Source organism: Lissotriton vulgaris, chromosome 7, assembly GCF_964263255.1.
Source record: "Lissotriton vulgaris chromosome 7, aLisVul1.2, whole genome shotgun sequence".
Taxonomy (NCBI): Eukaryota; Metazoa; Chordata; class Amphibia; order Caudata; family Salamandridae; genus Lissotriton; species Lissotriton vulgaris.
In genome coordinates this window covers 1,331,322,611-1,331,899,326 of record NC_141695.1, presented here as the reverse complement: position 1 = coordinate 1,331,899,326, position 576,716 = coordinate 1,331,322,611, and the positions used below count along the sequence as shown (strand labels likewise).

The 576,716-nt window shown below is 45.2% G+C and overlaps 1 protein-coding gene across 2 annotated transcripts; it reads left to right on the top strand.

Annotated features, from left to right (window-relative positions):
• The first annotated feature begins 300,726 nt into the window (after positions 1-300,726).
• LOC147703626 (zinc-binding protein A33-like) lies at positions 300,727-531,912 on the top strand. Of its 2 annotated transcripts, none has more exons than XM_086931967.1 (8): positions 300,727-301,555; positions 341,982-342,087; positions 375,424-375,905; positions 395,232-395,327; positions 416,621-416,854; positions 500,281-500,303; positions 500,393-500,511; positions 529,850-531,912. In XM_086931967.1, exons 1-8 carry the CDS (start codon positions 300,881-300,883, stop codon positions 530,389-530,391), a joined length of 2,277 nt encoding a protein of 758 aa, XP_086788093.1. In that variant the 5' UTR covers positions 300,727-300,880; the 3' UTR covers positions 530,392-531,912. The 2 variants fall into 2 exon arrangements, with proteins under 2 accessions (XP_086788093.1, XP_086788092.1); XM_086931966.1 differs by having other exon boundaries at positions 375,421-375,905.
• Positions 531,913-576,716: the final 44,804 nt, after the last annotated feature.

Below are 576,716 nucleotides of genomic sequence, written 5' to 3'. Positions count from 1 at the left end.
TTACAATATTGCAACTTACTTGGAGACACCTTGTGTCCGTTCTCGGCCAAGTGATTTAACAAGGTGATGGTATCTTCTCTGCAAGCTTCCTCAGTTTCTGACGCAACTAGGAGGTCGTCTATGTACTGGACCAGAACTGAATTCTTGGGCAGTACTAGACTCTCAAGATTTCGTTTCAATAACTGGTTAAAGATCGATGGGCTCTCTGTATACCCCTGAGGGATACGACACCATGTTAAAACGCGATCTTCCAGCTTGAAAGCGAAAAGATACTGGCTCTCTTCGTCTAACGGTATCGAAAAGAAAGCCTGACACAAATCTATCACGGTAAACCATTCAGCTTGGAACGGTATCTGAAATAATATCACTGATGGATTCGGTACCACTGGACAACATGAGACAACAATGTTATTAATCTTTCGAAGATCCTGCACTATCCTGTATTTTCCACTAGGTTTCTGCAAACCCATGATCGGGGAGTTACATGGACTACCCACGATCTCCTTCAGTATTCCCTGCTTGATCATGGATTCGATCACAGGCTTTATTCCTGCAATCGTCTCTGGCGTTAGCTTATACTGTGGTGTTCTTGGATACTCAGCATGGGGTCTTACCAAGATTTTTACCGGTTCTACTCCTTTAATCAATCCTATTTCTTCCCCAGTAAAATCCCATACCTCAGCTGAGACTTTCTCTCTCAAGTCTTGTGGAAGCTCCTCCACTGTTAAGGTAGGATAAAGTTCCACACACTCTTTTGAATTTACGACTTTAAAATCAGCGTCCTCATCATTGGTCTGTACTTCTACTCCTTCAGGTGTGCAATGTATCGTGCAATTCAGTTTGCACAGCAAATCTCTCCCTAGTAAGCACACAGGACTAGAATCGCAGATCACAAACTGATGTTCGTCACTGTAATTCCCTATCCTTACTGACACTGGTTCGGTCAAGGGATTTGTCATCCTTTTGTTCGCGACTCCTACCACCTGAACCGTTTCTCCTGATATTGGCAGACCCGGGACTACCGCAGATCTTAACGTGGATCGAGTGGCCCCTGTATCCACCAAAAAGGTTGTAGGACATCCCGCTATTTCCGCCTCTACGTATGGTCCTCTCTGATCTACTTCCAAGGCGGCTCCTAGAGTACAATCTTCTTCCCTACTCGCCCGCTGCCCTGTAAGAGGATCAACGTAGTAGCATTCCTCTCCTCCTACAAACAATGGCATCTGTCTGTAGGTTTTCCCTCCGTTTGAGATGCGAGGTGGTTGAGGAAACGGGGCTCGAGGAGTCTGAGTCCCCCCTTTGACAAACTTGCCCTTCGGGACTGTGGCTCCCTTAACCACGTTGTTCTGAACCTCTTCCTCCTCCTGCTCTAATTCTCCTGACTCAACATTGTAAGGACACTCGCGTCGCCAGTGTCCCACCTCATTACACTGATGGCATCTTGTTGTCTTTTTCAGTGTCGCGATATCCATTCTCGGTCTCGGTCTTTCTTCCTCGTCTCTGCTCTGATTATTCTGTTTCTTTGCTTGCGTCCCTGTTCCCTGTTGCCGCTGTTTATCCTTTCCAGCAGCTTGCATTTGCACTACCATTAACTTTTCTTTAAGCTTCTTTGCCTTAGAGTCTATCTCGTCACTACAATACCTTGCGTATCTCAGAATCTCGTCTAAAGGTTTGTTCTGCCAACAGATCAGATGCTGCTGGATCATTAGGCATATTTCTGGTCTCAATCCGAGGACAAACTTTGAAACAAACTGTCCTATATCCTTGGGATCCATCACATCTAACCCGCTGTACTGCTTGAATGCTTTCAGCAATCGCTCGTAAAACTCATGAACTGTCTCTTTCGGCTCCTGAGTAGTTCGATCTATCCTTACCCAGTCTATGTCTTGCACCGGCACTTTCTCTTTTAGCCACGTTATTACTCTCTCGTATTTTTCCATGACTCTATGAGATGGACCATTCGTCCTGGCGTCTCTCGGTGGCTCACAAGTGGGCCATTCAACACTAAGCTTGCACGCCGTCCACAAGTCTCCGGGTACTACGATATCGAACAGTGTGTTCAAATCGATCCACAGTACCTTCGAGATCTTCACGAATCTTTCTACCTGCTTATACCACTCGACGGGATTATCTCTAAGCTTTGGGAAGGAATTGGTAAATGCCGCCAAATCCCCCCTACTCCAGGGCACATGAACGTAGCTTCCATTCGCGATTTCTCGCAAAGGGAAGGCTTCCATTCGCATCAAGCCTGCGTCCTGGGACTCCCCAAGCACACTCCGTCTAACGGAGCCCTTTCGGGACCATCTTTCCTCCCATCTATCCAGATCTCTCCAAATTCTGATACTTACGATCAATTCCCTTATGTGTACTTTCAGCGCGATCGTTCTGCGATCATCCAAATCCTGATCCGTGCAAGTTAGCCTATGGTTACTCTGTAAAGCCTTAGTTCGTGACAGGTCTACCATGTACCTGTTGGCCAAATTAGATAAGTTCTCATGAGCTGACCTCGCTCTTCGAGTAATATCTTTGGATAGGAACAGTATCTCATCTGGTGTATACGAGGCTAATCTCTCTAATGACACTGTACCATCAATCAATTCATCCAGATCTGCCTTCAAACTCATTACGTCAAGTCGTTTTGCTTTTATTTCCGCTTTCAGCATCTCAGCTCTGTGTTCTTCTCTCATATCTCTCTCACCTCCACTATGTGCCCTACGCCTGAGCACAGGTGAGTTATGAGGAGTCTTCCCCTCTTCTCTTCGTTCCCACCCCTCTAGATCCCAAGCCTTTCCATCTTTGCGCGGGGTATGGTGGAATAATGCTCCGTCCCCCAACCCTATGTTCCGATTTTTAGGCTCGGTTTCTCCAGATGTGAGATAGGATCCACCGTTCTGTTCTAACCCATTATAACTTGCTTGTTGTCTGGTGTCGCTTAATAAACGATAGGGTCCGTCACGACCCTCCATGTTCCCGTGATCTCTTTCGCGATCACCGGAAGGATGGCGAGACGTTTCGCGACTCCCTATGTTTTCGTGACTCCGACCACTATCCCCGGATGCATGTCGAGACGCTTCGCGACTCTCCATGTTTCCGTGACTCCAATGTCTCACATTCTCACCTGGGGCATGGTGTGTGCACCTGAAAGTATTCCGGTACTCCTGTGTCCTATGTTCCCCTTCACTGAAGGTGACGCGAGGCACTTCGCCACACCCTGCACTTCTGTCTTCGCACATTAGCCTATTGCTGTTATCAGTAGGATAAGTGTCTCTTCTGCTCTCTTGACTTCCTCTCTCCCACTCGGGGCTGCTTTCGCCAGCTCCACAATGAGAGAGAATCCTGTTATCCTGCTCTCTCCACTCGGATCCCGTTTCTAAACTTTTATTCCTAGCTTCTTCGGCAGCGTCCCATTCTCTCAGGTATTCCCTTAATTCCTTATGGGTTTTCGGTTTAGGACCCCTCAAATCCATTGGTCCTCTTCGACCTCCCTGTTCTACCCTGGGACCCGTTGCGGAATCTAATGGGGTACTCCGACTTATTGGTGCTCGTATTTGCCTGTGGGAATTCATTGTGGCATTCCTATTCTCCCCTTCTGCTCTTTCATTGTCCCATCGTGCCTGTTCCTCCTGCTGGACCCCTTCCGGGTTGTAGATTGACACAATAGGGCCTATGGTGACCGGGACCTGCAAAGCGTCCGGCATTTGGTATGACCTAGCGCATTGCGTCTCCGGCACCTTCTGGACCACAAATCTTCCCACTACTCTCTGTTCAGAACTAGTTTGGGGTATTTCCTCAGTCTTATTAGCGTCCCACTCTGTTACCGGGATCGACTTATATTCCCCCCACCTAGCTCCGTCTGTTTGCGGTAATATGGGACTCGCAAGTTCACCGCTGTATGGAGGTGGTCTGTCTGTCAATAGCCTCTCTATCAGATCCTCCTCCGACTCGCTTTCCTCATCTTCCTGTTCTATAGGTTTCCTTTCTCCCGTAGCCTCTATCATGGTGAACAGTTTGTCCGCTTCTATCTTCTGCACCCTCCATTTCTTAGCTTCCTCGTCCCATTTAGCATCCTGCACCGCCTTTACCGATCTTCTCACTCTTTCTTGGCGCCTCTTTACGCCCCTTTCGTGTGCTGTTCTAAACCACACACCAAGAGCTTCAAATTGTGTTGGCCTCGGTAGAGGTCTCATTGAAAGCATCGTCGCCTTCAGTTGGTTCAACACTTCTAATTTAAACGTTCCAAATCTTGGAAACGCCAGTTCTTTTTGCCCTTCAGTTAGCCTGTGCCACTCGGAAATCCATAATATCGAGTGTAAGCCTACATTTACTGCCATATGATATGCTGGTGTGCCTTCTGGTGGAGCTTCTTCTCCGGCATATAAATTTCTCCTTTTTCTTTTAAAGATTTTTCCTAAACCCTTAAAACACTTCATTTTGATAACGTACGATATTTCTTACTTATTTGCGTCTTGATAACAACCACCAATCCCTGTGCGACTCTCGCTAATCAGCCTATCCCAGCACGGTTCTACGCCAACCGACCAATCTCAGCGCGGCTCTACGCTGACGTCACTTGTCCCTTCAGCAGCTTCCCTCGTTTCTCAACTCGTTTCACGATCTCACATGCGTTTTCATTCATACATCGAAAAATGATTACTTCCGTCCAAGCGATCACTTTTCTCTGACTGTACGGCCACAGTCTAACTGTAATTGCTACCTCAACTGGCACAGCGTCTTTCCTCTTACGGTCGGACACTTGCCTCAACTGATAGGTTACTTACACACAGTAAACGTACGACCAGCGTCCGCTACTCATTCACTCACACATACGCTCCCCCTATCATCGGTCTGTCGGGAAATCAATGGTACCTCATGACCCCCTTTCAATGGTAGACAAATTACTCTGGGTGTTCGATACACCCGAACCACTTAAGTCCTCTGGACATAAGATTTCATCCGGTTGCGCGCGCTCACAACCTTCCCCCAATCACACTACAGGCATTCAACTCCGCTTGACATTACAACACAGGAACAACATAAAACACCGCAATCTTACAACGCATGACCCTTATACTCACTCTCGACCGATTCTGCTGCTTTTCTCTCGACGCACCATCAGCACCGTCTTCGGCTGCGATTCTTCTTCTGGTCGACGATGACTAGGGACCTTGGGGTAAACTAACCTGGCCTAGGTCGTCTTCCTCAAGAAGATAACCATCATACTCTGCTACCAACTGCGGGGAATGAGATTTTGATATCAATTTATGATTATGATAAATTTAATAAAGAATCCCATTCATCTGTTTTGGACCGCTCGTATCTGTCATTGAGGAAAGGACCACCCCCGCATTGGTTAGACAAACCCCATTAACTGACGCCACTCTGAAGAACCACTTACAACTGATAAAGTTTTAAGAGTTTTATATAAAGTTAATTTGAATGCAATACAATCCACTCAGGATAAAATCTCAAAGTATACAAAATACAAAATCAGCTACAATATCAGCCGCTTAAGCTTCGGTGTGAAGTGGTTCCTTCTGCGTCATCTGCAGTAAGATAAAAAAAATATCATCAAGTTAATCTGTCCCTACTCTATGCTACGTGACAACCCTACTTCGCAAGTTTCTTCCCTAAAAAGGTGTCAGCAGTTTGACTTTCCAAAGAAGTTCAAACTCTCTTTAGCCTCTAAAGGAAATCTTAAGTTTCAGAAGCAGTACCCTATCTGCCTACCCATCCGCTCTCTAAGGGTCCTCGGCCTACTGCTCCCTTGCGCTCTGATGTCTCAGCGCATCTGCTCAAGGCATCTACCCTTGCCTTCGCTCTCGCCTTAGCCTAATGCTAATTGCTACCTCCTCCCCGGGGTGCTGTCCCTAAAATACACAATCACCGTGTGGGTGGAACGCCCCTTGACGCCCACCACGGACTTTCCCCGATGATGTCAACTTCCTGCTTCTTCCATTGGTCCATTCCTTGCATCGTCCGTTAAGTTGACCTTTTTCTTAGATGTCATCTTCATCATCTCATCGTCGACTTTTATTGATCCTTTCAGATCGCATATCATAGAAACTTAGACAAGGCTTTAACTCTATGTCTCTTAACTTGACCCTGCTAGGTCATGTGAATGGTCTTGTCAAAACATAGTCCACTTCAAAAGTGTCTCTCCTCACGTTCGAGCAATAAGCTCCGTCCGGCATTGTCACCTTAAATCTAACAAGTGCTAGACTTCTCGGCTCTCACGTCCACATCAAGCTATTTACGACTTTTACAAGCCCTCTAAATTACATACATTTGACTATGCTCCTGCGAACTCTTGACCAGTTAGGTTACAACCACAAATGACCTAAACTCTTCCAGCATTCCTACAGAAACTCTCTACCCAGTATAACCTTTGGCATACATTTATATATTCGTACTTTTAGCAAAAGCCCTAGTTATACTTAAATACATTCTACATCAAATATATGTAATACATAGAATACGACTGCATAGAATATAACTTATGCATTTTCCTTGGTTACATTGTCATGTAAGTTCCTTATACATTCATCCACGTTTCTCCGTTTAAAGTTACACACGTACACGAATTCTACTGTGCACGTTCTACATTTCCTAAGCATCTCTACATTACCCATCATGTATACGGGCCTTCTAAATCTAATGCATTTTAACATGTAAATACATTTACATTTCCTATACCATGTTATCACTTTAGTTGGCCTTTATGCTATAATCGCCAACTTAATATTACGATATGCGTTTCATTCCTACGTTTATGACATATACGTCTAGATATAGCTACGATATACTTTGCATTCAAATTGCGCTCTCTCACACTGGATAACGCTGAGTGAGAAATAACAGTGACGGCGGAGCCGGCGACTCACTTCTTTTCAAATAATGGCAGCGTTGTTGTTTTCAGTTTCACTTGCTTGCCCAGCCAGCCAGCAGTTTGGGTCCCAGGGCCGTCAATCTTAGCCCTACTACGGTCCGGACCAACTCTTCCGGGGCCCCCACCTACGCTCCCTGCACAGGGCCACCATGAGCCTAGAGCCGGCCCTGCGCTGCTTGTTTACTTACACAGCCAGTTGGCACCGCGGAGGTGGGAGGGCCGGCCCAACATAGCACCGGACGGCCAATAACTGTAATGGCTTAGTGTTAAGCCATGCAGTGACTGGTCGTTCTGCAATTTCTGCCGTTAATGCTGGGCAAATCAGAAGTCACCCTTGACCCTAGTCAAGTCTGCACGGGCACGCACGAGTAGTCTAGTCTACACGAGACGAGAGAGAGGAGAGACTGGGACAGGCTGTGAGACAGGGGTCCGCAACACGACACCACAAGAGTCATCATCATCACCGGCAACTACTCACTCAGTCAGAGCTCCAGTCCCCATTTTATTGCCTAAGTAAGTTAGCACTCAGGTTTGTGGCAGTTCATAATCTTATTTTAATGCTGTGGCTGCCGGTATTGTTCGCATGGAGGGCCTCCGATTGCTTATTAGTATGCTGCTTTTAAATACATGCTCTCCCATAGTGTGAAAAGCTGAGCAAATTGGACACGCCAATAATGCGGGCTAATTACGTCGGTCTTTATATCACGGTTATTTCCATTAAACCCATTCCCCCCACGGCTCGACGACCCAATTTCAAAAACACCCCCAGGCCGCGACTGACTAAAAGTAATTTCCGATTTTGGAATGTGAAGTACTACTATGTGTTCATACTTGGTCAGAGGTCATATTCAGGATAGTTGGAGCACGTTTAAAAGTGTTTTCTTCGTTTTGCTGTTTGAAGTATTCACTTCCCAAAGTTTCTATTGGTCTGGACTTTACAGTGATCATGCTGGTAGAAAATTAGCCTGGTGGCAAACCCGCAGATAGGTGACGCCCCTTGTACAGCCCCCATTATCTTCAAAAAGGCCAGTCTCCGAGTCCTGCAGTGTCGGAGGGCGGTGGCAGAGGACAGACAATGTATGCTCTGCCCCAAAATGGCACTTCAATGGGCCTCCCTGTCTCCTGCAGCCTTGTTGTTCCTCTGCTCGCCTTCCACAACAAACTCCATCCCCAACACACTGCAGGGGCACTCTGCTGGCCTAGGCGGGTGCAAGGAGGGCTTAGTGCTTTGGCAGCCTGGAGTCTGTGTGTGTCCAGGGCGGATGGCGATGGGGAGTGTTGCAGAGTGAACGTTGTGCCTGTGGAGTCAGGTGCCTGCATGTATGAGTGCAGGCCTGGATGGTGTCTGCCCGTGACTGTAGGGAGAAAGGTGTGCTTGTGTGAGCGAAGCAGTGTATGTCTGTGAGTGCAGGGGTAAGTGGGTCAATGTCTGTTGGAGTGATGTAACTGCATGATTGTAGGGAGAGTGGTGAGCTTTGCAAGTCTACATGCCCCTTTTATTTCAATAATTTGTAACAAGTATTCTTAAAAGATATGCTTAAAATGTATCATTTGCTCCCATTTGTTCTCTAATGTTCTTGCGAGGGAAGAACCCCTGCACACATTCCTCCCAGTCTTTGATTCACGCTTGCTCGCAATTTATATTCCACTCATAGCTTTCTGCCGTACCACTTTTAAAATTCACCAGTCGCCACTGCTTCTTTCTTTCTATTCTTTATTTTGATTCTCATGCAGTGGTGACGAGGCAGTGGAAGCAGGTATGCTGGTGTGGAGATACGGTTATACGCAGAGCAGGGTAATGGTTCAACACGTCCAAGGAGGAGAGAGCGCAAAGGGATTCAATCACCATTGGATAGGGATTCCAGGGCAACGGTTGGAGGAGCTCATAACGCATCTGCAGGGAGCGTTGGATAAGGGTATGCCCGTTCCAAGCATGTTGGTGATTCATTCAGGGGGTGAAAGCATGATTCCGGCTGGCAGGAGGGGGGTGAAGGAGTTTCTGTTCTCCGCACTCTCATGGGTAAGGAAGGCATTGCCAGACACCATATTATGTTGGTCGGAAGTGCTACCTCGAAAGGTGTGGGGTGACAATGCGCCGCCGGGCGTGGTGAATACTTCGGTGAGAAAACTCAATCGGGAGGTGGCGAAGCTGTTGGTTGGGGCGAAGGCGTGCTCCATTAGGCATAGCTTGTTACAGGTATCAAACTTGGAATATTTCCTGGCAGATGGGGTGCATCTGTCCAAGGCAGGGCTGGAATTGTTTGTCCAAACCATATTGGGGGCCATAACTTTACATCTGGAAGGTGGAGCTGCTTTTGGGGGAGGTCGAGAGCGCCAGTTGACTCCTCGTCCTGTGGCGGGGTCCCGGGAAGCAGAAATGGGTAGGGACTCCTTTTGGCGGGGACTGTCTGACCCTGGAACAGGGAGCCAGTCATTGGGGCTCCGGGCTGGCAGGAGAGGGGGCCGTCCTGCTGTGGTCCTGAACTCTCCGGCTCTACCCGAGTAGCCGGTGCTTGGAGGAAGTAAGATGGTGAGAGAGTGGATGCGCCAGGAAGGCGCTGATAGACACCTCAAATGGAAGTAGTGGAGAAGGGCTGGTTGTGTCCTGCTGGTACAACACGCCTCAAGTGCGGTTCTGGCAATGAAAATTGTAAATACATAATAACCGGTGGTACAAAATATATGTGCAACCTTATATGCATCAATGTGTGTTTGTTTGGTTTAATAAAATTGGTCAAAGGTTGACAGTTTATCAACAAAGAAAACATGGCGTTGTCCGAGAAATAATAAAGGCTACGCAGTGAAGACCAACACTTGTAAGGTGTTTTTTGTGGGGAAAACGGGGGGAAGGGGTGTCTGTGGGTCAATAGCGTGGAGGACGAATTGCACTTGATATGCCCACTATGACAAATGATGAGAAGATACATAAAAATGTTGGTTTGTCAACCTTATCATTATTTATCATCCACGCATATGTTATTCAACAGGAAAAAGACAATAAATAATGTTGCAAATTAAAACAAATGTAGCAGCAACAATTAAATGAGATTGTAGTAGGAAAACATAACCATGGATTACACTTAATAAGTTAGCTGTTTTCAGATACTTTCTCACTAAGAAGCCACTTTTGTTAACTCTTAGAAGTCACTATCATAACACCACACAACAAAAAAGCCATGAGGTATATTTCTGTTACTATCTATTCACTTTTAGCAAGAATATTACAGAAGTGATATCAAGAATATAGACCAAAAAGTAAAACTACAATGATACACAATTTAGAATGTTTACGCGAGCTGCTTCTAGGCAGACCCATTTTCATTTAAAGCCCCTTAATGCTACACACTGTCGCAAACAGAATAAACAGCAAAGCTGGTAGAAGAAGGATTGCCAGGGCACATAAGACCTAAGCTATAGATCTCTTAAGTGGAACACTCTTCACCATCTCCAAGGTCTAAGGACTCTCCAGAGCCCCTGCTTCAGTTTGGTGTTCCCCAGGATCAGGATGACGGATTCTGCAGAGGTGGATGAGGAAGCGATTGTCCAAAGCACTGTGTTCAACAGAGAAGGGGATGGATTTACTGTTACAAACAATGTTAGAAGTAGCACAATGTTCACCAGCAGGAGCGCACCCACGATTCTGGCTGCACCAATGTGAGCCCCCAGTCGGGGTTCAGTAAAACCTGATGCATTCGCTTTCATCCGCTGGGCATGCCTGTGCAGAGATGCGAGGATGAGTGTGATGGAGAAAATGCCAAGCAGGACAGGTAGGCCAAAGCAAAGAGTGCTAACTATAACAATGGAGGATCCGTTCTGCTGCCATGTCGAAATGTGCTCGGCTGCAGCCAGCTCTGTAGAATTAGACATCATTACAGATGTTGAATTAGGACTGAAAATGCTTTCTGTAACCCAGTACATAGAGAAACTTAGGGCCAGGGGCCCACCACAGCTCCGAGGAGCAGCCAGTTCACCAGCTTGGAGATCCTCGGCTTCAACCAGATGAGGAGGCGATGGTTGAAGTCCACGATCTTCACACAGTAGAAGATGCAGAGAGAGCCGGTGAGCCAGACATTGCAGCTACCAGTCCATAAAAGAAATTGACGTACAATTTGATAGCTATAAACGAAATCATAAACCTGGATCCAAGAAAGTGAAATGCACCTCTCTACTACTTGTGTACACTGACTACAAACGCCTGAGATTCCTAGGGCGAAGAGGATGAGATCACCGGTGTTCAGGCTTTTGCCGCGAGCCCAGTCCAGAAGATTGACAGCAGCAATGAAAGCAAAGGCAAAAATCCCCAACACATTCAATATTGATTGAATGATATTAAAGGGCATCATAGTAATTTCAACCTCCATTGTCACTTCTTCTCCTTGGTGGATCTTTGAAGAAGCCTCTAATAGCCGTGCTAGTGACAGCAGGTGTGCTATGGGTGTGTTGCAGGGAGAGGTACTCTAGACTCTCAGAAACTTGCAGCAGGTGTGAAAGGTTTAATTACTTTGGCATCATTTTCATAATTCCATCTTTTGAATGAATGCAAATCGGGCAGGTTTCACCTCCTAGGAGCACAAGACTCAACCATATCTTGTTACTTCCAGTGACTCAAATCTCCATAGTGATGTCAATGTTGCTGTTCATCTTTTCCGCCCGTGATCAGGAGCATTTGGGATAATTAGGAAACACAAAGCCGGAATCCGCAGTACATTTATTCTATCCTGTGAAAGCTCAATAATGTATATCACAAAACGGAAAAGTGAGTGATGGTCTTGTCTCTCCTCCTCATCAGAGTCCTTTCAGACTGAGGCGTGAGTTCACCCCAAGACAAGCGCACAAATAGTTCAAACTTAGTCCTAGGTTTTGGGGAAAAACAAGCTTCAGGCCTCTTAAATAGGACCAACAACACCCCAAAGTCGGCTTTGCGTCTCCCCCTGGGAGAGGTGCCCATGCTGCCTACTTATGGAAAGGTGGTTTAGGTCTGGTTCTTCGTAAATACCTCATGATAATACCATGATCCAAGCGCTAAAACAATGTAAACAAAAATAACATCAGTTTAAAATATTTGGCTAGTGAAAATATATATTTTCCAAAAGCAAGCACCAAATGCTGGTATTCAATTTTGCCACCACCGCGAATACAATCTAGAGCAAAACCAGGTTGGATCATAGCAAAGTTATAGAGACCTAAAAGCATTTTAAAACCATTACTATCCTAACCTAAAAATCGGATACAACCATTAAGTTACATAATCCGAATTAAAGAGTGGTGTTAAACAAGCCGTTGCTGAGCAGAAGTATTTTATGGGCGCTCTCAGCCCTGTGATGCAGGTAGCTCAGTCCACAGAAGGTAGAGTTATGTGTGCATGATTCTCCACACTTGGCTATCCATGCTTGTTCCATTCTTCCCTTTTTGCATAAAATGTACAAACAGGGGTCTCTCTGGTTTAGGGTGCACTCATCGCCAGGCTGCTGTCGAAATCCTACTTTTAATTTTCACTGTGTGGTTGCACCAGTCACAGTCAAGCAAAGTCAGGCATTAATCTCCTGACGGTGTTAAGAGGTTGAATACACTGCTCAGAAGGAATATGACTCATTACAACGTGAGTCATCACAATGCGTACCATAATAAGACGGTCATTACAACGACTGCGTTGATTCCACGCAAAGCCATTACTACGCAAGTCACTACATCGACTTGCAATAGATGGCGTGCATTAGAAATGTATAATTTACTATTCCAATTCCAGCCTACTCAACAGTAGGGAAGGTGATTGAATAGTTAAACTATACTATTTTTAATGTTAGCACGCCATCAACTGGAAGTCAATGTAATGACTTGCGTAGAAATGGCAGTGCGTGGTAACAATGTGGTCTTGAAACAACCGCATTGTAAGGGCATTGCGATGTGATGCCCGCGTTGTAGAAGCTGTTTCCCCTCAGAAGTCAAGCGACAGATGTGGATATGGGTGCCAAGAATGGCGATGCCTTTGCTCTTTATATTCTACATTACAGGAGCTCAAGTAAGCTTTTTCATTTTTTGGTCCATGCTTGTTGTTCCCTTAATATGATGTTCTCTCAGTGGAAGCAGAAGAGGATGATCTGTGGCTTAAAGGCCATTGGAGAATGAAGTGCCTCATCCTCAAGCACCTACCCTGATCCCAGAACCTCTAGAAAGAAGTTCAAGGGTTAGGTGTCATAGGAATAATATATATATATATATATATATATATATATATATATATATATATATATATATATATATATATGACCTACTGGCGATTGCCAGTAGGTAGTTATAGTTAGGACCTAGTTTCCATAGGATGAGCTTTTTTTGTTTTGCTAATAATTTTGGCACTCTTTGACAAATCCCCATAAAATGTTCAAAACTACTATGCACCTGAGTTCAGCTGCTTTGGGGAAAGTCTTCTGGGTGATTCCTCAAGAGTGTTTGAGAGAAGCTCACAGGAGGCATTAACATATACCATGATCACTGGTTGACGATCCGGAATAGGATCAAGTTTAAGTCACTTTGTATAGTGTATAAGGCCCTTAACGATCAAGGACCGCACTTCCTCAAAGACCAGCTGATACCCTACAAACCTTCTAGACAGCTTCGCTCCACCACTCTTAACCAGTTAGTGATCCCTCGTACTAAAACAGTGTCCTGGGGTGACCGCCACTTTTTAGTTGCGGCACCCAAGTTATGGAACACCTTGCCTCAACACATTAGGCTAAGCCCTTCACTTAACCAGTAACATCTAGTACATGAGCTTCTGGAGTAATTAACATCGAGCTGAAGTTATGCGAATTGTTTAAGCGCTGAGACGCCTGCGGGTATTTGTTCGCGCTCTATAAATAGCAATAAATAAATAAATAAATAAAGACTAAAAGACTATGCCTGGTGCCTCATCAAGATCTGAGGATCACCCTAGGTGGGACTATGTGTCCGTAAGATTGGAGGGATGTAATGATGGAGCCACCCGGCCCATCCACACATGCACGCACGCACACACACCCCGAGGGCGGGCCCGCCCAAGGATATAAATAAAGGGGCGCAAGACTGCATGGGGTCTTCGGCCCAGATTAGTAAACCGAGTCTGTGTGCGTTCTTTAAGTGTCTGTAGGCCCGAATCAGTGGCGTAGGTTATCCCTATCACCTGGTGACACACGTCACCACAGTTAACATTTAGCATGGAGACAACTGTTTTTCATGCCACACAAACCAGTAGTCATAATAACGAGATTACATACAGCACTTGATACCACACTTGCATTTCTAAGCGCTATGTGCACAGTTTAGCGCGCTGTATTGGCTCTATCCAATAGGTCGCATGGAGTTAGCTACACACGGCTTGTGTCGCCTTCCTTGTCACTCTGTTACTGCCAGCTTCTAATGGCCATAAACAGCTCCCTTCATAGTTAAGTGTGCATGAATGTTTACACAGTGCAATAGATTAATAGATTTATGTCCCATCGCAAACATGAAAAGTAACTGGGTGGCGTGGGGGAATAAACTCCAGTTCGCACCATACTGACCGTATATTATCATCTGGTCCTTAGAGCTCTCTCTGTGACTCCATGGTCTGTTTTAACTGCAGTGCAGCTGCTTTGCTGGACGAGGGAAATTTATGTGACTTGTTGAATGTGTTTTCTTGTTACTTTCTTTTCTCCAGCCTATTCGAAGAGTCCTGCTGGGTCAAATCAGAGAGCAGCTTAGGAGGCAAGGCTTCATTATTAGACCCAGCATGGGCCGGACAGATAAGGCGAATGCGATAGAGCTGGTGCACTCGCATTAAATATGTAAAGTTTTTGTTATGTAGGCTGCATACTCTTCAAGACTGGGTTCCCGAGCCTGACATCTCACAAAGGACGTGTTGACCAATGTGTGCATTATTGGAGAAGTTCATAGATTTCACACGGTACATTATTATGATTTCTAAATAATAGGGGGCAGATTTACAAGCCCCTTGCGCCACTTTTGTGTCATTTTTAACATGGGAAAAGAGACGCAAAAGTGGCGCAAGGGGCTTGTAAATAAGCCCTTAGGTATATACCTGGAACATATTCATTAGGTTTTTGCAACATTGTAATATGGATGTGGTTTGTCCCTTGCTTAATAGCCTCCAACCAATCCCCTTTTTTTCAATTAGCAACATATAATATTAAAAAATACATAGAGCAGACACTAAAATAAATTTAAACAAGCTGCGAGATGCGCTCTGTGGTGGGGGAGGGGGGGGGCATTGAAGCAAGGCACGCGTGACAGCAAGGAGACAAACGAGACTGGAGTCGAAGAAGGGAGGGGGTAGGGGAGGGCATTCACGAGCGCGCGATCAAAGAAGCCAAATGCCAGCTGTGCACGTCCTGCGCGCTCTTGAGCGTGTGATAGCAAGCTGGTGACCGCTTTGGTAGCACTTTTAAAAACAGCTACTAAATGTCTCGGCCTGGCCAGAGCATGCGCTGAATCAGGCCGAGACCTAAAAATAGTAGACGAATAGTGCGGACACCATGTTGGAGGTTGGCTCAAATAATGCCATGCTGATATAGAGTGTGTAATACCCCCTCTTGGCTTTTGAGGACTTTAGTTATTAAGGAAGTAACCTTTAACTTGATCTCCACATATGCCCCATCCAGAATGGTGACCAGTTGTCTGATTGTGCTAGGGCCTGAAAAGAAGAAATGGGGTTTCAAGGCTCCCTTTCAATGTTGCACTCCTAGTTAAAATAATCATTCTCCAAGACACTTTTAAAGCTGATAGATTGAGCTGTTCGTTTTAGAGGAAATTCTGATATAAGCCTTTTTATATTAATTTTAAAATCGGTGGTTTAATACCCAATGATGATGCATCCGGTCATAAGAGGCAACATTTGAAGGATGTTGGTTTTACTGATGTCTGGTTCAAGATTTAAACAAACTATTCTTTGTATGTCTTGCCTGGCTTGTCCTAAGGGCAAAGCATTAATGCCCGTATCATAATATTGTTACTCTAGCTGATGTATTGGATTTACTGTTTTAGTTTGATCTTGTGAATGTTTTCTTTAAATTTTATATTTTTTTATGTCATTTTAAATTTGTATTTTTTTCGTTTCACCATTGTTGCCTATTTTATGGTATTGACCTATGGCATGCTATCAACCATAATATCGATTCCAGAATATCATGCGCGTATAATATTGGGGTCACATTTTTTAGGACCAACTATGAATTGCATATAGGTAGGTGTAAATATACTTTTCTTGACTCCGTATAAATATGTACCTTGAAAATATTTAACTCTTCTAGATACGTAGAAATGGAGCTAAGAATAGTAAATCTGCACTTTCCCATTTGCACTTCCCTTCTCCATATCTGGTCATCAATAGTTTGGTAGGGTGATATTTCTGTGGTCGTATTTCTGCATACAAACCAGCTTGAGCTAAATAGTCCTTAACTTCAACTTTTGCCACTTTTGTCCTTCTGCACCTTACCCCCTGCAAGCTCTTTCTGCCTGTTCCCGGAAGGCTGGATTGCCTCACGATTTTTTCTTAGTGTGGTGAATGATATTTAGTAAAAATAAGTTTGCTGTGCAGTGGGTCGCTTACAGTGACTGATTTGTAGAGGTCGATAAGATATCCGGAGCTCATGCTACGTGTGTTGAACATGCTCTATGTTTATTTGTTTTATGGTTTAATTGTCAATCCAAAGATTTAAATAATAAAATATTATTTATTTTATTTATTTGAATTTCCTTGCCCACAGGAATATTACCTCTGCTGATAGGGGTAACTATGAGGAAACCAGCCTACTAAAACATCCAGTGTGTTTGTGGGTTAATTCTGAAGTGATTATGAGAGCCCCCCCCCCCCCCCCCCCCCCTCCCGCGCCTAGGGACGGGTTGCCTTTAGTGGAATTTCGGGCAGGAGGACATAAATTTCGTTTCTACGGAATGAGGGAGGGGGAAGGTCGCTGAGAAATGTGAGAAGGCAGGGAGGTGCGCTGGCGATCCCCAAGGCTACAAAATAAGTTTTGGTCTCGAGGGTGTAGCCCTCTATGTCCACTCGCCTCGGGGATTTTTAGAGGGTTGCAGCTGGAAGCGATTTGGCCTGCAGCTGGAAGCGATCTGGCCTGTTGGGAAAGGCCACGGTGATCTCCTGGGCGAGCGGCCTCACAGCGTAGCGTCTCAGCATTTCATCTAGGTAGGTTAATGGAGAAGGTGTCTGTAACATGCTAATTCTAGAGCTTAAAAAACAAGCATTGGAAATGCAATAGGTCTCGGATTTATTTGAGTTAGAGCTAATGGCATTGTAAATGGCAATGTCTTTTAGCCATGTGTTATGGAGTGTATGCATGTGATGTGTAGTGGAATTATGTGGGTTGGATTGAAATTGTAGCAATGGTGGCATGCTGTGCTTTAGATGAATATGTGTAAAAGTAAAGTGCACCATATTGCGATTGCTAAAATAGGTAATTGTGGATGCGTTAACAATTGACGTGTGCACTGATGGCTGGTGGTGTGGGTGCCTGTATAAATTGTGCACTGATGGCTGGTGGTGTGTGTGTGTTTGGTGAAAGCGTGCACTGCCTGCTGGTGGTGTGTGTGCCTGGTGAAAGCATGCACTGACGGCTAGTGTTGTGTGTGCATGGTGAAAGTGTGCACTGATGGCTGGTGGTGTGTGTGTGTTTGGTGAAAGCGTGCACTGACGTCTGGTGGTGTGTGCCTGGTGGAAGCCTGCACTGACTGCTGGTGGTGTTTGTTCCCGGTGAAAGCATGCACTGACGGCTGGTGGTGTTTGTGCCCGGTGAAAGCGTACACTGATGGCTGGTGGTGGTGTGTGTGTGGTTGTGAGTATGTGGTGGTGAGTGTGTGGTGGTGAGAGTGTGGTGTGAGAGTGTGTGGTGGTGTATGTGTGTGTGTGTGTGGTCTTATGTGTGTGGTCTTATGTGTGTGTGTGGTGGACTTAGTTCGAGTTTTCGTACCCTGCACACTCACACACTGTCCCTACACACTCACACACTGCTCACCCTACACACTCACACAATTTTCACCCTGCACACTCACACACTGTTCACTCTGCACACTCACACACTGTTCACCCTGCACACTCACACAATGTTCACCCTGCACACTCACACACTGCTCACCCTACACACTCTCACACTGCTCACCCTACAGACTCACACACTGCTCACCCTACACACTCACACACTGCTCACCCTACAAACACACAATGTTCACCCTGCACACTCACACACTGCTCACCCTACACACTCACACAATGTTCACCTTGCACGCTCACACACTGTTAACCCTGCTTACTCACACACTGCTCACCCTGCATACTCACACACTGCTCACCCTAAACACTGACACACTGCTCACCCTACGTAATAAAAAAAGACCTAGCTCTGCCCTTTGGCCTGCGTTGTAATCGTACAGTAGGTTGTGAGTAGTTGGGCTTGATTGGTTGGGGCATCCCCTCCTTGCTGCTCCCCTCACAGAAGGCCGGCTGCCTCCATGAAGCTCCCAAGACACGTGTTCCCTGTTCTTTGTGTTAGCTCCTGTGGGTCAGTGCACCGTGTAAGCGCACACGCATACCCTGCTCTCTCTGGAACACTCACTCTCCAGAGTCACTCTCACTCTGCAGACACTCTCACTCTGCAATCACTCTCACTCTGCTGTCACTCATGCTGTCACTCTGACTCTGCAGTCACTCTCACTCACAGACGGCTGGTGGTGTGTGTGCCTGGTGAAAACGTGCAATGACGGCTGGTGTTGTATGTGCTTGGTGAAAGCGTGCACTGATGGCTGATGGTGTGTGTGTTCCTGGTGAAAGCGTGCAGTGACGGCTGGTGTTGTGTGTGCCTGTTGAAAGTGTGCACGGATGGCTGGTGGTGTGTGTGTGTGCCTGGTGAGTGTGTGGTGGTGAGTGTGTGGTGGTGAGTTTGTGGTGGTGAGTGTGTGTGTGGTGTGTGTGTGTGGTGTTTTGTGTATGTGTGTGTGGTGTTGTGTGTGTGTGGTGTTGTGTGCGTGTGGTGTGTGTGGTCTTATGTATGTAGTGTTATGTGTGTGGTGTGTGTGGTGTGTGTGTGTGGGGTGTGTGTGGTTTGTGTCTGTGGTGGGTGTCTGTGTGGTGTTGTGTGATCCTCTGTGAGACACTGGGGTCTGTTGTCTGGAATGGAAGCTTTGGTCAGATGGGGGAGCATGGAAATGTTGCGCTCCTGTGAAAGAGCTGGCAGGTGATTGGGGTCCCTCTTAGGAGCCAAAGACTCTGAAAGCAGTGCCCCTGTCTTTAACACCACCACCCCAGTGTGCCTCAAGTAACATGTGCCCGGTCTTCTACAACGCAGGGGCAGAGAAGAGAGGAGAGGCAGGACAACACAGGGGCAGAGAGAAGAGGCAGGACAACGCAGGGGCAGAGAGGAGAGGCAGGACACAACGCAGGGGCAGGGAGGAGAGGAAGGTGACAACGCAGGGGCAGAGAGGAGAGGCAGGACACAATACAGCGGCGGAGAGGAGAGGCAGGACACAACACAGGGGCACAGAGGAGTGACAGGTGACAACGCAGGGGCAGGGAAGAGAGACAGGACACAACACAGGGGCGGAGAGGCAGGACACAACGCAGGGGCGGAGAGGCAGGATACAACGCAGGGGCAGAGAGGCAGGATACAACGCAGGGCGGAGAGGCAGGATACAACGCAGGGGCAGAGAGTTGAGGCAGGTGACAACGCTGGGGCAGAGAGGAGAGGCAGGACACAACGCAGGGGCAGAGAGGAGAGCCTGGACAACGCAGGGCTGGAGAGGAGAGGCAGTACAACGCAGGGCCAGAGAGAAGAGGCAGGACACAAGGCAGGGGCAGAGAGGAGAGGCAGGACAACGCAGGGGCAGAGAGGAGAAGCAGGACAACGCAGGGGCAGAGAGGAGAGGCAGGACAATGCAGGGGCAGAGAGGAGAGGCAAGACACAACGCAGGGGCAGAGAGGAGAGGCAAGACACAACGCAGGGGCCGAGAGGAGAGGCAGGACACAACGCAAGGGGGGACAGGTGAGGCAGGACACAACTCAGGGGCAGAGAGGAGAGGCAGGATAACGCAGGAGCAGAGAAAAGAGGCAGGACAACGCAGGAGGCGCTAGAGGGCGCACTAGCTAATGGCCGCACTCTAGTGAGGCTCTGGCTGCCTGGCCAGAAGGATCCTTAATTTATCCTTTTGATCTGCGGGTGGACGCCCAGAAATTGCAGCACAGGTGCACCTACCCGAGCTACAGCTCCGGTCCGACTTTGGAAGAAATCCGACATCGGATGCCGGAGTTACGCGGCTGGGAGTCCTGACCGGTGAACGCTGCTGGATCGCACTGCTGAGGCGTCCGGACACCGGACCACGCGAGGCCGCGGCTCTCCACGAGGCGGCTGGGCCTCGGAGCTGAGGGGCCTGTATCACTGATGGAGAATTCTGCTGGAGGCCTTAGTGCGGCGCCTGAGGTGAGTCACTCCTCCTGCGAAGCCACTGCGGTACGCTGAGGTGCTGCTCCTTGCCCCGGCGGACCGCTGCAGGACCGGGTGACCTTCGCGGCGCCTGCCTGGATCTGCCGAAGGGGGTGGACATCTTCCCGACATCGCGCCTCATGGCCCCGCAGCTGCCCCTGTCTCCTGCTGCGTCCTGGGAGTGGGAACCTACGAGGCAACAGCATACCCCCGGAGGGCATAGGTATTGTCCAGCCTGCAGACCCTGCTTCCTGCACTTGGCTCTCTGGCCTCCCACCTCGCCCTGCGGCCTACCGCCACCCCCCGCTACCTCACCCTGGACTCCGGACCACGGGGATTAACGCAGCGCCTCACCGCATCGCCCGCAGCTACATCACCGGTGCGGGGAATCTGGGGGTGAGAGAGTGGCTGCCTGGGATACTCCTGCCCTCGAGGAGCAGATACCGCCATTTACGCGATTGCCGCACGGGGGGCCATCAGGACACGCTGACTGGGTTCGGAGCAGTGGGCACAGACATTGGCATCAGCCGCGGGGCCCGGTGGGTGCTCACAGTTAAGGCACGATGGGCAAAAATGACAATAAGCAACCCAAGCTCTCTTTCGAGCCTGCGACTGCCAAAAAACTGTTACGCAGCATGGCGGGGACCAGTGGAGCCTCGGGTCCGTCGGGCACTGAGCCCCCCTCTGCCCCCTTGGCCCCGGAGCTGAGACTGATGATGGAGGAGATGCGGCAGGGCTTCGCCACGATAGTCGACAAGGTTGACCGCTTATCATCCAGAATGGATGGGGTTGCACAGAAACTGGAGGTCCATGAGGAGCGCTTGGGGGAGGCGGAGAGGCGCATCTCTACCTCGGAGGACACGGCCGCTGCCCACGATACGCGCCTAACTAGAATGGACAATATCCTGAGAGTTATAGCGGCGAAGAACGAGGAGTTGGAGGCGAGGAGCAGACGCAACAACATTCGCGTCACAGGGGTTCCGGAGTCCACCAACACTGGGCGCATGGAGGACTATGTGGAGCGAATCCTGATCACGGCAGTGGGTAAGGAGGCCTTCTCCAGCCAATTTATTGTAGAGCGGGCGCATCGCTCCTTGGGTCCGGTCCCCAAGCCGGGGGCGCAGCCGCGACCCATCATCGCCCGGTTGCTTAACTACCGGGACCGCGATACGGCACTTCGCGCAGCCCGCATGAATCGAAATCTAACTTGTGACGGCGTACAGTTCTCCCTATATCCGGACTTTACGCCCATGGTGCAGGACCAGCGAAGGAAATTCTTGGACGTGAAGAAGAAGCTGAGAGACATGCAAGTGGACTACGCGCTTCTGTACCCGGCGCGGCTCAGGGTGACCCACCAGGGCAAACAACACTTCTTCGTGAACCCGCAGCAGGCCGAGGACTATGTTCGGAAACTACGCACTGCCAGGAGGGGCAGACAAAATGAAGGGGAGGATGAGGCAGACGTGAACCCTGCCGAGCACGAGGAGTCCTAACTGTGTCCTTGTGAACATTCGACCACTGACTCCGACGGATGGTACAGCGGCTGGACCTAGAGCTGTGATGCCTGCTGCCGTCGGGGTGGCCCGGCCCTGCCGGTAGTAACATCGGTGGTGGGTTTGCTGTATTGTTGATTACTGGTGAGCGACAACTACTTTTGTACATTTTTCTTGCCCCTCTGCTGGTGGTGGTCCGGGACCGGGCAATCCGACAGCGGAGTAGAGACAGGGATGAACAGCGGTTGCTCCTGGGATGGACCTCATGACCCCTTTTTGGTGATTTTTCCGGTATGGGGGGAGGTGTTGGAAGGAGCTGACTTGAAATATGGGCTCTAGCCTGCAGGGATAACACATGCCAGGCACCACCCCACCTTCTCTGTCTTCCCCGTATGGCGCACGTGGGTCGAGAGGGGAGTGTTGGGGTGATTGGGTGCATCCCTCTAGTGTCCTTAGGAGGGGATTCCCCAAAAGGTTTTTCTATTGTTCTTGAGTGTTGGGGTCGGGGTGGAGGGGGGGGATGTGGTACTGGCAAGATTGGGTTGCTTCAGTGGGTGGGGGGGGAGCTGGAGATCAGGGGGGGATTGTTGTGCATGGAGGGAGGGGTGGGACTTGGTTGTTGGGATGCGAGTTGTTGAAAGCAGAACTGGTGTTGCGGAAGACTTTAATGACAAGTGTGCAGGTACTGGTGTTCGTGTGTATGAAAGTGTGGCTGTTTGTAGGCAGAGAATGTTCTGGACGGCGGAAAGATTTGCATCAGGTGCGTCTAGATTGAGGGCTGCAGCATTGACCAAACGCTTCTTTCAGGGATACGGTGACCAACACAGGTGATGATGCGTCGAATACTGTCTCAATAATGTCCTGGAATGTCCGTGGCCTAAATAACCCCCGCAAATGCAGGAATGTGATTGCTTATTGGGATCGGCACCATGTGCAGATAGCTATGCTCCAGGAAACCCACCTTAATCCGAATGGTATTCCTAAGTTTGCGAGTAGATGGGCGAGTGTGAGAGAGTTTTCCTCCTATTCCACGTACTCTAGGGGGACTGTTATTTTAATCAACAAACAGCTACCGTTTCAAAAGCTGGGAGTGCGAGCGGATAGGGAGGGGAGATACGTCATCCTTTGGGGGAGATTGGGCACTGATGTAATAATACTTGTGAATAGTTATGCGCCTAATGTTGACACTCATGGTTTCTTTTTGTCGCTGTGGGGCCATATACTGGAAATTGAAGCCACTCACATTCTTTGGGGGGGGGGGGGACTTCAACCTATCGTTATGTCCCATAGCGGATAGATCGGACGGTAGTGTACAATACAACACTAACGCCAGAGATACACTTCAGGGCATACTAACAGAGGCTGGACTAGTGGATAGCTGGAGGCACACACACCCGTCGGTTAGGGAAGGCACACATTTTACGGCACATGCACGCTCATGGGCAAGGATCGATTACTGCTTTGTCTCGCGAGGCCTCGCTGGGGGAGTTGTTCGGGTGAAACATCTGCCTCGTACCTACTCGGACCATTGTCCTGTCTTGACAGTCTTGGGAATGCCGGGGTATGCTAGGGTGCGACCGCCGTGGCGGCTTTTTCCCTCAGCCTTGCTGGACCCTGTCTTTAGACAAGAACTGGGAGAGGAGATTGAAGCCTTCTTTCCGAGGAACAAGGGATCGGTCGACAAGGTCGAAACGATCTGGGAAGCCTTTAAGGTGACAGTGAGGGGGATCACGATCTCTAAAAGTTGCGGTATACTGAGGGACATTGTGCGCACATTAACTAAAATTGAAGCAGAGCTTAAGGAGCTGGAGGCAGAGATGATCAGTAACCCCTGCCCTGACCTAGCGGGGAAATTCAGGGCTCTTCTGTCGACCTATGAGGAGGAAGCGGCCAGGGAAACGAAATTCCGGGGCAAATACTGGACGGCTAGGCGCTACTGTGAGGGAGACCGTCCGGGAAAGGTGCTGGCTGCTCTCACGAGGCACCAGCGCTTCGCCACTCATATCCTGGAAATCTCTGATGGGGAGGGTAGGACTTACCAGGATTCCCGAGGAATTCAAAACACCTTTCTACTGCACTACCAGCGTTTATACTCCACGCAGCAGGTGGGTGAGGTGGAGTTCGGTAATTTCCTGGATGACATCGCACTCTGCTGGCTTAGTGATAGCGATAGGGCGTTCTTGGGATTCCCGTTCGAACTGGACGAGATCAGAGAGGCGATCATGTCCCTTAGCAATGGCAAAGCGGCGGGGCTGGACGGCCTACCGGCCGAATTTTATAAATGCTACATCGACATTATGGCGCCGGTACTGAAGGAGGTCTTCGAGGACTCGCTCGAGGTAGGGATACTGCCGGGCTCCATGAGAGAGGTAGCGATCACGTCACTTTTGAAGCCGGGGAAGGATCCGAAGGACACAGATGCCTATCGCCCTCTGTCGCTGCTAAACTGCGACGCGAAGATCCTTGCGAAAGTGCTGGCGACTAGGCTGTCCCTACTTATGAATACCCTGGTGCTGCCGGACCAATCTGGCTTTGTCCCGGGGAGGGCTACATCCCATAACTTACGTACACTGTTCTCCCTGATACCCACCATCTCGCCCGACTTGCCGATCGCTGCCGTGTTTCTGGACGCCACCAAGGCGTTCGATTCGGTGGAGTGGGGTTACCTGATAGCTATTCTGAGCAGGATGGGGTTCCCCCGGATCTTCATAGCCTGGGTGCAACTGCTCTACACCTCACCGGTCGCCAGGGTCGTCGTCAATGGGGTACTTTCGACACAGATGCCGATCACGAGAGGGACTAGGCAGGGTTGCCCCCTGTCACCCCTGCTTTTTGCCTTGGCGATAGAGCCATTGGCTTGCAGAGTCCGACAGTTGCACAAGGCCAGTGCCTTTAACTGTCTTCAGCGGCAGATAAGTATTTCCCTCTACGCAGATGACGTTACTTTGTACGTGCGTCACCCACAAGATCACCTTAATTCGCTACTGAGGGAATTCGTGGCGTTCGGTGGCATATCCGGGGTACATATAAACTGGAAGAAGTCGCAATTCTTCCCCCTCACGGCATCGGTAACCCGGTTCCCGCTGGATTACCCCCTGGAATGGTGCAGCTCAGACTTAAGGTACCTGGGCATAGAGGTGTCGCTCGATAAAGACGACACTATCCGGTCAAATTACGGGGTGGCTATCTTGCAGTTGACTGATAATGTGTCCCGCTGGCGGGCCCTGCCGATCTCGATGGCAGGAAGAGCTTCCCTGATCAAGATGGTCGTCCTCCCGCGGTTCTTATATCTATTCCAAAACATTCCCTACTACCCGGGGGCCTATTTTTTCAAACGGCTCCGCTCTGAGCTACTGCGCCTTTTCTGGGGTGGTAAGCAACCACGCCTCAGCTGGAGGGTCTTAACGCAGCCATACGATAGGGGAGGATTCGATGTGCCCGACATGGAATTATACTATCTCAGTGCGCAGGCTCAACACTCCTACCACTGGGTTAACCCCGCTCCCTTTATGCCACAGGTCGCTGCTGAGGACTTGATCGTTCATCCGCTCCCGCTTAAGGGCATGCTGATGGGACGGATTGGGGATGTTGAGACGCCTGCTACCACTGTCACCTGTACTATTGATGCCTGGTGGAGAGTAACTAAACTGCTGGACGCCCCCATGCTCTATTCCCCGGCACTGCCCCTTGCATATCACCCGAAACTTTCTCTTTTAACGGAAAACGGATTTCGGTCCATGAGTAAACGCATACACCTTAATACATGGGGCGACCTATTTCAGGACGGAACGTTCCGTACCAAAGAACAGATGTTCCAGACTGCTCCTCCGACACCCATGGAGGTGTTTTACTATATCAGACTCCGGCAGGGTATGCGTGACATACTCCCCAACTTCCCGGAAGAACCTGGGACGGTACTGCCATTGCATGTCATGCTCGTCTCAGATGGCAAGCACTTAGTGTCTAAACTGTACGCTGCTATACGTGGGCAACGCCCAATGATACTGCCGAAAGCCCGGACTAACTGGGACTCCGAACTGCCATCTGCACTCACGGATGAGCAATGGAGCTATTGCTGCGCGGTCACGGCTAGGGTTTCCTCCAGCTGTCGGTTGAAAATTATTCACTATAAGTTTGTGCAACGCTACTATTATACCCCAGTCAGGAAACTTCGGTTTCATCTCTCGGAGGATGATAGGTGTGCTAGGTGCCGGGCGGCTGGCGCGGATTTCCTTCATCTGGCCTGGGAATGTGGAGCCATACAAACTTATTGGGAACAGGTACACGCCGCACTCCAGATAATGATTGCTGGCCCACTACCAATGGAGCCAATAGTGATGCTACTGGGTTATACCAAGCATGTGCCCAAGCCGGACCGCAAATTTGTTGACATTGCGCTGCTCCTCGCTAAGCGGCGAATAGCTTGCAGATGGGGGAGAGGGAGAGCACCAAAATTTAAGGAATGGCTCGACGACCTCACATACTGCCAGGACCAGCATGGCGTTTATGCGGAACTGTTACCCGCCCGGTGCACGCCTAGCGATTTTTGGTCCCCCTTACAGGTGTACTGGCTGTCTCAGGCGACACACAGCGACTCCTCTGGAGATGACGAACCGACCCCGAGCCAGTGAGTGTCTAGGTTGCTATGTATTGCATTCACCATACTACTTCACACATGGTTGGAGGTAATTTGCACCACCTACATTAGGATGGGTAGACTTGACAGTTGTTTAAGACTGATATTGAGGGGACTGGGAATACCCGAAGGCCTTGTGACACTGTTTTAGGGTGGGACCTCTCTTACTCATCCATACCTTGGGATTGTGATGGTGGGCGCACACACTGATGGCCACACATACTCGTCGAGGCAGGTGACACTTGCGAAGGGGAGCAATGTGCACGACTTCGCTCTATGGTATGACCTGAATACCCCTACACTAGACGTTGGCTGCGCTGCTTGGCAAGGATGCACACGCTTGCCGTACGTATGGAACACTGCTGCACATAATGGCGTAGCCGGCTGACTGGACAGATCACGGATGATTACGGGTTGGTCGGTTGTGGCGGCTCCGCCCCTGCTGGCCTGTCCTCATGCCTGAAAGCGGAGGGGCGGTGAGGATCATCCTCCTTACGCCCTTGACTGTGGAGGGTGGGAGGCTCCTGGTACACTGATATCACATTGATGTACATATAAAGCTGTGCCTATGTTGTACTGGACCGTGTGAAGCTGCTACCTCTCTATGGAATGTACCATGATTATTGCTTTTATGAATTGCAGATGCTGTCACTGTCATGTTTTTGTGCTGAACGCAACTAATAAAGGTTTAAAAAAAAAAAAAAAAAGAGGCAGGACAACGCAGGGGCAGAGAGGAAAGGCAAGACAACGCAGAGGCAGAGAGGAGAGGCAAGACAATGCAGGGGCAAAGAGGAGAGGCAAGACACAACGCAGGGGTGGCGAGGAGAGGCAGGACACAACGCAAGGGGAGAGAGGTGAGGCAGGACACAACGCAGGGACTGAGAGGAGAGGCAGGTGACAACGCAGGGGCAGAGAGGAGAGGCATCTGGAGGGGAGAGTTAACAAGGGGAAAGGGCAGGGACACAAGTGGTTTTGAAATGGGGCGGGGCTAATGGGGACATTAGCAACATAAAAGGGAATTAAGAAGGTAGAATAAAAAATTAAGTGAAATTAGAGAAAAGGTGGAAGAGAAAACATACGAGAAAGATAGAGGTGTGCTATCGGAATGAGAGGGGGTGCTTGAGGCGTGGAAAGGGAAGGAAGAACACGGAAACTGGAAAAGTAGCACAAAAAAAAATTGGCAGGTGGAGAGGCAGTGACTCAGAAAGGTGGGTGCCTTTTGCAGAGCGGTAGAGGGCAAGGAAACTAGAAGGGACAGCGGCACACGGGGAAAGAACCCAATAGAGCTGAAATTGTGCATTCAGGAGAGCAGAGAAGGCCAAATAGGGAAGTGAGGGGAGGGGGCAGTGAGTAACAGGACGGGAATGGGCAGAGCAGGCCTATAATAGGGAGAAAAACATGCGCAGAAATATAAACGGGCGGGGGAGGGGCAGACAGGCAGAATACGAAAGAAAAGGTGGTGCGAGGCGGAAAATGTGCAATGGGGTAGATGGTCTCTTGTATCCTGGAGAAGATAGGGGTAGAAAAAGAGGAATAAGATACAGCTTGTGGTGAAGAGCAGGGCAGGCGGGAGACAGGGACGTGGAACTGGTGCGAGGAAAGGGGCAGTGTAGATAGCACAGAAAGCGGGGGAGGGAGGATAAGCGAAATCAGTGGCAAGGGAACGGGTTGCAGAGAAGGTGCTGAAGAGAGATAGAGGGAGAAGGGTGGTGGTGACCGGTGCGGGGGCTGGGGTGGGACAGGCGGTTAGGGAGGGGTAGGATTGAGGCAAGAGAAGCAGAGGGGTAGAAGGGGGCGAGAGGGAAGTAGGGCTGCAGCCCTGGAAGATACAGCGCGGATGAGATAGGAGCGAACTGGGGTGGCAGAGTGGGCTAAAGAACGGTGATGGATTAAACCCAGATCTGTTGACTGGGTGTGAGTGTTTGATTGGTTCAGATGCTCCATCCATCGCCACCCCATTTTGTACTGCTTTGTTCACCATAAGTTGGCAGGGTATGCTCAGACGTGAGTCCCTTGCTCACTTTGCCACTGGATTCAAGCAAGCCTTGCTGAAGACGGCTGAAATGCCAGAAACCGGTCCTATGAAGCTTGAATCCGGTCCAGGGAAGGCATGGCTTGGCAGTTCGGGCTGGACTGTTCCCATGAGGCAGAGGGTCAGACTGATTTGCATATGGCCATGTCTGAACTGGGGTGGCAGAGTGGGCTGAAGAACAGTGATGGATTAAACCCAGATCTGCTAACTGGGTGTGAGTGTTTGATTGGTTCAGATGCTCCGTCCATCACCACCCCCTTTTGTACAGCTCTGTTCATTGTGCGGCAGAGAGAGGAAGGAAGGTCGCTGTCGCTGGTTAGGAGGCAATTGTCGGCTATTGCGTTCTTTGCTGGATTGAAAGGTGTGTCTGACTCCACTAAGGAGACACGTGTCAAGCAGGCAATAAAGGGATGGGAACGTCTGGCACCAAGGGTAAAGGATAACAGGAGACCCATAGATGCTGGTAGGCTGGTAAATATCTTGGGAGTTTTGCTGCGGGTGTGCCGGTCCCCATACGAGACGCATCTGCTGAGTTTGGCGTATTCATTGGCCTTTTTTCGGGGCCTTTCGGATATCGGAGCTTTTACCAAGCTCAAAAGCGGACAAGGAAAGGGGTATCCACATGGGGGATGTGGTGCTGGCTTGCTCCAGATTAGAGTGAGGAGATCAACAACGGACCCTTTAGGTAAGGGTGTTTGGGTCCAGCTCAGGGCAGTTCAGGGAGCATGCTATTGTCCGGTGGCGTTGGCAGCGAAGTTCATCCAGGTGAGGTCTGGCGGCGGGGATCGTAGATTTTTTGCACATACTGATGAACACCATTGACACAGTTTCAGTTTACGTGTCTATGTAGGCGTGTTCTGTTATTGTTAGGGAAAAATACTGCTCATTTCACATCACATTCATTCTGAACCCAGCATCTACGTTCGGCCTCTCATCGGATGCCATCATGAGGGTGGGTAGATGGAGGTCATCTTGCTTTGAACGTTATGTTAGACTGTTGCTAGTTTAAACAGGGGGCGGGAGAAGGTGGCCTGTTACCAACGCCCCTATCTTCTTTCTTTCTATTCTTTATTTTGATTCTCATGCAGTGGTGACGAGGCAGTGGAAGCAGATATGCTGGTGTGGAGATACGGTTACACACAGAGCAGGGTAATGGTTCAACACGTCCAAGGACGAGAGCGCGCAAAGGGCAAAGGGATTCAATCACCATTGGATAGGGATTCCAGGGCAACGGTTGGAGGAGCTTATAACGCATCTGCAGGGAACGTTGGATAAGGGTATGCCCGTTCCAAGCGTGTTGGTGATTCATTCAGGGGGTGAAAGCATGATTCCGGCTGGCAGGAGGGGGGTGAAGGAGTTTCTGTTCTCCGCACTCTCATGGGTAAGGAAGGCATTGCCAGACACCATATTATGTTGGTCGGAAGTGCTACCTCGAAAGGTGTGGGGTGACAATGTGCCGTCGGGCGTGGTGAATACTTCAGTGAGAAAACTCAATCGGGAGGTGGCGAAGCTGTTGGTTGGGGCGAAGGCGTGCTCCATTAGGCATAGCTTGTTACAGGTATCAAACTTGGAATATTTTCTGGCAGATGGGGTGCATCTGTCCAAGGCAGGGCTGGAATTGTTTGTCCAAATGATATTGGGGCCATACCTTTACATCTGGAATATGGAGCGGCTTTTGGGGGAGGTCGAGAGCGCCAGTTGGCTCCTCGTCCCTTGGCGGGGTCCCGGGAAGCAGAAAAGGGTAGAGACTCCTTTTGGCGGGGACTGTCTGACCCTGGAACAGGGAGCCAGTCATTGGGGCTCCAGGCTGGCAGGAGAGGGGGCCGTCCTGCTGGTGGTCCTGGACTCTCCGGCTCTACCCGAGTAGCCGGTGCTTAGAGGAAGCAAGATGGTGAGAGAGTGGATGCGCCAGGAAGGCGCTGATAGACACCTCACATGGAAGTAGTGGAGAAGGGCTGGTTGTGTCCTGCTAGTACAACACGCCTCAAGTGCGGTTCTGGCGATGAAAATTGTAAATACATAATAACCTGTGGTACAAAATATATGTGCAACTTTATATGCATCAATGTGTGTTGGTTTGGTTTAATAAAATTAGTCAAAGGTTGACAGTTTATCAACAAAGAAAACATGGTGTTGTCTGAGAAATAATAAAGGCTACGCAGTGAAGACCAACACTTGTAAGGTGTTTTTTGTGGGGGAAACGGGGTGAAGGGTGTCTGTGGGTCAATTGCGTGGAGGACGAATTGCACGTGATATGCCCACTATGACAAATGATGAGAAGATACATAAAAATGTTGGTTTGTCAACCTTATCATTATTTATCATCCACGCATATGTTATTCAACAGGAAAAAGACAATAAGTAATGTTGCAAATTAAAACAAATGTAGCAGTAACAATTAAATGAGATTGTAGTAGGAAAACATAACCATGGATTACACATAATAAGTTAGCTGTTTTCAGATACTTTCTCACTAAGAAGCCACTTTTGTTAACTCTTAGAAGTCACTATCATAACACCACACAACAAAAAAGCCATGAGGTATATTTCTGTTACTATCTATTCACTTTTAGCAGGAATATTACAGAAGTGATATCAAGAACATAGACCAAAAAGTAAAACTACAATGATACACAATTTAGAATGTTTACGCGAGCTGCTTCTAGGCAGATCCATTTTCATTTAAAGCCCCTTAATGCTACACGCTGTCAAAAAACAGAATAAACAGCAAAGGTGGTAGAAGAAGGATTGCCAGGGCACATAATAGCCAAGCTATAGATCTCTTAAGTGGAACACTCTTCACCATCTCCAAGGTCTAAGGACTCTCCAGAGCCCCACCTTCAGTTTGGTGTTCCCCAGGATCAGGATGACGGATTCTGCAGGGGTGGATGAGGTAGCGATTGTCCAAATCACTGTGTCCAACAGAGAAGGGGATGGATTTACTGTTACAAACAATGTTGGAAGTAGCACAATGTTCCCCAGCAGGAGCGCACCCATGATTCTGGCTGCACCAATGTGAGCCCCCAGTCGGGGTTCAGTAAAACCCGATGCATTCGCTTTCATCCGCTGGGCATGCCTGTGCAGAGATGCGAGGATGAGTGTGATGGAGAAAATGCCAAGCAGGACAGGTAGGCCATAGCAAAGAGTGCTAACTATAACAGTGGAGGATCCGTTCTGCTGCCATGTCGAAATGTGCACGGCTGCAGCCAGCTCTGTAGAATTAGACATCATAACAGTTGTTGAATTAGGACTGAAAATGATGTCTGTATCCCAGTACGTAGACAAACTTAGGACCAGGGGGCCCACCACAGATCCGAGGAGCATCCAGTTCACCAGCTTGGAGATCCTCAGCTTCAACCAGATGAGGAGGCGATGGTTGAAGTCCACGATCTTCACACATTAGAAGATGCAGAGAGAACCCGTGAGCCAGAAATTGCAGCTACCAGTCCATAAAAGAAATTGACGTACAATTTGATAGCTATAAACGAAATCATAAACCTCCATCCAAGAAAGTGAAATGTACCTATCTACTACTTGTGTACATTGACTACAAAGGCCTGAGATTCCCAGAGCTGTGAGAATGAGATCACAGGTGTTCAGGCTTCCACCGCGAGCCCAGTCCAAAAGATTGAAAGCAGCAATGAAAGCACAGGCAAAAATCCCCATCACATTCAATATTGATTGAATGATATTAAAGGGCATCATAGTAATTTCAACCTCCATTGTCACTTCTTCTCCTTGGTGGATCTTTGAAGAAGCCTCTAATAGCCGTGCTGGTGACAGCAGGTGTGCTATGGGTGTGTTGCAGGGAGAGGTACTCTAGACTCTCAGAAACTTGCAGCAGGTGTGAAAGGTTTAATTACTTTGGCATCATTTTCATCATAATCCCATCTTTTGAATGAATGCAAATCGGGCAGGTTTCACCTTCGTGTGTCTCCTAGGAGCACAGGAGTCAACCATATCTTGTTACTTCCAGTGACTCAAATCTCCATTGTGATGTCAATGTTGCTGTTCATCTTTTCCGCCCGTGATCAGGAGCATTTGGGATATTTAGGGAACACAAAGCCGGAATCCGCAGTACATTTATTCTATCCTGTGAAAGCTCAATAATGTATATCACAAAACGGAAAAGTGAGTATGGTCTTGTCTCTCCTCCTCATCAGAGTCCTTTCAGAATGAGGCGTGAGTTCACCCCAAGACAAGCGCACAAATAGTTCAAACTTAGTCCTAGGTTTTGGGGAAATACAAGCTTCAGGCCTCTTAAATAGGACCACCACACCCCAAAGTCGGCTTTGTGTCTCCCCCTGGGAGAGGTGCCCATGCTGCCTACTTATGAAAAGGTGGTTTAGGTCTGGTTCTGGGTAAATACCTCATGATAATACCACGATCCAAGCGCTAAAACAATGTAAACAAAAATAACATCATTTTCAAATATTTGGCTAGTGAAAATATATATTTTCCAAAAGCAAGCACCAAATGCTGGTATTCAATTTTGCCACCACCGCCAATACAATCTAGAGCAAAACCAGGTTGGATCATAGCAAAGTTATAGAGACCTAAAAGCATTTTAAAACCATTACTAACCAAACCTAAAAATCGGCTACAACCATTAAGTTACAGAATTCGAATTAAAGAGTGGTGTTAAACAAGCCGTTGCTGAGAAGAGGTTTTTTTAGGTGATCTCTCAGCCCTGTGATGTAGGTAGCTCAGTCCACAGAAGGCAGAGTTATGTGTGCATGATTCTCCACACTTGGCTATCCATGCTTGTTCCATTCTTCCCTTTGTGCATAAAATGTACAAACAGGGGTCTCTCTGGTTTAGGGTGCACTCATCGCCAGGTTGCTGTCGAAATCCTACTTTTCATTTTCACTGTGTAGTTGCACCAGTCACAGTCAAGCAAAGTCAGGCATTAATCTCCTGACGGTGTTAAGAGGTTGAATACACTGCTCAGAAGGAATATGACTCATTACAACGTGAGTCATCACAACGCGTACCATAATAACACGGTCATTACAACGACTGCATTGATTCCACGCAAAGCCATTACTACGCAAGTCACTTCATCGACTTGCAATAGATGGCGTGCATTAGAAATGTATAATTTACTATTCCAATTCCAGCCTACTCAACAGTAGGGAAGGTGATTGAATAGTTAAACTATACTATTTTTAATGTTAGCACGCCATCAACTGGAAGTCAATGTGCGTAGCAATGGCAGTGCGTGGTAACAATGTGGTCTTGTAACAACCGCATTGTAAGGGCATTGCGATGTGATGCCCGCGTTGTAGTAGCTTTTTCCCCTCAGAAGTCAAGCGACAGATGTGGATATGGGTGCCAAGAATGGCGATGCCTTTGCTCTTTATATTCTACATTACAGGAGCTCAAGTAAGCTTTTTCATTTTTTGGTCCATGCTTGTTGTTCCCTTAATATGATGTTCTCTCAGTGGAAGCAGAAGAGGATGATCTGTGGCTTAAAGGCCATTGGAGAATGAAGTGCCTCATCCTCAAGCACCTACCCTGATCCCAGAACCTCTAGAAATAAGTTCAAGGGTTATTTTGGTTGTACTCATATCTGTAGGGCTACAGGACATGGTCATGATTCAGGTGTCATAGGAATAATATATATATATATATATATATATGACCTACTGGTGATTGCCAGTAGGTAGTTATAGTTAGGACCTAGTTTCCATAGGAAGAGCTTTTTTTGTTTTGCTAATAATTTTGGCACTCTTTGACAAATCCCCATAAAATGTTCAAAACTACTATGCACCTGAGTTCAGCTGTTTTGGGGAAAGTCTTCTGGGTGATTCCTCAAGAGTGTTTGAGAGAAGCTCACAGGAGGCATTAACATATACCATGATCACTGGTTGACGATCCGGAATAGGATCAAGTTTAAGTCACTTTGTATAGTGTATAAGGCCCTTAACGATCAAGGACCGCACTTCCTCAAAGACCAGCTGATACCCTACAAACCTTCTAGACAGCTTCGCTCCACCACTCTTAACCAGTTAGTGATCCCTCGTACTAAAACAGTGTCCTGGGGTGACCGCCACTTTTTAGTCGCGGCACCCAAGTTATGGAACACCTTGCCTCAACACATTAGGCTAAGCCCTTCACTTCTCCAGTTCCGCAAGAGACTGAAGACATGGCTCTTTAACCAGTAACATCTAGTACATGAGCTTCTGGAGTAATTAACATCGAGCTGAAGTTATGCGAATTGTTTAAGCGCTGAGACGCCTGCAGGTATTTGTTCGCGCTCTATAAATAGCAAAAAATAAATAAATAAATAAATAAAGACTAAAAGACTATGCCTGGTGCCTCATCAAGATCTGAGGATCACCCTAGGTGGGACTATGTGTCCGTAAGATTGGAGGGATGTAATGATGGAGCCACCCGGCCCATCCACACAGGCACGCACGCACACACACCCCGAGGGCGGGCCCGCCCGAGGATATAAATAAAGGGGCGCAAGACTGCATGGGGTCTTCGGCCCAGATTAGTAAACCGAGTCTGTGTGCGTTCTTTAAGTGTCTGTAGGCCCGAATCAGTGCTGTAGGTTATCCCTATCCCCTGGTGACACACGTCACCACAGTTAACATTTAGCATGGAGACAACTGTTTTTCATGCCACACAAACCAGTAGTCATAATAACGAGATTATATACAGCACTTGATACCACACTTGCATTTCTAAGCGCTATGTGCACAGTTTAGCGCGCTGTATTGGCTCTGTCCAATAGGTCGCATGGAGTTAGCTACACACGAGGCTTGTGTCGGCTTCCATGTCACTCTGTCACAGCCAGCTTCTAATCGCCATAAACAGCTCGCTTCATAGTTAAGTGTGCATGCATGTTTACACAGTGCAATAGATTAATAGATTTATGTCCCATCGCAAACATGAAAAGTAACTGGGTGGCGTGGGGGAATAAACTCCAGTTCGCACCATACTGACCGTATATTATCATCTGGTCCTTAGAGCTCTCTCTGTGACTCCATGGTCTGTTTTAACTGCAGTGCAGCTGCTTTGCTGGACGAGGGAAATTTATGTGACTTGTTGAATGTGTTTTCTTGTTACTTTCTTTTCTCCAGCCTATTCGAAGAGTCCTGCTGGGTCAAATCAGAGAGCAGCTTAGGAGGCAAGGCTTCATTATTAGACCCAGCATGGGCCGGAGAGATAAGGTGAATGCGATAGAGGTGGTGCACTCGCATTAAATATGTAAAGTTTTTGTTATGTAGGCTGCATACTCTTCAAGACTGGGTTCCCGAGCCTGACATCTCACAAAGGACGTGTTGACCAATGTGTGCATTATTGGAGAAGTTCATAGATTTCACACGGTACATTATTATGATTTCTAAATAATAGGGGCAGATTTACAAGCCCCTTGCGCCACTTTTGTGTCATTTTTAACACGGGAAAAGTGACGCAAAAGTGGCGCAAGGGGCTTGTAAATAAGCCCTTAGGTATATACCTGGAACATATTCATTATGTTTTTGCAACATTGTAATATGGATGTGGTTTGTCCCTTGCTTAATAGCCTCCAACCAATCCCCTTTTTTTCAATTAATCAACATATAATATTAAAAAATACATAGAGCAGACACTAAAATAAATTTAAACAAGCTGCGAGATGCGCTCTATGGTAGGGGAGGGGGAGGGCATTGAAGCGAGGCACGCGTGACAGCAAGGAGACAAACAAGACGGGAGTCGAAGAAGGGAGGGGGTAGGGGAGGGCATTCACGAGCGTGCGATCAAAGAAGCCAAATGCCAGCTGTGCACGTCCTGCGTGCTCTTGTGCGCATGATAGCAAGCTGGTGACCGCTTTGGTAGCACTTTTAAAAACAGCTACTAAATGTCTCGGCCTGGCCAGCGCATGCGCTGAATCAGGCCGAGACCTAAAAATAGTAGACGAATAGTGCGGACACCATGTTGGAGGTTGGCTCAAATAATGCCATGCTGATATAGAGTATGTAATACCCCCTCTTGGCTTTTGAGGACTTTAGTTATTAAGGAAGTAACCTTTAACTTGATCTCCACATATGCCCCATCCAGAATGGTGACCAGTTGTCTGATTGTGCTAGGGCCTGAAAAGAAGAAATGGGTTTTCAAGGCTCCGTTTCAATGTTGCACTCCTAGTTAAAATAATCATTCCCCAAGACACTTTTAAAGCTGATAGATTGAGCTGTTCGTTTTAGAGGAAATTCTGATATAAGCCTTTTTATATTCATTTTAAAATCGGTGGTTTAATACCCTATGATGATGCATCCGGTCATAAGAGGCAACATTTGAAGGATGTTGGTTTTACTGATGTCTGGTTCAAGATTTAAACAAACTATTCTTTGTATGTCTTGCCTGGCTTGTCCTAAGGGCAAAGTATTAATGCCCGTATCATAATATTGTTACTCTAGCTGATGTATTGGATTTACTGTTTTAGTTTGATCTTGTGAATGTGTTCTTTAAATTTTATATTTTTTTATGTCATTTTAAATTTGTATTTTTTTCGTTTCACCATTGTTGCCTATTTTATGGTATTGACCTATGGCATGCTATCAACCATAATATCGATTCCAGAATATCATGCGCGTATAATATTGGGGTCACATTTTTTAGGACCAACTATGAATTGCATATAGGTAGGTGTAAATATACTTTTCTTGACTCCGTATAAATATGTACCTTGAAAATATTTAACTCTTCTAGATACGTAGAAATGGAGCTAAGAATAGTAAATCTACACTTTCCCATTTGCACTTCCCTTCTCCATATCTGGTCATCAATAGTTTGGTAGGGTGATATTTCTGTGGTCGTATTTCTGCATACAAACCAGCTTGAGCTCAATAGTTCTTAACTTCAACTTTTGCCACTTTTGTCCTTCTGCACCTTACCCCTTGCAAGCTCTTTTTGCCTGTTCCCGGAAGGCTGGATTGCCTCACGATTTTTTCTTAGTGCGGTGATTGATATTTAGTAAAAATAAGTTTGCTGTGCAGTGGGTCGCTTACAGTGACTGATTTGTAGAGGTCGATAAGATACCCGGAGCTCATGCCACGTGTGTTGAACATGCTCTATGTTTGATTGTTTTATGGTTTAATTGTCAATTCAAAGATTTAAATCATAAAATATTATTTATTTTATTATTTGAATTTCCTTGCCCACAGGAATATTACCTCTGCTGATAGGGGTAACTATGAGGAAACCAGCCTACTAAAACATCCAGTGTGTTTGTGGGTTAATTCTGAAGTGATTATTGTAATGTGGTAGGTGAGGCCTACCACGTGGTACTATAACGCCGGCAATAATGATACATGGACACAAGGTGAGGGTTAGCCGGAAAGACCCCGAGCGGTCTTCCGCATGTTTATTTATACCCCGGCGCGAGCCCGCCCCGGGGTTGTGCGTGCGTGGGGGAAAGGATACATTGTAGTGGAGAGCCCGAGTGGCTCTCTACATCCCTCCTTTGTTTTAGTTCTTTCTGCTCGTGGACATTCAAACAAGCAGTTCACGGAGATGTCCATGCAAAGTCTCTCAGCCGTTGGCTGGGCACCGGATTGGGCCTCAGGCTGTAGCGACGACTCCGGATCCCTGATGGTTCGGCAGCCCCGGCCGGGGTTGCCCTCGGATCTTCGCTCGGTTCTGAGGCCCGTGGCTGACTCCGCTCGGTGCCGGGGCCGGGTGGCACTGGCCTCGGTTGACTCTCTCCGCGTGTCGGTCCTGGCAGAGAGCACGGGGACCTAGGGCAGCGTGCATCTTCTAGCACCAGCTCTTCCTCTTCCCTTTCCTCCGCTCGCTGGTGCCCAACGGCTGCTTCAGTTGCCCTCCTGAAGCATGATATGTTTCGTGTGACGGTTTGCCCGTTTCTCCTGGCTGGGACCATTGTCCCTTGAACCTTTTCTACCCTCCACACTTCGGGCTCAAACGGTGTTCGAAACTTCCATCCTGGATAGCGATCCTTGACGACCACTGCATCCCCTTCCTTGATGCCCGATTCTTTGGCGTGACGATGTAGGCTTGCCTTGGCGTTGGTGGCCAGTCTCCTTGCCTGGGTGGCCTCTGCATCTCTCTCTGCCGGCACCCACGCGCTCACCGTGGGTATGCCGTCTCTGGGGGCCCGCTTGAACAGTACGTGAGCCAGGGCGCACTTTGTCGTCGAGTGCGGCGTTTGCCGATAGGCTCCTAGAAACTGATCCAGGGCTATCTCCAGATCTTCCCCATTGTCGACCGCTATCCGAAGGGCTCTGTTTATTGTTCGCATCAGCCTCTCCACTTCTCCGTTGGCTTGAGGCCACAGCGGGGTGATCTTCCTATGATTGATACGGAGGGACTCCAGGTATGATTGGAATTCTCGCCCTTGAAAGGGAGGTCCGTTATCGGACTTAATTTCTTTGGGAAGTCCCATGGTGGCGAACACTCGGTTTAGCACCTTTCTGACGTGTGGGAAAGCGGTGGACGCAACGATTTCCACGATGGGGAACTTCGAGAAGGAATCCACCAGCACCAGCATATGCCTTCCGTCCGGGAAGCTGCCGAAGTCAATACTGAGTTGGGTCCAGGGAGCCCGAGGCGCATCTTCCGTGATCACCGGTGCCGGAAGGGGTTCACCCCCGGTGATCGTGCAGGCATGGCATGACCGAATCATTGCTTCCACTTGGCTGTCCATCGCTGGAAACCACACCTTGCTCCGTAGACGCGCCTTCGTCTTAGCCATGCCTAGGTGTCCCACGTGGGCCAGGCTCAACGCTCGTTGTTGGAGGCTTTCTGGCATGACGAGGAGGTGGCCTCTCAGGATCACTCCTTCTTCTCCCACGCTGAGCTCACTGCGAATGTGCCAGAGCTGCTGTCTCGCATGACTGACTTCTGGACGGAGACTAGCGGCTCCATCGAGGAAGCGGGCCCATTGATTTTCCTCGAGGGCTCGGCGGACTTTCGTGAGGGTCTCATCTTCAGCCGTGGCGTCCCCAATCTCTTTGAGGGTCATGTTGTCGGGACACGCGGCCTGCGTGACCATGTGCACGATCTCCTCCACGTCTTCTCCGTCCTCGGTGGGTGGCAGTTGCGGGGTGACGTCCGGGTGCCGTGACAGGTAGTCGGCGGGATTGTGAGCCCCAGGCCGGAACACAACTTTGAAGCGATAGCCTTGTAGCTGGACGGCCCACCGTTCGATCCGTGGGGGCGCCAATCTGGAGGTCCCAGCGAAAAGGGGTAGGAGAGGCTTGTGGTCCGTGACCACGGTGAATTCCTGTCCACAGAGGTAGAGATGAAAATGCTGGCAGGCCCATTTGATTGCTAGGGCCTCCCTTTCTATCTGTGCGTATCTGGTTTCGGTGTCTGTCAGTGCCTTGCTGGCATAGGCGACTGGTCTCCATTCTTCCGGACCATACTCTTGCAAGAGAACTGCTCCTAGTCCCACGGGACTGGCGTCCACAATCAGTTCGGTTCTCCTCCTTGGCTGAAAGTATGCCATAGTGGTGTTGTCCAGAAGACCGGCCTTGACGTTCTGGAACGCTTTGTTTGCGGCCGCGGTCCAGTCCCATTTCTGATCAGTTCGGGTAAGAGCACGGAGGGGTTCCGCGATGGCAGCCAGGTTCGGGATGAACCGGCCGCAGTACGTGGCCATGCCCAGGAAACTGCGCACTTCAGTTGGATTTCGAGGTGTGCTGGCAGCTTTGATCGCCTCCGCTTTCTTTGGGTCCACTTTGAGGCCTTCCCTGGTGAATGTGTATCCGAAGAAGTCCACTGCTTCCTGGTAGAAGGCACATTTGGCTCGATGCAAGGTCAGCCCGCTGTCGGCAAGCCTCTGCAGGGTCGCCCTCAGGTTGGTGTGATGCTCCTCGAGGGTTGAAGAATATACTAGGATGTCATCGCTCAGATTGATGACACCCGTCAGTCCTGACAGCACCTCGCGAATGGCGTTTTGAAAAACCTCGGCTGCCGAAGACACGCCGAAGCTGAGCCGGGTGTAGCGACGCAGCCCAACGTGCGTCGAAAAGGTGGTAATGTATCTGCTGGCTGGCTCCAACTCTAGCTGGTGGTAACCTGAGTTGAGGTCCAGCTTCGAAAACCACTTCGCCCCGTTGAGGTCAGCTATGATATCCTCCATGGTGGGGGTGATGTGCCTCTCGCGCTTGACGGCGGTGTTCGGGAGTCTCATATCCACACATAGGCGAATGGCTCCTGGCTGCTTCGGTTTGGGGGCGACGACCAACGGGGAGACCCAGGGTGTCGGACCCGACACTTTCTCGATCACCCCCAGCTCTTCAAGCTTCCGCAGCTCCTCTTCTACTTGTGGCCGGAGATTGAAGGGCACCCGCCTATGCCTGAGTGCGACGGGCCTCACGGTGGTGTCTATGTGAAGTTTGAACTTCCGCCCTTTGAGTTTGCCGAGGCCTTTGAACAGCTCGGGGAAGTCTTTTAGCATGAAATCCGCATGTGCTTGGTGCACCTGGTTGGCGAAGAATACCAGGCCGAGATCTTCCGCGGTGTGACAACTCAGGAGGGTGCCTTTCTTGCCTTCTGTGATATGGAATTTGGTCTCTGTGGAGTATTCCCCATTGACGACTGTGGTTTGGATTACCCCTCGGAGAGGGAGCGGTTCCGTACCTCCATAAGTGTATATTCTTGCCGTAGACGGTGCCAGCGTCGGCTTCGGGGACATGCTGTCATATTGCTCTGAGTCCATGACGTTGACGGACGCTCCGGTATCTATCAAAGCGTTGACGTTCGTCCCGTCCACGGTGATGGAGCACATGGGCGGCGGCCTTCGTTTCGTAGATGCTCGGCTGACATAGGAGACGATGTATACCTCGTCATCTTCATCGTCCTCGTACCTGGGCCGTCGGTCTTGTGCTTCGGTGTCCGGCGGGGGTCGCTCTTGATCGAGTGATAGCTGGTGGATCCGCTGCGCCACCGCACGGGCACGTGGGCCTGCTGATTTGAATTTGCCTCCCCGGCAGACGGCGGCAAAATGGTTGAGGCGCCCACACTTGAGGCATGTCTTGCCTCTGGCGCTGCACGTGGCGGCGGCCGGGTGATCTTCTCCGCAGTACCCACAGCGGTTGGTCCGTGGAGGGCCTTGTCGCTGCCTTACCGGTGGGAATCGCCTGTGAATGGCGTCCACTCGCTCTTCCTTGATGGTCGGGGTTCGCGCCGTCGTTGGAGTAATGACTGGAGTGCGCAACGCCACCTCCATCTCTTCAGCCCTGGCATCCGACAGTTCATGTGATCTGGCCAGGACGAGTATCTCGTCGAGCGATATCCCTGGCTGCCTGAGGATTAACTTTCTTAGCAGCTTCGACTTGCATCCGACAATTATTTGATCCCTGATTTCTTCCCTGGGGTCTGTGAACGGGCACGTGCTCGCAAGTCGACGGAGTCGAGCATAATACATGTCGACGGATTCAGATTCAGTTTGCCAGGCGCGCTTGAACTTGAATTTCTCGAAGTCGTTGTTTAGCTGTGGGTCAAAGTGGGCGTTTAGGGCCGCGACCGCGGCGTCGTAGTCGTCTTCGGATCCGGTGTTTGGGAGCGATTCGAACAGGTCGTAGATTTCTTGTCCCCCATAGAGGATGAGCAGCGATCTCTTCACCGTTCCATCAGTTTCTCTGGTTCCCTTGAAGTACAGATTGAGGCGTCCGACCCATGCTCTCCATCGGAGCGCGGCCGTTGCTGGATCCGACGTTTCGCTGAACGGCGGGATGGGCGCTGCGCCGGCATGCAGGTGGGCAGGCTGTGCAGGAGTAGTGGGCCCAGCAGGGGCCTGGTTTCCTGCCTGGGCGTTGGCCTGTGGGAGGATTGCAGGTGGCGGTGGCTGGACAACGCCGTCTTGAGCCGCACCGGCGTCTAGACTCATGGTGAGGCTCTTTGTGAGGAGGTATGGTGCTTTCCGGGGTCGTGGCTGTGCTCAAAGTAGGGCGCCAGGGGTCTGTCGCCTGCTGGTACCCCTTGTTGCTGTGACTGTCTCTTGTGTTTCCCCCTTGCCTTGAGTTTCGCCTTGTCCACAGGGCTGCAGGCCTTCCAAATGTCAATCTTTATAGGCAGGAGCAGGGCCCGAATTGTATTAGCCAATGCTTGTTGGCCTCCGAAATACCATATATCACAGGCAGGGGCGGGCCCGAATTACATCTGCCAATGCTTGTTTGAGCGAGTGGCGTGGGCCAGAGGGACGAGAGTAGAGTGCAGCGCGGAGCCCCGCGCGCACACGCAGCAGAGGCGTCTCTCAAAGGCTGCCTGGGGAGAAGGAGAGGCGGGCCTGCTCCGGGCCGCAGTCACGTGGTCCTGCCGGTGCCTTTTCTTCTCGCCGGCCGGCGAGATGAGGGGGGCGCGGTGAGCGCGCGCAGGCGGGGCAGAGTGAACACTCACCCGCAGGAAGCGAAGGTCGAGCACCAGCACTGCGAGTCCCGCCAGCTGAAGGCGCACCCTCACGGGTGACGCGTGGGCGGGTCTCGGTCTCGGGGCACAGCGTGCAGGAGCGGCTGGGCACCGCAGCCGGAGCACACACAGCAGGACGTGCAGGAGGCGGTGGGCACGCGTGGCAAACGACCGCCTCGTCACCAGTGTAATGTGGTAGGTGAGGCCTACCACGTGGTACTATAACGCCGGCAATAATGATACATGGACACAAGGTGAGGGTTAGCCGGAAAGACCCCGAGCGGTCTTCCGCATGTTTATTTATACCCCGGCGCGAGCCCGCCCCGGGGTTGTGCGTGCGTGCGTGGGGGAAAGGATACATTGTAGTGGAGAGCCCGAGTGGCTCTCTACAATTATGAGAGGCACCCACCCCCCCCCCTGCGCCTAGTGGCGGGTTGCCTTTAGTGGAATTTCGGGCAGGAGGATATAAGTTTTGTTTCTACGGAATGAGGGAGGGGGAGGGTCGCTGAGAAATGTGAGAAGGCAGGGAGGTGCGCTGGCGATCCCCAAGGCTACAAAGTAAGTTTTGGTCTCGAGGGTGTAGCCCTGTATGTCCACTCGCCTCGGGGATTTTTAGAGGGTCGCAGCTGGAAGCGATTTGGCCTGCAGCTGGAAGCGATCTGGCCTGTTGGGAAAGGCCACGGTGATCTCCTGGGCGAGCGGCCTCACAGCGTAGCGTCTCAGCATTTCATCTAGGTAGGTTAATGGAGAAGGTGTCTGTAACATGCTAATTCTAGAGCTTAAAAACAAGCATTGGAAATGCAATAGGTCTCGGATTTATTTGAGTTAGAGCTAATGGCATTGTAAATGGCAATGTCTTTTAGCCATGTGTTATGGAGTGTATGCATGTGGTGTGTAGTGGAATTATGTGGGTTGGATTGAAATTGTAGCAATGGTGGCATGCTGCGCTTTAGATGAATATGTGTAAAAGTAAAGTGCACCATATTGCGATTGCTAAAATAGGTAATTGTGGATGCGTTAACAATTGATGTGTGCACTGATGACTGGTGGTGTGGGTGCCTGTATAAATTGTGCACTGATGGCTGGTGGTGTGTGTGCCTGGTGGAAGCGTGCACTGCCGGCTGGTGGTGTGTGTGCCTGGTGAAAGCATGCACTGACGGCTGGTGTTGTGTGTGCATGGTGAAAGTGTGCACTGATGGCTGGTGGTGTGTGTGTGTTTGGTGAAAGCGTGCACTGACGTCTGGTGGTGTGTGCCTGGTGGAAGCCTGCACTGACTGCTGGTGGTGTTTGTGCCCGGGGAAAGCGTGCACTGACGGCTGGTGGTGGTGTGTGTGTGTGGTTGCGTGTGTGGTAGTGAGTGTGTGGTGGTGAGTGTGTGGTGGTGAGTATGTGGTGGTGAGTGTGTGGTGGTGAGAGTGTGGTGTGAGAGTGTGTGGTGGTGTGTGTGTGTGTGTGTGGTCTTATGTGTGTGGTCTTATGTGTGTGTGTGGTGGAATTAGTTCGAGTTTTCGTACCCTGCACACTCACACACTGCCCCTACACACTCACACACTGCTCACCCTACACACTCACACAATTTTCACCCTGCACACTCACACACTGTTCACTCTGCACACTCACACACTGTTCACCCTGCACACTCACACAATGTTCAGCCTGCACACTCACACACTGCTCACCCTACACACTCTCACACTGCTCACCCTACAGACTCACACACTGCTCACCCTACACACTCACACACTGCTCACCCTACAAACACACAATGTTCACCCTGCACACTCACACACTGCTCACCCTACACACTCACACAATGTTCACCTTGCACGCTCACACACTGTTAACCCTGCTTACTCACACACTGCTCACCCTGCATACTCACACACTGCTCACCCTAAACACTGACACACTGCTCACCCTACGTAATAAAAAAAAACCTAGCTCTGCCCTTTGGCCTGCGTTGTAATCGTACAGTAGGTTGTGAGTAGTTGGGCTTGATTGGTTGGGGCGTCCCCTCCTTGCTGCTCCCCTCACAGAAGGCCGGCTGCCTCCATGAAGCTCCCAAGACACGTGTTCCCTGTTCTTTGTGTTAGCTCCTGTGGGTCAGTGCACCGTGTAAGCGCACACGCATACCCTGCTCTCTCTGGAACACTCACTCTCCAGAGTCACTCTCACTCTGCAGTCACTCTCACTCTGCAATCACTCTCACTCTGCTGTCACTCATGCTGTCATTCTGACTCTGCAGTCACTCTCACTCACAGACGGCTGGTGGTGTGTGTGCCTGGTGAAAACGTGCAATGACGGCTGGTGTTGTATGTGCTTGGTGAAAGCGTGCACTGACGGCTGGTGGTGTGTGTGTTCCTGGTGAAAGCGTGCAGTGACGGCTGGTGTTGTGTGTGCCTGTTGAAAGTGTGCACGGATGGCTGGTGGTGTGTGTGTGTGTGCCTGGTGAGTGTGTGGTGGTGAGTGTGTGGTGGTGAGTGTGTGGTGGTGAGTTTGAGGTGGTGAGTGTGTGTGTGGTGTGTGTGTGTGGTGTTTTGTGTATGTGTGTGTGGTGTGTGTGTGTGGTGTTGTGTGCGTGTGGTGTGTGTGGTCTTATGTATGTAGTGTTCTGTGTGTGGTGTGTGTGTGTGTGGTGTGTGTGTGGGGTGTGTGTGGTTTGTGTCTGTGGTGGGTGTCTGTGTGGTGTTGTGTGATCCGCTGTGATACACTGGGGTCTGTTGTCTGGAATGGAAGCTTTGGTCAGATGGGGGAGCATGGAAATGTTGCGCTCCTGTGAAAGAGCTGGCAGGTGATTGGGGTCCCCCTTAGGAGCCAAAGACTCTGAAAGCAGTGCCCCTGTCTTTAACACCACCACACCAGTGTGCCTCAAGTAACATGTGCCCCGTCTTCTACAACGCAGGGGCAGAGAAGAGAGGAGAGGCAGGACAACGCAGGGGCAGAGAGAAGAGGCAGGACAACGCAGGGGCAGAGAGGAGAGGCAGGACAAAACGCAGGGGCAGAGAGGAGAGGAAGGTGACAACGCAGTGGCAGAGAGGAGAGGCAGGACACAATACGGCGGCGGAGAGGAGAGGCAGGACACAACGCAGGGGCACAGAGGAGAGACAGGTGACAACGCAGGGGCAGGGAAGAGAGGCAGGACACAACGCAGGGGCGGAGAGGCAGGACACAACGCAGGGGCGGAGAGGCAGGATACAACGCAGGGGCAGAGAGGCAGGATACAACGCAGGGCGGAGAGGCAGGATACAACGCAGGGGCAGAGAGTTGGGGCAGGTGACAATGCAGGGGCAGAGAGGAGAGGCAGGACACAACGCAGGGGCAGAGAGGAGAGCTTGGACAACGCAGGGCCAGAGAGGAGAGGCAGTACAATGCAGGGCCAGAGAGGAGAGGCAGGACCGAAGGCAGGGGCAGAGAGGAGAGGCAGGACAACGCAGGGGCAGAGAGGAGAAGCAGGACAATGCAGGGACAGAGAGGAGAGGCAGGACAATGCAGGGGCAGAGAGGAGAGGCAAGACACAACGCAGGGGCAGAGAGGAGAGGCAAGACACAACGCAGGGGCCGAGAGGAGAGGCAGGACACAAAGCAAGGGGGGAAGAGGTGAGGCAGGACACAACTCAGGGACAGAGAGGAGAGGCAGGATAACGCAGGGGCAGAGAAGAGAGGCAGGACAACGCAGGGGCAGAGAGGAGAGGCAAGACAACGCAGAAGCAGAGAGGAGAGGCAAGACAATGCAGGGGCAAAGAGGAGAGGCAAGACACAACGCAGGGGTGGAGAGGAGAGGTAGGACACAATGCAAGGGCGGAGAGGAGAGGCAGGACACATCGCAGGGGCACAGAGGAGAGACAGGTGACAACGCAGGGGCAGGGAAGAGAGGCAGGACACAACGCAGGGGCGGAGAGGCAGGACACAACGCAGGGGCGGAGAGGCAGGATACAACGCAGGGGCAGAGAGGCAGGATACAGTGCAGGGCGGAGAGGCAGGATACAACGCAGGGGCAGAGAGTTGAGGCAGGTGACAACGCAGGGGCAGAGAGGAGAGGCAGGACACAACGCAGGGGCAGAGAGGAGAGCCTGGACAACGCAGGGCCAGAGAGGAGAGGCAGTACAACGCAGGGCCAGAGAGGAGAGGCAGGACACAAGGCAGGGGCAGAGAGGAGAGGCAGGACAACGCAGGGGCAGAGAGGAGAAGCAGGACAACGCAGGGGCAGAGAGGAGAGGTAGGACAATGCAGGGGCAGAGAGGAGAGGCAAGACACAACGCAGGGGCAGAGAGGAGAGGCAAGACACAACGCAGGGGCCGAGAGGAGAGGCAGGACACAACGCAAGGGCGGACAGGTGAGGCAGGACACAACGCAAGGGGGGAAGACGTGAGGCAGGACACAACTCAGGGGCAGAGAGGAGAGGCAGGATAACGCAGGGGCAGAGAAGAGAGGCAGGACAACGCAGGGGCAGAGAGGAGAGGCAAGACAACGCAGAGGCAGAGAGGAGAGGCAAGACAATGCAGGGGCAAAGAGGAGAGGCAAGACACAACGCAGGGGTGGAGAGGAGAGGCAGGACACAACGCAAGGGGGGAGAGGTGAGGCAGGACATAACGCAGGGACTGAGAGGAGAGGCAGGTGACAGCGCAGGGGCAGAGAGGAGAGGCATCTGGAGGGGAGAGTCAAAAAGGGGAAAGGGCAGGGACACGAGTGGTTTTGAAATGGGGCGGGGCTAATGGGGACATTAGCAACATAAAAGGGAATTAAGAAGGTAGAATAACAAAATGAAGTGATATTAGAGAAAAGGTGGAGAGAGGAAACAGACGAGAAAGATAGAGGTGTGCTATCGGAATGAGAGGGGGTGCTTGAGGCGTGGAAAGGGAAGGAAGAACACGGAAACTGGAAAAGTAGCACAAAAAAAAATTGGCAGGTGGAGAGGCAGTGACTCAGAAAGGTGGGTGCCTTTTGCAGAGTGGTAGAGGGCAAGGAAACTAGAAGGGAGAGCGGCACATGGGGAATGAACCCAATAGAGCTGAAATTGTGCATTCAGGAGAGCAGAGAAGGCCAAATAGGGACGTGAGGGGAGGGGGCAGCGAGGAACAGGGCGGGAATGGGCAGAGCAGGCCTATAATAGGGAGAAAAACATGCGCAGAAATATAAACGGGCGGGGGAGGGGCAGACAGGCAGAATACGAAAGAAAAGGTGGTGCGAGGCGGAAAATGTGCAATGGGGTAGATGGTCTCTTCTATCCTAGAGAAGATAGGGGTAGAAAAAGAGGAATAAGATACAGTTTGTGGTGAAGAGCAGGGCAGGCGGGAGACAGGGACGTAGAACTGGTGCGAGGAAAGGGGCAGTGTAGATAGCACAGAAAGCGGGGGAGGGAGGATAAGCGAAATCAGTGGCGAGGGAACGGGTTGCAGAGAAGGTGCTGAAGAGAGATAGAGGGAGAAGGGTGGTGGTGACCGGTGCGGGGGCTGGGGTGGGACAGGCGGTTAGGGAGGGGTAGGATTGAGGCAAGAGAAGCAGAGGGGTAGAAGGGGGCGAGAGGGAAGGAGGGCTGCAGCCCTGGAAGATACAGCGCGGATGAGATAAGAGCGAACTGGGGTGGCAGAGTGGGCTAAAGAACGGTGATGGATTAAACCCAGATCTGTTGACTGGGTGTGAGTGTTTGATTGGTTCAGATGCTCCATCCATCGCCACCCCATTTTGTACTGCTTTGTTCGCCATAAGTTGGCAGGGTATGCTCAGACGTGAGTCCCTTGCTCACTTTGCCACTGGATTCAAGCAAGCCTTGCTGAAGACGGCTGAAATGCCAGAAACCGGTCCTATGAAGCTTGAATCCGGTCCAGGGAAGGCATGGCTTGGCAGTTCGGGCTGGACTGTTCCCATGAGGCAGAGGGTCAGACTGATTTGCATATGGCCATGTCTGAACTGGGGTGGCAGAGTGGGCTGAAGAACGGTGATGGATTAAACCCAGATCTGCTGACTGGGTGTGAGTGTTTGATTGGTTCAGATGCTCCGTCCATCACCACCCCCTTTTGTACAGCTCTGTTCATTGTGCGGCAGAGAGAGGAAGGAAGGTCGCTGTCACTGGTTAGGAGGCAATTGTCGGCTATTGCGTTCTTTGCTGGATTGAAAGGTGTGTCTGACCCCACTAAGGAGACACGTGTCAAGCAGGCAATAAAGGGGTGGGAACGTCTGGCACCAAGGGTAAAGGATAACAGGAGACCCATAGATGCTGGTAGGCTGGTAAATATCTTGGGAGTTTTGCTGCGGGTGTGCCGGTCCCCATACGAGACACATCTGCTGCGTTTGGAGTATTCATTGGCCTTTTTCGGGGCATTTCGGATATCGGAGCTTTTACCAAGCTCAAAAGGAAAGGGGTATCCACATGGGGGATGTGGTGCTGGCTTGCTCCAGATTAGAGTGAGGAGATCAACAACTGACCCTTTAGGTAAGGGTGTTTGGGTCCAGCTCAGGGCAGTTCAGGGAGCATGCTATTGTCCGGTGGCGTTGGCAACGAAGTTCATGCAGGTGAGGTCTGGCGGCGGGGATCATAGATTTTTGGCACATGCTGATGGAACACCATTGACACAGTTTCAGTTTACGCGTCTATGTAGGCGTGTTCTGTTGTTGTTAGGGAAAGATACCGCTCATTTCACATCACATTCATTCTGAACCCAGCATCTGCGTTCGGCCTCTCATCGGATGCCATCATGAGGGTTGGTAGATGGAGGTCATCTTGCTTTGAACGATATGTTAGACTGATGCTAGTTTCAACAGGGGGCGGGAGAAGGTGGCCTGTTACCAACGCCCCTATCTTCTTTCTTTCTATTCTTTATTTTGATTCTCATGCAGTGGTGACGAGGCAGTGGAAGCAGGTATGCTGGTGTGGAGATACGGTTATACACAGAGCAGGGTAATGGTTCAACACGTCCAAGGAGGAGAGAGCACAAAGGGCAAAGGGATCCAATCACCATTGGATAGGGATTCCAGGGCAACGGTTGGAGGAGCTCATAACGCATCTGCAGGGAACGTTGGATAAGGGTATGCCCGTTCCAAGCTTGTTGGTGATTCATTCAGGGGGTGAAAGCATGATTCCGGCGGGCAGGAGGGGGGTGAAGGAGTTTCTGTTCTCCGCACTCTCATGAGTAAGGAAGGCATTGCCAGACACCATATTATGTTGGTCGGAAGTGCTACCTCGAAAGGTGTGGGGTGACAATGCGCCGCCGGGCGTGGTGAATACTTCGGTGAGAAAACTTAATCGGGAGGTGGCGAAGCTGTTGGTTGGGGCGAAGGCGTGCTCCATTAGGCATAGCTTGTTACAGGTATCAAACTTGGAATATTTTCTGGCAGATGGGGTGCATCTGTCCAAGGCAGGGCTGGAATTGTTTGTCCAAATGATATTGGGGGCCATACCTTTACATCTGGAATGTGGAGCGGCTTTTGGGGGAGGTCGAGAGCGCCAGTTGGCTCCTCGTCCCTTGGCGGGGTCCCGGGAAGCAGAAAAGGGTAGGGACTCCTTTTGGCGGGGACTGTCTGACCCTGGAACAGGGAGCCAGTCATTGGGGCTCCAGGCTGGCAGGAGAGGGGGCCGTCCTGCTGGTGGTCCTGGACTCTCCGGCTCTACCCGAGTAGCCGGTGCTTGGAGGAAGCAAGATGGTGAGAGAGTGCATGCGCCAGGAAGGCGCTGATAGACCCCTCACATGGAAGGGCTGGTTGTGTCCTGCTGGTACAACACGCCTCAAGTGCGGTTCTGGCGATGAAAATTGTAAATACATAATAACCTGTTGTACAAAATATATGTGCAACCTTATATGCATCAATGTGTGTTGGTTTGGTTTAATAAAATTGGTCAAAGGTTGACAGTTTATCAACAAAGAAAACATGGCGTTGTCCGAGAAATAATAAAGGCTACGCAGTGAAGACCAACACTTGTAAGGTGTTTTTTGTGGGGGAAACGGGGTGAAGGGGTGTCTGTGGGTCAATTGCGTGGAGGACGAATTGCACGTGATATGCCCAACTATGACAAATGATGAGAAGATACATAAAAATGTTGGTTTGTCAACCTTATCATTATTTATCATCCACGCATATGTTATTTAACAGGAAAAAGACAATAAGTAATGTTGCAAATTAAAACAAATGTAGCAGTAACAATTAAATGAGATTGTAGTAGGAAAACATAACCATGGATTACACATAATAAGTTAGCTGTTTTCAGATACTTTCTCACTAAGAAGCCACTTTTGTTAACTCTTAGAAGTCACTATCATAACACCACACAACAAAAAAGCCATGAGGTATATTTCTGTTACTATCTATTCACTTTTAGCAGGAATATTACAGAAGTGATATCAAGAACATAGACCAAAAAGTAAAACTACAATGATACACAATTTAGAATGTTTACGCGAGCTGCTTCTAGGCAGACCCATTTTCATTTAAAGCCCCTTAATGCTACACACTGTCGAAAACAGAATAAACAGCAAAGCTGGTAGAAGAAGGATAGCCAGGGCACATAATAGCCAAGCTATAGATCTCTTAAGTGGAACACTCTTCACCTTCTCCAAGGTCTAAGGACTCTCCAGAGCCCCTGCTTCAGTTTGGTGTTCCCCAGGATCAGGATGACGGATTCTGCAGGGGTGGATGAGGAAACGATTGTCCAAAGCACTGTGTTCAACAGAGAAGGGGATGGAGTTACTGTTACAAACAATGTTGGAAGTAGCACAATATTCACCAGCAGGAGCGCGCCCACGATTCTGGCTGCACCAATGTGAGCCCCCAATCGGGGTTCAGTAAAACCTGATGCGTTCTCTTTCATCCGCTGGGCATGCCTGTGCAGAGATGCGAGAATGAGTGTGATGGAGAAAATGCCAAGCAGAAGAGGTAGGCCATAGCAAAGAGTGCTAACTAAAACAATGGCGGATCCGTTCTGCTGCCATGTCGACTTGTGCTCGGCTGCAGCCAGCTCTGTAGAATTAGACATCATAACAGTTGTTGAATTAGGACTGAAAATGATGTCTGTAACCCAGTACATAGAGAAACTTAGGGCCAGGGGCCCCACCACAGATCCGAGGAGCAGCCAGTTCACCAGCTTGGAGATCCTCAGCTTCAGCCAGATGAGGAGGCGATGGTTGAAGTCCACGATCTTCACACAGTAAAAGATGCAGAGAGAGCCGGTGAGCCAGAGATTGCAGCTAGTAGTCCATAAAAGAAATTGACGTAAAATTTGATAGCTATAAACGATATCATAAACCTCCATCCACGAAAGTGAAATGTACCTATCTACTACTTGTGTACACTGACTACAAACGCCTGAGATTCCCAGAGCTGTGAGGATGAGATCACAGGTGTTCAGGCTTCCGCCGCGAGCCCAGTCCAAAAGATTGAAAGCAGCAATGAAAGCACAGGCAAAAATCCCCATCACATTCAAAATTGATTTCATGATATTAAAGGACATCATAGTAATTTCAACCTCCATTGTCACTTCTTCTCCTTGGTGGATCTTTGAAGAAGCCTCTAATAGCCGTGCTAGTGACAGCAGGTGTGCTATGGGTGTGTTGCAGGGAGAGGTACTCCAGACTCTCAGAAACTTGCAGCAGGTGTGAAAGGTTGAATTACTTTTGCATCATTTTCATAATTCCATCTTTTGAATGAATGCAAATCGGGCAGGTTTCACCTTCATGTGTCTCCTAGGAGCACAAGAGTCAACCATATCTTGTTATTTCCAGTGACTCAAATCTCCATTGTGATGTCAATGTTGTGTGTTCACCTTTTCCGCCCGTGATCAGGAGCATTTGGGATGATTAGGGAACACAAAGCCGGAATCCGCCGTACATTTATTCTATCCTGTGTAAGCTCAATAATGTATATCACAAAACGGAAAAGTGAGTTAAGGTCTTGTCTCTCCTCCTCATCTGAGTCCTTTCAGAATGAGGCGTGAGTTCACCCCAAGACAAGCGCACCAATGGTTCAAACTTAGTCCTAGGTTTTGGGGAAAAACAAGCTTCAGGCCTCTTAAATAGGACCACCACACCCCAAAGTCGGCTTTGTGTCTCCCCCTGGGAGAGGTGCCCATGCTGCCTACTTATGAAAAGGTGGTTTAGGTCTGGTTCTGCGTAAATACCTCATGATAATACCATGATCCAAGCGCTAAAACAATGTAAACAAAAATAACATCAGTTTAAAATATTTGGCTAGTGAAAATATATATTTTCCAAAAGCAAGCACCAAATGCTGGTGTTCATTTTTGCCACCACCGCCAATACAATCTAGAGCAAAACCAGGTTGGATCATAGCAAAGTTATAGAGACCTAAAAGCATTTTAAAACCATTACAATCCAAACCTAAAAATCGGCTACAACCATTAAGTTACAGAATCCGAATTAAAGAGTGGTGTTAAACAAGTCGTTGCTGAGCAGAGGTATTTTTAGGTGATCTCTCAGCCCTGTGATGCAGGTAGCTCAGTCCACAGAAGGCAGAGTTATGTGTGCATGATTCTCCACACTTGGCTATCCATGCTTGTTCCATTCTTCCCTTTGTGCATAAAATGTACAAACAAGGGTATCTCTGGTTTAGGGTGCACTCATCGCCAGGTTGCTGTCGAAATCCTACTTTTCATTTTCACTGTGTAGTTGCACCAGTCACAGTCAAGCAAAGTCAGGCATTAATCTCCTGACGGTGTTAAGAGGTTGAATACACTGCTCAGAAGGAATATGACTCTTTACAACGTGAGTCATGACAACGTGTACCATAACAACACGGTCATTACAACGACCACGTTGTTTCCACGCAAAGCCATTACTACGCAAGTCACTACATCGACTTGCAATAGATGGCGTGCTGACCTTAGAAATGTATAATTTACTATTCCAACTCCAGCCTACTCAACAGTAGGGAAGGTGATTGAATAGTTAAACTATACTATTTCTAATGTTAGCACGCCATCAACTGGAAGTCGATGTAATGACTTGCGTAGTAATGGCAGTGCGTGGTAACAATGTGGCCTTGTAACAACCGCATTGTAAGGGCATTGCGATGTGATGCCCGCGTTGTAGAAGCTGTTTCCCCTCAGAAGTCAAGCGACAGATGTGGATATGGGTGCCAAGAATGGCGATGCCTTTGCTCTTTATATTCTACATTACAGGAGCTCAAGTAAGCTTTTTCATGTTTTGGTCCATGCTTGTTGTTCCCTTAATATGATGTTCTCTCAGTGGAAGCAGAAGAGGATGATCTGTGGCTTAAAGGCCATTGGAGAATGAAGTGCCTCATCCTCAAGCACCAACCCTGATCCCAGAACCTCCAGAAAGAAGTTCAAGGGTTATTTGGTTGTACTCATATCTGTAGGGCTACAAGACATGGTCATGACTCAGGTGTCATAGGAACAAAATATATATATATGACCTACTGGCGATTGCCAGTAGGTAATTATAGTTAAGACCTAGTTTCCATAGGAAGAGCTTTTTTTGTTTTGCTAATAATTTTGGCACTCTTTGACAAATCCTCATAAAATGTTCAAAACTACTATGCACCTGAGTTCAGCTGCTTTGGGGAAAGTCTTCTGGGTGATTCCTCAAGAGTGTTTGAGAGAAGCTCACAGGAGGCATTAACATATACCATGAAAAGCATATTTTCATGTGCTTTCTTTGAGTTCTTTAGACAATATGTTCACACAATAATGTTTTTTCTTTCAATGAGGCACATTTTCATTTTTCCCACTGTCATGCAAGTGTGTAATTTGATTTTTTTTCAATTTGGTTCTGTGAGATGTTGGTCTGGCATATGCTGTCCACTATTCTAGTGGGCACCCTGCACCAGTCCAAATGACCCTTATTGATGGTAGGTTTAAAGACAACCTATATAGAAAGCTATCCTAGTGGTAGCTGTGGAGAGCAGCCTTCAGGCTAAGTCTTGAAGGAATGTGATGCAGCTTGTTTTACCAGTCTATAATCTTGTGAATGACCAAATGAAAGGAGAACCACACCAGGTATATATATATAAAATATATGTAATTAATCTAAACACATCCCTCTAGTCTCTTTATGAGGCTAGAGGTAAAAGTACACACAGTAAACTTATTTAGCACACAGTAAATTAGCACAGTATACGTTTAGCCCTAGGGGCATCACAAACCATATACTAAGAAAGTGGTATTAGTACGACTACAGTCATGGAGACAAGGCCTAGGGCCTGTAGAACCGCTGGGGCAACCAGGAACCACCCAAGGTAGGGACGCAGGAGACCCAAGGGGACGCTTGCAGTGTCTAAACACAGCAGCGAATCACCATTGACTGCTATAGAGAAAGTTGCGATTAGAATTTTAATGATTAGGGACATTTAGGAGTGGACTAGGAGCGAACCTCTTGAGAACTAGACAGTTCGAGAGTCAAGACCCACGGGAGCACCAAAGTATTCGTGTTACCTCACCCAGGGAAGCCGGGTGCATAGGTGTCTTTTCGTGTTGGGGTTCATCGTCGTTTCCTATGGCGAGCTGCGAAGAAGTGCTGCAGATGACCAAGTGGAAAGTGTCCGGATGGATCCAAGGGTGGATCAAAGATCTGAAGAACCTAAAAGCAGAGGGTACTGAGCCTGGGTCACTTGCCAGTGACCAGGGAGGCAATAAGGAGATGCCCACCGATGTCGGGTGATTTCAGGTGCAGAAGGTGAGGCTTGACTCTTCAGCCACGAGGACCAGGAGGTGCCGACGACAACCAGGAGCTGGATTTGAACTGTCCAATGTCGGATGTCGAGTGCTGCAATGTCAGTATCCGGATTGGACCCAACAAGCCTTGGCAACAGCAACCCATTCAGAATGCAAAGATTGGCTTCGGAGCAGACCAGCGAGGTCTGAGGGACTCACCCTTTGGAGGGGAGTCAGAGCACGTCTGGAGCAACCAGGAAAGCCCAAGAAACAAAAGAGTTACTTTGGTGGGGATCCACCAGTTGATCGACCAGGGATCGCAAAGGGGCCTCGAGCAGAAATGCTAGAAGCGGGCCCACGGAACCCTCGGGGAGTGTAGGCGCACAATCTTCAATGCAGATAGTGCTCAGGGCTTGGACTACAAGTAGCCCAATGCAAAACTTCAGGAAAGCTCGGAAAGTAGGTCCACTAGCAAATGTGCATGGTGTCCAGGAGTTCCAGTCCCATGTCTATCGTGATGGCTACAGGTCTCAGCTTTGTTGTGATCTTGTGTCGGCCTCGGAGATGTCTGGCAGTCCATGTCCTGTGTCGCAAATCCTTCGGTATCCGGCAGGGGCCTTGGAAATGCAGACCAGCAAGATGCTTCTTTGGTGCCTGTTTGAACAGGGGAGTCACTCCTTGACCCCAAGAGAGATACTTCCATCTTCTAGGCAAAATAGAATGTCGAAGTTCCAGGATATATGTTGCAGAGTTTCGTCCAGGGTAATCTAAAGTCCTAAGGACTGGGTTCTCTATACTTTTTTTTAATTTATTTTAAAAAAAAATTATAACATTTTCAGTTAGAACTAAAAAAAGATACAAGATAGCAGCAGGCAGATTTCATTCTTAAGAGTGTAGTACAGAAACCACAGCAGCAGTGTATGATAACAATAGAACAATCAGACCGATCCCAAGTTCATACGGTGAGATGATATATAAATGAACCACATCTGAGTAAGCAGCATACAAGAATATCAGTCACTGGTAGAATGAGCCATTACATACTCATTAAACGGTCCCCAGAAGTATCGAGGCCTAGAGGCTTGTGGCAGTTCTTCCCCATAACATATCAATTGGTCATGACTATAGGCAACATCTTTCAACCATTGCGTCAGCTGGGGCGATGATCTACCATCCCAATGAATGGACACTCTACGCCTCGCCAATAGCAAGCCCGTCGTAACCAGCTTTCGATTAGTGGCCTTAAGCTTCAACACAGTACCCAGGAGGCAGACCATCTTATCACATGGTACAGGCTCACCAATCATCTCCCCCAGAGCTCCTGTAACTTTGACCCAAAAGTCCGATGTCCGCCGACAATTCGATGCCAGATGACAAAAAACAGCTCCCTCCACTCCGCAGCGTCTGCAGCATGACGAGGTCCTAAGCTCATACTTATGTAGCTGCAAAGGCGTATAATACATTTGATGAAGGTATTTATAATGTATTAATCGCAAATTGCCATTAGACGCATATAGACCTGTTAACTTACAGCAAGATTCCCATTGAACCTCTGTGAGCGGTTGAGGTAACACAGCATTCCATCTACTCATTGGCTCTGATGCGACCTGTTTCTCATTAGCCTGTGAAGCATTGTAGAGTTGAGTAACTAATTTTGTTCGAAGGGGTGAGGAATACAGCATCTGTAATGCTGACAAAGTGGGAGGCTCATCAGGAAATCCAGGATAGAACGCCCTAATCGCAGCTCTCAAGCGACTGTAAACAAACGTCGCCATCGGCGGCTTGGTATTCCCTCCCATAAATGACTGTAGACTAATAAACTTACCAGTGTCATAAACATCCCCCATATTGCGTATCCCTGCCTCATGTAATACCGCGAGAGAGACAGGTTCTCTAGTCACTGAGATCTCATCCTGGTGCAGCAGCGGCATGGACGGTGCATATAATGGCAATCTCTCAGCACGTCTTCTGAGCTCCCTCCAAGCCCGAGCCGTACATTGTACCGTGTCTATTTCTCCTTTCTCAAATACAGATGTACTGTTAACAATCATCGCTTGCAATGGCATCGGCCGCACTGCTCTAGCCTCAATCGCCACATGCGAAGTATAGGGATGGGCATTTTGCCAATAAAAAGCATACTGTGCCTGTGCACATAAATAATACAGATGCATGTCCGGTACCTTAAAACCACCTCTCTCATAAGGGCGCGTAAGGACATCCCATTGAATACGTGGTTTCTTCCCCCCCCCCAGACCAGAGAAATCAATAAGCCATACAGAAATGAGACTTCAGCACTATGGGTATAGTATTAAAGTAGTACAAAAATTTGGGCAGCACCACCATTTTAAGCAAGGTTACGCGGTCCGAAAATGTCAGTGGCAGGCGTATCCAACACGCGACTTGGTCCTCCAGCCGAGTAATCGCAGTGCCATAGTTTTCGTTGAGACACGTTGTGGCTCTCTGTGTAGCCACACACCCAAATACTTAACAGGCTCTTCACTCCACAATAAAGGGAATTCAAACGCAAAGTGCTGTGTGTCCGCCGTCAAAGAGAACACCACTGACTTATCCCAGTTGATCCCTAAACCGGAATGGCATTCGAATCTGAGGTATTCCCTGATAAGCTGTTCTAAGTAAACCGCTGGCTGCCGCACATATAAAACCATATTGTCAGTGTACATAGACACCACTAATGGTCGTTGGTGAAAGCGCAACGCCGCCTTGGCATGTCGCTGCCGCAATATACAAGCCAAGGGCTCCAGAACGAGAGCATAAAGTATAGGCGACAGCGGGCATCCCTGCCGCGTCCCACGTCGAATGGGGAAGGGTTCAGACGCCCTACCATTCACCCTCACCCTAGCCACAGGTTGTTCTTACAATAACTTAATCCAATCGGTGTAAATATAGGGAACACCCATGCAATGTAGGACCACTATCATATACCGCCAAGAGATAAAATCAAAAGCTTTTGCGGTGTCCAAGAGGACCGCCGCAGCCGGCAGGGTGGGTTCTAGAAGATGCAGGACAGCAAAGAGCATACGCAGGTTGTGGGCCGTGGATAGCGATGGAACAAAACCCGACTGGTCCGGCAAGACCATGACGGGCAACAACAACTGCAACCTCGTGGCCAGGAACTTAGCAAGGATTTTGACATCCATATTTATTAAAGATAAAGGATGATATGACTCACGTTTGTCAGAGTCCTTGCCTGGCTTCAAGAAAGCTACTATCAAAGCCTCCAGAGGGTGTTCGGCAACATCCGCTGCTCATAAGCATCTTCAAACATGGCATGCAATTGTGGCACCAACAACTCCGCATACTCTTTATAAACTCCGCAGGGAGTTCATCCGTGCCCGTAGCTTTTCCGTTTGGCAAAGTATTAATCGCATCTTGGATTTCTCCAATCGTAATAGGATGCATTAAAAATTCCTGCTGCCCCTTGGAAAGCCACACCAAGGCTATGTCGTCAAGATATTGAGCTATCTCCTCTTCTTCTGCAGTCTGTCTAGCTTGATACATGGCTGTATAGTATCGCACAAAAGTAGTAAGGATACCCGCAGTATCACAAAGCCTATCATCCCCATCCACAATGGAGTGTATCATTTTGTGTTTTGCCCCAGGCCTCTTGATCTTCTCCGCTAAAGCCCTGCCAGGTCATCCACCTTCACCATAATATCTAGCTGCCCATCAACGGGATAAGTGCTTTATTTCTGAGTCTGCTAGGTCATTATATTCAAAAACTTTTGGTCTGATGGACGCCAAAATCTGAGAATCTGGTGTTTCGTCATATTCACGTTCAAGAATTAGCAAGTCTTGCTCTAAGCGCTTCAAAGATCCCCTCATCGATTTCAGGACTCTCGCCTGCAATCCTATACATACCCCTCGAATAGTAACTTTGAACGCTTCCCATATCGTGCCTAAGCTATCAACTGAGCCAATATTGTCTTCAAAAAAATGAGAAATGGCTTTGCGCACCCCCTCCTGAAATACCTGATCTTGCAGCGCCGTGGCCTGCAGCCTCCACTGAAACAGAGGCAGCGTGTAAGTAGGGATAAGCATTTGAATTAGAACTGGGGAGTGATCTGACAGTGTTCTAGGCAAGTGGTGGGCTTTAGTGATCAGTGAGTTCACCTCATCTGTAATTAACCAATAGTCCAGCCGGGACCATGAATGCTGTGCATAGGAATGACACGTACCCTCCCTCTGCCCTGGATGCCTCAGCCTCCAAACATCTATAAGAGACAGCACTTGCATACCATCTTTAACCGCCTGCAAAGCTTTTTTGATTACTGGGTCCACCCTGGATTGCCGATCCATTTGTATATCTAGGATCACATTTAGATCCCCTCCACAGAGAATCGGAGCGAGGGGCAAATGGTAAACCTTAATCCAGACCTCTTCATAAAATCCTGGGTCATCAATATTAGGACCGTACAGGTTAATCGTAGTCAGTGCCATGCCACACAATTTCCCCTGCACAATGAGAAACCTGCCAGCATCGTCTATATCCACATATGTCGCCTGGAAGGGGCAGCCTTTCTTTATTAGAATCAGGACACCCCTTGCATATGAGGAATAACTGGAGGCCCACTTATACTCTGCCCACTTCGTGGCTACCTTCTCAGCCGCCTGCCTAGTCAGATGGGTCTCTTGCAGAAACGCCACTTGCACATTATGCCTATCCAGGTAGGCTAGCACCTGCCTCGTTTTCTTCGGGCTAGTAAGGCCCCTGACGTTCCACGTTATCCATGTAAGGTTACCCACCTCAGCCACCATAGACATTAGTTTCAACCATCATATCCCATTGTAATGTTGCATGCTGTCTACATGAATCGTTCTGTCTGGCATGTTGCAATCTGTACACATAACAATACATATAAACAAACCCTCTTTCAAGCTCCCCTCCCACACAGGCATCCCAATCATGCCCCGCAGCCCCATCAGAAAAAACACAATGCAGAAAACCCTCCCTCCCCACCCACCAAAAACAGAGAGCCTGCCCATACCCCAGGAACAAAAGCAAAACTGCACTGGGAGTTCCCTTTTGGAGACCGCTAGTAGCCCAAGTGCCCCTACTATGATACGCAGGGGAGCCAGAGCCATCCTAAGAGCCCCCTACAAGCTAACAAGCTGTAGTACACCGCAGCAAAACTGTAATATATTGTAAAGACTCTACAGCAGTCAATGGCAGTCCAGAGGCCACCACTTTGCAGTTATACACCTTCAATTCCCACCCACCTATGACGGGTGGGGAATGGGTTGGGCACGGGACTTTGGTGGAAGTGGGTGAAAAAGACAGCAGCAGACAGGAATGACTTAAAGCAGATAAGCGCAGTAAGAATGAAAATACGAGAAAGTGGTCGCAAGGTATTCGAATTCAAGGAAATTGATTACCTTATTTCTAATTTGGTTTCTTTTTATAATGCTTATGGATAGGAAAATAAAGATTTGTACATTAAATATATGCGGTCTTAATGGCCCAAAGAAACGACAAGCTCTAGCTAAAATTGTGCAAATATTGCACATTGATATATTCTGTTTGCAGGAGACACATGTTGCTTGGGCCAATAGAGGGTATTTTAGGAATATGGGTATGGAGCTGTTAGTTCGCTCTAAACAGACTGGTGTTAAAAGAGGGGTTGCAATACTTAAAAAAAGGGGAGTCGGGGAGTGTGTTAAAACTGCAGCTGACAAATGGGGACGTTGGGTCATTTCCAAGTTTAGGGTTGGCCATTATAAGTTTACTCTTTGTAATATTTATGGGCCAAATTTGGATGATGCAGAACTTTTTAACTTCTTGAATTTGGAATTAGCACAGTGGACGCCGCCAGTGTTAATGTGCGGTGACTTTAATATTAACCTTGACACAGGAGTGAATGTTGGATCTAATCATGTCTATACAGGAAGAAAGAAGTTAGTTTTTATTGCTTTGCGGGGCCTGATTTTGGATCATGGCCTGTATGATGTGTGGAATTCAAAACATTCCAACGATCCTGGTTTTACCTTTTTTTCTGCCCCTCACTCAAAATTTGTCCGTCTAGACTATTTTTTTTACCTCATCTGAACTGTTGGCCAAAGCTAAAATTGAGATTCACCCTAAATTAGTTTTGGACCACAATCCGATTATACTTGATCTGGTCATAGATTCGGCTGAAAAAGTGGAGTTGCAACAGTGGTCCTTTGAAAGAAAATTGCTTTTGGATGAGGAGTACCGTCAGTTCATACCTAAAAGAATTCAGGAATTCTTTGTTAATAATAAAGGCACAGCCGCGCAGGAGATAGTCTGGGACGCGTTTAAATCAGTGGTATGTGGAGAAACCCTTAGTTTTTCTAAATTTAAGCGCAAAAGGATGTGGATTAAACACCGACAGGATTTTGACCAGGTCTATATTGCCGAGAAGAAGCTGGCAGAGATAATAAGGCTACGTGCAGAAGCAGACACAGTACAAGCGGTCCAAAGGGATCTTACTATAAAAAGGGCTAGTGCTTATGCTTCCATAGCCGATCAAATTGCTGAAAAGTATGTACAATATAAAGAAACAGTATGTGAGTTTGGAGAAAAAACGGGTAGAGTGCTGGCAAAAAGGGCAAGGGAGAAAACTGTTTACAGTGATATTCCTAGAATTACAGATTTAAAGGGGGTTTTGCAAGAGACTAAGGAAGGCATCTTGACTTCTTTCCAAGAATTCTATCAATCCTTGTATAGTGATGATATTGGTCGGGTGGAAGCCGGCGAATATTTAAAGGATGTGATCTCAGCAACATTGTCGGAAGCACAAAAATCGATATTGTTGGCACCACCAGATTGGTGTGAAATTTAATTAGCAATATTAGGCTTGACTACGGGTAAGGCCATGGGTCCCGATAATATTCCCCTGGAATTTTATAGGACTTTTAGGAACCTGCTGAAAAGGGAATTGGTAGAAGTATGTCAACAAGCCTTTTTGGGGATGGCCCCTCAGTCATGGTCTAATGCTACGATCGTTGTGTTCAAAAAGAAAGGTAAAAAGGATCCTGAAATGGGGTCTTATAGACCCATTTCATTATTAAACTCAGATAGTAAAATGTATTCTAAACTTATTGCTAATAGGTTAAATGGCATGATGCCAGGTTTAGTTTCTTTAAGACAACACGGATTCATACAGCATAGAGGCACTACAGATCATATAAGGCGCATAATATCTTTATTGGATTGGGCGCAGTGTACTCACTCCCCTGTCGGGGCGGCCCTGTTGGACGCTGAAAAAGCGTTCAACAGGGTCTCATGGAGTTTTATGTGGTCTGTTCTTGCAAGGAAGGGGTTTCCGATGGAATTTGTCAGAGCTATTCAGACATTGTATTCACATCCATCTGCTGTTATCAGGGTTTCTGGGAAAACATCAGGGAAGGTATCGATAGCAAGGGGGACAAGACAGGGTTGTCCCTGTACCCCCTTGCTGTTTGCATTATATAGCGACCCTTTTATAAATACCTTGGAGAGGAATAGTTTAATTAAACCTGTGCAGATACTCAACCGGGATTTTAAAGTTTGTGCGTATGCAGACTACATCGCGGTATTGACATCAGATATCAGCACTGCATTACCCAATATTATAGCGGAAGCTGAAGAGTTAGGCCGGCTATCCGGCTTTAAACTAAACGTTGGAAAGACACAACTTATTCATTCAGAGGCCGGCCGCCCAGAGAACATTAAGTTTGAAAAGGAGGCTATCTATTTAGTTATAAAGATTACAACTAATATGGAGGATATCATTCCTGAAAACTTGGATCCAGTCATAACTTCCTCTAATAAAATATTAGATAGAATAAACAATTTAAAGCTCTCACTTTTTGGCTGCAGCAATGTTTTAAAAATGCTAATTTTCCCCACGTTTTTGTATTTATTTCGGGCTATCCCCTTTCTTATATCTAATTCTTACTTTTCCCGAATGGAGAGAATGTGCTCGCGATTTCTTTGGGGGCACCATCGGGGTCGGAGAGCTTTTAAGAGATGTACGTTGTCTAGAGAGAGAGGAGACTGGGGGTATTCCAAATTTTCAGTTGTATAATTGGATTGCGATATTACAGCATATGGGTGTTCTTATATTACCAGAAGATACAACTGAGGATTTTGCAGCTCCATCTATTTATGAGATGTTATTAGGTGCTGAGGCAAAACAATGTTTAAATCGTATTATTGAACCAAGTTACTATAAAAAAAAACAAATTTAAGATTCTTTATTCTGCGTACGTTATATGGAGGACAATTAAAAGGAGATTAGGAATAGGCCCAAATATAAATTTATATACTCCTCTTCAAAATTGTTCCCTTTTACCAGATATATTTATTGATCAGGTGATGTCAAGGTGGTATAACTTGGGGATTCGCAAATTAGGGGATCTGTTTCAGGGGAATCATTTAGTTTCTTTTGATCATTTAAGGGAGGCGTATAGGTTGCAACGTACAGATGTTTTTAAATACCTTCAAGTACGTAGCTTTTGTGAGCAGAAAATATCCAAGAATTTGATTGTATTAGGTAAAATCGTGATTTTTGAAGCGATTAAGGACAGACAAAAAATTGGGTTTTTGTATCAATTACTGCGGGAGAAGATAGTGGACGATTTAGAGGCTAGGGAAGCAAAATGGCAAACTAAATTGTGCATCGAGCGCGTTGATTTGGAGAGAAGTATAGAAATGGCCACTAATTTATTAATGAACGGATCATTGATAAGCCAACATTTTATGTCAGTTTTTGAGTTGTATTACACGCCAAGCAAACTGGCTAAATGGAACTCCGGGCGGGGGACAAACTGTAACCGTTGTGGTCTATATGCAGCTGATGCTGCTCATATTTTTTTTTTGTCCTAAATTGCTTCAGTTTACCTCTGATGTAGAGTTTTATTTAAAGAATAACCTGGGCATCCCAACAAAGCTAACGGCACCATTGGTTATTTTTGGATGTGAAGAGAGTTATATCCATAAGACCTCAGCTGCCGAGGAAGGCTTCATTTTTATATGTATGGCTGTATATCGTTCATGTATCACATCTCAATGGCTAGATGAGGACTCATCAAATTTTATTAAGTGGCAAACCAAATTATTGTCTATTTACCATCTTGAGATTGCACTGTATAAAATTAAGGGTATAAGGAAGAACATTTTGGGGTATCAATTATGGTCTCCTATTACCAACTGGATAGGATCTTAAGGGAATTTACTAACTATCTATGTTATTGTATTTGGTATTCCTTTTTCCCTTTTTCTGTCTGTTATTAGCTTCGTCAAAATGGTTTCGGAGATCTGTTTAGTTTAAAGTGGCCTTATGATGTAAGTTTATGAATGTTTCCAGAGCATAGCTGGGATGTTTACTGATATGTAATGTTCTCTTCTCTCTTTTTTGATCTCTTTTTTTTCTGTCTGTCTGCTGTCATAAAATTCAATAAAAAAATCCCACCCACCATATCATGGATAATATCTGCTATTCCTTTGGCAATGTAATCATTATAGGAGCAGTAACCAAGAGAGATATTACGGAGCAAAGGACAATAGTCACGGTGTGTTGGCTCCAAGACAGGCCGGCTTCCGCCCGGCCCACTCAACTGAGTCCGTTATAACATCGGTTCTGGACAACCTCCAACAAGGAATGGATACCAATCAACATCAGGCCTTGATCCTTTTAGATCTCTCCGCCGATTCGACACAGTGGATCATACCATCTTACTTTCACGTGTCGAAGCGGCGGGAATCAGAGGAACAGCCCTATTATGGTTATCCTCCTTTCTGAGCGGCCGGACTCAAGCGGTTCGTCTGGGAGAGTTCTCTGCAGAATTTCAACCTATACAGTGTGGTGTCCCCCAGGGCTCCTCTTTATCCCCCCTTTTATTTAACCTTTACATTGCCCCCCTCATTTTTGCTTTACAGCAACTGGAGGTCTCTGTGTATAATTATGCAGACGACCTCCAGCTCATTTTTTCCCTTTCCCCTACTCCGGAGTCCATGTCCAAAGTTCAGTCTATTATGACCTTCATCCAGGACTGGATGAACTTCAACCACCTGAAGCTCAACCTCGATAAAACGGAGTTGGTGCTGACTGGTGGTTGCTCCAGTCCCTGGACCTCCTCCTTTTGGCCCCCCTCACTAGGTTCCCCTCCCACTCCTGTATCCTCTGTCAAAACCCTTGGATTTAAAATCAATAACCAACTCTCCCTACATTCTCAAGTCTCTGCTGTGGTTTCCTCAGCCTTCCTTTCACTCAGGACTATCCGCAGAGTCTCTCGATTTTTCGCCCCAGACGCGCTCAAACTAATTCTGCTAGCCATGGTAACATCCCGCCTAGATTATGGTAATATCCTTTACCACGGTATGCCCAACTACCTCATGAGACGTCTTCAGCTGGTTCAAAACCAGGCCGCTCGGCTGGTTTTTAACCTCTCTAAATCATATCATGTAACCCCTCTCCTCTCTTCCCTGCACTGGCTCCCTGTCCGGCAACGCGTCTTATTCAAGCTCGGCTGCACCATTTTTAAAGCCCGGACAGGCTCTGCCCCTTCCTTCATTAACTCGGCCATTCAATCCTACACTCCCTCACGAGACCTCCGATCCTCCTCTCACCACCTTCTACTGGTTCCCCGCTTCAAACGGAAGAAATGGGGTGGTTCAAAATTTGCTACCACGGGTCCAGCCTTCTGGAACTGTCTACCATTGCCCCTCAGAACCTGCACCCAGTACCCCCTCTTCCGTAAAGACCTCAAGACTTTCCTCTTCACCCAAGCCTTCCCATCCTGAATGCTCACCGTTTTCCCCTTTCTGACCCACTGAGTAGCACTTGCCAGTGAGCGCCAAGAAACCGCCAGGTGTACGAACGCTATATAAAACCCTTCAAATTCAAATTCAAATAGTCAAAACAGTACTTGTGTACAACTAGCAGAAAAAAGGAAAAGACAGAGATGAAAGTGGGATCAAGCCCAATTTTGCCAAACAATCTCAAAACCATAGGTGCAGGTACCTACCAGCCCAATGCAGCAAGCCGTAGGCAGTTGACAAATCTTCTGTAGTACCCAGTCAGGCCCAAGAAAGCTCTGGCCTGAGTCTGGGTAGAGGGAGCAACCCATTCCATGATGGTTTGGATGAACGTGGCCTCCACCTACAAGGTGGCCCAAGTACACAACCTGACTCTGCCTTATCTGGCACTTAGTAGCCTTGACAGTTAGCCCTGCCTTTTGCAGGGCCTCCAAAACATTTCTCAGGTGGACCAGGTGATCCACCCAGGTTGGCCTAAAGACAGCAATATACCATATACTAGGGACTCACAAGGGGAACCCAGTAACCAATCTGGAGCGTACCTAAAGTACATGCAATCAATTTAGAGAGGAAGTAGCTAGGCTGGGGTCCTGGTTAGCAGGGCCCCAGCTAGACTAAAGTCGACAAATCAGTGAAACACCAGCAATAAGTGGGGGTAACCATAGTAAGCAGATCCTACTCTTCTACACCCCCCCCCCAATGCAGGAACATTAAACTAACCTTGACCAGTTGAGTCTTCATGTTCTAAGTGGAAATATCTGGAGAGTCCATCTGCATTGGCATGGATACTCCCAGGTCTATGTTCCACTGTATAGTCCATCTCCTGTAGGGAAATGGACCACCTCAAAAGTTTGCGGTTTTCACCCTTCATCTGTTTTAGCCATATGAGGGGCTTATGGTCAGTCGGAACAGTGAAGTGAGGGCCAAACAAGTATGGCCTCAGCTTCTTCAGAGCCCAAACCAAAGCAAAGGCCTCCCTCTCAATAGCTGACCAACATTTCTCTCTAGGGGTCAGCCTTCTGCTAATAAAAGCCACTGGCTGGTCCTGACCTTCATAATTCATTTGTGACAGCACAGCCCCTACCCCCAACTCAGATGAAATCTGTTCTAAGATGGCGCCCATGAGAGTGGACGTGTAGGCTGACCGCTCCTCTTATGTCTGTAAGCCCTGGGAAAAAATAGCGGAGAGACCTGACGGCGAAAAAGCACAGCATTACTGTTGACTGGGGCTGGATTCTGCGAGCCCCCGTATTGTGAACGCCGGATTAAATTCATTTTTTGGTAAATATATTTTTATTGCAGCAAGAACAGGCATTCATGACATCTTATATTCTCCCTTCCAGGACATTAATCCATGTGCATGTAGTTCCCTTTTCAATCTTCACACAGCCATTTAGCTCACACCCCGGAGGTTGAGCGGCACAATTGTAGCGAAAGGTCCATCCTGGGGGGTGACGCATGGATCAGTGAAATTTGTTGTCTGGAAGATGGCAAGGCCACTTTTCAGTCCCCTCAGTCCCCCCCACTTTTGTAACTTACAACAGTCCCAACCAAACTTCGTCCCTCTCGCTAAACACCCCCCCTGCCCAGCCCTCCCAAACCCCTTCTCCGTCCTGCCTTCTCCCCCCCCTCTCCCCCCCTCTCTCCCCTCCCCTCCATCTACCTCTCCCCCCCTCCTCCCCAACCCCCCCACCCCCCCAGGCGTGTCAGAGTACCACTAATGCGAATCTGCATACCTTTCTGTGACCCCAAACCCGAGGCAGATCGTCAGGAGCAACCAACTAAGTTTGACAGTCATCACGTAGGAATCAGGGGAACAAGGGGTGGAGGTCAGGCCAACATCGCCTCAGACAGCTACTCCGCCGGAGCAGGGCTATGCGCTGGGGTATCATCATATAGTCAACTTCTACGCTCCCAAACGCCACCTCCGATCAGCCAACCACGCCCTCGCCGCCGTCCCCCGCATCCGAAGAGCGACTACAGGAGGAAGGTCCTTCTCCTACCTGGCCGCCAAGACCTGGAACTCCCTCCCGTCCGACCTGCGCCTGACCCAAGACCACCTCTCCTTCAGGAAGAAGCTGAAGACCTGGCTGTTCGAGCAGTAGCGGCACCCCCCCCCCCCCAGCGCCTTGAGACCCTACGGGTATGTAGCGCGCTTTATAAGTGTCACTGATTGATTGATTGATTGATCATCATCTAGGTCTAGGAGTTGGAGGTCGAGGACCAACCGCTCCCACGCCCTGGCCCTCTCCAGAGCCATGTCATTGTTCGCCCTAAGCGCGGCCTGCATACGGAGCTCCCCCTCACATCGAGCCCATTTGTGTAGTTCAGCCTTCCATCTCTCTATAGTGGGACCCCTACTTGATTTCCATTGGGATGTGATGGTACGCTTCGCTAATAGTAGGCCTAGATCCAGAAATTTACTAGTGATTTTGTTCTTTGATGTGTGGGAACCAGTGTAGGATGCAGTGTGCCATGTTGAATTGCAAGTCCCTCTCCGTGATCTCCCCCAGAATATCCACTACCTCCCGCCAAAAGGAAGTTAACTGCGGGCAGGACCAGAGCATGTGTTGGAAGTCAGCCACGTCCGTCGGACAACGCCGGCAGTTCGCCGGGTGGGACGGGAAATATGTATGCAGTTTGTCAGGGGTCAGGTAGGCCCTGTGCAGGACGTATAAGTGCACCAGCTGGAACCTAGCGTTGCGCGTCCCGTTCCGGGCCCGTTCCACTATGCTAGACCATGCCTCCTCAGGAATGTCCGTCATTAAGTCGGCCTCCCATTTCGCTTTCAGAGATAGGAGTGGGGCGATAGTCTCCGAGACCATGCGCCTATATAGGCACGTGACTGCCTTGATTGTCCCTGCCATCATCACTACGTATTGGCAGCCCAGCGAGAGCAGCGGTTCTGACATGCCCGTCCTCCAGTGCTTGCGGATCACCGTCGTCAGCGCCGGGTGGAGGAGGAAGTCCGCCCCCGCCAGCTCAAAGCGGTCTCGCAAGAGGTCAAAAGGCAGCAGCGCTCCGTTCTCATATAGGTCCCCTATGGACTTCAGTCCCTGCTGCCCCCAGCTCTCAAGTCGGCGCCATGAGCCCCCGTGCGGGAGTGCCCCACACAGTTTCAGCGGGATCTCAGGTGCATATGGGACTGTGATGCGACCCCTCCGTTGGTATCTGTTCCAGCATTTCCATGCCGTCGCAAATTCCTGGGTGAGGTGAAATTCTCCCATCGGGAGTCCCAGGACAATCCGGGCTAGTACCTGTACCGGTCCCGCCGGCTCTCCTGATTCGTCTCCCTCTCTCCTGGCTCTCGCGACCCACTGTGTCAGCCATTGCAGCTGGGCCGCTAGGTAGTATAGTTCATAATCCGGCACCGCCAACCCACCCTCTGCTCTGGGACGGAGAAGTGTGCTGTGCACCACCCTGCGTCTGCCCGCCCCCCATAGAAAGCCGATCACCATCGACCTCAGCTTCCGGAAGTAGCTCACCGGGATCCAGATCGGGAGGGTCCTGAAGAAATAAAGCAGCCGCGGCAGGGTTACCATTTTAAGGAGAGCCACTCTTCCCATCAGCGACAGTGGGAGCGTGCTCCAGAAGTCAAAGTTCACCTTGGTGAGCCGTATTGCCGATCCGATATTGCCCTCGAGGATGTCTGCCTGATCATGAAAGATCGAGGTGCCCAGGTAGCGTAGACTCCTCTCCTCCCACGTCACTCCTTCCGCAGTCTGGGAACAAAGTCTGCGTGGGCGGGCCGGGAACAGGTAGGACTTCGTCCAATTCACCCGGAGGCCCGACACCCTACCCAGAGCCTGCAGGAGGGACTTAGCCCCACGCAGGGATGCTGCATAGTCCGCCAAAAACATCAGGAGATCGTCGGCGTACAAGGCGATGTGGTGTACCTGTCCGTAGACATCCAGCCCCTGATATGCCTGTCTCTGCCTGGCTCGCGCCGCTAAGGGTTCGACCGCTATGGCAAATAGTAGGGGGGAGAGAGGGCATCCCTGGCGGGTGCCCCTGCCCACCATACACATCTCCGAGATTATCCTGCCAGTCCTAACCCAACGCCGGATTAAATTCATATGTGCAATCGGCAGGACTTGTGCTCAGGGTCCGGTGTTTGCCGTTTGGTCTTTGTTGAATGGTGTCAGCAGTCTCGCGGCCCCAGTGAATCGAGCAGAGCACTCACCTGTGCCGGTGCGGCAGTATCTGTCTGGTGTTTTCCAGCCCTCAACCGGCTGCCGCTTTCACCTGTACCTGATCTGTGCTAGAACGCGGCTCCGCGGCTCCGGGAAGAGCGAGCGAGCAAGAAGGACAGAGCTTTTGAGGTGGAGAGGATTCTTCGCTTCTTGTGGCACTTTAACTCCGGGACAGAAAACTCAGCTGGCGTTTGCTCCACAACACCAGGCGGACTGTTGAGACCGGCGGAGATATAGCGCACATCAGTAAAGTCATTAAAAGCTGTCGAGTATAATTCCTCATCACAGCAAATTGTTATAGATTCATTATAATTCTCAGTTTTCTAAAGTTACGAGGAACACTGAGGAACACTGAGAACCTACCCGACCTTCACCAGAGGCTTTGCCTGGTGTGCCAATTCAGCACAGCACCCTTGTCTCTCCCCCCGCCGCAGCGAACGACCATCTTGCTGCCGCAGAGCGGGGGAGGGAAAACTACACATCCCAGCAGCCACCACTCCCGCGACCGGAAGTCGCATAGACAACAGCGCGCCAGGAGGCGCTTAAAGCAGCGCATCACTCCCCGCGTCGCGGGACGCCCGGACGAAGGGAGGACAGTCTAAGACAGTCCGAGACTGGCAGAGACTGGACTGGGCCAGTTACTCTGTCCAAACTTCAAGGTGAGACATTGTCATTGAACGAGGCCCTACTTGGACTCTATTTGTTATTGACTTTGTACGAACTGTGGCTTAATCGTACTCAGGGTCCGTAACATACGCTGCTCACGCTTTTACTATGTGTAATTGGGAGTGTATTGTATACTGGTGAGCTATGTCTAGTGAAAAGCTATCCCCGGACAAAAATACTATGGATAACTACCTAGTTCAGGTAGTAGCTAAAATCAATAGCGAGAGGAGATCCTCATTAGGGTTGGGTGTATCTCCTAAAATCACCTCGTTGGACCCTGACCAGCGCTCCTGCATTATTTGACCCTGCTGACAAGGCCATTTCGGCTCAGATTAACTGTGTAGCTGATGATAGTGATAGTGAGGGGGAGGTTGAATTACATCCTATTGAGGAAAAAGCCCCAACCCCAGTGCCTGCACCGCGTACCACCAGAGGAGTCAGAAAGGGCCAGCCTAAACGCGGAGGGCTACGCTCGAGCCGGAAAAGGCCTGCTTCTCCACCTAGCAATATTGTTGTGGTTGAGGAAGAAGGGTCAATTAATGAAGTTTGTATGTCTCTAACTAACAAGCAATTTAAGAAGCTGTTGGGTATGATATATTCGAAGATTAAGGGCATTGTAAAGCCTTTGGTAGGCAGGATTGAGAAGTTAACTGTCGAGGTAAACAGACTAGGGGATTTATTGAACAAAACTCTAGTTGAAGTAGAAAAATTGCCTGATGAAGTTGTAACTAGAGTGGAGTTAAAAAAGGGAACCTCTAGACCTGAGGGTGGTGGTGGAGTTATTACTTTGTTTAATCAACCGGCGGTTCCTCAGGTAGCCATAGTGGATGGTGAGCCAGGGGAAGATGCCCCTCCAGTTGTATCTACTGCCCTGAATCCCGTGAAAGGCTCGATTGAGCTTATTGTTGAGGCTTCCCCCCTGGTTCTTGTTTTAGCTAACGTCCCCACATTGGCTCCAGGACAGGATGAAACTACTTCATCCCTGCTGTCTAAGGCCCTACACTGGCTGACTAACAATATGGTGATAACTCCCTGGGGTAAGCAACAGTTGGCAGAAGAATTAGTTATGGCTAGGAGGGTGGAGTGGATTGGAAGTAGCCCAAAAAGATTTAGGGGTGATTGCGTTGTTCTGAATTTTTCAGATCCAGATGTATTAACCAACATACTGCCCAACCTTCTACCGCCACAGCGAAGATCCACCGACATTATTCCACTCACTTTAGACTTTTTCTACCGCCGGAGAGGGAGGGGTCCTAACCCGTGTACACTAAGGACAAAATGGAATGTGGTGCCAAACAAGGGGAGGAGGGTTGCTCAATCTACTGAGTGGGGATTAAATCTTGAAAACAGGTTCTCAGCTCTCTCTAATCTGAATGAATGCGATTGACTTTCTGGGGGTAAAAGTTCTGCATTATCAGCTTCCACTGTTCAGAGTAGAGGCAGCCTGCCTGCCCAGAAGGGCAACTGTTGTAGAAATAAGATGGTTCCTAGGACTGGGGCCGGGTTCGGCCCGACGGATCCCCAAACGGTCACAGCCTTATCCTCTGTATGTTGTGATTTTGTAGTTGGCTTAAAGGGGGTGGGTCATAGTAATGTCATATGTAATGTAGCCCAGGCAAGTTCTGCAGTGATAGTAGCGGGCGAGCCTAGTAACCCGGGCCCTACTCCTAAGTTGCTAGCTGGTACTTCGATTGGGAAGGGGAACCTAATCTCTTGGAACTTGGCCGGGCTGTGTTCTAAATTAGATTGTGGGGACTGGCTTGGCTTTGTTAGTTCATTCGATGTATGTATATTCCAGGAGACTTGGGCATGCGAACCTGTTTATGTGTTGGGATATTTAAATTTTTCTGTGCCAGCAATAAAGGGCCCAAAAGGGAGACCAATGGGGCGTCTCACAATTTGGGTTCGACAGTCCCTTAAACTAACAATCAAAAGTATGGTGACTAGCCACAATGATATCCAGTTAATCAGGATAACCAATGATATTTCAGGTTCACTCGATATCTATAATATATATGCCAGAACTGCTAAGGTTGGTCGATCTGAAGTTTTAATTGCCTTGGGTAACCTTCTTGACACATACTCGCATGACAATAATATCGTTATAGCAGGTGACCTACCTTAATCAGACTTTTGAGCCTTTGGTCACTGGCGAGGCCTTCCTTGGAGCCGAAGAGGACTCCCATTGGGGTATCCCTGTGTTAGAATTGAAGCCAGTCACACGTTGGACTGAGGACATAATAGGTCTGAATGCTATGTGTCTCGAAAAAGGTCTAGGAGTTTTGAATGGAAGAACAGTACTGGATAAAAAAGGCTCTATGACATTTGATAACGGGAGACATAAAAGCAGAATAGACTATGTAATTTGTAGCATGATGTTATGGCCATCTGTCTGCGATATGGAGGTTGTTGTGAGACCCGAGAGTGACCACAATCCCCTATGTGTGGAGCACAAATGGTGGCCCGCTGGGAATGATTCAATTTGCCCTAACGCTCTTGTACCACATTTGATTATTCCAGGAAATGACTTGCGTAGGCTCAGATGGGCTAGCGTAGTGACTAACCAACAGGCCATCGATAACATTAACCTTGAAACTGATAAAGCTATACTGGCCATGGAATCGATTAGCGTTTCTCCCTCTGGCTTGGGGGATGTGGTCAATATTCATGATACCCTCTTTGGCAAGATCAAAAATCACTTTTTGAAACCTGCTAAGCCCAACAGGGCAAGAGCTTGCAAAAGTGCAAAATGGTATAATGCCGAATGCAGGGCGGCACGACTTGCTCTGGGTCACGCCATTAAGATGAGGGAGCCCGAGGCCATCCGCCTAGCCAGAAAGGACTATAAAGCCTGTATAGCGAAAGCAAAGAGAGCCTGGGATGAGCAATATTGGTGTAAATTGAAAAGAGCTAGTGACAGAAAGGATTCCAGACTGTTCTGGAACATTGTCAAATGGGGATGCGAGAGAGTTGAGGACCCCCCTAATAACAATGTCTCACAAGATGACTGGGTACAATTTTTTAGCTCCCAGTACGCTGCTAATAACCAGATTATAGGCGAGGACAGTATTACCCCGTCTTTTTTCCAAGGTAATCTCTTTACCTACAAAGAGACTATGTCTGCCCTAAATACAGTGAACAGGTCTAGATGGCGTCCCTGCTGATATTTTCTTAAATGACAAGGAGCGATGGTGTAAATATATTTACTTACTTATCAACTTCATTGCTAAAGGTGCTGAGGTCCCGGCATCGTGGCGGGGTGCTGTGATTATCCCAGTGTTTAAAAAGGGAGATTGTGCGCAGCCAGGTAACTATAGGCCAATAAGCCTTATTGACACTGTGCAAAAATAGTTGGCCGTGTGGTCGTAAATAGGCTCCTTGACTGGGCAGAGGACAACAACATCTTATCACCCTTTCAAGCGGGGTTCTGAAGGGCAACAAGTACGGTGGACCAAGTATTCCGCTTTCAACTGCTGCAATGGAAGACTGTGGTGCTGGGAGGAGGTAGCCTATATGCGGCTTTTGTCGATCTACGGGCTGCCTTCGACCTGGTGCCACGGGTTAAATTGTGGCAAGTTTTACAGAGTTTGGGGGTCCCTGTGGAGCTATTGACTTTGATAATGCGCCTCCACGAGCTTACTTTTGCTAAAATTCAGTGGGGCGGGCATGGGATGGTCACAGCGGACTTTCCCGTTGAGCGTGGGGTTCGACGAGGGTGTTTAATGGCCCCAACCTTGTTCACTTTATACATTAACGACGTTGTTTCCCGTATGGTATCAGCGTCAGTAGATGCTCCCTCTCTTTCAGGCCTAAAAATTCCTATTTTAATGTTTGCGGACGACACGCTTATTTTATCCAAAACTCCCAGTGGCTTGCAGCATGTTCTGTCCATTTTTGATAAATTTTGTGGGGAACACGGTCTAGAGGTGAATGTGACCAAAACGAAACTCATGATTTTTAAGCCGCACCGTAGTTTTAAGTCTAAAATTGTCATGAGTGGTCGGCCTCTTGAGGTGGTAAATTCATTTACGTATTTGGGTATCCATATTGCAGATAACAACAGGTGGTGTCAGCACATAAATATTGCTACTCTGCGACATAAGCAATTTGCTGGTGCTATCAGTTCGGAACACAGAAAGTCTTTGACTAAACCCGTCAAGCCAGCATTGCTGGTTTATGAAGCGAAAGCAATTGGGTCCGCACTTTACGGTGCGGAGATGTGGGGGTTTGAAAAGTTGAGTACCATACAAGCCTCAGAGAACAAGTTTTTACGGTTACTCACTGGTACCCCGAAAAGCACTCCATTGTTGCCTTTAAGATATGATCTTGGTAGGAAACAAATCATGGATCTAGCTAGACTACGACCAATCCTGCATTGGCGAAGGCTCTGGACTACTCCGGAGCTTTCTCATTATGCTGAAGGTTTTATTGATGTCATCAAGGCGGACTGTTTTCATAAAATTAGCTGGTTCAAATCACTGAAAGCAACATTGTTTGAGCTTGGGTTAAGCTCGCTATGGTTAGGCCCAGCAGGTGCAACATTTCCCACTAAGTCTGTCCTAAAAAATATATTCTGGGAAAACGTTGCGAGTAGGAGTCTGAGCAGATCTAGCATTGGGTCCATGACTGCAGGTTTTCTTGAGGTTAAACTGTATCCCGCTTTGGAGTCGTACTGGGATATTATATCTAAGCCGGGAGATAGAAAGCTCCTATTCCAACTGAGAGCTGGAGCCCTCCCCATAAGAACTCTGTCAGCAAAATAGGGAGCAGGGGGGTGTGACACCTGCCCAGCCTGTGGACTGGGGAAGGAAACACTTGGACATTTTTTGTTCTCTTGTAAAGCTTACTGTGCTCCAAGACGTGTCTGGTTAGCACCTATGTGCAGGAACCTTGGGACCACCTGTAGCTCTGTTGCGCTGCATATTATATGTTCGAGCTCACTTACATGGATATTAATTGCCACTGCAAAATATATTGGATGGGCATGGGCGATCAGACAGAGACTGCTAGTTAATTAACTATTCTCTGTCTGTAAAATCTGTCTCCATGAAATTATTATTATTGTTTTTAGACCATCAATGTTTTTACAACTTTGCTATTTTTATCAATGTATTAATCTTTTTTTACTTGCTAAACAAGTACCATGGGAAACTTTTTAATTGAGTATATTTTATGGACTCCATAGTGCACTGTCTTTGTGATTGACTGTAAATTTAATTGTATTTTAACATTTTGTGTATGCCTTGCTTTTATGAGTAATTACTCGAATAAAGCACTATTTGACTTTGCATCTGTTTGGACAATGAATTTTGGGGAGTAGTTAGGACTTTGCAGAATTGGTGCAGTGCACATGACCTGCTTCAGGTCATCAAATGTCTTTTGACAGCTGACTGTCCACTGAACTTTCTTAATCATTATTTTAGAAGTTAAGTCATTCAGGGGTGTCACAATGGATCCACACCCCTTGAAAAATCTTCTGTAGTACCCAGTCAAGCCCAAGAAAACTCTGACCTGAGTCTGGGTAGTGGGAGTAATCCATTCCATGATGGTTTGGATTTTGCTCTGCAATGGTTGAACCTGGCCTCCACCTACAAGGTGGCCCAAATACACAACCTGACTCTGCCCTACATGGCACTTAGTAGCCTTGATAGTTAAGTCTGCCTTTTGCAGGGCCTCCAAAACATTTCTCAGGTGGACCAGGTGATCCTCCCAGGTGGCGCTAAAGACAGCAATGTCATCTAGATATGCTGCACTATAGTCTTCTAGGCCTGTTAGGACTTTGCTCACCATCCTTTGAATAGTGACAGGTGCATTCTTCAGATCAAAGGGCATTACCACAAATTGATAATGTCCACTAGGGTTGAGAATGCTGTCTTTGGCTTTGCATCATCAGCTAATCTGATCTGCCAGTAGCCAGCTGTAAGATCAAATGTGCTCAGAAAGTTGGCTGAGGTCAACATATCTATAAGCTCATCTGCTCTTGGGATTGGATGGGCATTAGTCCTAGTGACTGCATTGAGACCTCTGTAGTCTACTCAAAACATCATCTCTCTCTTACCACCCTGGGTGTGAGGTTTGGGTACCAAGACTACTCGACTAGTCAAGGAGCTATCTGAGGGTTCAGCCACTCCCAAATCTAACAGTTTCTGAACTTCAGTCCTGATACAGTCCCTGACATGATCAGGTTGCCTGTAAATCTTATTTTTAACAGGCAGGCTGTCCCAAGTGTCCACTCCATGAGTGCACCAGGTAGTCTGACTTGGAGTCGTATCGTATCGTATTCAAAAACTTTATTCGATACATAAAATGAATCATAAAAGTATTGAACATACAATCGTATCACATTTCAGATAAAAATACATTTATACTAGTCATTTAAAACTAATATGTAAACACAGTTTGTTTTAAAAAGACATAACAGTGACAGAAATTCAAAAAAAGTTACAGTTTAAAATTTTACAAATATTCTTAACATGTGAATCTACCCATAATTCTTTCTAATCTTTAGGGAGACTCTGATAAAATTTAACATTGCACAACAGATTTCCACTGAAGATAAGGATAACAAATGTTCATAACCTTCCTTGTAAGTACAAGGTTGCCTAGCCTTCAAAATAGATTTAATAAACCAGAGTCTTGGCTCTTTATACAGGGAACAGAAGAGAACCAAATGTAAGGTACTCTGCCTGTCCTTGTTACTACAAGGACAAGGGGACAGTCTCTCGGCCCAGCCCCCTTGTTTAGGGAAAGCAAGTAAAAAGTGGAGGGTCTCCAGCCTAAACCGTGTTAAAAGAAATCGCCATTGCGCATTAAGAGTAAATGTTAGATAAAACTGTGGGTGTGGTTTACAAACATGGACAGTTCCAGTGCCAATTTTATCCATAAGATGCTGATTATCTGCCTTCACAAACTTTGATTTTATCTCCTTTTTATAGTTCCCCTTGATTTTCTCAGGGCTGTTAAAATAAAAACCAAGTTCGATTTTGTTCAGCATATTGCAAACATAAGATAACCAGGGGATCTGTTTGGAATTTTCTAAGGCCATGCAATCAGTGATAATTTCTTTTGTTAATTGCAGGTCCTCTGATTGCCAGATTTTACCCCATAAAAGTAAAGGGGACATACTGATTATATCAGATACGCTGACCATACCAATTTCATCATGACAGAAGGTGTTTGAGGTGCTTTTAGGAACTGCCAAGACCCTTTTTATGAAGTTATTTTCCACCACCTGTATTGCGGCAGGCATTTCAGTCCCCCACACCCCTGCCCCATAGGTGGCAACTGATAGGCACTTTGAGGTGTAAAGGGTTCTGAGATGCATAATGTGTTTTTGCCCCAATTTACTACAGAAGCGGAAGATACCCTCTATCGCCCTTGTCATGTTCTGGGCTCGGACCTTCATTACCGGTGTCCAACTTAGTTTACTATCAAACAGGTTACCAAGATAATTAAAATTATCAACTTTCCCAATTATGCGGCTGTTTACCTCGAACTTCCTAGTAGACGGCCCCTTTGGGCCACAGGACATTACAAAGGATTTCTCGAAGTTTACCTTTAGATCTAAGTCAAGCATGAATTTGTTAAAAGCATTTAAACACATTTGCATGCTGTTGCCTGTTAATGTCATTAGGACAGTATCGTCCGCATATGAAAGCATTGGAATGCTTTTACCATTAATTTTTGGGAAATCACAACCCTGGTTTAATAGGTATTGTTCTAAACCATTTGTGTAAACCAAGAAGAGGAAAGGCGCCAAGATACATCCTTGACGTACTCCTTCCGTGGAAGGTATTGGTTTCGTTAATTCCCCTCCGGGACCAAATCTGATGGACACATTTGTAGCTTCATGTAACCTACGGAGCAAGGTCACCAGGGGTTCCTCAAAGCCCATATCAGTCATCATCTTCCACAGCTTACTCCTGCAGACTGTGTCGAAAGCACTTGTCAGGTCCATGAAGGCCAAGTGAATAACAGATTTTTTGGCCTTCATATACTTGCCCAGGATCAAGGCCAAATTGAGACACTGCTCATTTGTCCCCTTTCCGTGCCTGAAACCATATTGGGAATCAACTAGCAAACCGACAGAATCTGCCCAACTTTCCAATCTCACCAGGATAACTCTGCCAAGGATTTTACAGGCAGCGTCTATTAAAGAAATTGGACGGTAACAGCGAGGATCAGATCTATTACCCTTCTTAAAAATTGGCACTACGGTTGCCTCTTTCCATGTGCCAGGGATGCGGCCAACCACCACAGCTTTAAAAACATTTAGTAAGATGGGTGCCCACAGACTGGTATTAGATTTAAAAAGATCGAGGGGGACAGCATCAGGACCTGGCGCTTTTAAAGATGCTCCTTTCCCTAGGGCTTCCTCAATCTCAGTCAGTGTAATTGATGAGCTGAGGGTCAAAGCCGAGGGAGATGGTAGCACCACGCCCCCTGTCTCCTCGACACTCGAAATAATTGGATATGATTTGGGATTAAAAATCTTGCTATAGTGTTGAACCCATTGTTCGGCAGTAACCTGCATAGCTATAGCTTCACTGTTATTACTCTTAAAAAGGGGGCGATTTATAACCTCCCAAAATAGCCTGGTATCTTTCAGTTCTGCTGCCTTTTCAAGGTCATCCCAGGCCATATCTTTCAGGTCTTGCTTTCTTTTTGTAATGGCGTCTCTATAGGCTTTCCTACTGATCTTTACAAGCTCTTTATTTCTTGGCTTTTGAGACAAAGCTAATTTTAGTGACCTATGTGTGGCAGAGCACACAGAATCAAACCATCTAAAGGCCCTTTGGCCACCTTTCCCTTTAGGCTTTTTTAAGCACTGTCCTATGTGGCAACACAACTTCTCAAAACTTCCTATGACCTTATGAGAATCAGATCCTGCCAGACATGTATCTATTTCGGTTTTACAGTTTGCAGTAATGTCATCTTGCAACTGGGACACATTTATCTTCCCCCATTTCAGAGTAACACCCTGATTTTTGTTGTACTGAATAGGTTGTTCACAGGACCTTAACGATTCATGTGTCGGAACCCAGATTGATAGAATTAGAGGATTATGATCACTGGCGGGGTTTGCTACCACCTCCAACTTATCTACTTGCTTTAGAAAGGTGCTTGATACCAAAACAAAATCAATTGTACTCATTTCACCCCTCAAGCCCTGAAAGGTCGGTAAATGCAGGGTATCTGGGGGGGACCAGGGGTCTACTACACACAGATCATTAGTTAGGATGATATTATTCAGGGCTTCCCCCTGCGGTATGTGCCTAAAATGGTTTAGAGGCTGAGCATTCAAATCCTCTAGACCACATACATTCGATCCTGCATGAATGCAAAGTGTACAATTAAAGTCACCAACCCAAATAAGCGGAGAAGAAGGGTGCCTACCACGGACTTTAACCAAAGCATACTCCAGATCTTGAATTATTGAGGTATCATGCCCATTAAAGATGTTATAGTACCAATTAATTAATAACACAGATTCAGGGAAAAGGTATTCCAACAACAACACTTGATACCAGTTTGTTTTTACCAGTGACGAGATTTTGGGATCCTGTAGCTTTATAGACAAAGCAGTCAATATTCCACCTTTGGCCCTTCCCGATGTAGATGGAACAGCCGGGACAGCAAGTGATTGAAACCCCTCGATGTCACAGGTGGTCCTAGACCATGCCTCTTGTAGACACAAGATTTCATGAGTTTTCACAAAATCTAACCAAATCTCATCCTCTAGCTTATTTGTTATTCCGAAGACGTTCCAGGACAATAAGGAAATTAATGAAGAGGAAGGTGAAGGCCCTTGCGTTTCATCACTATTTCCCGAATCATCTCCTACAACAGTGGTATTTGGGTTAAGCAATGATAACATATTCTGTTCATGTCCCTTGTCTATGTTGGCCATTGGCACGGCAACAGTCCCCTTCTGTGAGTGTCCAACAGTCGCATTTTCACCTTCAAAAGTATCCCGCACTAAATTACCATCGTAAATACATATCCCTTGGTCTTCTTTTATACCCTCAGTTATTGATGTTTCTATGACCTTAGCCCTGGGTGGCAGTCAGTCTACCTCATCTAGGTTCATCAAAGGGTCAAAGCGATTCCTCAATGGGATGTTATTATTATAGTTATTATTGTTATTTGGGAACCAGCCAGGATATTCTGCGCCCATGAACCTTGGTCTTCGCGGGTTATAAGGGACTTGTATGAAATTTCCCATACTTGGTGGCCCCATGAGATTAGCTGTCTCATGCCAAGGAGTATAAAGATGATGCGGGCCATAATTCATATTTGGATTATGTGCCCAACCCATTTGGTGTCTACTATTTATGCCATATCCTTGGCGGGAGGAATTTTGATCAGGGAAGGACTGATGGAGATTGGGATAGAAATATTCAAGACCAATGCACTGGATGTCCCCCATCCGCCCAAACCTAGCCTTGCTGCAGATAATATCCTTGACCCAGTTATCTCTAAAGTTTATCAATATGCAGTCACCCTCCAGGTCTTTTTTACTTGGTCCAACCCAGGGAACCCTTCGTACGCTTAGGATTTTAGTAATAGTATCCTCAGTTAATGGCCTGTTTGTATTTAGCCAATATTTTGTTTTATTCAGGAGGTCCTCGTTTTTCTCGTATTTATTCTCTGGGATTAATGGTACACCTGTCAGGATAGCCATGTATGGAGCAGACTCTGGTGGTATATTTACATAGATTTGTCTACCTTGTAGTGGGGTTTTACTAGGGGCCTGAGGTTTACTCGATGGGGTTTCTTTCACTTCGTTATCAATCTGGGCAGGCACAGATGTAACGACTGGCGTAGTTACCACCAGCGAGTTACTTGACTTTTGTCCCACTGTGTTCCCCTGCTTGGTTTTTATTGAGGGAGTTGGAACCGAACAGGGGGTGGTACAGACAGTAGTACCGCTAGGTAGGGGTTGAGGTATCTGATTAGGCTTAGGGCCCTTTTTTCCTCCACTGATATTATCACTATTAGTCTTACCAATAGTGGTAGCTGGTTGTTTTTTATTTCCTACCAGGCTTTCCAATAGAGCGGTATTCTTAGATGTTAAGAACTCCAGTTGATCTAATTTTAGATTTATTATTTGGGTTTTCTCTATCAGGGGATTCAATAGACTTTTTATAAGTTTCTCGACACCGATCATTAGGTCCTTATCTTCCTTAACGGAGTGGTTTTTCCCTGGCTGCAGGAGGTTCTTTTCCATATTGGAAATTTGGGAACTTATCTGTGATAATCTGTGCTCAAAGGGGTTTAAGAGCTTTTTAAGCGTTTCCCACACTACATTCAAAAATTCAACGTCTTCCCCATTTATAACACAAAGTGGTGTTTCATTATTCTCCTTCACTATTGTCAATTTATCCCTATCCTGGATTATCTCTAGCGCATCCATATTGACCTCTGGAGTAAAGTCAGAAGGTTGTGTAATTATCGTTGGAGGCGGAGAAGGCAAATTAGTGGTTAATTGGGATTTTGCAACCTTTACCTTTTTCCTAGCGTATGATGTTTGGTTACCACGCTTCCTTTTGGTATATGGCCCTTGTTGTTTATTTTCAGGAAATCCCCCAGCCTGCACTATGGATGTAGATTCTGAACCCAACACCGGCACATCTTTCTTACACTCATTCATTTCCTCTATTACCCCAGACATAGGTATTTTTGAAGAAGTGGTAGGGGATACTAAAGGTAATGGTAAGGTCTCCTTTGGTGTGGGTGTAGTGGGAACAATTGACTGGTGAATATCTGCAATGGTTTCAATCAATTTCAGTGGCTGGGCAATAGAACGGTCAGGGGTTTTGGCGAAAGCGAAGGCACCTAAGGAAGATTTTTTTGCCGCGGTTATCTCCTGTGACAGCCTCCTTGCAGCGTCCAACTCAGATGAGACTCGACGTTGCATTTTGGCAATCTCACTGTCTATGGCGGAGTGGGTTTTGGTGATGAAATCATCAAGGGTTCCGTTTTTTAATTTGGATTTTGCAGCCCTCACCTTGTACTCCCTGGATGACATGGTTTCTGGTGGTGACAATGGAGCCCGTGTCTAATGGCTTAGAGGGATGGCCCAGTCCAGTCCGCTCAGGCCTCGAACGGCCTCAAACGGTCCCGCCCTTGTCCCGGGCTTCTCCCGGCACGCTCCCGCTCGCTCCCGCGTAGCGGTGGAGCAAGCGTTTGTATATAGATGGCGTGATTGGTGAAGGGGCGGGGCTTGCAGGGAGAGCGGCCCAGGTGTTAGCTGCCGGGCTATCAGGGACTCCTGGGATATGGAGTCCCTGACCACGCTGCTCGCAGCCCTGCAAGGCTTACCGGCACCCTTGGCGTCTGCACGCACTCCCGATGTTCCTCTTCCTCTCCCAAGCGACGAAGCGGGACCCGCGGAGCAGGTCCGGCGAGGGGTAGCGGGGTCCACAAGGAAAGCTGTACCACCAGCAAACGGGCAGCAGATATGCAAACGGGCAGCAGGTATGCACGTAGAAAGTCCCAAAGAGACGGTGGGAGCGCTGGCTTTTGGCTCCGTAGGTGAAGGGGCGGGGCTTGCAGGGAGAGCGGCCCAGGTGTTAGCTGCCGGGCTATCAGGGACTCCTGGGATATGGAGTCCCTGACCACGCTGCTCGCAGCCCTGCAAGGCTTACCGGCACCCTTGGCGTCTGCACGCACTCCCGATGTTCCTCTTCCTCTCCCAAGCGACGAAGCGGGACCCGCGGAGCGGGTCCGGCGAGGGGTAGCGGGGTCCACAAGGAAAGCTGTACCACCAGCAAACGGGCAGCAGATATGCAAACGGGCAGCAGGTATGCACGTAGAAAGTCCCAAAGAGACGGTGGGAGCGCTGGCTTTTGGCTCCGTAGGTGAAGGGGCGGGGCTTGCAGGGAGAGCGGCCCAGGTGTTAGCTGCCGGGCTATCAGGGACTCCTGGGATATGGAGTCCCTGACCACGCTGCTCGCAGCCCTGCAAGGCTTACCGGCACCCTTGGCGTCTGCACGCACTCCCGATGTTCCTCTTCCTCTCCCAAGCGACGAAGCGGGACCCGCGGAGCGGGTCCGGCGAGGGGTAGCGGGGTCCACAAGGAAAGCTGTACCACCAGCAAACGGGCAGCAGATATGCAAACGGGCAGCAGGTATGCACGTAGAAAGTCCCAAAGAGACGGTGGGAGCGCTGGCTTTTGGCTCCGTAGGTGAAGGGGCGGGGCTTGCAGGGAGAGCGGCCCAGGTGTTAGCTGCCGGGCTATCAGGGACTCCTGGGATATGGAGTCCCTGACCACGCTGCTCGCAGCCCTGCAAGGCTTACCGGCACCCTTGGCGTCTGCACGCACTCCCGATGTTCCTCTTCCTCTCCCAAGCGACGAAGCGGGACCCGCGGAGCGGGTCCGGCGAGGGGTAGCGGGGTCCACAAGGAAAGCTGTACCACCAGCAAACGGGCAGCAGATATGCAAACGGGCAGCAGGTATGCACGTAGAAAGTCCCAAAGAGACGGTGGGAGCGCTGGCTTTTGGCTCCGTAGGTGAAGGGGCGGGGCTTGCAGGGAGAGCGGCCCAGGTGTTAGCTGCCGGGCTATCAGGGACTCCTGGGATATGGAGTCCCTGACCACGCTGCTCGCAGCCCTGCAAGGCTTACCGGCACCCTTGGCGTCTGCACGCACTCCCGATGTTCCTCTTCCTCTCCCAAGCGACGAAGCGGGACCCGCGGAGCGGGTCCGGCGAGGGGTAGCGGGGTCCACAAGGAAAGCTGTACCACCAGCAAACGGGCAGCAGATATGCAAACGGGCAGCAGGTATGCACGTAGAAAGTCCCAAAGAGACGGTGGGAGCGCTGGCTTTTGGCTCCGTAGGTGAAGGGGCGGGGCTTGCAGGGAGAGCGGCCCAGGTGTTAGCTGCCGGGCTATCAGGGACTCCTGGGATATGGAGTCCCTGACCACGCTGCTCGCAGCCCTGCAAGGCTTACCGGCACCCTTGGCGTCTGCACGCACTCCCGATGTTCCTCTTCCTCTCCCAAGCGACGAAGCGGGACCCGCGGAGCGGGTCCGGCGAGGGGTAGCGGGGTCCACAAGGAAAGCTGTACCACCAGCAAACGGGCAGCAGATATGCAAACGGGCAGCAGGTATGCACGTAGAAAGTCCCAAAGAGACGGTGGGAGCGCTGGCTTTTGGCTCCGTAGGTGAAGGGGCGGGGCTTGCAGGGAGAGCGGCCCAGGTGTTAGCTGCCGGGCTATCAGGGACTCCTGGGATATGGAGTCCCTGACCACGCTGCTCGCAGCCCTGCAAGGCTTACCGGCACCCTTGGCGTCTGCACGCACTCCCGATGTTCCTCTTCCTCTCCCAAGCGACGAAGCGGGACCCGCGGAGCGGGTCCGGCGAGGGGTAGCGGGGTCCACAAGGAAAGCTGTACCACCAGCAAACGGGCAGCAGATATGCAAACGGGCAGCAGGTATGCACGTAGAAAGTCCCAAAGAGACGGTGGGAGCGCTGGCTTTTGGCTCCGTAGGTGAAGGGGCGGGGCTTGCAGGGAGAGCGGCCCAGGTGTTAGCTGCCGGGCTATCAGGGACTCCTGGGATATGGAGTCCCTGACCACGCTGCTCGCAGCCCTGCAAGGCTTACCGGCACCCTTGGCGTCTGCACGCACTCCCGATGTTCCTCTTCCTCTCCCAAGCGACGAAGCGGGACCCGCGGAGCAGGTCCGGCGAGGGGTAGCGGGGTCCACAAGGAAAGCTGTACCACCAGCAAACGGGCAGCAGATATGCAAACGGGCAGCAGGTATGCACGTAGAAAGTCCCAAAGAGACGGTGGGAGCGCTGGCTTTTGGCTCCGTAGGTGAAGGGGCGGGGCTTGCAGGGAGAGCGGCCCAGGTGTTAGCTGCCGGGCTATCAGGGACTCCTGGGATATGGAGTCCCTGACCACGCTGCTCGCAGCCCTGCAAGGCTTACCGGCACCCTTGGCGTCTGCACGCACTCCCGATGTTCCTCTTCCTCTCCCAAGCGACGAAGCGGGACCCGCGGAGCGGGTCCGGCGAGGGGTAGCGGGGTCCACAAGGAAAGCTGTACCACCAGCAAACGGGCAGCAGATATGCAAACGGGCAGCAGGTATGCACGTAGAAAGTCCCAAAGAGACGGTGGGAGCGCTGGCTTTTGGCTCCGTAGGTGAAGGGGCGGGGCTTGCAGGGAGAGCGGCCCAGGTGTTAGCTGCCGGGCTATCAGGGACTCCTGGGATATGGAGTCCCTGACCACGCTGCTCGCAGCCCTGCAAGGCTTACCGGCACCCTTGGCGTCTGCACGCACTCCCGATGTTCCTCTTCCTCTCCCAAGCGACGAAGCGGGACCCGCGGAGCGGGTCCGGCGAGGGGTAGCGGGGTCCACAAGGAAAGCTGTACCACCAGCAAACGGGCAGCAGATATGCAAACGGGCAGCAGGTATGCACGTAGAAAGTCCCAAAGAGACGGTGGGAGCGCTGGCTTTTGGCTCCGTAGGTGAAGGGGCGGGGCTTGCAGGGAGAGCGGCCCAGGTGTTAGCTGCCGGGCTATCAGGGACTCCTGGGATATGGAGTCCCTGACCACGCTGCTCGCAGCCCTGCAAGGCTTACCGGCACCCTTGGCGTCTGCACGCACTCCCGATGTTCCTCTTCCTCTCCCAAGCGACGAAGCGGGACCCGCGGAGCGGGTCCGGCGAGGGGTAGCGGGGTCCACAAGGAAAGCTGTACCACCAGCAAACGGGCAGCAGATATGCAAACGGGCAGCAGGTATGCACGTAGAAAGTCCCAAAGAGACGGTGGGAGCGCTGGCTTTTGGCTCCGTAGGTGAAGGGGCGGGGCTTGCAGGGAGAGCGGCCCAGGTGTTAGCTGCCGGGCTATCAGGGACTCCTGGGATATGGAGTCCCTGACCACGCTGCTCGCAGCCCTGCAAGGCTTACCGGCACCCTTGGCGTCTGCACGCACTCCCGATATTCCTCTTCCTCTCCCAAGCGACGAAGCGGGACCCGCGGAGCGGGTCCGGCGAGGGGTAGCGGGGTCCACAAGGAAAGCTGTACCACCAGCAAACGGGCAGCAGATATGCAAACGGGCAGCAGGTATGCACGTAGAAAGTCCCAAAGAGACGGTGGGAGCGCTGGCTTTTGGCTCCGTAGGTGAAGGGGCGGGGCTTGCAGGGAGAGCGGCCCAGGTGTTAGCTGCCGGGCTATCAGGGACTCCTGGGATATGGAGTCCCTGACCACGCTGCTCGCAGCCCTGCAAGGCTTACCGGCACCCTTGGCGTCTGCACGCACTCCCGATGTTCCTCTTCCTCTCCCAAGCGACGAAGCGGGACCCGCGGAGCGGGTCCGGCGAGGGGTAGCGGGGTCCACAAGGAAAGCTGTACCACCAGCAAACGGGCAGCAGATATGCAAACGGGCAGCAGGTATGCACGTAGAAAGTCCCAAAGAGACGGTGGGAGCGCTGGCTTTTGGCTCCGTAGGTGAAGGGGCGGGGCTTGCAGGGAGAGCGGCCCAGGTGTTAGCTGCGGGCTATCAGGGACTCCTGGGATATGGAGTCCCTGACCACGCTGCTCGCAGCCCTGCAAGGCTTACCGGCACCCTTGGCGTCTGCACGCACTCCCGATGTTCCTCTTCCTCTCCCAAGCGACGAAGCGGGACCCGCGGAGCGGGTCCGGCGAGGGGTAGCGGGGTCCACAAGGAAAGCTGTACCACCAGCAAACGGGCAGCAGATATGCAAACGGGCAGCAGGTATGCACGTAGAAAGTCCCAAAGAGACGGTGGGAGCGCTGGCTTTTGGCTCCGTAGGTGAAGGGGCGGGGCTTGCAGGGAGAGCGGCCCAGGTGTTAGCTGCCGGGCTATCAGGGACTCCTGGGATATGGAGTCCCTGACCACGCTGCTCGCAGCCCTGCAAGGCTTACCGGCACCCTTGGCGTCTGCACGCACTCCCGATGTTCCTCTTCCTCTCCCAAGCGACGAAGCGGGACCCGCGGAGCGGGTCCGGCGAGGGGTAGCGGGGTCCACAAGGAAAGCTGTACCACCAGCAAACGGGCAGCAGATATGCAAACGGGCAGCAGGTATGCACGTAGAAAGTCCCAAAGAGACGGTGGGAGCGCTGGCTTTTGGCTCCGTAGGTGAAGGGGCGGGGCTTGCAGGGAGAGCGGCCCAGGTGTTAGCTGCCGGGCTATCAGGGACTCCTGGGATATGGAGTCCCTGACCACGCTGCTCGCAGCCCTGCAAGGCTTACCGGCACCCTTGGCGTCTGCACGCACTCCCGATGTTCCTCTTCCTCTCCCAAGCGACGAAGCGGGACCCGCGGAGCGGGTCCGGCGAGGGGTAGCGGGGTCCACAAGGAAAGCTGTACCACCAGCAAACGGGCAGCAGATATGCAAACGGGCAGCAGGTATGCACGTAGAAAACGGAGTCATGGAAAACATATGTCTGACCTGTTGGAGAACTTGTCTGCAATCAGTTTGCTGCGGATCAGTGAGGCTGCCTGCCAAGGCTACTCCATCTACTGATCCATCATCAGGGTTCTGGGAGAGCAGGTCAGGGAGAGGGTCACTATCTTTCTCCTGTCCTTCATCAGTATCCATGAGCAAGCCCATGTCTGCCCTGTCAACATATGGTTTCAGTCTGTTGACATGAAGCACCCTATGGGGGCTCCTTGGAGTTCCAAGATCTACCAAATAGGTAACCTCTCCCTTCTGTTTAACAATAGTGTGGGGTCCACTCCACTTGTCTTGGAGAGCTGCTAGGGCCACCGGCTCCAACACCCACACTTTCTGTCCTGGCTGGTAAACAGTCATTACAGCCTTTTGGTCATGCCAGGTTTTCTGTAATTCCTAGCTAGCCTCAAGGTTTTTAGTTGCCTTTTTCATGTACTCAGTCATCCTGGAGCGGAGACCAAGTACATAGTCCACAATATCCTGTTTAGGGGGTTTGAGAGGTAACTCCCATCCTTCCTTCCCCAGACATAATGGTCCTCTTACAGGATGCCCAAACAGAAGTTCAAAAGGGCTGCAGCCAACCCCCTTCTGAGGAACCTCCCTGTATGCAAACAAAAGGCAGGGTAGCAGGATGTCCAATCTCTGCCTGAGATTTTCAGGGAGACCCTTGATCATACCCTTTAAGGTTTTGTTGAAACTTTCAACTAAACCATTGCACTGTGGGTGATAGGGTGTGGTGAATTTGTAGTTCACTCCACATTCCTTCCACATTGCAGTCAAGTAACTAGACATAAAGTTCCATGTAGGACCCAACGAGGAAGTGGCCAAATCCACGCCCACTCAGAACACGATTTGACCCCAATCAAAATAACTAAAATCGGGAATGACAGACAGTGTACCAAACAAAAAACAATGGCCCAACCGGGAATAATGCAACATAAACCAGGAACCCGTTTTGCACAAAGGAACATCACCCCGATTTTAATAACCAAAAACGGGCAAAAGCGCAATTGTACAGTGCATTCACATCCGGCTATTGAACCCAAAAACAACCATAAGCCACTATTAACCCTTTCTCCCGTAAGAGGTTCCAGCGACAAGGGTTCAACACAAAACGTGACCAAAAAAACAAAAAAGCATCCAGTGAGTAACCTCAATCACTCTATTACACGCCCTCAAGAATTATTGAAAAATTTGATACCAGATTTAGAACCAATGCTAACATTTACCCCCGAATATGAGTCAAAGGGCTCGCATGACATTCTAAACAGAGGAAATTTATTGAAATTATTTGGACTTGTTCCCGAGCTTAGAGGTATATCCTCTCAAGACCTTGTCTCAGTTGAGTTCGGCCAAAAAACAGATCATACAAACATCGAAGTTTCGGTTACAACCTGGGCTACCAAGGAGATAGCCGCAAGAATCTTTGAAAACAAAGCATCATTCGAACACTGGGGAATTATCATTACACAACATATACGCAAGAGATATCCCTTCCCGCTTGTAAAAAGTTTGCAGAATACAAGCAGTGAGGACAGAACCAACCACAAGCAAACCTCATGTCTTCATGGTGCCCTCTCGGCTACACTAGCCCAAGAGAACTGTGGTAATGATATATTCCAAACGCATTCTGGTCCAGGCGGGTCCCAAACCCAGGACTGGTCATGGATCCCGTTAACCTTAAATCAAAAGTATACCTAAGAAAAATGAACTTTTAAATCAAAGTACACGGCCAAAATTTGCATTCAAGGACGGGGTTAAAATGCCTAAAATAGGCATCTGCAGTTGGAATATTCATGGATTTAGTAGTATGGATCAAGACAGTGAGACTCAATTGTTTTTTAACAAACATGACATTCTACTATTACAAGAGACTTGGAATCTGGTATACCCCGCCATTCCTGGCTTCACCGAATATCACATCCTTGCCGAGAGAACATCCAAATTTGGGCACCCCAGTGGTGAGTTATCCACATACATTTCGCAGAAATACAATTGGGAGCCGGAAAAACAGGACGTGGGACTAAGTTGGGTGCAGGTAACCAAGATCTCTATAAAACCCCGCCACCAATTGTTATTAATAAACATTTACATTCACCCTGATCGAACAAAAAAAAAAGAGAAACTGGCCGTGCTTACTGAACTTATAAAAACATTCCAGAAATCAAACTCCCAAAGCTTGTTGATTCTATCAGGCGACTTTAATTTAAACCTAAACGATGACGATTTATATACTTACATCTCTAGACAAAACACCCGGGCAGAGCCCAACTCATCAATCTTAAAACAACTGACTACGTTGGGATTAACAATCTTAAAGACTGAAACAGCAGGCGGATTGACAACAGTTTCCACATACATGAGTGGCAAGGTTTTGTCAACGATCGACTTTACCTTAATCAGTAACAAACTGATCGACTTATTGGAGGGCTATGAAATAGTAATGCGATCTGAAAGTGACCACTTTCCTCAAATTACTTGGATCAATTTAGGGGTGCCGGAGTCTGCCCAACTAACTGCTCTCTCTGATCATACAGAGAAATTCAATTTACGAAGACTACGTTGGAGGGGCAGCGTAACCAAAGCCATCCACGAAACCGCAAGCGACTTCTTTGCTCTACACGAAAAGGAACAAAAAGAAGATCCGGTTTCAACTTGGGAAAATCTGTTAGAGAACCTGTCCATTCAACACTCGGTACCCTTTGCTTCACATCAAGTCCCACTAGTTTTACGGGAACCACAGTTTAATAATAAACTAAGACAGAAAAAGAGAAAATTAGCCCAGGTGCAACAGAAGGCAATAAGGAGTAACATCGAGCGCTCCTCACTAACCTACTCCCTTGTTAGGAGTATGAGAAAAAAGTATCGTAAAATGGTGTGGAAAGCCAAAAACAAACAGAAGGAAGAAATGTGGGCGAAATTGCTAGTAGCCAGTAAGAAGTGTAACACAAGGGACTTCTGGGGCATTATTAATAAATTAAACAACGCAGAAGTAATATCCCAGGACCCCGGCATTAGCAAACAAAGCTGGGAAGACCATGTTAAAAAGCTCTACTTCAAAATGGACGTATCTCTTCCTGAAAATTATTGTTGTTCCAATCCCACCACGAATTCAATCCACCTGAAAGGAGCAGTAGAAAACTCAACAAATAACAGAGATATAGGAAGGCTTAATGACCTGCCGATACAGTCGGACTCATTCTCCTGCGATAGAGTCAAAAGGTTTATTAACAAACTTAAAACAGAAGGGGCACCAGGTCCCAACGGTCTTCCCAATGCAGTATTTAAATATAACGCTGATTTTTGGGCCCTCCAGCTCTCCTCCCTGTTTAACCAAGTTTTTGCCCGTAAGCAGCAGCCCATATCATGGAACGGTAATATCATCCACCCCATTTTCAAAAAGGGGGACAGGAGACTGCCACAGAACTATCGTCTAATATCTTTGATAGACGTGGAAGCCAAACTATACGCATCCTGCATTCTGGAGAAAATACAGGAATGGGTGGATAATAACAATCTAATCCCCAGTTATCAAACAGGTTTTCGAAAAGGGACAAAGGACAACAACAAATCTCACAGCCCTAGCACTCCTGATAGAAAGAGCCAAAACGAAGAACAGCCGGTTATACGACTGCTTTATCGACATCAGAGCAGCCTTCGACCGAGTTAGTAGGGGGAGACTTTGGGCAAAACTCAAGAAGTGGGGGCTGTCAACAAACCTTCTCAACTCACTAATGCTCCTCTACACGGACACTTGGGCAAGGGTTAAACAAGGACAGGGCACAAGTCTCACGTCGAAAATTCCAACCAAAGACGGACTGAAACAGGGCTGTGTCCTGGCTCCTTGCTTATTTAATTTATACTTCGCCGATCTAGGGAAAAAACTTGGTCAAGTTGTAAGTCATGCTCCGAACCTCTGCAATACCCCAATGCCAATCATTCAGTTTGCAGATGACATTGTCCTTTTAAGCCAAACTCCAATCAGGCTGCAAAGGCTGATAAATGCTCTACAACTCTACTTAGAGGAAGAACATCTGGAACTTATTAGAGACAAGACAAAAGTAATACGTCTTGTAGAGCGAAAATCAATCAAATACAATTGGACATGTAACCACCTTGCAATAGGGGAACAGCTGCACTATCGGTATCTGGGGGTCACCATCGGCAAAGATAATTCAAAAAAACAACACTCTGCGGTGTTAAAAGCTAAGTCCCAGACGTTAATCTACGGATACAGGCGTCTCTTGCAAAAACTGGATGGTCCAAATTATACCCATCTTTTAAAAGTAATGGCCGCTCAGGTTTTACCCACATTATCGTACGGGCTGGTGACATGGCTTGGAGGGGAGGCCGGTCTACTAAATACTCTACAAAACAAAATTTATAAAGAAGTATTCAAACTGCCTAAATGCTCCTCACCAGCGCAGGTGAGATTAGAATTTGGGCTTCAAAATCAAAATTTCAGGGCCAAGTCAACATTTGTTAATTTTTGCCACAAACTTCGTGCCGCCGACCCAGACACTCTAAATAATCTTTGTTGGCAAGCAATCAATACAGATCCCACTCAGCCCTGGGCCATTCATTTGGAGAAATGTCTTGTTTACTTCGATCTGCCAGTTACATGGAATAAAAAAGTTGATCAAGCCAGTTTCTGCAAAATAGTAAATTCTATTGCTAAAAGGAAGTCTGTTCTAGAAGACAAACAAACATTGTCCCATCGACGTCATGCCTGGTCAGTCATTTCTTCTTACTCATTCCAACAACCTCAGGCCTATTTGGCAACCCATTTTAGCCACTATTTAAAAAAATACCTTATCAACCTCCGTATGGGCCTTCATGAATCTAAGGATTTACTACCTTCCTGGAAACCTCAAGACGATTGCCCAAAATGTCCACTCTGCGGATATCATACTGAATCTCTAGTTCATTTGTTTTGTGTATGTCCATCCCTTATGGTATCTAGAAGACGCTTTATACGGGACATTTTGAACAACCTGAATATAAGAACATGTCGCCAGGCCGTTATTTTCTGGCTGGGAGGTTCATCTCCGATCCTGACCTGTCGGGGTCTCAAATTTATGATGGAAATTAGAAAGCAGCTACAGGCCTCCCAATGATCATTTTACATATTGCTTTGCCCCTACCCTCTTTGCTAGTGACCCTCAGCCCACTCTATAAATCCTTATCTTGTAAGAGGGGGCGGGTTTCGAGTAGAGCTTTAGTTTTAACTCTTTTTTAAAATTGTCATTCTCTTGTTTTTATAATGTAACCTGGTTAATCTTACCTTTCTTATTGTAAGGATTTTTATTAATTCAACAATAAAAACATATTGTATTGTATTGTATTGTAGACATAAAGTTTGCATCTCTGTCAGATACTACCTCCTTAGGGAAACCCACACTAGAGAACACTCCCAAGAGGGCTTTTGCCACAACAGGTGCTGTAACGGTCCTAAGGGGAATAGCTTCTGGGTACCTAGTGGCATGGTCCACCACCACTAGGATAAATCTGTGCCCAGATGCTGTCTGAGGATCCCTTGGTCCAACAATGTCAATCCCCACTCTCTCAAAGGGGACCCCCACCACAGGTAGTGGTATCAGGGGGGGCCTTTTTAGTGCCACCTGCATTACCACTGGCTTGACAGGTTACACAGGAGCGACAAAACTCCTCTGTGTCTTCAGACAAAAGGGGCCAGTGAAAGTGAGCGACATTTCTGTCCCAAGTCTTTTTCTGGCTCAGGTGCCCTGCTAAAGGAATATCATGGGCTAGTGTCAATAGGAAGCCCCTGAACTTTAGAGGTATAACCAGCCTCCTGGCTGTACCAGGCTTGGGGTCTCTACTCTCTGAGTACAGGAGTACATCATCCCAATAAATCTTATGGGTGCCACTAGCATTCCCAGCAGCCTCAGCACTAGCTTGCTGTCCGAGGGGTTCAAGAGAAGGGCAGCTCAGCTGCTCCTGACTCAGATTTGCCCTGGATGGGCTACCCTTGTACCCAAGAACTCAACCTGATCAGGCTCAAGCTCCTCTGGGACAGTTCCTTCTTCAGGCTCACAATCATCTCCCTCAGGCGACTGATCATCACTCTGAGTCAGGGGTGGGAGGGACTGCCTTAACACTACTGCTCCTTTACTTGGACGGCACCTGGTCCATTATTCCAGGATCCAGGGCCTGTTCAGTGTTGGACTTTCTGACCTGTGACCTAGTCACAGCAAACACATGTGCAGGGAACCCCTAACATTTTTGCATGGGTCCTCAACTCCACTTCAGACCAGGCTGAAGTCTCTAAATCATTGCCAAGCAAGCATTCAACAGGGAGGTCTGCACTTATCACAACCTTCTTGAAGCCAGTTACCCCTCTCCAGGAGAAATTAATAAGTGCCAGGGCATGGTTGTTCCTGACATTGCTAGCATTGGCCATTTGGTATGTCTCACCAAGTATGATCTGTCCAGGGTCCACAAAGTCTGGTGTCACCATTATGACACTTGCCCCTGTGCCCCTGTAGGCCAAAGCCTCTTTTTCATTTATCAAAGGCCGTTGCCTGACCTTGCCCAGGTTACTGGGACTCACAGAGGAGGACATATCCATGCCTCCATCACAGACTAACACAGCCTGAATTGGAACTCTGACTAGGCCAGAGCCCATCTCAGTTCCCAGGGTCAACCCTACTATAGCCTTCTGCTGAGAACCAGCACTTGAAACTGAACTAGGGGGAAGAGTTGCCTTAGGGGCAATGGTGGCTAGAGCTGCATCCTTCTTGGTGCAGTCACTTGTCCAATGGCTATTATGTTTATAGATTTTACAGAATGGTTTCTTTTGGCCTTTGTCTTTCTTAGTAGAGTGGGAACTCCCACCATTAGAAGCTTTTTGGGGACCTTGTGAAGACTTCTGGTCTTTACCCTTCTCCCCACCTTTTTTATCTTGCTTATTTTGGTCACCACCCTGGTTCTGTACCTTCTGCTTCACCCTGGTTCTGACTCATTTTTCTGCCTTCTTTCCCAATTCTTGGAGAGAGGTCAGACAGAGTCTACCAGGTGCTGATGCAACAGCTGATTTTGACAGTTATTAAGGATCTGCTGCCTCATGATCAGATTATACAATCCTGTATAGTCACACACTTTACTCCCCAATAACCAGCCCTCCAGAGCCTTAGTAGCACAATCAACAAAGTCAACCTAGTCCTGAGTCTGTGTCATTTGGGTATTGCTGAACTGTATTCTATACTGCTCAGTGGTTAGGCCAAACCCATCTATGAGAGCACTCTTCAGGACTTTGTAATCATCAGCATCCTCTTCTCTGACAGTGAGGAGCTTATCTCTACCTTTGTCTGCAAAGGAGAGCCACAAGAGGATTGGTGTCACTACAACGCAGGTTATTACAACGCCTGCTGTTACAACGCAATTTTTACATCGCATACCACTACAACGCATAGTGCTTTTAGGCGCTGGATAGTGAATTATTTAATTTACTATTCCAACTCCAGTCCCCGTGGATAGTAGGGAAGGTGTTGGATAGTAAATTAAATATATTCCCTATCCTAGAGCGCCCCCCAGCGCAATGCGTTGTAATGGTTTGCGTTGTAATGGTTGCGATGTAATGGTGGTGCGTTGTAATAAATGCGTTGTAAGTGATGTTCCCCCCACAAGATTGCTTCCCACTGCTCCTGGGGTACCTTCTGTACTTTGCAGGCCCTCTCAAGTGCAGGTATCCATTTTTGGATGTCATCCCCACTCTGGTAGGGAGGGACAATCTTGTTTAAGTTTCTATGGTCATAAGACCTTTCCCTACCACTAGGAAAGTTGCTGTCACCATGGGGTTCTAACTTCCTCTTTTTTCTAGCTTTTTCGAGCTCTAGGGGCTCCCTTTCTAAGGCTACTTTCTGTCTCCTTATTCTGAGTTGAGCTTCTTCAAGTCTCATCTCTCTCTCTCTCTTCTCTGAGGAGGTGTCCCTCCTGTGAGAAGAGACAGAAGTCCCTACAGATGTACCAGAATGATCAGATTCCACTGAAGGTGATCTGGGTCTTCTAGGCCCAGCCCCAACTCTTCCTGGTGGGACAAAGAGAGGGCCTCCTTGGCCTTCTTCATCGCCAGTTGGAGCTGGATTGTCCAGGTCAAGGTCATTGCCACCTGCCTGGCCTGCATCAGAGTCTGAGTCCTTGTGGGGTTCCCCACTGGGCTCTTCCTCCTCTGCTCTGTAGCCTGTCGAAAGTCATCATGCAGCGATGCCTCTATAGGGTGTTGGGTATTGGGATTCTGTCCTGGCTTCAATTTCCTCATAGCACACAGAGCACTTAACTTGTGGAAAGGAAATGTGTCATATTTTGATGTCTGTACTTGATTGACATCTGGAAGAGATCCACTAGGTCCTGCCTTTGAAGTCATGACTAGTGAGGTGTGGTGTATGTACTACCTACACTATTTGTTTACCTACTAAACCTCTCTTGAGTTGTAGAAAGGGTGTGCTTAAGCCCTTGACACACAACTCTAAGTTCAGTAGAAATTACTGTATTTAAGCTTGTATTATATGTACCTCTGGTACCTTTAGTGGTTTTCAAATGATCACACACTTGAAATTATCTGGTAAAAAAAATGGCAAGCTGGAATCCCACACGCTGCACACCAACGTGAGAAGTTGGCCTGGCATATGCTGCCCACTATTCTAGTGAGCACCTTGCACCAGTCCAAACGACCCTTATTGATGGTAGGTTTAAAGACAACCTATATAGAAAGCTATCCTAGTTGTAGCTGTGGAGAGCAGCCTTCAGGATAAGTCTTGAAGGAATGTAAAGCAGCTTGTTTTACCAGTCTATAATCTTGTGAATGACCAAATGAAAGGGGAACCACTCCAGGTATATATATATAAAATATGTGTATTTACTCTAAACACATCCCTCTAGTCTCTTTATGAGGCTAGAGGCAAAAGTACACACAGTAAACTTGTTTAGCACACAGTAAATTAGCACTGTGTACGTTTAGCCCTTGAGGCGTCACAAACCGTATATCAAGAAAGTAGTATAAGTACCACTGCAGTCATAGAGACAAGGCCTAGGGCCTGTAGAACCGCTGGGGCAACCAGGAACCACCCAAGGTAGGGACGCAGAAGACCCATGGGGGGGGCGTGCAGTGTCTAAACACAGCCGCGAATCGCCATTGACTTCTATGGAGAAAGTTGCAATTAGAATTTTAAAGATTAGGGACACTTAGGAGTGGACTGGGAGTGAACCCCTTGAGAACTAGACAGTTCGAGAGTCAAGACCCACGGGAGCACCGAAGTACTCGTGTTACCTAATCCAGGGAAGCCAGATGCATAGGTGTCTTTACGTGACGGGTTTCGTCAACGTTTCCTATGGCGAGCTGCGAAGAAGTGCTGCAGGCGACCAAGTGAAAAGTGTCTGGATGGATCCAAGGGTGGATCAAAAATCTGAAGAACCTGAAAGCAGAGGGGACAGAGTCTGGGTCACTTGCCAGTGACCAGGGAGGCAATAAGAAGATGCTCACCAATGTTGAGTGATTTTAGGTGCAGAAGGTGAAGCTTGACTCTTCAGCCATGTGGACCAGGAGGTGTGAACGACAACCAGTACTGGATTCGAGCTGTCCCACGTTGGGTGTCGAGTGCTGTGGTGCCTTGGCAACAGCAACCCACACAGAATGCAAGGATTAGCTTTAGAGCAGAACAGCGAGGTTTGAGGGACTCAACCTTTGGAGGGGAGTCAGGGCACATCGGGAGCAACCAGACATGCCCAAGAAACAAAACAGTTACCTTCGTGGGGACCCACCTGTCAACGGACCAGGGATCACGAAGGGGCCTCGAGCAGAAATGCTAGAAGCGGGCCTACGGAAAACTTCAGTGCAGATGGTGCTCAGGGTTTGGATTACGAGTAGCCCAATGCACAACTTCAGGAAAGCTCGGGAAGTAGGTGTACTAGCAAATGTGCATGGTGTCCAGGAGTTCCGGTCCCACGTCTCTCGTGATGGCTACAGATCTCAGCTTTGCTGTGATCTCGTGTCAGCTTCGGAGACGTCTGGAAGTCCGTGTCCTGTGTCGCAAATCCTTCAGGATCCGGCTGGAACCTTGGAAATGCATACCGGCAAGATGCTTCATTGGTGTCTGTTTGAACAGGGGAGTCACTCCTTGACCCCAAGGGAGATCCTTTCATCTTCTAGTCAAAATAAAATGTCGAAGTTCCAGGATATATGTTGCAGAGTTTCATCCAGGGTAATCTAAATTCCTAAGGACTGGGTTCCTATATTTATACTAAGTGTAGGGGTTGGACTTACTCTAGGGTCCCACCTATTGGAGGACCCGGGTGGGGTGGTTACACCCCTTCCCCTTTGTCCAGTTTTGCGCCAGAGCAGGGGCTGAGTGCCCCTGCAACCGGTTTGAACTGGGGTATGCACAGGGACACCAAGTGTGCCCCCAGCACTGTCTGAAAAGCATTCACTAAATGCACCCAACCAGCCCCAATACACTAAAGCCTGTCTGCGGAGGTGGTTACACCTCCCTGTGACAGGAAACCTATTGCCCAGGCCTCCTCTGTCAGAGTTTCGTCCAGCAGCAGCAGGTCAGATTCGTTTCTGTGGCTGCAGCTTCCATTTTGTGATGCTGGGGCTCTTTTAAACTATTAACGGTCAGGTAAGTGTGTACATGTCTTCTCCCTCTAGAAGGGTGGATTTCTACCCACGCCACCAGAACTGGCGGGGGTAGGATTCCAAAGTGTTTGACACCAAACACAACATGTTTTGATGCAACCATTTCCAAAGTTAGCATTTACCGCGAGGTTATAATGCACCTAAGAGTATATGGTATGGCTGTATCACAGAACAGCTACAGAGAAGTGATTCTGAAAGCTGCAGAGGGGCTCAGCTCATGCTTGGGCACCCTCTCACACAATACCAAGCACTCTGCCTTCAGGATTGTTAAGGCCTGCCAAAGGAGTGACTTATAGATTTATATGTGTCTGTTATTAAAGGTAGATATAGGTAGCCTATATCTTAGTAAGGGGTGCAAGCACCACCTTCCCCAGGCTGCAGTAGCAGACCTGTGGTGCCATTTTGGAAGGCTTCCCAGGGGTGGCATGATACATGCTTCAGCCCCTGGTAGGCCTCTGGGGTACCTATGCCCTTGCTACCTAAGGTACCATATACTAGGGACCCACAAGGATAACCCAGTAACCAATCTGGAGTGTACCTAAAGTACATGCAATCAATTTAGAGAGGAAGCAGCTAGGCTGGGATCCTGGTTAGCAGGGCCTTAGCCAGACTAAAGTCGACAAATCAGTGAAACACCAGCAAAAAGTGGGGGTAACCATAGTAAGCAGATCCTACTCTCCTACAGGTTCCTACTGTATTAATATGTACTGCGATTCCAACATGAATTATTACCTGGTTAAATTACAATTGACTTACCTTACAATGAGGGGTTATTAACGACTGTGAAGGAAAAGTCAAATTTATACATAATGAGCACAGCATTTGAATAGCGATGGGGAGTTAAAAGAACACGATTTGTATTAAAACTCATTGTAAAATGGTCAAAACATTTGCTCCCACCCGGGTTCCATATGTAACTGTGTTTTCACTTGTTATGTGCTGTTGAAACTGAGCACATTTAGTGATTTAAGCATGATTGGTGTGGGCGTGACCTGACCTGTGATCAAGGAAACCCGTTTACCAAATCCGACGGGCAACTTTCTGTCATTACTTTTTTCAAATAAATCCTTGCTATATTGCACAGGAGTTGTGGTCCATCTTCTTCTTCTTACCCCATGAATGGGGTGGATTCGATTGAAGATTGGGTATTTTGGATATTAAGGGGTTCTCTACCCTGTCACGAGTTGACACAGCAAAGTGGCTAGGAGATTCAGTGACTTTCTTTGTGTTGGTATATAGATATGTAACAAACAACACATACAAAGTTTCTGAATCTCCCAGTCACTGAATCTCCCAGCCGCTTTGCTGCGGTGACTCACAACTGGGTAGCAAACTGCTTAACCCCTTCGCTGCTCATGAGCTCGTCATGAGGCACAGTGGAGCTGTGCTTATGACGAGCTGAGCTCGTCATGAACAATGGGATTCTAGTAGAAGCAGCACAGGAGGGGAAAACCATTAGCAGTCAAGGTGTTAATATCTAAAATACCCAATCTTCAATTGAATTGAATTTATATATATCTTTTTTCCTTTCTTTTCCTTTCACTGGGGTTCGAAGCTGGAGCAGAATATATATATTACCTACTGGCAGTCGCCAGCCGGTAGTTATAGTTAGGACCTATTATCTATAGGAAATCCGCAACATTCTATTTGGAATAACTTTGGTGCCGGTTGATGAATCTGCGTGAAATTTTCCAAACTTTTGGCCAACTCAGTTCTGCTCCTTCCCTGAAAGTGTGATTGGTCAAGCGGGGGTTGAGACAAAGGGGGGTCCCAAAACGTGTTTTCCCCATGCAATTTCCCATAAGACCTTTAGCCACAGCTACAGCCAGAACTGCTGAACGGAATTACACCAAATTTGGCAAAGAGGTAGTCCTCAGTTCAGACTCGTGCCTTTTGCTTATTTGGTGTAAATCCATTCAGTAGTTCCTGAGAAAATGACAGTTAAAGTCATTCATATATCTATGGGCGCGGTGGATCCGCGGATAGTCCGCGTACCCTAAGCGCAACCTACAAGCACCCTGCCGTACACGAGCTGAATGCTAATTGGCTGACAACTGTCAAAATCAGGAAGTGTTGGCAGCCATCTTGTGCCTTTTTTTTAAAAAAATTGCGGGATGCACGTAGGGTCCGCGCATCCTAGCGATAAAAAAAGAAACGCGGTCTCCTGCAGTAAATATCTTAATTTGCCCCCAGGAGGGGCCTAATCCCGGGGGCATTATTGAACAAATAGTGTGGGGGTCCCAATCCCCCCCACACTGCCCCGGGGACTGCCATCCCCCGGGGCTCTAATGTAATATATGCGGGGGCGCACGGGACCCCCCGCAGCCCCAGGGACGGCCACCCCCAGGGCTTCTTCAAAATGGGTGGGGGGCTCCCAGGCCCCCTTGCCCTGGGGACCGCCACCCCTGGGGCTTTAAAATATTAACTGGGGGGGCTCTGAGGCCCCCCCAGCCCCGGGGACCACCACCACCCAGGGCTTGATTATAATGTATGCGGGGGGCACACGGGGCCCACCTGCAGCCTCGGGGACCGCCACCCCCTGGAGCTATTTTGAAATGGGTGGGGATACTCTCAGGACCCCCATCCCCAGGGACCGCCACCCCCCCCGGGCAAGAATTAAATGTATGCGGGGACTCACGGGGCACCCCGCAGCCCCGGGGACCGCCACCTCCGGGCTTCAAACAAATGGGTGGGGGGGCTCTCAGGCCCCCCCAGCCCCGGGGTCCACCACCCCCGGGGTTTAAGAAAATTGAGTAGGGGGCTCTGAGGCCCCCAGCCCTGGGTCTTCTTAAAAATGTTGGAGGGGGGCCGCGTGGCCCCCCTCCTGGAGCCCTCGATGGCCCTGGGGACCACCACCCCCCAAGGCCGGCTCCTGCAGTGTCCCAGGGTGCCCACTGCTGTTTGCAATGGCAGGGCGGGAGCCTCGTGGCTCCCACCCTGCCATTGCAAACTGCTTTCTCCTCCAAATAGGAAAGCAGATTGCTTTTCCATATGGGGAGCAACATGTTAGCTGCTCCCCATATGGAAAAGCAATGCCGGCTCCCGCAGGATGCGGGGAGCCAGCGGGGACTGTGAGGGGATTGGTAACCCCCCACGGTTCCCAATGGAGTGGGCCAGCCCGGGGTATGGGGTCCCCGGGGCCAAAAGTGGCCACAGGAGAGGGGCAAGGCAGCCCCCCTCCTAATACAATATATATATTTTAAAAGGCCCAAGCCCCAGGGGATGGGGTCCCCGGGGCAGACTATGGCCTCAAGAAGGGGGCCACAGGGCCCCCTTCCAAATATTTTTTTAGAAAGAAAAAAATTGAGTGCAGGCCCAGGGGGATAGGGTCCCCAGGGCCCAAAAATTAGAAAAACAAGGGGGGGGGGCTACACAGCCCTCCTTCTTCAAAACATAAATATTTTAAAAAAAGGGATCGCGGCCGGAAGCCACACCCCCTTATTGCACCACTCTGCACGTTTGCAGAGGGGTAACAAATTCCCCTTGAATACTGGGGCGCGGTTTAAGTTGGGAAATTAATTAATCTTCTATCCTGAGGGTCCCTGCGGGCCAACTAGCCCACCAGGTACCTCCAGTATGCCCCAGGGAGCTCCATTGCCCCTTTTTACACCTCTCTGCAACTCAGCTCTGTGGTGCTTACTGGAGGTAGCTGGTGGGCTAGTTTCACCCCAGGGACCCTCAGTATTCAAAGGGAGTTAATCCCCCAACTTAAAACGCACCACGGGGCGCGTTTGCACAGTGGTGAAGGGGGGGCGGGGCCTGAGTTCACATGTGTGCAAACACGCCCTGTGGCGCGGTTTAAGTTGGGGAATTAATTAATCTTCAATCCTGAGGGTCCCTGCGGGCCAACTAGCCCACCAGGTACCTCTAGTAAGCGCCACGGAGCTGCGTTGCAGAGTGTTGTAAAAAGGGGCCTGTCCTCTGAACACCTCTCTGCTATGCAGCCTCATGGCGCATAATGGAGGGACCTGATGGGCTAGTTGGCCCGCAGGGACCCACAGGATTGAGGGGGAATTAATTCTCTAACTTGAAATGCAAAACAGGGTGTGCTTGCAGACATATCACCTTAGGCCATGCCTACTTTCTTCAACACTGTGCAGACGCGCCCAGTGGCACGTTTTAAGTTGGGGAATTAATTCTCTTTCACTACTGAGGGGCCCTGAGGGCTAAATAGGCCAACAGGTATCTCCAGTGTGCGCCAGGGAGCTGCGTTGTAGACAGGTGCTCAGAGGCCACGCCCCTTTTTACACCTCATTGCAATACAGCTCTATGGCGCTTACTGGAGGTACCTAGTGGGCTAGTTTGACCCTAGGGACCCATAGGATTGAAGGGGACTTAATCTCTCAACATAGAACGGTGACAGGGTGCATTTACATAGTGGTGAAGGGAGGGGAGGGGCTTGACGTGATGTGTGCAAACACGCCCTGTGGCGCGTTTTTAAGTTGGGGAAAAAAATCCACTTCAGACCTGAGGGACCATGGGGGCCAAGTAGCCCACCAGGTGCTTCCAGGAAGCGCCACTGTGCTACGTTGCAGAGAGGTGATGCAGGCCGTGACCCTTTTTACATCTATCTGCTACGCAGCTCTGTGGCTCTTACTTGATGTACTACGAATTCCGATTTACTCACCTGTAATCAGGAGAGACCTCAGTGCAGCATCTTTGAGCTCAGTACTGATCCTGAAAAGTAATTCTAACCATACTTACCAGTAACTTGAATTTCCTTCCGGGCTAACATTGACTGGTTTCACTTGGAAATTCTTCTAAGTGGGGAGTTTTGTAACTTTAAAATATTCACCTAAAATCATGCGAATAACGAATTCCGAATTACTAACCTGTTATCAGGAGAGAACCCAGTGCTGCATCTTTTAGCCCAGCACTTACCCTGAAAAGTAATTCTAACCATACTTACCAATAACTTGTATTTCCTTCCATGGGAATCCGTTGTCTGGTTTTCACCAGAAAAGTTTCTAAGTGTCTATTTTCACAAACTACAAATATTCTTTAAACATCGCCTGTATGACTTAAACGCATTCTTTCAACTGTTTACAGGAGATGCACCAGTGCTGGATCCAGGATCCACCACTGAGTCAGAAAAAGTAGCGATAACACTACATATCTGCTAAGTGAAATTCCTCCCATAGGATAACATTGTAACATTGTTGATTCTATGTGAAAAAGTTTGTGTCAACTTTTAAAATATAATAATATTCCTTAAAAATCACTACTGTAACCAAAACGCTTTTACTCAAGTGTTTACAGGAGATGTTCAAGGACTGAATCTAGGATCCAGGCCTGTGGTTAAAAAAGTAATCCATAAAGTAACTAATTGCATTTAACTAGAAATTCACATTCAGTTCAATGTTGCATTGTGTCTGAAATTGTGTTGCCCATTGCAACAACTGTAACTACTGTACTTAAAACTCTATTGCCTATTTGCAAAGTATTTAAACTAAAGTAATTCATCCTGAGAATGTATACTTTGTAATGTAATGTATAATGTAATTATAATGTAATTTCAAAAAGTAAAATATCTAAAAATAGTTTTAAAGAAATGTAGAAAATCAGTATCAAAAAAATAAATATAACAATTAATACATTTGAAAATTATCATTTAAAACACCTTTGAAATTCACTGAAAAAAGCATAGGTTTCAGACATGTTATAGTTAGGAATTAGCATTTAAAAAACCTTTGAAATTCACTTAAACAACCATAGGTTTCAGACATGTTATAGTTAGGAATTAGCATTTAAAAAACCTTTGAAATTCACTTAAAAAACCATAGGTTTCAGACATGTTATAGTTAGGAATTAGCATTTAAAAAACCTTAGAAATTCACTGAAAAAATCATAGGTTTTAGGGGTGGTATAGTTAGCTGGACATTTCACTCGTACAAAACCATTGAAATTCCTCTGTTATAGTTAGTTGTACTAAGTATAACTCGCGCGCCCGCAATCCACTGCTGATGATGTCACATATTACATCATTCATGACATGGTCAGTGACATCACTGATTACATCACTGGTGACATCTCAAATGACATCACTGATTACATCAATGATGACATCATCCATGTGACAATCTGATACATCTCCTCATACACTAGTATAACCTTCCAACACTCATTTTAAAATATGGAGTACCATATTTGAAACAAATGACACACCAATACCAGTTTCTAATAACCCACTCAGTGATTCCTACATCTACACACATATCTAAACAGTTACCTATAGAGTCACTCAAACATGCTAACAAAGATCAATACAACACTATTAAATATACTTATACACCTTTATCGACATTACACACCAGCACACATCCTACTCACTTATGCAGTCATTCTACTCACTTACGCAAACAATTAATCATACTTACATTTACTAAGCTACACACTTATACAAACACCACTTTATTTATTCGTATAGATAGTAACTCATACTTGGTGTGTTATAAAATCACTATTACAAGTATACAGTTTTCAAGACAGTCACTCATACAATCCCTGAGTCTTATGTATACTTATTTATATACAACAAATGTCACATACACTGCCTTTTATATTTCTAGTTTGTTGGACATGTATCATTGAGAAATATATTTACTCATCACCACACCCATAAAGAGATTCACTCACCCAAACAACTGTTTCCAAATACAGTCTTAACCTCATATACCTAGTAAATCAACTATTTACATATCTTTGGACAGTCACACACCTCCCACTCAACCACACACACATTCACTATCCCATACAAATACGCACTTAACTAATTAATAACTAATATAGACTTTCACATAGCTTAGTCACTTAGACAGTCAATCACATTGCTACTAAATCCTCCATTTAGACACTCATACATCCACTCAGTCTTCAAGGCAGATTGCTATATATATATATATATATATATATATATATATATATATATATATATATATATATATATATATATATATATATATATATATATATATATATATATATAATACTTATTTAAATATTCAACCAAACCACAATCACTAAATGATGTCATCAGTGATGTCATCAGTGATGTCATTTGAGATGTCATCAGTGATGTAATCAGTGATGTCACTGACCATGTCATGAATGATGTAATATGTAACATCATCAGCAGTGGATTGCGGGCGCGCGAGTACAACTAACTATAACAGAGGAATTTCAATGGTTTTGTACGAGTGAAATAGTTCAGCTAACTACAACTTGCACGCTCGCAATGCACTGCTGATGACGTCACATATTAAAATACTCATGGCATGGTCAGTGACATTTATTTTATTTTTTATTTTATTTAGTGTTTTCTATAGAACGAACATGACCCTGCGAGGGGTATCAGAGCGCTTTACAGCCATGTATCATCATTAGTCTAATTTGGAAGCATAGATTGCTATTTTCAAACTCTATACAAATAAACAAATAGTGAATCAGCAATTAAATCAACAATTGAGTTGGTACCGATCGCATTAAGTCACACCACCACATGCGAGAGGCTGGTGGATGACTGGAGGCAAACATGGATAGAGTTGGACCTTATGTACTGCTGAAAGGTCTTATTGTAGAAATGTTCTCATATTGAATAGTTTTGCTTCTTTTTTTAATGCAACGATGGATGGAATTCTTCTAATGCTTGGGGGGAGTGCATTCCAAATTCGTGGTGCTGCTCCAGAGAACGCTAAATGACATCACGTCACCTCAGGCCCCGTCCCCTCTGTGGCCGTTTTAATTTGGGAAATTAAGTCCCCTTGAATTCTGAGTGTCCCTTGGGTCCAACTAGCCCGGCAGGTATCTCCAGTTAGCGCCACAGAGCTGTGTTGCAGAGGGGTGTAAAAAGGGGCACGGCCTGGACCACCTCTCTGCAACGCAGCGCAGTGGCACTTACTGGAAGCACCTGGTGGGCTAGTTAGCCCCCAGGGACCCTCAGGATTGAAGGGGAATTATTTCCCCAACTTAAAACGCGCCACAGGGCGTGTTTGCACATGTCACTTCAGGCCCTGTCCCCTCCCTTCCCCACTGTGTTAACACGCCCTGTGTCCGTTTTAAGTTGGGAGATTAAGTCCCCTTGAATCTTGAAGGTCCCTAGGGTCAAACTAGCCCACTATGTACTTCCAGTAAGAGCCATTGCAGAGAGGTGTAACAAGCATTGGCATAGCCAATAGGATTCACTTTTGGGACCTTATAAGTATTTAGTTTTGCAGCACATTATCCTTGGTGCAACATCATCAGCTGTTGCATGGGTAAACCTTGTACCTTATAAGTGGTATGTTATAGAAATGTTATATCGCGCACAATTACTCGTGAGTATCCTGGCGCGCAAAGTTACCGTGACCTGGCGGAGAAAGGAGTTTAAACCGGCTGGTTAAAGAGGAAAGTTTTAAGTTGTTTTTTAAACAGCCTAGAGTCTTGAATATAGCATAATATCAAGGGAAGGGAATGCCATGCTGTAGCTGTTTTCACGGAGAGGGACTGACCTTCAAGCCGCATCCTACGGAATCTGGGAATCACCATCCGGGCCATGTCTCGGGTCTTGAGATTACCGAACTTTCAAGAACTGATTTACACCATCCAAGGTGATACACTTTGAACTTTCCGTTTTCTTTTGCTACTCGCACTACCACTCCCAGAATGCTGAGGGGCGATCCGGTGGAGAGGCCAGCGGTGTGCGCCCATCTTGCGTTCTACTTAAGGGCTTTTGCGAGCCTCCAAAGCCGACGGGCTTTTTGGGAAACGCACCTGCGTGCCGAGCAGGCAACAAAGCCCTTGACGGATCTACGGCGGCTTTCTTCACCACCCCTGAACTTTATCTCTAATGATGAGGGATACAAATCCCGAAACCCGGGCCATGTCTCGGGTCTAGAGATTACCGAACTTTCAAGAACTGATTTACACCATCCAAGGTGATACACTTTGAACTTTCCAGTTTCTTTTGCTACTCGCACTACCACTCCCAGAATGCTGAGGGGCGATCCGGTGGAGAGGCCAGCGGTGTGCGCCCATCTTGCGTTCTACTTAAGGGCTTTTGCGAGCCTCCAAAGCCGACGGGCTTTTTGGGAAACGCACCTGCGTGCCGAGCAGGCAACAAAGCCCTTGACGGATCTACGGCGGCTTTCTTCACCACCCCTGAACTTTATCTCTACTGATGAGGGATACAAATCCCGAAACCCGGGCCATGTCTCGGGTCTAGAGATTACCGAACTTTCAAGAACTGATTTACACCATCCAAGGTGATACACTTTGAACTTTCCGGTTTCTTTTGCTACTCGCACTACCACTCCCAGAATGCTGAGGGGCAATCCAGTGGAGAGGCCAGCGGTGTGCGCCCATCTTGCGTTCTACTTAAGGGCTTTTGCGAGCCTCCAAAGCAGACGGGCTTTTTGGGAAACGCACCTGCGTGCCGAGCAGGCAACAAAGCCCTTGACGGATCTACGGCGGCTTTCTTCACCACCCCTGAACTTTATCTCTACTGATGAGGGATACAAATCCCGAAACCCGGGCCATGTCTCGGGTCTAGAGATTACCGAACTTTCAAGAACTGATTTACACCATCCAAGGTGATACACTTAGAACTTTCCGGTTTCTTTTGCTACTCGCACTACCACTCCCAGAATGCTGAGGGGCGATCCGGTGGAGAGGCCAGCGGTGTGCGCCCATCTTGCGTTCTACTTAAGGGCTTTTGCGAGCCTCCAAAGCCGCGGGCTTTTTGGGAAACGCACCTGCGTGCCGAGCAGGCAACAAAGCCCTTGACGGATCTACGGCGGCTTTCTTCACCACCCCTGAACTTTATCTCTACTGATGAGGGATACAAATCCCGAAACCCGGGCCATGTGTCGGGTCTAGAGATTACCGAACTTTTAAGAACTGATTTACACCATCCAAGGTGATACACTTTGAACTTTCCGGTTTCTTTTGCTACTCGCACTACCACTCCCAGAATGCTGAGGGGCGATCCGGTGGAGAGGCCAGCCGTGTGCGCCCATCTTGCGTTCTACTTAAGGGCTTTTGCGAGCCTCCAAAGCCGACGGGCTTTTTGGGAAACTCACCTGCGTGCCGAGCAGGCAACAAAGCCCTTGACGGATCTACGGCGGCTTTCTTCACCACCCCTGAACTTTATCTCTACTGATGAGGGATACAAATCCCGAAACCCGCGCCATGTCTCGGGTCTAGAGATTACCGAACTTTCAAGAACTGATTTACACCATCCAAGGTGATACACTTTGAACTTTCCGGTTTCTTTTGCTACTCGCACTACCACTCCCAGAATGCTGAGGGGCGATCCGGTGGAGAGGCAAGCGGTGTGCGCCCATCTTGCGTTCTACTTAAGGGCTTTTGCGAGCCTCCAAAGCCGACAGGCTTTTTGGGAAACGCACCTGTGTGCCGAGCAGGCAACAAAGCCCTTGACGGATCTACGGCGGCTTTCTTCACCACCCCTGAACTTTATCTCTACTGATGAGGGATACAAATCCCGAAACCCGGGCCATGTCTCGGGTCTAGAGATTACCGAACTTTCAAGAACTGATTTACACCATCCAAGGTGATACACTTTGAACTTTCCGGTTTCTTTTGCTACTCGCACTACCACTCCCAGAATGCTGAGGGGCGATCCGGTGGAGAGGCCAGCCGTGTGCGCCCATCTTGCGTTCTACTTAAGGGCGTTTGCGAGCCTCCAAAGCCGACAGGCTTTTTGGGAAACTCACCTGCGTGCCGAGCAGGCAACAAAGCCCTTGACGGATCTACGGCGGCTTTCTTCACCACCCCTGAACTTTATCTCTACTGATGAGGGATACAAATCCCGAAACCCGCGCCATGTCTCGGGTCTAGAGATTACCGAACTTTCAAGAACTGATTTACACCATCCAAGGTGATACACTTTGAACTTTCCGGTTTCTTTTGCTACTCGCACTACCACTCCCAGAATGCTGAGGGGCGATCCGGTGGAGAGGCCAGCGGTGTGCGCCCATCTTGCGTTCTACTTAAGGGCTTTTGCGAGCCTCCAAAGCCGACGGGCTTTTTGGGAAACGCACCTGTGTGCCGAGCAGGCAACAAAGCCCTTGACGGATCTACGGCGGCTTTCTTCACCACCCCTGAACTTTATCTCTACTGATGAGGGATACAAATCCCGAAACCCGGGCCATGTCTCGGGTCTAGAGATTACCGAACTTTCAAGAACTGATTTACACCATCCAAGGTGATACACTTTGAACTTTCCGGTTTCTTTTGCTACTCGCACTTCCACTCCCAGAATGCTGATGGGCGATCCGGTGGAGAGACCAGCGGTGTGCGCCCATCTTGCGTTCTACTTAAGGGCTTTTGCGAGCCTCCAAAGCCGACGGGCTTTTTGGGAAACGCACCTGCGTGCCGAGCAGGCAACAAAGCCCTTGACGGATCTACGGCGGCTTTCTTCACCACCCCTGAACTTTATCTCTACTGATGAGGGATACAAATCCCGAAACCCGGGCCATGTCTCGGGTCTAGAGATTACCGAACTTTCAAGAACTGATTTACACCATCCAAGGTGATACACTTTGAACTTTCCGGTTTCTTTTGCTACTCGCACTACCACTCCCAGAATGCTGAGGGGCCATCCGGTGGAGAGGCCAGCGGTGTGCGCCCATCTTGCGTTCTACTTAAGGGCTTTTGCGATCCTCCAAAGCCGACGGGCTTTTTGGGAAACGCACCTGCGTGCCGAGCAGGCAACAAAGCCCTTGACGGATCTACGGCGGCTTTCTTCACCACCCCTGAACTTTATCTCTACTGATGAGGGATACAAATCCCGAAACCCGGGCCATGTCTCGGGTCTAGAGATTACCGAACTTTCAAGAACTGATTTACACCATCCAAGGTGATACACTTTGAACTTTCCGGTTTCTTTTGCTACTCGCACTACCACTCCCAGAATGCTGAGGGGCGATCCGGTGGAGAGGCCAGCGGTGTGCGCCCATCTTGCGTTCTACTTAAGGGCTTTTGCGAGCCTCCAAAGCCGACGGGCTTTTTGGGAAACGCACCTGCGTGCCGAGCAGGCAACAAAGCCCTTGACGGATCTACGGCGGCTTTCTTCACCACCCCTGAACTTTATCTCTACTGATGAGGGGTACAAATCCCGAAACCCGGGCCATGTCTCGGGTCTAGAGATTACCGAACTTTCAAGAACTGATTTACACCATCCAAGGTGATACACTTTGAACTTTCCGGTTTCTTTTGCTACTCGCACTACCACTCCCAGAATGCTGAGGGGCGATCCGGTGGAGAGGCCAGCGGTGTGCGCCCATCTTGCGTTCTGCCATAGCAAACAGCAGTGTCCCGCGGGACACTGCAGGAGCCGGCCCTGGGGGGTGGCAGTCCCCAGGGCCATCAAGGGCTCCAGCAGGGGGACCGCACGGCCCCCCTCCCACCATGTACAAATCCCCTGATGGGGTGATGGTCCCCGGGGCTTGGGGGTCCGTTACGGACTACAAATTTAGTTATTTAGTGCCCCGGGGAGGTGACGGTCCCCGGGGCATTTGGAGGGGTTGAAGCCCCCCCACACAGGTTTTTTTTGTTTTTTAAATAGAAGCCCCGGGGGTGGCGTCCCCGGGGCTGCGAGGGGGCCGTGAGCTCCCCGCAAATGTTTTTGAAAAGCCCGGGGGTCGGCAGTCCCCGGGGCTTGGGGGGGCCTTTGAGCCCCCCCAAGCCATTTGAGCCTACCCATTGATTTTTGAAGCCGGGGAACAAGATGGCTGCCAACACTTCTTGGTTTGGAGTGTTGACAGCCAATTAGCATACAGCTCGTGATCGGGAGGGTGCGCGGATCCTCTGCGGCCATAGATGTATATGTGTTTTTACTTTTGATTTTCTCAGCAACTATTGAATGGATTTACACCATTTAACAAAAAGGGTTCTTTCTGAACCAAGGGCTACCTTTTTGCCAAATTTGGTGTAATTTCGTTCAGCAGTTCGGGCTATAGCCGTGTCCAAAGTTTCCTATGGGAAATTGCATGGGGAAAACACATCTTGGGACCCCCTTTTTTTCGCCCCCCGCTTGACGAATCACCCCGAAACTTTTAAGATAGGAGCGGACCGGAGCCTCCCACTAGTTTTGAAAATTTAGCAAAGATTCGTCAATCTACGCTAAAGTTATTGGGAATAGAATGTTGCGAATTTCCTATGGAAAATAGGTCCTAACTATAACTACCTACTGGCCACCACCAGTAGGGAATATATATATATATATATATATATATATATATATATATATATATATATATATATATATATATATATATATATATATATATATATATAACAACAATCTCCCTTCAAATGAAAAGAAGCAGAAACCTCAGCGGGGGTGAAAGGCAGCTCCATTTAATGACAATTCAAGGCGAATGCATTTCGGCCGGTGTGGCCTTCGTCAGCGCCTGCAATAAATGTTTGAAGAGCCCCACGTTGCTGCAGTTTAAAAGAGTCCAACCGCACTACGATAGGTGCAAATGTCAGCTCCGCCCCTAAGCTTCAATTATCTCAGTTCAACTGGTCAGTGCAAGTCAAAGACTCAGAGTCCCAGAAAGCAACAGTGGCTCCCAGGTGAGTGGTGCTCAGGGTCGTTCTCTGTGGAATCAGAGAGAATAGCTGGGGGTTGGGCACTGTGCAAGAACGTTCAGGGACCCCACAATTGATGGTGCTGCCTCGGGTCCCAGTCACCTCTTCAGTCAGCAATCCGGATTTGGAAGTAAGCAGGGGCGGGAGGGCAATTCAACCCGTCCTGGTTGAGGCGATGCCTCGATGAGCCGCTCCAAATGAGTCCGGGCCGCTGGCGAGCCCGGAGAATTTCCTTGACAAGAAAAAAAACACAAAACTGCCGTAGCAGGGTCCAGAGTCTCCAAGCCACTTTCGAAGAGGGGGTTTCTGAAACGCGCTTCTGGGCAACGCGTGAAATTGATGAAACAACAATCTCCCTTCAAATGAAAAGAAGCAGAAACCTCAGAGGGGGTGGTAGGCAGCTCCATTTAATGACAATTCAAGGCGAATGCATTTCGGCCGGTGTGGCCTTCGTCAGCGCCTGCAATATATATATATATATATATAAAAAACACAGGTTACCATCCTGTTGTTTCGTTTATCAAAATGCAAACCTGTGATTAAGAGTCATCTGGGCTCGAAACGCGTATGGCAGTTTGCAGGTGAAATCGACATGGGAGCGCTGCGGTGAGACTGCCAGGGGCTGTGTGCTGTTTCCCTTCCACGTGCGACAACTCCACTTGGGCAACCTGTGTTTTATATATATATATATATATATATATATATATATATATATATATATATATATATATATATATATATATATATATATATATATATATATATATATATCACAATATCATACATTGTTATTGTATTGATATAGCACTTACTACCCCAGATGAGGCATTGAAGCACTTTTCGGTGAGTAGTATGCTACTCCGGGACCCAAAGTTGATAAGTCATGGATTAGTATTTCAAAATCTAAGTTGTTAATTAGAGCTGTGGACATGTGAGTCTATTAGTTGGATTGACTAGGATAAAAGAGGACTAGAGGAAGGGTCTAGAAAGTGTTATTTTGGGAGATCATAATAGTAAAAGGAGTTTGGGATGAGTTAAAGGACGAATAGAGAAAGGAAGAGTTTTGGAGAGGGTTATTAGGGAGATCATGACAGTACAACGAGGTTTGAGATAAGTCAGAGAGTGGAGGTAGAGGATATATTGCAAGAGGTATTTGATGAGACACTGGATAGAGTTAAAGAGTTTTTTTTTATTTCATTTATTTATTAAGGTTTTTTTAATTCATTTATTTATTTATTCTGCTGGAGTAGTAGAAAAAATATATGTAACTATATGTAACGACCGGATTTTTGGACCAGATAGGATCAGCTCACCAAGACACCACCAACCCAGCTGAAACGCAACCACCTCCCTCCTCAGGACCCATCTATCCAGGCACCTGGGTACCTACCTGAGGATGGGGAATTAGCAATATACAAGCTCAGATCTTCTAAAACACCACTAAATCTATAGGGATTACTAGGAATACTCACTGATTACTAAGGACGTCCATGCCCTACACCACACTCATACAATACAGTCTCGCGACCACATGGGCCCAGACTAATCTACCCTAGGGCAGTTCTGATTACTTACCATTACACACTGACCGCAACCAGTGCTCTCACAAGCCACAATCCTGTGGTTATCCACACCAGTGTCCCCCCTGGTACTCTCACTATTTCATACATACACAAGCCACAATCTTGTGGGTATACACACTGACCACCATCAGTGCTCTCATTAACGCCACTTTCCCTAGAGGCGATCTCATTACACACCAGTTCCCCCCCTGGTGCTCTCATTAACGCCGCCTTACAACGGCGATCACTTTCCTATGAATACCTTTAGGTCTCTCTCTCTCTGTTGGGAAGTTTCTCTCACTATTCACTAGAGGTACAATACTACAATATTATGGAATGGCCGAATTACACGGTGTACAACTTATTCTCTATTTCAAGGGCTCCTCTCTCCCTCATTATTCAGTTACCATTTCCCTGATGAGGGGTAGCATCTGTTCATGTGATAGTACCTGACTAGAAGAAAAGGTTACCTTTACTGTATAAAAACAAGATATATACACTGGTTCATTAAGAACTGGGGTTCCTTTATTAACAATAACAATATAATACTGCACTATAACACATAGCCTGAAAAGTAAAAGGGGAATAGACACATACACAGATCTGCGGGGTCTCTGTAAAGCTTTATTACTATAACACATCCACATGTAATTGACAGGGACTGTAAATAGCTAAAGAGGGAATGGATTATACTGCACACCGCTGAAAGAAAAAGGATTAGCAATACAATAGGGACAAGGTTAATGTTTAAATGTAAAGCAAACTGTATTACAGGACAGATATCACCTGATTAGTATGAAGTCTTGCTCTAGCTGTCATCTGGGTTCCTCTCTCGTCTGTGCCTTAGCTCGTCTCAGATTCTCCCCTGCACTCTTGGACACGCATCTGCGCTGATCACTCTGCACTGGATTCCTCTCCCCCACGAACTCTCTCCACCTTCCAGCTTCAGTCTAATAGTTTCTGCCGCTCTGATAACCGTTCGCTCCACTAGCTTCTTCACTCTGTCTGATTATCCCAGCTCCAATGTCCAATTCACTCCAGCTGCTCCCACAGACTAATCCACGATATAACTTCAGTCTCTTGCAAAAGGCATCACTTCAGACTCCAGCTGATCACAACTCCTTCTGATAAGTAACTGCTTCTGACTGCTTCCTTCAGTTCCAAACATCATCTCACTTCTCTCTGTTCAAAACACCATCTGCTCACAACTACTTCTGGCTTCTCTCTCTGGTTCCAACTCACTGACTGTCTGACTGACTGACTTCTCTCTGTTCCAAGCATCGACTAACTGACAAACTGACAAACTGACACTCCTCCTCTTCTGCACTTCGCTAATATGGAATGCTCTCTCCTCATGGAAAGTTCCAGCCATCAGCCTGCCGCCCATCAGATCTCTGCACCACTCCGCGTCAAGGACACACACCCAGCCGGCCGGCCTTTTGTGGTGTCTTCGACACAAAGAATAATACAGCCTACCGATAAGGGCCGGCCCAGACCGGTTCTCTCCAAGTGAACAACACCTCATAACTAAAACATCACCTTTACCCTGCAAGCATCTCAGTCTGCAGGGACAGAAAGCAAAATGGAGTCTCTCTAGTTCTGGGCCTTGTAGGCCCGAAAGGGATGAAATAACACTTAGCTCTGTCAGAGTACATACACAAACCATAATATAAAGTCAGGACTACAGGATCCACCCTCTACTATAGGTAGGATGATGAAAGGACACATAATTATGTCAAAGCCAATAGGCAATAGATGGATTAGAGTCAAGAATAAGGGATCTATCATCATATAAAGCAGCTATCCTCTAGTTTATGCTTCTAGGTCTGGAAAAAGGCCTGAAAAGGACCAACACAAGGCAAGAATAGAGATTCAGGATGGTAGCAAGCTTAAAGTCACCATCACTCAGAAATAGAGTCAAAAATACGGTCACTACACTCCACCCTTGAATTTAACCTGCTAACATCCATAAACAACAACAAACAAATAAACAAACATCAACATAATCTATCAACAAAACCAAAAACCAAAAGACTCCCTAAAATGAATGACAACTAAGAAGAATACCACCTAAAACTTGATGTAGGGAATGTAAATCTGACAACCAATTGAAAACAAATCAAAGCACCCTTGACCTGAATGTTGAAATGTAACTAAGATTGATCTGATAACAACAGAAACTAACCAAAGCACCCTTGAACTAAATGTGCCTCAACTTCTAGTAATAACTCATGAAATCTATTGATGTAGGGACATGTTTGTGAAATGAAAACAACAAAGGGCCTAAATGAGGACTACCTACTACGGTCAACTTAAGAAAGGATTTGGTAAAATCTGACAAATAAACATGACAAAGGGTCCTCAAGGTCTGGGCAACTATTACTAATAGATGTAGGACATAATCTGACTAAAAAACACACCCCCCAGGACAACTTAAAGTCTAAGGTGACCACCCTTGGAACTAATCCCACTGTTCTAAATAAGAGTTGATGGATCAAAGTGAAAGTGTAATAACAGGAAAACAAGGACAACCCCATTCCTACAAAATAGCTGGTGTAGCACTATGCATATCAAACAATAAATCAAAGAAAGTTATCTAAGTGTGGTGTATATATTCTTCTAAAAGATAATTCAGACATAAATAGTCTGTCCAGAAATCCCTATAGGTAAAATAGCTAAATCATAGACTTAAACTTGAGAAATTGAATAATAGTAGACCATGCCAAAGGCAATAGGCAAAGGTCATAAATCATCTAACTCAGGAAACAGTTTGCACCTAATCCCTCTGTATCAATCTGTGGAACACATGTGTGCACCATCATTTAAAACATTGCTTTCCCTGCATTAGCAAAACTGTTTTACAGAAAACAGGAAAACTATGAAATAGGTGAAAGATAAACAAGTGTAAAGTCAATCTGTATCAATAATGAAATAGCGTAGCATACTAAAATCAAAATATCATGTATCACAGGGCATCAGATTATTAAAGCAGCTTACTAATCACCCTATGATATTCAAATAATATCATTTGAACCATTGCATTAATGTGGCACTGCATCTTTTAAACTGGAAAATCAAAACCATGAACAGGACTGAGAAAATTATTTCAAGTGGGGCCTGTGTATGGTAACTGCAAAAGCGGCATAATGTCCATCTGAAATAGAAACATGGGAAAAAATGCAAGACTCAAGAATGCAGGCCAAGGAATTACATTTCAGACTCCTTTTGTAAAGGAACATCATTGTAACCAAATCAAAAATGGGTTCTTTTAGATCATCACTTGCAAAAGTCATTTAGTAATTTTTTTTTTTCAAAAATAGAACTATTGTCTTTGGCAGGAATTTTTTTTTTTTTAGGAAATCCAGAATTTTAACCTGACTGCTGAGGCAGTCAACTGCAGATTGTAATGTAAATTGAAAAGTTCAGTCACTATAAAAAGTTCTCTTCTGTAGTTGGTTTCTCCTTAGGAAAACAGTTCATTCGTATAGGCCATGATCCTCCATCTTCATCTGTATCCTGTGCCAAGGAAGCACATCCTCCAATCTGGTCATCCTGGTATGTCCGCTTCCGGCTGGGGCCAGGCTCAGGGGTTTTTGGGGGTGGGGGCACTCACTCCGAAAATAACAAAACACATCACTCCAAAATAAGAAAATCCACACTCATCCAGGGCCCCCACACGTCAGCCATCTGAAACGAGAAACACGCATCATCAATCTTGCAAAAACACATTTTCAATTCAAAAAGCACCCCAAGTGCTTTTTATTTCTGTAAGAAACCTCCTAATTCCTGAAAAGAACTCTTCTAAATCCAAGGAATGATTTAAACATTCTACCTATACCATATTCTTTAAATTTGTTTGGGCAAAATCTAATTTTGTCATACACAGCCAGAAGGGCTGGGGCCTAGCTACTCCTCACTCCTCTGAGAAACAGCCCCTCCCTCCAGAAAGATATCCGCGCTCAGAGTTTTGAATCAGCTCCAACCATAATAAGCAGGAGCCGGGCTACACTGCGATGTAATATTGAATCACTGCCAAATGCTGATCTCATTCGCTCCTGCCAAGTTTTTTCTACACTGCCTTCCCCTTATCGTGATGTCACCCACAGGGCGGCTCCACCCTTTCAAAACTCTGAGAGCTGAGAACTGCTGAATATTTGCCAAAAATAAAAAAAAAACAGGCAAGGCAAGTCTGTTTCAGATGGACGCTCCAAAAAAAAGCCTCTTCTTTCAAAACACTCATGGGAGCCTCGCTGAGCTAACATATCATTCAAGGTCAAAAACAAATTCCTTCTAACTTAAAACATACTCGTTCCCAGACTTCAAACACTGCACCATTATTTCTAACTAATTTAAGGAAATTTAAACATGGTAAAAAGCATCCTAAAAACAGGAATTAATAAAGACATATTTTTTATGTAACCTAGACACATGCTAGCATTCTCAAGGAAGAAGCAAAATAATTCTGTAGAATCTAAGACAAACTATATATCATAATGTACTGCTACGTGCTGAAAAGGAAAAAGATTTTTATAACATTTCATGCAGCAACATAGGAAATCAAGACACATTTCTTAAAATAACATGTGAAACACCATCAATTTAAACAAGGGGAAAAAAAAGTTATACATGTAATTTTGCACTGCATAACCAAGAATTCATAATTTGGTGTGCAAGCCTTTCTGTTCTACTTATTAAAAGGGTCAGATTATTATTTTTTTTTTTTGCAGATAGCCTTTTTTTTCAACTGAGTGGGTTCACTTTCACGCTGGTCTGCTGCATATCAGCGCAAAATACAGAATCATTTGCATTTGAACTTTAAACAAAAGGGGCAGCTTGCTTTAGGGAAATAATCACTTATATTTTCTAGATGTGCAAAATACACTACAGAGCATTTTCTTTTAAAAGCACACAGTTGCATTTCACTGATTAAAGCACATTCTATGATGGGTCTGTGTTATTTTTCAACCGGTAAACACTAATTCTAAAATGCTGGTTCGTGTATCTGTCTGCACCATCCACGCTGAGCTGAAAACCCTTTTCTCAATCCGACTGGTTGATTTATAACTTTCCGACCTCCGAGTCAGACACATTAAATCATGTGTTCAAAGGCAAACCCACACAAACTCGTGGACGCAATTCAAAAAGTATGTTAAATGAACACTGCTTTTTTTTTCTCCGTGCAAGATGTTACCATTCTGTCAGCTAGCTGTCAAAGCACATAGGCGAACCCTGCAACTAATTAAAAAGTCAAATCAAACCATCATTAATCTAAACAGTCACTAACTTTTAGCGTCAGCTCACGTAACCATGCATGTTAAACAGCATGTTGGAATAAATACTGCCGTCTCAATCTAAGATATTAACCCTTTGGCAGCTCAAACACAATCATTCCCCAATGTCTGCAGATACATGGGAAAGTCATGAACTCATCTCTCCACGTTTTCATATAACACGTGCGCACATCTTCAAAACATTTTCTCCAAGCACTTGAAAGAGATCCAGCTCTCTCCTGCCTAACGTAACGATAGCATGCTATGTAGAAGCCTTATTCACAAGACGCTATTCACAAGCCATATTCACAAGAAACTCAACAAGTCATAATAATGACATGCTCTTCACAAGGCATATTTACAAGGAGCTATTTACAAGGAACTCAACAAGTCATAATAATGACATGCTCTTCATAAGCCATATTTACAAGGAGCTATTTACAAGGAACTCCACAAGTCATAATGATAACATGCAATTCACAAACCATATTTACAAGGAGCTATTTACAAGAAGCTCAACAAGTCATATTACACTGAATACATTTCACATTTCACAGCATAAGCAAATGCAGCAAGCCATTTAATGGGCAATTTACAAGAATTTTTCACACACATATGTACAACTGCATCAACACCAAGATGTAATTGGCTCCCTCACGTACTGTCACCCTTCAAGCCTGTCAGTTCAAACACCAAGATGAAAAGCATTTCTTCCTCACTGCATAAGTCAGATGCCATGATGTACTGCAATCTCCTTACACTCCAACTGTTCAAGCCCATAGGTCAGGGACTACACCTCACCATGCAATTTACAGACTGTTCCCAGATGTCAAATTTAAAGGGTCTGAAGTCCAAATACATGTCAAGGGCTCCCTCCCACGCAACTTGTGCGAAGCTGTCGACTACGCCAGATGTAACAACCGGATTTTCGGACCAGATAGGATCAGCTCACCAAGACACCACCAACCCAGCCGAAATGCAACCACCTCCCTCCTCAGGACCCATCTATCCAGGCACCTGGGTACCTACCTGAGGATGGGGAATTAGCAATATACAAGCTCAGATCTTCTAAAACACCACTAAATCTATAGGGATTACTAGGAATACTCACTGATTACTAAGGACGTCCATGCCCTACACCACACTCATACAATATAGTCTTGCGACCACATGGGCCCAGACTAATCTACCCTAGGGCAGTTCTGATTACTTACCATTACACACTGACCGCAACCAGTGCTCTCACAAGCCACAATCCTGTGGGTATCCACACCAGTGTCCCCCCTGGTGCTCTCACTATTTCATACATACACAAGCCACAATCTTGTGGGTATACACACTGACCACCATCAGTGCTCTCATTAACGCCACTTTCCCTAGAGGCAATCTCATTACACACCAGTTTCCCTCCTGGTGCTCTCATTAACGCCGCCTTACAACGGCGATCACTTTCCTTTGAATACCTTTAGCTCTCTCTCTCTCTCTGTTGGGAAGTTTCTCTCACTATTCACTAGAGGTACAATACTACAATATTATGGAATGGCCGAATTACACGGTGTACAACTTATTCTCTATTTCAAGGGCTCCTCTCTCCCTCATTATTCAGTTACCATTTACCTGATCAGGGGTAGCATCTGTTCATGTGATAGTACCTGACTAGAAGAAAAGGTTACCTTTACTGTATAAAAACAAGATATATACACTGGTTCATTAAGAACTGGGGTTCCTTTATTAACAATAACAATATAATACTGCACTATAACACATAGCCTGAAAAGTAAAAGGGGAATAGACACATACACAGATCTGCGGGGTCTCTGTAAAGCTTTATTACTATAACACATCCACATGTAATTGACAGGGACTGTAATTAGCTAAAGAGGGAATGGATTATACTGCACACCGCTGAAAGAAAAAGGATTAGCAATACAATAGGGACAAGGCTAATGTTTAAATGTAAAGCAAACTGTATTACAGGACAGATATCACCTGATTAGTATGAAGTCTTGCTCTAGCTGTCATCTGGGTTCCTCTCTCGTCTGTGCCTTAGCTCGTCTCAGATTCTCCACTGCACTCTTGGACACGCATCTGCACTGATCACTCTGCATTGGATTCCTCTCCCCCACGAACTCTCTCCACCTTCCAGCTTCAGTCTAATAGTTTCTGCCGCTCTGATAACCGTTCACTCCACTAGCTTCTTCACTCTGTCTGATTATCCCAGCTCCAATGTCCAATTCACTCCAGCTGCTCCTACAGACTAATCCACGATATAACTTCAGTCTCTTGCAAAAGGCATCACTTCAGACTCCAGCTGATCACAACTCCTTCTGATAAGTAACTGCTTCTGACTGCTTCCTTCAGTTCCAAACATCATCTCACTTCTCTCTGTTCAAAACACCATCTGCTCACAACTGCTTCTGACTTCTCTCTCTGGTTCCAACTCACTGACTGTCTGACTGACTGACTTCTCTCTGTTCCAAGCATCGACTAACTGACAAACTGACACTCCTCCTCTTCTGCACTTCGCTAATATGGAATGCTCTCTCCTCATGGAAAGTTCCAGCCATCAGCCTGCCGCCCATCAGATCTCTGCACCACTCCGCGTCAAGGACACACACCCAGCCGGCCGGCCTTTTGTGGTGTCTTCGACACAAAGAATAATACAGCCTACCGATAAGGGCCGGCCCAGACCGGTTCTCTCCAAGTTCACAACACCTCATAACTAAAACATCACCTTTACCCTGCAAGCATCTCAGTCTGCAGGGACAGAAAGCAAAATGGAGTCTCTCTAGTTCTGGGCCTTGTAGGCCCGAAAGGGCTGAAATAACACTTATCTCTGTCAGAGTACATACACAAACCATAATATAAAGTCAGGACTACAGGATCCATCCTCTACTATAGGTAGGATGATGGAAGGACACATAATTATGTCAAAGCCAATAGGCAATAGATGGATTAGAGTGAAGAATAAGGGATCTATCATCATATATAGCAGCTATCCTCTAGTTTATGCTTCTAGGTCTGGAAAAAGGCCTGAAAAGGACCAACACAAGGCAAGAATAGAGATTCAGGATGGTAGCAAGCTTAAAGTCACCATCACTCAGAAATAGAGCCAAAAATACGGTCACTACACTCCAACCTTGAATTTAACTTGCTAACATCCATAAACAACAACAAACAAATAAACAAACATCAACATAATCTATCAACAAAACCAAAAACCAAAAGACTCCCTAAAATGAATGACAACTAAGAAGAATACCACCTAAAACTTGATGTAGGGAATGTAAATCTGACAACCAATTGAAAACAAATCAAAGCACCCTTGACCTGAATGTTGAAATGTAACTAAGATTGATCTGATAACAACAGAAACTAACCAAAGCACCCTTGAACTAAATGTGCCTCAACTTCTAGTAATAACTCATGAAATCTATTGATGTAGGGACATGTTTGTGAAATGAAAACAACAAAGGGCCTAAATGAGGCCTACCTACTACGGTCAACTTAAGAAAGGATTTGGTAAAATCTGACAAATAAACATGACAAAGGGTCCTCAAGGTCTGGGCAACTATTACTAATAGATGTAGGACATAATCTGACTAAAAGACACACCTCCCAGGACAACTTAAAGTCTAAGGTGACCACCCTTGGAACTAATCCCACTGTTCTAAATAAGAGTTGATGGATCAAAGTGAAAGTGTAATAACAGGAAAACAAGGACAACCCCATTCCTACAAAATAGCTGGTGTAGCACTATGCATATCAAGCAATAAATCAAAGAAAGCTATCTAAGTGTGGTGTATATATTCTTCTAAAAGATAATTCAGACATAAATAGTCTGTCCGGAAATCACTATAGCTAAAATAGCTAAATCATAGACTTAAACTTGAGAAATTGAATAATAGTAGACCATGCCAAAGGCAATAGGCAAAGGTCATAAATCATCTAACTCAGGAAACAGTTTGCACCTAATCCCTCTGTATCAATCTGTGGAACACATGTGTGCACCATCATTTAAAACATTGCTTTCCCTGCATTAGCAAAACTGTTTTACAGAAAACAGGAAAACTATGAAATAGGTGAAAGATAAACAAGTGTAAAGTCAATCTGTATCAATAATGAAATAGCGTAGCATACTAAAATCAAAATATCATGTATCACAGGGCATCAGATTATTAAAGCAGCTTACTAATCACCCTATGATATTCAAATAATATCATTTGAATCATTGCATTAATGTGGCACTGCATCTTTTAAACTGGAAAATCAAAACCATGAACAGGACTGAGAAAATTATTTCAAGTGGGGCCTGTATATGGTAACTGCAAAAGCGGCATAATGTCCATCTGAAATAGAAACATGGGAAAAAATGCAAGACTCAAGAATGCAGGCCAAGGAATTACATTTCAGACTCCTTTTGTAAAGGAACATCATTATAACCAAATCAAAAATGGGTTCTTTTAGATCATCACTTGCAAAAGTCATTTAGTATTTATTTCTTTTCAAAAATAGAACTATTGGCTTTGGCAAGAATTTTTTTTTTTTAGGAAATCCAGAATTTTAACCTGACTGCTGAGGCAGCCAACTGCAGATTGTAATGTAAATTGAAAAGTTCAGTCACTATAAAAAGTTATCTTCTGTAGTTGGTTTCTCCTTAGGAAAACAGTTCATTCGTATAGGCCATGATCCTCCATCTTCATCTGTATCCTGTGCCAAGGAAGCACATCCTCCAATCTGGTCCCCGTTACGTCCGCTTCCGGCTGGGGCCAGGCTCAGGGGTTTTTGGGGGTGGGGACACTCACTCCGAAAATAAGAAAACACATCACTCTAAAATAAGAAAATCCACACTCATCCAGGGCCCCCACACGTCAGCCATCTGAAACGAGAAACACGCATCATCAATCTTGCAAAAACACATTTTCCATTCCAAAGCACCCCAAGTGCTTTTTATTTCTGTAAGAAACCTCCTAATTCCTGAAAAGAACTCTTCTAAATCCAAGGAATGATTTAAACATTCTACCTATACCATATTCTTTAAATTTGTTTGGGCAAAATCTAATTTTGTCATACACAGCCAGAAGGGCTGGGGCCTAGCTACTCCTCACTCCTCTGAGAAACAGCCCCTCCCTCCAGAAAGATGTCCGCGCTCAGAGTTTTGAATCAGCTCCAACCATAATAAGCAGGAGCCGGGCTACACTGCGATGTAATATTGAATCACTGCCAAATGCTGATCTCATTCGCTCCTGCCAAGTTTTTTCTACACTGCCTTCCCCTTATCGTGATATCACCCACAGGGCGGCTCCACCCTTTCAAAACTCTGAGAGCTGAGAACTGCTGAATATTTGCCAAAAATAAAAAAAAACAGGCAAGGCAAGTCTGCTTCAGACGGACGCTCCAAAAAAAAGCCTCTCCTTTCAAAACACTCATGGGAGCCTCGCTGAGCTAACATATCATTCAAGGTCAAAAACAAATTCCTTCTAACTTAAAACATACTCGTTCCCAGACTTCAAACACTGTACCATTATTTCTAACTAATTTAAGGAAATTTAAACATGGTAAAAAGCATCCTAAAAACAGGAATTAATAAAGACATATTTTTTATGTAACCTAGACACATGCTAGCATTCTCAAGGAAGAAGCAAAATAATTCTGTAGAATCTAAGACAAACTATATATCATAATGTACTGCTACGTGCTGAAAAGGAAAAAGATTTTAATAACATTTCATGCAGCAACATAGGAAATCAAGACAAATTTCTTAAAATAACATGTGAAACACCATCAATTTAAACAAGGGGAAAAAAAAGTTATACGTGTAATTTTGCACTGCATAACCAAGAATTCATAATTTGGTGCGCAAGCCTTTCTGTTCTACTTATTAAAAGGGTCAGATTTTTTTTTTTGCAGATAGCCTTTTTTTCAACGGAGTGGGTTCACTTTCACGCTGGTCTGCTGCATATCAGCGCAAAATACAGAATCATTTGCATTTGAACTTTAAACAAAAGGGGCAGCTTGCTTTAGGGAAATAATCACTTATATTTTCTAGATGTGCAAAATACACTACAGAGCATTTTCTTTTAAAAGCACACGGTTGCATTTCACTGATTAAAGCACATTCTATGATGGGTCTGTGTTATTTTTCAACCGGTAAACACTAATTCTAAAATGCTGGTTCGTGTATCTGTCTGCACCATCCATGCTGAGCTGAAAACCCTTTTCTCAATCCGACTGGTTGATTTATAACTTTCCGACCTCCGAGTCAGACACATTAAATCATGTGTTCAAAGGCAAACCCACACAAACTCGTGGACGCAATTCAAAAAGTATGTTAAATGAACACTGCTTTTTTTTTCTCCGTGCAAGATGTTACCATTCTGTCAGCTAGCTGTCAAAGCACATAGGCGAACCCTGCAACTAATTAAAAAGTCAAATCAAACCATCATTAATCTAAACAGTCACTAACTTTTAGCGTCAGCTCACGTAACCATGCATGTTAAACAGCATGTTGGAATAAATACTGCCGTCTCAATCTAAGATATTAACCCTTTGGCAGCTCAAACACAATCATTCCCCAATGTCTGCAGATACATGGGAAAGTCATGAACTCATCTCTCCACGTTTTCATATAACACGTGCGCACATCTTCAAAACATTTTCTCCAAGCACTTGAAAGAGATCCAGCTCTCTCCTGCCTAACGTAACAATAGCATGCTATGTAGAAGCCATATTCACAAGACGCTATTCACAAGCCATATTCACAAGAAACTCAACAAGTCATAATAATGACATGCTCTTCACAAGGCATATTTACAAGGAGCTATTTACAAGGAACTCAACAAGTCATAATAATGACATGCTCTTCATAAGCCATATTTACAAGGAGCTATTTACAAGGAACTCCACAAGTCATAATGATAACATGCCATTCACAAACCATATTTACAAGGAGCTATTTACAAGAAGCTCAACAAGTCATATTACACTGAATACATTTCACATTTCACAGCATAAGCAAATGCAGCAAGCCATTTAATGGGCAATTTACAAGCATTTTTCACACACATATGTACAACTGCATCAACACCAAGATGTAATTGGCTCCCTCACGTACTGTCACCCTTCAAGCCTGTCAGTTCAAACACCAAGATGAAAAGCATTTCTTCCTCACTGCATAAGTCAGATGCCATGATGTACTGCAATCTCATTACACTCCAACTGTTCAAGCCCATAGGTCAGGGACTACACCTCACCATGCAATTTACAGACTGTTCCCATATGTCAAATTTAAAGGGTCTGAAGTCCAAATACATGTCAAGGGCTCCCTCCCACGCAACTTGTGTGAAGCTGTCGACTACGCCAGATGTAACGACTGGATTTTCGGACCAGATAGGATCAGCTCACCAAGACACCACCAACCCAGCCGAAATGCAACCACCTCCCTCCTCAGGACCCATCTATCCAGGCACCTGGGTACCTACCTGAGGATGGGGAATTAGCAATATACAAGCTCAGATCTTCTAAAACACCACTAAATCTATAGGGATTACTAGGAATACTCACTGATTACTAAGGACGTCCATGCCCTACACCACACTCATACAATATAGTCTTGCGACCACATGGGCCCAGACTAATCTACCCTAGGGCAGTTCTGATTACTTACCATTACACACTGACCGCAACCAGTGCTCTCACAAGCCACAATCCTGTGGGTATCCACACCAGTGTCCCCCCTGGTGCTCTCACTATTTCATACATACACAAGCCACAATCTTGTGGGTATACACACTGACCACCATCAGTGCTCTCATTAACGCCACTTTCCCTAGAGACGATCTCATTACACACCAGTTTCCCCCCTGGTGCTCTCATTAACGCCGCCTTACAACGGCGATCACTTTCCTATGAATACCTTTAGCTCTCTCTCTCTCTGTTGGGAAGTTTCTCTCACTATTCACTAGAGGTACAATACTACAATATTATGGAATGGCCGAATTACACGGTGTACAACTTATTCTCTATTTCAAGGGCTCCTCTCTCCCTCATTATTCAGTTACCATTTACCTGATCAGGGGTAGCATCTGTTCATGTGATAGTACCTGACTAGAAGAAAAGGTTACCTTTACTGTATAAAAACAAGATATATACACTGGTTCATTAAGAACTGGGGTTCCTTTATTAACAATAACAATATAATACTGCACTATAACACATAGCCTGAAAAGTAAAAGGGGAATGGACACATACACAGATCTGCGGGGTCTCTGTAAAGCTTTATTACTATAACACATCCACATGTAATTGACAGGGATTGTAAATAGCTAAAGAGGGAATGGATTATACTGCACACCGCTGAAAGAAAAAGGATTAGCAATACAATAGGGACAAGGTTAATGTTTAAATGTAAAGCAAACTGTATTACAGGACAGATATCACCTGATTAGTATGAAGTCTTGCTCTAGCTGTCATCTGGGTTCCTCTCTCGTCTGTGCCTTAGCTTGTCTCAGATTCTCCCCTGCACTCTTGGACACGCATCTGCGCTGATCACTCTGCACTGGATTCCTCTCCCCCACAAACTCTCTCCCCCTTCCAGCTTCAGTCTAATAGTTTCTGCCGCTCTGATAACCGTTCGCTCCACTAGCTTCTTCACTCTGTCTGATTATCCCAGCTCCAATGTCCAATTCACTCCAGCTGCTCCCACAGACTAATCCACGATATAACTTCAGTCTCTTGCAAAAGGCATCACTTCAGACTCCAGCTGATCACAACTCCTTCTGATAAGTAACTGCTTCTGACTGCTTCCTTCAGTTCCAAACATCATCTCACTTCTCTCTGTTCAAAACACCATCTGCTCACAACTGCTTCTGACTTCTCTCTCTGGTTCCAACTCACTGACTGTCTGACTGACTGACTTCTCTCTGTTCCAAGCATCGACTAACTGACAAACTGACAAACTGACACTCCTCCTCTTCTGCACTTCGCTAATATGGAATGCTCTCTCCTCATGGAAAGTTCCAGCCATCAGCCTGCCGCCCATCAGATCTCTGCACCACTCCGCGTCAAGGACACACACCCAGCCGGCCGGCCTTTTGTGGTGTCTTCGACACAAAGAATAATACAGCCTACCGATAAGGGCCGGCCCAGACCGGTTCTCTCCAAGTGAACAACACCTCATAACTAAAACATCACCTTTACCCTGCAAGCATCTCAGTCTGCAGGGACAGAAAGCAAAATGGAGTCTCTCTAGTTCTGGGCCTTGTAGGCCCGAAAGGGATGAAATAACACTTATCTCTGTCAGAGTGCATACACAAACCATAATATAAAGTCAGGACTACAGGATCCATCCTCTACTATAGGTAGGATGATGAAAGGACACATAATTATGTCAAAGCCAATAGGCAATAGATGGATTAGAGTGAAGAATAAGGGATCTATCATCATATAAAGCAGCTATCCTCTAGTTTATGCTTCTAGGTCTGGAAAAAGGCCTGAAAAGGACCAACACAAGGCAAGAATAGAGATTCAGGATGGTAGCAAGCTTAAAGTCACCATCACTCAGAAATAGAGCCAAAAATACGGTCACTACACTCCACCCTTGAATTTAACTTGCTAACATCCATAAACAACAACAAACAAATAAACAAACATCAACATAATCTATCAACAAAACCAAAAACCAAAAGACTCCCTAAAATGAATGACAACTAAGAAGAATACCACCTAAAATTTGATGTAGGGAATGTAAATCTGACAACCAATTGAAAACAAATCAAAGCACCCTTGACCTGAATGTTGAAATGTAACTAAGATTGATCTGATAACAACAGAAATTAACCAAAGCACCCTTGAACTAAATGTGCCTCAACTTCTAGTAATAACTCATGAAATCTATTGATGTAGGGACATGTTTGTGAAATGAAAACAACAAAGGGCCTAAATGAGGCCTACCTACTACGGTCAACTTAAGAAAGGATTTGGTAAAATCTGACAAATAAACATGACAAAGGGTCCTCAAGGTCTGGGCAACTATTACTAATAGATGTAGGACATAATCTGACTAAAAGACACACCTCCCAGGACAACTTAAAGTCTAAGGTGACCACCCTTGGAACTAATCCCACTGTTCTAAATAAGAGTTGATGGATCAAAGTGAAAGTGTAATAACAGGAAAACAAGGACAACCCCATTCCTACAAAATAGCTAGTGTAGCACTATGCATATCAAGCAATAAATCAAAGAAAGTTATCTAAGTGTGGTGTATATATTCTTCTAAAAGATAATTCAGACATAAATAGTCTGTCCAGAAATCCCTATAGCTAAAATAGCTAAATCATAGACTTAAACTTGAGAAATTGAGTAATAGTAGACCATGCCAAAGGCAATAGGCAAAGGTCATAAATCATCTAACTCAGGAAACAGTTTGCACCTAATCCCTCTGTATCAATCTGTGGAACACATGTGTGCACCATCATTTAAAACATTGCTTTCCCTGCATTAGCAAAACTGTTTTACAGAAAACAGGAAAACTATGAAATAGGTGAAAGATAAACAAGTGTAAAGTCAATCTGTATCAATAATGAAATAGCGTAGCATACTAAAATCAAAATATCATGTATCACAGGGCATCAGATTATTAAAGCAGCTTACTAATCACCCTATGATATTCAAATAATATCATTTGAATCATTGCATTAATGTGGCACTGCATCTTTTAAACTGGAAAATCAAAACCATGAACAGGACTGAGAAAATTATTTCAAGTGGGGACTGTGTATGGTAACTGCAAAAGCGGCATAATGTCCATCTGAAATGGAAACATGGGAAAAAATGCAAGACTCAAGAATGCAGGCCAAGGAATTACATTTCCGACTCCTTTTGTAAAGGAACATCATTATAACCAAATCAAAAATGGGTTCTTTTAGATCATCACTTGCAAAAGTCATTTAGTATTTTTTTTTTTCAAAAATAGAACTATTGGCTTTGGCAATTTTTTTTTTTTTTTAGGAAATCCAGAATTTTAACCTGACTGCTGAGGCAGCCAACTGCAGATTGCAATGTAAATTGGAAAGTTCAGTCACTATAAAAAGTTCTCTTCTGTAGTTGGTTTCTCCTTAGGAAAACAGTTCATTCGTATAGGCCATGATCCTCCATCTTCATCTGTATCCTGTGCCAAGGAAGCACATCCTCCAATCTGGTCATCCTGGTACGTCCGCTTCCGGCTGGGGCCAGGCTCAGGGGTTTTTGGGGGTGGGGACACTCACTCCGAAAATAACAAAACACATCACTCCAAAATAAGAAAATCCACACTCATCCAGGGCCCCCACACGTCAGCCATCTGAAACGAGAAACACGCATCATCAATCTTGCAAAAACACATTTTCCATTCAAAAAGCACCCCAAGTGCTTTTTATTTCTGTAAGAAACCTCCTAATTCCTGAAAAGAACTCTTCTAAATCCAAGGAATGATTTAAACATTCTACCTATACCATATTCTTTAAATTTGTTTGGGCAAAATCTAATTTTGTCATACACAGCCAGAAGGGCTGGGGCCTAGCTACTCCTCACTCCTCTGAGAAACAGCCCCTCCCTCCAGAAAGATGTCCACGCTCAGAGTTTTGAATCAGCTCCAACCATAATAAGCAGGAGCCGGGCTACACTGCGATGTAATATTGAATCACTGCCAAATGCTGATCTCATTCGCTCCTGCCAAGTTTTTTCTACACTGCCTTCCCCTTATCGTGATGTCACCCACAGGGCGGCTCCACCCTTTCAAAACTCTGAGAACTGCTGAATATTTGCCAAAAATAAAAAAAAACAGGCAAGGCAAGTCTGCTTCAGACGGACGCTCCAAAAAAAAGCCTCTCCTTTCAAAACACTCATGGGAGCCTCGCTGAGCTAACATATCATTCAAGGTCAAAAACAAATTCCTTCTAACTTAAAACATACTCGTTCCCAGACTTCAAACACTGCACCATTATTTCTAACTAATTTAAGGAAATTTAAACATGGTAAAAAGCATCCTAAAAACAGGAATTAATAAAGACATATTTTTTATGTAACCTAGACACATGCTAGCATTCTCAAGGAAGAAGCAAAATAATTCTGTAGAATCTAAGACAAACTATATATCATAATGTACTGCTACGTGCTGAAAAGGAAAAAGATTTTAATAACATTTCATGCAGCAACATAGGAAATCAAGACACATTTCTTAAAATAACATGTGAAACACCATCAATTTAAACAAGGGGAAAAAAAGTTATACATGTAATTTTGCACTGCATAACCAAGAATTCATAATTTGGTGCGCAAGCCTTTCTGTTCTACTTATTAAAAGGGTCAGATTTTTTTTTTTTTTTTGCAGATAGCCTTTTTTTCAACTGAGTGGGTTCACTTTCACGCTGGTCTGCTGCATATCAGCGCAAAATACAGAATCATTTGCATTTGAACTTTAAACAAAAGGGGCAGCTTGCTTTAGGGAAATAATCACTTATATTTTCTAGATGTGCAAAATACACTACTGATCATTTTCTTTTAAAAGCACACGGTTGCATTTCACTGATTAAAGCACATTCTATGATGGGTCTGTGTTATTTTTCAACCGGTAAACAATAATTCTAAAATGCTGGTTCGTGTATCTGTCTGCACCATCCACGCTGAGCTGAAAACCCTTTTCTCAATCCGACTGGTTGATTTATAACTTTCCGACCTCCGAGTCAGACACATTAAATCATGTGTTCAAAGGCAAACCCACTCAAACTCGTGGACACAATTCAAAAAGTATGTTAAATGAACACTGCTTTTTTTTTCTCCGTGCAAGATGTTACCATTCTGTCAGCTAGCTGTCAAAGCACATAGGCGAACCCTGCAACTAATTAAAAAGTCAAATCAAACCATCATTAATCTAAACAGTCACTAACTTTTAGCGTCAGCTCACGTAACCATGCATGTTAAACAGCATGTTGGAATAAATACTGCTGTCTCAATCTAAGATATTAACCCTTTGGCAGCTCAAACACAATCATTCCCCAATGTCTGCAGATACATGGGAAAGTCATGAACTCATCTCTCCACGTTTTCATATAACACGTGCGCACATCTTCAAAACATTTTCTCCAAGCACTTGAAAGAGATCCAGCTCTCTCCTGCCTAACATAACGATAGCATGCTATGTAGAAGCCATATTCACAAGACGCTATTCACAAGCCATGTTCACAAGAAACTCAACAAGTCATAATAATGACATGCTCTTCACAAGGCATATTTACAAGGAGCTATTTACAAGGAACTCAACAAGTCATAATAATGACATGCTCTTCATAAGCCATATTTACAAGGAGCTATTTACAAGGAACTCCACAAGTCATAATGATAACATGCCATTCACAAACCATACTTACAAGGAGCTGTTTACAAGAAGCTCAACAAGTCATATTACACTGAATACATTTCACATTTCACAGCATAAGCAAATGCAGCAAGCCATTTAATGGGCAATTTACAAGCATTTTTCACACATATATGTACAATAGCATCAACACCAAGATGTAATTGGCTCCCTCACGTACTGTCACCCTTCAAGCCTGTCAGTTCAAACACCAAGATGAAAAGCATTTCTTCCTCACTGCATAAGTCAGATGCCATGATGTACTGCAATCTCCTTACACTCCAACTGTTCAAGCCCATAGGTCAGGGACTACACCTCACCATGCAATTTACAGACTGTTCCCATATGCCAAATTTAAAGGGTCTGAAGTCCAAATACATGTCAAGGGCTCCCTCCCACGCAACTTGTGTGAAGCTGTCGACTACGCCAGATGTAACGACCGGATTTTCGGACCAGATAGGATCAGCTCACCAAGACACCACCAACCCAGCCGAAATGCAACCACCTCCCTCCTCAGGACCCATCTTTCCAGGCACCTGGGTACCTACCTGAGGATGGGGAATTAGCAATATACAAGCTCAGATCTTCTAAAACACCACTAAATCTATAGGGATTACTAGGAATACTCACTGATTACTAAGGACGTCCATGCCCTACACCACACTCATACAATATAGTCTTGCGACCACATGGGCCCAGACTAATCTACCCTAGGGCAGTTCTGATTACTTACCATTACACACTGACCGCAACCAGTGCTCTCACAAGCCACAATCCTGTGGGTATCCACACCAGTGTCCCCCCTGGTGCTCTCACTATTTCATACATACACAAGCCACAATCTTGTGGGTATACACACTGACCACCATCAGTGCTCTCATTAACGCCACTTTCCCTAGAGGCGATCTCATTACACACCAGTTTCCCCCCTGGTGCTCTCATTAACGCCGCCTTACAACGGCGATCACTTTCCTATGAATACCTTTAGCTCTCTCTCTCTCTGTTGGGAAGTTTCTCTCACTATTCACTAGAGGTACAATACTACAATATTATGGAATGGCCGAATTACACGGTGTACAACTTATTCTCTATTTCAAGGGCTCCTCTCTCCCTCATTATTCAGTTACCATTTACCTGATCAGGGGTAGCATCTGTTCATGTGATAGTACCTGACTAGAAGAAAAGGTTACCTTTACTGTATAAAAACAAGATATATACACTGGTTCATTAAGAACTGGGGTTCCTTTATTAACAATAACAATATAATACTGCACTATAACACATAGCCTGAAAAGTAAAAGGGGAATAGACACATACACAGATCTGCGGGGTCTCTGTAAAGCTTTATTACTATAACACATCCACATGTAATTGACAGGGACTGTAAATAGCAAAAGAGGGAATGGATTATACTGCACACCGCTGAAAGAAAAAGGATTAGCAATACAATAGGGACAAGGTAATGTTTAAATGTAAAGCAAACTGTATTACAGGACAGATATCACCTGATTAGTATGAAGTCTTGCTCTAGCTGTCATCTGGGTTCCTCTCTCGTCTGTGCCTTAGCTCATCTCAGATTCTCCCCTGCCCTGCACTCTTGGACACGCATCTGCGCTGATCACTCTGCACTGGATTCCTCTCCCCCACGAACTCTCTCCACCTTCCAGCTTCAGTCTAATAGTTTCTGCCGCTCTGATAACCGTTCGCTCCACTAGCTTCTTCACTCTGTCTGATTATCCCAGCTCCAATGTCCAATTCACTCCAGCTGCTCCCACAGACTAATCCACGATATAACTTCAGTCTCTTGCAAAAGGCATCACTTCAGACTCCAGCTGATCACAACTCCTTCTGATAAGTAACTGCTTCTGACTGCTTCCTTCAGTTCCAAACATCATCTCACTTCTCTCTGTTCAAAACACCATCTGCTCACAACTGCTTCTGACTTCTCTCTCTGGTTCCAACTCACTGACTGTCTGACTGACTGACTTCTCTCTGTTCCAAGCATCGACTAATTGACAAACCGACTAACTGACACTCCTCCTCTTCTGCACTTCGCTAATATGGAATGCTCTCTCCTCATGGAAAGTTCCAGCCATCAGCCTGCCGCCCATCAGATCTCTGCACCACTCCGCGTCAAGGACACACAACCAGCCGGCCGGCCTTTTGTGGTGTCTTCGACACAAAGAATAATACAACCTACCGATAAGGGCCGGCCCAGACCGGTTCTCTCCAAGTGAACAACACCTCATAACAAAACATCACCTTTACCCTGCAAGCATCTCAGTCTGCAGGGACAGAAAGCAAAATGGAGTCTCTCTAGTTCTAGGACTTGTAGGCCCGAAAGGGATGAAATAACACTTAGCTCTGTCAGAGTACATACACAAACCATAATATAAAGTCAGGACTACAGGATCCACCCTCTACTATAGGTAGGATGATGAAAGGACTTATAATTATGTCAAAGCCAATAGGCAATAGATGGATTAGAGTCAAGAATAAGGGATCTATCATCATATAAAGCAGCTATCCTCTAGTTTATGCTCCTAGGTCTGTAAAAAGGCCTGAAAAGGACCAACACAAGGCAAGAATAGAGATTCAGGATGGTAGCAAGCTTAAAATCACCATCACTCAGAAATAGAGCCAAAAATACGGTCACTACAATATATAGATGCATAATTACAGGAAAAGGTATACATGTACATAGAAAATAATAAAGAGATATAAAGTTATCTTATATATAGTCCCATATGTACACGTATGGAAAAATAGTTGGAAATACCAACTTTTCAGTATTGCTGTACATTAAACTCATATCTTATGTACATTTGTATTTCTCCTTATTTTATATTTATCCAATGTTTCAGTAGGGAAGCACTTATAGATACAATTGTTATGATCATTTTAAATATTTAAAATCAGACATTTTGAAATAGAGACCCATAAGCATATAATCAATAACTTATTTAACATGTCACATATTGTGATAGATAAAATAAAATAAATAAATAAAATTAATAGAGACCCATAAGCATATAATCAAAAACCTTATAAGTAAAGTATATATGTGTGTGTGTGTGTGTGTGTGCGAGTGTATGTGTGTGTGTGTGTGTGTGTATTTGGGCATATGGCCCTTGCTGGCATTTTAATGCATTAGTTCATTGTGGTATCTTGGGAGAGATGCACTATCAGAGTAACATTTCATGAGTTTTTCTCGGTTAAGTAAAATTAATTATAATTTATTCATAAAAGGATGTCCATAAAAAGCGTAATTTTTTAAATTCCTAGGGCAGTCTACAAAATGTCATATACCCAGAAAAAATTAATTTAAATCAGAATTGCCTAGTGTTACCAGCAGTGTCACAGCAAACAGGCAGTATCTGAAGTTCAGAATTAATTAAAATACAAGATCCACAATCCTGAAAAATACTACTGACAAAGACGGAAAATGGGCTGTTGCAACGATTAGAACTTTTCAAAGAATGGAATTTTGGAAAGTCGTCTCCGGATGAACAAATGTGTTACAATGTTATTTTATTGGCCAATTGTGCACTGTATAAGTCACAAATAACATGAAAAATGAAGTTGTGTTTGCTTTGGGAATCCACCAGCTCCAAAAAACACCCAGTCGCACAGCTGTGAAGAGTTATCAAAAAATCTTGGTAGAAATGATATTGTTAATGATATTGTTAATGTCTGATATTGGCTACTTAAGGTTGTGATGGAGTATGTGAGCTCTCTTACCGCAGACAACTAAAGTGAAAGCTTTAGAAAACTCTTGGATCACCAACATTTAGGCTCTAGATGGTTGCAATAGTTATTTGTAGTGAGTTCTTTTTGCACAATACTGGTACAAGTTTAGAATCACTAAGGGTGGAAGGTTCCCAAGGATGACCAAAGGCACATGGGCTATCAGTTGCTTCCTGACCAGTATCACAACAGCATTTATTTAGGAGTGAATAAGGACTCACTTAACAGTTACCTGACGGGGGTTTTAATGAAAATTTCACTGCACCACTCCGCGTCAAGGACACACAACCAGCCGGCCGGCCTTTTGTGGTGTCTTCGACACAAAGAATAATACAACCTACCGATAAGGGCCGGCCCAGACCGGTTCTCTCCAAGTGAACAACACCTCATAACTAAAACATCACCTTTACCCTGCAAGCATCTCAGTCTGCAGGGACAGAAAGCAAAATGGAGTCTCTCTAGTTCTAGGACTTGTAGGCCCGAAAGGGATGAAATAACACTTAGCTCTGTCAGAGTACATACACAAACCATAATATAAAGTCAGGACTACAGGATCCACCCTCTACTATAGGTAGGATGATGAAAGGACTTATAATTATGTCAAAGCCAATAGGCAATAGATGGATTAGAGTCAAGAATAAGGGATCTATCATCATATAAAGCAGCTATCCTCTAGTTTATGCTCCTAGGTCTGTAAAAAGGCCTGAAAAGGACCAACACAAGGCAAGAATAGAGATTCAGGATGGTAGCAAGCTTAAAATCACCATCACTCAGAAATAGAGCCAAAAATACGGTCACTACAATATATAGATGCATAATTACAGGAAAAGGTATACATGTACATAGAAAATAATAAAGAGATATAAAGTTATCTTATATATAGTCCCATATGTACACGTATGGAAAAATAGTTGGAAATACCAACTTTTCAGTATTGCTGTACATTAAACTCATATCTTATGTACATTTGTATTTCTCCTTATTTTATATTTATCCAATGTTTCAGTAGGGAAGCACTTATAGATACAATTGTTATGATCATTTTAAATATTTAAAATCAGACATTTTGAAATAGAGACCCATAAGCATATAATCAATAACTTATTTAACATGTCACATATTGTGATAGATAAAATAAAATAAATAAATAAAATTAATAGAGACCCATAAGCATATAATCAAAAACCTTATAAGTAAAGTATATATGTGTGTGTGTGCGAGTGTATGTGTGTGTGTGTGTGTGTGTATTTGGGCATATGGCCCTTGCTGGCATTTTAATGCATTAGTTCATTGTGGTATCTTGGGAGAGATGCACTATCAGAGTAACATTTCATGAGTTTTTCTCGGTTAAGTAAAATTAATTATAATTTATTCATAAAAGGATGTCCATAAAAAGCGTAATTTTTTAAATTCCTAGGGCAGTCTACAAAATGTCATATACCCAGAAAAAATTAATTTAAATCAGAATTGCCTAGTGTTACCAGCAGTGTCACAGCAAACAGGCAGTATCTGAAGTTCAGAATTAATTAAAATACAAGATCCACAATCCTGAAAAATACTACTGACAAAGACGGAAAATGGGCTGTTGCAACGATTAGAACTTTTCAAAGAATGGAATTTTGGAAAGTCGTCTCCGGATGAACAAATGTGTTACAATGTTATTTTATTGGCCAATTGTGCACTGTATAAGTCACAAATAACATGAAAAATGAAGTTGTGTTTGCTTTGGGAATCCACCAGCTCCAAAAAACACCCAGTCGCACAGCTGTGAAGAGTTATCAAAAAATCTTGGTAGAAATGATATTGTTAATGATATTGTTAATGTCTGATATTGGCTACTTAAGGTTGTGATGGAGTATGTGAGCTCTCTTACCGCAGACAACTAAAGTGAAAGCTTTAGAAAACTCTTGGATCACCAACATTTAGGCTCTAGATGGTTGCAATAGTTATTTGTAGTGAGTTCTTTTTGCACAATACTGGTACAAGTTTAGAATCACTAAGGGTGGAAGGTTCCCAAGGATGACCAAAGGCACATGGGCTATCAGTTGCTTCCTGACCAGTATCACAACAGCATTTATTTAGGAGTGAATAAGGACTCACTTAACAGTTACCTGACGGGGGTTTTAATGAAAATTTCACTCCTGAATAAAAAAAAGTTGGCAAAATCAATTTCTGACTACAAGAGACAGATAAATAACAAAATTAAAATCAGAAGTGCAAATTGAGGAAAACTCTGACAAATCAATGGTGACAACAATGAAGCAGTATGAGCTGAAAGAAATAATATTGACATAGGAAAACAATGTTAGAATTAAAAAGTTTGAAAATCGATACGTTTTTCTCCAAACTTGCTAAGGTACTTTCCTCTCAAACAAGAGAAAGGCAGGCAGTTAACAGGGGCAGTAAACTGTTTAACCAAAATTTAAAATATACAAGGTCATGCATTAATTATCTGCTGTGATGGCCCTTGTTAGGCCTGTCAGGCTTAGGTTGGTCTTCCCCCAAACCTTTTGCCTTTCTCTTTCATTTTTGCTGACATTGTTTTTGTTGGCCTTAGTACCTTGCAATTAACTATTGCTAGCCAGTGCTTATGTGCTTGTGTTCTCCCCTCTAAACATGGTAAAAGTGGCTTACACCCAATTGGCATTTTAATTTGCTTGTGAGTCCCTCGTAAAGTGGTACTACATGCACCCAGGGCGTATACATTAAATGATACTAGTGGGCCTGCAGCAGTCATGCCACCCACTAAAGCAGCCCTCTAAACAAGTTTCAGGTCTGCCATTGGAGCCTGTGTGCAGTTTTAAACTGCCATTTCGACCTGGAAAGACAAACCTCTTCACAGGCTCAAATCTCCCTTTTAATACATATGTCACACGTAGGGAGGCCCTGCACAGCTCAGAGGGCATGGCACAGTGCATTTAAAAAGTTGAACATGTACTTTTAGGTTTTACATCTCCTTGTAGTAAAAAACTCTTACATTTGTTTTTTTACTACTGTGAGGTCTACCTGTTCCATAGGAAAACATTAGGATTATTACCAGTGGCGGCTGGTGGATTTAGAAAGTGGTAGGGCGAAAAATGTTGTACCCCCACTTGTAACAAGCGAGCGAAGCGAGCGAGCCCGAACTGGAAAAGGAGGGTGAGGGGGGGTTCTCCCTCCGCAAGAACATTTTGAAAAAAGGGATTCAAATGGAGGGTTTTACACCACATATTTACTGCAAATTATTGAAAAAAGGAGGAATCCAAAAATAGCATTTTGAAGCACAAGTGTGAAGAAAACATTAGAATCAAACCAAGAATGTGCCCAATCCTCAAACTGGTCTGCTTGCAAAATGACCCCAAGCCAAGCACATACAATCAACAGAAATAGGCCTTCTAAGTGTTTCCTACCTGTAACACATCTCTGAAACACCTATGTTTTCATTGTATATAATAATGAAAATGCTGCAGTTTGTTCTTATTTATCTTATGCAATGTACAACCATTGACAAAGACTATAGTCCTGACTTGTTGTAGGTTTAATGTCACTAGTATTATATAGTTGGAGGCAATGACAGGAGAAGCACAATACCAGTGGGGCAGCACACTATGCTAAGTACAGATTTTTAGCTTAACAGTTTTAAGCCACTCTTAAAATTATATTGGCTGCCCCTATGAGAGAAGACCCCCCAGTTTTTTCATCCCACTTAAACCCCTGCACACATACTTTGCTTACACTTTTCATGAGAGCCCTGGTAAACTGGGACGTAGAGGTTACTCACACGTAAATCAGAGAATGAAAAATAAATACCAAGCTCCCTGGAAGACACAGACTAACATTTGACCCCTGTCTTTGATTGCACAGCAAATGCAACAAGATAAGAACAAGATTTTAAAGCTTGTTTACAGAAAGCGAGTTTGTGGAAAAACACAGTATACAAGATTTTGGCAATGGAATGGACAATCCAGACAGCCTAAAACAAAGCCAGCAAACAGAAAATGTGAGTTGCAAATCACACAGCTAATGGTAAGCAACTGGCGGAATGCATTCCTGGGTCAAATTTCTGAATGTCCCCAATGTCTTTAGCAAACTAGACAGCTATGCGGTTTGGTAGGCTGAGACGTAAAAAAGTAGTTATATGAATGTAGGCAGTGGAAAGATAGATCTCATTCAGTCTAAGGGATTGAAAAGAAGCTATTTTCCAGGGGAATGACAAACACGAGAGGAAGAAAACACATCAACTAATAAGCAAGCAAACAAGCGATTAGACAGGCAACTAATGATTAACAATGAGCTGGCACAAAGTCCACTGGAGGTTTTTGATATGGTTCACAGAATGTCTTTTACGCACAGATAGCTAATAGGCATCTGTAGGCAAGATCTAAGAATAACAGATGAATGCCAATGCCTAGGTCCTTGCATTAGGGGAATGGGACTATTGGGCTACTAAGCATTTGGCGGGCTGAAGGGAGAGGGTGCAAATGCATGCGTAGCTGGAAAGATGAAAGAATGTGTGCATGGATGAAAAGATGAATGGGTGCTAAGCATTTGGCGGGCTGAAGGGAGAGGGTGCAAATGCATGCGTAGCTGGAAAGATGAAAGAATGTGTGCATGGATGAAAAGATGAATAGGTGAAAAGATGGATGCTTGCCGTTATCTCCCCATTTTGAGTGCAGAGAAAACAAAGGCTTCCCCAGCTCCATGAAACAGAGAAATCTGGGGAGAGGTTGCATTGTCATGGCTATGCTGGGATCAGGGAAAGACAAATTTCAAGTCCCAGAACATTATGCCATTTTGTTTCAAGTTTAAGTCTGATGCATTGAGGAAAGTATGGCCACAACACAATGGGGCCACTGACCGTGCACAGACACACACTGGTGAATGTATTAATGCACCAGTGTCTGTAATGATGCGTCAATGGATGCCTTAGAGTGGGAGCGTACATAGATGGCTAAATAGTTATGGACAAGTGCCTGGGTGTGACTGGATTGATAAAGGAAGGTGCAGATGTGGCGGAAGTCAAGAGCTGGATGCCTAGGTCTATTCATAGCCTTCTCTAAATAACTGCTTCTAGAAGCCACAATTTCACAGCTTTAATGTGTGTTACAGAAGAATTTCTCCTGAAAAGTAGCAGTAGAAAAATAAATCACAAAAGCACAAACAAATTCCAGGTGCTGGCCAACTTTTTATGTTAAACGTACAGGCTTGTAAATGCTGAACTCTCAGTGGGAGAATGGGTTCTTTTTGCCTCTCACACTCCTCAGGGCATGTTCAGTGGAAGAAGCAGGAATCCTACTAGTGGACAATAAAGTTTGTGGCCTCTCACATTTTGATCTTAACCCATGTGGTAACAAATTGAATAGGCTCGTGAAGACACATGGCCTCATACCCAGCATTGATTTAGTTGCAAAAGAAATTTTGAGTCATGTAATGTACACGGGTAGAGGGCGACGCCCTTAATTGATTTTATCACACTATCTAAGGCTTGGGCTGGAAAGGTGTGTAAGTTTAAATTGTAAATAGTGTTCTGAATGACCATAACCCACTTGTTTTAGGCCTTAACCTACAGCCGCCCTTGGTGTCTATGAATGGGATGGTTTGCCACATCGTATATATGAGAAATAGGGGTGTGCGCTGTAAATGGAGGGACGACGAACCAAAGGTCTTCTTAGCCCAGCTTCTGGAGAATCAGAGGGAGCACTTTGAGCTTTGTCTAAGTGCTGCACCCGATCTGGGGTTGGTGCTAGGGGCCTTTGCCAAAATGTGTAAGAAGCCAACTGAGCAATTAAAATTAACACTATTTAAGCAACACCATGCCAGAGGCACAATAAATGGTTTGATAAGTCATGCTCACCAGCTCATAGTAGCCTCACACAAGCTCTAAAAAGCTTGCTGAGGGTTTTGCTAGAAATTAGAAACTGTAGGAGGCTCTATAAAGAAGCCATTAGTTTAAGGAAAGGGAGGCTTAGGAGCAGCTTATTGTTGCCTGTGCAAGGAATGTTGCGTCTCAATTTTGGAAGGAAGTCCATGCACCTTTCTTTTTAAGTAGCTCCACAATTAGCATAGATGGGACCATTCCTGAACATGTATTGGTCAAACACTTTACGAATTTCTATGATTCTAATAAACTGGAACCCATTGAGATTATCGCCATTGAGGATTCAATTGGCCTAGGAGGTGCAGAAGAGCAAACAATCTCCCTTGGGAACATAATCTCGGCTCTGGATAGATGCCCATGCAACAAACCACTGGTACCAGATGGTTGCCTGTTGACCCTTTTAAGGACAGTTTGGCACTTTGGGCCCTGATACTGGTGAATGTGCTTCAGAGTGCGAGCTGTGCTGATCTCCCTAAACCATGGTCTAGGGCAACAACTGTCCCAATTTTTAAAACGGGAGGACAAGCGTGAGTCACTCCCTCACATTCTGACCATTGCTCATTTGTTCTGAAGTGGATATTGGGGTAACCAGCAGAGACACAGGAATTGCTAGAATGGTTTTGAAGGGTAGACAGCAGGGGTCATGTGCGCGTCGAAGAGAGCAAGTCCCGGTGCAGACACATGACGGCACACGGCACACCACTTCTTTCCCTTTGTAACATTATAAAATGAAGTGAAAAAATGGGCCTGGGCCTTACCGGCTGGTGGTGAACTGCTCGAGTTCACATAACACCAATTATGTCTCATTGATATGCATTGATACAGCTCAAGTCTGCTGTCTGTTCTCTGCAGCTGTTAAGTAAAACAAGGGGTTTTCCCACTGGGAAGTATTATAACCTGTCACTAGATCAGGATTCAAACTCACAACCATAAATCACAACATTCATTTTGTGGAAAAACACTTACCAAGAAGGAACATATACAAACACAATTATAAAAAAGTTGCAATTTATTAAAAAGATATTGGTTACAAAATTTATCGACACAATATATCAATTAAAAACACATAAAAGACAAAAATACCTCAAAGCTATACAGTTAATAAAAAATACAATCAGAGCCACCTAACGTGGATGTGGAGAGATTTTGGAAAGACACTACTATCTGTCTTATTCATTTCATTTCAGACATCTAGTTTGTCAACAATGGAAGGAATATTTTTCCTTTAAACCAAGATTGTTGTTGGCAACGCCGAATATGAATTAAAGTTATAGCGTCGACGCGTTTCGGAAGCTTCAACTTGATAACGGCTTCCTTCCTCAGGACCAATTTATACTTTTATTCTCCACAACGTGAACGAGTTACTCCAGATTGGTTCTATTGCTCGTAGAAGGCTACCCACGGTGTGGTTCCTTATCGCTTGTGTAGTCATCAAGCATTTGACATTCCGATCTTGAATTTATTTTCAGATGCTCTTTGATTAGCAACTTCTCTGTTCGGGAGGTGATTCCAGGACAGAAACGGCACAAACCTCTTTTTATCTGTGCCAACCAGCGTATTTGACTTGGCGGTTCCCCTCCGTATGAGACTGTTTAATACTGCAAAACATATGTTTTTTCCAAAACGATAGGTCTTGTTTCCGTGGGCGGGGTTCTGTCTTACAGCCGGGTAGTTTTACTCGAGGCTAACAGACCATTATCGTCTCTGTAACGGGGGAATCTGTTTGGCAGTCGGGTATTTTAGCGCGTGGCTATTGAACGCACACGTCGAGTTTCCCCGGACCTGCTCTTCGAGGGCGTCTGGTAGATCACCGCTTGTATTTTGAAAATACAAGCGGTGATCTACCCACGGAAACAAGACCTATCGTTTTGGAAAAAACATATGTTTTGCATTATTAAACAGTCTCATACGGAGGGGAACCGCCAAGTCAAATACGCTGGTTGGCACAGATAAAAAGAGGTTTGTGCCGTTTCTGTCCTGGAATCACCTCCCGAACAGAGAAGTTGCTAATTAAAGAGCATCTGAAAATAAATTCAAGATCGGAATGTCAAATGCTTGATGACTACACAAGCGATAAGGAACCACACCGTGGGTAGCCTTCTACGAGCAATAGAACCAATCTGGAGTAACTCGTTCACGTTGTGGAGAATAAAAGTATAAATTGGTCCTGAGGAAGGAAGCCGTTATCAAGTTGAAGCTTCCGAAACGCGTCGACGCTATAACTTTAATTCATATTCGGCGTTGCCAACAACAATCTTGGTTTAAAGGAAAAATATTCCTTCCATTGTTGACAAACTAGATGTCTGAAATGAAATGAATAAGACAGATAGTAGTGTCTTTCCAAAATCTCTCCACATCCACGTTAGGTGGCTCTGATTGTATTTTTTATTAACTGTATAGCTTTGAGGTATTTTTGTCTTTTATGTGTTTTTAATTGATATATTGTGTCGATAAATTTTGTAACCAATATCTTTTTAATAAATTGCAACTTTTTTATAATTGTGTTTGTATATGTTCCTTCTTGGTAAGTGTTTTTCCACAAAATGAATGTTGTGATTTATGGTTGTGAGTTTGAATCCTGATCTAGTGACAGGTTATAATACTTCCCAGTGGGAAAACCCCTTGTTTTACTTAACAGTATATTGGCGCTCCATTTCCCTCTGGGTAATTAAGAGCCCCTCTCTTCTTGTTTACACTGTTCTCTGCAGCTCCCTTTACTCAGTCAGTTAAGTGTGCGCTCCTCAAGTGATAAATGGCACAGATCTGTTCCCTAATATTACTGCTCAGTGCTTGTCATGCAGAAGCGCAAGGGAGATCGGTCAGAGATGATCCACTCCAGGATTTACCAGATGCTCCACGATTCTTAAATTTTCAAGATCCTTGCATGAGTAGCTCGTCTTCTCCTGCGTTATCCTTTGCATTTTAGGACTTCTAGTCCTGATTTCCAAATGGAATCAACAGGACTACGCTTCCCAGAATACAAAGAAGATGGTCGCATCTCTTACCACTTTGCAAACTTAACATATATATGACAAGGGTTGTACGTATCAAAGTTTAACATATAGAATTACAATATTAGTTCCTTGAAAGCTAATGTGTTCTCTTCAGGCTGAGCTTTTACGAGAAACCTTCTAGCTGCCCTCCAAGAAAATGTTTTGAAAAACCATGCATAAGGGTGCCTCAAATGGATCTCAAGATGTCAATATTGGTCACACCTTAATCTGCTTAAGGGGCACTGAAAGGTCCTATAGCCCTTTCTCTGCCCACCTCTCCTCTTTTCTCTCATTGCCCTCTCACAGGCTATGCCCTTTGTCTTTCTCTCCCTTCTCCCTCTTCCCACCTCCAACGCTCAGAGATACAGAGACGTCCATCAGCCACGAGGCTGTGTGTGGGAAAGTGGCTATGTAAATGAGAGCAAAGTTTTGTCTGACAATGCAGATGATACACGATTGGAGGAGCCACCTTAAGTACATGACATAGTTACCTAGAGTACTTTAATAAACAAAGAGAATCCAACACAGAAGTGGGGTGAAGTGTTCAACAAATGTTGAAGCACTCAGTGTTTTGTAAAATACCCCTCACACACCAAAAGGCCCCTTGGTGTCATGCTTCATCATCGGGGTCTTCGCACCCCTCTAACGGGATGCGGCGTGCTGCGACCAACGACTACGCGGGAGCACTTATAGTTAATGACTATGTGTGGTGTATGTGTGTGGAGTGTATTTACAAGTGAGTGGTGGGATGTGGTGAAGATTTAAAAAGTACCTGGCACATGAGTATAAAGGAAAAAAAAATTATTCTGAACTCTGGCTGGTACTATTAAAAGGGTGCAGTGCGAGGTCGGATCTGTTATATTAAATAACAGGACCTCTGGTGTGCGTCGACATGTTTCGGAGGCAAGCTCCTTCTTCAGGACGGGGGCACAACTTCCCCACCTTACTCACGTATTTCTAAATAAATATCACAATGTATTTACAAAAAAGTGAAGTATTAGGCTAAGTGTGCCTACAGCGGTCTGCTACAAGCACAATGACTTATGAAGCTTGCTTGCTTGCTTCATGAGCAATAGGAACGTCAGGGGTGTTGCTTGTTTGCAATAGGATCGGGACACAGTAATCACCGTCTTACCCCCACACGCTGCTCCGCTGCGATTAGTTACCTAGAGGGCATTACACTGCATTCTTCTACTGTGCACATAAAAGGAAATTAAAGAGTGAAATAAAGAAGTGCAAAGAGAATGCAGGATTAATTTGTGAAATAAAAGAGTCCAAGTGAAATAAAGGTGATTATACAGAGAGGTTAGGGTCGAGAAATTAAAAGAAAGCAGCCATGTAAACGTAGCTGGCAGTGAAGGTGTGAAAATATTAGCAAACTCTAAAACAAAGGTGACAAGGTGCGAAGGTTGCCTTTTTGAAGATTTAAGCCTTTCATAAGCGAGGCGGAAAAACATCTCCCTTGGTGACAAATGGAAAAGTCAAGTACTTCACTTTAAATCTGACTAATTACCTTGTTTAAAAGCTGAACCTAGAACATGTATGATATACAAAGCCTTGCAGCTAACAAGCACACAGAAGACTTGTAGGTCAACATTAAAAAGGGTCTGCTTGGTATGGTGGAGAACATAAATGTCAGACTGTACATTTATAATACTGCTTCCCATCAACAGGCAGGACTTGGAACAGTAGTGAAGGTGAAGAAAACACTGAATGTGCTGTATTAACAACTATACACCTGCTTCACTGCATAAAAACAGTTAACAGTCTGTAATGCACGGTCCTCAGGTGTCTGTAGTTAAGTGGTTGCCATGTTGACTTCAAGTACACACAGTCCCAGCTTTGAGCTCAAGTATCAATATATTTTTTATTAACAATAAAAGAGATTTTCGTAGCTATGGCAGTAAAAGAAAGACTTGATTTTATTAAAGGCATACAACGCAAATATTATGCAGTCCCCAGCCATGCTACCTTATTCACAGCAGCCACTAACAACGAAAAGGGACTTCATCCTCTATAACTCTCATGAGTCTACACAGATTGAGTTATCCAATCAAAATGTTCTATAATCCATACAAACAGGAGCAGAACAACTTCATGTTCATTCATCCTTACTGACTCTCCAGTGTGCATCAGTAAACCATGCACCTGTAAGCCCATCACTTTGTCACGTGCAGACTGCTTGGGAAGTGCTGTGTCATGAAAACCGAGACTGTAAAAAACAGGAAACACAGCCACTTGCTAATACAATCACTATAGTTTTGGAGGAAGAAATGCAACAGACCCGTGCTGACACATGAGGGCACACCACTTGCTTCCCTTTGTACAATAAATCATAAAGTGAAGTGGAAAAATGGGCCTGGGCCTTACCGGATGGAGGCGAACTGCTCGAGTTCACATAACACTGTCTGCAGACTTTGCACACCGTCACGATGTGCACAGCACACGTCCCTCTCTTAACAGCTAACTTTTGTGCCCATTGACTAGCTGCTGCAGCCTCCCAGCAGTAATTCATACTGCTGCCTGGACCAACTCGACCAAAAAACATGCAGTCAGTCATGCTGCGCAGAAGTATGTCAGAAATCACGTCCAGTCACGCTGGAAGCAGCTGTAATGGCCGGATTTTCTGTTTAGATGGGATCAGCCCCCAGGGGCCCCTATGACCCAGCCAAAACGTACTCACCTTCCGTCCTCAGGACCACCTATCCAGGCACCTGGTACCTACCTGAGGATAGGGAACTCGCAATATACAAGCTCATATTATCAAAAACACCACTAAATCTATAGGGATACTAAGAATACTCACTGATTACTAGGGATATCCATACCCTACACCTCACTTATTTACATCAGTTGGTCTCGCGGCCACTCAGACCCAGACCGGTCTACCCTAGGGCAGATATTGCGCACAATCCGGTGCGACTACACATGGGCCTGCAGAACCCAATGCTCCCGTTTCCAAACGCTCAACAATCCTGTCGAACTCCACGCTAGTTCAACCTCCTAGCGCTCTCACTTATTCAAGCCACAATCCTGTGGGTATTAACACTGGTCTCCCACCCAGTGCTGTCACTAACGCCGCATATCAACGACGACCACATTCCTATGAACACCTATACATATATATATATATATTGGGAAGTCTCTTCACTAAGGGTCTGCTACTACAATATTAGGAGTTAGCCAATTAATATCATGCGTCCCCTGTTCTTGGCACTATAGGTCCACTCACTCCCTATTTATGTGATCACCACTTACCTGATTGGGATTACTCATCCATTCACGTGCCTAGCACTCACCTAGGAGCTACATTTACCTATATTGACCAAAAATATGAAGCGCATGGCAGTTCATTAATAAACTGGGGGTCTCTTTAATCACAATAATATAGATACATATACAGATCTGACAAAGACTATAGGTAAAACACACCGCTTGAAAGAGAAGGATTAAACATAACAGGAACACTCCGCTGAAAGGGAAAAGATTAGCAATGCAAAAGCCCAGGGAATAAAGATAAGATTAAGATGCAAGTGTAAAGTAAATTAATATAACAGGAACGCCTTCACCTTATTAGTGTGTAGTCTTGTTCTAGCTGTCATCTGGGTTCCTCTCTCGTCTGTGCCTTGGGTCATCTCAGACTCTCTCTCTCTCCTGCACTCTTGGGTACACCTCTGCGCTGATCACTCGGTCTCTGGACTCCTCTCCCCCACACGAACTGTCTCTACCTTCCGTCTTCAATCTTAATGGTTCCTGCCGCTCTGATCACCGTTCATTCCACTAGCTTATTCACTCTGTCTCTGCGCCAATGTCCAATTAACTCCATCTGCTTCCATAGGTTAGTCCACGAGCTCTCCTCTATCTCTTCTAAAAGGCATTACTTCAGACTCCAGCTATTCACACCTCCTCCTGATAAGCAACTGCTTCTGACTGCTTCCTTCAGTTCCAGCTCACTATTCAACTCAGCTCTTCTCCAGATTGAACCCTCTCTCTCTCTCTGCCAACTCCACTCCACTGCTGGACTCTCTGCTGGACTCTCTCCTCGACTGCCTCTCTCGACTCCCCTCTGCTTGACTGACTGACTCCGCCTCTGCACTTCACAAATATAGAATGCTGTTTCCTCATGGAAAGTTCCATCCATCAGCCCGCCGCTTACCAGGTCTCTGCATCACCCCGCATCAAGGACACACACCCAGCCGGCCGGCCTTTTGTTGTGTCTTCAACACAGAGAATAATACAGCCTACCGATAAGGGCTGGCCCAGACCGGTTCTCTCCAAGTGAAAAACAGCCTTAACTATAAACTTCGCCTTTGCCCCGAAAAGCCTCCCTGCTTCCATCAAGATGGAGTCTCTCTAGCTTTAGGCTTGTAGGCCTGAAAGGGGTGAAATGCTCCTTAGCTCTGTCAGAATACCTACATAAACCATACCAATATATCTAATATGTCAAAGCCAATAGGCAATAGACAGGTTAAAGTCAAGAATAAAGGCATATTAAGCAGCTATCCTCTTCTAGGTCTGGAAAAAGGGCTTAAAAGGGCCAACACAGGCTAAGAATAACTATACTAGATGCGAGCAAGATTAATGATCTATATCACTTCTAAGTAAAGCCAAAAACTCTGCCATAACATTCCACCCTTAGATCCTTATCTTGCGAGCATCTTATAAACAACAACAACCATCTAAACAAACATCAACATAATCTATCCAACATAGGCTAAAAAATACCTATCCTAGATGTGAGCAAGATTAAGATCTATATCACTGCTAAATATCTCTGCCATCCACCCTTAGATCCTTATCTTGCGAACATCTCATAAACAATAACATCTAAATAAACAAACATCAACACAATCTATCAACAAATCAAAACCTAAAAAACTCCCTAAAAACAATGACAACTCAAGAAAATTCCACCTGAAACTCAATTGTAGGAAATAGAAACCTAAAAACAAATCAAAGCACCCTTGACTCGAATGCTGAAACATATCTGAGATTGGATCTGATAACAACAGAAACTAACCAAAGCATCCTCAAACTAAATGTGCCTCAACTTCTAATGATAACTGGTGAAATCTAATGATGTAGTGACTTATGTGTTGAATGAAAACAGCAAGGGGCCTAAATGGGCCTACTTCGGACAACTTAAGGCTAAATGTGTTTCAACTCCTAATGAGAAAACAAGAAAGGGCCTAAATGAGCCCTACCAACTATAGGCAAGTTAAGCTAATGATGACTCATGAAATCTATTGGTGCAGGGGTTTGTTTGTGGGATGAAAAGAACAATAGGCCTAAATGAGGCCTACCTACTGACATTAGTCAATTTAAAGTGAAATCTGAGAAATAAACATGACAAACTGTTGCAAGGTCTGGATAAACATTAACACATAATCATACTAAAAGACACACCACCCAGAACAATCCAAATGTTAAGGTAACCACCCTTTGATCAATCAAGGTGAAAATGCAAGAACAGTAAAAAAAAAAACTACAACCCCAGTCTACAAGATAACTAGTGTAACATCAATCTTAAATCACACAGTGGAGCACATGTGTGCGCCATCATTCAAAAAAGTCCTTCATTTGGGAAAAACTTGTGTTGAAGAAAACAGAAAAACTATAATAGGTGACATGTTTTTTTTTCTTTAAAAAGTGGGGCCTGCTTGTACAAGGGATTATGGATCAAGTCCTTTTATAATCCTGTAACAAATAAAACATGTTTGGGTTTCATTTCTTTTTAAAAGTGGGGCCTGCTTGTCCAAGGGATAATTCATCAAAATACATGTATAATTCTGTCCCAAATAAAACATATTTGTATTATATATATATATTTTTTTTTTTAAAGGTGGGGCCTGCTCGTAGAGATGTCCATAAAAAGACGCAGGCCAAGGTATTAATAACACAGTCCAAATTATTCAGTGTAGGCCACCACCCTGCATCCTCGGTACTTCCTCCAATGCGGCCATCCATCACCCTTTCGATCTGGTCTGGTCTGGTCTGGTTCCATCATCCAAAACAATAAACTAAAATAATAAATTGAAAAATAAAAAGCTAAAACAAATAAAGGGAGTGGGAGGGGAGTGGGCAGACGCACGCACGCACCCCAACTGCAGCAATCCTAGAAACAAGAGAAGAAGTATCATTATTCTTGTAAAATAAAATTTTCCATTTAAAAAGCACCCCGGGTGCCTTTCATTATTGAAAAGAAAATATCCTAATTAATTAAAAACATTCAAAATTTAACTTTTAATAACTTTTAGCGCAGGGCCTAACATACCCTAATCCTAACTAAGCCAGTACCACCCTTCAGGGCAAGAGCCATGCTTACAATGTGAAAAAAAAAATTTGTAATACTGCCAAATGATGACAGCATCAGCAGGGCACTGCAAGCCTCCCATTTTCCCAGGTCTGAGTCCGCCCAGGCCCATCAAACTAACTAACTCCAAGGGAAGAGCCAGGCCACCCCGCCCTTAAATAAACAAGCCGTGCGCGGAAGAAAATTGAACTGTAGCCAATCATAACACACTGGGACGTGATCGAAACTTGCAGAATGAAAAGAAGAAACTCGTCTGCACAGACCAGCTGGTCTGCCAAGGTCGAAAAACAAATTCCTTTTGCCTGTTCTCATGGCCTGATTCTCAAACTAACGGAGGCTAATATTAATAAAAAAAACAATTCTGTTACAGTGTATTGCCAATTAAAAAAGCTCCAATTTTTTTTAAAAAGACGTTTGTCCAACTAATTCAACTAAAGGCAAGACATGTAAAATATGAGCACTTATTTAGAAAGGGGCAACTACCTTTGGCATATAATAGTATACATTTTAATTCACATTTGGGAAAATAATAATGTCACATTTTAACTTTTTTCATTCAAAAGCACATGGTTGCCTCACACTAATTAAAAGCACATGTTACCACGCACTGTCGGGCAAGATTTATTATTCTAAACCTATTATTATTGCAACCATCACATTCCTGTCTAGATGGAAACCCCTCACAGAAATAATTAATGAAAACAGCCCGTAGCATGCATTCTAACGGGCCATCTTTTTAACATTTCACTCATTTTAAAAGAACACAGCTTTCTCCGTAAACAGACTGGTTGATTTATAACCACTTCAGTTCCAAGGTGAATCCACACAAATTCGTTGACGCATTTCAAAAGGAATGTGAAATGAACAGAACCCTTCTCAAAACACAAGATGTTACCTTTCCGTCAAGAAACTGACAAAGCACGTAGGCTGACCAAGGAACCAAAAAAAAAGTCAAAATCAAACCATCAAAAATCCTTAAAATAATTCACTGACTTTTATAGTCAGGTCAGATAACCATGCATGTTGACAGCATGTAAAAAAAAAAAATAAAGACTGCCATCTCAACTCAAGATATTAACCCTTTGGCAGCTCAAGCACAATCATTTCCCAACGTCCATGGATACATGGGAAAATCATGATCACGTTTCTTCACGTTCACAGCTAACACGTACACATATTTTCAAAAACGTTATCCCCAAGCACCCGAGAGAGATCCAGCTCTCTCCTGCCAAACGTAATGAGAACATGCCCTGTCCAAGCCATGACCACATGGCGCTATTCACAAGCCATATTTACAAGACAAGCCTTTCACAAACAACATTTCCAAGGCGCAATGCACAAGGAACACAACTGATTAACATAAGAACATGCACCTCACAAACCACATTAAAATGGCGCTATTCAAAAACCATATTTACAAGACAAGCTTTTCACAAACAATAAATCCAAGGCGCAATGCACAAGGAACACAGCAAATTAACATAAGAACATGCACCTCACAAGCCACATTAAAATGGCGCTATTCAAAAGCCATATTTACAAGACAGTAAACAAACTCAAAAAACGACACGCTTGTCACAAGGAATATATCCAAAGCACCATTCACAAGCAACACAGTAGATCAACATGAGAACATGCACCTCACAAGGCACATTAAAATGGCGCTATTCACAAGTCATATGTACAAGGAGCTATATTCTAAAAACTCTACAGATCATATTAAAATGAACACATTTCACATTGCACAGCATAAGCAGATGCAGCAAGCAATTTAATGGGCAATTTAAAAGCACTTTTTACACACATTTATACAATTGGACCATCACAAAGATGTAACTGACTTCCTCATGTAATGCTATCCTTCAACTTTGACAGTTTAAACACCAAGATGAAAACCATTCCTTCCACCCTGAATAAACCAAATGCCATGATGTAATGCAATCTCCTCACGCTGCAACTGTTCAAGCCCATAGGTCTAACATGCTACATAAACTGCAACATTACGCCAGATGGAACTAGCGTTCAGGGCACACCCTCAGAACACATGGGCAACTCTCTAAGCACATGGCCAGACACACAGGCTTCGTAAGATGACGACTACGCCAAAATGTAATTGGCGTTCATGGCACTCACTAACAACACATGGGAACCTCTCTAAGCACATGGCCAGGCACACAGAGTTCGTAAACTGTCCGACTACGCCAAAATGTAATTGGCCGGATTTTCTGTTTAGATGGGATCAGCCCCCAGGGGCCCCTATGACCCAGCCAAAACGTACTCACCTTCCGTCCTCAGGACCACCTATCCAGGCACCTGGTACCTACCTGAGGATAGGGAACTCGCAATATACAAGCTCATATTATCAAAAACACCACTAAATCTATAGGGATACTAAGAATACTCACTGATTACTAGGGATATCCATACCCTACACCTCACTTATTTACATCAGTTGGTCTCGCGGCCACTCAGACCCAGACCGGTCTACCCTAGGGCAGATATTGCGCACAATCCGGTGCGACTACACATGGGCCTGCAGAACCCAATGCTCCCGTTTCCAAACGCTCAACAATCCTGTCGAACTCCACGCTAGTTCAACCTCCTAGCGCTCTCACTTATTCAAGCCACAATCCTGTGGGTATTAACACTGGTCTCCCACCCAGTGCTGTCACTAACGCCGCATATCAACGACGACCACATTCCTATGAACACCTATACATATATATATATATATTGGGAAGTCTCTTCACTAAGGGTCTGCTACTACAATATTAGGAGTTAGCCAATTAATATCATGCGTCCCCTGTTCTTGGCACTATAGGTCCACTCACTCCCTATTTATGTGATCACCACTTACCTGATTGGGATTACTCATCCATTCACGTGCCTAGCACTCACCTAGGAGCTACATTTACCTATATTGACCAAAAATATGAAGCGCATGGCAGTTCATTAATAAACTGGGGGTCTATTTAATCACAATAATATAGATACATATACAGATCTGACAAAGACTATAGGTAAAACACACCGCTTGAAAGAGAAGGATTAAACACAACAGGAACACTCCGCTGAAAGGGAAAAGATTAGCAATGCAAAAGCCCAGGGAATAAAGATAAGATTAAGATGCAAGTGTAAAGTAAATTAATATAACAGGAACGCCTTCACCTTATTAGTGTGTAGTCTTGTTCTAGCTGTCATCTGGGTTCCTCTCTCGTCTGTGCCTTGGGTCATCTCAGACTCTCTCTCTCTCCTGCACTCTTGGGTACACCTCTGCGCTGATCACTCGGTCTCTGGACTCCTCTCCCCCACACGAACTGTCTCTACCTTCCGTCTTCAATCTTAATGGTTCCTGCCGCTCTGATCACCGTTCATTCCACTAGCTTATTCACTCTGTCTCTGCGCCAATGTCCAATTAACTCCATCTGCTTCCATAGGTTAGTCCACGAGCTCTCCTCTATCTCTTCTAAAAGGCATTACTTCAGACTCCAGCTATTCACACCTCCTCCTGATAAGCAACTGCTTCTGACTGCTTCCTTCAGTTCCAGCTCACTATTCAACTCAGCTCTTCTCCAGATTGAACCCTCTCTCTCTCTCTGCCAACTCCACTCCACTGCTGGACTCTCTGCTGGACTCTCTCCTCGACTGCCTCTCTCGACTCCCCTCTGCTTGACTGACTGACTCCGCCTCTGCACTTCACAAATATAGAATGCTGTTTCCTCATGGAAAGTTCCATCCATCAGCCCGCCGCTTACCAGGTCTCTGCATCACACCGCATCAAGGACACACACCCAGCCGGCCGGCCTTTTGTTGTGTCTTCAACACAGAGAATAATACAGCCTACCGATAAGGGCTGGCCCAGACCGGTTCTCTCCAAGTGAAAAACAGCCTTAACTATAAACTTCGCCTTTGCCCTGAAAAGCCTCCCTGCTTCCATCAAGATGGAGTCTCTCTAGCTTTAGGCTTGTAGGCCTGAAAGGGGTGAAATGCTCCTTAGCTCTGTCAGAATACCTACATAAACCATACCAATATATCTAATATGTCAAAGCCAATAGGCAATAGACAGGTTAAAGTCAAGAATAAAGGCATATTAAGCAGCTATCCTCTTCTAGGTCTGGAAAAAGGGCTTAAAAGGGCCAACACAGGCTAAGAATAACTATACTAGATGCGAGCAAGATTAATGATCTATATCACTTCTAAGTAAAGCCAAAAACTCTGCCATAACAGCAGCTCACTCACAAGAGTTCGTATCTGCGCAGACTCGATCCTTGGGTCCCTGACTGCCACGCCCTTTCCCGAATCGTCACAGGAGTGTCCCACCCATGCCCTTGGGAAAGGGTGGGGTGACAAGGCTCCTCACTCCGTGATTGACGTGGAGGTTTTGTTATCCCGGGCTTGCACTTAAAACGCCCGGGGCAAACTTAACCTCCACGTCACCAGAGACTGGGCTTTGAATCCAAGTCTTTGCCGAGCTGATGACATCACATCCTTCAGGGATGTGAGGTTGTTAGCCCGGCAAATGCTTAGATTTCTTTCAGCCCGCCCGGGAGAAAACAAACAATCACGTGATGACTGTCAGTGCAGACAGTGTCTGCTCGACAGTGCTCCGTGTACAACATGAAATAAGTTAAATTACAAAAAGGGCATCTTTTTAAATGGAAATAAATAAATGAGCATTCAGAATTAATATTGCTCTATGTAACGGGGGCGGGGTCCCGACGCCCATAAAGAGAAACCGCCACTGATTATTACATTTAATAAGTGGCAACTTTCAATTGGGTGCAGGTAGGAATGTCAAGTTTGGTATCTAAAGATTCGTATTTAAAAGCCCTCTTTCATGATAAAGTCAGACTTTAAGTGACAATTCTGAAAATGCCACTTTTTAGAAAGTTGCTGTGAAAACAAATGATGGACAGAATTCTGAACAAATCAAACATTCGGCCCAGTCAAGAGATCTTGGTGAAATCCATTGTTCCTTTGCTCACCATGCCACCCTAGTTAGGACCCAGTCATATGCAAATCAGTCTTGGCCCTGCTCCTGATGGGAACAGTCCAGATCAAACTGCCAAGCTAGGTCCACCCTGGACCGGAAACAAGCATCCAGGGTCGCATGGTGAGCAAAGGAACAATGGATTAAACCCGGATCTCTTGACTGGGATGAATGGTTGATATGTTTAGCATTTCACCCCTCATTTGTTTGTACAGAATTATTCACCCTAAGTGAGAAGGGTATGCCCAGACATGGGTCCGGTGCTCACTGTGCCGCTTGATTCCAGCTAGCCTGGCTGATGAGGTGTGATACCCCAAAACTGGTCCCTAGATGCTTGTTTCCAGTACAAGGAGGACCTGGCCTGGCAGTTCAAGCTTGACTGTTCCCATGGGGAGCTGGGTCTAAACTGATTGGCATATAGCTGGTTCCAAACAGGGATGGTGTGTTGAGCAAACAAACAACAGATTAAACCCAGATCTCAGACTTGGGGTGAATGTTTGAATTTTTCAGTATTCTGTCCATCATCTGTACTTTAAACTTTTCGATAGTTGGCATTTTCTTGTCTGAACCATTTGGTGTCTGCAGCCTTTATGCTGGGTCACATGACTAGGTGTAGCTGGCAATTGGTCTGTGTGTATTGCTCCCAGAAAATTAGACAAAAGGTATATAGATTTTGGCAGGATGGGCGAACTCTGACTTGATGTGGGGAGGATCTTTCACCAACCACACTTGAACATCACCAGGCCCTCCCAGAGCACACTGACAAAGGGGTTGGTGCTAGTCTTTTGTAACTCCAGACAATCTGGGGACAGGGCAGGGAGACAGGAAATTGCAGAATCCTCAGAGGGTCGATGGCCCGCTGTGCTGATATGCTACTCTGTTGCCCTGCTGCCCTGATGCCTGAGTGAAGGACTGGACCTTCATCTTAAAGCGATGACCCCATAGTGACTCCAAGGGCCAGTTGGCTGGCCGCCTGATCAAAAGCCTCACAGACATAACAGGCTCCAACCCTCTTAAATCCAGCACCTGGACTCAGTCTGTCTGAGTCCTGTCCCCCAAGTGGTGCCACTTCAGTCCTGGACCCTTGGAAGTGGACTTGAAGGTGCTCTACCATCCCAGCTGTGATCATGTGGGTAAATATTATGACCTAATACTCCATGCCTAACATTCTTGAAAATACACTACCTCGTAATCACATTTAAATCTTTTTGCCCACTTTGCTGATTACAATTTAACAGAATCCCTTCTCGTTTTACATTGATTGTACTATTTGGGGTTTATGCAACGTTTATCTCGTTTGGGTCAATTTTCTGGAAGAAATGTCTAAACTGCTGATACTAAAAAAAAGCATTTTTTCCCACATTGAAATTTTCCTGCAAGGATTTGAAAGTACAAAACCTGACATCTGTAAAAATATCAAACATTTTCTTATCCCAGCTTACTCCCCTTTCTTACATTAACTATCATGAAAAACTGTTGGAAGCATGGGCAAGTCCCATAAGGGAGTATAATAATTATTTAAAGTGACTGGGAGAAGCTGACCTGGTATATGATGTCCACTTATATAAGTGGGCAGCCTGCACCAGTCCAGACAACCCTTATGGTGATTTAAGAGGCCTTAGGCAACCTTAGAAAGCTCTCTAAGTGTTTGTAGTGTATGTTGCATTGAGTGCAGTGTAATTATGTTGCATATAATTATGTGGCACTGAGTGGTATTGTGTGGAGTATGTGGTGCATTCAGTAGAGTGTAATTATGTGGTGTGTAATTATGTGGCACTGAGTGGTATTTGGAGTGTATGTTGAATTGAGTGCAGTGTAATTATGCGGTGTGTAATTACGTGGCACTAAGTGGTATTTGGAGTGTATGTGGTTTTGAGTGCAGTGTAATTATGTGGCGTGTAATTATGTGGCACTGAGTGGTATTTGGAGTGTATGTTGCATTGAGTGCTGTGTAATTATGTGGCGTGTAATTATGTGGCACTTAGTGGGATTTGGACTGTATGTTGCATTGAGTGCAGTATAATTATGTAGCGTTTAATTATGTGGCATTGAGTGGTATTTGGAATGTATGTTGAATTGAGTGCAGTCTAATTATGTGGAGTGTAATTATGTGGCACTGAGTGGTATTTGGAGTGTATGTTGCATTGAGTGCAGTGTAATTATGTGGCGTGTAATTATGTGGCACTGAGTGGTATTTGGAGTGTATGTTGCGTTGAGTGCAGTGTAATTATGTAGCATATAAATATGTGGCACTGAGTGGTATTGTGTGGAGTGTATGTTGTATTCAGTAGAGTGTAATTGTGTGGCATGTAATTATGTGGTACTGAGTGGTATTGTTTGGCATGTATGTTGCATTGAGTGCAGTGTAATTATGCAGCATATAATTATGTGGCACTGAGTGGTATTGTGTGGAGTGTGTGTTGCATTCAGTACAGTGTAATTATGTGGTGCTTAATTATGTGGCACTGAGTGGTATTTGGAGTGTATGTTGCACTGAGTGCAGTGTAATTATGTTGTATATAACTATGTGGCACTAAGTGGTATTTGGAGTGTATCTTGCATTGAGTACTGTGTAATTATGTGGCGTGTAATTATGTGCCACTGAGTGGTATTTGGAGTGTATGTTGCATTGAGTGCAGTGTAATTATGTGGTACTGAGTGGTATTTGGAGTGTATGTTGCATTGAGTGCAGTATAATTATGTGGCATGTAATTATGTGGCACTGAGTGGTATTTGGAGTGTATGTTGCATTGAGTGTAGTGTAATTATGTGGCGTGTAATTTTGTGGCACTGAGTGGTATTTGGAGTGTATGTTTCATTGAGTGCAGTGTAATTATGTGGCGTTTAATTATTTGGCACTGAGTGGTATTTGGGGTGTATCTGGCATTGAGTGCAGTGTAATTATGTGGCGTGTAATTATGTGGTACTGAGTGGTATTTGGAGTGTATGTGGCATTGAGTGCAGTGTAATTATGTGGCGTATAATTATGTGGCACTGGATGGTATTTGGAGTGTATGTTGCATTGAGTGCTGTGTAAGTATGTGGCGTGTAATTATGTGGCACTGAGAGGGATTTTGAGTATATGTTGCATTGAGTGCAGTGTAATTATGTGGCGTGTAATTATGTGGCACTGAGTAGTATTTGGAGTGTATGTTGCATTGAGTGCTGTGTAAATATGTGGCGTGTAATTATGTGGCACTGAGTGAGATTTGGAGTTTATGTTGCATTGAGTGCAGTGTAATTATGTGGCATGTAATTATGTGGCACTGAGTGGTATTTGGAGTGTATGTTGCATTAAGTACAGTGTAATTATGTGGCGTGTAATTATATGGCACTGAGTGGTATTTGGAATGTATGTTGCATTGAGTGCAGTGTAATTATGTGGCACTGAGTGGTATTTGGAATGTATGTGGCATTGAGTGCAGTGTAATTATGTGGCGTGTAATTATGTGGCACTGAGTGGTATTTGGTATTTGGAGTGTATGTGGCATTGAGTGTTTTGTAATTATGTGGCGTGTAATTATGTGGCACCTAGTGGTATTTGGAGTGTATGTTGCTTTGAGTGCAGTGTAATTATGTGGCGTGTAATTATGTGACACTGAGTGGTATTTGAAGTGTATGTTGCATTGGGTGCAGTGTAATTATGTGCTTTGTAATTATGTGGCACTGAGTGGTATTTGGAGTATATGTTGCGTTGAGCGCAATATAATTATGTACCATATAATTATGTGGCAATGAGTGGCATTGTATGGAGTGTATGTTGTATTCAGTAGAGTGTAATTGTGTGGCGTGTAAATATGTGGCACTGGGTGGTATTGTTTGGAGTGTATGCTGCATTGAGTGCAGTGTAATTATGTAGCATATCATTATGTGGCACTGAGTAGTATTGTGTGGAGTGTGTGTTGCATTCAGTAGAGTGTAATTATGTGGTGTTTAACTATGTGGCATTGAGTGGTATTTGGAGGGTATGTTGCATTGAGTGCAGTATAATTATGTTGCATATAACTATGCGGAAAAAATTACAAAAAACAATTTGATGGACAGAATGTAGATCAATGTCTTACATTCACCCCAGTACAAGGATCTGGGCCTAAATCCATCGTTTTTTGCACTCCACACCACCCTGGGTCAGATAATGGCTTTATGCAAATCAGCTCTGACCCTGTGCCCCATGGGAACAGTCCAGTCCGAACTACAACAGCCATATCTTTCCCAGACCGGAATCAAGCATCCGAGGACTGGACCGGTTTCGAGGTAACACCTCTCATCAGCCCGGCTAGCTTGACTCCAGTGGTGTGGAGGCTCTGGGACCCACGTCTGAGCTACCCCAGTACACTCAGGGAGAAAATTGCAAAGAACAATTTGATGGACAGAATGTAGATCAATGTCTTACATTCACCCCAGTACAAGGATCTGGGCCTAAATCCATCGTTTTTTGCACTCCACACCACCCTGGGTCAGATAATGGCTTTATGCAAATCGGCTCTGACCCTGTGCCCCATGGGAACAGTCCAGTCCGAACTACAACAGCCATATCTTTCCCAGACCGGAATCAAGCATCCGAGGACCGGACCGGTTTCGAGGTAACACCTCTCATCAGCCCGGCTAGCTTGACTCCAGTGGTGTGGAGGCTCTGGGACCCACGTCTGAGCTACCCCAGTACACTCAGGGAGAAAATTACAAAAAACAATTTGATGGACAGAATGTAGATCAATGTCTTACATTCACCCCAGTACAAGGATCTGGGCCTAAATCCATCGTTTTTTGCACTCCACACCACCCTGGGTCAGATAATCGCTTTATGCAAATCAGCTCTGACCCTGTGCCCCATGGGAACAGTCCAGTCCAAACTACAACAGCCATATCTTTCCCAGACCGGAATCAAGCATCCGAGGACCGGACCGGTTTCGAGGTAACACCTCTCATCAGCCCGGCTAGCTTGACTCCAGTGGTGTGGAGGCTCTGGGACCCACGTCTGAGCTACCCCAGTACACTCAGGGAGAAAATTACAAAAAACAATTTGATGGACAGAATGTAGATCAATGTCTTACATTCACCCCAGTACAAGGATCTGGGCCTAAATCCATCGTTTTTTGCACTCCACACCACCCTGGGTCAGATAATGGCTTTATGCAAATCAGCTCTGACCCTGTGCCCCATGGGAACAGTCCAGTCCGAACTACAACAGCCATATCTTTCCCAGACCGGAATCAAGCATCCGAGGACCGGACCGGTTTCGAGGTAACACCTCTCATCAGCCCGGCTGTTGCATTGAGTGCAGTGTAATTATGTGGCATGTAATTATGTGGCACTGAGTGGGATTTGGAGTGTATGTTGCATTGAGTGCTGTGTAATTATGTGGCGTGTAATTATGTGGGACTGAGTGGTATTTGGAATGTATGTTGCATTGAGTGCAGTGTAATTATGTGGCATGTAATTATGTGGTATTGAGTGGTATTTGGAGTGTATGTTGCGTTCAGCGCAGTGTAAATATGTAGCATATAATTATGTGACACGAGCGGTATTGTGTGTAGTGTATGTTGTATTCTGTAGAGTGTAATTATGTGGCATGTAATTATGTGGCACTGAGTGGTATTTGGAGTGTGTGTGGCATTGAGTGCAGCGTAATTATGTGTCGTGTAATTATGTGGCACTGAGTGGAATTTGAATGCATGTTGCATTGAGCGCAGTGTAATTATGTGGCGTGTAATTATGTGGCACTGAGAGGTATTTGTAGTGTATGTTGCATTGAGTGCAGTGTAAATATGTGGTGTGTAATTATGTGGCACTGAGTGGAATTTGGAGTGTATGTTGCGTTGAGCGCAGTGTAATTATGTAGCATATAATTATGTTGCACTGAGTGGTATTGTGTGGAGTGTATGTTGTATTCAGTAGAGTGTAATTGTGTGGCGTTGCATTATGTGGCACTGAGTGGTATTTGGAGTGTATGTTGCATTGAGTGCAGTGTAACTATGCGGCGTGTAATTATGTGACACTGAGTGGTATTTGGAGTGTATGTTGCATTGAGTGCAGTGTAATTATGTGGCATGTAATTATGTGGCACTGAGTGGGATTTGGAGTGTATGTTGCATTGAGTGCTGTGTAATTGTCATGCCTGTCGTTTGCACGGAAGACCGTGATGCACGATGGAGCCCTTTTTAACCCAGATCGGTATATCGGCCGACTGCTAGAGAGAACGTGGTTGGCAATGGTTGGCAAATGTTATACAGGGTCTGCAGCGCATGCGCAGTGTTCACGCATGCGCAGAAGTGACGCGATGTGAGACTTAAACCCGCCCCAAACACTCAGGAAGTGCTTCGCGTTAGCCAGCTGTATCCAGTTTCGTTCCGGGTCACGGTGAAGGCGTCCGAGGAGCTAGCGGGCCGTTGGGGTTGGAGTTCGTCTCTTCCCGAGTTCTTGAATCCTGTTCTTGGTATCGTAAGTCCTAGGAAGCGGCTTGCTCCTGGGCTGTTGCTCTGTTTTCTTTTATTATTCTATTTGTTTATTCCGCTTTGACTTTATAGCGGCTTTGCAAACTCGTAGGTAAATTGCTTGCCTAATTTGAATGCCACGTTTCTTGCCACTTAGTTCGGAGTGGTGTTTATTTGATTATTGCTTTACCGGTCTTGGTGAATTTTGTATACTTTGGTACAGCGTTCTGATACACTACCAGTGGTGAGTTTAAGAGACAGGAGAGATTCCTTAGTTACAGTATTGCCTGGACATTACTCATAGTGTTCTCTTGTATTTAGATTTATGTTGCATTGGATAAACCATATCAAGACTGACCAACTATTAGGGTGTACTCACTTACGGAAAAAGAAAATTTGTATTTAAGGGAATACCGTGATACTATGCTAGATCTTGGTTACATCAGACTCTCTAGATCTCATCAGCGTTATTTTTCATCCCTAAAAGGGAAGGAGGTCTACGCTGCTGCATTGATTATAGATTATTGTACGCCATCACAAATAAAAACAAGTATCCCTTACCACTCATCTCCTCTCTACTCGATCAAATAAAGGATGCGAAATGGTTCAGGAAATTAGATCTACGTGGGGCCTACAACCTCGTCCGTGTTAAAGACGGAGATGAGTGGAAGACGGCGTTCTGCACCAAGTTCGGTCTATATGAATACATGGTAATGCCCTTCAGGCTTTGTAATGCTCCTTCAGCATTCCAATATTTTATTAATGAAGTGTTGAAGGAGTATCTTGACAAAAGTGTTATCGCATACATTGATGACCTACTAATCTATTCTAAAACCCTTGATGAACATCTAGGCCATGTAAAGGAGGTCTTACACAGGTTGCAAAACAATTCTCTTTTTTGTAAATTAGATAAATGCTTCTTTCATCGCCACCAGGTTGCTTTTTTGGGGTTTATTGTATCAGCGGATGTCTGAGCATGGATCCACAAAAAGTCAGCGCTGTTTTAGAATGGCCTCCTCCTAAGAATGTAAAGGAAATCCAACAATTCATTGGATTCTCGAATTTCTATAGGCGTTTCATACACCAGTTCTCAGATCTTGTAGCTCCTATCACGCGCTTGTTGCGAAAAGGAGTCCCTTTTCATTGGTCTGAGGAAGCTAGCAAGGCTTTTAACATTTTGAAAGACGCGTTCACGAGGGCTCCTATTCTGAAACACCCTGATCTGTCTTGTCCGTATGTGGTGGAAGTAGACGCCTCACAAGTAGCGGTAGGGGGTGTCCTTTCTCAAGCGGATTCTAACACTGGAGAACTCCATCCTGTGGCCTACTATTCACACAAGTTGACTCCAGCCGAAGTGAACTATACGGTTGGGGAGAGGGAACTCCTAGCTATCAAGAAAGTGTTGGAGGAATGGAGACAGTATCTTTTGGGCACAAATCACACGGTTACTGTATTGACAGACCATCGCAATCTACAATATCTAAAGTCTGCTAGAGCATTGTCTATGCGACAACTGAGATGGACACAGTTCTTCAATGAGTATGATTTTAGTATACATTTCAGGGCGGGCAGACAAAACGGTAAAGCAGATGCTTTATCTCGTCTGGGGTTTGAGCCACTACCTACTGATGATACACCTCCCTGTATCATTGCTCCTCAACGAATAATTGGAGTCCTTACTACTGAAGAGGACTTTCTTCTACAAGTTAAGAATGCCCAACAAGAACCTGCCTCTCAAGCCGTGTTACACCAACAGCAGTCCCAGGTCAGACCTTCATTATGTGCAGGGAGGATTGTTCATCCCCACAATACCCCTTCAGAATCAGGTGATGGAATGGTGCCATTCCCATGGTATCGCAGGGCATCCAGGAAATAAGAGAACATTAGAGTTAATCAGAAGATACTGTTGGTGGCCTCATATAGTGAAAGATGTACAACAGTATGTTCGGACTTGCCATGTATGTGCTCAAGGAAAGGCATCACACGAAGGATATGTAGGCCTGTTACTTCCCCTTCCCACACCTTTGGCTCCCTGGCAGTCTGTATCTATGGACTTCATTGTAGAGCTACCACATACACAAAGGGGGAATAACACTCTCTTAGTCGTAGTGGACATGTTTACCAAATCAGCTCATTTCATCCCATTAAAAGGTTTACCTACGTCTTCTGTTCTAGCAGGAGTCTTCCTACAAAATATAGTCAGACTTCATGGTCTTCCCGCTATCCTAGTCACGGATAGAGGCTCTCAATTCATATCCAACTTTTGGAAACAGTTATGTAAGTCTCTGAAGATTGAAGTCCGCCTCTCATCGAGTCATCACCCCCAGACGGATGGACAAACAGAGCGGGTGAACCAAAGCCTTGAACAGTTCTTGCGATGTCAACTGCTGCAGGAACAGAAAGAGTGGGATGAGCTGATTTGGTTGACAGAAATGTCATACAACAATAGTCACCATTTTTCTACTCTATTCACTCCTTTTCATGCTTCATACGGGTTCCATCCTAAAGTCCTACCCTTTTCTCCTTTGAGGCCTTGTGCCATTCCAGCTGTACAAGATTTTGTCACACATCTGCAAACTGTGCATTCCACCATCCATGACAACTTAGACAAGGCCAAATCTGATTTCAAGAAAGCAGCAGACACACATAGACATACAGGACCCACTTATCAAAAGAATGATAACGTCTGGCTTTCCACCAAATATTTGGCTTTAAAGGGAGCCTGTAAATTTCAGCCTAAGTACATTGGTCCTTTTCTCATTATCCAAGTCATCAATCCTGTGGCCATGAAGCTGAAACTACCACCATCAATGAAGATACACTCTGTATTTCACGTTTCCCTGTTAAAACCTGTAGTGCCTGATACCCGCCTTCCGACAACCCCTCTTCCTACTATGGTAGACGATGGTGAGGAATACGAGGTGGGTGCTATTATTGACTTTAGGAGAGTGCGTGGTCGCCTCCAATATCTGATTCACTGGAAGGGCTATGGCATTGAGGAAAGATCTTGGGAACCCGCAAGCCAAGTGCATGCTCCTCGTTTATTGCGAGCTTTTCACAGGCGATTCCCCCATAAGCCAAAACCTGTGGGGGGCACTGTGGGAGGTGTGTTCTGTCATGCCTGTCGTGTGCGCGGAAGACCGTGATGCACGATGGAGCCCTTTTTAACCCAGATCGGTATATCGGCCGACTGCTAGAGAGAACGTGGTTGGCAATGGTTGGCAAATGTTATACAGGGTCTGCAGCGCATGCGCAGTGTTCACGCATGCGCAGAAGTGACGCGATGTGAGACTTAAACCCGCCCCAAACACTCAGGAAGTGCTTCGCGTTAGCCAGCTGTATCCAGTTTCATCCCGGGTCACGGTGAAGGCGTCCGAGGAGCTAGCGGGCCGTTGGGGTTGGAGTTCGTCTCTTCCCGAGTTCTTGAATCCTGTTCTTGGTATCGTAAGTCCTAGGAAGCGGCTTGCTCCTGGGCTGTTGCTCTGTTTTCTTTTATTATTCTATTTGTTTATTCCGCTTTGACTTTATAGCGGCTTTGCAAACTCGTAGGTAAATTGCTTGCCTGATTTGAATGCCACGTTTCTTGCCACTTAGTTCGGAGTGGTGTTTATTTGATTATTGCTTTACCGTTCTTGGTGAATTTTGTATACTTTGGTACAGCGTTCTGATACACTACCAGTGGTGAGTTTCAGAGACAGGAGAGATTCCTTAGTTACAGTATTGCCTGGACATTACTCATAGTGTTCTCTTTTATTTAGATTTATGTTGCATTGGATAAACCATATCAAGACTGATATTGGAGTTCCAGATTTTTCTACTTTATTTCTTTATCATCTCCCTCCACTGTCTAGAAGGTACAATTACATTACATTACATTTCATACATTGGGAACACTAAGGGAGGGGATTGTTTTCACTCTTTGTCATTGTATTTTGCTACAGAACCAGTCCCAGAAGATAGACCATCCTCTGAAATAAAGAAGACTGTGGAGTGTTATTGTTCTTCCCCTTCCTACCCTTGTTTTGTTCCCCTGTTTTCCCCCTTGTTACTTTTTGGGTGTCAGTGTTTATTCCTGGCTCCCGGAGGGTGACGGGGGGAGGCTGGGTGCATAGCATCGTGACTCCAGGACACTTCCGAGACAAGAAGGAGCGTGCATGACAGTAATTATGTGGCGTGCACTTATGTGGCACTGAGTGGTGTTTGGAATGTATGTTGCATTGAGTGCCGTGTAATTATGTGGCGTGTAATTATGTGGTACTGAGTGGTATTTGGAGTGTATGATGCATTGAGCGCAGTGTAATTATGTAGCATATAATTATATGACACTGAGTGGTATTGAGTGTAGTGTATGTTGTATTCTGTAGAGTGTAATTATGTGGCATGTAATTATGTGGCACTGAGTGGTATTTGGAGTGTATGTGGCATTGAGTGCAGCGTAATTATGTGGCGTGTAATTATGTGGCACTGAGTGGTATTTGTAGTGCATGTTGCATTGAGTGCAGTGTAAATATTTGGTGTGTAATTATGTGGCACTGAGTGGAATTTGGAGTGTATGTTGCGTTGAGCGCAGTATAATTATGTAGCATATAATTATGTGGCACTGAGTGGTATTGTGTGGAGTGTATGTTGTATTCAGTAGAGTGTAATTGTGTGGCGTGTCATTATGTGGCACTGAGTGGTATTTGGAGTGTATGTTGCATTGAGTGCAGTGTAACTATGTGGCATGTAATTATGTGGCACTGAGTGGTATTTGGAGTGTATGTTGCATTGAGTGCTGTGTAATTATGTGGCATGTAATTATGTGGCACTAAGTGGTATTGTGTGGAGTGTATGTTGTATTCAGTAGAGTGTAATTGTGTGGCGTGTAATTATGTGGCACTGAGTGGTATTGTTTGGAGTGTATGTTGCATTGAGTGCAGTGTAATTATGTAGCATATAATTATGTAAACAAAACAGGTGATGGACAGAATGTGGATCAATGTCACACATTCACCCCAGTCCAAAGATCTGGGCCCAAATCCATGGTTTTTTTGCACTCCACACCACCCTGGGTTAGACAATGGCGATATGCAAATCAGCTCTGACCCTGTGCCCCATGGGAACAGTCCAGTCCGAACTACAAAAGCCATGTCCTTCCCAGAACGGAATCAAGCATCCGAGGACCGGACCGGTTTCGAGGTAACACCTGTCATCAGCCCGGCTAGCTTGATTCCAGTGGTGTGGAGTGCCTGGGACCCACGTCTGAGCATCCCCAGCGCACTTATGGCGGCAATTGCAAACAAAACAGGTGATGGACAGAATGTGGATCAATGTCACACATTCACCCCAGTCCAAAGATCTGGGCACAAATCCATTGTTTTTTTGCACTCCACACCACCCTGGGTTAGACAATGGCGATATGCAAATCAGCTCTGACCCTGTGCCCCATGGGAACAGTCCAGTCCGAACTACAAAAGCCATGTCCTTCCCAGAACGGAATCAAGCATCCGAGGACCGGACCGGTTTCGAGGTAACACCTCTCATCAGCCCGGCTAGCTTGACTCCAGGGGTGTGGAGTGCCTGGGACCCACGTCTGAGCATCCCCAGCACACTTATGGCGGCAATTGCAAACAAAACAGATGATGGACAGAATGTGGATCAATGTCACACATTCACCCCAGTCCAAAGATCTGGGCCCAAATCCATCGTTTTTTTGCACTCCACACCACCCTGGGTTAGACAATGGCGATATGCAAATCAGCTCTGACCCTGTGCCCCATGGGAACAGTCCAGTCCGAACTACAAAAGCCATGTCCTTCCCAGAACGGAATCAAGCATCCGAGGACCGGACTGGTTTCGAGGTAACACCTCTCATCAGCCCGGCTAGCTTGACTCCAGTGGTGTGGAGTGCCTGGGACCCACGTCTGAGCATCCCCAGCGCACTTATGGCGGCAATTGCAAACAAAACAGGTGATGGACAGAATGTGGATCAATGTCACACATTCACCCCAGTCCAAAGATCTGGGCCCAAATCCATCGTTTTTTTGCACTCCACACCACCCTGGGTTAGACAATGGCGATATGCAAATCAGCTCTGACCCTGTGCCCCATGGGAACAGTCCAGTCCGAACTACAAAAGCCATGTCCTTCCCAGAACGGAATCAAGCATCCGAGGACCGGACCGGTTTCGAGGTAACACCTCTCATCAGCCCGGCTAGCTTGACTCCAGTGGTGTGGAGTGCCTGGGACCCACGTCTGAGCATCCCCAGCGCACTTATGGCGGCAATTGCAAACAAAACAGGTGATGGACAGAATGTGGATCAATGTCACACATTCACCCCAGTCCAAAGATCTGGGCCCAAATCCATCGTTTTTTTGCACTCCACACCACCCTGGGTTAGACAATGGCGATATGCAAATCAGCTCTGACCCTGTGCCCCATGGGAACAGTCCAGTCCGAACTACAAAAGCCATGTCCTTCCCAGAACGGAATCAAGCATCCGAGGACCGGACCGGTTTCGAGGTAACACCTCTCATCAGCCCGGCTAGCTTGACTCCAGTGGTGTGGAGTCCCTGGGACCCACGTCTGAGCATCCCCAGCGCACTTATGGCGGCAATTGCAAACAAAACAGGTGATGGACAGAATGTGGATCAATGTCACACATTCACCCCAGTCCAAAGATCTGGGCCCAAATCCATCGTTTTTTTGCACTCCACACCACCCTGGGTTAGACAATGGCGATATGCAAATCAGCTCTGACCCTGTGCCCCATGGGAACAGTCCAGTCCGAACTACAAAAGCCATGTCCTTCCCAGTACGGAATCAAGCATCCGAGGACCGGACCGGTTTCGAGGTAACACCTCTCATCAGCCCGGCTAGCTTGACTCCAGTGGTGTGGAGTGCCTGGGACCCACGTCTGAGCATCCCCAGCGCACTTATGGCGGCAATTGCAAACAAAACAGGTGATGGACAGAATGTGGATCAATGTCACACATTCACCCCAGTCCAAAGATCTGGGCCCAAATCCATCGTTTTTTTGCACTCCACACCACCCTGGGTTAGACAATGGCGATATGCAAATCAGCTCTGGCCCTGTGCCCCATGGGAACAGTCCAGTCCGAACTACAAAAGCCATGTCCTTCCCAGGACGGAATCAAGCATCCGAGGACCGGACCGGTTTCGAGGTAACACCTCTCATCAGCCCGGCTAGCTTGACTCCAGTGGTGTGGAGTGCCTGGGACCCACGTCTGAGCATCCCCAGTGCACTTATGGCGGCAATTGCAAACAAAACAGGTGATGGACAGAATGTGGATCAATGTCACACATTCACCCCAGTCCAAAGATCTGGGCCCAAATCCATAATTGTGTTTGCATATAATTATGTGGCACTGAGTGGTATTGTGTGGAGTGTGTATTGCATTCAGTAGAGTGTAATTATGTGTTGTTTAACTATGTGGCATTGTGTGGTATTTGGAGTGTATGTTGCCTTGAGTGCAGTGTAATTATGTTGCATATAACTATGCTGCACTGAGTGGTATTTGGAGTGTATGTTGCATTGAGCACTGTGTTATTATGTGGCGTGTAATGATGTGGCACTGAGTGGTATTTGGAGAGTATGTTGCATTGAGTGTAGTGTAATTATGTGGTGTGTATTTATATGGCACTGAGTGGTATTTGAAATGTATGTTGCATTGAATGCAGTGTAATTATGTGGTGTGTGTTTATGTGGCACGGAGTGGTATTTGGAATGTATGTTTCATTGAGCGCAGTGTAATTATGTGGCGTGTAATTATGTGGCACTGAGTGGTATTTAGAGCGTATGTTGCATTCAGTGCTGTGTAATGATGTGGCATGTAATTATGTGGCACTGAGTGGGATTTGGAGTGTATGTTGCATTGAGTGCAGTGTAATTATGTGGTGTGTAATTATGTGGCACTGAGTGGTATTTGGAATGTATGTTGCATTGAGTGCAGTGTAATTATGTGGCGTGTAATTATGTGGCACTGAGTGGTATTCGGAATGTATGTTGCATTAAGTGCAGTGTAATTATGTGGCGTGTAATTATGTGGCACTGAGTGGTATTTGGAGTGTATGCTGCTTTGAGTGCAGTGTAATTATGTGGCACTGAGTGGTATTTGAAGTGTATGTGGAAAGGGGCGACCACTCGGTCCCCCCGAACTTATGGCAGAGTACCACGATCCCCCCGGGAAGCCATCTTGGGCGGGAGGCGAGTCTCGGCTGGTATGCCCGAAGCGGCGTAGCCGGGGCGCGCTTTTTCCCGCCCTAGAGTGGGCTGGCCTAGACACTGACGCAGCTGGCCACGCCCTCGGGGCAGGCAGGGGCGGGTTTCCGCCCGCCCTGAAGACGGATAAAAGGAGACGCAAGACCCGGAGGCATCCTCTTGTTCCTGTGCTCTGAAGCTGCACCTCCTCGCTGCACGTGAGCTCGAGACGGAACGAAGAGGCAATTTTGAGCGTAGTAATCTTTCTTTTGTCTTACAGATACTCTGTCGGAGAAATGCCCGTGAAAGGCGGGAAGAGAATGTCGACTGAGCAGATGCTTCGGGTCCTCATGAAGGAGATGACCGAGCTGAAGAAACGGGTGGCGGAGAGAGAGGGGGAAGGGGGGCCGGAACGTCCCTCGGTCGGAGCAGCTCCAGGAGGAAGGGCCAAGAGACCAAGGAGGGGAGCAGCTGGGGGAGACGTCCCGGTTCCCTGTACCCCACGCGAAGCGCCAACCCCGGTACCGGTGGAGGGGAATCCGATTCCCGTTGTGGTCACCCCTGTGTCCAAGGAAGATATGCCGCCCGAGCTGGCAGCACAACTAGCAGCGTGGTTGGGCGAAGGTAGTGAGGGCGCCACGGCTGACGACGCGCAGGCACTGGTGAAGCAACTGCGTGAGAAACGGGTGGCAGCCAAGGCGTCCGTGCCGGCTGCAGTAGTAGACAAACCACAAGGGGCGATGACGACCGCAGAAGCAGCGTCCGGTGCAGGTAAGCGGCCATTGCCGATTGCGAGGGACGAGTCAGCACCCTCTCGTAGAGAAAAGTTGGGTCAACATGTGCCTTTGGCTATTAAAGAGAAGATTTGGGCAGGGGAATATGTGAACATCTTCTCCTTGCTTACTGATCACTATGAGGTGGAGCATGTTAAGACCCAGAAAGACCTCATGCATCCGAGTGTTTGGCGCGCAAAAATGGCCGCCTTTAAAGTAAATGAAAGCATTGGCAATTGGGGCAAAGCATGGGGGGTTTTTACGTCGATCTTGGGGGAACGAAGGCCCGAGTTGCTTGCCGAGTTGCCGACTTATCAGTCGCGAATCATGGGGTACTCGACATCACACCAGGGTAACCATTGGTTCTGCTACGATAATCTTTTTAGAAAGGCTAAAGAGCATGATAAAAGTTTAACTTGGGATTGTTATGATTCTTTGTCATGGGATAAAATGAAGGAGACTGGTATGTTGAAAATGCCATTAGTGGGGAGTAATGTTGGCGAATCCTCCCGCCAGTATGCGGGGACGCCCTTTCGATCAGGTGCGGGTACCGACGATCACTCGAAGCCTGCCAGCAATACAGGGAAAAGGGGGTTTTGTTGGAATTTCAACAGGGGGAAATGTACTAGGCCCCAGGGATCGTGCAAATTTAGACATGAATGTAGTGGGTGCGGGTCGTCCCATCCTGAGTCCACGTGCAGAGCCAAAACGGGTGATAACGGGGGTAGAGGAGGCGCCAAACAGGTCTAACATAGTCCGAGGGGCGCCTTTACCTACCCCGATTGATACCTTGGCAATGATTCCCTGGCTCAGTGAATACCCGGATCGTACTTCTGCTGGGGTGTTGCGGAACGGGTTTTCTTATGGTTTCCGCATCCCAGTAGGGGACTTTCAGGGTGTGGAGGAATGTAAAAATCAACTTTCGGTCCTGCAGCATACGACCGTGGTACAGGATAAGATCCGGAAGGAGGTTACTCGAGGTCGGGTCGCCGGCCCGTTTAGTGTACCCCCTGTGCATAACTTTGTCTGTTCTCCTTTAGGAGTAGTCCCCAAGAAGGACCCGGGTGAGTTCCGACTGATACATAATTTATCAGCCCCACGTGGTCTTTCTGTAAACGAAGCGATAGACCCGGAAGTGTGTTCGGTGCGGTACGCATCCTTCGATGAGGCCGTTGCCATTTTGAATCGCCTGGGGCCCGGGGCGCTGATGGCAAAATCAGATATTGAGTCAGCGTTCCGGTTGCTCCCGGTACATCCAGACGATCAGCGTCTCCTGGGTTTCATGTTTCAAGGTCATTATTACGTGGATAGGTGTATGCCGATGGGGTGCTCTATATCTTGTGCCTATTTCGAGAAATTTAGTAGTTTTCTACAATGGGTCTTCACAAAGAAGACGGGTTTCCAACATGTAATGCATTACCTCGATGATTTTTTGTTCCTGGGGGCAGCCGAGGATCTTGAGTGTGGCCAGGCCTTGGCCGAATTTTGTGTATTAATGCAGCAGTTTGGTGTGCCATTGGCACCAGGTAAGACGGTGGGTCCTTCGACTTGCCTCGAGTTTCTGGGAATCGAGTTAGACTCCAGAGAAGGTTGTTTTCGTTTACCAGCTGACAAAGTGTTAAAGTTCAGGGCAGCCCTGCAAATGTGTATAAGTGGATCTAAGGTTACGCTGCATCAATTACAGCAGTTAGTTGGACAGTTGAATTTTGCCCTGAGGGTTATGCCAATGGCCCGCCCCTTTTCCCGTTCGATTGCCCAGGCCATGGTCGGCCTGAAGGAGGGCCATCATCGCACGAGGCTATCGGCTGAGGTCCGCCAGGACATGCGCATTTGGTTGGCATTTCTGGCGGATTTCAATGGTCGAGTCGTATGGAACAAGCCGGCCGTGTCCTCGGAAGAGCTGGGCCTATGGACAGATTCGGCGGGGAGCATGGGTTTTGGTGCCATCTTCGGCACAAGGTGGTCGGCACAAAAGTGGCCGGCATGGTGGCATGACAATGGACTGACAAGTAACATTGCTTTCCTGGAACTTTTCCCCATTTTGGTGGCCCTGAGAACTTGGCCCGAAGGGTTCAAAGATCACTCTGTGGTATTTTGGTCTGACAATATGACCGTGGTCGAGTGTATCAATAGCCAGGCAGCGCGATGCAAATTGATTTTGAGACTGCTCAAAGAAATTGTTTTACTGTGTATGCAACTGAATGTGATTTTCAGAGCAAAACATGTCCCGGGGGTAATGAACCAGGCGGCTGATGCACTGTCTTGTTTTCATTTGCAGGCTTTCTCGGGTTTCCTTCCCACAGCGGACCCGGAGCCGGCACCCTTTCCCGAAGCTCTCTGGTCTCTCGGTGCCCCGAACTTCGTCACCTCGTGGGAGAGAGTTTAGCACCAAGGACGAGGAAGGCATATGAAGGGGCGTTCCGGTCCTATTTAGCCTTTTTGGGGACTGATAGAGAGGGGCTTTGGGGCCACGAGGAATGGGTGGTGAATTTTCTGATGTCTTTACATATAGCCGGGAAATCGGTGGCTACGGCTCAGAGGCATCGTGCTGCCATTTCCTTTGTGGCCAGGGCACATGGTATCCAGGACCCGACAGCGTCTTTCGTCGTACAGAAAGCGCTGCGTGGGTGGCAACGCCTTGAGGGTCGCAGGGTGGATGAGAGGCGCCCGATAGGTTTGGATAGGTTGGCCCAGTTGTTATCCACACTCCCTGCCACATGCTCATCTCAGTTTGAGACAGGGTTGTTCCGAGCCGCTTTTATGCTGGCATTCCATGGGGCGATGCGGGTAAGCGAACTAGTGGCAAAGAACAAACGGGACGTGACAGGGGGTTTGTGCCAGGAGCATGTCCAGATCAGAGGAGAGACAATGTCTGTCTCATTTGTCAGGTCCAAGACCGATCAAGGTGGAATGGGTGACTGCATAATCTTACGCAGGATTCCTGGGTCCTCCATGTGTCCGGTAAAGTGTTTAGAAGAATACCTAGCACGAAGGGTGGCATCATGGGGGGGGACTTTGTTGAGACACGCGGACGCCACTCCACTGACAAAATTTCAGTTTCAGCGGGTGCTTGCGATGTCAATTGCCGCTGCGGGCTTGAACCCGGGCGAGTTTGGGACCCATTCCTTTCGGATAGGGGCTGCTACAGAGGCTACAGCCAGGGGTCTTAATGTGGAACAAGTGAAACGAGTGGGGCGTTGGTCCTCCGATTGTTATAAAAGGTATGTGCGGTTGCACATGTTGTGAAGCTGTAATGATGTACTCATGCTTCTTGTTTTTGTTTGGTTTTCAGTTGCGCAAGCCTACGAGGCGGGGCGGACTATGCAGTCGACCCAACACCGGGCCAGCGGTCAGACATCACCGGCTGTGAAAAAGGAGGTGTGGGTCGTGGGCCACTCATACTTGAGGCGTGCCGCGGACGTATTCAAAGCAGGTGACATGATTCACGTAGCTGGGGAATACGGGTACAGTGTGTCCTTCTACGGAAAGGGCGGTCTCTGTATTGACCAGTTTCAATCATTCTTCGAGGGTTTGTTAGGGCGGACGAGGTCACCGCCGTCTGTAGTCATAGTACATCTCGGGGGCAATGATTTGGTCACCACTGGTAGACGACTTCTCCTTGAGGCGATGCTTTCCACTGTAAGTTGGTTAGCGCGGAGAGTTCCAGGGTGCGCAATTGCGTGGTCCCATATGATCCCACGAAAGGTGTGGCGGGGGGCTTTTTCTGGTCCTGCTTTGAATCATTCTGTGAGAAAGCTTAATAACAAAGTGAGTAGGTTGTTCCGTTCTAAGACATTGCATTCTATTCCGCATGGGTGTATTCATGATGACAGTATGTATTTAGGGGATGGTGTGCATTTGTCTCGGGTGGGGAATGAGTTACTCATAGGAGACTTCTTAGCATGGCTAAAAACGTTATAACATGACCTCTAGGTAGGAGTTTTGTGGGGGGTCCGGATAGCCGGTCAACTATCCGGCCTGTGGCGGTAAGGTCATGATCGGTGAGCACTAATTGGAAGATCCCTATGAATGGGCGTCACCCAACACGGATGGGAGCGCTCGGGGGAGGTGGCCATTGGCCCCTCAACGGGGAGGCGGTCCCTTCTAAGGATGGGTCGCCGAAAGAAAAGGAAAGGCGGTCAAGGCCCCTTCCTGGATAGGAGGGGTTACAGTCCCCTCCTGTGGAATTTCCCGGGGCCAGGACGTCTGCGACGGCAGATGTGGTAAGTTGTGTGGGGTTTGGGGGGGGGTCTACGCTACCTTCTAGATACCTCACACGAGTCCTCGAACGACCTTTAAGTGGCGTCGATTTTATTTGGGCCCCCGTCAAGTCAAGGGAAATTGGTAGTTGCACTTGAGGTACGCCTCTGTGCTGTCGCCCCTCACAAGTGGGGGGGGTATTTCTGGTTTAGGGATCTTGACACCGGTTACGACCTTGCCGTTGGCCCTTAAACGTTAGGATGTACAATTTCAAAATTTCAAGTAAATGTTTTGTAGGATGTGAGTTCGGCTAGGAGAACCTCTGTATTAGAGAATCTGTTAAGGTTAGCCAAACATCGCACTGTGGTAATGAAATTGTACATTAATATGAAACTGTTGATTTATGTTTTAATTTTGTTTTATATTTTAATAAATACGGCCGGGAGGGTCACTCCCTCCCTCATCCAAAAACTTCAGAACTGTTTCCGGTTTCCCTTCCTTTGGGGATTGTGTTGAGAGGGGGTGGCGGGTATCTCAGCCATATGGAAAGGGGCGACCACTCGGTCCCCCCGAACTTATGGCAGAGTACCACGATCCCCCCGGGAAGCCATCTTGGGCGGGAGGCGAGTCTCGGCTGGTATGCCCGAAGCGGCGTAGCCGGGGCGCGCTTTTTCCCGCCCTAGAGTGGGCTGGCCTAGACACTGACGCAGCTGGCCACGCCCTCGGGGCAGGCAGGGGCGGGTTTCCGCCCGCCCTGAAGACGGATAAAAGGAGACGCAAGACCCGGAGGCATCCTCTTGTTCCTGTGCTCTGAAGCTGCACCTCCTCTCTGCACGTGAGCTCGAGATGGAACGAAGAGGCAATTTTGACCCACCCATCAGCCCCTGAGGACAGCAAGTGGTTTTGAATAAAGTTGATGGATAACTTTGATTTTCGTTTACAGGTTGTGGTATTATCGTGATGATTTTGAGTATGTAATAAAGAATTGTCGATTTGTGTTCTGTGTCGCAAATAAAGAAATAATGCTTTAGTGTTCATTGGTAAGCATGCTTTTAATAAAGCTGTAGTTGCTACTGTCTTTTTTAGTTTTGTCATTTAGTTAGCATTGTCGTATTTATTTTGGTCGGGCGGTAAGGTCATGATCGGTGAGCACTAATTGGAAGATCCCTATGAATGGGCGTCACCCAACACGGATGGGAGCGCTCGGGGGAGGTGGCCATTGGCCCCTCAATGGGGAGGCGGTCCCTTCTAAGGATGGGTCGCCGAAAGAAAAGGAAAGGCGGTCAAGGCCCCTTCCTGGATAGGAGGGGTTACAGTCCCCTCCTGTGGAATTTCCCGGGGCCAGGACGTCTGCGACGGCAGATGTGGTAAGTTGTGTGGGGTTTGGGGGGGGTCTACGCTACCTTCTAGATACCTCACACGAGTCCTCGAACGACCTTTAAGTGGCGTCGATTTTATTTGGGCCCCCGTCAAGTCAAGGGAAATTGGTAGTTGCACTTGAGGTACGCCTCTGTGCTGTCGCCCCTCACAAGTGGGGGGGGGTATTTCTGGTTTAGGGATCTTGACACCGGTTACGACCTTGCCGTTGGCCCTTAAACGTTAGGATGTACAATTTCAAAATTTCAAGTAAATGTTTTGTAGGATGTGAGTTCGGCTAGGAGAACCTCTGTATTAGAGAATCTGTTAAGGTTAGCCAAACATCGCACTGTGGTAATGAAATTGTACATTAATATGAAACTGTTGATTTATGTTTTAATTTTGTTTTATATTTTAATAAATACGGCCGGGAGGGTCACTCCCTCCCTCATCCAAAAACTTCAGAACTGTTTCCGGTTTCCCTTCCTTTGGGGATTGTGTTGAGAGGGGGTGGCGGGTATCTCAGCCATATTGCATTGGGTGCAGTGTAATTATGTAGTGTGTAATTATGTGGCACTGAGTGGTATTTGGAGTATATGTTGCGTTGAGCGCAGTGTAATTATTTACCATAGAATTATGTGGCACTGAGTGGTATTGTGTGGAGTGTATGTTGTATTCAGTAGAGTGTAATTGTGTGGTGTGTAATTATGTGGCACTGAGTGGTATTGTTTGGAGTGTATGTTGCATTGAGTGCAGTGTAATTATGTAGCATATAATTATGTGGCACTGAGTGGTATTGTGTGGAGTGTGTATTGCATTCAGTAGAGTGTAATTATGTGTTGTTTAACTATGTGGCATTGAGTGGTATTTGGAGTGTATGTTGCATTGAGTGCAGTGTAATTTTGTTGCATATCTATGCGGCACTGAGTGGTATTTGGAGTGTATGTTGCATTGAGTACTGTGTAATTATGTGGCGTGCAATCATGTGGCACTGAGTGGTATTTGGAGTGTATGTTGCATTGAGTGTAGTGTAATTATGTGGTGTGTATTTATGTGGCACTGAGTGCTATTTGGAATGTGTGTTGCATTGAGTGCAGTGTAATTATGTGGCGTGTGTTTATGTGGCACGGAGTGGTGTTTGGAATGTATGTTGCATTGAGCGCAGTGTAATTATGTGGCATGTAATTATGTGGCACTGAGTAGTATTTAGAGCGTGTGTTGCATTCAGTGGTGTGTAATTATGTGGCATGTAATTATGTGGCACTGAGTGGGATTTGGAGTGTATGTTGCATTGAGTGCAGTATTATTATGTGGTGTGTAAATATTTGGCACTGAGTGGTATTTGGAATGTATGTTGCATTGAGTGCAGTGTAATTATGTGGCCTGTAATTATGTGGCACTGAGTGGTATTCGGAATGTATGTTGCATTGAGTGCAGTGTAATTATGTGGCATATAATTATGTGGCACTGAGTGGTATTGTGTGGAGTGTATGTTGTATTCAGTAGAGTGTAATTGTGTGGCGTGTAATTATGTGGCACTGAGTGGTATTTTTTGGAATGTATGTTGCATTGAGTGCCGTGTAATTATGTGGCGTGTAATTATGTGGTACTGAGTGGTATTTGGAGTGTATGTTGCATTGAGCGCAGTGTAATTATGTAGCATATAATTATATGACACTGAGTGGTATTGAGTGTAGTGTATGTTGTATTCTGTAGAGTGTAACTATGTGGCATGTAATTATGTGGCACTGAGTGGTATTTGGAGTGTATGTGGCATTGAGTGCAGCGTAATTATGTGGCGTGTAATTATGTGGCACTGAGTGGTATTTGTACCGTATGTTGCATTGAGTGCAGTGTAAATATTTGGTGTGTAATTATGTGGCACAGAGTGGAATTTGGAGTGTATGTTGCATTGAGCGCAGTGTAATTATGTAGCATGTAATTATGTGGCACTGAGTGGTATTGTGTGGAGTGTATGTTGTATTCAGTAGAGTGTAATTGTGTGGTGTGTCATTATGTGGCACTGAGTGGTATTTGGAGTGTATGTTGCATTGAGTGCAGTGTAACTATGTGGCATGTAATTATGTGGCACTGAGTGGAATTTGGAGTGTATGTTGCATTGAGTGCTGTGTAATTATGTGGCATGTAATTATGTGGCACTGAGTGGGATTTGGAGTGTATGTTGCATTGAGTGCAGTGTACTTATGTGGCGTGTAATTATGTGGCACTGAGTGGTATTTGGAATATATGTTGCATTGAGTGCAGTGTAATTATATGGAGTGTAATTATATGGCACTGATATATTTATGTGGCACTGAGTGGTATTTGGAATGTATGTTGCATTGAGTGCAGCGTAATTATGTAGCATATAATTATGTGGCACTGAGTGGTATTGTGTATAGTGTATGTTGTATTCAGTAGAGTGTAATTATGTGGCGTGGAATTATGTGGCACTGAGTGGGATTTGGAGTTTATGTTGCATTGAGTGCAGTGTAATTATGTGGCACTGAGTGGTATTTGGAGTGTATGTTGCAATGAGTGCTGTGTAATTATGTGGCGTGTAATTATGTGGCACTGAGTGGTATTTGAAGTGTATGTTGCATTGGGTGCAGTGTAATTATGTGGTGTGTAATTATGTGGCACTGAGTGGTATTTGGAGTATATGTTGTGTTGAGCGCAGTGTAATTATGTACCATATAATTATGTGGCACTGAGTGGTATTGTGTGGAGTGTGTATGGCATTCAGCAGAGTGTAATTATGTGTTGTTTAACTATGTGGCATTGAGTGGTATTTGGAGTGTATGTTGCCTTGAGTGCAGTGTAATTATGTTGCATATAACTATGCTGCACTGAGTGGTATTTGGAGTGTATGTTGCATTGAGCACTGTGTTATTATGTGGCGTGTAATGATGTGGCACTGAGTGGTATTTGGAGAGTATGTTGCATTGAGTGTAGTGTAATTATGTGGTGTGTGTTTATGTGGGACGGAGTGGTGTTTGGAATGTATGTTGCATTGAGCGCAGTGTAAGTATGTGGCAGGTAATTATGTGGCACTGAGTGGTATTTAGAGCGTGTGTTGCATTCAGTGGTGTGTAATTATGTGGCATGTAATTATGTGGCACTGAGTGGGATTTGGAGTGTATGTTGCATTGAGTGCAGTGTAATTATGTGGCGTGTAATTATTTGGCACTGAGTGGTATTTGGAGTGTATGTTGCATTGAGTACTGTGTTATTATGTGGCATGTAATGATGTGGCACTGAGTGGTATTTGGAGAGTATGTTGCATTGAGTGTAGTGTAATTATATGGTGTGTATTTATGTGGCACTGAGTGGAATTTGAAATGTATGTTGCATTGAGTGCAGTGTAATTAAGTGCCGTGTGTTTATGTGGCACGGAGTGGTATTTGGAATGTATGTTTCATTGAGCGCAGTGTAATTATGTGGCGTGTAATTATGTGGCACTGAGTGGTATTTAGAGCGTATGTTGCATTCAGTGCTGTGTAATGATGTGGCATGTAATTATGTGGCACTGAGTGGGATTTGGAGTGTATGTTGCATTGAGTGCAGTGTAATTATGTGGTGTGTAATTATGTGGCACTGAGTGGTATTTGGAATGTATGTTGCATTGAGTGCAGTGTAATTATGTGGCGTGTAATTATGTGGCACTGAGTGGTATTCGGAATGTATGTTGCATTGAGTGCAGTGTAATTATGTGGCGTGTAATTATGTGGCACTGAGTGGTATTTGGAGTGTATGCTGCTTTGAGTGCAGTGTAATTATGTGGCACTGAGTGGTATTTGAAGTGTATGTTGCATTGGGTGCAGTGTAATTATGTGGTGTGTAATTATGTGGCACTGAGTGGTATTTGGAGTATATGTTGCGTTGAGCGCAGTGTAATTATGTACCATATAATTATGTGGCACTGAGTGGTATTGTGTGGAGTGTATGTTGTATTCAGTAGAGTGTAATTGTGTGGCGTGTAATTATGTGGCACTGAGTGGTATTGTTTGGAGTGTATGTTGCATTGAGTGCAGTGTAATTATGTAGCATATAATTTTGTGGCACTGAGTGGTATTGTGTGGAGTGTGTATTGCATTCAGTAGAGTGTAATTATGTGTTGTTTAACTATGTGGCATTGAGTGGTATTTGGAGTGTATGTTGCATTGAGTGCAGTGTAATTTTGTTGCATATAACTATGCGGCACTGAGTGGTATTTGGAGTGTATGTTGCATTGAGTGTAATGTAATTATGTAGTGTGTATTTATGTGGCACTGAGTGCTATTTGGAATGTGTGTTGCATTGAGTGCAGTGTAATTATGTGGCGTGTGTTTATGTGGCACGAGTGGTGTTTGGAATGTATGTTGCATTGAGCGCAGTGTAATCATGTGGCATGTAATTATGTGGCACTGAGTGGTATTTAGAGCGTGTGTTGCATTCAGTGGTGTGTAATTATGTGGTATGTAATTATGTGGCACTGAGTGGGATTTGGAGTGTATGTTGCATTGAGTGCAGTGTAATTATGTGGCGTGTAATTATTTGGCACTGAGTGGTATTTGGAATGTATGTTGCATTGAGTGCAGTGTAATTATGTGGCCTGTAATTATGTGGCACTGAGTGGTATTCGGAATGTATGTTGCATTGAGTGCATTGTAATTATATGGCATATAATTATGTGTCACTGAGTGGTATTGTGTGGAGTGTATGTTGTATTCAGTAGAGTGTAATTGTGTGGCGTGTAATTATGTGGCACTGAGTGGTATTTTTTGGAATGTATGTTGCATTGAGTGCCGTGTAATTATGTGGCATGTAATTATGTGGTACTGAGTGGTATTTGGAGTGTATGTTGCATTGAGCGCAGTGTAATTATGTAGCATATAATTATATGACACTGAGTGGTATTGAGTGTAGTGTATGTTGTATTCTGTAGAGTGTAATTATGTGGCATGTAATTATGTGGCACTGAGTGGTATTTGGAGTGTATGTGGCATTGAGTGCAGCGTAAGTATGTGGCGTGTAATTATGTGGCACTGAGTGTTATTTTTTGGAATGTATGTTGCATTGAGTGCTGTGTAATTATGTGGCGTGTAATTATGTGGTACTGAGTGGTATTTGGAGTGTATGTTGCATTGAGCGCAGTGTAATTATGTAGCATATAATTATATGACACTGAGTGGTATTGAGTGTAGTGTATGTTGTATTCTGTAGAGTGTAACTTTGTGGCATGTAATTATGTGGCACTGAGTGGTATTTGGAGTGTATGTGGCATTGAGTGCAGCGTAATTATGTGGCGTGTAATTATGTGGCACTGAGTGGTATTTGTACCGTATGTTGCATTGAGTGCAGTGTAAATATTTGGTGTGTAATTATGTGGCACTGAGTGGAATTTGGAGTGTATGTTACGTTGAGCGCAGTGTAATTATGTAGCATGTAATTATGTGGCACTGAGTGGTATTGTGTGGAGTGTATGTTGTATTCAGTAGAGTGTAATTGTGTGGCGTGTCATTATGTGGCACTGAGTGGTATTTGGAGTGTATGTTGCATTGAGTGCAGTGTAACTATGTGGCATGTAATTATGTGGCACTGAGTGGTATTTGGAGTGTATGTTGCATTGAGTGCTGTGTAATTATGTGGCATGTAAATATGTGGCACTGAGTGGGATTTGGAGTTTATGTTGCATTGAGTGCAGTGTAATTATGTGGCGTGTAATTATGTGGCACTGAGTGGTATTTGGAATATATGTTGCATTGAGTGCAGTGTAATTATATGGAGTGTAATTATATGGCACTGATATATTTATGTGGCACTGAGTGGTATTTGGAATGTATGTTGCATTGAGTGCAGCGTAATTATGTAGCATATAATTATGTGGCACTGAGTGGTATTGTGTATAGTGTATGTTGTATTCAGTAGAGTGTAATTATGTGGCGTGGAATTATGTGGCACTAAGTGGGATTTGGAGTGTATGTTGCATTGAGTGCAGTGTAATTATGTGGCACTGAGTGGTATTTGGAGTGTATGTTGCAATGAGTGCTGTGTAATTATGTGGCGTGTAATTATGTGACACTGAGTGGTATTTGGAGTGTATGTTTCATTGAGTGCAGTGTAATTATGTGGCACTGAGTGGTATTTGAAGTGTATGTTGCATTGGGTGCAGTGTAATTATGTGGTGTGTAATTATGTGCCACTGAGTGGTATTTGGAGTATATGTTGTGTTGAGCGCAGTGTAATTATGTACCATATAATTATGTGGCACTGAGTGGTATTGTGTGGAGTGTGTATTGCATTCAGCAGAGTGTAATTATGTGTTGTTTAACTATGTGGCATTGAGTGGTATTTGGAGTGTATGTTGCCTTGAGTGCAGTGTAATTATGTTGCATATAACTATGCTGCACTGAGTGGTATTTGGAGTGTATGTTGCATTGAGCACTGTGTTATTATGTGGCGTGTAATGATGTGGCACTGAGTGGTATTTGGAGAGTATGTTGCATTGAGTGTAGTGTAATTATGTGGTGTGTGTTTATGTGGCACGGAGTGGTGTTTGGAATGTATGTTGCATTGAGCGCAGTGTAATTATGTGGCATGTAATTATGTGGCACTGAGTGGTATTTAGAGCGTGTGTTGCATTCAGTGGTGTGTAATTATGTGGCATGTAATTATGTGGCACTGAGTGGGATTTGGAGTGTATGTTGCATTGAGTGCAGTGTAATTATGTGGCGTGTAATTATTTGGCACTGAGTGGTATTTGGAATGTATGTTGCATTGAGTGCAGTGTAATTATGTGGCCTGTAATTATGTGGCACTGAGTGGTATTCGGAATGTATGTTGCATTGAGTGCAGTGTAATTATGTGGCATATAATTATGTGGCACTGAGTGGTATTGTGTGGAGTGTATGTTGTATTCAGTAGAGTGTAATTGTGTGGCGTGTAATTATGTGGCGCTGAGTGGTATTTTTTGGAATGTATGTTGCATTGAGTGCCGTGCAATTATGTGGCGTGTAATTATGTGGTACTGAGTGGTATTGTGTGGAGTGTATGTTGTATTCAGTAGAGTAATTCCACTATCGATTCCGCCTTATCCCTAGGGCCGCAGGTGGGGACCGTGGTCTCGTCCTGTATCTACCAACTGCGCAGGATCAGGAAAGTGGCATACCTTTTTACACCCGATGCCCTCCTGCAGGTTATCATGGCCCTCGTCCTCTCCCGCCTAGATTTTTCTAATGCGATCTACCATGGTCTGCCTAAAACATCGATGGCTAGACTGCAAGTGGTCCAAAATCAGGCGGCGAGATTGGCCTTAGGGATTCCGAAGTGGCAATCTGCCAGGCCCCTCCTTGTCAAACTCCACTGGCTCCCTGTCATCTCTAGGGCAGCCTTCAAGATCGGCTGCCTCATTTTCAAGTCATTAGCTGGCCCCTGCCCTGCCTTTGTGAAATCCCTCGTCAGACCCTACTGCCCATCCCGTAACTTGAGATCCTCTCACCTCCACTTCTTGACCGTCCCTTCTTACAAACTCTGCAGATCTGGAGGCCAGAGATTTGCTTACCTGGCCCCCAAGCTCTGGAACTCTTTCCCCCTTTCTCTTAAAACTTCTAACTCTTTGACTCTTTTTCGTAAATCTCTAAAAACTTGGCTTTTCCCCCAATCTGGTTAGTCTCTCTGTCCCCTTTTACTTCCAACCAGTGCGAGGAAACCCATGGTGTCAGTGCGCTTTACAAGCACCCCTTACGATACGATACGATACGAGTAGAGTGTAATTATGTGGCGTGTAATTATGTGGTACTGAGTGGTATTTGGAGTGTATGTTGCATTGAGCGCAGTGTAATTATGTAGCATATAACTATGCTGCACTGAGTGGTATTTGGAGTGTATGTTGCATTGAGTACTGTGTTATTATGTGGCGTGTAATGATGTGGCACTGAGTGGTATTTGGAGAGTATGTTGCATTGAGTGTAGTGTAATTATGTGGTGTGTATTTATGTGGCACTGAGTGGAATTTGAAATGTATGTTGCATTGAGTGCAGTGTAATTATGTGCCGTGTGTTTATGTGGCACGGAGTGGTATTTGGAATGTATGTTTCATTGAGCGCAGTGTAATTATGTGGCGTGTAATTATGTGGCACTGAGTGGTATTTAGAGCGTATGTTGCATTCAGTGCTGTGTAATGATGTGGCATGTAATTATGTGGCACTGAGTGGGATTTGGAGTGTATGTTGCATTGAGTGCAGTGTAATTATGTGGTGCGTAATTATGTGGCACTGAGTGGTATTTGGAATGTATGTTGCATTGAGTGCAGTGTAATTATGTGGCGTGTAATTATGTGGCACTGAGTGGTATTTGGAATGTATGTTGCATTGAGTGCAGTGTAATTATGTGGCGTGTAATTATGTGGCACTGAGTGGTGTTTGGAGTGTATGCTGCTTTGAGTGCAGTGTAATTATGTGGCACTGAGTGGTATTTGAAGTGTATGTTGCATTGGGTGCAGTGTAATTATGTGGTGTGTAATTATGTGGCACTGAGTGGTATTTGGAGTATATGTTGCGTTGAGCGCAGTGTAATTATGTAGCATATAATTATGTGGCACTGAGTGGTATTGTGTGGAGTGTGTATTGCATTCAGTAGAGTGTAATTATGTGTTGTTTAACTATGTGGCATTGAGTGGTATTTGGAGTGTATGTTGTATTGGGTGCAGTGTAATTTTGTTGCATATAACTATGCGGCACTGAGTGGTATTTGGAGTGTATGTTGCATTGAGTACTGTGTAATTATGTGGCGTGCAATCATGTGGCACTGAGTGGTATTTGGAGTGTGTGTTGCATTGAGTGTAATGTAATTATGTGGTGTGTATTTATGTGGCACTGAGTGCTATTTGGAATGTGTGTTGCATTGAGTGCAGTGTAATTATGTGGCGTGTGTTTATGTGGCACGGAGTGGTGTTTGGAATGTATGTTGCATTGAGCGCAGTGTAATCATGTGGCATGTAATTATGTGGCACTGAGTGGTATTTAGAGCGTGTGTTGCATTCAGTGGTGTGTAATTATGTGGTATGTAATTATGTGGCACTGAGTGGGATTTGGAGTGTATGTTGCATTGAGTGCAGTGTAATTATGTGGCGTGTAATTATTTGGCACTGAGTGGTATTTGGAATGTATGTTGCATTGAGTGCAGTGTAATTATGTGGCCTGTAATTATGTGGCACTGAGTGGTATTCGGAATGTATGTTGCATTGAGTGCAGTGTAATTATGTGGCATATAATTATGTGTCACTGAGTGGTATTGTGTGGAGTGTATGTTGTATTCAGTAGAGTGTAATTGTGTGGCGTGTAATTATGTGGCACTGAGTGGTATTTTTTGGAATGTATGTTGCATTGAGTGCCGTGTAATTATGTGGCATGTAATTATGTGGTACTGAGTGGTATTTGGAGTGTATGTTGCATTGAGCGCAGTATAATTATGTAGCATATAATTATATGACACTGAGTGGTATTGAGTGTAGTGTATGTTGTATTCTGTAGAGTGTAATTATGTGGCATGTAATTATGTGGCACTGAGTGGTATTTGGAGTGTATGTGGCATTGAGTGCAGCGTAATTATGTGGCGTGTAATTATGTGGCACTGAGTGGTGTTTTTTGGAATGTATGTTGCATTGAGTGCTGTGTAATTATGTGGCGTGTAATTATGTGGTACTGAGTGGTATTTGGAGTGTATGTTGCGTTGAGCGCAGTGTAATTATGTGGCATGTAATTATGTGGCACTGAGTGGTATTTGGAGTGTATGTTGCATTGAGTGCTGTGTAATTATGTGGCGTGTCATTATGTGGCACTGAGTGGTATTTGGAGTGTATGTTGCATTGAGTGCAGTGTAACTATGTGGCATGTAATTATGTGGCACTGAGTGGTATTTGGAGTGTATGTTGCATTGAGTGCTGTGTAATTATGTGGCATGTAATTATGTGGCACTGAGTGGGATTTGGAGTGTATGTTGCATTGAGTGCAGTGTAATTATGTGGCGTGTAATTATGTGGCACTGAGTGGTATTTGGAATATATGTTGCATTGAGTGCAGTGTAATTATATGGAGTGTAATTATATGGCACTGATATATTTATGTGGCACTGAGTGGTATTTGGAATGTATGTTGCATTGAGTGCAGCGTAATTATGTAGCATATAATTATGTGGCACTGAGTGGTATTGTGTATAGTGTATGTTGTATTCAGTAGAGTGTAAGTATGTGGCGTGGAATTATGTGGCACTAAGTGGGATTTGGAGTTTATGTTGCATTGAGTGCAGTGTAATTATGTGGCACTGAGTGGTATTTGGAGTGTATGTTGCAATGAGTGCTGTGTAATTATGTGGCGTGTAATTATGTGACACTGAGTGGTATTTGGAGTGTATGTTTCATTGAGTGCAGTGTAATTATGTGGCACTGAGTGGTATTTGGAGAGTATGTTGCATTGAGTGTAGTGTAATTATGTGGTGTGTGTTTATGTGGGACGGAGTGGTGTTTGGAATGTATGTTGCATTGAGCGCAGTGTAATTATGTGGCAGGTAATTATGTGGCACTGAGTGGTATTTAGAGCGTGTGTTGCATTCAGTGGTGTGTAATTATGTGGCATGTAATTATGTGGCACTGAGTGGGATTTGGAGTGTATGTTGCATTGAGTGCAGTGTAATTATGTGGCGTGTAATTATTTGGCACTGAGTGGTATTTGGAGTGTATGTTGCATTGAGTACTGTGTTATTATGTGGCGTGTAATGATGTGGCACTGAGTGGTATTTGGAGAGTATGTTGCATTGAGTGTAGTGTAATTATGTGGTGTGTATTTATGTGGCACTGAGTGGAATTTGAAATGTATGTTGCATTGAGTGCAGTGTAATTATGTGCCGTGTGTTTATGTGGCACGGAGTGGTATTTGGAATGTATGTTTCATTGAGCGCAGTGTAATTATGTGGCGTGTAATTATGTGGCACTGAGTGGTATTTAGAGCGTATGTTGCATTCAGTGCTGTGTAATGATGTGGCATGTAATTATGTGGCACTGAGTGGGATTTGGAGTGTATGTTGCATTGAGTGCAGTGTAATTATGTGGTGTGTAATTATGTGGCACTGAGTGGTATTTGGAATGTATGTTGCATTGAGTGCAGTGTAATTATGTGGCGTGTAATTATGTGGCACTGAGTGGTATTCGGAATGTATGTTGCATTGAGTGCAGTGTAATTATGTGGCGTGTAATTATGTGGCACTGAGTGGTATTTGGAGTGTATGCTGCTTTGAGTGCAGTGTAATTATGTGGCACTGAGTGGTATTTGAAGTGTATGTTGCATTGGGTGCAGTGTAATTATGTGGTGTGTAATTATGTGGCACTGAGTGGTATTTGGAGTATATGTTGCGTTGAGCGCAGTGTAATTATGTACCATATAATTATGTGGCACTGAGTGGTATTGTGTGGAGTGTATGTTGTATTCAGTAGAGTGTAATTGTGTGGCGTGTAATTATGTGGCACTGAGTGGTATTGTTTGGAGTGTATGTTGCATTGAGTGCAGTGTAATTATGTAGCATATAATTTTGTGGCACTGAGTGGTATTGTGTGGAGTGTGTATTGCATTCAGTAGAGTGTAATTATGTGTTGTTTAACTATGTGGCATTGAGTGGTATTTGGAGTGTATGTTGCATTGAGTGCAGTGTAATTTTGTTGCATATAACTATGCGGCACTGAGTGGTATTTGGAGTGTATGTTGCATTGAGTGTAATGTAATTATGTGGTGTGTATTTATGTGGCACTGAGTGCTATTTGGAATGTGTGTTGCATTGAGTGCAGTGTAATTATGTGGCGTGTGTTTATGTGGCACGGAGTGGTGTTTGGAATGTATGTTGCATTGAGCGCAGTGTAATCATGTGGCATGTAATTATGTGGCACTGAGTGGTATTTAGAGCGTGTGTTGCATTCAGTGGTGTGTAATTATGTGGTATGTAATTATGTGGCACTGAGTGGGATTTGGAGTGTATGTTGCATTGAGTGCAGTGTAATTATGTGGCGTGTAATTATTTGGCACTGAGTGGTATTTGGAATGTATGTTGCATTGAGTGCAGTGTAATTATGTGGCCTGTAATTATGTGGCACTGAGTGGTATTCGGAATGTATGTTGCATTGAGTGCAGTGTAATTATATGGCATATAATTATGTGTCACTGAGTGGTATTGTGTGGAGTGTATGTTGTATTCAGTAGAGTGTAATTGTGTGGCGTGTAATTATGTGGCACTGAGTGGTATTTTTTGGAATGTATGTTGCATTGAGTGCCGTGTAATTGGAAAGGGGCGACCGAATCGGTCCCCCCGAACTTATGGCCGAGTGCCTCGATCCCCCCGGGAAGCCATTTTGGGCGGGAGGCGCGTCTCAGCTGGTATGCCCGAAGCGGCGTAGCTGGGGCGCGCCCGTTCCCGCCCTAGAGTGGGCTGGCCTAGACACCGACGCAGCCAGCCACGCCCTCAGGGGCAGGCAGGGGCGGGTATACGCCCGCCCTGAAGACGGATAAAAAGGGACGCAAGACCAGAAGACATCCTCTTGTTCTTGTGCTCTGAAGCTGCACCTCCTCGCTGCACGTGAGCTCGGGACAGAACGAAGAGCCAATTTTGAGCGTTTTAATCTTTCTCTTTGTCTTTTTAGATACTTCGTCGAAAGGATGCCCAAGAAAGGAACAAAGAGAATGTCGACTGACCAGTTGGTTCGGGCACTCATGAAGGATATGTCCGAAATTAAGAAGCGGTTGGCGGAGCGAGACGGCGAGGAGGGATCGGGGCGTCCACCGGCCGGAGGGAAGCCAAAGAGGCCGAGAAGGGGGCCGGTCGGGGGAGACGTCCCGGTTCCCTGTTCTCCGCTCGAGGCGCCAGCCCCGGTACCAGCCCCGGTACCGGATGAGGGGAATCCGATTCCCGTGATAGTTACCCCGACGTCTGCCGGAGATATGCCTCCTGAGTTGGCGGCACAGTTAGCAGCATGGTTGGGGGACAGCAATGGGGGCGCCATGGCTACCGAAGCGCAAGCTCTCATAAAGCAGTTGCGCGAGAAACGTGATACAGCCAAGGTGCCCGCGCCGGATGCGGCGATAGACAAGCCACGAGGGACGGAAGCAGCGTCCGGTGCAGGTAAGCGGCCATTGCCGATTGCAAGGGATGAGTCAACACCCTCTCGTAGAGAAAGACTGGGGCAACATGTTCCTTTGCCAATAAAGGAAAAGATTTGGGCGGGGGAATACGTTAACATTTTCTCCCTGCTCGTTGATCACTATGAGGTCGAAACTGTTAAAGGTCAAAAGGATCTGATGCATCCGAGTGTTTGGCGCGCAAAAATGGCCGCCTTTAAAGTGAATGAAAATATTGGTAACTGGGGTAATGCTTGGGGAATTTTCACGGCAATTTTGGGGGAACGTAGGCCTGATTTACTCCCTGAATTTCCAGTATATCAGTCACGAATTATGGGGTACTCAACATCACATCAAGGTAACCAATGGTTCTGTTACGACAACCTTTTCAGGAAAGCGATGGAGCATAACAAAAGTTTAACCTGGGACTGTTACGATTCTTTAACGTGGAATAAGATGAAAGAGTCCGGAATGTTGAAAGTGCCATTGGTGGGGAGTGCTGTTAGTGAGTCCTCCCGCCAAAATGGGGGGACGCCCTTTCGGTCGGGTACGGGTACAGACGATTACCCGAGACCCGCCGGCAATACAGGGAAGAGGGGGTTCTGTTTCAATTTCAACAGAAGCAAATGTACTAGGCCCCCGGGGTCTTGTAAGTTCAAACACGAATGTAGTGGTTGTGGGGCACCCCATCCTGAGTCCTCGTGCAGAGCCAAATCGGGTGAAAATGGGGGTAGAGGAGGCGCTAAACAGGTCTAATATAGTCCGAGGGGCGCCTTTACCAACCCCGATTGATACCCTGGCGATGATTCCCTGGCTCAGCGAATACCCTGATCGTACTTCTGCTGGGGTGCTACGAAACGGTTTTTCATATGGTTTCCGCATCCCGGTGGGTAGCTTTCAGGGTGTCGGGTCGTGCAAAAATCAACTTTCCGTCTTGCAGCATACAACTGTAGTGCAGGATAAGATCCGGAAAGAGGTTACCCGAGGTCGGGTTGCCGGCCCGTTTCCTGTCCCCCCGGTACCGAACTTTGTTTGTTCTCCTTTAGGGGTGGTCCCCAAGAAGGACCCGGGTGAGTTTCGATTGATTCACAATTTATCAGCCCCTCATGGCCTTTCTGTAAACGATGCAATTAATCCAGAAATGTGTTCGGTGCGGTACGCATCATTCGATGAGGCCGTCGCCATTTTGAATCGCCTGGGGCCCGGGACGCTGATGGCGAAATCAGATATCGAGTCAGCGTTCCGTTTGCTCCCGGTATACCCGGATGATCAACGTTTGTTGGGATTCATGTTTCAAGGTTTGTATTACATGGACAGGTGTATGCCAATGGGGTGCTCGATATCTTGTGCTTATTTCGAGAAATTCAGTAGTTTTCTGCAATGGGTTTACACGAAGAAAACAGGTTTTCGGAACGTGATGCATTACCTCGACGATTTTCTGTTCCTTGGGGCCGCTGGGGATGATGAATGTGCCCGGGCCTTGACTGACTTTTGTGTTTTAATGAATCAATTTGGCGTGCCGTTGGCACCAGGTAAAACTGTGGGTCCCACGACTTGCCTCGAGTTCCTCGGGATCGAGTTGGACTCTAGTGAGGGTTGTTTTCGTTTACCAGCTTCCAAAGTATCGAAATTCAAGACAACCCTGCAAATGTGTATCACTGCACCTAAAGTTACGCTGCATCAATTGCAGCAATTGGTGGGGAAGTTGAATTTTGCCTTAAGGGTGATCCCGATGGCCCGCCCCTTCTCCCGTTCGATTGCACAGGCGATGGTCGGCCTAAAAGAGGGCCACCATCGCACGAGGTTATCGGCCGAGGTCCGCCAAGACATGCGTATTTGGTTAGCATTCTTGGCGGATTTCAATGGTCGAGTCGTCTGGAACAAACCGGCCTTGTCCTCTGAAGAGCTGGGTCTGTGGACGGATTCAGCGGGAAGCATGGGTTTCGGCGCCATCTTCGGCACAAAATGGTCGGCACAAAAGTGGCCAACATGGTGGCACGATGAGGGGCTGACGAGTAATATTGCTTTCCTTGAGCTGTTTCCTATTTTGGTGGCCCTCAGATCCTGGCCCGATGGTTTCAAAAATCATTCTGTCATATTTTGGTCTGACAATATGACCGTTGTAGAATGCATTAATAGTCAGGCAGCACGTTGTAAAATGATTTTGAGGCTGCTTAAAGAGATTGTCTTACTGTGTATGCAACTGAACGTGGTATTCAGAGCAAAGCATGTCCCGGGGGTGATGAATCAGGCTGCTGATGCACTGTCTCGTTTTCAAATGCAGGCTTTCTCGGGTTTCCTTCCCTCAGCGGACCCCGAGCCAGCACCCTTTCCCGAAGCTCTCTGGTCTCTCGGTGCCCCGAACTTCGTTACCTCGTGGGAGAGAGTCTAGCACCAAGGACGAGGAAGGCATACGAAGGGGCGTTTCGGGCTTATTTGGCCTTTTTGGGGACTGAGAGAGGGGGACTTTGGGGGCATGAGGATTGGGTAGTACATTTTCTGATGTCCTTGCGTAAGGCTGGGAAGTCGGTGGCTACAGCCCAGAGGCATCGTGCTGCCATCTCCTTTGTTGCCAGGGCTCATAATATCCAGGACCCGACAGCGTCTTTTGCTGTACAGAAAGCGCTGCGTGGGTGGCAACGCCTTGAGGGTCGCAGAGTAGATGAGAGGCGCCCGATAGGTCTGGATAGGTTGTCCCAGTTGCTGGCCACACTCCCCGACATATGCTCGTCTCAGTTCGAGGCCTGTTTGTTCCGAGCCGCTTTTACGCTTGCATTTCACGGGGCTATGAGGATAAGTGAGCTGGTGGCAAGGAGCAAGCGGGATATGGCGGGGGGTTTGTGCCGGGAACACGTTCAGATCAGGGGTGAGACTATGTCGGTATCCTTTGTCAAGTCAAAAACCGATCAAAGTGGGGTGGGAGACTGCATAGTCATTCGCAGGATTCCAGGGTCCTCCATGTGTCCGGTGAGGTGTTTAGAGGACTACCTAGCACAAAGGGTGGCATCATGGGGGGGGACAATGTTGAGACACGCGGACGCCACCCCACTGACAAAGTTTCAGTTTCAGCGGGTGCTCGCGATGTCAATTACCGCAGCAGGCTTGGACCCGGGTGAGTTTGGGACCCATTCCTTTCGGATAGGGGCTGCCACTGAAGCTGCAGCCAGGGGTCTTAATGTGGAACAAGTAAAACGAGTGGGGCGTTGGTCCTCCAATTGTTATAAGAGGTATGTGCGGTTGCACATGTTGTGAAGCTGTAACAATGTACTCACGCTTCTTGTCTTTTGTTTGGTTTTCAGTTACGCAAGCCTTCGAGGCGGGGCGGACTATGCAGTCGACCCAACACCGGGCCAGCGGTCAGACATCACCGGCTGTGAGAAAGGAGGTGTGGGTCGTGGGCCACTCATACGTGAGGCGTGCCGCAGACGTATTCAAAGCAGGTGACATGATTCACGTAGCTGGGGAATACGGGTACAGGATGTCCTTCTACGGAAGGGGCGGTCTCTGTATTGACCAGTTTCAAGCTTACTTTGAGGGTTTGTTAGGGCGGATGAGGTCACCGCCGTCTATAGTCATAGTACATTTAGGGGGCAATGATTTGGTCACCACCGGTAGACGACTTCTCCTGGAGGCGATGCTTTCCACCGTAAGTTGGTTGGCGAGGAAAGTTCCGGGGTGCATAATTGCGTGGTCTCATATCATCCCACGAAAAGAGTGGCGGGGGGCTATTTCGATCCCTGCTTTGAACCATTCTGTTAGGAAACTTAATAACAAAATGAGTAGGTTGTTCCGTTCCAGGACATTGCATTCTATCTCGCACGGTTGTATTAATGATGACAGCATGTATATGGGGGATGGTGTGCATTTGTCTCGGGTGGGAAATGAGTTACTCATAGGAGACTTCTTAGCATGGTTAAAAACGTTGGAACATGACCTTTAGCTAGGAGTTTTGGTGGGGGGCCCGGATAGCCGGTCAACTATCCGGGCCTGTGGCGGTAAGGTCATGATCGGTGAGCACTAATTAGTAGATCCCTATGAGTGGGCGTCACCCAACACGGATGGGAGCGCTCGGGAGAGGTGGCCATTGGCCCCTCAATGGGGAGGCGGTCCCTTCTAAGGATGGGTCGCCGGAAGTAAAGGAAAGGCGGTCAAGGCCCCTTCCTTTGTAGGAGGGGTTACAGCCCCCTCCTGGGGAATTTCCCGGGGCCAGTGACATCTGCGACGGCAGATGCGGTAAGTTGTGTGGGGTTGGGATAAGGGCCACGATACCTTCTAGATACCTCACACGAGTATTCGAACGACCTTTAACTGGCGTCGAGTTTTAGGTGCCCCCGTCAAGTCAAGGGAAATTGGTAGTAGTTGCACTTGAGGTACGCCTCCGTGCTGTCGCCCATCCCAAGTGGGAGGGGTAAGTCCGGTTAGGGATCTTGACACCGGTTATGACCTTGCTGTTGGCCCTTAAACGTTAGGTTGTACAATTTCAATATGTCAAGAAATGTTTTGTAGGTTGCTAGTTCGGCTAGGAGAACCTCTGTATTAGAGAATCTGTTAAGGTTAGCCAAACATCGCAATATGGTAATGAAATTGTACATAACATGAAACGTTTAATGTTTTAATTTTGTTTTAATAAATACGGCCGGGATGGTCACTCCATCCCACTTCCAAAAACTTCAAGAACTGTTTCCGGTTTCACTCCTTTGGGGATTGTGTTGAGAGGGGGTGGCGGGTATCTCGGCTATATGGAAAGGGGCGACCGAATCGGTCCCCCCGAACTTATGGCCGAGTGCCTCGATCCCCCCGGGAAGCCATTTTGGGCGGGAGGCGCGTCTCAGCTGGTATGCCCGAAGCGGCGTAGCTGGGGCGCGCCCGTTCCCGCCCTAGAGTGGGCTGGCCTAGACACCGACGCAGCCAGCCACGCCCTCAGGGGCAGGCAGGGGCGGGTATACGCCCGCCCTGAAGACGGATAAAAAGGGACGCAAGACCAGAAGACATCCTCTTGTTCTTGTGCTCTGAAGCTGCACCTCCTCGCTGCACGTGAGCTCGGGACAGAACGAAGAGCCAATTTTGACCCACCCACCAGCCCCTGAAGACAGCCAGTTGTGTATAATAAAGTTGATTAATTTTGTTTTTGTTTTCGTTTCCAGGTTGTAGTGCCATGTTGATTTTGAGTTAATAAAGAATGTTCGTTTTGAGTATGTTTGCCATTAAAGATATTCAGTTAGTGTCGAATTTTGATGTATGCTCTTTCGGTCATAGTGGCCAAGGTATTCTTAGGTTAATTTGCACTGTCGTATTTATTTTGGTAGGCGGTAAGGTCATGATCGGTGAGCACTAATTAGTAGATCCCTATGAGTGGGCGTCACCCAACACGGATGGGAGCGCTCGGGAGAGGTGGCCATTGGCCCCTCAATGGGGAGGCGGTCCCTTCTAAGGATGGGTCGCCAGAAGTAAAGGAAAGGCGGTCAAGGCCCCTTCCTTTGTAGGAGGGGTTACAGCCCCCTCCTGGGGAATTTCCCGGGGCCAGTGGCATCTGCGACGGCAGATGCGGTAAGTTGTGTGGGGTTGGGATAAGGGCCACGATACCTTCTAGATACCTCACACGAGTATTCGAACGACCTTTAACTGGCGTCGAGTTTTAGGTGCCCCCGTCAAGTCAAGGGAAATTGGTAGTAGTTGCACTTGAGGTACGCCTCCGTGCTGTCGCCCATCCCAAGTGGGAGGGGTAAGTCCGGTTAGGGATCTTGACACCGGTTATGACCTTGCTGTTGGCCCTTAAACGTTAGGTTGTACAATTTCAATATGTCAAGAAATGTTTTGTAGGTTGCTAGTTCGGCTAGGAGAACCTCTGTATTAGAGAATCTGTTAAGGTTAGCCAAACATCGCAATATGGTAATGAAATTGTACATAACATGAAACGTTTAATGTTTTAATTTTGTTTTAATAAATACGGCCGGGATGGTCACTCCATCCCACTTCCAAAAACTTCAAGAACTGTTTCCGGTTTCACTCCTTTGGGGATTGTGTTGAGAGGGGGTGGCGGGTATCTCGGCTATATATGTGGCATGTAATTATGTGGTACTGAGTGGTATTTGGAGTGTATGTTGCATTGAGCGCAGTGTAATTATGTAGCATATAATTATATGACACTGAGTTGTATTGAGTGTAGTGTATGTTGTATTCTGTAGAGTGTAATTATGTGGCATGTAATTATGTGGCACTGAGTGGTATTTGGAGTGTATGTGGCATTGAGTGCAGCGTAAGTATGTGGCGTGTAATTATGTGGCACTGAGTGTTATTTTTTGGAATGTATGTTGCATTGAGTGCTGTGTAATTATGTGGCGTGTAATTATGTGGTACTGAGTGGTATTTGGAGTGTATGTTGCATTGAGCGCAGTGTAATTATGTAGCATATAATTATATGACACTGAGTGGTATTGAGTGTAGTGTATGTTGTATTCTGTAGAGTGTAACTTTGTGGCATGTAATTATGTGGCACTGAGTGGTATTTGGAGTGTATGTGGCATTGAGTGCAGCGTAATTATGTGGCGTGTAATTATGTGGCACTGAGTGGTATTTGTACCGTATGTTGCATTGAGTGCAGTGTAAATATTTGGTAAGTAATTATGTGGCACTGAGTGGAATTTGGAGTGTATGTTACGTTGAGCGCAGTGTAATTATGTAGCATGTAATTATGTGGCACTGAGTGGTATTGTGTGGAGTGTATGTTGTATTCAGTAGAGTGTAATTGTGTGGCGTGTCATTATGTGGCACTGAGTGGTATTTGGAGTGTATGTTGCATTGAGTGCAGTGTAACTATGTGGCATGTAATTATGTGGCACTGAGTGGTATTTGGAGTGTATGTTGCATTGAGTGCTGTGTAATTATGTGGCATGTAAATATGTGGCACTGAGTGGGATTTGGAGTTTATGTTGCATTGAGTGCAGTGTAATTATGTGGCGTGTAATTATGTGGCACTGAGTGGTATTTGGAATATATGTTGCATTGAGTGCAGTGTAATTATATGGAGTGTAATTATATGGCACTGATATATTTATGTGGCACTGAGTGGTATTTGGAATGTATGTTGCATTGAGTGCAGCGTAATTATGTAGCATATAATTATGTGGCACTGAGTGGTATTGTGTATAGTGTATGTTGTATTCAGTAGAGTGTAATTATGTGGCGTGGAATTATGTGGCACTAAGTGGGATTTGGAGTTTATGTTGCATTGAGTGCAGTGTAATTATGTGGCACTGAGTGGTATTTGGAGTGTATGTTGCAATGAGTGCTGTGTAATTATGTGGCGTGTAATTTTGTGACACTGAGTGGTATTTGGAGTGTATGTTTCATTGAGTGTAGTGTAATTATGTGGCACTGAGTGGTATTTGAAGTGTATGTTGCATTGGGTGCAGTGTAATTATGTGGTGTGTAATTATGTGCCACTGAGTGGTATTTGGAGTATATGTTGTGTTGAGCGCAGTGTAATTATGTACCATATAATTATGTGGCACTGAGTGGTATTGTGTGGAGTGTGTATTGCATTCAGCAGAGTGTAATTATGTGTTGTTTAACTATGTGGCATTGAGTGGTATTTGGAGTGTATGTTGCCTTGAGTGCAGTGTAATTATGTTGCATATAACTATGCTGCACTGAGTGGTATTTGGAGTGTATGTTGCATTGAGCACTGTGTTATTATGTGGCGTGTAATGATGTGGCACTGAGTGGTATTTGGAGAGTATGTTGCATTGAGTGTAGTGTAATTATGTGGTGTGTGTTTATGTGGCACGGAGTGGTGTTTGGAATGTATGTTGCATTGAGTGCAGTGTAATTATGTGGCATGTAATTATGTGGCACTGAGTGGTATTTAGAGCATGTGTTGCATTCAGTGGTGTGTAATTATGTGGCATGTAATTATGTGGCACTGAGTGGGATTTGGAGTGTATGTTGCATTGAGTGCAGTGTAATTATGTGGCGTGTAATTATTTGGCACTGAGTGGTATTTGGAATGTATGTTGCATTGAGTGCAGTGTAATTATGTGGCCTTTAATTATGTGGCACTGAGTGGTATTCGGAATGTATGTTGCATTGAGTGCAGTGTAATTATGTGGCATATAATTATGTGGCACTGAGTGGTATTGTGTGGAGTGTATGTTGTATTCAGTAGAGTGTAATTGTGTGGCGTGTAATTATGTGGCACTGAGTGGTATTTTTTGGAATGTATGTTGCATTGAGTGCCGTGTAATTATGTGGCGTGTAATTATGTGGTACTGAGTGGTATTGTGTGGAGTGTATGTTGTATTCAGTAGAGTAATTCCACTATCGATTCCGCCTTATCCCTAGGGCCGCAGGTGGGGACCGTGGTCTCGTCCTGTATCTACCAACTGCACAGGATCAGGAAAGTGGCATACCTTTTTACACCTGATGCCCTCCTGCAGGTTATCATGGCACTCGTCCTCTCCCGCCTAGATTTTTCTAATGCGATCTACCATGGTCTGCCTAAAACATCGATGGCTAGACTGCAAGTGGTCCAAAATCAGGTGGCGAGATTGGCCTTAGGGATTCCGAAGTGGCAATCTGCCAGGCCCCTCCTTGTCAAACTCCACTGGCTCCCTGTCATCTCTAGGGCAGCCTTCAAGATCGGCTGCCTCATTTTCAAGTCATTAGCTGGCCCCTGCCCTGCCTTTGTGAAATCCCTCGTCAGACCCTACTGCCCATCCCGTAACTTGAGATCCTCTCACCTCCACTTCTTGACCGTCCCTTCTTACAAACTCTGCAGATCTGGAGGCCGGAGATTTGCTTACCTGGCCCCCAGGCTCTGGAACTCTTTCCCCCTTTCTCTTAAAACTTCTAACTCTTTGACTCTTTTTCGTAAATCTCTAAAAACTTGGCTTTTCCCCCAATCTGGTTAGTCTCTCTGTCCCCTTTTACTTCCAACCAGTGCGAGGAAACCCATGGTGTCAGTGCGCTTTACAAGCACCCCTTACGATACGATACGATACGAGTAGAGTGTAATTGTGTGGCGTGTAATTATGTGGCACTGAGTGGTATTTTTTGGAATGTATGTTGCATTGAGTGCCGTGTAATTATGTGGCGTGTAATTATGTGGTACTGAGTGGTATTTGGAGTGTATGTTGCATTGAGCGCAGTGTAATTATGTAGCATATAACTATGCTGCACTGAGTGGTATTTGGAGTGTATGTTGCATTGAGTACTGTGTTATTATGTGGCGTGTAATGATGTGGCACTGAGTGGTATTTGGAATGTATGTTTCATTGAGCGCAGTGTAATTATGTGGCGTGTAATTATGTGGCACTGAGTGGTATTTAGAGCGTATGTTGCATTCAGTGCTGTGTAATGATGTGGCATGTAATTATGTGGCACTGAGTGGGATTTGGAGTGTATGTTGCATTGAGTGCAGTGTAATTATGTGGTGCGTAATTATGTGGCACTGAGTGGTATTTGGAATGTATGTTGCATTGAGTGCAGTGTAATTATGTGGCGTGTAATTATGTGGCACTGAGTGGTATTTGGAATGTATGTTGCATTGAGTGCAGTGTAATTATGTGGCGTGTAATTATGTGGCACTGAGTGGTATTTGGAGTGTATGCTGCTTTGAGTGCATTGTAATTATGTGGCACTGAGTGGTATTTGAAGTGTATGTTGCATTGGGTGCAGTGTAATTATGTGGTGTGTAATTATGTGGCACTGAGTGGTATTTGGAGTATATGTTGCGTTGAGCGGAGTGTAATTATGTACCATATAATTATGTGGCACTGAGTGGTATTGTGTGGAGTGTATGTTGTATTCAGTAGAGTGTAATTGTGTGGCGTGTAATTATGTGGCACTGAGTGGTATTGTTTGGAGTGTATGTTGCATTGAGTGCAGTGTAATTATGTAGCATATAATTATGTGGCACTGAGTGGTATTGTGTGGAGTGTGTATTGCATTCAGTAGAGTGTAATTATGTGTTGTTTAACTATGTGGCATTGAGTGGTATTTGGAGTGTATGTTGCATTGAGTGCAGTGTAATTTTGTTGCATATAACTATGCGGCACTGAGTGGTATTTGGAGTGTATGTTGCATTGAGTACTGTGTAATTATGTGGCATGCAATCATGTGGCACTGAGTGGTATTTGGAGTGTATGTTGCATTGAGTGTAATGTAATTATGTGGTGTGTATTTATGTGGCACTGAGTGCTATTTGGAATGTGTGTTGCATTGAGTGCAGTGTAATTATGTGGCGTGTGTTTATGTGGCACGGAGTGGTGTTTGGAATGTATGTTGCATTGAGCGCAGTGTAATCATGTGGCATGTAATTATGTGGCACTGAGTGGTATTTAGAGCGTGTGTTGCATTCAGTGGTGTGTAATATGTGGTATGTAATTATGTGGCACTGAGTGGGATTTGGAGTGTATGTTGCATTGAGTGCAGTGTAATTATGTGGCGTGTAATTATTTGGCACTGAGTGGTATTTGGAATGTATGTTGCATTGAGTGCAGTGTAATTATGTGGCCTGTAATTATGTGGCACTGAGTGTTATTCGGAATGTATGTTGCATTGAGTGCAGTGTAATTATGTGGCATATAATTATGTGTCACTGAGTGGTATTGTGTGGAGTGTATGTTGTATTCAGTAGAGTGTAATTGTGTGGCATGTAATTATGTGGCACTGAGTGGTATTTTTTGGAATGTATGTTGCATTGAGTGCCGTGTAATTATGTGGCATGTAATTATGTGGTACTGAGTGGTATTTGGAGTGTATGTTGCATTGAGCGCAGTATAATTATGTAGCATATAATTATATGACACTGAGTGGTATTGAGTGTAGTGTATGTTGTATTCTGTAGAGTGTAATTATGTGGCATGTAATTATGTGGCACTGAGTGGTATTTGGAGTGTATGTGGCATTGAGTGCAGCGTAATTATGTGGCGTGTAATTATGTGGCACTGAGTGGTGTTTTTTGGAATGTATGTTGCATTGAGTGCTGTGTAATTATGTGGCGTGTAATTATGTGGTACTGAGTGGTATTTGGAGTGTATGTTGCATTGAGCGCAGTGTAATTATGTAGCATATAATTATATGACACTGAGTGGTATTGAGTGTAGTGTATGTTGTATTCTGTAGAGTGTAACTTTGTGGCATGTAATTATGTGGCACTGAGTGGTATTTGGAGTGTATGTGGCATTGAGTGCAGCGTAATTATGTGGCGTGTAATTATGTGGCACTGAGTGGTATTTGTACCGTATGTTGCATTGAGTGCAGTGTAAATATTTGGTGTGTAATTATGTGGCACTGAGTGGAATTTGGAGTGTATGTTGCGTTGAGCGCAGTGTAATTATGTAGCATGTAATTATGTGGCACTGAGTGGTATTGTGTGGAGTGTATGTTGTATTCAGTAGAGTGTAATTGTGTGGCGTGTCATTATGTGGCACTGAGTGGTATTTGGAGTGTATGTTGCATTGAGTGCAGTGTAACTATGTGGCATGTAATTATGTGGCACTGAGTGGTATTTGGAATATATGTTGCATTGAGTGCAGTGTAATTATATGGAGTGTAATTATATGGCACTGATATATTTATGTGGCACTGAGTGGTATTTGGAATGTATGTTGCATTGAGTGCAGCGTAATTATGTAGCATATAATTATGTGGCACTGAGTGGTATTGTGTATAGTGTATGTTGTATTCAGTAGAGTGTAAGTATGTGGCGTGGAATTATGTGGCACTAAGTGGGATTTGGAGTTTATGTTGCATTGAGTGCAGTGTAATTATGTGGCACTGAGTGGTATTTGGAGTGTATGTTGCAATGAGTGCTGTGTAATTATGTGGCGTGTAATTATGTGACACTGAGTGGTATTTGGAGTGTATGTTTCATTGAGTGCAGTGTAATTATGTGGCACTGAGTGGTATTTGAAGTGTATGTTGCATTGGGTGCAGTGTAATTATGTGGTGTGTAATTATGTGCCACTGAGTGGTATTTGGAGTATATGTTGTGTTGAGCGCAGTGTAATTATGTACCATATAATTATGTGGCACTGAGTGGTATTGTGTGGAGTGTGTATTGCATTCAGCAGAGTGTAATTATGTGTTGTTTAACTATGTGGCATTGAGTGGTATTTGGAGTGTATGTTGCCTTGAGTGAGGTGTAATTATGTTGCATATAACTATGCTGCACTGAGTGGTATTTGGAGTGTATGTTGCATTGAGCACTGTGTTATTATGTGGCGTGTAATGATGTGGCACTGAGTGGTATTTGGAGAGTATGTTGCATTGAGTGTAGTGTAATTATGTGGTGTGTGTTTATGTGGCACGGAGTGGTGTTTGGAATGTATGTTGCATTGAGCGCAGTGTAATTATGTGGCATGTAATTATGTGGCACTGAGTGGTATTTAGAGCGTGTGTTGCATTCAGTGGTGTGTAATTATGTGGCATGTAATTATGTGGCACTGAGTGGGATTTGGAGTGTATGTTGCATTGAGTGCAGTGTAATTATGTGGCGTGTAATTATTTGGCACTGAGTGGTATTTGGAATGTATGTTGCATTGAGTGCAGTGTAATTATGTGGCCTGTAATTATGTGGCACTGAGTGGTATTGTGTGGAGTGTATGTTGTATTCAGTAGAGTGTAATTGTGTGGCGTGTAATTATGTGGCACTGAGTGGTATTTTTTGGAATGTATGTTGCATTGAGTGCCGTGTAATTATGTGGCGTGTAATTATGTGGTACTGAGTGGTATTTGGAGTGTATGTTGCATTGAGCGCAGTGTAATTATGTAGCATATAACTATGCTGCACTGAGTGGTATTTGGAGTGTGTGTTGCATTGAGTACTGTGTTATTATGTGGCGTGTAATGATGTGGCACTGAGTGGTATTTGGAGAGTATGTTGCATTGAGTGTAGTGTAATTATGTGGTGTGTATTTATGTGGCACTGAGTGGAATTTGAAATGTATGTTGCATTGAGTGCAGTGTAATTATGTGGCGTGTGTTTATGTGGCACGGAGTGGTATTTGGAATGTATGTTGCATTGAGCGCAGTGTAATTATGTAGCATATAACTATGCTGCACTGAGTGGTATTTGGAGTGTATGTTGCATTGAGTACTGTGTTATTATGTAGCGTGTAATGATGTGGCACTGAGTGGTATTTGGAGAGTATGTTGCATTGAGTGTAGTGTAATTATGTGGTGTGTATTTATGTGGCACTGAGTGGAATTTGAAATGTATGTTGCATTGAGTGTAGTGTAATTATGTGGTGTGTATTTATGTGGCACTGAGTGGAATTTTAAATGTATGTTGCATTGAGCGCAGTGTAATTATGTAGCATATAACTATGCTGCACTGAGTGGTATTTGGAGTGTATGTTGCATTGAGTACTGTGTTATTATGTGGCGTGTAATGATGTGGCACAGAGTGGTATTTGGAGAGTATGTTGCATTGAGTGTAGTGTAATTATGTGGTGTGTATTTATGTGGCACTGAGTGGAATTTGAAATGTATGTTGCATTGAGCGCAGTGTAATTATGTGGCGTGTAATTATGTGGCACTGAGTGGTATTTAGAGCATATGTTTCATTCAGTGCTGTGTAATGATGTGGCATGTAATTATGTGGCACTGAGTGGGATTTGGAGTGTATGTTGCATTGAGTGCAGTGTAATTATGTGGCGTGTAATTATGTGGCACTGAGTGGTATTTGGAGTGTATGCTGCTTTGAGTGCAGTGTAAGTATGTGGCACTGAGTGGTATTTGAAGTGTATGTTGCATTGGGTGCAGTGTAATTATGTGGTGTGTAATTATGTGGCACTGAGTGGTATTTGGAGTATATGTTGCGTTGAGCGCAGTGTAATTATGTACCATATAATTATGTGGCACTGAGTGGTATTGTGTGGAGTGTATGTTGTATTCAGTAGAGTGTAATTGTGTGGCGTGTAATTATGTGGCACTGAGTGGTATTGTTTGGAGTGTATGTTGCATTGAGTGCAGTGTAATTATGTAGCATATAATTATGTGGCACTGAGTGATATTGTGTGGAGTGTGTATTGCATTCAGTAGAGTGTAATTATGTGTTGTTTAACTATGTGGCATTTAGTGGTATTTGGAGTGTATGTTGCATTGAGTGCAGTGTAATTTTGTTGCATATAACTATGCGGCACTGAGTGGTATTTGGAGTGTATGTTGCATTGAGTACTGTGTAATTATGTGGCGTGCAATCATATGGCACTGAGTGGTATTTGGAGTGTATGTTGCATTGAGTGTAGTGTAATTATGTGGTGTGTATTTATGTGGCACTGAGTGCTATTTGGAATGTGTGTTGCATTGAGTGCAGTGTAATTATGTGGCGTGTGTTTATGTGGCACGGAGTGGTGTTTGGAATGTATGTTGCATTGAGCGCAGTGTAATCATGTGGCATGTAATTATGTGGCACTGAGTGGTATTTAGAGCGTGTGTTGCATTCAGTGGTGTGTAATATGTGGTATGTAATTATGTGACACTGAGTGGGATTTGGAGTGTATGTTGCATTGAGTGCAGTGTAATTATGTGGCGTGTAATTATTTGGCACTGAGTGGTATTTGGAATGTATGTTGCATTGAGTGCAGTGTAATTATGTGGCCTGTAATTATGTGGCACTGAGTGGTATTCGGAATGTATGTTGCATTGAGTGCAGTGTAATTATGTGGCACTGAGTGGTATTGTGTGGAGTGTATGTTGTATTCAGTAGAGTGTAATTGTGTGGCGTGTAATTATGTGGCACTGAGTGGTATTTTTTGGAATGTATGTTGCATTGAGTGCCGTGTAATTATGTGGTGTGTAATTATGTGGTACTGAGTGGTATTTGGAGTGTATGTTGCATTGAGCGCAATGTAATTATGTAGCATATAATTATATGACACTGAGTGGTATTGAGTGTAGTGTATGTTGTATTCTGTAGAGTGTAATTATGTGGCATGTAAATATGTGGCACTGAGTGGTATTTGGAGTGTATGTGGCATTGAGTGCAGCGTAATTATGTGGCGTGTAATTATGTGGCACTGAGTGGTATTTTTTGGAATGTATGTTGCATTGAGTGCTGTGTAATTATGTGGTGTGTAATTATGTGGTACTGAGTGGTATTTGGAGTGTATGTTGCATTGAGCGCAGTGTAATTATGTAGCATATAATTATATGACACTGAGTGGTATTGAGTGTAGTGTATGTTGTATTCTGTAGAGTGTAACTATGTGGCATGTAATTATGTGGCACTGAGTGGTATTTGGAGTGTATGTGGCATTGAGTGCAGCGTAATTATGTGGCGTGTAATTATGTGGCACTGAGTGGTATTTGTACCGTATGTTGCATTGAGTGCAGTGTAAATATTTGGTGTGTAATTATGTGGCACTGAGTGGAATTTGGAGTGTATGTTGCGTTGAGCACAGTGTAATTATGTAGCATGTAATTATGTGGCACTGAGTGGTATTGTGTGGAGTGTATGTTGTATTCAGTAGAGTGTAATTGTGTGGCGTGTCATTATGTGGCACTGAGTGGTATTTGGAGTGTATGTTGCATTGAGTGCAGTGTAACTATGTGGCATGTAATTATGTGGCAGTGAGTGGTATTTGGAGTGTATGTTGCATTGAGTGCTGTGTAATTATGTGGCATGTAATTATGTGGCACTGAGTGGGATTTAAAGTGTATGTTGCATTGAGTGCAGTGTAATTATGTGGCGTGTAATTATGTGGCACTGAGTGGTATTTGGAATATATGTTGCATTGAGTGCAGTGTAATTATATGGAGTGTAATTATATGGCACTGATACATTTATGTGGCACTGAGTGGTATTTGGAATGTATGTTGCATTGAGTGCAGCGTAATTATGTAGCATATAATTATGTGGCACTGAGTGGTATTGTGTATAGTGTATGTTGTATTCAGTAGAGTGTAATTATGTGGCATGGAATTATGTGGCACTGAGTGGGATTTGGAGTTTATGTTGCATTGAGTGCAGTGTAATTATGTGGCACTGAGTGGTATTTGGAGTGTATGTTGCAATGAGTGCTGTGTAATTATGTGGCGTGTAATTATGTGGCACTGAGTGGTATTTGGAGTGTATGTTTCATTGAGTGCAGTGTAATTATGTGGCACTGAGTGGTATTTGAAGTGTATGTTGCATTGGGTGCAGTGTATTTATGTGGTGTGTAATTATGTGGCACTGAGTGGTATTTGGAGTATATGTTGTGTTGAGCGCTTTGTAATTATGTACCATATAATTATGTGGCACTGAGTGGTATTGTGTGGAGTGTGTATTGCATTCAGCAGAGTGTAATTATGTGTTGTTTAACTATGTGGCATTGAGTGGTATTTGGAGTGTATGTTGCCTTGAGTGCAGTGTAATTATGTTGCATATAACTATGCTGCACTGAGTGGTATTTGGAGTGTATGTTGCATTGAGCACTGTGTTATTATGTGGCGTGTAATGATGTGGCACTGAGTGGTATTTGGAGAGTATGTTGCATTGAGTGTAGTGTAATTATGTGGTGTGTGTTTATGTGGCAAGGAGTGGTATTTGGAATGTAGGTTTCATTGAGTGCAGTGTAATTATGTGGCGTGTAATTATGTGGCACTGAGTGGTATTTAGAGCGTATGTTGCATTCAGTGCTGTGTAATGATGTGGCATGTAATTATGTGGCACTGAGTGGGATTTGGAGTGTATGTTGCATTGAGTGCAGTGTAATTATGTGGCACTGAGTGGTATTTGGAATGTATGTTGCATTGAGTGCAGTGTAAATATGTGGCGTGTAATTATGTGGCACTGAGTGGTATTCGGAATGTATGTTGCATTGAGTGCAGTGTAATTATGTGGCGTGTAATTATGTGGCACTGAGTGGTATTTGGAGTGTATGTTGCATTGAGTGCAGTGTAATTATGTGGCGTGTGTTTATGTGGCACGGAGTGGTATTTGGAATGTATGTTTCATTGAGTGCAGTGTAATTATGTGGCGTGTAATTATGTGGCACTGAGTGGTATTTAGAGCGTATGTTGCATTCAGTGCTGTGTAATGATGTGGCATGTAATTATGTGGCACTGAGTGGGATTTGGAGTGTATGTTGCATTGAGTGCAGTGTAATTTTGTTGCATATAACTATGCGGCACTGAGTGGTATTTGGAGTGTATGTTGCATTGAGTACTGTGTAATTATGTGGCGTGCAATCATTTGGCACTGAGTGGTATTTGGAGTGTATGTTGCATTGAGTGTAGTGTAATTATGTGGTGTGTATTTATGTGGCACTGAGTGCTATTTGGAATGTGTGTTGCATTGAGTGCAGTGTAATTATGTGGCCTGTAATTATGTGGCACTGAGTGGTATTTGGAATGTATGTTGCATTGAGTGCAGTGTAATTATGTGTCCTGGAATTATGTGGCACTGAGTGGTATTCAGAATGTATGTTGCATTGAGTGCAGTGTAATTATGTGGCATATAATTATGTGGCACTGAGTGGTACTGTGTGTAGTCGATGTTGTATTCAGTAGAGTGTAATTATGTGGCGTGTAATTATGTGGCACTGAGTGGTATTGTGTGGAGTGTGTATTGCTTTCAGTAGAGTGTAATTATGTGTTGTTTAACCATGTGGCATTGAGTGGTATTTGGAGTGTATGTTGCATTGAGTGCAGTGTAATTTTGTTACATATAACTATGCGGCACTGAGTGGTATTTGGAGTGTATGTTGCATTGAGTACTGTGTAATTATGTGGCGTGCAATCATGTGGCACTGAGTGGTATTTGGAGTGTATGTTGCATTGAGTGTAGTGTAATTATGTGGTGTGTATTTATGTGGCACTGAGTGCTATTTGGAATGAGTGTTGCATTGAGTGCAGTGTAATTATGTGGCGTGTGTTTATGTGGCACGGAGTGGTGTTTGGAATGTATGTTGCATTGAGCGCAGTCTAATTATGTGGCATGTAATTATGTGGCACTGAGTGGTATTTAGAGCGTGTGTTGCATTCAGTGGTGTGTAATTATGTGGCATGTAATTATGTGGCACTGAGTGGGATTTGGAGTGTATGTTGCATTGAGTGCAGTGTAATTATGTGGCGTGTAATTATTTGGCACTGAGTGGTATTTGGAATGTATGTTGCATTGAGTGCAGTGTAATTATGTGGCCTGTAATTATGTGGCACTGAGTGGTATTCGGAATGTATGTTGCATTGAGTGCAGTGTAATTATGTGGCATATAATTATGTGGCACTGAGTGGTATTGTGTGGAGTGTATGTTGTATTCAGTAGAGTGTAATTGTGTGGTGTGTAATTATGTGGCACTAAGTGGTATTTTTTGGAATGTATGTTGCATTGAGTGCCGTGTAATTATGTGGCGTGTAATTATGTGGTACTGAGTGGTATTTGGAGTGTATGTTGCATTGAGCGCAGTGTAATTATGTAGCATATAATTATATGACACTGAGTGGTATTGAGTGTAGTGTATGTTGTATTCTGTAGAGTGTAATTATGTGTCATGTAATTATGTGGCACTGAGTGGTATTTGGAGTGTATGTGGCATTGAGTGCAGCGTAATTATGTGGCACTGAGTGGTATTTTTTGGAATGTATGTTGCATTGAGTGCTGTGTAATTATGTGGCGTGTAATTATGTGGTACTGAGTGGTATTTGGAGTGTATGTTGCATTGAGCGCAGTGTAATTATGTAGCATATAATTATATGACACTGAGTGGTATTGAGTGTAGTGTATGTTGTATTCTGTAGAGTGTAACTATGTGGCATGTAATTATGTGGCACTGAGTGGTATTTGGAGTGTATGTGGCATTGAGTGCAGCGTAATTATGTGGCTTGTAATTATGTGGCACTGAGTGGTATTTGTACCGTATGTTGCATTGAGTGCAGTGTAAATATTTGGTGTGTAATTATGTGGCACTGAGTGGAATTTGGAGTGTATGTTGCGTTGAGCGCAGTGTAATTATGTAGCATGTAATTATGTGGCACTGAGTGGTATTGTGTGGAGTGTATGTTGTATTCAGTAGAGTGTAATTGTGTGGCGTGTCATTTTGTGGCACTGAGTGGTATTTGGAGTGTATGTTGCATTGAGTGCAGTGTAACTATGTGGCATGTAATTATGTGGCACTGAGTGGTATTTGGAGTGTATGTTGCATTGAGTGCTGTGTAATTATGTGGCGTGTAATTATGTGGCACTGAGTGGTATTTGGAATATATGTTGCATTGAGTGCAGTGTAATTATATGGAGTGTAATTATATGGCACTGATATATTTATGTGGCACTGAGTGGTATTTGGAATGTATGTTGCATTGAGTGCAGCGTAATTATGTAGCATATAATTATGTGGCACTGAGTGGTATTGTGTATAGTGTATGTTGTATTCAGTAGAGTGTAATTATGTGGCATGGAATTATGTGGCACTGAGTGGGATTTGGAGTTTATGTTGCATTGAGTGCAGTGTAATTATGTGGCACTGAGTGGTATTTGGAGTGTATGTTGCAATGAGTGCTGTGTAATTATGTGGCGTGTAATTATGTGGCACTGAGTGGTATTTGGAGTGTATGTTTCATTGAGTGCAGTGTAATTATGTGGCACTGAGTGGTATTTGAAGTGTATGTTGCATTGGGTGCAGTGTAATTATGTGGTGTGTAATTATGTGGCACTGAGTGGTATTTGGAGTATATGTTGTGTTGAGCGCAGTGTAATTATGTGTTGTTTAACTATGTGGCATTGAGTGGTATTTGGAGTGTATGTTGCCTTGAGTGCAGTGTAATTATGTTGCATATAACTATGCTGCACTGAGTGGTATTTGTAGTGTATGTTGCATTGAGCACTGTGTTATTATGTGGCGTGTAATGATGTGGCACTGAGTGGTATTTGGAGAGTATGTTGCATTGAGTGTAGTGTAATTATGTGGTGTGTATTTATGTGACACTGAGTGGTATTTGGAATGTATGTTGCATTGAGTGCAGTGTAATTATGTGGCGTGTGTTTATGTGGCACGGAGTGGTATTTGGAATGTATGTTTCATTGAGTGCAGTGTAATTATGTGGCGTGTAATTATGTGGCACTGAGTGGTATTTAGAGCGTATGTTGCATTCAGTGCTGTGTAATGATGTGGCATGTAATTATGTGGCACTGAGTGGGATTTGGAGTGTATGTTGCATTGAGTGCAGTGTAATTATGTGGCACTGAGTTGTATTTGGAGTGTATGTTGCATTGAGTGCAGTGTAATTATGTGGCACTGAGTGGTATTAAAGTGTATGTTGCATTGGGTGCAGTGTAATTATGTGGTGTGTAATTATGTGGCACTGAGTGGTATTTGGAGTATCTGTTGCGTTGAGCGCAGTGTAATAATGTGCCATATAATTATGTGGCACTGAGTGGTATTGTGTGGAGTCTATGTTGTATTGAGTAGAGTGTAATTGTGTGGCGTGTAATTATGTGGCACTGAGTGGTATTGTTTGGAGTGTATGTTGCATTGAGTGCAGTGTAATCATGTAGCATATAATTATGTGGCACTGAGTGGTATTGTGTGGAGTGTGTATTGCATTCAGTAGAGTGTAATTATGTGTTGTTTAACTATGTGGCATTGAGTGGTATTTGGAGTGTATGTTGCATTGAGTGCAGTGCAATTTTGTTGCATATAACTATGCGGCACTGAGTGGTATTTGGAGTGTATGTTGCATTGAGTAGTGTGTAATTATGTGGCGTGCAATCATTTGGCACTGAGTGGTATTTGGAGTGTATGTTGCATTGAGTGTAGTGTAATTATGTGGTGTGTATTTATGTGGCACTGAGTGCTATTTGGAATGTGTGTTGCATTGAGTGCAGTGTAATTATGTGGCGTGTGTTTATGTGGCACGGAGTGGTATTTGGAATGTATGTTGCATTGAGCGCAGTGTAATTATGCGGCATGTAATTATGTGGCACTGAGTGGTATTTAGAGCGTATGTTGCATTCAGTGGTGTGTAATTATGTGGCATGTAATTATGTGGCACTGAGTGGGATTTGGAGTGTATGTTGCATTGAGTGCAGTGTAATTATGTGGCGTGTAATTATGTGGCACTGAGTGGTATTCTGAATGTATGTTGCATTGAGTGCAGTGTAATTATGTGGCATATAATTATGTGGCACTGAGTGGTATTGTGTGTAGTCGATGTTGTATTCAGTAGAGTGGCATTATGTGGCGTGTAATTATGTGGCACTGAGTGAGATTTGGAGATCATGTTGCATTGAGTGCAGTGTAATTATGTGGCGTGTAATTATGTGGCACTGAGTGGTATTTGGAGTGTATGTTGCATTGAGTACTGTGTAATTATGTGGCGTGCAATCATGTGGCACTGAGTGGTATTTGGAGTGTATGTTGCATTGAGTGTAGTGTAATTATGTGGTGTGTATTTATGTGGCACTGAGTGCTATTTGGAATGTGTGTTGCATTGAGTGCAGTGTAATTATGTGGCGTGTGTTTATGTGGCATGGAGTGGTGTTTGGAATTTATGTTGCATTGAGCGCAGTGTAATTATGTGGCATGTAATTATGTGGCACTGAGTAGTATTTAGAGCGTGTGTTGCATTCAGTGGTGTGTAATTATGTGGCATGTAATTATGTGGCACTGAGTGGGATTTGGAGTGTATGTTGCATTGAGTGCAGTATTATTATGTGGCGTGTAATTATTTGGCACTGAGTGGTATTTGGAATGTATGTTGCATTGAGTGCAGTGTAATTATGTGGCCTGTAATTATGTGGCACTGAGTGGTATTCGGAATGTATGTTGCATTGAGTGCAGTGTAATTATGTGGCATATAATTATGTGGCACTGAGTGGTATTGTGTGGAGTGTATGTTGTATTCAGTAGAGTGTAATTGTGTGGCGTGTAATTATGTGGCACTGAGTGGTATTTTTTGGAATGTATGTTGCATTGAGTGCCGTGTAATTATGTGGCGTGTAATTATGTGGTACTGAGTGGTATTTGGAGTGTATGTTGCATTGAGCGCAGTGTAATTATGTAGCATATAATTATATGACACTGAGTGGTATTGAGTGTAGTGTATGTTGTATTCTGTAGAGTGTAATTATGTGGCATGTAATTATGTGGCACTGAGTGGTATTTGGAGTGTATGTGGCATTGAGTGCAGCGTAATTATGTGGCGTGTAATTATGTGGCACTGAGTGGTATTTTTTGGAATGTATGTTGCATTGAGTGCTGTGTAATTATGCGGCATGTAATTATGTGGTACTGAGTGGTATTTGGAGTGTATGTTGCATTGAGCGCAGTGTAATTATGTAGCATATAATTATATGACACTGAGTGGTATTGAGTGTAGTGTATGTTGTATTCTGTAGAGTGTAACTATGTGGCATGTAATTATGTGGCACTGAGTGGAATTTGGAGTGTATGTGGCATTGAGTGCAGCGTAATTATGTGGCGTGTAATTATGTGGCACTGAGTGGTATTTGTACCGTATGTTGCATTGAGTGCAGTGTAAATATTTGGTGTGTAATTATGTGGCACAGAGTGGAATTTGGAGTGTATGTTGCGTTGAGCGCAGTGTAATTATGTAGCATGTAATTATGTGGCACTGAGTGGTATTGTGTGGAGTGTATGTTGTATTCAGTAGAGTGTAATTGTGTGGTGTGTCATTATGTGGCACTGAGTGGTATTTGGAGTGTATGTTGCATTGAGTGCAGTGTAACTATGTGGCATGTAATTATGTGGCACTGAGTGGAATTTGGAGTGTATGTTGCATTGAGTGCTGTGTAATTATGTGGCATGTAATTATGTGGCACTGAGTGGGATTTGGAGTGTATGTTGCATTGAGTGCAGTGTAATTATGTGGCGTGTAATTATGTGGCACTGAGTGGTATTTGTAATAAATGTTGCATTGAGTGCAGTGTAATTATATGGAGTGTAATTATATGGCACTGATATATTTATGTGGCACTGAGTGGTATTTGGAATGTATGTTGCATTGAGTGCAGCGTAATTATGTAGCATATAATTATGTGGCACTGAGTGGTATTGTGTATAGTGTATGTTGTATTCAGTAGAGTGTAATTATGTGGCGTGGAATTATGTGGCACTGAGTGGGATTTGGAGTTTATGTTGCATTGAGTGCAGTGTAATTATGTGGCACTGAGTGGTATTTGGAGTGTATGTTGCAATGAGTGCTGTGTAATTATGTGGCGTGTAATTATGTGGCACTGAGTGGTATTTGAAGTGTATGTTGCATTGGGTGCAGTGTAATTATGTGGTGTGTAATTATGTGGCACTGAGTGGTATTTGGAGTATATGTTGTGTTGAGCGCAGTGTAATTATGTACCATATAATTATGTGGCACTGAGTGGTATTGTGTGGAGTGTGTATGGCATTCAGCAGAGTGTAATTATGTGTTGTTTAACTATGTGGCATTGAGTGGTATTTGGAGTGTATGTTGCCTTGAGTGCAGTGTAATTATGTTGCATATAACTATGCTGCACTGAGTGGTATTTGGAGTGTATGTTGCATTGAGCACTGTGTTATTATGTGGCGTGTAATGATGTGGCACTGAGTGGTATTTGGAGAGTATGTTGCATTGAGTGTAGTGTAATTATGTGGTGTGTGTTTATGTGGGACGGAGTGGTGTTTGGAATGTATGTTGCATTGAGCGCAGTGTAATTATGTGGCAGGTAATTATGTGGCACTGAGTGGTATTTAGAGCGTGTGTTGCATTCAGTGGTGTGTAATTATGTGGCATGTAATTATGTGGCACTGAGTGGGATTTGGAGTGTATGTTGCATTGAGTGCAGTGTAATTATGTGGCTTGTAATTATTTGGCACTGAGTGGTATTTGGAGTGTATGTTGCATTGAGTACTGTGTTATTATGTGGCGTGTAATGATGTGGCACTGAGTGGTATTTGGAGAGTATGTTGCATTGAGTGTAGTGTAATTATGTGGTGTGTATTTATGTGGCACTGAGTGGAATTTGAAATGTATGTTGCATTGAGTGCAGTGTAATTATGTGCCGTGTGTTTATGTGGCACGGAGTGGTATTTGGAATGTATGTTTCATTGAGCGCAGTGTAATTATGTGGCGTGTAATTATGTGGCACTGAGTGGTATTTAGAGCGTATGTTGCATTCAGTGCTGTGTAATGATGTGGCATGTAATTATGTGGCACTGAGTGGGATTTGGAGTGTATGTTGCATTGAGTGCCGTGTAATTATGTGGTGTGTAATTATGTGGCACTGAGTGGTATTTGGAATGTATGTTGCATTGAGTGCAGTGTAATTATGTGGCGTGTAATTATGTGGCACTGAGTGGTATTCGGAATGTATGTTGCATTGAGTGCAGTGTAATTATGTGGCGTGTAATTATGTGGCACTGAGTGGTATTTGGAGTGTATGCTGCTTTGAGTGCAGTGTAATTATGTGGCACTGAGTGGTATTTGAAGTGTATGTTGCATTGGGTGCAGTGTAATTATGTGGTGTGTAATTATGTGGCACTGAGTGGTATTTGGAGTATATGTTGCGTTGAGCGCAGTGTAATTATGTACCATATAATTATGTGGCACTGAGTGGTATTGTGTGGAGTGTATGTTGTATTCAGTAGAGTGTAATTGTGTGGCGTGTAATTATGTGGCACTGAGTGGTATTGTTTGGAGTGTATGTTGCATTGAGTGCAGTGTAATTATGTAGCATATAATTTTGTGGCACTGAGTGGTATTGTGTGGAGTGTGTATTGCATTCAGTAGAGTGTAATTATGTGTTGTTTAACTATGTGGCATTGAGTGGTATTTGGAGTGTATGTTGCATTGAGTGCAGTGTAATTTTGTTGCATATAACTATGCGGCACTGAGTGGTATTTGGAGTGTATGTTGCATTGAGTGTAATGTAATTATGTGGTGTGTATTTATGTGGCACTGAGTGCTATTTGGAATGTGTGTTGCATTGAGTGCAGTGTAATTATGTGGCGTGTGTTTATGTGGCACGGAGTGGTGTTTGGAATGTATGTTGCATTGAGCGCAGTGTAATCATGTGGCATGTAATTATGTGGCACTGAGTGGTATTTAGAGCGTGTGTTGCATTCAGTGGTGTGTAATTATGTGGTATGTAATTATGTGGCACTGAGTGGGATTTGGAGTGTATGTTGCATTGAGTGCAGTGTAATTATGTGGCGTGTAATTATTTGGCACTGAGTGGTATTTGGAATGTATGTTGCATTGAGTGCAGTGTAATTATGTGGCCTGTAATTATGTGGCACTGAGTGGTATTCGGAATGTATGTTGCATTGAGTGCAGTGTAATTATATGGCATATAATTATGTGTCACTGAGTGGTATTGTGTGGAGTGTATGTTGTATTCAGTAGAGTGTAATTGTGTGGCGTGTAATTATGTGGCACTGAGTGGTATTTTTTGGAATGTATGTTGCATTGAGTGCCGTGTAATTATGTGGCATGTAATTATGTGGTATTTGGAGTGTATGTTGCATTGAGCGCAGTGTAATTATGTAGCATATAATTATATGACACTGAGTGGTATTGAGTGTAGTGTATGTTGTATTCTGTAGAGTGTAATTATGTGGCATGTAATTATGTGGCACTGAGTGGTATTTGGAGTGTATGTGGCATTGAGTGCAGCGTAAGTATGTGGCGTGTAATTATGTGGCACTGAGTGTTATTTTTTGGAATGTATGTTGCATTGAGTGCTGTGTAATTATGTGGCGTGTAATTATGTGGTACTGAGTGGTATTTGGAGTGTATGTTGCATTGAGCGCAGTGTAATTATGTAGCATATAATTATATGACACTGAGTGGTATTGAGTGTAGTGTATGTTGTATTCTGTAGAGTGTAACTTTGTGGCATGTAATTATGTGGCACTGAGTGGTATTTGGAGTGTATGTGGCATTGAGTGCAGCGTAATTATGTGGCATGTAATTATGTGGCACTGAGTGGTATTTGTACCGTATGTTGCATTGAGTGCAGTGTAAATATTTGGTGTGTAATTATGTGGCACTGAGTGGAATTTGGAGTGTATGTTACGTTGAGCGCAGTGTAATTATGTAGCATGTAATTATGTGGCACTGAGTGGTATTGTGTGGAGTGTATGTTGTATTCAGTAGAGTGTAATTGTGTGGCGTGTCATTATGTGGCACTGAGTGGTATTTGGAGTGTATGTTGCATTGAGTGCAGTGTAACTATGTGGCATGTAATTATGTGGCACTGAGTGGTATTTGGAGTGTATGTTGCATTGAGTGCTGTGTAATTATGTGGCATGTAAATATGTGGCACTGAGTGGGATTTGGAGTTTATGTTGCATTGAGTGCAGTGTAATTATGTGGCGTGTAATTATGTGGCACTGAGTGGTATTTGGAATATATGTTGCATTGAGTGCAGTGTAATTATATGGAGTGTAATTATATGGCACTGATATATTTATGTGGCACTGAGTGGTATTTGGAATGTATGTTGCATTGAGTGCAGCGTAATTATGTAGCATATAATTATGTGGCACTGAGTGGTATTGTGTATAGTGTATGTTGTATTCAGTAGAGTGTAATTATGTGGCGTGGAATTACGTGGCACTAAGTGGGATTTGGAGTTTATGTTGCATTGAGTGCAGTGTAATTATGTGGCACTGAGTGGTATTTGGAGTGTATGTTGCAATGAGTGCTGTGTAATTATGTGGCGTGTAATTATGTGACACTGAGTGGTATTTGGAGTGCATGTTTCATTGAGTGCAGTGTAATTATGTGGCACTTAGTGGTATTTGAAGTGTATGTTGCATTGGGTGCAGTGTAATTATGTGGTGTGTAATTATGTGCCACTGAGTGGTATTTGGAGTATATGTTGTGTTGAGCGCAGTGTAATTATGTACCATATAATTATGTGGCACTGAGTGGTATTGTGTGGAGTGTGTATTGCATTCAGCAGAGTGTAATTATGTGTTGTTTAACTATGTGGCATTGAGTGGTATTTGGAGTGTATGTTGCCTTGAGTGCAGTGTAATTATGTTGCATATAACTATGCTGCACTGAGTGGTATTTGGAGTGTATGTTGCATTGAGCACTGTGTTATTATGTGGCGTGTAATGATGTGGCACTGAGTGGTATTTGGAGAGTATGTTGCATTGAGTGTAGTGTAATTATGTGGTGTGTGTTTATGTGGCACGGAGTGGTGTTTGGAATGTATGTTGCATTGAGCGCAGTGTAATTATGTGGCATGTAATTATGTGGCACTGAGTGGTATTTAGAGCGTGTGTTGCATTCAGTGGTGTGTAATTATGTGGCATGTAATTATGTGGCACTGAGTGGGATTTGGAGTGTATGTTGCATTGAGTGCAGTGTAATTATGTGGCGTGTAATTATTTGGCACTGAGTGGTATTTGGAATGTATGTTGCATTGAGTGCAGTGTAATTATGTGGCCTGTAATTATGTGGCACTGAGTGGTATTCGGAATGTATGTTGCATTGAGTGCAGTGTAATTATGTGGCATATAATTATGTGGCACTGAGTGGTATTGTGTGGAGTGTATGTTGTATTCAGTAGAGTGTAATTGTGTGGCGTGTAATTATGTGGCACTGAGTGGTATTTTTTGGAATGTATGTTGCATTGAGTGCCGTGTAATTATGTGGCGTGTAATTATGTGGTACTGAGTGGTATTGTGTGGAGTGTATGTTGTATTCAGTAGAGTAATTCCACTATCGATTCCGCCTTATCCCTAGGGCCGCAGGTGGGGACCGTGGTCTCGTCCTGTATCTACCAACTGCGCAGGATCAGGAAAGTGGCATACCTTTTTACACCTGATGCCCTCCTGCAGGTTATCATGGCCCTCGTCCTCTCCCGCCTAGATTTTTCTAATGCGATCTACCATGGTCTGCCTAAAACATCGATGGCTAGACTGCAAGTGGTCCAAAATCAGGCAGCGAGATTGGCCTTAGGGATTCCGAAGTGGCAATCTGCCAGGCCCCTCCTTGTCAAACTCCACTGGCTCCCTGTCATCTCTAGGGCAGCCTTCAAGATCGGCTGCCTCATTTTCAAGTCATTAGCTGGCCCCTGCCCTGCCTTTGTGAAATCCCTCGTCAGACCCTACTGCCCATCCCGTAACTTGAGATCCTCTCACCTCCACTTCTTGACCGTCCCTTCTTACAAACTCTGCAGATCTGGAGGCCGGAGATTTGCTTACCTGGCCCCCAAGCTCTGGAACTCTTTCCCCCTTTCTCTTAAAACTTCTAACTCTTTGACTCTTTTTCGTAAATCTCTAAAAACTTGGCTTTTCCCCCAATCTGGTTAGTCTCTCTGTCCCCTTTTACTTCCAACCAGTGCGAGGAAACCCATGGTGTCAGTGCGCTTTACAAGCACCCCTTACGATACGATACGATACGAGTAGAGTGTAATTGTGTGGCGTGTAATTATGTGGCACTGAGTGGTATTTTTTGGAATGTATGTTGCATTGAGTGCCGTGTAATTATGTGGCGTGTAATTATGTGGTACTGAGTGGTATTTGGAGTGTATGTTGCATTGAGCGCAGTGTAATTATGTAGCATATAACTATGCTGCACTAAGTGGTATTTGGAGTGTATGTTGCATTGAGTACTGTGTTATTATGTGGCGTGTAATGATGTGGCACTGAGTGGTATTTGGAGAGTATGTTGCATTGAGTGTAGTGTAATTATGTGGTGTGTATTTATGTGGCACTGAGTGGAATTTGAAATGTATGTTGCATTGAGTGCAGTGTAATTATGTGCCGTGTGTTTATGTGGCACGGAGTGGTATTTGGAATGTATGTTTCATTGAGCGCAGTGTAATTATGTGGCGTGTAATTATGTGGCACTGAGTGGTATTTAGAGCGTATGTTGCATTCAGTGCTGTGTAATGATGTGGCATGTAATTATGTGGCACTGAGTGGGATTTGGAGTGTATGTTGCATTGAGTGCAGTGTAATTATGTGGTGCGTAATTATGTGGCACTGAGTGGTATTTGGAATGTATGTTGCATTGAGTGCAGTGTAATTATGTGGCGTGTAATTATGTGGCACTGAGTGGTATTTGGAATGTATGTTGCATTGAGTGCAGTGTAATTATGTGGCGTGTAATTATGTGGCACTGAGTGGTATTTGGAGTGTATGCTGCTTTGAGTGCAGTGTAATTATGTGGCACTGAGTGGTATTTGAAGTGTATGTTGCATTGGGTGCAGTGTAATTATGTGGTGTGTAATTATGTGGCACTGAGTGGTATTTGGAGTATATGTTGCGTTGAGCGCAGTGTAATTATGTACCATATAATTATGTGGCACTGAGTGGTATTGTGTGGAGTGTATGTTGTATTCAGTAGAGTGTAATTGTGTGGCGTGTAATTATGTGGCACTGAGTGGTATTGTTTGGAGTGTATGTTGCATTGAGTGCAGTGTAATTATGTAGCATATAATTATGTGGCACTGAGTGGTATTGTGTGGAGTGTGTATTGCATTCAGTAGAGTGTAATTATGTGTTGTTTAACTATGTGGCATTGAGTGGTATTTGGAGTGTATGTTGCATTGAGTGCAGTGTAATTTTGTTGCATATAACTATGCGGCACTGAGTGGTATTTGGAGTGTATGTTGCATTGAGTACTGTGTAATTATGTGGCGTGCAATCATGTGGCACTGAGTGGTATTTGGAGTGTATGTTGCATTGAGTGTAATGTAATTATGTGGTGTGTATTTATGTGGCACTGAGTGCTATTTGGAATGTGTGTTGCATTGAGTGCAGTGTAATTATGTGGCGTGTGTTTATGTGGCACGGAGTGGTGTTTGGAATGTATGTTGCATTGAGCGCAGTGTAATCATGTGGCATGTAATTATGTGGCACTGAGTGGTATTTAGAGCGTGTGTTGCATTCAGTGGTGTGTAATTATGTGGTATGTAATTATGTGGCACTGAGTGGGATTTGGAGTGTATGTTGCATTGAGTGCAGTGTAATTATGTGGCGTGTAATTATTTGACACTGAGTGGTATTTGGAATGTATGTTGCATTGAGTGCAGTGTAATTATGTGGCCTGTAATTATGTGGCACTGAGTGGTATTCGGAATGTATGTTGCATTGAGTGCAGTGTAATTATGTGGCATATAATTATGTGTCACTGAGTGGTATTGTGTGGAGTGTATGTTGTATTCAGTAGAGTGTAATTGTGTGGCGTGTAATTATGTGGCACTGAGTGGTATTTTTTGGAATGTATGTTGCATTGAGTGCCGTGTAATTATGTGGCATGTAATTATGTGGTACTGAGTGGTATTTGGAGTGTATGTTGCATTGAGCGCAGTATAATTATGTAGCATATAATTATATGACACTGAGTGGTATTGAGTGTAGTGTATGTTGTATTCTGTAGAGTGTAATTATGTGGCATGTAATTATGTGGCACTGAGTGGTATTTGGAGTGTATGTGGCATTGAGTGCAGCGTAATTATGTGGCGTGTAATTATGTGCCACTGAGTGGTGTTTTTTGGAATGTATGTTGCATTGAGTGCTGTGTAATTATGTGGCGTGTAATTATGTGGTACTGAGTGGTATTTGGAGTGTATGTTGCATTGAGCGCAGTGTAATTATGTAGCATATAATTATATGACACTGAGTGGTATTGAGTGTAGTGTATGTTGTATTCTGTAGAGTGTAACTTTGTGGCATGTAATTATGTGGCACTGAGTGGTATTTGGAGTGTATGTGGCATTGAGTGCAGCGTAATTATGTGGCGTGTAATTATGTGGCACTGAGTGGTATTTGTACCGTATGTTGCATTGAGTGCAGTGTAAATATTTGGTGTGTAATTATGTGGCACTGAGTGGAATTTGGAGTGTATGTTGCGTTGAGCGCAGTGTAATTATGTAGCATGTAATTATGTGGCACTGAGTGGTATTGTGTGGAGTGTATGTTGTATTCAGTAGAGTGTAATTGTGTGGCGTGTCATTATGTGGCACTGAGTGGTATTTGGAGTGTATGTTGCATTGAGTGCAGTGTAACTATGTGGCATGTAATTATGTGGCACTGAGTGGTATTTGGAGTGTATGTTGCATTGAGTGCTGTGTAATTATGTGGCATGTAATTATGTGGCACTGAGTGGGATTTGGAGTGTATGTTGCATTGAGTGCAGTGTAATTATGTGGCGTGTAATTATGTGGCACTGAGTGGTATTTGGAATATATGTTGCATTGAGTGCAGCGTAATTATGTAGCATATAATTATGTGGCACTGAGTGGTATTGTGTATAGTGTATGTTGTATTCAGTAGAGTGTAAGTATGTGGCGTGTAATTATGTGGCACTAAGTGGGATTTGGAGTTTATGTTGCATTGAGTGCAGTGTAATTATGTGGCACTGAGTGGTATTTGGAGTGTATGTTGCAATGAGTGCTGTGTAATTATGTGGCGTGTAATTATGTGACACTGAGTGGTATTTGGAGTGTATGTTTCATTGAGTGCAGTGTAATTATGTGGCACTGAGTGGTATTTGAAGTGTATGTTGCATTGGGTGCAGTGTATTTATGTGGTGTGTAATTATGTGGCACTGAGTGGTATTTGGAGTATATGTTGTGTTGAGCGCTTTGTAATTATGTACCATATAATTATGTGGCACTGAGTGGTATTGTGTGGAGTGTGTATTGCATTCAGCAGAGTGTAATTATGTGTTGTTTAACTATGTGGCATTGAGTGGTATTTGGAGTGTATGTTGCCTTGAGTGCAGTGTAATTATGTTGCATATAACTATGCTGCACTGAGTGGTATTTGGAGTGTATGTTGCATTGAGCACTGTGTTATTATGTGGCATGTAATGATGTGGCACTGAGTGGTATTTGGAGGGTATGTTGCATTGAGTGTAGTGTAATTATTTGGTGTGTGTTTATGTGGCAAGGAGTGGTATTTGGAATGTATGTTTCATTGAGTGCAGTGTAATTATGTGGCGTGTAATTATGTGGCACTGAGTGGTATTTAGAGCGTATGTTGCATTCAGTGCTGTGTAATGATGTGGCATGTAATTATGTGGCACTGAGTGGGTTTTGGAGTGTATGTTGCATTGAGTGCAGTGTAATTATGTGGCACTGAGTGGTATTTGGAATGTATGTTGCATTGAGTGCAGTGTAAATATGTGGCGTGTAATTATGTGGCACTGAGTGGTATTCGGAATGTATGTTGCATTGAGTGCAGTGTAATTATGTGGCGTGTAATTATGTGGCACTGAGTGGTATTTGGAGTGTTTGTTGCATTGAGTGCAGTGTAATTATGTGGCACTGAGTGTTATTTGAAGTGTATGTTGCATTGGGTGCAGTGTAATTATGTGGTGTGTAATTATGTGGCACTGAGTGGTATTTGGAGTATATGTTGCGGTGAGCGCAGTGTAATTATGTACCATATAATTATGTGGCACTGAGTGGTATTGTTTGGAGTGTATGTTGCATTGAGTGCAGTGTAATTATGTAGCATATAATTATGTGGCACTGAGTGGTATTGTGTGGAGTGTGTATTGCATTCACTAGAGTGTAATTATGTGTTGTTTAACTATTTGGCATTGAGTGGTATTTGGAGTGTATGTTGCATTGAGTGCAGTGTAATTTTGTTGCATATAACTATGCGGCACTGAGTGGTATTTGGAGTGTATGTTGCATTGAGTACTGTGTAATTATGTGGCGTGCAATCATTTGGCACTGAGTGGTATTTGGAGTGTATGTTGCATTGAGTGTAGTGTAATTATGTGGTGTGTATTTATGTGGCACTGAGTGCTATTTGGAATGTGTGTTGCATTGAGTGCAGTGTAATTATGTGGCCTGTAATTATGTGGCACTGAGTGGTATTTGGAATGTATGTTGCATTGAGTGCAGTGTAATTATGTGGCCTGGAATTATGTGGCACTGAGTGGTATTCAGAATGTATGTTGCATTGAGTGCAGTGTAATTATGTGGCATATAATTATGTGGCACTGAGTGGTACTGTGTGTAGTCGATGTTGTATTCAGTAGAGTGTGATTATGTGGCGTGTAATTATGTGGCACTGAGTGGTATTGTGTGGAGTGTGTATTGCTTTCAGTAGAGTGTAATTATGTGTTGTTTAACCATGTGGCATTGAGTGGTATTTGGAGTGTATGTTGCATTGAGTGCAGTGTAATTTTGTTACATATAACTATGCGGCACTGAGTGGTATTTGGAGTGTATGTTGCATTGAGTACTGTGTAATTATGTGGCGTGCAATCATGTGGCACTGAGTGGTATTTGGAGTGTATGTTGCATTGAGTGTAGTGTAATTATGTGGTGTGTATTTATGTGGCACTGAGTGCTATTTGGAATGAGTGTTGCATTGAGTGCAGTGTAATTATGTGGCGTGTGTTTATGTGGCACGGAGCGGTGTTTGGAATGTATGTTGCATTGAGCGCAGTCTAATTATGTGGCATGTAATTATGTGGCACTGAGTGGTATTTAGAGCGTGTGTTGCATTCAGTGGTGTGTAATTATGTGGCATGTAATTATGTGGCACTGAGTGGTATTTGGAGTGTATGTTGCATTGAGTGCAGTGTAATTATGTGGCGTGTAATTATTTGGCACTGAGTGGTATTTGGAATGTATGTTGCATTGAGTGCAGTGTAATTATGTGGCCTGTAATTATGTGGCACTGAGTGGTATTCGGAATGTATGTTGCATTGAGTGCAGTGTAATTATGTGGCATATAATTATGTGGCACTGAGTGGTATTTCGTGGAGTGTATGTTGTATTCAGTAGAGTGTAATTGTGTGGTGTGTAATTATGTGGCACTAAGTGGTATTTTTTGGAATGTATGTTGCATTGAGTGTCGTGTAATTATGTGGCGTGTAATTATGTGGTACTGAGTGGTATTTGGAGTGTATGTTGCATTGAGCGCAGTGTAATTATGTAGCATATAATTATATGACACTGAGTGGTATTGAGTGTAGTGTATGTTGTATTCTGTAGAGTGTAATTATGTGTCATGTAATTATGTGGCACTGAGTGGTATTTGGAGTGTATGTGGCATTGAGTGCAGCGTAATTATGTGGCACTGAGTGGTATTTTTTGGAATGTATGTTGCATTGAGTGCTGTGTAATTATGTGGCGTGTAATTATGTGGTACTGAGTGGTATTTGGAGTGTATGTTGCATTGAGCGCAGTGTAATTATGTAGCATATAATTATATGACACTGAGTGGTATTGAGTGTAGTGTATGTTGTATTCTGTAGAGTGTAACTATGTGGCATGTAATTATGTGGCACTGAGTGGTATTTGGAGTGTATGTGGCATTGAGTGCAGCGTAATTATGTGGCTTGTAATTATGTGGCACTGAGTGGTATTTGTACCGTATGTTGCATTGAGTGCAGTGTAAATATTTGGTGTGTAATTATGTGGCACTGAGTGGAATTTGGAGTGTATGTTGCGTTGAGCGCAGTGTAATTATGTAGCATGTAATTATGTGGCACTGAGTGGTATTGTGTGGAGTGTATGTTGTATTCAGTAGAGTGTAATTGTGTGGCGTGTCATTTTGTGGCACTGAGTGGTATTTGGAGTGTATGTTGCATTGAGTGCAGTGTAACTATGTGGCATGTAATTATGTGGCACTGAGTGGTATTTGGAGTGTATGTTGCATTGAGTGCTGTGTAATTATGTGGCGTGTAATTATGTGGCACTGAGTGGTATTTGGAATATATGTTGCATTGAGTGCAGTGTAATTATATGGAGTGTAATTATATGGCACTGATATATTTATGTGGCCCTGAGTGGTATTTGGAATGTATGTTGCATTGAGTGCAGCGTAATTATGTAGCATATAATTATGTGGCACTGAGTGGTATTGTGTATAGTGTATGTTGTATTCAGTAGAGTGTAATTATGTGGCGTGGAATTATGTGGCACTGAGTGGGATTTGGAGTTTATGTTGCATTGAGTGCAGTGTAATTATGTGGCACTGAGTGGTATTTGGAGTGTATGTTGCAATGAGTGCTGTGTAATTATGTGGTGTGTAATTATGTGGCACTGAGTGGTATTTGGAGTGTATGTTTCATTGAGTGCAGTGTAATTATGTGGCACTGAGTGGTATTTGAAGTGTATGTTGCATTGGGTGCAGTGTAATTATGTGGTGTGTAATTATGTGGCACTGAGTGGTATTTGGAGTATATGTTGTGTTGAGCGCAGTGTAATTATGTGTTGTTTAACTATGTGGCATTGAGTGGTATTTGGAGTGTATGTTGCCTTGAGTGCAGTGTAATTATGTTGCATATAACTATGCTGCACTGAGTGGTATTTGGAGTGTATGTTGCATTGAGCACTGTGTTATTATGTGGCGTGTAATGATGTGGCACTGAGTGGTATTTGGAGAGTATGTTGCATTGAGTGTAGTGTAATTATGTGGTGTGTATTTATGTGACACTGAGTGGTATTTGGAATGTATGTTGCATTGAGTGCAGTGTAATTATGTGGCGTGTGTTTATGTGGCACGGAGTGGTATTTGGAATGTATGTTTCATTGAGTGCAGTGTAATTATGTGGCGTGTAATTATGTGGCACTGAGTGGTATTTAGAGCGTATGTTGCATTCAGTGCTGTGTAATGATGTGGCATGTAATTATGTGGCACTGAGTGGGATTTGGAGTGTATGTTGCATTGAGTGCAGTGTAATTATGTGGCACTGAGTGGTATTTGGAATGTATGTTGCATTGAGTGCAGTGTAAATATGTGGCGTGTAATTATGTGGCACTGAGTGGTATTCGGAATGTATGTTGCATTGAGTGCAGTGTAATTATGTGGCGTGTAATTATGTGGCACTGAGTTGTATTTGGAGTGTATGTTGCATTGAGTGCAGTGTAATTATGTGGCACTGAGTGGTATTAAAGTGTATGTTGCATTGGGTGCAGTGTAATTATGTGGTGTGTAATTATGTGGCACTGAGTGGTATTTGGAGTATCTGTTGCGTTGAGCGCAGTGTAATAATGTGCCATATAATTATGTGGCACTGAGTGGTATTGTGTGGAGTGTATGTTGTATTGAGTAGAGTGTAATTGTGTGGCGTGTAATTATGTGGCACTGAGTGGTATTGTTTGGAGTGTATGTTGCATTGAGTGCAGTGTAATCATGTAGCATATAATTATGTGGCACTGAGTGGTATTGTGTGGAGTGTGTATTGCATTCAGTAGAGTGTAATTATGTGTTGTTTAACTATGTGGCATTGAGTGGTATTTGGAGTGTATGTTGCATTGAGTGCAGTGTAATTTTGTTGCATATAACTATGCGGCACTGAGTGGTATTTGGAGTGTATGTTGCATTGAGTAGTGTGTAATTATGTGGCGTGCAATCATTTGGCACTGAGTGGTATTTGGAGTGTATGTTGCATTGAGTGTAGTGTAATTATGTGGTGTGTATTTATGTGGCACTGAGTGCTATTTGGAATGTGTGTTGCATTGAGTGCAGTGTAATTATGTGGCGTGTGTTTATGTGGCACGGAGTGGTATTTGGAATGTATGTTGCATTGAGCGCAGTGTAATTATGCGGCATGTAATTATGTGGCACTGAGTGGTATTTAGAGCGTATGTTGCATTCAGTGGTGTGTAATTATGTGGCATGTAATTATGTGGCACTGAGTGGGATTTGGAGTGTATGTTGCATTGAGTGCAGTGTAATTATGTGGCACTGAGTGGTATTCTGAATGTATGTTGCATTGAGTGCAGTGTAATTATGTGGCATATAATTATGTGGCACTGAGTGGTATTGTGTGTAGTCGATGTTGTATTCAGTAGAGTGGCATTATGTGGCGTGTAATTATGTGGCACTGAGTGAGATTTGGAGATCATGTTGCATTGAGTGCAGTGTAATTATGTGGCGTGTAATTATGTGGCACTGAGTGGTATTTGGAGTGTATGTTGCATTGAGTGCAGTGTAATTATGTTGTGGCCTCGCCCTATTGGTGAGGCCCAGACCAGGTCAGCTTCGGGACCACAGTCGTTAACTGAAGTGGTATGCCTAACTGGGTACATGCTGCCTACACCCAGCGAGTGACATGTCCCAATAAAGGAGTGGTGATACCTGCCACTTGTCCGCGGCTCAGCCTTAACCTTAAAGGAACACAGTGAGGGGTGGAGTGAGTAACCAGACATCTTCATTTTCCAAAAGCAACTCAGAGCCAAATCGAGGCAAGTCTTGAGCCTGTGGCGATTCTGATCCTGCCAAAAAGCCAAGTAATTCTGGTCAGGAGTGCCCATGGGACAGAAGAGTGGCCAAGGAGGAGGGAGAGACTGAGCCTATCTGTTGGACGCATCCCACAAACCAGACATTGGCAAATAGTTTGAGTGAAAGTGAAAATGAACAGCCAGTATTCAGGGGATCAAAAAGAGCAAGATTACCCTTTAGATGGTATTCAGTCCGTAAGTGGACATAGTAGGCAGACAGTGAACTTGATCAAATCTTCTATGACTTGAATGGCCAGAGAGCAAAGGCTGCATAAATGCTGTGATCAATGCTACAGCAGCAAAAGGTTTGAGTTCCAGAAATGGATCACAACAATGTCACAAACTTTGTCTAGGAACGGAATATTAATGAACTTTACTTTTATTGAATTCTGAAGATTAGGGTTGCCATTTTTTAAGAACTTGGAGTAGGGCTAAGAGTCATTCTCAATTGCTACTGTACATTAGCTAATATTGTGCCGACAAAACAGGTTTGCTATTTTGCACAAGTAGGACCCATTTATAGAGATCGGAAGCCTACTTGCTGCTGTTCTCCAACACTTTCCCTACTGTTGCAGAAACTGGAGTGGGAATAGTAAATTTTACTCCTCCGCTATCCAACACTTTCCCTACTGTTGCACTCACTGGAGTGGAATAGTATTTTTTACCCCTCCGCTATACAATACTTTCCCTACTGTTGCACCCACTGGAGTGGGAATAGTCATTTTTACCTCTCCGCCATCCAACACTTTCCCTACTGTTGCACCCACTGGAGTGGGAATAGTAATTTGTACCCCTCTGTTATCAAATATTTTCCCTACTGTTGCACTCACTGGAGTGCAATATTAAGTTTTACCCACCCCCCGCTATCCAACACTTCCCCTACTGTTGAACTCAATGGAGTGGGAATAGTAAGTTTTACTCCTTTGCTATTCAACATTTTCCCTACAGTTGCACTCATTGGAGTGGGAATATTAAGTTGTACCCCTCCGCTATCCAACACTTTCCCTACTGTTGCACTCACTGGAGTGGGAATAGTAATTTTTACCCCTCCGCTATCCAACATTGTCTTTACTATTGTACTTACTAGGGTAGGAATTTTAAGTTTTACCCCTCCACTATCCAACAATTTTCCTACTGTTGTCTCACTAGAGTGGTTATAGTAAGTTTTACCCCTATGCTACCCAAAACTTTCCCTACTGTTGCATTCTCTGGAGTGGGAATAGTCATTTTTACCCTTCTACTATCCAACACTTTCCCTACTGTTGCAGACAATGGATTGCAAAATGTAATTTTAAAGACTATTACAAATTTTAATGTTTTAATTTCTAATATAATTTTTTATTGGATTTTGTTATGTGTATGTAAATATATATATATATATATATATATATATATATATATATATATATATATATATATACATATAGGTAAAATTGTATATAATTATAAAATACATTAAAATGAATAGTTTAGTAATTTTTTCAAAGGAAATATATATATATATAACATTTCATATATGTATGTTTAAATATTTTTTCAAATGAAATTTTATATTTGTTGAAATGTATATTAAATCTAAATATTTTGTTTAAGTTAATTGTATTAATCAATATATTTAACATGCATTTTTATTTAAATTAAAAGAATCGTTGTTTTGTACATCTATATTTTTGTACTTGCAATTTTAAATATAGGATGTCAATATTTTTGACATCAATATTTTTGCATCGATATTCGTGAACGGAGATATTTTGGGCATCAATATTCTTTCAGTGAATCGTTTATCATGAGTTGAAGGAGTTGGATAAGTCAAGACGAAAGATGATGAAGGCAGAAGATTTTGAAATGGTCTTAGAATGTTAATTTGTTCTGTGACTTTGGAGGGGGTCTGGAGTAGCGTAATTCAGTGCTCCACAAATTTATATATCAAATATACTCAATGTGTTCTTAACATATTAATCTGTGTACATTATGTAAATCAAATGTAGTAGGTGGCTACATTTACTCTTCATAAGTTCCACACATATATAACACAAATGTACTCAATGTACTTACTATTGCTAATTGCACTTACTTTAAGGCCATGTTGTTCTAATGTTGGCCTATCTTGTAACCAGGCCTGATGCACCCAAATTGTTCATTTATGAAATGCACTGCAATTTTCATGTTCTTTTCTCTCTGCAGGAGTCTTATCCAAGTTCTTGTTAGTTAGAATAGTATAATTGTTATTGCACTTTAGCCGTTAGGCATCTAGGGATATTTAGAATTTGGCCATGCAGATGCAGTGCTTGGGGATGGGAGAGAGCCTCCTGTACCAGGCAGACTGATCTGTTGCTAGCTTTAAGGCTGCTCAAATGTGTGCTACTTTGTCCACAATTTTATCTAGGCTTCCAGAAACTGATCACTACTGATTTGACCGTTTGGTGGGAACCGATGTGAAAATGCTTCCAGAAATTTCTTTCATGTATTAATTTGTTGTTCCATAGAATAGTATAGCAGATCCTGTTCTGCTTTCACTGAGAGAAGACCTTTTTTCGAGCTTTGCAGATGTTGCCTGGCCCACAGTATTTTTGCTTCATGCTTGAGCACCTATGTCTTACTCCTGAACCATAAACTTGGTTCATCTGATGTTGACACCTTGACACCTTTCCCACAGAAATCCCCTTAGCACTTTGGAAACTTTAGAATAGGGAAGTTCCTTTATGGAACCAATTTATCTTATATTCTGTCTGCTCACTGTTGTTATATTTTGCATCTTTTGCCTTATAATATACCATTTCAGATTGCATGGTCATTTGAATATACATACTTGTCTTATAACTTGAACAACTTACTCCTAATCAATTGAATTGTAGCTTTGACTATATTGCACAAAACCCTATGGTTTGGACAGCATCCTCTCTGTTGTGTTTGTGGAGCCACATTGGTTTCGCTGTGATTGAAATGTACTGCTGATGCTTACTCCTTTCTTACACTTCGAGTCGACAATCAAAGGTCCATAACGACCATTGGAGAGTCTTGCTTGAGGACCATACCAAGCTGCTGAGATACTAAGATCTCTGCTCCATCAGCCCCTATTTTGATTTGGAGGAAAAGTGTAGATGCAAAACGAGCATTTTGTAAATTGTTGCAATTTTTTAGATTGCTTAGCACATTGTAACAGCAGTTTGGTAATAGGAAATAGCTAACTGTGATTCCCAATTTGAAGTCACAATTTTACCGAATATATAATTATCCAGTTCGCAAACGCAGCGCAGTGATAAGTGTTACTACAGAAAAAAGGATTTTTACTTTTGAAAACTCCTCGATTTAGCGTTTTTGGACCGCTAACAAATGTAAATGCCTTCGTACTTCTGGCTCTATGTCTGTAAAATAGATGCTATTTTGAGTATGGTATATGATGTTGACAGGAAGAGTGAAACAAAACATTTTCAATGACATCAGAATTATTCGTTTTCCTCCTGTTGGAATTACATTGATTGTGTGTCAGTCTTTTACCTGCTGCAGACAAACGACCCTCACCAATTACACCAAGCAGCAATGTTTATGTAACCCAGGATTTGCATAAAGTGGTTTTTGTGCTTCGAAGGATTTCAGAGATGTTGGTGTAGGCAAACTAGCTAGAGCCCTTACTATATCCATTAACTCGAGGTAGCTCTGAGACAAAGTCACTGATTTGTTTATACATTTTGACCTGCATTTAGTTTGGACGGGGACGTTTTATTATGAGTGGGTGAGCAGTGCATACCTAACAGGCTAGTATCTAAAATGTCATTATTTAGAATACTTGGGGGCATATGTACAAGCCCTTATCGCCACCACAACGTCACTTTTTACGATGTTCTGGTGGCGATAGGGGCATTGCCTTATTTACAAGGCAGCGTTAAGCCACTTAACGTAGCTTAACGATGCCTTGTAAATAAGGCCCCCCTTCATGCTATGCTGAGCGTAAAAGGCGTGGCCAGTGGGTGTTGCAGTGGGCGTTCCACCGCAACACCCATTGATTTTGACGCTGCCCCCCTTCGTATAAGGGCAGCATACATAGGAGGCAGCACCAAAATTAAGACCAGGTAAAACTTGGTCTTAAGTTGGCGAAACGAGGAGAAATGCATTATTTCTCCTCGTTTTTGCTTTTCCCATGTGTGCTGGCTTGTGCAGCACACATGGAAAAAGCAAAATGCCTGGGATTGTTCCTGTACAAGACGGACGCCCTTCCTGTACATAAACAATCATTTTTAAAAAATGCCATTTTGCGACTTTCATGTGGGCTGCATGAAGCGGCACACATAAAAGTGACAAAATGGCATTTTAGGATTGTTTATGTGCAGGAAGGTACACCTTCTTACACATAAACAATCCTCCCCTGCACGTGGACACCCTTGAACTATGGTGCATGAGTGTCTGCGTTGGAGCTACACTGATAAGTGTAGTGCCATCGCAGGGGAAAACATAAGGCTGCACCATATCCTTGTAAATATGGCGTAGCCTTGCATTTCTGAAGTGGCAGAATGAGGCATGAAGCTATGTAGGCTAACGCCTCACTCCTATAATCGCAAAGAAGGGGCGAGAGTTAAAGACAATTTATACTCCGCCACCCCGGGACCCACGAGAGAACACTAGTGTACACACGAAAGGGGTGGAAAGAGTAAATAATAATACTGTATATACTAATATGGTAAAGAATAGAGTCAGCCCCAATAGGGCAAATCGCTCTATTTGGAAAAACTGCCCTCACTCACATACCGAGGTATGTGACATGCTTCATCATCGGGCCTGCTTACAATACGCCCTGGTGTACCCCACACAGGACGGAGCATAAGGGAGGGGGAAAAATAATAAATTCCACTTAACACAACATATAATCAAACAAACTAGACAGACACAACACTTAATATAACCACTGTGGTGAAAATAGTGCAAACACCTTGTGTTTTCAAAACCGAAAAGTGTGACAAAGAAATAGTGCAGTATAGGGAGTGAATTTAAGACTGGTTAAAGGTGTCAACTAGAAAAACAACTTTATTAAACATTACTTGGCACCTCTACCAGGATTAAAAAGATGAATAAACAGAGGATGGGAAATTGCCTTCAGGAGATAATTAGGAACCTCAAGGCTTCCCTCCTACCACTGCCAGAGTCAACATGTTTCGACTGCCTTCTTAACATATCGGATCCTGGCCCCCAGTAACAGATTCCGACCCTTCTAGAATGTAATTGATCATCATACACAAAACATTAATGTTCGTTAAAGCTTTCTGAACCTGTTACATCTCGTAAATATATAGGCACCACTGTGGAGACGTTGTAATAACGACAGTACACAGAAATGTCATGATATGTACTACACAACGGTAGTCATGTCTATGTAGGGCACCTACCTCTGGTGACGCCAGAAAAAATGGCAAAGTGATAACAGCCAGAAGAAGCACAAAACCCTACAGATCAGCAGCAGCACAACCACGGCGCATACATAAGAAAAATACAAAAATATTAACAGATAGATATTCTGAATCTGGAGGATTACAAATAGCACGGAAAGCAGAACTGAAGATGAAACCAGAGGGAACAGGGGAAATACTGAGAGCGAAGAATATGACAAGAAAGAGTGCTCTTCATTTCTATGAGCCTGTTTTAGGAAGAGGAAAAAGGTGGGACCACTTGTTGATAGTAATGTGTAATTTTTAATTATGAACCATTCTCTCCTTTTATACAAATGTTTTTAAAGGTCCTATTTCTGATCACAGCAAACTTGTTTAATACTTATTTTAACCAATGTAAATATGTATGTAATAACTTGAAATTATTTTATATGAGTTGTTGTGCTTTTATGGTCTATTTACAAAAGATCGAATAAAGCTGTGTGACTGACTGACTATGTGCTCTTTACAGGATTGTGAAGTCATGTGACCAGAAGGAGAGAGCAAAAGGAGGTCTAAGTAAAGGACCATTCACTCAGCAATGCGGATGAGGCAGTTGTACTCTTGCACAGATCACTTAGATGGAATTGACAAAAAATCTGTCCGCGAAGCCTTATAAAAATATTATAGGGACAGAAGATTTGCACAAAAGCTTACTAAAGCATCAGTGGCACATTACATATCAATGACAGACGATGATGGCCCCCTCTCTTATTTACCATCCAGTTATTTTTTAAGAGATATTACCCGCTGGGAGCGAAGCTTGCTTCTTCGCCTCAGATCTGGCTCATTAAAATATCTGTTGTGTTTTCCGTTAGGCTATCAACCTAACATCGAGAAACTGCCTTGCCCTTATGGCAACCTAGGTAAGCAGTCCATGTTGCATTTTTTGTTTTTCTGTACTTTTATCAAAAGTACAGTATGCAACTTTTGATTCAGTTTTTTAGGGTCAGTGGAATAACGGACTTCAAGGTTCCATATAAAACTATTCTTCAGCTTAGGGATAAAGATCTAACATTTCGAGTCTGTACTTTTTTGAAAATGGCTATTCGCTCACGCATCTCTATGAACCACTGAATGGTGGGCTAGGATGTATTATGTGCACCTTTTGATTTTACACCTAAATACGGAAATATGTCTTATGATCGATATTGGAATGAATAGAGTATTACGTATGGTAACTAATACGCTTGCTCTCTCCTGCTGCTATCTTTTCTGACCTTTTTGCATTTCTGCACTTTTGCACATCGGCACTTTGCCACATGAGGCTGGTATTTTGTAACTCTAGAGATGACCTTCTGATGATTCATCCAATTATTTTATGCAATGTAGTTGATGTGTTTCTTATGTGACTGATTAGACTAATGGCATGTCCATCTCTGCTGCTATCTCTTTCGAAACATTTGCATCTTGCACTTTGTACTTTGGCACTTTATTATATGAAGCTGCTATCTAACGTATGTGTGATATTTATGCAATGTTTTATTGAACTGTTTTTATAGTTAAAGATTTTCTTTAAGTAGGTTTTAAAATCAGTTGATTGCGGGGGGCGGAGCTAGCCGGCGTCCATGTAAGACGCGCGAGCGCGGAGCTCCTTGCCGATATCCCGCAAAACTCCTGCAAACGCATCCTGAATTGGCCCTGCCGGCATTAAAACCTGTGGGGGACCTTCGTACGAGCCCTCGGTGAGACGGCGGCCCCTTTGTCCGGCGGAGAACAGACGCGGTGCGACCTGGTGCTGCAGTGCACGGAGCGTAGAAGACCCAGGCCGCGATCCCCAGCCTGTCCCAGAGGGCTGCCCGGGTTACGTCGCAGTGCGTGCGGCGTGTGTGCCCGAGGCGGTCCCGACCATCCGCAGAGACTCCTGGTCGGCGGTCACGCCCGCGCCCAGCGCTGAGAAGCAGCGGAGGGGACTGTCCCCTGTCTGGTGGCGACGAGCGGAGGAGGCTGCCAGAGGGTGCACTGAGCCCACATTGCCTGTGGGGAGGCCCTGAGGAGAATTGCTAAGCTGAAGGCGAGAAGCACTGTTCGCAGACTCCCAGCGCCTAACACCACGCAGAAGAAGGCCCTCGGAGGAGCGGTGAGTGCCCTGTTCCCAGACACTGAAGCACTTTGACCACCCACTGGGCGAACAAACAACGTGGGGTACTGCCCAAAGGCACGTTCTGCGGATCGATTGAATCGGCATTCTGGTGCGGGAGGCCGCCATCTTGGGCAACGGTCCCGCGACGTGCCGCCCTTGACGAGGGAGACCTACAAACCTGCGCCCACCGCCAAGCCGGACCGCAAATCACAGGTGGTGGTTTCCACACCTCTGTCCCTGTCGGCTGTATGTCCACTAGAACTGCCATGGGGAAAGGGGACAGGTCGCAACCCAAGCTATCTTTCGACCAGAGGAAGGCGAAGGGGGCCGAGGGGGCAACTCAAACTTCCCCTCCACGCCCTACGACGTCCGAGACCTCCCTATGTTCTGAAATACGGGATATGCTGGGGACGATGGAAAAAGGTCTACAAGTCAGCATGACAGAGATTAGCACCAAAATCGACGCGCTGACGTATCGGATGGACCGCATGTCCGAGAGGGTGGACAAACATGCGGAGAGGCTGGACATGGCAGAGAGACGGCTCACAGAGGCGGAAGAGGCTCAAACGGAGTGGGATAAGGACCGCAGACAGTTTAGTCGACTGCTCCAGGTCATCCAGGATAAGACAGAGGATTTGGAGGCACGCTCAAGGCGCTCCAACCTACGCATTACGGGTGTGGCGGAATCCACTAGCACCGGTAAAATGGAGCTGTTTGTGGAGAAACTCCTTCGGACCCTGTTAGGGGAAGATGTCTTCTCCCCTATGTTTATTGTTGAACGGGCCCACCGCACTCTGGGGCCGAAACCACAACCTGGCCTCCCGCCACGACCGATCATAGCAAAGCTGCTTAATTATCGGGACAGAGACTTGGCGCTGCGACTAGCCAGAGAAAAAGGGAAACTGCAGTTCGAGGGCATGAACATCTCCCTATTCCCGGACTTCACGGCGAGAGTACAGGAGGAAAGGAAGCGCTTTGCCCCCTACAAGAAACAGCTGAAAGACCTGGGGCTCGACTACGCCATGCTGTACCCGGCGAGGCTTCGCATCAACAGGCAAGGTCACTCACACTTTTTTACCGACCCAGCAGAACTTAAGAAATCCTTAAAGGAATGGGAGAAGGACAACCGCAACAATCAGGGAAGTAGGCGAGAGGACCTAGACGCCTCCTCCCACTTGAGTGACCAGGAGTAGCCGGACGCATGTAGGACGCTGCTGAACTGTTGGCGCTGGGCGGCGCAAAGACTTACGCACGGTCAGTGTGGACCCACCGAGTCATGTCTTTTGGGTGAGATCTACCTGTTAACTCCCGGTTTGGTTGGTTAGCACCGTGGAATGGGTGGGGGGCCGCACCACTTGCCGGGGGGGGTCAAGGGGTAGGCCCCTCTGCATAAGGGACTGGTATTGAGGACCTGTGAAAACTAGAGCCGGCAGGGCTCACTACTTCTGAGCGGGGGGCGGGACGGGAGCACGCGAGAGGTTACTAGCTCTGGTTTCCCAGCTGTGCCGTTTGCTGGCTAGATCCCTCTGCCCCTGCGCTTTTGGCTTCTGGCTCCCTCGGGAGCTATTTGGGGTTCTGTAAAGTTCATAGTTGAGTATGGGGGGGATGCTGGGTGGTGATGATTCCTGTCTGACCGGGTTGGGGATGGTCGGCTGTGGGTGGGGGGGAGACAGTTCTTTGAAGGTTTGTGTATTATTGCTGTCATGCTGTTTGGGGTTCGGGGTTTGCCGGGTGGGGGGTTTGTTTTTGCCGACTACCGCACTGTGTCTGTCACACTATCTGCTCTGCAACATTTTACTTTCTAATCTGCTATGTCGACTGCTGACTCACTAAGTGCGGAGAGCTCGTTGGGCTCTTTGCGATTGCTGTCCTGGAACGTAAGGGGGCTTAACGATTTCCGCAAACTCAGGAAGGTCTTGGCCTATTTGCAACGCCATCATATTGACATTGCTTTATTACAGGAGACACACTTACCGCTTTCCAGCCCTATGTTGCAGGTGAGGGGCCTTGGCCCTGCTTGTGTCGCTGCGGGGTTCACAACGCATGCTAGAGGGGTGCTCATATGGGCTAATCCCAAGTCCCGACTGTCGTTGACCCGGGTGGCAGTGGACCCAGAGGGGAGGTTTGTGGTTGCACGTTGTGTTGGAAAAGATCATGATCTCCTGCTGGTGAATGTGTATGGCCCCAACTACGACTCCCCGGAGTTTTACTCTTCGCTTGCTGACAGCTGCAGGCAGTTTGTGGGCTCTAGAATGCTGTGGGGGGGGGATTTTAATTTGGTGCTGAACCCGGCCCTGGACAGATCTGCGGGCCCCCCTAGGTCCCCTGCAGCCTCCGCGTCCCTCCTTTTGTCGGAATGTGTGAAACCTGATTTACTGGATGTGTGGCGGCATAGACACTCGGGGCGGGGTGGGTTCACTCACTACTCGGCCTACCACAACATCCACACACGCATAGATTATTGGTTTGTTTCCCGCGTTTTGTTAGATATGGTTAAGGGTTGCACGGTTCTCCCGCGCACGCTGTCTGATCACTCGCCCTTGCTCCTGTTGCTGGTGGCTCCTCCCAGGAGGATTCCCCCCTTCACGTGGAGGTTCCCTCCTTACTCCCTCTTGGATGAAGTCTTCAGGGGGGAACTCGCCGACGACATAGAGACCTATTTCGCAACCAATGTGGGCTCAGTGGACAGCGTTCAGGTTCTCTGGGACGCATTTAAGGTTTACATCAGAGGGATGACTATGGCGAAGCACTCAGGGGTGCTTAAGGCTATTAGGCGACGCCTACAGTTGCTCGAGACGCAGCTAGCGGGCCTGGAAGGTCGGGCGGTGGACTCGGGGGACACAGCTGATGCGGTCGCGTTCAAATCCTTGCTAGATGAATTTCAGGAGGAAGCGGATAGGGAAATTAAACATATGGGCAAATACGCGACTGCGCGTGCGTATGGGGAACGGGAGCGGCCTGGTGCACTCCTAGCTAAACTTATGCGCAACAGTAGGCCCCCTTTGGTTATCGAGGAGTTGGTGACGGCTACTGGGGCGGTGGTTACGGAGGAGCACGAGATCTTGGCGGAATTTCATGCCTACTACACTGCCCTCTACTCCTCGCGGGACGCACATCTCGAGGAAGAAATCGACGATTATTTGAGCTATCTTCAGATGCCCTTCCTGGCCGACTGGCAGAGGGAGTTTCTTATGGCCCCCATCCAGAAGGAGGAGATAACGGAAGCCCTGGAGGGCATGAAGTCCGGTAGCGCTCCTGGTGCGGATGGTCTCACGGTTTCCTTCTACAAAGCCTTTCAGGCGCAACTGGTCCCCTACCTGATGCTCTTGTTCGATGATATTTGCCAGCAGGGCAGCATGTCAAAGTCCATGAGAGAGGCGCTCCTTATCACCATCCCTAAACCTGGCAAACCCCTTAATTACTGTGGCTCCTACCGGCCGCTATCGCTGATAAACGTGGACGCGAAACTGTATGCTAAAGTTCTTGCGACTCGTCTGTCGCTGCTGGTCCCGGACCTGGTTGCCCCGGAGCAGGCTGGATTTGTTCCCTCACGCAATCTCACTTATAATATTCGCACGGTCCTAGGCACGATCCAGCATGTCAAACACGAAAACAAAGCTGTGGCCGTCTTCTTAGATATGGAGAAGGCCTTCGATTCTGTTGAGTGGTCGTTCATGCTGAGGGTCCTTCGTAAATTTGGCCTCGGGGAACCGTTTTTGCAAATGTTGGGAGCCCTATACTACAAACCTACTGCGAGACTGAAGATAGGTAACCTAGTCACTGCTCCCATCGAAATTGGGAGGGGCACGCGTCAAGGTTGCCCCCTCTCTCCGTTGCTGTATGCCATGGTAGCGGAGCCTCTCGCCTGCGCTATACGAGAGTATCATCGGTTTGAAGGGATCAACTTTCCGACGTACCAAATCGGTATCTCCACATATGCGGATGACACTCTGCTATATGTCCGGGACCCGGAGATTAACCTCTCTGCGGTGCTGCGGGAGGTGGTGAGGTTCGGGGCTCTTTCGGGCCTCCGCGTCAACTGGACTAAATCAGTAGCTTTGCCCCTGACACCGGTGACGCTCCCTTTTGACTCGGAGTACCCCTTGCAGTGGACCACGGACCCTATTCGCTACTTAGGGATACACATTCATACAGACCCGGAGGTCCTAATCCGCGAGAATTATGGAGTGGCCTACTCCAAACTGATGGATGATGTCGAGGTGTGGTCTAGGCTCCCGCTTTCACTCATGGGTAGGATTGCGCTCATGAAGATGGTGGTGCTCCCCAGGTTCCTTTTTCTATTCATGAACATACCGGTAGTCCTTTCCAAAGCCTTTTTCCGGCAACTTACCCAGACCCTTGTCCGCCTGGCGTGGGGGGGCAAACAACCGCGGGTGCAGTGGCAAACGCTCACCCTTCCGTACGAACAGGGAGGCCTTGGGGCTCCAGACCTGGAGCGATACTATAGGCTTGCTCAGGGTGCCCACCTCCATACGTGGATTCATGGGGATCCAGGCATCCCTCATGTGAAATTGGAGCGGCTGTTTGCAGACCCCGTCCCGCTTCCGGCGACTGTATGTTATCCGCCCGATAGAAGGGTCGGCAATCTGGACTCCATAGCTGCCACGAATCATGCTTGGCATGCTCTGATCGGCTCCCGTGAGTGCACGCTGCTGTATTCCCCTTTGCTCCGTGTAGAATGGGCGGCCTGGTTGGCTCCGCTAACGGAGAAGGGCGTCCTGAAGGCGCTACGTGACCTAGGCATTGTTACCGTGGGAGACCTCTTTTCAAAGGGCACTCTGAAAACGCTGCAGCACGTCCTTCAATCCTGCCCCGGGGCAACGCTGCTTCATAGTTTTCAATATCACAGGGTCCGTGGGGCGGCTCTTGCTGTTCTAGGCCCGGACCTTGCTGAACCGCCGGAAGTGCCGGAACTCACCTATGTCATCAAAACCCCCTCAGCTCGCAAACTGATCACGGCTCTTAGGTCACTGGGTGATAGTCAACGGCAATGTCCCCCCTCTAAGGCCCGTTTGGCCTGGCAAGCTGACCTCCACTTTCCCATCTCAGACGACATGTGGCGTTATTGTGCTACTAATACTAGGAAAATCTCGCTCAACGGTAGGCACCGTCTGGTGCATTTTAAGTTCCTGCAGCGTGTTTACTACACGCCTGAGAGGTTGCACAGGTATGGCCTTAGAGAATCAGCGGAGTGTGAGCGTTGCCACTTTCACACAGCAGACTTTCTCCATATGGCCTGGTCTTGCCCTGCCATACATAAATACTGGACGGAGGTCTTTGCGGAGCTCAGCGCTATCCTTGGTGAGGTGATCCTGCCCGACCCGGCGCTCGCCTTACTTGGTTTCTCAAAACCCCTTCCTGTTGCTCTGCGACGACTTGCAGATATGGCATTACTTACGGCGAAGCGGCTGTTAGCAGTGTGTTGGATGCGGGGGCCAGTCCCTACTAAAAAACCGATGGGAAACAGACCTGCTTTACTGTTGCACGCAGTCAGAGGTGTATAGTGAACTCCTGCCGCCAAAGAGTAGACCCAAAAACTTTTGGGGTATGTTTCCAGCGTTTCAGAGTGCGAGAGAGGATGGTGAGTCGGATCCGGAGAGTGTGGAGCCTGATGTACTACAGGAAGAGGGGGCTGCAGCAGCTATGGATGAGGAGTGTGTCAGTTGAAGGCCTTCATGTTGTACCAGTATGGTGTTTCTCGTCTGACTTTTGAGTTGTTTTGCGTTGGGGGTGGCTTGTGACTGCTGTTCTGGTTTGTGGCGCCCGCTGTCCCCTTCCCAGAGCGTTATCCCGCCTTAGTGGGCGTTTGTTTATCTCCCTTAGCTTAGCTGAGGGGTTCATGGTGGTGGTGTAGGGTGGGAGATGGGTGGTGGACACGGGTTTAGGTAGTCTGGCTTGTTCTTCTTTGGGGGTGGGTGGGTTTGTTATGGTCTGGGTCTGGGTTTCTGCGCAGTCCTTCCCGGATGGCTGTTTCGATCCTGTCAATCTGGCACGCCATGTTGCACCTGGGTCTGATTCTATTGGCGTTGCGGGGCGTGCATCCTGCTTATATGTACTGGTCGTCCAACGGTAGCTACTATGATCCAGTGCCTCTGCACGCTTGTCCCATACCTGCAGTCTCGCCACCAGGCCCTCGGGCTGTTGGACTTTACGGCTGTGTAACCTACCTTTACCCAGGGATTGGAGGGTGTTTTTTCTTCCTGATGCCGCCGGCCTCCGGGTTGTAGGCGATGTTGGCTGTGTATGTGACATGTGGTTGCAATAAAGTATAAATTTAATTAAAAAAAAAAAATCAGTTGATTGCTTAATGCAAATGTGAAAAATGTCTGTGCTTTTATGGATACTGCATATTCGAATAAAGATCAAACTGAACTGAAACTGAAACGTCCAGTCCTAATAATTGGGATGCTTTCAAAGCATCCTTTTGGGCCTTTATTATAACTTATTCAGTTATGAGGAAATAGATAGTAAATTCCCAATATCCTACACTACTACAACAAATTAAAACAAATGAACATACTTACTTTACCTCTAAATCCTGCCCTGTTTTACATGGACTGAAGACAGCCAAGGGTACAGTTAATAAACTTGCCACCACTGATGCATGTAATATCCTACTTAAGGTAAAAATCAAAATATCAAGGAGGTTAAAATAAAGCTGGTAAAATATTGAATAGTTCTTTAAAAATGAAATCTGAGCATAAAAATATTGGGTCCATTTGGAATGAGCTTGCGAATAACATTGCTTCCATCAATTGTGATATTTCTAGTGTCTTCCACGATTATAACAAATCCTTGTATACAGAAGATACCAATCATGCAAAACTTGATACAGAAACTGTTTTAACTGATATTCTTAATCCTCCTTTCATCTCTGATAAATTTAAATAAACAGAAGCTGATATAACTTTAAGAGATTATGGATGCTATTAAATTGCTAAAAAAAAAAGCTAACGCCCCAGGCCTGGACGTATTTCCTATTGAACTACTTTCCTCTTTTCCATCTATTTTTGCCCCTAAGTTACTTGAACTTTCAATTGTTTTCTTTTAACTTCAAGAGCTAGAGGCTCTCTTCTGAAAGCCCTGATTGTTATTATCCCTAACCTTAACAAGAACCACACCCTTTTTAAAAACTATTGTCCTATTTAATTAATTAACTATGATTGTAAAATATTTGCTAAAATTCTAGCATCTCGTCTTGAAAATGTTGTTTCCCTTCTTGTCAAATCTGATCAATCTGGTTTTATTAAGGGTAGACTTGGTGCAGATCATGCAAGAATGTGTTCTAATATGCTTGCATTTGGTAAGAAATATCACTCCCCCTTAAACCCCAGCCTTGTCATTTGATACCGAAAAGGCATTTGACCGCATTAATTGACAACTTATGTTTACTACTCTCCATTTTTTTTTAGGCCCTAATTTTGTTTCATGTATAAAATTGTTGTACTCTGACCCTTGTGCCATTGTTTTTTGTCAATGGACTTTTTCTCCTTATTAATTTGCATAGAGGTACCAGACAAGGTAGTGCCCTCTTTCCTTTGCTTTTTATTCTTTGTTTAGAACCCCTCCTTCAACATATTTGTTGTATCTCTAGGTTTAAATGCATTTCCCTTAAAACTAAGGGGCATATTAACAAGGCGGGCAATATGAGATTGTCGCCGCTTTTGCGGCTGTTTTTGGCCGAAAAGCGGCGATAATGTTATCGCCCTATTAGCAAGCTGTTGCTAACAGCAGTTAGCAACAGCTTGTAGACGATAGCGACCGGTTTAGGGCCCACTTTGCATGTCAGTGATATTTATCGCTAATGGCATGCAAAGTGGGCGTACCCAACCTGTTAGCGACTGAAAGCAGTCGCTAACATCGCTATCGCCTATTAGCAACGCAGGCATAGCGATGAAAAAAATCACGCTATGCGCGAATATCGCCAAAACCTAACACCTGCTCTGACCACTTCTTAACCTGTATATCCAATGGCCGTTGGATATTCAGGTTAAGACCCTATTGGCATTAATGCCTGAATATCGCTGGATTCTCAGCGATATTCACGCATTTCGCCACTATCGCCAGATATTTTATCGCTTTAGAGATAAACGTTGCTAATAGCACGTTATCTCTGCGATAAAATCCGGCGATGCGTGGCAATAAAAAAAATATCGCTAAGCCCATTTAGCGATAAATATCGCTAGTTGTTGATAATATGCCCCTAAATTATCAGCTCATACTGATGTTCTAATAGACATGTCTAATCCCCTGTCCTCTTTAAATCCTTTTTTACAAGAGACCAATTTATTTTCTAACATTTGTGATTATTATTAAACTCCTCCAAAATGGAAAATGTACCATTAAATTCCTTATGCTGTCAGTATATGTTTGCTAATACTAATTTTACATGGTTCCCTTCCAGAAATAAATACCTGAGTTTTTGGTTTCTCCAACTATTTCCATTATAATTAGCCACAATTTTAATACTTTAAAGCTCAAAACTATCCTGACTTCCCTTTCATATATCGGGGTAGGGTAGATTATACAACCTCAAGATGATGATTGTGCCACATGTTCTTTATACATTATCTATGTTACCTTTAAAAATACCCAATAACTACTTTCCTCAGATTAATTCTATTTGTACCAACTTTCTCTAGAATATCAAACACTCACATATTGCCTTCTCTAAACTTAATCGCCCAAACAATGTAGGAGGTGTCAGTTTTCTGACTTTACGTTATATCACTGCCTTTTTAATCCGACAATTTTATGCCTTAATTAATGACTTTTAAGACTCTCCCATATCAAAATGGATTGTATTTGAAGACTCCTTACTGAAGGATTTCTCGTTTAACGATGTGGTTTATATGTTTAACTGTACTTTTATTTTCAATAACCCGATTTTAAAATATTCACAGCATTTGTTACATATAATATTTTCAGCTGGTTTTGATTTTCATCACTGTTTTCTAGCATCTTCCATTTGGTATAATAAGTGTATTAAATTTCGTCGTAAATCATTGAGCTCGTCATGTGGCTCGATGGCGCTGTACTCATGACGAGCTGAGCTCGTCATGATACGCGCGCGCTCACACCAGGGGCTAATTCCCCCTCTGTGCTGAGCGTTCTGAGAAACGGGCGTGGCCATTAGTAGCTGAGCTCGTCATGAGCACAGTGCCACCGTGCAGCATGACGAGCTGAGCTCGTCACAAGCACTGTGGTGCTGCGCGCACCACCTCTTCCCCCAGCGCTGCGGGGGAATTAGCCCTGCGGCGAAGGGGTTAAACCTCTGCTGTTTGATCTTTGTATTGCACTTGCTTTTAAGAGTATACTTTTCTGTTGGAAAGATTCTTCTAAATGATCTATATCAACATGGTGAAACAGTATTCTGATGAGCATAGAATAGCCAATGCTTCTTCATTATGGCTACGCTAGAAGAATAAATTGGATCTATATTGGTTACCTTTTACTACATATTTATCCTCTCACTCACCTGTATCTTAGTTCTCATATTTCTACTTCTCTTGCTGTTTCTTTCTATCCTATCCTTTCCTCTCCTCTTTCCTCTTTCTATCTCCCCCATGTATTTTCTTTTGTTAGTTTTACCCCTATCTGTTTCTTTTTTATATAAAATGATATGACCATGTTATAGTCATAAGCTTTTCTTCCTGGTTATAATGTCCTTAGTAATCATATTACTATGTAAGTTCTATTACTATTGTTTTATACTTATTATGTATATTGTTATTGACTTAGGGAGCTTCATTTTTTTTAAATAACCGTCTTTTAAAAGCACACTTCACAGCTCAGCTGTTAACTACCTTGCAATACCACTCAAAAGAAATAAATGTGTGTCATCAAGAAGCTTCAAGTTATTCCATCAGTTAAAGCAAATATCAGCTTGCAAGCACCCTTTACACTTCTTTCAGGGAAGCTGGCGGCCTGAAAAGAATGCTTGTATAGCTGTCTGCCCCTTTCACAGCACAGGAGACTCTCTGATTTCCATTTCAGTTGAAGCATTTCAACTTTCAGAATTGACTGTCCCAGGATGGTTGTCTTTTCACAAAAAGTAGGGGAATGTTTTTTCTTAAATAAAAAAAATCTGGGAACGTCGTGCCCCTCAGATCCTGCCCACTTTGAACGCTATGTGCACTCCCAAAAAAGTCTTGGATCAATTCAGGCTGATTTGAAAACCCTATAGCTCAACTCTGGGTAGCTTTGACTTCGAGTGGCAAGGCGTAAAAAAAAAGGATCTAGTGAAAGGCATTTAGAAGCACCAAACAACGAAATAAGAAAGTCTCATAACACTACACTTCACAGCAATTTATTAAAATTAATTATATTTGTATTCATTTATAGAGACCAATTTAAACAATATTCACCAGAGGGTTCCTGAGATATAAAATTTTCATGAAAATGTAAATCTCCATTCAACCACAAACAAGCATTTGGTATTCGTAAATGTGGAAACTTTTGAAAGGTTTAAAAGAGTTGTGTTTGGCTACTCTGGCCTGACTAGGGCGACTAAATCTGACAGAGATACGGTCAGGGTGGCCAATAAGGAGTATTTGGACAACTACATGTCCACTAAAGCATTCTCGAGTCCAGTTCTGAACTTTACAGCATGACTGCCAGAGAATTCAGTGGCGTGGTCTTGATGCTGAGGATGCAGGAGATGCAGGATGCGCAAGGATGCTATGGGTGCTGTGGAGTTGACAGGGGTGCCCTTGTGGTTACTCCTCAGTTCACAGATGAGGTGGGGCGACTTTAGTCACTGAGGTCGAGGGTCTCTCGAAGTCCTCTTTGAGCCAGTTGAAGTCTTGGTGCTGCTGGTCTACTGGTCCCCAAACACTGCAGGTCCAGCAATATCCTTTGGTAGAGGCTTGTGTCCCTTGGGGTGGCCAATCAGGACTCAAGTGCAACATTTAGCCATCAAAGATTGGTCACTCGAGTTGCCTAGCGGCGGTTGTCAACGATTCCAGTAAAGTGGTTACCAACTTGCCAGAAGGAACTACTTCAGCTTTGATGGCCCTGGTGCTGGTTCCAGGGGGTCAGCCGACTGACACTGGTAGTCACTTTTTTGGTCTGGAGCTCAGGAGCATCTTTCTCTCGAGCCAGGAGCCACAGGCACAGTCCTCTCTATGCTAGCCCAAGGTGTGGCAGATGCACTCCAGCAGATGGTGCAACCTCACTTGACAGGTCCATGGGTCAGCAGGTCACTTCTTCTTTGGTCCTTTTTCCAGTTCCAGCATGAGCTGAGATTTAGGATGCTAGGGTTGCCATATTTATAACCAGAAAGTCGCAAAATCAAACGCCATTGGCCGGATTGAACGGCATGCCCCCTGCCAATAGCCATGCCCCCTCCCCATTCCCTACCCCCATAAAGGATGTGTCCTTACCGGAAGCGCAGCGGACGAGCGCGTCGAATGCGCGCCAAAGGCGAGCCCGTCTGCGCCCGTCCGCGACAGGCCGGGACCAGGGGCCACAACCCCTGTCTCTCCAACTATTAATAGACCAGGTAAATCTGCACTGATATACTCTCGTGGAGAGTTGCTCAATCTTAATACTCCCATACCATCCTATCATCCCCAATGTGCTATAGTAGGACCCTTAGATACCTTGGGCCCCTTTAGCTGTCGGAATTGTAGATGGAATAGTAACCACACGGAGTGTCCTATATCTGAAGAAATTCCCACTCAGGATTTCTCATGCATTTATGTCAATGCAAGGTCCCTTCCTAAACATTCTATTGAAATATGGGATTAGCTACAGGAGATTAAACCTGATTTCGTTTTTATCACGGAGACTTGGCTTGGTGAGCACAATACCCCTGATATTACTGCAGCTCTACCCAATGGGTATAAAATTGTTAATTTAAACCGATCAATCAAGAGGGGTGGTGGGGTGGCCATGATTTTTAAAGACATCTTTTCTTGTCGTCAAGAAACAGTTACGCAACTAGGTAAACATGAAGTCCTGATTTTCTCCATCTCTATTAATGCTCATGTGATCCTTGGAGGTGCTATCATTTATAATCCTCCTAGTAGTACAATTGATTTTAGCACCCAACTCCTGGAACAAATTCTTCCTGTTTGTCTCGATCATAAAAACATTATAGTCCTCGGCGACTTCAATGTTCACTTTGATCTACATGACAATCCCCTAACTAAACGCCTTGCAACTGATATGGAAATTATGCAATTGACGCAGAAAATAGCATACCCCACACATAGAGCGGTGCACATGTTAGATCTTATATTTACTAATATAACAAATACTACCATTACAAATATAACACCTTTGACTTGGACGGATCACTATAGGATCGAATTTAATTTGAACCTATCTATAAAAAATAAAAGACCTTTAGTTCAGTCGACTAACTCTACAAAATGCTGGAGAAAGTTTTCTGTGGAAAAATTTAAAGAAGATTTTTTTCATAATTCCAAATCTGGAACCGCATGTGAGGAAGAAATTTGTCAATTGCTTGGCAACATAGAGAAAGCGTTGGATCACTGTTCACGGACCCGCGCAATAGATCGACCTAGACGAAAAATCTCAGAGAAATGGTACAGTTTAGACCTAAAAATTGAAAAAAGAAAATGTACTACACTGGAACACAAATGGAGATTAAGTAAAACGCCCGAAGACAGAGCCACCTATAAACATCAACTGAAAGTATACAATACAGCCATACGTAAAGCAAAGATAGACTACTTTTCCCAAAAAATACTAGAGAATAAAAACTCGTCTAAGGAGCTTTTCAAAATAGTAAAAGAACTCTGTAATCCCCCTAGTCTCACCTCTAACTTGACTCCTTCACACGAAAACTGCTCTAAAATTAGTGATTTCTTTAGTGAAAAAATCAATAAAATCTATGCTTCCTTTGCAAATAACAGCCAGGTCCATGTAGAGTATCATGTTGATTCTACTCTGCAGGCCAGCTGCTCTACTTTCGGCCCTTTTTCTGAAGATGAAGTTAGCAAGGCCATGTTAGAAATTAAATCAGATTCGCCATGGGATGTTTGTCCACACTTAGGGGCCGATCAGGATCGCGGACGGACTTGCGTCCGTCCGCGACCCCAGAGCAGGAGGGAACCTCCGCATGGGCATGCGGAGTTCCCTCCTGTGCAATTAGGATGTGACCGCCACCCTGGCGGTCACATCCTCTATTTTTAACATTGCGGCGGGTGCAGCTTCAAGCTGCACCCGCGGCAATGTTAAAAATGCACGCATTGCTTTTGCATGCAGAAAGAGGCAGGCACCGTGCGGTGCCTGCCGCTTTCTGCATGCAAATGCAGGGGGGTACCATAGGTACCCCCCATGTGCACCCCCCACCCCCCCTTCACCTAGGGGGCCCGCAACGGGCCCCCGCAGTGAAGTTCCGTATGCTTTTCCACGGCGGGAAACGCGCCGCGGAAAAGCATAATTCACTGCCCATCCTAATATGGTGGACGGTGTCTGAGAGACACCGTCACCATATTAGAGCTTTTCCGCCGCGGTTGTAAGCCAACCGCGGCGGAAAAGCTGCGGACGGAAACCAGGACCCACCAGCCATCCTAATGTGGCGGTGGGTCCTTGGTCAGTCCGCTGCGGTTTTTCCGCATCCTCGGGGCCGGCGGTGGCTTCCGCCGGCCCCGAGGATGCGGAAAAACCGCTATCCTGATCGGCCCCTATATCTTTTCCCAACTAACACCCATAATTTGTCCAGCAGTTACAAAAGTTCTTAATCTTTCCCTAGATGAAGCCGAATTTCCAGAAGTCAGGAAAAATTCAGCTGTAATCCCATTACTAAAAAAAGCTGCGCGGATATAAACGATCCAGCCAATTACCGTCCCATTTCACAGCTCCCATACCTATCTAAGGTTTTAGAAAGATTGGTAACTAAACAGTTGTCAAGTTTTCTGGAAATCAATAACCTGCTGGACGTCTCTCAGACTGGTTTTAGATCGAATAACAGTACTGAGACAAAGCTCCTGGCTGTGTTGGACGATATCCGAATGCAGGTTGATAAAGGCAAAACGGTCGCCCTGATACTACTTGATTTATCAGCGGCGTTTGATACCGTTTCTCACAAACTGCTAATAAATATGCTAGCTGCTAAAGGAATACAAGGTAAAGCCCTGAACTGGCTGGAGTCTTTTCTATCGAATAGATCCCAGTCCATCTGTTTAGGAAACTTTACCTCCACTCCTCTGAATATCAAATACGGGGTGCCTCAAGGAGCAACATTGAGCCCAACATTGTTCAATGTTTATGTCTCTTCATTGGCGTCTATAGGCAAAAAATGGGGTATCAATATCTGCTCTTACGCTGACGATACTCAGCTGATGGTAACCCTTAATGGTGAAGAGGACGCCAAAAATAGACTGCATAACTGCCTGTCAGAGCTATCCAACTGGATGCACGGGCACTACTTGAAACTAAATGCTGACAAGTCAGAAATCCTCCTTTTCGGCGGAGCTAAACAGCTTTGGGACAATTCCTGGTGGCCAAATACCTTAGGCACTCCACCAAACCCAACCTTGTCCGCCAGAAACTTGGGAATCCATATGGACACTACTTTATCTATGAAGCATCATGTTACCACAAAATGTGGCAAAGGATTTGCCATACTAAAAATGCTGAAACGTGTCTTTCCCTGGATTCCATTGGAATGCAGACAGATCCTAGTCCAGTCCCTACTAGTTAGTAGGCTGGACTATGGTAATTCGCTATTTGTTGGTATGGCGGATTACTTATTTTCAAAATTGCAACTAGTCCAGAATGCGGCAGCTAAAGCTGTCTGCGATAAGAAAAAGTATGATTCGGCCACCAACTGCTTGAGAGCGTTACACTGGCTGCCTATGAGGCAAAGAGCATCTTTCAAAATGTTATGCATTGCTCATAAAACTTTGCATAATGCTGGTCCTTACATTCTGCGGAATAGAATCAAGCTCTATGCACCAGCTCGGAACGTACATTCACAAGCCACAGCCAAAGCAGTCACCACACGAATCAAACTATCCAGGATGGGTGGACGTGCCTTTTCGCTCCTTGCCGCCAAGTGTTAGAATGACTTGCCTATCGACCTCCGACGTACGGATTGTTACCTCACCTTTAAGAAAAAATTAAAAACTGCATTATTCCCTAAAATAGAATAAACAGTAGTCTCTGGTAATAGCTCATGGTTTACTGCTCAATTTCAGCGCCGTGATATCCTTGTCGGATGAGTGTTGCGCTTTAGAAGTACATATAACAATAACAATAACAACAACAAAGTGCCCTGGTTGTATGATGCAGTCACTAACCAATGGGATACCAGGATCCCTCTTGCCCTGTGAGGACATCAGGCTATGTGTGGGATTTAGCAATACCAGGATGCACTATTCTGCTCACTCAAAGATGTCTAAACCCTTCCTCGGGTGTCAGGAGCCTAGTAGCCACCCTAGATGTGTGGCTACCTGTGGTCTACATGCCCATGGGAAAACAGGTGTAGGCACTTATTCAAATCAGGAGTCTCTCTTTGGCAGTGGTATATACCCTATCCAAGTAGGGAGCCTTCCTTCTAGTCAGGATGAGTAAAGTACACACCTGAGTTTGCCATTTCTCACCCTCTGGTAGCTTGGGACAAAGCAGTCAGGCTAAACTACAGCACATATACAGCAGTTAAAACACCCCATAAAAAATTCCACGCAAAAATACTCAATATTTATCTAATCAAAACAAGACCCAAATGCTAAATATACAACATACACAAATCAAGAAATCAATATTAGTAGGTGTCAATCAGTTCAGTTCATAGAAAACTATGATGATCACTTTGAGTGCAAAGTACCTGGGATGCATCAAATTTACCAATGAAAAACAGGAGAAGGAGAGGTGAGGCACCAGAAAACACATTGATGACTGATCAATGGTTCCAGTGGAACAATCAATGTACAAACAATACTCAATACGCAGCTTAATAGCAATGAAACATTTTGAGGGATTCCTGAGGGATGTCTGATAAGAAAACAAGGCTCCAAACATCAGAGTTTGTTGCATAAATAGTAAAGTTGTATTTTTTCAATAAAGATAGTAATCATTTGGAAACATTATATACATAGTACTAGTGGCAAGGTGCAGTAGTGTCCCAAGTGTATTTACGTGAACTTAAACAGCAAGTTAGTGACACAAGGTGAGATATTTACAAGGTTTCTGTAAGGGATATGTACAAGGAAAAGGGACAAATGACCATGAACAATAAAGTTATAATAATTTACACAATGGCTATTGCAAATCATATTCAAGAAAAAAAGGGAGATGCCCTATGTACCAATATGGGACAGGGTGAAGTAATCTAAAACAAAAGACAGTCCCTGAATGTCGGAATATACCCTCCGTCAAGGCGCCCCTTACGTTAATAAGACACAGCTTGACCTGAAAAATACTCTTATACTTCTGACATAGTCCTCAAATTCCACCGGACCACAAAAGATACACACACAAAATACAGTTCAGTTAGGTACTCAAGGTCCAAAAAGTAAGTCTTGTGGCATTCAACAAATGATCCTTATATTCGTATATCTTAAAAGCAGTAATTTATTAAAAATCATCTCATTACAGTACATAACAATTTAATTTTACATGATAATACAACACAATTTCATAAAAACCAAAAAGTCGACGCGGCGTTTCGGTGTCTTGACAGGTTAGTCACACCTTCTTCAGGACGGTTTTTAAAATCACTAAAAAGAGAATGCCACAATTACACATTGTTTAAGACTTATGACAGAGAGACCTCAAGTTGTACTAACATTTAATAACAGTGTTACACATTTTCATTATTAAAAAACATCTACAATAATATACTTCATTATTGACTTGTCTATTTGGAACGACTCCATAGTTTCACATTTATGGGGTACCTTTGGTTTTCCCCTACTCTCTAATATCAGAGCACAGAGAACATTGGTCACAGGCCGCAATATTTCGGCATTACGAATTCTTAACACTTCAATCTGTTAACTTTATCAAGGCAGTTTTTTGGATAGTAGTTCTGCTATCTATTGTTCTCACTTTGTGGTAATGTAACCAAAGCTATTTCTGTCTGGTATATGGTAAACCAAGGGCTTCTGGTTTCTTTGTTACAACTCCAAATGCTTACATACCTCAAATGTCGAGCGAAACAAATAATGATAAATAGTCTGTGATGACCTCTATTTCCTATTCCTTTAAAGGCATGTTTTCCGCATAACAAAGTATTTCCACCTACAAAATAAATAGTTTTCACATGACTTCATCAACCCACCATTTACAGCATTGATGTATTTTGAAAGTTTAGCTAGCGTGCCGCCATACCTTAATCCAGATGTTTATATACTGGTAAGTTCTGCTGTACCAGGGATGACCACCGTATGGATATATTGATTACACTTTAGCTAGGGATAGACAGAAATACACACAAGGGAAATAAAATGGTAGGGTAAGTCTTCCAATTATGGTCAAAAAGCAAAGTTTGTTATATATATATGTTATACTACCTTTCGTTTTGAAGCTTAAAGCCACCTCATGGGGTCTAGAGGAGCTGTAATACTTTACTCCCGCTTTTGACTTTATGTGTCTGCTTTCGTGTTTTCTTTTTTCAGATTATCTGTTAAACATAGAATACCCTGTTACTCTATTTATCAAAGGGTATCAAGAATAACTTGCGTCTGTTCATGATTATCCCTGTTTATTTTTTAATAATGGGATGTTTCAGACAGTTCTTCATAGACAAATTTGTTTCAATTTAAATTATAGCAAGTCTTACGATCAGGAGTATGCCTATGCGGTCTAACTTAGTGTGCAATCAATAGCGCACCAAAAATAATATTGAGGCAAATATCGAGATCAGGGGTATATATGTATGATCTGGCTCTATATGCGGTTAGTTACAAACTATAAACTACATTTAGTAAGCGGCCCAGTGTGTATATATAGCGGTACAAAATTCAAACATGCGGGTAGATTTTTATTATTATTATGTTATGTTATGTTATGTTATGTTATGTGGTTTTTATTTGGCGCACAGATGCTCCAGCTAAGGAGCGTCCTGGCGCCCGACAAGGCAGCTACACAACACAACTAAAAACAGCACAAACAAATAACTAAGGGAATAAAAACGTTTTCACAGCGCGACGAAAAGAAAGCAAATCACTCATAGCGCGAATAGCCGGGGGTAAGGAGTTCCACAGAGCAGCGGCCCGCACTCGGAATGAGCGTCCACCTGCCCTGCTTCGCTTAAAGCGCGGTACCACGGCCAATTCGAGGTCTGCCGACCTCAGAGATCGTGCTGGGATGTAATTGGCCATGAGGGTCGTAAGGATCGTTGCCGGGGACCCCTTCAAGATCTTATAGGCGACACAGAGGACCTTAAACTGAATCCGCTGAGCCACCGGAAGCCAATGCAGCGTTCGTATGGTGCTGGAGGTAGGACAGAATCTTGGGAGGCCTACCACCGCTCTCGCTGCGGCGTTCTGGATCCTCTGCAGGCGCCCGATCTCAGCTACGTTCAGCCCGGCCAGCAGGGAACTCGCATAATCCAGCCTGGAGATGACGGTAGCTTGGATCATGAGTTGCCGCGTGGGGGCATCGAAGAACTTTAGCACCGGACGGAGCCCACGTAAAATGCCGAAGCAACATGCGGCCGTGCGTTTAGTGTGGCATGCAAACGTAAGGGAGGGGTCCAGCCAAACCCCGAGGTTTTTAAGCTCGGCGACTGGGATGGGAGCAGAGCCCATCTCCTCCGGCCACCATCTCTCTCCCCACAGTTCCGGCTGTCTACCAAATACCATGACCTCGGTCTTACTAGCGTTTAGCTGGAGACAGTTGGACGTCATCCAGCTGGCGACCGCCCTCAGTCCTTGTTGAAACCTGGGGGCGTCGACTTCGGCATCCCCGCTGATCGTGACCGCTAGCTGGGTGTCATCGGCATATGACACCATGGTCATACCCCATTGTTTGACAACCTCAGCTAGCGGCCTTACGTAAAGATTAAACAGCGTAGGACTCAGCGAGGAGCCTTGGGGGACGCCCAGGTTCAACGGATGGAATTTGGACTGATAAGGCGGGACGGTCACGCTAAAGGCCCGGTTGGTTAAGAACGACCGGAACCACTCGAGAGCAGTGCCGGTAACACCAGCCTCCTCTAAACGCAGCAGAAGGATAGGGTGCGAGACGGTGTCAAAGGCAGCGCTTAGATCTAATAGCACCAGCGCTGCCGTTTGTCCCACGTCAAGCACGGAGCGAAGGTGCTCCACCATATAAAGCAGAGCCGTCTCCGTGCTATGACCTGCCCTAAACCCATTCTGCGTAGCGTCGAGTATATCAGCTCTACGAAGATGTTCCGAGAGAACAGCATTTACGTGTGCCTCCATCACCTTAGCTGGCCACGGCAAGAGTGAAATAGGCCGATAGCTCTCCGGCTTGCTCCCATCCAGGCTAGGTTTCTTCAGGATAGGACGAACCATGGCTCGCTTCCACTTCAGTGGAACTTCGCCAGATGTGAGTGACAAGTTGATCAAGGAACAAAGCGGTGAGATGTCAAGTACCGCCAGGTCCTTGAACACTTCGGGGCAAAGTGGGTCCTCTGGGGACCCAGACTTCACTCTGCGAGCCAAAGTGCCTAGGCTATCAGAGGTTAACAAAGGTATAGAATGTAGTCCCTCAGATGGTGGTGGCTTAAAAGATGGATTAGCCGAGGGAGCGACCACTGGAAAGGCTCGATAGATGGCATTCACCTTTTCCAGGAAAAACTCTGCCAACTTTTCACAGTGCTCCACAGAGCTCTGATGTGAAGTTGTGACTTTTTTGGCAGTAAGGTCTTTCAATACCTTGAAGATAGCCTTTGCCGGGTTCGAACTATTCCTGAATTGTGTCGCATAAAAAGCGGCACGGGTTCTACATACCGCCCGATGGTACACCTTCACTGTTGACCGATACATAGCTTTCATGGAGTTGGAATAGGCTTTACGCCATGCCCGCTCTGCGCGCTTACAAGAGACCTTCAGAGCCCGCAGTGAGTCATCGTACCAGGGGCTGGCCTTGCCAGTTCTGGTTTTACAGGTCACCAAGGGGATAAGGGTGTCCAAGGCCCTAGAGACCCAGTCGCTAAACCTGTCGAACACCTGATCAAGCGGGCCCGAGATGTCAAGCGGGTCGGCAGATAGAAGATGGAAGAACTCATCCAGCTTGAGTTTGTTCCAGCGTCGTCTTGGAACAGAACACACCACTGGCTTGGGTGGACTAGCCACAATAGGGCAGTGGAACTGTATCAAATAATGATCAGTCCATGCCAGAGGTGTGTAGCTGGTGACACAGACTTCCGTAAGGTTGGTGAAAAACGGATCAAGGGTGTGTCCCCCTGAATGTGTAGGCTGCGTCACCAGCTGATTCAGCTGTAACGCCTCAAGATCCGCCAGGAAGCTGGAAACTGGAGGACTACCGAAGTTGTCAAAGTGTAGATTTAAATCTCCAATGATGGTAAAATTGGAGCACCCCGTAGCCAGATTGCTGATAGCATCAGGTAACGCTGCTCTAAAGGCCACATCACTCCCCGGGGGCCGAGAGATCACTAATCCCGACAGGGTGAAATTAGATGAGTCTTATTATTATAAAGACTTCTCCCAGAAACACGATCCTTGTGCCGCATAATGATTTGTCCAAATTAGGAGTATAACTATGTGGCCCCACTCGTGTCTTACGTAATCTTTATTATTGCGAGTGGTCTACAAAGAGCGGCTCTTGTCAATTACCGCCGTGATAAGCATTTCGGGCATGCGGGAAATTTATCTATCTTTTCCTAGTTTTGCACTTCAAGTGGTATTAAGGAAACTGCTAGTGTTTGTTAACGCAGAGATACATAGTTGGGGCAAATAGGAAGTTTGTTTATCCTTTCCTTAAGGCGCGGTCTTTCTCTCGGGAACTACTTAGATAGTTAGTTTTAACATAATGAATTTCGCGCCCTAAAATCTACAACTGGCGTTTCTATCTAAGCCGCCGAATTCACAGCCTGTCAGCTTACCTGAGTAGGGACCAGCGGCCTCCCTGTAATCTTCTTCCTGGTACAGCATGCGGGATATCGATCACGGATATACGTGGTCTGTTTATATTCACTCTATCCGGGTCAAAGTTGATTGTTGTTCCGATCACGTGGTCCGTGTCGGCCATTTTCGAATGGGGAACTAAATACGTTATTTTGCATGATTTACGATATTCTCTTAACATCGATTATATTAATTGCTAATTTGTTCATTTATATATGTATTCTATGAGTCTATAACCTCTATAGAGTTTATGGCGAAAAATGCTGCCGGGTTTGGGTCGTATAAAACTCTGCCGCCATATTGGAGTGGGAGAAGTATCACACTATTACTTCAGAACTCAATATTCTTTTATAGTCACTCCTTCTGTACTTAATATATTTTTTTAATAATCACTTCCTTGAGTCTAACGTATATGCCTTTTATATTAGAGGATTAGAAGTTTTTTAACCTCACTGTTACAAAGGCTTTTTGTATATTTTCTTCTATCACGTAACTTGGTTGTCTTCTAGGTATAAGTCCCATATATCCCAGCTGACATTTTGGAATGGAGACTACCTTATACTTTTATTATTGGAAACAGTGCTACTTTATTATTATTTTGTGGAATCACAAATGATTTCAACATTAGGCATTTTTAACCTTACTGTTACAAAGGATTTTATATATATTTTCTTCTATCACGTAGCTTAGTTGTCTTCTAGGTATAAGTCTCCTATATCCCGGCTGACATTTTGGAATGGAGACTACTTTATACTCTTATATAAAGCTAAACTTTCAAAATACATCAATGCTGTAAATGGTGGGTTGATGAAGTCATGTGAAAACTATTTATTTTGTAGGTGGAAATACTTTGTTATGCGGAAAACATGCCTTTAAAGGAATAGGAAATAGAGGTCATCACAGACTATTTATCATTATTTGTTTCGCTCGACATTTGAGGTATGTAAGCATTTGGAGTTGTAACAAAGAAGCCAGAAGCCCTTGGTTTACCATATACCAGACAGAAATAGCTTTGGTTAGATTACCACAAAGTGAGAACAATAGATAGCAGAACTACTATCCAAAAAACTGCCTTGATAAAGTTAACAGATTGAAGTGTTAAGAATTCGTAATGCCGAAATATTGCGGCCTGTGACCAATGTTCTCTGTGCTCTGATATTAGAGAGTAGGGGAAAACCAAAGGTACCCCATAAATGTGAAACTATGGAGTCGTTCCAAATAGACAAGTCAATAATGAAGTATATTATTGTAGATGTTTTTTAATAATGAAAATGTGTAACACTGTTATTAAATGTTAGTACAACTTGAGGTCTCTCTGTCATAAGTCTTAAACAATGTGTAATTGTGGCATTCTCTTTTTAGTGATTTTAAAAACCGTCCTGAAGAAGGTGTGACTAACCTGTCAAGACACCGAAACGCCGCGTCGACTTTTTGGTTTTTATGAAATTGTGTTGTATTATCATGTAAAATTAAATTGTTATGTACTGTAATGAGATGATTTTTAATAAATTACTGCTTTTAAGATATACGAATATAAGGATCATTTGTTGAATGCCACAAGACTTACTTTTTGGACCTTGAGTATCTAACTGAACTGTATTTTGTGTGTGTATCTTTTGTGGTCCGGTGGAATTTGAGGACTATGTCAGAAGTATAAGAGTATTTTTCAGGTCAAGCTGTGTCTTATTAACGTAAGGGGCACCTTGACGGAGGGTATATTCCGACATTCAGGGACTGTCTTTTATTGCAAATCATAGACACTGGTTACCTGGTTCATTCCCTAAGGGCGTCAACGGCGTTTCGACCTGGGGGTGGATGGCGGGTCTCTTCAGGACCAGGGGGGTGTGGGACATCTATGGGGGGGGAGAGAAAAAGGGGTGAGTGTGGGTGAAGTGTTGGTAAAACAGTAGTTAAACCAGACCGTTAAGGAGGCTTAATACCTGGGTTTAGGCGAGCTCAGGGGACAGTGGTGATGGTAAACCGTGCATGTAGATTAAGGAGGTACTTACAGTGTGCCCAGCCGGGTACTGTGGTACATTAGGGGGAAAGAAGGGAAAAACGTTATGGGTCAGCCACGAGTTAAAAGTAAGATGCCACTCATAGTATGGTGTAAGTTCATACACTTACCACTGAGGGTAATTTCGTTTCTGATAACGATGATGTCAGTTCCTTGTCCATATTGGAGAGACAACCACAGGATATGTGGTGTTGATAGAGGGGCTTAGCGGCGCTTAGTAGCCGATGAGTAGCCCGGTCGGACAATGCCTGGGAAAGGAATTAAAAGGACGCGGATGAAATAATAGTGGCTACAATGTCGGACTTAAAGTGGCCTCAAGGGGTCATGATTACCTTAGAATTGAGATGCACGCTCGCTGCCTTCGTTCGGTCTTGATGTGATCGCCGAGGGGAAGGTGGAGCGTGCACAAGCTAATAACGTATTCATTGTGGAACGTGCGCAGGATTGTTCCGGTGAGCCGAGCGTTCGAGCTTATACCTGTTTGCAGAGCGGCAGGTAAAGTGCCTGAACCCGAGTGAATAGATGTGCTCCATTGACTATGGTGCTGGTGCCGGCTTTGTTGGAAACATGAGAAGCCAAGACGCATGGGTAAGAACATAAATGATCACTTAGTAAGATCCTCTACTGAGATCTCAAAGAATCAAAGTGGCACATTACAATCAGCATGGGGCCTTCCCCCCATAGTTGGACACCACAAATGTGGCAACTGTGTCTCATGTCCATTCACGGAGAACACGACCACCTTCAAACAAGGCAACTGCGAACATAAGCTAGATTTCTTTTCCAATTGTTATACCAGGAATGTTGTCTATTGCATTTGGTGCCCATGTGGCCTACCATACATAGGACAGACACAACAACCTATCAAGGCCAGGATAGGGCAGCATCGCAGCCGCATCAGACGGTCAGTGATCACCGCACCTCTGGTCTCTCACTACATAGACCTGAAACATACAGTGGATGACATTAAATGGCAAATTGTTGACAAAGCTAAACTACCAGAAAGAGGCGGTGACATCACACAGATACTCCATCTTCATGAGTGTCACTGGATTGACAGAATTAACTCAATCAATGAAGGCCTCAACTCTACTGAGGAATGGAGAGGTTTAGTGACCACCCTATCACACTGATATGAATTAGATACATCTGAGTCTTCTGCTGCCAATGAGGCTTCATATGATGGTACATCACTAGTCTATAGCCAGAGTAACTGCCCCTTAAATTGATGCATTTAACACCTATGGCGTAGGCTCACTAGCCCTAGGTCACACTCACAACAGTATACAGATATGCGAAACCATGCACGTGTAATCAAATTGTATATATGTATAATTGCTATGATTAATTGAATATATGTAAGTGTATTGTCCACCTTTCGGAAATGCCTGTGTATTCATTCTGTTGTCAATATTCATGGTATGGTTCCATGGTTCTGTGACCGCATTGTACGAACTTGACTGGTAAGCGTAGACTAACACCATGTAATATACAGTCCACCTCCTCAACGTCTGCACCTCAGTGCCACCACGATCGCTGTTCAGCAAACTCCTATTTCTAAAACATTTGTCTTAGCTTCTCATGTTTCCAACAAAGCCGGCTCTGGCACAATCCTTAATTACATAGTCAATAGAGCACATCTATTCACTCGGGTTCAGCCACTTTTCCTGCGGCTCTGCAAACAGGTATAAGCTAGAACGCTCGGCTCACCGGAACAATCCTGCCCACGTTCCACAATGAATAAGTTATTAGCTCGTGCATGCTCCACCTTCCCCTCGGCGGTCACATCCAGACTGAACGAAGGCAGCGAGCGTGCATCTCATTTCTAAGGTAATCATGATCCCATGAGGCCACTTTAAGTCCGATGTTGTAGCCACTATTATTTCAGCCACGTCCTTTTAATTCCTTTCCCAGGCATCGTCCGACCGGGCTACTCATCAGCTACTAAGCGCCGCCAAGCCCCTCTATCAACACCACATATCCTGTGGTTGTCTCTCCAATATGGACAAGGAACTGACATCATCGTTATCAGAAACGAAATTATCCTCAGTGGTAAGTGTATGAACTTGCACCATACTATGAGTGGCATCTTACTTTTAACTCGTGGCTGACCCATAACGTTTTTCCCTTCTTTCTCCCTAATGTACCACAGTACCCGGCTGGGCACACTGTAAGTACCTCCTTAATCTAAACGCACGGTTTACCATCACCACTGTCCCCTGAGCTCGCCTAAACCCAGGTATAGAGCCTCCTTAATGGTCTGGTTTAACTACTGTTTTACCAACACTTCACCCACACTAATCCCTTTTTCTCTCCCCCCCATAGATGTCTCACACCCCCTGGTCCTGAAGAGACCCGCCATCCACCCCCGGGTCGAAACGCCATTGACGTCCTTAGGGAATGAACCAAATAACCAGTGTCTATGATTTGCAATAGCCATTGTGTAAATTATTATAACGTTATTGTTCATGGTCATTTGTACCTTTTCCTTGTACATATTCCTTACAGAAACCTTGTAAATATCTCACCTTCTGTCACTAACTTGCTGTTTAGGTTCACGTAAATACACTTGGGACACCACTGCACCTTGTCACTAGTACTATGTATATAATGTTACCAAATGATTACTATCTTTATTGAAAAAATACAACTTTATTATTTATGCAACAAACTCTGATGTTTGGAGCCTTGTTTTCTTATCAGACATCCCTCAGGAATCCCTCAAAATGTTTCATTGCTATTAAGCTGTGTATCGACTATTGTTTGTACATTGATTGCTCCACTGGAACCATTGTTTTCCTATATAAAGTTTGCACCCTGGTTCCTCATGAGTAGGGTTCCCTTGTTTTTCCTGTGAGGCAGCGGAGGTGAAGCGTTGGTTCCTTACTGCGAGAGGAGGTGGTGCATCGGTTTCTTTCTGTGTGGGGAGGTGATGTGTCAGTTTCTTACTGTTAGGGGAGGTGATGTGTCAGTTCAGTTCAGTAAATCTTTATTTCGAAGAATAAAAATTCCTCATAAAAGCACATTACATAAAATGTCATTAGATTTCATTAGATTTCATTCCTGAACTTTTCATGTTAAAAACAACAATAGAGAAGAGAGGATATGATTCACGGGGCAGGTATAATTTTACAACACTAATCCATTTCTTGTATTCCTCAATCTTACTGCTACATTTAAAAAGCTTAAAATGGCACATAGGGTGTGAGGATCAGTGGCTTTCTGTAAAAACAACAATGCAGTTCTTGCTTGGCGGAATTTATGTTTCTTTAAAATGTCTACCAAAAACAATCGTCTGGGGTTACTATAAAATGAACATAAAAGTACAAAATGAAGGTTGTCCTGCGGAGACCTATTGTCGCAGCCGCAGGCACCCTTCTGCTCAATTGATACGGTAAAACCAGCAGGGTAAGCTAAAATATTTGGTAACCAATTGAGCCTAAAACGGCACATTAAAAACCGATCATTTTGGCTATACATAAGAAACAGATATGATTCCATTCCCCCTCCATTTCTTACAAGGTCATAGGCTGCTAGTGATTTCTTTGCCAGGCCACAACTTCTTCTGTCAGCGACATATTTTTCTAAGGTGATGTGTCAAAATCCAGCCACGCGTCCTCAGTAAATTAGGGTGGGGCTTTGTTGATGAAGATTTGACGCACAACTGCAATGAGTGAAAAAATCCAGGTGCTGCGGGCAATGCAGCGGCATTCCAGTCACTGCGTCAATTTTTGAAGCCACATATAGGTGATGCGTCAATTCTCCCAGGCGCACAGCAGGTCCTGCGTCGGAGTCAGAGTGGGGATCTTGGACTTTGGAGACTCAGTGCTTTGGGACTCGGGAAGCAGCTGTTCTTTGGGCCACAAACAGGCACGGCATCGATATGTTAAGCCGCGTGGCGGTGTGTGGAAATTCTTTCTTCACGGCTGTGCTGCATTTGAAAAAACAGCCTCCGTAAGGGTGATACGTACATTTTCAGCAACAGGAGCAGCAAAATAACCTTCAAGGACCCAGAACTGGAATTGGAACCACAAGGCAGGTCAGAACTCTCAGCAGTGGAGTTCAGTGATGCTGCAGGTGAAGTCTTTGTGCCCCTGAGACTTCATAACAGGAGACCAGCTCTTCATCAAGCCCTTGGAGAATCTCCTTAAGCAGGATACAGTGAAGTAAAAGTCCAGTCCTTTACATTGCCCACAGACAGAAGCAACAACTGCAGGTCAACCCCAGCACAGCAGCACACAGCAAAAGGGGCAGTGCACCTCCTGTCAGCTCTTCTTCTTGGCAGGGTCATCTTAGTCCAGAAGTGCTCTAAAATCACTGGGTTACAGGTCCAATACTTATACCCATTTTGGCCTTTTGAATTTAGCTTACTTCAAAGAAAGTCTCTCTTGCTCTCAAAAACAAGTTCTGTCCACCCTGGTCCAATGACACCACAGAAGGTGGAGACAGCATTGTGAAACACAGCCTATTCAGGTGTTGGTGCCAACTTCTCCCACTAGTCTAGCTCAGAAAGACCCATCAGGATATGCAGTACACACCTCAGCTCCCTATGTGTGACTGTTAGAGGCACAGGATGGTTAAACAAGAAAATGCTAACTTTCTAAAAGTGGCATTTTTAAATACACAATATAAAAACCAACGTCACTAAAAGATGTATTTTTAAATCCTAAGTTCAGGGAACCTAAACTCAATTTCTCTATCACTTCCTAATTGAAAGTTACGCTTGTAAAATGTTACAAAGCAGCTCCAATGATGAGCTGTGGGAGAGATAGCCTTTCATTAGAGAAAAAATGAAATTGGCAGTATTGCAATACCGAGACAGGTAAAACACACTAGCACATGCTCTACCTTTCACATACACTGCACCCTGCCCATGGGGGTACCTGTGGTCTACGTTAGGGGTGCTTTACATGTAGTAAAAGGGCAGGTTAAGGCCTGGCAATTGGGTGCACTTGCCAAGTCGACCCAGCAGTTTAAAACTGTGTGCGCAGACACTGCTGTGGCAGGTCTGAGACACATTTGAAAGGCTACTTGTGTGGGTGGCACAATTGATGCTGCAGGCCCATGATTAACATTTGATTTATAGTCCCTGGGCATCCTCAGTGCACTTTCCTAGGGATTTACCAGTAAATCAAATATGCCAAGCAGGGATAACCAATCATAATCAAAATTTACATAGGGAGCCTTTGCCCTTTAGCAATTATCAGTAGTGGTAAAGGGCCCAGTGTACCTAAACCAGCAAAAACGATATAACTATATCCGGCACACAGTCAAAAATACAGAAGATAGAGGCAAAAAGACAGGGAAAACCATGCCAAGGATACCAGGTCTAACAGCACTGGTCTCACCACCATGTTCCCGCCGCCAGCCTGTCTACCTGAACAAAGGTGCAACCCTTCAGGAGTGTGATTGCCATTTCCCCACCAAAGGCAGCTTCGCCTTTGAAGCTCGCCTTTTGGGCCAAAACCCTGAGTTGCCTCCTGCAAGGGGGAGGCAAAAGTCCCTCTGTAGCAGGCTACTTGTTCCTAAGCCTGGGAGTCGTTCATACTATTCTCCAGGAGGGCAGAAAGCTGCCTAGTGGCCAGTAGCCTTGTGAGGCTATTGCACAAACTGGTCTACGGAGTGGCAATTTTCTATAAGTTGCTTTTGCTTAAAGGTGACATTAAGCTTGACTTTGGCATCAAGTTGGATTTAATGCCATGATTAATTTGACACCTTGAAGTACCTGTTTTTTGCAGTCCCTTTCAGAAGTTAGCTGTGCTGACGGGGTCAGCTGTTAACTCAGTGTTAGCAAATGGGACTACTAACATTTCCACACCAAAACAACAATCTGGAATCGTTGCTGTTACAACAGATTAAAAAAGCATCTGTCCTACTTAATAATATATAACTCCCTGCCATAGGGCTCCATGGGCCTTCCTTAGTGGAGCCCTATATATATTGTTGTTTTTTTTTTTTTTTTTAATTTTTGGAAGACCTTTATTTAGAAAAGGGTGCACACAGCTATTCAGCCAAACATCCCGGAGGCATGGCAGCAAAATTAGAGCATCAAACTGTTTCGGCACACCCAGGAGAGCTGCTCAGGATAAGAGAGGTACATTTTTTTAATTAAAACAGGATATACACGGTAAATACGTAATACAGTTCCATATGTTAATAAAAAGAAGAGAGAGAAAAGAAAACAGGAGGGGGCCGGCTATGGGATCTAAAGTAGATACAATCACCGGGTGGGCAGGAAAGCACGTCCAACTGCAGAGACACCCACATTTTGAAGCGAACAATATAAGCAAGCATACATTTCTGAAGACTCCCGACTAATGCCCCACCCGATGAATCCAATGACAGGAGAGGCTGAGCAGCCACAGTCCCAGCACCGCCTAAAAAGTCCAAACAGTAACCCGACACACTGACCCCCCACCCAGGGAGAGAGGAAAAAGGAAAGTCCAGTCAAACTAAAAAAGAGAAAAAGGCCATAGAAACAGAGAACGGAAAAACAAAAATACCCCACCCCCTACCCCCCACCCTGCACCCCTGCAGATGGCTACGGCCTACCCCCCTAGCAGCGTGCCTATCGCCCAGCGACCAAAAACCCGAAATATAGTAGAAAAGAGATTTATAAAGGAAGGAAACACAGAAAAAGAAAGAAAAGAAAAGTTAAGGGAGGAGGAGAATCGCACAATCCCGGTCACACTGCCCCCCTACTGCGACGTACAGTCCTGGTCATTAAACAATAAGCAACAAAGCAAAGTAGATTCGGTAGAACCCAGGAAAGACGTCCTACACCGCCCCGCCCCCAATACAAGAAAATGGCGGATCCCGGGTCCCTCACAAACCCCTAGCATCCGAGTCGAACACCAGTCTCACCCTTGACCTCTACGAGTGTTCACCATGAGTTCCACACACCGCATCCGCCTATTCACAGGATAAATCAAAAGTCCAGCCAGTCCACGAATCTGTGCGGCGAGTCCAACAGATATCCACAGTCCACCACAATCCTCAGCCGCCATGACACTCGCCACGGTACGACCAGATCCCGACCGTCCCATACTCCACCACACTGCACAGCTCACACGATCGATAGATGTTCGCTGTTTCCGTCGGGTCACAGTTTCAATAAAGTCATTGGGGGACGAGCTCGTGAACACGACCACAGGCGGACTCTTTATCGTGGGCGGGTGATACACCATGGCGGCGGATTCAGCCGCACACTGCGGTACAGACATTGCTATCCATGCTTCGACACTAGATGGGCCTCGAGTCGTAGATTCCGGGATCAAAGTCGGGGAAACGGCTCGCTTAGGGGGACCAGACAGATCAGAGTCATTATGCGATCTGGCAGTTTCGGTGGCATCCGCGATCGACTTATGCGAAAAAGCAACCATGTAGGAGCACAGACCCTGAATGGCGGCCATCACGGTTCGCAATGATGGCTCTTCTTCACCCGGCACCGCCGCAAACTGATCGACTCCAGACATCAGTGCGCCCTTCGGGTCACCCGATTCTCCCAGGGACCGAGGTGCGATGAGGGCAGGCGGGGCAGGAGGCACACAGTCCGGCAGCGATAGGGCCACTCGGACGGGGGCCCCACCCCGGCAAGAAGGGAACGCCGAGAAGGGGACCCCCGGCCACTCAGCCACTCACAGGATCATTACACCTCCTCAATGCGGGTAGAACCGCAGGCTCGCAACCAGTCCAGGGGCAGGTTCCTCTCCACTTCTATTGACCGGACTGTGTCTGGGTCCCCCGGCCGCCGTTGTTACACTGCAACCCGGCAGGGTCAGTACTCGAGGTCCCGGCACTCGGTCAGCGTTAGGCCAAGAACTTCCACTCGATGTAACTCCGGCATTCCGGGTCGTAAGTTTCCCTGGACCACACCGCCAGTATCAGCAACGGGTCACCCACACGGGGGCGTGGCGAAAAAGCAGGATTTGTAGCAGGATATTCAAGCAGCAGGAGGAGGTCGACGGAGCCGAGAGCTTATGCGGCCATCTTCGTTCGTCGCTAGGCTCCTCCTCCCCTATATATATTGTTAAGGAAAGTGGGGGTTTTGCCATCAGTTTAAATAGCAAAGTTGCATTTAGTAGTTTAAAACTGCTCTTCCTGGGCGCAGTGGCAGACTAGGAGCCATTCTGTACTTTGTCCCACACAGAGTGACACAACCAGTGCTGCAGTCCTGGGGAGGACAGTCTGTCTTACATGCCCTTTGTTCCCCTGGGTACCCTTGGTAACATATACTAAGGACTCATAAGTAAGTCAGCTAATGCATGTTGGGGGTAGCCAATTCAACATACACTTTGTAAGGGGTTAGAACACAGGCACTGAGGTCTGGTTAGCAGGCCCTAGTACACTCAAAAAAACAACAGCATCAGCCTAAAACTTTCTTACTGAGTTCACAAAGAAAGGCAAAAATCTGGGGTGACCCAGCAGAAACTGCCAAGTCTATCAGGTAGACTACACTCTAATAGTGCCCATAGGATGTGTGGAGTTTTGCCTTTTACTTCCTGTTCTTTCTCCTGTCTGAGGTGGGAGACTGATGAAAAGTAATGACTGGGATAAGGATGAGGGACGTAGGGAAGTGTGAATAATTCTGGCTTTAATGTGACAATAGATATTAGCTTGCATAAATATATTTTGCACATTAAAGCCACACCTATTGGCTTTACAAATGGTTGGTAGTGGTATTGGTCTATTAATGGTGGTGGAATTGTTGGTGGTATTGTTGGTTGTACAGTGTTTTTGCTATGGTACTGGTAGTGGTGAGATATTCATAGCTGTGGTATTAGTTGTGTAGTATTGATGGTGGTAGTATTGATGGTGGTCTGTTATTGGTGATTGTATTTTATAGTATTGGCAAATTTAGTGATATGTGTGTTATAAAATGGGGGCGACATTGAGAGATTGGTATTGTCAATGTGCTGTTAGTGATACTGTCCATGATGGTGATGGTGCTACTGGTATTGGTAGCTGTGGTATTTGTGTTGGTGGGGTATTGGTGCTGTTGTGGTATTTGAAATTGTGTTATTGGTTATCATGGTATTGCTGGGATTGGCAGTGGTGGTGTGTATATTGTCAGCAATATTGTAGGTGCTGATGGTTGTATTGGTGCTGGTGCAGGTAGTGTTATTATTTAGTTGGTGGTATTGTTGGCAGTGGTATTGCATGCATGAATAAAGAAATTAAATTTACAACAACATGTGATGGTTTGGTCTACTTTTAAAAGAAAAGTTGTCCCCCAAGCATTGCAGTCCCAACACTGCTCAGAAGGCAGAATGATACACAAAACAGTCAATTACATCAGGTCTGAGGATATTATCTCTTTATTGTTTCAACTCTTCGCCATACAATTTTTGAAAACACAAACAATACATTATTGATAGACAGTATATTTGCATGATACATATTAGTCCATACCGTAATCAAGATTCATATAAGCCGCTCAGTAAGGTCCTGAGATCTGAGCAAGGATTGGCGGCTCTGGAGTATCTCATGTGTTCCTGGCATGCTCCTTTGAGACCGAATGATTCAACTTGTGGCAAAGGCCGCTCCCATCTTTTGCACTCACAATAAGACTGTGTAAAAAAGACTAGTAATGTTCTGGACTATTATGCCTGCTGGCACGACTCGTGATTGGCAGGAGTGTGTATTTTTTGCTTCTGGTGTGATTGTGCTGCGAAATGTTATAAGAAATGTTAAAACAGTAGTGAGCAATTGATTTGTATAACACATGTCAAATAAAGATCCGGTAACGTCTCAGTGGGGTCGGGCTGTGGTTGGTTGGTGACAGTAGTGGGGGATTCTGAACCCTCCTTGTGGTAGGCCACGCTCCCTTGGTATAGTTTGACGCAAGGTTGTGGGTGGTTGGCAGGTCTAGTCAGACACAAAGTGCTACTGCATTAAAGGGGGGTGTAGTTGCGTGATTGCCGCAAAGGGGAATTCTCTATGCCATTCTTACAGTAAGCAATGCTCCCATAATGTAGCTTGACACAGGCTTGTAGATAATTGGGGAATCTGATCTGGCACAAAGTGCTAGTGCGTCTGTGCAAGCTGTAATTAGAAATTGTGGGATCAGCCACTTTGTGCCTGGTTTTAGCGCAAAGTAGCATAAAGTGTGTTATGAACTCATTACCTCTCGCAGTGCAATCGCAGAGTTCTGAGATGGTGTAGGCTTTGGAAAATATGGCAATGCACGTTCTATTGTGTAGGATACCTAGACTGAATTTTAAGTAGAAAGTGAGGGGAGTGTCTGGGTTAATATGGGTACTGCTCCATACCCAGGGTATGCTGTGCGTGCAAATAGTTGCAGTGTAGAACATAGGAACGTGCTTTACAAATACATGTCTGGTATGCAGAAATGCTTCCTTTACCATGGTGGCAGTGGTGCTACCAATGTTAGCTGGCTCAGACCATACATGCTCAAAACCAAGGTTTTGGAGACAGCTTTTTACGTAACTTACCCACAGGTTATAGTGGGATTTCCTTGCTTGGGACACTTCAACAAATGTTCTCAGGAAATACTCTTTGACAGCACCGGAGCAAGGGCAATGAGCTCTGAGATGGGAATCATGCCCGTTTCCAGGTACAGAGGAAGAAGTGGTGTACCAGAGCTCAGATGCAGCAGTGATCACAGAAGTGAGTTTCCAACTTTTGTAGTTGCTTGCTGTTATTGTACCCCCAATGTCCTGCGCCATGGTGTGCTGCTGCCACTACTTTTTGCTTATATACTTGTAGGACAGAGTTCAGTGAGTGACAGACGATGTTATAGTTAAGCCTTAGAATTCAGTTGGCTGACTGCTGCAGGGTGGCAGCTGTTTTGTCAGCATGGGCATGCCCGGATAACTTGTTGCTGAAGAAGATCCTCAGATAATCACAGACCTTGACTATTCCACATGCCTTCTTATCAGGGAGGGGCTTTTAAATAATATACTTATGTCCAGCATACATGCCCAAAAGACAGTATAAACAGAAGTAGTATGCAGTTCCTAATACTTGGTGCAGGTAATGGTATGAGATCAAAGGGATAACCCAGTGTATGATAAAGAGGTGGGCAGAAGAAGTGTATCCTCCTTTCGGAAAAAAGACCCTCCCACACCCAAACAAGCTAGGTGTCTTGCTTCATCATTGGGTCTCCTCCTACATACATATCCGCTAGGGCCCCCACACGCACTGCACCCAACGGCATTGGGAATAAAGATCTCCTCCAATAAGGCCCCATCACGGGTGCCTGATCGGGTATTGCAGCGCCGACCCGATAAGGAGCAGACCAGATGATGAAGCAAGGCACCTAGCTGGTTTGGGTGTTTGAGGGTCTTTTTCTGAAAGGAGGATACACTTCTCCTGCCCACCTCTTTATCCATACACTGGGTTATCCCTTCGATCTCATACCATTACCTGCACCACATATTAGGAACTGCATACAACTTCTGTTTATATTTCACATGCCTTCTCAGCAATTTTTGGAGATTTTGTTAGTGGTAGAGATTGACCCAGTGGCATTAATTTAATCTTTTATATAAGGATAACAAAATATGTGTGCCCACTGTAGCTTTCAAAGCTTCCAATCTCTTGTGCAACTCGTTTTATTTGAAGGATAGAATTGGTGCAAACCGGAGGATAACTATTTTTTGTTGCCCAGCTTTGGTGCATCTGAAACCCAATCAAGCATAAATTCCTCTTAATTGTTTAAGAAGAGGGAGAATAGCAGCAGAGCATGGACGTGTCCCTGACGTACCTCTAAGAGGATGTTTAAGTAAGGTGTGCATTCTCCTCCACTATCATAGCAAATGCATGTCCATGTGTCTTTGTGCAGTGCTTTCATGGCTTGCAGGAGGTTGCAAGAGGTTTGTTTTGACTCCTTGTTTCCTGAGTGTATCCCATAGTTTGGTTCGATTGACATTGTTGAAAGCTAATTTAAGATCAATGAAGGTAAGACAGAGCGGAGGCTTGATCATCTTTGTATATTTGATGCAGATCATAAATAGTTTTGTGGCTTGATGGATAGTACTAATGCCCTTGCCAAACCCCGCCTCGGCGTCTATAAGGACTGTGGTTTTGTCTGCCCAGCACTGTAATCTGTTCAGGATGACCCGCCTGTAGATTTTCCCAATGCTGTTCAAGAGCGAGATTGTTCTATAGTAACAATCTACTTCATTTTTCATGAAAGGAGACTATGATGTCGGATCGCCAGGAGTGCGGTACATTGCTTATTCTTAGGACCATGCTGAATATTGTAGACAGGGCTATCGACCAGGCCTTGTGATCTGGTTGAAACATGCCGACTGGTGCACAGTACTGGCCAAGTGCTTTGTTGGCCTCCTGGTCCAGGATTGCGCTTTCTACCTCTGGATGAAGCACGGTAGCTTGCTCCATTGGCAGTATTGCAGTCTAGCAACGTTGGTGTACAGACACCGCCAGCATGTATGCTCTTATATTGGTCTTCCCAGGTCTGTGCTGTGATGTGGTTTTCCATGGGCCCTTAACCCTCTCTAAATATTTCAGCAATTTTTCTCCAGAATGAATTACTGCCCTTGTTTTCTGCTACTTTGGTTAGGTCTTGCCATACTTCTTGTTGGTATGTCAGATTCTTGCCCTTGATCAGTGCTTTGTCTTCTCTCCTTTTGGCCCTGAAGAAGAGCTCTTCTCCTCGGGTATCAGAACGCTTACTGTGAGCATGTTTGAACTTGTTCTCGGCTCCTCTGCACTACTACCATACCAGATTTTGGGGGTTTCTTGCATTCACTCTTTGTTGTCCAAGGAGCAGAACATTGGCGTGTGAGCTCCATTGAGAGTTCAATGTGATTTGCTAGTATTCTCTCCGGCTCAACGCTAGTCTTTGTCTGAACCAATAAATGTTGGAGACAGATTTCTGATGAGGTCTCGCTGCTCAAGTGATTCTCTCTATTCCATTTTACTGCTCATCTGTTGTTGTTTGGGGTAATGCTGACAGCGAAGCTTTTGGCTGTACCCTACTCATTAGGTGATTAAGGTAGTCATGGTCACTTTCTGGTCTTGTGGATCACTTCCATGTCCAACACCAAGTCCCAGTGATGTTTGGGGGGAAAGGATATAATCGATCAAGCTGGTTCTGATTCTATTCCAAAATGTGGGCGATGCGGAGCTGTGTGATGCCGATTCAGCCATTCAGAAAGAATAGCTGTGATTCGGCGAGGAAGTTGCTGAGTAATCTCCCTTTCTTGAGCCTACTAAGGGGGGGGGGGGGGGGGTGTTCAAATCAGGAGATGGAATACCCCAGATAATCTCCTCTGTGCTTCTATCTTCCTCCTATAGATCTTCGTTTGCTGGGGTTTAGCTACACGAGCAGAACGTCCAAACTAATACAGCAATTCTTCTGTTACTTGACTGATCTTACGTTCCACATTTACAATGGGGATGAGGTAGATGAAAGTTCCTTTGCTGTGCCATCTCGTGTCAGTAAAATCCAGATAGTTAGGCCCCCCATAGCTCTCTCTCTCCATCTGATTTGCTTCCCTAGCTACTGAGAGAGCAGAAATTCCATCCTGCTTGGGATACGTGATAGGAGCGCAACATAACCACTTATGGGATGCACTCTCAGCTTATTTAGTGTTATTGATTAAATTAGATTGTTGAAGAAATGTGAATTAATTACTGTACCTACAACAAATTATATATAGAACTGTGGTAATTACACCTAAGTTATGTAACATATTTACATAAAGTTTATTAGTGATGTGGCAAACTGACACGTTAAATGCATTTTGAATGTTTACTTTACTAATGATGTAGTTGGAATAATCAAATTAATGTAGTTAAGTAAAGGTGCCTAAGGAAAATGCTAATTAATTTATGCATTTTTTACCCGCGAATCATAAGTAACATGGTGCATTTATTTGTTTAGCTCACGTCTTAGGCCTGATTGGATGTTTAAGTTTTGGAATTGATGCTTAGATTTCCATGTGAGTTTCGTAGAAATGTTACATGTTTTTGTGCTTTATACTGCAGGTGGACAAACTCTTCATTAGTGAAGAGTAAAGTCACTGTTTCATTATACAGTTCAGGTATAAACAAACTGGCCTTGGCATACTCTGGTGAGGATAAAGTGGAAGGAGTAAGTTGGCATGGGAGAAGGAGAGGAGACAAAGGAAACATTGTTGCAAAGGAGTGTACATGGAGAAGGCCGTAGAAGGAACCAATGTCATGAAAAAAAGCAGTGGTTAAGCCTATTGTCGAAAACATTTGAAAAAAGCATTATGGGACATCTGTTGAATGAGATTTGGTATATGATGCGTTGTAGCTTAGGACACGCAGCCCATTCCATTTTGCCTTTCAGATAGAAAGCACCTAATGGCTAAAGTGCTTTTTCCCTGTTAGTGGATTTATGCTGCTTGACCCATCTGATGATGGGGTGACTTCTTAGGAAGGCTCTAACCACTGACACCTTCTCTTAACATTTTGATATAAATTATAAAATAGGGATGCCACTCTAGAGTAAGAGTAAGGTTGGAAATGCTTTTCTCCAACGGGCTACTGATGCAGGGAAATCTTGATTTTTGCTTCCTGATTACCTATGTAGTAATTATAGAACTGGTTCTCTTTTTCTTGCTCTATAGAGTGTTTTTTCCCAAAGATTTGGATTTTTTCTTATTCCGCTGTATTTATACGCTTATGCTGAGATTTTTGTATGCCCAACTATTTAGGTCGAGCCTAGCGCAGCGTGCATGAGCTTTCGCTCTGCGAGACTGCTTTAGTAGAGTATGGGAGTGAAGCCGCGCCCACTTTCCTCCCAAATTTTTCATTGGTTTGTGTCATTGTCTTTCGCAAATGCTGCTTTCGGATTCAATATTTGGCTTGTTAGTCCCTCCTTAGTACCGCCTTGTCTTCATTTGTACCCTCCCATGGCGACTGGTCCCTTTACTTCGGTTGTTACATGGTCGGTTGTTACATGGGACCTGTTATTTAGTCTGTAAGCACTATTTATTATATTGAGTTTCTCTTACTGTAGGCCAGACATGTACTGCTTCAGCTGAAATCGCTTGTGTTACACGAGCGCCTGCTTTCAATCACTTTAACCCAGCAATATCTTGTGTTTGTTTCAACACCGGCCCCATAGTAAAATGGATTTAGAATTGATTAGCGAAAGTCATGTGAATTCCAGGTAGCACATAATCCTGTGATAATGGGCTGAAGCTGACAACAGCACATCTGTGTTACATGTCATCTGTTGTTGTATTTCTATCTAGGACCCTAATTCGATATTCCCGATTCATGCCCTTATGCGGTTATAATTAATAATATCCTTATAAAGGCATAAGAATCATATCCATATTCAGTAATAGCCCATGCAGTCCAAAGCACAGCACGGCTACTCCCATCGACTCCTAGAAAGCACAACGCGTTCTTTAAACAAACCAAGCCTCCAGCAGCCTGGGAAACTCCCCCCTGCTTTTGTTTTGATTTGAACAAGAACTCCTGGAGTCCAGAAAGAACTGTTAGTTCTTAGTGACGTCTTATGTCCAACCTTACGTCAAATCTGGCACCTTTCAGGTATAAAATACCAACAGTTGCCATAAGCAAAGAGACGGTGGTTTGGAGCAGAGCGGCTATCTACTTGCCCGAGAGCCCAGCTGATGCGAGAGCCCACGGAAGCCGCCCCTCCTCTTTGACGTGCTGGAGAAGCTACTTTTTCTCACGCCGAGAAAATCCAGCTCCGGTGTCCCTGAGTCACCCTTGCGGGTTGCTGGGAGGTCGAGTCCTGAAGAAAGAGATACCAGACCTCCCACATTCTATTACCAAGGTACGGAGCTGACTAAACCCTTAAGAGAATTCTCGATTCAGATCCTTGGCAAAAAACAATCTTAACCAACTTAACTTAAACTGCTACTTACTTACTCCTTCCCAAGTATTAGGCTTAGGTCAGGTACATCGGGGTAGGGGTAGTTAGAAGCACCAGTTGAGTACGTTAGTCAATGGTTTTATGTATGTATATATTTGATCTATTTTAAAGAATCATATGGCTAAGAAACCATATCAATGCTTTTACAGTATTATTTCATAATACTACTTTTACTGTACGCACTTTACTTCATAATAAGTATTGCAATCGTGGCAATTCATTTCTCTTGCATGAGAAAGAAGACTGCTGAATAAAATAACACCTTTTTATTGAAACCGCCCGTCTCTCTATTTCTCTGCACTCTGGTGAAACTAAGTATGCACAATTGACAGAGTGAAATAGCTGCCTATTGTTTTCACACAACTCTAGAGATACACTCTATTCTGAGGGAGCAAAGTTGTCATGTTTGTATGGTTGTCAGAAGCTAATCCCTTCTTGTCTAAATCCGGAGAGTTAACTCTTTCCTGAACATTCGAGAAAGTTTCTAGTGACCTCTGAGCTAGCTGGCAAAACTAATTAAGTCTAATATAGTCAGTAGAGACCTAGTCGACCACAGTCCTACGTCTACACTGCTGTTTATATTATTCCAATGCGCAGAGCCTATTGGGAATATAGGAACTGCACTACATGGCTCCCAACGTTTGGTAAGGCGATAATCTAACACAAGACACTAGAGTAACTCAGTCCGCTTTTTCACAAAGAACCCTTTTTCCCTAAAAACTCCAAAAGACGTCTGGAGTGGGTGAAAGGTTAATATCCGCCGGAACTAAGTAGGAAGAGATTCCTATGTATTAGTTTTTGGTTTAGTCAACGTTGAAGGATACAGTGTTCCAAAATATTGTGCACCTAATCTTTGTTTCCTTGAAACTTGATCTGCAACAAAGAGCTTTCTGTCAGTAAAAATGTCAGAAAGTGACGAAGAAAGGGAGCAAGCTAGAATAGCAGCTCAAATCATAGCGGATGACACAACCATCCAAGAAAATGACCCGAGTGCTATACTCATTCCAGTCAACGTAAGGAGAACTATAACTCTTAAACTTATAAAAAATGGACTGACATCACGAGGTGGTACAGTCATATTCGTGGTAGAGGCCCATGAATATCGGCAGACAGAGGTATTCTATTCGTGAATACACTTTCCAGCAGCAAACGATATAACAAAATAATTCCACTATTACAAAATAGAGGAACCTCCGGATATATACACTCCTTTCGAGGACGTCGAAATCCCACTAAATTACCAAGAGCATCTGCTCTGGTTTAATGCCGCCCTAAAACATCAAAATCACATCACCAGGCACGGTCCACTAGGTAGACCAGGAGCAACGGGGCCAGTTCTAGCCAGCTACGCAACACACCCAGACATTGAAACAATGTCAAGCGAAGAACTCCTAGTCAAACTAAAAGAATTAACAAAGGCATATAGAGAATTAGTTCAATTGGCAAGGGACGATATAATGATACGCCAGAAATTGAAGGAGACAGATATAGCAGACCAACCATTCGAACTTGCCAGAATCATAGAAAAATCCTATGAAGAACTAGGAAGATATAGTTTGGGTGGGAAACCGGTAAAACCCCAACTAACTGAAAATCCTGAAAAAACCTTTATTAAAAATAATCTGAATACTCCAAAAAGGAGTTGGGATGGTAATAAACAGTCCACTCCCAGGGAAAAATGATTCCAGTCCAGAGGAAGGTCTCCTCAACGAATAGAAAAATCTCCAGACCGAGGAAACAAGTCTCCCCACAGGGAGCCCTCTGAGAAAAGATACAACCTTAGAGATAGGGATAAATTGAGAAAACCTGATAGATATCAAGATATTGATACACGTCCCTCTCAATCCCTCTCACTCAATCTTTCTCGATCTTCCTCACAGAAATCGGAAAGGAGAGGAAGGTCAGAACACAGAGAAGAGCATGTCAAGTCCAAAGAGAAAGAACCTGCTCATCAAAGTAATAAATCACAGTATCCCAGAAAGAAGGTAGCAAGTATTAAGATTAAACATGCCGAGGATTCTGAGGACACAACTGAAAAACGGAGAGTGGGTCCAGACGATGCTAGACAGCGCAGCAGAAGTGACCATAGCTCGCAAGATCCTGATGAATCATCTGGAGACAGTGGACACAAATGAATACATTCAGGTGGAAACTGCAGATACCAGGGTTAGCAAACCTCATAAAATATACGAAATAACATTGCGTATAGAGGGGGACAAGACGAGGAAAGTAAGGAGTCTCTTTTGGGATAACCTTTCGAAAGGCTATGACATCCTGTTAGCTGAAAGAGACTGGCCACCAGAGTTTGTCAGGGAGTGCCCTCATGGCGAAGAAATAATTACGCCTGCCTTCTCTAATCATAAACCAATTCATAAAAAATATACACTTGCAAGAAAATGGGCAGTAGCCCAAGCTCCTGCATTATATAAAAATCATGTAGGATGGGATGAGTATTCCCCTCACCACAAAATCCAGTTAAAAATTCAACCCACTGCACAAAGGCAGTACCCAGTTAAACAAGAAGCTAAAAAGCAAGTCAAGGAGTTTTTAGATCAACTTGAATATCAAGGGGTGATTGAAACATGCCCCTCACAAATGAACAATCCTTTGTTTCCTGTCTCCAAGCCAGACAATTCATATTGTCTAATTTTGGACTACAGACACCTTAACTCCTGTTGTAAAACATTTGCAGTACAAAACTCACACAGTGCAGCACTAATGAATAACATTGTGCGCAAAAAATATAAAACAACATTAGATGTCTCTAATGGATTCTTTTGTCAAAACATTGCACCAGAAAGCAGGTATTTGACCGCTTTCTCAATAATGGGGTCACAAAAACACTTCTGTCGACTCCCACAGGGATTCAAGAATAGCCCAGGATTATTCTCAGCAAGGGTAACAGAGTTACTACAAATATACGACGATGAGGCATTATCCTATGTCGATGACATCTATCTCATAGATGATGACCTGGAGACTCACTTAAAAAGAGTGAACACCATAATACTTGGGTTCGCTTCAGAGGGTTACAAATTCAACTGTAAAAAGTCACGAATTGCCCATCTAACTGTCCTGTTTTTAGGATATGAATTATCAAGTGAAGGCAAGAGCCTAGCTGACAATTTCTTAGAGAAACGTGCTGTACTCCAAGCACCAAAAACGCTGAAGAATTTACAATCAATACTAGGTTTCCTGAATTTCGGAAGAACATACATTCTAAATTATGCAGAGAGGGTTAAACCTCTCTATGAATTAATAAGACCTGATTTAAAACTAATTAATTGGACTCAGAAACACACAGAAATTTTAAGATCACTACAAACAGACATGTTAACCAAAACAAAATTGCAAACACGCAAAAACGCACGCAATCTTGTAATCCGAGTCATCCGAGGAAGATGCGGATTCACATACCTAACCTCTAATGAGGGAGAAACGGTACCTATAGCTTACAAATCACATTTGTACACTAAAATGAAAGGAAATTCAGTTCTACAGAAAAAATTCTGACAGTGGTTCAAACTAGTGTAGCAAAAGAAAGAGCCCTGGCCCAAGGTAAGAGAATAACTGTTTATACTGCAGAATCAGCCCTTGAGGCATTAACAAGTCCACTTAATCTGAATAGAGTGGCATTAGATCCTAAATGGGTACAATGGGAAACTTCCCTTGCTACAGAAGACGTGAAATACTATTTTTACCCAAAACTGAAAAAACTAGATAATCTAGAATACGAACAAGAATATCCTGTCAATCGAAATTCTGCCTCTCGAACAGTACACATGTGTAATCTACATGGACAGATTTGCACAACACTACGATGTAGAGGAAATATCCTACAATGCAGTGTGCGCGATTGTTAAAGGTCGCTGGCGCTCTGGTAAATTCAAACCGATGATTACCAAAACTGAATCACTCAGAAACTGTTCAGCACAGCAAGCTGAAATAAGATCTTTAAAGATGGCGCTTAAAAATGCCGATCGTGAATTCCCGACACGTATAGTGTGCGATTCGCATTTCTGCGTCAAGTCTTACAACAGTGACATGCAGACATGGAGTAAAAACGGTTACAAAGATAACACAGGTACCACAATAAAGCATAAAACGCTTTGGGAACAAGTAGTTCTTTTAAAGAAAGAACTACAGAAGACTCACGTGATACACGCACGGAGTCATCAACGTGATGGCGTTCACGTTGCAGGGAATTCATTGGCTAACACAGCCACAGCGGAAGTGGTTCAACCAGCTTCCGTAGCCACTGAAAAACGTTCAGAAAAACACATAGATGGGGAAACCATGTTGGCGGTAAAAGCCTCATTAAAAGGCGATTATGCAGCATTACCTCTCAACTATCCACTCAGTAATACATACATAATTGATGCAAACTCCGTTCCTTTTGCTCAAATCCCTGGAGTGGGGGATAGAGTAATTCCAAACACGAACCGGAGAGTTTTCTTGATTGAAAGCGCACACATGGGACTTGGTCCGAGGCACCAACAGATCTTGAAATCTTTAATAGAATTACAGTCAGAGTACTGGTGGCCGGGAATGAGCGTGCAAATTTACAAATTTGCAATGGATTGTCCAGACTACAACAGAGATTGCAGCTGTGAACCGGACCAGACTATTGCCCGGACATCTTTGTTAGAAACCTTCAGGCTATCTATAATGCAGAAATCCAACCAGAGAAATGCGTCCCAATAATTATTAAGACAAATGTAACATAAAAATGTAGACCAGCAGCACTCGGCTGACGCCAGAACTGTTATAAAAAGATTTGCGAGTCTTTATCAGCATGTACGCAATTGTCATGCTACATTCTGATCAGGGTTCTGCGTTTAGCTCTAGAGCTTACAAAGAGGCCATGAACAGCATGGGCATTGCATTGCGGTACTCTTCTCCCTTCCATCCTGAGGGAAATGCGGTAGTGGAAAGACAAAACCAGGACATAAAGCAATCTATAACAGCGAGGGTATTAGGTTCAGGTGATGGGTGGGTCAAACATTTAACAAGTGTCCAATGTATGTAGTCTTAATAATCTGCCAAGAAATTCTCTAAAAGGTCTCACTCCATACGAACTATTGTTCGGTACTAGAATGCACATTCAGGATCTTGATTGTCACATTTCAGTGGTAGAAGAAAAATCCTTTGATATCAAAGACCATTTGGCTGTTTTACAGGATTTAAATGAAACAAGAAAAAGCCTGAGTAACATAAAGTTGAAACAACAGCCGACAACCACTGAAGAAAAACCACCTGTCCCAGCAAGACCTGTCTGGATTCCAAAGATTGGGGATCTGGTCAGAGAGAAGATCACGGTGAAAAAGGAATTTGGGCCTTCTTACAGAAAAGCTGTACCTGTCTTAGCTATCAGCGGAACGAGATCAGTTGTACTACCGCCCCTTGCTGGTAAAAAGGATAACCGAGTTGTATCCATCGACCTGGTTAAACCACAATCATGTGGTCAATAATAAGTAGTAGGCCCAGTGGACTCCCAAGAAATAGCAGAATACCGAAATTTGCTACAATCCAAGAGGCTCATACTGAGAGACTAATCACATTTGATAAATCTGCAGTGAATAAAAAAGGACTATGCAATAATGCCATGGAACTTGTGCCTCTTGAAACCCAAATTGCAACAGTTCGTCAAGAAACACCAATCTACAATGATGTAGCCTCTGACTGTTCTAATGAAACAAAGAAAAATGCAAAAGCAAATGAAAATCCAGAAATAATTCCAATAATTGACAGAACTGCATCTGGCTACTTCATCAACTTCAACGACTTTTCAGAAGATCCAAGTGAGCATGAAGAAACGCCTGCAACAAAAACTTTCAAAGACAAAGTAATTGAACTTTCTCTCCAACTAAAAGAAACATATCTGATTTCACCATTGATTTAATTTTGGATTGTGTTAGGTGTACTTACTCTCCTGCTTTGGCTCATCATGGTTCTATGTTTGGGAAAATTAATTGATGGAAAATATAGTACAATGGACACAGCAAGTCAGAACATCAACTTGGTCCTAAAGCCTAACACATCCTCCCACAGCGAGAAAAGAGAACTGTCATCAGTAAACATCTCAGCCAATCAAATACCCGGTGGGGTAGCATGGGACAGAACTGATTATGACATTTTTGGCCCGGTTGAACTCTTGAAATATCCACATCAGTTCAAGGTTTCATTAAGTGACTTTGTGACACCAAGTACTTTCTCTGATGATTAGGACTTTGAGAACATTAATAATATGATTTCAGATTTAGTAATATCAGCCAAATTTACTGAACATGATTACTTACAGGGTTCGTCGAATTATGAAGAGTTATACTGTTATAATCACTTTGGTGATCACTATTTGCATAAAACTGCACAGCCTAGAAATGTTTTATCTTATAACCAATGGGAACACTGTCCAACACCACCAAAAGGCAGCTCGAAAACATTTTATGAGAAATTCCAGTACTTCTCAGGGTTTACCAACAGTGATCCAGAAACATTTTATTTTAAAATATTAGCTAGGACAGGAATAAAAACAATGTTGACAAATACTAAATTTATTTATTCTGAAAAATGTTATGACAAAATGTCTACATTTGGTTTCGAATTTTGGAAAAACAACATTGAAACAAAAATGATCTGGGGTACCAAAGATTGGCAAGTACAGGGCTTAGAAGCATTATTTAGGGCCTGCATGATCCCAGAACAAATGATATTTTTGAATGACACAAATCAACAAACTACTTGTCTTGGCTTAGCTAAGATAAAAGACTTAAATAAACTGTCTATTCCGAAACCCATAACTGATAGTGATAGCACTATAGATGTGGAGATTGTTATCCCATATTTTACACCAAAACAGAACACATCCTGATTGGAAAAAGTGGTTGATCTGGACAAAGACACAAATAACTTTCAAGATAGATTCCTGAACAAAACACAGGGGTTCAAAATGACCAGGCCAGACCCAAGATACTCCCAGAGACAACATCCAGGGATAGTTACAACATACAGTGTAGGGAAACTATGCCTTGAGTGGCTACAGAAATCCACACTGGCTGAAATTAAGCAACACTCAACTTTACTTAAAGACGGTGCTGACTTGCGTGATTTCATACTGGGGCCACGCAAACAGTGTCAAAAACGTTTCATATACGCTGCGTACAACGAAGCTTGGAAAGTAATGCAAATTGAAACAGCAGAAAAAATACGAGAAATTGATCGAATAAATTTAGAAAAATCACTTTCTGTGGTGGACAATGGGTTAACGACTCTGTCCTCCAGAATATATTCATTGGACAGCATTGTATCATCTGCTATTGATATAATAGAGCAGGACTTACTAATGTTACAACATGGTCAGTCTCAATTACGTTCTATTGTACAGCTTGGTTGGACGTTGCAAAATCTGCGTTCAGGCTACGTACCATGGCGTTTAATCAACACAACGTCATTATTCGGTATCTTTAACCTTACAGATAAACAAATCAGTTTGGCACAAAAAGGAGCAGATTATACGATTCTGAGCATTGAAAAACTTGAGAGATTACCATTGACAATGTCAGAGAGACCTGTCATTGAATGGATAATACACGGAACAATTTCAATTCTGATAACAACTTTCCAGTTTAAATACTGCCAAGAGTATATACCTACAGGCCAGTATGAAAGGTTGGGTAAATAATACATCAAATCAACATGGGGTTTACCCTATACACACAGATGTTATAGTGAAGGGAAAAAGGATGTTTTCCTTAGTGGTAACAAATGTAAAAAATCACTAAGCGGTACACTTCTGTGTCAAGGTATTAACTTGCATGGAGCCTGCGAAGGGTCTTCAAATAACCTTTCATGTCACCTGCATGGCACGCCTGCAAAACAGATAGAGCCATTTTTCAGACAACTTAGTAACGGGAGTTACGTTTTAATAAGTGACCACAGCTGTTGTGGGATGGTGCCAGGGTAAGCTTATCTTGTGACCGTAACTTCCAGGGTCGTTTGCTGTATGCAAGTATTGTAACCACACAGCAATCCAGATATGGGGCTGCGTTATGGCCTTCTATGAGTATCTCTTCTATTCGAATTGATACTTTAAGCAGAATGAAGTATATTCTTTTACAGACAACTGTGCCTCTAACGTCATCCAAAGAAACGTATGATCTGCAAGTGGCAAGAACATCGGCGGAGATATTTTCTCTTTTATCGACAAATTGCCTGTGCATTTCGTAGAAATGTAAAGCCAAATCTTAAACATGTCTGATACCAGTGGCATCACACATGTATTTAGGTTTAAAGTATTTTATTGCAATAAGAAAAAAAAGGGGACAACATCACAGACAAATAACCACAGGTGCTCCTCAAAGTCAGCGTGCATAATACAATAGATGCGTAAAGGCAGTTCTTCCAGTGCGGTGGGCACAATCGTGCCAAAGTTTCACGGCTAGTGCACCTGTGGGTGGGAACAAAGGAAAAGAAAGGGAAAAGAAAAAAGGGGACAACTCCCCCCCCCCTTCCCAACCAACTGCCCCCCTCAACCCCCCGAGCCCCCCCACCCCCTGTACTGTGCCGTCAACCACTCGCTTTCTCACTGTGGCAGCTTGGCATCCCTCCCTTCCATCTGCTGCCCACATGGTCAGTTTAATCTGGCGGATCTGGCGGCGGCGTCAGCCGTAACAATCTGAGATACCTAGGGCAAGTGATTTCCTTAAATTCTGATCTTAACAAAGTATGGAATGGCGCCCACAGCTCTTCAAAAGTGTCCACCTCCCCCGCCACCACTAGGGACAACTTCTCCATACCCAGGACATGCCACAGTCTGTGCAGCCAGCCAACAACTGTAGGAAGTGTGGTAGTGCGCCAGTGTATGAGTATGTTCTGTACTGCTGACCCCAGGGCTATCGCTGTCTGTCTACCTCTCTTAGACCTTAGAGGGTACATTAAACCATTCGGCAAGCCCAGTAGAACATAGGCGGGGAAGCGGGGTAATTCAATCCCAAAGCACTTATCAATCTCATTCAGTACCTCCTCCCAGTAAGGAGCCAGCAGGGGACAGTCCCATAGTATATGAGTGAGCGTGCCAGTCTGGCCGCAGTTGCGCCAGCATGCCCCGGGTATCGAGTGGTCCATGTCATGTAATTTCTCGGGGGTGCGATACCAATAAGTTGTGATTTTGGTGAAAGTTTCCGTGAGTTCGGTGTGATAGGCAGAGTGACGCGCCCGGTAGGAGATGTGGTCCCATTCAGTGTGGCTCAACGCTCGACCAAGTTCTCGTTCCCACCGCTCCCTCCCTGGGTTGTAGATGTGAAAGGGGGGAGGCTGCAACATCTTGTATAGGTCAGAAATAAGCTTGGCGTCCGATGAGCGAGTCACTAGCCAACGCTCATATGCCGTGATCATCCGATCCGCAGTCGCTCGCACCTGCGGCTGTAGCGCCCAGTGACGCGCCTGCATATATCGCATGCGTTCCGTCTCGGGAAGGCCGTAGTCCCGTCGCAAGTCCTGGAAGGAAACTACACCTTCTGGGCCGTACAAATGAAATAAAGCGAAACAGCGGGCCGCTCGCCAAAGTTCATAGGCTCCCGGCTCCATACCTGGGCTAAAGTCCGGGTTACCAACTATTGGCGTGAAGGGAGAGGGAAAAGTGGTGAGGTCATGCTTGACGGACACTGAGTCCCACACACGGAGCGGGACCCGTGTTACAAAGGAAGCATAGAGGTTGGGAGGGCGGTGGGCCCTCCTCAGGAAGGGCACCTCCTGTAGCGTTCTGCCCGCCACAACCTGGTCCTGAAACAACCAGTGTTTGTCCGATTCCCACCGGCTCCACTCCACCAAATAGCGCAATTGAGCAGCCTGAAAGTACTTCTGCAGGTCCGGTATCCCAAGGCCACCAGACTCAGGCACCAGTGTGGCAATGGTTCTCTTGATCCTAGGCTTACGGCCCTGCCATACAAAACGTATGATAGCAGACTGAGTCTGCGCTAGCCATCCCTTGGGGGGTTGGAGCGGGAGAGCCCGAAACAGGTACAGGACTTGTGGCAGGAGGGTCATCTTCACTGCGGCCACTCTGCCCAGCAACGACAACGTGCCCCTATCCCAGCGGGCCAGTTCCTCCTTGATCTTCGCACTTAAAGCCGTGTAGTTGGCCGTGACCATAGCGGGGAGAGAGGGTGCTAGAAGAATCCCCAAATATGGTATCCGGTCCCCAGACCAGCTCTGAGGGAAGAGCCTCTGTAAGTCAGCCCTGGTGGTGCTAGACAGCAAGATGTCAAGGGCCGCAGACTTCCCAAGGTTTACCTTGAATCCCGCCACTGTCGCAAAGAGGTCCAGTTCTGCGATACACGCAGGCAATGACCTCCGTGGATCGTCGAGTGTCAAGATTACATCGTCCGCGTAGAGACTGAGAGCATGATGGAACTCTCCCATACGGACACCTATGACGTCGGGGTTCTGGCGAACTCTTTGTGCCAACGGCTCCATATAAAGAGCGAAAAGCAAAGGGGATAGTGGGCACCCTTGTCTGGTACCTCGCTCTATTGGGAAGTGCTGAGAGCTGCACCCGTTCACCCTCACTACCGCGGACGGGAAACGATAGCAATTGAACACCAGGTGTCTGAACTTCTCGCCAATGCCAAATTTGCCCAAGACCTTTTCCAAATAAGGCCAATGCACTCTGTCAAACGCCTTTTCCGCGTCAATGGAGAGGAGCATACGTTCCCCGGGTATCCGCGAGGCCTTCTCCAGGATATGGGTCACCCTCTTAGTGTTGTCGACAGTCTGCCGGCCCGGTAAAAACCCGGCCTGATCCGGGTCAACCATGCCTGGGAGATGGAGCGCCAGACGTGCCGCCAGAATACTGGTGAAAATCTTCAGGTCTGTGTTTAAAAGTGAGATCGGTCGGTAGGACCCGCAAGCAGTCCGGTCCTTGCCCGGTTTTGGAATCACCGACACCGTAGCCTGAAGGAATTCCGGGGGGATAGCGCCCGGCTCCGAGAATGTGTTAAATAGGCGCGTTAAAAGTGGTGCGAGTTCCTGACAAAAGGTCTTATAGAAGAGAGGGATAAAACCGTCAGGTCCCGGGGCCTTCCCGTTTTTGAGCCGGGAGATCGCCGTGACCACCTCCTCAATCCGAATCTCCCGCTCCAGATATTGGGCCTGATCCGACGTCAGTGACGGGAGCGACACCGACTCTAGATAATCTGCTTCAGCTCGCGCGGTGGGGGGAACGCCGGCGTAGAGATCAGCGTAATAACCGCGGAAAACTTCCGTGATCTGGCCGTCCTCCGTGACCGACCCTCCAGCGGGGGCCACTAACTCCTTCACCCGGTGCTGTTGGTGCTGCACCCTGAGTTTATGCGCCAGAAGCCGGCCGCACCTGTCCCCGCCGGTGTAGTACTTATGCTTCAAGCGAAGCACTGCGTACTCCGCTCTGTCCATGTCAAGCGCGGACAGTAGTTTCCTGGCGGCCTTCAGTTGCCTCCAGACCTGGGGGGCACCTGTCCGTTGATGCACCTGCTCTAGCTCCCGCTCCTGGCGGGTAAGCTCTTCCTTCTTGAGCTGGCGATCTTTGTTCTCCGCTGAGGAGATGGCGATAAACTCACCACGGAGCACAGCCTTCAGGGCAGCCCATTGTGTTGCGCGGGTGGTGTCGTCGTTGTCATTAACGTGCTGAAAGTCCGCTATGGACTCACGGATCTGTTTCACCGCCGTTTGCCTATGCAGCAAAGTGTCCCTGAGACGCCAGACCCCTCTCGAGGGAACCACCGGAAGCAGTCGGAAGGTGCCCTCCACTGGTGCATGGTCTGAGAGAGATAGGACCCCTATATTGGCGCTCGAGGCCAGTTCAAACATCGGGCCCGTCACTAAGAGATGATCCAGCCTTGCGTATGACTTGTGGGCATGGGAGAAATAGGAGTATGCACGGGTTGCGGGGTGGAGACGGCGCCACATGTCGTGCATATCAAGCTCCTCCAAACGGGTATGAACCGAGCCCGAAAGCTCCCCCGATTGTAAGCGCCTCTGCACCGACCTGTCCAAAGATGCATCAAAGACCACATTCAAGTCCCCCCCAAGGACAATGTGCCTGTTAGGAGTGGACGCCACATCTTCTAGTGCCCTGTGTAGAAACTGGTCCTGATGGTCATTGGGGCTATATATGGAGCCTACAGTAAACACTAAACCTCCCGCCTTGATCCTATACGCCAAGAGCCTCCCTTTCTGTTCCGCTACCTTTTGCAAAACCTCCCCCTTGAACCTCCTAGATATCATAAGCGCTACCCCCGCCGTCTTGGAGGCACAGGAAGAGAAAAGCTGCACGGGGAACTTTGGGGTCCGCAGCCTGGGACAATCCTTAGCCAGCAGGTGGGTCTCTTGCAGAAGGCAAATGTCGGCCTGTGAGTCCTCCAGTAGGGACAGCACAGCCCGTCGTTTAACCGGGTTATTCAGCCCCTTCACATTCAAGGTAACAATTTTAAGGGCCATCAGTGAGGGGAATACCAGAAACGCACAATAAGGCGGGCAAGGCCCACCGGACATAACTCAAAGGCCACAGCAAGCGGCTCCATCGCACAGAGAAAGTAAACCACCCCACAGCATAGTACAGTCCCCAAACCCCAAAACTCCCCAACTGTGTGAACCCCCCCCCCGGAACCCCACACTCCCAACTCCACACTCCCCCCTTCCTCCTCCCCCCAGTGAACCCCCAGACCCCGAACTTCCCCGTCCAACTCCCCTTCCCACCCCCCTCTCCCCAAACCATTCAAAAAGCGTCATTGTCCCAGTCCGGTCCTTAGCGGACAAGGCCGTGGAAAGTCGTTCTAGTGGACGTTCAGCCACCACCACCAGCACCCCCGCCACCCCCCACCCCCAGAACCCCCGCACCTGCGATGAAGATAGGCTTACTGTAGACTCCCCCCGGAGTAAGTTCAGGCCGTCAAGGCCACATCGCCATTCGCCGTAGTCCCGGAGGCCTCCTGGATGGCGCTAGACATTTCCGCTCGAATTGTGGGCAAGTCAGGCCTCGCGGGCGGCGGGGATCGCCTCTCCCCGATCAGTTGCCAGCCGTCTTGTGTGCTCCGCCTGCGGCGAGGCGCCGGGGTGTCCGTGTCCGATGCAGTGATCCCCAGCAGACATCCTGGAGGGACCGGAGCTGGTGCAGTGTTCCATTCCACCGAAAAATCAGGCGGAAGGGATGCCCCCATGAGTACTGCGTGTCATGTTCCCTTAGGAAGTCCGTGGCAATCTTAAAGGCCTTCCGCTTCTGCAATGTTATCGTGGACAAATCCTGATAGAGAGCCACCGGGTGGTCTCTGAAGCGGAAAGGCTGCTGCCGCCGCGCCTCACGGAGAATCCGCTCCTTCAAGGGGAAGTCCGGTAAGAAGGCCAAAATGTCCGGGGGAGGCGCCGAAGCTCTGCGAGGTCGGCCAACTCTGTGTGCCCTGTCGATCCGAATCTGGAAGTCCTCGGACTCTCCCAGGATCTCGCGGAACAAGGCTCCCAAGTAGGCGGCCGCGTCTTCACCTTCTTCGTTGGATGGAACACCCCGGACCCTGATGTTGTTCCGTCTGGACCGGTTTTCAAGGTCCTCGGCGTGGGCTTGTAGCTCGATCTGTTGGTCCCGCAGCCGCAGGACCTCCTGTGGCAAATGGGTGATTTCCTCGTCCCTGGAATAGCCAGCCGCTTCCACTGTGTTAACTCGCTCTCCCAGGGAGTCCACCTCTCTCCGGACTTTCCGGACCTCCCCGGCCACCTCCTGCTTCAAGGCCTGAAAGTCCTCCCTCGAGGAGCTGAACAGGGACTCCAGGAACGATCGAGTCACCGGGGGCTCTCCACCTTCAGCGCCCCGTGAGCTGGTCGGGGGGCTCGGGCGGGCTGGGTCCTGTCCTGTCTCGGGGCACCGCATCCCAGCATGTCCGGCAAAGTTCGATCGCCCTTCCTCTGCCCCCTGGCATTCGACATCGCGGAAAGGCGGGAATCACTGGAGTCCGCGGCTGCGGTGAGTAGGTGCCACAGGCCGGGGCCGTGGACCAGCAGTGGGTGGCCGGTCACACAGCTCCTGCCGGCGTGGGGACACTCCTAGCGAGGAGCCCTCGTACGAGGCCGGGAAACCGCTCCGCACTTGTTCAAAATGGCCGCCCGTGCCGGCTCAGGGAGCCAACGCTGAGCCGGCGTATTTCAGCTCCCAGACTATGTGTAGCGCTGCCCGATACGGGGGTCCGGACTATCAGTGCATCTGGGCCGACTCCGAGCAGTCTCTCCGGCGATCACCCCCAAAAGCACGCACATGTATTTAAGACAGTTTTTTCGGGACTGTTAGCACCCTTTGAAACAGTTCTGGACATCTTCCCGAATTTTGTCCATTCTGTCTTTTGCGGCCTACCCTTAATCTTGGGACTCGTGGCAGGAATTGTATTTTTGTTCCTTCTGCTCCGATATGGCAAGCCAATCCACAGACAAGACTCCAGCAACGATGGAAGAAACGATCCTAGCAATACGATACCGAGACCGTATCACTAAGGTCCTCGCATTGGCCCGGCTAAGAAATCTAAATACAACCTGGTTTCTTTCATTCAGACCAATCTGGCAGGATTGCATCTTACCTGTGCTTTGATGTCTGCTATGCGGAGAAGAATGCGTGTTGGGCGTCTTACACTACCATCAGCAGTACCAAAGGATATCGATACTTTGCTAGGTCCTGTAACGACTCATGCATCGTGTTGTCCCCAGCGGCTACATATTCTGATGACGGCATTTGTTGAGACTTCACCACTATGAGTAGGTGGCGGTGAGGTACGAGAAGAAAGCAGCACCAAACAGGTACAACCTTCTGTGAGCATTGCTGATCCAAACATCGATGATAGCAATCACGCTCCAAACTGCACAGTTGCAGCATTTTTGAACTTGGTCGAACTTTCACCTGATGTTGTAGACCAATTTTTTGCGAGTCTGTCTGATATGATGTTCTCTCCTAACAACGAGAATAACATTTAAAAACAATGATCACACAGCGTTCCCTGAACTCTGAATTCGGCCTTCAGTTTTGATAAACAAAGCTACTGAAAACATTTGGAACTATTTTTTCCCCTGAAAACGAAATTATTTTTCCATTTTCCAAAATATTTACTTTTTATGGCACATGGAACTCTGCTTAAAGTAGAACTATTCTTAGAGAACAGAGCTTCTATTTTTAGGATACTAGAGACAATATTCTACCTCAGCCTCTAGCACATATACAGCATGTTTGTATAAATATGTGATGGAATGGTCTCGACCTTCTTTTCTGTATTCAGAGCCATTTCATGTGTAATTTTCGCAAATCATTCAGCTGATATATATATGCATTTAACTGAATGATGACACTGCTTGAAAAGCGTACAGTACCAATACTCATTTTCGTGTATTTACCATATACCATTTCAGATGCGAAATATGTATTTTTGGGTGGGTTGGAAAACACACATGCATTGTTATATGTTTACTATTGCTTAGTCTTTTAGTAATGATGGACATTAATCCGTGGAGTGGGTGTTGTATTTTTATCTAGGACCCTAAATCGATATTCCCGATTCATGCCCTTATGAGGTTATAATTAATAATATCCTTATAAAGGCATAAGAATCATATCCATATTCAGTAATAGCCCATTGTTAGAAATCAGGCAGAAACAGGAATTATCTTGAAGGATTTATTTCTGGTAATGCAGCACAGCAACTCAGCATCTGGCTGGCAGGCAGGAACAGTGGCAACTGACCTGATGCCTAGCAGCAGTACAGGTTCTAAGAGTGGTGGTAAGAACACTGGAAGATGCAATGCATTTAAAGGGACAATGAAAATATATACAGAATGTAACACATCTCCCTTCCATAAAGAGAAAAGAGAAAGTAAAATAAAGGCCTAAGTAACATAATCAGTCAATCTAGAAGGAGGACATCTAGAGCGAGACGATATCTTAACCCTTGAAGAAATGTCATCATTGGGATACAATTGTACACAAGGTCCAGAATTATTTTGGGGTGAGGGACATTTGGCAACACGTTTTATGTTCCATAACTTGCCATCCTGAGTGATAACACTGTTGGTAAAAACTTTAACAATCTTCATAGGCTTACCAAATTTGTTTGAACACTTTGTGATAAAACCAGGTTTTTTAATCCTGACCCAATCCCCAATGGACAAATTAGGCTCTTTGGTCTTCCATCTGTTGTCATACCATTCTTTAACCTTACGCTGTTTACATTCAACTTTTTGTGCAACATCTTTTAACAAATTCTCGGAAAAAGAAATATTTAAACATTTGTCTTTTAACCACCATGGACAAATTGAGGAAGCTGGATCCCGCCCTTTTAACAGACGGAAGGGACTGACTTCAGTTGTAGAATGGGGAGTTATTCTATATAACCACAGTTTTTCTCTTAGCGAATTCTTCCAACTGGACCCAACTTTAATGACATCAGAGACAAAACCTTTCAAAACTCTGTTAAAACGTTCGACCAAACCATTTTCATGTGGTTCATAAACAGAAACTAAAGAATGCTTAATGTTGAGTTGTTTGAGAAAATTTTCCATCTCTACAGAAGTAAGTTGCACCCCGTTATCAGTAACCAGCACTGACGGAGTGCCCTCCTTGGAAAATACCTCTTTGAAGAAATCTATCACAACATTAGTGGAGACTGAAGAGACAAACCTGACCTCAGGCCATTTAGAGTGGTAGTCCACCAGAACCAAAGCATAGCGGGAATCAACTGGGAGACACATAAAAGGACCAGAAATATCGAAAGAAATTTTCTTCCAAGGTTCACTTGGCCAAGTAGAACACTTCAAGGGAGGAACATTAACTTTTAACATTCTTTCACTTCCCATACAAACCTCACATTCTCTTACCTTGCGATCTGCCATTCTATCGATACCAGGCCACCAAAAGTAATTTCTTATGAGACGCTTCATAGCCGACATTCCTGGATGCATATTATGTGCCAAATCCAAAATTACCTTCTGTATACCCACAGGAGGAACACATTTGCCAGACTTGAAGATCAAATCATTTTCCAATTCTAGCTCATCCATGACAGAAAACATAGGTAAAACACTATCAGACAAATTATTTTTGTCAGGCCAACCTTCCAAGATATACTTCTTAATGCTCTGTAAGGTGGCATCCTGTTCATAAGCAAGTTTCCAAGACTGTTCAGAAATGTCATTGAAAGAACCTGACAAAACATCTTGTAAACACATAACAATGTCAGCATCCTCAGATTTCCCTACAACACTAATCTTGCAAGGCATGCGAGACATAAAGTCCGCAATAACATTCTTCTTACCAGGAACAAACTCTGGAGTAAAACAGTATTCCTGCAATCTTGAAGTCAGTCTGGCTATGCGAGCAGTAGAACTCCATCCACCCCCGGTAGACAGAATGTTAACGAGGGGTTTATGGTCAGTCCTCAACAGAAACTTACTGCCCCAAATATAATTTCGAAAGTGTTCTATGGCCCAAACACAGGCCAACAATTCTTTTTCAATTACAGCATATCGCCGTTCCGTTTCATTGAGTGTACGTGAAGCAAAGCAAACATTCCACTCCTCCTTCCCAGAAATTTGAGATAAAACAGCACCTAAACCGTACATACTGGCGTCCACAGTGATTATGCACATTTTGTTTATACAAAAAGGTCTAAGGGTAGGAGCTTGTAAAATGTCAGACTTAATAAGCTCAAAAGCTGTTTGTTGTTCCTGTCCCCAAACAAAAACAGAATTATTTCTGAGAAGTCGTCTTAAAGGTTCCATTTTAGATGCAAAGTTATATACAAATTTACTGTAATATTCGCACATACCTGCAAACGAAAGTAATTGTTCCTTATTCTCAGGAGGAGGCGCATTAGTAATACCATCAACATTCGATTTTTTTGGAACTACCCCATCCCCGGATAATGTATGTCCCAGATATTCCACAGAATGTTGGAACATTTTACACTTGCTAGCCTTCAATGTAAGACCATTCTCCTCCAACTTCCGACACACACTACGTAGATGTTGTAAATGCTCATCAGTTGTAGCTGAAAAAATTAAAATGTCGTCCTGGAAGCATTTTACAAAGTTATCAAAATCTCTAAACAAATTAAACATCACCCTCTGAAATACTGAAGCCGCCGAAGCTAAGCCGAACGGCATTCTAGTATACTGGTATAAACCTTGAGGAGTAATAAATGCTGTTAAACATTTTGAGTCATCAGTCAATGGAACCTGGTGATAGGCTGATCTTAGATCCAAAGTGGAGAAAACTTTTGCCCCTTCTAACATTGATACCACTTCATTTATATTGGGCAGTGGATGACAGTCTACTATGATATTAGCATTCAGGGCTCGAAGGTCCACACACATTCTCAAACTTTTATCCGATTTCCTAACTAAAACGATGGGCGAAACCCATTCTGCAGACTCTATCGGTTCAATAATTTTCTCTGAAACTAAATCATTTAGCATTTTCTTCAGCTCCTCTCTAACATTAATGGGAACGCCTCTCAATTTTTGTTTGAGAGGAATCACATCCTGTTTAAGTTTGATTCTGTGGGAATAATCTTTAACCATACCCAATTTATCTGAAAAAACATCTTTAAACTCTGTTTTAATTAACGTAGTTAAATTGGTTAATTTATCCTTTTCAACCAAAGCAATGTTACATACTTCCGCATTCACATCCAACATCACTGGATCCACTGCACGAGGATTGAGAGTAATCCCAAACTTCCATTGGTCTCTCCAACCCAGTACATTAATACCTTTGAGAGCTATATACAACTTGACACTCACACATCTTCCTTTGAACGTGAGATCTACAACAAAAAAACCTAACATATCAATTTTGCTTTCATTGAAACTTAAAGCACAAATATCAGGTGGTAAAATGTTTTTAAGACAGAGAACTGCACTTAATTTGATATCAAAATATTCCTTGGTAATAATTGTCCATGGAGAACCTGAATCAGCCATAAGGTCCAATTTGATATTTAACACTTCAACTTCACATAGTGGTTTTCTAATACCAAAAGAATCAGTAGGGTCATTAACATTCGACATAGCCTCCTTCAAAAACACAACAAAACCCTTATTATCACCACAATGGTTACCCGCACATTCACACTTACATGCTTTGGAAGTTTCTTCCAGAACAGATGCCATCTTTACCTGTGTATTCGGAACTGATCTTTTTATGTCCTTACACATGTTGGAAAAATGTCCCATTCTACCACATTTCCTACATTCTCTGTTAATAGCAGGGCAACCACCATATGAGGCTAGATGAGTTTTACTACCACATCTAAAGCATATATATGTTTTATCAAATTTTCTTACAGTGCCATGAAAATTTGTCCTGCTGGAATTAAAATTGGAACTGGGATGAGACCCTACACTTGAATGAGGCTCTGTGCGTTTGAGTGCACAGACTTCATCCACACACTCAGTTTTATGTTCAGTATGTTTTTTAACTGTACTCATCCACTTCTCGGACTGTTCTAACGATTTAGCAATGGCAATAGCTTCGGACAATTTAGGATCTCCTAACTCCCAAAGTCGCTCTTGTGTTTTCTTGTTCTTAACGTGAACAATAATTTGATCACGTAACATCTCATCACACATAGTGCCAAAATTGCAATGAATGGATAAGGACCTGAGAGCAGTAATAAAATCATCAAATGATTCAGAATCATGTTGTGCTCTAGTATAAAACTTATATCTATTTAACGCAATATTTGTAACTGGTTTAAACCTTTTTTCTAGTCTCAATAAAGCTTCCTTGTATACATTAGTACCCTCACCCTCACCTTCAGTAGGTGGAATTTGTGGGAGAGCCCTAAAAACCATTTGCCCCTCTGATCCCAAACAGTGTAGAAGAATGCTTTTCTTCCTTTCAGCTCCCATGCGTTCCCCGTCGATTGCCTTCATATAATTGATGAACTCCTCCTTCCAACGTGTCCAAGGTAAAGGAGGGTCCCCTTTATTTTGCAAAAATGTGTCCGGTGGATCGAACTGCATGGCCATGACTTAAAGTATGTGTGCCCTTATATATATACCATATGAAATAATATTCACTATTATGAATGAAGTTCACTGTTGAAGCAATGAATTGCAAAATACAATCAAAAAAAAATAGTAAATGCACACCAATATAAATTCAGTATTCTCTCTTAGTCAGTAATTCTGAGTCAAATGTAAGCTGAAGAGAAAAATGTAAGCGCCACCACTTACTTGAAGTCTATCCAAAAATAAAATTCGTGAAACAAATCCTAAAAATAGTGTAAGCGCCACCACTTACTTGAAGTCTATCCAAAAATAAAATTTGTGAAGCAAAAACCTGGAAAAAAAACGGAGATCGAGTCGAAGCAAAGAAAGTTAGCACAGATCGACTCGGAAACTCGTTGCCGTGGTAACCAATATAACAAAATGGCCGCACGTAGTTACCAAAGGACGTAGGACGTTCCGTTTTCCCTGCGTCACGACGTCCTAATGAGCAGTGTTCTTCGCGTGAATGCGCGCATGCGTCTTGTTGCTGTTAGAAGTACTCACGCGGGTCGAGGTGATGCAATGAAGAGCGTCTTTGTTTTCCTTTGAAAAGTTCTCGAGTCCCACGATGACGGAAAGGCTCGCGCTATGAAAGGCACGCAGAGATCAGGTAAACAACCTTGCGCTGATGAATTCAATGCGCTGACGTTTTCAAATGGTAACAACAATATTAAAGTACAAATCCATATGAAAATGTATTTCTCCAGGATAAAAGATAGTAGAGTTACCGGGTTTTCAGTGAAGTAACAGGAAACGTCCTCTTAGATAGTTCTTCTGGGTTCGAAGTTGCTTGAAAGTTCAAAAACGATTTTACTCCACACCTGTGCTGCTTTAAAAGTTGATGGAGTTGAATTTGTTTTCTTGTTGACCCTCGTCGCCAAATTTTGTTAGAAATCAGGCAGAAACAGGAATTATCTTGAAGGATTTATTTCTGGTAATGCAGCACAGCAACTCAGCATCTGGCTGGCAGGCAGGAACAGTGGCAACTGACCTGATGCCTAGCAGCAGTACAGGTTCTAAGAGTGGTGGTAAGAACACTGGAAGATGCAATGCATTTAAAGGGACATAACATACAATGAAAATATATACAGAATGTAACACCCATGCAGTCCAAAGCACAGCACGGCTACTCCCATCGACTCCTAGAAAGCGCAACGCGTTCTTTAAACAAACCAAGCCTCCAGCAGCCCGGAAAACTCCCCCCTGCTTTTGTTTTGATTTGAACAAGAACTCCTGGAGTCCAGAAAGAACTGTTAGTTCTTAGTGGCGTCTTATGTCCAACCTTACGTCAAACCCAGCACCTTTCAGGTATAAAATACCAACAGTTGCCTTAAGCAAAGACACAGTGGTTTGGAGCAGAGCGGCTATCTACTTGCCCGAGAGCCCAGCTGATGCGAGAGCCCACGGAAGCCGCCCCTCCCCTTTGACGCGCTGGAGAAGCTACTTTTTCTCACGCCGTGAAAATCCAGCTCCGGTGTTCCCGAGTCACCCTTGCGGGTTTCTGGGAGATCGAGTCCTGAAGAAAGAGATACCAAACCTCCCACATTCCATTACCAAGGTACGGAGCTGACTAAACCCTTAAGAGAATTCTTGATTCAGATCCTTGGCAAAAAACAATCTTAACCAACTTAACTTAAACTGCTACTTACTTACTCCTTCCCAAGTATTAGGCTTAGGTCAGGTACATCGGGGTAGGCGTAGTTAGAAGCACCAGTTGAGTACGTTAGTCAATGGTTTTATGTATGTATATATTTCATCTATTTTAAAGTATCATATGGCAAAGAAACCATATCTATGCTTTTACAGTGTTATTTCATAATACTACTTTTACTGTACGCACTTTACTTCATAATAAGTATTGCAATTGTGGCAATTCATTTCTCTTGCATGAGAAAGAAGGCTGCTCAATAAAATAACACCTTTTTATTGAAAACGCCCGTCTCTCTATTTCTCTGCACTCTGGTGAAACTAAGTATGCACGATTGACTGAGTGAAATAGCTGCCTATTGTTTTCACACGACTCTAGAGATACACTCTATTCTGAGGGAGCAAAGTTGCCATGTTTGTATGGTTGTCAGAAGCTAATCCCTTCTTGTCTAAATCCGGAGAGTTAATTCTTTCCTGAACATTCGAGAAAGTTTCTAGTGACCTCTGAGGTAGCTGGCAAAACTAATTAAGTCTAATATAGTCAGTAGAGACCTAGTCGACCTCAGTCCTACGTCTACACTGCTGTTTATATTATTCCAATGGCAGAGCCTATTGGGAATATAGGAACTACACTACACTGTACTAAAGTCACCCAACAGGTTGTTTTCGAAACTCTGTTCTATTAACAACAACACCAATACCACCACTGTCTATACCACCTCCTCCACCAATATTACCCCCAATACCACCACCAATACCAATACCACCAACAATACCCCCAACAATACCACCACCAACAATACCACCACCAATAACACTAATACCACTACCACCACCCCCAAAACCACCACAACCAATACCACCACCACCAATAACACCACCACCACCAACAATACCGCCACCACCAATACCACCACCACCAACAACACCACCACCAATACAACTACCATTAATACCAACAGCGCCAATACCACCTCCAATACCACCACAAATACCACCACTGCCACCACCATCAACACCACCAATACCAATACAACCACTGCCAATACCACCACTAATACCACCACTACCAATACCACCACCATCAATACCACCACCTACACCACCACCAATACCACCACCACCAATACTACAACAAATACCACCACCAATACCAACACCACCACCAATACCACCACTAATACCACCACCAATACAACTACCACCAATACTACTACCACCACCACCAATACCACTTCCATCAATACCACCACCACAGCCAATACCACCACCACCAATACCATCACCAATACCACCACCACTGCTAATACCACCACCGCCAATACCACCACCATCAATACCACCTCCTCCACCACCACCAATACCACTACCACAAATACCACCACCAATACCACCACCATGACCAATACCACCATCAATACCACCACCAATACCAACACCACCAATACCACCACCGATACCACTACCACCACCAATACCACTATCAATGCCAATACCACCACCAATACCACCACCACCAATACAACCACCAATTCCACCACCACCACTTATACCACCACCACAAATATGACCACCACTAATACCACCACTGATACCACCGCCACCAATACCACCACAAATCCCACCACCACCAATACCACCACCAATACCACCACCACCAATATAACCACCACCAATATAACCAAGACCACCACCAATGCCACCACCTACCTGCACTACCAGCACCACAACCACCAATACCACCAATACCATCACCACCAATACCACCACCACTACCACCACCACCAATACCACTACCAATACCACCACCACCATCGATACCACCACGTCCACCAACACCAATACCACAAAACCCAATACCACCAACACTGCCACCAACAATAGCACCAACACCGATACCACGACCAATACCATCAATACCACCACCAATACCACCACCACCATCACCACCACTAATCCAATATCACCAATACCACCAGCATTACAACCACCACCACTAATACCACCAAAACCACCACCAATACAACCACCAATACCACCACCATCATCACCAATATCAATACCACCACTACCAATACCACTACTACCACCACAACCACCAATACCACTACCAATACCAGCACCAATACCACCACCTCCAACAATACCACCACCAATACCAACATCACTACCACCAATAACATGACCACCACCAATACCAGTACCACCACCACCACTACCACCAATACCAATACCACCACCACCAATACCACCACCACCAATACTGCCACCCCCACCAATACCACCACCACCATCAATACCACCACCTCCACCAATACCACCCACAATACTACCACTACCAATACCACAAGTACCACCAATACCACCACCACCAATAGCACTACCACCAACACCACCACCAATATCACCACCACTAATCCAATACCACCACCACCAATACCAATACCACCACCAATGCCACCAATACCACCACCACTAATACAACCACCACCACTACTACCACCACCACCAATACCACCACCACCAATACAACCACCACCACCACCAATACCACCACCACCAACACCACCACCAATACCACTACATATGCTACCATCACCAATCACTATCACCAACACCACCACCAATACCACCACTACCAACACCAACACTAATACCACCACCACCAATACCACTACTACCACCACTACGACCAATACCACCACCTCCACCAATACCAACACCACAACCACCACCACCACTACCACCACCACCAATACCACCACTACCAATACCACCACTAATGCCACCACCAGCAATACCACCACCACCATCAATACCTCCACCACCAGCAATACCACCACCAATACCACCAGCAACCAATATCACCACCACCACCAATATCACCACCACCAATCCAATACTACCACCACCACCAATTCCATTGCCAATACCAATACCACCAATAGCACCAATACCGCCACAATCAACACGGCCAATAGCATCACCACAAATGCCACCAGAACCATGACCACCAATACCACCACCACCAATACCAATACCCCACCACCATGTTCGTCATCAGGGATTTCCTGAGTAAATAGGCCCAGACCATTTAATGCCAAACCCCATAAAGTGTGGGGCAGTTTGCCTCCAGGCCACAAAAATACCCCTCTGGGCGGAGCCAAAGCCAGTTATACATGCCAACAGACCTAGTTCAGGCAGGAGATTCATGATTTTTGAACCCAAATAGCTTAATGTTAGCTGTCTCCCCCTGAAATGGCCTCTGCTTCAATAGTTGTCACTGAGAGAATAAATACATTGTCCTAATAACTTTTTTTTAATCTTCCACTTTCCTCTTTTAAAATGTTGGCAAATATGCCCACCCTATCTATATTTTACAGAATTGGTAACAAAGGGTAAATAAAAATAACGCTATCTGCAGAGAGACCTAAAAAGAAATAGTGCAGACAATGAAGAAATGTGCAAAAGAAAGATTGAGCCTAAAGAAGGGCCATGGTGCAGAAAGAAAGACCAAGGCAAAGGAGAAAATATGTGGTGCAAGTTGCCACAAAAATATGTAACTACAATTCATTTTCGCCACTATTTTGTGTTGCGCTTTTTCTATCCTGCTCTGGGGGCTTATTTACAAACCCCTTGCGCCACCGGTGAGTCACTTTTAATATGGGAAAAAGTGATGCCGCCGGTACCAAAAGTGATGCACCTGTGGAGCAAGGGGTTTGTGAATAAACCTCTTAGGGGCAGATTTACAAGCCCCTTGAGACACTTTTGCGTCACTTTTCCCATGTTAAAAATGACGCAAAAGTGGCTCAAGGGGATTGTAAATCTCCCCCTTAGTGTTTTTACTTCGTTCTCATCTTCTTGTTTTTTCATTCATAAGGCACGGTTCGAAACGCAGCCCAGTCTGGGGGTGATATATGTCAATCATATTTATGCTTTGAGGGACAAGCTTTCCAGTAACGTGCGTTTCTTCAAATAAAATCGTTGTGCTCGTGTAAACAATATAATCCAGCAGGTTCAATTACTGTACACCAAGTCTCCTACTTCCAGAAAGCATCTATTATGTTTAATTCTAGGGCGGGATTCGGGGACTGTATATACACGGGCCAGCCAATCCCTGTATTCATTCAGTAAATTGTATTTGTTTCCGCACACCACGCGTTAACGCTAGATTAAAAGTATTAAATGATATATTACTGGAGTTACATCCCTCTGGTAACGTAGGAGCTCAGCTTTTATCTATGTTTACCTTGGAATGTATAATTAAATGTCTAATCAGCATCGTTACGGTACCCACATTGGACTTTTTATCGCAGCTAGTCGGGCGTCTTATCTCTTTATTTTGACAGTCAGTTGGGCGTGTTTTCAAGCCACACCTGCAATGTGTTTCTCTTCACGTGATGTTTTAAATTGGGGCCAAAAGGCAGAACCGCCAAACTGATGCGTAGTGACAAACTCGAGTGCAGTCCTCTCTGTAGTAGGGGTCCCGCTTTCGCAAGTAGCTTATTCTAGGAGGGGAAAAAACAGATCGCGTCCCGGCGTAAAGGAAGCTCCCACAGCAGTGTTCTCCGGAAATTATACAAACTCAGATTCCTCTCTTAAGGACCGGCCATGCCTTCCAATATACAACAAAGCCCCTCTCTAAGGTGCCCACCTCCACCTTCCAATGGAGTGCAGTTACTTCCGCTTAAACGTTCCGTGTCCTTCTCCATGACATCCCAACAACTCACTGCTAAGTGTTCGCCTCGGCTTTCCACGAGCCCCCCTAAATGCATTCCTTCAAGTTCAAGGAGATGCCAGCAACTCTCTCCAAAGTCCCTTCCTTCCAAAAGATCCCCACAAACCTCGCTACAGTGCCGTTCTCCAAAGTTTCACGCCCTCTCTCCACAGTGCCCTTCTCTAAAATCCCAAACTCTCTCTCTACAGTGTAAATCCAAAACAGTTTCTCTACAGTGCCGTTCTCCAAAATCCCTACCCCAGTCTCCACAGTGCCGTTCTCCAAAGTTTCACGCCCTCTCTCCACAGTGCCGTTCTCCAAAACCCCAAGCCCCCTCTCCAAAACCCCAAGCTCTCACTCGAAAGTGCACGCCTCCGCCTTCCACAAGACCCCAGCAGCTCGCTTCTAGCTACCCCCCTACACCTTCCAGAAGATCCCAGCAAATCTCTCGAAAGTGCCCAATTTCTCCAAAATCCCAACTGCTTTCTCCAAAATGTTCACCACTACCTGCAAAAAGATCTCCACAACTCTCTCCAGCGACTCGGAGAGCCAGACCTTCACCACCAAGGGTAAGAAGGGACGAGGTACTGGATGCGCGGGAAAGGCCGAATGGCTTGCGTCACGCTTAATAGAGGGATTGGTTTGTGGGCCTTATGTGGAATAGAAATCGAGACTTTACATTGATTTGGAAGTTAAGGGGCATTTGGGTTCGACTTGAATGTATTTTTACGAATAAATGCTTGTTTTTTATGTATATGTATGTATATATGTGTATATGTATGTGTATGTGTGTGTTTTTTCCTTCTAGTAGAGAGCTAGCTACCTCACTAAGACAGCGTGACCTGTGATGAGCACGAATGTCCATCTATAGTATGTGCACTGCTTTAAGGTTTTCTGTAAATGAGAGCCTGCGACCTACGGGCAGAACTCTACAGCCTGTATATTCACTAAATCACCAACTATCTTGCATAAATTAGAACTATTGACGAGCAGATTGCACTCAGGTTCCTGCAAGAGGGAGACCTATGAGACCAGATTGTTTATTTTTCGGTGTTTTTCTTTCTGCGTTGGGCATATTTCTTATTTTTCTTGCTCTTCGGGCTCTGGCTCTTTTATTTGCAATTTCTACCGTTTTCTTCCCCTTTCTCCCCCCTTTTTCCTGCTGATTTTTCTTTTCATGTAGTCTGTTTTCTGTAACCCTTGTAACGCTTACTCTTTTGTTGTGCGTTTTGTCACTTCATCGCTCAACTTGTACGTTACTTTACTACTTTTTTCTTGACAAATTTACTTTTTTATTAGTATATTTTTCATCCAGTTTATGTTTTCTGCCGTTTAGTCTGTTCCACTCTTCTGCAGCTAGCCAATTTGACTATTTTGCTCCCGAATTTTCCGCAGTATTTTTCTGCTTCTTGTGTATTTTCATCGAGTGAAGTGGGAAGTGCAGTAGATGACCTTCATTCAGCAGTTTTTGATTTTTCGAGTACGTAGAAATTCTTGTTTGAAAAGCGAGGAGGGCGTGGGACCGAAAGGCAGGCTCGTGTCACCAAGTCCATTCCACTTTTGCACATCTTGTCTATTACTACATTTGCCCTGGACTGCATAGGCCAGTGAGGGATGAAGTACAGGTAGGCCTGGATGTATGGTTGTGGTATTACCTTATGGGTGTGGTACGAGAAGTGGTTTATTAGTGTCGAAAATAGTACTCCTAGTCCTAGTCCTACTCGTATTAATATGGTGCCTGAGATTTCCATTTGCCTACCTTACCCGTTCTGTTTCTTGGAGCTTCAGATTGTGCCCACTGATGGGGAGAGAATCTGGATGAGTTTAGCTATTGTAGACAAATTAGGTATTCAAGCTATTTGTAGTTTTATTTTTCCATGCAATTTTTGTTAGGTTCTTAATCTGTTTATCAGTGGAGATTTCTGCTTAAGCCTCCATTATAGATAGTATGTTGGGGTCTGGTGGCAAATAGGACTAGTGCGTCTACTGAGGAGCCTGTTTGATTTCATAATCACAGGTTGAAATTTGGCCGGGGCGGCCTTTCATGCTTCTGAAGTCTATAAAATGAGTACCATTAAGTGGCAATTATAAACATGGGTTATTCAGCGCCAAGATACCCTTCTCCGCAAACGTGCGCTTTTTACAAATACACATGCTCTGTTATAAAAAAGCATTTGTTTTTAATTTTGCTACATTAAAAAACGAGACTAAAAATATTGATTTATATGGGCTATTGGTGCAGTATTACTTATGTGTAGACAAAATGTAAGTGGATTAGTGCAGCCAGGGTTTTCCATTGATAATTAACTACAATCTCTCTGGTTACCATTGGCATGTTACTTGTTTGTGCATTCATGAAGGTTTTTAGATGCTGCAGCTGATTCACCGAGCAGGGCCGGAAAGGAAAATCCACCCTGGTTAAAACGTTGAAACCACTTCTACACTGCAGGAGGCTTCCCTTTAACGTGGCCATAGGGGCATTTACTCTTGGTGAATGGCAGCCCTCCAGGTTTTGAAAGTCTGCCCTGTCAGCTAGCTAGGATTGTCATCTTTCAGAGCAAAATATACCAGGTAGTTGACCATATTTGTATAACTCTGAGGAAACCAAGAACTATTTTGACATCTCACTTAAAGACAGCAGCCTGACAAGCTATTGCCCTCAGGCCCGTCCCTAGGCATGGACAATATGGGCAGCTGCCCAGGGCCTCGCTCGCAGCCCACCAGTATGGGGCCCCGCATCAGTGCAATACACCACCATACCTACCTCGTGTACCCCTGCCGATCCCATTGAAGCGATGTCTGTTTGCAATTGGGCTTACTGGAAGGGGCCCCTCCATTAGGGCGCATCAGCGATGGTGTGGAAGTCTAGGGTAGGGGGGACACTTCATCTTGTGACAGTTGCAAGGAGGCTTAAAAACAGGTGTCCTGCAATTAGGCCTCCTGCCGGCTGCCCATTGACACAGTGGGGCACCAATTGTCAGAACTTTACAGTCGGATATGAGGTTTGAAATAGGTGCCGGTGGGTGGCAGAGAGGTGAGCTGAGGCCCAGGAGTAGTCTGAGCCCTGAAGGTGTCACTTATGTAAATTAGAGGCGCCTCACACATTCCACTTAGCCCCAGGCCCCAAAAATCCTAGAACCCGCCCTGCGCCATCATACAACCAACTGCACAAAATGCGCACACATACACTAAAACGGGCCGCTTTCAGCATTGAAAGCTGTGGTTCAGCTAGCTTTATGCATTGGGTAAAAGGGCTGGCCATCAGCGTTCGTATTGTCCAACAGCTTTTTATTGATGGAAACGCCATAAAAACAATTCCATTTGTTATCCAGTCAACCAGGCAGCACGTTTGCTCGTGTCTGAGCACATTGCAAGTACACGTAGTGAGAAGCCAGGCTTCTTTATGAATGGAGAGTGTGAAGAACATTGTTTCTTGTTCCGCTAACACACTTCAGATGCAGCGGCAGCTGTTGTTACATACTGTTACATGGTACTCATTACTTACTGTCACACACTTATTTTCCAGCCCCATTTTAGACTCTTTTTTTTTTGTCCTCGTATATCAAAGCGTCTGCAACTCTAGGGCCGCTCTATCTGTGCACCTCGTGGTCCAATGCATTTGCTCTTGCCCCACACCCGCTCCCCCCCGCCCAACTCAGGCTGACCAGGGGGCCTCTACACAGGGCGGTACCTTGGTGTAATCATTGGAGCAACCTTCATTCAGGTCAGATCTTTCCCAAAAGCCCACTCCACCTGGAGCGGGCAACCCAGGTAACCATTTTAATCCACTCTGCAACTTCCCGGGGCAATGGATCTGCCCACTTGTAGATTTCCCTCCCTCCCTCCCTCCCTCAACTAGAAAAAAAGGCCTCACTGCTCCTTACTCAAAGAATGTAATCACAACCGTACCCAAGAGAACCAACTGTGAATTTATTACTATTACTGCCCCAAATATATCCTTTAGAGTGGGCTCTTGCTGTACCAAAACGCTTTTATCTTGGGGGACTCGAAAAAAGTTTTGATCGTTATTGGCCTTTAGAAACCCACACTTTCTGCACCTTGGTTTGGGTGAAGGGGCGAATGTAGAAATTTTTGAAGGTGTCCAATATAGTCTATTAATAGTGAAAGTGATTTAGACGCTGATTTGACAACTGAATATAGTAATTTCAGAGTCACACCAGATTGACTGAATGTCTGACTCTTGGAAGATGTCTCCCCATACTGTATGTGCTGATCCAGGTTTTTTTTTTATTTTTATAGTCCGCTTCCAGGAGTCTCCAATACCAAAGAGCGACCTCCTCCTTTTTAGATCTAATGTCTTGGAGAGAGGACTCTAATTCCTAATTTCCCTCGATCTGCACCTTCAAGGCCAAAAACCAGGAGGACAGTTGGATAAACTTAAATCTTGCATTACCATCAAATCTCCCTAGGTAACAATCCTGGTACAGTGTAGTGGGAGGCTCAGCTGGTCCTTCATATAGGCTGGAGTACCTGGGGAATCCCATATTGGTGCAAAATCAGAATAGTAACCTACACACACCAGTTTTCATATCCTTTACGAGAGTGGAGAATTCAGAACCTTCAATTGCACCTTTTTAAAATACTTGGGTGCACCAAACACATAGAAACTCGACAGCCGCCTCCCCAGTCATCTCTCCTAGTACCTTACTCCAGGAAGAATTATCTGGCTTTCCCAACAGCATTTGGATATTTTTAAACTTGAATGCTTTAGAGTACAGGTATAGATCCGGGAGAGCTAAGCCACCCTTGACCAGCTTACGTTTAATCTTTTTCCAAGCCAATCTGGCCCCTCTTGAGGCCCAAATCCAACTCACTATTTACCCCTGTAATTTATCTATAATTGACCTCTGGCAGGTAAGGGAGAAACTTAAAGATGTGTTAACTTGGGAAGGATTGTCACCTTTACCAAGTTATCACGTCCATAAATTGATAGAAGCAAGTTCTTCCACCTAGCGAGCAAAATATCAACTTCCCTGGCTACCCTTTTTAAATTGCAAGGGAATTTCGTCCACCGCATTAACAATCGTAATCCCTAAGTATTTGATCTCCGAGCTGACCCTATCACTCCACCCTTCTACAATCCAACACATTATTTTCGTTTTGGACATATTTACCAGATACCCTGATAGAGCCACACATTTCAGGTATCATGATTAAACACCGTGATTGCACTGTTACCTTTGATTTGCGTTAGAAGTTTTAAGAACAGGCGAGCATTATACCATGGCAGTGATTATTCTAAATTGTTTGTGTGGTCACCTCACTTTGATCCGTCTTGGTTGCATGTTTGTTTGGTTTCGAGAGTATGTTTGTTTGGACACTGAATAGTCTACTGCAATTTTTCACTTTGGCTTTGAAACTTAGGTGACGCTTCCGTAGATGTAGGTGGAGCTCTTTAATTCAAAATATATGCGTCTGTATTACCCTACACTACAGTGACCATGAAACACACATGCTTTTGAAACATGTGGAACTTCTACCAGTAATGTTGAGGGTCATATTAATTGTGTTTGAGTTGAGTGTTCGTCAACTCTATTTTTTAATTTTGCAGATATCTTTTGGTGCTTGAAAACTTATGCCATTTTATTTACTGTCATTTCATATAGTTTTCTACCCCTGATTAACTCGGTTATTGTGAAGCACGTGTTGGCTAGAATGGATGAAAATTAAAAGAAGAATTTAAGAGACTGATATCTTTAATCTATGGATGGCTGGAAAGTAAGAGTGCTCAGGGATCACTGATCTAAAGTGAAGCACAACTTTTTAACTTTCAAAAGATAAGTTTATTGAATATATGCCAAAAGAGAACATCAACGTATCAAGTGATAGAACATCAAAATACATTGCGAAAGGTATCATTAATAGCATATAGGCAGGTAATCACACAAGAAAAGAAAATGTATGGCAGGAATAAAAGGGTAGAAACAGGCTCAAAATTGTTAAGTATACAACTATAACAAGAATAAATGGAATAAAACATAAGAATGATCACAAACAGAAAATTCAAGTCGGTTGAGCAACTTCTTGAATAAATGGTACTGGAGCAAAATATCTTTTAGCGTAATTATTTAAACATTGTGTTATAGGAGACCATAAATGTAATCGTGTTTTTTTTCTTTTCTTCAAGAGACCTGGAAAATACAAAGGTCGTAGAGTCTGTTATTGTGACATACAAAATGCCACCAAGCTAAATACGAGTTTGTAAGCATCTTTCCAGCTTTTTGTTATCTGCTGAAAAGCTGCAGCCAATATTAGGACAATGATTTGTGTGTTTTCATTTTAGTCCAGCTACTGGGGAGGCTACCCAGAAAAATATTTGCAAATGAAAGGGGAATGTTCGCACCAAAAATAGTAATAATTTGTGACCAGACTTGTTTCCAAAACTGCAAAACTTGTGGACACGAAAAAAGTGTTGAAGATCTACCCGTGGAAATGAGCATGACCAACAAACATCAGGAATGTCAATGTATTCTATGCAAGGAAACTGGTGTTAACAGTAGTCTGTAATAAATAAAAAAGTTTGTGTAGCGCTATCTGCTCTGTAAGACTTACTGATTTTCGTCCAACTCTTATCCCAAACAGATATGGGCCAATGTGTATCTAGGTCAGTCTCCCAGGAAAGCTCCGTTTTTGTTTTGGCTTTTGCCGAGGATGGGCTTAATGAGCAGGTGTAAAGAGTGGAGGCCTTAGGCAAACTACGAAGAATGCTTGACCAAGTATAGTCTGGTGAAGGAGAGGGGTAAGGCAAGGATTTAAAATAAGAGTGAAAATCTAGTATAGCTGAGAGTAAAGATAGAAATGTACGTGAAAATGAGGGAGGCAAGTGAAAGACAGCATGCCTTTGAAAAGGTGAGGAAAGTGTCATTCTCAAATAGTTGATGTACCCATAGAATGCCCCTATCATCCAGGTTTTCCAATAAACCGGTTTATTCTTAATGCAGATGAAGTTATTATGCCATATGATGGAATTGAGATGTGTCAATCATGTGGCTCAAAGTGAAGAAGATTGTTCTAACTTTTAAAAGAATGTTGAATTGGTGTGCATACAATTTGGGGTTTTCTTATGCAAGAGATGTGTTCTTGAAAAGAAAATGGGGCGAGGAAGGAACTCTCTAGGTCAATCCATAGTGGAGAATCAGGAGAAGGGTCAGACAACCATTTGGATATGTCCTAGTAAAAAGGCTTTATGATATTTGGGAAAATCAGGGAAGCTAACACCACCTTCAGATTTCAGACACGATAACTTTAGTAAGGACAGTCTAGATTTTTTATTCAGCCATAGAAAGGGAGTAAGGATGGAGTTAATTTTATGGAACCATTTTGTAGTAATGGGTATGGGAATATTAGAGATAAGATAAAGAATAATCGGAGTTAACATCATTTTAATAGTGTTGAGACGTCTCCAACATGAAATATATAGAAGATGCCATTTGGATGTGAGGGAGCCAAGCTTCTTAATACATTTATAGGAATTGATGTTTTAATGGAGGAGGTGAACCATATACCAAGATATTTTATGTGAAGGGGGTTCCAAGTAAAATTAGAAATGGAAAAATCTTCTTTAAAAGTATATTTAGTTAAGGATAAGATTTCACACTGATCATTGTTTAATCTGTAACCAGAGACCAAGGAATAAGATTGGACTTCATTTAAAAAGGCTGCCTGGGAATCATGAGGTTGAGAAAGAAATAGAACATCATCTGCAGCTAGTTTCACCTGTAAAGAGTTTGAGGTGAAACCCATAATGGACTGCTTTGGTCTTATTTTGGATAAGAAATGTTCTAGGGCTAGGTTGAAAAGAAAAGGGGATAGAGGACAGCTTGTCTCACTCCTCTGTGAAGAGTAAAGTAGGGAGAAGTGAGACCCTTGGTAAAAATTGCAGCTTTAGCGTTCGTGTAGAGCAGGGAATTGAAGGAGATGATTTTCGGGCCAAAACCAAATCATTTTAGTGTCTGAAAAATGAAAGGCCAATATACTGTCAAAAGCCTTTTCAGCAACAAGGACAGTGGCAGCCAGGGGGCTTTGAAAGATTTAGTGACTTGGAAAAAATGTCAAAACCTACGCGTGTTATCATTGATAGATCGTACTTTGACAAAGCCTGTTTGTTCCTTATCGAAGAGTTGAGGGAGATGAGATTCCAATCTAAGAGCTAACCAATTGGAAAATATTTTGTAATCTGTTAACTAGTAAGGAAGTAAGTCTTTATTGCTTGATTAATTAAAATCTTAGCAGTCCATACAGTTATAAAAAAAACAAATAAAGACATGGAACACAATTTCATATTTCCATAAAAAAGAGTTACTATGTTCTAAAAACAAGAGTTTAAACTGGTTGAAAATACATGTGATAAAATTATAATAAGCTTTTTAATTCAGGCGAAGTCTGTATGCGAGTCCCGGACTTAGATCGTCACCCTTTTCCATAGATCTAAATGGTTGGTTGTTGGATCGTGGCCCGCTAGTTTTAGTGTCTATGCGGGGTAGAGATTGTATGCGATCACCTGGCTGGGGGTCATGGATGTAAATGGTTATTATCCGGTTTCTGCGCCTAGTTTTGTTTTTACTTTCATAAAACGGACAAAACTGCATACTAATCTAACATTGGCCCCCTCAAAACACACCTTCACTGCCGGTCTGCAAGACCGGATCTGCATTTAATTTATGTGGTTTTAACAACTCTCTCCTCTCCCGGTCTAGAGATTTGCACATGCAACACATCTTCCTTAGTTTCCCCACATAATCTGCAGAGGGTGGTTGAAAATGAGCATTTCCAGGGGGGCATGTGCATTTTAAAAGGTAAAATCCCCATCCTCCTTGCCAAGAAACTTTCCTTCAGTGATCTGGAGAAGCTGGTGCCTAGCCAATTGTGGTGGGTATTTTGAATAACTTTGAATCACAAACCAGCTGTGTGCCCCCCTATTTAAGTCTGCTTGGTCTTTTTCAGTGGAGACAAGGTTTATCGACTTATTAATCAGGTCTTTGATGTTGTTAAAAGGAAGTCCAGATTCCCAGATGTTTCTGTAGGGCTAACACGCTTCTTCCTTGATTGAAGGTAGGCCAAGGCGGGGTAGTTTTTCCTTGATATTTCTTTCCATAGAAGTGAATTTAGTGATCCGGGCGCGGCGCTCTTTATTTTATACCGTTAAGAAGAGGGGGTCCCAGTAAGGACGTATGAATAAAGAGAATTTAGACTCTTTATTCTCTTCTCTTCTCTCTAAATTCTCTAAATTCTCTTTATTCATACGTCCTTCTTACTGGGACCCCCTCTTCTTAACGCTAAATACTCAGGTCCCAGTGACTCCTTTGGGTTAACCCTTTTTCTGATACTTTATTTTATACCAGCTTTTAACGTACGCGTCCTTCCAGTTTATTGCCTGGTTTGGTAATCCGAATTCGAGCCTTAGTTGCGCTGGGGAAGTATTTTGCGGAAGGTTGAATATTATTCTTATCGCTTTAGAAACCGTTTTGTCCAGGGTTGTTTCGTCCTTCCCTCGCATGGCCTCACTGCTGTAGGTTATTGCTGGTAAGAGCTTCACTCGGAGTGCAGGTTTGGACAAGTTGTTTTATTTTTAAGATTTTTTAAGGTGATTACTAGGAGGGTCCATCGCCTTTGAATTGCCTCTTTTTGCTGGTCGTACGGTCGCTTATTATCAAAGATTATTCCCAGGTATTTATACTCTTTGACCACTTCGAGTTCACTCTCTCCCAGCTGACATCCCAATCGTTTGTTTGCGATTCGCTGGTTTAGTACCATCATTTTCAACTTTTCTAAGTTTATTTCCAACCCGTTGTTTGTGGCAAAGTTGTTTGTAGTATTAAGTGTTGTAAGCCAACTTGGGTTCGGCTAATCAGTAACTAGTCGTCAGCATACAGGAAGTTTGAAAGGGGAGGCCACACAGATTTGGTGCATAATGATTACAGTTGTCTAGCTCAATTGAAAGGTCGGCCACAAAGAGGTTAAATAGGGTTGGGGCAGGGACGCAGCCCTGCTTAAACCTCTGGTGTTTGCAATCCACCTTGACACGATTGTGCCGCTCCCCAGTTTTATTTCAACCCATGTCTCAGTGTGTAATAAAAATTAGTTGGTTCAGGAGAGCGGGAGGGATTTCCCATCCAGCTAGCTTTGACCATAGTTTTCCTGTCAATACTGTCAAAAGCGGCTTTATAGTCAATAAAGCTAATGAATAGTGGTTGTCTCGTTGCTTTTGTGGAGTCAGCTAGGAGAGGGAGGGCCAGAATATTTGTGGTAGTTCCCAGGTTTTCCTGGAACGCTGTTTCATTGATTGGGGATTAATGTTTTTTCCCTGGCCCATTCCTGTAGTTCGGCCAATATAAGGCCTGCATATTTGGCCTCCATATCGATAAGAGCTATAAGCCTATAGTTTTTGGGTTGCTCTTACAGCCTTTTTTTTAAATGGGGGAAATAATTGAGCCTTTCCATGATTCTGGGTTTGTTCCTGTGTCGGCGATGTTGTCAAAGAGTGGTAGTAATGCGCTGGACCAATATTTTGAGTATAGTTTATATAATATTGGTGGCAAGCCATTGGGCCCCGGCGCTCCCTCTTGATGGCTTTGCTTAATTCTGCTCTCAATCATTTTGGGAGAGCAACTGAGTGGTAATCCATTCTCTTGGAGGGAACGGGGTGGTTGGGCACCATGATACACTATTTTCTGCGGGTTGCTGTATGGTTCTGAATTAAAGTAGGTTTGTAAGTATTTTGCCCAAACATCCTCCGTTATGTGGGAATTAATCCCCTGTGCCAATGGGTTCTCAATGCTCTTAACTGTTTGCCAGAATCTTGCGCTGTTTGTATTTGCGTCATACAATAGTTTTGCCCATAGGGTTTCCGCGTTGTCCTTTTTTGCGCACCAGATTTTATTTTTTTTAGTCCGAAGTTTTCTTAATACCTCTGGGGCACCATTAATCAGGTTATTTTGGCGGAGGGTGCGGATTGCTCTATTTATTTCTCCCCTAGTTTGGCATGGTGACTTGATGAGATGGATTTGCTGGCTTTTTTCCACCCCAACGCTTTGTTTGTGCTGGTGCTTTTAGCTTGTTGTGAAACTACTGAAGAGGCTGATTGACCTAAAGCTTTAGTGAAGATTTCCCAGGCGGGGACGATGTTTCCTTCAGGGGCTTTAGTTTCCTCCCACAGGGTTTTTGCGGCGGCTGATAGCTTTTCTGGTTAGCGTATTTTGCATTTGATTCTTCTGTGTTGAAATCTAGTCGTTGGATAGCAGTCCGGGTTTGCGTATGTTAAGGCGGTGCCCTGGATACCAAGAGTGAGCTCTTGCAGTTGGTGATCGCTGTAGTCTGACACCCCAATTTAAAAGTCCTTTGTTAAGCCAAAAAGTGGTAGAGCGAGGAAGGTGTAGTCTATTGTGGTGGTAACTAGTTTTCTATGGAAGGTTGGGGCTTGGGGGCCTGTTCCCTGGCATACGGCCATTTAGCGCTACCAGGGATGGAGATTCCAGCTCTCAACAAATCGTTCGAGGTCTTAGTTGGTTTGCCCCACTTGTATTTATCCTGGGAGAAGATCCCCCATGCTCTGTCATCTTCTGAACGGTCGTGGTCTGACCTCCGCAAGAAAAATATTAAAGTCCCCTGTTATAATGTAGCTTGAAGCTTCCTCTTCCGTTATTAGCTTTCAGTTCAACTATTAACTGCTTTGCGCTGTTCTTACCCTGAGGTGAATATAAATGTTTACCAAAATTAAATGCTGTAGATTTCTTTGGCCCTGCATTTCGAGCTGCATTGCCATTATTTCAAGGGATGTAGTGTTTATCCTTATTAGTTCTTTTCCTGTAGATATGACTTTGATCGAAGCATAGATGGTTAGTCCTCCTTTGGAGTGACCATAGTTTGAGTTTCGAACTACAGAGAGGTGCTAGGTCTTATATCCTTGGAGATGGAGGGGATCCTCCAACCAGGTTTCCTGCAGGAGTACGAAGTCGAATTTTTGAAGATATGATAGTAGTGAGCTGTCGCTGATTTTGGTTCTGAGACCATTTATGTTCCATGAGCAGTGTTTTAAGTTCCCTTTGTTTCCCTGTTCAATGTTGGGTCATGGGATTTCCGTTCTTAAATTTAGTTTTAGATATCCAGGACCAGTCTGTTGGGAAATGGCTTCCTTCTTGACTCCGACGACCCCAAGTTGTGGGGCTGAGTGCATCTGGACCGGCTGCAGAGGTACTACAGGCTCCCTTGAGGTCTGAGATGCCATGACCGTGCCTTCTCGAGCTGTTGGGTGACCTCTTGTTAGAATCTAAATGATGGTGGAGCAGTGGGTCTGGGTAACCAACTGGTCGTTGTTGATGCACTCTGATTTCCCCCCCTCCCCAAGCTTCTAACTGGGATTCTTTGTTAAGAATTCTCCCTGCTAGTTCTGGTGTTGCTCATTCTGTCCTAGTTGTCTCTTGATCCGAAATATTTTTGAAAGTTTCGAATTCTACTGACCGCAGATCTTGGGTTCTGATCCCGGCCAAACTGCTGAATGCATTTAAAATTTGGAGAAGATTACCACGGTTTAGGGTGTCCCTTCGTCCTTTTGACTTGTACTCTGGGACGAACAGTATTATTTTTGAAGTCACTGGTTGACGGTACACAGGCAGGACGCCACAATCGGAGAACAAGATATTGGTTCTTACGGGAGAACACAATAGTGGACCGGAATATTAAAATTTTTATTGCGATCCGGCTGACCTATAATATCTTCATGTTACTCTAACCACTCCTGCCTTACTAAAAACCCCGAGGCGTGCTGTCGTACTTTCCAAGGCCGATTAGCCTGGACAACACGCACAGAAGGGGCACTACGACGAGGAGTGACACTGATATTCGCAGCCTTGACGAAGCCGTAGGTGTCTTTAACCTAGGCGAAACGCGTTGGCACAAGGATTGGATCCCAATGGAATAAAAATTACTTTTTCAAGAAGCTTTGTTTGAATGAAGTTTTGGACTTACATATGTGGACATTTATATAATCTTTGTGTGCTCAGATCTTGTGTTTATTGTAATTTTCAACTGTGGTTGAAAATCAGTGGAGGTGGGGAGTTTGCCTCCTAACCTCTTGGAAGCACCAATCATATTGGAGGATTTGGATACACATGTTTATCTTTATATGAGCGCCTATTAACCCACAACACCCGAAAGTCTTTGTACACTGGTTGACAGTTGTTCACTGAATTTCTGTTACTTAGGCACTTGCAGACTCGCTCTTCACTTAAGAATTTTGTTTGTGGTTTTTCCACTTTGTTGCCCTTTCTGGGGCTTTGCTCTTTGGGGTTATGTTTTTCAGCAATACTGGGTTGTGGAGGAATGATCGTTTTGATTTTGTTTCTAGGTTAGATTTGGCAACCCAGGTTTGGTGCGGATAGATATTGCGTGCTACTGAATGACCACCTGTTGTGGAGTCCTTGCTTCCATGTGTGTTAGGCTGGTGGCCGCTGATCACTTTTTCTTGGTTAGTTGGGTGTTTGTGGTCACTAGGGTGGTCCTGTACTGCTCCTGCTGGACTTACTAGGGAAATGGGTTGGTCATTTTTGCAATAATGTAGATCCTTTCCTTTGGGAAAAGACAGATCAGGGCCTCCAGTAAGGTGCCTGAAAAATTACCAGAGGAAAGAAAAGAGGAGATTAAAGCATGCAATTTAGTTAAATTATTTTTGTACTTTGCCCAAGTAATCTTAACAGTAAAGCTGTCTGGGCCAGAGGCCTCATCTTTCTTGAGAGTTTTAAGTGCATTGATTTAGTCATTTATTTAGTCAAAGAAGGGAACTATGGCTGGACAATTTTTATTATTAGCGGGGTCCAGTGTGCAAGTCCAGGACAATAGTTAAGCAAAATAAAGCACAAAGTTCCTCAGAAAGGCTGAGATGGAGGGGTGTGAATGTGTATAGGGAGAGCCAAGAGGGGGAGGGAAAGAGGAGGAAACCCCTCTTGGGAACTAGAACCCTCACACACCCAGCAAGCTAGGTGTCATGCTTCATCATATGGGTCCTGCTTCTCGTCAGACTGGCGCTGCAATGTCAGACAGGCACCTGCGAAGGGGCTCTTTAGCGGAGATCTTTTGTTCCTGCCATATGGTGCATGCGTGTGAGAGGGCAAAAGGTGTAGTCGTGAGAAGGTGGTGGTGATTAAAAAAAGGTTGGTCAGTCCACCAGGATTTTTATTAACGTGGCTGACTCCCTTGGTTATAATGGTGGGAGGGGAGATAGAGCGTTACGGCAGTTTCAGGCAGAACTATCTACAACCCTCTGGTGTGGTCGACATGTTTCATGCTAAACTAGCAATTCTTCAGGACCATGGTGACTAGTACTACACAGTGAAATATAGATTTTATATACAACCTTAACTTGGTTGGTCTGTGAAGCAGGCCAATTGGTCCTGCTTCGATTAATGCGACCCTGGGGTGATCCCTAAGGTGCCCCGCAGTCTGCTCCTGTGGGACCTGCACAGGGGAGTCAGACCCCAACGGCGTGCGGTCTCAGCCTGCAACACCTACCCCCACGTGGATTCCGTGGCGGATCCGGATGTTTATGTTAACATGAGCTGTGCGCGCTGATGCGCAGGTACTTTGTGATTAAATAACAAATGTACACTTTATTTGATTCTATGTGTTTATATTTCTATTGAACTGTACTTATTGTGCATTGTATCCTGGGACCCCTCCTCCCTTTGTACAGGAGTATAGTGGGTAGTAGATTCGGGTTCCTTGGGGGAGAGGCAGGTCAAAGGCGATTGATCTTGAGGCAGCTTGCATGGCTAACACAAGTAGAAACTTTTCAGGTACGTGCCCAGGGAGTGAAATGAGAAGGTTTTAGCAGAAGTCCTGAGATGGCACCTGCTCACTGCAGAGCATGGCACAGTTCTAGGGCGCTGGCCCGAAGAGGTTGTCTAAGGCTTTGCTGATGCTGTGGAAAAGAGCAGAGGATGCATCATCATTTCCGCACTACAAATCATCAAAGTGGCATTGGTATGATTGTAGAGTGGGAGATAGCGAGCTGCGTAGGACAAATGGAGTTTGCATCAATGAGATGGTGGAAGTTGATTTGGAGAAGACATAGCTCCTTAAGATGGAAGTGCCCGCACTTGGAGGAAGGAGAAACTGAATGGGTTAATGAAGAGCCAGTAGCTGTAGGTGAGAAACGGTTCGAGTACTGTAGTTAAAGGGATGAGTATAACTAGGAGGGGTTGTGGTGCTTTGTAAAACAAAGTACTTGAGCCACCAAGGAAGAAAGCAGGGCTCTGAAGAGTAATGTCAATTGGTGAGCCGTCCTAGAATGTCAGTAAATATTGAAATGTGGACTCAGAGTTTTTTTAATATATACCAGCATTTATTGCAAAAAATGGGCAGTGGCTTTACTTAAATACCTGGACATAAAGGAAATCACACAAGGATTTTGTGGACCTGGCCTGCCTATGAGACAGTAGTCCTAAAGATGAAGTGTGAATGAGGCGAAGCCAAGGGGACACATGGCAGTGGGTTGACTGTTCCTGATGAGCCTTTTTGGGGTGGGTGGATGGGTTGGCAAGACAACATTACATCTGCATGTGGGGGGGCTTCAAAAAATGTGTTCTGGAGCATTTCTTCAGTCAAAAGTGTTGGTAGTGTAGGAGAATTCACACACCATTTAAATGTCTGGGCCAACTGTTTACAGGCAGACATTAGGAAGGGTGCAGGGGTGGGGGAGGGGGCAGCAGCAGTTTCTTTTTAAGGGCACCTACAACAGGGAAGGGTGTGTATTAGGGCTAGCAAAGTTCCCTGATCGAGGCAGCAAACTTGGGAAGAATTTGTATTGGCTTGCTGAGGATACAAAGAATGATGAAACATCTTCAGTCGGAAAGGGAATTGCCACATGTGATGAGGGAGAAGTTAAAGAAAGAAATGATCGAGAGGAGGGTGATTGGTCCTTTTGAGAATTGACCACTACATGATTTGTTCGAAGGTACATACAGTGAATTACTTTGAAGCACAGGAGGACAGGATGGTACAGAGTTCTTCAGTAGATGGGAAGGAATTGGTCAGCATTTGTGGTGATGGTACAGAGGTGGCGAAGTGCATATAAAGTTTGCTTTACACATTATGCCGGAACACTCTGCTGACTTTGCATTGCTAGGATTGCAGTTAGATTGTGTTTTTTTTGTTGCTGGACTATTGCCAATCCAGTTTCCATTTCCCGCTCAGCTTTTTTTTTTTTGTCATATTCTGGTTGGAGTGGTGTGACAAATTACTTTTTGTCGGGGTTTGGTGCTTTTTGTTTCAGAAGATTGGTTGACAAAGTTGAGGTACCATTGGCACCAGAGAAGACAGAGTAACAGAACCTTGGTTTTTTTTTCACCTATCAAATGAGCACCTTTTTAGTGCAGATGCATTTGCCACACAAAGTTGAGGAGATTGTAACTGTTTTAGAAGTCAGGAAAGGTTGAGAAGTTTATAAAAGCATTTGTGCTTTGCATGCAGATTTACGATATCCGGTAGGGTTTTGTTCTATTTAGTATTTGCAATGTCAAGAGCGGTGTTACCTTGTACAGTACAGCAAGAGCAGATTTAAGTGTATAGTTAAGTTTTCTGGAACATTTCAGTGGAGTCGGGGCTCGACAAATCTGAAAATTTGTACTAGTCCTGCAGGTCTAGTCACTTGGAAAATCCCCTCGACCCAACTGCAACCTACTTGACCTCTGTCTCTGAAAACGGAGCAAAAGTGACAAGTTAAAGGCATCTTTATTGCTTAGTCCCTTTGTGAGCAATAAAAATGCCTTTAAATCTTGTTATCTTGTCACTTTTGCTCCGTTTTCAAAGACAGAGGACAAAAGTTAGCTTGTCTTCCTACTTGCCAGAAAGGGCGAAGAGTACCTAAAAATAGCTCGTCCTCCACCATGCGAGTGGATTTGTCAAGCCCTGGGAGTGACAATACAGTCCTTGAATGAGGAGGTGTTGTGGAATATACAGATTTATTCTGATGTAGCTGGAGCAGAGGGTTTTCGTTTTTGCAGAGTGGGGCTTGAGAGCAGGCCGTTAGGAACTTTTCTGCTTCTTCCTACTGGAAAGGTGGTTGGTGTGTGCTCTCTGTTCTCCTTGGCTCCATGGCTGTGGCGTGATTTTCTGCGATGCTCCAGGATGACTGAGATGGTGTTTTCTAAAGTAGTTTGTATTGTAGTTTGTAATGTAGCAGGTAGAAAAGACTTCATTATTTACTGTTCCCAGCTGGTGGAATAGAAGCTTCATTGCTGGTCAAAGCTTCCATTGGGACTTCCTGTATAGCAGTGAGAGGAGACTGGTAACTACTCAATATCCCACGTGGCCTTCTGAGTAGAACCCGGCACATAATGCTTTTTGATAAGATAAAATGGCAGACATCTCTTGTTTTAGCAACCAACAACGGGCGGCAGAAGTACTGTTCTGGTACCTTCAACGGCCAAAACTGGTAAAGGCATTCTATAAAATATCCCAAATAATTACGTGTCTGCTATTTTCCCCTGGACTGCGACCAGTCCACCAATCTTGGGAGCCAAACACTAATGCGCTGATGCTTCCTTCACTTCTGCACTGGCTGTGTTTTTTTTTTAAAGTTTTCAAAACCTTTATTAGCATTTATGTTACACAGCTCAACGCCCACAACCAGGTGAAGCTCTGGCCGACATCTCCATTGGTGCAGTGCCATTCAAGTTGTCAATTAGTCATTGCATTGGTTTGCATTAACACAGCATGCTGCCTACAACCACTTTGGGCCAGCCGCGTTTCAAGTGTCAACATTACTGAGCAACATCTTTCAGAATGATCGAACTTGTAGATATATTTCAATATGAGGCATAAGCAGGGACAGCCAATGATAAAGGTTAAAAATTCCCAGTAGGAAGAGCAAGACCCTGCGTGCATGTTGGATCAGATTCATAATAGGTGTTACATAGACTAATAGGCAGTAACAGTAGTAACAGTACAGAACTCAAACCAAGAACAACATAGGTTGCTATCACAAGTGTCATTTTGAGCGGATATATTAGTTCATAGCTCTCCACAATGGCAACAATGAATATCTGGCATGTGAAGTCTAACAGATGCCCTGAATCCTGACATTTACATCGAGCTGTAAGTAGTGCGCGTTTTCGGGGGGGGAGCAGTCCAATTGACGGCAGCAAGACTACAGGTGTCTTAAATCACCCTCTACTAATTCGTCGTGAAAGCCACCAATGAAGGAGGAGGGGGTGGAAGGTAAGGAGGGGAAGATGGGGGAGGGGCGTAGGATCGTGGATCTGGCAGTGTTGCTCAGAAGCCTGGGTCGAACTTGTGATGTAATCATGAGTTTGTCGTCCCTTCCTGGTCGTCTATGGCAGGCACCACCTCCACTTGAGCAGGAGTCGACGCTCTAGCAGCTGCCCACTGTATGAAGCTGGCTCTGCGCATCCCAGTAGTTCTTCAGTTCCTGTAAAACAGCCAAAAGTTCATTGATGTCAAAGGGAGTTTCTCTCGCCACTGTGCTGGGACAGTCTTGGTCAGGAACCCACATTTCAACCCCAAAAAGGATCTCGTAGGGAGTCCAACAGGGATTTTCGAAGCAGATGTTAGAGGCTCTCTGGAACAGATATAGGTGATGTACTCAACTGCCACCTGAGCCTAATACCCTTGCTGTTAAAGACTGCTTTAAGTCTAGGTTCTTCCTTTCCACTACTGAATTTCCCTCGAGACGATGGGGGTGAAGTACCACACAGTCACCCAATTTTCCCATGGTGTCTTTGTAACCCATAGAGGCAAACACCAAACACTAGCCTGAATGGAATTTGGCAATTGCATATGTTCAGATAAAGACTTGCCGATCATTTATAATTTCGGGCATTCGCTGATTGCTGTGGCCAAACTCATAGAAATCTTTAACAGGAATCCACTGCAACCATGATGTACTTGTAAGCCTCATCCTGTTGTAAGGGGCCACAATGGTCCAGGTACACACAAGTAATTGACTTGTTTGAGATCAGAAGTGGTTTCTGCTGTGAGTATGCTACGATGGAACTCATCTGCTGCCAGATGTCACATTTAAGAACAAAGTTCCTCATCTGTAAAGACCTGGCCAAAAATAGCATTGCTGAGGTAGGGAAATCGTAGCTGTCACCCCTGCATGTGGAGATGCCTAGCTTTTATGTGCTGTTAGGATTATACCTAGCATGCAACCAGTGGGTACTACTCTATTGTCGCACTCCGTGAATATGAGCAAATATATTATGTCTTCTGCACATAACTGGTAGGAGTACTTTGCTGGGAAGCTTTTTGGCAAATGGGTGTCCCCATGCAGTGTAGAAAGCCATCATAAGGTCCATCATAGTGCTGGAAAACAAGTAATCACAGCAAACGTTCACACTGTTTTTGCGACGGTCAGCCATGGAATTCCCTGTAACATGTATTCCTACATGTTTATGACTAAAGGTGTGCAACACATTATTTTGTGGCAACCATTATTTCAGCTTAGCTCCTTGTCCCCATAGCGGTTTGTGCTTTTTTAGGTGTACTCTTTGGAAACTTAATCCAACGCATTCAAAACACCTCCGCATGCCTGATCCTCGACATCCCTCGCCCCAGCCACAACACACCACACCTGAAACCTGCACTGGCTCCCCGTCACGAGGATCACCTTCGAGCTCCTCACCCACACACAAAGCACAACACTGGACCAGCATTCCTCAACAGACCACTCTGCTTCTACACCCCAACTGCCAGCTCCGCTTTGTCAATTTCGCCCTTGCTACATTCCCCCTCATCTGAAAAGCAGCCTCCGGCGGCAGATCGTTCTCCCACCTCGCCGCCAAGACCTGGAACACCCTCTCCATCCCCCTACAGCAGACCCAGGACCTCCTAACCTTCAGAGGACTCCTCAAGACCTGGCAATTCGAGCACTAGCAGCACCCCCCCCCCAGTGCCTTGAGACCCTCTCCGGTAAGTAGTGCGCTTTACAAATGTTCTGATTGATTCTGACTCTAGTAGTGTAGATAGTCCTTATAAGACTGGACACAATAATGCGTATCGCACACTATCAGTGTGGGGAATTTGGGATCCGTACTCTCCTACCAGAATTGGAGCTTTTAGTTCTAACATCTGTGCACTTGCCGAGTGATTGTGTGTAGGTCTTTCCAGGCTGGAATTCACCACCCTTAACTGTGCATGCAGCTAAAGTTGCTGTTTTGTCTCTATAACAGGCTGTGCAGAACTGTCAGTATAGATGTAATCCTACTAATCAAGAGGCATGACTTTATTAGGCAGAGGGTATTTTCATATTGCAGGTATGCTTGGGTTTGTAGAGTAAAGTCTGTAGTCTAGATATGTCATGGTGAGAGTTGAGCCACTGTTTCCACCAGTTGTAAAGCCTTAGCTTTCGAAACTCTTTTGTGACAGCCCCAAAGGTTGTTACTGGAGTACGCCAATTGTTTCCCTTGAGCCAATCCTCTCTCCACAGCAGTCTGTACTGCCATCAGAATATTTTCTGTTGGTGTAAAACTCTTCTCGGCATTGGTGTATAAATGTGATTTATATGTAATTGGTACGATCTCCTTCATTTAATTTAATACTGTAGCAAGGTTTCCGTTCTCCCACAGAACTGTGCACAGAGATCTAGAACCTGGGTGAATTAGGGTGACCCAAAACTCACCTTAGTATCAAATCCCCTTACCGAGCTAGCTACAGTGTCTCATTGGTCATAACAAACTCCCAATGACTTAGACAAACCAGAACATGAACTTTAGGGTACCTCAGGTATCGTGGAACACATGAACACTCTTTCGCTTTATAATCATTTCAAACCACAACGGGGAGTAAAAGAACACACGTGCAAGTTTGAAATATTTATTTTTCAATGCAAGGTTCTCAAATGCAGTATCTTATATAATACCAACATACATATTATAAAAATCAGTTATCAGCATAGTCACTAGTCCATAGTAAGCGAACGGTGATAGCATATTATAATGCAAAAATCTATAGAAATCTTTATCACCTATATTTCGCGCACCCTATTTAGCATTCTATATTATATCTAAGAAGGTCTCATTTGGGTTTTAGCAGGGCGGGCCCATACCTCTAAATGTCAGCAAAAGATCACAATCAGCTACCAACTCTCTCCATGCGAAGCACCATCAAGTGTGTTTTTGCATTCTCAGTAACTCTATCTTAAACCCGTGTAGAGCCCAATGTTGGCAGCAACATTATTTGTGTTATGTCTAATGTGGTGCGAGGATCAGGCCTCCCAGCAACCTTGCTAGGTTATTCTTAGAGGCTATAGATCTCAGTGTGCAGAGAGTGTACCAGGCGCGACTGATATCAGAGCAATAACATATTATTCTCAATAAATCACATCTTTCGTCTAGGTTGAAAGCTACAATAATAAGTATGTGCCGTGTGCAAACTGAAGCCGAAGGAAAATATGTCGTTTAAACATTTAATAAACTCATGCTAACTTAACACAATATATAGAAAAGCATTAACTATATGACACCCCCCCAAATGATCAGAGGACGGTCAAGAAACAAGCCAATTATATGATAAAGGCATAACATGAAAGCAGAGTTCAATAATATTGAGCCAAGCTAAATGTGTGTATATGTATAAAAAAAAAATGTATGAATGCCGATAGTGGCCAAGCAGAAATGTAAAAAATCTCGAACTTGAGGCCTAATAGAAAATCCTAGGCCTAGAACATATGATGTAAATTGTTCGTAAGAAAAATGGCACCATTCAGAATTACTAAAAGTCACGTGCCCGTATAGTGAGTCTCCAAAGCCACTCATGGGTGGATAGAATATGCAAAATAGGTAGCCACAGCCTCCAACATGAAATCACTGTCATCATTCGAAAACAGTTCAGCCATCCAATTAAGCAATGGGAAAACATACGTGCTCCTCCAACACCGGACCCTCTAGCAACATCAGAGGACAACTCGGTGGGTTCTCAAGAACGCTATGTGCCAGAAACTCATGCGCCGCTGCGGGGATGTCCCACGGACCCATTAGTCCATGCATCGCTGCCAAGGCCATAATCCTTTCGCCAGAACAAACCAACTCGTGAGCAACTACGGGGCCCATCAGGTGATTAAAATAGACTCCAGGAGATAACGGCAAGCAGAGACACAAATCAATGGCCCAGTCAAAATCGCAGCTCAGGCAATGAAACGCAGGCTGGACACATGTGAAATAGGAAAATCGAAACGATAATCCAAATGCCGTGCTTAGTCGCAAGCGGCAGGGTGCCATAGTAATCAAGCATCTGGTTGCGAAACAGCATCAGTAGGGGCTGAGCGGCTTCTTGCGCAGGATGGGCAGCCATATTTTCGGAAGCAGAATGTCAAAACGCCCGCAGCTAAAGCCAGCAAAACAGGAAATCCGCCAAACAAGCTCTAAAATATTGAATGGAAGAAAGCAGGGATAACACCAAAAATCTTTTCAAATGTAGTCACAAGACCACTGCTAACCAATTTAAAAAAATGAGCTAAGCCAGACGTGGAGGAGGCATTAAAGATCTGATGAACTAATTCGCAGAAATGAAACGGCAAGTCGGTATTTAAAAGTGCCTGCACCTCTGTGCGTGTTAGCTATGTGAAGGACATGTTTCACGGGCCGAGCTCAGGGCCACTTCTTTTTGAGACAATAGAGCCCTTATGCAGCTCATACCATTGAACTCCGCTCTCGGTTGGGATGCGCAGCCAGATGGAAACGTCTGAATTCCCATGCGTGGGTGGATATTATTATTATTATTATTATTATTATTAAAGGCTTTTATATCGCGCTCTATTGCTAAAAAAATAGTATCCTGGCGCGCTGAAGGCAGAACAGTTTGGGAGAGGTCTAGTGACTAATAACTGAACATAAGAGAAACAGTTTAAACTATTGTATTAAAAAGGTGAGTTTTTAGTCCTTTCTTAAAAACATTGAGTCGGAGCAGTTTTTAGGTGAAGGGGAAGGGTGTTCCAGGATTTTGCTGCTCTTACCGAAATAGATTGGCCGCCAAGTCTGCAGTATTTGAATTTGGGAACGGACATTTGGCACAGGTTGGCCGATCGCAAGAGGCGATTAGGGACATACAAACGGAACCTTTTCCACAAGTAGATAGGGCCAGTTTGGTGAATAGCTCGGTAGGCCATCACTAGGATTTTGAACTGAATCCTGAGGGCAACAGGAAGCCAATGGAGAGCATATAACACGTTCTTGCAACACACCACACGTTGTGATACAGTAACCACATAGGCGATACCGACCATTAACCCACAACACTCCTAGTTATTCAAAAGCAAATAACTACCGTTTGTCAATGTGAATGTGGGAACAATTGCAGGAACTGGTGTGCCTTTAAAAACACAGGCCAAATTAGGTCGGTCCTGATAACAAGAACCATGCAACAGGATATGTCTGCATATCAGTGAACGGTCAGGCGACTGTGTGCATTCTTCACCATTCAGATTCACTTCCTTTCCATCCTTCAGGCTTCTGTACGTGTATGGTAAAGACCATGCTTCATGCAGGAAAGCACTGCCTAGTGGTTCATATCGCCCTATTGCAATATATCTCATACAATTAGTAAATGTATATAAAGCAAATGGTAAAGTAATAACACCATGGATAAGCCATGTAGCAGCAGCTGCCTCAGCTACAGAGAAGGGCAAAGATTCTAACTTTTCAATGTGCAACATAGAAAATGACGCATCTCGCATGGAAAGCATGCGTTGCTTGTCAGTCAAATTAAAAGGGGCAAATAATGACACGTTCATGTAATTCCAAGGAACGCGACCAGCTTTCAGAGTCTGTAGTGTCCATGCAAACTGCATCACAGAACGCAATTGATTTTGTCCATGGTACAATATAGATACTTCATCATTTACAATGTCAACCACAGAAGAGACAATTTTGTTCAACATGTAAATTCTGGAAGAAAGCATGTTAATACTGTTATCAACAACTGCAAGCACTTTTTCCAAATTTGCTTGGTCAATTGCCCTTAGGCGTTTAGCAGCCTCAATTTGCGAAAATTTCATTGTAAACTGCATAAATCCACCGTTTAGACCTACCCCTAGCTGGGCCTTTTATAAAATCATTCAAATCTACGTTTTCAGTTAACAGACAGATGTAGTTTAACTGCAGCTAAAGTGGAATGTTGTAACCAATTCTGACAGTTTCCCCACAGAATAAGTGGTGTCAGTATAATCATTTTCAAAACGGGGATCAGGTCTGACTTGTGTGAACCCTTCAGCCAAACCTAGAAAACGACGTTAGCAAGAATCAGCACTCCTATGCCACATCAGCCAACCCTTCGAATCCAAACTGGATATATTAAAGGACGAATTGTGCAATAGAGCTTGCAACTCATGAATGGACAATTCAGTATAATTACCCCACCCTGAATATTCTTCCAATTCGGGGATATTTGGTGTATTTAATTTTTTAGAAGTTGCCAATCCAAAGCATGTTGTTTGGGAAATAGACGAATTTAAAAACCACATGTGATTCGGGATGAGACATGCACAATGCAAAGCCTCCGTGCCTTGTACCTGCCAATCTTTGGTACCCCAAACCGATTTAAGGTCAATTGTTCCTTTCCAAAACTCGTAGCCATCTACAGCTAATCTGTCTAGAAAGGACTTCGAATACAGCAATTTTGTATCGGTAAGTCTAACTTTGGACATGGACTTTTGTGTCATTTTGAAATAAAATGACTCCGGATTTGATTGATTAAAATCCGTAAAATAAGTATATTTTTTCAGAAACGTATTGGAGCTGCCTCCCAATGGAGCAAGGCAATGTTCCCACTGTATAATTTACAGCAACCCTCCTGGAATTTGTCTTATGTAAAAAATGATTACCATAATGTTGAAAACAAATCACCATAATTAATAGAATCTAAATATAAATCCTCAGCATCAAAGGCAGCATAGTATTTCAAATCAGAGAATAATGCTTCTACGGCCTGAATATCCCAATCAGAACGTATATTTTGTTTAATCACATCCCCCATGTTTACTCTAAGCACATTCGGAACATTAATCACTTCAGTGGGCCCATGTATTTGAAATCTAACCACATCCCACACAATCCCATCAAGGACAGGCCAAGCAGTAATGTTGACTGTATTAAAGTTTCGTTTCAGTCTGTGTGCTGAATGTGAAGAGGAAAGAGGGGTTAATGTTCCATTAAGGTACCAAATTCCTGTTCTTTCTTTAACATAGTGACCATCGATTAGGCGGAAAAAATAAAACGCAAAACCAATTGACATAAAAAGGTAAAATGAAAATGGAATCAACCAAATGTATGTCCAAGGGGGAATTAAAAAATGTTTTTTAAATAAGGTGGCATATTTTGCAATAGTTGAGGGTTTCTTTGAAAGTTCCGAAACAGTCAAAAGAGAATCTGGACTGGTCGTCCAAACGAGTCTGCAAATCTGGCATAGATAAGTCAGCAGGATAGGTGTAGTTCAGCTCATCAATGTTAGTAACAGGAATAGTATTTAATAAAGGACTGGATATGGCAGGCATCTCGAGGGACACCTCCAGATCTGCACCAGAAGTAATAGCCAGCACAGAATGCCTCACCATGGAAGGACAGGATATAGCCGGTGTCATGCTATGAAGAATCGTCCACCCTGCGTGTCTTGACATTGTCAATAGAGATAAATCTGTTTTCCTTACGACCTGGAAGTGGTGGTAATATGACTGTTCTCGTGCCCTTCACTCCAAGAACTCGAACCGGTGCACAATATGAGGGACCAAACTCTTTCTTGTTATCGATCTTCTGTCGAACCAGTTCTCCAATTTGGGGTAGCCAGCCAACTACCGGAATCTGCAACGCATCATCCGATGTGGAGGGCAAATGTTCCTTTGCTAGACTGTCTCTGGTCTTTTGTAGATCCTGTAAAACATTGCAATGTTCATCCACGTCAAAGGCCGTGGCCTGGGCCTTGCAGTCTAGACCGTTGAGGTCAGGGACGTACATCTTGATACCAAAGAGCATTTCGTATGGGGTCCGCCCACCCAGAGACCTTCTAGGGAGATTAAGCGCATTAAGCGCCATTGAGGTGGGCTAGCCAGTTTCTGCCAGTGCCTATAACTCGAGCTGTCAAAGATTGCTTTAAGTCACGGTTCATTCGTTCAACTACACTATTTCCCTCGGGTCTGTACGGAGACGAAAACTTGACTTGGACCCCCAACGAAACCATAGCATCCTTATACGCCTTAGAGGCGAAAGCCGGACCCTGGTCCGAATGGAAGGTACCACAGGCAAAAATCCCTACAAAGACTCGCAAATCCTTAATGACAGTCCGTGAATCAGCGCTCCGATGGGGCCATACCCACACAAAGCGTGTGCATCAATCAACTGCTACTAAGATATACTTATATGCAGTATCAGAAGAAAAAGGACTGCAGTGATCTAAATAAACGCACCCCAGTGGTTTATTAGAAATGTACAACTGTGTCTGAGGCGGACGCACAGCAGTTGAAGGCTTAATCTGCTGGCAAATGTCACATAGAAGGACATAATCGCGCGTATGTACAGTCCCCGCCACCAGAACCACTGTTGTAGCTGAGTTACAGTGGCCGAGACGCCCGCATGCGCAGACGCCACACCTTCATGAGCCGCTGTAATCGAAAGCCCTGCGATCCGAGTTGGGAATTAAACGTTCGCCAACTTCAGGAATTTTCACATAAGGAACCTTATCGGGACTTAAGTGGTATGTGTATTTAGAAGGGAACCCCCCAGGATATTTACTTCCCTTCTCAGTAGCAGCAACCGCTGCCAAGATGTCATCATCTATCTTACTTTTGGACCTTGTGACTGCTGCAACTAAGTATTTTGATACTGCTGACTTCGCTGCTTCAACAGCAAGCGAATTTCCAACAGCGTGGACCCCCACGCGCTGATGGCCAAGAGTATGAATTACAAACACGAGTGGCAACTTCTCTTTGAGTTCTGCCACTCGGACCCAGATCATTTTATGTTTTATAGTGCTACCTTTGGAATCACGAAATTCATTCTGAATCCAAAAGAACAAGGTCTCATTGTAAGACTGGACACAGTAGTAAGTCACTTACGACCAAAGTAGTCACACTCGGATCTGCGTACTCCAATGCAAGCATCAGAGCACAAAGCTCAGCTAATTGCGCGGTGCGGTCCCCAAGCGTCTGCGTGTGCACGACACAGGACTTGAACTCATCGTTCACCATGGCACCGACCACAATGGCGCAAGCGGAAACGTAGGCATGTTTAGAGCCATGCGCAAACTGCGCCGAACCATCAGTGTAAATGATGCAATGGAAATCCTCCAACGGCCGCATTGCTAAAGGAGCAGGATGAACAAACTCATACTGTAAGAACTCCTGCAACCGTAAAGTGGCGTCAAAAATAAACGTGAAATCCTGGGATGACAAGGATGCAGCCCATTGAATCCACCGAGGGTGCAAAGCTTTAGAATTTGGTACACTGGCTTTCGTAACTGCCTCCAAGGCAGGACACTGGGTAACAACCAACATGCGTTTTCCCTGTGACAGGGCACGTTCCTTGAGAATTGCCATCTGCACAGCTGTCAACTTTCTCCACAGTGGAAAATCGCAATTCAGCCGAAGTGTACAAGTGTGACTTGTAAGCCATAGGTACTGTATCTCCTTCATTAAAAGTTAGGTACGTGAAACCTACCGTCCCTGGGACAATTCTTATAACCAGGTTGGTCTGGTTATCACGAGTCTGTAAGTATTCAGAAGCGAGAAAATCAGCTTGTAATGACTGCAGAATAGCTGAATGCTCAGGCAGCCAGCATAATTTGGAAAAAGATGGTTGTATCAAAGCATACAAAGGCTTGATACGCTGGGCATATTCCGGAATGTATGTCCTCCCAAAATTCAAAAAGCCCAGTAAAGATTGTAATTTTTTCAGTGTTGTCGGAGAGCGCACGTGTGCGTACTTCTCCAGGAAGTGAGGAGCCAAACCTTTTCCTTCATTAGTTAGTTCATAGCCTAGAAACACTGTGTATTCTGCAATGTGCGATTTTGCAAAATTAAACTTGTAACCCATGTCTGCAAAGTTACAAATAATACTGTTCACTCGACACCGATGCTCCCAAAGTTCGTCGTCTGTGAGATAGATATCATCCACATAGGAACAAGCATCTGGGTCGATCCTCTCCAACAGACAATGCGTGCGGAAAATACGCCAGGACTATTCTTATAGCCCATTGGAAGACGCCGAAACATTTTTTGGACCCCGCCGCATGTGAAAAGTCCATTGGGAACTTAGACTGTCCAATGAATGGGCATAAAAACCATTGGAAATGTCAAGCGCGGTTTTGAACCGCTTACGCACAAGACTATTTACAAGGGCAGAGCCGTGAGTATTCTGTACTGCAGTTACAACAATGCGAGTTTAAATGCCGGTAATCCAAAACCAAACTGTAAGAGCCGTCCGGTTTGTCAACAGTAAAAAGGGGGTTATTAATCGGTGACACACACGTTTCAATTACACCTTGATATTCCAATTGTTCAAGGATCGCTGTGACTGAAGCTTTGGCTTCACGTCGTATGGGATATTGAGGTTGAGGCTGCGGCTGAGACCGTAAAGAAATCTCGTGGTTCGGGGACAATTTATCCCAGCCACACTGATTACGGTACACAGCCGGTGCAAGCATCAGAGCCCACTCTTCTGCAAAGTGCAGAGCTTCCACTCTCGAAACTGTGTTCGCGAAACTGGGGAGGATCACCTCCTCCCCCTCTTGGAGCTGCGAGCACAAAAGGTGGGGGCCAGTCATCCTCCGAAAGCAAAATGTCATGTAGACGAAAGATTTTCCCAAAATACCCCTTTAACCATACGTTGTATGTCGCCTTCAATTAACAGGACAATTTCAAAAAGTCTATCAGGGGGAGCAACTCTTGTATCTGCTGTTTCAATCACAACATAAGTGTCAGTCGCTGTCACCTTCAGTAGTGGACGGAGGGCCTCTCTCACTATGGTAATCTCCGCCGCGCTGTCCAGCAAGGTCAGAGCCCAAGTCAGATTCCGAAGCCTCCTTCTCACAATCTGGGGCATATCGATGCGCTGTCAAGGCTGCGACTTTCTTCTTGGCAAACTGCGGTCTCTGAGGCGTAGAGCCCTCCTGTTTGTCTGCACCGTTGCGCGGGCGGGCTGACCACGTCCCTGCTGTCCCCCCGGCCCCTGCCGCCCCCTCCACCACCGGTAGACAGAGCCGATGAGTCCTGAAAGGAACAAGGAGAGCGTTGGTCAGAAGCCTGAAAACGTTCAGGTGTCTTAATCATCGAGCGGTCGCGCAAATCATAAACTCGTTCCGACTGCGTAGGCAACGGAGACACAGGGCGCGAAACCTGTGTTTGTTGTTGTTGCTTACCCTGATTCTGTTTTTTAGGCCAATTTTTGTTTTTTGGACTTGGGCTGAGCGTTCGCCTCCGAAGACTGTCCCTGGGGCTGCTTTTTCTCCTTATCAGAAAAAGTCTTAAGACCCTTGGCATTGCGGCCAACCATTTTATAAGCCGCCACAATTATCCTTGCTAACTGACTGGGTTTGTCCGCGTCGGGAATCAACGCCAAGGCGTTAGCCACCTGGAAGTTCACTGCATTCCCCTTGACATTCGCAAGGATCCGATCGCAAACCACCTCAAAGGAGCCACACAGGCGCATACCCAACTCAACCGCTGACTCCGGTCCGTGATCATCTTGAACACGTTTAAGGACCGCAGACAGGTTGGACATAGACGGGGAGCCAAAGCACCTCGAATAGACTGCTGCAAAAGTCTTACCCCATGTTTCACAGTCAACAAGCTCAGGGGCCAAATCTTTCGGCCAACTAAGCATAAGAATCCGGTGTTTTTCACCAGGATTCGTATAAGGAAACACAGCCTCCAGCTGGTCGAATTTCTCGGCAAGCCAGAAAGGAAAGTCATCCTTATCCTGGGGCTTCTTGCCCATTACGGAATTCACCATGACAGGACTGATTTTCAAACCAGCCTGACCTGTGTGAAGCTGCGCACCCCTAGGGGCTGCGCCTTGAACATTACGACTCGTGTAATGAACAAGTGCCCTAATCACTTCAACCGCGACCTCGTGAAGACGTCGCAGGTCACCCACGTTGCTAGTGGCGCGATTAGGGTGAGGAGTAAATCCAGCCAAAGTGGGCCAAGGAGTGCCCGGAATGGACAAAGGACCTAACCTCGGAGTGGTTAAAGCGTGTGGTAGGGCGCCACCAAACCAAACTCCATGCTGCCAAACATCAATAGGTACTTCCTGTGCTCTGTACGGAGCATATGCAGCAGGTACAGCTGACGGAGTGTACGAGTGGAACACACCAGAATTCGCGTCCACTGGCGGAAATGTCACCCACGAATAAAACAGTTCGTACGGGTAAGCATGTTCCGCACTCACCACCAGAACCACAGCCAAGCCTTCCAAAGGTACATCATAAGTCCGCAAATGATCACGCACCGCAATGCGACTGCAGCGGGACGTCCACGGCTTGTGCCATGACTGCACAGGAACGTGAAAAAACAAAGATTACTTTGTAGCACAACTGGGTAGTAATTCAAGGAAACCGTTTTTAGGTAGATTAAAGCTTGAAAAGACCAATTTCAAAAATAGGTAGGTTTTTCCGACACCGCCGTTTTCCGGAAACGGGAATTAAGGGGTTAAGGTTTGAATGATATACTACTCGAGTCATGATATAAGGCCAACAACAGTTGGGCGCCATGTAGCAGGGTTTCCGTTCTCCCACAGAACTGTGCAGAGATCTAGAACCTGGGTGAATTAGGGTGACCCAAAACTCACCTTAGTATCAGAAATCCCCTTACCGAGCTAGCTACAGTGTCTCATTGGTCATAACAAACTCCCAATGACTTAGACAAACCAGAACATGAACTTTAGGGTACCTCGGGTATCGTGGAACACATGAACACTCTTTCGCTTTATAATCATTTCAAACCACAACGGGGAGTAAAAGAAGACACGTGCAAGTTTGAAATATTTATTTTTCAATGCAAGGTTCTCAAACTCAGTATCTTATATAATACCATCATACATATTATAAAAATCAGTTATCGGCATAGTCACTAGTCCATAGTAAGCGAACGGTGATAGCATATTATAATGCAAAAATCTATAGAAATCTGTATCACCTATATTTCGCGCACCCTATTTAGCATACTATATTATATCTAAGAAGGTCTCATTTAGGTTTTAGCAGGGCGGGCCCATACCTCTAAATGTCAGCAGAAGATCACATCATCAGCTACCAACTCTCCATGCGAAGCACCATCAAGTGTGTTTTTGCATTCTCAGTAACTCTATCTTAAACCCGTGTAGAGCCCAATGTTGGCAGCAACATTATTTGTGTTATGTCTAATGTGGTGCGAGGATCAGGCCTCCCAGCAACCTTGTGTTAGGTTATTCTTAGAGGCTATAGATCTGTGTGCAGACAGTGTACCAAGTGTACCAGGCACGACTGATATCAGAGCAATAACATATTATTCTCAATAAATCACATCTTTCGTCTAGGTTGAAAGCTACAATAATAAGTATGTGCCGTGTGCAAACTGAAGCCGAAGGAAAATATGTTTAAACATTTCATAAACTCATGCTAACTTAACACAATATATAGAAAAGCATTAACTATATGACAATACAGGTGTACCTGATGCACCCACAATATTATGGATAGCCAGGTTTGTAGTTTTGGTAAGTGTTTTGCCGCGAGCCTGTCATCTTGTAGCGAACATAATCTGTGTTCAGTTGTCCAATGTGTGTGCGCTCAAAGTCTGGATGAATAGTCTTTGAATGGTTTAACTCGTCTGCATAATCTGGAATGTAAATTCTGCCAAAACCTAGGAATCCCAATATGGATTGCAGTTTCTACAATGTGCTTGGTGGTTGTAATGGTGCACAATTCTCGAAGTGTGTTGCAAAGCATTTGCCTTCACTTGACAGCTAGCATCCCAGAAAAAGGACACTGAGGTGGGAAATTCTTATATTTTTTTTGTTGTATTTGTGGTTCATAAACAAACCCCAGAACTATGCGATCCACTCTTGTCCAATATGTGGAAAGGTCCTAATCGGTCAAATGTTGTCGACATGGGGGAATGACTGGTCCTCAAATTCTTTTAAAGATCTAACTCAGGCTGAAAACAACTCAGAAGTGTTCTTACATAGCAGGGGACAAATGACAGAACTGGGTTTGAGAACACTGCGTACTGAAGGTTGTCAAATATCTGCTCTCAGGTGCTTTTTAATTTTTACAGAAAAATCAGTTTGAGAGCTAGTGTTTTGTGTTTACAAACTATATTCATCAGTGCTGCTCATGTTTTGTACTGCAAATGCTAGTGTAGCTGTGTTTAAATGTCTAATCTAATAATAGATGATATGAACATGTTTAGATACTGGAAACAAGGGATTCACACGAGGTGCAACTTTATATTACACCTTGGTATTCGAGGTCTGTGAGAATCTCTCTGGCTTGTTTTTAGCTTCAGTTTAAATGAGGTATTGCCTTTGAGGTTGTGGGGGCAACCTCCCTTGTATTACATACGGTGAACCCACCCCACCCACATTGTTGCTGTGTAAGGTAGAACCAGCAAGAATACCCACTCCTTGGTGTATGAATGTTAAACTGATTCTGGGAAGAGGTCTGAAAAAGCAGGTAAAATTACTGACTCTCCCTCCAGGCAGTTTTTCAGAAATTCAGGTGGCCAATCCTTTTCTGCTAAGAAAATATTGTAGCCAAATGACCAGTTCTCTCAAAAGAGAACACTAATGTATCTAGATACGTTCCCTTCCAACTGGAGTTTATTCTCATGTAAATCATGCAGGCTGTTCATCCTAGTATCCAGAATTTCCACCTGGATAAAGTCACTCAAAGCTACTGCCGCCAGACAATCCATCCGGTTCCAGCGATCTACTGTGACTTCTGCTGCACTGTCTGGCATGGTCAGATCCAACTCTCTGCTCTGAAGCAGCATCTTCCATATCTGTTGCATGCTAGACTTTCAGTCCAGCTACCTTCTTAATGTATTGAGGCTTTGGCTGTTTAGGTTTGTCTTACTTTTTAGGTAGTCTCAGCACACAGCAATTGTGCAGTCTGCAAGACCTGTTGTATCTCTTCTAAGGGCTTTTGGCATACCCACTGATTGCCATTAGTTATTTGGGGCATTTAGAAATGATTGCTTGTTGGTACATTTTTGTAAATATCCTACTGTGTGGCTCGTTACTCCCATGGCAATTTCACTAATTGTTCCTTTTGGTTGTCCCGCAGGAGAGGGCCATACTGATGACTACCTCAGTTGGGCTTTTTTATTAGGATATTGGTTTCGGAATTCTTTTTAAGGTGGGGGAGGTTAGGCTTGTTTGCATTGCTAGTTCTTATTTCCAGAAAATTGCTAGGAGCACAAGTAACTTTGCAGCAGTTTAACTCACATCATACATTTAAAAAATAAACCTCCCCTTCAGCCCGGCGCCCACCACCATAAAACTGACCCTGGATGTCATCATTGTGCCCTCACAAGTCAGGTGCTGTCATTTTGTGTACTGGTGACAGTCACATCGAGGCTTTAGCTGCTCATAAAAAAGATGTTCTGGTTGCCTCTTGGCCATTGCCTTTTAATATCTTCTTTCTTCAAGCGTACAACCCCTCGGGTCCTGTTACTTTTTTAGCTTTGACATTTTATTAGTAGTTTTGAAAAGCCAAAGTGAGACAATGTGGTAACGAAAGGGAGCTAGGGGATCTAAGCATCACAGGCTGGAATACCAACTCTTTAATTCTCTTTATCTTCCTGTTTTTATTTATTTTGTAGCAGTTTTTACTTATGTTTTTTTTCTGGGTATTTCTTTCTGATCTTTCTTTTAATTTCTATTAATCTTCCCTTTATCTTAGCTTTTCATGTATCCTTCCTGATGTCCTTTTTACTTAATCATTTTCTTTGAGTCCTCATCTTTTTTGCTTTTTCTTCCTTACTTTCCATCCTTGCTTTTTTATTTCATATTCTCATCTTCTTTATGTAAAATATCTTCTAAAATACTCCATTCATTCTACTTTTCTAACCCCCTTTTGCTACCTCCTATTTCCTTCCCCCCCCCCCCCCCCCCCCCCCTCTGGACATTACACTGCCTAAACTAAAACAGTAGGCTTAATATTGCCGGCTAAACAATTTGATTAACATTTGTCTACAGGTCTTGAGTTTCACACTGCACTTCGGTTTCAGAGGAGGATAGGTCAGAGTCTTAGGTCCAGTGTTGGAGAAGCTTTGGTTAATGACTTTTCATTGAAAGCCCTTGTGGGCTGGAAGCGTTGTGCTCTAGTGTTTTTTACTAGAGCACCAGTTCGCTCTTCGCTCTTAGATCTTTGTCCTTGGACTAGGGAGCTCAATCAAGGGGTGTCTGCGTGTGGAAATGCCATGGTAGCATGAATGTGTGGTGTGGAAGGAGTATAGGGTTTTCCCAGCAAATGCTTTATGGCATAATGCTTTAACTTGTGACCTGCCATCCAAATAGGTGTAGTTGGTGCAAGTCTGGGGGAAGATCTTCTGCCTCAACGCTTAGCCAGCATCAGCTATGGAGGTGTAGTCATTTGCTTAGGGTCTCAATGGATGGCATACTACACAGGCTGGGTGCTGCCCTCCTACGCCTTGAGTGAATATGCTGGTGCTGTGCACTTTATTTTCTGTTAAGGCTTGCGTAGTCCTACTTTGGTAAAGCTATGAGCAAGTGCATTAGTGGAGGGGGGGCCTCGCCAGGTTCCCTTAATAGATACATTTTCTACCTGGCCCTGTCGCCTGATCTGGTTCCAGTACTGTGCAAGAGTTCCCTCTGTTTGCAAAAGCCCTTGTTGTTGTTCTCCCGTCCCTGTGTTCGATCTAATTGGTCGTTTGTTTCAAGGTTCTTTCTCTTGTCTCCTCCAATAATCCTCTTCTTGCTTAACTTGTCCCCATCCAGCTGGAACAGTCCAGTAAGTGAGGTCTAAATAAGGTTCATACTATGATTCGTGCTGCGTGTGATGGTCTCTTCACTGGTGCAATGGTTCACGGAGTTCCTGAGATGGAGAGCCATGAGGTGCTGGCTGGCCTCAGTTCGGTGTAGTGGAGGCTGAGTAGTCCGTACTGTAAGAAACCAGGCAAACTGCAACATTGCAGTTGTATAGTAGTAAACTATCCGACTAAAGAAGCAAAAGCCATCAGTACGGCTAGTGCATGGAACAGAAATTAAATTGCCTTATCCAATGATCCCTTAGTGTAAAACCCATGTTCTGTTGGCCAATATTGCCTAGAAACCCGCGTGTCCCAATGGAGAAAGCACAAGGAAAGGCAATGCACCCTCCCACCCCTTGTCACACCTACAGAAAAATCCACAGTAAACCTGCTAATCTGAATATAGTAACAAGCATTCAATAGATCCTGGGATTGTTTTCCATCTCATGTGGTTGTGGTTCTTTTGAGATGAGTAAACTACCTTCCCAAAACCCAAGCAGTCCAGAAGTGCACCTAGCAGGCAGTCTTCACGTCTCACTCTGGTCTGGGTGGCATCACCAATTGCCCTGAAATATTAATGACAAAGGTGGGTAACAAAAGATTTACCAGTTTGTGCCCAAATATCTCAAAACAGAATACAGTGTTTGGGTGGCCAACATACGTTCAGTAAATCCAACTCCTCTACACAGTGCTGCTTCTCTGGTCCCATCAGTAACTTTCCCATTCTTAGTACTCTAGGCAGTGCTACTAGCTGCTTCTCTAGCTTCATCGGTAATTCTCCATTCTTAGTCCTCTAAACAGTACTGCAGTGAAGTCTTTTCATACATCCAAAACACTCCGAACCAAAAGATAGAGGCATTGTCAAATGACAATGTCTTAACTCTAATAAATGCTTCACCTGTTGCATTTTAAATGCTTGTTTGTTAGGCTGTCAGAAGAGTGTCCAGTCCTTCAGTTTCATGTACTCCTATGATCTGCGCTTTGACTGTCCAGCTCTCTTCAATGGTTTCTCAGATGTATCCTGAAAGGAAGAAGATGAACAGATCAGTATCTTGATACTTGTCAGGAGTTTTAATATCTGTTACACTTTTCAGTGGACTCCTGTTGAGGAGATCCGCCCTGTGACTTGGTCTTTTCTCTTCTTATTATCTCACTACTTTGATATGGTTCTTGCTTTGTTATCCGTTTCTGAATTTTAGGCCTGGCTCCCAAGTTATCCCTGCCTATGGATACAGTTCCTCAGTAATATTGCTTTACTCTTGCTCTTGTTCTGAGTTAAGTTGGTGTACCACCAACGCAGCTGCTTTCCCCTTTAATATTACTCAACATAATGATGAATATTGCAGCAGAATTGCCAATCCACTTCATCCCCACATCCAAGGCAGGTGGTGCCCCGTACTATTCTTAAATCTGTTTGAGCACTTCTGGAAAAACATCTAATGATGGTGTACCAAGAGTCCAAGGTGTTTACTACAGTGACGACTGTACCCCCAAGTGACAGTTTTCCACGGGGGAAGCCATCCCCATTGACAAGGATAATGTAAATTCTGAGGTTTGCCTGTGGTCCTGTATGCGGAAACACTACTTCAGGTTACTTGTTTTTTGTGGAATCCAGAAAGTAAATTCCTCCAGTCTGGTGGGAATTGTCCCCTTTAACAGCATTAATAGTCTGTGGACTAATGTCTTGTGTAGCCAATTGTAGTTGTGCAGCTTGAGCAGTCCTTGCACGATTTTCTGCTATTGTTAACATGACAAACTGTCAGACTTGTATATATTCTGACTAAACTATTATATAGTCTGCTTAATTGTGGTGCGGTCAAATTGGCTATATTTAGATGTAGTGTAACTGGCTAAAACTGGACATGGTGCCCCCTCATGACTAAGGGAACCTAGTCTAACTTCAGGGAATGGTAGTGCGCCTTCATACCAATTTTGATCATGTTAATGGAATTTCTAAAGCTCTACACTTATTTGGAGCGTCAGTTTAAGGGTAAGTGTGAAACAATTTTCAGCAGTGGTTCGCTGCTGGTAATGTAATCCATATAGAATATCTCAGTCCTAAATGCTTTGTGTGACTCAACCACGAAGGTAACCTCCCCACCAGGAGGTGAGATCACGTTGTAGCAATTTCTAAATAACCATGTCTGCAGTTCTCGGTATGTTTAATGCTGCCGGTTCAGCCATAAGAATGTTTTCATTCAGAGGGTATCCGTATGGGGGGGATCCTTTTGAAAGGTTCAAGCTCTAACAACCTACAGCCAATATATATATTTAACATACTCACCTGAGCAGGATTTTTCCTTAACACTAAGGACGTCTCCAGTTAAAAGAAGGGATGGGCTCTTTGGGTATACAAACAAATTACTCGGGCAATCCATTAAATAAGAGCTCAACATCTAACGTTGGCTGCACCATTTTGTACGGCTTGTACCTCCACTGTAAAACTGCACTTGCTGGACAACCTAAACATCCTGGTTGTCTCAGGATGATTCCATACACACCCTCAGGATATTTTGCCCTGTATCCCTGCTAGCCCACAGTGCACCATCTTCACCCCTAACCGTATAGGAAAACAAATGTGTGTTCAACTTCAAAACATGACCACTCTGATTTCACCCCCCCAATCCCCGGGACTCAGGTTAACAGATCGAGAACCCTTTTGCTTGGACTCTCATGCATACCTAAAGAAATACTCAGCAACGCGTTTCAATATTTATTGAAGCATTCTGATTATTTTATAAAATGTGCTGCAATCATCAATAGAATGAAACTGATTGGAGTAATTAGCATCACAAGAATAGTGAGAAACCTTTCCACCATGGTGCTAAGACAGTGAATAATTACAGGCATGTAAGTACTGTGTATATTGTACTCCTACCTAGCACTCCCTAGCTTAGTCTCCCTTAAGGTAGGTGATCTGCCGAATCCCTGCCCAGGTGGTCTAATTTCCCATTATCTGTGGTCTTGTCAGGTTGTCTGTCTTGCTGTAGAGCTGGACATCACTTGTGTTGGTAAGCAGAAATCGGCTGAGCTGGCTTTCCGGCATGTAGTGAACTGTCAGTGGAGTGCTCGTCTTCTCCCCCCTCCCACTCTGCCAACCAGGAAGTGGTTCTGAGTATATATATAATAAACAGCACCCATGTAGCGATGTTGCAACCTCTGTCAGCGGTACAAAAGGGGATGCTGATGGATTGAGCATTCTAATCCATCAAACACTCACACCCAGTCAAAAGATCTGGGTTTAATCCATCACCGTTCTTTAGCCCACTCTGCCACCCCAGTTAAGACATGGCTATATGCAAATCAGTCTGACCCTGTGCCTCATGGGAACAGTCCAGCCCGAACTGCCAAGCTCACTTTGCCACTGAATTCAAGCAAGCCGGGCTGAAGACGGCTGGAATGCCAGAAACTGGTCCTCGAAGCTTGTTTCCGGTTCAGGGAAGGCATGGCTTGGCAGTTCGGGCTAGACTGTTCCCATGAGGCACAGGGTCAGACTGATTTTCATATAGCCATGTCTGAACTGGGGTGGCAGTGGGCTAAAGAACGGTGATGGATTAAACCCAGATCTTTTGACTGGGTGTGAATGTTTGATTGGTTCAGATGCTCCGTCCATTACCACCCCCTTTTGTACCGCAACCTGTCAGCCCACAATTGTTCCAGTTGGTTAGAATCTACTGAACAATGACGTTTTAACAGTGAACTTTAGCCCTTGTAGCAAATGTTCAAGGTGTCATAATGTGCCTATGAAGTAGAATTATAAGCAGCTCAGATAGTTATCCAGCATGGTCTCGTACTCAAATGCATGTCAAGTCATCATGTTTAAAAGAGAAGCTAACTTAATAAATGTGATCATGTAAATGACGGTGTTTCCTACCAGGCCTATCCTGACCACATGACCGAACTACCTTGGGCATCCACCCGTCGCTTTATTAAAGCTTGTGCAGCCTTTCGAAAGCAGCAGAAGGTGCAGAATATTGCATCTTAAGAGGCAACATTTTTGCCACCGGAGCTCACCAGGGGTTGCCTTGGGCCCAGGGGTCGTGGTGTGGTCTCACTTCCTTAAGGTAGGACACTGGTTTTGGCAGCTGGGAAACGGCAGTTGCCTAGTAATGGGTTCCAGAGCTGGGGATATAGCGCTGAAAAGATGCATCTAGTCTCTAGACTACTCTTGGAAATGTTCCATTGTGCTACAGAGTTATTTATTCATATTGGCAGGAAGTCCGGTGTATATTAGCCAACCATTGTGGGAAGCGTCACAAAGTAGGTTAGTGGACACTGCGGTGAATATTATAGGGAAACTCTGCGTACTCTAGAACTACCAACTGGAGTTGCAAAAAAGCCTGAGGCAGCAACTGTGCTCCAAAGTAATTATCTTGAACCTGCCATCTCGTTTCTAGGCGGAAGAGTAGGCTAACCAGACCAGTTCAGACACCTGTAGAGCTTGAACGTACTGAATAGCCACTTCATCAATCCAGTGAACATGATGACTTACTCGGTCTCCGCTGCAGCAGTGAACAAAACCCTAGAAGAAGCAGCCCGATCTGAACCATGGGTGTCCCTGCTGCCTTTATAACCAATCAGAATGGTTAATACTCTAGTGCGATGGGTAGAAGCACCAGTGCTGCAGGCGGCTGTGAGGTGGTGGCCCTAGAGCAGGGGAAAAAAAGGGAGGAAGCCACGCCAGTGTAGCACCTCCCACTGAACAGCCCACACAGTAAATACAAATACTGATTAATCTCCCCCCCCCCTGTTTAGGATTAACCAGTCACTCGAGCTCCAATTCCTGAAGTCCCGTAAATAGACCGTTGTAAAGGAAAGGCACTTATCTGGCAGCCGAGCAGGGCAGAAAGAGGAAGTGACTTTCTATGTCTAGCTACTAGGGAGAGTAAAAATTAAGAAATCAATGTTTGAGTTTAAAGACTCTTAGAAAATGTAGTCTTGAGTTATTGCCCATGGTCGTTTTGGCTGCTGAGCTAAAATAAAGGGAAGAGTAATGCATAATCTGAGCCTCCGTCCAGACCACTAAATCCTCACTCATATACTTAAATATTGCTGTAGGAATAGATTTAATAGCTTAGATACTTCTGAAATCTTTCCCAATTTATTTTTACCTGTCTTAAAATAAAATTACAGGTTCTGTTCAGGTTGACTCAAATAAAGTGAAACTGTCCAGGTTGTAACCGTACTCGAAGCCAGACTGACTGATAGGCTAGTCCTGCCAAGTCATTAAGGTTTGGAATTGAAGCTTTCATAGCCCAGTAGGTTAACTGTTTTGGAGGGCAGGGTATAACATCAGAAGAGTAGTAATTGTAGTTTTTAAAATTAGTATATAACGTGATCCGGTCCATCTAGTAAAATTGTAGAAAAGTACGTTTACGTTTCTCATTACCTATCCTTAAACATGGAGTCCTGATAAGATTTTAGCAGTATCTCAGGATGATTTTGAATGAATTCATGCATCTTTATGGATGGTTTTCTGTTTCCTTGTGTTCTCGTTAGACCATGTGTATAACTGTTCGATGGCTCCCACCTAATGTTTTCCATAATCTGAACTGCGAGTGAACTTTAGGTAACTCCCAGGTTTTACTTTCCTCGTCTGCCTAGATTTAGAATGCATGATTCATTTTATATTTTCACCTGCCACTTTGGTGGTTACTTGGATATTCATGCAAGAGCTCCCTTTGCTCGGACCTTTTGAAAAGTAATAAAGTTTGCTATTAAGGGAGTAGCTCACTGGGGTGACTGGTAAAATAATTTCTTTTTGGCGGTACTCACCCAAGTCATCTGGAAACAAAACCAATCTGGCCACCATGCCATCTAATCTGCCCTCCCCTGGCTTTTAGTGTGGAGACTTGACAATTAAAGGAAGGGTGTGTGAAGTAACAATAGGATCCTAGTGTAAACAAAAATATTTTAGAATTAAACTGATATTGTAATACCCTATCCAATTGTACCTGAAGAAAACATTTGTCATTTAACTATACTGCCAATCCTTTGTTCGGTTGTAGGTGTTCACATTTGAAGTGGACCAGGAGCTGTTGGGGGCCAGGCAGCAGAGTTCTTCATATCTGGAAAATATCCCTGGGATCCTGAGTTCAGAAATAGAACATGATGGTAAGGATTGGCGCAAATGTACCCATTGACTCCACAAATCGCTGTGGTCCTAGAGGAGGTTGAAAAAAATGAATTAACAAATCTGAGTGTGGTGGTAACTTTAGGAGCACAACATATAGTTGTGAATGGAATGAGAATAACACTCCCATTTGCTCATTGAAAGCCTAATATGACGTAAATCAGTTATGAAATTAAATAGTGCTGTCATATTGGTGCATTTAATTTTGGTCGGTAAGACAAGACTTTTTTTCTTCCAACTCTTGGCATCATGGCTTTCATGATGCCCTACATATTTTAGAACATGCATATGTCCTGTTGGATTCAGGCTTTTTGACACTGCTCAGGCAAGAGGTCTTCAGCCATGCAGCTCATGACACAATGAGATACTTTTTGCATCGGACTTTCAAGCACTGTAGATCAGCTTCTTCCCCCACATGAGAAGACCAGGTTCACAGCGTAAAAAAACCTTGCACCATTTGCATTCTCAAGTTCGGTCTTTAGTGCTAATCAACACATGTTGTCTTTTTGAAGCTAAAGTCACCCTTTTTGGTCTCTATTCATCATGCTGGTACTTCCTTTAAAGTTTTATTTCTTAAATGGTCTCTCCTAGTGCTTCCCAGACGTTTAAGACTACACCAACTTTTAGCATGGTAAACTTTCATGACCCACCTAGCTTTAATGGATAGGAGTTGGGTATGGATTTTATTTTCTGTAATAGCATTGTAAACAGAAGTACCTTGACCACACCCATCGATATTGTGCTGTGGTCAGTAGAATGATCTGCCCATAAAAGGGAGCTGGAACCATTTTCGGAGTTAGGTGTTGGCCTGTGGAATCTCTTAACTAAAATCAGAAAGCTTCTGAATAAGCATGGGCGAATTTTGCGAATCTCGCGTTCGCGAATTTTGCGGATTTGCGAACTCGCAATCCGCGAATTCTCGCGAATTTGCGGATTTTTATTTTTGTGTGTTCGCGCGGGTTTCTGCCAGTTCGCGAGGGTTTTGTACAATTTCGCAAAACGCGAACTTACCTGTCGGGTCGCAAGTTTCGCGAACTTGTTGTTTCTACGTGTCCAGCCTGTTTGGGACACTCTTCTTCATCACTGCCACTCTGTCACCACTGCCACTCTCTGACTACTCATGCCACCCTCTGTTTCATCACAGCACCCTCTGGTTGTCCAGTCAGTGTACATTATTGTGGCAACGCAAGCACACCTTCCCTGCCTCAAGTGACCTGAATTAATTTGGGGCTGATTAATGTGTCACAGAATATTTTTTTAGCTGGCACCTGCTTCCTTAGTGCTTCCTGATTAGTGATCTTTTGCACTTGCTAAGTGCTTTCATTGTTGCAAAATTAGTTACAACACCTGCCCTGCCCCAACTGACAATAATGAATTAGGGGCTGATTAATGGATTTGAACTTCCAGCCTGGCTCCTGCTTGTCTCCCTTAGCTGTAATTCAGGACCTTTGTGGCATATGTGTAACTATTCTGAGGTTCAGAGCAGGGTCACATAATAGTTGCAACTGGCAACTGAACTCTGGAGGGGCCCCTCAGGAAGCACTACAGGAAATGGCTACTAATGATGAGCCTGAACTTTTGAACCTGAACTTTTGAACCTGGTAAGTAGTTTCAGTTTTGCTAGGATCGTATTTCTGCAATTTTGCGCTTATTCGCGGGGCGCGAAGTTGTACTGGGAAGCCGCGAACTCACACGAACAGTGCGAGCAAGCCATAAAATCCGCTGCTCGCGGATTTTGCGGGAGATTCGCGAATCTCGCGGATTGCGAATTTACCGAAAATCCGCAAAATCCGCGAGCGAAACGGATTTTCCGCCCATGCTTACTTCTGAACAATCTTGGTGTGGATACCTGTGATCGGAGTACATTTGAAATCCCCTTCTGCAGCAGAATGAAATAAGGCCTGATGTCGGGTTTTGTTGGAACGAGGCAGTCATGCATTTTGGACTGTGTGTGTATCATAGCTCGACATCCACAAGAGACACGCACTCCAATTTTGCAAAAAAAAATTCTTAATTGAATCCAAAGTTTAAAGTGCACAAACACTGCAAACACGGGGCTGTTTTTGCCGAGGTTGTTCAGTTTAAGTTTATGAATTATTAAAGAAGTAGTCCCATTTTTGCAACGTTGGAGTGCGGTCTCTTGTAGAGGTGGAGCAGTGATTTGCTTAGTGTATGGGTTCCTCATCTGGACGTTCACCACTGATGTCCAGGCTCCTGCATATGAAGATGTATATTCTCACTGGAAAAAAACAAAGGTTACAAGGACTTTATAGTTGGTCCCAGATTTCACACATACAAAACCAGTGAAATTCTGCAGTTCTAGTTACCTGAGCTAACTAGAACGTGTACCCCCCCCCCAATTCACTGTTTATGACCTCCCATATAGCATCACTCATGACCTGCTCGGTGAAGTCACTGATATAGTGATTTGTGTTTTCTAAAGGTTTTTGTGTTAAATCTAAATACTAAGGTACCACAAAAGCTAAATTGGTATACTTGGTGTACTACTGAGTGATTCCTTTTTTTAATAGTTAGGTGTCTGAGTTACTGTACAGGTGTGAGTGCTTGTTCAGCTGTATAAGTGGGTGTCCAAGTGGCTATCTGGGTGACTGAGTGGCTGTATCAATGAGTGGCTTTGACTCTGTGTGACTGTATGGGTGAGTGGGTGTCTTGCTGGCTGTAAGTGACTGGATTTGTAAGTGGCTGCTAAGGGTGAGTAAGTGGCTGATTGGGAGTTGGTGTGACTGGGATTGTATTGAAGAGTGGCGGTGTTAGTGGTTGTATGGATGTGTGGAATGGGTATGTCTGGTTGTGTGGGTGGGTGGTTGTATGGGTGAGTGAGGGCCTCAGACGGTGTGGGTTGGTAAATGGGTGTGTGAGTGACTGTATCGGTGAGTGGCTGTGTGAGTGGCTCCTTGGATAAGTGAGTGGTTGTGTGGGTACTTGTATGGGTCTGTGAATGGATATGTGAGTGTGTGGGCATTTCAGAGGTTGTATAAGGGTATAAGTTGTTCTATGGATTGTCATCAGTAATGTCACTGACCATCTCATGAGTGTAATATAAGGACATAAACAGTGCATTGCCCCCTTTCTCAACCACTCTGCAAATGCCCCTCCTGGAGTACTGGGCCCCTGCTAATCATGTTTCAGTACCATTGTTCTTTCCCTTAAAACTGTCCACTGTGGGGGGGGGTGCCGTTACTGCTCGAACAGCCAGGTCTTGAGCTTCTTCCTGAAGGAGAGGTGGTCTTGGGTCAGGCGCAGGTCGGTCGGGAGGGAGTTCCAGGTCTTGGCGGCAAGGTAGGAGAAGGACCTTCCTCCTGTTGTCGCTCTACGGATGCGTGGGACGGCGGCGAGGGCGTGGCTGGCTGATCGGAGGTGGCGTTTGGGAGCGGAGAAGTTGATTCGGTTGTTGAGGTAGCTCGGGCCTTGATCGTGAAGGGCTTTGTGTGCGTGGGTGAGGAGACGGAAGGTGATTCTTTTGTTGACGGGGAGCCAATGCAGGTCTCAGGTGTCCGGAGATGTGGCTGTTACGTGGGATGTCGAGGATGAGTCTGGCTGAGGCGTTCTGGATCCGCTGAAGTCTCTTCTGGAGCTTGGCGGTGGTTCCGGCGTAGAGGGCGTTGCCGTAGTCCAGTCGGCTGGTGATGAGGGCCTGGGTGACGGTCTTCCTGGTCTCCGTGGGGATCCACCAGAAGATCTTCCGTAGCATGCGCAGGGTGTTGAAGCACGCCGAGGAGACGGCGTTGACTTGCTTGGTCATGGAGAGGGAGGAGTCCAGGATGAAGCCCAGGTTGCGTGCGTGGTTAGTCGGTTTGGGTGCGGTGCCCAGGGCGGGGGGCCACCAGGAGTCTTCCCAGGCGGAGGGTGTGGAGCCCAGGATGAGGACCTCCGTCTTGTCTGAGTTCAGTTTCAGGCGGCTGATCGTCATCCACTCGGCTACCTCCTTCATCCCTTCGTGCAGGTTGGCTCTGGCGCCGGCAGGGTCGTTGGTCAGGGAGAGGATCAGCTGGGTGTCGTCGGCGTAGGAGATTATGTGGAGGTTGTGTTGGCGTGCGATGGCCGCGAGGGGGCTCATGTAGACGTTGAAGAGGGTAGGGCTCAGCGAGGATCCTTGAGGGACGCCGCAGATAACTTTGGTGGCCTCTGACTTGTACGGTGGTAGGCGGACTCTCTGCATTCTTCCGTCGAGGAAGGAGACGATCCATTCCAGTGCCTTCTCCTGGACTCCGATGTTGCTGAGGCGTTGCACTAGGGTGCAGTGGCAGACAGTGTCGAAGGCCGCGGAGAGGTCTAGGAGGATGAGGGCCGCTGTTTCTCCGTTGTCCATCATGGCTCGAATGTCGTCGGTGGCGGCGATGAGGGCGGTCTCGGTGCTGTGGTTGGCTCGGAAGCCGGACTGCGAGGGGTCGAGGGATCCGTTCGTCTCGAAGAAGGCGGCCAGCTGCTTGTTGACTATCTTCTCGATGACTTTGGCTGGGAACGGGAGGAGCGAGATTGGGCGGTAATTCTTGAGTTCGGTGGGGTCTGCTGTAGGTTTCTTGAGGAGAGCGCTGAGTTCGGCGTGCTTCCAGCTCTCGGGGAAGGTGGCGGTGTCGAAGGAGGTGTTGATGATGTCCCGCAGGTGGGGTGCGATGACAGCGTCGGCCTTGTTTAAGACGTGGTGAGGGCAGGGGTCGGTCGGAGATCCGGAGTGGACGGAGTTCATCATGCGGACGGTGTCTTCGGTGCTGATCGGAGTCCAGGCTCGGAGGGCGGCGGTGGGCGGCGTAGCTATGGTCATGGCGTGCGTCGGTTGGGTGCTGAAGCTGTTGTGTATGTCCGCGATCTTGTTGTGGAAGTAGGAGGCGAGGGAGTTGCAGAGATCTTGCGAGGGGGTGATGTCGTTGTTTCCGGCGTTGGAGAGCTCTTTGACTATGTTGAGTTCCTTGCAGTTGTGTGCATTGTTGTCCAGCCGGTCTTTGAATGCAGTTTTCTTGGCGGCTCGGATGGTGGTGCTGCCGGGTGGCGAGTTTGAGGGTGGTCTTGTTCGGTGTGGGTTCCTTTCTGCAGACTTTCTCGAGGGCTCGGCAGTTCTTCTTGGAGCTCTTGAGTTCGTCGGTGAACCATGGGGCTTTCTTGCTGCCGGGTCTGCTGGGCGGGGTCCTCAGAGGGGCGAGTTCGTCCGCGCAGTTGCTGATCCACTTCGTGAGGTTGTCGGCGGCCTGGCTGGGGTTCGCTGAGTTGGCAGGAGGGTGCTGGCTCAGGGAAGCGGCGAGCTGGTCGGCTGTGATCTTGTTCCAGCTTCTGCGGGCAACCTGTTGCTGGTGGTGATCGTCGTTCTTTTGAAGGTGAAGTGGACGCAGCTGTGGTCCGTCCAGTGGAGTTCTGTGGTGTGGCTGAAGGCGATGTCTTTGCTGGATGAGAAGACTGCGTCGAGAGTGTGTCCGGCGAGGTGGGTGGGGGTGCTCACCAGTTGCTTCAGTCCAAGGGTGGCGAGGTTGTCGAGCAGGGTGCTGGTGTTGCGGTCGTTGTTGTTCTCCAGGTGGAAGTTGAGGTCCCCCAGGAGGATGTAGTCCGCGGAGGGGAGGGCATGCGGGCTGACGAAGTCGGCGATGTCCTTGCTGAATTGAGTGCGTGGTCCCGGGGGGCGGTAGATCAGGGTGCCTCTGAGGGTGGTCTTCGGGTCGGTGTGGATCTGGAAATGCAGGTGTTCGGCGGTGGCTAGGGTGTTGTCGGTGCTTGTCGTGATTCGGATGGTGTTCCTGTGGATGATGGCGATGCCTCCTCCCATCTGGTTGGCGGTGCGGTCCCTCCGGGTGATCTTGTAGCCCTCTGGGATGGCGATGTCGGGCGCTGAAGAGGCGTTCATCCAGGTCTCCGTGATGAAGGCAACGTCCGGGGCTGTGGCGTCTAGGAGGTTCCAGAGTTTGATGGCGTGTCTAGCAGGATGCACTTGAGGTGGTTGCTGCTGGTGTTCGGCTTGGCAGGTGCTGGTGCCGGGCAGGTCCGGATGCAGGTGAACTTGCAGGCGTGGCAGCTGAAGGGTCCGTGGGAGCGTCGTGGGGTAGCTCGGTAGCATCCTGGGGATCGGCCGGAGTTGAGTGCGATGAGGGCGGCGGCGGTGTATGTCAGGCGGGTCGGCCGGGGTCTTCGGGGCCCCGGGGTCCTGGCGCTGGGCGCGGTCCGGTCGCGGACGGGCGCAGACGGGCTTACCTTTGGCTTACCCGCTGCGCGTTCGCACGGTCGCCATATATGGCGAAGTGTGCGGGGGCGGAGCAGCTGGGAGGCGGGAGTGGGGAGGGTACAGAAGGCAAAAGGGGGGGGTTAGCGGTGGTGGCGGGAGGCGGGGAGGGAGGGCGAACGGCGGCAAGTAACAGGAGGGAAATACACTTTACGAAGAGACAAGCAATACTAAATGACAAAAACGATCTTAAAGGCGGCGAAAAACAGCAGGGGCAGGGAAATACAATTACAAGGAAACAGGCAATGCAGAATGACAAAACAAACTGAAACCGGCAAAAAACGGCAGGGGCAGGTCAGCCGAGCACGGACCACGTCGCTCGGGGGGCAGGGGGCGTGGTCACGCGGCGGCAGGCAGCAGCGAGGCAGTCAGGCAGGGGAGGCACACGCAGCAGCTGGTGGCCGTGCGGCGCGGGGGTGTCCTAGAACTAGGTCACCCTGACACTAATTGCTAATTCTCCTTCAAACCAAGATGGAGGGAAATAAAAAGTGGACTCCACATCACCTGCCCCACCTCAGAGGTGGTACTGGCTGAAAATGGTCCACCCCCTAATGTAACTAATTTTCCTGCCTGTACTCCTGCCAACTATGGAGCAAGACGGGGGGGGGTGGTATCATCTCTTAATACATACATTGAATGAGTTATAGGTAAGTCAACCCTACTGCAGGCCTTATAGCCCTAAGGAAGAGTGCAGTATATCCCATGTGTGGGCATATTTGCCTGAGCAGATAGGCCCCTGCAATATCTGAGCCATTCCTGGGTACTGTAAATCTACAGGGAAGCCGTAGATAATACATGGGCTGGATACTTATCACAAGTTTCCTAGCTCCATGATGGCTTCACTGAGCTCTAATATTTTAGATACCAAACATCTCTTCTTAATAAATCCACACTGATGCCAGTGTTGGATGTATTAATACATGCACACAGGAGACCTTTTAGAGGGTCCCATGGAAACCCCCCAAGCACTGGTGTGGTATCTGACTAGTCTTAGAAAGCCTCCCACCACCAAACATGTTTCTGAGCTCACTGGGTGAGAGCTACCACTCTGAGGCTAGGAGCAGTCTGCTCAGGGCGGGGGTGCCTCACACCTCCCCCAGGCCAGGATGGCCTTCCAGGGTGGAAAGATTCAAAGGTGATGCTGCCTTTAAAATGCAAATCAGGCAACTCCAGTTAAGAGATGATACCACCCCCCCCCCCCTGTCTTGCTCCATATTTGGCAGGAGTACAGGCAGGAAAATTAGTTACATTAGGGGGTGGACCATTTTCAGCCAGTACCACCTCTGAGGTGGGGCAGGTGATGTGGAGTCCACTTTTTATTTCCCTCCATCTTGGTTTGAAGGAGAATTAGCAATTGGTGTCAGGGTAGTGACCCTTCCCACATGAAGTGGTCACTTAGAGTGGGTAGACCCCTTTAAAGGTAGGTAGCCCATTGGCTTCTACCCGTCACTCTTTAACTCCCCTAAATTTAGTATTTAGGTGGCATCCCTGGACACAAAGAAAATGGCAAAAAAGATCTGCTGACTCGCAGACCGAATCCCTGCTTCAGAAAATTAGCACCAAAGCCTGCCTGCTGCTTTAAGAACTTGACAATCTTGGTGTGCTGCCTCCTTCAACTGTTAGGCCTCCAAAAACCCAGGAGAACCTCCAAACTGTGCCGAAACACCTAAGAACTACCTTGGAGTGGAGGTACTACTCTCCTGAAATCCGCAGCCACCGAACCAGCAGAACCTGGTTTTCCCCATTTGCTGCTCCCCAGTGACTCGAATGCCAGTGTGTTCACTCTGATTTACCCTTTAAGTCTCCTTGTGCAGTGTTTTCAGGTGGCCCCCTTCATAGCACACTAGTTACCACTGACCTCCGCACCCTACTCCCGGCCAAATCCAGGATGCTTCTGGGAAACTGCTGGTGAAACATTGTGCTGGTCCTTTCTACTTGCCTAAATCCCTAACTTTTTATGTGCGTTTTTCTACTTTCTCCCATTTGACTTCAAAGGTGAGTAATTGTGCACAAGTGATTTATTTTGTGAACTTAAATTCATATTCTAAAGTACTTGCTGTAGAATGAAGTTCTTAGTTTGAAAAATTATTTAAAAATCTGTTATTTTTGTAAATTTGTCTCCAATTTATTCTTGTGTGTCATTTATTGCCTCGGAGTACATCAAAGGCTTAGCACCATCCTCTGAGCCTAGCTGCTCACCCACACTACCACAAATAGAGCATTTGTATTATCTACTTTTGCCTTTGTATACCAAACTGGTGCCACTGGACAGTGTACTTCATTTTAGTGTACTATATAGAGCCAGCATCCTACAACAACCCGCCCTTACTTTCTCCATTTTTTCTTTGCTAGTCTTACCTTTTTTTATTCTTCCTCTTTCTGCTACTTTCCGACCTGTGTTCTGGGTCTATTATTTTCTGACCTTTACTGTGCCTCATTCCCCTCCCGCCCCCCCCACCCAATCCACTCCCAGGACGACAGGGCGATTCTCCAGGCCCCCATGATCCCAGTTGGTTCCCTGCCTCCTGTGGGAGCTGGCATTGATCTCAGACTGAACTGCCCAGCATGCAGCTTCCTGTCTGCCAGAGCAGTTCCTTCTTCTGTTTCGCTCCCCACTTGACATCAGGCAGGGAAATGGCCAAATACTCTGCTCTTAGCAAGCGAGAGCACTTATCACCACCAACCCACCCACCCCACTCAATTATTGCTCAGTTAATGTGATGTGGTTTCAGTCCTAGAGGAGCTGCTCCTGCTGCTTAAGTTAGCCACTCGTGTTTGCTGGTACACAGGATGCTGAGCAGTAAACTTGGCTTGTGTAGCAACTATAGGCCTTTTTGGGTGAAGGTACTATATACAGTAGGGGAGTGGGTGGTGGCATGCTGATGGGAGATATTTATCAAAGCTAGAACTGCAGATTGGTAAACATGATTGCTTTGAGGGGATAGGTGATACTACATAGGTTATAGTCACATAACAGTCCCATCTGAAAATTGTGGTTTTCTCATGTGCTCTAAAGAATATTTCATTACCAACATAGTTGGAGACAAATGTGTCCTTGATGGGATTGTCACATTGTGCAATTGTCATTTACAGCAAAGATGTAGCACAGCCAAGTAGGTTAGTTATGTAGAGCAGAACATCTGACTTAATTGGACAGATGCAGGTGGATCGGTTTGATACTAAAGTTTGTTATAATTTGTGTCAAAGGCATTTTCATTGCAGTCTTACAGCTGAGGTTTACCCACTATACATATTGGTCAGAATGAAGCATTATATCCAATCCTGTGCCTGCGACAGGAGCCTTAGCCAACCAGATATTGCTTTCTTCGCCATTCCAGACAGGGCTGTTGACCTGAATGTAGTGAGAAAGCGGATTAAAAAGCGGCATCCCTTTGAACAGTTGCTCAACCATTTTGCATCCCTTTCAGAAGTTTATTCTCGTCTTTCCCTGTGTGCTCCAGCCGGGATGAGCTATCTGCACTGGCCAAGGGAAGCAGACATTTTTGAACCGCAGGCTTATGTGCATATGACTCTGAGCTGGCGCCAACTGTCTGTGCTGACTGCGCATTCTGATGTGCTCTATTTAAATGTGAAATTCCACAGCTTGAAATATTTTGCAAAAGACCATGAATTGTGAGCTGGCTGTATCCAGCAGAACTTGTTCAAAAAGCCTGGGTTCACATCTCAGTTCGAACTTCCAATAAACGGTCTCCACAACTGTGACTGTCTCTTTTGCAGTACCAGATTTGTGTTCACAAACTGGGGGCTTGTCTGGGATCCGCCAAGTCTATCCAGATGGACGCGAGTGCCATGGTCAAAGGGGCCGGTAGAGGAACTGTTTGAAATGGCCCTTTTTGCAGTGTTCTCCCCAAACTTTTTGCCTTTCCTGACCTGCTGTTTTAGGGCTCTGTACTTTACCCCTTCTATTCAGTGTTAAAGTACATATACTCTGTTGTAAATTGTTTTATGGCTTGGTATTTCCATGATTGGCATATTTGATATAGTAGTCAGTGACCCTAGCAAAGTGCAGTGTGTGCCAGGGCCCATAAATCACATGCTACTTGTGGGCCTGCAGGAGTAACCCTGAAAATGTAACTCAGACCTGCCACTGCAGAATATGCATGCAGTTTGTAACTGCCATGTCGACTTGCAAGTGCACCGACCTGCTAGGCCCTAACTTTTCCTTTTCTTTCATGAGTCACCGCTAAGGTAGGCCCCAGGTACCTCTGTGGGCAGGGTGCAGTGTATGTGAAAGGTAGAACATGCCCTGATGTGTGGCATGTCCTGATAGTGAAATAATGTTTTTCACCATTGTAAGGCTATCTGCCCCATAGGATAGAATGGGAGTTAATTTATAATATGTAATAAACATAACTTCCGATTGGGACCAGATTTAAAGATAACGTTTAATATGCCTGAACTCTGAATGTTAAAATTCATGTGTTAGTAAGGGTGATTTTTACATTCTCTTTGAAAATACCACTTTTAGAAAGGAGGTATTTTCTTGCTTAGCCATCCAGTGTGCCGCTGGGAGGATGTGCATTGACTGTCTGGCTTTGGAGTGACCGGGGCTGGGGATGCGCAGTGGCTCACGAGTCTAGAGATGCGCAGTGGCTCACGAGTCTGGATGAGTCCAAACTGGGCTGAATAGACCTGGGCTGCGTTTAGAGCAGTGGGAGATTTCCTTGCACCTGATAGGGCCTGGTCTGCTGCAGACTATGCTGTCTGCGCCTCCTGCTGGGCAACTACCAGAGTATAGAACTGGTTCTGGTTGGCCACAGGGCTTCTCTGCATGAGAACACGAATTGTGGGTACAAGTACTGGGGCCCAGCCCACTTTAGAATTCTTTTGGAACCAATAAGATTGCCAGGATGAAGAGCTGGAAAAGCTTTGAGGAGGGACTACCACTGCTGACCCGAAGCCACCAGTAAACTATCGTCCTATCTCCCTCTTACCACTGTTTGGCAAAACAATGGAGTCCCTAATCAATATCCAATTAACCAAACATCTGAAGGACAATATGCTATTGGACACCTTCCAATCGGGCTTGGAGCCTGCCACAGCACCGGGACCGCCCTTCTGGAGGTAGTTGATAACATCCGGCTGGCCATGGATGCAAAGTAATCTGCCATCCTGATCTTATTGGACCTGTCGGCGGCCTTCGACACCATCTCACACAGCGTTCTGTTAAGGCGACTGGTTGAGATTGGTGTTGGGGGTCCCGCACACAGGTGGATCCAGAGCTACCTAACAGGGAGACTGTCAAAGGTCCAAATTGGTTCATTCTCTTCACTTTATGTGGAAAACGATAAAGGTGTCCCTCAGGGTTCAATTTTGAGTCCAACTTTATTTAACGTTTATCACCACTGGCCAAGGTAATGGCTTTGATACGGTATCCTACGCTGACGATACCCAGAGTTTGATAACCTTAGGCCCCAACCCTTTAGAAGCTAAAGTTAGATTCCAACAATGCATGATTTCCGTTCGTGAGTGGATGACAAAACAACTATTTAATGTTAAACGCCAGAAAAACGGAAATCATGCTGTTTGGTATGGCTCATAAAATTTGGACGGATGATTGGTGGCCTCAGTCTCTAGGCCAGGGGTACTCATAGTACGGCCCGCGGGCCGCTGGCGGCCCGGCAAGCCTTCTCTGGCGGCCCGCGGACCTTTCAGACATCTACCCGAGTTTTTAAAAAATAAAAAAAAAAGGCTGTCTGCAACCAGAGCTGACTCCGAGACTCTGCTGCCTGTGGGGGCCGGGCGATTGCCGCCGTAGTCAGAGTGGGGCTGCAGGGGCGCTGTGAGGTGAAAATAGCCTTATTAACATGTTAATGGTGACCATTAACATGTTAATGAGGCTATTTTCACCTCTCAGCGCCCCTGCAGCCCCACTCTGACTACGGCGGCAATCGCCCGGCCCCCACAGGCAGCAGAGTCTCGGAGTCAGCTCTGGTTGCAGACAGCCTTTTTTTTATTCGGAGTCAGCTCTGGTTGCAGACAGCCTTTTTTTTAAAAAAAAAAATGAAGGAGACAGAGGGAGGGAGGGAAAGCGAGGGCGGGAATAGTGCTACATGGGCCTAATTTGTGCCGGAGCTTTCCGTGAGCACCGGCACCTATTTTTCAGGGCCGGTACTACAGCTTTATTCATGCTGTCAGGCCTTCCTCAGATAGAATGTAACAGATAGTCCTAACGAACCAACCAACCATATGCCACGTTTATCAATAAACTTCCAGGAAAACATATTTTGCGCAATGCATTTTAGAGGGCTTGCACATTCATGCACGAAACAAAGAATACAATACCCCCTTGGTTCAGGCACTACAACATCACACGAAACGTCACTTAAGGAGTTACGGCCGCCTTTTATTTACAGATCACGCCCGAGTCACGTGCCTGTGATTAGCTCAATATCCGGCTCCTGCATAGCGCACAGACTCCCGGCTGAACAAAGGTAGGAAGTGCGCTTCGGTGCTCATTGTGGCTTGTAGCAATGATAAGATCTGCTGCATGACTTCCAATATGCATGCCCTGGAAAGGCATTTCGCCTGAGCACGGGTTGACAGTTTTATACGCAGGAGCCCCTTTGAGCAATGCTAGCAGGAAACTTGGTGTGTGTGTCAATCTACACTGCTACAGACTACCTTCCATCTGGAAACAGACAGAAGTGGGCCCGTATTTTGGTCCATGGTTTGTGGCCCTACAGGTCACACTCACTCTCACTTAGTTTTGGAAATTCCTGCAGGCCCTGCACCGATCGCCTGCCTCTCAGCAGCCTTTCCCTCCCTGGCGGATTACGTGACTCAGGCAGCCTCGCCAGATAGAGCTGTAAAATTCACCTGCCTTCCATGTGGGGGCCAAGGGGACACACAATTGCACTGAGGAAGGCAATTTCAGCACCCGGAGAGCAGCACAGCTCCTCTCAGACCCTCGGAGAGTCACGCAGATTGACCCCTCCCTTCTCGGGCCAGGTCCTTTGAAAATGATACGAAGGTCCGGGTCGACGGATTTACAGCAGTGCTGCAGTGCTCAAAGAGAGTGTCTTCTTGGCTGTCTACTCCCAAACACCGTTAAACCACCAGCATAAGGGACACACTGAAACTGACACTTGTAAGTATGTATAGCAGCAGTACCTCAATTGCTGTTAATTTCTTTTGGCATTTGGCCTCGTGCAAAATGTACATGTAAGCAGAGCAGTTTTGATGTACTGATGCTTTGCGTTCCATGGCAGTATGTTATAGTAGCAGTGGGCTGCATCAATATCTGGTGTATTGTAATTTGGGATTACCGTTTCCACATTTCGGGCGGGAGCCAGCCAAAATAAAGCACTTTTTGGCTTTAAAAATCAGGAGTCTCCCTTCTTAATCGGGAGACGGAGACAGAGGGAGGGAGAGCTAGAGAGAGGGAAAGAGAGGGAGAGGGAAAGGGAGGGAGGGAAAGGGAGCGAGGGAGGGATGGAGAGGGAGGGAGGGAAAGGGAGGCAGACGGAGACAGAGGGAGGCAGGGAGACAGAGAGAGGGAGGGAGACAGAGAGAGGGAGGGAAAGAGAGGGAGAGGGAAAGTGAGGGAGGGAGAGCGAGGGAGAGCGAGAGGGATGGGAAGGGATGGGGAGGGAGGGAGGGAGAGTGAGGGAGAGCGAGGGATGGAAAGCGAGGGAGGGAGGGAAAGGGAGGCAGACAGAGGGAGGCAGACAGAGGGAGGGAGACAGAGGGAGGGAGGGAGACAGAGGGAGGGAGGGAGACCGAGGGAGGGAGAGAGACAGTGGGAGGGAGAGAGACAGTGGGAGGGAGGGAGACAGTGGGAGGGAGGGAGACAGTGGGAGGGAGGGAGACAGAGAGGGGGAGGGAGACAGAGGGAGTGAGGGAGACAGAGAGAGGAAGGGAGACGGAGAGGGAGGGAGAAAGTGAGAGAGTCAGAGTGAGTGAGATAGAGGGAGAGATGGAGAGAGATGGAGAGAGAGAAAGTCTGAGGGAGACAGAGTCAGAGGGAGACAGAGAGAGGGAGAGGGAGAGAGAAAGGGGGAGGGAGAGGGAGAGGGAGAGGGAGAGGGGGGAGAGTGAGAGGGAGAGAGGGAGGGAGACAGAGAGAGTGAGTAAGACTGAGTGAGAGAGTCAGAGTGAGACAGAGGGAGAGATGGAGAGAGAGAGAGATGGAGAGAGAGAGAGAGTCAGAGGGAGACAGAGTCAGAGAGAGGGAGAGGGCGAGGGAGGGAGAGAGGGTGAGAGAGGGAGAGAGGGGGAGGGAGAGAGATGTGTGTCTATGCCGGGTTTGGTGGCTCAGTGGACGAAGGAGTCCGCTGCAGGGACCTATGATCAACATTATGGTCACAGTTTTTTTGTTACTCTAGCCCGCCCCTTTCCAACTGACCCCGCCCCCACCGGTGCGGCCCTCGGACACAAACCACACTGTAAATTTGGCCCCCGAGAGAAAGTTTGTGAGTACCCATGCTCTAGGCCCATGTCCAGCCCCGAAAAATTCAGTTAGGAACCTTGGAGTCACCATCGATGACAAACTGTCCATGTCCCCACATATAAATAAAGTTGTTCACACCAGCATTGGGCTAATGAGAAGCCTCAGAAAAATGAAGTGGATTCCACTCGCTTCCCGGAAACCCCTTATTCAGGGCCTTCTAATCAGTCACCTTGACTATGGCAATGCGCTACTTGCCGATGTGAACGAAAGCTCCTTAACCAAGCTTCAGACCCTTCAAAATTAAGCAGCGAGGTTGACCCTCGACCTTCCACCTCGCACCCCTTCTGTCCCATGTCTAAAGAAACTACATTGGCTCCCAATAAGAAAACTTATCAAATTTAAAATGTTGCCTGGTGTATAAATCTATAAATGGACATGGTCCCAAATACCTGCGGAGACAACTCCAGGGTTATTGTCCAGGGAGAACCCTCCGCTCATCCAACAAACACCTTTTAAGAGTCCCAAAGGTTAGGACGGTCAGAAATGGGAATAGAAGCTTTTCCAAAATAGGTCCCACCACTTGGAACACTCTACCATTGTCCATCAGAACTGACCTTAATCTTAAAACTTTTCGTAAAAATCTTAAAACTTGGCTCTTTTAAACTGATATAAAATCCCCGGTCTGTCTATCTCTAGTCCAGCCTCCCGCAAGCGCTCTGAGACCGAACGGTGATTCATGCGCTATATAAAAATAAATACATAAACTTAAACAAACTTTGCTGTGTGCTTTGCTTTGTTGGCCCGCAGTGGCTGCGTCTGTCTTTTCCAGTGAAAGGACTGGACTCTACTTTCTGCGATTTTCTGTTTGTGAGTTTCTCCAAGGGCTTGATATATAGCTTGCTCTTTGTTAGAGTCTCAGGAACAGCAAGTACTTCAAGTTAATCTGTTGCCAGCACTGGGAATGTTTTGTGCTGCAAAAGAAGAAAAAGCAGCTGCCGACTGTCCTGAAGGCACCGCATAGGGCGCTTTGCACTGCAACCCTGGTCTCACAGACTGTGGCACTCGACGCTGCCACCAAGCAGCGGCATGCACTACGGTCTGTGGGCACAGCACTCCATAGCGCCTCTCCTCACACCACCACCCTGGAATCCCCAACCCTGCTGCTCCACGCAAACATCCACACCGCTGCTTGCACAGTGGATTGAGGGCACCACTCGTAAGCTACGATGCACCGTCCTCATCCCGCATCGCAGCCTTGGCCTGCCGGTGCCATCTGCTCTAGTTTGTCAGCCGACAACAGTGCATCAACAATAAAGACGCTGCTTGCACCGTGACCTGCCAGCACTGTGACGAACACAGCATCACTTTGCACCGCAGCCCTCGTCTCACCGTCACCGTTGGATGACATCACTGAGCCGTTGCCTGCACTGCAACCTGATGGCACCACTGCACTTCGCACTGCAGCCCTGACACCTGCTGGTGCTCCAGACTTCAACTGCGAGAAGTTCAATCTGCAATGTGTAAGATCCATCTTCATAAGATTACAGAAGACAGAGGTGAAGATGATCTCTTATTAGGCTCAAGGTATAAGAGACCCCATCCAACGCTCAGGACTGGCAGCTGTCGTCTGACTAGATGCTCAGCCTTCCCTAGCAACATAAGAATTCCACATTCCACACAATGTTAAACAACACATGCTTATGTAACTTAATGTAAGACATTACATTATCTCCCCCCTAATATAACATAATAACTCAACAATTAAAAGGAACAAGAAGAAAAATTATGAAGTATGAGTATAACACAATCTTGAAACCTAGAGGGACGTCTGACTGCCCTATGAGGTCTCACTTTCACAACCACAGAAGGCATAGATGTGGTGGAAGTTGAAAATGAAAGTGAGGTTGATACCTCCATGGGAAGACATTTAGACACAATATTGAGAGTCCATACTCTGTGGTCACTGGTCTTAACAGCATTCTTAAAGACCTTAATAACCTTAAATGGTTTGGTAAATTTAGAACATCCTGAATCAGGACTGGGTGACTTGATTTTTATCCAATCACCCACAGACACCACTGTTTCCTTTGTAGCTTGCGACCATAAAACCAAACTTTACGCTTCTCTAGCACTTTTCTCTCCTCCTACCCTTCAATACAGCCAACATTCCCATCAAACCAGGTTCTTTTTGCTAACACCCATGAAGGATAAACTTCAACATTAGGCGCTCTTCCCTTAAAGTCTAAAAGGCGACACACCTGTTGAGGAATGTGGTGTAAACAATATATTCCCTTACTTTCTTTCTCATAGCCTGTTCCCAGTTATTGCATGACACAATAGCTTGCTGTAAACATTCTTTCAAGACTTTTACAAACCTCTCAACCAAACCATTATATTCGGGATGATAGAAGGCTGCCCTTTTGTGTTTAATACCTCTTGAGGAAAGTCTCCAAAAAAGTAAATTGAACTCCATTGTCCGACAACAATGAAGGAAAGCCTTCCCTTTCGAACAACTCATCTAGAAATTCAATTACTACCATAGATTCTACTGAGTTTACAATCTTAATTTCAGGCCAACGGGAGTGCATATTCATACACACCAAGACATAGTGATCACAAGTATTCCTTCTCACCGGGCCTAAAATATCAATGGAGATTTCACGCCATGGTCCTTCAGAGTGTTCCCTATTTACCATAGGCTGTGTCCTGCATTTCAATATCTTGTCACTGCTAGCACACTCTAGACCATTTCTAACAACCCTTACCACATGGGCATCAACACCAGGCCACCAATAAGCTTCTCTTATGTCTTCACATTCCCCATGTGGCTAGAATGAGCATGTTTCAACAAACAATTCCAAAGTTCCCATGGAGGAACTAATTTATTACCTCTTAAAAGGATACCATCTACCACAGCCAATTCCTCCTTGACCTGCCAGGACCCTTTAACTTCATCACTGCAGTCTTTTATTATCACACCGACTCAAGACCATGGAAATGACTTTCTGCAACACTTCATCTTTGGTTAACAACTCCTTCCAGTCCTTCTCAGAAATTATCCCCTCACTAATGAGACAGACAAACTTCTTCATTAAATTCTTCACCATCAAACCATTCACCTTCACCCTGAACAGTAGCGGTAGCTACATCACTTACATTTCCTAATCTGGATAAACAGTCCTCTAACTTATTGCTGGCTCCCGGAAGATAGTTAACCAAAAAGTTAAATTCCTGTGAAGCCACCACCCATTTTCTGATGTGGTGAGACACCAAATCAATACCTTTCTTGGAAAAAACTTCCTTCAACGGTTTATGATCAGTTGAAACTGACAGCCCCACAAATACTTGCATAACTTGTGTATGGCCCAAAATATCACCAGTGCTTGCCTCTCGATGACAGAATAATTGAACTCTGCATCTCTCAAAGGCATTGACAAAAACAAAATAGTCTTGTCCTTTCCTTCCCCTTTTTGCAAAAGTACAGATCCAAGACCCTTTGAGCTAGCATCAGTCATTAAGTAGGATGCTTTCTTGGGATCAAAGCTACCTAAATCTGGAGCTTTGTTCAAGACATTTCAAGTTCTGAAACTCCATCACATGCCTTGCACCAGACAAACTCACACCCTTTTTTAAGATTCCTCAAATGTTCTGTGATACTTGCAAAGTTAGGAATGAATTTATGATAAATTCAGTCATCTCTAAAAATTTCACAAGTTTGTCCTTATATTGGAAATAGCGTTAATCAGGGCCGGTTTAGGTTTAATACCATTGGATGATAAAAGATGCCAAAGATATTCAATTTCTGCAATGTCAAAGCGACACTTGCCTGCTCTCGTGGTGAGACCTGCATCATACCATCTTCTTAAGACTGCCCTCATGCAAATTTGTTTCCGTTCCAAACACCAGCACATCAGCTTGGTAAATTCTATTACCTTCTACACCCTTCAAAATGCGCTCTCTAACTGTCTGAAATAGAGGCAGCAGAAATTAGGCCGAACAGCATCTTCAAAAATGTAAATACTAAAAGCTGTTACAAAGGCAGTGAGATCTTGAGACAAGGGATGTAATTTGACCTGGTGGTAGGCTGAAATCAAATCAAGGGAGTAGTGTTTGGCACCATTTAGCGACCATAACATTTCACTTATATTAGGTAGAGGGTAGTAATCGACTACCAGAGCCTTATTTAACTCCCTCAAGTCCACACAGAGCCTAGCCTCCCCTTTGGCCTTGCGGGTTATAACAATGGGAGATAGCCATTTTGTGGCCTCTACTTCATGTATAATGCCTAACTTCTCCGGTTCAACTTTCATGCTTTCCTTTGCCAAAAGTGGTACATTCCAAACCTTAGCTACTTTAGGTAGTGCATTATGCCTAACCTTAATATGATGGTGGTAGTTCTTGAGACATCCCAGTTTCGCCTCAAAAACCTTACAAAAATCCTTGACCCATGACTTGCGTTCACCACCAACTTGGCTTACAGAAGGTAACTCCTTTAGGCACACAGAAGGATTCTTATTGGTATCCATTATTATATGTAAATCACGTTGATGGAACCAGCTAATGAGGGAGTCTCCCTTCATGGATACAAACACCTTTCCAGGCACAATCCTGCCCTTAAAATCGATAGTACCCCAAAAGCAGCCTAACAGATCAATGATTTCCCCACTGTATCCTCTCAGTTTGATATCATATTTGGATAGTTTGTCTTTCTTTACTAAATGTTTAAAAAAATGATTTAGGAATCAGTCACCTTAGCCCCCGAGTCAAACATTTTTACAGGGGAATCAATAATCAGAACAACCTCCATCGGGCCATCTCCACCAGAAGCTTTGACTTGACAAATATTCGTTATGTCCGAATCAGAATCATTTTCATACAAATCTATTTCTTACCTTTTTTAGATCCTTCCCTGATCTACAACATTTTGTAAAATGACCTCTGCGCCCACACACTACATGAGGCTTTCAACCCAGAGCAACCTCTCAAATTGGCCATGTGTCCTGAATTGCCACACCTAAAACACTTGCCAGAGGATGGCTTCAGATACAAGTGGGTTGTTCTCAGTTTTAGAAGAAGTTTTAGGACTTGAAGTTTTTTCCTTTTCAACAGCTAAAACACTTTCACCATTTGGTTTTTTTTAACTATCATTTTTATGTATGGTGTCTACACATGCCTTGGAATGTTCGTGGGTTTTTGCAATAGTTAGAACCTCATGGAGATACTGATAGTTTGTGGCAGAAAGACAATCACGAGCTTTGTCAATGGTACAGCCTAACATAAATTGGTCACGGAGACGTTCATCCAAGGATGCAGCAAAATTACACGTGGCAGCAAGTTTGCACAATTCAGTAATGCATTGTTCCCAGGACTCATCTTGCCTCGACCTCCTCCTTCCGAAATGGTACCTTTCAAGGACAGTGCTGATCTTTAGAAGATAGTGTAAATCCAATTTTTTTACAGAAACCTAAAATTCATTTAAACTTGCAGCATCTCAATCTGAGAGGTCGGGAAGATGCTCAAAAACCTCCTGACCCTCAGAACCCAAACAATGTATTAATAGGGAAGTTTTCCTTTCAGCACTGAAGGACGTGCCACAGACCCTTGTATAATGTGTAAAAACCTCTTTCCATTTGAGACATGAAAGAGTAGGTTCACCGGAAGATAAGGGAGGTGCTGGTACATTTTGCATAGTTGAAGGAGGGCTGGTAAGTATAACACAGCTAAGAGAAAATATATAACTTTTAGCTTCACTTGTAGGAGTAAATGTGACAGACCGCACAGGATACTCTTGTAAAACAAAATGAGCAAAAACCTCAAATCTATGGAAGTAATTGTAGTATCATAATAAACAATAAATAAGCAATTTGAATGAATTCTCTTGTGGCATAACAAGAATTGTACCTTTTTTGTACATCAAATAAGCTGTGAGAAATGACACACTTGAAGAGAAGATGAGCTGTCCGTGTCGGCGTTTAAGCGACATGACCCGCATAAACACAAAAGAAAGCTGTGCGTGTCAGCAAGTTGATTTGTAATCAACGCTGTGCGTATCAGCTGAAATAGCCTGAAGCGACGTGACACGCATAAACACAAAAGAAAGCGGTGTCAGCAAGAGTAATAAACACTGTGTATCAGCCGAAATAGCCCGCTGACACACGAACGCAAGTGAAGGATGTGCGTGTCAGCAAGTTAGTGTGTGATAATACGCACCGTGCGTGTGAGTAAAATGGTATGCTCGCCAACACGCTTCAAAAGCAGAACAGCTGTTTGTGTCAGCGGAGTGATGGTCAGCACAGTCTCGGAAACAGGAGGAAACCAGTTTCAAGATGGTGTAGTTAACGTGAATAGACACCACGTACAAGCGAGGTGACACAGGGTGAGTCACATTTGTGAGATGTCACTGGTACCCATGCACTGGGAAGATGTCGTCGCGGGACCAAAGCATGGTTGAAACAAAGCAGCACAGCAACATGTCATCCACAGCAACAGCCAACAGAAAAGTGGTGGGGGCGTTTGATGTTTACTTCTCCACTCGTGCAGGGACAGCATACACTCTTGAAAGAAACAGAGCAATTTCAAGGCCATTTACCCCAAAGTTAATAAAAGGCACCTCGTGAAATATAACAATAGTAGCAAGATAAGACCGAGTTCAGAAGCTCAAATCGATAAAGAGCAAGGACCACCACAGCTAGTACTCTTTCAGAAGTAGTCCATAAAGCACAGATTCTTTTGTAGCCAGACCTCACGAAGTGAAGTAGAAAGAGATGCAGATTGACTGGTGTAGCACTTGCATAGCAGGATAAAGGTCTTGCACACATGTAAATCTAAACACATACACCTTACCAGATCCTTGCTTAAAAGCAGGTGTGCCAGATATGAAGCGCAGGGTGATCTTCTCCTTATGAAGAGATGATGGGTAGTGTAGATTTTTGAAGAATCTTGCTTTAAAAAATTGTGTTGAGATCTCGGAGCATAAGGAGTTCTTCAATTTTCCGTCATCGTCAAATGTAAGATCCGTCTTCATAAGATTACAGGAGACAGAGGTGAAGATTATCTCTTTATTAAGCTCAAGGTATCAGACCCCATCCAACGCTCAGGAATGACAACTGTCTTCTGACTAGATGCTCAGCCTTCCATAGCAACATAAGAATTCCACATTCCACACTGTTAAAGAACACCTGCTTATGTAACTTAATGCAAGACATTACACAATGCATGTGACTTCAAGGGCCCAACAACTCCTGCACTGGCCTCTGGAACAGACTCCTGCGGACACCGGATCTTTGGGGCTCATTGAGAGGTCACCAACGCCCTGCACTTCTAAAGGCCTTGGTTTGCGAGTCTTCCCGACACAGTAGCTGGCCCGCTACACAGTCAGAATTGTTTGAATTTGTTGTTCACTACATCGTGATGCCCCCAGACGGAGCTATTGACTTCAATGAACTGTATTTCAAGTCTATTTTGATGAGAATTTCTGAGCATTGTGGTGAATTTATGATCGTTTTTGGTTTTGTTTGAAGTATATAAAAATATTGGATATTTTTCTAAACTGGTGTCCTTTTGTAGTGTTTTCACTATTACTGTTATGTGCAAATGCTTTACACACTGCCTCTGAGCTAAACCGGTTTGCTTGTGCCAAGCTACCAAGTGGGTGAGCAGCGGTTATTTTTGAAGACCAAAACCTACTAAAGAAATCAAGACCAAACTGGCTAGGGCGTATGAAAAGGTTAAATGGAAATAAAAGGGAGAGGAAATGTAATTACAAATATCCCTGAAACAAGGTGTGTTGAAGGTACAGGAAGTATTACCAACTCCTCCTTTTTAGGAGGATGACAGTGGTGCAGGATTTTAGAATGTCGGCTAGGATAGACCACCTCTATATCCGCACAGAGTAACTAGCATTTGCAGAAAGATCAGGAAAGTGAGTAGGACAACTCAAATGTCTAGGAATTTATCGGAGTAGATCCGACAAGTGACTGAGTTTACCACCAGAGTTGTATAACCAAAGAGGAAAATACTGTATTTCCAAGTGACTTTAAACCCCTCCATGCAGTATCAGGCAGTGAGGATTTAGAACAATATTTGGAGGGCATGGAAAGCTTTAGAGGAATATTTCCAAATGAAGAAAATACCCTATCTACCCCCTCCTATCATAACGAAATAGATAGGTATGTGTTAGTTGTATATGGTTTTAACATCGGAATTGGAGATGTTCTGGACTTTTATCTAATGGTTTTTAGATTTTTTTTTATCAACCTGTTGATAACCAGAGAAGGAGGGGCGATACCACTAATGGCTCCCTTGAGAGAAGTACCTGGGTTTGACCAGCTTCTATACCACATCTACGTACCCTGTACGAAGTCAGAATTGCTGTTCTTTTCCAAAGGTTACCCAGATATTGGAGAAACCCTGAGGAGTGTTATGCTAGGAGTGAGAAGATATTGAGCATTGGGAAGATTTTTGTGCACTCTTCCCCCACCCCCAGATATTTGGCTAAAGTGTAGATATGAGGACCGAACTGACCTTGAACTAAGTTAGTAATATACAACACATACAGAATACTAGAGATGCAGATACAAGGTACCTAAAATATTGGGCTTACCCTCAGAATTAGTGTTAAGGATGCAACCTAGAGTGGCTCGTAAAAGAATCAATTGGCAGAAATCGATAGTTGTAAGCAAGGAAAAGTGTCTCCTTCCTTTTCTGGATTACAAAAGATTTTTGCAGCTCATAGTGGCATGGAAGTATCACATGGGAACTCAGCAGCATTATCAAGTTGCCTTGTAAATGGCTTACAAGATCAAGAAATGCATCCATATGTATGAGCCTACCTGGGAGTTAAGCCCCTTACTGAAGTTTTGACTATCGCAAAATAGTATGAAGAGATGCAGGCCCAGGAGGAAGCCTGTAAAGATAAACAATTAAAGGGAAAGTTTTGTTGTTTTTTTTTTTTACAACATTTGCAAAGGGAAAGGTGTATTCATACTATTTTGTGGTTACATGGGTGGAGGATGGGGATATTCGGCACCCCCTATAGGTGTCAAGATTACCCCATCGAAACTGGATGTCACCATTGCAAGCCTCCCCACCATTGGGTAAGGGAGGGCCCTCATCTACAGGGTGGTCAGAAGGGTAGGTTAGTACAGAGGGGACGGCCACAAAGGGGAGCAGGAAACAGCACACAAAACACTTAATCATACCAGTTGTATCAAAACTTATTATTCAGATGACCTCTTTGATGCAGGTAATTTTGATAAACAGATGATCACTGTTCCATTACCAGAGTGGGACTTTGTTGAATTGAGGGACCCAGGAGGGAATATGGAAATAGTGACTATTCAAACACTGCTTTGTATTAATAGACAAATGCCCATTAAATGTATTAGATATAGATCTTAAATGCACCAATTTCACTATCTTGGGTGACCTCCGCATCCATTTTGATAATGCAGTTTTTTATCGAACTACTTTTGTGATGGTGGGCCTTGCTGTGCTTGACATTCAGCTTATCACCAACTCCCCCGCCCACATCACTGGTCATTTGTTGGCTCCTTATTTCTTGAACCTTTGAAATTCAGACTAAACAGTCTCTTCATCTGCCATGATCTGAAAAAACGTTGTAGTCATGTTCTCTGCTTTTTCAGGGGCTTGTACTAGAAACTGCCAGAAGTTTAACCCCTTCCAAGCTGATGACGAGCTGGGCTCGTCATGGTGTAGCCTCCTCGTACACTGATGACGAGCCCAGCTCGTCATAAAACAATGTAAAATAGCAATTCCCAGCACAGGAGGGGAATTGCCTTAGCAGCCATGGAGTTAAGCCCGGATGAGCCTCCATTCCCTGAAATCTAATGGAAACCAGACCGAGATTTTGCTAGTGGGCAACCACCCCCCTCTTTGTGGTCCTCCTATTTGGCCTTCTACTATGGGTAGGCCCCCGTTCAGGTGTTGAAAAGACTGGGAGTATGGCTAGATAAGCTGTCCATTCATCAGTTAATTAAGGTGGATGCCACGTGCTCTGGCATCCATAAATGGCTGAAGAAATCCTTGGCATACCTTCCAGTCTCTGCTCAACGAATAATAAACCAGGCACTGGTGATTTCCAGACTTGACCATGTCAGTGTTTTAGATCTGGGTGTTGCAAAATCCTGGTTCAAACGGCTCCAAATTGTTCAAAATGTGGCAGCGAGTCCAGTTTAAGGCCTTTTGCTACATGCACAGGTGCTTTGCTAATACTGGGCCAATATATCTGAGACCATTGGTGTCTGGATACATTCCAAAACATGCACTTCATAGGTTTAGTGAGTCCTGCTACAGTGGCCAGGCATTTGCTCATCTCTGCCCTAAGCTGTAGAATGACCCGTCACACTCATTGAGAGCCTGCAAATCACTTAAATCAAATAATTAAGGCCTATCACAAGCAATTAAATGTCTCAGATTGCTGGATTTGCTTAATGCTTCCCTCTGTAATAAAGCATGAAATGCTTCTGATGCCTTTGAGTTTGCCGCTTAATGATTCTTGTTATATTCTGTTTAAAGCAGTGATCGCCTCTTTTTTTGGGTCAGATGGGTACTGATATCCGATGCAAATACAGTGATGAAATATTGCAACCATTAAATTGCAGTCACTGAGGAGAATTTAACCTATTGGGATGCTTGCAATGCTTATGACTAAACTATATAGGCAATATGCCCAGAGTATGAATGCCTCTAATGCTTCTGCTCGGTTCCTTCAGACAACTGCCTTATGGGTAACAAGAGGGCATGGGCAATTGCGTATCCCATTAAATGGATCATGAGATGGGATGAAGTAACTTTACCCATACATTTAGTTTGGCCATGGCCTCCAGGCTATTGCTACCAGTAGTAGGAGGAGATCATTTTTTTGGTTTGTGAACAGAAAACGTAACCTTGGCTGCCTCCAGTTTAGGGAGGGACTTGTTGTTTGGGCCTAGTGCTCCCCGGTATCAGACACCATCCTAAAGAACAGGTCTTCAAAGATCAATTAAACTGTTTAGTAAGAGGGAGAAGAGAAATGGATCTGACTGATGCCTCTGTACAGGAGTTTGGTTATTTGGCACTAGGAATACTAACTGGGTGTAGCCATGAATTCTAGAAAATAAATCAAGTAGGCCATCAGTTGGAATCGACAATAAATGTAACAAAAGCCCTAGGAAACAGAATGGTAGAAATGGTAGCCTTGAGGTAGGTAATGCTTCAAAATTGTATGGTGCTAGATATGCTTCTTGCTGAAAATGGTTGTGTAAAATGATATGTATAGAATGTTGCATATTGATCCCCGATAACTCTCAAAGTGTTTACAAAGCAATCGAGAATTTTCTTGACATAGGAGTAAAAGTGCTTAATTTTGCTGAACAAACGTGATGGGGATATTTCTTCTCGGTTTGGGGCATTGAACTATATTGAAAGACATGATCTTCATTGTGGTGATTATTCTGGCATGTTTGTGTATAAATAGAACTCCAACATGCTGCTGAATGTCTGTTAATGTGTCGACCTATCCCTGCAACAAATGGTATTCAGACTAATGCTCTTATAATGAAGGATGATGAGAGGTGAGGCAAATAGTTGGAAAAGTGAAGGGTTCAAAGGGTGGATTGAGAGTGAATAAAAAGGGACTGCACTGAACAGTTTAACTATATTGCACAACTTGCATCTGTCTATTCTCCGCTTGCCCTTTGTGTAATAACATCTTGTATTCTACTCCCCTTGATATGTGTGAAACTGTCTTTCTATCTTTGTACTATAGCCGACATGAGTTATATGCACTGCTTAGGAAGCAGAACATTTTTAAACACTGGTTTATGTGAATGAGCTGGTGCTGACTGCACTTTCTAACACACTTTGTATGAATAATGGGAAATTCCTTTTTTAAAAAATATATATATTTGTATTACATTTTTTCGCGTACGCACAGCACAATACAGAAGATACAAAAAAGAAAAACTAACATTCACAGCACAATATTACATTAGACACCAATATGTATCAGTGAACACAAAATAACCCCAACACATCTTAAACATAAAGCTGCTTATTGCGGGTTCTTATAATTACCACCAAAATTACACCCAGAAACGAAAAACAACTAAAGTAAAAAACTGCTAGTCTAAAAATCAGCTTCCAGAAATACCCTCCTTCCAGGTCAGTATTGGCTCCCAGATTTTCCTCCCTAGCACCCTTGCCCTCCTACCCCTTCTAGCATGTATGCCTTTTTCTAGGTTGTAGACAGCCAGGAGAGTGGCCAGCCACTGTTGCATTGCCGGAGGCGTTTTATCCAACCACGACTTAGCTATCGCAAGTCTAAAAACCGCCATGGCCACAAACAAAAATTCCCCATGCAAACTATCCGACTCTGTACTGACGCCAAATAATATCAGAGGTGGTGTAAGGGTAGTGTTAATCCCAAGCGAGCGGGCCAAAAAGCCTTTGATGCCCTTAAGTGTATGGAGTTGAGGGCAGGTAGCAAATATATGTATACTGTCTGCCTCTGGAGCATTGCATCGTGGGCAGGTTGTTCCGGAGGTTCCGCCCCCCTGTGCTATTCGTGCCAGGGTAAAATAGAGAGAATGTTTTGTAGTGTTGAGCTTGGAGAGAAGCAGAGCATAGTACTGAGCGCCTTAGCTCTAGAGTCTTGAAAATGGCCTGCATCGATATCCTGTTTATTTGCCCACTTGGCTCCATGCTTTTCCAGATCGTCTGGTTTAATTATTGCCAGGGCTGCATAAAAACTATGAATTGAACCCCCCCCCCTCCTACTTTCTATTGCTTCCAAGATGTTATTTTTAGCAAACCCTGAAGCCCCCCCTTTCCTATTACTTAAAAAAACTCCGTACTTGGAGGTATTTGAAGAAACTCCTCCTGTTTATGTGAAATTTAGCCTCCAAACTTGAAAATTGATGTAACCCCCCCCCCCCCCGTCCGGTCCCAACAGGTCCCCTATCTTAACAATCCCTTTACTTGCCCAATCTGCCATAATTGAGTCCGCAAATATCAACGGGGGTAGAGTTCTATTTTTATACAGCCGCGTATATCTATACCTCCCCAACCCAAATTTCTTTAAAAAGGCAGTCCAGATATTATGAGCGGCCCGAACAGTCTTGAACCTTGTCCATTTGAAATAAGAATAGTTGGTGCAGCTAAGAAAGGCATTCTCCATGTTCGAGCCGAGAATGGTTGCATAAACTTTGGTAGAAGTGGATGTGATTTTAGGAACTATGCCACCGCCTCCCACTAACCCCTGCATAAACTGCAATGCTGCTGCCCAGTAATAGTCTAAAATCCGGGGCCCCCCACCCTCCTCTAGCCCTAGGTAGAGTCATAAACCTATATGCCCTCCTGGTTTTCCCGGGCGCCCAGATGAATTTATTCAAGAGTGCCTCTAATTTATTAAACCAGTTAGCCTCAAATAACAGGGGAATTGCCCTAAAAAAATATTAAAACTTAGGAAGAATTAGCATTTTAATTACATTTGTGCGCCCTACCAAAGATAGATGGAGATTATTCAGCCTCACTAGATCCACACTTACTTTAGATATTAGGGGTGCCATATTTCGTTCCACTACCGTATCTAGGTCTGCCGAGATCTCCACCCCCAAATAAACTGCAGCCCTGTCTACCCGAGAGTCATTACACAAAGCGTAGGAATTTTTGACTATCTGAGTTGTGTTACTATTGAGCCTATATCGTGAGATCTCACCAAATCTTTGTGCTTCCAATTCTACTTTAACAATTGCTAGGGAGGGATTGGGAGTAATTATTGCCACATCGTCCCCGTATGCTAGTGTTAAATTGCATGCCATTTATGCTTACAGCGGGAATTTTTGGGTTACCATCTAGCTTGTGCAGTAAGGGATCCATATAGAGCGCAAACAGAGGTGACGAAGGGCATCCATGCCTAGTCCCCCTCCTGATCTGCACCAGTGAGGTAAGCCCCCTATAGATCCCAATCCTGGCTGTCTGTTCCCTAAACAATGATTGCACCGCTCTAATATAGCCTTCCCTTAGGCCATACCATCTCATTACCTCCCAGAGATAATCCCAAGAGACCCTATCAAACGCCTTTTCTGCGTCTAAAAATAAGGCTGCAATAGGGTCTCCTGGGACTCCGGTGGCATCAAACAAAATAATGACCTGCCTAATATGCTCGGTGGTGCCCTTGCCTGGAATAAACCCATGTTGTACGGGACTGACCATGCCCTCAATCACTCGAGCCAGTCTTTTCGCAAAAATATTGGAAAAGATCTTTGCATCTGAGTTTATTAATGTTATAGGCCTGTAGGACCATGGAGCTGTGGGTGGGTTACCTTTTTAAGAATAACTATTACTTCAGCCCCTCCCCATGAACCTCAGATTGAGTGCCCCTGCTGGGCCTGCGTAACTGTATTTAATAAATCTGCAATAAGGATTTTCTGGAATACCTTGAAGAACTCAACCGGGATTTGGTCTGGGCCTGCCGCTTTTGCTGAAGGGAGATCTGCTAGAGCGAAGGTCAATTCCTCTAGATTGATTGGGGATTCTAAGATTATCTTCTCCTCCTCTGGCAATTCCGGAGCTAAATTGTGATTGAGAGATTCCTTAATATCCATAATTCCACAACCCTCTTATGTGTCATAAAGATCTGTGTAAAACTCTCTAAACACCTCTCGGACGCCCTCTGGATTGGATATCATATTTCCTTGCCTATCCAGGATACCCTTAATATCTCCTGCAGCTGCTTGCTGCCAAGTGCAGATTGTCAGGATATGTCCAACCCTCTCACTCAATTCAAAAGCTTGTTCCTTCTTAGCCAGATAGTTAGCTGCAGTCTTTCTAGTAATGCCTTCTATTGCTTCAGCTTTTAAAGACCTAGTTTTTAATTGTTGCTGTTCCAAGGGCATACCCTGTTGGATTAGTAGGTTCAGCTCTTCCTCAGCCTTAGTTAAGATTCTAACTATTTCCTCCACTCTACTCCTCTCGGCTTTCTGCTTATGAATTGAGTAACTGTCTCCTCTCTGACTCCTGCCTTGAAAGCATCCCAGGCATTACCTGAGGATAAGCTCCCCCTGTTAATAATTCAGAATTCCCTAATCCAATTGTTCATATAGCTAATATATCCACTATCTTTAAGAAGGGCTCTCTCGAATGTCCAGATATTTTGTTTAGCGGCTGCCCCCACTAAGTTAATAGATAAGATTAAGGGGTTGTGGTCTGAAATTATTCGGGGGAGTTTCTCAATTTGGGCTCTGGATAATGGAGAGTTGGAGATCAAAAAATCTAATCTTACAATAATTCTGTGTGGGGCTGAGAAATGTACTACCATCCAGCTGCGGGTGTAGATCGGCTCAGAGGTCTATCAATGCATTGTGTTGTGCCATAGCTGCTAAAGCACGAAATGATCTCTTCTTTCGCCCAATGTACCCCTGCCCAGTTTGTATCTCGGAACCTGAGGGACTATAATGTTAAAATCCCCACAGCATATAATTGGCTCAGGCCATCTAGCCAATTCTATATCCAGAAATTCAAATACGTCCGGATCGTCCTCTGTGGAGCCATATATCGAGACAAGAGTAAACTTCTCCCCCCTTATATACTAATTCCGCTATGACACACATACCCCACTGTTCCTCAGTCTTCCTAGTCACTAAGCAATCCCTCCCTTTACCCAGTATAGCTACCCCTCTTGTCTTAGAGCCTTGCTTTGTATGATCTAATAAAGTAAACCCTAGTTGCTCAAGCAGAAATCACTTCCCTCCCTCACCATGCGTTTCTTGTAGACATACAAAATCCAACTTCATTGTTTTCAGCAGCGCAGACACCCGAAGCCTTTTCTGCCCCTTGTTCAGCCCGCAAACATTAATTGAAGCAATTCGGCAAGACATTAAAATACGACAAACGGTTGTTCTAACTTTCTTGTCGACTTCATTTAAACAAAAAAGTAAGTGCTGTGCGTGCCCCATCTCTCCCTCCCACCCCTAACCCCCTTACCCCCTCTCTCCTGAACCCTTCCTCCCAAGTACTCCCCCCCCCCCCCCCCCTCTCTTACGGGCAAATAGGTCACCCATGACCTGTGTGGTCGCTTTAGAATGCAGCTGTCTCCTCCTCCCTCACGTACTGAACACCAGAAAGAAAAAGGAAAAAAAGTGATCCTCTCCTTTAAGTTTGACATTTGCAAGCCCTGTTTCCTCTATGAAGAGACGCTATTGTCAGGCCTTTAGAGCCATTATTCTCAGCTTCCCCCTTCCCTTTACCCCAGCACTTCCACCATGTACTCCTTTGCTTAATCTCTGAGAAACCTTTTCACCTGCCTTTTGGTAATCACTTTCAGTTTGGCTGGGTACAGCAAATAGGCCTCTGATCCCTGGGCCTGTAGGGGAGCGATAAGCTGTCGCAATCTCCACCTATGCTCAACTGTAACATGGCAAAAATCGGGCCTAGCAAAAAAGTAACATTGTTAAAGGAGCGCTTTGCCTTCTCTAAAATCTCAACAAAGTTGCCTACAAATATCAGAATTGCTCTAGGTCTACCCTCTTGAGACCCGGTCTGCCCACTCTTAATTGTGAAGGGGAAGCGATGCGCCCTCTGGATTTTTACCTCCCACTGCCACGAAGATTGCTCCGGAAAGGCCACTTTTAATAAGCTCACAACAAATAGCCTGGCATCTTGTCCTTCCAGTCCCTCAGCCACCCCCAAAAGTCTGATATTATTGCGACGTTGATGATTTTCATAGTCCTCCATCTTCCACTGCACATCCTCTGCCACTTTCTGCTGATCTTGTTTAAAGGTCTGGAAGCTGCTGAAATCATCCTCCAGCTTCCCTGTCCTCCTACTTGAGTGACCCTCTCCGCGACCTCGTCGTAGAGTTTATTCATCTTTCTTAGGGTATTCTGTATCTTTTTTGCCACTTGTCTCGCCCTCCGACTCTCGACACTGGCCTCACTTTGCATAGATTTGAGGGTACTAAATAGCAAGTCCAATGAGACTGGTTGAGGTGACAAATGGGGTGAGACCTGACCCCCGGATGGAAACAGGGCACCGTCCGGGTCTTGATATGTTTGCGAAGTGGCTGAATAGTCCCACAATAGTTTCTTAGAGGGGTCCGTGGGGCTGCCTGGGGGATTGGGTTTCCTCCTGGATCAGCGTTTTTTTGTGTGCATTTTGGAGCCGTAGAGCTACTCCCTGAGTCGGTAGTCTCTCCTGAGCTCCCCTTATCTGTGTCCAATGATTCTGAGTCTTCATTGACCGAATAGAAACGGTCTGGTAAAGCAGCTCCGCCACCAGCCCCACTCTTGCAATGCCTGGCAAGAGCCATTCCTAGTTGTAAAGCTGCCAAAGCCAGATTGCTCCCCCAGGTACTCATCACGCCACCTCCACCTTGTCCCCGCTCTGCCCACTCTGAGCCTGGTGTTTCGCCCTTGGATTTGATTTTACCTGGGGGATTGAGCTGTGTACTCTGGGTGACCGGACTGCCTCCATCTAAACCTCCACCTCTGCTCTGATCGGTGAATCTGTCTCTGGCCGCCTTTTTACTCACATTGCCCCCGGTACCAGTATCCTCCGTCAAAGCCTCCGGTCCACTCTCCAGACCTTGCACCAGCTTCTGTTCCGACACCATCGCCTGCTCTGGTTGCTTAGTTACCGGCATGCCGGCATCCACGAGGATGTTCTGTAGATCGAGCACCTTTCCGCCGCTCCTCGCATTCCTGACTGCAGCCTCAACGATCTCTACGGGTTTGTTCGCAAAACTCTCTGCCACTTTGGGCTGCTGCATTGTATTCTTTCAGCTTCTATTTAGTCTGTGTGGATTGAGGGGGGGACATAGTCACCAGGGGTAGGTACTGCATCATTGCCAGCCCGCGTCTCTCCCGTTTTCTTCCCCAAGGTCTTTTTTGTAAAATTAGCATTGTTGCCCTTCTGGACACCAGAGCCAGTTGCTGTTTTAGAGTCGTTCTTGCTCTTATCCTTGCCAGTGATATCTTTCTGTGCCGCCACATCTTTAGCCTCATTAGCTTTCATTGTGCGTGGTGGCATACTGAAAGCTCCTTTAATGACCAGCGCGATGAGAGCTGTTCTTTCCTGGGCTCGGAGGAGTGCCTTTTTAATAAACTCGCCAGTATACTGCCTCCAGGATGTGATATCCGAACCGCTGGGATTGCCGCTTAGATTCCTGTTTTTAGGACCCCAGGGATCCGATCTCATCGCCGTAAGAGGAGTCACTTTCTGCCCATCAAGAAGCTGTGGGGGGGGAGGAGTGAGATGAGACTACTCACTACAGTCCATCAGCGGCCCGTGGGAAATTCCACAGCTTGACATATTGTGCGAAAGACTATAAATGTGAGCTGGTTGCATCCAGAGTTTCTTCGAAGTGCCTGGCTTCTCTTTTCGAACTTGAAATAAACTGTCTCCACAATTGGGACTCTGTCTCATTTGCTGTACCAGATTGTGCATTCACATTTGTTGCCCATCCTTGCTTCTTGCAAAAAATCATGCTTCAGAGTCCCCAAATATCAGTGGAATAAGTTTATGAAGTAAGTGTTGGTGCTTTTTGTATTTTTTCTTTAATCTAACCAATCTTCTCATGCCAATCATACTGCAGTAACATATGGCAAATGACTACTGGTGGTCTTGTTCACGCTTGAAATTCTTGTTTACTACAAGTAAATGTTTTCTATTCTCTTCCAGCAGAAAAAAAAATAGACTATCTTGTGGCTTGCACCTCAAATGCCTTTAATATACATGAAAATTTGACCTGCAAACTGTGCAAGGGTCTCTATCAGAACCCAGTGCTCCTGAAGTGTGGCCATGACTTCTGCCGGACCTGCATTGATGGAGCATGTGTTGGCAGGGTGATTGGCTCTTGTCCAGTCTGCAAGGCTAATTTCATTCGTGGAGATCATAGACCTATCATGGCGCTGGCCAGACTGGTTGAAAGGATGAAGGAGGAATTCCAGATGAACACCAGCAAAGAGTATTGCGGGGACCCACTGGAGAATCAGAAAGACCTCTGTAAGAATGGAAAATGCAAAGTGCAGTGTGAAGACCACCAAGAGAAGCTGCAGTTCTTCTGCAAGGATGATGGAGTGCTGATATGTATCATCTGCCGTGATGCACCCAAGCACGCTGATCACGTTTTCATGCCCATCCAGAAGGCAGTTGGAATGTACAAGGTACGTGTTTTGTGCCTGCTGAGTGCAGACTTAATGCATGGTTCCTTTGCTGCTACTTTTTTGAACCAGTTTTCATTAGTTCTATTTTAAATCTTTTGGACTTGTGTAGATGTAAGTACGTAGACACATGCCTTTTTGTCTTGAGTCTACTGACTCAAATCTCTAGGTTTGATTGGCTGCAGAGAGTTGGAGGTGAGCAAAAGTTAATGTGCCAGTGCTAAAACCCGTAGAGGCTTTGAACTGTTGCTGCTTGATATATTGTAATGAACTCCTGTTTTCTAAATTCTAGACCTGTAAATTCATTCCTGTATACTTCCCTATGATTACTCGTCCAATCAAGGATGTTTTCATCCGGTTCTTGGCAGCTGCTAGTAAGATCTCTGCCTGAGCGCTTTCATTTGCTAGCAGCTGGTACATTGATCTGAGGGGGAAAACGTCCCATTTGCAAGATATCAATTGCAAGTAACATGGGCAACTAGTAGTTAACTGTATTTTTAGCCATAGTGTTGCACACTCTTCTTGCATGTCCTTGACACATTATTGTGTATATCCAGATGTAGGTAATGCATTTGTGCTTGCATTACTCAACAGCTCATGATCGTATGCAGTGAACTCCAATGTGAGCGAGCGTAGCAATAGAGTATGAACTTTACCATGGGTAGATATAGTGGTAAATAAAGAGCTCAAGTTTTTTTGAACTTACTACATTGTTTTTGCTCATTTATCTGGATGTGGCACCAGATTTGAATTCCTGGAGCTTTTGTCAAATCTGTGCAATCACACACTACTAACTTCTCTATAGAGGCATTGGTGGGCCTCCAGATGATTGGCGGGGCTAGACATTCAATTAGCCGGGGAGAATGCATCACTTCAAGAACGGTTTGCTGCCTCTTGCAGCAGAGCAGTCTCACCTGCTAACACTGGGGTTCTAAGTAAGTGTTTCACCACGGCACATTTCCAGCAACTATGCCACCAGGGCTGGGGGCTGTGATGGCACTTGTCATTTATTGTTTCAAGAATTATAATTCTTATCCCTAATTCATCTACTGGCCTGCTCTTTCTCCTGAGGGAGGTAACCTCCTAACTGTTAAACCTCTGCAAGAGATGGTGCCCTCTTGTACAGTTTTTCTCCAACTAGACTCCGCTTCCACCCACCCCCACCCCTTAATCCCTGCAATACCTCGGATGCCGCCCTACTTAAATCTTCAAATTAATTGTCGATTGTTTTCATTTTCCACATTAGGGCTTGTACAGTCATGCAGGCACCTTCAGTACTTGTTGAAGCACTCCACTTTAGTGCATTTCAAACTTAAACGGAGTTAAAAATGTGATTGGGTTGTGTGGCCTAGCAATTAAGTGCAGGAGCAGAGAGCCTCATGGGAAGTGCCCTGTCCTGCGCGGTAACTGAGGCAGTTGGTGAAGAACACCTGCATCTCCCGGCTAGAGCAGAGCGCGAAACGTGTTGTGGGCTTGGAAGCTTGTAGCACTGGGCTGAAGGAGGAAAGCAGTGGCACCGGAGCCTATAGAGCCCAAACATCTGACCACCGCTTCCCGTGAGGTGGCCCTAGAGGAGATACCAGAGCTTGGGTGGGCTGACCTGCCTTGTGGCGACCCCCGCAAAACAGAGGAAGACACCCGCGCCCCACAGTGCTGAGAGCCAACCTGTAGTTGGACTTGAGGGCCCCTGGTGGTCCTCTTCGATTGGACTGATGCAGACAAACATGGCAGCCCAGGGTACCTGTGGGGTGGCGTCCCCGTCCCCCACTGGACTCTGGGCCAATAAGTGACTTCCTGGGTCCCAGCCACTCTGCATAGGTGATGACTTGGCCTACCGTGGATTTCTGACAAACCATCTGGTAGTGAGATGTAGGAGCAGCACTGCAGACCCCCACTGAGCCATATCTGTGTCTAATGGCTACCCCCCAGCACATGCACAAGTGGCTGGCCTGGAGTGGACATGGGGGTGCATATTGTCTGCTAGCGGTGTGTTTAATCTCCAGACAGTCCCTGGCCATCAACAAACTAATAGTTCCTGGCCTCGGCGATGATAGAGGCTGTTGGGCTACGGAGGGGCCCCCACACAGGAGCAAGTGAAGTGCTCTGGGGTGCCAGACTGCAAGGGGCACACCTCTGAAGCTCCATATGGCAAGAGCAGAGAATCATCCCACCCGTCCCCAGGCGGAGGGTGCGATAGAACTGATGACCCACAGGCTGCAACGAAGCAGCATGTTGGCACATGGGACCCACTGTGGAGATCTCCCTGAACACTCATGGGCCCATTTGCTAGTGGCTGTGGGACAACATTACTCTTAATTGCATTGCCCCTGCAATCCTGGACTTGCTGACCCACAGGTAAACAGACCTGGTGCAGAGAAATGTGAAGTTCTTTCAACAGCTGGGGTTGACTGACCTCAGGAGCCCGACTCTGTTTGGATCAACACAGCGAGGCAGCAGCACCAACACAAGCGTACTCTGACCGGAGAGCCTGGCTGACTGGACAACCTCTGACATCAGCGGCCTGGGTGGGTCAACCCTGCAGTCCCCTGGAATGTACCATATATAAGGACAGGCCCACGTGCTTTCACGCCATGAGTACCATCGCTCAATATACCACCACATGCACCAATGAATGTGGTGCTGTTAATGCAGTGGGCCTGCCGGAAGGGGACCAAGAGCCGTCCAGGGCTAAACTGCTGGAAGCTATGCAGGGCTCCTGGACCACACTTGAACATAAAATAGACCATGTCTATTAATATTAATCTCACTCTCGTGGCCCCAAGAGTTTGCAGACAGTCACAACCACTGAAGGCAACCTCTCTGAGCTACAAGGTGAAGTTGTGGCCTTCAAGAGTCACATGGCCCAGATGACCACGGTCAAAGGTGTGCTGGATCATCACGTTGAAGATGCTGAGGGTCGCTACTGCCGTAGCAACATCAGTGTATTGGAGTTCCCAGATAGGGCAGAAGTGGCTTCTACAGAAAAGTTTTTAGAGTACTGGGTGCAGACTGAAATTAAGCCAAAGGGCCTGTCGGACATTTTCATAGTGAAGGGACAACGTAAGGCACAATCCCACTCCACTCACCCCCTGCCATCATTGCAAAAATCCTCAACTACCACAGCAATGACAGTATCCTTCAAGCTACCCGGGAGCAGGCTTTACCCCTCTTTGGAAACATGATGGCCATCTACCTGGACTGCACAAAATGGGTGCAGGAACAGTGCAAATCTTTCCTAAGTGTTGAGCAAAAGCTGAGAGCACTACAATTTAATGCAGGCTCCTGCACCCAGTGAAATGGTCCTTATCAAGATAAAGGAAAACATTTTTGATCTCGGAGAGGTCGGGGTTTGATTGGAACACAGGTGTAAGTCAGTGATACCCCGATTGGGGAGCAGCAGAACCAGGGACCCCAATGAGGGGGGGGGCAGCTGTAACCACTCAATGAGTACCTTAACCCCCACCCCAAAAATAGGGTTCTCGGAGGGTGACTATCGGTGAGGACTGGACCCTACAGCTACATTCATAAGTGCAATATCTCTTAACCACTTGCTGCGACTGGGACCTGAGCCCAGTGATGAACTTTGTATCAGATACCATGGTCACCCCAGAGGGTGGGATTGGTGATGCCTGACTGGGATACCTGTGGTTTGAGTATGTGAATTAGTGTCAGGGGCTGGTGTGGTGCATGTCTGCAGGAGTCCAAACGCTGCTGTCAGTTAATATGGCACTAGCATAACTGCAGTGACATTTTGTGGTGTGGGGCCCCCAGATAAAACTGAACCAACATGACATGCTTGCATGCCACTCTGATTACCAGATGGAGAACAGACTTGTCAGGCTAGACCACCTGCAATGGAGAGGAAGCTAGGATATTGTGTGTGGATATGAGCGGCTGGCTGGGTTGGTGGGGGTGGTAGTGGTGGAGTGTTAGCCGGTCCCCGTTGGACAGGCTGGGGTGCAATGAAAGTCCTGGCACAAGCAAATAAGGCATAGTTAAACAGCTGTGCTGTATTTGTCCAAGGGGGGAGTTTTGGTTTGTATGGTTTATTTGTGTGTTGGACAGCAGTTGAGAGTAGGGATGATATGGTAGGGGAAGAGGAGGCTTACACCAGAATGCACAGAGGGTGATTGGGGGGTGACTTCAGAATCCTGATTTAGAATATCCGGGGTTTGGGATTCTACTTTAAGAGGTATAGGGCATTCATCTTAAAGGCATAAAATGACTAAACCCGTATGACGGCAACACTTAGCAGGGTAATGCAGAACATGGGCTGAGAGGATGTCTAGTGGATGAACCACCCCACCCAGAGGGTATACACATGCCTTTCCATGACACATTCGACCTTCAGCGGGTTAATCGGATACAGGTAGCAGGGATCCTGCAATCCGAGGACATTGTGGTGACACTCCTATACTGCTTTCTATAAGATCATTTCCTAGTCGGTTGCACATTAGACTGGAGAGGTCTCGCACAGTGTCATGGAGGATGCCTGTGGGTATCCTAATGGACCCACCTGGGAGGGAAGTATTATCACAGACACTGACAGATTACATGGGCAAAGGAATGCGAGGCCCTTAAAGTAGTAAGGAGGGGAGCATGCCTGGGACTAACGTGTGGAGTGCAACAGTCTCAGGCAGATTTAAGTTGGGACTAAATGATGGCCTCAATACAGATGGGGGTCCTTACCAACCCCTGAGGTACGCAGGAGAAAACTGGCAGGTGAGTAGCAGATATCTGACCTTATTTTTATACAAGTATACACGTAAAACATAAAGATGGATTACATAGAGAGGGCGACAAATCTGGTAGGCTCCTGTCCTGGAGCCTTCCTGGGAGCACACTCCCACTTAAAACACACCTGATATAGGGCACTAGGGCGCGCAAAGTGGGCACGTACCGAGAGCACTTGCAGCGAGTGTACACTGCGGACCCGCATATAGTTCTCAACCAATAATCTCCATTCTTAGAGAGCCTGGACATGCCCAGGCTTGAACCAGCAGTGGAGAACCGGGCCTTATGGGCCTGGCGGCGCAGGGCACGCCTTAAATCCCGGAGTTCACCTGCCTTGTCAAACAGACACGAGACACTGTTGGGCGTAGAAAACCAGGTTTATTAGCTGCAGCAAAGTACAGTTGTCCCAGAAGTACATACAGCATATATTCTGTGGAGACTGCCACTTTAGTCCGTGGCGCTCAATCTTTTATAGCACACATATTTACAACGTTTATTCCCAGTACATACAAAGCAAGCCAATAGGAAAAGTTGGAAAGCAAGCTATCTGGTGTCCCAAATACGCCCTTCTTTCAGACCCCGTTTGTCACCCCTCCCCACAAATTAATCCGTGCTAGTACCAACAATCCAATTTGCAGGTGGCAGGACGTATTTGTGTGCCTCAAAGGATAGTTGTGTAACAAGAGAATACAAGGAGAGAATAGCGCAGGCCAGTCGGATAAGATAATGTAAGGAAAGAATAGAAGAAGCCAAATAGTCAGTCGAGACAGGGATCAATCAACCCAGACATGGATTAGTGAACTCGGCCAGACCCTGACATCTGTTTCGTAAACAAGGGCAGGGGGTTACTCTTTAACAGAAGAGACACGTAGCAGCTGAAAAAAGCAAAAACACTCCGTTCGCCGTGCTGCCTGAGTGAGGGCAACACAAAATGGCGGCTAATTACGGGACGAAGTCAGAAACCGAAGAACCTCAGCAGTTGCCGATACCCTGTACACCCCCATAGAACTTAAGGTGCTAAGGACCACATTAAGTATCCTCCCACAGGCTAAGGGGGCAATGGCTTCTCACCTAAATTTTATCCGCGTTCTCAGCGACTATCGTGCATGGCCTCCTTGAGGTCTTTGAGGTGCACGGCAGCGGGGTGCTGCTGCAGACTATTGAGGTAGATATGTACGTTCCTCAAAACTGGGCGATGACCAGGCTGATCCTGCAGCATACTCACCATGATTAATTCAGACGTGAGCGTCCTATGTAAATAAACTACAAGCCAACTGATTGACCACACTCATGTCCCACTTGGTCCATGAAGACCAGTGCGGGGTCCAGTGACTGGTAGTTCTAGTCCAGTCACCTACTTGCTGCCTGCCAAAAAAAATCTGCTCTAGCAATTCTAGTTCATTCTCTGCACCTTGGCTCTAATCCGAAGCAGCTGACTCTGAGCCTTGGGAAAACTGATTGCTGATGACATGGCTAGGTCTTGATTCTGGCTCCCGAGCCCTTCTTGTCTTCCCCACCAGTAGAGGCACTTTGTCAGTATATCCCTCCCTGTGTAAGGGATTGCAGATTCCGGTTAGCTATGCAGGGTTGATTGCCCCATGCACATTGACCACATGGCCAGCACCACAATTGCGTCTTCCTCCGACTCTTATTGGAAAGTTTGACTTGCACAGTCATGCATTCCGGTCCAAACACAAGTAACCAATCTGCCTCCTTCAGTCTCCGTAATTTGTTAAATTTTGTATGGATTTGATCATCCTTTTAAAGGAGAAGTTTAATTTTCCTCCAGCAATGTGGAGTGCATGGTTCTCTTCTGGACTCTACTTGTAGTTGCACAGCTCCCCGCATGCTGTCTTCTATTAAAAAGGAGGGTTAGGTATGTAAGTCAAAGACTTTACACGAGAGGACAAACCAGGAGACTCTTGGTAGATTTTTAGAATGTGCATACAGCATCATATATTTGAGAGCAAATGAGAAATTATATTAAAGTTATGACAGCACTGAAAGCTAAAATGCGAAAACAACCCAAATTGACCCTGGTGCTTGAATGTGAAAGTGACAGTGGCGACGCAAGTGACAATTGGTGATCAGCGAAAGAACAGTGTGAAATGTGAGCAATAATATACAGTGAATGGGGTGGTTCCAGACATAAATGTACGGTTGATAAAAGAATTGAGAACTATTTTGTTGAAACCACGGAGGTTGCGCCTTTAGTCGCGCTGAAGGGTTGATGGCGTTTTGATCCAGTGACTCTGGATCATCAGGACAGGGTTGTCAAATAATCGCAGTGCTTTGGGAGGCGTGGGTGCCCGCTTCAAGGATGCTTTGAGGGGCTCAATGCCGTGGCGTCAGGCAGGTTGGTGGAGTCCTCTGAGAAACTGGGTCATTTTAGGCCGTGTCTGGGCGGAGCATCGGCGGCGGGAAGGCACTGTGGAGTCCTAGCTTGGTTACAGTATTGGGAGGCACTCGGTGGGGCACCGCCACAGTCGTGTGCAGTGTGCCGGGGCTTGAATTACGGGATGACCGCCACGTTCGTGTGCAGTTCGTCGTGACAAAGCACTGAGATTGGGCAACGCACTGAGATTGTTTGACAACCCTGTCCTGAGGATGATCCAGAGTCACTGGATCGAAACGTCATCTACCCTTCAGCACCACTAAAGGCGCAGCCTCCGTGGTTCCAACTAAATTGTTCTCAATTCTTTTGTCAACCATACATTTGTCTGGAAACACCCATTCATTGTATAGGTGCTCACATTTCACATCGTTCTCTTTCGCTGATCACCAATTGTTACTTGCATCGCCACTTTGGCACCTTCATATTCACGCACCAAGGTCAATTCGGGTTGTTCACGCATTTTAGCTTACAGTACGGTCATAACTGTTTATGTAATTTAGCTTTTGCTCTCAAATATGATGTATGCACATTCTAAAAATCTACCAAGAGTCTCCTGGTTTGTCCTCTCGTGTAAAGTCCTTGACTTGCATACCTAACCGTCCTCCTTAACTACACCAGTTGAGATATTGTTTGTTCCACGTACCTACCCTAATCTCAACTCGGTTTATGGGTTACACTCCTGTTTTAGACCAGTCTCCTATTAAAAGCCATGAAGATTGCCTTAAACTAATGTACTCTTTTGTCTGTGGATGCTGGTATGGTGGAGTGGGCTTCTGTTAGACTATTTTACCTACCACATCGTTTGTGTTTCACAATTTCAGTCCTGCTTTTTTCAGTGATGTCCTGTTGCTTTATAAAGTTATATATCATGTATCCTATGTGTTTAAGCACCTTTTCAATCCTAGAACCCACATGCCTCGGTTTGCTCTTGGGAGCAAATTACACTCCTCGGGACGATACATAAATCTCATTTGGTATTGCATAGCCTTCAAACAACCGCATTAACAGTCACCAAAATGCCTAAAAGGGCTTCTACCTCTCTGGTGGTTTTACAACCCAATCTCACTCGGTGACTGCAAGTAAATCTTTTTAAATCCTCGAGTCAATCGATCTGTTGCTCTGCTCATGAAGAACACGGTCGTATTTGTGTGAATTTATTCATGTATTTAGTCAAATATCACACAATAACTCATTCCTAACATTTCATAAAATTAAGCTTAGATTTCTGACCAATCTCTTAAAACGGACCTATAAACTCCAAATTAAGTTAGAAAATGTCATTAGTGCAGCACTTGTGAGCCTTGACGCGAATAATTGTTTATGTAATTGAACAAGGTCAACTGTATTATGCACCTTAGTGCTGTTTTACTACCTGTATGAGCCAAATGAGTCCGAGCTGGGGTTCAAAAAGCAATGGCTCATTTGGCACGGAGAAGCCGCACATCCGAGACTATCCAACATCTGCCTTCAGAAGAGATTGTAAAACTATATATAAATTCTTCCTGCAGGCTCTCGTGTCTTGTTTTTTAGCTTTAATGCTGGAATAGATGGACTGTTTAAATGCCTCTAGAAACGTCCATACTAACCTTGCTCACTGCTTTTTAGGTCTCGGTAATATCCGGTCCGCCGAAGGCAGACCGGAAGTCCGAGAATTATTGTCAGTAAGAGGGCTGCTTTATCCCTACCTCTTTTTGGCTCTCCCTCCATTGGCTGGCTTCCTAAACGAAGGCCAGCCAATGGAGGAGAGAGCCATCCCTCCGAATAGGCTCCGTCTTTTTCGATTCGGGGGCGTGATTTTTTTGATTTCTTTAGCCCTGTGACGTCTGTCACTCAGGGCGCAAAAAACACCCCCCGAATCCGAAAATTTTCGGCCGCCATTTTTTTTTAGTTTTTGCTGTTGCCCGCAATGGTGCAGAAGTTGCCCTGTAGACCACTTGTTTCTGTTTCAGCCGTACTGTATATTTCCTGTTCCTCTCTCCTGATTAGCGTGATTCGAATGCCGAATGCTTTCCTAGTTTTCTCGTGCATACTGTCACACAGGGCACTGCTGTTTATCAGATGTTTGATTTGTTTCCTTTTCTCCGTTTGCGACAACGTCGTTGATATCCTCCGACACAACACTACCTCGTCTTTTGGATTGAGGGCTTCAGTGTTTTCTTTTCTTTGACGCTTTTATTTACTCTTCTATTTTTCATCGCGGATCCCCAGCCTCGATTAGGGAACGGTGGCCGATGTTGGTGCTGATCTGTCTGGTAGGAGCGTACGTGAGTTCCCGGCTGCAAGTACCCTGCCTGCACCACTGAGCACCCTACCTGCATCACCGGCAGCGCAGCCTGAGCAACCTGCCTGCACCGCCTGCATAGCCGGCAGCACTGCAAGGCCACCCTCGTGCCCACCTGGGCACCACCAGTGCAAGGATCCAGCCCGCAGCGGTGCCAGGAGGCGTCCACCCGCCGCAGAGGATCCCCTTCCGCCGCCTGCTGCAGACCCTCGCTGGGCTCCCCGGTCCACGGGCCGCTCCCACTGGATATCCGGAGAGAACACCCATCCCTGTTTTCTCCCCTCGCTGCAGCCGGGGCTCAGCCCCCCACGCCAAGGAAAGGGAACTTTTTTCTGTACTTGAAGCTCCGAGCCAGTGGCGAATGGTGTGAATTTCCAGCCCGCATCAGTGTAAGTAAGAGGCTGCCTGTGCCTGAGGGGGCTGCCTGTGCCCGAGGGAGCTGCCTGTGGGCTTGTGCTTGGACGAGGGGCCGGCTTGGAGGCGCTGGCACCCTGTGCAGTAACCCTGCTGGTGAAGGGGGCACTTGTTTAACTGCAGAGTCTTGTTTACACTCCAGTGTGCTTAGATTTCCGGGCACTCACGGGGCCTCTGTGGCTGCACGACTGACAGGCAGCACAGGTACCCACCCTCGCACCTCTCCCTGCATTTGTGTACAAGGCCCGGCCTGTCTGTGGCAAGGGGTCCCCCGGAGGAGGGGGCCACGAATGTTATAGACCCCATGAAAGTGCAACTGGTGCTAGAAGCAGGAATATCCGAGAGAGTGGGTCTGTCCGGTGGCGTGTGCGCTGGGTTTGTGAGCAGTGGGTGTTGTGAGGGAACGGATGGGCGCCACAAACACTAGGTTGTGGAGCTACGAAAATGTATCGGCTCTGGCCCGGTGGTGGCGTGCAGTTGTTCCTGGGTGGGTAGTGTTTTTCTGTGACATATCGTGAAGACGCCTAGTAGATGTGTTCAAGGTAGGAACTGAGAAATTATTGCTAGCGGCAATCCCGGCATCGCACTGAGGGCGCTGGTTCTGTCCGGACGAGTGTGGTTGTTCCTGGGTACGCGTGGGTAGGTAAGAAGTGTCCGAGGGCGCCTCGAAGATGTTATCGAGCTAGGAAAGTGCAGTGCGTTTCTGGGACGACCCCAGCCCTGTGCTTGGGACAGTTCTGTCCGGCAGCGTCAGTGGGTGCGCTGTGCTTCTGTGGGCAGTGCTCCGTTTTCTCGTCCGCCTGGATAAGGATGTGTGAATGGGCTTGCCCCAGTATTGGAACTTTCATAGATTCCCATGCTTTGTATCATTCCCCGTCGTCGGACTGGGAGTCTCGGTAATAAAAAATATCATAGTAGTAGGTACAAAAGAGAAAGGAAAGGCCTAGGCCTCATTCCCTTTTGTAACATATCAGCCTCTTTTTGTAAAAGAGACCAAACTCTAGGCGTCAGCCAATCAGAATAGCCTCACCCTTAGAACCTTCCTGAAGGAACCTCAGAGCCTCAGATTTTCTACCGCACGTTGTGCTAGGGAGTCTCCATTGAGCTCTGCTCTATTTCTACTCTTTCAAAATCATTTCAACAGTTATTTCTTCAGGATTTTCTTCAGATTTCTTCAGGAAACTCTTTCTTCATCAAGATGTCTGAGGTTGAGAAGAAGAAAGCCCTTTTCAAGCCCTGTTCCACCTGTGGGAAGAAAAAGCTGTTTGTGGAGGACAAACACAAGGATTGCATCTACTGCCTGTATCCAGACCACAAGGCAGAGGACTGTAAGATTTGCCGCACTCGCTCCACCAAGACCTTGAGAGATCGTGCTGGAAGGCTTCTTACAGGGTTGCAGAGGCAGAAGGAAAGGAAACATGGAGTTTCCAGTGATGAGGAGGAATCGGCTTCCTGTGCTTCCTCAAGAAGGTCAGTGAAAAGGGGTAGAGGTTCCCCATCTTCCTTTATTGGGCGCCCCTCAAAGGCTTCAAAGACCCCCAGGGAGTCTGATGGCCGGGGTTCAGGAGGTTCCCCCCACCACAGTGGGTCGGGCAAGGCAGAACTGATTTCGCCTCCTAAGGGTGAGAAGACAGACCCAGCCTTGAAAAGACCCTCATCACACTCTTCAGAGGAGTTCCAAGTCCTCTACGACGAAGACTTCGTCGACGGTAGCTCCGTCGATGACGAAAATGAAGCCCAAGATCCAATTGGTCGAAGAAGGGCTCGACGACTGCAGCGTCGACGGGAAGTATGCCGACTACATCGTCGACGAAGATGAAGTCGTCGTTGACTAAAAACATAATAGTCGACGGCGGTGTCGACGACAGCAATGTTGACGACTACGTCGACGGCGGTGTCGACGACGGTCATGTCGTAGACTAGTGCTTCGTCGACAACAATTTCTACATCGACGGCGGGCTCGTCGTCGGTGGCGTCAACGACGACATCTGCTATTCCTATCTCGTCGACTAGGATTTCTCCGGCGTCGACCGACCAACCAACAATACTGGCTGCGGAGAGAAGGGTAACAATTTCTCTCACAAGGATCACACCTGAAATGACATCCCCCAAGGAGGGTGACCTCTTTACCTCCCACTATGTTGCTAGACCAGGAGGACTCTGAGGGAGACGGTCAGGATGCTTTTGAGTATGCGAATAGCCCATCTCAGCTTCTCATCAAAAGTCAAGAGACTGACTCAGAGGAGGCGTATGAACAAGGTGGAGGTGACTACCCACAGACAGATCACTCAAGGGACTATGTACCACAGGACATGGTTTCAGTCCCGACGTCATTCCTGCATGACTTACACAAAATGCTGCAAGACTAAAAGTCGACACAAAATGCTGCACGACTACAAGTCGAAAGCCGAGCGACCAGCTCCGAGAAGGTCTACTCCGTCGACACCAGTACAAGACCACTTCGGTTGTCCCTCCTGTACACCCGGTACAGACTCCTCCTCAACCACAGCGGCCTGTGCCCCAAGCTGTGTCGGGAACAGCCGATCCGGATGGGGATCATGATAATGATACGGATGTGTTGTCCGGTGATAATCAGGACTCAGATCAGGAAGGGGATGAATACAATGACTACATCATCCCGGATCAAGCTTCACCTCACCAAGAATTAGGTGATTCTCCTCCTGCTGACATCGGCAGCTTTCACCAACTGATGGAGCGTGCAGGCAGCCGATTTAAATTGGTGTTGCCTGCTCAAACCACAGACTGTTTCTTGTACGATTTTAAAGAAACTCACCGCAAAACTACGAGGTCCATTCCGATTGTGGAACATCTATGGGAGGAAGGCTTGAAGACCATGAAAAACCCAGCGACGGTGGTCCCTGTGCTACCGCGCATTGACAAGTATAAAGCGCCAGAGGATGGACCGGCAGCGCTGACAGGTCATCCTAAGCGGGACTCTGTTATCTCACAGGCAGCGCAAAGGAAATCACGGAACCCTTCTGCTCCCTTGACAGCCCCTCCTGACAAGGATGGACGACGACTGGATAACACAGGCAAGAGATTTTCCTCCACTGCTAGCCTTCTGGTTCGCGCCGCCAATGCTTTGGCAATATTGGGACGATATGATCGCCAGTTATGGTGCGATATAGCTCCCTATTTGGAACAACTTCCACCAGAATCAGGGCTATAAGCAAAGAAAACCTTGCAAGAAGGTGAAGCGGTCTCCATGGAGATAATAGACTGTGCCATAGACATTGCCACAACGTCCTTTAGGGCTTTGGCAGGAGCGGCAGTGTTGAGACGCCAAGGGTGGCTAAAGGCGACTTGGTTTAGGCCAGAAATCCAAAACAAGGTCCTTGATCTACCTTTTGGCGGCGAGGCACTCTTCGGCAAATTGATTGACGATACGCTTCAGGAGATCAAAAAAGACACGGAGACAGCTAGGTCACTGGGTACACTCCAGTACCGCAAAACTCCTTTTAGAGGTGCAAGAGGCAGAGGAGGGACCTACAGAGGCGCATACCAACAGCGCTATTCTTCGACCAGCTCTGGATACTAGCCTAACTGCCAGTCATACCAACAGACTGGGTCAGTCCTCTGGTTACTCACGGCCTTACAACAAAGGCAAGCAAGCTGCCCGTGGACGGGACTCGTCCAAACGCCAATAGCGGCCTTCTGGCTCTGCCTACTGCTCCCTCCTCCAAGAGATCATCAGTTGGAGGCAGGGTGTCCAAATTCCTTCTGAATTGGTCCCAAATTACATCGGACCGTTGGGTGCTCAACATCATCAGACGAGGACATACTTTGGAGTTTACGGAAGTCCCTCCACCCAGGCCCCCGTCAGCCATCCCATCAAAACATCTACCTCTCCTACGGCTAGAAGTACAGCTAATGCTCCGCAAAGGAGCAATAGAGCCGGTCCCCTCCAATCAACAGGGCCACGGTTTCTATTCCAGGTTCTTCCTGGTGAGAAAAATGCAGGAGAAATGGCGCCCCATCCTGGACCTCAGGGAGCTAAATGCCTATCTCATCTCCTTGTCCTTCAGGATGGTATCCCTACAGGACGTTTTGAAGATGATCAACCCGGGGGATTTTATGGCCACATTCTATCCTCTATCCTCTATCTGGAGGATGCGTACTTCCATGTCCCGATTCACCCAGCACACAGAAGGTTCCTACGCTTCACAGTAGCCAAGAGCCATTTTCAGATCAGAGTTTTGCTGTTCGGCCTTCGCTCTGCTCCAAGGATTTTTACGAAGGTGCTGGCACCTGTAGCAGCCTTTCTGTGGGAACCACTTCCAGGTCTTCCCTTACCTGGACGATTGGTTACTAAAGGCCCCAACCAGAGCATTGGCGCAGGACGCGGTGCAGGCTTGCACCAATCTGTTTCAAAACCTAGGTCTCACCTTGAACGTGGAGAAATCCACGCTGCTGCCATCACGGACAGCACCGTTCCTGGGAGCGATGTTGGATTCGCAGCTCTCAAAGGCATTTCCTACTCGAGGATACAGAAACTGCAAAGATTAGCACGAGGCCTTCAAAGAAAAAAGTGTATTTCTGTACACAGCTACAAGTCTCTGCTGGGGGTGATGTCCTCATGTATTCCCCTGATCCCGCACTGCAGACTCTGGATGCGCCCCCTCCAGGAGCAACTGGACCTCCAGTGGCAGCAAGTGCACGGATCATTCGACGACAAAGTAATGGTCACTCGAGAGATGAAGGAGGCAGTGCTTTGGTGGTTGCATCAACAATTTATGCCAAGGTCTATCCTTCGCAAGCGTACCATCACCGCACATACTGACGACGGATGCGTCATTGGAGGGATGGGGAGCAGTGATGCAGGACCTGCAGGTCAGCGGCCATTGGTCTCCAAGCGACCAAAAGCTACACATCAACCTGTTGGAGCTTAGAGCGATCAGGCTAGCCCTTCAAGCCTTTCTTCCGCGTCTCCAGGGTTCACAAGTGCTAGTCCGGACGGACAACACCACGGCTATGCATTACGTGAACAAGGAAGGAGGAACGAGGTCACTCCTCTTGTCGCGAGAGGCTCAACAGATTCTGGAATGGACAATTCTTCATGGCATTTCTCTAAAGGCGGAGCACTTACCAGGAGTGCTAAACGAGGGCGCCGACGGGCTGAGCAGGCTCACCTCAGTCAGTCACGAGTGGGAGCTGAAGCAACAGGTTCTGGATCGGCTCTTTCAAACATGGGGCACGCCGGAAGTGGACCTTTTTGCGACGCCAACAAACAGAAAATGCCGAGCCTACGCCAGCAGGTTCCACCATCAAGGCTCATTGGGCAATGCCCTATCAATAGCCTGGACGGGAAGGTTTCTCTATGCGTTCCCACAGATTCCCCTGCTTCCTCGTCTCATCAGGAAAATGAGGACGGAACCATGCAAGCTAATCCTTATAGCCCCGGCATGGCCAAGACAATTCTGGTACACCGAGCTCCATCTGCTATCACTAGTACCTCCGATAACGCTGGAGGATGTTCCGGATCTCCTGACAATGTCCGAAGGACAAGTTTGGCATCCAGACCCAAGATTGTTGCACCTGACTGCATGGCTCCTGACCAGCGAGAATACATGAATGTTCCTCTTTCCAAAGAGGTAAAAGACATCCTCTCTCAGGCAAGGGCGCCGTCCACAAACAAAACATACAGACTGAAGTGGAAAAGGTTCTGTATTTGGTGTAAAAAAGAAAAGATTGATCCTTTCATGTCAAAACCTCATCGGCTCCTACCTTACCTGCTCTCGCTAGCTAAGTCTAATCTGTCCCATTCTACTATCAAGGTTCATTTAGCAGCGATTTCGAGATTCAGAAGATCTGATTCTGGTCCTTCGTTATGGTCTGCAAGAATTGTCAAACAATTCCTCAAGGGCTTGTTCAGGGTCTATCCGCCAGTGCGATCTCCACCAACATGGCATCTAAACTTAGTCCTGGCTCAACTAATGAAGGGACCTTTTGAGCCAATTCACTGCTCAGACCTTAAATACTTATCATGGAAGCTAGCTTTACTCTTGGCCCTCACATCGGCGAGTGGGGGGAGATGCAGACCTTAACTATCCAAGAACCGTTTTTGCAGTTCAAAAAGAACACTACCATCTTGCGGACGAACACACGGTTCAGTCCCAAGGTCCCCACTGACTTTCACCTAAATGAGCCTGTGATCCTAAAGACATTTTTTCCGAACCCAGTCACTCCAGCAGAAAAGACATTGCACACTCTGGATTTGCAACGCTGTCTCAAATTCTACATAGACCGAACCAAAGACTTTAGAAAATCTTCGCAATTGTTCATTGCCTTCGGCGGTCCAAACAAAGGTCTCCCTCTGTCCAAGCAGGGGATCTCAAGATGGATTTCGAGTGCCATTCTGCATTGCCACAAGATAGCAGGAAAACCTCTAGTGGGCAGGATCCGTGCTCACTCGAAGAGATCAGTGGCTTCTTCTACGGCCCTCTTTGCGGGGGTGCATATCAAAGACATCTGCAGGGCTGCTACCTGGAGCAGCGTGCACACGTTTACTAAGCATTATTGCTTAGAGTCATTACAGCAGGATGACGCGGCTGTGGGCCAGGCTGTCCTGAGAAACCTCTTCAAGTGATGGGTGAGCTTTCCTTACTATCCCACCTTCCATGGGTAACACATTTTGTAGTTTCTTGCTAATGTTATGATATACTTCTTTACAAAATGTGTTTATGGTGTTTACTGCTTGCTATTCTGATACAAAGCATGGGAATCTATGAAAGTTCCAATACTGGGGCAAGAAAACAAGTTACTTACCTGTAACTTTGGTTCCCCAGTATTGGTAACTTTCATAGATTCCCATGCGCCCACCCACCTCCCCGGGGAAAGCTCAGCCTTCAGCAACTATGGTGTAAGGCACACTACGGCTACGAAAATCTGAGGCTCTGAGGTTCCTTCAGGAAGGTTCTAAGGGTGAGGCTATTCTGATTGGCTGACGCCTACAGTTTGGTCTCTTTTACAAAAAGAGGCTGATATGTTACAAAAGGGAATGAGGCCTAGGCCTTTCCTTTCTCTTTTGTACCTACTACTATGATATTTTTTATTACTGAGACTCCCAGTCCGACGACAGGGAATGATACAAAGTATGGGAATCTATGAAAGTTACCAATACTGGGGAACCAAAGTTACAGGTAAGTAACTTGTTTTCTTCTTCAATGTCGTTGCCTGGAGCGTGACAGCTGTCAGTTTCTTCTCATGATGTGCTATTGAAACCATAGTTTATTTCCACCGTTTCTCCATGATATGTTGTCATATTGTCAACATTTTGCTTGTTTATGTATTTTGTTTTTATAAAGGCGTGAAGTTTCCAGTCATTGTTTGTTCGTGTATTTTTATCCTGGCTGGAGTTGATCGCATTCCTTCTCCCCTTTGTCCTTGGCCCTGTGTTTTGACACCGATCCCGAGTGGAGCAGACTTGCTGGATTCTGGTAACACAGACCGGGAGACCTTTAAATGCGGCTCGCTCTTGGCTTCATGTTTTTTCGCTGTGACCTGGCAGTGTCACTTCGCGTTTCCTGTGGGCATGGCCGGCTTCCTTCGGAAATCCAGCCCTGCCCTCTCCTTCCCAGCGCTATAGTACCGACAGACCAAGTTATTTATATGTGATGCATTTATCACCAAATGTTCCCGGTTTTACGTCGTTCAGTAGCGGGTGTAACAGTCACAAGTCGTTGTATTTGTTTAAGCGCGAATAAAGGGTCGGCAATGCAGATAACACTACCTCACTGAGGCACTGCGTGATTTGGTGGGGTGTAGTAAATGTCCTCTCCACTGTTCTTCTGTGGTGGGGGGTTCCCAAGCCTGAGTTATTTCACCCTGAGTTATTTCACCCTGCAGTTCAGGTGGAGCCGGCGGGGCTGGGCAGGCTGGCCTTTCATTCCACCGGCCGGTTCCCCCGTGGGCTGGAGCCAGAGGTCGGCTTGGAAAGTCCTGGCTCCAGCCGCGGCCTCTCTGTCCTCCAGTCCACACATAAATTGCAGCCTGAAGAAGGGAGAGAAAGAGGAATGGGAGACAAGGAACCGAGAGAGGGGGAAGCGAGGGAGGAGAGTAGGCGGGGGGGGGAGAACTGATGCACTGAAAGATGAAGGGGGGGGGCGGGGAGAGGGGGGGGTGAGATTTTTTCCCCACTTGCTTTGGTTCCACAGTAGGACCTGGGCAGAGCCATGCTTTTCTTACATGTAGATTTAAAAGCACCGAAACTAAGGCCGCTGTGTGAGGAAACAGATACATGTTTGCATCTTACTCGAATTGTTGAGTTCATTAATTACGGATAGCAGCGCCAGCCAATGTATGTTCACATGGCCTGGAGATGACAGGAACATCTATGCACAGGTGTGTTGCTGGGCACACAGCACAGTACGCAATGTCTGCCATGTGAGTGAGGCCCGGGCACACTGGGCAGAGGGCTGCGGCTGAAGAGCATTTCTGTGGGACTGAGTCCTGTGCACTCCAGACATGTTCGGACACCTGATCTACTGACCGCTTTACTTTTGGGAAGGGAGGTTAGGTTTATTTATCCCCACGGTTAGATGTGGGGTACTGTTACTGTCAGGGTCAGCACGTGGTGGTAGCAGTGTTAGCTCTACCCAGGGGTGATACTGATTCTAGGGATAAAGTGCTAGGGCTCAGGGCGTACTAGCCGTCAGAGTTGTCTTCGAGGGGCCACCCAGGGAACACAAACACCACTTTGCCCACTGCTGCGTCACTAGCAGTCACGAGCAACAGGCACGCTAGAATGTGGCTTCCTCTGGTGACGTCACCTGGGATGTTGATATTTGTCGTGACACCATTCATTGTGTACTCACAAAGCGCTGGGTTGGGGTGTGGGGTGAGTCAGTTATGGTTTAATTGGAGGCTTGGTGTTTATGTTGAATTGGACAATGCCTGGGACTTCACTTACCACAAACTGTTCTCCTCGTCCCTCTCTTTAACAACTGCTAAAATAAGAAAACAAATAGGGACGCCAAAATATTTATCTGTTGGGAATTAAGTCAGACCATTCAGGGGACAGGAGGTCAGCTGGAATGAGGAGCTATTGGCAATCTAAATGACAATGCCATTGACTTAAAAAAAAGAAATGTCATGAGCAATGCCAATAGCTCTACCTTTAATGATGCCGAGACCATTGCATTGTAAATGCTTGTTTCTGTCTTGTTACCCGATTCGAGCAACTGGTTGTCTCTCTGCTCCTTATGATTATACTGAGCCTTTTCTCTTTCCTGCTATTTTTCTATTTTGGCTGATTGTACGTCTGTGTTCACTTCCCTGCGTGGCATTTCACCTTTGTCCCCCTCCTCGACACTAAGTTTATCTATTAAACGATTCATGATTTAGGCACCATGGCCAATATTTCCAATTGTGGTCCACGATTTAGCCATCAGTTTTCCGAATGTCTCATATCTGTGTAAAGTTACAATATTTATAGTGAATGTTTGTGGTGTTCGTATAATGACCATTCCTGTCCTTTGCATATTAGGGTCGGTTGTCTGCAGCCGTGTATCAGATGGCATCTGCGCGGTCGCAATTTGATAGATGGCACACCGACCATGAAAATGCTCGGAGGATCTACGAGGTGAGTCCACTTCACAATGGAACTACTTGCATGAGGGGGTATTACGCTGAGGGCTTCAGTTTAAATCCCTCATCTGCATGTGTCTGTAGAGCTGAAATGTAGCACCTGCCACAATCTATAGTGGGCAACAAGAGGAGCAGCCAGTGATGACTTTTAGGGTATAATTCTTCAGCTTCACTGTGGATGGTGCAGGTGGCGGTTTAGCTAGGATGATACAGGAGGAAACGGGTTGGACTGGAATATTCACTGTAGCTCCAGGAAGACATAACCACTCATTGCATGAATAACTACCATATTGAAACTTAATGTGGATTTCCTACAAGGGATTTCAGCAAATATGCCATGGCTCATCCCCTCTTAAGACCAGTTTACATATAAAAGTACTGAGGCACGCATAAGTAGTCCATACAGTTGTGCTGATTCTAGCTACTCAAGTATACAAACTCAGTCCAGAATGTGTTTTTCTTCTTTCTATTATCCAGTCTTTTTGTGCACAACTAGCACAAATGGCAGCCGGCACGTTTTTCGTCCAACTGACTTTTTCAAGGCAAGCAGTAAAGGGGTGTCAATAAAAGCCAGAAGGTCAGAAAACTGGTCCCAATATGGTCTGACCTCTCAAACCTGTTCTTAATATGTGTAATGCGATCTGTTTTGTATTGCCAGCCAATTGCAAAGTAGGTGTAGTCTAGGATTCTCCTTCGATGTGGGACTTCAGAAGCTTGTATAGAATAGGCAAAAGTCACAGCTCTTCATTAGAAAGTGGTCCAGTCCGCTGCGTTTGTGGTAGAGCGGTTACAGGCCTTGATACGCCTTGTAACCCTCAAGGCATGGATAATAACGCGCTGTGGTCCCCATAATTCCCTTGTAAACACTATTTCAGCTGGAAATAAAAATGAGTTTAGTTTTTCAGGTTCCCAAGATTGTGCATGAGTGCACAATTGTGTGAAATACACACTTTACGATAATGAGAAAATCCGGTGTGGATTGTCCATGTTATAGGCACATTAAGAATTAATGCTTATTGCTAAACTAGAAAATCAGTAAGAATCGCTCAAATACAACACTTCTATAAAAATTGGTAAAACATAATTGTAGCTTACATAACCTACAAAATTAGTATTGAAGCCATATCTTTTTACTCGAGCAGGGATCTAAAGCTAGAAGTATTACATCTTGAGACTTTCACTTGGCAGAAAAAGTAAGATTGGAGGTCTACCACCATTGTTTACAATACCGCATGACTCCATAATCTCCAGCTAAAGAGGTTTCAAAGCTTCAGTAACCTAGTTTTCTCAGTTTTGAAATTCCCTTTCATCATGCTCCAATAGTTGTCCCTTTTAGTCAGTAGCCCTAACTTCCTGCCAGTCATTCAGGTCCGCCTACTGAGCAAAACAATAACTAATCACCAGGGGCTCAACAGCTGGATCAGAGACCAAGTTTTTCCATTGCCTGTTTCAATAGTAGAGCAAGCCTAGTTTGGGTAAAGGTGCTACTCCCAGTAAGGGAGTGGGCAGTGCCATGCTGATGGGAGACGTGTTGTAATTCTCAAATCTATCATTGCAGATTGGTAACAATGATTGCGTTGAGGTGGAGGAGATAGTACACAAATTATAGTCTCACCACAGCCACATCTGATTAAATGGAGGTTTCCTTGTGATGTGCTAGAAGTAGAGCATCATTTCATTATAGACATTGGAGACTCCTATCTTCAAGCTGCATTAACATAGAGCTGGACCTTCCTGTGCATCTGCGTCCTTTCCCTCACAATCCTTCAATTCTGTAATTGTGGGTCCTCGTTCTAACGTGTCACTCCAAATAAATTACTTATTGCCCTGACCCAACTCTACTTTGTGCTTTGAAGCTGTTCTGTCCCAACACTTACCTCGTGCCCCAAATATTAGAAACTTCTGTTGGCCCAAGAAACCATAAATAAGCCACTTTGGTAGACCCTAATCTGCTTAAATTCATGGTTCTGCCCAAAATAAAAAAAGTGGATGCAGAAGTTGCACACCATTCTCCCACCATGCACATTCTTTTTGTTTCACCATCCTGCTGGTGTCTTCCCAAGATGTTCAGTAAAGTTTCCAAATTCTGAACTTATGACTTAAAAGAATATTTTACCCTGACTCTGAAACGTCTGTGAAACTACACAGACATTCCAGCAAACATCCTCCCAATATCCACCCTCCTTTTTGCAACAAACTTTATGGCACTCCATGTTGCTGTCCAAACTAGAAAACTTCGACACAACTGTAGACCCCTTTCGCTCTGCCCTTCCATGGCACAAACTAATCCATGCTTATCAGCCCCCCTCCCTTGCGGTAATTGGCACAAACGTGTTTCATTCGAATTCTAAGGGTTTTTTGTGTGGCTTTTGATACTCTGGAATAAGTTTCTCGTGCTGTGCCTGCACTGTGGTCACTGCTAGTTCAGATTATTTGCCCAAGACAGAAGAATCTGATTCTTGTCAGCCAAAATATCTGACTGCGAATAAATATTGGCTGAGTTTCTAGTCGATTGCTAGTGAAAAATCAGTTCAGGTCTTTCCATAATGCTATTTACAACAAAGCACCTAAATGCGTATCCAATCTCATCAAGCTCAAAGCATTGAGGCCATCTGTTCAGATCTTCCACTTTTGGTGACTTCATTTTAGGATTCTGAAGCACTGCTCTCTGTAGTGCTTTCTCAACTTACTGGGAAAGTAAAAAGATGAGCTTTGCTGCTTGCTTCCATTTTTACCTCTTCATCCGTCTTTTATCTTGATTGTGATGCGTTGCCTCATGAATGTTCTTTAACTGTAACAGGAGTTGGCCTGCTTTTGATCCTTTGTGAGGGGACATTTGTTTATGCAAAACAGACAAAGTAGTGGTTGGACATTTGTGTCCCAACCCCTGAGGGGATCAAAAAGCCCTACTAATCTTACTAACATCTCTTCATTCTGTTGCTCTGGCTGTGTTTAGGTGTCTTCTCATAATCACAAGTGAGAATGGCAACAATGTGGATCATAATTGAGACTGATTTCATTTGGTTGTTTATAAGTACTGAATTTGAGTGATACTTTCAGATGCACAGGCATGAAATGGTGATTAGGAAATTTTCGAGATCAGTGGTTTCTTGGGTGCAATGATTTATTGTTTCTTACAGGCCTTAAGTTTGAGAATCATTCTGCAGTGGATGGCGATCACCGCTGGATCCTTCTGAGGAAGCACTGCCCCTCTCCAGTATTGTTTTTAGCAGCATCAATTTGTAATGGGAAGGTTTGGGTGAAGTCTGGGTGCTTATGTACGGGAGCGGTAGTGGCATATTCCTGTAAGATGTAAAAGGTTTAGCTATCCGAGGCAAAATAAATCTATTTTTAAATTGCAAAAGGGTCACAGTGCAAAAATAAAAAAAATTATAACTGACAAGTTCGCAAATCACAAATTAATTTTCTATGGAAGTGGCCAAGCTAGACATTCCCAAAATAACCCTAAAATGAAGAGTGCAAATGGGTTAAATTTGTGTCATAGTGGCAGACTTCGAAACAATTCTGTTTCCTGAATAACTCATTTTATGCCCTGAAGCAAACGACATCACCAATCACAGACTCCATTACTTTACAAAGTTGAGGTGACTGAAGGGTTTATTTAGGTGCTTAGCAACATTATATTGCTACTTTTCTCATTATAAGATTAATCCAGCCTTTCCCTAATGCCTGGGCTCCTGGCTCTGTCCACCTTTTCTGGCTTGTCTGGGTCCAGCGTTTTGGCCCCGAGTCTTATAGGTGAGGGAAAAGATTTCCTTTCATTTCCCCTACCTTCACAATCTGTGAAGTCCACCCAGAAGGTTCCTTCCCCATCTTAATTGACTTTCACTTATCTAACCCTAGGCTCTTCCTATGAATCATTAGAGTTTTGCAAAGCTAAGTCAGATGCAGCCACAACTATTTCTCTAGTCTGTGCCTTCATCTACCACCCACACAGGAAGTACTCCACTTCCTTCTATCCATATCTCCTCTGTCTTGTGTTACTCTTTTTGACATGTCTGATCGTGCCATAATTTAATAGACCCTGAACATGCGGGGTAGACGACCAATCTTGTACTTTTAATCAGAACATTTTTGATGGGCTGGTTTCCCTTGGATGTCCTCAGTTTGTCAACCAAGGCACTCATTTTGGAGGCCATACCCCCTATATACTATTTTCACTGATACAGGAGCTTAATCTAAAGAATTCGAAGAGCTATCCTAAATTGATCACTAATTAAATTCTGCATTGATAGTGAGCTAAACCTTTGAGATGGGCAACGTCACTAAGTGCGTTGCGGGGGCAGATATGCTGAAGTGAATGATGGAGGTTTCAGTCCATGTGCGGTCACTGGTGTGGCTGTATTTGATGCAGCTGCTGGGGGTGAAGATGGGGTCCTGCATGTATGGATGGGGCTAGGCAGGCGGCAGGAGTGGCAGTAAAGAAAAACAAAAGCAGCAGTGATTAAAAACGAGGGAAGCAAGAGAAGCTTTGATAAAGGAGGGAGACAGTAGCAAGTGAAAACAGATGGGACAAGAAGAGAAAACAAAAACAAGGGAAATAAAATAAGAATGCAGAGCAAGGGCGAAGCAGCAGCTATGGGAGAGAAGGGCCTAGGACCATTAGGGTGACTGTCACTATATTAACCTGTGCCTAATCCCCTCCCCTGGTATCTTAGCACAAACAGTCAGGCTTAATTTAGAGGCAATGTGTAACGAATTTATCAAACACCAACTGTAAAAGTCCAAGTGCAACACCAAGAAAAATCCCAAACCAGTTTAGAAAAATCAAACCTTTAAATAAATGAAATGACCCCAGAACAAATTACGTTCAATCAGTAGAACCAGAGTTATGGATTTTTAGAGTTTTTAGTCCAATCTAGCACCCAAAATATAAAAGCAGCAATGATGCTTAACTGTCAAACGAGACTGGGTCTGAGTCAAAAGTGAAGGCCACCATGATGGACTGCTGGTAAAATACAAGGGATGGATTGGGGGAGGGGGCACACTGTCCTACCTCCACACCTGGTTCTGTAAAGTTCTTCCCTGCCCCGGTCAAGGCTTCAATATGTCTGACAACAAAAGGCTGGTGCCAACATTCTAAAAGTATCAAATTACTTAAAATGTGTCTTTATGATTAAAGAGGACTTTAAATTGCTACTCATTTGGAGTTTTTCACTTCCATGACATGTAAAACTCAAACCCACATATCCTACTTATTAAATATCAAACTCCCTGCTCTATAGGCTTTTAGGGTTTACTTTAGTGGAGACTTAAATGTTTTGAAAAGGAAGACTTGGGCATGACAAAAGACTCAATTTCCTGGTCAAGCTGGCAGTTTAAATATGAATACTGACTGCAGTGACCGGCCTGGACGTGTTTTAAAGTGCTACATGAGTAGGTGGCACAATAAGTGCTGTCAGCCCACCAGTAGCATTTAATTTACAGGCCCAGGGTACATGTATATGTACCATATAATAGGGATTTGCAAGTAAATGAAACTCGCCAATCAGGTGGAGGCCAGTTTTGCCAGGTTTTAGGGAGAGAGCACTTTGCACTTTACCTCGGCTAAAAAGTGCTAAAGAGTCCTAATGCAAACTAAAACAAAATCAAAAAGCAGGAAGGGTGAAGGCAGACTGTTTGGAGTAACCCTGCCAAGAGGACCAGGTCCAACACCAACCAATTGTAAAAAGTATTAATCTGAACTGTTGGCATGGCCTCGCTCTCTGCATCCCCACTAAGATTAAATGCTCTGTGGCTTGAAAACTTGTGGCTTGCAACACCTCGGATGGAGACACTGTAATCTGGTTTTGTCTGAGGTTGGTGCAGAATGGATTAGATTGGGCTGAATTGGTTTTGCATAGCAGTTGACTTTGATCCTTCAGCTTGCCCAGCCATGTAAGTCGAGATGCCAGAAAAGATGCCTGCGCATTCAGATTTATTTTTTTCAGCCATAGTTACAGCTTTAGTAGTCTGGTCCTTCGTTTTCTGGTGTGATGAGGATTTTTCAACCTGTGGAGATTAGATTTTGAGGATTTTTCAACCTGTGGAGATTAGATTTTGTTAGCATCACTTTTGCCTTTCTTTGATTTTGAACATTGACTAGAGCTCCCGGTTTTGTTTTTTTAAAAAAAAAAAATGTTTTACCTTTCTGTCTGTATTTATTCATATTTATTATGGGTTTTGTGAAAAAAATAAACAAACTGATATATTTATATATTTCCGCATTATTTTTAACCAATAAATATGCAGTTCTGTTTGAATGCCTGCCAAGTTTCAGTGATATGAACACCCACAGAAGATGAATCAATGCACTTCTATGAAAATATGCACATTTCAGTATCAGCCTTGTGCATATCTACTGCAGTTTAAGCCTCTTTACTAATAATCCTTTTTATAACCCTCTTACCTATCAAACCACACAGTGATTGGCCTGGCAGTCATGGCAAATTGTGTTTGACAACCGAGAGAACACCAATGAAACCGGATTGAAACTTAAGTCTACTTTCACTCCCCCGCCAGCAAGCGTACCAGTGGAAATCACCACATTTGAGAATGCAGTCTACTCGGAAATAGAAACACTGCAACCAAGAAGCACATTTAACAACCTTTCCCACCAGGATCGGGAAATCATCAAACGCTTACAGAATGACCCCACCCGCATTATAAAACCTGCGGACAAAGGAGGAGGCATCGTGGTTATGAATAAATGTGATTACGACAAGGAATGTTGCCGACTACTGAGTGACACTCGCAATTACAAACTTCTGAGAAAAGATCCAACTGAGGAACTACAGTTGAAAATAAATCGTCTCGTCAAGGAGGCTAGTGATGCGGAATACATCTCCAAACAGGAGGCTGACTACCTCTGCACAAAAAATGCGAGGGTACCTTACTTTTACACTTTGCCCAAGGTGCATAAAGGAATCACTCCACCACCAGGAAGACCCATCGTATCGGGCATTCAATCACTGCTCGAACCCCTTTCGCGCTTCTGCGATTTTTTTTTTTTTTTTTTTTTTTTTTTTTTTTTTTTTCCTTAATCCACTAGTACAGAAGACATCATCCTATATTCAGGATACAAAGCACCTGCTGAACATCATTAAAGACACCAGCTTCAACCCTGAGACACAACTCCTTGTCGGACTAGACATAGCTTGTACACAAGCCTACCTCAGGATGCAACCCTACGCGTATTACACGATGTACTGATGGAAAATACCTGGCAACACCGAACCCCTCGACACTTTATCCTTGACTGTGCGGCCTTAGCACTAAAAGACAACTACTTCGAGTATGAAGGAAAATTCTATCTCCAGACGAATGGAACTTCGATGGGGAGTGTCTTTGCCCAGAGCGTGGCCGGGCTGTACGTTCATCATTTTGAACGTACTCCCATCGAGGCCCCCACTAATCCCTACTCAGTCAACATCATAACCTGGCGTCGTTATATTGACGACCTCTTCATCATCTGGGAGGGCAACGAGGACACTCTGAGTCAATTCCTAACATGGATCAATGACCGTGATACTTATCTCCGGTTTACCTGTACTAGCAGCTCAACTGAGCTAGCATTCCTGGACCTCAACATCAAAGCTGAGCAAAATGGCTTGATTACCACCACACACTACAAGCCTACCGCACCCAACTCCTTATTGCGCTTTGACAGTTTCCATCCTAGGCCACTCAGGGAAAACCTTCCCTTTGGCCAGTTCTTACGCATAAGGCGAAATTGCAGTATGATTCAAGACTATAAATCAGTCGAAAGCATTAGTCCACAAACTGGAGGAGCGCGGTTACCCCCCAGAATCATCTCCAAGACCTGTAAAAGGGCACGGAATCAGAACAGGGAGGCACTCCTTGACACCGTAATTAAACCATCTGAGTCACCCATCATGACTTGCGTGACCACTTATAACACTGCTTCTCATCAGGTGTCCAACATAATTAAGAAGAACTGGAAAATAATCAATTCAGGAGCAACGAAGTGGGACCTTCCTAGTTTTGCCTATAAGAGCAAAAAACTTGAGACCAGCTGGTGTCCACAAGACCAAGAACGAACCCACGACCCACAGACAACACTATCCTCAATGCATGGGGTCTACCTAAACTCACTGGACACCAACCGTGCAACAATTGCAGTGTCTGCCATCTCACCTCTCCCTCAAAGACACTAAATTTGGAAAATGGCAAAATTTGGACACAACGTCAGTTCACAAATTGTAACTCCTCCAACTTGGTATATTTGATCATATGCCGGTGTGGCCGGAGATACATCGGCATGACCACCAGGAAAGTAAGAACTAGAATGACTGACTGAGCATAGGAGCACCATGAGATGTGGCAAAAATATAAGTAAACTGACAGAACACTTTCTGTCCCACAATCACACCCCTAACGATTTCACATGGACTGTAATTGAACAATTTGAAAACTGTGATGAAAAAACTCTCCATACAAGAGAACAACGGTGGATTTACCGCCTTTCCACTCATCTAACCGGACTCAACGATTCCATACCATGGAATTCACTGAATACTTGAATCCCTGTCTCCGTTTGGACTCGTGGTTTGGTCCCAGTCTGTACGTTTTATCTGTGCTATGTCCTCTACCTCTCAACCAACACTTGGGAATACATGATGCACTAACCGCATACCAGCACCAATATGCATGCTCTTTCCATGAACACACTGCGCATACTGTGACGCTGTATTGACTCTGATCATGCGCACATGCGCTGCTTAGTAAACGAATAGGCGCATTCCATATAGCCGCGCCCATTGCTCCACCCCTCTGCAGGTGCCGCCCTCCGGAAGGATTATAAATACCCGACCGTGTTTTACCAGTCAGTCACTCGGGACACCGCAGCAGGACTACAGGTTTACGGAGCTCGCAGACCGATAATTTCGTGAGTATAGAGACAACCTCTGCACGACTGCCTAGGTAAGCAGCTTTTTCTCCCAACAGGATTGGCTCTAACCTCTGCCTTCTACAATACCTAGGGTCCTCTCTCCCCCTCCCAGGTGACCCATGAGGCTTTAACAGCTAATAGCGAGTGTGAGGAAAAAGAAATTTTCTTACCTGTTTCTCACCCTTTGTCTATTTTTCGCTGTTTAGTCCACCACTTACACCCCGTTTTTAACCGCTTTGTAGTCACAACCGCCATGTAACTTACATGGCCACGTTCCAACCCGCCGGTAGAGGTCGTTCACACACCTTAACTTGCCGGCAACATGTTGTGTTATAAGTATATCATACTTATTGACTCTACCTTGTACGTCTGTCTTCGTCCTTTTGTTTTGTGTACAGTAAAGCGGAGGGAATCCCCCTCCACACACGTATAGCACCTTAGCGCGTGCGACACTTTTTAAACACGTATCACTTAATATAATAGTTTTTTCACCCACACTCATTGGTCCTGAGAAAAGCCAGTTGTAAATATAAAAGGCCTGGCTGAAACATGTCGACCACATAGGACGTGGGAGTTCATAATTCGCTCCACTGCGTCCGTCTGCCTTTTTATTCGCTAGCGTGGGCCCAGATATTAAAGTTTTCGATATACCCTCGGGAACTGGGACCTACTGCATAGCTTTTAAATCACTTTCTTACACACACCCTCTCAGCACACTCAGAGGTATACCAGCTCCTCAGTAATCTGGAGTCGAAGCACACCTGGGACACATTCGGTGTCACTGTGGTGGGCCCGATGATGAAGCATGCCACCAACTAGGTTGGTGGGTGAGGGCTTAACAACCAAACTAAATAGTTTGCCATCATACGTACTGAGTCTCCCTATAAACACAACGAAGCTAGTCCTTTATTGATAAGTACATATTAACTTGGGGATCCGGACTGGCTTACCTTGTCCTCTCTCTCCCTTTTGATTTGCTGATAAATTGTGTTTAGAGTCACTCAAAAAGCACACAATTTCCGTTTTTATCCACATTTAAAAATAAACACAGCCAAGAAAAGAAATGGTATTCTGTCTGTATCTGTAAAAATCAGTAAAGACTGAAAACAGGGAGCCTTAATTATGACTTATAAAGAGCCTTAAACGTGGATGATGGGATCGTGTTGGAGGATTGTCAGCAGACCACTGTTCGCAAATGATTGTGTGTGGAGAAAACTTAAGAGGAACAGACTCGGAACTGACATATAAGACCGGGAACACCAGCTCTAAAGTACACTGTAACAAACCAATAGCAAGTAATGTGGAAGAGCACACATGCAGGCCATATAGCTAGTGCGTGGGAGAATTAAGGCAGCCCGTGTGATTGTGAGATTGTGAGAACAGTCTTTAAAGAGCCATGGCATGGGGCTCACCGTGCAGAATTAGTAGGCCATGTCACAGTTGAGGTAGCTTGGACATCAGAGCACAAGCCCAAGTAGGCGATGCGTCTTCATGAAACCCTTTGACTAAATTAGTGTGGATTTTTATCAGTTCTTTGATTTCCCCTCCCTGTTTTTGCTCATTGTTCCACTACAGTCGGATTAACAATTTAAAATCAGCCTTGGCCTTCCTCCAGTAGGAATACTCCAGCCTGATGTCGGAAGTCTAGGCTTTCTTAAAATGTACAAAAGCAACTCTAGATAGGATTTGGCCTTGGGGAAATCATTGGCTAGTTCTTGTGGAATACGGCCCTCTACATTTATTAGCCTCTGGGACCTTTTTAAGCATTCCACCCATCACCCTTGTGTTAGCGTGACACTAAATGTGGGTCTTGTGCTCGCTGTGCCATAGGACTCTGCTCTTAAACCCCGGATGTTCTGTTTATTGCCATGTATGTCCTATGCGCTTTACTATCTGGGGGTTATGTGAATGGATGTATGATCAGTATATATATCGCACTGCTTCAACACATTTGCAAATGTTGCATGGTTAACTTCCATTAATTATTTGCAGCAATATTGAGTGTGATGGCTACAAGCCTGGTGTTGTGCTTAGTCACATTCATAAACGGTGGACGCATTTGTATGTTTCATGATAGATTAGCTTTGTTTTTCTGCATGTGTACGCTTGCAAGAGGGAAGCAATGGCAATACTTAAATGTTCCATTGGAGCAAATGTGTATAACCCTGTTTAAGTTGCTCAGGGAGGTCTGGTCTGATCCAGAGAAGACTGAGTCAGCCTGCTATACACCCTGCACTTGAACCTTTGAATTTTTTGTCAGATGAGGATGCCGACTGTCCAGAGGAGTGGTGTGGAAAGAGTTGATGGGTAAATTCTTGGAATCTAACAGAAGGTTACCTGCTGATTATTCGATTTAATTATGTGACCATGTTTCGAACTACTAATAAGAATTGCACATTTTCGATTGACCAAGTGAGTTTTTAAAAAAAAAGAATACATGAGAAGAGATTCCTGATCGGTTTTCCTCACTGGCATATCTCCAAACTGGAGTCATTAGTCTCTGGTCAGAAGGAGTCTACCTGACGTGGGATCTGGATGTATTCCAACTCCTCACAAGGCTAGAATCGGTGCTGAGATGAGTTCAAGCAATCCACCCATCACTTGTGGTGCATCCATGAACAATGATGGGAATGAAGGGTTGCAAATATCTTTCAGGTTGCCTGCTAAGCAAGCTTTAACCCTACCTGATGTGGGTTGGTTGTACTGAACGACCAAGCATCTTCAGTGTAGGCCATTTAATTTTTTTGTATACATATTACTGTTTATCTGGGCCGGGGAACTGAAACTAACCTGTAGCTTCAGGATATGGCTGCTTCTACAAATTTCTCAAATGTTGAAATTTCTCAAAGATCCAATTAGGGTGGATGAATACAAAGGACCCATAGTCTCAATGTATTTTAAAAAGAAAACTCCTGTTTTGGCACTTCGGAAGGAACTGATGGTTTTCACGTCACCTGGCATGTCTGGAATTTGCAACTTCTAAGCATGAAAGCGGTTTGGAGGGAATACTATTTTCTTCGGAGTCCGCGGGTATGTAAATCTAAGCACATGCCAAATGTAGAGGCAAGAAGCTGATAGTACCATTAATGTTTTATAGCGGTAGGAAAGGTTTAATTAGGCTTTTCCTAATTGTGTGCGCAAGCATTGCATTGTTTGACTTCACAAACTTTACTCAGTTCTCCAAAGAACTGTATTATCCCTTTTGTTTGCAGTCCAGTGTCTCCTCGACAAGTCGAAATGTCATCTAGCTAGGACTCCAGATTCCCTAAAGTTCCCTTCATTGTACATATGATATTTGAAACAAGCAGCCTCTGCGTCGGTAAGACCTTGATGACTTTTTTCAGCCCCTCCACCGAATTTGAGAAGGGGGTTGGGGCAGGGTAGTGCAGTTTAAATGAAGCGGCCATGGTGACCCACCCATAAACACCTTTTCTAAGAAGGCGGCTTGTCTCCAGCCGAAATAACGACAACTTAGAGCTCCAGTGAACCAGACGCTCCAGACATCAGTCATCAATTCCAGCCCATTCACACTATAGTGCCCCGAAGTGAACTCCTGGAGGGTCCGTTGGCCCCTGCTGTACAGCAGTGCACCTCACTGGGGTGGCATGGTGTATGGTGGAGTTGGATCGGCCCTGAGAATGTCTGCCTGTTGAGGGCCTAAGTGATGAGTCCGGAGGGGAGGGGGGGGAGGGGGGGCATTGGGAACGGAGGGGCAAGTCACCCCCCTGAAGATTGTTCTGCATTATGAGGTCAACCACGCAGAAGGGAGAGCAGCCACCCGACTCAGAGGCCTGCACCTCAGGGCCTTGCATCCGCAAGACACCTGTGTGGCAGCACAGAAGGAGATGGTGGCTGTCCTCTCCCCACCCCGCTGACTACAAGATATCACTGCTTGGCCTACCAGCCATCACTGCTCAGAAGAGCGCAGCTGCCCGACTGGCAGGCCTGATACCTTGGGCCTGCACTGCAGCAGTCAGCAGTCCTGGTCACAGGAGGGCGCACGTCCGAGACTGAAGCTGCAGCACTGAGGCTAGCGAGGTGGGACCTTGAGCCCATGAGAGGGCTGTGCGGCAACCAGAATAGTGAGCCTGGATGTGTCCGGGGATGACTGAGAGAAGTGGGGTTATTCACCCTCTCCCTGCCCTCATTGGCTGTTAGACATCTGTGGTCTGTGTGGGAGGAACGTGACCACCAGACTAGCAGATTGGTTCTCTTGGGCTCAAGCACCATGTGCCATGGCAATCGGTGTGGGCGGAGGGGGGAACCTGGAGAGCGGGCTACCTTAACGGTGATCCTGCTGGGCAGCAGCACACAGCAGTGTAAGAGGCTGTGTGGCCCACCTGACTGCCTTGGAGTAACTGGGAGGTGCCTGTGGTTGGGGAGAAACCCCACTAGGGGGGCGTGGTGGCGCACCCTGGCCCACATTGATTACCTGCTATGCCTATTGCCCTGGGGAACTTGAAATACGATATATTCACATACAGACTGCCAAAACGAGTCCTGGACAATGCACATGCACTAGAAATGTCAAAGCCAATAACTTTCGCACTTGAATGGAGTCCATCAACTTCTCCGGAAGCAGGTACGAAGTGGCCAAGCTACGCATTCTGGTACAGGGAAAATCTGGGTTCTTTACATCACCAGCAAAAGCATGGGATTGGTTGGAGGGCTGGCGTACCTAGAGACTGCAGCCCCTGGGGGGGCAGGAGAGGTCACCCCCCCCCCCCGACCAACAGGGCAATTATTCCCTATCATACAGCAGCAGGCAGCAGTCCGACGTGGAATCAGAGGCACCATGACACACTGCAGTGTGTGAGGAGTACCCAGTTGCATGATTTTTAGGTCTCGCGGAGTCAGCACGCATGCACTGCTCAGACATTTAGTAGCAGCTTTTGGAAGTGCGCCCACCAGCTTGCGCTCACGTGCACATGCATGCTGTGGCGCACATGCTTGTTGGAGTTATTACAAATGTTTGATACGTTCTAAAAAAATGTTTCCGACTACGGTTGTAACTTTTTCCCATAACTTGTGAGTGGCTGACTTTGTCAGTGCATTTGGTCACAAGAGGGCATGGAGAGTGATCATTAATAAACATCTTAAACTAAATACAGTGAGCAAAGGGTGACAGAAGTCTTAAGTGACGCATTCTGTTTATAAGATATTGCAGGAGTGGAGCACGGCTCATCGTTTTGAAATAGATAAGCGGTTACTGCTCCCAGTACCCAAGTTACTTAAAAGAGGAGACATCCTAGAAGGAACGGATTTCCAAATAAATTATGTAAATATTTATCACGTTTTATCATTTTTGCCTGCAAGTTTTGGATCAGTTAGTAAATGGTCTTAAATGGGTACTGCATTTGTGTCTTCCATTTCACCCTGATTATGCTTAGTTTCCCACCTGCACCCTTAGTGTTGCTTCTCCACCATGAGTCCTATGTTACTACTGCCAAAAAATAACAAGCCTTGGCATAGCCAGTAGGTTTCGCCTTTGGGACCCTATAAGTGTTTAGCCATGCAACAGTTGATGTTGATGCACCAAGTATATTGTGCTGGATAACTAAACACTTAAAGGCGAGACCTATTGGCTATGCCAATGCTTGTTCTGGGCTGCTGTCGGGGTCAAGAGTTAAATGGGCTGGATAACCCTCCTACTGGGGACAGTTACTAAGTTGATCCTTCAAGAACGTATTGACCTGCTTGAAGGAGGGGTGGGGGGGGGGGGGGGGGTGGAGTATCAGCACCTCCCAGCCTAGGGTGGATGGATCGGGGAGAGGGATGCTTTGCATTCCCTCCTAGGTGCACAAGGGGAGCGGAGGAGCTTGAGTCCGCATGACTGACCAATCTTGGGCGAATACAAGACCATGCCATTTCATTCTGTTTCATAAGAGTCTGAGTGTCTTGGGTATTGGAGGATACAATGGCAGAGCAGCCAACTCCTAACATTTAGGGTGATAGGTGCTCTGCAAATTGGGGTGGCGGGTAATTTTTAGACCCGCAGGGAGGGGGTCGTTCCTGGGATGGTTGTTTGGGTTTGATTCTTTAGAAGTTGCAGCAAAGTCTACAACAAATATTATGGTTACACAATGAGCCCTGGGGGAGGTGGGTGCGCAGCGACCAGATTGGAAAGGGTCCGGGTACAGGATGGACCCGGCAGTCTAACTTCTCATGGGGAAACTGGCTCATTCTGACTTGAATACTGTTCTGGAATGTGAGTGGCCGGTGCTCAAAGGTGAAACATACCCTCGTGATACAGGATATCAAACCGGCCCTGGACCTCCTGCTGGAGAACAATTTAAAAGGCCAGTATTGCAAAGCCCTGGACAGATAGGGATACATCCTGGTGGCGCACACAGAATACACAGCTGGATCAAGGGTCACTGCTATCCTCCTAAGATTCTCTACACCATACACACTATAAACGTCCAGACGGATGGGCAATGACCTGATGAGAATGTGTGCTGCCGACGGGCTTATGATGGGGTCACACAATCAATCTAGGCTCTGTTTAAACACCACCCAAATTAAAGGGGGACACTCTTTTGGTGCTTTGCGCCTCTTGGATATGCCAATGGGTACCTAGATCCTGTGCGATGATATGAATGATGCAATGTCATTGTAACGAGGAAGGGTGGTTCAAGAGGGACGAGGTCCAGGACGTGAGCCAACTCAAATTTTGTTGTGGACGTCGTGGGACTGGTGGACCTATGGCAGTGCTCCCTCTGAATGAGAACCACTTTCCCGTTTATCAGCCAGGCACTGTAGTCTATCGCAATTTGACTATATCCTTACCCACTGCTACAGCGTGGGCCGGCTATAGCAATACATCACACTTGGCTTGTGGTATTGACTACTCCCCAGTGGTGACCGGTTTGTCAGGGCTGGCCAGAGACTGTTCTGGTACCCAGAATAGCAGCCTGGCCCTTGAAAGATGAGAGAACCTGACACTGGATTATTGCGTGCACAGAACAATACTTCCAGGTAAACGAAGGGTCGGCAGCCTCGACCTGCACCTTGTGGGAGGTGTTTAAGACAGTGCGCGGGGGACACTCAGGCCCTCATTGGGATTAAAGGGAAAGACTAGATTGCATGGATCCTGGAGCTGTAGAGGTACATTAAGTCCCTGGATAGGGGAATATCAGGGGGAAAGCCCTAGACGCTGGATGGGGCACATGCCATGGCCACAAAGAGAATGTTATGATATGGGTGATAGTCACCAAGCTCATAGCCTGACTGGCCAAAAGAGACTGGGACAGAGATTGGGGCACTAACATACACAACCCAGAGTGCATGGTGCGGGTGTAAATACCAGAACCATCCGCAATGTACTACAAGAGCGTGTACTCCTTTTGGGACCCGCAGGTTTGATGGGGACTGTGTGGATCTCCTGAAAGATTGAAGGCTTCAGGTCTTGTCCGCAGATGACAGGGAAGCACTGGGACAAGACCCAATTGTGGAAAAAATCGAGAGGGCTATCCAATGGTTGCAACCGGGCAGGACAGCGGGCCAATTGACTTGCCTATTGAATTGTTCAAATGAGTGACCAGTAAGATTGCGCCTCATCTACTTAACATGTTCTGGACAGCAAAGGTAGACCGAGCTCTAACAGTGGACCAGAGGACGGCCACAATAGTCTGCCTTCCCAAGAAGGGCAAGCCTCCCACTGCCTTTAGTCCTTAACAGGCCTACCTCTACTCAATATGGAGGCCAAGGCTTTGGCAACCATTTGTTGAGGGTCATAACCTCAGTGATGCAACCGGATCAGTTGGGGTTCATGCCGCATAGGGGTACCCGCTTAAACCTGAGGCGCTTATATGGGGTGATGCACATGACAGATGCTGGGGTTGGAGGAGACCATGGTACACTCCCTGGACAAAAGAATGGCCTTTGATTGTATAGAGTGGCCCTATATAGTCATAATCCTCCCCAGACTGGGCTTCAGCTCTTAATTCTGCTTGTGGGTTCAACTCCTCTATCAGGGCCCTGTGGTGATGGTGCGCATGAATGGCATTGTCTCACACATTCTCTCTTCGCAGTGGCAGGGGTGCCCCTGTCGCTGATTAACTCTGAACTGGAGCCTTTGGCGGCTTGTACCTGCCTGGACCCTCTCCTGTAGGGGATTCGGAGAGGTGGGCATGTGAGAAGATCTCCCTGTACTTCAATGACCAATTACTATGTTTCATAGCCCGCTTCTCGGTGCATAGGATTTTGAACCTTTCCAACCTCTTCAAGAGCTACTCGGGCTATCCAATCAATTTGGACCGATCCCTTATCTTGCCTCTGTCAGGGAGATGTCCGGTTCTAACGTCAAAGCTCCATTGGCGACTTGAGGATTTCAATACCTGGGCATTTTTATTACCATGAACAGAAATTTCTTAAACAAAATCTGACTGTACAACTAGAACGCCTGGGAGGATGTGCCGCCTTGGAGAGCGCTGACTATGGGGCGGGGCCGTGCTCTTGATGTTGACCCTCCCCTGCATGCTATACGTCCTTCAGAATATCCCCTACAAGGTGCCGCTGCAATTAGTCACCAAAGCCAACAGTGAACTACACACACTACTCTGCAACAGAGGCAGCTCATTCATATCCTTCGGGAAGCTACATCTGGGAGTGTTTGAGGGAGGGCTGACCGTGCCTACTATTGGGCCGCACAACTGATGGTAGTATATGAATGGTTATTTTGGGACAGGGTCTAGCCAGCTTACAGGGTTGATCCACAGGCTATGGGTGACTGGAGATATTCTTCCATTCTTTGACAGGAGAAGGGTAGTTGCACTCCCAAGTCCGACTTGGGCAGTAGTTATGGTATGAAGCGAACAGACATCTGGGGTGGAAGGGAAAATTGACCGCCATGACTCTGCTATGGGACGGCAAACACCTTGGTGAGGTAAAGAATTTGAAGGGCCACATTAGATGGGATTTGATAGGGATAGACCGACTAGGGGATGGTTGGGGGGGCAATCCTGTCCTTTGAGGACTCACAAGTAGAGTATGACATGGAGGATAAGGAGAAATTCAAATACTTACAAATGAGGTATGCATTGCGGTGCCATCTGCCTGAGGGAACAACTATTGGACTCCTTGCCCATGGAGGACTGGTTAGTACTAGACCCAATGCTGGTTAAAGCAGTCAACTTGGTATATCTGAAAATAATGAACAATTTCCAGATCTTCTCTTGTTGCTTGATGGTGACTTGGGACTCTTACAAGATAACAGAGTGGAGGCCATCCAGAGCCCCAGGGAAAAAAACACTAGGGGCTGCAGGCCATTGGCACTTTCTTCCATACACATTGGGAATGCCCTGAGATTCATCAATACTGGAGGGAGGTCACAACTGTCATGACTGCTGTTGGGGGCCTGGGGGTTCCATTAGAGGCTAGATGGCCGATACTGGGTGTTGGACTTGGCCCTTTTTGCAGGGTCATCCCTGAACTTTTTGCCTTCCTCCTATATTTTCTGACCTGTTGGCTATTTTATGACTCTGGGCACTTTACCACTGCTGATCAGAGCTAAAGTACATATGCTCTCCGTCGTAAATTGATATATGGATTAGTGATTCCATGATCGGATGTTTGGTTTACTTGTCAGACCCTAATACAGCGCACTGAGTGGGCCCAGGGCGTGTAATCCAACTGCTGCTGGTGGGCCTGCAGCACTGGTCTTGCCACCCACCGAAGCAGCCTTGTAAAATGTGTCTACGGTCTGCCATTGCAGAGCCTGCGTACAGTCTTGTACTGTCATGCGGACTGGTCAAGTGCACCCACTTGCCAGTCCCTAAACCTTCCCTTTTTTCATATTCACCCCTATGGTATACTTACAATGCACCCTGCCATTGGGCCTAAGGTAGGACAAGCCCTCATGTGTGTGGCATGTCCTAATAGTGAATTACAGCCGTTTTCATTTTTCACTATTGCAAGGCTACCTGTTCTCCATAGGCCAGAATGGGCTGTTAGATTATTACATGTTTATAATCCTAACCGGCTCAGAACATTCGAGTTTAGTATGTCTGAACTCCGAATAATAAAATACATCTTTTAGTGAAGTTTATTTTAATATTCTGTGTTTGCAAATACCACTCTTAGAAAGTAGGTATTTGCTTGTCTACCCATTCAAACCTGCCTCTGCTAGGTTTGTGTGTTCCTTTGTCTGGTTTTGTGAGTGACAGGGCTGGGGGATTCCAAGAGACAGGCTGAGTCACCCAGTGGTGAATAGAGAGATCTGCATCTAGATGAGAGGTGCAGGGAGAGGGGTTCCCCCAAAGGTGAAGTCCTGGTATGTGAGTGAAGACCGCCCAGAAGAGTGTGGGATGTGTGACAGTCAGATACGGTCTTGCCAGTCTCAGGAGAGTGGTGTGGAGTACATGTGTAACTAGAGACTCCCAAATCTAACACTGGGCGTTTCCGGGGAGGAGGAATGGCCCAAGTATCCTAAACTGTGGTTGACATTGGCAGCAAGAGTGGCTAAATAAAACACTGCAAAAACATGGGGTGGGAGGGGGTCAGGGAATTGAGTAGACCCCTCTTTATCCTGGACTGGAAGAACGACTTGGGCTGTTGTCCGCTGGCAGAACCTGAGGTGTCAGAGCAGGCATGCCCTCGTAAGTACGAGCATGTGCAGTAGCTGGATCCAATACAGGGAGACTGGAGGCAGGCTAGGGGTAGGGCTAGTAGGAGGGTCCAGGGACATTCGTGCCTCAACGGTCTTTTTGCAGAATATTGTGCCTATGGAAATCTATGTGAAATATATCTGACCCCACAATCAGTTGGTAATGGATGGGGTTTGTACTTTCCCATAATTGACTTGCTGTCTAACTTTCATTCTACAGGAGTTGTTACATGCTCATCAACTGTTTCACAAAAATAATACAAAAAGGCAGCTTGATCTAAAGGATCTTAATTTTCAATCTTTTTTTTTTCCTTGCCATGGATAGCTAATTTACTTTCAAAGAAAGTGATGCCACAGATTTTAAGAAAATTGAGTTCTACCTAGTCTCCACCTTTCGAATCAATACAGATTTTCACCTATAGAATCTAGGTTTACTGTTTATTTTAGATGCCCTATTATGGGAGGTAGATGGCAGTGAGTGCCCAAGCTTTAATCTGGTTGGGCCTGTCTGTCTCTAAAAGCTATTGACCAACAGCTCCTACTAAATTAAATACTGGTAGTGTCCGTATTCACTTTTCCTCTACCTCTTGTGACTAGGTTTGCCTTAAATCTTAGTTTCTCCCGGTTTGGCGAGTCTGAAGTCTGCTGTTGGAGTCCAGTTCTCCACATGTGCAAATGGCACCCAGTTGTGTTTTTTGACCTTTCCAAAGAGGTACAGTGGCATGGGGAGAAATTATCATTATGCACACTTCAACTGCTGGACATAAGCACAATGGCGAAGGTAAGCAAATGTTCTCAAACTGTCACTTGAGGGGAATGTTTCCGGGCTTCAATATGCGGTATTAGATAATATTGACCTTGAGAATCTGGTCAACCCAGCCCATCAAGATCAGTACCGAATCTTGGCCTCCACCTTGACCATAACCTTTTCCTTGAAGCTCGGACGGCCTCTTGATCCAGCTTAGGTTTCTTTCACCTGAATCTTCCCTTCTGTGCACCCCACCTTCAGATTCCTGTATCCAGTGCATGTATTCAGTCTCCGGTTAACTAGGGTAACCATATTAATTATGGGCAAACAGAAAAGCTTCTTGATGGCCTCCAGCTGATCCAGAACTTGGCTACCAAATTAATCTGCAGTCAAAAAAGTCAATGTTTGATCTGTACTCTTTACACTAGGTTCCAGCAAGAACGCCAGTTCAATTTAAAGTGCTAACAATTGGGTAATTCCTTAATCCTCATTCACCTGCATTCTAAACAGTTTTATGAAATTCCTTAAACACTGACTGCAGTTTTTAATTTTAGCCAGCGGGGGACAGCCGCACTTATTTTTCCACATCAAACATTTATGGAGAGGGGAGGGGCCACACAAAGCAGAAAGACTGCGTAAAAAGACGGAACCCCTGTTTCAAAAGGAGAAAGCAGGAAACTGCAAAAGTGAGAAAGGGATAGGAGGTGTCTGAAACCTACTTCATGCCTTAATTCACTACCAGACTGTGCAGCTCTGTTATTCAGCAAGGTAATATTTAATTGCACCGGGCGCAGCCTTCCGAGCAGAAATTTGGGCACACGCTCATTCTTGTACAAATTAAGCACTGACAGTCTTCATGCACATTCCCCCTGTTAATAGCTAATGTTGGTCTTAGTTTGTGCGCGTCAGTAGGATGAACGTTCTGTAAAAGTGCTTTAAATAAAGAAGAAAGGGTGTGAAGAATGTAATAAATTGTGTCCAGTTGGTGTGCGGGCCTGAATTTGTCCAACATTTTTGTTCTAGAGGGAGGAGAGTGACACTCAGACCAGTATCTCCTCGTGCTTTAAGAAGTACCTCAGGCCTCTTGAGAACCAGAAGTTGGCGGCATTAAATAAGCTTGCGTTCCAAAATAAAGTGGCCCAGAAGCAGATGGTGGAAAACCTGACCAAGCTTAAAGAAGACCGCAATCAAGTTCAGGACGTCTGGGATGTTGTCCAGATGAGGCTTAAAGAACAGGACCCTTTTGAGTTTCTTAACGTAAGTAAAGAATCTACTTTCATTTTAACTAACTGTAGTGAGCGATCATGCACATGTCATTTTACAGTGCTGTTAAGTATCACGGATGTCCATACTGCAGTTCAGATAGGTCTGAGATTTTCCCAGAATTAAAGTAACCCTTGCAAAATGTTTCTTTTCCAGAATGTATTCACTATCCTGTGAGATGTACCCTAGCCCCAATTCTCACATATATTGGGGAAACTGTTTATTTGAAAGGCTTAAAGGTAACAAGCGCTCCATAAATGCAAACCTTTTCCCGTCTTCTAGCCCTCTGCTATCCTCCTGAATCCAAATAACTGACTAACCTATCTACCACTTAAATTACTTTCATATATCAATATACTAACTAATTCAACACTAATCCTTTATGGGTTCCAGAGTAGTGTGCTACTCGCCGAAAAAGCACTTTGATCCTTCTGCAGGGGTAGTATGCGCTATATAAAAATTACAATACAATATTGGAATATTCCATTCAGTTATCATTGTTGTGCACCCTTTTTTTAAGTTTCCTTACGAAGTGTCCCAATATCATTTCAATTAGTCATTTGTTAAGTTTGTATTTTGCGTGTTCGTGCCCTGCCACAATCCTGTTCTTCTGCTGGTCTGAAATCATTGAAATCTGTTGTGTGAAGTGTCTTCTGTAGTATGGACTCCAACGATTACCCACTCTTTCCAAAAGGTTTCTTTGTTAGTAGTAGCTTCTTCTTAAAGGTGTATGTTAGAAATGGGGTTTCTGGTTGGCTAAGGTTTGCACCAAAGCAAGGCAGTACCACCATTCTAGTCAGGATAAGGGAGTTTCACTCCTAAAATAACCCCTGCTCACCCCCTTGGTAGCTTGGCATGAGCAATCAGGCTTATCTCAGAGGCAGTGTGTAAAGCATTTGCACATAACCAACAGTAATACAGTGTAACACTACAAACGGACACCACACAAGTTTTGAAAAATATCCAATATTTTATATACTTAAAAAAGCCCAAATACGATAAAAATCCACAGTACAGTACTTTTAAAATGGATGCGTTGCAAGATGTCTAACTTTCCAAGATACGTTGAAAACACAGTTCCTTGATGTCGCTAGCCCGGACGGAGCGATCACGACATCATGAACAAACAAATCCAAACAGTTTTAACTGACCACAGCATCGCGGGTCAGCTGCATGGTCTGGAAGACCTGCCAACAGTACCTTTCAGAGATGCAGGTCGTCGATGACCTCTCATTGTCATGCCTGTTGCAGGTCGATCTTCTCTGTGATGGATCAGGAGCGCTGGCATCGGCAGGCGTCGGGTGCTGCGGTGCAAAGGGCAGCGGTTTTGCGTGCGGTGCCCTCAGGTCGCGGTACGAGCAGCGGCTCTGTGGTAAATAAATAATTACCCAGTCAGAATTTCTATACATTAACAAGGATCATGCATATAATGAGAGGCAGAGTCCGTGGTGTCCGATTCAGAAGGGCTTTAATTCAGTAACTCGAGTTAAGGGAGAATCGGGTTCCATCACCACTAGGGATCAGGAAGGATCGTCATCTGAATCTTTATTCACAGAACACATTATATATAGTTAAAACGTACATTAACTTGCATAGAGAAGGCGGAGCGCTCCAGGCGGAGCAAGTGAAAGAGATAAGAGCACATGGGCGTGAAAAGGGCGTGTACACGTGGGTGTTTACTTGATGAGTCATAGATGTGTCAGGTGGGTGGATACATGGAGGGGGTCTGCATGGTCAGCAGGAACCTTTACCCTACTTGTGTGCAAACTTGATCATGACGTGGAATTGACGTGTAACTGGGGGAAGCTGGGGGGAGCTGACTTTCGTGCTAGTAGAGGAGTCTTGAATGTCAGGACGACCTGCACCTCTGGTATTATCTGATATCTTGAGTTCGGGGGATGTATTGTCTGAAGTAAAGGTCGCTCGAGCAGAGGCTGCTCATCACTAAATGCTAATGTGTGCATATATTTCTTAGTGCATTGCGGGGGCCATGGGCCTTCTATGGATGCGAGTTCTGTAAATCACTTGAATGGAGACAGAAAGGCTAGGCCCTATCTTCTGCAGGCGGAATATGTTTACCCTTTTCATTAAGCAGGAATGTGTTTCTGTGGAGCAGAGCAGATAACTGTAGGCAAAATACTGTCTTGGCAGGCCTAGCTGGGCACCTCTCGGCTGAGCAGGAAGTATGTGAGAGGTCAGGGATGCATAGCTAAACTGCAGTTTTCAGAATTTCAGGAGGCATAGAGCCCGAATTAGGGTCCTGGCTCAGCTGAGCCACAAAAACGAGTTCATCTCGACTTTTAAACGTGCACCATGTAAATGCATTGGAAACATAGGCCTCAGTGCAGAATTAACGTTTCTTTCATGGAGGGCCTGGTAACTGACATGCTAACATTGGATGGAAATGCAGAGGCATTATTATTACAGGCATGAGAGGAATTACATGGTGCCATGGACATACATGGGGTATATGTACATACATAGGGTGCATGTAGGGGACAAACTGGCCACGTAAAATTTCTATTTCCTCATTCCCTCCTTGTCCCCTACTGTGCCCTTCAGGACACATCGATATTCATGATACCATATATCTGATCATACAGCATCATTTGCTCGTCTTTTTACTTTTGTATACGTGGATGGGGAATACAGGCAGTGGCACACAAGCCGCAAATCGCTGGTCCACATTGCAGACAGACAGCAACTGAATATTATGAGCAGTATCAGTCCTAGGAATGACAACACTGTCCAACCCCATCCTGATATTACACTCCAGAGCCAACCGGACCAAGACCATGGGTCTTGATGCATTTCATGAGCTATCTTGTGGAGCCTTGTTATTGCTTCATACACGGATGGCGCGTTATTAGGAATAAGCACGCAACAACTGGAGCCGATCACTCTACAAGCCCCGCCCCTATCTGCCAGGATGACGTCAAGAACAAGGCGATTCTGAAGAACAACAAGTCTCATAGCTGACTGCTCCTCCGTCAAGTTTCCTAAAGCAGAAGTAGTCTCATTCACTACTGCTTCCAAGGTTCTTGTTAACCTGCGTATGAGTTTACTGTTTTGGACGGGACCTATGAACCAGAAGTATCCTTTAATGAAATCTTTATATTGCTCCCAAGCTGTCTCAGTCTAATCAACTACTGGGGAATCAGTCTCCCTCATGTGTCTAACATGTACTAGTCGTGAATCTCGATGATATTGGGATGGGGCTAGAAAAACGGGTGGCAGTAGGAACGCTATATAACACTTTCCACCCCAGTCTAAGGGCAGACGTACATAGGCTGTCTGACCGCAAATGAAATAAGAATGGCGGGAAGCTTTGAAAGTAGACTTTCCTTTATCGTTGAACTCGACTACAGTATTACAAGCACTGTCCTAAATGCACGGACCCTTTCTTTCTAACACATAATTCACCCTTTACTGGTAAGACTGACAAGAACGGTGGACCTGTATTTGTCTCGGACTGGACATTCAGAATCATGAGGTTAAGGGAAGCATTTCCTTGTTCGTACACCTCCTTTTCTAGATCGGTTCCTTTCCTTTGGGGAAAACCATATTTGTCTGGGAAACATGCCTTATTCATTACTATATTCAAGTCTCCCCAGATCCATTCAATCTGGGAATCTGTGAACTTTCTGACTTGTGATGACATTAAAGCAAACCATGCTCCGCACGAACCATTGTGCGAGAACCGGAAAGGAAAGAGGGGCAAAACTCCCTTCGTTTTCTGATAAGGTGGGAGTCGGCCACATACCCAACAATTCGTTACATTGCTGGCCTGATGAGAATGGTGCAACATTTGGATAAAAGTATTGTTGCGCAGTGCTAGTCGATATGACAGTTCATGGGGTGGCAGATCACTGAATGTGTGCTCTATAGTGTCATTGAAGGAAGAGTGTATATGTGAAGCAATAGGGGGAAAGAAAACATGTAGCGTCAAGCTGATACATATAATCGATATACTTAGAAGAAACATAATAATCAGAGTTACTATACATCTGCTGCGTAAGGTTTTGCAGTATTTCTCTTTCTTATCTCTCTGTCTACTATTCTGGTCTACGATCTTATACATGTCAGGAACCTGTCTAACCGATTCACCACAGGAAGGACTTAAACAATTAAACGCCGTCTGACTTACTAGACCGTAACTTTGACCTATACTCCTGTGGCGGAGTCTTTTCTAGCAAAGGGGGCTTTGAGTCACTGGTTTCGGGGAAGTCCTTAGTTTCGATCACAGTTCCATGGAATTTTTTGACGTGTTGGGCATGAATCCAGCCCTTTCTTCCTTCGACCTTGACGGCAGTCCTCGTTGTAAGCAGTACTAACTTCGGTGCTCGCCAGCGGGGCTCGAGAGGACTTGAATGATCAAAGTTCCGCACCAACACTATCTCCAGGAACGATGGAGTGTTCTTTAACTTGGGTGTTGTCGGGGAAGGCGGCTGCAACCTGTGAACGACAAGAGAGGAGTGCAGACATCAAGGAAGCCAGGTAATCTGTCAGCATATTACTGTCAACATCGGTAATTTTCTTTGGCATAGGCGTACCCCACATATTCGGTGGTCTACCAAAAACCACCTCGTAAGGGGACAGTCCTGTTCTGGAATGAGCTACCATACGCATGTAAAAGAGGGCAACCGGCAAGGCTACCATCCAATCCACGCCTTTTTCTGCACAGACTTTCGCTAATTTTGTCTTAAGTGTTTGGTTGTGCCTCTCTACAAGTCCGGCTGCCTCTGGGTGTCGTACACAATGGAACTTCCACTGGTACCCTAACAGAAGAGATGCTTGTTTCATTAATTCAGAGGAGAATGGCTGACCGTTATCTGAGTACACGACACTGGGCAATCCATAACGCGGAAAGAACTCTCGAACCAACTGCCTGGCAGTGGTTACAGCAGTGTAATCTCGGACTGGGTACGCTTCTGTCCATCTAGATAGTGCACATACAACTACTAGGACATATTTATATCCTCGACATCTGTCCATCTGGATATAATCCATCTGAAGGACTTCAAAAGGGTGGTCAGGAGGATGAAATCCACCTTGTTCCACTGGAATGCCTTTGCCTGGATTGAACTGACAACAGATCATGCAGGTACGCACTTTCTGTTTTGCTGCTGCATGCAGGTGCTTGTTGAACCAAATATTCTGTAAACTGTCTAACATAGCCTTTTCTCCTAAGTGTGCTGGACTATGTGCTGTGTTTATGATGACTTGAACCATAGTCAGGAAGAAACCATGTGGCTTTGCTTTTAGTCATTCAACCCTGGTCAGTCTGGACCCCTCCTTGTTCAGTCCATTTCTTTATTTCGTCTGGAGTGGCATGTGTCTGTGTCTAGTACATCTTGTGAGGGATCCCCGACTGTCATGCAGTTTGTCAGTGATGGTACTTTTGTCTTCGTCGTGTCTGTTGGAGTTTCTGTTGGAGTCTGCGCTGTAAGTTTAGCTGTCCGATCTGCCAGGTCGTTACCCTGGGAAATGGTGTCAGTGACTTTCGTATGTGCTTTGCATTTCATGATGGCTATGGCTGTAGGCAAGTGTATAGCTTCTAACAGAGCCCGAATAAGGGGGCCATGCTGAATTTTGGCCCCATGAGAGGTCAGGAAACCTCTCTCCTGCCATAACACCCCGAAGTCATGAACGACTCCGAAAGCGTACTGTGAATCTGTATATGTTTACTTTCAAGTTCTTGGCTCGTATGCAGGCTTGTGTCAGAGCGATGAGCTCTGCTGCTTGGGCTGACAATGTGTCAATTCTTTGTGTCTCTATGACTTCAGTATCAGTGGTCACAGCATATGCGGCCACTAACTCTCCTGTGCTCGTTCTCATGCATGAACCATCCACATAAAGTGTCAGGTCAGGCAATGTCTGTCAAGTCTTGTCTTGGCTTCGTCACTGTATTAATTACTTCCACACAGTCATGTGGTGCAGTGTCTGCTGTGCTTGAGGGCAAGAGTGTAGCAGGGTTGAGAATATTGCATCCTCTGATCTCTATGTGTGGCTGAAATAATGTCAGTTCATATCCTGTCAGTCTCGCTACGGTCAGATGTTGTGTCTGTGTTCTGTTCAAGAGAACTTCCACGGAATGTGGAACCTGTACTGTCAGCGGGTGTCCTAACACTATGGAATCACTCTGTCTTATTGCTTGGGCTGTTGCTGCAACTGATTTCAGGCACGCAGGCAGAGCCTGGGCCACTGGATCCAATGTACTAGAAAAATAAGCACAAGGCTTGTGTTTTCCTGCCTGATCTTGTGTAAGGACAGACAATGCTGTTCCGTCTCGTTCTGTGACAAAAAGCGTAAAAGGCTTGCTGTAACAAGGAGTCGCTAAAACTGGTGCTTGACATAGAGCTTTTTTCAATTCTTCAAATGCAAGTGTATGTTCCTGTGTCCAAGGGAGGACAGTCGAAGACGCTGCCTCCTGTGTTAGCTGTATGAGTGGTTTAGCTAGATATGCATACTGGGGAATCCATTGTCTGCAGTAAGAAGTGAGACCAATGAAGGCCCGTACTTCCTTTTGTGTCTTGGGCTGTGAAAGATTGGCAATTAACTGAATACGGTCTTGTGTCAGCTGTCTACCCCTCTTGGACAGCAAGTGTCCAAGGTACACCACTTGCTGTGCACAGAATTGCAACTTAGAAGGGGACACTTTGTGCCCCTTGTCTGCCAGAAAGTATAAGACTGTCAGTGATGCTTGTTCGCAGTCTGTTTCTGTTCGTGCTGCGATCAGGATATCGTCTACATATTGGAGCAGTGCGGTGTTGGCAGGCATGTGAATACTGTCTAGTTGTCTTTTCAATGCTTGGCTGTAAATACTAGGACTTTCTGTGAAACCTTGCGGAGCTCTCGTAATTTTAAAGCTGCGTCCATTTAAACAGAATCCGAAGAGGTATTGGCTCTCTGGATGGATTGGGACACTAAAGAAGGCGTTCTTCACATGGATTACAGTAAAGAACGTCGCTTCGGAATCAATTGCAGTCAGTAATGAAGAAAGTCTGGGACCACTGGGTATTGGGGAATTATGCATTTGTTCAGTTCTCGAAGGTCAATCACTAGTCTGTAGACTGGTGGTGCATTAGGGTCTGTTCGTTTAAGAATAGGTATGACCGGTGAATTACATACATTTGAGTCAGTTTCTACTACCACCCCTTGTGCAATGAGTTCGTCAACAATTTTCAGTAATGCTACTACGGCATCAGGTGGTAACTTGTATTGTCGGATTCGTGGCAGTACTACTCCTGGTTTGAGAGTGACACGGTGTGGCGTAATGTGCATATAACCTACATCAGTCGGACCTCGTGCCCATAAATGCTGTGGTACATTCTGGAGTCTGGGATCAAAATCTCTCAACACATAATGTCCTTTAAAATCACGTAAAAACAATCGCCCTCCTTCCGGAGAACAACAAATAACTGCTCCTAGTTCTTTCAATGTCTTTATACCAAGCAAATTTTCTGGACATGACTTAGTAAGTAACAAGTCTGTGGTACGGGACAATGGACCAACGCCTAGGGAAACTGGCTTTGACACTTCGTTAACAATAGGCTTTCCTGAAAATCCCAGGGAAATATTCTGTGAGCCTGAGAGGGGTGCCCCTGGAACTTCGTCATTACTGATGGTAGTTCTGCTCGCCCCTGTGTCAATCAAACTTTCTGTCTTTTCCCAATACACGACTATGTACATAGGGACCTTCTTGATCTACAGGAACCTCAATAAGGGGCAAGCCAACCTCCCTCTCTAGGCTATTTCATGAGTATTGTTGATATTCTGGATAGTCTGACTGTGCGTACTGGTACATTTGTTGCGTGACATGTTGTGTGGCAGCTATTGGTTGCGGTAGAGCTACTGTCTGTTGCGTGTTCTGTGGGGTGCTATTCTGTCTGGGAGGATGCGGTCTTTCTTTTGTCTTGCCAGTAGCTATATTGTGTTTCAGGACGGCACATTCGTTTACATAGTGACCTGGTTGCTTGCAATAATTACAGTTCCCTTTAACAGGTGCCGTGCCCTTTTGAACGGCTGATCGTGCTAATTCTTGTTCATGTACGGTGTGGGGTCTATCGCACTCAACTCGTCTTTTCAGTGCGTTCTCAGTAGCTTGGAATAGATTTTCGAGAGAATACCTTTCTTTTATAGGAGGTCCCTGTTTGCAGTAGTCGAGGCACTTAGGCCTGTCAAACTGTCGTGCTCTGCCTAAATAATTTATTTTTCCCATTTCCTCAGTTTCAAGCTCAGCATCATCTGATGCTGAACCCTCCTTCTCGTCAGACTCTTTCCTGTGTAAGTTTAGAATTTCTTTTCGTATTTTCTTGCACATGCATTCTGTCTTTCCCACTGTATCATGTTTACCAGCAGCTATGTTGTCACTCCAAACAGTCATACCTCTAGTTACTCCTTTGTCTGGCTGGTCTTGTTCCCTGATCAGACAGTTAATCAAAAAACGTAAAAGTATATTTTAACCTACTTTTCTTTGTTCCATGGCCTCTTCTATACTCTCGGGTCCCTCCCCCGTTCTAATGAAATTGTATATTTTGTCTAATTTTTCCTTCATGCCTGGTAATGGAATCAAATACTCTGCAGCGCGTCTTAGTTGTAGTGAGTACATGAGCATTGGACCCACACCTGGTACTGGATCATATATACAATGTGTAATCGTTACATTATGCTTATAGGGTGATGCTGTCATTTGTGGCGTTCGTTCTAGTCCTAACCCTTGCAATGTTCGGGATGTTTGTGGTGATGCTGGTGGCCCCCCTCCCGCTGCGCCTTGGCCGAAGTCGTCTTTCACGGTCGGTGGAGGAGGCAGTTGTGTAAGCTGATCCTGTGATGGGGGGAGAGGGAGAAAAGGATTGTTGACTGGGGGGACAGGAGCAGGGAGAACTGCGTTAACATAATCCGGAGCAGGCTCCGCTAGATAGGAAGAAATAAAAGCCTCAGCTTCTGTCTGTTTATGCCTATGTACTTTAGTCGGAATCAGTGGTGGCGGCAAACTACCAGGTACTTCGGAGGGGGTCACTTTAGCTAGTCCTTCAGCGAGGACGGGATACATACCTTTGATAAGGGCATTTCTTTCTCGATCTGCTTGTTCTGCCTTAACCCGTTCCCCCTCTTCCTTTAGTTCTTTTTCTCTGGCTTTTTCTGCTGCCTCTTTACTTCTCTCTGCTTTGTGGAATTCTTTCTCTGTTCTCCTATGCGCTTCTTTACGCCATAACTCAATGGCATCTTTCTGGGACTGTCTAGCTTTCTTTTTCCACAGTGCTTCCTCTACTCTCATGATGCATTCAGCATCCCATGTTCCTGAGGCAGGCCATCTATATTTCTCCTAGATCCTGCGTGTAATCTACCCATAAGTCTAAAAACAGTATGGCATCTAGCCCATGTTTCTGGTACATAAAATGACCAGGTGTCTCTAGGCGGGACGGAAACTGACTCTTCGAGTATCCCTTTCCTAGTCCCTATCTGACGTAGTTTCGAAAACAATGGCATGTTAGAACTAACTTTAACAAAAGCACAATATACACAAGAATAGACTGAAAACAACCATTCACACTACAACATTAAAACATTAAAAACAGATACATCCTAACTAGTACATGAATAAAACATAAACCTGAAAAACTGTTTACTTTATGTACTGCAAAACAGTACAATCATACCGGTCTCGTGAAGAGACGCGTCTTTACCGTGCCTGTGTACCCAGACCCGTCTTTACCGGGCTCAAATAAATGAACCCGTCTCTATGCGTTCCCAATAACGGTACTCACCGGGAAGCAGAACTGAAGGCCTCGGAAACTCGATACTGCGTGACCGCTGCTGCTGCTGCTCATGCGCCTCGGAACAGGTGGGCCTCGTGATACCTCAGACCTTGCTCTCTTGGCTTGGACTCTGGTTGGGATGGTCCGCAATCCTCACAGCCTCGTGTGGATGCCTGGTCGCAGTCTCAGTCTCCTCCGTTGGCCTGAGGGAGTAGGCAGGAAGTCCCGCTGTCGTGTACACTTGAAGTCCGTCACGGCTGTAGAAGGGGGCAGGGGGCTGGACCTACATCTCCGGCGCGTGGGGAAGGGGACTTTTCCCTATTCGGGCGCCAGATTATGTGGTAAATAATTACCCAGTCAGAATTTCTATACATTAACAAGGATCATGCATATGAGAGGCAGAGTCCGTGGTGTCCGATTCAGAAGGGCTTTAATTCAGTAACTCGAGTTAAGGGAGAATCGGGTTCCATCACCACTAGGGATCAGGAAGGATTGTCATCTGAATCTTTATTCACAGAACACATTATATATAGTTAAAACGTACATTAACTTGCATAGAGAAGGCGGAGCGCTCCAGGCGGAGCAAGTGAAAGATGAGCACATGGGCGTGAAAAGGGCGTGTACACGTGGGTGTTTACTTGATGAGTCATAGATGTGTCATAGGTGGGTGAATACATGGAGGGGGTCTGCATGGTCAGCAGGAACCTTTACCCTACTTGTGCGCAAACTTGATCATGACGTGGAATTGACGTGTAACTGGGGGGAGCTGACTTTCGTGCTAGTAGAGGAGTCTTGAATGTCAGGACGACCTGCACCTCTGGTATTATCTGATATCTTGAGTTTGGGGGATGTATTGTCTGAAGTAAAGGTCGCTCGAGCAGAGGCTGCTCATCACTAAATGCTAATGTGTGCATATATTTCTTAGTGCATTGCGGGGGCCATGGGCCTTCTATGGATGCGAGTTCTGTAAATCACTTGAATGGAGACAGAAAGGCTAGGCCCTATCTTCTGCAGGCGGAATAGGTTTACCCTTTTCATTAAGCAGGAATGTGTTTCTGTGGAGCAGAGCAGATAACTGTAGGCAAAATACTGTCTTGGCAGGCCTAGCTGGGCACCTCTCGGCTGAGCAGGAAGTATGTGAGAGGTCAGGGATGCATAGCTAACGTGCAGTTTTCAGAATTTCAGGAGGCATGGAGCCTGAATTAGGGTCCTGGCTCAGCTGAGCCACAAAAACGAGTTCATCTCGACTTTTAAACGTGCACCATGTAAATGCATTGGAAACATAGGCCTCAGTGCAGAATTAACGTTTCTTTCATGGAGGGCCTGGTAACTGACATGCTAACATTGGACGGAAATGCAGAGGCATTATTATTACAGGCATGAGAGGAATTACATGGTGCCATGGACATACATGGGGTATATGTACATACATCGGGTGCATGTAGGGGACACACTGGCCACGTAAAATTTCTATTTCCTCAGCTCTTTGGCGGCCTCAGATGGCGTCGTTGGTGAGACCAGGGTCGCGGTGTGAGATGAAGGCAGTGCTCATCATGGTGCTGGCAGGTCAGTGCAGTAGCAGCAGCGTCGCTGTTGCTGAAGCGGTGTAGTCGGCTGACCACTGGAGTCAATGTCACCGGCATTGGCAGGCCAAGGTTGCTGTATGGAATGAGGGCGGTGCGTCGCATAACTTTACAAGCCGTGCCTCCGAACCACGGTGCAAGCAGCGGTGACTGGTCTGGTGTGGACCAGCGTCATCTGGAATACCAAGGCGTCGTCGTGAAGCGGTGCGGAGTGCAGTGCCCACAGGTCACAGTGCGAGCAGCGGCTCCATGGCGGCGTCAGCAGTTGTCTTCGGTGAGACCAGGGTTGCGGTGCGCTCTGCTGTGCCTTCAGGACACGTTGTCCGGAACGGCGTCAGACTGCGTCGGCCTTGAAGTTCCTGAAACTTCTTGAACAGGGGGCAAGCTCTACCTCAAGCCCTTGGCGATACTCAGCACAAGTAGGGAAAGTTCAGTCCAGTCATTTCACTACCCAAGGCAGAAGCAGCAGCTGCAGGCCAACCCAACAAAGCAACGACACAGCAAAGGGGCAGTACTTCTCCTGGCAGCTCTTCCAGCTCTTCTTGGCAGGTTCCTTAATTCAATCAAGTTCTAAAGTCTTTGGGTCTGGGCCCCAATATTTATACCAGCAATTCCTTTTGTTCTCTGAAGGCAGAGGGGCCTAGACCTAGTTCAAACCAGTTTGGGGTGCATTCTGCCAGGGTGCACATTCTTCCTTTGTCAGTGTGGGTCAGGGTCCTCGGACACCCCACCGTAGGTGGAGCCTGCATTGTGGAAGGCGAGCCCAGCCCTATTCAGACAAAGATGTTACTCCTCCCACCCATCTATGTGTAGATGTGCCTAGTCAGCCCTGCGGACTCACCCGGTCTCCTGGAGTCTCCCCAGCCCCTGCCACTCACAGACAGCTAATTCACAAGCTAGCAGAGGTGGGCTGGATGGTTAGGTTAGAAAACACCTACTTTCTAAAAGTGGTATTTTCAAACCCAGAATATTAAAACCACCTTCACTAAAAGATGTATTTGATCATTCTGAGTTCAGGCATACTAAACTCGAATTTCTATCATGTTCCCTGAGTCAGTTAGGATCATAGGATGTACTGATCAAACTGCCCATTCTGGTCTACAGGGAACAGGTAGCCTTGCAATAGTGAAAAACTAAGTAGGCTGTAATTTACTACCAGGACATGCCACACACCACGGCATGTCCTAACTTGTACATACAATGCACCCTGCCCATGGGGGTTCTTTGGCCCTACCTTAGGGGCAACTCACATGTAGAAAAGGGAAGGTTTAGGGACTTGCAAGTATGTGCACTTGCCAAGTCGACATGACCGCCCCAGGCTGCGCACATGGTCTGCGATGGCAAGCCAGAGATGCACTTTACAGGTTGTTTGTGTGGGTGGCTTAATCCAGTGCAGCAGCCCACCAACCGCTTTTGATTTATCGGCCCTGGCACGCGCAGTGCACTTTACTAGGGACTGACACATAAATCAAATATGCCAATCATGGAAATACCAATCCATAACACATTTTATACAGGAGCACTTGCACTTCCTCACTGGACAGCAGTGAGGAAAGTGCGCAAAATCATTACACCTGCAAAAACCAAGTCAAAACCAGGAGGTCGGAAAGCAAAGTCAGGGGAAACACGCCAAAAGATGCCAAGTCTAACAGTGCATGTAGCTCTGTCTGTTTCTAGATGTTTGAGCAGTCTGCCAGGCTGGCGCCGGCATGCATCACTTGGTTAATACTTTGCTCCTTCATTTAGGATCCAATTGACTCTCTTCAAATCAAACTGAGAGGTTTGGTTTAGCATAACAGGAGCAAGAGGGCCATGTCGGCTAGATAGCTGGCTAAATAATGATTCTATGTTGGGGAGTTGCAGACCACCAGCATCCTTTGTGGTATAGAACTTGCTCACCTTGTATCTGGGTTTGCAGTACACTTTATTTACTTATTAATCAAAGAATTGATCTCTGTTGTGGTCCGAGGTATGCTTTGGGATGGCATTGCAAATATATAATGTATACACTGCACTTCTGTCATCTTCGCTACTTGGACTCTGTCCACAAAATGGACTGTTGAAATGCTGTCCAGCATCCAAAATCTTCTGTGGCCCATTGTATCAGAGGGCATACGTTATCTCAACTTGTCATTAAGGCCCTGTGGATCAGTATCTCGAAGTATGTCGTGAAACCATCTCTGGGCTATTGAAAATCCTTAGGCAATTGGCGCTTTGAGGGCAGTGCTCTTCAAGAGTTGATTGTGTAAATGTAGACTCACCCTTGTTAATTGCTGTATCATCCTGTTGCCAGTTTCACTGTATCCATATTTTGCCTGATGAATCATATTGAGAGGTAGGCAGAATGCATGCTTCCAACACTGGGCGTGGTTCAAGCAGCACACAAGGCATTGTGCTTGTAAGAGTCTTTTATCCAAACCCTGTGGGTAGAAAATACAATAAAGAAATACAAATAAGACATTTAATATCTGGATTTCACACTTCAAAGTTTGTTTTGAGTGAACCATTAAGAACTGCATATATTGGGAGGAGGAGCTACGACAGCAAGCAAGATGGCCGCATAGTCTCCCGGCTCCGCTGACCTCCGTCTTTCGCATGAAGATCCTGTCATGTATCCTGATTTCCTGCCCCATATCCCTGTATATTAACTAATCTGCAGTCCGATGGAGCGATCCTGAGACTTTTCCGACCTTGTGGAGTAATGTCTAGGTTTGATTTGAGGCCTAACCCAGTCTGGAAGCCGGGGTCTCGAGTGCTGGTCCAGCTGGGTCCTAGTTGAACAGCGGACCGGTGAGGGCGGCAGGGTCCGGTCCATGGAACTTTCAACATCTTTTGGATTGCTTTGCTGCCGATCTGCTGCCTGGTCCCGTATCGGAGGTGAGGAGACGAGTGACGCACGAGGCAGTGTTGCGGGGGTCCCTGACCCGGAGACCTAGCGTTTGCATCGCCAGTGCCTTTGGGTTGGAGACTTGGCGTGCACTGGCGCATGTTGACTATCTGTCCCTCACGGTTCATTCCTGCTTCGACTAATCTTCCCCCGGGGAGGGGACTCTCCGTGGGGATCACTATGGCTGATGCTATGCGGAACCCGGCGGAGCGGGTTAAGTGCAGCCCGTCATTGCAGTCAGTGCTGGCAGCCCTCTAGGCACTTCAGGTGACTATGGAGGCCCAGGTCTGGAATCCTATGTCAGCAGCGGATGGCATTAGAGGGTCGGGACCGGACCTGACTCGTTGCCCGGGACCCGGCGGCCAGCTCAACTCCCAACAGACACCCCAGCGGTGCATTCAGACCCGGTGCTTGGAGCTGTGCCTGCCCCCACAGAAGTGGAACTGATCGAACATGCTGAGATCGGCGTTTCAACTATATGGTCGGAATCTTTAGTTTTGCAGCCGGCGGAAAATTTAACTGCTGTTCCCATTCTGGAAACTTTTGGTCGGAACTGTGAACTGTGTTGGATTGTGTTGCACCCCCTTCCCAGCTGGTTAATAAGATGGTGGATGGGACAGGGTCTGGCCTTGGGAGTCGGGGAGGGGCATCGCTGGAACCGGCCGTCTCCTTTGGGATTTGCCATCCTTTCTCCATCTAACAGACCATATTTCGGCAACTTTGGTGTATATTTTGACAATTTGACGATGGGGCTCTACTTATCGGAGGGAATCAGCGAATTTGATCGGGCTGAGACTGTTTGGGGTTTCACACTATGGTTTCATCAGTAACTGGATTGCTTTACTAAGTCAACGGAGACCGGGCGGGGTTTATAGTTTCCTCTGGTGTACTTTTCTATTTTGTTCTGCTCAATTGTGTCAGCTTTGTGGGGGATTCTTTGTTAAGGCGGTGAGGAGAGACCGGGAATGCGTACGATGAAGCCCTCCTCCATTTCTACTTTTAGGGTATGGGTTTAGTTCTTCTTTCTTTCTTTGTTCTTCCTATATTTTGGGTTTCAGTTATTTGGGGCGACAGGCACGCTGCTAGGGGGTAGGCCGTAGTCCTCTGCAGGGGTGCAGGGTGGGGGGTTGGGAGGGGAATTTTGTTTTCCCTTATTGTTTCTATGGCCTTTTTTCTTACATATCCTTCCTTTTGCCTTTTCTTTCGCTTCTTCCTTTTTCGGGTCCGCGTAGTGGGTCCACTCTTCTGTCAATTATCGACTTTTTTTTATCTGTGCCTATACTTTTCACTGTATTTTAGTATCATTGGGCAGGCGCTTAACTGGTGCGACCTGTGATTGTATGCTTGTTTATCCTGAATTGTATGCCTTAGCGCCACTGTCTTAAATGAGATCGATCTAATTGTGGAAATCCTACTATTTTGTCCGCCCATTATGCGACTTTGTGATATTGTATGGCACCTGATCCTTCTATTTTTATATTGTAAATGGAGCCTTTAGAATCCTGTCAATCGCCTGGTATGCTCTATAGCCAGTTTTAATTGAGGTTGTGGTACATTCGCTTCCCGGGCAGCTGAGTCTTGTCCTAACTGACTTGTTGTGATGCAACTGATTAGCGGCCGGCCCTGGTGGTTGTAGGCCCATATTTGTAACTGGTTGAAGTATCAAAGGTTTTCCAAAAAAAAAGAGCTGCATATATTCACTGAAGGTTTTTGGTAACTGATGAAGTTGCCTGTGAAGATCAGAAGTGCATATTCAAAGTCGTCCCCTGTAAAATCTAGAAGTGATGTCCTCATTGCCTTCTACAAACCAGTGCATTTTCCCATGAATGAGTATCTAAACCACCACAGTGCCCCAGATAGACTGCTCATGACATAGCAGTATGCATGAATTCATCTGAACTGGTCAGATACTCAATGGAAAGGAAATATAACACCACTTTATGAAAGATCCTATTTTTAGTTCTTTTATACACCAAAACGAACAATCATTGAAGGGTTCCAGAGATTAACTTTTAAGTTAATCGTAAATCACTGCTTGCACTCAATGTCAACTACTGCGGATAGAGGTCACTTTGGCAACTTTTGCAAATTTGTGTTAAATGCTAAATTCTTATCTCATCTGTTAAGATCTTTTTTCCTGCTAGAAAGTGTAAAGGGGAAAGGTTTTGCATTTGTAAAATTTCCAAATGACCAATTCAAAGGATCACTGGCTACGGAATAACATTTGAGAATTTCTTAAAAGCCAAAAACAACTGAACATACAAGCACCTCAATACGAGGTTAAGAAAATAGATTGGTACTAATGCAAACCTAATCCTATGCAGGAGTCTCATCCGACTGCATCAAAATGATCATAAGCTCTAAAAGCATTAAACACAACTACAGTTCCTATTTGGATCCGGGAACTCATTAACCTCGAACAGAAAAGTTAAGCTATCTTTAACTGCTCAATTGAGCGTAGACACTCTGCTCGTCTTTCAGCAAGAAGTAAGTCCATATCTACCTCCTTGGCGGATTTCTTAAAGAATTTATCTAAGGGACCCAGAACAGAGACACTCACACCGGGCGGAGCAGAGTGACTCATGTTAAAGGTGAAATGTCCAGATTAAAAGCGCTTGGTGTAGTCACTGGAAAACCACTGCTAGCTATACACAGTGCAAAGATACTAAAACAAAGCATACAACAAGCAAGATGTAAGTGACCTGGCCCAGCCCAGCCTCCTGCGGCCCTGGACGGCCACAGACGGTCCCGCCCTTGTCCTGGGCTTCTCCGGGCGCCCTCCCGCGCGCTCCCGCGCAGCGGGGATGTTAACTCCTTTTTGTAGCTTCACAAAGGTCACCAAGTGGGCGGTGCCGGCAGGGAGAGGAGCCCAGCTGGAAACGGGCGCGCGGGGACTCCTGGTCCATGGAGTCCACCCGCTCTACCCTTGCAGTCCTGCCGGTCAACGGGTGAAGCCCCTTGGAGTAGATTGGCAGCCGCTGTAAGTCCGCGAAGCGGGACCCGCGGAGCGGGTCCGGCTCACAGCAGCGGCTCACAGCAGGCTGGATCAAAGTAACACGGTGGTGAAAGTGGCGTCCGAGTGAGGAATCCGCCGTGGGTAGGTTTGGCAGCCTCTTTAAACTTGCTGTGATGGGGGCGGTGCCGGCAGGGAGAGGAGCCCAGCTGGAAACGGGCGCGCGGGGACTCCTGGTCCGTGGAGTCCACCCGCTCTACCCTCGCAGCCCTGCCGGTCAACGGGTGAAGCCCCTTGGAGTAGATTGGCAGCCGCTGTAAGTCCGCGAAGCGGGACCCACGGAGCGGGTCCGGCGAGCAGCAGCGGCTCACAGCAGGCTGGATCAAAGTAACACGGTGGTGAAAGTGGCGTCCGAGTGAGGAATCCCTAATCTATTACTAAGATGACATCCCTACTTACTTTTTTTCTCATGCCCGGGAACAATACTGTCAGTAGTGATGTCTTCCTTAGAAGTTCACTCACTTGCATAGGTAAGTAGCCAAAAGCTACTGAGCTCGTTCCAAGATCCTCCTTTCCTTGCTCTGTTTCACTGATTCCCAAACTCATCCTGTCTCCCTCCTGCCTCATACGGTCTCTCCTTCGTCTGCCTTGAACTAACTCTCCTCCCGCGGGGCACTGTCCCAAATACAAAATCACAGAACAGTAAAACACGCCCTTCTCACGCCCCTTCAGCCAGGTCTACCTTCTGTAACTTTCGATCAAAACTTCGACTTCATCTAAAAACAGTTTGGTCGTCCTTGGGTCCCAGGCACCTTCTCTGACAAAAGTATCATATCTGCATTCCTGGGCACTACCATGGCAGCTTCTCTAAACGTCCCAACTCCTAAAACAAAGGGTCATTCTGCCTAACGAGATGTATGTCATTGCACCTGCAACAGGAAACATGTGAGCAAAACAACCTTGCATGCACACAATCTTCTGTACCTTCTTTCTGTGGACAACCCTTTCCCAAGGAAAAATAAATTTCAGACCTGCAATTCAGCTAACATAAATCACAAACAGGCCTTCACATTGCAAAGCATAGAGAATCAACGTAGGCGTTTACACATACATTTCTAAATCACTTCATAGGCATTGCTTCATTATTTCTACATAAATAATAAGCAAACTAGATGTGCAGACTTTAATAGGGTACACTTTTAAATCTAATGCATCACTTTACACTCGAACTAATTATGCATCTAAAACATAATTTTGATAAAACACGACATTGATCTGCATGAATAACACAATTACATTTCTATCCACTTTAACATATGCTATTTTAGTACTGTGTGTCCAATTGACTACACATGAATACAATACTCTAAATATGCGGGTGCTGAATATCTGATTATGATGCACCCCTACAATTTTCAGACCAACATGACACTATCAGTCTGGTTCACTTCTCTGGCTCACTTTGGGCAACCAACTCCAAGTCGGGGGAGGCCAGTAAGCAGGACCGTTACCTTGCAGTCTCTAATACAGTTTCAGGCTTTGAGTGAGCCTCCATAGACCTCAATGAAGTAGTCCATGATGCAAGGGATACAGGATGCTTAAGATGCTGATCTGGTCCATGGGTGTCTGTCAACAAACACGTTGGGGGAGACTTTGGCTGGGTTCGGTCTACTGGGCTGCACTTCGGCAGTCCGTGGCATACCAGCACTTGTGACGACCAAATTTGCAAAGGCTACTTTTTAACTGTCCCTGAAGCTGTATTGGAAAGTCATCCAACTGATTCTTGGATTCCACTTTTCTGTCTGGGAAAACTTTACTATTACCCGGGCACAACAGGCACAGTCCTTCCTTGATTCACCCAAAGCAGCATGGACAGTTCAGTCTTTGGTGCAGGTGCTCTCCCCAGGTCTAGGTAACAGAAGGGGAGTCTTCAGTCCCCTCTCCAGTCCAGACGTGATCTGAGGTTTGGAAAGGTTGCCGAGAGCAGTGGGCTATCAGGTGTTGTCCCATGCGGAGGGGGTAGATATGAGGACTTCTGCTTATCCAGTATTAGGGGAATCTTTCATAGATTCACATGCCTGAATCATTCCCCTTCGTCAGGGTGGGAGTCCCGGTACATAAATAAGGTAATGTCATATATCTATATATATCTATATATCTATATATCTATATATCTATATATCTCCAAACGTCTCATGAGTATTCTCATTCAATACGCCGAAAGTGACCGGCTTAAGCTGCTAGAGGAAATAACGCAACTTAATGCTGAAATTGATAAATTCCCTCCCTCTCCGGAAATTATAAAATACCGAGAGGAAATGAATGCACGCCTAAAACGTGAAGAGGACATTATCAAAAAACGAAAGGCGTATAAGTTCCAACGCGATAGATTAGACTATGAAAACGGACAGATATTTGCGTTCGCAAAGAAATACGATAATATCAAACAGCGTCGTAATATCAATGAATCTATCGCTAACACCAACCAAAGCACAAGGGCTACTACAGGACAAACAGAGGTGTCTTCTGTCTCGGGGGACAGCTCACAGCCAGAAAGCGAATCTGACAATGAAACAAGAAGACAACTGAGGTCGGGGTTTCGCAAATATACCCCAGGGGAAGAAATGGAAGTGGTACAACAGGACCGCAAGTCAACTCTGCGGTCTGGGACAGCGGCTGCCGGCGTAAGCGTGCAAACAGGAAGCGCGCCGAGAGGCGCAAAAGCCACAAACGCCGTACCAACAGGAGGAAAGCAAAGGAAGCCGCGAACCAGATGGCAATGGAACAAAACGCCAGCACCTCAACCACAGCAGTGAATTTGACTTCCATTCCTGATAGCAACACACACTCGGTAATCAACGTGACCGATATTGAATTAACGCCTAAAGAAACATCAATCCTATCCTTGGGACTATCATATAGTCCCTGAGGAGATTTCGACTATGCCACAACCAGAGTTGATATGTTCAAATTTACGCGTAAACTTAAACTACGCAAGCATTTTGCTAATCGCATGGGAAACGCATCCAACAATGTGGGCACCCAAGGGTCAATCTCAGACCTTACAGTGAATTCTGGCCTTGATGATACAGTGGTTTTAGGAGCAGCGTTAACTCAAGAGTTGTTATCACTACAACAAGAAGAGCAAGCCTCAACAGAAAGTCAAAATGCATTGGGAGGTGAACCTCTTCCTAGGATTTGTCAGACACCATTCAAACCGAAATCAAAGTTTTGTCCCCTCATGGCCAAGGACAATGTTGATATTTTCCATGAACGTGTGAATTCCCAGTTGAAGGATTTACAAATAACAATCTCACATTCTAATAAACGGTACAATCATAAGGATGCTGAATATCATAAGCTTATTAAGAAACTTAAGGCAAACCAACATCTAGTCATCAGACAATCAGACAAGGGGGGCAATGTGGTATTGTGGCCACGAAAGATGTATTTGGAAGAAGCTCACAAACAATTAAATGACAAGGACTGTTACAAACGTGTAACCATGCAGGATGCTATTGCAGCGAAAAATGCGATATACAGTAAATTGTCTGCCTGGCGAAGTAAAGGGTTGCTGACCATGGAGGAGTATAAATTTTTGAAAAATGAACATCCTGTCACACCGGTGATTTATTTCATCCCCAAGGTCCACAAGAACTATGATCAACCACCGGGCAGACCTATTATCTCTGCGTGCAACAGTATTGGAGAATGTGAGCAAATACATTGACTTCTTTCTTCAAGATCATGTGAGAAGTTTGCCTTCCTTTGTATTGGATACAACTGATCTCATTAAAAAGCTCATTGATTTCAGATGGAATTCGACCTATATGCTGGTGTCTATGGATGTCACCTCGCTTTACACCAGCATATTCCATCAAGATGGACTAAAAGCTATCAGACACTTCCTGGGAAAAAGGGAAGCTTGCTTTAATGAACACTCGCAAATGCTGATAGAAATGATCTCAATGTGCTTGGAGAACAATATCTTTTTATTTGCCAAACAATTGTTTCTTCAGACCAGAGGTGTAGCCATGGGGGCCTGCTTCTCTCCCAGTTACGCCTGTCTGCACATGGGGTACTGGGAGGAGCAGGTCCTAATGGGGGAACATTCTGTCATCATGAGTACAAAGGTGAAACTCTGCTCTAGATACATTGATTGGTTTTTTGTTTGGGATGGGACTGAGACTGAGGTGAGAGATTGTATACAAATACTTAACAACAACAATCTCAATATCCAGCTCACTAGCACCATCAGTGCTCAATCAGTCATCTTCTTGGATGTTGAGATATATGTTCAGGGAGACACTCTCCAAACTAAACTGTACCGCAAACCCACGGCAGGGAACACACTGTTGCATGCGGATAGCCATCATCCTGCACATCTGATACGCAGCATCCCCTACGGGGAGATGCTGCGTGTCAGAAGAATATGCAGCAGTGAAGAGCAATGCCGTGTGGCTCAGCTACAATGTAGGGAACGTTTTCTTCAGCGTGGCTATAAACCAGCTATTGTAGATAATGCCATTACTAGGGCCAACAAATTGAACAGGCTAGAACTCCTAGGCTTAGGAGATTCTAATGAACCTGCCGTTTCTATTAGTGGACCTGATGAGGAAACTAGACTGATTATTGGGTTCAGCAATCAGCATAGGATGATTCAGAAAATTGTTAAGGACAATTGGTCATTGATTTCGAATGATCCTATTCTAGGTGCCACTATGCCCAAATACCCTAGTATTACATACCGGAAAGCACGATCTATGAAGGATAGCTTGGTATCCAGTAGCCCAGAAGTAATCACATCAACATGGCTAGACGACAGCAAGGGATTCTTGCGATGTTCTACGTGCAAGGCATGCAAACATGGGGTGAGTAAGTGTGAGGTAGTTACACCTTTATCCCCTACCCCCATTAAAATCAAACAAAAACTAAACTGCAAAACAGAGTTTGCGGTCTATGTTTTGGAATGCCCATGCGGGCTCAGATATGTAGGCAGCACAAGACCGCAGGTTCATAAGCGGATCTTACAACATCTTCGTGCAATAACACATGCTGATCCTACATATCCAGTAGCTAGGCATTTTGAATTAATGCATGGGAAAGATGCCTCTGCTCTAAAATACTTTGTTATAGATTGCATCCCCCCCAAAGAAGAGGTGGCGATAGAGAGGCCTTATTAAGAAAGTTGGAGACCTGTTATATAATATCTCTCGATACTAAAGCACCTCATTGTCTCAATATGGGAGAGGATTGCTATACTCATCTATAACTTCTTTTGAACACCCTTGCTGTTTTACAATCTGTACACTGTCCTTAAATGAACATGGTTTAGTCCTGCGATAACTAACAACCAGAAATCTTTTAGCCATGTAAATTATATGAACCCTGGAACCTCGTTTTTTGACCCACTTTTATAACTTTATTTAAGAATAATGATTTATCTTTTCTTTTTGCACTTTTCACTTTAATGTAGCAGTTTACAGCCATTTACATGTAGATGCATGAACTATTGCGTATTTTGCACAAATAATTGATGATTGTGGAATTCCGTATATGACAGCCCACTTGGGCAGTATAACCTCTTACCAACAATGCACTTTAAGGGTAACCATGACAATTTGGCCCGTTTTACAAAAGTGTTGTGTACTCTTTATTCAATTTATGCTTGAAGAACATATACAAGCGAGTACCTTTTGTGGACAATTTTTAATGGTATTATAATTTAAATTATTTATTGGCTTTTAAATCTTTTGTACATTATGAAGTTTTATCTATTAGCCAATGCCATGAGTTTTATTGTCGCAATTCCATTTTACAAAAAATGTATGTTATCTTTGTGCAAACTTGCATTTATGCAGCAATTCTACAAATGTTTGTAGTTTTAAAGAAAGCTGAGTATGTTCTCGCTTTCTATGACATGTGATGGCACTACTTGCACTTTAAAAGGGGTGGTCATCCCTCGTGACGTCATGTGAACAAGGGTTTTTTAACCCGAAACGCGTCATGGCGGATTGGTGCTGGGCTAAACTTTAAATAAAATCGTATTGCACCACTTCTGGGTCTCGCCTGTTCCTGCTTGTTGGTGTGGCTAACTGCGCTGCGCTACATCTGCTGAGAACTGAACGTACCTCATATATATATATATATATATATATTACCTACTGGCGATAGCCAGTAGGTATATATAGTTAGAATTTTCAAAAATCCCATAGGAAAAAAATCCTATGTCGAATAACTTTGGCTTATGAGGACAGAATTGGCTGAAATTTTCAGGAAAATGGAACATTTTGTTTCTGAGCAGCCCCTGAAAATTTGGGGGGGTTTCGTCAAGGGGGGGCCGAGAAAAAAGGGGGGTCCCAAAACGTGTTTTTCCCATGCAATTTTCCATAGGGCGGTTGGCCTCACTTTTAGCCTGAACGGCTGAATGGATTTACACCAAACTTGGCAAAATTGTAGGGACTGGTAGCCCGATGTGCCTTTGCTATGTCTCAAGATATAGGCTCCAGTGGTTTTTACGAAAATTAACTTTGAAAAATATATATTGGGCTACATTGGGCTATATATATGTTGGAGCCCAAATGTAGCCCAATGTAGCCCAATGTAGCCCAATGCAGCCCAAAGATGGCCGCCAGAGACAAAAAAAACAAATGTAGCCCAAATATCAGCCAGATGTAGCCCAACTATAGCCCAATGACAGATTGTCCCAGAGTGTTCTAAAGAACAACTAGAGTGCTAACAGTCCTACTTATTACAAAGGTATGGCACACCTGAAGCCATCTTGATTGGAATAAAGTGGTAACTCTTAAAACATTTAATTTAAAAAGGAACAAAATGAGGGGGTTCATTTTGCCATAGAAAGTATGATTAGCGAATATATGACGAAATCCCGCATACCATCAGTCCGCAAAAAAAATCCCGCATGTACTATTAGGCCGCAAATTAAAATAACGAAAACTTTTAGAACGAATATGCCTTTAGCATACACTAAACAACTAAACTACCCTAAACCCTAAAACACTACCCCCAGCATGACCCTACACTACACAAACAGTACAACACTACCCTAAACCCTAAAACACTACCCCCAGCATGACCCTATACTACACAAACACTACAACACTACCCTAAAACACTACCCCCAGCATGACCCTACACTACACAAACACTACAACACTACCCTAAACCCTAAAACACTACCCCCAGCATGACCCTACACTACACAAACACTACAACACTACCCTAAACCCTAAAACACTACCCCCAGCATGACCCTACACTACGCAAACACTACAACACTACCCAAAACCCTAAAACACTACACCCCAGCATGACCCTACACTACGCAAACACTACAACACTACCCTAAACCCTAAAACACTACCCCCAGCATGACCCTACACTACACAAACACTACAACACAACCCTAAACCCTAAAACACTACCCCCAGCATGACCCTACACTACGCAAACACTACAACACAACCCTAAACCCTAAAACACTACCCCCAGCATGACCCTACACTACGCAAACACTACAACACTAACCTAAATCCTAAAACACTACCCCCAGCATGACCCTACACTACGCAAACACTACAACACTACCCAAAACCCTAAAACACTACACCCCAGCATGACCCTACACTACGCAAACACTACAACACTACCCTAAACCCTAAAACACTACCCCCAGCATGACCCTACACTACGCAAACACTAAAACACTACCCAAAACCCTAAAACACTACACCCCAGCATGACCCTACACTACGCAAACACTACAACACTACCCTAAACCCTAAAACACTACCCCCAGCATGACCCTACACAACGCAAACACTACAACACTACCCTAAACCCTAAAACACTACCCCCAGCATGACCCTACACTACGCAAACACAACAACACTACCCTAAACCCTAAAACACTACCCCCAGCATGACCCTACACTACGCAAACACTACAACACTACCCTAAACCCTAAAACACGACCCCCAGCATGACCCTACACTACGCAAACACTACAACACTACCCTAAACCCTAAAACACTACCCTCAGCATGACCCTACACTACGCAAACACTACAACACTACAACACTACCCAAAACCCTAAAACACTACCCCCAGCATGACCCTACACTACGCAAACACTACAACACTACCCTAAACCCTAAAACACTACCCCCCAGCATCACCCTACACTACAACACTACCCAAAACCCTAAAACACTACCCCCAGCATGACCCTACACTACGCAAACACTACAACACTACCCTAAATCCTAAAACACTACCCCCAGCATGACCCTACACTACGCAAACACTACAACACTACCCAAAACCCTAAAACACTACACCCCAGCATGACCCTACACTACGCAAACACTACAACACTACCCTAAACCCTAAAACACTACCCCCAGCATGACCCTACACTACGCAAACACTACAACACTACCCAAAACCCTAAAACACTACACCCCAGCATGACCCTACACTACGCAAACACTACAACACTACCCTAAACCCTAAAACACTACCCCCAGCATGACCCTACACTACGCAAACACTACAACACTACCCTAAACCCTAAAACACTACCCCCAGCATGACCCTACACTACGCAAACACTACAACACTACCCTAAACCCTAAAACACTACCCCGAGCATGACCCTACACTACGCAAACACTACAACACTACCCTAAACCCTAAAACACTACCCTCAGCATGACCCTACACTACGCAAACACTACAACACTACCCAAAACCCTAAAACACTACCCCCAGCATGACCCTACACTACGCAAACACTACAACACTACCCAAAACCCTAAAACACTACCCCCCAGCATGACCCTACACTACGCAAACACTACAACACTACCCAAAACCCTAAAACACTACCCCCAGCATGACCCTACACTACGCAAACACTACAACACTACCCAAAACCCTAAAACACTACCCCCAGCATGACCCTACACTACGCAAACACTACAACACTACCCAAAACCCTAAAACACTACACCCCAGCATGACCCTACACTACGCAAACACTACAACACTACCCAAAACCCTAAAACACTACACCCCAGCATGACCCTACACTACGCAAACACTACAACACTACCCTAAACCCTAAAACACTACCCCCAGCATGACCCTACACTACGCAAACACTACAACACTACCCAAAACCCTAAAACACTACCCCCAGCATGACCCTACACTACGCAAACACTACAACACTACCCTAAACCCTAAAATACTACACCCCAGCATGACCCTACACTACGCAAACACTACAACACTACCCAAAACCCTAAAACACTACCCCCAGCATGACCCTACACAAACACTACAACACTATCCTAAACCCTAAAACACTACGCCCAGCATGACCCTACACTACGCAAACACTACAACACTACCCTAAACCCTAAAACACTACCCCCCAGCATCACCCTACACTACGCAAACACTACAACACTACCCAAAACCCTAAAACACTACCCCCAGCATGACCCTACACTACGCAAACACTACAACACTACCCTAAATCCTAAAACACTACCCCCAGCATGACCCTACACTACGCAAACACTACAACACTACCCAAAACCCTAAAACACTACACCCCAGCATGACCCTACACTACGCAAACACTACAACACTACCCTAAACCCTAAAACACTACCCCCAGCATGACCCTACACTACGCAAACACTACAACACTACCCAAAACCCTAAAACACTACACCCCAGCATGACCCTACACTACGCAAACACTACAACACTACCCTAAACCCTAAAACACTACCCCCAGCATGACCCTACACTACGCAAACACTACAACACTACCCTAAACCCTAAAACACTACCCCCAGCATGACCCTACACTACGCAAACACTACAACACTACCCTAAACCCTAAAACACTACCCCGAGCATGACCCTACACTACGCAAACACTACAACACAACCCTGAACCCTAAAACACTACCCCCAGCATGACCCTACACTACGCAAACACTACAACACTACCCTGAACCCTAAAACACTACCCCCAGCATGACCCTACACTACGCAAACACTACAACACAACCCTAAACCCTAAAACACTACCCCCAGCATGACCCTACACTAAACAACCACCACAACTCTACACTACACTAACACAACACTACACTACACAACACTACACTACACTACACAATCACTAACCCATGAAAAAATTAACACAAACTCACTTACCTCTCTCGTCATCGTGGTTTTCACAACGCAAATGCATTTACCATACATGCCTTTAAAACGTAATTCTTTGTAAAGGCATGCGCGATAAATGCACATGCGTTTTGAAAAAATGCGGGATAATGGTATGCGAGCTCAATGACCTTGCGGGATAATGGTATGCGGACTGAAAGTCTGCGGGATAAAAAATGCGGGAAAATGGCTGCAAACCATGATTAGCAGCAGACTTTCCTGGTGAGCACTAGCTTTACTACAGTGATCTAATGAGCAACTAGAGTGCTAACATTCAGAATTTATGGCAAATGTGTGACACATCTGAATGCCTTCTTGATAGAACCAAAGTAAACAAGCATTGAAAATGCAATAGATCTCGTCCTCGTTTAAGTTAAAGCCATTCTGTTTGTAATGAGGTGGCTTTTTAGCTTTGCTTTTATTAGTGTTTTTAAAACTTTCATGTAAATAACATGCATATGTATGCATATATGTATATGTATGCATGCATTTATATTTATATAGATATGCAGATTACATATGTTTATATATGTATACTACCTACTGGCGATAGCCAGTGGGTATATATAGTTAGGATTTTTTCTCTATGGGATTTCTGAAAATTCTATGTCTAATAACTTTGGCGTTTGTGGACGGAATTGGCTGAAATTTTCAGGAAAATGGCACATTTTTTTTCTGAGCAGCCCCTAAAAATTTGGTGGGGTTTCGTCAAGGGGGGGCCGAGAACAAAGGGGGGTCCCAAAACGCGTTTTTCCCATTCATTTTTCCATAGGGCGGTTGGACTCACTTTTAGCTCGAACGGCTGAATAGATTTACATGAAACTTGGCAAAATTGTAGATATGGTTTGCCCGACGTGCCTTTGCTATGTCTCAATATATGTGCTCCAGTGGATTTTGAGAAATTAACGTTTAAAAAAATATATATATCTGTGACAGCGCTCCGGTTAGCGCCCCGGTTCGCGTACCTGACGCGTAACGGAACTTCGCGAAGCGAATCTGATTGGCTCTCCGGTGTCTGTCAACATTCTAAACAAACCGGAGCGGCCGCCATCTTGTCTCTCGGTACGATCGAGAGACAAGATGTGGTGAAAAACGAAGGGGGAAATGAAGGAAAGGGGGCAAGGTAGACCACTCCTGACCCCCTAGGATTGATGAGGGGGATATTAAAGTGCCCCGCGGGGCAAAAAATTTTGCGATTTTACGCCGTAGAGGCGGGTCCCGGTACGCGAACCGGGCAGCTCACCGGGCAGCTAACCGGGCAGCTAACCGGCAGCGTAGCTGTCAACATTGTAAACAGTCCGGAGCGGCCGCCATCTTGTCTCTCGGTAGGTTCGAGAGACAAGATGTGGTGAAAAAAGAAGGGGGAAATGAAGGAAAGGGGGCAAGGTAAACCCCTCCTGACCCCCTAGGATTGATGAGGGGGATATTAAAGTCCCCCGCGATTTTTCGCGGTAGAGGCGCTTCCCGGTACGCGAACCGGGCAGCTAACCGGCAGCGTAACAGGAGTCCGCCATCTTGTGTTTTTGGAGCGTCCGGTTCGCGTACCGGGTAGCGTCCCGGTAAGCGTAACAAGGGGAAAACCAAGAGAAACAGTAAAAAAAAAATTAAGGGAATAGATTTCCAGCAAACTTGGCAAAATTGTAGGGACTGTTTGTTTGATGTGCCTTTGCAAGGCCTCAAGATATGTGCACGTGTGGATTTTGTCTAAGGTTAAAAAAAAATATATATATTTGTAAGCGTGCTCCGGCACGCTTACGTTACGGGTTTTGTTTGCGCTGCAGAACCGATACGTCACGGTTATGCGACACGTCATGAGGCGTCTCACGTGGCTACGTGATACGTCACGTAATAAAGAATATATTTTACAGCTATAGATATTAGCTTTTAAAAAACCAATGAAATTCACTGAAAAAACCATAGGTTATAGACCATATATAGTTAGGAATTGCATTTACAAAACCTTGAAAATTCACTGAAAACACCATAGGTTAGAGACCATATATAGTTAGCTGGACATTTTATTGACATAAAACCAATGAAATTCCATATATAGTTAGTTGCACTAACTATATCGCGCACCCGCAATCCACTGCTGATGATGTCACATATTACATCATTCATGACATGGTCAGTGACATCACTGATGACATCACTGATGACATCTCAAATGACATCACTGATGACATCACTGATGACATCTCAAATGACATCAGTGATGACATCATAACACACCAATACCAGTTACTACATACGCACTCACTGATTCCTACGTCTACACACACATTCACTCATTCACCCATACAATCACTCATACATACAGTCACTCATTATTACAACACTATCATATGCACTCATACACCTATGCAGACACTCACACACTGCCACTCATCCATGGAGTTACTCACACACCTAGTCAGTCCTGTAAAGAATCAATCACACTTCCATTTCCTCATCTATACAGTTAAACACAGAACACCATACTTCAGTGACATCACTGATGACATCACTGATGACATCTCAAATGACATCACTGATGACATCTCAAATGACATCACTGATGACATCATGACACACCAATACCAGTTACTACATACGCACTCACTGATTCCTACGTCTACACACACATTCACTCATTCACCCATACAATCACTCATACATACAGTCACTCATTATTACAACACTATCATATGCACTCATACACCTAGTCAGTCCTGTGAAGAATCAATCACACTTCGATTTCCTCATCTATACAGTTAAACACAGAACACCATACTTTTCACACATATACTAACACATACTTACTCTCTAATACAATCACTGATACAAGTACACATTGATATGCACAGTCACACACCTCCCAGCCAGCCACACACACACTCAGTCTTCCATACATCCACTCATTCTTCAATATGTAAAACATATTTAAACTTTACAAAAACACAGACACTAGATGATGTCATCAGTGATGTCATTTGAGATGTCATCAGTGATGTCATCAGTGATGTCATTTGAGATGTCATCAGTGATGTCACTGACCATGTCATGAATGATGTAATATGTGACATCATCAGCAGTGGATTGCGGGTGCGCGATATATAGTTAGTGCAACTAACTATATATGGAATTTCATTGGTTTTATGTCAATAAAATGTCCAGCTAACTATATATGGTCTCTAACCTATGGTGTTTTCAGTGAATTTTCAAGGTTTTGTAAATGCAATTCCTAACTATATATGGTCTATAACCTATGGTTTTTTCAGTGAATATATATATATATATATATATATATATATATATATATATATATATATATATATATATATATATATATATATATATATATATATATATATATATATATACACACACACACACACACAGGCTCTTGGCCAAAGTTTGGTCCTTTTCACAAAAGGACATGGATGTTACTAATGAGGCCTCTGACCATTACTATATATCTGTATCTGTGACATTACTTTATTTATATACCGGGGACACCCACCTCGACGACGGGGAATGATTCAGGCATGTGAATCTATGAAAGATACCAATAATGGATAACTACAGGTAAGTAACGCATTTCTTTCTCTGAATTGAGCTTCAGGCAGCTGCTGTTCATCCAGAATGCGAAGTCTTTCATTCCTTCCTTGGAAGCGGTGTCTGGTGATGTGTCCTTCCTTGGTGAGGGAGAGGATGAGTTTGATGTGGTCGGTGTAGGATACTATGCCTAGTCAATGCTTTCTGATAATGGTAGCGAGGGAGGATATGTAATTGTTGAAGACCGTAGAGTTGAGTGATTATCCTGGGGGTACTCCGCAGCTGATGTCTGTGGGTTCGGAGAAGGGCAGGAATCTGATTCTTTGGGTTTGGCAGGTGAGGAAGAAGCGGATCCAGTCTAGGACCGTTCCCTGTATGCCGACGTCATGGAGTCTGGTGATGAGTGTGCAGTGGGTGACTGTCGAAGGCTGCAGAGGTCTAGTAGGATGAGGGCTGCCGTGTGGCCCTGGTCGAGGAGAGTACAGATGTCATCTGAGGTGGCTAGGACAGGTGTCTCCGTGCTGAGGTTGCTGCAGAATCCAGATTGGGAGGAGTCTAGGATTGAGTTGGATTTGATGAGGTTGATGTTTACTATCTTCTCAGTGACTTTGGCTGCGAAAGGGAGGGGAGCTGGGTCTGAAGTTCTTGAGGTTCGTCTGGTCTGCAGAGGGCTTCTTGAGGAGGCGATTGGCTTCTGCACATTTCACGTCCTCTGAAAACATGCCAGATTCAAAGGTGGTCTTGATGGTGCGTCGTATTTTGGGTGCTGTAGCTGCAGCAGCTCTGTGAAAGATGTGTGGTGGGCAGGTGTCAGTTGAAAGTTTGGGAGCGTTCTGGCCTAGTTGAAATTACTCTTTGTGGATTTGATGTGCTGGTGGTATTCTGTCATGGCGGTTTTGTAGGTGGTGTGTGCTTCTGGGGGTTTGCTGTTTCTCCATGCTTTATCGAAACATCGACACGTGCGTCTGGATTCTCGGAGGTTGGTGGTGAACCAGGTGGCTTTCGTGGGGCGTGGTCTGTCAGAGTTCTGGAGGGGGGGGGGGTGAGCGTGTTTGTGCATTTGGTGATCCATCTGTGGAGTTCGTTGGCTGCCGAGTTGATGTGTGGTGTGATGGGAGGAGGAGCACGGTTGAGGTGCTCTTTAGTGACCTTGCTCCAATTCCTGCACAGTGGCGTGGTGTAGGCTTGTGCGCTGCGTGTTTTGAGGAGGAGAAATGTATGCTGTGGTGATACGTCCAGAGGAGTTGAATTGTATGGCTGAAGCTTGTTTCCTCCTGCGAAGATGGGGTCCAGGGTGTGCCCTGCCTTGTGGGTGCATGCGGTGACTAGCTTTTTCAGTCAGATGTTTGCGAGGTTGTCCTGGAGGGCAGTGGAGTTGGGGTCCCTAAGGTTGTTGAGGTGGAAATTCAAGTCTTCGAGCAGTACATAGTCCATGGAGGTGATGGCGTGCGGCGCAATGAGGTCTGGTGGTTGAGGTGAACATGGTGCGCAGTCTGGGAGGGCTGTAGGAGAGGGGCTTCGTAGGGTCGTTATGTGGTTGGTCTGGAAGTGGAGGTGTTCCATGGGGCATGAGGAGTCGTTCAAAAAAACAAACCGCATCAGTCCAAAACTTTGGGACTGATCATGAAGACAGTAGAGGTGTGGAGAAATAATGATGCTGGCAAAAGCTTTTAAGTTATGTGGTCGTAATGCGCCCAGGAGAAGTGACATTTTCAGAATATCAAAGGTTTGAACAAGCATCCCAGTCCATTATTTTGCACACCCTGCCAGTTCAGTTTGGACCCAGCCAAATGCAAATCAGTTTTTGACCCTGCCCCACTGGAAGCAGGCCAGGTCCTCTCTGAATCAGAAGACATGCATTCAGTGACCGTTTTTTGCCCCTTTATTATGGCTCATCACAAGGGCATTCCATCAAACACTTTTTTTCACCACAAGTTTGATGGGTATGTATAGATGCGGATACTGTGCCACTGGAACCAAGCAGTACCCCAGTTCGGACTGGACTGTTCAAGTGGAGCAGGGTAAAGACAGATTTGCATATGGTTAGATCCAAACTGACGTGGCAATTGTTTGTAAAAGAACAATGGACTGATATTCAGCCCTAGTAATTAACATTGGCTGTGATTAATTCACTCATTCCATTCATCACTTTTCATATGCTTCAGTGAGGCACTTTATAATGCAGCTTGGTTGTTTGAGGCAGCGCACATCATAAGAAATTTTCCTCTGATCTAGTTCTCTTAAAATGGAGTACCACCATTTTTTTCATTTTACAGGCCAATTCTGTTTATTCAAGCCACAGGACAACTTAATACACAACTGGATGCCTACAACCCAAGGGGCCGGCAGCTTCAACAAACATGCAGTTTGTGATTTTACAGTTTCTCATACAACCCTGAGTCCCGCAGTGTTGGTGTTACTGAGGCATTCTAACAATGTCAAAACACTAAAACCCCAACCACCCCTCCCCCACTCTCGTCCCCCAGCTCCTTCATAGGATGCAACGAAGTGGTCGGTCACAAGGCAGTTTTGTGTCCAAGGCTCGGGTAGCTTAAAGCTTAGGGATCAGGATGCCTAACATTTAGTGGAGATCTGGGAAGACTCTGGCGGTGGAAGAAAGCGGAGTAGTTTGAGATCTGTCTGGCATGACAGTTCATTAAATTTTGATGAGCAGATACCAATATACCAATAAGGGGTACCTGTTCAGGGTTTGCTTCACCCTTGGTCACGGGCTAGAAACCATTTCTCCATGCCCAAAATGAGCCATAGTTGTGGAACGAAGCTGAGAAATCCGGACTCTTCATGCGCCAAAAGGTGAGGATCACCTGATGAGCCACTCGCAGCACAAGCGACACTTCTTTCCCCTGCTGCGAGAGAAATGGGAACATCAGAGAATTAGGCAGTGCAAGAATGGTGTATGTGGGGAACCTTGGAATCGAGGTGTTAAAAAGGTCTATTAATGTCTTTAAGAACATGTTCCTAAAAGTGTGTTAGCTTTAGGCAATGCCATAGGAGATGTAGTGGCATGCCCGTCCCTCCACAAACCCTCCAACAGTATTTGGAACACTTGGGGTTCGAGGATCAGAGTTGCGCCGGGGGTCCGGTACCAGTAGGTCACGATCTTATACGTGGCCTTGCAAAACCTATTATGAGCTGTATGCCAGGCACTGTTCAAGATGTCCTTCTGCTCGGCGTACGAATCTAATTGCACATCTCAATTCAAGGATTCTTTATTAGATTAAAAATCACCGTAAAAGCACATACATGTATATAACAATTAAAAAATTCATTAAATCTTTATCAGAATCCTAATTATAATAGTTTTTTTATACATGTAAAAAAAGGAGAAGGAGAAATGAGACACTTTAAAAGATATAATACCAGTTTTGGAAATCATTCCTCTCCTCTGGTTACCCTTAATCGGACCACCACTTTAATAAAATTCATTATACAACACAATGTTAAAGGGTCAGATGCTTGCTGTAAATAGTTTAAGGCCTCTCGAGCATGTTTCAAATTGGCTTGTTTTAAAATGTTTACCAAAAATCTACACCTGGGCATTGAATAAAAGGGGCACAATAATACAAAGTGAAGGGAATCCTGCGGAGACCTATTGTCGCAGCCGCAGGTTCCCTTCTGCTAAATTGTAGTTAAAAACCCTGCTGGTGATGCCAATAAATACGGTAATAAGTTAAGTCTAAAACGGCACATCAGAAATCTGTCCTGAGCGTTTTGCATGAGGTACAAATATGGCTCCATTCCCTCGGTGCTCTTAACCAGGTTATGAGCCCTCAGTCTTTTTAGACCCTTCAACCTCAGCGCTCTGTGATGCTTTTTGGGCTAAAGTTTTTTTTACTATCACTTTGTGCTGGGGTACAATGCTACCGGGTCAGTAAAGAGATTCCTGTAGCCAAGAGCCTCTCAGGTACTCTTTACATAATTGAGCCATGGGATTCTCATACATTTGTCTCTTCCTAGGCAATCATTTAAAATTTCCCTGCTCAGAGACTCCTCTGGGTTAGACCAAATTTTTAACCAGGCCACCATAGGTCTAAGTTTTACCAGGTCTTCCAAGTATGGCCTCCCTAGTTCCCTCTGAGCTATGATGCCAGCGGTGCTTGGGGGGGCTTTCAGGATGATTCCTAAATATTTATTTTCTTCCCGCTGAATTTTCGCAGTGTTGGCAAAGCCCCATACCTCTGCCCCGTAGTTCAATTTGGAGCAGCATATGGAGCTGTACAGGTTCATCACCTGTTCGGGGCACAATCTACCTAACCTCCTCCCATAACTTGCAATAGCACCATTAGTAGCAATCATTTTACAACAACGCACCTCAACCAGGGAATTAAATTGTAGAGACCCATCAAAAAGTAAACCTAGATAGGAAAATGTTTTGACCTTCTATTTTGTGGCTTCCTATCATGTACGTGGATTTGGAGCATGGTTTATTACCGGCAAACACATGATTTTCCCAGATTAACAAAGATCTAAAGAACCTATAACTTGACAAATCCATCAATCAAAATCTGTAGGCTCCTGGGCGTAAGTGCGAGCAGGACTGCGTCATCTGCATAGAGTAAAACGGGGATATGACTCGACCCCACCCTTGGACAATCTGTCCTTAAATTTAACAGGAACTGCTGCAGGTTGTTTATATAGAGTGAAAATAAAAATGGGGCAAGAATGCAGCCTTGCCGTACCCCACTCCTACAGGGAAATGAATCGGTCAACCCCCCTCCCTATTGAAGCGGACTTTTGCAGAGGTGTCACTATGGAGTTCCCTTAAAATATTAATTAGGCCAACCTCAATCCCCATAAGGGACATAACCCAGAGTTTCTCCCTATTCACGTGATCGAATGCCACTGCCAAGTCCATGAACCCCATATAGATGGCTTCATTGCTGGCCTTGGTGTATTTGGCAGTCAGCATATAGAGGTTCAAACATTGGTCACTGGTGGACCTTCCCATCCTGAATCCATACTGAGTGTCCGAAATGTTATTTTCCTCTGTCCACTCAGTCTGTTGATCCCCCTTCCCAGGAGTTTGGCAGACACGTCTATCAAGGAAATCGGGCGATAACACTGGGGATCGTCCCTATTGCCCTACTTAAAAATTGGGACGATTATGGCCTTTGACCATGAGGGCGGCAAACCACAAGTAATTGCTGTATTTATAACCCTAGTCATTATGGGGGCCCACAGTTCTACACAGCTCAAAAACAAATCAGGGGGGATCCTGTCTGGGCCAGGGGCTTTATTTTTCGTCAAACCCTCTATTCCAACAGTAATCTCCTTAATGGAAAAAACTACAGGTGTGCCCTGATGTGAGCTCCATGCATACTCTTCTATTATTCCTGGCTCGTGATTATACAGCCCCTTATAGTGGGAAACCCACTGATCTGGTAGAATGTTTGATCCTATCTCCGGGACATTGTTTTCCTGGAAATTTGGTTGGTTAATGATTCTCCAGAATTCGGACATGTCCCTGTTTTCCCCCGCTACTCTGAAGTCTGCCCACACTTCCCCCTGTAGGGCTTATTTCCTCCTCTTGGTCTCCCTCTTATATTTGGTCCTGCTCATAGCAATTTCATGGATATCCCTTGGTTTATTTATTATTTTATTTTAAAAAATTTCAAAACTTTACTGTGCATCAGAAAAATACAGTTACGGGCCCACAACCACATGGGCCGGCCTCGAAGCAATCATGAGCACAAAAAGTGAGGATAGAGCAGTCCAGCAGTCCCAAACAACAAAATGCAAAAGTGTCCAGGACATGGCATATGGAAAGAGGGACCGCCAGGTAAAGGAGGAATTAGGTTAATTTTATATTTTGTAGATAAGAAGGATCAGACGCAAACAATTTATCAAAGTAGTGGCAGGCAACGAACCAGCAAATCAGCGACAGTACGAGAGAGAATAATTGAAAAAGCAGCAAAAAATATGCTTCAGGATAATACAACGAACAAACAGTACATGCTGGTAATCGCCCGCCCCACGGACTCAGTACTCCCACATCCACAATAAGAAAAGAATGAGCAGCAAAAAGAATAGTCCGCGCTACCCCTAAACACCCGTCTGACCCAAAGAAAAAGGAAAAAGGAAGAGAAACCAAGAAGAGGAAAAATTAAGGCCCATAGAAACTGAAACTAAACAAAATCCCCAACCCCCCACCCTGCACGCGTGCGGAGGCTACAGCCTACCCCCCCCCCCCCCCCCTCCCCCCTAGCAGTGTGCCTGTCGCCCAGAAATAGAACCGAAATTTAGAACAGAAAAGGGAAAGAAGAAAAGAAAAAATGTAATTCACAGAAGACCGGAGGAGGGCCACAGAGCTAAAACCAAAACTACCATCACACATCACTCCGCCGCCCGATCCCAGACCCCGCCACCAACACGATACCTATATTCAATGACCCCGGCAGTCCATCAAGATCCCAGCAGTACAAGAAAAACAGTCCGAACATAAGAGGAGACCACCTCAACCTTGCCCCCTGCGATGTGAGGCAGTGACAGTCCAGCCACATGGTAGACATCTTGAGAGGCGAGCGAGCAAAGTGACCACATCCGAGCGGGGGGGTGTCCATCAAAGTCCATCCGAAACACAGCCATGTAGATGACAATGGTACAGGAACCACCCGGCCAGGGCAGTGGCAGCAGCTGCAGAATAACGTAGAAGTCTCCAATAGACCACAAAGGAGTATCCAAACATGGCATCCGTAGATAAGACCCCATCCCCTGAAGCAGCACACAGACATCCGACCGCTGCGTTTCCATCACAGACAGCATCTCGAGGGTATCGGGATCACATACCTCCAACTCCTCCGAGCACACCTGGGCAGGTAGTCCACAGAAGTCGGACACCAGATGTGGCGCAGCGTCCCGCACTCGTGAATGTGTCCGGTCTGGTAGAGGCACTACAGAGAGAACAGCATCTAGACTGTGCCCTAGGTCACAGGCGTTGTTATGTAAAGCAGTTCGAAAGGTATACAGGGCTTCCAAAATGTCCGCAGTCCGCACTGGTGCCTTAGGAGAGAATGATGTAGCAATTCCCTGTTGACGGGGCTCGGAAACTCGTGGCAGCCCACCAGACTGGACACCCACGTCTCCATCGCAAAGCTGAGCACCTCGCCGGTGCCCTACATGGCATCGCCGGGCCGGGGGCACAAAGGGAACATAGACCATCGTACACTGTGCAGGTGTAAACAGAGCGTCAGCAGCGGCCGTGTCACCAGGTGCAGTCCGAGATCATGGGGAATAAGTTGCGGTTGCTCGGTCTTCAAGATGGCCCCCACCGCCTCACACCGCGAGGCAAGAGGCGAACAAAGGCATCCACAAGTCTGGGGGGTGATACATTGTTGCGATCACAGCTGCCATGCCCCCCGCGTAAAGAGGAGCAAAGCGAAGCAGGATAGAAAGTAGCAGAGGAAAGATCCAATTTAGCCGCTGCACTCCGTAGGTCGGCTCGGTCCCGTCTATTGTGTTGTTGTGGGTGAAGGCAGCCGATCCCGGGGAACAAAGACCCTTCAGCACCGGGCAGCGTCCGGGAGAAGGCGAGAACGCTACACCGCTTCCACCGCAGGGAGCGCATAGAGAGACACACCGTCGGAGTCGGGGTCCTCTCCCATGCCCGAAAATTCGACTCAGGAGCAGGAGGGATGCAAGGATAGGTGACGGGACGGGAGGAAAGCGGAAGGGTCGGCGGAGCCGAAGGATCAGGCGGCCATCATGGCTGCAAGCTAGGCTCCTCCCCCCTTGGTTTATTTTTGAGGCTGCTTTTAAGCTCCCTTAAGGCCTTTGAGCAATCTTGATCAAACCATTGTGGGTTACAATGGTTCCTTATGCCCTAGTTTTTAACAGACCATCTATCAGCTCAGCGATCTGGCCAAATGCTTCTTGTAATGGAGGACCTCGTACACCCATATCTAAACAGTCCTCAATGGCAGATTTTCCAGAGTCCATCAAAGATTTATAGAAGGTTTCCCCGTCTATATTGGACCACCTCAATCTCCTACCCTGATCTGTTACCTTCTCAATGATTGTGCCTTGATGTCTCATTCTGGGACCCACCAAATAAAGCAACTCTAATACAAGGGGATTGTGGTCACTAAAAGTACTCCATTCTATCCCTATGCTGGTAATTCTATTTTTTAAAAGTCTAAAAACTAGAATGTAGTCGATAAAAGAGGAGCATCCTCTACCCTTAAATGTTGGTGGTAAGCTGCCATCCCTCTGCACACCCATCATGTTGATAGTGTGCTCGAAGTCGTGGTTGTGAAGGAGTTTACTAAAGGCCAAACCTTCCGGCGTTTGAGCAAAATGCGGCCCTTTCTCTACAGGGCAATGGGACCATTCAGCATCTATTGGAACCAATGCCGGGCATAGGTGGCAATTAAAGTCTCCCATGACCAGTATAGCCGGTACCTGTGCCACCTTCCTAGCTGTGATTGCCTGACCCAATCTGTCATTCAGTTCTCCTACAAATGTGGTATGGTCTCCCCTGCTCTGTTATTGTAAACATTAAAAACAGTGTCTTAACCCCTTCCCCTTGAAACGTACTGCTTGAATAGCGTACGAGCTCCAGTCCATAATAGACCAGGTGCCCTGAAGGTTCAAATCTACATATTTGGATAGTCCTCCCATGGCTCTACCTGATCTCGATTTTTGTGCCGGGACGAAAAAACACTTGTACCCCTGGATGTGGAAGGTACTATTATCAAGCACCCATGTCTCCTGGAGGCTGATTATGCGATAGTCACTAATATAGTAGCACCACTCATTGTTATTGAATTTGGCTGCCAGACCCGCTATGTTCCAGGAAACGGCTCTTATTACATCATGAGCATCCCCTGTTCCCCCACTGGTCTCAATTCGTTTCATGGTTTCCACATGACCAGGTTCCAACTAATTTCCTCCTATTAGAGGTTCAATAGCTGTGATCCTAGTCTGTTACCTCTGCACCCCTATCCCTACTAGGCGGGATTTGCTGTACCAACGGACTTTGCTGCCCAAATTCCAATATTGGACCCCCTCTATTTACAACACCTGGACACGCCTTTCCCCGTAAACTGATATTTCCATCCATAAGTCAGTCGTTGGCATCCAGCGAGCTTAGCACCCCAAATCTATTACTTGTTGCAATTAAATCGAAATGGGGAACTGTTTCCCAACTGGTCTGACCTTCGCGTATGGAACATTTATACAATTGTGATGAATAAATGCTGATCCCGCCTGCCTCAAAATATCATTGACCAATCTAGGGGATCTAAAACTCACCACCACACAATCACCCTCCATACTTTTCTTAGATTTGCTCACCCATGGTACCCTTCTCACCATCTTAAAATTGTTGTACAAGTAATCACCCAGGGCAGTTTTTACAGAAAGGAAGTGAAGGGCTTTATTTTTTAGTGTAGTCCAATGTTCTTCGCGGCCGTCCTGGGTTTTTGGGACATTTGCCAAGATGACAGAATATGGGCAAGCCTCCGGTGGAAGGTGCAATGAAAAATTATTTTTAGTTACTTGTTTTAGTGGGCTTAGTCTCCCTGTAGGCCCCCGAGGCCCTTGTGTTACCTCCTCCCTGGGACCAGCGGCTAAGGGAATTGTGATAGGTGCTACAATTTGGGCAGTGTCCTGGGGTAAGGAAGTTATCATGGAGTCCACTAGGTTATTTACCCTACTTGTAATAGAATTCAGAGAATCAACCGCCATTAAGTCTCTCTCCGGTGGTGGGCTTTTATGATCTACGAGATGTTTTTCAATGGCGTTCAATCTGCCATCTATTTGCTCAAGTTTTTTCATTAATGGCAAAATGAGATACCTGAGCGTTAACTCCATGTTGCACCCCTGATGAGCCCCTACTTCTTGTCCCAACTGCTCCTTTCTGCCAGGGGTTCTTCCTTCAGACACAGTAGGTGTGACCGTCTTTTGCTGTCCCCCCAACCCAGATGAGGAGTTTAATTTCCTAGGTTGTTTGGCTTGTTGTTGACTACCTTTGGGGGCATTACTCGCCTTTCTTTTGCCTGTTAAGGTCTTAGACTTACTCACCAGCCTGGCCCTCTGTTGCCTATTACGTGTTACTGGGGGAGAAGGGGCTATGCTACTAACAAACGAAGGGGGAGATGGAGCCGAGCTGATGGATAAACGATCAACCAATACTGGCCCATTTGCAGCTTGTGGAGGACATACAGGGGTAGATAAAACAATCTGGCTGTTTGTTAACTCTGTAACTACTGTTGGGGGTACAATATGACAAGATGGGTCCAACGAGCACCTTCTCTCCACTAATTCAATTTCCTTAGCCACTGCACTTTCCGCTAATTTGAGGAAGGCGTCCAAGGTACCAACCCTCCCCAAACCAGAGCCAGAACACGCTTTAGGGTTAGATTTAATCATAATGCTACAATGTTATACCACTGTGTGTTAACCGATTTCTCTGCCCGAGTATGACTAATCAAGACCAGGTTTAACAATACCTGACAATATACGGAACCCTCCTTAATAAAGTCTTACTATAGTCTCTGAATGGTGGTCTGCTTTGGATGTATAGGGAGTGGCCCGTCCCGGCCTCTTCCAGACCCGGACGGCCAGACAGCCCGCCCTTTGCCCACGGGGGATGATCGTGTTTTTAAAGCGCCTCCGGGCGCTCTAGTGACGGCGTCGGGGTGTGCCGCCGCAGGTGTACACGGGATAGCGAGTCCTCCGCTCGGCGGCCGCTAGGATGTAAGGAGCGGCGGCGGGAGGACTCGCAGTGCAGGGCGCTGCCCGGTCCCGTTGGGTTCAATACAGCAGGTGTAGTCTCTGGTCCCAAAATACAAATTGCAGCTTAGGAGCATCAATCACTTTGGAGGGGTATTCCCAAATGGCGGTGGCTCCACTTTTCTCTGCTCCACCCACCCACCAAACGCATCCGGTGGTTCCGGTGGCGGTGGCACAGCGGCACAGTGGCTCGGGGAAACACAGACTGCGGTGACCCTGCCTGCCTGTATCTGCTCCGACCCCTTCACTCACCTGTCACTTGCCACTTGTCCTCTCCCCATGACTACGGCCCCAGATCCGGCTCTCTGCAGCTCTTCTGCTCTTGCGGCTAGCAGCTCGTTGCTCTTTACTCTTTGCTCCCGTGGGTCTCTGCTTCTCGTAGCTCCCCGCTCTTGCTCACTAACTGGAAACACCCCCGGCAATGGCCCGGCTCCAGCTCACCGTGGCTCTTTGCTCTTGTGGCTTGCGGCTCGCAGCTCTTCACTCCCACGGGCCTCTGCTTCTCGTAGCTCTCCGCTCTCACTCATAAACGGAAATGCCCCCGACTACGGCTATGGCCACGGCTCCGGCTCACCGCACCTCGCTGCTCTCTGCCCCTGCGGCTCTCTCGTATCACCTCGTAGCTCCCGCTCTCACTCACAAATGGAAACCGGAAGTCCGCTCCAGGTGCATCCCATCTCATTCATCCAACCGATTTAGTGGATGTCCCTAACTGACCAAGTAGGGTGCATAGCTCAGTGATGCAGTGCTTATCCTTCTTGAGAATTAGCCCTATTTTAAAGGGCATGAGGGGCCTTTCAGCGTACATCCTAGTAGTGGGCTGCATCATCCAATGGCAAACATGGAGGTATTGGATGAGTCTGTAGTCAGATTTTTAGTCCAAGTGGATGATCCCCTGGGGATCAAACATGCAGCCTATGCGTTTGCATCCGAACATCCAAACAAGTCTTGTTACCATCCCTGAAGTGAAGTCTGAATTGGCTGGAGTTTGGGTCATTGGAGAAGGAAAGGAAGTCAAACTCTCCTGAAGTGCCACCACATCCCAAACTCAGAAAACTGAGCTAGTTACCAGTGAGGAGTAGTCTCCAGGTCCTGTGTTTCCAAAGAAGCCAGGGTTCCTTCCAAATTTGTGCGCCACCCATAACCTGGTCCATGAAGCACCAGTGCTTCTAGGTGAATGGGTGATTTCATTTGACCAACTTATTTGGAGGCCTGTTAATATTGCATTAAAAGGTACTGAGGTCGCTTTCCCTTGTTATGTGATAAATTCGATTTTTGAAAGGGGAGGGGGTTCCCTTCCCAAATTTGTCAGTTTGCAATGCTGGGAAGTTTCTTTTTTTTTTTTTTTGGTGGGGTGAACGGGAAGCCTAAAATACAGAATAAGTGGAAGGCTAGTCATTTTAATGGCAGCAACTTTGCCAAGCAATGAAATATGAAGGTGGATCTGATAAGGTCTGTTCGTATTTGTGTGGTTAGGGACACATAGTTGAGTGTAATGGTTTTAGGAATTGAGCAGGCTAGTTTGATCCCAAGGTAGGGAATAGTAATTCGCCCATGCAAATGGGAATTGGGAACGTAGGGGTTTCATGTAGTGGGGGGGCCGATATGTTGAGTATCTGACTTTTGCATGTTGACTTTAAAAGTGGAGAGGTTACCAAAGATTTGGAGCTTCGTGTCAAGGTCGGGGAGAGAGGACCGAGGGTTTGTAATAGCCAGAATCACATTGTTTGAGTAAAGGCTAATAAGAGCTCGACCTAGTACCGAAGAGGTCTTGAGGAGACCGTATGCAATGGGATAGAGGTTCCAGGTATAGCGTGTATAGGAGAGGGGACAACCTTGATGCCGCGCTTCATCAGACGGACTGTTGGGATGAGAACCCATTGACAGGGGCTTAGCCCTAGGTGTGCTATATATACTAGGGACCCAGTTTTGGAACCGTTTGCCAAAGCCAAATAGTTCTAGATTCTTAGAGGTAGGGCCAGTTGACCCGATCACATGCTTTCTCAGCGTCTATTCATAGCAGAAGGGACACTTTTTGCGATCTAATGGTTTTGTCTAGCATATGGAAGATTCACCTGGTGTTAGCTCCACATTATAAAGCAGATATTAAACCAGCTTGGTTGGGTCAATTAGGTCTGACATCAAGTGGTTAAGGCAGTGGGCTAGAATACTAGTGAACAGTTTAGAATTGATGTTTAGACGGAATATGGGTCTGTACGAGCCACTGAGCATCTGGTCTTTGCCCGGTTTAGTGGTGACTAAGATGACTGCTTCCAACATGGATTCCGTGAGGTAGCCAGTGGTGGCAAACAAACTAAACATATGTAAGTACTGGATCTAGTTTGGGTCAAAATGTTTTCTAAAATTGTGAGGGGAAGACATCCGGCGCCGGATTTTTAATTAGATTCTGATGGGTAATGGCCAAGATGCCTTTCAATATGAATAGGTTTATCCAGCAAGGCAGCATCTTGTTGAAGGGTGGTATAACTACTATTGATGGGGTGATCATTGAGATCCATGGAAGAGCTATCTGAGGCTGAATAGAGGGTGCTATAAAAGTCCCGAAATGCCAATACAATGTGCAGGCCTGTGCGCACTTCTGTTGATGGGTTAGGGCTGATCACTTGGAAAGATCTAAAATGAATTTTAGCTTGCAGGTGGTTTGAGAGCAATCGACACAACAGCTACTACTGAGGTAAAACTTGTGTTTGAGGTGCACCAAAGCATAATCTGCCCTGTCCAAATCAAGTCATTTGAAGAGTAAGCAGGTTTTTCCCCAACTCCCTCCAAACCCGGGGAGTCCTTGTAAGTTTGTGAATTGCATAAAGTTCTAGAACTTGCTGTTCGAGGATCAGTTGGTTCTCTTTGCGGAAATAGTTTTTGGATGCCTTAATAGCAATAAATTCCCCTTGCACCACTAACTTTAATGGTTCCCAGAGGGAGGAAGAGTGTGCCCATTGTCATTAGCTTGAAGATAGTTTAGGTTTGTCTTGCGGATGGACGATATCTTAGAGGGGACTTGAAGATTCTCCTTAAGGCGCCAGCGTGATGTCTTGGTGTTACTGCGGTCAAAGCATGCAGCGGGCTCAAGGGATGTGATCAGAAAGTGATCCGGGTGCAATTAAAGTCGCAAACCAGAGAGCCTGGAAAGCTGAGGCATCTATGTAATGATTAATAAAGGCATAGGTTTTGTGTGCTCCAGAGTAGAATGTATAGTCCCACGTAGTAAGGTGACTGGTTCGCCAGACAATTCCCGGGCCGGCCAGTCAGTCAGCCAATTGAGCTTCTGGGTGGAGAAAGCTCTTGTTCAGAGCATTGGCCAGAGCAATCCTTGGCATTGTCCATCATAAGGTTAAAGTTACTGCCAATCCATATGGTAGCTTTTGGGGTACAAAGGACAGGAGTGCCTGGAAGTAACATTTCTTGGTGGTCAATGTTTGTGAGGGTGAAATTAGGTGCAGTCAAGATCTAGAAGCAAGGAGTCTCCCATTGAGGTCAGCCAGTATTTCTGGTCTAAAGCTCCATGACAAAAATGGCCACCCCATGCATTTAGGGGAGTTGGAAGACCATAGTTGGTGAGGGAACCAACTTGATTGTAAACAATGAATATCTCTGGGTATAAAACGTCTCTTGTAAAGGAGAAACAAGTCACTACTAGATTATTCCAAAAGGGACAGGATTGACTTTCGTTTCATGGGATTGAGACCTCTGACATTGAGGCCTTTTATTTTAACCTCCAGGAAAGTTAGTCATGGGGTGAAGTAGATATGCAAGTGGGATTTCTGAGAAAAGAACTGCAACACTCTAACCCAGGGAAGGGAGTCTGACCTAACTAGTAGGCAAATATGTTTTGAACAGACCATATAGAGTGAAGGGATATAGACCCAGTTAACTTGGTTCAAAACAAACAGACAGGACAACAAATTGAAAGTCCTTCCATGAACGGATGCTTTGCGGTCTAGGCCAGAAGCAAAGTTCCCAACTTGTCTGGTCCAAGCCAGCTCTCCGCCACCAAAGGCTGCCTATAGATGAGATGGCCCGTGGTAGCAAGATGTAGCCCGTGGGCAAACCTTGTAGAGTTTTCTCAGGTGAGTGCCCCACCTGTGCCCGAGTTAATCTGTTCAGAACTGCTAGCGCTCTTGTGCGCTGTCTTTCCAGGCTTTCTGGCAGCCATAAGACACTTCTTGGGAGTGTAGGAAATCTGTTCTTAGTTTGAACTCCCTGCAGTGCTGGAGGTTGAGGAGGGAGACTTCTTGATAGAAACTAATAGTGTGATCCCAAAAGTGGATTAGTTGTTTAGTTCTGGCAGCTCTCAGGATATCTTCTTTGGAAGATGTGCACAAAAAGCAAGATGGCTGGCGGCCTAGCTGCAGGGGCCTCTAGGATGGCCAACCCAGTGGACCCTATTGAGCCGTAGCTCAGCATAGTCCTCTCAATTCAGGACCAAATGAAAGCGCTTGGGTGCGTTCTCTGTGGGAGCTGCTACAGTGGAGCTCCACGCCTCCACATAGCACCTGAGAGCCGTGCTGCTGCCCCTCCCCAACGAGGTCCAGGATGGCGGTCAGAAGGCGTTCGCTGGACCTTGCTGCAGTTTTTGCGGTCCTTGCCTCCGCGTACCTGTGATTCTGGAGGTCGGGGAACAGCAACGGAGCATCCGTGCGTGTGTAGGCTTCTCTGCTTTGTGTGCTACTGAGGCTGTTTTGGCATCTGGCGCACCGGTGGGGTCTCGGCTGACAGGCTTCTGACTTTGTTTGTGCTTGGCGCTCTGCAGGCTACTCGGCTTGGCCTTTTTGACAGAGGCTGTGACTGAGGCAAGTGAAGCAGAGCCAGGAGCACTACATTGTGTGTGGTGCAGCTGTTTCGTGTGCAGGTCTGCTGAATTCTTTGCTGAGCTTTTGGAGGTGCTTGGCCAGTCCTGCTGCTCGGAGTGAAAGGGTATCTGTATTCCTGCCATGTCTGCTAAAAGGAGTGGTGGGAGTGAAGCTGCTCTGGAGTGCGTAGGCAATTGTAAGTCCTGTTTAACAATATTACATCTGCTCTTTCTCAAAAGACATTGAGGGGGAAAAATCGTCATTTTTGAGAAACTGGTGACAAGTGGTGAACTTTATGAATTCTGTGAACTTTTTTGAATCTCTGAACTTGAAGGCTTTTTTTTTAAAACCTTACGAACATTTGAATTGTGGGCATCATGGGAAAACTACTAAACACTCGTACTAAAGCTAAGCAACGCCGACAGCAGGCAAGAGGCAGCGGCTAAGCTAACAGATGGAGGAAACTCCAAGGAGGATGACTCGGTACATTCATCAGAAAGTTCAGAGGTGGAGGATCTATTGACAGAGAATCTTGTTCAATTGAGTATGGGGGACAAAGCCACTGATCCTCATCTTGAAGATAAATCCAAGACTCTTGAGCCCCCCCAGCCTCTACCACCCCGCCGTCTAAACAATTACCTTTGTTTGTGAAAACTCTTCTTCTCTCACCCAACAACGCATCCTCTTTAAACTCCTTAAATTTGGCGCTAGATCAGAATCAACATACCAGCACAAATTATCTGAGTTCGGCTGTAAGTACCCCTTTAAGCTCTGTTCCACTTGCTCCATCTGCTGCATCTACTTTTACATCCGATTTAAAGCAGTTAGTAATTGACTCTGCGGATTCTAAAGATTTAAGGAGCATACCATTACAGCCTTCAGAAATATCTGATAAGGGATCTGTCGGGGCTGTGGCAGACCCCCTTGGCCCTCTGTTAGATAGGGACACGGAGGCAGAGGGGGAAATGAGGATGTCTGTGAAGGATATGTCAAATCTAATTCTAGATGAAGTGAGTTAGAGGTCGCAAAATGTTGAACTGACTGCGATCCATCGGAGACTGGACAAAATCGGAGCTAGTCTCCACCTTTCCAGCCCATCTAGTTGAGGCGGAGGAGAGGATCTCCACTTTAGAGGATCAAATGGTCGTGGTGAAGAGAGACTAAAGATGTATCAAAAATAACTAGGGCCCTTGAGATCAAATTGGATGATTTGGAGAACTATAACAGAAGATCCAATTTACATATAGTGGAGGTTCCAGAAGGAAGCGAGGGGTCCGACATGCTTTCATGGGTGACCACGTTTCTCCAGTATTGGGGTGTCTTTCATAGATTCACATGCTTGAATATTCCCCGTCGTCGGAGTGGGAGTCCCACGGTAAATAAAATAGCAATAAATACTTAATATATATAATAATATATAAGAAATATATATATATACATAATATGGAAAAACTCAAAAAATGCATACAAGAAGCATCTGGTACCTAACCAAATAATTCCACATAGGAATGCATGGGAATAAAGAAGTTCCAATGCAGCCTATCCTTGTCATTATGTTAGTCCAAAATGCAGCCAATCAGGCGCCAGCAGCCCTCTAGAACCTTCTCCTCAGAGCTCAAGCCCTCAGATTTTCTACCGCACGTCGTGTGTAAGGGAGTCTCCCTGAGCTCTGCTCAGTTTTTCTTCTCTTCAAGTGTTTCCAGTCTCTCCACAATGTCTTCAAGTAAGAAGTCTCTCTTCAGAGCTTGTTCCTCCTGTGGAAAGCTGAGATTATTTCATGATGACCCACACAGTAAGTGTATTTACTGCCTTTACCCGGACCATGAAGTAGGCACCTGTAAGCTCTGTAGAAAATTCTCAGAGAAAACTCTTAAGGACAGAGAAGCCGTTTACTTGTTTGGCTTCAAAGGCTAAAGGACAAGGACAATGTACTTTCTGATGCTGAAAGTCTTGTGTCAGGCCGTTCTAAAGCAGCTTCTAAGCGTGGTAGTGTGCAGGAGGTGCCTTCACCATTTCTTAAAAAGAGGAAACTTTCCCTCGCTTTGACCCCTGCGGTGTCTTCACCTTTACCTACCACGTCTGGGCCCACGAGACAAAGCTCTCAGGCTCCTTCTGCTTCAATTTCCAGTTTTTCTGTGAAGAAAACGGATTTGCCGTCGACGACGGTAGTTTCAGCTCCGTCGACGAGAATGGCTGTCTCTGGTTCAAAATCGACGACGGTCACGACGACGCTGGCCTCTGGATCGTCGTCAGCTTTGGCGTCGACGTCTTCGTCGTCGATGAGAGTGGTTCTCAGTTCTAAGACCGTGTCTTCTTTGATTCCAATTTCATCTTCGTCGACGAAGAAAGTTCACTCGTCGACGACCCGGTCGTCGTCGACTAGAAGTTCGAAGACTCTGAATTCGTCGACGCCCTCGACGGTGAGCGCACCGCCGACGTCTGTCCCGTCGACGAGAGGGCCTGTTCTATCTGCTCCGTCGACGGCCGCTCCGTCGACGACTGCTCCGTCGACGACGGCTCTGTCGACGAAGACATTGAAAGTGAAGGTTCCGTCGACGATGGCTCCGACGACGATGCCAATGAAGATTACTCCGTCGACGGTCTCCTCGTCGACGATGGCATCCAAGACAATTCCATCGCAGAAGACGACTGATGTCATGCCGTCGACGCGTACGCAAGGCACAGTTTCCACGCCAGCCTCTTCATTTGCTTCAATGCCTTTATTGCCTTTACAGTCCAGCAAAACTCAGTTCGAGACTTTTACAGAAAGAGAGATGATTAATCCTCCATCTCCGCTGTTTGCTACTGATTCTGATCAAGAGTCTGATGACCAAGCTCAAAATCTTTCAGATCTGAACATTAAGTGCCAAGAATTCAGTAACGACGAAGATCACTATGGCCAACATCAAGCAACTCACCCTCAAGTTCCAACTGCGATGTTGCCTATATCAATGATATCGAACCTCCAAAGTATGTTGGAAGATTACAATCGGCGTTTCCCACCAACTCCACAGGTTACAGCTGTCCCATCGGTGTTGAATCCAGTTTCGGAGCAGGTTCTGGCTCCTCCTCAAACGGCGTCGCCGGTTACTGTTCACAGAACTACATCAGTTCGGGTGCACACAACAATTTATCCAGAGGATGATGATGACGAGAATCCTCCAGAGCGTGAGGATGGAGAGGTTTCTGAAGTAGATGAGGATGGTGAAGAACATTTAGCGGAGTGGGATGACTATCGTGCTCAAACACCATCCCCTTCTCAGGTACCAACGGGGGATTCTCCTCCAGTAGATATCGCAGGCTTCCACCAGTTAATGGACAGGGCGGCGCAACGATTCAAATTACCACAAGCACACAGAGGAAGATTGCTTCCTATACGATTTCAAGAACCAGCCCTTGAAACAGATACACACAGTCCCGATTATAGACTTCATCTGGTCTGAAGGGGAAAAAATAATGAAGACGCCTAACTCTACCGGCACAGCTGCCGAGGTTGGAAAAGAAATACAAGGCCCCTGTAGGCTCTCCAGCATGCCTTACAGGTCAACCTAAGCCCGACTCTGTTGTCACGCAGGCAGCTCAAAGAGGTTCAAAGAATCCGGCGTCTACAATCACCGCTCCTCCAGACCGTGAGGGCCGTCGCCTAGATGCTATTGGGCGTAAATTTTCCTCCATGTCCTCTACAACAGTTCGAGTAGCCAACGCTATGGCTATATTAGGTCGTTATGACCGTCAGGCGTGGGCTGACATGTCCGCCTATGTGGCATTACTCCCGGATGCTTCCAAGGCAGAAGCACAGAAGATTCTGCAAGAAGGAGAAAGAACGGCAGAGGAACTTATTGATTGTGCAGTGGATGTGGCCTGCACTGGTTTTCGCCAACTCGCTGGAGCGGCCGTCCTGCGTCGACAGGGTTGGCTTCGCTCAACTTCATTTCGACAGGAAGTTCAGGCAAGAATCCTGGATATGCCATATGACGGCGAGTCATTATTTGGAGCGCATATCGATGAAGCGCTACAATCTATAAAAAAGGACACGGACACTGCACGTGCTTTGGGTACCCTTCAGTTTAAGAAGCAGCCCTTTCGGGGTGCTCGAGGACGTGGCACGACATCCACTTTTCGTGGAGGAAGCAGTCAATATCGGTCCTTCAACCAAGGTAACCAACGTTTCACCGGTAACCGCCAACAGTCTTCCCGCCAGCAACCTGCCAGAACTTACAGAGGAAAGTCTAATTTCAGAGGACAATCCAACAAACGTCAATGACTTGTCTGTCGAACGAAGAATTGGAGGTCAAATCTCTGTTTGGTTCTCAATGGTCCTCCATTACTACGGACCGTTGGGCACTCGACATTGTGAAAAGAGGCCATGCATTGGAATTTGTCGAGGTACCTCCTCCAACGCCACCTTCCAGACCGCCACCTCCGCACCTCAAAGAACTATTTTATCAAGTTCGCCTTCTCATTCAAAAGGGTGCGGTGGAAGTAGTACCAAAGTCTCAGAGAGGGAAGGGGTTTTATTCCCGTTTTTTCCTTGTCGTCAAGAAGAACGGAGAATGGAGACCCATACTGGACTTGAGAGCACTCAATCACTATCTCAAGGATCAGACCTTCCGTATGCTAACGCTTACAGAGATCTTGCGTTTGCTCTCAGTCGGAGATTTCATGACAACCATCGATCTCCGAGACGCTTACTTCCATGTCCCAATTCTCGCGGGTCATCGCAAGTTCCTGCGCTTCAAGGTGGGGCACCTTCATTTCCAATTCAAGGTCCTTCCATTTGGCCTCCGGTCGGCCCCCCGAGTCTTTACAAAGATGTTGGCTCCGGTCATGGCTTTTCTTCGTCTCCAAGGCATACAGATATTCCCATATCTCGACGACTGCCTCCTGAAATCACAATCCCGCTCACAACTTCAACACCATACTGCAGTTTGTCAGACAGTATTCCGTTCCTTGGGTCTATCCATCAATCTGGAGAAATCTCAATTGCAGCCAACAACTCGCAAGGATTTCCTAGGAGCAACGATGGACACCAAACTAGCCAAAGCATTTGTCTCCAGGGAACGTCAGCAAAGGATTCTCCGACTAGTTTCGCTTCTTCTGGCAAAGAAGTGCGTTTCAGTCCGTTTGTTGAAGTCCTTTCTAGGGATGGCTTCGTCGTGCATCGCTCTTGTCCCTCATTGCCGACTACGAGCACGACCTATCCAACAGGCTCTGGACCAACAGTGGCGTCAAGTCACCGGTTCCTTCAACGATCAGGTTTCCATCACCATTCCCATGAAGAAAGCGCTCAAATGGTGGGCACAACCACACCAGCTAGCGGCAGGCACGTCCTTTCTGATCAACACCCCAGATCTGACTCTAACGACGGATGCCTCCCTGGAGGGCTGGGGAGCTCACCTCCAAGACCTTTCCGTCAAAGGGAAATGGACTTTGCATCAAAAGACCTGGCACATCAACAAGTTGGAGCTTATGGCTATCTTTTTGGCCCTGAAATCATTTCAACCAGTGCTGCAGGGAGAGTCAGTTCTCATACAGACGGACAACACGACCTGCATGCATTATATAAACAACAAGCAGGGCGGAACAAAGTCTCCGGTGTTATCCCGTCTGGCAGAAGCGATTTGGGACTGGTCCATCAATCATCAAATCCAAATCACTGCAGTTCATCTTCCGGGGTTGTCCAACCTTCTGGCGGATTCCCTAAGCAGGTCCCGATCATCCAACCACGAGTGGGAACTCCACCAGCCAACACTCGATATGGTCTTTCACCGTTGGGGATTCCCGGAAATCGACCTATTTGCGACTCCAGAGAACCGCAAATGCCCCGCTTACGCAAGCTGGCATCCCCACAAAGGATCCCAAGGCAATGCCCTTTTGATGGATTGGTCGAATCTCTTCGCCTACGCTTTTCCTCCGATCCCTCTAGTGCCTCGAGTACTTTGGAAGATGCGGAGAGAACCCTGCCACATCCTTCTGATTGCTCCCAGGTGGCCACGACAGGCGTGGTTCTCGGAGCTGCTACTCCTGTCTCAATGCAAACTTATCTTCTTCATCCTCGAATGGATCTTCTCTCCATGAACAGGGGTCAAATCTACCATCCGGACCCCTCTTCCCTGAGCTTGTCAGCCTGGAACCTGAGCACTGTGAATTTGCACATCTGACCATCCCTCAGGAGTGTCGTAACATCCTTGCACAGGCCAGGGCTCCATCAACTATAAAAACCTATAAGTTGAAATGGAAACGCTTTTGCCACTGGTGTGCAGACGCCGGAGTCCATCCTTTGCGTGCCACGCCCGCTGAGCTCCTCCCTTTCTTTCTCCATCTGGCTCAGTCGGGTTTGTCACATGCTACTTTAAGGGTTTTTCTGGCGGCAATATCACGCTTCCGCCATGATGGCTCCGCCTCCCTATGCTCCTCCAGGTTAATACGTCAATTTTTCAAGGGACTTCTTCGGACTTTTCCTCCAGTTCGGCGTCCCCCTCCCGAGTGGCGCCTCAACATTGTCCTATCACAATTAATGACTGCACCTTTTGAATCAATCCATAAAGCAGACCTCAAGTATGTCACCTGGAAGGTCGCGCTTTTACTTGCCTTGACGTCTTCACGTCGAGTGAGTGATATGCATGCATTCACGATCAAACCACCATTTCTACAGTTTAAACCGGATTCTGTGCTTTTACGCACTAACCCTACTTTTCTCCCAAAAGTGCCTTCAGACTTCCATATTAATGAGCCTGTTATATTGAAGTCTTTCTTTGCTAACCCGCAAACTCCTGCAGAACAACGATTGCACTCTTTGGACATTAGAAGATGTTTAAAGTTTTACATCAGCAAAACAGCCCCGTTCCGAAAATCAGATCAACTCTTTGTAGCCTATGGCCGCTTTCAAAAGGGGCGACCAGTCACCAAACCTACAGTAGCTCGCTGGGTGGCTTCGGCGATTGCTTTCTGCCATCAGAAAGCGGGAAAGCCTTTACAGACTGCAGTACGGGCCCACTCCACCAGGTCTATGGCCTCTTCGACTGCACTCTTTGCTGGAGTTCCATTGCATCAGATTTGCAGAGCAGCCACGTGGTCCAGTAGGCACACGTTCACAAAGCACTACAATCTGGGTGCCATGGCTGAAGGAGATACCGCAGTGGGACAAGCTGTGCTCCGTAATCTTTTTCAATAAGGTGAGCCTCTGTTCTACCCTCCTCCTAATAGTTTCCAGTCTAATGCATGTCTTCTCTATGTATACATATAATTGTATAACTTCTATGGCATGGGTTTTTACACCTGTTGATTCCAGCCTTTTGTTTATACATTGCATTCTGGAAACTTTGTGTTGGGTTACGGACTGCTAACTATTCTATATTCAAGCATGTGAATCTATGAAAGACACCCCAATACTGGAGAAGAACAATTGTTACTTACCTGTAAACAGGTGGTTCTCCAGTATTGGTGTCTTTCATAGATTCACATGCGACCCTCCCATCCTCCCCTCAGAGGCTCTCTTCTCCTCATAGACTCTGTGGTCACTCTTGTGCTACGAAAATCTGAGGGCTTGAGCTCTGAGGAGAAGGTTCTAGAGGGCTGCTGGCGCCTGATTGGCTGCAGTTTGGACTAACATAATGACAAGGATAGGCTGCATTGGAACTTCTTTATTCCCATGCATTCCTATGTGGAATTATTTGGTTAGGTACCAGATGCATCTTGTATGCATTTTTTGAGTTTTTCCATATGTATATATATATTTCTTATATATTATTATATATATTTATTATTTATTGCTATTTTATTTACCGTGGGACTCCCACTCCGACGACGGGAATATTCAAGCATGTGAATCTATGAAAGACACCAATACTGGAGAACCACCTGTTTACAGGTAAGTAACAATTGTTCTTCTTCAACAGGGGGTGATACCGGAATATGAAGGTGATTTAACCATCACCAGAGCTCATCTAGTTCCTGCTCACCCCTTACCGAACTCTACTCTCCCGCGGACTCTCCTTCTAAATTTTGCAGATGTCGGGGTCAAGGAGCAAATCTTGTCCAGGGCGATCCAACAGAGGCAGTTCCCTGTGAATGCTACGGTGAATGCAGAATCTTCTCCGACATGTCTGCAGTAGCGGCCATACGCAGGAAAGAGTTTAAGATTCTTCACCTATTTAATGCCCATGGGGCCCAAGCAATGATTGCACAACAATCAAAACTCAAGTGTTGATTAAAGGCAAATTCTATATGCGATCTGACATGGAGGAAGCACAAGAGTTGCTACATGGAATCCAAAATGGCTAGTCTGGACATAAAACTGAGTTCCTGAAAATCCCTTGTGACATTCAGTATTCTTCACAAATGTCTATTTTATGTCTGATAATGTCTATAAGTTCAGGGGGAGGGGGGCACGGTTTTGGGGCTGAAGGAAGTGTAATTCTAAGACACCTCAATGTTAAGGGAAAGGTTCCTGTTGCGAGCGTGGGCAGAGGGAGGTAGAGCTAGGAGGGTGCCACAGGCGGTAGAGGGGGGTGGGTTGGGTAAAAGTAAAAAATGAAGTTCTTGGCAAAAGTTTATTCTTCTTTTTTGCTGTTATTTGCTGGAGATAAAAGTGGTCTTTGTGGTGGATCCTGTGGTGGATACAGATTAGGGTTTAGATTGTTTAAAGAAGGTCTGGAAAAGAGGGAGAAATTGTAGTATTGGATTTAAGTAAATGCTGTAAGTACAAATAGGTTTGAAAATGATCTCCTAATGTGAACGGCCTAAATATTAAGAAAATGCAGGCGATAGAGACATGGATTTTGACCAAAAACACTGCAGTTATACTTTTACAAGAAACTCATATTGCTATCTTAAAAGCTGATAATTTCTCTGTTTAAAGGGTGGGCCTCTTACCGGGGCTTTTGTTTTTTTCTGAATCACAGAGGGGAGTCACACTTTTCCTTAATAGGAGAATGGAGGCGGAGATTATTCAAACTGATGCGGGGAGTCTGGGTCGGTGGTGCTGGGCCACGTGTAAACTAAAGAATAGACCATCGCCCATTACATTTGTAAGCTTTTATGCCCCTCTGAATGATAACCCTGCGATATGAGGAAATGTTTCAGTCTCTACTGATGGTTGGCGGGGATATTGTGATTGGAGGGGATTTTAATATTCTTATGAATCCGAATTTAGACTCTACTACTGGTGGAAAAAAGCAGTCAACCTAAATCATTTAAGACAATCATGAATAATGTAAGGACCTTAGATCTGGTCAACCCTTGGCGTTACATAAATCCTCACAAAAGGAATTTTACTTGTTGGTCGGGAAGGTAGAAGTCATTTTCTCGCATTGATTTCTTTCTTGTCTCTTCAAAACTTAAGTCGATATCAACGGATTTTGCATAATGGCTTTTCCGACCATGCAATGTTAGCTGCTGAATTTGGGTTGGATGAAAACACGAATGTCTTGAAACGATGGGTTTTTAACAAATCTTACTTGTCTGATGAAATATGGGTTACCTCTCTTAAAAATGAGAGAAACTAGTATATTGAACGAAATATGGGGACAGCCCCTATTCATTTGGTATGCGACTCACTGAAGGAGTTTATTTGGGGGGGGGGGGGTTGTCATTGGAAGGGACGCAAGGGAATCAGCTGCCTTTAGGGATACAAATAATTTTTTGCAGCAAAAAATACAGGCCCTAGTAGAACAAAAGTACCATAATCCCTGTCAGGATACAGAATTAACTAAATGCTGCAAAACGTGAGCTGAGTGCACAATACTTCGCAAGAAGTGAGGATTTTTTGTGGACAAGCTCAAAAAATATACGAACATAGCAATTTCACGGGTAAATTATTGGCGTGGCAGGTTAAAGAACAAGCTGCAGCCAATGTAATTTGTTCTCTCAAATCTCCAATTATTGATCTGGATACCTCGGATGCGGAAGAGATAGGGGCAATAATGTTGTCCCATTATGAGAATATCTACACTTCACATCACACCACGGATCAACGTAGATTAAATAATTTTTTAGATAAATAGTCTCCCTTCACTTCCTCATCTGGACCAAGAAGCAATGGCAACATTATTTTCGAGGGATGAATTAGAGCTGGTAGTTAAAAGTCTCCCATGCGGTAAGGCCTGTGGTCCAGATGGACTTCCTGCTGAATTTTTTGCTACGTTTTGTAGCTCCCTTTCTGAACTTCTTCTTTCATTATCAAATTCTATGTTGGAGGGTGGCCCAATCCCAGCATCCTTCTACGATGGAACTGTGGTCAGCTTTTTGAAAAAAGGAAAGGAAGCTAAAGACCCCAACTCCTATAGGCCCATAACATTACTGAATTCGGATTATAAAATTATCACAAAATTGCTTTCTATTAGTTTCAATCATGTAGCTTCACAATTGATTCATGCAGATCAGAATGGTTTTATTGCAGGCCGTCAACTTATCACTAATACACACTATCTGAGGCACTAGATTATTTTGAAACCCGCAAGGTGCCAGCTTTAGTCTTCCTTTTAGATGCAGAAAAGGCTTTTTATTTGTTGGTCTGGGATACACTTTTTTATTTTACAATATTTTGGTATTCCCTCCCAAATCATCACCTTCATTAAAAATTTGTATCAGGGTGCAAAAGCTCATATTCTTGTTAATATATCTATGGTAGGCTCGATCTCAATACAAAGAGGGACAAGGCAGGGTTGTCCACTGTCCCCTTTTCTTTTTGCTTGAGCCTTTAGCGGTTGCAATCAGGAAATGTACAGATATTTCACCACCTATTGCTTTCATGGATAAGATCAAACTATATTCAGATATAATGCTGCTTTTGAAACCTGAGATGCATTCGCAAATACAGGCTTTTTCTGTTTTTGCAGAATTTGAAGCTCTGGGGGGTATCAAATTAACAAAAAGAAACCAGATTTTAATCTGTGGCAGTATAAATCCTGAATTGCACCCTGTATTCAGAGCTGTATTAACAGACCTAAAAGGTATCTGGGCGTCTATTTTTCGCCTTCAGTTCGTGATTTGTACTTATTGAATTTTGAACCTTTAATTCATAAAGTTTTCGCGATGGAACGTATTGCCTATCCTAGGTCGGGTGGCATTCATTAGTCAGTACTCCCTTTATTTAATTTTTTGTTCACTATTTCTTGTTCCCTACCAGGCTCCTTTTTCTCAAATGTAGAGTCCTTATTTTCAGCCTTTGTGTGGGCAAAAAAGACACCTTGAATAGCTATTAATACCCTATACGTAGATAAAGAACAAGGAGGTCTTGGCCTACCAAGCCTTAAAGACTACTATTATGCATATTTTGCACAGTATCTCTCGATTTAAACATTCAATACCCAGAGAGGCATTGTTTACACATTTTTTCTTTGACTTAATTTGTAAAGAGACTGAAATTCCCTCCCCACTCTCGATATTTAAATCACCCAAATTAGTTATAAGGTTTTGAGTTGTTTTTTAAAAAAATGTTTTGTTATGCTGAAAAGGTACTCAGTCTCCCTCCTGAACTTAACTCCCTTAGGCGATGCAGTCTCTGGTTTCGGGATTAAAATGGGGCCAGAAACTATACATAACTGGGCCAGATCAGGCTTCATAACTTTATCGAATTTTGTGAAAAATGGAGATTGGTTGACCCCTAATGAGATGGCTATCTTAATTTGTGGAAACTTTCTTCTTATGGGTTCATATAACTTACTGTATAAGGCTCTGGCTCAAATAGATCTAACGCAGATAAGTCAATCCTCACACTTAACAAATGATCTTTTTTTGGTCCTCACTTTTCAAGAAACCCGGAAAATGAAGAAGCTTAGCGCAAAGCAGGGAGGAAGACGTAAGCGCCAAAGCAATTAAAAAATGGCAGAAGCATGAAAGTCTTAAACTAACTGATAATTCTTGGAAAACCTTAAATGTAATTTTACTGTCCTGAGAGGTGCCAATTGGAGACAAATGCTCTTTTTCAGTAAGTGGCTCTTGTAGTACACTCCCGCAGCGATTGCCAAAATGTATAGTAGTACGTCGTCTACCTGTTTTAGATGCACTCAACCGGACCTGGCTAACTGGTCCCATATAATAGCCTTTTGTCCTAAAATTAAGGCATTCTGGAACAGATTTTTTTTTTCTTGCTTTCTCTTCATTTACATTGTGCGATCACTAGCTATGAAAATGTAATTATTTGAATTTGATCCAGAGCTAAATCTGGTTGAGTCTTTGGCGCATGCTACACCACTGTTCCAGCTCGCTTGCACCACGCAACATGATGCAGTTCTGCAAGACCCAAGAAAGTCCCTCTCTATCGGACCTCACCGCCATGGCCCAGTGCTCTGAGGCCTACCTAAGTAGAGTGGCAGGGTGCAGGATTGTTCTTCATTTTAGAGGTTTGTCCTGAATCCTTCTGCAAGCTCCTGCTGGATGCCAAATGTCCAACTTTATCTGCTCGCCATGTAATTGATATAAGCAAGTAGGATAATCAATAGGTGGTACAATACAAATAGATTCGCCGGGATGCCTGGCCGGCCCATCCCAGTGGTATGCCACAGCACGGACTCTGGGAACAACCACTATACAGAGGTGGCCAGCATTTGCTAAAATGACAACTGGGAGGCAGGACTTGTACCGAAGGACTAATATAAAGTATTTCCATGTATAGAACTTAAAAATATGTATACTTTACTGTTATGTGCATCAGGAAAATTGCTTCCTGCAAAGCCTCTCAATTGTTGTCAATTGGGAACTTCTGTGATTTCACACTGTATGCAAATTAGATGGGTACCACACATTTCCTTTCTGCCCCGGGCCCCTAAAGTCCCAGGACCGGCCCTGACTGTATTTAGCCCAGTTTTGTGAGGTTTCTCTACATAGTTGCAGTTCAGTTTGACAAATGTTTACTGTCTTTAAGTTCACTGGCTATTATTAAGCTATGATAGGGTTTCTCTTATTATCCTTTTTCGGGGCAGTAAGACCTTCTTGTACACCTTTCAGCAAATGCACACCTGCTCTGTATCTCTTGGCACCGCTTCGAGAGTTAGTAGCGGTTTGTGGACCTTGGTACAGTTCAAGTCGAACCATCTTGCTCTTTTGCTGTTAAGAATGCTAACTGACAGTACGCATTACCCGTGCAATTCCACAAATACTGTTTGTTTCAATGTACCCCTTCTTGACCTCCTGATATTTTTAAAAATCAGAATAAGTTGATGACATTAGATTTGATAGTGGAAAGGCAGGATTTTTGATCTCCAATATGATTACTCTAGATCTAAATCCCCACTTAGGTCGACTGAATCTTTGTTGCCTGTCATAGAGTAAAAGCAATCAATTACCAGGTTAATCAAACCAATAATTGGCACGACTCTGAAGAACCACTTACCACGATTCAGTTTTAAAGTTTTATTATAAAGCCAAAGTTAACTGGAGATACAAGCATCTCAATAAAAGGCTAATCAGGTATACTGGCACTAAAACAAACATAAATTCTCTGAATGATCTTAAGCAACAGAACAATATCACTAATACTAGCTCGAAGATCAGCAGGTTTACAAGAATAGACACAAGTTGTAATTTAAGCGTCATTTACAACAGAAGAAAACTCAGGTTAGACTGTCCCTGCACTAGACTAAGTGACATCCCTACTTAACAAAACCCTTGAGCTCAAAAGGTGTCAGCCGTGGTGACTTCCAAAGAAGTTCACTCACTTTCCCTTAGTCTCTGATGTAATCCTGTGCATTGCAGTCGTGCCCTCTCTGCCTACCCATCCACTCTCTAAGGGTCCTCAGGCCATCTGCTCTAACTCCACCCCAGGGTGCTGTCCCTAATACAAAATCACAAGCATTGTCGAGACGCCCCTCACGTACACATCTCGCGTGGTTTCGATTCTGGTTTCTTCCATACTGATACTCCTCTGGGTCTCTTGTTAGCGTTGACCTTGCTTCCCAGGCTTCTTCTCCGCTCGCCGGTACCCCCCATTAAATTCCTGGCACCTCCTCCAGGCCTGTGCCGGTCTCCCCGGACAGAGCTCTATTCATCACTCTTGATTGGAACCCCCTCACACCTGCAAACAGACACCTATGAATAGGGCCCCAAATTCCAACCTCCAGTTGTCTGTTTTAGGTCATAAAACTTCGACATAGATGACAATTTATGCTTAACGAGACTCAATTCTAGCTAACCCGTGCAGATCAAAGAAGCAACTTTATCTTTCCAGGCCTACTAAATTACTTTGCAAGAGGCCTGCACTCTGTGAACCTTTATTTCTTAAAACTAAAACTATTCTATTTAATACACTCTGATTATATGAAAACACTTCTACAACATGATTTCTAACGTATGATCAATAATATTCTAAAGTAACAGTAAAGAAATAATCCATCGAATGTGAGCTGCAAAGGCATGTTTTCATTCTACATTGCCATGAGGCCTGCATTTCTCTACGTTTAGCAGCATCACATTTTCATCTGCAGCAGCTACATAACATGGAATCTAATATCATTCTAACATTTCTAAACACTACTACATTAGTTTCACTCTACAATATACCTTCTATACTGATTAAACATTCATGAGTATATGCATTTATATTTTTCAACACTTTTAAATGCTTTAACTAAATTCGTGCATCTGGCTAGCAAATATGGTGCACTTATACATTTTCTCAAATTTCGCTCTCAGTTCCCCCCTTTGATGACCTTCAGGGGTCATCACTATCACAACACCATCATTGAATCGAATCAGACAGAGCTCGTTGCAAGGCTCCCTCGCTTTATCATTTCTAGAGCCCTCAGACTCCGGTACTGGTTGTCCTGCATCGCAGCTAGTCTCTGCTCCTATTCTCTCATGGATCTTTGTAACCTATTTGACCTATACCATTGGTACAGCCTCACTAACCCCCACAATATGATTACACAGATCACTATTATAATGATAGGCTTTAAAATGTGCCATATAAAGCTCTTCCCTAGGTTGGCGAACCAACCTCCAACTTTACCCATTCCATGACCCACTTTTTCCCACACGTTTACTCTTGTCAGATCTTCAATTTCTTGGTGTATCTCAGTAATATTTCGTATGTACTTCTCAAGAGGTTTTTAATTGTCTGGAATGTAAGTGCAGCATTCCTGGACCTTCAAAGCCTTACAGACTCCGCCCTCTTTGGCTAACAGAACGTCTAGAGCAAGTCGGTTTTGAAGAACCATTCCCCTTATCGATTGCATCTCTCCTTCCACCAGCATCAATGATCTAGCAGTACTGGCAGATAATCTATCTACAACTGTTGCCAATCTCCTGATCTTGACATCATTCAGTATTAACCCTAGAAGAGGGAACATAGCGCCGAATACATCTCCAACTACCTCAGCATCGCCTACATCCCTTCTCCCTCTGGCTTGAGCCTTTCCCTCTATGATCTCTAAATCTTTAGCATGGTAAATTTTGGGAAGACAATTGCCAAATAACATGAACCGTACCCATTGATTGGCAGTTTCACGTAGGCATTTCTTCCACAAACAAAATACACATTTGGGATCACTTGCATCCCCTTTAAGAAATCCTTCGAGTAGTATTCTAATTGGAAGGCATGTTCACAACTTACTTCTCCCACGAATACATTTTCATAGTAGGTCTTGCCTCTATGTATACATAGCTTCCCTTTTTGTGTTCGATCTAAAGCTATTGGACCGTTACTACCCTTTCTTTTGTGCGACTTCTCCTCCTCCGTCCAATCGGTTTTCCATTGGCCAGAAGCCTTTAGAATCTTCTGCCTCCTATATCGATCATCCACCTGCCCTATTAACTTTTTCTCAATTTCTGATACCATGCAGGTCAAATTATTTCTTCGGGCATGTGAAGTATCTAAAGTTCTCCAAGGAATGAAGAATTTCCCTAATCGATCTTCACTTTTATAATCGTCCCACTTATTTAGGTGCTTATAGTTCTGGACTTCTGGTAATACTGCATCAAAATTTGAAAAATAATATTCAAAGCTCTCGTCCGTAAAATACACTAAGCAACAAACTACATGTAATCCCATAAGTCAATGGAAGATGATGATATCTAATACCTTCGTCTACAGAGGCTGGTAACTGCATACAAACATAACAGTCCTTCGCCTCCATAACATCAATGTATTCATACAACAGTTTGGCATAAGCGTTCGACTTGAAGTTTCCCTGTGACTCATCCACATGTAATCTACGAGCTTCTGCTGCTAGTAAAGCCTTCTCCTGTATTGTCCTCCTTTTTACTAGCGGTAGTAGGCTTTGATGTTACCACAACCTTTGTTTCTGTAGCTTTTGTCTCGTTCTCATGTCCCACTATATATGATACAGTAACTACTAAAACTATAAGAAGAATAACTCCCGCTAAAAGTGTACCTATTATACATTTCGCTTTGCGGTTCGAGTTGCCGGCCTCCATGTGTCAGAAGCAGTACCTGAATTGTCCTGGTTTCCGTGGGAGCGAGTGACCAAGGCTTCTATGATGATTATTTCCAAATTCCCAATCACCCCTGCACCCGGATTGCTCCCAGCCCAGGAATGGAAGGGAAAGGGGAAGTGGATAACCAACAACAAGAGAGACTTCCACACTGGTGTCTTCGTCACTACCTCTGGGATGAGTAGCTGGGAGCACCTGAAACAGTTAACAGATCATTACTAACGTTCAAACCTCTTTTGGGAAAACAACACCCACTCACTCTCTAGCTCACTTCTCTCATACCTGATTCAGTGTGGAAATTGCCGCTCTCTTGAGAGCCCGTAAAGATTCTTAGAGAAGATTGAGGACTCTGGTTGATGTTTGTGTCAATAGGTGAAAGGTTGAGATGAGTAGAGGTGGTAGACAACAGTATCACCATATGCATATAATATATACTCATTTACTTGTTGATTCACACTGACGCTGGACTGTTGATAAAAGTCTATACTTCACAACATAGGCTGAATCACTGAAGTCTTTTCTGAAGCTCAATATTTGACCTTTCTAATATACAGTTCTATTCGGAAACCAAGTCACTCTTCCAGACCATGGAAACTCTGACGCTGAAGAAACCCAATTGCACTGGACAGAGAGAGCGCCACAAGAAGTCTTTGAGGAAAGAATATTCTTACCGCGATAGACTGAGGTGATGCGGAAGAATTACTTGCCAACTGGAATGGTCCACAGAAGAATGCCGCTTTCAAGAATTGAGCCGACTCCGCCGAACACTGGAAAAGCGGAGCTGCGGCTGATTTCGGAATGCAGGAATCAGTCTGGAACTGGAGCGAAACTAGCTCCCAATGCCACGAACTAAAGTCTCTAAAGATTCTGACTGGAATTCGGGAAAAATCTTGGAATTACGCAGTGATTTGACGGGAGCCAAAATCAGGGCGTCGAACTGCCTGAATAGAACAGTTGAAGTGCGCCACATAGAACGCGCGGGATAAGGAAATGGCGGACTGAATAGGAAAGACTAGAACGCTAACCCTACCACACGGTGGCACAATCAGGAAGCGCAACTAATCCTCCCTCTGACTGCGGACATGGACTAATTTCTGGATGGAGCCCCAGAGTGGAAATGGTTGCAATGCAGTAAATCTTCTTTTAAGTGTAGGGACGGAGAGAGGTCTATTAATGGAGCCCGGCATGGACCTGACAGTACCCCCCACCAAAGCCCCCTCCCTAGGTTTCAGAGGATGAGTCTTATGGAATTCTGTGACCAATCGGGGAGCATGAACATTACTGCTGGGTTCCCATGACCTTTCCTCAGGGCCATAACCCTTCCAGTCCACTAAATAAAAGATTTTCCCTCCTTTAAACTTAGAATCTAAGATTCTTTTGACCTCAAATTCTTCTGAACTCTGCACTTGGATTGGAGCTGGTGGTAGGACACGTCTGAAATTTGGAGGGTTTCTTTTAATCAACGAGACATGAGAAGTTGGGTGGATCTTCAAGGACTTTGGGAGAGCTACCTTGACACTCACCGGATTAACCATTCGAACCACAGGGTAAGGACCCACAAACCTGGGTTGGAACTTCCGATTCCCCCTCAACCGCATGTGTCGAGTGGGAATCCAAACCTTTTCCCCGGACTCATACATGGGACTCATTCTTCTCTTATCTGCCTGCACCTTGTAAGCATCTTTTGCCTTCTGGAGATTTGAAGAGGCTACCTGATAGGATCTTTGTAACTCTTGTATCACCTCCCCAGCTGCAGGGACCTCAACATCCACCCGTCCCGCTAGCATGTTGGGATGACGACCAGAGTTCAAGAAGAATGGAGAAAAACCTGTAGAGGAATGGACTGCATTGTTGTAGGGAAACTCTGCAGTGCTCAACAACGAGGGCCATTCCCCCTCCTGATCCATCAAATATATCCGGAGATATTGTTCTAAATCCTGATTCACTCTTTCCGTCTGTCCATCCGTTTCTGGGTGGAAACTGGTGGACAAACGAGAGTCTACTCCTAAACCCTTAAGGAAGGACTTCCAAAATCGAGAAACAAATTGAGGTCCCCGATCTGAGAACCACTTTTGGAACCCCATGCAGCTTGACGATGTGTTCAATGAATAGTGTAGCTAACTGAGATGCTGTGGGGAGTGACTTCAAAGGGACGAAATGACTCATTTTAGTAAACTGATCCACCACCACCCAAATCACTGAATAACCCTGACTAGTAGGCAGGTCGACAATGAAATCCATGGAGACCGTGTGCCAGGGGGAGGGAGCTACTGGTAAAGGCATTAAAAGGCCCTGCGGGGATTGTCTCCAACTCTTGCCCTTAACACACGGTTCACAAGTGGCGATGTACTGCCTCACCTGAGCATCCATGCCTGGCCAGAAGAAGATTCTCTTGATTAACTCCAGAGTCTTCTTGGCTCCTCTATGGCCTGCTAATGGATGGTCATGGAATTGCTGAATGACTTCATTTTGCAACTCTTCACTGGGAACAAACATCTTTTCTTGCAAAAATGGTTTCCCATCTCTTACACTGCGCTCTGGACCTTCCAATTCCCATTTAGAAAACTCTGTTTTAGCAAACTCTTCTCTAATCCGATTCTCCAATTTATCTTCAACTGCAATAGCTACGATTTTTTTCTTCAGGAATGATAAATCCCTCCACTTTGGTTTCGGATTCTTCTCCCATACTCAAACGTGAAAGGGCGTCCGCTTTTCCATTAGAAGAACCTGGCTTATAGGTTAAGACAAAATCATAGTCTGCAAAAAAGAGTGACCAGTGCAGGTGCCTGGGAGTTAACGTGCGGGCTGATTTTAAGAATTGCAAATTCCGATCTGTAAAGACTGTGACCACATGTTTCGCTCCCAACAAGTAGTGTCTCCACACTTTGAAGGCCTCTTTTACTGCCAAATTTCTTTATCTGCAATGGAGTAGTTGACCTCAGCAGGGGATAATTTATGAGAATGATAGGCCACTGGATGAAGTTGACTGGTGTCCTTCTGACGTTGAGACAGAATTTCTCCTATTGCCAAATTGGATGCGTCAGCTTCGATGAAGAATGGTTCATTCAAGTTAGGGTGTTGCAGAACTGGAGCTGTAACAAATGCTTCCTTTAACAGTTGGAAAGCTTCCTCAGATTCACGTTCCCAGACGAATCGTACATTCTTTTTCAGAAGACTGTTAATTAGGCTCACTTTTTCAGAGAAATTCAAAATGAAACGCCTATAAAAATTGGCGAATCCCAAAAAGCTCTATCTCCTTCACTGACCTTGGCGCAGGCCAAGACTTGATTGCCTGTAACTTAGAATCCTCCATGGATACACCTTCCGGGGATAAAACGAAGCCCAAGAATTCCACCCTGGAGGAATGAAAGACACACTTTTCCAACTTAACGAACAGATGGTTCTCCAGCAGCCGTTCCAGAATGGCCCGTACATGGCCAACGTGTTCCTCTCGACTGTTTGAATAGATGAGGATATCATCAATGTAAACCACCGCAAAGCGGTCCAAGAACTCTCGAAGCACATCACTCACGAAATGCTGGAAAGCAGATGGGGCGTTACAGAGCCCAAAGGGCATCACTTGGTATTCGAACAAACCAAACCTGGTTCGGAAGGCAGTTTTCCACTCCTCTCCCTCAGCCATGCGCACCAAATGATATGCCCCACGTAAGTCCAACTTAGTATACACACACGCATCCTTGACCTGATCCAGAAGTTCTGAGATGAGGGGTAGTGGATAACGATTCTTTTTAGTGGCTAGGTTCAATGCTCGATAGTCGATGCAGGTTCTCAAGGTCCCATCCTTCTTAGGGATGAAGAAGAGGGGCGAAGACACAGGTGATTGTGAGGGTCGAATGAAACCATTGGATAAATTTTGTTCTATGTAGTCCTTCAAATGGATGTTCTCGGGCTCCGATAGAGCATAGATTTGACTGCATGGTAGAGAAACCCCCGGCTCCAATTCAATCCGACAGTCATACTCTCGATGAGGTGGTCATTTTCGAGCTTCTTTCTCATTAAAAACATCCTTCAGGTCCTGATATTCTTCTGGAATTTCTGCAGCCTCCAAGGCACAAACCATCTGAACTTGATTAGCCAAATTCGATGACAACGTGGAACTGGTATTCACTGGTGTAGACTGAAAACAATGCTCTAGACAAAAATCAGAGTTCATTTTAACTGAACGTCGAGACCAATCAATCCGGGGGTTATGCTCGGTGAGCCAAGGCAAACCCAGAATTAGCTGAAACTGAGGAGCGTCAATGAGATTGAATCGAATGCAACTCCGATGCTCTCCTGGTCCCACTACGGTTATCAGTTCAGTATCAAAGGCTATTGGCCCCGAAGACAAATTGGTGCCATCCACTGCTCGAACTGGTTCTGGTCTTAACTTCTTTTCAAATTGAATTCCTAAAGATTTGGCAAACTGGATGTCGCAGAAATTCCCTGTAGCCCCCAAATCAACCATCACGGAAACTTCCTCCATCTGAGTTTTTCCAAACACAATTCTACATGGCAAATTCAGATGCGGGGCTGCTGATTGCAGAGTATTTGCTAAAGACTGACTTTGGAGTTGTCTCTTCACTCGTTCCCACCAGTGCAACTCAGTCTACTGGTGGAGCCGGTCTTTTACCCACGTGTTGGCCTTTGGTTTCTTCGGACATTCCTTGACAAAATGGCCTGACTGACCACAGTACATGCACAACCTGCCTTGACGTCTCTTTTCTTTCCTCCTTGGTAAGAGGACCTCGAATCGTTCCCACCTGCATGGGTTCTTCTTGACTTTGGCCTTCTTGGTTCTTGGCAAACTCCGACCTAGCCCGATCAAATCGTGGTGGGAGAGTATGAACATCCCTCCGACGTTCACTTCGTCTTTCCGCCTGCCGCTGATCTATCTGTAACACTAGATCAATAAGTTCTGATACATCGGTAGGTCTTTTGGGAATCTGGGCCAATCCATCCTTCAGCTCATCTTTTAAACCTCTGTAAAAATGGCCGCCCTCTTAGACTCGGGCCAACTAGTTTCAACAATTAATTTATTAAATTGTGCTAAATAGGCCACCAAATCTCGATTTCCTTGCTTCAACTCTAGAAGTTCATTGTCTGTGGTCTGTGAGACGTTTCTTCGATCAAAGATTCGCAAGAATTCGGCCTTAAATTCTTCAAATTTATACAACACAGGATCGTTGCAAGCCACCAGGGGCAATGACCACACTGCTGCATCTCCGCTCAGGTAGGACAGCACAAACGCCACTTTAGACTGATCCTCCTGAAACAAAATGGGCTTACAAAGGAAATGTAATGAACACTGGGTAAGGAAAATTTGGGCCTTATGGGGGTCTCCTTGAAATCTCTCGGGGGGGGGGGCAATGGGATTGTGGGGGACATTGCGTGCACTACCTGTGTGGTTAACTCTGTAGAGGAAGAAGGCGTGGAACCAAAGGCTGATGACTTAATACTCCCAAAATTTGGACGAGGACTCTCAGCAAGCTCATCTAGTCTGACGCAAATAACTAGCCTCCTGATTAGATTTCCTAACTTCCTCCCTAGTTTCACTCAACTGTTTCTGTAATCCCTCTAACACCGAAGCCAAGGCTTTGACATCCAATCCTTCTGCCATCTCGCCCAGACGGAAGGTAATAAAGGCACTTCAATCTGACAGAAGCAGTACCTGAATTGTCCTGGTTTCCGTGGGAGCGAGTGACCAAGGCTTCTATGATGATTATTTTCCAAATTCCCAATCACCCCTGCACCCGGATTGCTCCAAGCCCAGGAATGGAAGGGAAAGGGGAAGTGGATAACAAACAACAAGAGAGACTTCCACACTGGTGTCTTCGTCACTACCTCTGGGATGAGTAGCTGGGAGCACCTGAAACAGTTAACAGATCATTACTAACGTTCAAACCTCTTTTGGGAAAACACCACCCACTCACTCTCTAGCTCACTTCTCTCATACCTGATTCAGTGTGGAAATTGCCGCTCTCTTGAGAGCCCGTAAAGATTCTTAGAGAAGATTGAGGACTCTGGTTGATGTTTGTGTCAATAGGTGAAAGGTTGAGTTGAGATGAGTAGAGGTGGTAGACAACAGTATTACCATATGCATATAATATATACTCTCATTTGCTTGTTGATTCACACTGACGCTGGACTGTTGATAAAAGTCTATACTTCACAACATAGGCTGAATCACTGAAGAGTCTTTTCTGAAGCTCAATATTTGACCTTTCTAATATACAGTTCTATTCGGAAACCAAGTCACTCTTCCAGACCATGGAAACTCTGACGCTGAAGAAACCCAATTGCACTGGACAGAGCGCCACAAGAAGTCTTTGAGGAAAGAATATTCTTACCGCGATAGACTGAGGTGATGCGGAAGAATTACTTGCCAACTGGAATGGTCCACAGAAGAATGCCGCTTTCAAGAATTGAGCCGACTCCGCCGAACACTGGAAAAGCGGAGCTGCGGCTGATTTCGGAATGCAGGAATCAGTCTGGAACTGGAGCGAAACTAGCTCCCAATGCCACGAACTAAAGTCTCTAAAGATTCTGACTGGAATTCGGGAAAAATCTTGGAATTACGCAGTGATTTGACGGGAGCCAAAATCAGGGCGTCGAACTGCCTGAATAGAACAGTTGAAGTGCGCCACATAGAACGCGCAGGATAAGGAAATGGCGGACTGAATAGGAAAGACTAGAACGCTAACCCTACCACACGGTGGCACAATCAGGAAGCGCAACTAATCCTCCCTCTGACTGCGGACATGGAGTAATTTCTGGATGGAGCCCCAAAGTGGAAATGGTTGCAATGCAGTAAATCTTCTTTTAAGTGTAGGGACGGAGAGAGGTCTATTAATGGAGCCCGGCATGGACCTGACACCATGTTCTCCAGACAGTGTAGCTTTTAGTCTTTTCCAATGCAAGTCCTTTCTCTTAATTTCTTTAACAGTCTTTTTGTTCATTCAGTCTTTCTTGAACTACACCTCAGGAAGCTGGCAATCTCTTTTGAAATCAATCCTTTAAACCGCAACAGACAACCCTAGCCCTTCTCCGTCAACTAAATGGAAAGGTCCCTAAATTTTCTCTTCTTCCACTTGGCGCTAGGTTATCTTCTCAATCTTGTTTATTTACAAAGTCTTTAGGTGTCTACTATTGTGCGTGTTCCAGCGGCTCTAATAGCGTATTCCAGTATTTCTAGGCGAAGAATGGTCTCCTCGAGTGCTGATACTGATGTACCAAAAGTCGGAAATTCTACTCTGTTTAAAACTAGTTCTCTTATTCGGCTCAGGTAAGGAGGGTTGGGGATGGTAAGTGTTAGTAACCCTTCAGCTCCAGGCACCAACAACGCTACTTCCACCTTGATGATGTGGTCAGTGCTGATCACTGTCACCTCCCTCACCCTCCCGGATTTCTGTGCACACGACATCTGCTGCTAGGTAGGTCCACTCAGGAGTGGCGTATCTTCTGCAGGGTACACGCACCCTCCTTGATCTCCTTGGACCTTCCGCTTCGGAGTTCTGTGCACCTTCGTCCAGGTCTGAGTCTTCGGATATGGGAGCAAGGGTTCTCTCTGGAGTTGACTTTAGGCTCGGCCTCCTTCTCCTTTCAGGCCACCTGGTCTCTCCTCGTCTTGTTATCCTGCCTCTTGTCCTCACACCCGACTCTAGATCCCTTGCAGCTTGATCAGGGTCTGTTTCGTACTCACAGATGCTTTCTCCTTCTGTGGCAACGTCAGTTTCACTGTCGTCCTGTCCTTCCTCCACTGGATCTGACACGCTCCCAGCTTCCTCCGACACCCCCACAGCTTGGCTGGTCCCCTCTATCGATTCTTCTGCTGGTCATCTCTCGATCTCTAGGGGCCTTGGGGTAATCTTAACCTAGATCACCTTCCTCAAGAAGGCAACCATCCTATATTGCTACCAACTGGAAAGGCGGGATTTTTGATCTCCAATCTGATTACTCTAGATCTAAATCCCCACTTAGGTCGACTGAATCTTTGTTGTCTGTCATAGAGTAAAAGCAATCAATTACCAGGTTAATCAAACCAATAATTGGCACGACTCTGAAGAACCACTTACCACAATTCAGTTTTAAAGTTTTATTATAAAGCCAAAGTTAACTGGAGATACAAGCATCTCAATAAAAGGTTAATCAGGTATACTGGCACTAAAACAAACATAAATTCTCTGAATGATCTTAAGCAACAGAAAAATATCACTAATACTAGCTCGAAGATCAGCAGGTTTACAAGAATAGACACAAGTTGTAATTTAAGCGTCATTTACAACAGAAGAAAACTCAGGTTAGACTGTCTCTGCACTAGACTAAGTGACATCCCTACTTAACAAAACCCTTGAGCTCAAAAGGTGTCAGCCGTGGTGACTTCCAAAGAAGTTCACTCACTTTCCCTTAGTCTCTGATGTAATCCTGTGCATTGCAGTCGTGCCCTCTCTGCCTACCCATCCACTCTCTAAGGGTCCTCAGGCCATCTGCTCTAACTTCACCCCAGGGTGCTGTCCCTAATGCAAAATCACAAGCATTGTCGAGACGCCCCTCACGTACACATCTCACGTGGTTTCGATTCTGGTTTCTTCCATACTGATACTCCTCTGGGTCTCTTGTTAGCGTTGACCTTGCTTCCCAGGCTTCTTCTCCGCTCGCCGGTACCCCCATTAAGTTCCTGGCACCTCCTCCAGGCCTGTGCCGGTCTCCCCGGACAGAGCTCTATTCATCACTCTCTTGATTGGAACCCCCTCACACCTGCAAACAGACACCCATGAATAGGGCCCCAAATTCCAACCTCCAGTTATCTGTTTTAGGTCATAAAACTTCGACATAGATGACAATTTATGCTTAACGAGACTCAATTCTAGCTAACACGTGCAGATCAAAGAAGCAACTTTATCTTTCCAGGCCTACTAAATTACTTTGCAAGAGGCCTGCACTCTGTGAACCTTTATTTCTTAAAACTAAAATGATTCTATTTAATACACTCTGATTATATGAAAACACTTCTACATGATTTCTAACGTATGATCAATAATATTCTAAAGTAACAGTAAAGTAATAATCCATCGAATGTGAGCTGCAAAGGCATGTTTTCATTCTACATTCATTGCCATGAGGCCTGCATTTCTCTACGTTTAGCAGCATCACATTTTCATCTGCAGCAGCTACATAACATGGAATCTAATATCATTCTAACATTTCTAAACACTACTACATTAGTTTCACACTCTACAATATACCTTCTATACTGATTAAACATTCATGAGTATATGCATTTATATTTTTCAACACTTTTAAATGCTTTAACTAAATTTGTGCATCTGGCTAGCAAATAGGGTGCACTTATACATTTTCTCAAATTTCGCTCTCTCAATAGGAAAGTGTCATTATCTCTAGCCCCACTCATAGTTACCCCCTTATTCATTGTATGTTGGTTGTAGTGGACGGGTCATCACCTGTCTTTGAAGAAAAAATAATAATAAAGACGTTACTTATCGGGACAGCTATGAACCTATGACTGCTCAAAGGAGACTCTAGTAGCACATCTCCAACCCATGTCCTAAAAGTTTGTGAAAATTAGTAGTCTATTAAACTAGATCAGCTCAACACCTGGACTATTGTTGGAGTCCAACGCAGACACCAAGTTATCTAATTAATAACAGATTTAAGTTCATCTACATAAGGACTATGTCCAAAGTGTATAATAGGATCCTCTTCCGTACTCAACAAGCCAGAAGACATTGAAGACCATTTACAATATTTTGCATTGACATCTCCCATCCATACAATCGGCGAGCGTTAATTCTGCTCAGTCTTTGCTTGATATCCTCATGCAAGGCTTTCGCTATGGCAGAGATTCTGGCATCAAACCTATTCTAAAAATAGGCAAACAGCATGTGTTCTTTCACATTTTATAAGTAACATTTGATAATAGGGGGAGACTGTTTGCCCATACAACCTGGCCTGGGAAAGTAAAGGAGACTAATGTAACTAAGCCTCCTTTTGCCCAGCCCAAAACCCTGAAATTGCATTAGTGAAATGTCACAAAACAATGGATTAAAAGCAGTTTCTAGGAGCCATGATTCTTGTATGCGAAATACTGCTTAGGGTTTTATAAAATGTAACCACTCCAAGTTTGCCTGTTTTGCATCCAACCTGCCACATTCCATAATGCAGATTGCAATGCTCATCTCCATTATTTCAAGAGCACATAACAGCAGGACTTTCCTCCATTTGAGGGGTTAGATTAGGAATGATTACTGGGGGACTTAGAATATTGCATCCTGCGTTTTGCCTATACAATGACTGGGTTTGGTTTCCTGATTTGGGAGTCCGATACAACCTCTTTATTCTGCTTCCAAAGCCATAGAAAAATAAAACATTGAATGATTTACAATGCATTGCATCCTATTAATATAGCGTCATAATTCATCACATTAAAAAAAAAAACAGGCCCGAGCATTATAAAGGTAATACTTGACCATAGCATTTCCTGATATAAGATTTGTTAGAAAGCAAATTTATAACCGCATAACAGATTTCAGGGGTTTCAAGATTTTTTTTAAACCTTTTTGATACGAAGTCAATCCAATTGGTCTAGCTGTGACAGAGCCATGAGCATATTTGTAATAGTAACAGGGCTAGAGATATTCGAAAGTGTAGGAAGGGGATCTGTATAATAAGCCCAAGGGAAGAACATTAATTGCTGAAAAGCTTTGCTTAGTAAACTTAAGTCTCCAAGATTTACTTATTGAAGTTGACATCAATACAGTCCTTATCATGTTTTGGATGATTGCTCACACCAAAAACCCTACCCACAAGATTGATTTGGCTGTGAAGTTGTCCTGGAGAGTCCATCCTCATATTAAACAGTCCACCACCTTATTTAGTCAATGGTCATATTTCTCTCGGATGCCTGGCCTCAAAGGAGTTGCACCTTTATGGTCCAGCACAAACTGAGTGGCCTGTGGAAGTAGATGGGAAGTGGGGAGAACTGATGGACAGGGCGTTTGAGCTATCTTTCCTGCCACATATATGTATATGCAATATTGTCCCCCCTGAATCTGCCACATGGCTGTCCCTTGGACCTTGGCTCTTCTAGAATGACATAAGGTTATTTAGATTAAAGAGAAGTCTAGGTTCCTGAGGAGGGTTTAGATAAAACTACAGAATCCCTGTGGCCAGTAGCTGAATAGAGCGCCCCCCCCCCCATGAGTTACTGTTTCCGTACAAGCATCCCTTGTCGGAGGTCTAAGAGGCGGTCTGCTTTGACTAGAGCCTAGCCTACCCATCCCAGCAGTGATTAAAATCTGTTAATTAAGTTTATCTGTTTGGAGAATAAATTATGTCCAATTCCAAAGTCTGCGGCTGTGCACAGGAAGTACAGCTCCCTCTGAGTGGGATTCCTGGGCAACCTTGCCCTTCCTGCACTGTGGATGTTTTTATTTTTCTGGAGGTGAGGAACAGTTTGATACTTGTGCGATTGGGGCAGCATGTGCAGCCTGCTAAGTGACTAATCAAGGTCACCAAGTACAGATTCCAACCCCCGTACTGAATTGTTTGCCGGGGTTTGGCTGCTGGAGCTATAGGTCATCCCTGATGAAACTCTGGGCTCCTTCCCAGGTGCAGACTTCCTGGCAGAATGCAGCTTCTCTTAAACGAGGCCAATATCTTGGTCAAGGGCTCCCATGGCATTCATGAGTTAAGATACTAGTGACCACCTGTTTGTTCCTTGTGGAGGTAGGCTTTCTAATAACCATGACAGCACTTCCAATAGCCCTAAATACGGCAACCTGGCGGAACCCCTCCCATGCCATTAGTCTTAATACCACCCCTTAAGTAGATTTCGATGTGGCTTGGGTAGTAATGCATTAGTTGTAGTAATGCTCTCGTAAAAACTGGCGATGTAATGAGTCATGATTCAGGTTTAGTTGTAAGATCCTTTTGTTAAGCCTTCATTGTAAAGGACCTTTCCCCTAGATCTGCCCCATGGGATCCAAATTCTGTAGCACACACCGGCGTGACTAGTCTCCACACTGAGCTATACCTCTGGACCGTGGAATCTACCCAAGCTTGTCTGAGGGATAGCCTCTGACAAAAGGCCCGGGACTTCCCAACGTCCCATGTAATCCTCTCACTCATGAGCCAGAGTGACTCCATTAGTGGTTGCAAATTGCCATTCTGATCCGTCAGAAGACTGAGTCAGGGAAAGTTGAATTGGAGAAAGTGCCAGAACTGGATACCAAAGATGATTTCCAAAGCAGGGTCAGCAAGACCATCTCCGCCCTCTCTCCTAAGTAATGCTGAGTATGACTTTCATGGAGAATGGGGGAAAGGCATAGCCCTGAAACTGACACTGATCCTGCAGGAAAGCATCCGTCGCTTCTGCAATGGTGTCCAGACGCCAACTGAAAAACCGGGGAAGCTGGTGATTGAGGCAGGAGTTGAAAAGGTCTCCTTGGCACGGACCCATAAAGCTTTGAAAAAGGTCTCCAGCTTCCAGGCGCTGTATTTCTTTAGGTGGCTGGATTGCCAGTCCGCCATTTGGTTGACATTGCCTTCAATCAATCAGGGGTTTATAAAGCATGCTACTCACCCATGAAGGTCTCAAGGCACTGGGGGAGGGAATATCCTTGCAGATATTCAGCCGTTATGAACGATGTTATCCAGGCAGTATTCCCAATAATCCATGGCGAAGTCCACCAGCATCTTGGACTTCGATCCTCACTGCCGAAATAATGTTAATCTTCAACAAGACAGCGCATGAGACCTTGTTGGCTGCCTGACTCCAAACTGCAAAGGATCTGGTGAAGGATTCCAGACAATTTATAAGGAGAGACTCCTCCTGTTCTGACCACTGTCTGTCTGTCTGTATTAGTATCCCCACAGCATGCTCCCCAACCCTGACATCTGACTATCACCAGTTCTGGCACTGATCCAAAGAGGTCTTTGCAGTTCCAGGCCGGCATATGTTCGAGCCACCAATAGACCTCAGATTGAGCCTTCGAGGAGAGAAGCCTCCTGAGAATAAGTGATGCCTTTCCTCAGATGCTACACCTTGTCATTGAAGGGCCCAATACTTTAATGGATCGGGAAAGATCCCTTGAATTGACCCTGAAAGACTCACAATCCGGACCAGATGGTGAAGGGAATATGTCCCTTGTTAAGGCCCTGTGCAAGTCCCAAGAGATCAAACACCTCTTTTGGGGTAATCTGAGGTACTGGCGTACCATGTCTACCTCAAACCACAGAAATGTAATCTGTTGCGCTAGTACAAAGTCTGACTTGTTTCTTTATTAGAAAGCCTAGGTCTTCTAGCAACCACTGAGTCCTCTGAAGTTGCGCAAGTAACTTGTCCGCTTCTTGGTGCATCAACAGGAAGTCGTCCAGGTAGATGAGACGTACTCTCCTTTCTCGTAGCCATTCAATCACTGGCCTCAGCAACTTGGTGACACACTAAGGTGCTGAGGACTGCCCGAACAGCAGGCAAGTGTACTCTTATACTTGCCAGTCCCACTGGAATTGCAGAAACCTCATGGAGAGGAAAGATCAGGGTGGTGAGGTAGGCATACTTTAGTTGCAAATTTGCGAACCAGCCATCTGTCGTCAAGATGTCTCATAGAAGGCGAATACCCTCTATTTTGAAATGGTGGTATACCACCCAGCGATTGAAGTCCTGTAGGTTGAGTACAGGCCTGAACCCATTGTCCTTTTTTCTTGACCAGGAAAATATTGCTCCAGAATCCCCTGGGATGTAGAACTGTGGCGGTAATGGACCCTTTGACCAGGAGTTCCATGACGTCTGTGTACCACATGAGGCCCTACCCGAGAGAAGATTCAAGGTCTGGGACTTGCGTTGGTGAACCATGCAATTTTATATGAAATCCCCTCATGGTTTGCAGTACCCATGCGTCCCCCGTAACAGAGATGCATTGTTGGCTGAACAATTGTAATCTGCATCCCACCCCTGGTAGAGAAAAGGATATTTCTTACTGGTGGTTTCAGCTGGTTCATTTCTGGCTCTCCAGAAACTCCTTTGCCTCAATGTCCTCAGCTGCAGCCTTTCAACGAGTAGAACCCTCCAATGTTTTTTGTGATCTTGCTACTGAATTGAGCATCTGGTTTGCTTATGGGGGTTGGAGTTGAATGAGTGGCCGGACGAGTGCCCCTTACCTTTTCTGGCCCCTCAATAAATTTGCTGACTGAACTTTCTCAATGGATTTTAGGACCGAATCGAAGGAGCAAAGGGTAGTAACAAATTGTGACAACTCCTTAATGAAAGGTTCTCTGAAGAGACCACCATTGGCCACCGGCCAGCTTAGGTAGTGGTAGCTCACCTAGCCTGGGCTCTGTTTTGAGAGGGACAACGCTCCGTTAATAATGCACAATTCATATTGCCAAGGAAACCCAGGCTCCTTTGAGCCCATCCCAATAGAATTGTGTGATCAAGGATATGGCGTCTGATTCCCTGGCATCCTCTACCATATCCAATATTGTTGTAATGGACGAGGACATTGAGAACCTTATCCTGGCGGGATCGCAAGGAACAGTCCAAACCATTTTTGGGTTCCTTAATATATATTTTTTTTTTATAAAGGTGGCCATACATGGGTCATTGTCCAGTGATTGCCACCTTCTTCCCAGGGAGATCCTGGGTTATTCCGCCTTCAAGCAGCACCGGACATCTTGGTCCATGGTTTTCTAATGCAGCTGGCCACATATTGCACTACACTTGGTGTGAGGACCCAGTCCACTGAGCGGGGATGGTAAATGCCTTTGGGTGGAGCATGTCAGGTAAGCATGGGCGAATTTTGCGAATCTGGCGTTTGCGAATTTGCGAACTCGCAATCCGCAAAATCCGCGAATTTGCGGATTTTTTTTTGTGTTCGCAAGGATTTCTGCCAGTTCGCAAGGATTTCTGCCAGTTCGCAAGGATTTCTGCCAGTTCGCAAGGATTTCTGCCAGTTCGTGAGGGTTTTGAACCAGTTCGCAATTGCGAACTTACATGTCGGCTCGCAACGGTCACGATTATGTTGTTTCTACATCTGGTTCATCATCACAGGTTCCCAGAACCCTCTGTTTCACCCCTGCCACCCTCTGTTTTACCCATGCCATCCTCTGGTGCATCAATGCTACCCTCTGGTTCATCATCACTGTAGATTATGGGGGGGAAAAGCAAGCACACCTGCCTGCTTCAACTGACATGAATTAATTTGGGGTTGATTTATTAATGTGTCACTGTTTTAAAATTCCAGTCTGGCACCTGCTTCCTTATCTGTAATTTGCTTTCTGTTGCAGTGCAATTTTTTTTTCCAGGACCTTTGTGGCCTACTTGTAGCTATTCTATGAGCCTGCTGTGAGGGTCAGAGCAGGGTCATATAATTGTTGCAACTAGCAACTGAACTCTGGAGGGGCCCTTGTCAGGAAGCACTACAGGGAATGGTTACTAATGATGCGTCTGAACTTTTGAACCTGCTGAATGCTTTTTTGTGTTCGCAAGCATTTCTGCCAGTTCGCAAGGATTTCTGCCAGTTCGCGAGGGTTTTGTACCAGTTCGCAATTGCGAACTTACACCGCACACAGCAAAAAATCCGCTGCGTGCAAATTTGCGGATTTTGCGGGAAATTCGCAGATCTCGCGGATTGCGAATTTACCGAAAATCCGCGAGCGTAACGGATTTTCCGCCCATGCTTAATGTCAGGTATCCCAGAAGAGTCTTGGTCATTAGTATCATCCAGCCTGTTATTTTTTTTGGCACCACCCTCTGTTCGCCAGGATCAGGTTAATTTCCTGAATCCTCATCAGTCATCTGTTGTCCCTGGTATTGACATCATCCCTTGCTGTGGGCATGGATCGTCCACTGGGGTAACACCCAACTGGGAATTGGCCTGGGCTATTCTGTCATATTGCCTTATTTAGGAAGGCCTGGCGCAGTCTCTTAAATGCATCAGATGCTGGAGTGGTCGCTTAAGGGGTGGAATTGTGCTTGACTTTGGCCCATTGCCCTTCGTAGTCCCTGTAGCGTCTGTAGGAGGTTCTAGCTGCCAGCCTTTCCCAGGTAGAGGTGCTACACAGCGCCGCACTGTCAGCTCTATTATGCGTTGGCTCAGGGGATCTAGGGCCGAAGAGGCTGCTCTTTCCAATGATGCATCTATGGCATCCACCAACTCCTAATGGATGGGAAGCAATGAGTGCTCCTCCTCCACCAACTCCCAAAATGTGTCAAACTGTCCTGCCATCACTGATCAAGTGAAAGTCAGAGGTCAGACAAATAGTGCACAGATCAGCAAGATTACTTAAAGTATATACTGCATTGCTTCTTCAGCAATCAGCAAAATTAGGCCTCTAGATATACCGGCCATGTACAGGGGATTCCCTGTGGTCGATCCGTTGACTGGAGCATGTGTGACTACAGAAAAAAACTGTTAGTGGAAAACTATGATGGAGTGCCTAACTCTCTGCCTCCGGCGTGCTTAGCTCAGTGACAGGCTCTTCATCATTGTAAGGGTAAATTATATGCGCCACGTTGAGGAATGTTGTGAAGGGGGCGCGTGCCTCTTAGACACGCCTCCACAGATACGCATGCTCCACGCCCCTGTCTGAGTTGCAGAGGGCACCACGCGTCGTGATAATGGGAGACTCTCTTCTCCCTTCCAGAGCCGATGCTATGTTGCCACTAGACCGCTGACTGCAAAACGCAGTGTTGAGGAAAAACACTCCCGAACCTCCATGCTTCAGGAAAGTGAGAATAACTGCAAGTTAGCACGAGCGTGGCCCAAACCAAAGCCTGGTCACCACCGGAATGTAAAAGACCAGGTGTCTACGCAGCTTAAAAGAACAAGCATTTGCAATCACTATAACATAACATAACATGCACTAGGTCTCGCATTTGCGAGAGTTTAAGATATTGGCATTGTAAATGACAATGGCTTTCATTTGTTTTAAAAACAAACACGTAAATAAATGGCATTGCCATTTACAATGCCAATAGCTCAAACTCACAACTGCGAGACCTATTGCTTTGCAAATGCTTGTTTATTAATGTCTTTCATAATGTTTCTTAATTATTCTTCCTGCTTTCTTAGGCTTTTACATTTCTTATGCTGTGCAAACATTAGATTTGTTGGCAGAGCTGCTAGTATTCCATAACTAATATATCATTCTTGTATTATTGTTATTATTACTTATATTATTATAAGTAGTAGCAGCCATTTATCTCCCCCGCCTTGACCAATTATGGGAATACCTGTCAAGTTTCCAGTTGATAGAGACAGCAGCCTGTGCTCTAGCACATTTAACGCTTAATTTCTGCCTAAAGAAAAGTGCAAGCAAATGTAGTAGACATGTTGTTCCTTTCAATCAAAACACTTGTTCTACATTGTATTTGTAAAAAAAATGTTTCCATGACATGGACATCAATTGTAAAAGGAAAGAGAAGTCTGTTACACTTTTTACTCGTGTCTTTCAAAAGATATTTAAACATGTAAGAAAATAGACATGAAAAATGATATATAGTGTATGATTGAAGAAAACAAAATTATCTCTAGGGGCTGAAAAAATTCCCCACTGTGGTTAAAAGCAATCATCACTATGCAAAGGAAATATTCAGATTTGATCATATTTCATGATAATCGAAAAGCATGCTATTTAGTTTGCCTTTGGAGCTGTAAAGGCACGGTTGAATAGTTGCTTCAATGGTAAACGCCACCTTGGTTTTCCTTCTCCCCAGGCAGCAAAGGAATGGCACATTCCGGTGACACCCGCCTGCTAAAGAAGGAAGTGGCTTATTGTTCGAGTTCAGATCGTTTTGAGATCAAATTTAGTTTGCCAATGAGAGCAGCTGTTCGGTGCTGAACACATGATGCGATGATAGATAGCGAAAGGACAGCTCGAATCCGGAAAAGGATTACGCGTTTTCAAAGGTCTTATGACCGGACTTGAGAACAAAGCAAACTTTGTGAAAAAATCAAGAGGGCATTACGCGTGTCTCTACCTCATTGCGCCAGCTCCGGGCTCCTCTTGAATTACTCGACCCTAAGCTAACATGTTCTGTTTCTCATGCTGTGACTGCTGTACCACTTCGAGTGCCGAGGAGGTAAGCTCCCCACAAGCTTCTTTTTCCATGATCGAAACCAAAGACAGACATCCCTCTCCTAAATTGTGCAACCTAAAATTTCACCGTTTTCTGTGGACTACTGCTGGCATATTTGTTAAATATGATGCTATTGCTATTTAAGCACATCTTTTTTAAAGAGTTAAATACAGATTAAAGTGAGTTTGTTTGATGTGGTTCACAGTGATCTCACCCGTCTCATTGAACACCTGTGGAAGCTGAATGAGATGTTTATTCATATAACAGACTCGCATTCAGAAGCTTATTATGAGTTTTAGGGAGGGAGAAACACCATGGCGCAGCTAGTGCGCTTTTAAGAGCTGTATATAATTGGAAGGTATAGCTTGATGTGCCCTACTAGTCTGACGCTCCTGGAATGTATCCTACCATTGCCCTCCGGGTAACAAATGGAGTTGCTACTGTGTATCGTATTGCCACTTTGAATTAGGGTGATGCAGTAACAGAGAAATGTGTGTTAACCTGGTGTTCGCACATTTTAGTTTTTTCATTCACATTTTTAATAATGGAGCATTACTGCGTCGCCTACCCTTCCTGCAGTTTCGTTTGCACTTTCTCAGCCGCACCAGTCCCTTTTCTATGTCGGCTCTGCACTGAAGGACAGTCAGCGGCTGGATCTGACGTTGCATCCCCGGGCGCCGCAGCTTGCAGCGTTAGTGTGAGCACTGGGGCAGGGCCACAAACTTGGTGCCACGTCAGGGCTAAACCTGGAGCGGCGGAACACCGCGAGCATCCGTGAGAGCAGCAGGAGCCATGGAAGCCCGCTACAATCAGAAGAGCCCCGGCAAGGATCGGTAAAGCCCCTCCCTCTCGCTCATTGTGAGCCTGGCAGAGGGCAGCTGCCCATGACACCCAACCACTGTGTGTGTGGGGGGGGGGTAGAGGGCGGCGGCGGCGTGTGTATGCGTGCACGCCTGTGTGTGTGCGTGCATGCAGAGGGGTGGGGGCTGGCTGTGTCTGTGCCGTTAATGCATGCGAGGGAAGCGAGTTAGTTTGCGCAAGCGCGCTCCCGCGGTCAAAACAGACTGCAAAAGCGCGCGTCTGAGTCGTGTCTTCATTCCTAAATACGGGTGACAATAGGTCTGAAGCAGACACCATCAATGCTTACGCATTGAATGTAGGTCTGCTCGACCTAAAAACGCCAGCAAGCGATGGCAAAGTACTCCATCCTTCAGCAGGAGATCCTTGTAACACCGTACAGATCCACATAAACTACACCCCTCTGGCCCAATTAAGCAAAATTAAGGTAAGCACTTATCTGTCTGCTGAGCAGCGAAGAAAGAGGACGTGTTATTCCTTGATGATGCCTATATGGCACTGAATTTATGGAGGTTTTGTTTAGTGTTTGCAAAGACTCGTGGGATTTGTAGTCTTTGATCATGTTTTTAAGGTGCTGAGCAGAATAAATGGAAAGAGTAAAGCATAATCTGAGCCTATGGTCCTGACCTACAATTGATAGATTTTTCTTTCCAATGAAAAAACTAACAATTTACACAGCTTCTTGGTTTTTCACATTACTTGATTTTGAATGCATGATCTACAGTTGGGTCTTATTTGAAGTAAATGTGAATAGATGCATTCATTTTATTCTCAATTTATATCACTTGTGAGATCATTGTTCCTTATAGCTTTGTGAATGTACGGAGTCCTTTCCTCATCAGTTCCTTGGGGCTAACTTCTGCCATCTTTATGTTCCTCCTTTAGCTCTCTACATTCCTCTTCACCCCTGCTATCGCTGTTTGGATAAGACTTCAGTGTGCTCTTACTTTAAAGAAACCTTTTGACTCCCGTAATTTGGTATTTGTGAATTGAACTTGCACACATTTACTTGTGCAGCGCTATCAATCAAAATATAATCGATTTTGTTAAGTTTATGGAGCCACTGTATCCTTTTGTTTCAAACGTTAAACCTTACCTGTTTTGCTTTCTTCTGGTGTGCCTTTCAAACACTAAAAAGTGTATGACCTAAAAGTGAGTATAGCTTAGGTATGCTGCGCTGGTTAAACACATTTGGGGGATTGGGTTGCTGTTTCCTGGTGGTAATTGCTGAGCTGTGTCTTGGTGTCTTTAGTTAAGAAATATGCTAGTAAATGTATTGAGGCCTGCTGTTAAAGCAGGAGTGTGGGTGCTGCTGCTCTGTGCCTAGGCAGAGTTGAAGTGGCAGTTACCTGGCTGAGGTGTAGTTTTGGTGTAGTATGGGCATCTGAACCCAAGGAAGACCAATGACTTTTCACTATAAGCAACTAATTTACCTCAATCGCAAAATGCTGAAAATATTGTAATACCCAAATCACCACTTTGTTGTTTAACATTCTAATGTTTCTATTTCCTCAACAGGGCATTCAGTCTTGCTTGAAAAGGTACGTGCCAACTACTGCTTTTGCTGTTTGAATTCCTCCTGGTATCTCTGGATTTAAAGTAATGTGGTATTCTTTTCTCCCACCCCTAGATGTTCTGAGCTAAAAACGGTGAATTCTGAAGTGGTATGGGCAGACAGACCCAAGCATGCATTCAGGGGCCCAGCTGCCTTTTCGTTGTGGAAGAAAATAAAGAGCACAGTCTGTCCAGGTAAGGAAAGAGGCCTGGCATGTAAAGTGTCGGAACTTCATCTGATTGTGTCAGGGGTGGCATGAATCCCTTTCTCAGTAACCAATACTGAAGGAATATGTATCGATGAGTCACCAGAGATCCGTGGAGAATGAGGAAATAGTATCTCGGCAGACGCGAGGCACCAGAACGAGGATTCCATATCGAATTGTTGGCTCCCAATGTGGCCTGGACTGGACAGCCATGGTGTTAGATGCTTAACCCCTTCCCTGCAGGGGTTATCGTCCCACTGTGCTGGGGGGAGGGGGCGCGCACTGCTCCCGCATGCTCATGACGAGCTCAGCTCGTCATGACCACAACGTTCCCGTGGAACGCTCAGCACAGCAGGGGAATTATCCCCGCCGGCGAGCGTTCCACAACTCATGCTGAGCTCGTCATGAGCACCGGAGTGCCATGGCTCATGATGAGCTCAGCTGGTCATGAGCATGGAAAGGGTTCATCTAATCCATGCTATGCCAAATACGATATGCGCTAGATAGTGCGCAGCGCCTAATGTTGGATCACGCCTTTCTGCCCAAACTCCGGGGTTGGCAAGAAAGCGCAGAAAATCTACGGCCTTTAAAATTGGTGTATGTAGACCAGGGAAGGGGCTATGTACACAAATTCAACTTTCTGGTTGATCTGGGACTTAAATGCAAAGATTCCATGCAGAAGGAGTAATGCGGAGGAAGTCTGGCTCTGGTTCTAGTCTGGCTGTAGGGTCTGGATCCAGTAGGGGATTCACAACATTGGCAGAAGACCAAGCCGAACCCTTTCCTTCTATTGTACGATAGATCCAAATTATGCAGTGTTTTTTTCATTTTTTTATTCCTAATAAATGAGGGAGCTAACCAGTAAAAGATTAAAGATCTTGTGGTGGAGCCTAGTCCTAGTTATTGATACTAATCCATAGCTGGCTCTTCCTGGTGATTAATTTCGGTTACATCATTGAGAAAGGAATGGCGCATGCAACCATATCAGCAAGGCCATCTGAAATGATGGACCCTCTGGAAGAGCAATTAAAGTGCAGAGCATTCCCCGCCCCTCTTTGCTTTATTCATAGGATCAATTGTTTATTACCCTTTAATTCTATCTAAACTAAGAGGCAGGAATTACAATTGTGCAGTGTGAAATAGCAAATTTCACAGCTTATTACTAGCTATTTTGACATTTTAACATCCATTGATACATAAGGTATCTTCGTGCTGTTAACCATGTAAGTGCTGAGGCTCAACCACTCGGTCATAAGCAATTTTTTATTTGTTTGGGACAGTTCGCTCTTATGCCTTAACATTTTTCACTTAGGGATACAGGCCTAATTTCTTTTTTTTTCTTCTTCACATGTTGGTGATTCTCAAGTGTACCAGAGCGTGTGAATCTCCCTGGAGGGAAATAAGAAAATAGTCAAAATTCTGATGGATATTTCTACATGCAAATTCCTCATCTTCAGAATATCACCAGGCGTCAGACTAAATCTTGAGTCGATTTACAGTGATGCTCCAGTATGCGGATATGTGGTGCCATATTGTCCAGTGGTGACTCTGTACTGCCCCAGAAGTAATGGAGTGGAAACCATATAAGCACCACCACTGTTTGCTGATGTACGTTCCTTTCATTCCGTGGCCTTTAACATGGATCTGGAGCTCTGCAGGTTTGACCATTGTCTTTACTGCTCAAAGTGTTCTAGCGAACGATGTACCCCTCAAATGACGAGATTCAAGCTGTTTCAACACAGCAGAAAGCAGATGTCTGTCACAAACCCACACACAGTACTGCTATAGTGCTTAGGTCATGATTAAATTATGTGACTTGGGGCACACTAATGGTATGCTGGACTGGTAATCTAAACTACCTTGCAAAGCAGAAGAGGTCGCTGGTGAAGCATCGCCCATGCTCCTGTTCAGGTCGGGGACCTGAGGCCATGAAAGGCCTTCTTCTGTCTAGAAGTATTCCGATGAATCTAAGCTAAGGCACAAGCCTAGGCAGGGCCAGCATGACTTAATCCCATCCTGAGGCTTGAAGTCTAGTGAAAAGGAGCGAGGGTGTCCTAGTAAACATTGCACTACACCAATGTCTCCTGGGTCTAAACTAATGCTGCTCTTTACCCTTTCCTGCCCCCACAAACTTCCTGGCTGTTTACCCCGTGGAATTAAGTACTGAAGCACTAGGGGGAGGGACTCTGGTAGGACAGAGTTGGGGGAGGGGCTGAACCCACAGGGCAGCGGGAAGGCACAAAGGGGGCACACATTCATGATCCTTTATCTCTGCAGGACCCGAGTGAGGTTCTGCACGACGACCCTGAGGCATGGATACCCAAGGATCCCCCCTCCTGTTTTCCCAAATCACCACCGTGGATGAGTCCCAGCCCGGCAGGTCACAAGAAACAATCTGGGCAGACTTTTGGGACATGGCAAAGGCTAGAGAAGTCTCCTGGGCCAAAGAGATGCTTGACGCCCGAAAACAGGCAGTCTGGCGTAGTGGAGGATTTGCCTGCAGTGACTACAGCAGTGCCAGTGGAGGCTGCTCAAGGGAGGTCTAAGCGTGCTCGCCGGCCAACTAAACAGGAGTTTCCGCCTGAGCCGCCAGTCCAGAAGGTCAGGGTGATTGCCCCCCCTCCCCCCATGAGCAGCAGTACCTGCGGTCGCCCCGGCTGGCCCATCTCCACCAGTCACAATTAGCGACCCGAACTGAGAAATTCGGTAAGATGATGGACTCAATGTTGAGCATCTTGGATGACTTTAAATCATGATTTGTAGACTCAGTACGTACTCCCCCGCCTGTAGCCGACGCTACTAGAGGGGGGAGTGCACCATCCATTGTGTGGGGAGAAGCGCCTGGCATTACTTCCCGCTATTACCAGGGTCAAGGGCCGATGGTACAGCAGCAATTTCCCAGCAGGGGGGGCACAGAAGTCAGCTGCAGAGCGGGATCGTATGGCGGTCCAAGCCGATAGTGGCATCACAACCTCAAGCGTGCCATTAGGGCCTGCACCCACTGCACAGCCTGCCAACCTGTGCTGCAACAACTGACCCAGTTTCTGGGGCATGTCACTGATAGACAGTTTAAATGGACCGGGGCAGCCTTCCTATACAGAGCGTCTTCATTTTCAATGCATCGTCCCTGGGCACAAAGTTCTTCAACGTTGCCCAGTATGGGGCCAAGCCCCCTTGTTCGGAGTTGAGTGAATCACCTCCCCTGACAGTAAGGAACACTCATCGATTTGCTTTTCTGAGGGCCTCACTTCCCCTGCACCTGTTTTTGTCTTTGATTTTGACGCACCCAAGGTACTTTGTGCTAAAAGTGACTCATCCATAGAATCCTATAAAGTGAACTATTTTTAAACTTTTAAAAGTGGTATATTTTCTTGTTTAATTTTTGGCCTATTGGTAGTTTTATTCAGGGAAATATTACCTACTTTTCTAAATTGGTGTGGACTTCTTTTGTAGTGTTTTCACTCGGTTACTGTGGTTATTTGTACAAATGCTTTTACACATGGCACGAGGAGTCCGGGTCATCTCAAAGGCAAAGTTCCCAAGGACGTGAGCAGGGGTTATCTTAGCTGTGACACCCTGACTAGAGTAAGGGTCCCTACTTGGACATAGTGCAAACCTCTGCCAACTAGAGACCGCAATTTCTAACAACCGCCTTTTATTCTGCTTGCACGTTTGGTGCCCAGTTAGGGTATTTGTTTTCCATCTCCTTTTTAAGTTATAAAGTGTTAAAATAGCATTGAAGCTGCCTGCGTTTTGAGTGCTTGGTTAGCTGACTTATTAGCGCATTCAGAAACATTAGTGAAATGCATGGCATAACTGAAAGGCTCGTTATTTGTAGAACATCCTTGGTAAAAAGAAATGCCCACGTGAGTAAATGTTTATTTTGCCCTGGCAATGAAAAATATTCTCTTGTGGCAGTACTGTGAATATGAGAGCTCAGACTGGCTGAGTCGGAAACCGTGGATCCGAAAGGAATGTTGGAAGAAAAAGCTTCCTTGTCCAATTAGATTCTACAATTTATTTATGCATTTTAAATGTCTGGCATTGGGGGCGCTCCACAGATCAGATTAAAGTGGCCAAGATATACAAAAGTGTCAACACTGTAGTGCTGTATGCAGCTTTTTTTAAAATACTTCTGTCAAATTACTAAACCACTTACATCAAACCAAAAAAAGCAGTCTCTGAAGATCCCATGTCAAGTTGCCTGTCATTCCATTCAGGTGTTTGGGCTCTAGGTGTGAGCAAACTTTTCTATGGGAGCCAAAGTGGGAAAACACTTTTTCTCACCTCCCCTTTAACCTTTTTTTTACCAGTGCATAGATCTCCTCCAAAATCAACAGTGTGGGCCTTCACTTAAATGCTTATTTGGTCAAAAGCTAAACGCAAATCAAAAATACCTTTTCAGTGAAAAAAGTGGTACCCCCATGACTGCGCCGTATAGAATATTGTTGTGGGGCTACTCCAGTTATTTGTCTCATCTGTCCTCACCGCTTGCTTCTGTTTAGGACAGATTCAGACACTTGGTCAGTCATCTTGAACCATTGGATCATTTTGCCTGACAGGCACAACCACCTATAAAGATCACTTGAGTGACGTGGATGTTGATGAGCCAATAATTCTCTTTGCTAATGCATCTGTTAACATTCTTTATACTTGTAATGTCATTCTTGTGGGTTAAGCTGACAATAATTCAAAGCCAATCGCACCTTTCCTTTGTTCCAGTAAGAATCCTACTGTCTAGTTGTGTTCGTTGAAGCTAAAATGGTTCTGTTATAGTTGAAGTTGCCTTGTACGGAGAAACTAATGCTTTATAAAGATTTTAAAATTTAAAACTTATATTTCATGCCTATTGACCATTACGTAAACCATGGTAAATTGTTTGCATGTTTGCAATTCTGCTAGTCCAGGCCAAACCCTTTGACTTTGCCATAGCTTGTTGGCCCTTTGTTTGAAGGTGGTAAAATGACAGCCATTGGTTTGACTGAATGATGGTAACAAGCTTTAATAGCTCCTGGAGGTAATTAAACTTGAAATAAGTGCCATTCAAATGCCGCAAGTTTATTTTAAACCAACTGTGCCAGAACTTTCTAAAGCTAACATTCCCAGGTAAACTGTCTTCACCAGCGGTTTTGAGCAGCACATTGCTCGTAGCTAAATGGTGGCAGTTTGGAAATGGCAGAACCTGAGGGCGGCCTGCTGCTTCCCGTTCTGCAGGGACAACTGCGGCCGAGAGGGGAGGATAGCTAATTAGGTCGAGCATGAGCCAGCGCGCAAGCGCTGTCTGCAAAACCTGGAGTACTTGAAAAATTACTTGGCTTTCCGTGTTGCGCTACAGCAGCACCACTCAACTACAGTTCCCTTACACTTAAATTTCTTTTCTAGTATTCCGGAGAGCTTTTTTTTTTATTACAGCGCAGGCATGTCCAGCCGAACCTTCACCTATGGTGGCTGCACCTTTGTTTTGCACAAAGTGCGTCTCACCTCCTGCGGTTATCCCTGTGGTCTCCACCCCCACCCCTCCTACAATAGGGATTGTGTGGGCCCCCACCACTCCTCTATAGAAGAATAATTTTGATCTAGTGTAAATTAGGACAAACATTTCCCACAATCATTCACAAGATGTTCAAACGACGCAGAGTCTTAAACATGGCTCCCCAGCACCGAAGTCTGCAAATCCCGTTGCTGAGCCACGTCCTCTCTGCTGCAGGCTGCTCGCAATAACAGCAGCTCGCTCTCTGGCTTTTTGTTTCACTATAGTAGCGCTTTCTACGAGCACCAGTAACATTACACAATCAGTTTGATATTTTTTGTAGATGCAGGAAGATTAATCAGCAGCTCGGGGCATTACTTAAATGTCTTTAACAGAGCTGCAGATTAATCTGTCTACAAAAAATAACCTGTTACTGTGTAATGTTACTAGCAAGGAAAGCGCTTCGTAACGAACAAAAAGCCCCCAGAGCGAGTGAAGGGCTTGGTCTCGGGACTGATGTGCATGGTGGTGAAACACGGACTCTGCGTCTTCCTTTAAGTGCTGCTGAGAGCACGTATTCAGTTTCTCCCTTCTGTGGTGGTATATCGAACAGGATCAGTGGCTCTTGCCTGTGCCGTGGTGGGCTGGTGTGCAGCAAAATGTCAGTCTCTTCAATTCAATTAATTTATATAGCGCGCTACATACCCAGAGGGTCTCAAGGCGCTTGGAGAAGGGTGGGGGGTTACTTGTCGAATATCCAGGTTTTAAGTTGTTTTCTGAATGCCAGGTGGTTCTGAGTGAGGCGAAGGTGAATGGGAAGTGAGTTCCAGGTTTTAGCCGCCAGGTAGGAGAAGGATCTTCCTCCCATGGTGGTTTTGTTGATGCGAGGTACAGCAGCAAGGGCTTGGTTGGAGGAGCGTAGCTGGCGGGAGGGGGTGTAGAAGGAAAGTCGTGTGTTGAGGCATTCGGGTCCAAGTTCGTAAAGTGCTTTGTGTGCGTGGGTTAGGAGGCGGAATGTTATCCTCTTATTGACGGGGAGCCAGTGGAGGTTTTTCAGGTGACCAGAAATGTGGTCGTTACGCGGGATGTCTAGTATGAGTCTGGCTGATGCGTTCTGGATGCGTTGGAGTTTTTCTGAAGTTTTGCGGTGGTACCGGCGTAAAGGGTGTTTCCGTAGTCCAGGAGGCTTGTAATCAGTGCGTGCGTGACCGTTTTTCTAGTTTCGGTGGGGATCCATCGGAATGTTTTTTTGAGCATGCGAAGAATGTTGAAGCAAGATGATGAAATGGCGTTGACTTGTCTGGTCATTGAGAGTGAGGAGTCCAGAATGACGCCCAGGTTCCGTGCGTGGTCTGTCGGGATGGGTGCTTTTCCAAGGGACTCTGGCCACCAAGAGTCGTCCCAGGCAGAGGGGGAGGTACCTAAGATAAGGACTTCTGTTTTGTCGGAATTCAGTTTCAGACAGCTGTGCTTCATCCATTCGGCTACTTCTTTTATTCCTTCATGTAGGTTGGTTTTGGCGGCGTTAGGGTCTTTGGTGAGTGAGAGGATAAGTTGAGTGTCATCGTAGGAGATGATGTTGAGTTGGCGTGCAATGGCCGCGAGGGGGCTCATGTATACGTTGAAGAGGGTGGGGCTGAGTGAGGATCCTTGTGGCACGCCGCAAATGACTTCTCTAGTGTAGTGTTAGCAGGCCATATGTATTTAATTGAATTATTTCTCAAAAATCTGGCAAATGCTGGGTTTTTTGGGCATATTTATATTGCGCAAACTGACCCTAGGTATTGGTGCCCTCTAAATGAGCACCAGTTTCGTTATAGGGACACATTTATTTTGGTAGGCACAGGGAGATTAGGTTATTTGCCAATTTTCACAGGATGCTGAGCCGACGCCCAGGCTCTAACCCAGTTCCTCAGGTCCAAAGTCTCCACACAACCTCTCCCCCTCTGTTTTCTTTACATGTTTGTGCACAGTACCCAAAGAGTTGAAGCGGAAAATGTTTTATTAGATTTTTTTTTAATGCCACATTTAAATAGGGGTTAGTCAGTGAACCCCAACATGTGTGAAGTATCTTCATACTTTTTCTTGTGAACGTTTTGAATCAATACAACGCCGTTGTGCAGCAAGATTGATTTGGGAAAGTACGTGGGGAAAAACAGATTACTATCCAGGTATATCTGCGTAACCCCTGCACAATGTCCTGTTACAAAAACATTGTAGACTTATGTGACCTTTTATATTCAGAAGTACTTTGCAGAAGTGCACAAGCGCATGCATTCTCAGACTATGGAAATGCCTCGGAGTTGTGAATTTGGCTTCTGTGCAAGTTCATAGTAGATATTGCCTGTCTGCCGGCTTCGGAGTGAGGGGTTTATTACATGGTTTTGTTAAGGCCTCAGGGGCGGGTTTCAGAGGGGTGAAGCTCTAACAACTCGTATTGGGCTCAGATCTTAAAGCAGAGGATTGTCGAACGCCTGTGGGAATCATGTCAGTCACCCATCTATTAAGAAACCAGACCGGGGACCTAGCGCATGAACATTAGGGCCTCACAAGACACCACACTGGACAGCAGTATCTGTTAGTCGCTGCCTTGCCACTACTTCCTGTGATTCTGGTCAAATCTCCTTGCCTGCAAAACACAAATAAATTTAACTATGTAATGGACCTGGTGCTCGTGAGCTCTCTAACACCACCTGTTGCAGTAGCGTTATAATCACACTACCCGCATGGACAAGTGAGCAAGCTGATTTTTGAAAATTCAAACCTTTAATTTAAAAGAAATTCATACAATATGACCTAATGTATGCAAACCACAATATAGGACGTAGTGTATGTTAAGCATAGTTAACGCTGCTGTAGCAAAAGTAATCTCCCAAGGTTGGGAAAATACAGAACCCCTTGAGTGAAATATACTAATGCATCCTACATGCTGAACTCGCCGGGTAACCCTCTAATCCAGCAGGCTCAAGCCACATGCTCAGTTTATCCCATACAGTACATTTTTTTCACCACTCCTTTTGTCTACTGAACCCTGATCTGACATGCCCTACCCCCGCATTCTAGTGGCCTTTTATGTTGCATGATGCTGGATTTGTAACTCGCCACCAACACAATGCCCTGCTGTGATATTCCCTAGTTGTTGATTTAAATAATTACAGATCTATCTCTCACTATTCCAGGTTCCCCTCCTCTCCACATTTGTTTTCCTGTTCTCATTGAAATCTTCCACATGTTGTCTTTTTCATTCCATCTCCTTCTTGCCTTTTCTTCTCAGTTCCATTTTCTTCTGCTATCCCCTTTCCCTTCTTCCAATTAAGAGTCACCAGCAACAGTGTTTATCCCATGGTTGAGAGGTCTAGAACTGAAGCTGAATACAGTGCAAGTTTCTCACACTACCAGTCAGTCGGTCAAAAATGTTAAGAATACATGGTCATTTAATCCTTGGCCTCTTTGCAGAGAGACAGCACCGGGCAGTGGTCATGTTTTCAAGTTGTAATTGTGATTCTGTGCAAATGTGTGCGATGGGGCCACAATCGTAGGGATACAGTCTTTAAAAATATTGACAAGATGAAAGTAATAAAATTAGGTGCTCGCTCCCTAAAAGTAATCCTTAAATTTTACGCCTGCCACTTTCAAATGTCACTAGCCGCAACTGATAAAACCGCAAATTCTTTTTTACAAAATCAACCAAAGCTCGTGAATGAACAATTGCAACATCTCTGCGTAGCCACTCGGGCCATTGTTTTCGTTCGGTGGTTTGCATTTCTCGGTAATTCATTTTGCATCAAATGGCATAATAACCCTGTCCAGCAGATATTTTAAAATTTTTTTTTTTTTAGCACATCGTATTTAATCATGTAATGGGACTAATTTCTCTTAAAGGACATGAACACATCAGCTTGACTGCATATATGTAAAGTATTAAATAAAAAAGAGTTCCTTTTAAAATGGCTTTCACTCTTTATTCCTTTCTCCATATTTTTCTTCCCATCTAGGCTCCGTCAGGTTCCCCATTGGGGCCCATTGGCGAAAGGGGGGGGAAGAAAGCACCGACCCGAGGCTCAATGTAAGTGTGATAAAGGCCGCTTTATTGGAAGCAGGTGCATTCTACACAATAACATCCTTGGCCTGCGCCGCACAATCTAAACCTCATGAATATGTAATTTCCTGCCTCACCCCCACCCCCTCCCCTAACTGCTTACCACAATCCACAACAGTAACAATTTGGCATAACGTCAATTTGCCTCTCCACCTGGCTAAATACTTAATTGTGCTTGACCTACCCCCCGATAATCCAAACAGTTCTCCTGCTCTTCCCCCATATATTAGGAAGAACCGCCACTCGAGGGACGTGCTAACGGTCCTCGACCCGCCCCCCCTAGGACTCCCCCCTCCCTTAAACCGGTACGTGCCGCATGACCCCGTGGGCAGAACCACCCCCTAACTATATGGAGTGCCGCGGACCCCCCTCAAGCCTCGTGCTGTCCGGTCCATGCCTTCGACCCGCCGGCAGGTCCTCCCCCTCCCCACAGGGCCATGCCCTCCGTCCCACTGCATAGGGTCATGGTCTCCGTCACCACGTATAGGGCCATGCCCTCCGTCACCAATGTATAGGGCCATGCCCTCCGTCACCAATGTATAGGGCCACGCACTCCGACACCAATGTAAAGGGCCATGCCCTCCGTCACCAATGTATAGGGCCATGCCCTCCGTCACCAATGTATAGGGCCATGCCCTCCGTCACCAATGTATAGGGCCATGCCCTCCGTCACCAAATGTATAGGGCCATGCCCTCCGACACCAAATGTATAGGGCCATGCCCTCCGTCACCAATGTATAGGGCCATGCCCTCCGTCACCAAATGTATAGGGCCATGCCCTCAGTTGAGGTCACCCCCCCCCCCGGGGCGTGCTTCCTGGCCACGGAATCGAGCTCCCTACAGGTATGCCGCACTAAAACGGGGCCGTGCTCCCTCTCCGGCGCCCAGGGCCCCCGGTCCACACCAGGCCTGAGAAGCCGCTCCGCGCCTGCAGGCAGTCCGCCGAAGCCGGCCGTCCCACCAGAGAGAAGCCCTCCGGATGCGTGTCCCACACCTGCGCCCGTCCGCCAGGAAGAAACCCCTGCCGCAGTGCCCCCAACCCCCCCGTCACCTACCCTACCCCGCAGCCCCCGACATGGCAGCGGCACCGTTCGGCGTCAGACCCCCACTGCGCGTTGCGACCCCCCTGTCCTCTGGCGGGCGTGCTCCCTGGCCATGGAGTCGAGCTCACTACGTAGAATGACCACACCGACATGGGACCGTGCTTCCTCTCTGGCGTCCAGAAAGAAGTCCCCCACACAGTGCGTCACCCCCAGAGCCTGTCCGCCAGTAAAAAGCCCACTGCAAAGAACGTACCCCCATCCCGCGCGACTCGAAATGCCCGTGGCCCATTGAAACGTCAATTTCGCCGTATTCACAAGTGCCTGTGCAGCTATTCGGTAAGGTTTTGCACTCCAGGACTTCAACTGTGAAAAGTGACACTCTTATAAATTTCATGAGCTTGCCTCCTTGTTTCATACTAATAAAATGGAAAAACGTACCTCCCACCCACGCGCGACTCGAAATGCCCGCGGCCCATTGAAACGTCAATTTTGTTTGCCGTATGCACAAGCGCATCTGCAGATATTTTGTTAGGTTGTGCACTGTAGGCCTTCAACTGTGAAAAATGTCACTGTCATAAACTCTATGCGCTTGCCTCCTTGTTTCACACTAATCCAATGGTCCTACAGAAGATATCAGCGTGGTACTCTGCAATGCACCTTTGCATAGAAAAGATCAGCAATCTGTAAACTGTAAAGAAAAGTATGTATACCTTTTTTATAGCTTCGGATTCTAACCCAAAATGCAAGAACAGGAACCTGGGCCCCGAAGTTAATATATGTCACTGAAACGGAGGCGCAACGTGCAACTCCGCATTGCTCTTACCGAAAAAGTCGTGTAGCACCAACTGTACCAAGAGTTGCCTTTCAATCAGGTCTTTGATGGCCCTCGCGTTAACAGACTGTACGCACGCTACATAAACGCAAAACTTCTGTTCCTCTACTATCCTTCCGCAGTCCCCCTGAATCCAAAGAAATTCACTAACCTATCCACCAATCAATCACTTTCCTATTGCACTATACTAAATCCTTTATAGGTTCCGGAGTAGCAAGCTACCCCCTGAAAAGCGCTCCGGCACCTCGACAGGGGTAGTAAGCGGCGTCTAAAAGTAAGTACAATACCATACTTGGATAGCCCAGCATATGATCCCGCTCAGCTCTCCACTTACCCAATCTTTCGCAACTTCAGAAACATGCGGACCCCACCACTTCGGTAAAGTAGATTATATCAGTCCTGTCAGTGCACATGCATCGCTCATGCTAGATGAAAGGATGCAAGGCCATATGATCCATATTCCGAGTGAATGAGCGCACTGGGCCTACACAATTGAGTCGCCCAACATAGCCATATTCCTCGTACTAATAAGTCGGTAAAACACTATTTTGTGTTCATGACCACAAGATATCACTACTAATCAAGGAAAGATGTACTCAAACTTTCCCACTGTATATGAAAGATATCTTCTCCCTACCTTAGCATAGGAGATGGCATACTCGCCCAGGTAACTTATGCAGAGAGAGAACACTCAATAATGGAGCAGCGAGACCAAAGACATTGTCCATAAAGGTGGTGCTGTGAAGGTCATTAGAAACAGAAAATATGATGACTGTTGTATGTGAGACAATATTACGAAGATATAAAATAACTAGGCATAGCGTAGCGAAGGCACGTAAACCCAGATGACAATGGTGATTTGGAATGTGATACCTATATGGTCAAACATGAGGTCATCGGGTAAGAACTGTCTCCACAAACCACAAACATTTCAATGGTGCAAGCCTCATTGGAATTCCCTAATCCTGTAGTCCCATGGGTAGTGAAAAGTCACTCTTAACGATAGTGAAAAACCATCATCTAGCATGCTTGCTTCACTCGCGATTCCCATGCTTTATACTTCAGACTTTAGAGCCGTATAATTGGGCCTTAAGTCCCCTTTGATTGTTATGGGCCATAAAAAGTTTTTCTTTAAACTCCCATGTGCTTTAAACGTTCAGTCTTACCCTAGGCTTGCACACGTGTCACTTCAGCTTTCGGGTCCTGGAATGGCTGAGTTCTGTAATGGTTAGTTATCGTCTGAGGATTGTGGGTGTTATGTAACAGGGAAAATGAATACAGCTCTCGAGTTTAAGGCCCTCCAACCCATTCCTTCCATAAATGTCAAGAGACCCAGTGTCGTGTGTGGCACATTCACGAAACAATTTCTGTGCTGGGGCTTTTGGTCCCATACCTACAATTTGATATTGAAATCATGCACGAGGGAACCGATGGTTCTCTGTCACTGGGGTACCGCATTCCGAAAGGTGGACTCTCCCCCGTCAAAACAATCCACTATTGTCAGGGACAGCCTTGCTGCACTCGGGTAGAATCAACAGAATGTACACACCGAATAGCAATGAGGTCCTGTACTGTTCACACCGCCAATTAGCTGCCCCGAGAATACAGCCCCCCACATTTTGTAAATACCACTGTACAATGACTCAGTCTAAAAGGATGCAGTTCAGCGGCTGCAGCCTATTTTCCCCTTAATTGCGATACTCGCAGAGCTGACAAACTCCGAGGTGTCCCCCGCCATTGTTCCCAGTGCCCTCCCGCCAAAAACAGTGCCCGGAAGTCCGCGAACGGCCACCTCGCAGTCAGTAAACCCCCTACGTAAGCTGTTAAACACAGAATCGTGGCGCCGATACCAGAACACACCAGTGCCCATCACGGGGCAATGCCAGCCTACACCACTACCACCCCACTGCACCATGCTATCCCCTTCAGTGTTACGCCATCCACATCATTGTTCGCTACCCACCCCAGGATATGCTCTCCAAAGCATTACCATATTATTTTACCTGCACTGTGATGCTACGTTTCCTACCCACCAGTACCGCTACAATGCTTATACCACAATCCACGTGTACCCCAGCCCACTAGTCCCTCTTATCCTCCAACAGGGTACCCACTATAACATGCTGCATAACGAATTACAAGGCCCAGTGTACCAAATCGTCCTCCCCACAGTACCCCGTTACCACCCACCACAGTACCTCACAATCAACACCCAATGCCATGCAGCTAAACTTGATATCCCTTGCGCAGAGAGCAGAAATCCCCAAAAGCACCTGTCTTTCTTCTCCCCTGCCCCAAATTAAACCCCGGCGGCCGTACGGACCCATCGGGTAGGGGCAGCGGGACTCACCTAGTCCCACGTGGGAGCCTGACCGCCCGCACCAGGCAGAACAGGCCCATCCGCTCGGCCGCATGCTGCTCACCCGAGCTCCTCCGGCCTCCAGCGATGTTTCCGGCCCGTCCCTGCACCAGCGAAGTGTTCAGCCTGCCGGGAAATCCGGCGCCATTCGTAGCAGTTCCAAAGCTCGCCTCTGTTGTTGCCGCGTTCTCTACGGTTCCATCGAGCCCTGCCAAAACACCAGCGTTCTCCGTGAACAGTCCGTGCACCGTTGCAGCGAGGCTTCCAATCCCAAAACAAAGTCCAATTAAGTCTTGTCATCCCAAACAAAGTCCAACTAAAGTCCAGAAAAATTGTCCCAAACTCCACCCCCGCCCGGCGGCCGAGACACCTCACCTTAAAATGTTGTCTCTGCCGCGTGGCCGGGCGGAATCCACCGCCCAGCTTAGAGGAAGCCCCACCAAGCCCCGCCCCCAGCCCAAAAGCTACCAAAACTGAAACTGTCCCCGGGCGGCGCCATCTCTACCCCCTTCCCCCCCTTTCCCCCGGCCCCAAATTTCCCCGGGCGGGGCAGGCCTCCCTTCGGTCGCCCCCCCCCGTGTCCCCCCCCCAGGACCCCATTCCCCATGTCATTATTTACATCCCTCCCATTCAGTCGTTTTATTAATCATATCCCCAGTGGCCCATAGCATCTCCCAAACATGGACAATGGGAAGAGCCAATATTGTTTTACATTATCAGCTGCTCTGCTGCAACCAGATTGGGCAGCGATGCAGAGTCTCATCTCCTTCCTCAATGGTGACCACATCACCCCCGTGCAGGAGCTGGGGTTACTGTGAGGGGTCCTGTATTAGCTGCTTCTGCCGCTCTCCCTTCTGGCAGGTAAAACGTTTCTGCCGAATTTTACTGTGTCCATGGCAGTGATTGCTATACCGTAGCCCAGCACCTGTACAGGTGCCGGTCTGGTGTATTTATGTAGTGCCTACTATTGGGGATTGTTAGCTCGTTGATGAAAGAGACATGCGGTGATAAGTGTTGTGCACAGAATCACACATGGTGGCCACGTGGAGATACCAAGTACTTCACTTTAATTCGAAATGGAGTAGCCAGCACTTCTCAGCAGGGTCTGAAAACTTTAATAGGTCTCGCATTACTGAAAGTTTGAGCTATTGGCTTTGCATTATTATTAGCGACGCTAATAGTTCAAGCATTTAGTAATGCGAGACCTATTGCATTGCCCTCAAGTTTGTATTTGGGGATTGTTACTCGTGCAGATCATCTTTCTTTGCTAGGAAGGCTATAAAGGCAACTATTAAGCACTCAAAGTTAACTGGGCTGTCTTCATAGCATAGTTTGATGGCCAGCTGATTAACTAAGGACTGTCCAACTCCAGATCCCAGGTCACTAAGATTAATAATCAGAAATGCCTGAATGCAACTTTGGATGGGTTCCTTCTACGTGCAGAATCGCTCATTAGTCATGAGATTGCTATAGGGGAGAAAAGGCTGCCCCTAGATCCCTCTTTGTTAGTGATACATCATGCACACAGTTTTCCTGTTTCCTTAGACATATCCCAACAGCTGTGCAAACCCTTGCTAGCTCCTGTGCATACTCCTGAGATGGCAACAGCAATCTCCACCCTGACCATTGATAGAACCCAGTCAGATTCAGAGGCATTGCCATCCCCGCCGATGGTAACAAGGCAGAGGGGGGCTCGTAGGAGGTTACAGGAAAAAAATAAAGCTAAACCTTTAATGCAAAGGAAAGGGATATATAAAAAATAAGTGTGCAGTGGGGACAAATTTAAATCCAGTAATTGCACAGGCGGTGCAAACAGATAATATAAGTCCTAAAAATAGATTGTTTGGTACCCAAACCGAGGCGGTCTATTTTTCTCCTAACATTGGAGCTGATGATGCGGCAGAATCATTGGAATCTGAAGTCGCTGATATTTTTAAATCTACCCTACATTCCATACAAGAGCAGATAAATTACCTCATGGTTTCTCGAGCAAAGGATCTAGATGATAAAATAAAAGGTCTAAACCAGGGGCTATTGGAAATGGAAGATATGATTAAAAAGGGAAATGATATTTTTGAGGAATGTACCAAGGCCCACATGGAGAACATTATGTGTGAAGCGAGAAATAAAGAAGTGGTCACTAGGTCGAACATTATACCTCACACAGCCTTTGCCACTCCCATTGAAGTGGCAGTTCCAAGCGCACGCCTTCAATTGTTAGTTGTGACTGACTTGAGGCCTAATATAATGGGCCCAGTTGTTGAAAGGTTGGATAAAGCACCAAGATTCTGGTGCATCCTAGTAACAGCAAATTGCCAATACCTACACACACAAAGTTGCTGAAAGCTTACCCGTGGTTTCTCTGGATGCCTACTCTGCAATCTCCAGTGCTCCAGCGCTACTCCTAGCCGCACCCGCTCCGCGGGTGCCGCGTCGACTGTCGGGGCATACCGGCTGTTGGGAGCTTTTCCTAGCTCACAGCCTCGACGTGGACAAACAGCGGGGGCACTTCCATCTTTCTGTCAGCAGCAGAGACCGGCGCAGTAGCAGGGACTCGCTCTCCCAGGAGTCCCTGCCTGCACAGCACACCTGGTCCGCGCTGACTCGGTGCCCCGCCCCCAGGACGCTCTACAGCCTATTTTTTTACATCTAGCCACCGTAGCGCGGGAGCGCCGGGCGAAGCCCGGGCAAAGGGCGGGCCGTCTGGGGACGTACGAGGACGGGACGGGCCACCCTATTAACATCTGTGACCAGAATCTACACATAAATTGACTACAAGGTGAGAAACATCATAACCGATAACTAGTCTCGTACTTATTACAAACTAAAACACAGACAGGAAAAAGTGTACCAGCGAACTAAGCTGAGGCTGTCTCACTAATCTAGAATCAAACATCTACAGGGATAACTGCCTGCCCTACCGAAGGAAAAGAATTATGGGTTTCAAAAAACTAAGATCTCGCACTATATTTATGAAGCGAATGGGGACCGAGGAAGCTGTCCGGATCACTTCCAACAAAGCCGTAAAAAATGGCAGGGTAACCCGGACCCCGGCAATAACTAATTACTTCGCTGCCCTGTCACCAAATAGAGCCTCACTCTCGTTTGCTACGCAATTAAATAGAATAGTTGAGCCTACTGGAAGAATGAGCGAAACATCACTGTCCTCTTCTAATCATCAACTAATTCTAAAATCAAATGAAATTGATCTTCAACTCAATGACAAGCTGAATTGTTCAACACAGGAATTAGAACTTATGGACCCAGCAGTGATTCATTTAACATCCTCCACTCCAATAAAACATTTAGGGAACACAGACTGCAATGAGGACCCTAACGGAAATAAATTGAATACAGAGGAAAAGAAACTAGAATCAGGCATTTCTAGATAAATTATCAAACAGCACTCTGAAAAAAAATCGGATAAAGATCCAGTACTTGACTTTTCTTTGGATCCTTTCTCCCTAAAAAACAATATTTCTAGTAACTCTGTATCACCAATATCAAAGGCCCTATTTTCATTACAGGAAATCCTGGAATCGGCTCTTTCCTTCTTAGGGCACATACTGGAAAACTCGGACCAAACCTTAGATGTACAAATTGGTGTATTGAAGTTTTTAGTAGACGAGAAAAGGAAAAAAGAATCTGCTGAAGCTAAGAAAAAACAACAAGTAACTGAGGTGATGCAATCACAAGAAAACAAGTTAACTGAAATATATAATAGTTCACACATGCAAACAAAACGAGACTCTAGTACTCAAACAACAAAAATAGGAATAAAAGGAATACAAATAAAGGATAAATCAAAAAACACTAAGTATTTCAAAACATATTCTCTGAAGAAACTTTTTAGAGAAGCCTCCCCAAAAAACGTCAAGCAGTACTCTTTTCAAAATCAATTAAACACTAATATGCAAAAGAATGAAAGTGAAAATGATAATAAAGAGCATAATATAAAGGACGACAGCGAAAATAGTGCTAAAAATAAGCCTGATGCTGAACAGGGAGAACTAATCTCTAAAAAACTAAACGCAGGACAAAGGGGGAAGAAAAAGGAGGAGAAAACAGACCAGAATATTCAAAAAGAAAAATCGAAATGTAATATTTCAGAAATCATTCTTACCACACACAACCTCTGAGGAACAAGACAAAACTAAAACCCACAATACCACCATAAATGAGGAAACTAATGTCAAAAAATCTATTCGAATAGAACCCCTGAACCAAAGAGCTGATGAATACTTCCCGAATCTACTTTTTTCAAAAACAGAGAGCAGAATCAAAGAAATTGAAGATAAGCTCTATGCAAGGTGGGCAATGAAGTCGTCAAAACTTTTACAATTCGAAGAACTTTTTCCTACACATAATGCACCTCTAAATCGAGGAAGAATAATCAATCTTCTGCAACAGATACTGCCTTTAAACTCTCTGGCCAGTAAAGAAATAGATCTAGTGATCTTTCCTAAAAAAGAAAACAGTAAACTAGTGATGGTATCCTTTTGGTCATCTGTGCTTCCTGGAATTATCCTCAGGGAAAAAGAAATACTACACAAATGTGGTTATGACGTCATTGAAAGATCTGAACTAAGCAAAATTAAATCTAATAAAAGGCTCAATGATCCTTCTGGACCAAACTACAGTAAGCGAAACAAAAAACATTTTCAAGAAAATGATTTTGTAGCAGACGATATAGCTTGGTCTGAATCAAGAAATAATTTGAAAATTCTAGTGAAAAATGGTGCAAGGGAAGTACTGTGCCAAGGATTAGAAGAAAACGATGATGAAAAAACTACTAAGTCTTGGGCCTGGGTATCGGAACGCTGAACAGTAACAATCAACAATTACAAAAAACCTACTGTTTAACAAAGGCTTGAAAATTACCTCGTGGAACATGGCTGGGAAAAATACGAATAAAATGAAAGAAGCCACCACAAATCTACCTGACATCTTGGTCCTACAAGAAACCTGGGCAACAAAATCTTTCACTGAGACAGGTTATTACGTGTACGACATACCAGCAAAAGTAACTAATCGGGGGCATGCAAAGGGCGGATTGGCTATACTATTAAGCGAGGAATACTCATGGGCACAAGAGATTATCAAAACCAATTTGGATAACCTCCAGTGCATGAAATTATCTCTAAAAACACACAATGCTGCCACTCAACAAGCAATACTGCTCTTTAATGTATATGCCCCTCCTGGAACTAATCAAAATGTCCTATTTGTGGAGATAATGGATACAATTTCTCAGACAATAGAAGATAGTCTATTTTTACCATATATAATCATGGGGGACTTTAATGGTAAAATCTCGAATTCAGAAATTGGAAAGTGGGTAAACATGTACGAGGAGGAATCACTGGAAATATCCATTCCAAAATTTCCAAAAAATACAAGATCAGATAAAAGAGGTAAAATGTTATTATCTATACTACCAAACCTTAATGGGACAATATTGAATGGCAATGTCGAAGGAGACATACCGGCTACATATACCAGACGAGGGAATGGAACCACCTCAATCATAGACTATATAATCTGTGGAATAGAATTGTTGGAGATAGTAGAGCATCTACACACAAAATTTACAGTTGAAAGTGATCATGCACTGTTGAATCTATCCACTCATTGGATGGCTATTTCTTCTCACACAGGTCAGATTAAATTTTGCAAAAGTACAATTCTGGTAAATGCTCAACAGAAGCGGCTCTTTTGGAATTTACCAACAATGGATAAAGTTTCCGCTTTGATTAAAAATACGCAACTTCTAACAAAAATGTATTCCGCAGATCCAATAACAAACTTTGAGTACTTGATTAATAATTTGAAAACCGCTCTCCTAGAAGAGATTAATCATATCTCCTCAATTAACATCAAGAAAAACAAAAATAAAAACAAAAATTGGAATTCATCAACGGCGAAAGCTCAAACTCATAAGGGCTCAATTCTTGAATTTTTCACCATCAATCCAAGTAGAAATTAATAGATTAAAAAATCAATTGAAAAGAGCGAAACTCAGTCATAAAAGAACATTGCAAGATCGAAACTGGATTGACATTCAATTAGCCGCTAAAAAACAGAACCAACGATTGTACTGGACTCTAGTTGCAAAAATAACTGGAACAAAAAAGAAATTACAAGCCATTCCGGTCCCACCTCAAGACTGGGAAAGCTGTTTGACTGACCTATATAAAGCAAATCCAACTAAAAAGGACATCGATAACACTTCAGAAAATAACAATTCCTCGATAACAAATACCTCGGCATTCTCTATTGAAATGCATATACGGAATGCAAGAAGCACCGGGGCCTCAGGGCCGGACCAAATACCAATTAAGGTCCTGCAGGCAACCCCATGGATTGGAGTTAGATGTTATCACCCCTTTTTAACCATATCTTCAAAACCGGACTGGTTCCAAAGTCATGGCAGGGGAGTATTGTTATCCCTATACACAAAGGGGAATAAAAACATAGCAGCCAATTATCGACAAATAGCATTGATGGATGCAATAGGAAAGATATTTGCTGCCGAGGTACTAGATAGATTAAGAGTGGGCATTTTCGTTGGGTCTGGTACCTATGTTCCAAGCAGGCTTTAGACCCAATCACTCTGTCACTGATAACATCTCGATCCTACAGTCCATTTTAGACAAATACACAGTACGTAAATCTCAGACTGAATATGCGGCATTTATAGATTATTCCACTGCCTTTGATCGCGTTGATAGACCTACACTATGGAAAAAACTAAGGAGATTAGGAATACCGGAACAACTGCTGCAGATTGTAGTGAGTCTCCACACTAATACCTGGTGTCAAGTGCAAATGGGGAGTGAAAAAGGCTTGACAAACACCATACAGACAGCCAATGGACTCAAACAGGGGTGTCTGTTAGCTCCGATTTTATTTTCATTATATATCAGTGACCTTCCATTTCATCTTCAGCAAAGTGCAAGTCTGCCTCCAAAAATTGCTGCACAAAGTAAACATAGCCTGCTTTATGCTGATGACATCGTGATGTTTGACCTCACCCCCTTTGGACTACAAAAACTTTTGGACATTTTGCAAAAATATTCAAAGGACAATTTTCTAATACCGAATTTGACGAAAACAAAAGTTGTCTGCTTTTCTGGTAGGAAGAAGAGTGCAAAATATTGTTGGAGGCTTGGAGGAGGTATAGTCGAAGAGGTAAATGAATATACCTATCTTGGTAGGATCTTCACAAAGAATTTAAATAATACCAAACAAATAAACAATTTAAAAAGAAAATCTGATCTTCATGCCGGGGCACTATCCAGACTTTACTCTGCTACCGGAAACAGGCATTTCTCGTCAATGTTAAAAACATAGAGTAAAAATTCCCCCTGTCTTATCCTATGCTACGGAGAATATTCCTATAACACAATGGTCTTATATGGATCAAAAAGAGGGAAAAATCCTGAAAATAATCATGACGGTTTCTGAATCTACATCGGTCCAAGCCCTACGACTAGAAATCTCCATCATAAGTTCCTATGCAACAGCTGTCGCTAACGTGATCAGGTGGGCTTACAAACTCCTCCATGCAAAAGAAGGTACTTTACGATCACTGCTGAAAACAGATTTTTGATCTTGATGCTACTAAACAAACATTATTCTGGAACATGACAGTGGCATTTCAAACTGCTAAAATCAGTACGGACATCTTGCTATCCTGGTCAGCCTCGCAGCTCAAACTTTTAAAAATGTTTTACTCCAAAATTGAGCTATGAGCTCGATCACGCACACTGTAAAAAACTATCTACCTATAAACTGTTTGCTGAATCATTGGAATATAAGCACGTTCAGCCATACATAGGGTTTGCTCTTACACATGGTGCAAGAAGGACAATCACCATGTTGCGAATAGGAATTTTACCTTTGATGAACTTTACAAAAAGATGGTCACCCGGCGGATCCCCCATATGTTCCTTATGTCATGGGGGCGACCAGAACATCTCCTATTTGTTTGCCCTAACCCTAATGTAGTAAAAGCCCGGATAAGATATCTCAATCCCATATACCAAAAAAATAGAATTACATTGGTAAAGGAACTGATATTAGTGTGCAAACAACCTCCAAACGAATTTGTATGTTACAATTTTTACAAACTTTTAAAATCTTTAACATTATATTAATTTGAATTGTGTTGCTCTGTATACTGTTTTATCTATTTGTGGTCCTCAGTCGAGTACCAAAACAAATAAAATCTTTTGACTTTTGACTTTGACTTTTTGACTTTGGCCAATACCTAATATAAAGATAAGCGAAACTAACATTACCCCCAATCGTGACAACTTGAGATTACCTCCTGCAGCGTGTCCCTATGTTTTAGTTCTATCAGGAGTACCAGCGCTCAGGAGTGACAAAAATGAAACCTGGTATACACTTAGGAACAATGTTGTGGACTGGCTGAAAAGATTTAAAGGTTTAGCCCCTTAAAAACTAATGAGATTATTATGGTCCGTTGGGTTGGTGAGCAAAGGAAAGACCTCGAGGGGGACTGTATAGTCATTAATTTTAAACGCCCGAATACTGTAAGTCACTTCTTGAGAGTTTGCGATGAAACCCAGAAGGCCCATACTAATATTCATGCCCTCCCCTTGGGCTATTTCTATCGCTCATCTACCCAGGTTGTAGGTATAAGGGCGGACTTACCTTTGCCCCTCCACAATTCTAACAGATACTGGGACCTTCCATCTTTGGAGATGGTTGACTGACTAACTGAACCTATGCCCCTGGCTTCTGATATAAAGGAAATCGGGGCAAGAAGTAGGGGAAATGAGGACAGCGATAGTCAACTCGTGAGTGGCTATTTCGGGTTGATAAAGGAGGTACCAGGTGTGGGTTTTGAGGCGAGATTGGCTATTGCTCCTTTTTTGGGTGCTGCAAGAGAAACAATAGGTCCAACTCCTGTTTTGAAGAAAGGTATCAAAGAACCGACTCTGGAGGGGTTAGGTCTGGGAAAGTTGGATACTCAAGTTGGATGCGAATGTTTTTTTAGTCTGGAGGATGTATGAGAACAATGTCCAGGACCAATTACTATCCCAAGAGCAGGCACCCAAGGGGTTTCGCTGGCAGGACCACATGCAGAAAGAATGGGGTATTGTCCATTAAAACGAACACTGATATCATGGAATATTGCGGGGCTGATGAAAAATCTTTGTGACCCAGATTGGTCTAATTTTATAGACTCTGGTGAGATCTGTTTCCTACAAGAAACATGGGCCCTAGAAATACCGCATAGTCGGATATAGGACTTTTAATATAGAAGCTGTACCATCAGTTAGAGGCAGGTCATCTGGAGGACTAACAGTATGGGTAAAAGTATCCTTGGAAATTAGCATTACGCCATTAAATATTGACTCAGTTGATATACTTGGGTTGAAAGTTAAGATGAAAGATGGGAGGGGTCTCCTTTTATTTAATGTATATAACCGACCCGGTAGTTCATCGAAGGAGTCCCCGATCCTGGAAAAATTGGAAAATGTTATAGCCAACCAGAATAAACTACCAAGTATGATAATAGGTGGGGATTTGAACTGCAATTTTGATCCAATCTCAGGGTTTGGTGATGTTTTTGGAGATAAGGACAGGGCTAAAATTCCACCCCTATCGTATAGTGAAACAGTGCGTTGTATTGCCCTAGCAGTTCAAATAATTAGGTTGATAACCATGTATGGGCTGAGAGCCTGTAACTGCCGTCTCCCATCTGATTCTCCCAAGGCTGCAACCTTTGTTAAAAACAACTCCAAGAGTCTAATTGACTATATTTTAGTATCCTTTGATGTCTGGCTTTACCTGATGGATCTTGATCAAGCCTCTTTTCGAAGTGATCATCGTCCACTCAAACTATTAATAGATCATCCATTTATTTTTTAGCGATGGTCTGGAGAAGTAATATCCTTTAGACATTAGCAATAATGATCCACCACTAGTAAGTAACAGACGTTCACTTAAATAGGCCCGTTTACTAGATATTGGAGAAGCGTTAGCAGGTATTTATTTGCTGTTTGCTGACACATTTGGCAGTGTCTTATCAACCGGTAGGGGATAATGATTTAATTGATCTGCACAATGGGTTTTTTACATCATTATTACCCTATGTGTCTAAAATGCCTAAAAAAAAGTGCCAAAAGAAAACTAGTTCAGTAGGTACTCGACCTTGGTACAACAAACATTGTCGCTCAGGCAAGGCCTTACATATAGAGGCAATTAAAAACAAAGCACCTGAAGCGATCAGGGCATCAAGGAAGGAATACAAGAGGATCCAGGAGATAGCAAGATCTAACTGGGATGAGGAATGTTGGGAGAATGTTACTGGCAGCAAAGTCCAAGGATAATGTGGGATTTTGGAGGTTAGTAGCAAATGGGAATCACGCAGGTAGATTAGTCCACGACGTGTTCATTGATGAACAGACCTGGGTCAACCATTTTACCCATCTATATGAAGTTCCTGAACATATTGAGGCAAATGTAATGGAGCACCCCCGGTACACATGTTGCACCGGTACTCTAGTGTTCACTCTAGAGGAAACTGAGTTGGCTATTAACTCAGTCAAAAATGATAAAGCACCAGGTCTAGATAAAATACCAGGCGATTTTGTATAAACATGAGATTTTAGTCTGTGCACCTTATATTAATCGGCTTAACATTCTAGTTAATGGTGTAGATTTACCTACTAGCTGGAGGGGTGCAGAGATTGTTTTATTTTTTAAAAAGGGCAATAGAAATGATACGTCTAACCATCTCCCTATCAGTTTAATGGATATTTTACAAAAGTGATTTGCTAGGCATATTTTAACCAGTAGGAATTCTTGGATAGATGAGAATGCTATCCTCGCAAAGTTCCAAGATGGCTTCAGGAGCAATATTAGTAGGATTGATCAAGTGTTCAGATTTTGTTGTCTTTGTTGGAAGTATGTTTTTTTTACGTAAGGGGCATATTTATGTAGCATTTGTTGAACTTGGGGCAGCTTTTGATTTAGTCTTACATGATCGTTTATGGGATTGTTTGTTTATGTTGAGGTTGCCTGTCTGTTTGCTTCAACAGTAAATACCCAGGCAGGCTAAAAGTACAAGAGCTGGCTGAATATGGAACCAATATTCAAATACACAAAAAGTAATAAAAATGATTACTGCAATGGACTGAAATGATATCAAAAGAGATACTCTTTAATATAGATATAAAAGATAAATGTATACATAAAATTAATAAATTACACAATAGACATATTATATCATGAAGTTCATATGATTGTTCTCAGAATATATAAAAGACTTCACGGAATATAAAAAAGATTCTTTTTCTTCAATAATATTCTCTGATTGTAGAGAATATGGCTGTGTCGTGTGTCAACGCGTTTCGACAAAGTCATCTGTCTTCATCAGGACAAAATGGATGTTCAGCCAATTTTTCTAAAATAATTAATAACCAGAAGGATACAAAGTAGTTGTAGGGAGAAAGGTACCTTTCCTTTTTAAAGTCTGCCGCTTTGGGCATACCAGCCGCCGGGATGTGGAAACCATATAAGAATCCATTCCTCAACACCCCAGTGGAGACATGATCAGGGTATTTGTTTAGCCAGGGGATCATTGCCATGATATCAACGGGGGTAGGTAACAGTACACAGTGGTCCCCCTCAGTCTTGTTTGGACCCTCCTCTACCTCCCGACCCGCCATTTTTGGATCTGCACAAACTCTCCGGGTGCGAGGAATTCCCACAACCCGCACACGCATGTCTGAACTTACATGTCCCTTGTGGTCTGGTGCAGTTGCCCCTGTTAAAGCTCCAACAGACCCCCCTCTTTCCCCCATTCCCACCGGTCCTTGCTTGGTGGTCGCCACCGGCGCCCGCTCGAAAGGGCACCGCGGGCTGTTGGCGGGAAAACCCCGACCCATTCCTGCCTGGCGAGGACGTCTTTGTCGCGCCCGGCAGGAGCTGCTTCTGCCAAGAAATCGAGTAGAGACAATCCCACGTCGGAGATGAATCGTACTCTTTGGCCTTACCGAACTTCATGTCGTAACCCATCCATTCATTCCCCTCATATGTTTCATAAAAATCCATTATTCGTGCCTGATAGCAAGACAATTCAGGCAAAACCTCGGGCTTACGTTCCCCAATAATTGCAGTAAACATCGCAAAGGCCTTGGCCCAATTTGTTATTGTCTCATCCACCCTGAAGCCCGCCATCTTGGCTCGCCAGACACTCGGGTGCCACAAATCTTTCTGCGTCTTAGCATACTCCATCTCGCGATGGTCAGTCAACAAAGAAAACATATTAACATACTTGTCAGCCCATATCAACTCTTTCGTGGCCAACGGGATATGTTGATACGTCTTGAGGGCAATGAGCCCTCCCCCCGCAATTGGCAATGCCTGCTTACCCGGTTCGGTTGTCGTTCCCGCTGTTTTTCCGACGCCAGCTGCCGGTCCTTCCGGGGTCACCTGTGGGGGGACAAGAGGGAGATTCGCCTTTGCGGCATCTCGCGACTGCCGCAACTGCTGAATTAGTAACCTGGCCTCTTCGGCCGTGTCTCCAGGTGCCGTAGCACCCCCTGTCTTTCTGCCGAGCCATGCGGCCAACTGGGCGGCCAATTCAGGTGGCATGTCCTCGTTGGCGGGCGTAATCGCAACCGGAATCGGCTGACCTGCAATGCCGGGCCTATTACCTTCTTTGGTTTACCCGGCTTGTTCATCGCAGCAATCTGCTTCTTCATGTTCGCCATATCACGGCCAAGCGCTGGGACCTGACAACGTTTCGTTCGATCTTCGCCATTCTGCTTACCAACATGCGAAGCACCTGGTCCATCTCGGACCTCTTTCCTGCCTTCTTGCCAGACATTGTTTTCGAATATTCGCTCCAAGTCGATCAACACGGTCCTGGATCCTTAGCCTCGAAGTCGCTGAAAGAGAAACACAAGAATTACAAGTTCTCAAAATTGCTTCTTGTTCCGTCGAGGGCTCACGTGCAACGAGTGGGTGCAGCTTCCAAGCACAGGAACAAGAGGATGCTTCTTCGGATTCCTGCTCTCTTTATTCCTCATCTGGAGGGCGTGAACCCTCTGCTGGTATGCCCACTGGGCGTGGCCATCGGTGTAGGTGTCTAGGACAACCCTTCTTGGGCGGGAAAAAGGCGCGCCCCGGCTACGCAGCTTTGGGCATACCAGGCGTGACACGCCCCCCACCCAAAATGGTTTCCCGGGAGGATCCGGGCCCCCAACCATACGTTCGGGGGGACCGAGTGGTCGCCCCTTTCCATGACTCACCTACGTTGAATGGAGTAAGGGTCCCTGCACTCTTATTCGCAGACGATACTATCCTGATCTCTCAGACGCCTAATGGGCTACAAACCCTTTTAAACACATTCCAACTTTTTAGTAACAAAGGCCTAGAGATAAACACGAAAAAAACTAAATGTATGGCCCTAAATCCTCACAAATCATTTAAGGGGAACTTTTTTTTAAACCATCAAACTGGAACTTGTGCCTAATTTTACTTATCTAGGTGTTTCCTTAGACTCAAAGAATAGATGGAAAACCCAAATTGAAAAAAGTAAAACTATCTTGACACAACTCCTTACCAATCTTAAAGAAACACGGGGCGAGTCTTAGCGAATCCATATCGCCAGCACTAGAAGTGTTTAAATTCAAGACCCAGTCTGCAGAGCTATATGGCGCAGAAATTTGGGGCCCAAAAGCTGGAAATCTTTTTACAAAAAGAAAACTTCTATAGAAGTATTTTAAGACTACCCAAGCGTACCCCACTTTTACCTTTACTATTAGATCTAAGCATGAAACGCACAGACCACTTAGAAATCCTACAACCACTTTCCTACTGGGTGAGACTCTGGTGTACACCCGAACTCGGAGATTATAGAGATGGTCTCCTAGAATTAGAGTCTGGACCTATACAATTGGAACCCTTGGCTGAAACACTTTCAAATTTGGCTCTGTAGAATTGGGTTGTCTCACTTTTGGGAGGATCCTTTATGTCTGGCACACGGCTGTAAGAATCTCGTGAAAACAACATTTTGGGCTTATATAGCATGTAATCTCCTAAATAGTCACACAGGTGGTTCCATTACAAGTAGCTTTCTGGCATTTAAGGATTTACCATATTTTGAGGACTTTAGATGAGGTTCGACCACCTCTGGCAAAAAGCCTATACCTGAAATTCGGATTTGGAATACTCAAAACTAATGTAATGTTAGCAAGTTGGTCCATGACGGTGGGGCCTCCAAAAAGTGAGAGGTGTTTGTGCTGTCAGACCAGTCCTAAAGAGGATTATAATCATATCCTGTTCTTTTGTGCAGCATACCTATCGGAAAGAAAAAGATGGATTAAGCCACTGTGCAATGCCATGGGTATACGCTCCTATGCAGAAGCATATAGGATTATTAAAACACTCTAGACAAGTGGTTGTTTTGTGTGTTAGCAGATTTTTGTCAGCATGCTATACTCGCAAAAAATTGGGTTTGGACTTATAAATGGCTGTCTGTGCGCATTATTTTGTACTTGATAAGGTTCTGATCATCTATTGGCTGTATATTAATGAATTGTTCCTGGGATTTTAAATTACTGGATATGTATAAATTGTTTTTAAGTAAATGTTTTATATATGCCTTTTTAATTAAATTATGGATTTTATTGTATTTCTGCAAACCCCATCCGACATTATGCAAATTATTCATTCCTCTATTGTGACATGTATTTTTGTTTTTATGCATCTTTTAGGGCCATAATGTGCCGAAATAAAGATTGAATAAATGAAATGCATGTTTTTGAATTAAGAGTGGATTGGTTGCTTTCTGGGAAGGTGTGTGCGGGTGACTTCATTGCTAAGATCTTGCAGGTTGATTGACGTGCTTGTTGGTTTGATACGTCCTGATGGCAGCAACGTTAAAGGGAGAAACTGCATTTTTGGCATTGGGCATGTTCACAAACAGTTTTGAACTGTGTGGTTGCTGTCCGGAGGAGGGCAAGGTGTCATGGGGTTTGTAGAGCAGGGGACATGCTACCACTAGAAGGCTCCTTTGCCTGTTGCATTGCAGTAGTGGTTTGGTGACTGTTAATGGGGTGATTCTGTTTAGGTAGTCTAAAGGTTTCAAATTAATACTGCAGCAAGAAATGTTTAGGGTTTTTTTTTATCTAAAACGTTATTTTCAGCACTTATGCCATCTGGCTTGTATTCTTTTTCTGTGACAAACGCATGCACAAAGAAACGGACTAGGGCAAGGTTGCTACTGCTTGTCTTACAGACTACTTAAAGTTAACACTTGTAAAAATATTGCTAGTTTAGAAGTTCCTCGGACAAGTCGTTTCTCTCTGGGTATGTTTATGTAGCCCCTCCTGTGTGCAATGCCTCATTTAAGTTGATTTAGTCCCTCCCTTGTGCTTCGGTTTGATGATAGAATGGGATTTCACACAGGTGAAGGTCCTGTTAAACTTGAGTGATTTGTCCAGCTCCTCTGTTGTAAAGCTTTTCTTTTCTTCACCCAGCTCCTTCCGGCTTGACTCTGGACCCTGGCACTGCACACTGTGAGCTAGTCCTGTCCGAAGATCGAACCAGCGTGTGGTACTGCGGCCCAAAACACGCTGTGCCTCACCGCCATGAGAGGTGTGCCAAGACTCCAGCTGTCCTGGCATCGAAGGGCTTTGCGTCAGGGACACACTACTGGGAGGTTCATGTAGGGACAGCCCCTACCTGGGCTGTAGGCGTGGTCCTGGAATCTAGAAGCTGTCCTAGAAATGGCCCACGTTTCCCTGGGAAAGCGCTCTGGTTGTTGCAGCTGCACCAAAACAAATACGAAGCACTAGGCGTAAAGAAACACGTTCTGTCCCTGAGCTCCAGGCCCCAGAAGATTGTTGTGCATCTGGAATCCGGGAAGAGTCGGGTCTCCTTCTTCGACGCCAACAGCATGTGCCACATACACACCTTCCAGTGTGTTAGTTCTCCAGAAGACTTGCCCATTTTCTTTCCCTATTTCTCCCCATGCACTGGTACTGCTTCGAAGCACTCTGAGCCACTCACCATCTGTTAATGCTAGAAGGAAGGTTTGGACCATGCGCCCACCAGAATGTTCTCGGCGCGGAACAGTATTTCAATAGCCAGAACTTTAAGAACATTGCTACTCAGTGTAACTTCTGGCTACTTGGAAGTGCCAGGAACTGAATCTTTGAACTGTGTTGTGGCGTATTTGTTTCTCTATTTCGTGTATCGTTTTTTTATTGTATACCATGCCCCTTTTCATGTGTCTGATGCAGTTACAGGAGCAAGAAAGTTTCTTCTTGGGTTTACTAATTAGTTTTCATTGTGAATGCAGCTGAACTTTCTTTTCTTGGGTAGTGGTACTCTTGACCACGTTGTTTTAAATGTAATCTCCAACACCTTTACTTATTTAAAATAATGCACTTTTTACTCTGGATGAATGTAAAATGTTGTGGCACCGAAGGCAAATCTAGTTTCCTGAGGACGCTCACTACTCATTGTTCTCTTTGCTCGTTAGTTTTTGGTGTTGCCAGCTGCACCCAAGCAGTTGACCTTCCTAGATTAGTGAAAACAATTTTTTAATTCAGCTTTTAAGTGAATGAATAATTGCCCTTTCACACATTTTGAGCCATTGTAAATGTGGTAAAATGGGATGGACTGGGTTTTTTGTGCTCTAAATCAAATGGGCTATTTAATTTATTTTTGACCAGCTAGCCAGTGACTGGGTAAGGCCAGTAAGCTTTGTGTTTAGTGATTGTGAACACCAAGCTAGGACAACCTAGGTAACGTAAACGAATGCTATGAGGTCTAGCAGTTCACATGTTAATGTTTCCTACAAGATTTTTATGCTTTCTGCATTCACCCTGTTTTGAGCACAAAGTGTCCTCTGGGTATCTGGGAGCTTATCCGGTGTCATTTACTAAATCTCCCGATCTAAAGACTTGTGTTGCAGCACGAAATTATATCTATTAACAAAACACACACACTGTAGTTTTTTTTTTTATAGGGGCCCGACTATTGCCGGCCAAGGGCAATTGTCACCAATGCATGGTTGAGAAATTTTCAAGCAAAGGTAATCATGCATATGAACCTCGTGTCAGTGATTATTTAATACAAGGTGTGCACTTTTTATAACAATTTTCCATGTCATTCCTAGAACATGTTTATCTTGAGACTGAGAAAGTATCCCAAACAGCTTGGTGGTAACGATGGGAGGAATATAAGGTCACGTTTGGGGGTCACGATCTGTTGGTCGAGAGGGGCTTTATTTTTGGGGGGGGGGGGGGGGGGGGGCAGCAGAATCCATTAATCTAGTTAGTTCACAGCTTTACTGTAAAGCTTAGGTTTTTTCAACTGTGCACAATAAGCGTACCGAACTTCTAATTGCCTCCCTCACCAGGTTGTAAGAGCTCTAGTTTAGGAAGTGCAAAGCCCAGTCAAACTATGGCCGAAAGAATATTTGTAATGGCCGAAAGAATATTTGTAATGCCCTATCATTGATGTACAGTAATTTATTTTGTTTTTTTGTATTTATTTCTGTTACTTTTATTGTAATAAATTATTTTTATATTCACATGCCTGTACCCGTCATTATACTGCTTATGGTCTATGTTTATGGTGTATAAAGGTGTGGTGGGGTACTGTACCTAATCTGTTGTGTTTTACATGCTTGAAGATTAACTTTCTGAGTGGAAGTTTGCACGCATTAGTGGTCAGGTTGAAATACAGCAAAAAGCGCTAAAGTCCCTATTTCGGTCTCCATGATGGGCAAAATTCTCCGTTTGGAAGAGTATGCCTCAACATGGATCATGTGCTAAAGAGACAGCAAGGTTCTAAAACAATACATATTCATGGATCTCAAATCCAGACAAAACATAGAGGAAGGCACCAGTATAACCAATATTTGATTTATATAGAACATATATGTATATTCCAAGATCAAAAAATCAAAATTTTCACAGAATTAAAGTTAAAACCACACTTCTGAGAAGTTATATTACATTTATTACACATTCAAAGATAAAAACAAGAAAACTTAAGTTGACGCAGCGTTTGGGTGACAAACTTTTGTTCGTCACCTTCAGGACACAGTTTCGTAATACTAAATGTCAAACTTTTAGAATATCTACAAACTGGCTCCTTGTATCATTATGACAGGCAGTTTTTAAACAAATGTTTGTCAAACAATTGCACATTGACCCACTCTGGACTAATTCTCTATCAAGAACAGAAATAAAACATACCCCCAGGACAGAGGTCCTCAATCTGTGGGGCTCGACCCCCAGGGAGGCCCTTGAGTCATGGAAAGGGGGTTGCACATTCCCAGGCATCACTCCTGCCTGTAATCCAAAATGTGCTTTTCCTTTTAGAAAGACAACAGTCCGGGACGCTTCATTCTGGTTGGTAAAGTGCTTCTGCTGAAGTTAACTGCTAAAGTTAATGAAGTCTCCTGAGCTGGAAAAAGAGTCTGGACAGAGGTAAAACCATCCTTCACACCAGGGTGTCGCCTTGGCTGAATGAAATGCAAATGCAGCTAGGAGTTCATCTGCAAATGTAAAGGGTGTGTGGGAGCTTTAATCACTCCAAGCATTGTGATTGCAAATATTAGTTTTTTTCCAGTGGTAGGAGGAAGAGTTAATACCTGGGCTGTGAAGTGAATGCTTTTAATTGTAACTGTACTTAAACAGCGCTTAGTACAATTATTGGATGCACAAAGGGTGAGGAGGGTTGAAGGGACAATTCTGCAAAAATAAAAAAAGCATTACTTATGTACTGGTATTACTAATATCTACGTTTTTGAAAGCTCCATTTAATCCTAAAATATAATAAAATACAGACTTGCTTATTCAAAGTGCTTTCTGACACAGGCTGTGACCTTATAGCACAAAAAATTACACAGCACTTTCTCCACTGCACCAACCAAATGTAAATCTGTGGCTCTCTGGTTACAGACAGAGACCTATGGAGTGCATTAACTAAAAGGTTTCATAATGTACTACAGTGCATTTCCCACTGAGTAACATCTTTTTAAAATGTATTTTTCTTTTAAGATATTCAATTTTTGTACGTAGCTATTTAATTGTGAAAGTTCTAAAAAAACCGAAGAAAATATTTTGGGGCTTATGAGATGCTCGTGCCCCTTGAAGAAAAAATCTGGCCTATAATGGCGCTGGGCAGCCATTTCTGCGCCAACACAGATCGAAAGGACAGGAATGTACCATATTTCATAAAGAAGGTGCATTCCTGCCCTTTCACATTGGCATAGGGCAGTGCGCCAAAGACTTGCAGCGCTGCCTTATATTAATAGGATATACTGTTAACCACCAATGGAAAAGTAAAATGAAACAGCAGTTAGTATCCCAATGTAAGATCTTATTCACTGTAATGCCTTTATTGAAAGCCAGAACACATCAGTTGAAAGTTTGGGAGGGGAGCACCCACTTTTTTTGTTTTTGCTAAAAATATTTTATTTAATTTTCTAATACCTGGATCAGACATTTTAGAGCACTACATTGAGTACCCATGGAAATATTTGGAACAATAGCATTACCTAGCTGTAAAAAGATACACTATTACATACTAGATGATAAAATAAAAGGGAGGGGGAACATAGTCCTCAATATAGGAAAAACCTTAACAGAGCTACTTATAATAACCAAACATTATAAATATAAAGTCATATAATTATCAATCGGTTCCCAAAATAAATGATCAGAATTGTTATGAATAATACCAGTCCTAGATAAGTTAGCACCTCTTCTAGTAAAACTTCTCCATGACCGCCAAGCATGAAATGTCAAAGATGCTCCCACAAGCAGTTATAGATTTTAAGGCTGCTGATCCCAAACTTTTTTCCAAAACGGAACAAAAAGAATTCAAAGAGCATGTGCTTCAACAAACCTGGATGCAAATTACAATGCCAACTATTAGAAGTTGGTAAAGCTTAGCATGAAATAACATTAACGGAGTCCATAAACAGTTAAAAAGAATTGAAGGAGTTTGTTTGGTATAATGATAAAGGCCACTCGTGAATTGACTTTTTTGTTTCCAGTCCTACCTGCATCGTCTGCGCTACAAGAGTAGCCTAAAATCCATTTCCTGCGCTGCTGGACTGGCTAGGAAGCCTGAGAACACCTCATGGCCGCAGAGGAGGGTGAGGCGCTGGCCCCGGGACTGCGAGGACCAGCACACAACAGCTCCAGCTGGTCCTCTTCCCGTGTGAGCCGCGCCCCCTCCCAGTGCCACGCCCCTAGCCAAGCCCAATAACTTCTCGCGGCACCCGCTTCGCGGGTGCCACTCGTGAATTGACTTTGTTTCCAGTCCTACCTGCATCGTCTGCGCTACAGGAGTAGCCTAAAATCCATTTCCTGCGCTGCTGGACCGGCTAGGAAGCCTGAACACCTCGTGGCCGCAGAGGAGGGTGAGGCACTGGCCCCGGGACTGCGAGGACCAGCACACAACAGCTCCAGCTGGTCCTCTTCCCGCGTGAGCCGCGCCCCCTCCCAGTGCCACGCCCCCACAACCGGCCACATCTTAAAGGCGATATCTGGAACGCGCATCGCGGGGCGCGCGGGTCGCAGCCCGGGGCGAAGACCGGGCAAAGAGCGGGCCGTTTGAGGCCGTTCGAGGACCGGAGAGACTGGACTGGGCCCCTCCCTTTGTAAGTAATTATTCATTCCCCCCATACGTTCACCATCTAATATTTATTGTACTCACAGGAACATCATTCACTACATCGACTTCTAACATCACAAGATGGTAGTCACAAGAGGGAAAAAGACACTAGCTCCAGGGAGCGTCGGAAAGTTATTGGGCCCTATGGACGACTTTCTTACAAAAGCAAACTCGTTCATCGACCAAAGTATCTCCCTTATGGAAAACAGAGTCTCATTGGATTTAGACTTTGCTAAACGATCCTCCCTGGGTAACCTCGCTGAAGCCAGAACTCCTGTTCCGGTTACCAACAAAAAAGCACCAGGAACTGCGAACGAAGGTAGACGCAGCCTCCCAAATAATGTAGACTTATCTGTATCCGAGCTTGCAGGTTCTCGGTTAGGCTCAGAACTAGAAAAAAACCCTGAACTACCCCCTCAATCCCCTACTCAAATATTACCCTTGGAGGATATTCAAGCTAGAGGAAGGAGGGAAGGAGCAATTAGTAAAAACAAGTCTACCCAAATAATTCCCATCATACTTAAAACTGCTCCCCCTCCCAATACTTCTGGCATTCCACTACCACCACCACAGCAACAACTTGCCACTGTAATTGTACATCATGACCAGCAGGAAGGCACTATTCCTATTTTACTGGACTCACCAACCCAACCATCCACGGAAAAGGGCCCGGAAGACCATGACAATCTTATTTCCATAAATAAGCTAACTGAAATTTTTAAACAACTCCTACGACCTGTAGAACAAAAACTAACAAAGATAGAGACCCAGATTTCGAAGCTCATTGCCATGCCACAATACAATCGGGGGCCTCCCCCAAAGAAGAAAGGGGGCACAAATCCTTTTCATAACGCCCTCTCAAATCCTTTGGGCGTTAGCGCAAAATCCACCATTTCCCAAAAAAACACACCACAGACAGTAGTATCAATAGTATCGTCCCCTACCCCAACACCCCCAGTCACGTCGACCTCAAGCACACTAAACATTACTACCACAGGGCCAACCACATCAAAACAAAGTGATAATGGGCCATCCACAACTACTTAGTCACAACCAGCATCAAGAAAAACCGCTCCTCCCAAGACCCCGGCACACAACTTCTCTTCCCAACCAACCCAAAGAAACACCCTAAGAGGGACTGGAGACGTTAGAGCTCATACTGAGCTTCCCCCTGAGGCTGCCCCTTATGTAGCGGTCATGATTGGAGTACCTGAACTAGCTCCCAACACAGCGGAACCTCCATGGTCCTTAAAAAATAAAGTACACCATTGGCTACAGACAAATCGTCCCATGCCACCAAACTGCCATGGAAGGATTTCCTCACTACGTAGGACCCCATGGGTGGGGAAAGGCAGTAAACAATTTTCAGGGGACTGCATCATTATTACCTTTGAGGACCCCTGGGCGGCAGACTACATTAGCTCCTGGGATCAATCCAATTCAAATGGAGGAATTAGAATTAAACCCCTTTCATTCTTCTATCCCATTATTCACACCACAAATAACTTTTTTGAGGACCCCGTTTTCCCTTGGGTCGAACCACCCCAGCGCCAACCTATTTTTTACGAGAATAGACAATATGGCGCCTCTCGCTTTCGGGAGCAGGAAAACCCTTGGCAAATAGTAAATCCACGTCATCAGGGAGTAAACTGGGGAGAATGGGGACATCAACAGCAGAGGATGATCCGTAGAGAACCGCCCAGATGGGACCCTTGGTACAATATTCCATTAGCAAATAGATACAGTCCCTTAGAAATGGTGGATTGACCATCAAGGGATACAGAACATACTAGCCCCAACTTGCTACATTCCCCCCCTAAGCAACAACATTGTAACGATCTTACCAACTTTAGCCCCGAAAGTGAATCCCCACACAATACCTTTCCTATTTTGGAATGTGGCGGGCCTACGAACAAAGATCGAAGACCCCGTGGCCGTGAACTTCCTAGAACAAGGCAAAATAATTTGTCTTCAAGAGACCTGGGCAACCTCAGAGCTCCACCTACTGGGGTACAAAACCTATTCTTCACCAGCTATCCGAAGTGCAATAGGTCGACCCAAAGGAGGACTAACAATTTACATTGCTAACACTCTATCCCACTTAAAAGTGACCAATCTTTTCACTGACTCTAACTGCCAGATATTCTCCCTCTTCTTTGTAAACGAAGACACTATCACTCTTGTTAATTCATATAACAATCTAACGGAAAACGACTTCCTGATTTTCGTTGAAAACATGCAGGAGAGACTAAGATGCCTACAACACTGGGAGGACAACTCTAAAATGATTCATCTCATTTGGGGAGGCGATTTTAACACTCGCCCATGCCCAATGGGAGACACCCAATGTTGTGGGTTTGTGGACGACCACGACGTTCCACTAGCCCACTTCGTCCACAATAAATCCGACAATGTTATGAATAACACCCTGACAGAGTTCGACTTATTGATCGCTAACTCCCCAAAGGCGGAGAAAAACCAGTTTAACCCAACTTACGTGGGTAGAGGCCATCAAACAACAGTGGACTATATCCTGCTGTCCCAAGGTCTCTCTACAATGGTCACAGATCACCAAGTAATGGATAACACACTAAGCGATCACTATGCATTAAAGATTGAATTCCACCCATCAGAATACAAATCTAAGGTCACAGATATAGCAAAAGCTCTTACCCAAGACAGCTTGCAACTACGAAAACATAATGGTTACTCCATAAAATGGGAAAAGATCGACCCACAAAACCTTACAAAAAAATTAGTGAACCAGGCGTATCCAAATATTAACTGTCTGGACCCAGCGTTAAATCACTCAGAGGTCCTGTTGAATTTTGCAGAAATTTTGGCAGTATCCAAGAGACTACTCACGGGGAAAACAACTAACAAACATCCAGAAAGAAAAGGTTGGTTTAACCACAATTGCACGAGAGCTCTAACTGACCTAAAATCTGCCCTTCATAAAAAAAACAAGAGATGCGGGCCTTATTCAACTTCTGAGAAGAAAATACAAATCGGAACGCAAGCTAAAACTACAACAAATGAAAGAGAAACTCTGGAAAGATCTAGACAAGAGCTCCCTATCAAAAAACAGTAAGGATTTCTGGAGAACGGTCAGATCCCCATACCTCTCGGACAACAACTCTCCCAAGATAGAGGTGGCCATAGATGAGGGAACTTGGATAGCCCACTTTGAAAATATATTCAAAGATCAAGGAACCACAGACCACCCATCTAACCTTTATAATGAGGTACAATACCCAATTCCAATATCTTTTGACATCTCTGAAATCTTGGCGGCTTTGGAAAAAAGCAAGACAGGAAAAGCCCCGGGCCCTGATGGTGTCCCTGTTGACCTTTTCAAATTCAACCAGGAGCTCTGGGCACCTATCCTGACAAGAGTATGCGTAGCTGCAGCCAGCGAGGGCATTCTAGACTCCTGGTCCAGATCAATCATGGTCCCCATTTTCAAGAAAGGGGACCGACAGGATGCGAAATGCTACCGTCCCATTTCCCTCTTGGACTCCCTTGGGAAAGTGGTGGGGAGGGTCATTTTGGAAAGACTACAACAGTGGAGCGAGGAAAAAGCCATTATCTCGGATCTACAATTCGGTTTCAGAGAAGGCCTTGGGACAGTAGAGCAGGCACTCAACCTTAGTCTTATAATGGCCAAATACATGCACGCAAAGAAAACTACGGTATACATGGTCTATGTGGACCTGTCTGCCGCTTTTGACTATGCTTCACATTCCAAACTATGGACAGTCCTAAGAGAAATGAATGTGGATCCTTCCTTGATTTCCTGAGAGCTGTACTCTGGGGCCTCGGCGAGAGTCCGTTTCGGAAAGAATGGTGAGCTGACAGCGTCATTTGGTGTGGAGCGAGGAGTCAGGCAGGGCTGTGTCTTGGCCCCCTTTCTCTTCTCACTCTACACCAATGGCCTGGAGGAGGAGATGCTGAGGGGGGCCCAGGACCTCCCAAAAATGAAACAGAGACCGATTCCAGCACTCCTCTACGCGGATGACGCCGTCATCCTGGCCCGAACGCCGCGCGAACTTCAGCACTCACTAAATAGATACACCACCTTCATGAACGCCTTGGACTTAAAGGTCAACGTAAAAAAAACGTTCGTCATGATCACGGGGGGGGGGGCAAAGAAAGGCACAAAAAACATCTTCCTTGATAGTCAACCACTTGAGATCACCACACAATATCCATACCTCGGGATCATGATAGACGACAAGCTAACATGGAAACCAGCAGTGGACGCGAGATGCCACCTTTTAAAGCGTTCAATAGCGGCCTTGCAGACCTTCTCACGGAAACTGGGAATAGGCGCCCAGCAGAACTGTTGAGAATCTACAATGCCAAGTGCCAGGCGATTGCTCTTTACGGAGCAGGGGTCTGGGGTCACACAGACGTTGGAGCCCTACAAAAAATTGAAAATGTATTTATAAGATTTCTTCTTGCCACTCCGAAAGGTTCACCAACCTACGCCTCCCACATGGAACTGGGAATTCCTCATCTCCAGGATCTTCTCAAAATCCAGCCATTGCTCTTGTGGAGGCGTATCTGGATATCGGACACAAACACGTTATCTCAGTCGATAGTGGCTGACACAATGTCACTCGACCACTCCTTCAGATTGAAGTGGCTCCGTTATATTAGAAACTTTTTTACCGACCTTGGGCTTGAAAAATACTATCTTCATCCAGAGACGATTGTCGCCCTCCCAAAGGTCGAGCTTAAGGAACTTGCACTACGACATCTGGAAACACTAAGACTGTCAACCGATGCTGTAAAACCTTCAGTGATTCACGCAAATATAGTTCAGCAAACTTTTGGCATTCAACCGTACCTTACCTTGCACACTAAAATATGAGAGGATGCTGCTGACCAGGCTCAGACTGAACCTTTTTTTCAGACTGGTCGCTTTTCCCTTAAATAAGGCCTGGGAATCAAGCATGCCCCCGTGTCCCTGCGACGGGAAATCAATTCAATCTAATATCCACGTTATCATGTTTTGCAAATTTTACCATCCTCACAGAAAACGTTGGATTCTCCCGCTATGCAGGCGATGGGGCCTCAGACAATGTCGACCGGCCTTTCTTAGACTGCAAACCTTAGTCTGAAGTCTGTTATCTGGTCTTAAACTTTTTAAAATGTATCATGAACCATAGAAAAAACCTTTAGCAACATGCACTAGAAAAAACAATGACTTTTAAAAACAAAAATCCTCTTTTTTAATCATGTCAGTTTTTTCTTATTGTGTAAACGTTCTTATGAAATGGCTTTTCTAATCACTCGTATTTGTATGGACTTTTTTCTGCTGACTGTTTCTTTTATGGTTTTCTTCGTGATTAACCGAATAAAGAATTATTATTATATTATTATAATGATAAAGGTAACCATCCTGAACTATTATTTAACCACATTTTCACCCATTTATCTTGAGACAATGACTGTTCATTATCCCAAAACTTATTGTACTACCTTTCGTTTTCCATTTTTAAAATAGGTTATGGACAACATGAGACGAAAGATTGCTTGAATATAAATTGATAAATTTGAATAATTGTTTGAGGGAAAGGAATCTAATATAGTTACACAAAAGCTCCTATTTCGAATAATCAGAATGAGATGAGAAATGTTTGTTGGAGCTCCTCAAATGATAGTGTTATGGTATATCTTTTAAATAAACAACTTTAATCCAAGAGTGCCAAATGTTTACAGTTCAATAGTTTTATTCTTGGATTGTCATAATATATTTAAAGCATGTGGAATAGTTTAATGAAATGTTTCTAAATCATGAAATATTAACTTTGAGGATTTCAAAATAGTAGATTTATTAATTAACGTTGAAGTATTAGACATGGTTAGTAAAGCAGGTAAAGAAACCGTGCTATCAAGTAATTTTCTATGAGAAGCCACATAGGGGAATTATTAAGATGGAAATGATTAAACCAAATGAGTTTTGTTATAATATAAATGCTTTATGATAGTTCAAAAAATCTGGTAAGCCCAATCCTCCATTACATTTTGTAATTTGTTTTATAAGTTATGAGAAATTGGGTAGGAATCATAGCTAGGGAATACAACATTTTAGGAGCTATTGCCATTTTTTGTGAATCCATTTTCCCCCACCATGAAAGTTTTAATACAGACCATATGGAAAATGTCTTTGATATAGTTTATAATAGCTTCAAAATTGAATGTGTTTTTTATGGATTTGGAAAAAAATGCCAAGGTATAAGTTTATCCCTTTGCCAAATATTTTATTTAATGGGTAACAGATCAGGTGTACAATGAAGGTTGAGAGGAAAAATCATTTTTATTAGTATTTAACATATAACCTGATATCAGAGTAAAAGGAGATTATATCAAATACTAATAAACCAAATTATATTATCTGCATAAACTAATGTTTTTACAATGTCATTGATATTGATACCAGTAATAGTTATACAATTTCTAATAGAAGTGAGTAACGGCTTAATAAGAAAGTAGAGGCCAAGGGGCAACCTTGTCTGGTATCTATAAACAGAAAAAATTGATTAGAACGTTGGCCATTAATGAACAATCTCATAGAAGGGCTCAAATAAAGTGCGATATCATGCCAATAAAAGAATCGCCAAATTTAAATGCATATAAAGTATGGAATAAATATTGCTAGTGAACTTTATCAAAAGCTTTTTCAGCATCTAATGCTAGTACTCCAGATGTTAGTAAGGTAGACCCCTGTTGAATAGCATGTAATAAGACTAGTATTAACAGAGTATCTATTTTTCATGAAACCAGATTGATCAGGATGAATAAGGGTCTCCAATGCGGAGGGCAACCTAGTTGAAAGAATTTTAGCTTAGAGTTTACAATCTTACTTTATTAAGGACATAGGACGATAGTTTGATATGATGGTTTGGTCTTTGTGAGGTTTAGGAAGGAAAATAATCCATGCTTAAATTTAAGAATCCGAAGTGGAGCCTGATGCACTAAAAAGGTAAAAAGCTGAAGCAAATTACGGTTGAGTTGCATGGCAAATTCTTTGTAAAATTAAAGTGGAATTCAATCAGGATCAGGCAATTTACATTGCTTAAGGGATTTAATAGGTAATTCAATTCCTTCCAGGGTAATTGGTGAGTCAAACTTATCTGACACTTTTGGTAAACCACATTTATGAAAAATATTGTCAAACAAGGAAGGATCACTTGAAGGAGGCTTATTGTAAGTTTGAATAATAATTAAAAAGATAAATTAACATCATTTTGAGATGGCCATCTTTCCATTGGCACCATTAATTGATTGGATTTGGGTTTTATAATTATTTTATACACAAAATTAAGTCTTCCAGATCTATTGGCATTGATACTGAATTTGCCTTTGGTATTAGAAAGCTGTATACTAGCAAAGTTTTTGCAATTGTATTTAAGATCATTAGAGGTTATGAAAAGTCTCTAAAGTTAAGCAATTTGTTTATCCAACATCTTAATCTTGGAATTTAAGGATTTATTTTCATGAGCCATAGGAGAAATGGATGTCCCACTAAGCCCTAAAGGCATCCCATCGAGACACCATAGACATAGAGCTTTTGGTTTGTTGTTTTCGTTAAGTACAATATTTGTATTCATGTGCCATTTATTTTCAGCTTTATGGTTTGAGCTAAATTGTAAAACCATCGAAATAAGAGCATGGTTAGAAATATCAATGTTATGAATATTTGGTGCAATAACTGATTAATTGTCTAGAAACTAATACAAATCTAATCTTGAAAAAGTTATAGGGATTTGAGAAAAATGAAAACATTCTCTTGATGTAACCTCCAACAATCGACCAACTTAGTTGTTTTAAAAAAACTTTAAAGTGAAGAAAGATTTAGGCGGTCATGTTTAGTTTGTGAAGATCTATCTAATAAAGGATCACAAATGAGGTTGAAATCTCCTCCAACAATAAGTGGACGTTGCCTAACTTGAGTACCTCTGTAGTAAAGAGACCAAAAATGAGGATCATCGGTAGTTGGGCGATATACATTAATTAAAAACATAACTTTTTTGAACTTTAATTTTCACTATAATGTAACGAACTTCTAAATCCGAAGATTTGCTCAATATTTGAAAATGTAATCTTTTTGCAAAAAGAATAGCAATACCTTTTTTATGAACAGCAGGGGAAGATATAGCAGTACTATTAATGTATCTCTAGTAAAAAACAAATTGCTTTATGATTTCCTAAAACTAAGATTTTAGTGCGTTTTACAGGATGTTTTACACTTTTAACATTCAAAGATATAAGTTTAAGATTATTAATATTGTTTATGGAAAAATGGAGAAGAGGAAAGAAACGAAGGTTAGAAAGTAGAGTAAAAGTAGCTTTAGTGATGAATGGACAACTAAAGACAGACTAACACAAACATTAATAACAATCTTGAATCGCACACGCACAAAGTATGACGACCATTTATGCCCTATAGAAAAATTGGTTAACTATGCTAGCTAGTAAACAATTAAGTTAATGTTCGAGTCTTATGTGCACTGATTTATATAAAACTACTGACACTTACACTGTCTTTTATTTTTCTAGTTTGTTGGACATGTACCATTGAGAAATATATTTGCTCATCACCACACCCATAAAGAGATTTACTCACCCAAACAACTGTTAGAACATGCAGTTTTAACTTCATATATCTACTGAATAAACTATTCACACATCTTTGGGAAGTCACACACCCTCCACCGAACCACACACATTCACTCTCCCATACAAATACTCAATTAACTAATCAATAACTAATATAGACTTTCACATAGCTAGTAACCAACTGTAGAACCAGTTTACACAACAACTGACAGTGATACAGATATTCACACAGTTTAGTCAGGTTTTTCAGGTTTTAAGGTCTTTATTTCGATTGAAAAAATCATAAAAGACACAGTTTAGTCACTATCCACTATATTTAGTGAGACACTATAAATTAAAGTCCTCCATCCAAATATTTATTTTTATATATCCACTCAGACTTCAATACAAATTAGTATATATATAATGCATATTTAAATAACAAAGCAAACCACATTCAATGGATGATGTCATCAGTGATGTCATCATTGATGTTATTTGAGATGTCATCAGTGACTCTGTAAGTAAACCACACATTATATATCATGAGTGGGGGCACGCAAACAGCAAGAGTTACAGATTGTAGTACAATTATGGTCCCTCGGTTATAGAGTGGGGCTAGGTACGAGGTACGGGTGATTATGCTAATACAGAGACATGGTTAATCATAAGAAACGGTGTCTTGTATATATTTGATTACACAGGGACAAGTGATTAGTTGAGCAGGAGTCCGTGCATTACTTGCGTACGGGGTCTTTGACTCCACATTGAACAATAGATCTTAATGGCTATAGACATAGATGACATGTAACAATTTGAAAGAAAGACATGGATGACATGTAAAAAATTTGAAAGAAAGAGTAGGTGTATACTAATAAGGGATTATATCACCTTCTCTCTACTCTCTCTCTTTGCTATAGTGAATGTTCTCCCACATTTGAGGGAACACTTCACATACACTACAGGAGAGATACGGATCGATTTGACCTGCCCCCCTGTTGGGATAATATTTCTCCGAAGTACGGGGGTACCCAGAGTGACACCGAATGCGACGGTCCTTAAGAAGACCGGAGTGACCTTACAGGCGCATACAGAGTGATCGAAACATGTTGACTCTGGCAGTGGTAGGAGGGATGCCTTGAGGTTCCTAATTACTTCTTAGAGGCTTATTCCCATCCTTTTCATCTATTTTTTAACCCTGGTAGGGGTGTCAAGGAAAGTTTAATAAAGGTTGTATTCTGGTTGACACCTTTAATCCGTTTTAATCACTCCTCATGCTGGACTTTTTTGACGCACTCCTCGGTTACGATCACTTGGCGTTTGCTCGATTCTCACCAATTTATGTGTTTATTGTGGTCTATATCCATTTGTCCTGACTATATGTAGTGTTAAGAGAAATTTAATGTTTTCCCCTCCCTTATGCTCCGCCCTGTGTGAGGTACACCAGGGTGTATTGTAAGCAGGCCCAATGATGAAGCATGTCACATACCTTGGTATGTGAGTGAGGGCAGTTTTTTCAAATAGTGATTTGGCCTATCGGGGCCCTCTCTGTTTTGTTTTGCTTACATGTATTTTTATGTTACTTACTCTATCCACCCCTTATGTGTACAATTGAGGTCTTGGGGGGGTCTGGGGTGGTAGTCTAAATTAAGTTGACCCTCGCCCCTCTTTTGTGATTGAAGAATGTCACTGACCAGGTCATGAATGATGTAATATGTGACATCAGCAGTGGATTGTGGGTGCGCGAAATATAGTTAGTACAACTAACTATATAGGAGCAATTTCAATAGTTTTGGATGAGTGAAATGTCCAGCTAACTATAACAACCCTAAAACTTATAGTTTTTTAAGTGAATTTCAAAGGATTTTTAAAAGCTAATTCCTAACTATATAAGGCCTGAAACCTATGGTTTTTTCAGTGTATATGTGTACATATATATATGTATGTGTATATATATGTATGTGTATGTGTATGTATGTGTATGTATATATGTGTATATATATCTCACGCAAAGCTTCCCTGGTTCGAGGAGCACACTAAAACAGACCCAGTGTTGGCTTGAATTAGCAACCATTTATTCCAAATCATTTTATAAGCCTTACGCGTTTCGAAGCAACCTTCTCAAAGGATTAAAAGCATGCTGGGGCAACGCCCTTGAAATTTGCAAGACCACATTAATGCCTGTGAACAAGGTTGCTTCGAAACGCCTAAGGCTTATAAAATGATTTGGAATAAATGGTTGCTAATTCAAGCCAACACTGGGTCTGTTTTAGTGTGCTCCTCGAACCAGGGAAGCTTTGCGTGACATTAATTAACGGTTCTTCAGCCGTGAGGAAGCACCACTCGCAAGTTTAAGAGGCCAAGGACACAGAACTATTTTGAGCCCTGACGGAAAAACAGACCGGCGGTAAATATTTTGGCATCCCTTTTTTCTTCAACCCACGGAAAATAGTGAGTAAATCTGAAAGTGTGGCAGCGCAGAAAGGCATTCAAAAAAACTTACTACACATCCCAGCATGCATGGAATACATGACTCCCCTTCTCAAAGGATTAAAAGCATGCTGGGACAACGCCTTTGAAATTTGCAAGACCGCATTAATGCCTGTGAACTAGAAGGTTGCTTCGAAACGCGTAAGGCTTATAAAATAATTTGGAATAAATGGTTGCTAATTCAAGCCAACACGGTCTGTTTTAGTGTGCTCCTCGGACCAGGGAAGCTTTGCGTGACATATATATATATATATGTGTATGTATGTGTGTGTGTGGGTGGGTGTGTGTGTGTGTGTGTTTCATGAGTTATAGTTAACCGGACATTTCACTCGTACAAAACCATAGAAATTCCTCAGTTATAGTTAGTTGTGCTAACTATAACCGCTAACTATAACTTGCGTGCCCGCAATGCATTCCTGATTGCATATATAACATCGCTCATGACCTGGCCAGTGACATCACTGATATCATCCAGTAAATGGGGTTTTGTTTGAAATTTAAATATCTATTATATGTACCAATCTGTATTGAAGCTTGAGTGGCTATATAACTGTCTGAATGGAGGATTTAGTAGGTGTCTGACTGTTTAAGTGAGTAATTAAATGTCTCACTAAATATATGGGTTAGTAACCAAACTATGTGAATGTGTGCATCACTGTCTCTGTTGTATAACCTGCTGCATCAATTGGTCACTATTTACATGAGTGTCTATATTAGTTGTTGATTAGTTGGCTGAGTATTTATAAGGGAGACTGAGTGTATCTGTGGTTGGGTGGGGGAGTTGTAACTCTATGCATAGATGTGAGTGGTTGATTGTCTAGGCATATGGGTTTAGGAGTGTTTATGGAAATATATTTTGGGTGTTTGTGTTTATTTGTGTGTTGGTAAGTGAATATATGTCAGTGGTACTTCTCCAATAAAGTAGAAAAATAAAAGGCATTGTATGCGAGTTGGTGTATATAAATAAGTATACATAAGAGTCTGTGATTGTGAGTAACTATATGAATGAGTATCTGGAATAGTGATTTTTTAACATAGTAACTATAATTTACTGTGTATGTATAAATCAGGTGTTGTGTGTATAACTGTGTAGGTGAGTAAATGTAATTGTGTGATTCTTTTCATGAGTGAGTAGCATCACTTTCATAACAGACTAAGATGACTGCTGATGTGTCAATGTCTATATAGGTGTATAAGTACATTTGATAGTGTTATCATTGATCAGTGACTGCATGTATAAGCGATTCTGTGGGTTAATGAACAGTTTTGTGTGTAGACTTGGAAATCAGTGAGTGCCTATGTAGTAACTGGTATGTGTGTCAATGCTTTCAAATATGGTACACTAGTATTATACTAGTGTGTGATGAGGTCTATCAGATTGTCACGTAGATGATAACCTCTCAAATGAAATCAGTGATGTCACTGACCATGTCATAAATGATGTAATATGTGACCTCATCAGCAGTGCATTGTGGGCGCGTGAGTTCTCCAGTATTCGGGGTGTCTTTCATAGATTCACATGCTTGAATATTCCCCGTCGTCGAAGTGGGAGTCCCACAGTAAATAAAATAGCAATAATGCTAATATATATATATATGTAATATCATAATTCATAATAAAACAGATAAAATATATACTGAAAAACCTCAAAGGTTCCTACATAGGAATGCATTAGAGAGAAAAAACTCATTTGCAACATATCAGTGTCAGTATGTTAGTCCAAACTGCAGCCAATCAGGCTCCAGCACCCTCTAGAACCTTCTCCTCAGAAGCTCAAGCCCTCAGATTTTCTACCGCACGTCGTGTGAAGGGAGTCTCCCTGAGCTCTGCTCAGTTTTTCTTCATATCTACTCTTCTACTCAGTGTTTTCTCAAGATGTCAAGTAAGAAGTCTTGATTTAGACCTTGCTCTTCCTGTGGGAAACTGCGTTTGTTTGAGAAGGACCCCCACCAAATGTGTATTTACTGCTTATATCCTGAACACAAGGTGGCTGACTAAGTTCTGTAGAACTTTCCCTCCTAAAACCCTCAGACAGGGAGGGTCGTCTTCTTTTATGGCTGAAGCGCCTTCAAGATAAGGACGCAGCTTTATCAGACGCAGAAAGTTTCCAGTCAGGTCCTTCTTCTGTGGCTTCCAAGCGTGGCAGTGTTCAGGAGTTACCATCTCCTTTTCTAAAAAAGAATAAGCTGGCTTTGACTGTAGCTCCAGTAAAACCTACTGCTACTATGACTGCTGTGTCTACGCCCACGAGACCTGCCTCTCAGGCATCTTTTCCAGCCTCTATAAGTGTTACACTTTTGACAGCGCGGTCGTCGACGGGCTCGTCGACGACCATTCCATCGACAAGATTGACTGCTGTGGCTTCGTCGACGACTACTGTCACTACGACAGCGGCGTCGTCGTCTGCGAGGTCATCGTCGACGGCTTTCACAACTACGAAAGCCTCTACCTCTTCAGTCTCGTCGACTATCCCTATATTGTCGACGAAGAAGCCAATGTCGACGAAGAAATAATCGACTATCCTGTCGACGTCGAAGATTCCGTCGACGGCTAAGCTCCCGACGTCAGACTCCGTCGACGTCGAAGACTCCGTTGACGTCGAGGACTCCGTTGACGTCGAGGACTCCGTCGACGGCCCCGTCTACGTCAAACACAGTCGACGTCGACCAGCTCGTCGACGACAGCTTCGTCGACGGTGAAGTTTTCATCCAGGGATTCGACGATCCCGTCCACGAAAACGTTGACGGTACTATCAAAGCCTTCAATGTCGACAAATACATCCAAGACATCACCGTCTCTGACGACTGTTTCAAAACCATCGTCAACGCAATTGCCGTCAGGAACACAGCCACAGGACGCTAACTCCACTTCAAGTTCACTGTCCTTCGCCAATATGCCCTTAGTGCCCTTGGGCATTTCAGTTCCTGCAGTCATTACGGAACCTTCAGTCAGCAATGTGGAGGATTCTGCTCTCCAACTGCCAACTCCTACTCTACAGCCACCTTCATTATTCATATCGGACCATGAAACGGAATCCGTTCCGGATGAAACTGTTTATGGTGATGCTCAGAGTCCATCTGATTTGATAATCAAATGTCAGGACACTAGTTCTGAAGAGGACGAGGATGAGGCTGTAGACCAGCATGAAGAACAATCTGTGCAGGTTCCTATGGCGACTTTTCCAGCGACGTTATTTTCCAACCTCCAACATATATTGGATGATTATAATAGAAGATTTCCGCCTACCCCCCAGGGTACTCCGGGACATGTTGCCTCTGACGCCGCACTCTTTTCAGCCTCAGCAAACTCCTCCTAGGCTGACTGCTCCATAAGAAGATCCGCGTACAGCCATCCCCACTAATTCACAACAAGATGTAAACGATGACTCTGAGCCGGAAAGAGAGGAAGGGGAGGTTAATCAGGATACAGATGAAGAACAAGATCCATATTTGGCGGAATTCGATGACTATCTAATGCAGACACCCTCGCCAAAACAGGGCGATTCCAGTGATTCACCTCCGGTTGACATCGCTAGCTTCCATAAATTGATGGATAAAGCAGCAGACCGCTTCAAATTACCTAGAGTGCAGCGAGAAGAAGACTGTTTCCTTTATGATTTTAAGAACCAGCCTTATAAGCAAGTTCATACCATACCAATCATCGAGTTTGTATGGAAGGAGGGACTAAAAATCATGCAGGCTCCTAACTCCTTGCCTGCTCAAATACCTCGATTGGAAAAGAAATATAAGGCCCCAACGGCTCGCCTGCTTGTTTACTCTCGCATCCTAAGCCAGACTCCGTGGTGACTCAGGCAGCGCAACGTCGGGCGCGCAACCCGGCAGCTCCTATCACTTCCCTTCCTGATAGAGAGGGTCGACGTTTGGACGCAATAGGGAAAAATTTTTCGGCCATGGCGTCTACTTCAGCCCGGGCCGCTAATGCTCTGGCCATATTAGGTCGTTTCGACCGTCAAATGTGGTCAGACGTTTCCGCGCTGATTGAGCAACTTCCGGAAACATCCAGAGCGGATGCGCACCAGATCCTTCAGGATGGGCAAAGAGCATCGGAAGAAATAATTGACTGTGCTGTCGACGTGGCGGGTACTGCCTTCAGTGTTCTTGCCAGTGCTGCGGCGCTTCGACGCCAGGGTTGACTGAAATCCACGTCGTTCCGGCAAGAGGTCCAGTCAAAAATACTGGACATGCCATATGACGGAGAATCTTTGTTTGGTTTTCACATCAATGAATCATTAGAAACCATAAAGAAGGATACCGATACGGCAAAGTCGCTTGGGTCCTTACAGTTCAAGAAGCAGCCTTTTCGTGGAGCGCGTGGACGGGGCACCTCGTCCAATTTTTCACGAGGAGGACAATCTCAGTACCGCCAGTACAATCAGGGAAACCAGCGTTACTCAAGTCAGCAATCCTCTCGTCAGCAACACTCCAAATCCTATAGAGGAAAGTCTAATTTTAGAGGATCCAACAACAAACGTCAATGACTTTCAAGTTCAGCAAAATGTTGGAGGGCGAATCTCAGTTTTACTCCCAGTGGTCTCTAATAACATCAGACCAATGGGTTTTTGACATTGTGCGCAAGAGTCGCGCCTTGAAGTTCACAGGAATTCCTCCTCATTCTCCGCCTTCGGGCCCGCCACCTCCCCATCTAGAGGAACTTCAACATAAAGTTCTTCTTTTGTTAACAAAGGGTGCAGTCGAAGTGGTTCCTGTATCTCAGCGAGGGAAAGGTTTCTATTCGAGGTTTTTCCTCATTCTAAAGAAAACGGGGGAGTGGCGTCCCATTATGGACTTGAGAGCTCTCAATCTAATTCTCAGGCAACAATCTTTCCGCATGTTGACGTTATCGGACGTTTTGCGACTTCTCTGCAGCGGAGATTTCTTAACGACAATAGACCTGCAAGACGCCTATTTTCATGTGCCAATTATCCATCGACATCGCGATTCTTGAGGTTCAAGGTGGGCCACGTTCACTATCAGTTCAAAGTCCTACCTTTTGGGCTCCGATCAGCTCCTCGTGTTTTCACGAAGGTTCTGTCTCCGGTCATGGCTTATCTGCGTCTTCAGGGAGTTCAGATATTTCCTTACCTGGACGATTGTCTTCTGAAATCCCAATCCTCGCTGCAGTTGGCTCACGACACGTTTGTGCCAAAACCTGTTCAAGTCTCTAGGGTTGACCATCAATGTGGAAAAGTCACACTTCACACCTCTGCGGAAAAGGAACTTCCTTGGAGCAATCCTGGACACAGACGTGTCAAAAGCGTTTGTCTCCATCGAACGGCGAGAGAAGATAGTTCGTCTGATCTCAATCATCAGGTCAAAGCAGTCCGTTTCTGTGCGGATGATAAAGTCGTTTCTGGGGATGGCATCTTGTATCGCACTGATCCCAAATTGCAGGTTACGTACCCGTCCTGTACAGGAGGAATTGGACCTGCAGTGGCGACAAGTGCCGGGGTCGTTCAACGACCAGGTGACAGTCACACCCCGCATGAAGACCAGTCTGCTCTGGTGGGAACACACCAATCTGGACGAAGGGGTTTCTTTCCTTGCCCAGCCTCCGGATCTGACATTGACCACGGATGCGTCCATGGAAGGATGGGGTGCTCATCTTCTGGACCTTTCCATCAAGGGAAAATGGACGGCGATTCAGCGAGCCTGGCATATCAACCGACTGGAGTTGATGGCAATTTTCTTGGCGCTCAAAGCATTCTTGCCCGTGGTGCAGGGGGAATCGGTGCTGGTTCAAACAGACAACACCACCAGCATGCACTACATGAACAAACAGAGCGGCACAAGATCTCAGCCTCTGTCTCAAAGAATTTGGGAATGGGCTCTTCGTCACAACATCTCTTTGACGGCAGTTCATCTGCCGGGGGCATCCAACATACTGGCAGATTCCCTGAGCAGGTCTGCATCATCCACTCACGAATGGGAGTTGCATCAACCGACTCTAGACCTGGTGTTCCGCCGATGGGGTCATCCCAACATAGACCTCTTTGCAACCCCAGTGAATCGGAAGTGCCAGACTTTTGCCAGTTGGCATCCTCATCCAAATTCCAGCGGCAATGCCCTACTCATGGATTGGAGTGGACTGTTTGCTTATGCGTTTCCACCGATCCCATTGGTACCAAGAACATTGTGGAAGATGCGCAGGCAACCCTGCCGCTTGATTCTAATCGCCCCACGTTGGCCCAGGCAGGCTTGGTTTTCGGAACTCCTTCTAATGTCACAATGCAAGCCCATTCATCTACATCCATGTTCGGACCTCCTGACGATGGACGATGGTCAAATTTGCCATCCAGACCCGTTGACGCTTCAATTGTCGGCATGGAACCGGAGTACGTTGAATTTGCCTCCTTAACTATGCCCCAAGAATGTAGAGACATTCTAGCGTCTGCTAGAGCTCCATCAACCATCAAAACATATAAGCTAAAGTGGAAGCGTTTCTGTCATTGGTGCGCTGCATCCAATATTCATCCAATTGATTCCACTCCGGAGCAACTTTTGCCGTTCTTTCTGAACCTCGCTCAGTCTGGTCTCTTGCATGCCACCTTGAGAGTTTTTCTGGCAGCTATTTCACGCTACCGCCATGATGGCTCAACATCTCCCTGTTCATCCAGGATCATCCAACAGTTCTTTAAAGGTCTTTTCAGAAAGTTTCCTCCGTTAAGGCGCATTCCTCTGGCATGGCACCTCAACGTAGTACTGTCACAACTTATGAAGCCTCCATTTGAGCCGATTCACCGAGCACAAATCAAGTTTCTTACCTGGAAGGTTGCTTTACTTTTGGCCTTAACATCGTCTCGTCGTGTAAGTGACCTTCACGCTTTTACCATCAAGCCTCCGTATTTACAGTTTAAGCCCGATGGAGTGTCACTTCGTACCAATCCTACGTTTCTACTAAAAGTACCAACTGACTTCCATTTGAACGAACCTGTCTTCTTAAATACTTTTTCCCCGGATCCTAAATCTCCAGCAGAACGACTACATTCTTTAGACATCAAGCGTTGTCTAAAGTTCTACATTTCAAGAACAGCCCCTTTCCGTAAATCCGATCAGCTATTTATAGCATATGGACTGCTGCGGAAGGTTCATTCAGTGACTAAACAAACAGTTGCAAGATGGCTCTCTTCAGCCATATCCTTTTGTCACCAGCAAGCTGGCAGGCCTTTACCGAGTCCAGTGAAGGCACATTCAACAAGAGCGATGGCATCATCCACTGCGTTGTTTGCGGGGGTGCCTCTACAACAGATTTGTCGGGCAGCGACATGGTCCAGCAGGCACACCTTTACCAGACATTATTGTTTGGAAGCTGTCAACGAAGCGGATACCGCAGTGGGTCAAGCAGTGCTTCGTCATCTTTTCAAATAAGGTGAGCCTCTGTTCCCTCCCATTTCTTTGAGATTGCCTATGCTTTAAGCTATGTATTCTTATCAAGTGTTAAGATGTACTGCAATCTGAGCTTCTAGGAGGTTACTGCTATCTATTCTATTCAAGCATGTGAATCTATGAAAGACACCCCTAATACTGGAGAAGAACAATTGTTACTTACCTGTAAACAGGTGGTTCTCCAGTATTGGTGTCTTTCATAGATTCACATGCGACCCTCCCTCCTCCCCTCAGAGGCTCTTGTTCTCCTCATACGCTCTTATTACTTGTGCTACGAAAATCTGAGGGCTTGAGCTTCTGAGAAGGTTCTAGAGGGTGCTTGAGCCTGATTGGCTGCAGTTTGGACTAACATAATGACACTGATATGTTGCAAATTCGTTTTTTCTCTCTAATGCATTCCTATGTAGGAACCTTTGTTGAGGTTTTTCAGTATATATTTTATCTGTTTTATTATGTATTATGATATTATATATATATATATTAGCATTATTGCTATTTTATTTACCGTGGGACTCATACTTCGACAACGGGGAATATTCAAGCATGTGAATCTATGAAAGACACCAATACTGTTTACAGGTAAGTAACAATTGTTATAGTGAGCACCGCTAACTATAACGGAGGAATTTCTATGGTTTTGTACAAGTAAAATGTCCAGCTAACTAACACTCATGAAACCTATGTTTTTTTCAGTGAATTTCAAAGGTTTTTTAAATGCTAATCTTTAAATGCAATAGTAGTTATACCTATTTTTTGTACTGAATTTCTACAATTTTTTAACTGTATTTATAAATTATTTATTAAACATTATATATTCTGAAAATTGCACAAAAAAAATTTAAGACCTTTGAAGGACTAATAGCATTCTTGTTCCATGCTGTCCGATGGTACTGAATCCAGCCACCATACTTTTCAAGATTCCATCATGGTGCCAAGTTCCACAAGGGTAGACGGTGCCTAAACATATTCAATCTGATCTTGAAACATTTTGTAATCACTGCAGATGCCTTACAGTTTGGTTCTCATGCAACATTAGATACCAGAGAAGCTTGCAGACTGGATACGATTGCACTGTTAAACCACCTGGCTGAGAATGGACATAGTGTTCCTAGGTAAACTGTAATACTATCAAAAAGACATCTAATACTTGTGACATATCATTGAGAAAGCGGTCGCCAGAGTGGAGCGTATTCTTCAGATGAATCCACCCAGATCATGGAGAGAAGTCGGAATGTTTTTGGGAATGGTTGGCTGCTATAGACACTGGATACTAAATGTTTCCGTAGAGGCTAGGCCTTTGCTGAGGCCGACACAAAGCTGTGCCTGATCCGCTTCCAACAACGAGTGCTTATAAACTTTACTAGAGCTGAGAGTCTCTGCCGTGCCCCAGCACCAAGGATGCCCGATTACAGTAAAATGTTCATGTTGTTGTGTAGTATGAGGGAGGGCTGCGCTCTCAGTGCTTATTCAGATGCATGGAGATGCACAAAGACCTGTGGCTTATTTTTTTGACTACCCATGACCCTGTAGCTGCAGGACTGCCTAGCTGCCTTAAATCTGTAGCTGCAGTCTGTGGCAGCATGGAGAGATATAAGCACAGTGATGGGCCATCATTTGACTGTTATCGTCACTCACTCCATAGAAACATTGCTCACTAGAATGAAAACCCAGTACATGATAAACAGCAGACTTCTAAAGTATGAGCAACACATCCTTGCTGCAGAGAATATTCTAAAACTATGCCAAATTTGAAATCTGACAACTCTACTGCCTGTAAATGAGGATTCCAGTGGAGATTAAGTTGAACGTGATTGTCTAGATGTCATGGGCGTATGCCCCAAGGCCAGACATGAAAGATGTACCTTTGATAGAACCTGTATATGTAATTTTTGTTGATGGCTTGTGTTTGAGAAAAAGTGAAGGTACATTTGGGTACATCTAGTTAGGGAGGCATCGTAAGAGTATGCACTTATCAATTATTTTATGTGCTTGTATATATTCATGATTACTGCAAGATGGTAGATGTGTACAATCCCTTTACTTTCGTAGTACTGCTAGTCCTATATCTCCTCTACTGTCTAATGATTATTACAGCAAATCTATTCTACACTAGAATAACAAATGTTCAATAAATCCTTATTGAAATGCCCAGACTGCTTATTCTGTGTGTTGGACTTTGCTTTTTTTTAAAGTGTCATCCCTGAACTTTTTGCCTTCCTCCTGTATTTTGTCTGACCTGTTTTTGATGGTTTTATGACTCTGGGCACTTTATCACTGCTGATCAGTGCTAAAGTGCATATGCTCTCCCTATTGTAAATTGATGTATGGATTAGTGACTAAATGATTGGCTTATTTGATTTACTGCCAGACCCTAGTACAGTGCACTGCGGGTGCCCAGGGCTGGTAAATTAAATGCTGCTGGCGGGCTTGCAGCACTGGTTGTGCCACCCACAGAAGCAGCCTGTAAAAGTGTCTCAGGTCGGCCATTGCAGAGCCTGTGTGTAGTCTGGTACTCCCATGTTGACTGGGCAAGTGCACCCACTTGCCAGTCCCTAAATCTTCCCTTTTCTGCATATTAGTCACCCCAATGGTAGGCCCAATGGCAGGGTACATTGTAGGTGAAAGGTAGGACACACCCTGGTGTGTGTGGCATGTCCTAATAGTGAATTACAGCCATTTTCATTTTTCACTATTGCAAGGCTACCTGTTCCCCATAGGCCAGAATGGGCAGTTTGATTATAACATTTTATAATCCTAACTGACTCAGGGAACTAGATAGAAATTCAAGTTTAGTATGCCTGAACTTAGAATGATAAAATACATCTTTTACAAAAGTTGGTTCTAACATTCTATGTTTGAAAATACCACTTTTAGAAAGTAGGTATGTTCTTGCCTAACTGTCCTAGCCTGCCTCTGCTAGGTTGTGTATTCCTTGTCTGGAGTTTGATTGACAGGGGCTGGGGGATTCCAAGAGACAGGGTGAGTCGGCACAGGGCTGAATAGAGCTATCTGCATGTAGATGGGTGGGAGGAGTAGCACCTGGGACCTGAATAGGGCAGTGCCTGCCTCCCACAATGCTGGCTCTACCTCCTGTGGTGCGTCTGATGTCCCTGGCCCACACTGTCAAAGGAAAGGAGTCTTGTCAACAAAGGGCTCCAGGACTGCACAGAACTTGTTTGGACTAGGCACACACTCTCTGCCTCCAGAGACCAAGGATTTGCTTGTATAAATATGGGAAGAACCTTTGCTGAGGAGAGGAACCAGAGAAACTGAGGAGGAGACTATCCCTAAGCTGAGTGCTGTTTGGGGGATTGGCCTGCAGTGGTTGCCTGACTGCAAAAGGAAGGAGAAAGGACTTTGTGCTACTTTCAAATCAACTTGTAAAGGATCGCCAAGGGCTTGAGATAGAGTTGCCTCCTGCGGAAGTGTCAGGGACAGCAGACTTCTGGTTGCATCGCCATGGAAGGGCAGGAAGTAACAGCCTCATCAACTCCCCATGCGGAGAAGAAACCACGCATCCCCTACGCAGCAGTAGGGACCGACGCATCACCGTCCTTGCGTGTAAGGAACCAACGCATCACCTTCCCTGCAACACTGTCGTATAGTGTTACGCATCCAAAGGTATATTGAACTTAGAGTCGTATTTTAGATTAGAATACTTGTAGAGCGTATGGCTGCCTCAACAAAGAGGCGTCCCAGTGCTGAAACATGAAGTGAGGGATAGAGAAGGGTTTAGAGTTGAGAGTACAGGCAAGTCTTCACAAGGCGTCTGAAGACCTGGTGATCAGCGATGCAGCGGATGTGTAAAGGAAGGGAATTCCATAAGGTAGGGGCCAGTCTCCTAAAGGAGCGGCCCCCAGATCTGGTCCTTTGAAAGCGTGGGATTTGTGCGAGGATAAGATTAGCTGAGCGCAGCGCACGCAGCGAAGAGTAGAGGGAGCACATGTCGCTCAGAATATGTGGGCAGGTGCTGGTCAGGATCTTGTGCACGGTGCAGAGCGCTTTGCAGTGTACACGGTGTACAAGGGGCAGCCGGTGGAGGCAGAAAAGGAGGTTAGTAACATGTCTGTACTTGGGAAGGAAAAAATGGCGCATGCTGCAGCGTTCTGGACCCATTGCAATCGGTTCAGTACAGGTTTAGTAGAGCCAAGGAGAAGCACATTACAGTAATCCAAACGGGCCAATATGGAGTCTTAGATCAGCTGCCGCGTGTGGGCATTAAATAGACCAAGTATTGGTTTGAGGCCGGGAAGCAGCCCAAAGCATTTCCCTGCCACAGATTTGGCATGTGTCTCGAAGGTAAGATCTTTGTCAAGCATAATGCCCAGGTTTTCCACTGCGGGTTTGGGGGCCAGAGCTGGAGGCCACCATTCATTGTTCCAGAGATCGGAGTCTTTGCCAATCAGAAGGATGCGCTGAGGCAAACTGCCTGGTGGTAACATTTACGGCAATTTTTAAAACCTGTTATTTTCATTCTGAGCTGACTACGATCTCTCTTGCACTTTTAATCTCCTGACTCACCCTCTCATGCTGTGTCATCCCCGCTGGACTCCTCGTTCAACCGCGAGCTGAGTAGAGCTAGATTGTTGTGGAGGGCGCCCAGTGGGTGAGACACTTCCTGCCAACTCTGCACTTCCGGTTGGAAGAGGTGAGCGGTCTAGCGCTCCTACCTCACTCGCCTTAAAACCCGATGCAGGCGACAACTTGCAGCGGACGCGCGCAGCTGGCGAGCCTGCGGCATGCTCGTCTGCCCGTCTGCCAGTCTGCCTCAGACCGGGGCTAGAGGCCACCCCCTCTGGGGATTGCCCCCCGCCTGGGTGTATTCCCCGGAGAAGCTGCTCTCCTTACGTGGACAGGAGTCCTCCGCGAGGCATCCTCTAGCTCCACACGAGTTTTCTGCTCCACCGCAGCGCTCACTCCTCCCCTACCACAAACACCACAATGCCTGACGGTGACTCAGATTTGAATGGGTTACAAACACACTTCCTCCCTGGCAGTTCGGGTTCTGGGCAAAATTGTCTATCTGCTACCTGAACACCCGCTCGCTGGTAAAACACCAGGCGGAGGTATTCTACCATCTAGAAACAGCCAAGCCAGATGTACTGTTGCTGTCTGAAACATGGCTGACATCTGAGTCCACCCCTGATATCCTGGCTGCCGTTCCTGACGGCTATTATATTCTCCAGGCAAATCGGCCACAGGGGAAAACTGGGGGGGGGAGAGGGGGTGTTGCTGCCATAATTTCTCATGCCTATAAGGTTATCTCTCACCAGGCACCCCATCCAGTCTGTGGATTATGTGATTTTTTAATTTGAGTTGGACACCCTTCCCCCTCACTTTTGCTCTTTATCGCCCTCCTGGACAGTCGCCCAGCTTTCTGCATTCCTTTGGCAGCATGGCGGCCGAATTGGCAATTAATCATGCTAGAACCCTTATCATAGGGGATTTCAATCATTGGCCCCATACTCAGCATGAAAGCGCCCCTTCTAGGGAGTTCACAGACCTGTTACCGGTCTAACTTTTCTTCAGCATGTCCACACAGCCACCCACGTCAAGGGTCATATCCTGGACCAGTTGTGGTCTTTAAATCAGGATGTTTTAAATTTACAGATCTCCCCTTGTGCTTGGTCTGATCACTTTTTTATTTCTTTCACTGTACCTAGAGTCTTACCCACCAGAGTGTGCCCCACTAATCGCCCACTGATTCGGAATTGGGGCAAAGTAGATATCCCTTCGCTCTGTCTTTCGTTAGCTACCACAATCCCCTCCTCTGTGGACGAAGCAGGCTCCCCCCTGTCTGTTCATATTCAGGCGTAAAATATTCATACCTGGCTCAGACGCTTGGGACGCTGTCGCTCCACTAAAGAAGCTTAGCAATAAGCGTCCTCACGATGCACAGCGCTGGTTTTGTAAGGCCTTAACAGACATGAAGCTTGCCCTTCGACAAACCGAACGCAAGTGGAGGTCGGATTATTGTCCCCTTAAGAATCTCACCTTCCTGGCTGCACTGAAAGAATATAAATTAGCTATTCTTGGGGAAAGAATTAAGTATTTTTCGGATAGAATCCTTAACTCCTCCAATAAATCGAGGGAGATCTTCACAATAGTTGATGAATTGGCCAAATGTGACCGAATCACGATGACTCCTTCCATCTCCCAGCATCTTTGTGACTCCCTCAACGATTACTTTGTTGAAAAGATAGCCCTAATCAAGGCAAGTATCCCTACACCTGATTCAAGCTTTGACTCAGGCAATATCCCTAGTAACTCCTCCTTATTTTTGAACTTCCCGCTAATCACACGGGAAATGTTTGTCTCTCTTCTTAGAAAGGTTCGCTCTGGTTCCCCTGCTGACAGCTGCCCCGCCCACATTTCCCGCGAGATCTTCCTTTGTCTCCCAGACGTGCCCCTTTCATTGCTCAATGATTCCCTTCTTTGGGGGTAGTCCCCAGCATAGTTAAATCTTCTGTGGTCTCACCTATCCTTAAGAAACCTGGGGCAGACCTGGCGTCATTGAGTAACTTTCGGCCAATATCCCTGCTCCCCTTCTTGGGCAAACTCATGGAGGCTTATGTCTCCAGTTGCCTTGGTTCCTTTGTAGAAGGCTCTCAGGTTCTGGATCAACATCAGGCTGGCTTTAGACGCCATCATTCTACAGAATCTGTGATGGTGGCAGTCCATGACGAACTCAGGAAAGGGGCTGATCAAAATATCTCCCAGGCCCTGGTGCTCCTTGATTTGTCGGCGGTGTACGACACCGTTGACCATTCCATCCTTCAGCGAGTCGAGAACGCCGGCATTCGGGGCACCCCGCTTAGGTGGCTCTCCTCCTTCTTACAGGATCGTAAGCAAGCTGTTTGTCTCTGCCCCTTCATGTCGGAAGCTAAAAATCTTACTTGTGGGGTCCCTCAAGGTTCTTCCCTTCCCCCTTATTATTTAATCTTTATATTTCTCCCCACATTTCTAGACTGCGTGAGAAACCAGGGGTCATCTTCAATCATGCAGATGACCTCCAGCTAATTTTAACATAGACTCCTCCCCTGCCTCTATTGAGAACTTCCAGTCAACCATGTCATTCATCAGCAACTGGATGAATGCGAACCAACTCAAGCTAAATCCAGGAAAGACTGAGCTTGTGCTGACTGGACCTTCAGGCAACCCCTGGAACTCCAGGTTCTGGCCGCACTCTCTGGGAAGTGCCCCCTGCCCGGTGAGTTCGGTCAAGAGTCTTGGAGTCACCATTAGTGTGGATCTGACTATGAAATCCCAAATTAAATCGGTGATGTTGGCGGGTTTCTTTCACGTCCGCCGCATCAGAAAGATCAGCAGTTTCCTCACTCATGAGGCTCTTGTTTAAGTTATGCTGGGTTTGGTCATCTCCTGCATTGATTATGGGAACTCATTGTATGTTGGTATTCCCCTCTACCAGTCTCATCAACTTCAGCTTATCCAGAATGAAGCGGCCAGACTGGTCTTCCGGCAGCCTAGGACCAGCTCTGCTAAGCCTCTCCTGAAGAGCCTGCACTGGCTCCCGGTGATCCAGCGCAGCCTTTTTAAGGTTGGCTGTCTGACCTTCCAGGCCCTTATCCATCATGGCCCGGCCTTCATTTCCTCTCGCCTCCAACGATATGTTCCTTCCCGAGTTCTTCGCTCTTCTAGCTCCAATTTGCTGTTTGTGTGCCCCTTCAAGCGGAAAAGACTTGGGGGGGGGGGGGGGGGGTGGATTGAGATTCGCCTCTCAAGCTCCTCTGTTCTGGAACTCCCTGTCCTCTGACCTTCGTCTCATCTCCTCTTACCACTCATTTAGGAATGCTTTGAAGACTTGGTTTTTTTCCAAGCCTTTGATTATTGACCGATTTAATGTTTCTATCCCGCAGATTTTTTCCTTTGCCTATCCAATAGCGCCAAGAAACCGTTGGTGAACGTGCGCTGAATAAATTATTTTATCATATCATCAAGGATCTCAGATTTTGTAGAGTTCAGTTGCAAGAAGTTAGCAGTCATCTACTCAGCAATGGCCAGTATGTCTTTGAATTTTGCTCTGTCCTGGCTGGGATTGTTGGACAGGGTGATCACCAGTTGGGTGTCGTCAGCGTATGACACCCAGGAGATGTAGCCATCTAAAGAGAACTAAGCTAATTCTACCATTTTTAAAGTACAGTATTGTGGATTTTTGTCGTTTGTCTTGTGTTAAGTCTATATAAAAATACTTATTTTTATACTACATCTAGTGTGGTGTCCATCTGTAGTGTTGTCACTGGGTTACTGTATGTGTTAACAAATGCTTTACACACTGTCTCTGAGATGAGCCTGTCTGCTCGTGCAAAGCTACCAATGGGGTAAGCAGGGGGAGTGTACCCCCTACCCTGACAAGACGCAAGGGTCCCTATTTGGTCAAAGATACCTACCACCGCCAACTAAAGACCCCCAAATCTAACACTATCTCTGAGACAAACTAAGTGAGCACGAGTGACTGAGCGAAAAGTAGTATGTGGTTTCCATGATCCTGAGGGATCAGGGTTGTCATGTTCTGAGGTTGCCAGAAACTATTCTCTCCCCGATAAGGGGAGATTCTAGTGGCACTTTGAGCTAACTAAAGTGAACAGGTTAACATATCCGGTGGGGGTGCTCGGAACAAGTCTGCCACCAAACCCACAGTTTGTTATCCAAACGTGCAGATCCTGTATAGGATATACAGGATCTACCCGGCATGGCGCCGCCAACATTGGTTGGGTATTTATTTAACAGTAAAATCTGAGTATTTCAGTCATGCTAGTCTCAGAGACCCCCTACTCCCAAAACACCAGAGACATCTGGAGTGGGTGGGCACAAACTCTGCCACAGCTGAATAGGCAAAAAAACTATTTATTTGCTGTTGGTTAATCAAGCTTGAAGGACACAGTGTTCCTAAATTGTATAAAGCACCTTATCATAGTTTCCTTGAAAAATTAGTTTGCGTTCTATACACGACTAACCTGGTAATAGGCCCAGTACAACAAGCACTGTCCCTCTCAGAAGGCGAGGAAGATGCAAACGCAATAAGGATTGCACCAAAATTCAGAAATAGTCCACCTGAGACTGCTAGAGAATGGTTTATCAGCTAGGTGTGGTTTCAAAGTTTTCGTAATCGAGGCACACATCTAATAAATCAGAGGTATTTTATTTGTGGGTTACATTCCAAGCAGCAGATGCAAGAACATAGACAATTCCCTATTACACAGAAGGAGATGCACCAGTGGAATATGGTTCATTTGAGGACAGTGATTCCACTCACGTACCAGGAGCATTTATACTGGTTTAAAGGTGCCTTACCACATCTAAGAAGAAGAGTAAGATTAGGCCCACTCGGAGGAGAAAGGGCAACATGGCCAATATTAGCTGCCTACACACCACATCCTGACATTGACATAATGCCACAGGCGGACTTACTCCTACAGCACAAAGATTTAATTAAAATCTATAGAAACTTGGCACAATACGTCATGATTACTTTCACAATAAAACCTACAACAGTTGCAATGAATGGTACGCATTCTCAGGGTACAGCAACAAAAATCGCACCACAAACAGTACACACAGTAATGGGCAAAATGCCCGCAAAATGCCAACAAATGCCATTTTGGGTAGCTCAGAAAATAAGTTGGAGTTTACATACAGTGCAGTTTTCTACCCACTCTACCACTTGGGTATTTAGGCCAGGCCACCAGAAATGCCTCTTGAGGCGGCGTTGTGTGAGGGTTTGACCAAGATGCCCTTCATGAGCCAATGCCAAGAGCTTCCTCCTGATCCCAAAGGGTGGAACAAATTTCTCCCCTTTGACCAAAAGAAAGTTGTTATCATGAGAAAGCTCATCAATAATTTTTACATAGGCCAGACAGAGACTGGAAGGCAACTCTCCCTCCTGGTACCAGACTTCAACAGTTTGGTTACTTCTTGTAGGGTGTGATCAATCATCATTTCATGCTCCCAATCACTGGCATCAAAAACTCCCTCACCCACAAAAACAGCATCTTCTATGGAGGCCACTGCAGTATCATTGTCACATTCAGAAGTGTAACAAACAGGGACGGCCTGCAAATCAAGTGACATTCTGGAGAGGCAGTCGGCCTGGACATTCTTCCACCCCTGAATGTACTCTACTTGATATTGAAACTCCTGGAGTTTAGATGCTAGTTTGGCAAGCCTCACAGACCCCTTTCCGGTACCCCAAGGGGAAAGGACTTTAACTTGGGGGTTGTGGTCAGTTCTCAAGAGAAATTTGGTCCCCCACAAGTAGGTTCAAAAGTATTCCACTGCCCAACACGTAGCCAGTGCTTTCCTCGCGCTAACCGAATAGTTCTTTTTGGCATCGGTTGATGTTCTAGAGGCAAAGGCTACAGTACACTCAGAACCACTCTTGGATTGTGATAGAAGTGCCCCCAAGCCTGTGACGCTGGCATCCACTGTTGGAATAGATTTATTGTTGACGTCAAATGGAGCTAGAACATTTGCATTTCAAATCTTTCTTGATGAGGTTAAAACATTCTTGATATTGGGCACCCCAAGTAAAACTCACACCTCTTAAGTAGGGAACGCATACAAGCAGTTTTATCGGAAAAGTTGTTAACACACTTTGAATAGTACTCTGAGTCCCATGAACGAACATAACTGGTCTTTGTCAGTGGGTGGAGGGGCCTGATCAATAGCATTGCACAAATCTCTTTTGGGTCTAACTCAGAAAGCGTTAATGGTGTAATCCAGGTAGTCAATCTGATCAACTAGGAACTTGCACTTATTACGGAGGGTAAGGCCTGCTTCAGCTAACTTGTCTAGCACAATCTTGAGGGTAGTGTTGTGTTGCTCCACTAATTGACCCTAAACCAAGATATCATACTGAAAATAAATGGTGTTTTCCACCCCTTTGAAAGTGCTAGTAACCATGCGTTGGAAAATGCTGGCAGCCGCATTGAGGCCAAAAGGGAGGCATGTGAACTGGAAGGTGCCCTCTGGGATAATGAAAGCAGTCAGATGCTTGGAATCTTTGTGCAAGTTTATTTGGTGACAAATGCAAAAACAGTTGATGTACAGGATGCAGAACAATGTCATACATTCACCCCAGTACAGAGATCTGGGCCTAAATCCATTGTTTTCTTGCTCACCATGACATTCCAGTTTGAACCCAGCCATATGCAAATCAGTCTTGACCCTGTGCCCCATGGGAACAGTCCAGCCTGAACTGCCAGCCAGGTCCTTCCTGGACTGGAAACAAGCATCCTAGGACCTGTTTCAGGCTTCCAGCCCTCATCAGCCAGGATAGCTTGATTCCAGTGGCATGGAGAGCACGGGACTCACGTCTGAGCATACCCATCCAACTCGGGGTGACAAATGCTAAAACAGTTGGACAGAATGCAGAACAATGTCTTTCATTCACCCTAGTACAGAGATCTGGGCCTAAATCCATCGTTTTTTTGCTCACCATGCCATTCCAGTTTTAACCCAGCCATATGCAAATCAGTCTTGACCCTGTGCCCCATGGGAACAGTCCAGCCTGAACTTCCAAGCCAGGTCCTCCCTGGACTGGAAACAAGCATCCTAGGACCGGTTTCGGGCTTTCAGCCCTCATCTGCCAGGATAGCTGATCGCTCCTGGCTGAAGACGGCTGATAGCCGGAAACCGGTCCTAGGATGCTTGATTCTGGTCCAGGGAAGACATGGCTTGGCAGTTCGGGCTGGACTATTCCCATGAGACACAGGGTCAAGACTGATTTGCATATGGCCATGTCTGAACTGGGGTGGCTTGGTGAGCAAAATAACGATGGATTAAACCCTGATCTGTGACTGGGGGTGAATGTTTTGCCATTGTGCAGCATTCCGTCCATCTTGTGCGTTTTGCTGTTCACCCTATGTGGGAAGGGTATGCCCAGACGTGAGTCCCGTGCTCACTATGCCACTGAAGTCAAGCTATCCTGGCTTAAGACGGCCGATAGCCAGAAACCGGTCCTAGGATGCTTGATTCCGGTCCAGGGAAGACATGGCTTGGCAGTTCGGGCTAGACTGTTCCCATGAGGTACAGGGTCAAGACTGATTTGCATATGGCCATGTCTGAACTGGGGTGGCTTGGTGAGAAAAATAACGGTGGCTTAAACCCAGATCTGTGACTGGGGTGAATGTTTTGCCATTGTGCAACATTCCGTCCATCATCTTATGTGTTTTTCAAGCTTATTTGGTGGTACGCACTTCTGAGGTCGAGTTTGGAGAAAACTCTGGTGCCCTTCAGAGTGGTGACCAGCTCCATGATGTTGGGCAGGGAAAATGTGTCTGCAACTATGCACTGATTTAGAGACCTTCGATCGACACAGAATCTGAGCTTGCCATCAGGCTTCTACAGGCTCGATGACTCCCGCCAATGAGCCTATCCTTTATAAGGCTCTTTACCTCTTCCTTGACTACTGTGGGCGATCGCCTAACTTTGTGTTGGATAGGGACGGAGTCCTTTTTAATGAGCAGGCGATGGGCATAACCCTTGAGCTGGCCAAGCTCTTCTCTGAAGACACTGGTAGCTTCCCTAAGGATCTTGTCTAAACCCTCATCTTCGATGACCATGACTTGCATGGGTGCCCTGGGGTTGACGATGATGTGTAAGTCATATTGGTGCACCCACCCAAGTATGGCTGGACCGTGTTCTTCTACATAAACCTTTCCTTGAATGTCTCTATGGGAAAAGGTAATGTGTGCATCAAGGTCCCAAGTATGTCTATTGACTCCCCTTGGTATCTACCCGGGGAAATGTCTTTCAGAAGGTGTTGCCTTGCACCCCAATTTTTATGAAAAAGACATTTTGGGATAATCATGAATTTTGAGCCAGTTTAAACCATCAGATATACTTCTTGTCTGTCAATTACAAACATGGCTTTAGGTCTGTTCTTTCTCTTATCTTCCTCTTGGGAGGCTTGGTCATACTCAATGACTAAGATTTTATCATTTTCATCATCATCTAACTTAGTATTGTGTACACTGGCTACACTTAAGCGAAAGTTGCTCCTACAAACACAGGCATAATGCCCCATTTCACCACATTTTAAGCATTCTTGTTTAGAGGCAAAACAAAACTTGGAGTCTGAGGTGTGTGCTGTACTCCCACACCTATTGCACACCTTGATATTAGTAGAATTACTCATAGCCCTGGGATTGGAAGTGTTTTTCTCAAACTTCCTATTTTTGATGGTTGCAATGACACTAGTCATCGTTGCATTGATCAATGTCTTGCAGTTCCTGAGTGGACACTTCACTCACCTCATTGTGTAGACCTCTTTTCTAGTTCCTTCATGCAGCCTTCTGACTGCTCTACAACTTTCGCCAGATCTATTGCTGTTTTGAGTTTGGGTTTTTTTGCTGCCCAGAGTCGCTCTTGATTTTTTTTGTTATTGAATTGGATGATGAGTTGATCTCTAATTAGCTCGTCGGTCATTGTTCCGAACTTGCATTTAGTAGACATCTCCCTAAGCCTGGAGATAAACTCAATTGACTCACCAGACTTTTGATGTTTGGTGTAGAATTTGAAACTATTCATGACTAAGTTATCATCTTCCGCGTACCTCACTTCTAGTCTGCAGATCGCCTATTTGTATTCATCGGGTAATGCTTGACCGTTAGCTTGGAGAGCTTGAGGGAAGGTAGTTAAAAACGTGCTGTCCCTCCTTGCCTAAGGTGCTTAGGAGAAGAGCTTTCTTTCTCTTTGCAGAAAAGTCTTGGCTGTCTAAATCATCTAGATAGTTTTCAAACATGAGGATCCAATCCTCCCAAGGGATGTTTGGTTGGCCAGGTTGCGCTATAAAATTAAGTAGAGGAACAACAGAAACATGGGAAGAGGCCATGATGTGATAAACTAAGTGAGAGTTAAAGTACGATATACGCAGCGTGTATATCGCCGAAGAAGAATCTCTAGTGAAGGATGTCAGTTCGAGAGGTGAATTTCACAGAATAAAGTAGCAACTATAAAAGGCTTGTACATCGGCGTAGAGCAAAAACAGCTGAGCAGATATATGGTTGCGTGTACAGCTGAGAGATATATGGGCGTGTATATCGCCATGGCAATAGAGTGAAGAAGTTTTCAATACCTGAGTGACAGTAGGTGTGTGTCTCGCTGGGAAGTTCCTCTTTTCAATGAGTTTCTCAGCCTCCGAAAAGTTGCGTTTGGTTACTGTGGTAACCGAAGGAAGCATAAGTTAAATGGCAGCCGACGTGAAGACGCTTGCGTTGTGCGTGCCAACGTTGGGCACTGACGTTGCACATTGCAGAGGCAAGGTAAAGTGCATCAGTGAAGCGGAGTCTTGGGGTTGCCAGGAGACTGGTCGTGGAAACAGACGACGTTGCTAGGGAGACGTGTTACTGGTTACAGCTGGGAAAGTCAGTCATCGGCGGTCCGAAGCGTTTTGGGCTTGAAACTTTCCCCGATGTAGGCTTGACATGCCAAAATGAGGCTGGGAGGGGCTGTGGCGGTTGTCAGCTCTTGTCATCAAAACTGTCTCTGCTCTGTGTTCAGCATAGCTCTGTGTTGGTGACTTCTGCCCAGACGCGGAGACGGATGGCAGGCGGCAGCTCTGCATGCGTGGTCCATCCCGGATAGTTGCCAAATTGTAGTAGATATTGTAGGAGAGTAGGATCTGCTTACTATGGTTACCCCCACTTTTTGCTGGTGTTACACTGTTTTTCGACTTTAGTCTGGCTGGGGCCCTGCTAACCAGGACCCCAGCCTAACTGCTTCCTCTCTAAATTAATTGCATGTACTATAGGTAAACTCCAGTTTGGTTACTGCGGTACCTTGTGAGTCCTTAGTATATGGTACACTAGGTACTAAGGGCATAGGTACCTCAGAGGCCTACCAGGGGTTGCAGCATGTATTATCCCACCCCTGGGAAGCCTTCCAAAATGACACCACAGGACTGCTACTGCAGCCTGGGTATGGTGATGCATGCACCCCTTACTAAGATATAGGTTACCTATATCTACTTTTAATCACTGACACATATAAAGCTATCAGTCACTCCTCTGGCAGGCCTTATCCATCCTGAAGGCAGAGTGCTTGGTTTTGTGTGAGAAGGTGCCCATTCATGAGCAGGACCCCTCTGCAGCTTTCAGAATCTATTCTCTGAAGCTGTTCTGTGATGCAGCCAGACCATATACTTTTAGGTGTATTATAACCTCGCGGTAAATGCTAACTGTGAAATGGCTGCATGGAAACATGTTGTGTTTGGTGTCAAACACTTTGGAATCCTAACCCCCCACCAGTCTGGCGGCTGGGATAGAATTCCACCCTTCTAGAGGGAGAGCCATGTACACACTGGTCTGCCCGGTAATGGTTTAAACGAGCCCCAGCATCACAAAATGGATGCTGCAGCCACAGACGCGTCTGACCTCCTGCTGCTGGACGAAACTCCTGCAGGGGAGACCTGGACAATAGGTTTCCTGTCAGAGAGGTGTAACCACCTCACAGACAGGCTTTAGTGTATTGGGACTGGGTGGCTGCACTCTGAGAGTGCCAGAAAGTCTGCACTGGGGGCACATTCGGTGTCCCTGGGCATAGCCGGTTCAAACTGGTTGCAGGGGCTGTCAGCCCCTGCTCTGGTGCAAAACTGGACCAGGAAAATGGGTGTAGCCACCCCTCTTTCCAGACCCTCTCATAGGTGGGTCCCTAGAGTATGTCCAACACCTTTTCTTAGTATAAGTAAGGGACCCCTGGCAACAGGACTTTAGATTACACCTGGACTAAACTCTGAAACTGAATCCTGGGACTTCGACGCTCTACTAAAGACTAGCGGACGGAGAAATCTCCCTTGGGGTCAAGGAGTGGCTTCCCTGCTCAAGCAGGCACCAACAAAGTATCTTGCCGGTCTGCATTTCTGAAGCTCCAGCTGGACTCTGAAATATTTACGACACAGGAAGAGGATTTCCAGACTTATCAGAGGCTGACCCGATTCTCCAGCAAAGCTGAGACCCTCAGCCCTCACGAGTGACTTTAAACCGGAACTCCTGGACATCATGCACATTTGCTAGTGCATTAACTTCTTGAAATCTCCTAAAGTTGTGCTTTGGGTTACTTGTGCTGTAAAAACAGGGTTAACCCAAAAAGTCGCTGGGACCTGGGTGAATAATTGATACAAACAAGGTGGTCCCAGATACTAGAACGCATAAACCATGGCTAAGTAGTTTGAGTGAATACAAGAAATTTATAACATTGTTTTTATTCACAACGTGTACCATAAAAAAATCATTCATAAAATAAGTTCGTAATTGATCACATTTGATGCCCCGAAAGAAATGGACAGGGAAGGGTAGTGTTGGGATAGTGAAGGTACTGAATGGGCAATATAACAGTGGTCACTATTACCTCAATAAACCAGAAATAATAATTGATTAACACACTGAAAAGTACAATTCATTAATTAATAAAAAAACTCATGCCTCAAACAAAACAGAATCACAAATGATAAATCAGGAAAGAGGTTGAACAAAGGAGAAAGTGTCGACGTTTCGACCCAAACAGATGCAGGCGTGGAGGGAAACCTTGCTAGAGGGTCTTTATCAGGACAAAGGGCACAGAAGGGGGCAGTGAATCTGTATAGAAAATTGATAAATTAATATTAGTAAAGGTCACGAATGATCCCTATTCCTAAAATAATAAAAGGCCGAGAAGGGGAATTGTGAACACAAAATCATTTTATGAGATCACAGGGAGGAATACATTAGACGAAAAACCGGTGTTGGCCACAGAATGCCCCATGTCTTCTGAGGTCAACTGTTGCTAATGCTTGTAACATCAAGCTTAGTAAAACCTCACCACAATCAAGGTCGCTTAGAAATTTGGAAAAGAGGAGCTTGCTGGAGTCATTTATCACAGATAAAATAATCAGAACAGCCCAGTGATGTCGTACACCGGGTCACTGACATAATCAGAGTAGTAAAAAACCATAGCTGTAGAGTAATAACCAATGTGGGCACACAGCACTGGATTACCTGGTATAGGAGATGTAATCAGAGATGGAAAGGGGATACTTCAGGTGGATCAAGGTCCTACAACAAGTAAATTATCAAAGATGCAATCACGGGCAGTTGGATACAAGGAATGTATTATAAGTACACAACAAATACCGATTGGCCTACCTTGGATAATTAAGGATGTGTGGCACAAGGGGTTCATGTGTGATTACTCTCTCCAAAAATACAGTACGGCTTGTTCTTAAGAATACAAAATGTTAGATGCTTAATATGAGTTGCACGGGTATGGCCACAGAGGTGTTTTTAGTAATGGATTCTCGCGTACCTGGCGTGTACAAAACGCTGTGTTCTAATAGACGAATCTTGGTAGTGGAAGATTACAGCCAACAGGAGTCCAGCTTCTAAGAAGTATAGAAGTGACTCCAATAAGTAATGTATACAGATAATGCCCAATTCCGAATACAATGCATGGCAGTCATGAGTGGCCTACCTTAAAACCAAGGCTGCGTAGGTCTAGGATGTCAGGGTAGGATGGCCACACATGTAGATAACAGATCTGTGAAAACACGAAATTGTTGGGTGATCAATACCGTTATGTCGGAAATGGACTGCCAATGTTAAAAATAATAAAGTCCTGACTATAATAAAGTCCTGACTCGCATACCTGTATGAGAGAATCACGGCCTTAAGCGGGGGGGTCCAATTTATTCACAGAAGTCGGCAGACGCCGTCTTAGTCAGAGGGGATGTTTGCTGAAGTATCGTGGTGCAATTGCCACACATGTAGATGAGGGGTCTGAGGAGTAATGAAAATGGCGGGTGACTATCCGTTTCATCAGAAAATAATACAGTTAAACGTCAAGTTCCGTCTAACATACCTGTTGGAAAAATAATCACGGGCTTCACTGGGGGTTCAGTGGATCAACATTCATCGGCATACGCCGTCAGAACGAAGAGGGATATTGATTTCCGGATGGAAGTTGCGATCACGTGAGCACCGCTAATCATAGAACTAGAAAAAAGACTCCCAAGGGTTGCTTAGAGCGAGTGGTGGAATAATACTTTCCGATTAAATCAAAAATGGTCTACAGTCAGAAACGCTTCGGAAAGCTATTTGCACTGCAATATATATTCTTATTGCTCACTGGAGCGATGTTATAATCTGGTCTCAACTAGGCATGGGCAGATTTTGCGGATTCGCAATCCGTGAATTTGCGGATTGCGAAAATCCGCGGATTTTTTTTGTGTTCGCACGGGTTTCTGCAAGTTCGCGAGGGTTTCGTACAATTTCGCAAATTGCGAACTTACTTGTCGGGTCGCCAGCTTTGCAAACTTGTTGTTTCTACGTGCCCAGCCTGTTTGCAAGCCTTTCTTCATCACTGCCACCCTCTGTCACCACTGGCACTCTTTGTTCACCCATGCCACCCTCTGGCTCACCCATGTCACCCTCTGTGTCATCACAGCACCCTCTGGTTCACCAGTGTACATTATTGGGGGAAAGCAAAGCACTGCCATCCTCTGTGAACACTGGCACTCTGGTTCACCCATGCCACCCTCTGGCTGGCACACCCATGCCACCCTCGGTGTCATCACAGCACCCTCTGGTTGACCAGTGAGTGTACATTATTGTGGCAAAGCAAAGCACACCTTCTAAGTGCTTTAAGTTTTGCAAAATTAAATTACAACAACACCTGCCCTGCCCCAACTGACATTAATGAAGGCTGGCACCTGTGTGTCTGCTCCCTTTACTTTGTGTTGCAATGTAAATTTTTTTCAACAGGATCTTTGTTGGCAATGGCATACTTGTAACTATTCTGTGACTGTCAGAGCAGGGTCACACAATAGTTGCAAGTAGGCAACCGAATTCTGGAGGGCCCCTTCAGGAAGCACTACAGGGAATGGTTACAAATGATGAGGTTGAACTTTTGCACCTGCTCATTGCTTTTGCTTTTGCAAAAATCGTTTTTCGGTAATTTCGCGCTATTCGCGAGGCGCGGCGTTGTGCAAAATCGACCATGGAAGCAGCGAACTCGTGCGAATTACCCCAAGGTCGAGTATGGGCGCCGCCATTATGTTTGCGTGACGTATTTCCGTTTCCGCCCGCTATGTGTAATCTCGCGGAATGAGCGCCTTGTGAATACAAGTTCGCACGAGGTCGCAAGAGAAATCGCGTGCGAACTTACTTACGCGCACGTGATCGGGCCGCCATCTTGTTTTTCATTCATTCATATGTGTCTGGGCATGGTGTTTCTATCCTCTCTATATCTCTGCCATCCTTTGCTTGTTTTAATATTTAATAGTTTTAATATTTTTTGAATCTATTTAAATTATCTATCCCTCTAGTTTTCTAGCTATATATGAAAAGGTCGCTTTCACTCAGCTAGACAAATTTGTCAAATTCCCAGGCTCTACATCCAGCGCAGTCAGGCTTTAGAGCAGCCTACAGTACGGAGACTGCGCTGGTGGAAATATCTGAGGCCATCCGGGAGTGTCTGGACGAAAGTGGCAGAGCGGCTCTGATTTTATTAGACCTCTCTGCCGCCTTCGATACTGTCCCTCACTCCCTCCTGCTTACCAGATTAGCGGCCATAGGCATCACAGGCTCCGCCCTTGACTGGCTAACGTCTTTTCTGGACAACAGATCCCAACAAGTCTGGATGCCGCCTTTTGCCTCCTCCCCCAAGAAACTTGCAACGGGTGTACCTCAGGGCTCTACCCTTAGCCCCCTGCTTTTTAATATATATCTAACCCCGCTCATTTACCTCGCTGAACAACTGGGAGCAAAAATAATGGCCTACGCTGACGACACTCAACTCCTGTTCACGTGGCCCAAAAACAACCTGGATACATCTGGAGCCCAAGCCTGCCTGTCATCTGTCTTTCGCTGGCTTGCCCTCGCCCAACTAAAATGCAACGAAAGCAAATCCGAAATCCTGCTGTATGGCTCCTTCCCAGACAACTTTGGCAACTCTCTTTGGCCGGCCGATCTACCATGCCCCAAATCCATCGGAGGCCCTGCCAAAAATCTTGGAGTCTGGTTCAACAATGACCTCAGATTCGAGGATCATTTAAAAAAACTTACCGGGATCTGCTTTTCTACACTTAAAACTTTACGCAGGTTCTTCCCACTCCTCCCAAGAGCGGCCAAGGAGACCGTCATCCGCGCCCTCATATTATCCAGATTGGATTACGCAAATGGCCTCTTCTGTGGCCTACCTGCCTATCTGATCCACCGCCTCCAAGTTATACAAAATGCCGCTGTACGGCTTTTGTTTAATATTCCAAAAAGTTCAAGTGTCCGTCAACCTCTCTGCACCCTACACTGGCTCCCAGTTGCCCACAGGATTTTATTTAAAATCCTTGTCCTTGCCTATCGAGCTGTCCACCAAGCTGGCCCAGTCTACTTGAGGAAAAGATTCTCCCTATATGTTCCCAACCGCCCCCTCAGATCAACTAACCTGCACCAAATGACTGTCCCAAAATTCAAATACAGCAGGCTCGGTGGCCAATCCATCTCAGTCAGAGCGGCGAGAGCATGGAACACCCCTCCGCTCCAGCTAAGAACAGCCCCATCCATCACTCTGTTCAAGAAGGGACTGAAGACCCACCTTTTCAACATCACTGTATAGGGTCCCCCCCTTTCTTTCCACCGTGCCGGTCTACTCTGCCTTGCCTCTCATCCCTTTCGCGCCAGGATACTATTTTCTTAGTAACAGAGCGCGCTAAAAAAAAAAAAAAAAAAAATTGTGTTTAGGCTACTTTTGTTTACTTTTCAACTACTTTTTTAAACTTTTATTTTCTTCTTCCCTAGTCTTATTCTTTTTCATTTTTTCTCCTTCTTGCTACCACCTGCCCAGACCATGGTGAAGCCAGCAGTCAAGCTGCCCAAGACGTGCCCCGCAGCCTGTGCCCGGCTCCCGTGTGGCCGTTTGAGGGCGGAAATGGTGGTGCCCAGGGACATCTTCAGCGCTGAGGAGGTGGGTGCACTGGTCTACTATGTACAGTGCCGCCTCCCCAGGACCATCGCGGCAGGCGGCAGGATCGCTGCTGGCTACAACAACTGCCAGGAGCGACGGAAGCGGTGGGAGCAGGTGTGCCGGGCCCTGTTTGACATCTCGGGGGTCCAGCGCACCTACAACCAGGTGACCCACCGCTGGACGGATATCCTGGACAGGGAGCGCTACCTGCTCGACCTGCTGGGAGTGGAGGTCCCCTGGCTTGGTGAGTAGTAGTAGCAATTTTTTCATCACTCACTACTCTGTTTTTTCTCCTGCTCTGTGTGTTATATTGCAAATGTTTGTTTTAACTTTTTTACAAAGAGCAATAATGCTGCAGATTACATTGATAGTAGAGGTAAATTAATATTTCAAAATCTTCTGTGCATTTCAGGTGCACTGCTCTCCTTCTCTGTGGCGGTGCCACTGCTTATTTGTTTTCTATTTTGTGTTCATTTAATTGAGCTGAGTAATGTATGAGTGTACTTTCCAGAACTGCGTAATGCTAGACACAAAGGGGCAGATTTACAAGCCCCTTGTACCACGTTTACGCTGCCTTACCTGACGCAACAGCGACGTAAACGTGGTGCATCCCTGCGAGTCATGTACAACGTGATGCATCTAGGGAGATGCGCCACGTTAAGGCCTGGGCCTGCGCCACAATGGGTGCATTCCCACGCAGGGGGGGGCGGTCAGGCAGCTGTGCGCCGCGCAAAAGTGCCTGCGTGAAATCTACAAGATTTAACGCAGGCACTTCCGCGACGCTGCTACGTCAATTCTTTATGCCTGCTTGCTTGAAGCAGGCGTAAGGACTGATGCGGTATGTTGAGTATTGGGCAGCCCTGAGCATTGCTAGAGTTGCATCGCGCCTGCGACGCGACTCTAGAGATGCGCCCCTCTTTCGTCACGAGATGCATCACGCATCTGCCTACCCTTGCGCCAGGGTGTGCCGCATTGTTATTGCGGCGCATCTGCCGTGACGCAAGGTTAGTTTTGCGTTACGCATTTGTTCTGGCGCACCTCTGGAGGTGTGCAGCCCAGAACTCGTAAGTATGCCCCTAAGTGTCTGATTTGCAATTACCTGCGCATCCCTGCAAAGTGTGCGGCACGCCAGCACCACCCATGGTGCGCCGTATTTACAATGCGGCACACCATGGTCCCAAAACGTCACTGAAGCGTTACGCATCGGTGCCGTAAAGGCAGCTCATTGATGGAGTTGCGTCGCAACGATGGCGCAGCTCCAGCAATGCTGCGTCAAGCCGTACGTCTGCTTCATACAGGCGCAGGGTTTGTGTGACGCATCATTGTCCTAAATGACTGATTGAAATTTTATATATTCCCCATAGCCACTTTTAGCATGCGTTCCTGCGCAGGAACGCCCGCCCTTGTGCTGGAACGCTCCCTTATGGCGCAGGGCTTTAGAATGGGATGCATCTCCCATATGCGTCACGTTGTTAATATACTCCACAACATGGCGCCTCTCTTGTTGTTGCGCTGCGTCACAAAAGTGACGCAAGAACGGAGCAAAAGAGCTGCAAGGGGCTTGTAAATCTGCCCCTAGAGTAGAGGCTCAGGTGCAGTCCTTCCTTTGTAGCCCTCTTTTTGGCTGAAATAGTTGGTTCTTGTTTTTTCTAAATGTTTGATTTGGTTGACAAGGACATCGACAAGTAGCAATCATCAATGTTTTCTGTTCTTTCTTTCATGTTGTACGTCAGGTCCCCCCAGGGGCAAGCGGACGGAACAGGAGGATGCTGTGGCTCCAAAGGAGGAGGATGCAGGCCAGGGCGGCTGGTCCTAGTAAGTTTTCATTTAAATATAGAGGACCTATTTTAATTTTTTTGAAATAGTGTTTAGATAGGAGCACAATCCATAATACTACTGTTGCAGGGACAATTCTCCACAAACCGAACTATGGACACTAAACACCAGAGTAATAATATTTCAGAGTGGCGTGTTTGGCGCACTGTATAAACCTGGTAGTGTCAGAGGCACGGACTCCTCCTTGCAAAAATTGCAAAACCTTTCGCTCAGTCACTGTAGTCTGGAGGACCAAAAACCACAGAGTCTATTCAAGTTTAAAAGTAAACACATATATTAAAATTAAGTTAGCTGGAAATGGAAAAGTGCTTGGTGCTGAGTTGATGAGTAATGGAACACATTTCTTGTGGTCGAGCCGAGCTTTCACCAGGTTTGAAGTTGATGTTGCTCTTGTCCTTAGAAGTCCAGCTTCTGTCTG

Excerpts from the sequence above, each read along its gene's own strand:
- LOC147703626 (XM_086931966.1), top strand. The coding sequence starts at position 300,881 with ATGCCTTCCAATATACAACAAAGCCCCTCTCTAAGGTGCCCACCTCCA. Across the intron at positions 301,556-341,981 it reads CCAGACCTTCACCACCAAGG|GTGTTCACATTTGAAGTGGA; the intron begins GTAAGAAGGGAC and ends GTTCGGTTGTAG. Across the intron at positions 375,906-395,231 it reads AGGCAGTTGGAATGTACAAG|GGTCGGTTGTCTGCAGCCGT; the intron begins GTACGTGTTTTG and ends TTTGCATATTAG.